At 39.9% G+C, this 555,952-nt stretch overlaps 7 protein-coding genes, 1 long non-coding RNA gene, 2 other non-coding genes and 2 pseudogenes across 18 annotated transcripts; 5 read left to right on the top strand and 7 right to left on the bottom strand.

The window, feature by feature from the left end:
* Window positions 1-65,196: 65,196 nt before the first annotated feature.
* On the bottom strand, window positions 65,197-65,268 carry TRNAW-CCA (transfer RNA tryptophan (anticodon CCA)). The gene has a single exon. It is a non-coding gene; the product is annotated as a tRNA-Trp (tRNA).
* An 11,081-nt stretch (window positions 65,269-76,349) lies between these two features.
* Window positions 76,350-240,406, top strand: OSBPL9 (oxysterol binding protein like 9). 6 transcript variants are annotated; one of them, XM_019957499.2, is made up of 25 exons: window positions 76,350-76,498; window positions 104,351-104,401; window positions 130,344-130,422; window positions 165,967-166,043; window positions 193,625-193,693; window positions 198,450-198,545; window positions 199,354-199,401; window positions 200,383-200,412; window positions 201,420-201,470; window positions 212,010-212,048; window positions 215,780-215,870; window positions 217,013-217,117; window positions 219,857-220,016; window positions 225,183-225,295; window positions 225,427-225,545; window positions 230,854-230,939; window positions 232,938-233,109; window positions 234,249-234,333; window positions 235,087-235,197; window positions 235,443-235,506; window positions 235,626-235,766; window positions 237,263-237,341; window positions 238,141-238,232; window positions 239,369-239,504; window positions 239,724-240,406. In XM_019957499.2, exons 1-25 carry the CDS (start codon window positions 76,388-76,390, stop codon window positions 239,796-239,798), a joined length of 2,280 nt encoding a protein of 759 aa, XP_019813058.2. In that variant the 5' UTR covers window positions 76,350-76,387; the 3' UTR covers window positions 239,799-240,406. The 6 variants fall into 6 exon arrangements, with proteins under 6 accessions (XP_019813058.2, XP_019813060.2, XP_019813059.2 ...); XM_019957501.2 differs by lacking the exon at window positions 193,625-193,693; XM_019957500.2 differs by lacking the exon at window positions 212,010-212,048.
* Window positions 108,682-111,723, bottom strand: LOC109556310 (sterol regulatory element-binding protein cleavage-activating protein-like; annotated as a pseudogene).
* Window positions 240,407-240,737: 331 nt separating the features above from the next.
* NRDC (nardilysin convertase) lies at window positions 240,738-343,505 on the bottom strand. 2 transcript variants are annotated; one of them, XM_019957497.2, is made up of 33 exons: window positions 342,997-343,505; window positions 322,422-322,746; window positions 319,698-319,831; window positions 318,682-318,751; window positions 318,444-318,525; window positions 317,466-317,619; window positions 296,934-297,007; window positions 291,522-291,617; window positions 290,491-290,613; window positions 287,885-287,942; window positions 285,905-285,978; window positions 284,446-284,515; window positions 282,837-282,914; window positions 281,423-281,543; window positions 281,283-281,341; window positions 280,723-280,777; window positions 261,083-261,187; window positions 256,727-256,850; window positions 256,089-256,175; window positions 254,304-254,423; window positions 253,132-253,183; window positions 251,954-252,104; window positions 248,785-248,912; window positions 247,111-247,273; window positions 246,324-246,355; window positions 245,944-246,082; window positions 244,679-244,726; window positions 244,333-244,385; window positions 243,817-243,900; window positions 243,205-243,295; window positions 242,593-242,709; window positions 241,497-241,586; window positions 240,738-241,344 (listed from the first exon to the last, which is right to left on the bottom strand). In XM_019957497.2, the coding sequence occupies exons 1-33, from the start codon at window positions 343,335-343,337 to the stop codon at window positions 241,147-241,149; spliced, it is 3,696 nt and encodes a 1,231-aa protein (XP_019813056.2). In that variant the 5' UTR covers window positions 343,338-343,505; the 3' UTR covers window positions 240,738-241,146. The 2 variants fall into 2 exon arrangements, with proteins under 2 accessions (XP_019813056.2, XP_019813057.1); XM_019957498.2 differs by lacking the exons at window positions 318,682-318,751; window positions 319,698-319,831 and having other exon boundaries at window positions 342,997-343,504.
* On the bottom strand, window positions 304,634-304,705 carry TRNAY-GUA (transfer RNA tyrosine (anticodon GUA)). Its single transcript has one exon. It is a non-coding gene; the product is annotated as a tRNA-Tyr (tRNA).
* A 131-nt stretch (window positions 343,506-343,636) lies between the features above and the next one.
* Window positions 343,637-359,456, top strand: LOC139182239 (uncharacterized). The gene is made up of 2 exons (XR_011565887.1): window positions 343,637-343,859; window positions 359,181-359,456. It is a non-coding gene; the product is annotated as an uncharacterized lncRNA (long non-coding RNA).
* Window positions 359,457-376,052: 16,596 nt separating this feature from the next.
* RAB3B (RAB3B, member RAS oncogene family) lies at window positions 376,053-447,110 on the bottom strand. The gene is made up of 5 exons (XM_019957496.2): window positions 446,969-447,110; window positions 434,480-434,707; window positions 400,303-400,421; window positions 397,350-397,474; window positions 376,053-379,608 (listed from the first exon to the last, which is right to left on the bottom strand). Exons 2-5 carry the CDS (start codon window positions 434,705-434,707, stop codon window positions 379,421-379,423), a joined length of 660 nt encoding a protein of 219 aa, XP_019813055.2. The 5' UTR covers window positions 446,969-447,110; the 3' UTR covers window positions 376,053-379,420.
* A 21,445-nt stretch (window positions 447,111-468,555) lies between these two features.
* On the bottom strand, window positions 468,556-502,391 carry TXNDC12 (thioredoxin domain containing 12). The gene is made up of 7 exons (XM_019957495.2): window positions 501,987-502,391; window positions 483,833-483,893; window positions 475,379-475,431; window positions 474,525-474,598; window positions 472,419-472,488; window positions 471,276-471,359; window positions 468,556-469,412 (listed from the first exon to the last, which is right to left on the bottom strand). The coding sequence occupies exons 1-7, from the start codon at window positions 502,081-502,083 to the stop codon at window positions 469,333-469,335; spliced, it is 519 nt and encodes a 172-aa protein (XP_019813054.2). The 5' UTR covers window positions 502,084-502,391; the 3' UTR covers window positions 468,556-469,332.
* KTI12 (KTI12 chromatin associated homolog) lies at window positions 478,284-483,811 on the bottom strand. Its single transcript, XM_019957494.2, has one exon. It carries the CDS (start codon window positions 479,912-479,914, stop codon window positions 478,850-478,852), a length of 1,065 nt encoding a protein of 354 aa, XP_019813053.2. The 5' UTR covers window positions 479,915-483,811; the 3' UTR covers window positions 478,284-478,849.
* On the top strand, window positions 485,558-485,931 carry LOC109556307 (large ribosomal subunit protein eL31 pseudogene; annotated as a pseudogene).
* Window positions 502,392-503,288: 897 nt separating the features above from the next.
* BTF3L4 (basic transcription factor 3 like 4) lies at window positions 503,289-525,272 on the top strand. 3 transcript variants are annotated; one of them, XM_019957490.2, is made up of 6 exons: window positions 503,289-503,429; window positions 506,628-506,694; window positions 510,076-510,189; window positions 523,193-523,394; window positions 524,231-524,290; window positions 524,818-525,272. In XM_019957490.2, the coding sequence occupies exons 2-6, from the start codon at window positions 506,641-506,643 to the stop codon at window positions 524,862-524,864; spliced, it is 477 nt and encodes a 158-aa protein (XP_019813049.1). In that variant the 5' UTR covers window positions 503,289-503,429; window positions 506,628-506,640; the 3' UTR covers window positions 524,865-525,272. The 3 variants fall into 3 exon arrangements, with proteins under 3 accessions (XP_019813049.1, XP_070642643.1, XP_019813050.1); XM_070786542.1 differs by lacking the exon at window positions 506,628-506,694 and adding an exon at window positions 523,033-523,099 and having other exon boundaries at window positions 503,315-503,429; XM_019957491.2 differs by lacking the exon at window positions 506,628-506,694 and having other exon boundaries at window positions 503,321-503,429.
* LOC109556303 (eukaryotic translation initiation factor 1A, Y-chromosomal-like) lies at window positions 510,196-519,499 on the top strand. The gene has a single exon (XM_019957493.2). The coding sequence runs from the start codon at window positions 518,948-518,950 to the stop codon at window positions 519,380-519,382; it is 435 nt and encodes a 144-aa protein (XP_019813052.1). The 5' UTR covers window positions 510,196-518,947; the 3' UTR covers window positions 519,383-519,499.
* Window positions 525,273-555,952: the final 30,680 nt, after the last annotated feature.

The raw sequence follows: 555,952 nt of genomic DNA, 5'->3' as shown, positions 1-555,952 counted from the left end.
TATGGCAGAAAGTGAAGAGGAACTAAAAAGCTTCTTGATGAAAGTGAAAGAGGAGAGTGAAAAAGTTGGCTTAATGCTCAACATTCAGAAAACTAAGATCATGGCATCTGGTCCCATCACTTCATGGTAGATAGATGGGGAAACAGTGGAAACAGTGTCAGACTTTATTTTGGGGGGCTCCAAAATCATTGCAGATGGTGATTGCATCCATGAAATTAAAAGACGCTTACTCCTTGGAAGAAAAGTTATGACCAACCTAGACAGCATATTAAAAAGCAGAGACATTACTTTGCCAACAAAGGTCTGTCTAGTCAAGGCTATGGTTTTCCCAGTGGTCATGTATGGATGTGAGAGTTGGACTGTGAAGAAAGCTGAGCGCCAAAGAATTGATGCTTTTGAACCATGGTGTTGGAGAAGACTCTTGAGATTCCCTTGGACTGCAAGGAGATCCAACCAGTCCATCCTAAAGGAGATCAGTCCTGGGTGTTCATTGGAAGGACTGATGCTGAAGTGAAACTCCAATACTTTGGCCACCTTATGTGAAGAGTTGACTCACTGGAAAAGACCCTGATGCTGGGAGAGATTGGGGGCAGGAGGAGAGGGGGACGGTGGAGGATGTGATGGCTGGATGACATCACCGACTCAATGGACTTGAGTCTGGGTAAACTCCAGGAGTTGGTGATGGACAGGGAGGCCTGGCGTGCTGCGATTCATGGGGTCGCAAAGAGTCGGACACGACTGAGTGACTGAACTGAACTGAACTGATGACGTTTTTGAAAAGAAAATAATAGTACAAGCTTACATTTATTAGGTGTTTCTTAAGTGCCAGGAAGTGCTGTAAACACTTTATATATGTTTAGTCCTTACAACCATTCTATGAGATAAGAACCGATTTACCTCAATTCCATAGGAAAGGAAACTGGAGCCCAGAGAGGTTAATTGCCTAAGGTCACACAGCTGGTAAATGGTAGAACTTAGGCTTGGACTCTGGAGAAGGCAATGGCACCCCACTCCAGTACTCTTGCCTGGAAAATCCCATGGACAGAGGAGCCTGGTAAGCTACAGTCCATGGGGTTGCTAAGAGTCGGGCACGACTGAACGACTTCACTTTCACTTTTCACTTTCATGCATTGGAGAAGGAAATGGCAACCCACTCCAGTGTTCTTGCCTGGAGAATCCCAGGGGCGGGGAAGCCTGGTGGGCTGCCGTCTCTGGGGTCACACAGAGTTGGACATGACTGAAGCGACTTAGCAGCAGCAGCAGCAGCAGGCTTGGACTCAGACTGAATCTCCGGCCTTCATGCTTATCTACCACATTATACTGGATCATGTTACTACCCAGCCTCAAATACTTTCATGGCTTCTCTCTACACAGGGACTAAATACCCAACTCCATTCCAAGGTCCGCTGATCCTGTGCCATGCTTCCTGCTTACCCCTCCAAACTCATCTCAGGCTGCTTCCCTTTCCTTCACTTCCCTCCAGCAACCTGACTTGTTTTGTTGTTTTCCAGCTTCCTTGATCGTAAGCCCTTTCTTACCAACAGGCATTACACATCCTCTGCCTCAAACACTCTTCTCTCTGGCTCCTTCTCATTCTACAGACCTCACTTGAATGATCTGTCCTGAGAGAATTTCCCTCACCATGATATTTCTTAAACAGCTCCTTTCCTGGTATGTTCTATTGAAGCCCCATTCTTGTTTTCTTTTAGCCCTTAAAACAATTTGTAATTAATTATTTATTTGTAAATAAACAAGTTTTGTTTTATTTTGTTTTCTCTCTCTTCCCTACTAAAATTAAATGCTGTGAAGGCAGAGGCTGTGTCTGGTTGGTAAAAAATTGCTTTTTACCTCACTTTTGTGTACTCAGAGCTTACACAGTGCCTAGTTCATAGAAGGAACTCTAGAAAGATTTGTTGAATAGACATACCTTTTTCAACTTCATAGCTTCTCTTTACTTGTATTTTCTGCTTCCTCATCACTTTAGTTTGTCACAGCCAAGGCTCCATTTTCTCCTACACTTACCCTTAACCTCATGACCTCTCTCTTTAGTTATAATTTTTATTGCTGTTAATGGCCTCAATCACTTCATGTTTTCCAACTTGAATCCCTGAGAGAGAAATATTGATTTGTCCAACTCATTTTTTAGAAGCCAGGCAACATTTACAGGCTGTTGGTTGCTTGCCTTTGGGTCAGATTCCCGGTCCTGGTCCAAACAGCTGTGTTGGGCAGGGTGTGGGTGGTCTGCACTGTGCTGCTCCATTTCCTTTCTGGGACTCTTATCTTGAATCATAGCCCAGAAAATTGTCAGGCCAAAGTTTGACTGCCCAGTGAAGTGTTCTAAAGGAGTTTGATGATGATTCAGATTTCCCCTAAGGCAGTACTGTGGGTGAGCTCTATGGGCTCTGGGTTCCCAGGGCACTTACCAAGCAGTGCCTAAAGACTTATGGAGCACTTAGCATGTGCCAGGCACTCCGCTTTACATGTACTCTCTCGTTTCAACCTCACAACATTCAGGTGAGGTCAATAGTATTATAATCTCCCCTTTACAGGTGAGGAAACTGAGATTCAAAGAATTTAGTCCCTGGACCAAAGATCAAGATATAGTAAATGGCAATTCCCAGATTCTAATTTAGATTTGTCTGACTCCATAGCCCATCCTCCTTACACTACCCTAGACTATTTACCTTCTCCTTATCAACCGTGTCACCTTGGTCAGGTTACCTAATGTATGTGACCTTCTATTTCCTTATCAGCAAAATGAGGATATTAGTACTTAATTCATGGGATTATTATACATTTATAAGCAATAATAATCTATTCCAATAAACATAGCAGCCACATTAATATATCTCAGCTTAGTCTGAATCTAAATTTTCATATGTGAAAAGCAGAATTATCAACTTCAGTTGTCCATAAAGAACAGGATCTCCTGTGAGCCTTTATCCTGCTGGCAAGTATTCCTGGTCCAAATTATGAAGACATAGGGCTTTGAGAGAGAAAACAGTCACTCTCTAAGGAAATAGAGCAATTCATTGTACTTTGGAGATGACAAAGAACCTACACTCAACCTAGTCATAATGTAGCAGAGTGGAAATGAGTCAAGTGTTCAATATAGAGATTTGAATCTGTATCTGACAAGGATAAGACTTTCTCCAAGGCCAGAGCATTTTACATTTTGAGTTGGCAAAAAAGTTCACTTGTGTTTTTCTATAGCATCTTACAGAAAAACCCAAACTAACTTTTTGGCCAACCCAACATTATCTTATTTAATCCAACCACAACTTTAAGAGGTTTTCCAGTGGTTAAGTATCTGCCTTGCAATGCAGGGGACTTGGGTTCAATCCCTGGTCAGGGAATGTCCTATATTCTGCAGGACAATCAAGCCCACACACTACAACTAGAGAGTCCATGCACCCCAACTTAAGATTCTGCATAACACAACAAAGACTCAACATACTGCAACTAAGACCCAATGCAGCCAATAAAAAAAAAAAAACTAAATTATAAGATGAGACATCATGAAACTTCTAGAAAAAAACATAGGCAAAACATTCTCTGACATAAATAGTAGCAATATTTTTTATATCAGTCTCTCAAAAGCAATAGAAATGAAAGCAAAAATAAGCCAATGGGATCTAATCAAACTTATAAGCTTTTGCACGGCCAAGGAAACCATTTAAAAAAAGATAAACTACAGCACGGGAGAAAATATTTGCAAACAATGTGATTGACAAGGGCTTAATTTTCAAAATATGCAAACAGCTCATATAACTCAATAACAGAAAAACAACCCAATCAAAAAATGGGCAGAGGACTTAAATAGACATTTCTGCTAAGAAGACATGCTGTGCTATGCTTAGTTCCTCAGTTGTGTCCGACTCTGCGAATCCCATGGACTGTAGCATGCCAGGCTTCCCTGTCCATGGGGATTCTCTAGGCAAGAATAATGAAGTGGGTTACCATGCCCTTCTCCAGGGGACCTTCCCTATCCAGGGATCAAACCCAGGTCTCCTGTATTGCAGGCAGATTCTTTACCATCTGAGCCACAGAGAAGACCAAAGAGGACATACAGATGGCCAATAAGCACATGAAAAAATGCTCAACATCGTTAATTATTAGAGAAGTACAAATCAAAACCATTTCACATTGTTCAGAATGGCCATCATCAAAAAGTCTACAAATAGTAAATGCTAAAGAGGGTGTGGAGAAAAGGGAACCATCATACACTGTTGGTGGGAATATATATTGGTGAACTAACTATGGAGACAGTATGGAGCTTCCTTAAAAAATTAAAAATAGAGTTACCATGGGAGCCAGCAATCCCACTCCTGGGGAAAACTCTAATTAAAAAAGACACATGCACCCCAGTGTTCACAGAAGCACAACTTACAATATGGAAGCAACCTAAATGTCTATCAACAGATAACTAGGTAATGAAGATGTTATATAATACATATATATGTGTATATATAATACACGTATATAAATAATGAAATACTACTCAGCCATAAAAGAGAATGAACTAACGCCATTTGTAGCACCATGGATGTACTTAGGGATTACCATACTAAGTGAAGAAAGTCAGACAGAGAAAGACAAGTATCATATGATATCATCTATATGTGAAATTCAAAATATGATAAAAATGAACCTATTTACAAAACAGAAATGGACTAACAAACATAGATAAAAAACTTCTGGTTACCAAAGGGGATAGCAGGGGGAGCCATAAATTAGGAGTTTGGGATTAGCAGATACAAAATTCTATAATACAAAATAGATAAACAACAAAGTCCTACTTTATAGCACAGGGAACTATATTCAATATCTTATAATAAATTGTAATAAAATGAATATAAAAAAATTATATATGTATAATTGAATCACTTTGCTGTATACCAGAAACTAACACGACATTGTAAATTAACTATACTTCAAAAAGAAACAAAAACAGAAGTGGAAGTTAAAGATGAAAATGAATGAATAGCACATTGATGGTAGGAGTGACTGAATATGTAGCAATTACTTTACATGAAAACAAATTAATCTCACTAACTGGATTTTTAAAAATTATATCTAACAATAAATTGGTTATCAGAGACACACACACTTAAAACATAAAGAGATGGAAAGACTAAAAATAAAAAGATCAAAAAATATACACCGGGGAAATATGAACTGGGTTGTGGCTGTAGTATCTGTCAAAGAGGGATTTTAGTTTCAAAAGAGAACAAGTGATGAAGTTATTACATACTCATAGAAGAAACAGTAGGCAAAATGCAATAGGTAAAACACATAGATGCACCTAACTTTACAGTCTTAAAATATGCAAAACTGCAGGGAGGAATATTATAGATAAATGCATAATTGTAGCAGAAGGTTTTAAGATTCCCCTCAGAAATTGATATATCAAGGCTTAAAGTATAACTACCATATTTCATCAATTCTACATTTTATACAAGACTGGCTCGAAGATGATTAAAGACATAATAAATGTAAAAAGTAAAATTATAAAAGAAAAACATAGACGTCTGTTATAGTTTGTGACTGAGAAGAATGGAAAAGCAAAACCTAAAAAGTGCAAACTGTAAGATAATAATATTAATGAATAATAAAGATTTATATTCACTGAAAGACACTGTAGACAAAGTAACTAGATAAGAGAATGAGAAAAGATATTTGAAATTTTTAATATACAAAATTCCTGCAAATAAATAACAGGGCAGCAACCCCTAGAAAAAAAAAAAAGCAAAAAACAAGAACAGAGAGGAAACCCAAAAGTCAAAAGGCTTATAAAGAGATGCTCAAAAAATCAGTGAAATGTTAATTAAAACAGAAATGTACTGTACTTTTACATCTATTAAACTATAAAAAATTGATAATGCCCGCCAGTTGGGTTGTGGGGATGCTGAAACCCTTATCCATGGTGGTGGAAGTATGGACTAGTATAGCCGCTGTGGAAAGCAATCTGACACAAATTATGCAAATTAAGAACTCATATTCTATGAGCCTACAGTGGCACTCCTGGGATATATCTCAAAGAAGTTCTTATGCAGACACAGAAACATATTCATTGCCGTATTATTTATGATGGTGGTGACTTGATAACCTGGCTGTCTGTCACTGGGAGAGTAGACAGCTAAAATGTGATAAATGTTATATCATGAAATATTATGTAGTAATCATCAGAAATAAATTAGATATGCACACAACCACATGAATGCATTTTATCTTTACAGTGGTGCTAATGGTAAAAAACCCACCTTCCAATGCAGGAGACATATGAGACTTGGGTACAGACCCTGGGCTGGGAAGATCCCCTGGAGAAGGGAATGGCAACACATTACAGTATTCTTGCCTGGAAAATTCCACGAACAGAGGTGCCTGACAGGCTATAGTCCTGCATGTGGCCATGGGGTTGCAGAGTCAGATACAACTGAGTACACAGCACACATACCTGATATATATTATATATATTATATATATAATATATATATAATATATATATTATAATAGTTTCAGTTGTACAACACAGTGATTCAATATTATACTATATTTAAACTTATTTAAACTTATACTATATTTAAACTTATTACAAAATAAAGGCTACTTATCACCCCTTCTTATCCATTCAATTGTTGATGGACACTTAGATTATTTCCATGTCTTGGCTATTGTAAATAATCCTGCTGTGAACATTGGGGTGCATGTATCTTTTTGAGGTAGTTTTCATTTTCTTCACGTATATACTCAGGAATGGAATTGATGAACCATACAGAGCTCTCTTTTTAGTTTTTGAGAACCCTCCACACTGTTTTCCATAGTGGCTGCACCAATTTTATTCCCACAACATACTACAAAATACTAGAGTTCCCTTTTCTCCACATCCTCACCAACATTTATTATGTGTTCTTTTTGATGATAGTCATTCTGACCAGTGTGAGGTGATTATCACATTGTGGTTTTGATTTGCATTTTTCTTTTTTTTTTGGGGGGGGGGGGAGTTAAATAACTGAAATATTTATTTAGCACTGGAGAAGTAAATTCATAGTTGCCCGTGGGTGGCCATGTACAACAGAGGATAGCTGACAAAGTCTGCTTAATAAAATATACAACATATTTTTTCTTATGCAAAATCAGCAACAATCTGGGATAATTCAGATTTATTATGGGGTAACTGTCAAAAGTTTTTATCTGTGACAATAACGATGAAAATCAACCCAGAGTCCATTCAGCTTTATCTGGCAGATGGAAGGTACAATCCTAGGGCAACAGAATTTTCAAAAACAGTACAGCTGACAAAGTGTAAAAAGGTTCTAATTACTTAGTGACAACATGAAGTGTTCCATGGAGAACTGTGTCTCCTAAATCTCACATTCTTAATACCTATCACCTTTACCTTTCTAGGTGTCTTTCAGTCTAACACATATCTACCTGCTGATCCTTCAGATACAAAGTGTCTTTACATCCCAAATGTTATCAGTGCTTCCCCGCCACACCCTCCCCCCTGCATTTTTCTAATAATTAGCGATGTTGAACATCTTTTCATGTGTCTGCTGGACATCTAAATCTCTCTGGGAAAATGTCTTTCTTCCCATTTTTTTTCCTTCCCATTTCTTAATCAAGTTGTTTATCTTTTGATATTGAGTTATATAAGAAGTTTATACATTTTGGACATTAATCCCTTATCAGTTATATCATTTGCAAATATTTTCTCCCATTCAATAGGCTGTCTTCCGTTTTGTCATTAGTTTCCTTTGCTATGCAAAAGCTTTTAAGTTTATTTGTTTATTTTTCACTTTGTTTCTTTTGCCTTAGGAGATAGAGCCAAAAAATATTGCTGTGCATGGAACTCTACTCAATGTTATGTGCCAGCCTAGATGGGAGGGGGATGTGGGGGAGAATGGATACCTGTATATGAATGGCTGAGTCCCTTTGTTGTCCACCTTAAACTATCACAACATTGTTAATTGGCTATACTACAATAAAAATTAAAAGTTAAAAAAAAAAGAATAGGCTTCTTGTCTTGTTCCTGATCTTAAGAGGAAATGCTTTCAGTTTTTTACCCTTAAGATGGTATTATCTGTGGGTTTATCATATATGGCCTATATTATGTTGATATATGTTCCCTCAGAGCCACTTGATGAAGATGAAAAGAAGAGTGAAAAAACTGTTTTAAAACTCAACATTCAAAAAACTAAGAGCATGGCATCTGGTCTTATCACTTAATGGCAAATAGAAGGGGAAAAGTGGAAGCAGTGACAGATTTTATTTTCTTGGTCTCCAAAATCACTGCTGGTCGTAACTACAGCCATGAAATTAAAAGATGCTTTCTCCTAGGAAGGAAAGCTATCACCAACCTAGACAGCATATTAAAAAGCGAAAGCATCACTATGCCAATAAAGGTCCATATAGTCAAAGCTATGGTTTTTCCAAATTAGAGATACCAAGGGAACATTTCATGCAAAGATGGGCACAATAAATGAAGAAATGGTATGGACCTAACAGAAGCAGAAGATATTAAGAGGTACCAAGAATACACAGCAGGACTATACAAAAAAGATCTTCATGACCCAGATAAACACAATGGTATGATCACTCACGTAGAGCCAGACATCCTGGAATGCGAAGTCAAGTGGGCCTTAGGAAGCATCACTATGAACAAAGCTGGTGGAGGTGATGGAATTCCAGTTGAGCTATTTCAAATCCTGAAAGATGATGCTGTGAAAGTGCTGCACTCACTATGCCATCAAATTTGGAAAACTCAGCAGTGGCCACAGGACTGGAAAAGGTCAGTTTTCATTCCAATCCCAAAAAAAAGGCAAGGACAAAGAATGTTCAAACTACCACACATTTGCACTCATCTCACATGCTAGCAAAGTAATGCTCAAAATTCTCCAAGCCAGGCTTCAACAGTACATGAATGGTAAACTTCCTGATGTTCAAGCTGGTTTTAGAAAAGGCAGAGGAACCAGAGATCAAATTGCCAACATCTGTTGGATCATGGAAAAAGCGAGAGTTCCAGAAAAATATCTACTTCAGCTTTATTGACTACACCAAAGCCTTTGACTGTGTGGATCACAACAAACTGTGGAAAATTCTTAAAGAGATGGGCATACCAGACCACCTGACCTGCCTCCTGAGAAATCTGTATGCAGGTCAAGAAGCAACATTTAGAACTGGACATGGAACAACAGACTCGTTCCAAATCGGGAAAGGAGTACATCAAGGCTGCATATTGTCACCCTGCTTATTTAACTTATATGCAGAGTACATCATGCGAAATGCTGGGCTGGATGAAGCACAAGCTGGAATCAAGATTGCCAGGAGAAATATCAATAACCTACATAATCTATATGTAGATGACACCACCCTTATGGCAGAAAGTGAAGAAGAACTAAAGAGGCTCTTGATGAAGGTGAAAGAGGAGAGTGAAAAAGTTGGCTTAAAACTCAACATTCAGAAAACTAAGATCATGGCATCTGGTCCCATCACTTCATGGGAAATAGATGGGAAAACAGTGGAAACAGCAACAGACTTTATTATTTTCTGGCTCCAAAATCACTGTAGATAGTCACTGCAGCCATGAAGTAAAAAGACACTTGCTCCTTGGAAGAAAAGCTATGACCAATCTAGACTCCTATTAAAAAGCAGAGACATTACTTTGCCAACAGAGGTCTGTCTAGTCAAAGCTTTTTTTTGTTTTTTCCAGCAGTCATGTATGGATGTGAGAGTTGAACTATAAAGAAAACTGAGCGCCAAAGAATTGATGCTTCTGAACTGTGGTGTTGGAGAAGGCTCTTGAGAGTCCCTTGGACTGCAAGGAGATCCAACCAGTCCATTCTAAAGAAATCAGTCCTGGGTGTTCATTGGAAGGACTGATGCTGAAGGTGAAGCTCCAATACTTTGGCCACCTGATGTGAAGAACTGACTCCTTGGAAAAGACCCTGATGCTGGGAAAGATTGAAGGCAGGAGGAGAAGGGGATGACAGAGGATGAGATGGTTGGATGGCATCACGGACTGGATGGACATGAGTTTGAGTAAGCTCCAGGAGTTGGTGATGGACAGGGAAGCCTGGTGTGCTGCAGTCTATGGGGTTGCAAAGAGTTGGACATGAGTGAATGACTGAACTGAACTGACTGATGGTTTTTCCAGTAGTCACGTATGGATGTGAGAGTTGGGCCATAAAGAAGGCCAAGTGTCGACAAATTGATGCTTTCAAGTTGTGTTGCTGGAGAAGACTCTTGAGAATCCCTTGGACAGCAAGGAGATCAAACCAGTCAATCCTAAAGGAAATCAACACTGAATATTCACTGGAAGCTGAAGCTCCAATCCTTTGGCCACCTGATGCAAAGAGCCAACTCATTGGAAAAGACCCTGAGGCTGGGAAAGATTGAAGGCAGGACAGGAAGCGGGCAGCAGAAGATGAGATGGTTAGATAGCATCACTGACTGAATGGACATGAGTTTGAGCAAACTCCAGGAGACACTGAAGGACACGGAAGCCGGGAGTGCTGCAGTCCAAGGGGTTGCAAACACTCAGACATGACTTAGCAACTGAACAACAAAAACAAATACCAATTTGATGGTAGTTTTTTATCATGAATAGATGTTGAATTCTGTCAAATGTTTTTTCTGTGTTTATTGAGATGATCATATGATTTTTATCTCTCCTTTTGTTAATGAAGTATATCACATTGATTGACATTGAACTATCTTTGCATCCTGGGAATAATCCCACTTGATCACAGTGTATGGTCCTTTTATATATCATTGGATCTGGTTCTCTAATATTTTGTCAAGAATCTTTGCATCCATATTCATCAGAGATGTTGGCTTGTAACTTTCTCTTTCTGTAGTGTCTGTGTCTGGTTTAGGTATCAGGGTAATTGTGGCCTTTTAGAATAAATTTGGGAGTGTTCCAACCCCTTAAGTTTTTTGGAATAGTTTGAGAAGGATAGGTATTAACTCTTCCTTATATGTTTAGTAGAACTCCATATAAAGTTGTCTGGTCCAGGACTTCTTTTTGTCTTCTGGCTGCCCTAGGTCTTCATTTCAGTGCATGGACTTTCTCTAGTTGCACAGCATGGGCTCTAGTGTAAGAGGCTCGGTATTGTGACTTCAGACTTAGTTGCTCCACAGCACGTGAGATCCTAGTTCCCTGAGCAGAGATTGAACCCCTGTTCCCTGCATTGAAACATGGATTCTTAACCACCAGACTACCGTGGAAGTCCTCCAGCCCTGGACTTTTTTTTTGCTGGAAGGTTGTTTTTCTTTTTTTTTTTTTAATTACAAATTCAATTTCACTGTTAATGATTGGTCTTTTCAAACTCTCTATTTCTAACATTAATGCATTTTATTTATTAGACTGGCAACCCTAAAGCATAGATTCCGTACACCAGCCCCGCAGCCCCGAGACAGTATTCAGACTCAGCACCTGAAGCCTTGCTCTTTTTCATCATGAGAAGACTCTTATGATACAGAAACAGGTGTAAAGATGAAAAGTGCCAGGATATGCTACCCCAAAATATGCCACTTTGGCATAAGGGTTATTTTGAGCTAAAGGGACTTGAAAAACAGAAGATACAAAAGGGACACTTTGATCTCCCCTTTCCTCCTGAACACATGAGATAAAACTCCCACATAGGAGCTGCCCTTCACATACCAGGAGAAAAGAAACAGTCTTATCAAACTGAGACCAAGAGAATTCTACCCAAACTGACATTGTTAAAATAATTCTTATCTTCCTTCAGCCTCCCTGTACATTTTAGTTACTTCTCCACAATTGACTCTCTTTGTTTAACCTGTATTAAAGCATTTAGGTTTTGCCACTTCTTTGGGTCTTCATTTCCTTATGAGGGCTCCCTTGTCACATAAAACTTAAATTGAATAAATTTGTATGTTTTTCTCTTGTTCATCTGTCCTTTTATCTTTACCTTGCCCCACCCCACCATCCCCACTCCATGCCTGCAATATCACATGTAATTTCAGTCCATGAAATAGAAGACTCACTTTAGTACAAACTCTATTTCCAAAAAGCTTCTGATATCCTTTGGGGCCACATGTATTTAAACAATTCATACTTATTTGGATTTTAGAAAGATAGCTCTAAATTGATGCTTTTGAACTGTGGTGTTGGAGAAGACTCTTGAGAGCTCCCTTGGACTGCAAGGAGATCAAACCAATCAATCCTAAAGGAAATCAGTCCTGAATATTCACTGGAAGGACTGATACTGAAGCTGAAGCTCCAATACTTTGGCCACCTCGTGCAAAGAACTGACTCATTAGAAAAGACCTGGATGCTGGGCAAGATTGAAGGCAGGAGGAGAAGGGGATGACAGAAGTTGAGATGGTTAGATAGCATCACCAACTCGATGGACAGGAGTTTGAGAAAGCTCTAGGAGTTGGTGATGGACATGGACGGGGAAGCCTGGCATGCTGCAGTCCTGGGGTCAAAAAGAGTTGGACACGACTGAGTGGCTGAACTGAACTGAAGATAGCTCAGCACTTTTCTTTATATACTACAAATAACCCAGCAGGATCTAGAGTATGATCCCATAAGCAATATAGCAGAGGAGTAAGATGTGGAGATCATCTTCCTCCCCACAAATACATTTGCATGTGGAACAACTCCTACTGAAGACCTCAGACTTCATCTGTCTTACATTACATTCTCAGGCTCAGCTGAAGACCCTGAGAGGGAAGAGGTAAAGTTTTGCCTCCCCTGCAAAGACACGTTTCCCAAACCAGAATATTCCAAAGATTCTAAGGCCCAGAAGCTACAGCAGACTCCAACCTACAGGAAAGAAGGAAGAAGTTGTTGCTGCTCCTCTGCGACTTCACCACCCCATTCCTATCATCCAGGTGCCGTGCTTTTTGACACTGAAATTTGATTCATGCGTATCTTTCTCTGGGCTTCCTTGGTGGCTCAGATGGTAAAGAATTTGCCTGCAGTGCAGACAAACCAGGTTCAATCCTTGGGTCAGGAAGATCTAGAGAAGGGAAAGGCTACCCACTCTAGTATTCTTGCCTGGGAAATCCCATGGACAGAGGAGCCTGGCGGGCTATAGTCCATGGGGTTGCAAAGAATTGTACATGACTGAGTGACTAATATTACTGTGTTCCAGACCCAAATGGGTAGCCCTGTGCTATCATATGATAATTGTGTCTGGGCTTGATGCTCCAGCTAGACTAGGATTGGTCATCAGTGTAGTCCTAGTTAAATGAAGGAAGGAGTCAGCATTAATTCTCACAGCTGAGTATGCAAATGTGAAAAATGAGGCCCAGAAAAGTTAGATTACTTGTCCAAGTTACAACAGTTGGTAAGTAAGTAGGGCCAGGAATCAACGATGGTGACCTTGAGTACCTGGCAACCACATTAGTTAGCTTCTTAATATGAAGAGGTTGTCACATGTCACTCAACTGCTTGTTGGTATATTTTTTGAGAAAATTTTTAAAAGAGGAAAATTACCTTAGGATTATTTTCATTAAAAGGGTATTTTTTTCCAATGTGGGCCTTGTCTACTATCTGTATTCAATAGTAATACTCACTCATTCAACAGTCTAATGCAATGGAAGGATAATCTTTGGAACCAGACAAACTTGAATTCAGATACTCGCCCCGTCCCTCACAGGCTGACCTGAGCAAGTGACTTCCCTGCTCTTAGCACTTCCTGTATCTGTAAAAAGGAGATAATAATGGTATCCTCTACAATGGCTTCTCTGAGGGTTAAATGAGCACATTGCAGGAGCTGCTCAAATTGATAGGAAAGTGCTTTGTGATCTGTAAAGAGCTATGTGAATGCGTATAATGATGCTGTGTGCCAGTGGTATAGAAAAGGTAAACATAAAACCAGCAAACCTGCAAACAAGTAGTAATTAATTAAAAAATTAGGGCCCCAAACAGCAGAGAAGCAAAAGGAGTTTCACAAAATATTACTGTTTAAGAGGAAGTCCGATTTTGCTTTTAAGTGCTTGATACACCTGCAAGAAGAACACATCAAATAGCATTGCCCACAAATACAACTATCAGAACTGCTCAGTAAATACCAAATAATATAGACATTAAAATAAAATAAAATCATTGGATATACTGGAATAAATTGAGAGTGAGGCTTGAGTTTATATAGAAGGTCTTTTACTGTCAATTAATTTTATAAATACCATGAAAATGATAGTAGTAATAGCTACTACTGGTTGACTGAATATTTATATCAGGCACTTTATGCTGCTGCTTCTGCTGCTAAGTCACTTCAGTCGTGTCTGACTCTGTGCGACCCCATAGACGGCAGCCCACTAGGCTCCCCCGTCCCTGGGATTCTCCAGGCAAGAACACTGGAGTGGGTTGCCATTTCCTTCTCCAATGCATGAAAGTGAAAAGTGTAAGTGAAGTCACTCAATCGTATCTGACCCTCAGCGACCCCATGGCCTGCAGCCTTCCAGGCTCCTCCGTCCATGGGATTTTCCAGGCAAGAGTACTGGAGTGGGGAGGCACTTTATAGACATCACTAATTTAATCCTTAAAACAACCTCATGAAACAGGAATTATCACTCCCTTTCCATTGACAAGAAAATAGAAGCCCCCAAAGGTGGTGGGACATTCCCAAAGACATATAGAGCAAAGACGATGGGATAGAAATACAAATTCAATGTCATTCAAAAAGAGCAAGTAATTTTGCTTCCTAGATTTTACCAAAACTCCTGAACATTCTTCCTTCTAAGCAGTATCATTTGCCTCTGAGTGGGGACCACCTTTTACCCAGTTATAGTTCATCCTTCTGGTCAACACGGACTTCTACATTTTCACCCAGAAATGCTCTTTCATCATCATCTTCCTTCAGCTGCCTGTCATTTCCTGGTTCCTCAGCAGAATCTTCTTCACTTCCCTCTTCTTCAGTTCCCCAAATGTCATATTCCCTTTCCTCTTTCTTCTTGGCCTCTTCTTCCCATTTTCTTTTTTCCATTTCTTCATACAGTTCTCTCCATTGCTTCTCTACATCTTGTTTAGAGTATGGAATTTCAAAATAGTAATTTACAGATGCTATAAACAAAGTTAAGTCACTTTGGAAACATCTGGCATCTCCCCACACACTTAAAGATTTGTGGTGTGGTGTGGTGTTTATTTACATACAAATTTTTAGTATGTGTGGAGTGGAAAGAAGTATGTGTGGAGTGGAAAGAAGTATGTGTGTGTGTATAATTTGTTCGTAAATAAAATTGGTTCAGATTCAACAAACATTTACTGAATGCCTACAGCACTGCCAAGCATGGTGTGAGACAATATACACATGCTTTCTATTCCTTACAACAATGTACAAGGTCCCATTTTCTAGGACTATGAGGTTCAGATTGATTAAATGACTTGCCCAAGCTATACAGTTAGTGAGTTGTAGAACTAGAATTAGAAATCAGGTTTTCTGGTTCTGAGTTTGACCCTCTTTCTGCTATATCACTGTAAAACAGTTTTTATGAAGCTCTTTGAATTTGCTTTTGAACTGTAGCAAGTACAAACTTGCAGTCAGAAGTAGAATGTCTGTGATCTCTAATGGGTCATCCAGGTTCTAGAACTTGATCCTTAGAACCATTATAAATTTTACTGCTCGAGGGCCCTTAAAGAAAGGACAGAGTTGGAACTCCTCTAGGTCTTTAATCCTCAACACAGAGAATCTGGGCCAAATAGTCTTTTAGCCAGTCCTGGGAGACAAAGCTAGATTGAGAAACGGCATGCCCTATAGGCTGGGGCCCTTGACGATCCTACTGGGAGGAAATGCTTGACATCTTGTTGTGTTTGCCTCATTATTGTGTTGCGGGGGCATACTCTCTCTTTCAGTCAAGCCTTCTTTTTCTTGTGCCTGGAAAGCACTGGCCACAGTTAACGTCTCTATTTCTTTACTTCCCTCTTACTGCTCTATTCACTGATCTGTTTCTACCCTCCATTCTTTACCAAAGCAGATCTTGCCAAAGGTAACCAAACTCTACCAACTCCTTAAGCCCGCCTGGACCTATAACAAGCCATTGAACCATTTCCTTTTCATTGGACCTCATCCAACTCGTACCTTCACTATCCTCCTTTCTGTATTTTTATGTGATTACTCTCTTGCAAACATCCTCAACTTCCTTGCCCTTCCCTCCCTTAGTTGGAAAGTGAAAGTGAAGTCGCTCAGTCGTGTCCGACTCTTTGCGACCCCATGGACTGTAGCCTACCAGGCTTCTCTGTCCATGGGATTCTCCAGGCAAGAATACTGGAGTGGGTTACCATTTCCTTCTCCAGGGGATCTTCCCGACCCAGGGATCGAACCCAGGTCTCCTGCATTGGAGGCAGACGCTTTAACCTCTGAGCCACAGGTCCTCAAATCTGATTAATTCCAGTTTGCCATGCCTCCACCTAAGCAGAGAGAATGACTAGAGAAAATAATGAAAACAAACTGATTCTCCTCATTTTAAATTCATTAAAACTGAACTCAAGTGAGACCTTAGTGCTAACTGGTGAGCCTACCATAGTTCTGTGTTTGATTCATTCTCCTTTTCCCCTGGAGCCATGTCGGGCTAGCAAGGTTTTCTCGGGGCTGCGCTGCATTTGGCTATAATTCCTACCCAACCCTCCTTTCCCTTTCCCCTTTCAGAAGTGCCTATTCCTACACCCTCTAAATTCATGTTACTAAATTCAGTGGTCCATTCTAAGTCCTCATCTTCATCTTCCCCAGGCATTACCTGCAATAAGTCACCTACATTTCTAACACCATCTTGGTGTCTGTCTGCTTCCCAGAGAATCCAACTACATGGACTGTCACCACCATGTCTACCCACCTGCCTGTATTTTTAACACGGTCATTCCTTTTTTCCTGTCATTATGGATGAAATAGCTGTACTCCTATGGGAAGCCAGTGCACCTTGAGCACTAGATCTCATCCACTCTCATAGTCTCAAGTATAGTGCTCTAGCAATTCTCCTCTTTTTCTCCAATATTGTTTTTCTCTTTATTGCATCATTCCCATTAACACAAAAGCAGGCAGATTGGTCAAAAAATCTTGACCAACATTTCCTTTTACCTGCCACCCTGTTCTCTCTACCCTTTTTTTTTTTTTTTTTTACCACAAAACTCCTCAAAACACTAGTTTATACTTATGTCTCTGGTTCTTCTTTCATTCTTTTTCAAACCCATTTTTTTCCCTGTACCACTTCACTGAAACTGCTCTTGTCAGAGTCACTAATGAACTCCATGTTATTAAATTCAGTGGTCCATTCTAAGTCCTCATCTTCATTGACCATCCAATACAATTGATCCCTCCTTTTCCCCTTAAAATGCTTTCTTCACTTGGTCTACAGAATAGTCTTCTGGTTCTCTTCCTACCTCATTGGCTACTTTTTCTGTCTTCTTAGCTGGTTCCACTTTCTCTTCCTGATCTCTAAATACTGGGGTGCTCCAAAACTCATCGGGATTCCCAGATGGCTCAGGTGGTAAAGAGTCTGCCTGCAATATGGGAGACCCGGGTTTGATCCCCGGGTAGGGAAGATCCTCTGGAGAAGGAAATGGCAACCCACTCCAGTATTCTTGCCTGGAAAATTCCATGGATTTAGAAGCCTGGCGGGCTACAGTCCATGGGGTCGCAGAGTTAGACAAGACTGGGTGACTTCACTTTCTTTCCAAAGCTCATCCTTGAATCTTCCTTCTATACATACCCTCTCCATAGGGGATTTCATCCAGAGTCATGGGTCTTCAAGTATTACCTGTAGGATGATGACTCCCAAATATACTATTATATCTCTTATTCAGGTTGTATCCAGTTGCCTCATTAACATTTAGATTTCTAATCATCATATCTGACTTAACATTTAATAATATGTTATTTGTTTCTGTCCCCACTCCTACACCAAATATGCTCCTTCCTGTTCTTCCCTATCTCAATAACTCCACCCTTCTAATCACTGGAGTCAAAAACTTTGGAGCCATCCCTCTTTACTCCCGCTCATATTTTGTATCTAATCCATCATTCCTGTGAATTTTGCCTTCAAAATGAATCTAGAATCTGAACATTTCTCTGCCTTCGCCACCACCACTCACTTCTGCCTTTATTCTTAGAGTCTTTTGCAACACAGCAGCCAGAGTAACATATTCATCTATGAGCCAGTTCATATTACTCCTTTGCTAAAAATGGCTCCCCATTTTATTCAGAGAAGTGGCGGCAACTACTCTCTTGCACTCAGCTCTAGTTACATTGTCCTTCTTACTCTTTCTTGGACAAGCAAGTTATGCTTCTATTTCAGGGATTTTGCATTTGCTGTTCTCTCTACCAGAAGGCTTTTCTTCCCAAATATCTGTGTGGTTTGCTCCTTATTCCTCCAAGTTACTTAAATGTTGCTTACTCAACAAAGCCTCTCCTGACCGAAGAGCAAAATCCCCATGATGACAGGCCTCTCTCTTGCTTTCTTGTCCTCTGTAGTTTATCTCACCATCTCATCATATATATTTACTTCTTTGTATGTTTCTTATTGGTCTCCCTTGAATGTAAGCCCCATGAGGGTGGAAACTTTTCTGTTTTATTTCACTGGCATATCCCCAACAAATACAATAGTACTTTGAACAGGTACTCAAAATATTTGCCAAGTGAATATACAGGTTAATAATAATAAGTACCATTTATTGAGCAATTACTATATGCCTGTCATCATGGGGATTTTGCTCTTTGGTCAAGAGAGGCTTTGTTGAGTAAGCAACATTTAGAGGCTTCCCTGGTGGCTCAGATGGTAAAGTGTCTGCCTGCAATGCGGGAGACCTGGGTTTGATCCCTGGGTCAGGAAGATCCCCTGGAGAAGGAAATGGCAACCCATTCCAGTACTCTTGCCTGAAAAATTCCACAGACAGAGGAGCCTTGTAGGCTACAGTCCATGGGGTCGGAAAGGGTCAGACACAACTGAGCAATTTCACTTTACTATATGCCAGGGACTTATAAGATAATTGCTGTCGTATTCACAATTCATAGATGAGGAGACTGAAGAGGTTAAATAACTTGCCTAAGACCCTACAGCTAACAAGTAATAGAGCCTGGATTTGAACCTAAGCAATCTAGCACTAAAACTCATGTTCTTAACCAATATGTAATATTACTTCAATAAAACAATGTTAGATGATAACCTCAAAATTAAAAAAAAAAACAGACTAAAAAGCGTTAAAATGTCTAACTTTTATTTTTTCTATGGTGACTCTATCACTGCCTCTTTGAAAAGTTTAATTACTAAAGTTCTCTCAAAAATCTCTCTTTGATGCCTGTGCTTTGCTACTGCTCTAAGTATGGGCCTAGTCTCCTTTAGGGCAATCAGGCATTGGTCACAAACCTGCTTCAGTGGCCCTTCCTGCAGAACCAGGAGGTCTGGATGAAGGGCGGCTCCGTTAAGAAGCCATTGTCCCAAGTATCACTCCACCCATAAAATAGTTCTAGGAGACCAGGGAAGCTGGTAGACAGCACAAACCTTGCTTCCTTCTCCAAATCGTCCATCAGAAATGGCTTCGGTGGCTCCCTTCAAGGTCACTATACTGTGAGCAGGGAATGTGACACAGAAGGTGTGTGCATTCTGACTCAACAAGTTAAAGGTTGTGTGTGACCTTGCACAGTTTATATATACTCTCTGAATCTCAATTCCTACATTTGAAAAGTGGGAATAAAAATACCTGCCTTGTGACACATACACTATTGATACTAGGTATGAAACACACAACTAATAAGAATACACGGCAGTAGTATAGAAAACTCTAATGAACTGTGGTGACCTAAATCAGAAGGAAATCTGAAAAGAGGGATATATGTATATGTATCAGTTTGGTTCAGTTGCTCAGTCCTGTCCGACTCTTTGCGACCCTATGGACTATGCGTAGTTGATTAATTCTGCTGTACGGTAGAAACTAACACAACATTATAAAGCAATGCTACTCCCATAAAAATTAAAAACAAACGAACAAACTCTAATGTCTTGCTGGGTTGTTTTAAGGGCTAAGTGGGGAGACTTTTGGAAATGTTCATAGAGTTAGGTACAAGGTTTTAGGTGTCCAGTGAATACAAATTCTTTACCCTGACTTTCAGGGCCATGTAACCAGCAAATGAGACAATGACTACGAGACTGATTTTTTAAATGCAGAGAACAGTGCACAGCTGAGGAGTCAGACATCTGGAAATCCATATGAGTGAATATCTTACTTTTCTTGTTCCCCAGGTCATATTTCCAACCTCCTCTGCAAACTCTTCATCATTTGTAGGAAGGAAATTGTCAAAGATGCTGCCTGATTTCACCTGATGAAATGGAAATGATAGGATTATTAGAACTAAGTCGACCAGCTTAAAAAATATCAATGGGAAGCTTTGCAAAATGCATATTCCCAGGCCAGGAGCCCAGAGATTTTAATCAATAACTGAGGTGGAGTGAGGGAATACAACAGTGATTAAGAATAGAAAAGCTCCAGAATGCTGTACCACCTTAGCTGATCTGCTCTAGAAATAAGTTACGTTACTGTTTCCCAAGATGCTATGTCCCCCAAGCCTCTGACAACTCTTTCAGAGGGTTGTGAAGAAATCTCCGTCACTCTGTCAGGCTCCAAATTGCTGCCCAGTGGCTCTCGCCCCAGTTCAGATTGACAGCATCTACCTCTGCTATCACTTATACATGCCTTTTTAAGGTTCTCTCCTCAATATAGTCAGAAAAACTAAAAGAATACAAGGAAAAGAAAAGGTTTGACAAGAAGTGTGAGCACAGTTCTCTACCATATTTCTCTATTTTCTTAAAATAATATACTTAATATTTACAATTACAGAAAAAGATGAATTAGTCAATGGTGTATAATAATTTCAGTGTTCATTGGACTTCCCTGGTGGTCCAGTGGTTAAGAACCCAAAATTCCATTGCAGGAGGCACTGGTTTGATCCCTAGTCAGGGAACTAAGATCCCACATGTCATAAGGAGTAGCTGAAAAAAGTACTTTCAGCATTTATCAATGATAAAGAAATAGAATAGAAAGAGCAGAGGTCATGGAGTCAGACCAGCTCAACCACATACTATCTGTGTGACTTTGGGGATGTTACTCAACTCCTCTGAGCCTATTCCCTCATAGTTCAGTTCAGCTGTTTAGTCGTGTCCAACTCTTTGCAACCCCATGGACCACAGCATGCCAGGCTGTAGTCCCTGTCCATCACCGACTCCTGGAACTTACTCAAACTCATGTCCATCGAGTCAGTGATGCCATCCAACCATCTCATCCTCTGTCATCCCCTTCTCCTCCTGCCTTCAATCTTGCCCAGCATCAGGGTCTTTTCCAAGAAGTCAGTTCTTCACATCAGGTGGCCAAAGTATTGGAGCTTCAGCTTCAGCATCAGTCCTTCCAATGAGTATTCAGGACTGATTTCCTTTAGAATGGACTGGTTGGATCTCCTTGCAGTCCAAGGGACTCTCAAGAGTCTTCTCCAACACCACACTTCAAAAGCATCAATTCTTTGGTGCTCAACTTTCTTTATGGTCCAACTCTCATAATTGTATATGACTACTGGAAAAACCATAGCTTTGACTAGACAGACCTTTGTCAACAAAGTATGTCTCTGCTTTTTAATATGCTGTCTAGCTTTGTCATAGCTTTTCTTCCAAGGAGTAAGCGTCTTTTAATTTCATGGCTGCAGTCACCATCTGCAGTGATTTTAGAGCCCAAGAAAATAAAGTCTGTCACTGTTTCCATTGTTTCCCCATCTATTTATTCCCTCACAAGTGAAGTATTAAAAATAACTCCCTTGCAGTGTTGTCATGAGCATTAGAAATAATACAGTGTTTATAACAGTCATAAAACACAGTGTTTATAATAGTCATTTGATAAATTGTAAGTTATTATCATAATTTTTCAGTATCTGTATATGTTTCAAAAGAAACACAGGGGGGTCATTCTGGATTTTTAAACTTCAGCACTATGTTAAATAAATCAGCAAATTAATTGTGTGAGAGCAGTTGTGTGACCAGGAGAAAGTTTGCAGCATGTGTTATCCCCATAGCCTCCCTCTGAAGGTTTGAAAAAGTTTTGTTTTGCTTTTTTAAATAAGAAAGAAGTTTATTTGGCTTACATCATCTCACCAAACCTGCCTTCAGCAGAAAAATAAATGACAAAATAGCCACTTTGGATCAGATCAGATCAGATTTGGATAGAGATTGTTAATTTCCTCTGAGCAATTTGAAAAATCTGTTTTAATAATTTTTTATGAAACTTTACGATTTTTTTCTTTGGGATTGTTTTTTTCTTTTTTGAGTTGGATGTTTTGTTTTTCTTTTTTGAGTTGTTAGAGTTGTTTGAGTTGGTTAGAGAACTGCTCATTTTTTGGCTCTTCCATTTTTCCTACTCCACAAGAAATGTTTCCAATCTCCCCTGTTCTCTTTGGTGCTCCTTTTCCTCCAGCCCCCTTACACTAAACTCTGCCTCCAGCTGAGAATCAGGACATGACGGCCAGTCCTGCTGGATAAACCTCACTACTGGAGGGACCTCAGTCTACTCTATCCTCTCTGTGTCTCCATGTTTTTATCTGGACAATGAAAGAAAATATAACTTCCATGTTTCCTTCACACACTTCTCAGGAGAGAACTTGTTTGAAAGACTTTCGTGAGACTATAAAGCCTAAAAAATTAATTCACTGAAAGTTACCTAGTTTCCTTGATGTCCCACTTGAATCATAAAATGGAAAAAGTATAGATTTAGCCACTTACTAGCTATGAGATCTTGACAAGTCATATCACCTCTCTAAGGCCTCCACTTCTTGGTCAATAAAATGAAGATGATAAACCCTACCTTCAAGCCCTATAGGGCTGTGACACAGACCATATGACCTAAGGAATGTCAACGTGCTCTGCATTATGACTGCTAGGCTGTACTCCTTCAAAGATCATAAGGAGTCCCAAAACTAAGAGAAAGTGTTTTCTTTGTTCACTACCATCTCCTCGAGCCTCTGTCCCAGTGAAAGACGGCAGTATCTTCCGCCTAAGGGGAAAGAAAAGGAATTTTGTATGGAAGAGAGCAGGCTGGATCGGGAACTAAGCAGAAAGGTTAAGAAACTTACTAGGCTAGGACCTGATGCAGAGGGTGATGGGTTCACAGAGCATTTGGAAACCCAGGCTGGAGTAGAGCCAGTGAGCGAATCCCGCCCATTTCCACGCTGAGAGTCACTAGGCTTTCCAGTGAGATGCAGGGACCCTGTGGTGAGCTGGATGTGCTGGGTTGGCTAAGTGAGTAGGGTGGAGTAGGACTTGGGAGTGCCAGACCCAACTAGAAGTTAACAGGATGCCTGCAAGGGTGATGTCAGCATTGTGCAGAACTGTGTTACAAGAGGAAAAATAGATAAAGAGATCTTGCTGGAGTTTCAGAAATGTTGTCTCTCAAGATTCATCCCAGACCTGCTGGATCAGAATCTGCACTTTATTAAGATCTGAATGATTCATATGCATATGACAGTTTGAGAAACACTCCTTCAGCACGGTTTAAATTCTCAAATAGGAAGTTTTGCCTATTGGGGGAGGAAGATAGAACTCAGAGCAATTACTGCCAAATAATTTTAAAATTTTGTAGATGAACAAAGATACTGTTTAGTGTGTGCCTTAATGTTTTCTATGGGAAAAAAACCCAACACATTTTAAGGAAACAATCAGATTAGGCATGTTAACATGACCACATATTTTTACAAGATGTAGAAAGTTCCTATTATTAAAAGGGACAACTGAAAAAAAAGAGGTAATGGGAACTTGTAGAGAGTGTATCCATATTCTTCAGATAAGAAAGCAAACAAAGAAGAACATATGTCCCTCTGCTCTTTCTTCTTTCCGTCTCTCCTGAACCCCTACTGTGTACCTGGTAATTTACCTACCTCATCTCCTTACACTTGTATGCTGACGTCACTGAATCAGGAAACCAATAAAGTTGAAATAAATAATCCAAAAAAACGTCAAATAGTGGGTGTCTGTTCAAGAGACCTTTAGCAGCCCTGAAGTGTAGAAATCACTGGTCGGAGACAGAGATTTCCCTGGCCCTGAAACATTCCAGAATACACCCAATAACCAGTGGCTTCACTTTCTAGAGGCTCCATTGTACACTGGATGTAGTCAGTAAAGGACTTAGGCTGACAGGTATTTGAATCCTGCTTCTCCCATACACTACCTGTGTGCTCTTGGGCACATCACGTGACACTTCTGATTCTTAATTCCCTCAAATATAACATGGGGTAATAATAAGCCGATAGTAATATTTACTTTTCCTTCCTCTCCAAAGGAATTCCAATACTACATAGATTGTAGTTTCCAAGAGGTCTCCTGGGCTAAAGTTTTCCCTCTGGGGCGTGCATTTGAGGTACTGTGTTTCTCTCGAGCTGGGGAAGAATCATAACAGGTCTCGTTGGAAGAAAACAACAATCCGACAGCCTGAGTTTCTGAGCCCCCCTCTTTCCCTTCCAGTCAGAGCCAGGAAGGGGGAGGTGAAGTCAGGATTTGTCATCATGGCTGGGACAATCAGCCCCAACATCTCTCTGCGGATTTTAGCATTTCAGAGTTTTACCACATCTCTGATTCCCTTTTATCTCCAGAACAACCCCCCAAGATTTATATAGGACCAGACTAGCAATGCAAACTATTAGAACACTGAATCTAGCCTCAGAAAGGCCTGTACTCAAATCCCAGCTTCTCTGCTTACCAGATGTGTCTTCGGGCAAATTAGCTAACTTTTCTGAATGTCAGTTTCCACATTTAGGTACAGGGGATTTCATAGTGAGAATTAAATGGCATTTGCAGAGTCCCTGAAATAGAGCTTGGTATAGGGTAGAGACTCAGTAAATTTTAGCCATTATAATTATCAGGATAAATATAACTAGCCCCATTTTAAAGATGAACAGTTTGAAATTTAGAAAGAATAAGACTCATTCAGTTCTTGTAATTTCCAGACTGGAGTTCTCTTCACTTTGTGCAAACTTCAGAGGGACTGTTGTTCAATGGCTCTGAGCCCAGAGAGCTTTACCTGCCAAAGGTCCAGGCCAAGGACACTGATGTTGTAATAGTGGCAAATGTTGGGGTCAGGCTTATATTCAGGATTGTCTATTTCTGGATGAATCCACTCCCCCTGGTACTTGGAATTGTCAATGATCCGAGGTTTCCATTTCCCCTAAGCAAAGAACCAAAGAGTGAACGTGGCATTAGTATTTTTCCATTCTTCTCATGCAATTAGAAAGACTAATCAGTTTAGAAAGACTAATCAGTTTATAAAGACAATTGTGGATTAGGCATAAGGATTCAGAGCAGGCTTCCTGGAGCTTCTTTCCTTTTCTTTGAGCTAACTCACAAGACCCTTCCAGGTTCCCCTTTCTCCCCAGAGGGATCTGAACAAGGTGGCAGAGACCCATTATGAGCCTGGTCCCAGCTCTCTGTGCAAGTTTGATTATGGGGTTAAGAAACGTAGCTTCATAGGGAACACCATCTACGGACTCTGGACTTGAGGCCATTCTCTTCGTGGTGTGCAGCACAGGAAACTGGGGCCAAATAAAACAATACTTACTTCAGTCAGTCCTATCTCTGGACCATTTGATAGTTGATTCCTTTAGTTCCGGACTTGGCCCTTAAAAAGAAGCCCCCCTACCCCAGCATGTTTGGCTATTCATGTCCTACTCTTCCCCTTTCTGGACCACTTCTGAGACTTCTGGTCCCTGACCCCAGACCCATTTCCTGTTTTGATCATGTTCCTTTGGCTGTTATCCACCACTTGGGACAAACTCCTTGCTTAGGGCTCCCTGGACCTCTGCTTCCCAGCATCGACCTTGACCAGCCCGCCTGCTCCCAGCCAGACACAGCCGTGAGTACAGGGCCCAGATGAAGCTACAAACTCATGGAGGGAAACAGGGCAGGGGGCAATGGGGAAGCAGGAAGATGATCACAGCATCTTAGTGTTTCTGTTCTGTAAATTAAAGTTTACACCATCTCTTCTGTCTTATTTCTCACACTGATTGGAAGGAGAGACCCCCTTCCTTCCCCCCACACTGCCGCTCACCTTATACTTCACGTTTGGTATCAGGGGCCCTTCCCACTCCCCATCCATTGCCTCATTCCAGTCGTCTGGCTTCTCGGCTTCTGGGTCAGGGATGTATTCAAAGTCTTCCCAGTCCTAAAATAAAACGTTCCTCCATGAAGACAGATGAGTGGGCCAGAATGAAATTGGGGTCCTGAGTACGTCAAGTGGACCTGGTGCCTTGCACCTGGTGCTCTCCTGTCCTCATCCCTATGAAAGCCCAGCTCAAGACTCTGCAAACAAATCCAATACATGCGGCAGAGAAAAAGCCTTTAAGCAATCCAGCCTCTCCTCAGATTCTCCATCCTTCTGACCCTGACAACTTTAAGCTCAAAGAAGCTGGGAGTTTTCCTTATCCTGGCCCTCTCCCTTCCACAGTCATATGCCCCATCATTAGAACAAATCTTCTAGCCTGGGTCCCTCTTCGTAAAGACCTGTTTTAGTGACCTGGCACTTGGAAGGTCATGCTCTCAGATCTGTATCAGTCCTCCTTTGTACCCCAGGTCCCTTCTATTTCCTAAGACAACTCCAAGTTACAGCTTGTCCTAACTTTCATATTTCTTCTGCTCTGGAGCCTCTAAAGTTCTGCTCTATCTACCTGGCAGTTCACCTTGGTACTGACCATTTCTCAGACTTAAATGCTTTGATGCTAACTGCACTAGGCTCACAGTCTTTCACCAGCATAAAGTTCCCTGGTTCCTGGGCTCTCTCAGCTGCTTTGTGGTTCTGAAATATTAACAGTCAGCATCTCATCCTGGGGTCTATAGACTTGATATATCCAGCCTACCTAAGTAGTGGCTACCTTCTCTAGGTCCACTCAAACAGGGAGCATAGAGGCCTGAGTCTCTTCCCTCTACCCCAGGCCTAGATCCATCCCTGACTACATCAGGTGTGTGGTCCACACCAGGAGGAAGGGTCTATGGTTAGTCTTGCTGCTTTGACCCTGCCTGCTGGGTCTGGAACTAACCCAGCCCCTAATTTTCCCAGGGTACTGAAGGTCTAGACACTGCTTGATCATCTGCCTTAATTACCTGACCATACCTCCTTCCTCCTAGATTTGGAGCCCATTGAGTCTCCTTACACACGGCTGGGGCTTGCCCACTTCTCTAGGCCTCTCCTTAGGGAATGAATTCCAGTTGCTGGGTGCCATGCTGCTCCTCACTTAACCCTGAGCATCTCGTCCTCATGAAGCTGAATCTGCTCTGCCCTAAGGAGCAGCAGCCCAGCAGGTGAGGCCCTCTATGACCTGGCTCCAACAGACCGTTCCAACTCATCTCCCACTTAATCACCACCTTGAACTTTATCTTCCCAAAATACTAAACTACAGCTTTCAGTTCTTCGCATAACCATGTCACTTTCTGCTTAACTGATGTGTCTTCGTACCTGCTGTGGGTCTGGAATATCTTCCCTTCAACTCAATTTTCCTTGCTCTAGTGAATTTGCTCTTTGAAATTCAGTACATGATTAATATATAAATGCCATGTATTAAGGACTTATTATGTACCAGGCACTAAATTATGTATATTAGCTCATTTAATCTTTACAACAGCTTTCACATATAGATATTATAAAAACCCTATTTGTGAAATTTCACAGCAGGTAAGTTCCTTGCCCAAAGTCTGTTTATAGGTGGGATGTTATAGTTAGTAAATGGTGGTACTCCGATACAAACCCATATCTGTCTGACCCCAGAGTCCCAACATCACCTACACCCCAACTCAACCTGAATTAGGAACCTACTCATGGCTCCCACAGGATTTGGCTTCCCTGACTCTCACCATTAATTACACAGTGTGACCTGCATCTGTGTACCTGCCTGCATCCCTCACTAGATTCTGAAACCCAAGAGGATTCACAGTCCCTGAATTGTTCTATTCATTCCTGTATCCAGTATGGCTTTCCAGTGACTAATAATGAATCAGTCCGTATATTCCATACATTTCCCATTTCAGTAACTTTGGTATGAAAGATATCCAGATTCAAATGTTGGTTCTAATGTATGTGAGCTTGGGCAAGTCACTTCATTTTTAAGTGTCAGTTTCCTTATCCTCATTGAGGCTGCTAGCAGGATCAATAGATCCTGAACAAATGTGAGGTGCTTTCCTCTTCCCTCCATGCTTCTTTGGATACCAGTATTTAGCTGGAAACCTCCTTGAGGGACTGTTGTCTCTGGTTTGTGCTCCATTGTTTTCAGCCTCCTTTGCCCATCCCCACAGCTAAGATCCCCTGTTGCTTCCTAGGAAACACCTTCTGACCTCAGGTTTCTTATCTTCACCATCTTCTATTTGCAGCTGTTCATCCCATTTTCTTGGTTTCTGGGCATAGGGGTTTTTTATCTTCTGGGAGGCAAGAAGGTCCAGTCGTCCTCCAATTCCCCAGCTTCTACTTGCTTATTGTCGATTTTGACTTCATAAGTAGCACTGGGGTGAATAATGAGAGTGTACGGGTGAGTGTCTTTATTGATCTAGAAAGGGAAAGAGGAATATTTCAGTCCCCTGTTGGACCTCAAGCATTAAATGCACCATCTAAAACAGACCCTCAGTTCCTGAATGCCACCTCCCACATAGTCACAAACACACTTTATCATATTCCTCATCCTATTTCTCTGGTTAACCCAAAAGAGTCTTTGGGTCTCATTCTCCTAAGTACACACTCCTCTGGTCTCCCTTAGTTCCCATCCTTCCCTTCATCATAACTCTGGTCATCCTTTTTTCTTTTCTGGTTTTCTGTCTGTCCCACTAGACTCTAATCTTCTCAATAGCAAGGATCGGGTCTGACTCATCTGCTATATCTGCATGTTTCAGAACAAGGCCTACCCTGAGCAGGATCCCAGGGAGTCCCTGTATGTACAGCTCCTGTACCGTCCTGGTAGGGAAGGACTTTGCCCTGAAAACAAGTTTTCCAAAGGCCCAGGTTCTAGGGGCTGCTCTGGACTCGGTCTCTGCCTCTCCCCTGTGCTCTGGTTGGGCTGAACTTCTTCAGTGCTACTCTTTCTCAAGCCTCCTTAACTTTTCTCATATGATTACCTCTTCTAGTAGCTCAATCCTTCCAAAAATTGTCACCTTCCTTTACAAGGCCCATTCGTGCTCATCATTCAAAGTTCAGCACAGGGGAAACCTTTTCTAAGAAGCATTTCCGAAGACACCAGGTCAGGTGGGGGGGGGTCTCCTCCATGCTCTTATAGACCCCTATTACACGAAATAGTCATTCTCCTTTGTTTGACTCTTACCTTTACTAGACTCTGAGTTCTGTGAGAACAGAGGTCACGCCTGACTCACTCTATCCCCAGTCCAAGGCCTAATACAGAGTTGACATTCAGTGACTTCCTGTTGAGTTGCTGATGAAATCCAGCTCTTACCCACCAGCCAACCTAGATCTCTCTAGCCAAGATGTTCCTAAGGTAAACTCACCACCTATTTCTAAGTTCAGCACTCCCCACATCCCCCATCTCTTCCAGTATCTAGCAGTGGGGAATGGGAACTTGCTGACCCTTGTTCCAAGATACAACTTTATATGACTTCTTGTCTTTCAGATCAGTTTCTTCTGTGTGAACTCCTATAATTTATACCACTTTCTATTTTCTAATCTGCAAAATGGAGATGATAATACTTAATTCAGAGGGGTGTTATAAACATTAAATCAGATAACATATTCAAAATGCTTGCCCTTCTCCCAAGGCTAATGACCAGCCCACACACTCACCCTGCACTTGATGGTCTTGTTGTTCTCATGATATTTCCCTTGATAATGAAGGATGACTTGTACTTTGTTGTTGCCAAAGCCACAGATGTCAGGGCCTGGAAATTAAATCCCAATACATGATTTTACATCACTTTTAGGCAGTTTGCCTGTTCTGTGGCCAAAACAGACATGGTCTGTGTAATCATCAGGGTCCCAGCAGGAAATAGATAGCACACACAAATTTAGGATTATTTCAGAAGAACTTAATAAAGGGACTATGGAGAAAATATAAGGAATGATGCTATATTCCAGGCTAGCAACAGTAGGGCTATTCCCATCCCTAGGCTTGAAGTGGGGAGGAGAAGAGGTGGTTCTCAGAGCCCAGGAAAAAAAAAAAAAAGAGTTCAGTAGAGAGGGCAGCCTGGAGAGAAGCTGTGACTTTCAATCAAGGGACACAACTCTCTTCCCTCCCTGTGATCTTCTGCCAGGGCTCCCACTGACCAAACCCAACTGGAAGCCCCTCCTGTGCCAGGCACGTCATAGCATGTCATTTCATTCTCACAAGTAGGTATTACTATTGCAACTTTTAGTTGGGAAAATTGTGGCCCATAAAAGTTAAGCAACTTGCACAAGGTCAAACAGCAAATAAGTAGCATTGCCAAGATTTAAACCCAAGCTTAACTAGAAACAGAGCCTGGGGCTCTTCCTGCTTTGTGAAAACTTTAGAGGAAACTGTTGGTTGGTGGTTCTGAGCCCATAAAACTTGGACAAAGGTCCAAGAATAGGTTTTAATCTAGTTTTTCAACCTAATTTCTCATGATATTGCTCTCTGACTATCCTAAGCATGTGTCTGCATACACAACAGACACACACACACCTCCCCCCCCCCACACACAGAGGGTGCTCTAGCCACACTGTTGTTGTTCAGTCGCTCAGTTATGTTTGACTCTTTGCAACACCATGGACTGCAGCATGCCAGGCTTCTCTGTCCTTCACCATCTCCTGGAGCTTGCTCAAACTCATGTCCATCGAGTTGGTAATGCCATCCAACTATCTTGTCCTCTGTTGTCCCCTTCTCCTCCTACCTTCAATCTTGCCCAGCATCAGGGTCTTTTCTAATGAGTTGGCTCTTTGCATCAGGTGGCCAAAGTATTGGAGCTTCAGCTTCAGGATCAGTCCTTCCAATGAATATTCAGGATTGGTTTCAAGATTGACTGGTCTGATCTCCTTGGAGTCCAAGGGACTCTCAAGAGTCTTCTCCAACACTGCAGTTCAAAAGCATTGGTCTTATTGTTTTTCTGCTTGCATTTGCAATTTCATGCCCCTGAGCTTTTGTATACACAGTTTCCTACGGCTGAATTACATGTCCTCTATTTTCTTTTCTGCTTATTAAAATCTAACCCATTCTTCAAAGAGTAATTAATATCTTCTCCCAAAAGCCCCCCGTTGGACAGAGTCATGCCATCTTTTGCAATTTCATGGCACCTCATCAACAGCTTTTTAAAAGTATGTCTTTCATTCTGTCTTTTAAAACATGACTCATATGCCTGTGTCCCCACCAAACAGAATACAAAAGGGTAGAGTAGGAAAAAGCCCAGACTTTACAGCCAGACAAATTGGGTTCAAAATCTGACTTTCCACTTATTTACCTTGGGCAAATTTCTTGCCTTTATTTTCCCATTTATAAAATGGAGATGATGATAGCCCAAAAAAACTTGTTGGGTTTTTTGAGCATCAAATAAATAATATTAATTTGAAAAAAATCACCTTAAAAGAAACCTATTTCCAATTTCCCTACTACAACCACCATGTACATCTTCAAATATAAGTTCCTTGTGAGAAGGGGGGATTCTGGAAAAAGTAGAGGTGGAAGACACACACTTTAGAGCTCCAGAATGCTGTATTGGTGTACCTAAGAAAAGGATTAAAAAATAAGAAAGACATTGAAATATAAGAAAGAAGGAGAGTAGTGCTTGCTTCGGTAGCACATATACTAAAGAAAAAAGGAGAGTTGAGGAGGAAGTGATGCAGAGAGGAAGCAGCTGAAGAAGAGGATTTGGGCCCTTGCCAGAGAGAGAGATGGAGTTCGTTGGGAATAGAAAAAAATAACTAGAGAGAATTTTAAGGAAATGGTGATGTATGATGTGTAGTTTAACATTTTCCTCTGAATTTGTGCAAAAACATTCAGTAAAATTCACATTCTTCATCAGTGATTTAGGAGTGGGATTAGTTGCTCTCATTTCTTTATTTTTAAATATCAACAACATTGAAACTGGTCTAAGGGTAGAAGCTAAGTAAGAGCTGGACTGCCCCAAAGAGGACCAGTATACTGAAGTTGCTTACTGGATGCACCACAGATGTTGGATAAAGGCAATTTCCCTGACCTTCTGTGTCTTTCTCAATCTCCTTCAGACCACAAAGCCTTATTGTATTACATATGTACATTTGAGGGTGTCTACATAGTTTCTTGTCCCTTTCTCCTATTCTTAGACCTGGAGAATGTCTCATTGTACTATAGACTTATTAATACCATGTGACTCTCCACCTCTTTGATCTGTTTATATTACCATTTAGGTTTAGAGTTGCTTTTCTCAGGTCTTTGAAGAGTCTTACCGCAGAGAGAGGTGGAGCTATCACATTAGAAACTTCCTGCTTCAAAGAATGTGAAAAAGAATGTGTGTGTGTATAACTGGATATTTTATACATATATATATATGTATATATATCTGATTCATTTTGCTATAAACAGAAATTAAGACAACACTGTAGATTAACTATACTTCAATATAATAGATTTTAAAAAAGAAATTTCCTGTTCCAGGTCCATCTGAGCCTTTTCTAGAACTACAGTGGCTGTCATTAAGATCTCATAGGACTAGGACTTCCCGGGTGGTCCAGTGTCTAAGATTCTGGGCTCCCAATGCAGGGGGACCAGGGTTTGATGCCTGATCAGGGGACCATGCTGCAACTAAAGATTGTGCATGCCACAACTGAAAAAGAAAAAAAAAGATGGATGATGTACAAGCTGGAATCAAGATTGCCAGGAGAAATATCAATAACCTCAGATATGCAGATGACACCACCCTTACGGCAGAAAGCAAAGAGGAACTGAAGAGCCCCTTGATGAAAGTGAAAGAGGAGAGTGAAAAGTTGGCTTAAAACTCAACATTCAAAAAACTAAGATCATGGCATCCAGTCCCATCACCTCGTGGCAAATAGATGGGGAAACAATGGAAACAGTGACAGACTTTATTTTCTTGGGCTCCAAAAATCACTGCAGATGGTGACTGCAGCCATGAAATTAAAGACGCTTGCTCCTTGGAAGAAAGGCTATGACCAACCCAGACAGTGTATTAAAAAGCAGAGACATTACTTTGCCAACAAAGGTCTGTCTAGTCAAAGCTACGATTTTTCCAGTAGTCATGTATGGATGTGAGAGTTGGACTGTAAAGAAAGCCGTGCACCGAAGAATTGATGCTTTTGAACTGTGGTGTTGGAGAAGACTCTTGAGAGTCCCTTGGACTGCAAGGAGATCCAACCAGTCCATTATAAAGGAAATCAGTCCTGAATATTCATTGGAAGGACTGATGCTGAAGCTGAAGCTCCAAAACTTTGACCACCTGGTGTGAAGAACTGACTTCTTGGAAAAGACCCTGATGCTAGGCAAGATTGAAGGCAGGAGGAGAAGGGGATGACAAAGGATGAGATGGTTGGATGGCATCATCGACTGGATGGACATGAGTTTGAGTGAACCCCAGGAGTTGGTGATGTGTGACAGGGAAGCCTGATGTGCTGCAGCCCATGGGGTGAAAAAGAGTCAGACACGACTGAGCGACTGAACAGAACTGAATGCCATGCATGCAACAACTAAAAGAACCTGCGTCTCAAAACAAAGATTGTGCCACAAGTAAGACCAGGCACAGCTGAAAAAAAAAAAAAGAGGACCCCACGTAGCTGACAGTGACTGCTATCAGAGCGCTTACCAAACATGATGTAATACTCCAATTCTGAATGCATATCCTCCTGGTTCATGGTGTCAGGAAAGAGTTTCACATACCCACCACCACAGTCAACACCTTGCTTATGTTTCACGGAAAACTGAACCACCAAGGTCTTGTTCTCATTGCTGAATGGCTTAAATCTGGTTGAGAGGGCATAAAACTTGGCATCTTCACTGCTCTGGAGACCTAAGAGCAGAGAGCACAGAATCTTTAGACTTCAATACCCTAAGAGCAGCCACAGAAACCACGCACTTGGTCTTACCAATTTCTGGTACTTTCTTACACACCTGCTGCATGCCAAGTACAGTCGTGGATGCTTTACACACATTATTTTATTCAAGCCTCAGAGCAATTCTGCAAAACAGGTACTATCTTCACTTTTACAAATTAGGAGTCTGAGTCATGGGAAGGTGAAGTGAGCTGCCTAGGACCAGATAGCGAGTAAGGAACTAAACTGGGATTTTTAAGCCATGTTTGACTGATTCATTCTTTCTCATACCATACTGCCTCTGATTTACAAGAGATACTTAAATACTGTTCTGAAGTTTTACAAAACATGGGGTTTCTACAGAGACCCCATGGGTGGCCAGAATCAGGCTTTGCCGTGCACAACTGCTGTAGTAAAAAGAGGCCCAACGTGGCCTCTTAGAGTAAATAGTAATCATTGCTAACACCTATTGAACACTTCCTCATTACTATGCAGTATGTTTCATTCATGTGTGTTACCACTCATAATCCTCATAAAAACTCTATGAAGTGGGCCTTACTAATATCTCTACCTTATTATGAAATCACTGAAGCTATTTTATTTATCCAAAATCATACAATCAGTCTACTTAATTTCAGAGCCCCTAACCCAAGACTTTATCTCCCCTTCCAGACAATACTGGAGCTGTAAGGGGTATTAGAGCCTTGGTAGTCTAACTACATTGCTTTATAGATGAGAAAGCCAAGCCCCAGAGAGGGAAAGTTCCTAATCTAAGATCATATAGTCACAAGTAACATACACATAAGCCAATGTCCAGACCTCCAAGCTAGAGGTCTTTTCATTATTCCAAGCTGCTGCTCAGCTTTCTGGTTATGACTCTGTCTCTTTAACTTTCTGAGCTTCAGCTTCCTCATCAGCAAAATGTGGATAATTAATCATACTCCAGAGGGTTCTCTTGAAAGTCAAATGGGTAAGAGAAGAAAGAAGCACTTTGTAAATTATCAATGTAAAATGCAAGGGACTATCATTATTCGTGCCTGATGAGGGTCCTTCCTTTATGATCCCACAACTCTTGATATCTCCCTGGATCACATTATGTTGCAGTTAAGCTTATTTCAGTCTCTTTGAATAATTTTTAAGCTCCTGAATTGCAGAGGCCTCTTTAACATAAAGATCTAGGACAAGGTCCGGCATAGAGGAAATGCTCAATAAATAATGGGTTAAATTGCACAGAAGGATCACAGGTCCTGATTCAGGTGTCTCTTGAGCATTTATTGTACACTAGGCTCTGTGCTAAGCACTTTCATGTCTGATATTGCATTGCTGCTGCTAAGTTGCTTCAGTCGTGTCTGACTCTGTGTGACCCCATAGACACCAACCCACCAGGCTCCCCTGACCCTGGGATTCTCCAGGCAAGAACACTGGAGTGGGTTGCCATTCCCTTCTCCAATGCATGAAAGTGAAAAGTGAAAGTGAAGTCACTCAGTCGTGTCCAACACTTAGCAACCCCATGGACTGCAGCCTACCAGGCTCCTCCATCCATGGGATTTTCCAGGCAAGAGGACTGGAGTGGGTTGCCATTGCCTTCTCCGGATATTGCATTAGGAGCTGTCTATATTTTAAAGCATATGCTTATACTTAAGACTTCACCTGTGGTCCAGTAATTAAGAATCCACACCCCCCTTCCAAAAGAAGAATCTGCCTCCTAATGCAGGGGTCACAGGTTCAATCCCTGGTCTTGGAACTAAGATCCCACATGCTGCAGGGCAACTAGGCCTGTGTGCCACAACTGGAGAGCCCTCATCCTGCAACAAGAGAAACAACTAGAGAAATGTATGCCGCAACCAGAGAAAGCCCACCAGCCGCAATGAAGAGCCTGCATGCTGTAACAAAAACCCAACGCAGCCAAAAAAAAAGTGAAGTGTATGCTTATTTCCCCAAAGACCTCAGGAAGGCCAGAGTAGACAGAGAAGGCTTCATGGAGGAGGCATGGGCACAAAGGAAAGAATACTAAACCCATGGGCAGAAGACCAAGCCTTGAATCTGCACTCTACCCAATGTAGCTGTGTAGCCATGTGATTTCCCCCAACTCCAAGCCTCATTTGTATCCAGAACCCTTTTAGACAACCAGGGGGCACCTAATGAACCTGAATAGGATGAGATATGGGGCAACAACCAAGAAATCAAGCTGAGAGAAGGTGGGTGGCTGTGCTCACTGCCTCAAGAGCCCCTCAGAGAGTCTCTCGGTTCTCTCTCTGGAAACAATTTTCCAGAGTGGATTTAAATTAGATTTTAAAATGTACAAGCCAATTCGTAATTCTCTCCTTTAATAAACATGAAAATGAGATTCATAGTAGTATCCAGGAGAGAGAAGATGGGAAATCACTCCAGAGGACAATCAATGGATTCTATTTATAGGACAAAAGCTTTCTCAGACACACACAAAAAAAGACTTTGCCTAGTGTCCCCCTTCCCTCATAATGTTATTTGGTTCTTACAGCAGCCCTGCCTAATGAACATGGTAGATGATGATTAGTATCTCCATCTAATATCAAAGCTCAGAGAAATGAAAAGACTTGCCCAAATTATGCAGCCAGCAAGTCATGGCCCTAGGTCTGTCTGCTTAGTTCTCCATCGTAGCAAGCAGCTCTGGGGAAGAGCAGTATTGGGGGCTTATATAGTGCTGTCCCCTGTTTCAAGTGCAAAGTGTTAAATTTAAAAAAGCTTAGGATTGCGGAAAGCAGTATAGTCCTGGGTAATGAACAGAGTCTGGTGTCAGATTTAGAATCAAGTCTCAGCTTCACCTCTAGCCAGCTGTGAATATAGCCTTGGGCAAATTGCTCAACCTCTCTGAGGGCCTCTGCAAAATTGGGAACCTAACAATAACCTTCTCAATTGAGTTGTTAGGAAGATTACTGGGGTAATGTGTCTAACGACTTAGTTTTAAATAAGTTATTCAATAAATACAACATTATTTTTGTAGAGACTTTTCTCCACCTACTACTTCTTTTTATACTAAGAAAAAGAAGTAAGTTGATAATCATGAATAAAAACAGTTGTATAAAAGTCAGAACTTTCCCAATGAATTAGTATATTTCTGGATTCTTGTAATTACCTTTATCCTTTTCTTTGTCTCCATAAAACTTTCCTCCAGTGAGCTGAAATTTGCCATAATTGACCCATGTTTAGATACCACCCATCGTTTTTTCCATCCATCTATGGGATTAAAGAAGAAAAAAAGCAGCATATAGAAATGGTTTGTGTATTTTAAAGACAATGAAATGCAGCCAAAGTTGATCAAGTCTTATGAAGACAGTAAGGGGATATCAGAAGGTAACTCCAATATTCCTGTAAACCCCCTCACTATCTGATGCCTGAACCCACTATTCATGTACTATTATGTAGTTAGTGCTCCATTAATTCTCTAGCCCACCCTCCCCTATGAAAGTTAAATTCTGAAAATCATTACGGGAATGTTTGGTAAAGTGCCTTTATGGTTGAGGGACTGAGTGCTTATACATATTTATGTCTAGTAAAATAATAAAATTAGCTTACCAAGTAAAGAGATTAGCAATGTCATTTTATACTTCTTGAATTAGTAATGATGATATTGAACAATCAATTTCCCTTTACCTTTTTTATTGCTTAAACTTTTTAGACTCTCCTCTGCAGTTTCAAAGAGATGCTGATAAATTTGTTTTGCTTTGGCATAGATGGCATACAGACAAAGAAGCATTCTTTTGGGACCCGGCACTCCTTCCAAACATTCAGTGCCTGTCTGATTTTATGCCTCAGAATTGCTGACTCCCACTTCTTGGACCCACCACGGTCTCAGAGTCATGGGGCAATTTGGCAGCTTAAGATGAAAGAGGCCTTGAGGGTAGCTTTCATTTCATCTCCTTCCTGCAGCTGAGTCAGTCTTTCTCAGATACCACTACCTGATATCCAGGATTATTGCCTTAGCTCTGCCCATGAAAACCCCATTTCAACATACATCCAATAATACCACCACCCTGAGTGGCTCTTTTGGCTCCTATTACTCAAATCTAAAAACAAACTGCCTCAGTAGTAAAGAATCCGTCTGCCAATGCAGAAGTTGCACTGAGACATGGGTTCAATTCCTGGGTCAGGAAGGTCCCCTGAAGGAGGACCTGGCAACCCATTCCAGTATTGTTGCCTGGAGAATCCCATGGACAGGGGAGCCTGGCGGGATACAGTCCATGGGGTGGCTCAGAGTTGGACATGACTGAGCACATACACAGCAACGTCCCTTCTTGAGGCCTAGGGGCTTGCTTTCTCTCCTGTCTTCCCTTGTTGCTCCTAAGATCTCAGTGTTAGGCCAGAAAATGTCAGTGACCACCTCACCCATCAATCCAAGGAAGGGACTCCCGAAGATTCTTTCTGCCTCAAGTTGCTGTGGCTTGAAAGAAGCAGGTCCTGCTTCCTTGACCATGGTTGACACAATGAAGGATTAGAATTGATGTCAAAGTCAAAAGATTTGTTATTATGTGTTAGACCTTTACGTGGCTCACTAAAAATTTCTCCTCATATACTCCCATGGATGATATTTTAAGATACGTATTATTAGTTCCTTTTTGCGTTTAGTAAGTAGTGGACCTGAGATTTGAACCTAAATCTGTCTGATTTCAAACCTCTCCTCTTTTCTAGAAGGAGAGGGAGATGTAGGGAAAAGTGCTATGAAGAGAAAAAACTTGTATAATCATAATAATAGCTACTGTTTAGTAACTACATGTCAAGCATTGTACAGAGGGCCTTACATGCATTATCTCATTGTAGTCTCATAACTGGGGCTTCCCTGGTGGCTCAGATGGTAAAGAATCCACCTGCAATGCAGGAGACACAAGTTCAAGATGTGGGTTCAATCCTTGGGTGGGGAAGATCCCATGGAGAAGGAAATGGCAACCCACTCCAGTCTTCTTGCCTGGAAAATCCCATAGACAGAGGACACTGGTGGGCTACAGCCCATGGGGTCACAAGAGTCAGGCACAACTTAGTGACTAAATCACCACCACAGTCTCATAATAGCTCTGTGACAAATGTTCTATTTTTTCCCCAATTCAAAAGATGAAAAGAGTGAAGCTCAGAAATTTGTCCAAGAACCAAGTCTGTAAGTTAAGTGTGGTAAGCAGGGTTTGACCCAGGCCTTTGTAACATCAAAATCTGTACTTTTTGGACTTCCCTGGTGGTCCAGTGACCAAGGCTCTGTGCTCCCAATGCAGGGGCCCTGGGTTCCATCCTTGATCAAGGAACTAGATCCCACATATTGTGACTAAGAGTTCACATGCCACAACTAAAGATCCTGCATGCTGCAATAAAGATCAAAGATCCAAGGTGCCACAACTAAGAGCTGGTGTCACCAAATAAATAAAATTTTTTTAATTGGTACTTTTAATTGCTATACTCTATGACTTTCATGAGCTCATGTATACGAAAAGCCTTCTACAACCTAAAGAGTATGCAGAAAATATGAGTCAATCATAGTACTCTACAGTTCCTAAGTAATAAAGCTATTTGTGTATAATTTGAATATTGTCTATCTTGTCCACTGGACTGATAAGTTTCATAATAATTTTACAAACTCTTGTGTCCCAGTATCTAGCACAGAGTAATTACCAAAAACATTTTTTTGAATGACTGAATGGATGCATGGTCCTGCCTTTTGCCTATGCCATGACATTCTCAGCCTTACAATTGGATTGATCCATTTACTAATCCATTTGACAAATGTTAAGTGAGCCTGGCATTCATTCATGTTGAAACAGTTCACAGCTTTGACCTTGAACTTCATAATTGAAGCAGTGAGAACAGAACTCAGGACTTTTTATCACTGATTATTTTTCTGGATAAACAATACTGATATAAATCAAACTTGCTACAGTTTAGGATGTCATCAAATAAGGAGTCTTTCTTGTTAGAAAAATAATGTCATAGGGTCAATTAAGATCCCATTTTAATGTTTTATTAAATTTAATTAAATATTAAATTTAATATTTTATTTAATTTCCTCTTAGCATCATAACATCTTAACATCATAAAAGGCTCAAGCCAGAATGATCCTTGGTGGTCATTTAATCTGACCTCCTCATATTGTGTATAGGAAAAGTGAAGCCCAGAGAAGGAATGACCTGCTCATGGACCCAGTTGCCAGTTACAGAGCTGAGACTAAAGCCCAGTTTTCTGTGCTCTCGTCGCAGATTCATTATTCTTTCATTCAACAAATATTCCTCAAGCATCCATTTTGTGCAAGGCACCAGCGGTACAAACTTGAGTCTTACAAAGTTCCTCCAGGGACCTATGAGCTTCAGGGAGCTTATAGTCTGAAGAAACAGACAAGTAAACAATTACAATGCAGTGCGGGAAGGGCAGTGATAGAGGGAAGCACAGGACCATGAAATTCAGAAAAGCACTGACTGCTCCCCAGAGTCAGGTAGATTTCAGAGAAGCCATGACTGAAGAAGAACTGAAAAGGCAGAAAAGAGGAAGAGCAAGTGTTCCAAACAGAATGACTTGCACGTGTAAAGAAAGGCCTTGAGGCATGAAACAGCACCATATTTCACGGGAAATGCAAGCAGTACTGTATGGTTCTGCAGGCCAGAGGAGCCGGATCAAGGAGAAATCATTAACTGAGAACAGAAGAACAGTGTATTTACCAAGGTTGGATGTTCCCATCTGGTTTCCTTGCCAAATCTTTCATTCAAATTGTTCAAATATCTGTATGTACCCGGAAATCCATCCAACGAAAAATAACAGGTGTTTGGGAGCAGGCACATCAAGCTGATAAATGCACATAATCACAACCAAGTCTGTAGAGATGCAGAACCAAGGAGGCCAAATAACTATGATTCTTCTACCAAATGAACTTATTTCCTTAATGCACTCCCCCCCAGGGTGCCTGGCTTGCAAGGTAGTTCAATTCAAAAGACTGGACTTGGCATTTGCCTGGTGGTCCAGTGGTTAAGAATAGCCATGCAAAGCAGGGGACCCTGGTTCAATCCCTGATCAGGGAATTAAGATCCCATATGTGCAGAACAACTAAGCCCACTCACTACAGCTAGAGAGCCCGAGCTCTGAGACTACTGAAGCCAGTGCTTTCTGGGACCTGTGTGCTGTAACCAAAGAGTCCCTGAGCCACAAAGAAAGATCCCACATGATGCAATGAAGATCCCACATGCTGCAACTAAGAGTCAATGCAACCAAATAAATAAATACATAAAAATTTAGAAAAGACTGAGCTAGAGACTCATTTCAGCAGTATCTTTACCTCTTTGAGATTCAGTTTATTCAGCTACAGAAAGAGTTTACCTAACTCATAGTTTCTGGGAGAATTAAATGAAATAGCATGCAACACAGCATTAGGCACATCGTAAATGCTCAGTAAATACTACTTGAAACAGTATCTGTATATATGTGTATGTGTTTACAAAGATATACATATCAAAGGTAGAGAGAGAAATATTTTCAGCCTTGAGAATAAAAGTTGTACCCTCCCCAGCACCTAATCCTAAGTCTGGAACAATAGGCCCTTCAGAAAATGCTTGCATAATTAGGTAAAAATACACATTTGCTGCATTTATTCAACATTGTGAGATTATATTTTGCAGAAGAGAATTTGCTAGATGAACTAAAGAATATCTCTTCAGGGGCCAAAATTTTTTCTACCACTTTCAATGGAAAAGTTTTATAGACATTTGTAAAAGACTCTGATCCCTTATGTAGAGAATCCTAAACAAAACTTGAAGTTTCTTGAAGACTCATGCTCTGTACGAAACTGTAATGTGCAGTGGAAGTATGGGTTTGTTTTGAAATTTTTCTGTCTCCACTGTTCCTATTTAGCACTTCTCCCTGAGGTCAGTGTGTTTGCGTCTAGCAATCAATCTACCCAGCTGTTATGAAACCAGTGGACCTACGTCCCACTTACTTGCCTGCCATCTTACCTGTTCAATTCCTTTCTTTTCTTTCTGTCTGCCAGTCTATCTGCATGTCTGCCAAATAGACCATAGTCACAGATATTTATCAACTAGTAAAAAGCCTTATAGGGTGGTAAGTAGCACTGGATAAGAATCTTGGGTCCGTCATTTTTCTGAATCTGTGTATATTTAAATTCTTTAAGGAAAGAAACACTGTGCACATAGTAGGTGTTCAATGAAAGTTTGCTGAACGGTAGACCGGCATGAGGACCAGGTAGCACAGTGCTAAAGTGTCTGCCTGCCAATGCAGGAGACACAAGAGACATGGGTTCAATCCCTGGGTTGGGAAGATCTCCTGAGTAGGAAATGGCAACCCACTCCAGTATTCTTGCCTGCAAAATTCCATGGACTGAGAAGCCTGGTGAGCTACAGTCCATGGGGTTGCAAAAAGTCAGACACGACTGAGCGTGCACACACACACACACACTAATTATTATTAACTAATATCATGATTATGATTAGTAAAACCATTAAAATTATTATTTTTGCTGTCATTGAATGGGTTCTTGTAGTGGGTCCCTCATTTATTTTGTAGGTTTCCATTTCTAATCAAGTATACCCTAAGAAGCACATAGTCAAGTTTGACAAGAAAGTGAGCATTAAACAATAGCCTATACATTTGAAGTAGGATAGAATACAAGCCCTTCATTTAAATATTTGCAGGGAACCAATACTGTGCCAGTGTGAGTGCTAGACGCCAGGCTACAAACAAGACGTAATCCCTCAAAGAGCTCAGGGTCTAATTAGAAAGACAAGAAAATAAAGCATCGGCTTTTCTTATTTTATTGTTCTTGAATTTTCAAAGTAAATACTGTAGAAATTGTAGAAAACCCAGAGGAAGCAAATAAGCAGTAAAAACTGCATCTATGATCTACCTCCCAAAGATGACCACTGTCCAGATTTTTATATATTTCCCTCCAGCCTATTTTTTCCTGTATGTGAACAATGACTCCTGCTCTCGCTTCCACATCCCTGCTGCCCCTGGAGAGATCCTTGCCATCAGTTTGTACTTGAGACCTGGAAAGGCCAGCTGGATCAGGCCTCTTGGGTTTGGGCATCTGTCCAGAGCGATTCTTCCTCAGGCCCAGCATGTCTAAGTATCCACGATCTACAGATGGTCCCAATAGCTTACCAAGCAGAGGCCTGAGCAGCAGGCTGTTCCTCAGCCCTGCTGGGCTGTTCTCAGAAAGTCTGAGCCAGCTGGACACAGAGGTCCTTTGTCTCAGGATGTCTTTCCAGCCAAGTTTTCATGGTCAAGTCTGAGAGCTGATAGAATTAACATTCACTTGTCGTGCACACACACACACACACACACACACACACACACATCTCTTGTGACTTCTGCACCATTCAGTGACTTCTGTACCTCATGTGAATTCCAGTTTCTTTCTGTCTGATTTTGTACTTTGACAATGGCCATTGCTGTTACCATTAGCCCTCTTGTCACCTGTCACATCTGTTTGTATCACTAATTCAATGATTCCCCAATTCAATCAACCACAATTCCTGCACATTTTAATGTGTCCCTTTTTAATGCAAAGCCTGAGATTTCAAAAGTTTGTGTGGTCCCTGGGGCCACTGGTATTATTACCTGCTGACCTACTGACACTTGACCCCCTGCAGCAAGGGCCAGTACGTCCTTTATGCAGGCAAGAGACCTTGGTTCAAAAAACATCTCTGCCACTGACTCACTGTGTGACTTTGGGAAAACTACTTCTTTTCTCTGGGTCTCAGTTTCCCTATCTGTAGAATGAGAGGGTTGAATTCTAAATGCCCTTTACTTGATGAGGCCTGGAATAGTCTGGAGAAAGAGCAGAAAGAAAGGAGCATGAGTCAAACTTTGCCATAGTTCATAACTGGCCCTGGCATGTTATATCCTCTCTCTGGACCTCAGTTTTCCCATCTGTCAATGAGAAACAGGAAACCGTTTGGAGCTAGATGAGTATTCAGGGCCCTTTCAGTTCAGACATTCAAAGGATCTAAGCTTTACTTTCCTGGGGTTGCTATGCACTACTTAAAATGTGAGCTAGAAGACCTTCCACTTACTAGGTTCATGGGAGGCAGTGGGGTGGGGAATAGGAGTAACACAAGAATAATCAGTTTTGATATCACACAATCCAAGTTCAAATCCTGACTTTGCCACTTACTAGCTGTGTGACCTCAGACAAATTATGCAACTTTTCTGAGCTTCAGTTATATCATCTGTAGACTGGGAAAATAAAAACTACTTTACAAGTGGAGGTGAGAGTTGGAGTGTGTAAACTATCATGCCTAGTGAGTAAAATCGGGCTTAATAAAGGTTACTTAAGGCATCAGATACTATTAGCTATAAAAACAAGAGTTCAAAAGGTGGAAATTCAGTTCCATAAAGAAATGAAAAGACAGAACAATTCTCTTAATTTTTAATAGTTTTTAATTAAAAGAGTAACACAAGTCATTATAGAAAGTAAAAAAAATTAAAGTCATCTGAAATTCCATTATTTACCATTTATATTTTTGGTGTATTTTTGTCTAATCCTTTCTTCTGTGCATGAATATATTTTACACAGTGACCACATACGCCTTATATGTAATTGTGTACTTTTACAACTAAGCTTAGATCTTAAACATTTCCCATGACATTAAAAACTTTCCAAACATTCTATGAATGTAGCATATTTCACTTCATTGTGCCCCTACTGTTGGATATTTAGGTTTCTTCAAATGTTTCCAATTGTTAATAACACACCCTGTCTCCACTGACCTTCACATCCATTCTTTAGCCATCTGCCCCTACATTCACATCTTGGACCTTATTGTGACCAGAAACTACTCCATCTCTGAGCTCTCAAGCCCAGACTCCCCGCTCTGTGACTGCGGCTTCCTATCCTCCAATTCTCACATTCTGTTACTTAAAGTACACCTGTTCTTTGATCCCCTGCATTTTTTTTTCAGTCAACTGGCTCCTTCCTAATTCTCATGATCCATCCTTCCTCCCTCCCTCCTCCCTTCTTTTATGAGCCAGGCACTGTACCAAGTGCAGGGGTTGTAAAGTTGTAGGTGTGAATCCATCAACTTGCTGACTCCCTTGCCCATTGCCTTTCTGCAAAAGCTCCATCTGTGTTGTACAAACCTTTCACCGTCACTTTCACTTTGCATCCCAAATTACCTTCTTGAGCCTTACACAACTTCCTCTCTCAGCCACAGCTCTCCAAAACATAGCTCATGACTGTCCTTTTCATTTCCCAGGTCTTCATCCACCCCTCAACCTACCATAGCAGCCTTCCACCCCCAGCACTCCTCTGAGTCATGAAATTGGTCTCCAAACTACAAAATACAATGAATGCTTTCCAGAGTTTGCCTTATTTGGCCTCCAAACCACTTTTGACACTAACTGTGTAACCTTGGGAGAGTCACTCAACCTCTTTGAACTTCAGTTTCCTCACTAGTGAAACAGAGATAATAGCATCTTTCTGATTGAACTGTTGAGAGATTCAATAAAATAAGACATAAAGAAAAAAATCCACTGCTATACAGTAGACATCAAACAAAAATTAAGTTCTGACATAGCGTTGTCTCCTTGGTCCCTGACAATCAGAAAAGGTTTGTCTTGGCTAGTATAAGCATTCTCTTCTCTTGAAAAGGATCATTTCCCTGTACAATTCATTCACTAATTCAAAAAAAAAATTTTTGAGCACCTGCTATGTGCTTGTTCTAGGGGTTACAGATACAGCAATGAATGTAACAGAGAAGCACTGTGTGTTCTCAGGAAGCAAATCTAATGGTGAGGAGAGGAAGAGAGACAATGAATAAACACATAAACAAGAAATGAAGCAACACTGAAAAGTATTATAAAACATTCAGCATGCAAAAGTTCATGATGGAACCTTTAGGGGTGATGAAAATATTCTATGTATTAATTGTGGTGGTGGTCACAGAGGTGTATATATATATTTCAAAATCCAATGAATAATACACTTTAGATGAGTATTTTATGTGTATAAATGATACCTCAAAAAGGTTGATTTAAAAAATTAAATCAGGACTTCCCTGGCAGTACAGAGCTTAAGACCCTGCCCTTCCACTGTAGGGGAACTAAGATCCCACATGCCATGTAGCATGGCCAAAAAAAAAAAATTATATCATACAAAAGGATAGATATATATGTGTGTGTGTGTGTCTAAGTTCAGTTCAACCATTCAATAATTCTTTAGTAGGCCCTTGTCTAAGTCAGGCACTGATTTTGACACTGGAAACAGAGGAGAATCAGGTAAATAGACAACCATAGTCTGTTTACTGACTAACAGAAAGGAAGCACAGAGGTTAAGGGACTTAGTGGAGGCCAAGGCAAGGCTTCCTGGAGAAGGTGACATCAGGCAGAGCAGACTTTTCTACAGATAAGGTATTGAATTTTATTCATGATTAACTGTCTTAGGGTTTGAGACTTGGAGCCCCTTTTTCTTTGATTCCAAGGATTATTTCAGCTGACTCATTGGAAAAGACCCTGATGCTGGGAAAGATGGAGGGCAGGAAGAGAAGGGGACAACAAAGGAAGAGATGGCTGGATGCCATCACCGACTCAATGGACATGAGTTTGATTAAGCTCCAGGAGATGGTGAAGGACAGGGAAGCCTGGTGGGCAGCAGTCCATGGGGTCGCAAAGAGTCAGACATGACTGAGCGACTGAAGAACATTTCAGAAATATCTGTTGATAACATCCTTCAGAATTTTACTCTTGCCACACAGGGCAAGGACAGTTCAGTCCTTGGGGAGGTGACTGCCCATCTGGGCATATTCTCCATTTCCAACACGAGAAATTGTGGTATGGGTAAAGCCATCCCAGGCAGGCAGGGTGGGGATGGGGGAGATTAACAGTCAGAAGCTCAGCCTCTCAGGGTTCAACACAAAGGATAGCTGAGGTCAGTCAGAAAGTGGGGGACCACCAACCTGCACTTGGAAGGGGCTTATGCCTTGTCAAAAGGTGCCCCCCACAGCACATCAGTGAAGCTGAGGGTTTCATGCAGCTCATCCTTCAGCCAACTCCTAAACATATCTCCTGTATGCCCCTTCCCCTATCTCTCCATGACCCTCTCCGCAAAGCAGGCCTCTCCACTTTTCACCAAGATAACTATAGCCTCCCAGATGGCTCTGTTTTTACTTTGTTTTGGGAGTATTTTTGTCTCCAATCTCAACTTTGGTCAGTTTCATAGTACATTCTCCACATTTTTTGCTGAAGTGCTCTTTCTAATACCAGGGCCAGATCTTGCTTCTCCCTTTTGTGTTCTTCTCTGGCTCCCCCTGCTTACAGCCAAAGGCCAGGTTCCTTAGTCCCTGCCTGCTTCCCAGCCTCCCTTTAACCACTCTCCCCTTCACACTTTCCAGTTTCCTGAAGATGCCACTGCTGACTGTGTCATAATTGGGAACCTGTGTTGTAGTTGTTCTTGCCTCGAACACCCTTCTCTCCATCCCCACCCATCTGATAAATTCTTGAAAACCCTACTTCGGTTTTACCTTCTCCCTGATCCTTTCCTGTCCAGTCTGCTTGTCTGGGCTTATTCATTCTTTCCTCTGCACCATCTCTGCGGCTTATTCTCAATACAACGTTACTTGTATCACATATTAGGGAATTGAATATTAGAAAGAGGAAAGGGCTTATGAACGCTTTCAAGGTGGAATGTAGTATTCAAATCCTGATTCCCAGATGAGAGCCCTATCCACTGCACCCTCAAAGAATTAATCATATTTTACACACGCGCACACACACACAGAATACTTTGTGGACTAAAAACAGTACCATTGGACATCTATCCTTAGGTAAATAAGCTCTGCCATGATTCTCTGATGTTCCTGAGACATTCCAGGGAGGAGAAGGAGAACTCCCAGATCCTCTGAGCTCTGTTATTCCATGAAACACACAAAATTTTACTATCACAATTAGTGCTCACATTTTCCCTCCTGAGTTCACTAGTGTTTTTAGGATGACAGGAAGGGAACAAGCATTTATTGCACATCTTCTATATACAAGGGGCAATGCTTTACTTGCGTTATCTCACTGAATTCTCAGAACAATTTTTGCAAGATGTCTTTTGCTGTCCTCATTTCATAGGCAAGGAAATTAATTTGTAGACAGAGTGAACTACTAACCCAGGGTCACAGAGCCAAGGGAGGAAGGAGCTGAGATTTGAACTGTTCAAGGCTGGGGCAGGTGATTGAGGTCTACCTTCACCCCCTGCCCCCACGCCTTCCCACTCGGTGGAGCCTCTTACCCCGGTCTAGGAGCGCCTCGCGCAGGTAGATCTGGCGTTGCACCCGCGCCCCCTGCACGCAGGTGGCCAGCAGCAGTGGCCTCTTGACAGCCCTTTCATCTTGCAGAGGTTGGTGTCCTCACACCCAGACTTGGAGAGCTGCAGTCCTACCCAGGTATTCTGTGCTGTTACAGCCTCTTCCTGGGCCCTGGGGCGATGGCTGAGATCACCTGCACCCCGCACCTGACTTGTCTCTCGTTTGCGGCCTTGGGGATGATAGTGACCGCAGCCAATGGTTAGGGACCACGCACTGTGAGTGCTGGAGGACGGACATGCGGGGAGGCGACTAAGTGTTAAGGGAGCTAGAAGGCAGGGTCCCTAAGGAGTGGGGGCATGGAGGAGCAGCTGAGGCTGGCCTCTGGGACCCCGAGAGCCTGCTCACTGTTGGTGCAGCCGGTTTCAAAGTGCTCTCACACGTCCTTCCATCACCCTTCTGACGGTCCATCCTTCTACCCCCTTTCCCTTTATTCATGTATCCTTCCTCCCGTCTACCCATCTATCCACTGGGCTTATGCCGGAACAATAACAGTATGATATATGTCTAACAGAAACACCCAGGGAGGAAGGGTGCCCAGAAGAAGCTATAAATCAGCATGAGATCTTAAGGAAGGCTTTCTGAAATGCGTGACAAGGTGAGCCAGGGAGGAAGAAATGGGGAGAGAGGAGCAAAAGGAATACTATGTGCAAAGGCCCAGAAGAGAGAGAGACTTGTCACTTAATATCACTTCTATCATAACCCAATACCATGTAATCTGTGTCATTTCACTTGTTGTGAGGCTAGTGAAGCTCAAAGAGGGGAAAAAAGCACCAATATTAGTTGATCATCCTATTGTGTGCTAAGCACTGTGCCAAGAACTTACCACGTATTATACCATCTGATCCTCATACTAAATGTATAAGGTGGGTGTTATCTTGTGAGACTTACTTTGTGGACTCTGAGAAACAAAGTGACTTTCCAAGGTTACAGAGATGGGACAAGGACTAGAACTTAAGCCTTCTCATTCCAGTGCCTTCTCTGCACCTTTATTCAACTATTCAGCTAGTCAGTATCTATTTTTTTTTTAATGTATTTATTTTAATTGGAGGCTAGTTACTTTACAATATTGTATTGGTTTTGCCATACATCTATTTTTTAAGGTCCTACTATGTTCCAGGCACTGGGCTAGGTGCTGAAGATACAGTGGAGAATAAGGCTGACAATTCTCCTGCTCTCCTGGGGCTCACTTTCTAGTTGGGGAGACAAAATCATTAAGGAAGCAAACAAATATCAATAATGATAGGTATTTGAAAAAGTAACACAAGGTTATGACTTAGAGAGTTGGAGAGAGATGGCAGGAGGCTGATAGGATGGGAGAGGGGAGGGAAGTCCTCCTCAAGAGGCGTTACTGGTTGAGATATGAATGAAAAGCCTTGTACTAATTTGGAGACAAGTGTTCCAGGCAGAAACAATGTCAAAGGTAATGGCTCAGCGAAGGGGAATGAGGGTGTCTTATTGCAACATTGGAAAGACAACCAATGTGGCTTGAGCAGAGTGAGCAAAGGGGACAATGTCAGGAGATGAGAAATCAAGGCTTGTAGGTCATGGGAAGAATTTATAAATGGTGCAATGGGAAACCCTTAAAGGGAGTGACATTACTGGATTTATATTTTCAAAAGGTCACTTTGGTTGCTGTGGGCTAAGTTGAAGATGTCAACATGAAATCAATTAAGGTTATCGAGTTCTCAGTTAAAATTTCTAAATCTGGAGTTCATAGAAGAGATCCTAGCTATAAATATAAGTTTGGGGGTCATATAAGTGGCATTTTAGCCCATGTAGATAGATGAGTTTTTTTTCTAAGACGGAGAGGAGATTGGCCAAGAATCATGCAAGTACCCCAGGCCTGGAGAATTGCAACTCTGAGAGGTGGGCAGAGAAAGTGGAGGCAGAACAGTGGAAATTTGCTGTGTGACACAGGGAGCACAGTCTAGTGCTCTGTGATGACCTGGAGGGGTAGGATGGGGTGGCAAATGGGAGGGAGGTTCACGAGGGAGGGGACATACACGTACCCATGGCTGATTTATGTTGATGTATGGCAGAAACCAACAACACTGTAAAGCAATTATCTTCCAACTAAAAAGTAAAAAAAAATTTTTTTTTAATCAAAGCATTAATCAGAATAGCAACTTGCACAGATTTAGGGTATTTGTTGGCTAAAAAAAAAAAAAAAAGAAGGTGGAGGCAGCAAAGGAAACAATGACTGGCTCTTAAAGAGCTTCAAAGAGATTCCCTTAGAATTCTAGGTTTGTTACCCATTGGCAGGGCAGTCTTCTCTTAAAGGTAGTGCCATAAATGCAATTCAGCTAACATTTCCTGATTATCTACTGTGGACAGGATGCTGTGCCAAGTTTTGGCGAGACAAAGCCAGCTAGGACCTAATTCCTGGCCTCCAGGAATTGTTGAGCCACCTGGAGAGACAGATCTTTAGACAAATAACTTGGGAACTTGGAGGCCCGAATTTGGTTCCCTAAAAAAGACAAGAATGGGAATTTCCTGACAGTACAGTGGTTAGGACTTCATGCCCTCACTGCTAGGGATCTTGGGTTTAATCCCTGGTCAGGGAACTAAGATCCCATAAGCCATGTACAGTGGCCACACACACACACAAAACCAAAACAACAACAAAACAAAAAACAAAAAAAAATGAGACGAGAGCAGCAGGAGCACAGAGTCATAAAGATGTGACAAACAGTGTCCAGTGGCTTCACTTACATCATCTTATGCCATCCTTGTAATCTCCACTTCACAGAAGGAACTGAATCTTAAGGATAGTGGTAACTTGCCCAAGGATACACAGTTGACTGATTCTAAAGCCAGGTCTGTCTCACTTTAGAGCCCAGTGCTTAATCATTCTTTAAAATTCTGCGACTCTCTGATAGGGCTGGAGCATTCCTGGGAAGATGGAGGGCCCAGAGAACAAGGCACAAGGAGATAAAATGAAAAGGTGGGAAGGGCCAAATTCAAGGTCCAGGCCTTGAATGCCAGCAGGAATTTGGATTTGGTTCTTCTGGCCAGGGTTTTTCAACCTCAATGCTGTTGACATTTGAGGCCAGATAATTCTTTTTCGTATTGGGGAAGGGGGCTTCTCTCCTTTGTGTTGTAGGATATTTAGCAGTTTTTAGTCATTAGATACTGCATAATGACAACCCACTCCAGTACTCTTGCCTGGAAAATCCCATGAACAGAGGACTCTGGTGGGCTGCAGTCCATGGGGTCACTAAGAGTCGGACATGACTGAGGGACATCACTTTCACTTTCCACTTTCATGCATTGGAGAAGGAAATGCAACCCACTCCAGTGTTTTTGCCTGGAGAATCCCAGGGACGGGGGAGCGTGGTGGGCTGCCGTCCGTGGGGTCGCACAGAGTCAGACACAAGTGAAGCGACTTAGCAGCAGCAGCAGCACTTTTTTCTCCCTCCGCTACAGATGTGACAATTTAAAATATCTCCGTGCATGCTTAATTGTGTCTGACTCTGCAACCCATGGACTGTAGCCCACTAGGCTCCTCTGTCCAGGGGATTCCCCAGGCAAGAATATTGGAGTGAGTAGCCATTCCCTTCTCCAGGGGATCTTCCTGACCCAAGGATCGAACCTGCAACTCCTTCATTGCAGGCAGATTCTTTACCATCTGAGCTAGCAGACATTGCCATATGTCCCTGTGGGGATTGTATGCAGAACTGGTCTCCAGTTGAGAATTGCTGCTCTAGGCACTGGTGGGGTTCAGAGTTTTGAAAGGAATGTGAGATGATAATTACTAGGAGTGCACCCTTAATGCTAATAACCTATACCATTATTATACTCAAAATCAATACCATTATTATACTTCCCTGGTCCAGGAAGCTCCCACATGTGAGAAATTATATTATGTTTCACTTCTGATAAATTGGAACCATCTGTATTACTTTGGTAACATTCCTGCAAACTCTGTTCTTTTTTTGTGAAACAAGTAGATTAAGTTAAACATGTGTTTCTCAAAGGCACTGTGCCTTCTTTGTTTGTATATTCTCAGTGCCTAACAGACTGAATGTTAAATGAATGGATGTATTTTAAATTTTTATTATTTACATAATTGCATTTATCTTTAGGACATCATGCTGACATCAGAGATTTGGCAGAGGTCTGATATACCCAGTATAAGATAAGCATCTTTGCAAGGAAAGAAAAATGTCTTTTAATCTTTGACCCTAAAATTCTACAAATTGATAAAATTCATAGACTTCGTTTACAGGTTTATTTTCCAGATGAGTAGGCCCACATGATTTTTCTGTGGCATTCACAGAGTTTTCTTCAATCTATAAGAATCTGGGACTTCCCTGGTGGTGCAGTGGTTAAGAACCCGCCTGCCAGTGCGGGGGACACGGGTTCCATCCCTGGTCCAGGAAGATCCCACACACCGTGGGGCAACTAAGCCTGTGCCACAACTACTGAGCCTGTGCTGTAGAGCCCATGAGTCACAACCACTGAGCCTGCGTGCCACAACTGCTGAAGTCCATGCACCCTAGAGCCTGTGCCCCACAAGAGAAGCCACCTCAGTGAGAAGCCTGTGCACTGCAACAAGAGAGTAGTTCCAGCTTCCTGCAACTACAGAAAGCCAGGGCACAGCGACAGAGACCCAGCACGGCCAAAAAAAAAAATACATAAAAAATCTGTAAGAATATGCTGTTCATTGTTCACTGTATAAAGCAATTTGGGGTGACAATATAATTTAATTCAACATTTACTGAGCTATCCCTAGGAATTAGATACCAGGAGAGGAATGAAGGCACAGTTTCTGCCCTCCAGATGCACCTAATCAAACGGGATGTCAGGCTCACCAGGGCCTGCCTGACCTTGTTCTGTCCCTTACCTGCAGTATGACCTTGGGCCAGTCAGAGCCATATTAAGACTTTTGTAGGCCCTAGGCACTTACACCTTCATGGGCCCCAACCTCCATTTAAAAAAAAAGTATTTAAATATATATTTTTCTCTGCATGGCATAAAGACAAATGTAATGCAGGCTGGATTCATTATTATATACTCATTTTAAAATTCTGATTTAAAAAGAAATTAATGTTAAAACATTTTCTTGGGCCCTAAACACTGTCTGCTGTGCCTAATGTATAAGTTGGCTCTGGGGCCAATTACTGACCTCACCTAGTTCTCATTACCTTCACTTTAAAATTTTAATTTTGAAGGGCTGTTATAAGGTTTACTTGAGATACTTAGAAGCTGCATGAGGGCAGGAACCAAGTCTTATTTGTTCTCCACTGCATACCTAGAGCACTTAACGAAGAGTAAGCGTTCAGTAATATGAACAGGAAATTATCCTCAAAGTGCCAGAATACAGTAAACACTTGACAATTATCAGATTTCTTCCAACAGATGTCCTAGAAAACAGTTCAGAGCATATATAATAAGTATCAGAAAGCTGGAATCTATGGTACAAACTCTGTAACAGAAATTTGGATCAAGAAGGATGGTATGGGACCATCAGTTCACATACTTTTTAATCTTTTATTTGTCAGTTTAGACATGTCCTGGGTCCACTTAATTGCCCTTATAACACAATCTGTCATTAGCTACATAGATAGGGGAGTGTTGAAAACCATCAATTTTCCTCTCAAGGAGTTGCACTAGTACTGCTGTGCTTATCTCCAAATCCTCTGCAGATTTAATTACAAAGCTACAAAGTGAATGCATAAATTATGCACCAAGGCCCATGTTTTGGAAATCACTGTGTAGCCTTGGGAATTAGATAGGAGGTTATATCTTTGTAATTGATATGCTTCCACTCAGGGCTGGAATGCTGTGGACCTGTGAGAACTTTTTTCTAAAGACAGTGTGTCTGCAATTCTGCAATGCTAGCTGGATGTTTAAACTCTAAACAATAGATATCAGAAGGAAAAGAACTTTAAACAATATTTAATCTGGCCCAGGTCTCCCTGTCTAGCCTCATCTCCCACCATGGGTTCACTGGTTTTTTACCTTACCCTACCCCATCTGGAAGGATGAACCATTCCCCAAATGTGCATAGTCTCAAAACACTATCTTTACTATACTGTTCTCTTTGCTTGGAATATTCTTCCTCTTTTCATTCTGGAGTAGGAAATGACAACCCACCCAGTATTCCTGCCTGGAGAATCTCATGGACAGAGGAACCTGCTTTTCATTCTGGAGTAGGAAATGACAACCCACCCAGTATTCCTGCCTGGAGAATCTCATGGACAGAGGAACCTGGCAGGCTACAGTCCATGGAGTTGCAAAGAGCCAGACACGACTGAGCAACTAACACTGGATTCTGGGAAACCCCAGAGAGACTGCCTTATTCCTAGTAGCTACTCTACTGTGTTAGTTTCTCCTCCCTGAGCAAGAAAGCAAAGTTTTCACGTTGGTAAATTCGGCTCAAATGCTATTTCTTGTGGAAGCCTTTGCTACCAACCTTAGAAAGAAAGGATAAAAAGGAGGGCACCTGGGTATTAGACACCAGTTATATATTTATTATCTTATTTAATCCTCAGGGTAATTTTGTGTGGGAGGTATTCTTATTCTCAGTTCCCAGCTCAAGAATCTGAGGTCTAAAGTTTAAGTATCTTGGCCAGAGTTCCATGCCAGTCAAGGGCGGAGGTGGCACTGGAATTCAGTTCAGTCACTGTCTTTCTCAGGCAAATAATTTCATAATTGGAGATTTCAAAGCCTTCCATCATACCCCTCACCTGACACTTTTCATTGTATGATAATTCATTTATATACCATCAAAATCTATCTCCTTCACTAAACTCTTAAATGAGGGACTAAATCTTACTTCTCTCTGTACCCTGAATGGGTGGCACAATGACTGGCATACAGTGGGTGCTCAAAACATATTGATGAAATGAGGTGAACAATAACAAAACACTCTGCAAACCATTTTCAAAAATATGAATTCATTTAACTATAAATAAGCATAATATAAAGCCCTTGTCCTTGGAAGCTAGCAATATAAATGAGAAAAGTCATATGCAGGTGAAAAAGATAATGAACAAAACAATATTAAGAATAACAACATTGCATGACGATATGAAAAATAAGTCAGCTGAGGCTAAGGAGAATGAGAACTCAGAAAGCGATTTTGGACTTGGAGAGAAAACCATCTTAGAGCTCCATTTGGGGTTCTTGCTGAAACATTTTAAGTACCTTGTCTTATTTCATCTTCACAAAAACCCAGTGAAGTAATACTGCCTCTATTTCCCAGAAAGAGAACAAAGTCTCTTTGTCTGAGAGGTTACATGTTTTGTTCAAGGTCACACAGCTGGTTTATAGCAGAGGCTATTCTATTATGGTCCCGTCTCTGAGTCCTCTTCTTTTTTATTTTCTTTTTTTTTTCCCCTGTTGGGATAGCTGGATTATTCTATGTCAATATTTTAGGGGATACCACTAATTTCTATGTTACTTTTACAGGTAACAGAAACATATTACTAAAGGTCTACTTACTATCTTGGTGTAGTGGAATGTTTAGTTGTGGTAGTATGTTTCTTGGTTTCAGTTGGAATGCAAGTAACTTATTTAGGATGTGATGTCTGGAAACTGGGGTGGGAGTAGGGCGGTGAGACAGGAGGGCGAACAAAGCCAAAAATGTATACAGTATCAAGCTAGTTACCATGGTAGCCAACTGGAGCTCAGTTATGCTGGGGAACTCTGGGAGCCAATGTATAGGACACATTCAGGGTGTCTCAGTGGAGGGGTGAGGAGCCTGGGCTATTATCTACCAACTCACCATCCATACTGAGTTCAGGCAGCTTCTTGTGACATTAAACCTCTGAAATGTTTAGCTTGCTTTGCCCACAGGCCAAGTATGTTCTCTGGACAGGGAGAAAAAAAATTAAAGCCTTCAGGCAAAGAACTGTAAGTATTCCCTGTAAGTGGCTTCAGTGTATAGAAGTGAATGCCAATAAAAAAAAATGGACAGCAAGCCATTAGCATCTACTACAGAATGTAATGGGATACAAATCTTGCCTCCACCACTTCATTCTACATTCAAAAGAAATTCATTAAGTCTATCACACATTAGGTCAGGGATCAGCAAACTATGGTTCAAAGGCAAATCTATCCCACTACTTATTTTATAAGTATTGTTGTAACACAGCCATGTCCATTCATTTATGGTTTTACCGTACAATGGCAGGGTTAAGTAGTTGTGATAGAGAAGTCTGCAAAGCCTGAAATATTTAGTATCTGGCACTTTACAGAAAGTGTTTGCCAACTCCTGGGCTAGGTACTTGGGATACTAAGATGAACACAAATTTTAAATCTGCCTTTAGAGAGTTTATAATCTAATGAAAAAGACAGATGTGTAAATCAAAGGTTACAAGTGCTATAGTAGGCATTCAAATGAGGGAATGTTAATCTAACTAGTTGGAGGGAGAAATCAAGAAAATCATAGATGGAGGGAGTGGGGCAGTCTAAAAAAAAAGAAAAAGAAAATTTTCATGAAAGACACGACAAACATTCAAGTAGAACCCCTAAAGACGAGTGGTATTTTTTATACAAACATAGAGGAGGAAAGACATTTGACACAGAGGTGGCAGAAGTAGCAAAGATGTAACATAGATCAACAATGAAATGAATTTAGGAAACTAGTGTCATATTTGGATATGGGGAAAGGAGTGACACAAAAAGGAAGACTGAAAAGTAAGGAATTAAATTTTATCTTTTCTTTAGAAATATGAATGGCTCCCATAGTCACTGTGGAGGCCCAGGCTGAAGGGAGCAATAGTGGAACTGATAGCTCCAAGCTATGATAGAAGCCCAAGCATGAAATGTGCCGGCTTGAGTCAAAGTGCTAGTGTGGATATGAAAAGGAGAGAAAGGCTATTTTTAGTGCAGAAGGATACCCTCCACCCCTTCAATAGACTGGCTTAGGTGCCTTCCCTGTGCTCCCTTAGCAGCCTTCTTTACCACTGGTGTAGCACGGATTGTCCTGGTGGCAATGTATTGCATTCCTTGATGACAGGAACCATCCATGACTGATTTTTGTCCTCAGTGCTTGGTCCAGGGCTTGACACAGAACTGCTGCTAGTGAGGGCTACTTCCTGAAAACAGTAAATGAATGTACTGCAAAATTTTGGCTGCAGTAACTTGTCTCCAAGTTTGCAAAGTGGACTTGCAGTGTCAGCTCACATGGAGACCTAGACAAATACAGAATGAGGAACAAGGCATAGGAAATCTGCAGGGTTCCTGACTGGGGCAGACGTCTGTTCTGGCAGGATCTGATAAGCTATCTATGCTTGAACTGTGATGCTGGCTTATCCCAGTTCCTTAAGTGGGCAGGCATGTTATGATTATAGATGACAAATACCTGGAAAATTCTGAGCTGGCGTAGTTACCTTGTGGTGTTTTTCTACTGTATTCTTTTTTTAAATTCCTTCACAAATGGCATTTTTTTTCTTATTATAAATACAATGTCTGTTACTTGTCAACATTTGGAAAAGACTGAAGAATTATAAAGAAAAAAGTAAAATCAACCACAATCCCACAAATGGACTACAGATGTTTTTCTACATAGCTTTATAGTCTTCTGGGAAGATGTGCACATTTTTAATAAAATTAGAATCATACTACATATGTAATTTTTAGCCATTTCATATGTATGTATAATTTTATATTATACTTTTTTTCATTTATCATTATGTCTCAAACCATCTTCAGTGACTTCACCTCAGTCCATCATACAGATCTACTACAACATATTTAACCTTTTCCATTTTGCTGGGGTTATAGGTTGTTTCCAGGGTTTCAGTACTACAAACAAGATCCTGGCACATAAATCTCTAATTATTTCCTTACTGACCAATTCTCAGAAGTTCCTGATGCTATTTTGTTGCAGCAACTGGAGAAACTCCATCCTGGTCCTGTGAAGGGATATCATATTGATAGATAACTGATATCCACAAATAATTTCTAAACTCAACTTAGCCTCTCTAGTCTTTTGCTTAGTCCCCTGGAAAGGTTTGGGAATCACAGAAGAATCTCCTTTTGTCGTTTTGTCACTGAGCAACTTCTTTCGTTAAAGTTGTGTCACCTGTCCCACAGCCTTCCTCTCAACTTCAATCCCTGCCATCAAGTGGGTAATTTCAAATTCCATGTAAATGAACTTTCCAGCACAGTGGCTTCACAGTTCCTTGACTTCTATACCTCTTCACACACTTCAACCCTTACCTTTCCATCACTTGGAACTGTTCTGCCCCTGAAATCTGAAGCTCCTCTGATTATAACCTTCTACCACCAGGCTCTCAATCTCTTAAACCTCAGAGGGGATCCTCTTGACTCTTTTCTCCTATTCTATCCTCCTTTCCTGTCCTTTCACTCTTCTGCTACAGTCAACCTACATCTCATGATCTCTCTCACCTCAGTCAGCACTCTCAACTCCTTTCTTCCCAGTCCGCTTGCCACCTCTACTCTCTAAATTCCCTTGCACGTGTGTGTGCTAAGTCACTTCAGTTGCTAAATCCTCTTGAGAAAGAGAAAGTGAAGTTGCTTATGGACCGTAGCCTACCAGGCTCCTCCATCCAAGGAGTTTTCCAGGCATGAACACTGGAGTGGGTAGCCATTTCCTTCTCCAGGGGATCTTCCCAACCCAGGGATGGAACCTGGGTATCCCGCATTGTAGGCAGACGCTTTACCATCTGAGCCACCAGGGAAGCCCATCTTGGATAATTCCAATTATGTGTTTTCTCTGTTCCTACAGTCAAGTTACTAAGAATTGCTGGGGGGAAAAATTTCCACAACCAGACAACCTGTGCTACAAATAAACTCAACTAGACTAGACTTTCATTACTACTTGGAAATTCTTTCTTCATTTCACAGAGTCCCTCCCTCTCACCTTTCATTTTTCATCTTCCCAAAGTTCACTTTCTAGTCTATTCCCTGTCTCCCTACCTCATTTTTGCCTCTGATTATCTGCCAATAACCTTATAAACAGAGTTCACAGGGGAGGAGGTTGCTTCATTTCTTGCATAAGACCTTGACATATTCTCCCTCAGTCTTGGCTTCCCCAAACTCTCTATTCTTTCTCTAGTCTAATTGTTCATTTTCAGTCTTTTTCTTGATTTCTCTCTCTTTCTTTCTTTCCCCCTTTTTAAAATGTTGCTGTCCTCCAGGATTCCTTCCTGAACCATACCCTCTGTTCACATTCGCTGGTGATTTCAGAGCCTTCTATGCCTTCAGTTACCATCTCTGGATTAGAACTCTTGAACTTGTAGTTGTCACTCAGATTTATTTCCTGAGCTTCTAATTCTATCCACTTACCTGCTGAACACCTATTTTTACCCAGCTGTGCCACATATGTAAAATTCAGTATGTCCAACATTACATTTATTAGAGTTCCCCAAACCCAACCTTTGCCTTTGTTCTTAAGCCAGAAATCTGGAGTCCCCCTTGATTCCTTTCTTTTCCTAATCACTTAACATTTCTCCTCCTCCTCATCTTCTGTTTTCTTGACCATGGGCTTCTTGAATCCAGCATGACATCTATCCTGGTCCCAGTAGATAGATTTGTCTTCCTAACATGTCCTGACAATGTTGTATACATGATCACAATGCATTGTGTATATGAACTCATTAAGGGTGTGGTGAGATCATTGCTATCTGCTTAGAGGAGTGTGTAATCCGCTGCGGGACATAGCAAAAGGTAAAATTAGTTTTACCTGGTTATTGGCATAGTGGGGCTGTTTGAAGAAGCCCTCAAACAGGAATAGACATTTGAAGTGGGACTTGCATGATCAGTAAAAAGTTTCCCAGGCAGAGGATATGGAAAGCTCATTCCAAGAAAAGGGAACACAGGTGGCCTTTGAACAACATGGGTTTGAACTGTGCAGGTCCACTTATACTTGGATTTTTTTCTATAGAATACCATGGTACTATCCAAACTATGGTTGTTTGAACTTGTGGATGGGGAGATGTGGAGAGAGAGTGCCAACTCTAAAATTACACGAGGATTTTCCACTCTGCTAAGAGTGGGTACCCCTAGCCCTGCATGGTTCAAGGGTCAACAGTAACAGGAGAAAAGTGTTAGTCTCTGAGTCACATCCAAGTCTTTGTGACCCATGGTCTTTGGCCCTCCGGGCACCTCTATTCACAGGATTCTCCAGGCAAGAATACTGGAGTGGGTAGCCATTTCCTTCTCCAGGAGATCTTCCTGACCCAGGGATTGAACCTGGGTCTCCTGCATTCCAGGCAGATTCTTTACTGTCTGAGCCACAAAGGAAGTCAACAGGAGAAAAGCAAGGAGCTAAATTCAAATCAGTTTCACAAGCTTTCAGTGGGGGCTGCTGTGTCCCACGCAGTGTTCTCACACTGGGGATATACAGGCGAATAAGTCACTGACCTCAAGGAGATTACAGTCTTGAGAAGCTACTTTTTCCTTGACATTTACTAGGAAAGGCGGCTCAAGAGATTAAGCCCCTTAATTTCTATTAACTCCTCTAAATCCATCCAAATAAAGCAAAATAAATATAAGTGAAAACTATTTCTAGCAAACCAGCTCCCCTTTCCTCCCCTCACCTTTTATCCTGATTGCCTGGTGCTGCTGCTAAGTTGCTTCCACTGTTTCCTTATTGTCTGTATCAGGCACTGAGCTAAGGTGAGGATGTATATATGACCAAGTCCTCAAATAACCCACTGTCAAGGGGAGCTTTCAGCCTCTGTGAACCACATGATAATTAAGGCAATTAGGTGTCTCAGACTCTCTGTCAGAAATTTGCTCAGAGAATAGGTGGGGCACAAGAGAATGAGGGGTCAATTCCATCTGAGGGTTGGGTGGGGGGATGTTTGTGAAATGTTTAAAGCCCAGGGTAGCTGGAATGTGCAGATAGCTCCAAGGGGACTTTAGAAGGGGAGGTCAAAAGATAAGTGCATTCCTTTTTTTCTCTCCTTAAAACAGAGGGTCTAGATTTTCTAAAGTGTTTTCTCTCCCTTCCCCCGCTCCCTTCTGCCTCAAAATCTAAGCTGTTTTTCCTAAACTTGACATTTCACTTTCTTGCTCTCTAGCTGGAGGAAAGGGTGGGAAAGAATGGGGATTTGTTTGTGGGCAAAAGAGACTGTGTCTTATTTTGCTTTTCCTATATTTAAACTCGGTGTTTTGTTTCCTCCACACTCAGCAAAGGATAGTCAAATTTTTGTAGGTGTCTGTGTTTTCCCTTAAGGAGGCAGCATTTTGTAAATGTCATTTGATTTGATGCCCAACAACGGCCAATTGAGAAACATGACAACAACAGCAATAACAAAAAGCAGTTGGTGGGAAGTTTAGGAAGAGAAGGCAACAAACCAGCAACAACAGAATGCATTTTGAAGCAATTTGCACCTACAAATCTTGGCTTTGGAAAGTTGGAAGTACTTTTTCCTGGAAACTTAAAAAATATATATCACATTTCTAAACAGCTGTGTAAAGGAAGGAAACTTCCTATTGAGAAATACAAGCTGTTTTTGTTCTTCCTTAAAAAAAAAAAAAAAGAAACTTGACTACTTAAATAATTACTTAGTTGCGCAAGTTTGAAACTTTGGACTTACCTCTCCCTCCCTTTATTCCCTCTTCTCTAATTCCATCGTTTAGTGAGTTTAAAAATCTTATTTCCAAAACATTTTTCAATAACTCTGCAGTACAGTATCTTTCCCATTCTCTATCCCTGCCGTCATTATTCTCATTGTTCACGTTTAGACTATTGCTACTACTTGCTTGGCTTTTTAAAAGTCTCTTAGTTTGTCTCCTTGCTACCAGTCTTGCCCATCTCAGATTTGTTCTCAGTTTTACAACCAAAATGATCTTTTTAAAAATCACATCTTTAACATTTATTCTAAGTGGCAGGGTGAATTAGTCCCAGTTCCTGTCCTTGGTGAGCTTACAATGTTTAGTGGTAAACTCGTCTCTATCTTTTGATTCTGAGCCCGATCCTAACTTTCTGCTCTGCTTCAGCTGCCATCTCATTCAACGAGAGGCCAGTCCCTGAGGAATGTGGGAATGAGAGCTGATGTGTCTCCACCATGTTTAATTTTAGCTGATGATCTAAAGCATGTAGCTTGATACATGGTACAGAATGTAGAAAAAGTGCTGTGCAATTGGACATGGTCTTAGGAGTCAAGAACTGCCCTCGCTCCTGGCTCATCCTGATGACTTATGTTTTGACATTTGAAGTTAAGTAGAGCCTGCTACTAAAGTAATGCTCAAAATTCTCCAAGCCAGGCTTCAGCAATATGTGAACCATGAACTTCCAGATGTTCAAGCTGGTTTTAGAAAAGGCAGAGGAACCAAAGACCAAATTGCCAACATCCGCTGGATCATCAAAAAAGCAAGAGAGTTCGAGAAAAACATCTATTTCTGCTTTCTTGACTATGCCAAAGCCTTTGACTGTGTGGATTACAATAAACTGTGGAAAATTCTCAAAGAGATGGGAATACCAGACCACCTGACCTGCCTCTTGAGAAATTTGTATGCAGGTCAGGAAGCAACAGTTAGAACTGGACATGGAACAACAGACTGGTTCCAAATAGGAAAAGGAGTATGTCAAGGCTGTATATTGTCACCCTGTTTATTTAACTTATATGCAGAGTACATCATGAGAAATGCTGGGCTGGAAGAAGCACCAGCTGGAATCAAGATTGCCAGGAGAAATATCAATAACCTCAGATATGCAGATGACACCACCCTTATGGCAGAAAGTGAAGAGGATCTAAAAAGCCTCTTGATGAAGGTGAAAGAGGAGAAAGAAAAAGTTGGCTTAAAACTCAACATTCAAAAAAAAAAAAACTCAACATTCAGAAAACTAAGATCATGGCATCTGGTCCCATCACTTCATGGGAAATAGATGGGGAAACAGTGGAAACAGTGTCAGACTTTATTTTTTGGGCTCCAAAATCACTGCAGATGGTGACTGCAGCCATGAAATTAAAAGACGCTTACTCCTTGGAAGGAAAGTTATGACCAACCTAGACAGCATATTGAAAAGCAGAGACATTACTTTGCCAACAAAGGTCTGTCTAGTCAAGGCTATGGTTTTTCCAGTGGCCATGTATGGATGCGAGAGTTGGACTGTGAAGAAAGCTGAGCGCCGAAGAATTGATGCTTTTGAACTGTGGTGTCGGAGAAGACTCTTGAGAGTCCCTTGGACTGCAAGGAGATCCAACCAGTCCATTCTGAAGGAGATCAGCCCTGGGATTTCTTTGGAAGGAATGATGCTAAAGCTGAAACTCCAGTACTTTGGCCATCTCATTCGAAGAGTTGACTCATTGGAAAAGACTCTGATATTGGGAGGAATTGGGGGCAGGAGGAGAAGGGGATGACAGAGGATGAGATGGCTGGATGGCATCACTGACTCAATGGATGTGGGTCTGAGTGAACTCTGGGGTTGGTGGTGAACAGGGAGGCCTGGCGTGCTGCGATTCATGGGGTCGCAAAGAGTCGGACACGACTCAGCGACTGGACTGAACTGAACTGAACTGAACTGAAGAGCCTGCTGAGGGCTTCCCAGGTGGTTCAGTGGGTAAAGAAACTGCCTGCAATGCAGGAGACCCAGGAGATATGGATTTGATTCCTGCGTTGGGAAGATCCCCTGGAGGAGGGCAGGACAACCCACTCCAGTATTCTTGCCTGGAGAATCCCATGGACAGAGGAGCCTGGTGGGCTACAGTCCATAGGTCACGAAGACACGGATGAAGTGACTGAGCATGCATGCACAGATTATGCTGATACCTGCGTGAGCCTGATAAAAGTTAAAACTGATTAAGAAGTTGATGATGCTGCCTGTGTCAGGTCCAAGACCTTTATTTACACATCAGATCAGATCAGATCAGATCAGTCGCTCAGTCGTGTCCGACTCTTTGCGACCCCATGAATTGCAGCACGCCAGGCCTCCCTGTCCATGACCAACTCCCGGAGTTCACCCAGACTCATGTCCATCGAGTCAGTGATGCCATCCAGCCATCTCATCCTCTGTCGTCCCCTTCTCCTCCTGCCCCCAATCCCTCCCAGCATCAGAGTCTTTTCCAATGAGTCAACTCTTCGCATGAGGTGGCCAAAGTACTGGATTTTCAGCTTTAGCATCATTCCTTCCAAAGAAATCCACTTGCAGCTGGGGTGAAATGACTGTGGGGTGAAAAAAAATCCTAGATTCTAATTCTGGTTCTGCTGTTTGCTAGCTGTATAATCTTGGGCAAGCCATTCAATAACTACATGTCCCAATGTCCTCATCTGTAAAATCGGTGTGATAATACGAGTCTTAAAGGATTGATGTAGGAATTAAAGGAGAAAATGTAGGTGATGTTTCTTAGCACAGAACTTGGAACTTAGTTTTTGGTGTTTGCTTTGTTGTTGTTGTTATTGTTGTTTGTTTGGCTATTGGGCCAGTGCAGCACTGGAAGCATGGTGTCCTAACTGTAGTGTAAGGGGATTAGAGAAGGCGAGGTTCAGAAAAAGAATAAGAGCAGCATTTTACAGGAACAGATCACCTTTAATGAGGCAAGAAGGGGCAGCTGTCAGATTAGTGAGCTGCTGCACTAATCCAAGAAAAGAGTAAGTATATATAGGCATATATGTGGAAATCTACTCTCTTAAGGGGGCCTGTTCTTCTTCTCCAAGGTTGTTCAGAGTAGTTATCTCTTAAACTGCTGGGGCAAGGAATTCTGGAGATTGGCCAGAGGCTAGGACCAGCTGGGAGCTAGGCGGGTGAGAGAGTTCTTTGTTTTGCATTGATTGGTGGGGAGGACCCAGAAGGGAGTTTTAACTCCAGGCTATTTTGAGCCGTGTAACCTTCCTTCACTAACCACTGAACCCCCAGGGAAATCCCAGTAAGTCTGTTTTAATAGAGCACATGAAAGTGAAAGTGAAGTCGCTCAGTCGTGTCCAACTCTTTGCGAGCTGTAGCCCACCAGTCTCCTCCGTCCATGGGATTCTCCAGGCAAGAATACTGGAGTGGGTTGCCATTTCCTTCTCCAGGGGATCCTCCCAACCCAGGGATTGAACCTGGGTCTCCCGCATTGGAGGCAGACGCTTTAACCTCTGAGCCACCAGGGAAGCCACATGCTGCTGCTGCTGCTGCTGCTGCTGCTGCTGCTGCTAAGTTGCTTCAGTCGTGTCCGACTCTGTGCAACCCCATAGATGGCAGCCCACCAGGCTCTGCCGTCCCTGGGATTCTCCAGGCAAGAACACTGGAGTGGGTTGCCATTTCCTTCTCCAATGCATGAAAGTGAAAAGTGAAAGGGAAGTCGCTCAGTCGTGTCCGACCCTTAGCGACCTCGTGGACTGCAACCTACCAGGCTCCTCCATCCATGGGATTTTCCAGGAACCACATAATTGAGGTCAAATAACAATTTTTAAGTATCTCTGTGTGCCAGGCGTTGGGCTAGTTGAGCCACAGAGATGAATATGATCTGATTGGTGCTCTTAAGAAGCCAATGGAAAAGTAGTAATTGACACATTGTAAAGCTTTTAACTCAGTCTGAAACATGTTTCAAGATCCCAACACTGTTTATGTCAAAAGACATCAGCAACATGAGGTTTTCTGCTGAATAAATGTTCTTAGAATTTTAAGTTTTCTATATGAAGTGTGTAGTGTCTTTCGGTGAGGCTATGTAGCATAATGAAAAGACAGACGTGTTTACATTGGACTTAGAGGCGTGTGTGCTAAGTTGCTTCAGTCATGTCCAATTCTGAGACCCAACGGACTATAGCCCACCAGACTCCTCTGTCCATGGGGTCCTCTGGGCAACAACGTTGGAGTGAGTTGCCACGCCCTCCTCCAGGGGATCTTCCTGACCCAGGGATCAAACCCACATCTCTTATGTCTCCTACATTGGCAGGCAGGTTCTTTACCTCTTGTGCCACTTGGAAAGCCCTTTAAATACTCACCAATTAATACTTATAGGTACCTGGGTAAGTTGGTTAATTTCTTTGAACCTCATTTTCCTTATTTGTAAAATATGGAGACTAACACATTCATAGGGTTATTGGGATAGGGTTAAATGTGATAAGGTACATACTTTTGTTACAGTTCATGGCACAGTCCCTGGCACAGGGTAGAAAATAAATGGTGGAATTAGTGAGAAAAGCATATGTATATCCAGAGTAGCTTTGTATTATACTCGGTTGCACGGATGTTTCATGCCCGTGATTACCTACTGGATAGGAACTAGCTCTTCATCTTTGTTGAAGGTGCTAAACATGTGTCTTATTCTTAACAAACTGTTGAATTGTTATTTAAGAAAGAGGATATCCCAAAGAAAGGAAGGAAGGGGGAAACTGGAAAGTGATTTTATTGGCTGCTATCTCTTTTAGATATGTTCTTTCTTACTACTTAAATTAGATAGAGATTTACCTTCATATTTACAGAAGAGAAATTTCAGTCCTACACAGGCTTACCCAATGTCCCACAGCCAAAATAGCAGATCCAGGACACTTCATGCTCATCTCTTTAATTCTAAGGTCAAGTTCTTTTTATTCCATTTTGCTGCTATTTACAGAAAAGTATAGAAAAGTCAGTAAACAGGGATATAGAAAATATTCCTTGTGTATATTGCTATCTGTGGCATTCCTTAAAGAAGACAAATTATAGTTTGTAAGGAATAGTATGAAGAACTCGAATTGCAATAAACAAAGTGACTTGTGTGTAGGAAACATCTTATGTAATATGGTTTCAATAATTATGAGAATGGCTTTTCCTAATAAGCACTTCTGCTGCTTGAACATCAATTTCTATTCCTTGACCAGGTTTCTTCTTTCTATGATTTCCAGTTGCATTTTCTTTGCACCTCTTTCATTTTCCTCTGACTTTCATGTGTGGCCCATCCTTCCCTTAGCTTAGAAGCTCCCTGAGGGCAGGGACTATATCCACATATCATTGAACCAATGTCTTTCATGCCATATGATTTTAATACATTAAACTGATGAATCAAACTAGATCAGAAGCTCTTTGCAAGAGAAGGAAACAACCATGTTTCAGGTTCTGCTTTGGTTGCTGCAGATACAGTTGTAAGCAAGTGAGACAAAATCTCTACTCTCATGGAGACTACATTTAAGTGGAAGAGAAACAATACATAGTTATATACCTTTTAGCTTCTTCCATAATATCTTTTGTTTGGTGTGTATGGGGGGCTGCTAAACTAAATGTTTATATATCTAGGAATTGTGAAAGTGAATTCAGTGGAGAAGTGTTAGATTGAAGGAAGAAGTGTAAAGTACTCATCACTCTGTCTTGTCATCGTCTGTTTATATATTGTTTCTGTTTCAGACCCCTCATGTTTAGGGGAAGGATCTTACTCTTTTTAGTAATAGCAATATCTAGCCTAGTGCCTGATACATAGGAAACACTCAATAATTCTGTGGTGAATTACAGCTTTGCTATTTAATAGTAGTAACTCTGTGAACTTGTAGTCTCTTGGGTTCGTTTTTTATCAACTAAAAGGGGTGTTACTGTCTATCCCACAGGGTGGTTAATACTAAATGTTCCCTCTGCTGCCTCTAAACCATTTTCCCTCCTTCATAAACCTTAGCTTCTTTGAGAGCTTGCTACTGTACTTCATCCCCTGCTATTCTGCTTTGTTGCTGTCATCTACCCATCCTCTGGGCATTAGTCCTCATTCAATGGTGATTTTAGCCCTGAGCTCTCACTTTTTTTACACTACTGTTCTTGTCATTATTCTCAACATGTCCTAGGACAATGTTTTAAATGCTTTCACTTCTAGTTCCTGGACCTCCTCAACCTCAAATCTGTTCTTCTACTTGACCTCAGTCATCCATGGCTGTGGTGGTATCTCATCATGATGTGGTCTTTGCCCTCATCAGTAACTGTTTCACTTCCAAAATCTTGACTTCAGGTGTCCCATCATCTTTCAATCACCACTTCTTACCCTTCCAGGTTACCTATTCCTACTCCAGGGCTTCCTTGACCTTAGTAAGATTTGTAGTTTTATCCTTCTTTCATCTCCTGTTCTCACTTCCTTCCTTCCTTAAACTAGGTTTTATAATCATATTCACAGCCCTGGATATCACTGTAAACTCAATTGTCCTTTCCTGTCACTTGGCTCGCTTGGATAAATTCATCTCTCTACACACTCTGAGCTTACCCCGTTGCTCTTTATTCTTCAACATGACATTGCTGAAAAAAAGCTGATATCCCTGTTGACTGGTCTCACTTTAAATTCATGACCATAAATCTTAAATGGGCATGCAACACTGCCCAGCAATCCTACTCTACTTCTATTGCTTTCTCATTCTCTGAAATGACCTTTTCAAACCTTCCCCTCTTTTCTTAATTTATTTAAGGATAATTGCTTTACAGAATTTTGTTATTTTCTGTCAAACCTCAACATGAATCAGCCATGGGTATACATATATCCCCTCCCATTTGAACCTCCCTCCCATCTCCCACCCCATTCCACCCCTCTTGATTGATACAGAGCCCCTGTTTGAGTTTCCTGAGCCTTACAGCAAATTCCTGTTGGATATCTACTTTACATATGGTAATATAAGTTTCCATGTTACTCTTTCCATGCATCTCACCCTCTCCTCCCCTCTCCCCATGTCTATAAGTCTATTCTCTATGTCTGTTTCTCCACTGCTGCCCTGTAAATAAATTCTTCAGTAGCATTTTTCTAGATTCCATATATGTGTATTGCTGCTGCTTAGTCGCTTCAGTTGTGTCTGATTCTGTGCGACCCTATGGACTGCAGCCTTCCAGGCTTCTCTGTCCATGGGATTCTCTAGGCAAGAGTACTAGAGTGGGCTGCCATGCCCTTTTCCAAGGGATCTTCCTTACCCAGGGATCTAACCCGAGTCTTCTGCATTGCAGGCATATTTTGTTTTACCACTAAGCCACCAGGGAAGTCTTTGTATATATGTATCTACAGTAAAACATGAAGCTTGTTAGTTTTCATTTTGTTTTTGACGTGGGCCATTTTTAAAGTCTTTATTGAATCTGTTACAGTATTGTTTCTGGTTCATATTTCAGTTTTTTGGCCTTGAAGCATGTGGAGTCTTGCTTCCCCTGCCAGGGATGGAACCCACACTTCCTACATTGGAAGGGGAAGTCTTAATCACTGGACCACCAGGGAAATCCCAGTTTACATTTTTTAAACCAAGTTGGCTCTGCTGTCGCTTCCTAGAGGCACTCCTGAGCCAGACCACGTCTCCTCCCATGCTGTCCCATGCGACACGCCCCCAGGGGTGGCCGTTCAGGCACCTGGGAAGTCATAATACAAGTGACACAGACTCAAATTCTCTCTGTGGATGTGTTTGCAACCTTGTTTCAATGACAGATCATGGAGCATCTTCTCCTACCAAATGGCAGAAGCATGAATGTAAATCATAGTTTTCTGGGAAGTGCTTTGTACTCACAGACGTGGCGCATTGTCAAGGTTTAAAAACCTGACTCTATTATTGAATAAATGTGGGAAGATAACGGACTTCCTTCCCAAATAGCCCATCTTGACGACGAAAATGTTTTCTTCTCCGATTGACCAAGTTCTTTAGAGAGGAATTCAGAGAGAGACTTGTCCTTGCATCCATTGTTCCCATTCCAACAGTGACGTCTGCCTCACCCCCTGCTCTGCCCCCCAAGGTGTGAGCATGCACCGTCCCTCTGGCAGTGCAGCCAGCAGCTGCACTGGGTCCTAAACCTGGGAGTGGGGAGTGCAGACTCCTCTGTGGCACATGCTCTGATGAAGATGCACCCTGGCACCCACACCCCCAGGACCCCCTGGCACTTCCTGCTAACAGACAGTGCTTGGCCCTTCCACTGTCAACACAGTCTCTCCACTGTCTAGTCAGAGGGCAACCAACTTCCTCTGCAAGGGCCTCATATTCAATAGCAAGTTAGGCTTCCAGGGACACAGAGAGTCTCTCACCCTCAATGTTCTCCTTGCCCTATTTATCTTTCTCTTTCTGACTCACTTCACTCTGTGTAATAGGTTCTAGGTTCATTCATCCACCTCATCAGAACTGACTCAAATGCGTTCCTTTTTATGGCTGAGTAATATTCCATTGTGTTTATGTACCACAACTTCTTTATCCATTCATCTTTCGATGGACATCTAGGTTGCTTCCATATTCTAGCTATTGTAAATAATGCTACAATGAACAATGGGATATATGTGTCTTTTTCAATTTGGTTTCCTCTGGGTATATGCCTAGGAGTGGGATTGCTGGGTCATATGATGGTTTTATTCCTAGTTTTTAAAGGAATCTCCATATAGTCTTCCATAGTGGCTATATTAATTTACATTCCCACTAACAGTGCAAGAGGATTTCTCTTTTCTCCACACCCTCTCCAGCATTTATTGTTTGTAGACTTTTTGATGAAGGCCATTCTGACTGGTGTGAGGTGATAGCTCATTATAGTTTTGATTTGCATTTCTCTAATAATGAGTGTTGTTGAGCATCTTTTCACATGTTTGTTAGCCATCTGTGTGTCTTCTTTGGAGAACTGTCTATTTAGGTCTTTTTCCTGCTTTTTGATTGGGTTGTTTGTTTTCCTGGCATTGAGTTGTATGAGCTGCTTGTATATTTTGGAAATTAATCCTTTGCCAGTTGTTTCATTTGCTATTATGTTTTTCCATTCTGAGGGTTGTCTTTCAAACCTTCCCCTCTTATATTTTGTAACACATTTCTTTCAGAAAAATTTAAGAACTAGAATATATACATATTGAGTGCTTAGTATTATTGTTCTAAGGTCTTCACATTTATGAGCTCATTTAATCCTGAAGGCAACCTTTTATAATCCACATTTTAAAGATGGAGAAACAGAGGCACAGAGAAGTGAGAAAACTTGCCTAATGTCATGTAGCTATTAACTGATGGGTCTGAGGATTCAAACCTAGGTTGTGTGGCATCAGAGTCCACATTCTTAACCACTAAGCTTTGAGCTCAACTAAAAGCAGATGGATGCTTATTCATCTCTCTACCACTAAACTACAAATCCATGGCATTTGAATCCATACTCTCTACTCTTCCTTTTGTTGCTATGGATGAAGTATCCCTGTTCCTGATTTTACTGGTGAATTTCACCAAACATTCAAAGAAAAATTAATGCCAATATTTCTCAACCCTTCAAAAAGAACTGAACAGAAGGGAATACTCCAAGACTCATTTTACAAGGCCAGCATTATATTATTAAAACCAAAGCCAGAACCACAACAAGAAAACAAACAAAAAAAAACACTACAGGCCAAGATCCCCCTGAATATAGACAAAAAAATTCTCAACAAAATACTAGCAGATCAAATTCAACTGTATGATTCAAACAATCATACACAGTAATCTGGTGAGATTTATTTCTGGGATGCAAGGATGGTTCAACATGCAAATTAATAAGCATGACATATTACATTAATACAATGAAAAATAAAAATTATAAGATCATCACAATAAGTGCTTTTTTCATAAAACATTTGACAAAGCTTAATATCCATTCATGATAAGAACTCTCAACAAATTCGGTATAGAAGGAATATACTGAAACATAGTAGAGGCCATGTATGACAAACCCACAGCTAACATCATACCACATGGTGAAAACTTGAAAGGTTTTACTCAAAGGTTAGGAACAAGACAAAGCTACCCAATCTCACCACTCCTATGCAACACAGTACTGGAAGTCTTAGCCAGAGAAATCAGGCAAGTAAAAGGCACCCAAATCAGAGAAGAAGAAGTAAAAATTTCTCTTCGCAGGGTACATGATTTTATATACAGAAAATCCTAAAGACTCCACAAAAAAAGTTAGATCTTATCACCAAAGTCAGTAAAATTACAGGATACAAATAAATATTAAAAAATCAGTAATGTTTCTATTTGTTGTTGCTTTTAGGCACTAAGTCATGTCTGACTCTTTGCAACCCCATGGACTGTAGCCCGCCAGGCATCTCTGTCCATGGGATTTTCCAGGCAAGAAAACTGGAATGGGTTGCCATTTCCTTCTCCAGGGGATCTTCCTGACCCAGGGATAGTACCTACGTCTCCTGCACTTAAGCAGATTCTTTACTTCTGAGCCATCGGGGAAGCCCCAGTGTTTCTCTACACTAACAATACATTATATGCAAAAAAGACAATCCCATTTACAATAGTGTTACCAAATGAGGTTTGTTTGCCTGACTGAAAGCTAAAGTAAAACACAAAGCTTTGCAGTAAAGAAAGAGTTTGTTCACAAGGCAGCCAAGCAAGGAGACAGGAGAACAAATTTCAGATCTGTCTCCCTGAAGGGGACAGGTCTGTGATGTTTATGGGATAAAGAAGCAGGGTGATTTTAGGTGTGAGGAAATGTAATTGGAGGTAAGGAAAAGGTGAGGTAATCAGTGTTTTGAGCAGGCCCAGTTTTAGGGTCGGTGGTCCCCACTAGTCTTAGCCAGAAGGAACCGGGCAAAAACCAACTCCAGATTTCTGGAAAACAACTTAATCTCCTGTTACCATAGTGATCCATATGTCAGAACTGTTATCTATAGGAGTGTTAAGAAGTGTGTGGTGGGACTTCCCTGGTGGTCCAGTGGTAAAGAATCCACCTGCCAATGCAGGAGACATGGTTCAACCCCTGATCTGGGAAGAGTCCACCTGCCTCTGGGCAACTAAGCTTGTGCACCACAACTACTGAGCCCATGAGCTGCAACTACTGGGTCTGCACACTGAAGCCGGTGCACTCTGGAGCCCATGATCTGCAACAAGAGAAGCCACCACAATGAGAAGCCCACACACCGCAAATAGAGAAACCCCATAGGCAGCAACAAAGACCCAGCACAGTCATAAATAAACAAAAATGTTTTAAAAAGAGAAGAAGTGTGGTGATATATTACCTAGGCTATGTTAAGCTTGGAGGGTATGAAATTAGAGAAAGGGAAAAATAAATCAAACAAACTGAAAGCAGACCTGATCAGCGAAGGCAGGTTATAAACTGTTGTTCTGTAAGACACACTCAAGGTCTTCTGTTTAGGCTCCAGCTTCTGTTAACCTTATGGGACATCATTTTAGTAGCAACAAAAACATTAAAATACTTAAAAATAAATCTAACCAAGGAGGTAAAAGATCTGTATACTGCAATTTATAAAACATTAATGAAAGAAACTGGAAAAGGAATGGATAAATAGGAAGATGTTTTGTGTTCATGAATTGGAAGAATTAATGCTGTTAAAATGTTCATATATCCAAAGCCTCTTATAGATTCAGTGAAATTCCTCTCAAGATTCCAGTGGCATTTTTTACAAAGATAGACACACACAAAAAAAAAATCCTAAAATTCATTTGGAACCACAAAAGAATCTGAAAAACCAAAGCAATCCTGAGAAAGAATAACATGGCTGGAGGCATCCCACATCCTGGTTTCAAACTATATTACAAAGCTATAGTAATCAAAACAGTTTATGACACTGCCATAAAAACAGATACACAGGCCAATGGAACAGAATCAAGAGTACAGAAATAAACCCATGTATATACAATCAACTAATATTTGACATGAGAGCCAAGAATGCTCATTCATTAGGAAAAAGGTAGTCTTTGCAAATTCATATGAAGAAAATTAAAACTAGACCCTTATTTTAAACCATTCACAACAATTAACTCAAGATCAGTTAGAGACTTAATTGTAAGACCTGAAACCATAAAACTCCTAGAAGAAAACATACAGGAAAGCTTCTTGAAATCAGCCTGGGGAATGATTTTTTTTTGGATATGACACCTAAAGCACAAAGCAGCAAAAGCAAAAATAAGCAAGAGGGACTACATGAAACTAAAAGTTGGTCAAAAGGCTAAAAGTTCTAGTTATGAGATAAATAAATTCTAGGAATGTAGTGTGAAGCATGGTTATTATAGTTATAATACTGTATTACATATGAGAGTTGCTAAGAGAGTAGATGAACTAAAAAGCCTCTTGATGAAAGTGAAAGTGGAGAGTGAAAAAGTTGGCTGAAAGCTCAACATTCAGAAAACTAAGATCATGGCATCTGGTCCCATCACTTCATGGGAAATAGATGGGGAAACAGTGGAAACAGTGTCAGACTTTATTTTTTGGGCTCCAAAATCACTGCAGATGGTGACTGCAGCCATGAAATTAAAAGATGCTTACTCCTTGGAAGGAAAGTTATGATTAACCTAGATAGCATATTGAAAAGCAGAGACATTACTTTGCCAACAAAGGTCCATCTAGTCAAGGCTATGGTTTTTCCTGTGGTCATGTATGGATGTGAGAGTTGGACTGTGAAGAAGGCTGAGCGCCGAAGAATTGATGCTTTTGAACTGTGGTGTTGGAGAAGACTCTTGAGAGTCCCTTGGACTGCAAGGAGATCCAACCAGTCCATTCTGAAGGAGATCAGCCCTGGGATTTCTTTGGAGGGAATGATGCTGAAGCTGAAACTCCAGTACTTTGGCCACCTCATGCGAAGAGTTGACTCATTGGAAAAGATTCTGATGCTGGGAGGGATTGGGGGCAGGAGGAGAAGGGGACGACAGAGGATGAGATGTCTGGATGGCATCACTGATTCGATGGACGTGAGTCTGAGTGAACTCCGGGAGTTGGTGATGGACAGAGAGTGCTGCAATTCATGGGGTCGCAAAGAGTCAGACAGGACTGAGCGACTGAACTGAACTGAACTGAAGAGAGTAGATCTTAAAAATTCTTATCACAAGAAAAAAAATTTTGAGGTGAGGTGATGAGTTAACTAAATGTAATGTAGTAATCATTTCACAATACACACATGCATATCTTTGGGGTTTTTCTTGGCCACACTACACGGCACATGGGATCTTAGCTCCCCTTCCTGGGATCCTAGAACTCAGGCCACCTGCATTGGGAGAGTGGCATTAACCACCAGGGAAATTCCCAAATCATGCACATCTTAAATTCATACAATGCTGTATGTCAATTACATCTCAATGAAATAAAAAAGGTATCAGCGTAAATAATTTGATCTTTAGATCTTCACCCAACTTGATTAGCTAGTAAATAGGTTCTCTTTGTCTAGCTCCTTCAGTGATATTCTCTTTTCCTAGAGCTTCTGTTATCAGCAAATTGAGATTCACAGCACAATACCTGAATAAACAAAACACCTTTAAACCCCTAAAATAAAAAAGTTAAAAATTAAAGACAAAGAAAACCTCTCCCTTGACTTCACAGCCACTTCTAGCCAATGCCCTGCTTCTTAGTTCCCTTTTTCTTATCCTTCACGTCTCAATGCCTTTTCCTGGGATGCCTTACACAATCACTCAATTATATACTTTATAAGTAGCTACCCATTGGCTTCCTATTACATCCACTTACTTAAATTCTCCACAAGACATTCATCACTATTAGATATTTTTCATGTTTATTTGTTTTGTGTTTGCTTTCCATCACAGAATTTAAGCTCTTATCTCTCAACAAGGAATCTGTTTGTCTCCTTCAGTGTTGCATTGCCAGGACCTCAAACATTGTCTCAATATTCTAGGACAATACTTCCATTGTCTTTATAGGCTCTAAGAAATCTGCTCTTACTTCTCTGACCTTATCTCCAACTACCTCCTCCCTGGCTCACTACTCTACTTACAAAGAACAATTTGCTGTTTCTTTGCCAGCCTCCCTCTTTCTTCAGGTCTTTGCTCAAAAGTTACCTTCTCACTCAGGCTTTCTCAATTTGGGAACTTAAAATTGCAGCCCCTTACCCTTTGCCTCTTTACTTGCTTAATTTGTTTCCAAATTACCAAATTGTAATATACAGTTACAATTGTATATTACAATTGTATATTTTTTTATTCCCTGTTCGCCTCATGAAGACTTTGCTGAACCCCCAAGCCTACAGCACAAAACAAAAAATGTTTATTAAATGAATGGGTTTGTGAAATAATTGCTTAAATGAATATCAGATGTGAAATTATTTGCATGTGTAAGGTATCATTATGGGCAGTAAAATTATCTATGTTAATAAGTAATCTTAACTTCAGTATTCATGCTTTAATTCTTCACATTTCGGGCATGGAGTCCTACACACGACAGACTCCCAAAGAAAATCGTTTTTTTGAATTTTATAGCTGGAGGCGTGGGTCCTCGAGTCTAGCAAGGCGGGAAGCAGTTGCTGGCCCCACCCGGGGCCCGCCCCTGTCGGCGATGACCACGCCCACCGAATGTTGAAAGCCTTATAGGCGAGTGACGTCAGGCCGTTTGTTGTCATTGGCGGCTCCCAAGATGGCGTCCATCATGGAGGGGCCGCTGAGTAAATGGACTAACGTAATGAAGGGCTGGCAGTACCGTTGGTTCGTGCTGGACTACAATGCAGGGTTGCTGTCCTACTACACAGTAAGTCCTTGGAGGCAAATCCCCGGCTGCCTTGGGAGTCGGGATTCCTCGGTGGAGGTGGGGAACAGGCTTTCTGGTAGCCCGGTAGAGGTTGCTAGGATGGGGGTGCCGCCGTACGGGAGGGTTCCCTCGTAGGGGAGGGTTTTGCGCCCCGGATAGCCAATGAGGGTGAAGGAGATGCTCGCGCAGCCAATAAATAGGCACCGGTTGTATGATTTATGGGGTGGGGGCGAGCCGTGTTCTTTTCTTAGGGTCCTGTATTTGTTGGGGAGTAAACAGGGGGGCGCGTTGTAGGTAGGTAGATGGTTGTAGTCGTGGCTTGAAGGGTTCGGTCTCGGGATCTGTGCAGTTTCCACATGTTATCATGGACTTGACAGTGTCCCCCACCAGGCCCTGTAGACGGCCGCGCCCCTTAGCTTCCCTCCAGGGATTGAGGAGCGCTGCTTTCTTAGAGCAGTGGTCTGACGAGCTTGGCCAGGTCCTGGAAGTGACTGGGCGTTGCTCAACTTGAAGGATTCTGAAATACCTCCAGTCTGCCCAAGTTGAGTGTGTCTTTCACAGGACTCTCCTCCATTCAGCGGGGGGCGAGCGTAACCGACGCCTTAACTTTTGAGAGCGGAGGATTTCCTACACAGCAAGTCTCTTGTTAGCGAAGAGAGACTGCATAGTGCGATGTCTCCTGAAAGTTATATTCTGGGAAGAGCTAAGTTAAGGGCTTCAGTGTCGTTAAACACACATCAGTGACTGCGGGAAAGGTCCATGAATTGCTGAGAATCTTATGTTCTGTCGCTCCACCCCCGACGCGTTAGAAATGGAAGGTGGGTGGAATTAGAGAAATTACTTCCAAAGGTATTGTCTCTGAATGGTGTCTAGTTAATAATAGCCAATGAGAGGGAGGAAGCCTCTTCAAACGACAAAACAGAATGTCCTGAAGTCTTTAGAAAATAATAGAAGGGAAAAAATTGTGATTATGGAAGAAGGATTAATGTCAACGAGAGGAATGGGGACACTAGTATTGATATTTTTTCGTTAATTTAAATATTTATTGAGCGCCCACTACGTGTTAATTATTATTGCTTTAGGCTAGGTGTGTGTGGATGTGTGTGCTCATGCCTGTGCATGTGAGCGAGAATCAACAAAGTTCAAGATATTCTTTTCTTGAATCAACAAAGTTCAAGATATCCTTTTCTCTGGAGCTTATATTCTAATAAGGTGGTTCCCTTGATTCTTTTTACTTGCAATAACTGCAGAATAAAGGATTCATTATCCCCATTTTACAGTTTGGAATCTGAGGCTCCAGGCTTTTCAGCGATTTGCTCAAGGTCACAGAGCTAGCAGTAAGCAGTGTTATCAGGAGTCTAAGTAACATGGCTTTCTTTTTCCTTTCACTTTCACTACAGAAATGAGAAAAATGCGATCTTTGAGTTACTAAAGACAAACCTACAGGAGTAAAAAGTAAAAACTTTCACACCAACTTCCTTTCTTTACATAATTTTGAAGGGGGAAAAGACTGAACAAACCTGAATGAAATTTAAATACATTGTTCAAGATTAGCTAGCTATGAAAGAGAGGCAAATGAACATTATATCCTGAAAACTCTGAAATTATGAAATCTCATAGTTCAGATAGATGAAGAGTAATAATAAGTTTCAGTAGAAGTGATAATCAGAAAATCCCATGGACCCTTTCCAGCCCATTCAAAATAATTTCAGTGGCACTATGGAATGAAGTTACTCTACAGATCCCAAATTTGTGTGGGTCTGAATTTAGGGCCACACTGGAGGGGCCCCAAGCTGGGGTTCTTGGGAACTCCTCTCCCAGACAGAATCTTCTTTTTTTCCTGTTTTTCTCACTTTGGCATATCTTTTTTCTGCCTCCTTGCCCTTTAGTTTCTGAGTATCTTGACAAATTTCTCCTTGTCTTTGGCTAAACATGGCTTTTTAAATTATGCTTCTTTCTTCTCCCTCCCATTACTTATCCTCCCTACTGAGATTAAACTATAAAACATCATCCTTGCCAGTAGAAGGAGGTATCATATTTCTCACTAATGGATGTTTAGAAATTTTCTTTTCTTTTTTTTTCCTTGTTTTTTTTGGTGTTAAAGTATTTGTTTGCAGAGAAACAACAGAGAAATATTGTAAAATAAAATGATTTTGTGAAAATAAGATGATACTCAATGCCAAATTAAAGGAGGTCCAGTAAAGATGAGAAAAGGATAGGTATTCACTTAAAGAGAAAGTAGGAGACACATTGAATATTGGCAGTGAATTCTGTACACTTCAACATTGTTTCATTACATTAGGATTTGGAAGGATGAAGGTACATCTTAATGATCTGCATGCTGCTGATAACTTGGAGCTGCATCTTCCAGGAAGATTATCTGAATAGTTGCACAGCATTTTAAGCAGAGCAGTAAATAGCAAGTCACTCTAATCACTTGCACTCTGGTCTGGCTCTGTAGTTGGAGGTCTGTCTATTCTAGGGTGGCCATGGAAACCCTGAACGAAACTAGATTGACCTTGCTTTAGAGTTGGCCTATACCAAAAATTGATATTGAGATAATCTCAGGGTTTTGGAAAAGATCACGGGAATTGCTGTGAACTAAATAGTTTCACCCAAACCTCACCTTCACCTGAACTTTTGGTCCTGGGCCCAGACCCTTACCTGTCCTCTGGGAATGAATAGTTTTTTTACTTTACATTTCTTTTATTTTCATTTTATGTAAATTTTCAGTTCTTGAAAAACCGTTTAGTAGATATTCTGTTTAATACAGGAACAGAAAAATTGATTACCTTCTTTAGAAAATAGATTTAGGCAACCTTTTCAGGTCACGCTCCTGTCTTTTAATTATTAGAAACAGTGGTTTATTCAGGAAACATTTATTTGGGACTTTTTAATAGGCACTTTATATATGGACTTCCCTCATAGCTCAGTTGGTAAAGACTCTGCCTGGAATGCAGGAGATCCCCGTTTGATTCCTGGGTCAGGAAGATCCGCTGGAGAAGGGAAAGGTTACCCACTCCAGTATTCTGGCCTGAAGAATTCCATGGAGCGTATAGTCCATGGGGTTGCAAATAGTCAGACACAACTGAGCGACTTTCATTTTCACTTTACTATGTATGCCGGAGATAAAAGCATGAAGGAGAGAGTCCCTTCCATCTAGGAACTCAAAATCTTGCAGAATAGACACCTAAACATAATTTCAAAAAAGTGTGATAAATTCTACAATAGAAGTAAGAATAGACTGCTGTGGGAACTTTGCCTAAAAAAAGGCTAGAGGGACGTTTGAGCCGAGACTTAAAGGTAGAAGAGAAGAAGGGCATTTCAGGCAGTGGGAAATATGCACAAATTGGGAAACTTGAGAACATAAAGTCCGTTAAGAAGATAGTGAGAATTTCTGAGCTTCTTTAATGTAAAGGCATGTAGGGAGATAACAGGAGATTGAATCCAGAAGGTATTTGGAGCCATAGGTCAGGCCTGGAGATGAAGATCTGTTAGATTATAGCATAGAATTTGTTAGTTGAATTTGAGGGTGAGCTGTACTGAGTCTTCCTTGCGGCACATGGGTTCTTTGTTGTTGCTCATGGGCTTTTCTCTAATTGCGGTGTGTGGGCTTCTCGTTGTGGTGGCTTCACAGGTTGCGTACACAGGCTGTAGGGCGCAAGGCCTTCAGTGGTTGTGGCCCATGAACTTGGTTGCCCCCCGGCTGTGGAATCTTAGTTTCTGGACCAGGTAGCAAACCAGTGTCCCCTGCATTGGCAGGCAGATTCTTAACCATCGGACCATCAGGAAAGTCCCCTGTTAGTTGAATATTTATTGAGAGGGATAAGGATATAAATTTGGGAACACTGTTTAAACAGCTAACCATTTATGTGAATCATGATCACAGAGAAAGACGAGAAAGGAAAGAAAATTGAAGGAGATATAGATATATCTGAGGAGTTGTTAGACTAGAAAGCAGGTGTTCATACCTTTTGATTATCAAATGTTTATTGAGGATGTACTATGTGCTAGGCACTATGCTGGGAAGAGGGGTTAAAATGGTAAATAAGATGGGAATAGTCCATGTTCTCATGATGCCTAGAGTCTGCCGGGGTGTACATCAAGTAAGAGCTGTGATGGAGAACAGTAGGATGTTGGGAGGTACACAGGTGGGCAGCTTGCCTCTGTCTTGGAAAAGATTTCCTTGAAGAGGTAGGTTTGCTTTGACCTGAGTGGTGAGTAGAGATTAGCCATGTAAGCAGAGAGGGAAAACTGCTTGAGATAGAGGGAATAGATGTTTTTGAAAGAGACACGAGTAAGGAGCTTGTTAGTCCTGGAATTTAGGCTGTGAGGTGGACAATAGTGCGATGAGAGGGAGAGAGAAGCAGGGGCCAGTTAATGAAAGACTTTCTTGGTAAACTGAGCTAAGGAATTTAAACTTTTCACTCAGGGCAGTGGAAAGTCACTTAAGTGTTGTAAGCACTTTTTGTTGTGGAAAAAACTTTCATAATACAAAATTTGTTTGAAACATATACGAAAGATGATAGTAAAATGAATTCCTGTCACCCAGCTTGTGCAGCTATCAATATATGGCTAATCTTGTCTTATTAATACTCCCAAAGCTCCTTCCTACCCCACTGGATTACTTTAAAGCAGATCCCAAATCTCTTATTATTTCATTTGTGAATATTTCAATATGTTTTACTGTGTTTAAGTTCCTTGATTTTTCTCAAACATTCCTTGATTTTCTCAAACCCTCACCAGTTGGTTTATTTGAGTCAGAATTCCAAACAAGAGCCACACGTAAAACTGAGTCTCTTTTACTCTGTAGGCCTTCCCTCCCTCTTTTTCTTTGCCATTCATTTGTTGAAGAAAGCAAATTATTCTCTAGATTTTCCACATTCTAGATTTTGCTGAGAGTATTCTTGTGGTGTATTTAAACATGTTCCTTTAGCCTCCATGTTTCCTATAAACTGATACTTAAAGCTAGAAGCTTAATTAAATTCAGCTTTTTCCCCCCACTTTGGGCAGCAATACTTTGTAGGTGGAACATATTACAAGTATCTCCACTTTCTTATAGTTTGCTTTACTCTACTTCTTTTTTAGAAAAGAACTATTTTCCTGTTTTTGCTAACCAAAAGAAATCCAAAGAGGATTTTTGCTTTTGTGGAAAATACACAAAAAGTGAAAATGGCATTCAGAGTTTTTGTTTTTGTTTTTCCACAGCGAGCTGCTATAGAGTCAGTGAGCGCCCTAAGCAGCAAGAGTGACACCAGCAAGTTCCTTCCCTGGGATCTATGGGCTTCCCAGGTGGCACTAGTGGTAAAGAACCCAACTGCCAATGCAGGAGACATAAGAGATGCAGGTTCGATCCCTGAGTTGGGAGGATCCCAAGGAGAAGGGTATAGCAACCCACTCCAGTATTCTTGTCTGGAGAATCCCATGGACAGAGGAGCCTGGAGGTCTGTAGGGTTACTAAGAGTCAGATGCAACTGAAGCGACTCAGCTTGCATGCATGCTGGGAACTATTAATACATAGTAGCAAGCTGCTGTAGTTTTGAACTGTGTTTGTGAGCATCTTTACTTTATCTCAGTTTATTTTGTGCATCTGTTAGCAAGGTGTATCCTAAGGCAATTGCGTCATTGCTTTATGCCATTTTGGCTTAGGGAAGGTTTCTTAGGAACAGAGGGAACCTGTACATCAAGTGGCCCATGATGTCTGGTTGTCTCTCTGTGATTTTTAAAATTAAACAATAGGTTCAGGTAAAGTTTGTATTTGGATTATGGAGAAATAGTGAAGTCCTATTGACAGGATTTCAGTGATTGGATGTGAGTGAAGGGGAAGGAGGAGTTTGATGAAATCCAGGTTTTTAGATTTAGTTGAATGAATGATGATAGGGAAGATAAGTATAGGTTGGGTGGAGAATGGTAGTTGCTTTGGGGCATGTTGAAATTGTAGTAAAGATATTGCATAGTCTGGAACTTAAGAAAAAAATCTGGGCTACAGATAAATATTAGCTTTACACATATGGAGAGATGAGAGAGTGAATGAGTGGGAATAATAGAGAGCTTTAGATAGAACACTGAGAAACACCATTGGATTAGGTATCTATTGCTTTATAACAAATTGGCCATAATGATTTTAGCTGCTTAAAACAATAAACATTTATTATCTGTAACTCAGAACTTTGGACTCAAGGTCTCTCATGAAGTTGCAGTCAAGACATTGGCTATGTCTGCAGTCATTTGAAAGACTTGACTGGAGCTGGAGGATTTGCTTCCAAGATGACTCACTCTCATGTCTGTTGGCAGAAAGCCTTAGTCCTTACTGGCTCCTGGAAGGTGGCCTCAGTTCCTCACCAGCTAACCTCTCTGTTGGGCTACATGAGAGTCATTGTGACAGGGCATCTATCTGGCTTCACCCAGAAGGAGTAATCCAAGTGAGAGCAAGGAGAAAGCTGAAGTGCCTATTTGACCTGGTCTGAGAACATCACTTTTGCCTTCTTCCATTCATTAGAAATGAATCATTAAGTTCAGTTCATGCTACAGGGGATGGGAATTTTAGGCATGGGAAAGAGAATTAGCCTCTGCCTTTTGAAAGGAGTGTCAATTTATGGAGGGATTTTAAGCCATCACAGTCGTTTCTAAGGGATTTGGGTAGAGAAAAGAGCCTGCACAGAAGAGTGAAAAGGGACAGCCAGAGATAGCCAAGAAAAACCAGAATGTGGGGTCAAGGCAGGAACTGGCTTGAATACTGTTGAGACAATTGAATAGATGAAATCTTAAAAATACTCATTGGATTGATCAAGTTGGACATCACTGATGCCCTGAAAAAGAGAAGTTCCCATGGAGTCAGAAGTTTGGAAGTCAGAGTGGTTTGAAGAGTAAATAGGAGGCAAGAAGTAGAGAAAATGAGTTTAGATTGCTCAAGGTGTTTCATTATGAAAGAGGAACAAAGGAATATGGAACTGAGAGGAAAGAGTTTCTAAGGTAGGAGTATGCTTAAATGTTTTAGGGATGGGAAGCAGGGTATTTATTGAAGATGAGAGTCGAGTTAAGATTTAAGGAATGTAGTAAAGATTTAGATTAGTGGCCATGGGAAGTGGAAAAAGGAATAACTTGGGTCACATTCTGAGAAGGCAGTGGCAACCCACTCCAGTACTCTTGCCTGGAAAATCCCATGGATGGAGGAGCCTGCTAGGCTGCAGACAATGGGGTCGCTAAGAGTCCGGCACGACTGAGCGACTTCACTTTCACTTTTCACTTTCATGCATTGGAGAAGGAAATGGCAACCCACTCCAGTATTCTTGCCTGGAGAATCCCAGGGACAGAGGATCCTAGTGGGCTGCTGTCTATGGGGTCGCACAGAGTTGGACACAACGACTTATCAGCAGCAGGGTCACTTTGAAATTAACCAGATTGTAAGAGGAGCCTCTTGAGAAGCCCATATGCAGGTCAGGAAGCAAGTTAGAACTGGACATGGAACAACAGACTTGTTCCAAATAGGAAAAGGAGTACGTCAAGGCTGTATATTGTCACCCTGCTTATTTAACGTCTATGCAGAGTACATCATGAGAAACGCTGGGCTGGAAGAAGCACAAGCTGGAATCAAGATTGCTGGGAGAAATCTCAATAACCTCAGATACGCAGATGACACCACCCTTATGGCAGAAAGTGAGGAGGAACTAAAAAGCCTCCTGATGAAAGTGAAAGTGGAGAGTGAAAAAGTTGGCTTAAAGCTTAACATTCAGAAAACTAAGATCATGGCATCTGGTCCCATGACTTAATGGGAAATAGATGGGGAAACAGTGGAAACAGTGTCAGACTTTATTTTTTGGGGCTCCAAAATCACTGCAGATGGTGATTGCAGCCATGAAATTAAAAGGCGCTTACTCCTTAGAAGGAAAGTTATGACCAAGCTAGATAGCATATTGAAAAGCAGAGACATTACTTTGCCAACAAAGGTTCGTCTAGTCAAGGCTATGGTTTTTCCAGTGGTCATGTATGGATGTGAGAGTTGGACTGTGAAGAAAGCTGAGCGCCGAAGAATTGATGCTTTTGAACTGTGGTGTACTCATGATGTACTCTGAGTATAAGTTAAATAAGCAGGGTGACAATATACAGCCTTGACGTACTCCTTTTCCTATTTGGAACAAGTCTGTTGTTCCATATCCAGTTCTAACTTGCTTCCTGACCTGCATATAGGCTTCTCAAGAGTCTTCTCCTCTTGAGAGTCCCTTGGACTGCCAGGAGGTCCAACCAGTCCATTCTGAAGGAGATCAGCCCTGGGTGTTCTTTGGAAGGAATGATGCTAAAGCTGAAATTCCAGTACTTTGGCCACCTCATGCGAAGAGTTGACTCATTGGAAAAGACCCTGATGCTGGGAGGGATTGGGGGCAGGAGGAGAAGGGGACGACAGAGGATGAGATGGCTGGATGGCATCACCGACTTGATGGACGTGAGTCTCAGTGAACTCCGGGAGTTGGGGATGGACAGGGAGGCCTGGTGTGCTGTGATTCATGGGGTCTCAAAGAGTCAGACACAACTGAGCAACTAAACTGAACTGAAGAGGAGCTAGTTGAGATTATAAAATATGATTTGTTTAGTTATGAACTGTAAGTATTTAACACTCTTTCTTGTTTTGTATTGTCTTTATGACATTTCAGAGAGAAAAGTTAGAAATAGTGAGTTAGTAAGTTGTCAGGGTCACTCAAGGTTTTCTTTAAAAGGAATCATTGGAGAAATGATGTGTTTTGCTGTTAACATGCTAGCTGGAAGAGAGTCATAGTGACTTTGCATTTCAAAAACACTGGTAATCTGAACACATTTAAATATTACTTGACAGTCCTTAGCAATGTCTGGAAGGTGATAAAATCTCTCATCTAATTCTTGGATTTTAGGTTTTTGAAGAGCTTAAATATATGTGTTTTTCTTGCAAAGATGTAAAAGAGGGAATCTCAGATTCTGCTAGAAATGTATCAGCACCACTCCCATCAAGCATTTAAAAGTGAATTTATACTTTTGTAAATAAACTTCTTGGTTATATCAAATGTTTTTTATTAAGCTTACATGGTACATATTAATAATCCAAGTTAATAAAATAGCTTTAGAATTGCAAAAGGAACACAAGAAAAATTGTACCTAATCTAAATGCCCTGAAAAGAAGTATGTGGAAATTTTATGTCTTGTGGTTTCTTGAATACCCTAGTCAGCCTTAGTTTTTCTCTTTTTTGATTTTTTTTTTTTGTTTGGCTGTGCTGTGCATGGCATGTGGGATCTTAGTTCTCCAACCAGGGATGGAACTTGCACCTTCTAAAGTGTAAAGTGTGGCGTTTTAACCACTGGACCGCCAGGGAAGTCTCTGTTACATCCTTTATCTGTACAGCAAGCTTGTAAACTCCTTGATAGTACTACTAGCATGATAATTTTCAAGCCCTATAAATATAGTACATCATTCTCATAGTGAATGGAATGTCCAAGGCCCTTTAAGAGATGTGATGTAGAAGATTGTTTTGGAATCATTGCTTATACAGCCTTGTAAATTTTGCAAAATATACTGATAACAAATGTGTTTATGGCTTATGTAAAACCTGATTAAGCTTGTATTAATAACAATGGCTTTGTTTTAATCATCCTTACCCTGTAGAACTGTGTGGGATCTTTTGGTTAGTGTGGTACATCAGACAAGCAGTCAGTTCTTGCTTTATTGCAGGCAGTTTTGTTGATAGTAATTTGTAGAAGGATAGAAAGCAGAGCTATTCTTAAATATGCCACTGTTATATGTGGCAGTTGTCATAGGATTAGATTTTCAACTAGTTGTATAATGTCAGTCAAAGCTAGCTAGAACAATGCTCAAGAGAGTTAGATTAAGGACCTATTTCCTTTTACTGCTTATAGAGAAAAACAAATGGCCAGCTGAGTCTTTTCTTCTCATTTACTATATTGTAAAGGATAATCATCTTAGACTAATTTAAACTAAAAAATTTTACTTTTTTGGTACATGATACATGGAATCATATAAATGAAATCATATTTGGGGAAAGTATTTTGAGGTATTCAAAATTATTTTTTTCCCATTCACATGACAAAGATTATTATGAATGTTAATATTCTGATTCCTGGAGTTTTTTCACATTGAGCCTTCATGCTAAATTGTCTACTTACTTAATTGAATGTATTTTATTTTAGCATTACTCTTATGGCACAGGTGGACAAATGAAATATTGGATGAATATTTGGTTTGTCATTCTGGCAGCTGCCTCTAGTCTCTTGATCTTCCTCTTTCCTCCGTCTCTCATAAATGATACCATGCTTCCCAGAGACAATAGAGTTCATTTGGTGGGAACACTCTCAACTCCTTGTACTGCCACCTATTGGTATAACTATTTTCCTGCCTATCCTTCCCTGCGTCCCTGACATAATGGAAGAAGTAATCCTTGGGTGGGCTTTCCTGGTGGCTCAGTACTAAAGAATCCCCCTGGCAATGCAGGAGATGCAGGTTCAGTCCCTGGGTTTAGAAGACCCCCTGGAGAAGGAAATGACAACCGACTGTAGTATTTTTGCCTGGAAAATCCCATGGACAGAGGAGCCTGCCAAGCTACAGTCCATGGGTTGCAAAAAGAGTTGGACGCAATTTAGCAATTAAGCAACACCACCAATCCTTGGGTGTTCTGGATTCCATCTACTCGCGAATTTTTAGAGAATCTCAGTCTATAGGTTTTTCTCCTTTTTCTGCTTTCTCCTTCCTCTCGCCCATTGTCTTCTACTTCTTTCTATGTACAGACTTTTGTTGTTTAAGAATATTTTGCAATATAACAACTAAACATCATAGTTGTAACAATTTCATATGGAAAATTTTAATACGTTTTGGGATTGCCTGTTGCTTTTCATTTTTTTGGTACAGTTAGTTTTGAAATTGGAAAGTGTAAGCCCTTCAGCTTTGTTCTTTCTCAAGATTGTTTTGGCTATTCTGGGTTTGCTGAATTTCTATATGAATTTTAGGATATACTGACTTTTTCATTAACAAATAAACTTGGGCTATATCTCTCTCAAGTTGAAAAATATCTCTGCTAATTCTATGTCCCCCTGGAAAAATCATCTTCACCTCTTCTTCAAGTTAGATAAACCTATTGAAAGAGTCTTCTACATTGTCTGTCTTTATTCATGCATTTACTGTACAGCAATCTGTTTTTACCTCCAAATTTCACTGAATATCCTAGCAGAAGTCTCCAATGAAAGCTTTGTTGCTGAACCCAGTGGGTGCTTTTAACTTTTCATTTTAGTAGCACTGTCTCTGCAGAATTTGACATTATTACTCTTTATTTTAAATTTCAAAAAGATTGTTTCATTGCTCTTGAAGAGATGCAATATATTCTTAATTTAAAAAAAATTGAAAAAGCATATAAAATAGAAAGAAGCAAAGTACTACCTGAAATCCTACTATCTGTGTTTTGGAGAATAGCTTTCCTAACAACTCTTTATGCTTAAATACACCTTTATGTATATTTTATATAAATGGAATCATTATATATATAATAATATACAACCCAGAAGCATTTTATTAAAAAATTTTCTATAGATATGTTGTACCATTTTGTATTGTATTTCTTCAACTAGCAAAATGAGCAAAGGATATCTTTTTTCCTTCATCCTTACTTAATGAGATCTCAGTCATCTGGCTTTGGGAGATTAAGATTCCTATGCTGTCTGTGATGCAGGAAGACAATGTACAATAATCTGTATTATCTCCTATAGTTCTGCTCAGCTGGATAGTACCCAGTCTACTTGATTAAGGGCAGTTCAAAAACCCACCCACAAACAGAAGACTCTACTTCTTAATGAGGGAGTGACAAAGTTCTAAAAGAGCTTGTAGGATGAGAAATACCATTATAGGCCATTTTTGGAAAATGCAGTGTGCCATAAGCCTCTACTATATTAATCATTGTTGTAGGTATTTTCTACTATTGTCAAATATATCGCTTCATTAAGCCTCATAACCTCTTCCATTTTTCCTTGCTACCACTATAGCATATAAACCACCCGGGTCTGGTGCAAAAACTTCCTAAGTGTTCTCTTTGTTTCCTTTTTGCTCTCTAAAGTCCATTTTTTAATCAGTAGCCCAAGTGATTTTTTAAAAAAAGGAAAAAGGAAGATCATATTTTTCCCCTGCTTAAAATTCTCTAGTGACTATAGGAAAAAAAAATTCAAACTCTTTACTATGACTTACCACCTTGTAAGCACCAAAGAATTGATGCTTTTGAACTGTGGCGGTGGAGAAGACTCTTGAGAGTCCCTTGCACTGCAAGGAGACCCAACCAGTCCATCGTAAAGGAGATCAGTCCTGAGTGTTCATTGGAAGGACTGATGTTGAGGCTGAAACTCCAGTACTTTGGCCACCTCGTGTGAAGAGCTGACTCATTTGAAAAGACTCTGATGCTGGGAATGATTGAGGGCAGTAGGAGAAGGGGACGACAGAGGATGAGATGGTTGGATGGCATCACCGACTCAATGGACATGAGCTTGGGTAAACTCCGGGAGTTGGTGATGGACAGGGAAGCCTGGCGTGCTGCGGTCCATGGGGTCACAGAGTCGTACGCGACTGAGTGACTGAACTGAATTGAACGGATGGCCTTGTGATCTTTCTCCACTTAACTTTCTACAGTAAACCTTTTGCTCACCACTATATCCACTGTAGCTTTTTTTTCCCCCCTGTTCCTTGGACACCTCAAGCTTGTTCCTATCTCAGGGTCTTTGTGTATATTTTCTGGCTTCTTGGACTGATACTCTCCCATGACTGTAGCATGCCTGATTCCCTTCTTGTTATGCAGGTCTTCATTTAGGCATCACTGCTCAGAGAAGCCTTTCCTTAACAACCTGTCTAAAGTACACCTCACTATCAGTCACTAGCACTAGCACACTGGTCTTTTTTTTTTTTTCACTTGATGGTTTAGAATATAAGCTTATTTTATTTTATTTAAAAAATTAATTTATTTTAATTGGAGGCTAATTACTTTACAATATTGTAGTGGTTTTTGCCATATATCGACATGAATCAGCCACAGGCACACATGTGTTTCCCATCCAGAACCCCCCTCCCACCTCCCTCCCCATCCCATCCCCCGGGGTCATCCCAGTGCACCAGCCCTGAGCACCCTGTCTCATGCATCGAGCCTGGACTAGCGGTCCGCTTCACATATGATAATACGCACGTTTCAACGCTACCCTCTGAAATCATCCCACCCTTGCCTTCTCCCACAGAGTCCAAAAGACTGTTCTTTATATCTGTGTCTCTTTTGCTGTCTTGCATATAGAGTCATCGTTATCATCTTTCTAAATTCCATATATATGCGTTAGTATACTGTACTGGTGTTTTTCTTTCTGACTTAATTCACTCTGTATAATAGGCTCCAGTTTCATCGACCTCATTAGAACCGATTAAAATGCATTCTTTTTAATGGCTGAGTAATATTCCATTGTGTATATGTACCACATTTTTCTTATCCATTCATCTGCCAATGGACATCTAGGTTGCTTCCATGGCCTGGCTATTGTAAACAGTGCTATGATGAACATTGGGGTACATGTGTCTCTTTCAATTCTGGTTTCCTTGGTGTAGCACACTGGTCTTGATGTATTTTTTCATAGCATTTATTGTTAGCTGCTAAACTTACTTTGTTTTTCCTGTTTAGTGTCTGTTTCCCTCCTCTGGAATGTAAGTACTGTGAGAACAGAGACTTACCTTCATCATTTTATCTTTAGCATCTAGAGCAATGCTTGGCATTTAGTGAATATTCAGTAAATATTTATGGAATGAGTAACAGGTGAAGTAGTTTATATATTACTTCCTTTACACATGAAGAAATTGAGACTTAAAAACTCACACAGTAGTTTCTCTGTATGTGATTAAGTCTTCTAACTCCAGATAGAATGTTCTCTCACTGAATTGTGCTAGTGTTGATATTTTAAAATGACAAACCCAAGTTATCACTAGTCTGCTTATAGGTGATAACTGAGTTACATCATTATCACAATGAAATAAACTTTCTGCATGCTGCTGCTGCTAAGTAGCTTCAGTCATGTCCGACTCTGTGCAGCCTCATAGATGGCAGCCGACCAGGCTCCTCTGTCCACGGGATTCTCTAGGCAAGAACACTGGAGTGGGTTGCCATTTCCTTCTCCCAAACCTTCTGCATAGGCTATTATTCTAAGGTACAGACTGCATTGATGAATCATTAAAAAGTACTGAGTCCTTTTACATCTAAGTTGAAACACCGAGGATGAATGAAAAACTCTTTCCATTCCAGTAAAGAAAAAGCCTCCTAGAGAAGGGAAAGGAGGAGCAAATACTAAATCTTAGAATTTGTTGAGTAATGAGTTTTTTATATTCACAAAACATGACCACAGAAAGATAGTGGCACATTCCTGAACATAATTCTTTGAAATTTTCATCACCCAGAAGAGGATGAAATGTACATTTCAGATAGATGATACGTTGTGTGACCAACCCTCTGTTCTCTGCTGGCGTGTCAGCTCTTCTGCCTTCGTTTTTTGTTTTTTTTTTTTTAACCCATTGCAAAGAGTTGGACACTACTGAGCAACGGAACAGCAACAGCAATTCTGAAGTAAAATTAGACCTAGTAAAGAATGAGTGTTTTTATTCTTTAAAGTTTTATTTACTACTGAATTATAGTTGATTTACAATATTGTGCCAGTCTCTACTGTACACCAAAGTGATTCAGTTATACATATATATACACTTTTTAAAATATTCTTTTCCATTATGGTTTATCACAGGATATTGAATATAGCCCCCTGTGCTATACAGTAGGATTTTGTTGTTTATCCATTCTGTATATCATAGTTTGCATCTGCTAACCCCAAATTCCCAAGCCATCCCCCCGCAACCCCTCTCCCCCTTGGCAATCACAAGTCTGTTTAGAATGAGTGTTTTTAAATTGCCTTTTTAAAAAGTGTTTCTCCCTCCCCCGCTCACCCTGTTTATAAAAGTAAAATGTTTATCATAGATCATTAACTAATCAAGTCCTCCACAGTCTCCTAAGCCCTTTGGCACAGTTCTTGAATTCTTAACCTACTTCCTTATTCTTCCTTGTAGTCTTTTTTTGTTTTTTTTCCTTGTAGTCTTGCTTTCCCTTAAGCAACAACATCTAAAAGAAATGCTTTAAGAAAATAGTTTCTTGGGCAGTATTTGAATTTATAACAACTTTCCCCCTATCTTTTGATCACATGCTGTATTTTGAGTGCTTTTCCTAGCTAATCTGGGGACCATTTTCAACAATTTATTTGCAAGAATTTGTTCTCAGTTCTAAATTCCAAATCAGAACAAGGAGCTTTTGTAGCATAACCTTATTCTAAATTGAGGCATGTAGGATGAGTCTTAGAAGTAGGACTGAGAGTTCAGATACCTGTGGTTCTGGCTATTGTTCTTGCTAACCAGATTATTTTAGGTGTTGTACAAATTTTCCCATCTTTAAATTTTTCTAGTGCTGTTCTTGTTTTTCATCTTTTCATGATCTTACTGTCTTGGGCCCTGACTTAGTCTTTTCCAAATAAGGAGAAACACTCTTGGGCAATTTTTGATGAAAAAGTGAAGTTGAATGATAATAATGGATTATTACTGTACAGTTTGGTGGGAAAAGTACTAAATAACATAAACTTCCTGGAGTTTAACACACCCCTATCATTTCCTTCAGTCATTTTTTGTGAAATAACATTAATCACTATTTAGTATTTGGGCAGTATAAAATTCAGATTTAAATTTGAAGAAAGTAGGGAGAACCACTAGACCATTCATGCGTGACCTAAATCAAATCCTTTAGGATTCTACAGTGGAAGTGACAAATAGATTCAAGGGATTAGATCTGATAGAGTGCCTGAAGAACTATGAACAGAGGTTCGTGACACTGTACAGGAGGCAGTGATCAGGACTATCCCCAAGAAACAGAAATGCAAAAAGGCAAAATGGTTGTCTGAGGAGGCCTTCCAAATGGCTGAGAAAAGAAGAGAAGCAAAAAGCAAAGGAGAAAAGAAAACATACCTATCTGAATGCAGAGTTGCAAAGAATAGCAAGGAGAGATAAGAAAGCCTTCCTCAGTGATCAATGCAAAGAAATAGAGGAAAACAATAGAATGGGAAAGACTAGAGATCTCTTCAAAAAAATTAAGAGATTCCAAGGGAACATTTCACGCAAAGATGGGTACAATTAGGACAGAAATGGTATGGACCTAACAAAAGCAGAAGATATTAAGAAGAGGTGGCAAGAATACACAGAAGAACTATACAAAAAAAATCTTCATGACCCAGATAATCATGGTGGCGTGATCACTCACCGAGAGCCGACATCCTGGAGTCTGAAGTCAAGTGGGCCTTAGCAACCGTCACTATGAACAAAGCTAGTGGAGGTAATGGAATTCCAGCTATTTCAAGTCCTAAAAGAAGATGCTGTTAAAGTGCTGCACTCAATATACCAGCAAATTTGGAAAACTCAGCAGTGGCCACAGGACTGGAAAAGGTCAGATTTCATTCCAATCCCAAAGAAAGGCAATGCCAAAAAGTGTTCAAACTACCTAAAAATTGCACTCATTTCACACCCTAGCAAAGTAATGCTCAAAATTCTCCAAGCTAGGCTTCAGCAGTATGTGAACCGTGAACTTCCAGATGTTCAAGCTGGATTTAGAAAAGGCAGAGGAACCAGAGATCAAATTGCCAACAACAGTTGGATCATAGAAAAAGCAAGACAATTCCAGAAAAACATCTACTTCAGCTTTCTTGACTACACCAAAGCTTTTGTGTGGATCACAATAAACTGGAAAGTTCTTAAAGAATTCTTAAAGGCAGACCATCTTACCTTCCTCCTGAGAAATCTGTATGCAGATCAAGAAACAACAGTTAGAACTGGACATGGAATAATAGACTGGTTCTAAATTGGGCAAGGAGTATGATAAGGCCTATGTGGTTGGATGGCTTCACCAACTTGATGGACATGAGTTTGAGCAAATTCTGAGAGTTGATGATAGACAGGGAAGCCTGGCATGCTGCAGTCCATGGGATCGCAAAGAGTTGGACACGACTAAGTGACTGAACTGAACTGATTTTGAGGAATAAAACAAAAATAGAAACTATACATTGAGGTTCAGTATATATTGACATGCTAAGTAATTTGCAGCACTTAGGTTACTATTTAGTATTTTATGTTATGGTTAACTTTTCTTTTTTTTTTTTATGGTTAACTTTTCTTGGAAAGGATCCAGAAACCCCCGTCATCAGAGTTGTGCTTAATTAAACCCTGTGAAATGGTTCTTGTCACTCATCTGTTGACCTGAATTTTTGACTTAAAGATAAAATTATCCTTTTTAAGAAACAGTAAAAGACCTGGGACTTTACAATTTAAGAGATCACAGATCAAAATACGAGTCTCCAGTCCTTTACCTGTAGTTCAGAAATCCCCGAGTCTCTGAATTCCAGAAGTTTTTTTTCCTAAATGTGTTATATTCTCATTTGGAAGTAAAGCCTGCCTTGAACTGTGTGGTTAATTATAATCTCCATTATGCTTAATATAAATGTATGTTGTACTACCAAAATATTAGTATGCTTGATTGTGAAATTAATTAAATGCTTAATAATCCAGACTCTGTTGCAGGTGTGTGACAGTTTATGTACTATTTGTATGGTACTTTTTGAAAATTCTGAATTTTAAAGCACATTTGAACCAAAAATCTCAGATAAGTGATGTGGACCTCTATCTGGTCTAATGACCTAGGGTTTATATGCTGGCAGTAGTTCAGAAGGCAGAGGGGGTACCACCCTCTGAAGCACTGCTGCAGTGCTTTGTGGGGTGATATTTGTGCTGATGAATTCAGAGGATCGCTGATTTGACACACAGCCTTTGTGGCTCGGAGAAGCTTTGAAAGGAGACTTAAGTTAACCAGATCTGTAGTAACTGTGGTAGAAATGCATAACCTTTAGAGTCAGACCTGGATTGGAATTCTCTCTGCTGCTGCTGCTGCTAAGTCACTTCAGTCATGTCCGACTCTGTGCGACCCCATAGACGGCAGCCCACCAGGCTCCTCCGTCCCTGGGATTCTCCAGACAAGAACACTGGAGTGGGTTGCCATTTCCTTCTCCAATGCATGAAAGTGAAAAGTGAAAGTGAAGTCGCTTAGTCATGTCTGACTCTTTGTGACCCTATGGACTGCAGCCTACCAGGCTCCTCCATCCATGGGATTTTCCAGGCAAGAGTACTGGAGTTGGGTGCCAGTGCCTTCTCCGGAATCCTCTCTATCTACCTGTTATCTGTGAATCCATGGGCAAGTAACTTATGCCTTTCTGAGCCTTTATTTTCTCAATTATAAAATGGGTATAATAAAAGAACCTATATCATAAGATTGGTATGAGAAGTAAATAAAATTGTATTTAATTGTGTTTAAAGCACTGCCCCAGGATTATAAGAGTTCAGTTCAGTTCAGTCACTCAGTCATATCTGACTCTTTGCGACCCCATGAACCTGCAGCACACCAGGCCTCACTATCCATCACCAACTCCCGGAGTTTACCCAAACTCATGTCCGTTGAGTTGGTGATGCCATCCAACCATCTCATCCTCTGTCGTCCCCTTCTCCTCCTGCCCTCAATCTTTCCCAGCATCAGGGTCTTTTCAAAAGAGTGAGCTCTTCACATCAGGTGGCCAAAGTTTTGGAATTTCAGCTTCAACATCAGTCCTTCCAGTGAACACCCAGGAGTGATCTCCTGTAGGATGGACTGGTTGGGTCTCCTTGCAGTGCAAGGGACTCTCAAGAGTCTTCTCCAACACAACAGTTGAAAAGCATCGATTCTTTGGCGCTCAGCTTTCTTTATAGTCCAATTCTCACATCCATACATGACTACTGGAAAAACCATAGCCTTGACTAGATGGACCTTTGTTGACAAAGCATACTTTTTAGTACGCTATCTAGGTTGGTCATAACTTTCCTTCCAAGGAGTAAGCGCTTTTAATTTCATGGCTGCAATCACCATCTGCAGTGATTTTGGAGCCCAAAAAAGTAAAGTCTGACACTGTTTCCCCATCTATTTGCCATGAAGTGATGGGACTGGATACCATGATCTTCGTTTTCGGAATGTTGAGCTCTAAGCCAACTTTTTCACTCTCCTCTTTCACTTTTATCAAGAGGCTCTTTAGTTCTTCTTCACTTTCTGCCATAAGGGTGGTGTCATCTGCATATCTGAGGTTATTGATATTTCTCCCGGCAATCTTGATTCCAGCTGGTGCTTCTTCCAGCCCAGTGTTAAGCATGATGTATTCTGCATATAAGTTAAATAAGCAGGGTGACAATATACAGCCTTGATGTACTCCTTTTCCTATTTGGAACCAGTCTGTTGTTCCATGTCCAGTTCTAACTGTTGCTTCCTGACCTGCATACAGGTTTCTCAAGAGAAAGGTCAGGTGGTCTGGTAGTCCCATCTCTTTCAGAATTTTCCACAGTTTGTGGTGATCCACACAGTCAAAGGCTTTGGCATAGTCAAGAAAGCAGAAATAGGTGTTTTTCTGGAACTCTCTTCCTTTTTCGATGATCCGGAGGATGTTGGCAATTTGATCTCTGGTTCCTCTGCCTTTTCTAAAACCAGCCTGAACATCTGGAAGTTCACAGTTCATGTATTGCTGAAACCTGGCTTGGAAAATTTTGAACATTACTTTACTAGCATGTGAGATGAGTACAGTTGTGTGGTAGTTTGAGCATTCTTTGGCATTGCCTTTCTTTGGGATTGGAATGAAAACTGACCTTTTCCAGTCCTGTGGCCACTGCTGAGTTTTCCAAATTTGCTAGCATAGTGAGTGCGGCACTTTAACAGCATCATCTTTTAGGATGTGAAATAGCTCAACTGGAATTCCATCACCTCCACTAGCTTTGTTCGTAGTGATGCTTCCTAAGGCCCACTTGACTTCACATTCCAGGGTGTTTGGCTCTAGGTGAGTGATCACACCATCGTGATTATCTGGGTCATGAAGATCTTTTTTGTAGAGTTCTTCTGTGTATTATTGCCACCTCTTCTTAATATCTTCTGCTTCTGTTAGGTCCATACCATTTCTGTCCTTTATTGAGCCCATCTTTGCATATAATGTTCCCTTGGTGTCTCTAATTTTCTTGATGAGATCTCTAGTCTTTCCCATTCTATTGTTTTCCTCTGTTTCTTTGCATTGATCGCTGAGGAAGGCTTTCTTATCTCTCCTTGCTATTCTTTGGAACTCTGCATTCAAATGAGTACATTTTTCCTTTTCTCCTTTGCTTTTCGCTTCTCTTCTTTTCACAGCTATTTGTAAAGCCTCCTCAGACAGCCATTTTGCTTTTTTGCATTTCTTTTCCATGGGGATAGTCTTGATCCCTATCTCCTGTACGATGTCACGAACCTCTGTCCATAGTTCGTCAGGTACTCTGTCTATCAAATCTAAGAGTTCAGTACATGTTAACAAAAAAATAAAGTTTATTAGTGTTTAACATGTAATAATATTCATTAAGTGTATTTACATTGTGGTCACTATTGCATAAACTAATATTCAAATTTGTTAATTCATAACAAGAAATATAATTGTTAAGGAGACTGCATATTTAGGCTATCTGATTCATACATTAATACAGTCTCTGTAAGCAAGCTATATGGGATGCCAAATATATATGCAGAAGCAGACCAAAGAGAGCTATAGATATTTAAAGGCATCAGGCTTTGGTATCAAGATGCAATATCTCTGTGTTAGATACGGTAACCTATTACAAGAACAGATCTAATCTCTTGGTCAGCAAAACATCTGACTTTCTGGTTCTAGTTCTGACCTTCCTACTGTAGTTCTTTTACTATTAATACTTTCTATACTTAGTATAATATCATAATTAGTATAATTACCTCCAGGCTGTTCCAGCTCTTAACGATGTTCTTATATATATCTCTGTTCTGTGTCTGTTTTCTTTAAAGGAAGGCAGTCATCTTCCAGGATCTTGGAAAGACCCCAGACATCATTGTCCCCTTGTATACTGATTCTGTATATTTCCCTAAAGCTCTATCCACCTGATGTGAAGAGCCTACTCATTGGTAAAGACCCTGATGCTGGGAAAGATTGAGGGCAGGAGGAGAAGGGGGCGGCAGAGGATAGTTAGATAGCATCACCGACTAAATGGACATGAATCTGAGCAAACCCCGGGAGATAATGAAGAGCAGGGGAGAAGGACAGACGTACTGCAGTCCAGAGTCAGACAGAACTTAGTGACTAAACAACAACAAAGTCTCTATCTGTAGTATGTGCGTGTATGTGTGCTAAGTTGCTTCAGTCGTGTCTGACTGTTTGTGACCCTAGGGACTGTAATCCACCAGGCTCCTCTATCCATGGGGATTCTCCAGGCAGAAATACTGGAGTGGGTTGCCATGCCCTCCTGCAGGGGATCTTCCCAACCCAGGGATCGAACCTGCCTCTCTTACGTCTCCTGCATTGGCAGGCGGGTTCTTTACCACTAGTGCCACCTGCTACTGCTCAACTGAGGCCTTCTATAATGTGGAGTGGGAGATGCGGGAGTTATCTGTAGTGTAAAACTTGAGGGATGAATGATGGGGAATATTCCTCAACAATCAATAATGAATATTGATTTTCATTCATCTGAAGTATTTTCAAATTTCCCTTGTTATTTTTTCTTTGAGCCATTAGTTGTTTAGGAGTATCATTTAACTTCTACCTGTTTGTGGATTTCCCAAATTTCCTTCTGTTATTGAGCATGCCTTTTAATCTGTTTTGGTCAAAGAACATATTTTGTTTTATTTATGTTCTTTTAAATTTATTGAGGCTTGTTTTATGGCTTTAACGTATGTCAGTCCCAGAGGTTCCCTGGTGGCTCAGATGGTAGAGAATCTGCCTGCAATGCAGGAGACCTGGGTCTGATCCCTGGGTTGGGAAGATCCCCTGGAGAAGGGAATGGCTGCCTACTCCAGTATTTACTCTCTCTCTCTCTCTTTTTTTTTTTTTAACATTTTATTTTATTTTCCTGTAATCCAGTATTCTTACTTGGAGAATTCCATGGACAGAGGAACCTGGCCCGGGCCACAGCCCATGAGGTCACAAAGAGTTGGACACAACTGAGTGACTAACACTTTTACTTTTCATGATCAGTCTTGGATAATGTTCGATTACATTTGCAAATAACTTCTTTTCAAGAAGTTTCTTTTGAAAGGCACAAAAGAAACATTGCACATTGCTTCTGTTCACAGCCCACTGGCCTATACCTATATACAGCATATAGCTAGCTGCAAGAGGCTTGAAATGTAATAGTTAGCAGGGGAGCCACGTGTTCAGTTAACATTTGGGGTTCAGTTCAGTTGCTCAGTCATGTTTGACTCTGCAACCTCATGGACTGCGGCATGCCAGAGTTCCCTGTCCATCACCAACTCCTGAAGCTTGCTCAAATTCACGTCCATTGAGCTTGCTCAAATTCATGATGCCATCCAACTATCTCATCCTCCGTCGTCCCCTTCTCCTCCTGCCTTCAGTCTTTCCCAGCTTCAGAGTCTTTTCTAAGGAGTCAGTTCTTTGCATCAGGTGGCCAAAGTATTGGAGTTTCAGCTTCAGCATCAGTCCTTCCAATGAGTATTGAGGACTGATTTCCATTAGGATTAATTGGTTTGGTCTCCTTACAGTACAAGGGACTCTCAAGAGACTTCTCTAACACCACAGTTCAAAAGCATCCATTCTTCGGTGCTCAGATTTCTTTATGGTCCAACTCTCACATCCATACATGACTACTGGAAAAACCAAAACTTTAACTAGACAGATCTTTGTCGGCAAAGTAATGTCTCTGCTTTTTAATATGCTGTCTAGGTTAATCATAGCTTTTCTTCCAAGGAGAAAGCATCTTTTAATTTCATGGCTGCAGTCACCATCTGCAGTGATTTTGAAGCCCCCCAAAATAAAGTCTCTCACTGTTGCCATTGTTTCCCCATCTATTTGCCATGAAGTGATGAGACCAGATGCCATGATCTTAGTTTTCTGAATGTTGAGCTTTAAGCCAACTTTTTCACTCTCCTCTTTCACTTTCATCAAGTGGCTCTTTAGTTCTTCACTTTGTGCCATAAGGGTGGTGTCATCTGCATATCTGAGGTTATTGATATTTCTCCCGGCAATCTTGATTCCAGCTTGTGCTTCGTCCACCCTGGCTTTTTGCATGATGTACTCTCCATGTAAGTTAAAATTTGGGGTGGAGGATGTTAATACTGAAAGGAAGAAGAGGAGAATGGATTTTGGGGGATAGGCATGTGATAGGCAGCATTAGATTGTATTTGTGGTAATTTACTTTGAAATTTTAATACAAATTGTAATCTGAATCAATAGCTTGGGGTTATCATAAGGATTAATATAAATTATTTCTTTGGGGGTGCTGAGTCTTAGTGTGGAATGTGGGGTCATTGATCTCTGTTGAGGCATGTGGGATCTTTCAGATGCAGCATGTGGGATCTAGTTTCCTGACCAGGAATTGAACCCAGGCCCCCTGCATTGGGAGTCCAGAGTCTTAGTCACTGGGCCACCAGCAAAGTCAAAAAAGTGATTTTTGATTGTATGGCTTGTTATATCAGAATCCACTGCCCTTGCATTAGTAAGATATAAGAAACCAGCAAATCCAGCCACCAAATCCAACAATCTTTGTTAGTCCTGGAGCCTCTTAGAAGTAGAACACATCACCCCTGTATCTTTCTGCTTCATGGGGGATTCTGTTTTCTTAAATCGCTGAAAAGATTTTAGTGTCTGTTTTCTGAGTACCTCTCAAGGTGCTGAGCCTTGTGGCTTGGAGGCATGTTTGTGCTAACTTGCTAAAAAATACTTTTGTTACTAAGTTTGAGAACATTGTTAGCATAGCACCCGGTAGGAAGATCACCAGAGTTGGGGTTATGTTTGTTGGCTCTACCTTTCTCTCATCAGTACTTGTATTTGTAAAAAAAACCCAAAGAGACAATAAGAGCATCAAAAACAAAAACAGTGCCCCCTGCCAAACTTCCAAAACAAAACCCCCTGCTCTTCAGTGAATAGCATTTGCAGGTTTGCTTCAGATCAGAGGATAGCTGGAGATCACTTGCAGCTAGAACCTTCTGCCTCTCCCCTCTCCTTCTCTCAGCGTGTATGCTTTACTTATTGCTTCCTTCATGTAGAGGGCACAAGACCTGTGGCAACTGTTCCTTAAGCTTCAAGAACATATAGGAAGGAACTCTTCTCTCAACGCCAGTAGAAAAACTCCTGTGAAAGGAGTCCATCCTGCCTTGTCCCTGAGGTCATAGGTCCTGTGATTGGCCAGCTTGATCAGATAACCACCCCTCAGCACTCACTGTGCCTAGGGGGACTTAGTCATACCAGCTTCTTTTTGGCTACACATTGGAGTTGAGTGGCAAGAAAATGAGGGAGAGGGCTCTGTGTCATTGTGGAGAAGGAGCAGGATTCAAGGGTATCAGCACAGATATGATGTGGGAGAATGATTGGCAGGGCAGCCATTCCAAACTGTGTCGGCCGTATCAAACTGCTATATTTTACACATGTAATTTAATTGGGTAATTTACTTGATCTCCCTGATGTCACCTTCATTTATGTGGATAACTCTTACCAATGCAAGGTCTTGTGAGGTTTACTGTGTATAAAGTGCATAGCACATGGAGGTCATCAATGAGTGAGAGTCTGCTGCTACTGTTGATGCTGCTACTGCTTTTGCTGTATCGTTAATGTCACCATCATCCCTTTTCCCCAAGTTCTCATATTTAACTTCTGTTTTTCTATAACACACCCTTGAGAATGTTCATAAACCTTTAGCTCTCCATTAACTATTGAAGTTTAATTTCCTTAACTACTCACTGTTTCTTTCAGATCCCCCCAGGACCTGGTCCCCACATCTCCTTTTCAGCTTCATCTCTCCACCTCTCTCCACCTCCCTCTTCACACTCTGTGCTTGGGCTATAAGTCTGCACTTCTGTGAAGACCTCATGTGTGAAGTTTTCCATACCTGTTCCTTTGCTGATGTTGTTACCTTGCTTGGAATACCTCTTTTGCCTACCTTCTCTCTCTAGAATTCTGTTTGTTTGTTTTTTTTAAAGTCCCAGGTTAAAGCTTGAGACCTGATCCCTTCTCTGTTGCTTTCCCTAATCTTTTTCAATGGCAGGGAGCATTCTGTAGTTCACAGTACTTTGTGCCTGTATGCACATAATTTATTTTTGCTCCTTTTAATTTAATTTATTTTTACAATTGTTTATGTGCTAGTCTTTTTTTTTTTTTTTTACATTTAAAAATAGTCCAGGCCAATTATTTTATAGGATGTCCCACAGTCTGAATTTGTCTGATTGTTTCCTAGTTCTGTTTGTTGTAATTATTTATTACCCCGTCTTGCCCTTTTTTTATCTACTATAATCTGATTTTTAAAAATGGAAGAGAATCAAGGATGTTTGTTACCTTGTTTGAGTTGCATTCTAACTCTCATTGGGTATTTTCAAACCTAATTATTATTTTTGTGTTTTGCCGTGACACTTTTGGAGAGAAGATAAATATAGGGTACAGTAAAAGGGCTATTAAATGCTTAGGGAATGTTTTTGTCAACTGTGTTTTTGCCAGCTATTTTGTTAGTAAAGAACTCATTTTTAACCCTGTTTATTTATTTATTTATTTTTAAGTTTTAAAATTCTGAAATATTTTTTTCCTTCATTTTTTTAAATTTAATTTAATTTAATTTTTAAACTTTACAATATTATATTGGTTTTGCTAAATATCGAAATGAATCCGCCACAGGTATACATGTGTTCCCCATCCTGAACCCTCCTCCCTCCTCCCTCCCCATACCATCCCTCTGGGTCGTCCCAGTACACCAGCCCCAAGCATCCAATATCGTGCATTGAACTGGACTGGCGACTCGTTCATACATGATATTATACATGTTTCAATGCCATTCTCCCAAATCTTCCCACCCTCTCCCTCTCCCACAGAGTCCATAAGGCTGTTCTATACATCAGTGTCTTTTGCTGTCTCATATACAGGGTCATTTTTAACACTGTTTAATGTTGAGAATTTTTAATAAAATGTATGAATCATGGTTATACTTGCAAGAAGACTCTCTACAGTATTTCAGTAATTTCTGAACATGAATTTCTATAGCTCACTACTGTGCTTTTTTGTTTCATTTTTTTTAGTTTTGAAGAAAGTTTGCTTTGATTTATTGTAATGTTGTTACACTGATAAGCTTACAGTCAGTGAAAGCAATGGCATAGATGTGTTAACAGCATGTTGCAGTGAGAAGGATAAGCAGATCTTTGTGTGTAGGCAGGCAAATCTCTCTGAGAAATGATTAAATTTACTTTTTCAGCTTTATTGAGGTATAATTGACATGTAACATTATTTAAGGTGTACAATGTGATGATTTGGTATACATATATATTGTGAAGTGATTACTACAGTAAGATTGAACAACACAACCACTATCACCTCTTATAGCTACCTTTTGTTTTGTAGTGAGAACTTTTAAGAGCTACTCATTTAGCCATTTTCAAATATTCAATATGTATTATTGACTATAGTCATTATGCTGTACATGAAATCCTCAAGGTATAGTTATCTTATGGCTGGAAGTTTGCCTGTGGCTCAGTACAATGGATGTAGGGCATCTGTGGTTTAAAGTGGGACAGTTTTCTTCAAAAACGTAACTCTATGATATTGACTTGTTTTACTTCTTTGTCACATAGTGGAAAAAAATACCAGTTGTTGAGGTATTAAATATTTTTAAAGCTTTAGTTGTTTGAGGTTTTACTTTATTTTTTACACATGACTAAGTTAATTCTAGGAATATTTAGTGGATGTCAACATGGGGCTTATTGTTCAGAACATAGTCTTTGCTTAGCTCAGTCTAGCATCAGAAACAAAGGATAAAAATGTTTTATCAGTAAATATTTTTTGAGCACCTACTCTGTGCCAGACACTGTTCTGAAGCATAAGTCAGTTACAGTTTCTACCCCCTAAGGAATTTGCAGCCTTGTGGGTGAGTCAAACAAGTAACCAGCCACTATAGCACAAGGTGCCAGGGTCGGGAAACATACAAGAGACTCTAGGAGTCCAGGGGTGGGAATTCTAATTAGAGGTAGGACACTTGATGAGTGATAATCCAAGGCAGAAAATCAGAGTCAAGGATATTCTAAACTGAGAAACATTGGATGAGAAATCTCAGAGGCAAAAAAAAAAAAAAATGTGACCCATCTAGGGAGTTGCAGAGACAAAGTTAAAGCAGTTTTTCTCAAGATGTGTGCTCTGTTTGCTTGAGTCAGAATCATCTGGGAGTGATTCTTAAACCCACAGATGCAGGTGACTCTCAAACTCACTGAAATATGAGAAACATATTTTAGTTGAAAGTTAAAGGATATGAAGGAAAAATGAAAATATAGTGTAATATATGCCATGTTTAAGGTACACATAAAATTCTGTGATTAGCTTTATTTGTATAAACTACTTCCTGGTGTCTCAGAATCTGCCTGCAGTGCGGGAGACCTGGGTTTGATCCCTGGGTTGGGAAGATCCTCGGGAGGAGGGCATGGCAGCCCACTCCAGTATTCTTGCCTGGAGGAACGTGGACAGAGGAACCTGGTTGGCTACAGTGCATGGGGTTGCAGAGTGGGACATGACTGAGTGACCAGGCACAGCACGAAACATTTTAAATTTGCTAATTCCTGTCTTTAAGTGATGGCTGGGTAGAGTGGGACAGGGATGGGGAAAAGGGAGGAATATTACTATAAAATGTATCTCTTTACCCCTAGATGATTCTAAAAAGTCTGTTTATCTTTTATTCATCTAATGTTTTTGTTTTTCTTTTAGTCCAAGGACAAAATGATGAGAGGCTCTCGCAGAGGATGTGTTAGACTCAGAGTGAGTATTTATTCATTTTTACGAAAACCAATTTTGACAGAAAGAAAACTATTTTGACAGATTCATGGGAATCTAAATTTAGTTTAGCTCCCTTACTTAATTGGTGGGGCAGACAAGTTTAAGGCTCAGAGGAAAAACGACTTCTCCAGGGTAACTCCAGAACCAGGGCTAGAGTTCAGTTCTTTTGGCCCATTAATTTAATGTTGTATCCATGACTTGATGCGCCTACTGATTTTTTAAATCTGTTTTGTATCCAGGGACAGGGGCTGGAAATTAAATAAGTTGTAGTGTTGGCAATAGAGTAAGCAGTAGGAAAAAACTCTGAGAAATCCCCACTTTCAGCTGCTTAATTCTTTCTGTTCAACACTATTTAATAATGGATGTTGCAGCAGTTATGTCCCTTAGAAATATAATGTGAGCAAGATATATAATTTAAAATTTTTGTTGTGTCACATTGAAAAAGCAGGTGAAATTAATTTTAATGATATATTTTGTTTATGCCAGTATATCCAGAATATTATTTGAACATGCAATCAATAAAAAAATTATTGCGATACTTTACATTCCTTTTTTTCATACTACATCTTTGGAATCCACTATGTCTTTTGTACTTATGGCACATCGTGGTTCAAATCAGCTGCATTTCAGGTGCCCTATAGCCTCATGTGACTCAGGGCTACCTATTGGACAGTACAGGCCTATAGCTTCAAACTGTTTTTTATTTCCTGTTCAGTTTCCGCCATTGTCTGAATAGCTAAAGACAAGGAGGAATGCAGGGTTGAGGATATAGTTTCTAGTACTCAACTGTATCTAAAGAAGGGCCTCTGTCGTAAGTATTAATAGGTAAATGAGCTTCTAGTGGCATTTTCTTCTTTTGGATTCCTGTTGCTTTCTTTCTGCCATCTTTTTTTCTGTACCCTTTTGAAGATGTAAATGTATTTCATAAATATATGATTGCCTTTATTAGCAGTAGGTTATTGGTAGAAATGGGAGATAACTCTGAGAAAGAAATCAAATTCTAATGGAAAAATTTTGACACTGAGATAGGAGTTAAGTATGGTGAATTTGCAGGATGGAAATGAGACAGGCTTGTTTTGAACAGATGGTGTATATATGACAGCATAAAGATTTTTGAAAATTCAGCTTATTGTGCTCTTGGCTATTTTCCCCCTTTCCTTTGGTTTTTGCTTTTGCCTTCTTGGTTTAATTGCTTTTCTAAGCACTTGTTATTGACCTCAGTCACCGCTCAGTCTGGTATTAACTGCTTTCTTGGCTTGAGATAGACTCAGTCAGTAGTGAGACTTTGGCAGAGCTGTAGTGAGACAGCTCTTCAGTTGAATTCAATCTGGATTGTTACATTTAATGCACATTTTTTTTCTTTTAAATATAGCTTAATTATTTATTAAACCTCGTGACTACCTTGTAGGTTAAGAAGTAGGATTTGGCCCAGTTACTGTGGAAGCCTGTCTGTGTGTCCCATTCAAATTGCATCTGCCTCCCTGTCTCCTAAAGTAACCACTCTGTTTTATAGGAACCACTTCTTAGATTTGCCTTCCTAAATTCTACATTTTATCTTGCCCATTTAAAAAATTTGATATCTTTTGTTTGCAATTTATCTGTTGAAGACTCCAGACCCTTTGACCTGGAGGAGTTTTCCATAGTGTAGGTTTTATGGATTGTGTACTGGTGCAGTTCAGCATGTTCCTGTCTCTGCTTTTCCTGCGTATTGGCAGCTGATCCAGAGACTGAGTCAGACTTAGGTTTGATCCCTTTGGCAAGACTTTAGGCTGTGTTGTGTTCTTTTATTAGGAGGCAGTGTCTGGTTTTTACTCTTCATTGGTATTAGCAACTTTGTTTTTGGCTGCAGGATGTCAATTTCCTAACCAGGGATTAAATTTGGGTCACGACACTGAAAGTTGCTGAGTCCTAACCACTGGACCATCAGGGAACTCCCAAATATTACCAACTGTTGATGCAGTACCTAGATCCATTTGCAAAATTATATTTTATCATTTTGTTTAAATTTTTATCAGAAATAATCATATAAGGAAACATTTCATCAGTTATTTGGTTACCCAGTGCTACAATTCAAATAGGATAAATAAATGCTTGATTATTTCCTTTTACTTACTGAGTGTTCATAATAATGGACTTAAAACAACACTCTATATATATATATATAAATGTCTGTATATACCCAAAAGAATTGAAAGCACAGCCTTGAGTGGATATTTGTATACATAGGTGCTGTTTGCAAAAGCAGCAGCACCTATTGTGAGCAACTATTGTTACTCACAATAGTCTAGACATGGAAGCAGCCCTAGTGTCCATTTGATGGATGAATGGCTAAACAAATGTGAAATATCCATAACAATGCAATAGTGTTTAGTCTTAAAAAGAAAGGAAATTCTGACACATGCTACAACATGGATAAACTTTAAGGGCATTTGCTACATGAATTAAGTCAGTCACAAAATGACAAATACTGTTTGATTCTACTTATATGAGGTACCTAGAGTTGTCAAATTCATGGAAACAGAAAATAGAATGGTGGCTTCCAGGGGTTGAAGCTAGGAGGATTAGAGATTTCTTGTTTAATGGATACAGAGTTCCAGTTTGAGAAGATGAAAAAGTTCTGGAAATGGACGGTTAGGATGGTTGTACAACAATGTAAATGTTCTTAAAAATATAAAAATGGTAAATTTTATGTTATGTGTACTTTACCACAATTAAAAAAAACCATTTTTTTAATCTACAGTTTTTTAATCTACAGTTCTATAGATCAAACACCTTGGAAAGGTTCTCTCCTTGTTGAAATCATGTTAGCCAAGCCGGGCTCTCATCTGGAGGCTCTGAGGGACTACAAGGGGAGAGTCTGCTTCCAGGTTCATTCAGGTTGTTGGAAGAATTCATTTCTTTGTGATGAAAGGACCAAGGTCCTCATTTTCTTGCCAGCTGTCAGCTTGAGATCTGTGCTTAACTTCTAGAGGCTATGCATACTCCTTGTCCTGTGGCCCCTCCATCTTCAAGTCTGCATGGTGCATGGAATTCTTTTAGTGCTTTAAGCCTCTCTGACTTCTCCTTTCTGTTACCAGCTGCAGAAAACACTCTGCTTTTAAAAAGTCTTATATTATTAGAATAGGTTATACCCACCAGATAATCTCCCTTTTGCCATGTAATCACTTCAGTGATTACTCTTCCTATAACATAATCCCTACAGTAACTTCTCATCATATTTGCAGTTTCCACTCACATTCAAAGGGAAAGAGAGAAAACAGGGACGGGGTCATTGGGCAGGGTGGTATTTTAGAATTCTACCACACAGCATGACCGAGAAGAGCTTGCTGTACCTGTGTCTGAATCTTATTTTTGCTCTTTGCTTTGTTGACTGGAAGAGGGAAGCAATCAGTAATTCTCCAGACCTTAGGTTTTCTCTTCTTTTAAGTGGGGATTATAATATCCTTGCAGAATTTTGTGAGGATTACTCACTTAATTAGGCTTTTAATTAGTTGTGTGTGTGTGTGCTGGTGTGTATGTGTGTTTTAATAGGCTTTGTGTTATTTTCAAGAAGCTGAACTACCATTTGGCTTTCTATTTAGGAAACATCTGGAGAGTTTGTTTGCAATATAGATTTCCAAGTTCCACTCTAGTGATATACTGTTTTAGAACTGGGTCTGGAACCTTTTATTTTTAAACAGTTTCTCCAGGTGATTGTTTTGTACAGCCAAGTTTGGGACCACTGGTGTGGTAGAATCAGAGAGACCTGGAGCTGAATATCATTTAGCTACACCCCTTACTGACTCTGTGCCTTTGAGCAAATTTCTTAACTTCTATGAAGATAACGTCTAACTTGTAAGATTGTGAGGTTTAGCACTTACGTATGTACAGAGTTTGGCACATTGTACACATGCAGTGATAACTGCTGTGAACGATGATGGTAGTGGTGGTGGTGATGATGCACCTATCATCGAGATTCCAGAGGAACGTGACAAGCTCTCACGGATCTCTTCCTGCCTATTCATCCATCCTATCCTATGTTCTAACCACACCACACTTTGTTTCTTCAACCTTGTATCATATATTTTTCTATGTCAGGAGTATTCTGTGCCCTTATCTGGTGAGCTCATCCTTTTTTTTTTTTTTTTTAAAGTTTAATAGTACAATCATGAGGCAGGACAGGACAGTTCACAGGCAGCTTCCCAAAGACAGGCCAGGTCTTCTCCCCAGGCCAGTGCACTGCCCCACAGAGCACCCAGGCAGATGGGCAGGGAGGCCCACCCTCAGTCCAGCTTCTCCAACACAGAGAGCACGTACACTCGGCTAAGCTCGCTGCCAGAGTTGTAAGCAATGGTAGTGTTGTTTAGCAACAGGATCTGGCAGGCCAGCTGGGCCTCAGTCTTCTTCCCCAGGTAGACTGACTGTATAACAGGTCCCCATGGTTTAGATCTATCCGTAAAGCAAGCACAGCCTGGCCGCTGGTCATCAGCAGGTTGTCTGAAATGACACTCAAGCTTGCACCACAACCCAGGTCTTGCTGAGTGGAGTAGAGCTTGATGCCTGTGCTGCAGTCCCAGATCCTGATGAGGTCATCTAGACCACGGCTGGTGGCGCAGGGGGTGGTATAGGGGAGGGAGGTGACATCTCCACGGTGAGTGAACGTGTGGCTGACCTGGCTGCCAGTCAACACGTCCCACAGGTGCATGGCCCCATCTTACCTTGCACTGACTAGCACTGTGGTCTGGTCAGTGTACACAGTTGTGATGGCCTCTGAGTGGCTTTGCAGAGTGAAGAGGCAGCCTGAGTCCTCCAGACCAATCACCCTCAGTGTGTGGCCCTGGCTCCCAGTCACACAGTGCCTGGCCTCTGCCTCCAGGCTGTGATGGGCTTCTGGTGTGCACAGGGCACTGTGGGTCAGTGCTGCTGTGTCCCTGCTGCTGTACGTGGGGAATTTGGGGGACTGCCCTGCCTTGGGGCCCCTCGGAACTGCAGGAAGCTGAGGGCAGGTGTGAGTCTCCAAGGAGAAGTCAAGGAAACTATTGAGCCAGGCAGCCAGTCCTTTTGTCTCCGTGTTGCCGGAGGAGACCTCCTTGCTGCTGCAGTGCAGAGTGCCCTCGATGGCCTCCCACACCTCCAGCCGACCATTGCTGCACCCACCATGATGGGATTGCCCTGAGCTCCAGGCTCCACATAGAGCCGTCTGTGCTGGGGGACCAGATGAGGAAAGGGAAGCTCTGAGAGGAGTGCCTCCCTCATCCTCAGGGCCCTGGGGCAGGGTGGGTGCAGGGCTGGTGTGTGGACAGGAGCCATTCCGAATCTCTTCCTAGTACACTGGCTGCACCAGGCGGCTGACATCATTGCCTGGGGAGTCCTGAGCAGCCCACCCAGTGCTAGGACTCAGGCTGAGTTAGCTCTGGGAGCTGCACCTATGCTGAGAAGTTGGTGTTGATCAAACAGGTGAGGTCTGACAGATCCCCAAAGAAGGGAGGCAGTGGAGGGCCCTGTGATGGTGCCGTAATGGAGGACTGTCCCCGGGCCACTCTGGCCACCCTTCCTGCTATCTGACAGCCGTTCCCAGCTCTCTTGAGCCTCCAACACATTGCCAACACCACTGTCATGGTGCTGCCTGCCTGGGCGCCAGATGCTGGTGAGGTCATTTCCGATGTGTGCATCCCATACACACATGTGGCCTGCCAAGCAACAGCTCACCAGGAGCATCCCATTGCTGGCCAGAGACTCGATGTTCATGAGGTGCCCATGCAGCACCAGGGACACGATCTCCGTCTCAGGTGGCCTGTAGCTGTAGTCCCTGCAGGCCAGCACCCCATACCATGGGTTTGCCAGGGTCGTGCACCAGGCTACTTATAGTTACTCGGGCAGAGCATGCGGTACAGGCAGAGCAGCAGCAGCACAATGATGCCTGAGGCCTTGCTGAGCCCCACCACCTTGTACAGGGTGATGTCTCTGTGTGCATGCACCATGTCTGGCTCCTGAGGCTGGCCTCCCAGAGCCCATTCTGCCCAGACCATAGTGGAAGCCAGGGGTTGTGGGTATCCTGAGGGTGCCACCCCTCCAGAGGCCTCCCTTAGGTTTGGGGCGGGGGATGACAGGCAGCAGGTTGACGTACCTCTGGGCCAGTGTGATGATGTAGTAGCTGAAGAGTGTTGGCTAGTGGCCGAAGGACAGTTTCCTCCAATGTTCCTCATCCTCAGGCCCCCAGGTTACTCTGGGGCTGGGCTGTCTTGGACACCCTCAGATGGACCATTGGGCCTGGGCAGCTCCCCTGGCCATGTCTGGTTCTTGGGTGACTTAGAGGTGTCAGGTGGGAAGATGGAGAAGGTGGGATCTGGGTAGTTGGAGGGCACCACATCACTAGGTACAGGCAGGGGAGCCAGGGTGCTCTCACCCAGAGAACCCTGTTCTGTCACCTGGGCAGCTAGGTCTTTGTACACCAGGATACCAGTCACAACAGTGCCGGCTGTGGTAGGTGCTGTGTTAGGCGGGTTCAGGCCAGGAAGCAGACTGCATGCAGCCTCTTGGGGAACTGCAGGTTTTGGAAGGAGAATGGTTGCAGCATGATGGTGTAGGGTGTGGACAACTGCCGCTCAAGGCGTGTTGGCCATGCCACTGGCTTAGCAGGGGGCAGTCAAGCCTCAGGGGGCAGCCACTTGTTCATATCTGCCAGCTTTGTCCAGCAAATGTCAATGAACAGTGCTGAAAAACAGCGTTTGAAGGAAGAAGTCAGACACCGGCCCACAATGGCAAAGCAATAAAAACTCCTGAGTGGCAGGCATGAGGGTGAAGTAGCCAACGAGGATGATGCCCAGCTCTGTGACCATGGTTTTCATGATGGACCAGCTCTCTCTGCTTAGGCCTTGGGCAATGCACAGCTTCCTCTTGAGATCCACTGGGGTGGAGACCACTGACTTGGTGAGCACCAACACATTCTGTAGCCCAGTGATCACCACAAGGTAGGGGAAAACCTCACCACTGTTGAGGGTGGGCATCAGGCCAGAGAGTGTGCAGAGCCCCACAGATGTGAGCAGTGATCCTAGTACTGTGACCATGGTGGGCAGAGCCAGCCCCCGTTTGGACTTGGCTCTGTGTATCTTGCACGTGAAGGAGAGGTAGGCCTGATGTAGGTAGGCACAGGACGATGAGCTCAGCAATGCCAGTCTCCTCCTTGAAGTGCACGTGGACCAGGCTCTCTGCCCAGTTGGGACTGGGGAGCAGGAGCATCAGGGAGGCCCGCAGACTGCCCAGAAACTTGAATGGTAGTGCTGGAAGACCAGGATGATGGTGCACGAGACCACTCTCTTCCTGGTGTAGAGGCTATACTCACGGAACAGCCCATGGTTGTAGCAGGTCTGAGATGCCTCTCATGCAGCCTTTCAGTCAGGGTCATCCTCAGCCAAAGTCACCTTGCTTCCTTCCTGGGAAGTGACCATGGATCCGCCTGGCACACACTGGACAGCCCTGACAGTGGACACTGTCTGCACACACGAGCCTGAAGCAAGTTCTCGAAGTAGTATCCCACCGTATGTGGCAGATGGTAGGCAGGACATAGTGACCAAGCTCATCTTTTAAGAGACTTTTCAAATGGTGATTCTTCATGAAGCATTCCTGACCCACACCCTTCTAACAGATTTGATCCTCTTCTGTTTGTGACTTAAAACCATGAAAGGACTTTTACATGATATTACATGTTAAGTAGTCTGTTTTCTCTGCCCACTAGTGAGTTCACACCTAGTGTCACAAATGCATGGTACATTGTAAGTAGGTACTCAAAAAATACTTCTTGTTGATTTCATGTAATTATAAAAATAAGGAATACATTTTAGGGAATTTACCTTTACTATAGTTTATAGACAAAAGAAGTGAAACACAGTGGCATGGATGTGTTTTTTTAAAAAGAAAAGAAAAAAGCACAACACCCACGTGGTTTTAGGCCACATGAAAGAATAGGGAAAGGAACCAGTAGTTACTGAGGAAGCTCTGGATCAGTCACTGTGTTGCCAGATTTTCATTGATATCCCCATGATAATCCTCTCGGGTCAGTGGTGGTATTTTGTTTTACAAATGAGAAGATGGAGACTCACAACTTTTAGTAGCTTACCAAAGTCACATAGTTAGTAAATGGTGAATCTGGGGTTGAACTTGGGTCTGTATCATTCCAAAGCCCTGTTCAGCCCTTAATGTTACCAGGCTCCTGTTCTTCTTGACTACAAGAGTCAATAATGCAGATGCTCCAAGATGATGCCCAGAAGTGAAAAACTAGTGGAGGAAGATGGAAGTTTGGAAAACCATTTCCTTCCCATCTTTCTTTGACTGTGTTAATGTTAGAGTGTGGCCACTAGATGGTGCCCTTGCCTTGATGGAGAAGTACAATAGTCGAGTCCTGGGGTCTGATTTTTTTTTTTCCCCCTTCTGGGACTCAACCACAAGCAAAGCATTAATATTTCCAGGTAACATGAAAAGTGGAGAAGTGTTAGTATTAAAGAGGCAGTGTGGGGATAGAGACAAGAACAGGTAAAAAATGAAATTGAATTCAAATCCAGATTTGTCACTTACTAGCTTTGTGACTTCAGGGAACTCATTTATTCAGTTCTGAGTCCTATTTCCTTTACCTCTGGAATGGCCTTGTGTCATTTACTCATGTAATTATGAATATCACATTAACTGATACATTAGAAAGTATCCAAACAACGTTTGGGACTTCAGTTCTTAATGAATGATAGTTACTATTGTTACTAATTACTATTGGTGAGATGAATATCAGATTCTGAGGAATTCTGCAGGGCCTTAGGAATAACCAAAGTAATCACTAAATGTATTGTGACTTTTTTTTTTTTGGTATTGTGACTTTTTGAAAACTGTTAATCCATATGTGACTTTTTTTTTTTTTTTTTTTACCAATCCAGTGAAACTGAGTACTTCATTTATTTATTGTGCTTATCATCAGAGTTGATTGATTCCCTGAGGAAGGAGTCTCATATTCTCTTAGTCCATCACAAGAGAGTACAGCACTGTCCTGTGATGGGTTAAAAGTTTTAGCACTAATTTCTTTCAGTGCCTTATTTGAGTGATTCTACATTATTTTTGCATACATTAACATCTCTGGCATTGGAATGCATTTTATTATCACTGATATCTTAGCATGGATACAATTAGATAGATTAATGTATCCGGAGAAGGCAATGGCACCCCACTCCAGTACTCTTGCCTGGAAAGTCCCATGGACGGAGGAGCCTGGTGGCTGCTGTCTGTGGGGTAGCTGAGTCGGACACGACTGAGCGACTTCACTTTCACTTTTCACTTTCATGCATTGGAGAAGGAAATGGCAACCCACTCCAGTGTTCTTGCCTGGAGAATCCCAGGAACGGGGGAACCTGATGGGCTGCGGTCTATGGGGTTGCGCAGAGTCGGACATGACTGAAGCGATTTAGCAGCAGCAGCAGCAGCAGATTAATGTATAACCCGTAAGAGTGTCCTTCTCCCCTGTCCTCTTAGATCTACATCCTGTCTGCATCATCCTGTCAGTTGTTTTCTCATTTCATTATGAAAAATTACTCTATTGATTTATGTCCTTTTTTGTTAATTCACTAGCTTTTTTGCAGGCATCATCTCTTCTCTGTGAATTTGACATTAAGAATCTCTCTCTGACTTTCTTGTACAAGATGTCCATCTATTTAATCATCTTGTACAAGATGTACATCTATTTAATCTCTTGTGATTAGTACATAGATGTCATTAATGCTATTTTCCGAATGTTTATCATATTTTATGGCTATAAATTTAAAAATAAGGTGATGAAAAAGGATGTTCCGGGAAAATAGCAAAAGAAAGCTAGGAAATAGTATTATTAATAGTATCAGAAATAATAGACTTTAAGGCTTGCCTGGATTGATTTCAGGAAGTAAATCTAAGTTTGATTCTAGGAATTATATAACCTTAATCTTCAGCTTTTAAATTAAAATTCCTGGGAATCTAATAATGAACTATTGGTGGTAAAATAAATAAATAATAGACTTTAAGAAAATGATTAGAACTGTATGGGAAAAGAGGGTACTCAAAACTCAGTGTCATATACATAACATTCTTTGACAATGGTAGAATAAATTAGAAACTCCTTAACAAAACAGTAGCCACGTGCCACCTCACATGGATACTTCTAAATAATTCATTGGTGAAGGTTGAAATTATAATGGAAATTATGAAATATTTAAACCTGAGTGACAATGAAGGGACCACATGTTAAAGCTGCATCTAAGGCAGTCTGATTTATAACCTTAAATGAATATATTATAAAATAGAGATTGAAAGTTAATGAGATAAGCATTATAGTCAAAAAATTAAAAAAGAAAAAATTAATGATAAAGTAGAAAGAGGAACAATCAAGGAAATTTTTAGGCCAGAGTCACTTATTAATATAAATGTTAAAATCATGAACAAAAAGCAGCAAACCATACCCAATAATATATAAACAAAAAGGGTTATGACCAAACAGTTTATTTTGGGAATACTATTAATAGGATTCTAATTTTGTAATTAAGATAATTTAACATATTAACTAATTAAAAAGGGAAATTACATGACCATCTGAATAAATGGAAAAGAAGCAGTGAATAAAATGAAACATGCATTCAAGATCAGTGCCAGCTAGGAATAGGAAGAGAACATTCTTAACCCAATAAGGAGTATATACTAAAATGTTCCAGTGTGCTTAACAGCGAAATAGTAGAAGCATCTACTTTAGAATCAGCAATGAGACAAAGGTGCTTGATTTTTCTGTTTTTGTTTTTTTGAACTGTAGTGCAGTTGATTCACAATATTATGTTAGTTTCAGGTGTACACTGTAGTGATTCAGTATTTTTGCAGATTGTATTCCATTATAGGTTATTTCAAGATAATGGCTGTAATATTCTGTGCTCTGTACTGTATCTTTGTTGCTTGTGTATTTTATACATAGTAGTTTGTGTCTGTTAATCCCATACCCCTAATTTGTCTTTCCTCCATTCTCCTCCTTGATAACCACAAGTTTTCTATATTGGTGAGTCTGTTTCTGTTTTACATATACATTTATTTGAAATATTTTTAGATTCCACATGTAAGCAATGTCATACAGTATTTGTCCTTCTCTGTCTGACTTATTTCTCTAAGCATAACCCTGAGTCCATCCACTTTGCTGCAAATGGTAGTATTTTGTTCTTTTTTATGGCTGAGTAATATTTCATTCTATATGTATATGCATATATATATACATCTATATGTATATATATTGTGTGTGTGTTTATACACACACACACACACACATTGTCCACATCTTCTTAATCCAGCTGTCTGTTGACTGCACTTGAGTTGCTTCCATGTCTTGGCTGTTGTAGATAATGCTGCTGTGAATATTTATGTATCGTTTCAAATTAGTATTTCTGTGTTTTTTTTTTTTTTTTCTGGGTATGTACCTCGGAGTGGAATTGCTGTATTGTATAGTAGTTCTGTTTTTAGTTTTTTGAGGAGCCTCCATAACCTCCTTACTGTTTTCCATAGTGGCTGCACCAATTTATATTTCCATCAGCAGTGTACAAAGGTTTCTTTTTCTCTGCATCCTCTCCAGCATTTGTTATTTGCAGACTTTTTTGACGATAGCCATTTTGACAAGTGTGAGGTGCTATCTCATTGTGGGTTAGATTTGCATTTCTCTAATGATTAGCAACACTGAGTATCTTTTCATGTGCGTGTTAGCCATCTGTCTTGTTTGGGAAAAAAATCTGTTCAAGTCTTCTTTGATTGGCTTGTTTTTTTGAGTTGTATATAGAGTTGTATAATCTGTTTGTATATTTTGGGTATTAACCCCTTGTTGGTTGCATGATTTGCAAATGCTTTATCCCATTCTGTAGGTTGTCTTTTAGTTTTGTTGGCGATTTCCTTTGCTGTGCAAAAGCTTTTAATTAGGTCCCATATGGGTTTTTGGCATTTATTTATTTTGCTTTGGGAAAGTGATTCAAGAAAATACTGCTATGATTTGTTTCAAAGAGTATTCAGCCTGTGTTCTCTTCTAGGAGTTTTATGGTTTTCAGTCTTATGTTGAGGTCTTTAAACCATTTTGATTTTATTTTATTTTTTATATGCTGTGAGGGAACGTTATAATCTCACTGCTTTACATGTGACTGTCTGCTGTCCAGTTTTCTCAGCATCACTTCTTGAAGAGACTGTCTTTTCTCCATTGTGTATTCTTGCGTTCTTTGTCATTGAGTAACTGACCACAGGTTTGTGTGTCTATTTCTGGCTGTCTCTTCTGTTCCATTGGTTAATGATTCTGTTCTTATGCCAATACCTTCTGTTTTGATTACTGTGGCTATATAGTATAGTCTGAAGTGTGGGAGGTTTATACCTCCAGCTTTTTTTCTTTTTTCTCAAGATTGCTGTTGCAGTTCTGGCTTGTTGTGGTTCCATGTGAATTTTAGGATTATTTCTTCTAGTTCTTAAAAATGTCATGGATATTTTGGTAGAGATTGCTACTTCTTTATATATGGTATTCTGGAGGTCCTTGGGAATGCAATAAGATACAAAAGATGCAAGCTTTGGGAAGATGAATCAAAATTAGTGTTTACAGATGATGTTTCTGTAACTATACTAGAAGTCCTGGCAAACACAAGAATAAGAAACAAAAGAAATCAAAGAAAAAGGATGGAAGTGAAGAATAAACATTATTGATATTTGCAGATGATATGATTTTCTACTTTTAAAAAATCCACAAAAATTTACATAAATACTGTTTAAATGTCTCGCCTTTGGGAAAGGTTTTGGATTTGAAATCAATATACAGAAAATAGTGTTCTTCTATGCAACCCACAATTTTAAAAAAGGGATTCTAATAGTAACACAAATTCTAAGTTACATAAGAATATATTTTACAAATAAATATATTCCTTTGATGGAAAAAAAAGTAAACATCATTGAAAGACTAAAGGAAGATCTGAACAGCTATCTCATCTTCCTGCTTATTAGACTCAGTATTATCTGTATGTTTGCTTTCCTTAAATTAATCTATAAATACATGTAATTTCAGTCAAAAATCTTAATCAGGCTTAACAAAGAAGTTGACAAGATGATTCTAAAAGTCATTTAAAATGGTAAAGAGGCAAGAAGAATTTGAAGAATAAGGGGTTGGGGGACTTGCCTTTCCAGATGTTAAAACTTTTAAAATAAAACTATGGTAAATTAAAGTAAGTATGGTATTGGTATAAGGGGAAATAAATAGATCAGTGGCATGGAAGAGAAAGCTTAGGAATATTTACATCTATGTAAATTTAGTGTATAACAGCATTACAAACCAGACACTATCACTCAGTAAATGAAGTTGGATCAACTGGCTGCCCATATGGAGAAAATAAAATTGTTCCCTAACTCATGCTATACACAGAAATTAAAGGTATAAAATGAAATTTTATACTCATAAGAATGTATAGAAGAATGTCTCTATGATATCAGGATAAAGGAAGATGTCTTAAAAAGCAAACAATGATAGAAATGATTGTTAGATTTGACAACATTCAAATTTTAAAACCTTTCAACAGCAATAACAAAAGACTCTACAGTCAGAGAGAAGCACACCTTGGACAGCAGAGAAAATATTTACAGTGCATACAGTTGACAGAGGTTTAATAGACAAAAAAGAAAACCCAAAGAACACATACAAATCAGTAGAAAAGTCAAAAGAATGCCCAAAAAGAAAATGTCAAAGGATACACTCAATTCACATAAAAGAAATAAGAATAGCAATAAAAGTGACTTGATTCTTATTCTCAGTGATTGTCAGATTCTGAATTAAAAGTTCAGTAAGATAGTATTTTGATCAGATTGCCAAGGTCTTATAAAGTCTGATTTTATCTAGTGTTGGCCAGCAATTGGGGATATAGGAACTTTTTTCTCCAGTGCTGGTGAGGGTATTAATTGGGACAACTGCTTAGGGGAGCAGTTTTATGGTCTGAGGGCTTCCCTGGTGTCTCAGATGGTGTGGGAGAACCAGGTTGGATCCCTGGATCAGGAAGATCCCCTGGGGAAGGGAATGGCTACCCACTGTAGTGTTCCTGCCTGGAGAATTCCATGGACAGGATCCTAGAGAGCTACGTATAGTCCATGGGATCTCAAAGAGTTGGACACAACTGAGCAACTAACACTTTGTAATCTTTAGTAAGATTGAAGATGTGTCTGATTCTACATAAAAATGGAACTGTCTGCCATTTCAGAGTGTTTGCTTAATATTCTCTTGCAGAAATGTTAGCAGGAAACATATACAGTGATGATTATTATTGCATTATTGGGATAGGAAAAATTAAAAGTAACCTAAATGTTCTACACAGGGAAATTAGACATTGTGGTATACTTATATAATAGGATACTATATAACAGATAACAGTTACATGCATATTCTCAACATGGATAGCGTTTGTGTGTATATGTATTCATATGTACATACACATATATTTCTGTTCTTGACATGAAAAGTATGTATTTATTTACTCAATATGAACAAACCTCAAAATAGTATTGAGTGAAGAAAGGAAAGCAAATTGTTCACCACCCTATTGCTTTCACCAGAAAACTCAATAAATGCTTATTGAATTACTGAATGATGTTGATGCATCATTTCTTTTTTATGTAGCAGTGGCCTTGATGAGCACGCTGGACCTCCAGCTTTCCTGCTTCCCTCTGTGTTGTTGACTTTTCTCTCTCCTCTCTGAACTATGTGCTCATGTGCTCTTACAGTGCAGAGATATATCTTATTCCTATTTATATCCCCTGGCTGTTAATTGCTCCTGGCCCAGAATAGGGGTTTAGTAAGTATGTTGAATTAATGAATATTGCTTATTATACCTATGCCCTATTAAGAATGAACTTTGGCTCAGGAGTTGGAAGACCTGAATTCTCCTGTCTTTTAGTTGTCAGACCTTAGGCAATATTTTTTTTAATATACTCTGAGTCTTGGTTTTCTAATTTCTAAAGAAGAGTAATACCTGTTCTGCCCAAATCTGAGAGATCATATTTATGTGTTATATTCATCTGAGATCATATAATGTGAGAATGTGAAAACGATACACGAATGTAAGACTTGAATATTTCAGCAGTGAGGGAAAATGTGCAGTTGTAGAGTCGCAGTGGGAGTAGCTGTTCTGTATATTCTTAGCACAGTCAACATTCCTTTTAGGAGCCATGTGAGCGATCTGTGTCCCAGAGGAGTCATCATTTCTGTTTTATTTTCTTTGGAGCCAGTTTACCATTCTACTTTTCTCTTTTCGACGAAGGGAGATTGGCCCTGAAATAGCCAGCATTCTGTTTTTTCCCAAGACATGAGAGGAAAACTATCTTCCTGTCTTTGGTACCAGAACTATGATTATGTCTGAAATATGTTTGTGGATATAGAAGAAAAGAGAAGAGATGAAGTCAGGAAACTCAACTGATTTCATAACTCCATCTCCCATTACCTTCTGGAACCTGGATAGTGTGACCTGGAGCAGCAGGCACCATGGTGAGCCCAAATCCTGGCAGAACCTGAAAGGTTGATCATCTGAAACCTTCAGAAGAAAAATCATGGGAAGTCATTGAAAGATATATATGTTTATTATGTTGGCACAATGAGTCATAAAAGCAGGGATGAAGTAAAAACTTCGAAATTTTGATGAGTGAGCATAACAAAGAACTTTGCTTAATGATATTATTTCATATATGGATTAGAAAAGGGAATTTTGCTTTACCAGATATAAAGATAAATAGTATAAACCCAGATTAGGGGAGAGGAAGGATGTTTGGTGGAAGACAGCTTGGGGAAATTGGTAAACCTCAAACTGCCCAAGTATAGAATTTGATGAGAGATGAGAGGTAGGCGTGGAGCAAATCACTGAGGGTCTTTGGGCTAGGCCATGATAGACTGACCATATCCCCTAAAGCAGGACACTCCTCTAAGAATAAAAGGGGGTTCTATTCATCATTATACTAGGATAACAGGAATGAAAAAATAGCTCCAATGCTTTGGCCACCTGGTGTGAAGAGCCGACTCATTGGAAAAGACCCTGATGCTGGGAAAGATTGAGGGCGGGAAGAGAAGCAGGCAACAGAGAATGGGGTTGTTGGATGGGCATCACTGACTCGATGGACATGAGTTTGAGCAAACTCCAGGAGATAGTGAAGGATAGGTGGGGAAGCCTGGCGTGCTGTAGTCATGGGGACTCAAAGAGTCAGACATGACTTAGCAACTGAACAACAGCAAACAACAATAGGAATAATCTGAAACTGTCTCAGATAAACCGGATCATAGAGCACCTTATTTCAATGTAAAGAAGAGCTACTGATACGATTACAAGGAGTGGGAGGTTAAAATAAATTTTAGGCAGGAGACTTGGACAAGTCTGAATAATAATCTTGGTTGGAACAGAGAGAGAGAGGTGGGCCATTTGCTAGATGAGGATGTATAATGGAGAAAGATTGTTGGTATTGTTTTTGTTGTTAAAGAGTGTAAAGTCTTCTCATATGTAAATGAAGTTGAGAAGGAGCCAGTAGAAAGGAAGAGGAGCTGAAGATTAGAGTCAGAGACCTGACAAAGGTAATAGGCACTTTTTCAATTACGACAAGTGAAAAGAAGCAAGACTGGGTATGGATGCAGATGAATCTTCAGGTAGGAGGGCATAATAGGTGTAGAGTTCCTACCTTATGACTTTTTAGGTTATTGAGGGTTCAAGGAAAGTAGAGAAGATTTTAAATAGCTACAGTGGACAATGGAAGAGAGACCAATCACAAGACAAGGATGCCCCCTACTCTCCTTGTGTTCAACATTGCCTACCACTCTAGGGTCAATCTGAAACCAGGCAGTCCTAGCCAATGAATAAAACAAGAAAAATAAATACAAAGTCTGAGGATTGGAGTAGAAGAAATAAAATTGTTATTATTCATGGCAGCTTTAATTGAACATATAGAGAATCCAAAAGAATCTGCAGATAAACTAAAGAATTGAAAAGTGAATTTAGCAAGGTTATGACTATGCCAAAGCCTTTGACTGTGTGGATCACAATAAACTGTGGAAAATTCTGAAAGAGATGGGACTACCAGACCACCTGATCTGCCTCTTGAGAAATTTGTATGCAGGTCAGGAAGCAATAGTTAGAACTGGACATGGAACAACAGACTGGTTCCAAATAGGAAAAGGAGTTCGTCAAGGCTGTATATTGTCACCCTGTTTATTTAACTTATGTGCAGAGTACATCATGAGAAATGCTGGACTGGAAGAAACACAAGCTGGAATCAAGATTGCCGGGAGAAATCTCAATGACCCCAGATATGCAGATGACACCACCCTTATGGTAGAAAGTGAAGAGGAATTCAAAAGCCTCTTGATGAAAGTGAAAGTGGAGAGTGAAAAAGTTGGCTTAAAGCTCAACATTCAGAAAACAAAGATCATGGCATCCGGTCCTATCAGTTCATGGGAAATAGATTGGGAAACAGTGGAAACGGTGTCAGACTTTATTTTTCTGGGCTCCAAAATCACTATAGATGGTGACTGTAGCCATGAAATTAAAAGACACTTAGTCCTTGGAAGGAAAGTTATGACCAACCTAGAGAGCATATTCAAAAGCAGAGACATTACTTTGCCAACAAAGGTCCATCTAGTCAAGGCTGTGGTTTTTCCTGTGGTCATGTATGGATGTGAGAGTTGGACTGTGAAGAAGGCTGAGTGCTGAAGAATTGATGCTTTTGAACTGTGGTATTGGAGAAGACTCTTGAGAGTCCCTTGGACTGCAAGGAGATCCAACCAGTCCATTCTGAAGGCGATCAGCCCTGGGATTTCTTTGGAAGGAATGATGCTAAAACTGAAAGTCCAATACTTTGGCCACCTCCTGTGAAGAGTTGACTCATTGGAAAAGACTCTGATGCTGGGAGGGATTGGGGGCAGGAGGAGAAGGGGACAACAGAGGATGAGATGGCTGGATGGCATCACTGACTCGATGGACGTGAGTCTGAGTGAACTCTGGGAGTTGGTGCTGGACAGGGAGGCCTGGTGTGGTGCGATTTATGGGGTCGCAAAGAGTCGGACACGACTGAGCGACTGATCTGATCTGAGGAGATCCAAGGACAGTATACAAAAATAAACTATTTTAATATATCAACAACTTGTAATTAGAAAATAAATTTTTAAAAACAAGAACATTTACCATAGCATCAAAACATTAATTACTTAGGAATAAATATTAACAATAGGCTGATAAGACCTTTACTCAGAAAACTACAAACACTGAAGTTATATGTATACCCATGGCTGACTCATGTTGATATATGACAGAAACCAACACAACATTGTAAAGAAGTTGTCTTCTAATTAAAAATAAATATTAAAAAAAGACCTAAATAAATGGCAGTCCCAGTTTGTTCCCAATCAGTATCCTAATAAGTGAGTATGTGTGTGTAAAACTTGTTCAACTGCTGACTGTAAAGCTTATAAAGGGCCAAGAATATTCACTTTTGATTCCTGTCTTAGTCAACGAAGAGACCCCAGTAGATATAGCAACTTCTCTCACCTGCCATTCTAGGGAGAACTGGCTATGACCGTGGTCGTGATGTTGATTTACAGTTAGTTTATAAAGGCCAAAAGACAAATGTTGGGGGACTTATTCCACTTGATTATTGTTGCTGTTCAGGTGCCAAGTCATGTCCGACTCTTCACGGCCCTACGTCCTGTAGCATGCCAGGCTTCCCTGTCCCTCACCATCTTGTAGAGTTTGCCCAAGTTCATGTCCATTGAATTGGTGATGCTATCCAACCATCTCCTTCTCTGTCGCCCTCTTCTTCTGCCTTCAGTCTTTCCCAGCATCAGGGTCTTTTCCAGTGAGTCAGCTGTTCACATCACTTGAAACCCAAATGTAGAGACTTCCGGATGATAACATGGGAGAATACTTTCATGGCGTTAGGATTGGTAAAGATTTCTTAAAGAAGATACAGAAAGCACAACCATAGATGTAAAACCAATACATTTTACTATGTTAAGGTTAACTCTTCATGAAAAGACATCATTGCTGCTGCTGCTGCTAAGTCGTCTCAGTCGTGTCCGACTGTGCGACCCCACAGACGGCAGCCCACCAGGCTCCTCCGTCCCTGGGATTCTCCAGGCAAGAACACTGGAATGGGTTGCCATTTCCTTCTCCAATGCATGAAAGTGAAAAGTGAAAGTGAAGTCGCTCAGTCATGTCTGACTCTTAGCGACCCCATGGACCACAGCCCACCAGGCTCCCCCGTCCATGGGATTTTCCTGGCAAGAGTACTGGAGTGGGTTGCCATTGCCTTCTCCAAAGACATCATTATGAGAGTATAAAGGCTGGCACAAGGGTGGGAGAATATATTTCCCTAATTCATAACTAATGAAAGATTCATGTCCAGGATATATTTTAAAAAAACCTCCTACAAATAATTAGAAAATGATAGTCTAGTCTATTCAATAGACAAGAAACTTGAACTATTTCACAAAAGTCTCGCCAAATGGTCACGAACATAAAAAGATACTGAACTTTGTTGTTTTCAGGGGAATATAATTAGGACCACTATGAGCTACTAGTACTCACCTGCCAGAATGACTAACGTAAAAAAAGTGTTAGTGAAGATGTAGAACAATCGAAACTTCCATACACCATAGTTTGGAGTATTTTTGGCTCAGTGAGTACGTCAAGGGTATATCTTGTCACCCTGCTTATTTAACTTATATGCAGAGTACATCATGAGAAATGCCAGACTAGATGAAGCACAAGCTGGAATCAAGATTGCTGGGAAAAATGTCAATAATCTCACATATGCAGATGATACCACCTTTATGGCAGAAAGCAAAGAAGAACTAAAGAGGCTCTTGATGAAAGTGAAAGAGGAGAGTAAAAATGTTGGCTTAAAACTCAACATTCAGAAAACGAAGATCATGGCATCTGGTCCCATCACTTCATGGCAAATAGATGGGGAAACAATGAAAACAGTGACAGACTTTATTTTTTGGGCTCCAAAATCAGTACAGATGGTGACTGCAGCCATGAAATTAAAAGACACTTGCTCTTTGGAAGAAAAGCTATGACCAACCTAGACAGCGTATTAAAGAGCTGAGACATTACTTTGTTGAAAAAGGTCTGTCTAGTCAAAGCTATGGTTTCTCCAGTAGTTATGTATGAATGTGAGAGTTGGACTATAAAAAAAGTTGAACACCGAAGGATTAATGCTTTTAAACTGTGGTGTTGAAGAAGACTCTTGAGAGTCCCTTGGGCTGCAAGGAATTCCAACCAGTCAGTCCTAAAGGAAATCAGTCCTGAATATTCATTGGAAGGACTGTTGCTGAAGCTGAAACTCTAATGCTTTGGCCACCTAATCAGGTCATCTGAAAAGACCCTGATGCTGAGAAAGATTGAAGGCAGGAAGAGAAGGGGATGACAGAGGATGAAATGGTTGGATGGCATCACCAACTCAATGGACATGAATTTGAGCAAGCTCCAGGAGTTGGTGATGGACAGGGAAGCCTGGCGTGCTGCAGTCTTGGGGTTGCAAAGAGTTGGACACGACTGAGCAACTGAAGTGAACTGAGAACTGTTTGACAGTGTCTATTAAAATTGGAGTGTGCATACCATAAGACTTAGCGAATTCATTCCTACACTGTATTTACTAGAAATATAAACATATGTGTGTATATATATATATATATAACACAAAAGATATGAATGACAATGTCATAGCAGCATGATTCTAATAACCTAAGACTGGAAAACAACATGAATGTCCATCTGTAATGAAATTGATAAATTGTGGATATTCCTACAAAAGAATACTATATATAGCAATAGAAATGAACAAACCATTGCTACATGTAGCCTCTTGGATGAATTTCACAAACATGTTGAGTGAAAGAAGCCAGACACAAAGGAAAATATGTGATATGAGTCCATTTGTATGAAGACGGACAAAACTACTTTTAATGTTAGAAGTAGGGATACTGTTTGACTTTGGGATGGAGGACAAGGGTAATGATTAGGAAAGGATACAAGGAGAGTGTTTCTTTATTGAGCTTGTACAGTTAAGACTTGTGTATATGTTTGTTGTTCAGTCGCTAAGTTGTGTCTGGCTCTTTGCCATCCCATGGACTATGGCACACCAGGCTTCCCTGTCCTTCACGATCTCCCAGAGTTTGTTCATATTCATGTCCAGGGAAGCACGCCAGGCTTCCCTTGTGGCTTAGTTGGTAAAGAATCTGCCTGCACTGAAGGAGACCTGGGTTCGATCTCTGGGTTGGGAAGATCCCCTAGAGAAGGGAAAGGCCACCCACTCCAGTATTCTGGCCCCTGGAGAATTCCATGGACTGCATAGTCCATGGGGTTGCAAAGAGTTAGACACTACTGAGCGACTTTCATTTTCATGTCCATTCAGTTGATCGTGCTATCTAACCATCTCATCCTCTGCCTCCCTCTTTTCCTCCTGCCCTCAATCTTTCCCAGCATCTAGGTCATTTCCAGTGAGTCAGCTCTTCATATCAGGTGGCCAAAGTATTCCAGCATCAATCCTTCCAATGAATATTCAGAGTAGATTTCCTTTAGAATCAACTGGTTTGGTCTTCTTGCAGTCCAACGGACTCTCAAGAGTCTTCTCCAGCACCATGATTCATCAGTTCTTCGGTGCTCAGCCTTCTTTATGGTCCAACTCTCACATCTGTACATGACTGCTTACCTTTCAGTATAACGTTATTTTCAAGTGATGTATGTAAAATGCTTATCATAGTGGCTGGTTTATTACTGCCAGTTCACTAACTGACAGTGTTAACTTTTTTACTATGGTTCAGTTCTCTGTAATGACTAGGTCAAGGAAAATGCTGTCCAGTAGAATTTACTGCAATTATTAAAAGTTCTGTATCTACAGTGTCTAGTCTCATAGCCTCTAGTCACATGGGGCTATTGAGTATTTGAAATATGACCGAAGAACTTATTTAAAGTTTTACTTAATTTTACTCAATTATAATTAAAATTTAAATACCTTTATGTGACTAATAGCTATCGTATTGGATATGGTAAGATATCCAGGTCTAAGGAATTGCCATGGGAATGAGTCAATGAAGGAGAATGACAATGAAGTTTATTTTAGTTGAATAATCAAGAAACTGAGAGGCCAGAGTGTCAGATGAATTGTGCATCTATACACTGAAGAATGCTCAGGGCAATGGCAAGACTGGGTTGGCATTGGAGGTGGTTAGGTAGGTTCCAGAGTCTTCAAAGAAGCATTTGGATAGAGGAGGGGAAAAGTGTAATGGACCAAGAAAGAATGCTCTTTCCCCTATGGGTTGCCAAAGATACTTGGATAGAAATGTTTCTGAAGCACAACTTAAGTAATTAAGAGTCCTTGAAAGAACAAGTTTTAAAAAGGAAGTGGTTAGGAGCAGTAGCAGTGCTTCAGAGCGGTGTTCTATGACAAAACTCTAATGTAGTAAAGAGGTATTGAAGAGCTGTGAGAGTAAAACTTGGTGCAGAGGTGGGAAGGGAAGCTAATTGCCAGGAGTAGGTGAAAGGTTAAGGTGTGGGCAGTTTTCAAAAAGCTCCTCCTGGTGAAAGCTGTAAGAAAGGAGGTGGTTGCTAGTGGGAGTGTGGGGTTTTGCTTTTGTTTAGCAAATGGTAGGAATTGAACTTGAGGAAGGACATGAAAAAGTGAAATTGCTTGGTGTTTTCTTTCAGTGCATAGAAGAAATCTTGAGGCTGAGTACCTACAGGGTCTCTGTGAGGTGAGGAAGAAGTGGCTGTAGAAATGTTGATTGGGCCAGATTTTGAACCATCTTGAATGGCATTATGAAGAATTGTTGGCTTTATCTCATAGTTTATGGAGAGCCAAGGAAAGTTTTAAATATCTGAGGCTCCTATAAGAGCTTGTGCTTTATAAATACTATTCTGGCAATATCAAGGACTGTGGACTAAATGTAGCCAGACTGAAGACAGATTGCTTCATCAAGCAAGAAGTGATGAAAACCTGAAATAGGGCAATAACAGTTCATAGAATGAAGAAGAGTTGGGAGAATTTGACATTATAGTTTGGAAGTGGAATGAGCACAACTTGTGGTGATGGAATAAGGGAGAATAAGTGTTAGAACCTAGAGGTTTCTGAGTTGACTAGTTAACTGATGAATTTATATGAAGGGGCTAAAAAGAAAGAACCCAAGTTTGGGATGGTGGTCAGTTATTATATCTCAACAGTTGAGATATAATTCACCCATTTAAAGTAGACATTTCAGTGTTTTTGGTGCAACTACCATTACAATTTCAATTTTAGAATTTTTTTTTTGTCACCCTATAATGAAACTCACACTTATTAGCAATTACTCCTCATTTTACCCCACCTCCTTCTCCTACCTCCCAGCCCTGGGCAACCACTAACCTATTCTTGGTCTCTATGAATTTGCCTGTTTTTTCATATAAATGGAATCATACAGTATGTCCTTTGTGACAAGCTTCTTATTCAGCGTGTTTTCAAAGTTCATCCAAGTAGAGGTCTCTTTTTGCCTTGTTTTATGTATATTCATCTCTTTACATGTTTTGGCTCCTCTACTGGAGGCACTATTGTTATGTATTCTAAGCCTATATCTATTAACAGTATATATGCTGTATTTAGTTATGACTTAGCAGATATTTGCTGCATCATAAAGTTAGAAGGTTAACTCCACTAACCATGAAATTAACCTGAATGAGTTGCTCCCACACATGCTTACCCACCAAGATGTGTCTTTTTTTGCTGTCATAGAATAAGTAGGTACCATGCCAAATGGTTCTGGTTCTGCCATTAACTCTGTATGACCTGGGTAAGTCATTATATTCTGGATACACTTTCTGTATCTGAAAAGAGCTATAAAAATCCCTAGTCTATATAGTACAGAGGAATAGCTAAGGTAATGCAGGTTGATGGGATTTGGATAGAATTGGGGTTCATCCAGACAGTCTCTGAGAAGAAATGAACACAGGTTTCCTCTCCTATCTAAAAGACGAGTATTCTTATGAAACTTTTTGTAAGGCAAAATGGCGAAAGCAGAAAAGCAATACCTTAGGATGCTGCTTCCTAACGTATACACAAAACAAATAGAGATAAAGCCCAGATGCTCATTGATACGGCTCAAAGCTGACAACTTGATGCTGAGATGCCAAGTGTAGTTCCTGAGCGGGGAGCTTGGCGGTTCTACTCTTATTGTTTGTGGTGTGCGCTGCCTCTGTAATGGCTTAGGGCAAAACAAATGCTGAATGCTGTTTTTGTTTTTCACCTATTTTCTGGAAAATTTCCAGATTTATTTTGGTAAGTGAAAACAGGTACAGCCTTACAGTGGGGTTACATACAGTAAACCTATTGTAAGTAAAAAATGGATTTAATTCACCTAATGTACTGAATACCATGGCTTAGGCTCACCTGCCTTAAACATGTTCAGAACACTTATGTGAGCCTATAGTTGGGCAAAATCATCTCACACAAAGCCTGTTTTATAATATAGTATTGAATAGCCCCAGTATTCTTGCCTGGAGAATCCCATGGACAGAGGAGCCTGGCGGGCTACAGCTCATGGAGTTGCAGAGTCAAACGTGACCAACACACACACACATTGAATAGCTCATGTAATTTATTGAATACCGTACTAAAAACCAGAATGGTTAGTTGGATACAGGAATGGTTGTCACTGTTTGTTGTGCACCCTTGTGATCACATGGCTGACTGGGAGCTGCTGCCCAGCATCATGGGAGAGTATCACCATGGGAGAGTATTGCTCGCTTGGGGAAAGACCCAAATTCAAAATTCAGAGTATGCTTTCTGCTGAGTATTTATGGCTTTCATACTTGTAAAGTTGAAAAGTTCTAAGTCAAACTATCATAAGTTGGGACGAGCTATACTAATGTAGGTCTTGTGCAAAAGTAAAGTGGCATGGGTGACCTGTAAATATTGGACTCTGTTACCTGAAACTCCTGGGATAGGAGTATCCTTTTTTCACAAGATTTGGAATTTTGGCCCCTTAAGTCCTTTCAGTCCCATTTTACCAGGTCCTGGTTTTGTCAGTGGTAAACTGCTTCTTAGTCACCAACGTGGGGCGTTGTACTTGTGTCATGTTCTCTAGCTATTCTGTTTGGAATACTTAAGACCCTTATTTCTTAAGGACACTGACCAGTAGGCTCCCTGTTTTTCATAGCTTTATATTGTTTTAATATGGCTGCATATAGTTGAATACAAAAAAAAAAGATAAAGTTTAAAACCCACTCTATCCACCTGCCTGAAACAAGCAACTTATAACTGCAGGCCTACCTTAGCCCTCTCGTTTGGAGAATTGTTCATGCTTTTATTTAAAAAAACATATACTGAGTGTGTACTTGAATGCCATGTCTCAAAATAAATTAGTCCTTAGATCTCATAGCAATTCAATGGGAGAAGGCAGACATAGATGATCACAGTATGATATGGAAGTACAGTAGCAGCACACACCTGGAAGAAGCCACTGGGACAGGGTTTTGAAGCAATTGTCACCTGGTGTTTCTTTACTAATAAATATAACACAAAAGCAGCCTAATGAAAAGCACTAGTGTTCTTTAAGCCTCAGAATAACTGAGGTGACTCCCATTTTAGAGAGCAGTCAAAAACTCAGAAAGGGTCAATGGCTGGGTTTTAAATAGGTTCTAGACTTAGATTCTATGTTTATCCCCTCGTCCTCACCATATCCATGCCCCTAAGCAAGAGTAGAAAGTACCCTTGCAGACTCCAACAGAGCTCTGCCACCCCCCTCTGTAAGCAAAGCTGGAGTCTCAGGTTCCCTTTTCTGTGTCTAGCCTGCTTCCAGTGTCGTCGGTGCATTGAGCATTCCAGGGCTGTAGCAGTAGCGAATATTGCTGATGTCATTGTTTGCCTTATTGGGATTTTGCTCTTTGTTTCACAGGGAGCTGTGATTGGTATAGACGATGAGGACGACAGCACCTTCACAATAACTGTTGATCAGAAAACCTTCCATTTCCAGGGTGAGCTGAAAGAAGAGATTTTTTTCTCTTCACAGTCCCAACTGCTTCTTTCCTTCTCCTTTGGGTTGTTTGCTGGATGACTAGAATGGTTTTTACAACTGATCCTGTATGAACGAGTACACAGGACCGTTCTGGATGAAGTGGTACTGCAGGTTAGGCAGGGATTTAATCGTATCTGCATCGGATACAGATCTCTTTGAAACATCTGTGGATCTGGCTGCAGTTGGAGATTAAAAATTTAAACGATAAAAATCAGTGAAGGGAGAGAGTAATGGGCTGCTGCTGCTGCTGCTGCTGCTGTTGCTCCTGGCTTGTGTTTACAGAAGGTTGCTGATCTTCTTTATCGAGGAGTATGGCTCTCCTTCTGCATGAAGAGTCTAAAGACTGATTGTGAAGGTTGCAGTGTTTTTCCCTGTAAAACTCAAAATATAAATTAAATTGAAGCTAGTGGCAGCCTTTGGCTTAAGGTTTTGCTTTGCTTCAAGAACTACAAGTTTGCATTCATTTCATCTGCATTCTGTGTCTTGTCTGCCAGCCATCATTTCTCTGCTATTATCCTTTTTATAGTTAATAACACCAAATGCCATCTGCCACTGCTATGTTTCGGCATTGCATGCTCTGGTTCACCGGTAGAAAGGGTAAGGTACTGGATGATCATTCTCATTTCATCTTGCTTTGAAAACTCTAAACCAGCAAATAAAAGTCAGTTTTAATGATCCTGTCCTAATGTACTCTCATCTGTTAGGAGTGTCTATTAGCTTTGATACTAATGTTTTTGCTATTTTTGTCTATTGAGAGTAACCTCTATTTTATATTTAAAGCAGTCCAAGAAACTTAGAAATTGAGAATATTTGCACTTTTTCTGAACTACAAGTGACAGTGCACTGTGATAGATGCTAGGTATACCAGGATAAAAAAAAATAGTAAATCAATTTATTGTTTAAAAATGTTTTGGTTATGAAGTCTAACAGTGACCAGATATGTGAGATGTTTAGACAGCTATTGTCCTTCTGTATTAGGATAGTATATTGCAGTAATTTTTCTTCATTGTCTTGTTGGCACATAGAAATGAAAGATGCAGCTTATATATAATAAAGACAAGCCAATGTACTCACTTGTGATATCTCTAATGCTTTTAGGAAAAAGCATTCTTAGAGTATTTATTACGTTTGGTCATATTCTTTACTCAGAACTGCTTTTAACTAATACTCTCTTGAAATTTTCTACTACATTTAATTTCATAAAACATTTAAAATCTTAGTTTAAGAAAGTCCGTGGCCTTTATTTTTAGGTTAAATATGTAATGCTGCTTATCAGTGAAACCAGATAATACCCACACTGTGGAACTCTTTACTTGAATGAACTTGAATACTTCAACGTATTTTAAGTAGTAGCTGCTAGATACAGGTAAAGACTGCAGTATGAAATTCCTCTGCAGTTACTAAGAAGACATCTTCTTTGGACTTCAGAAGCTGTATTGTTTGCCTGTTTAAAGGAGAGGAGACTCAGGCCTCTAGAGTAAAGTCACCTCTCCCTTCTCTAATTTAAATTATTTATGTTAAACTGATCTTCCCTTTAACACTTCTGTATTTATGTTGTTTGCTTGTAAAACAAGTGATTCCTTTAATGAATCATTTAAATGACAAGGATAAATAAGTGTTATATGTATTTTTTAAATGGATACTTAGTTCTGAGACTGTTGGATTCATTAGTTTATTTTCTACTGTAATAGTTTTGGAAGTCTCAGACAACATGAGATTATTTGGTTTTTGTAAAGAACTCTAATATTCTTTATATTCTTGGACATAATAAGAATTATTTTGCCTTCATAGGTCCTTGCTCATAAGTTTGCTGAAAAATTGATGAAATTTTCCATGTCTAAGGTCTTATATTCTTGATTAGAATTGAAAGCAAGTTAAGATGGATATACATTAGCATGTGTGTAAATGTGTTGACTTTTTAAAGTTTAATATAACAGAATTTTTTGAAGCAAGTGAAAAGTATCAATTGAGACATCAAGTATCAATTGAGACATCTATAAAACAAATTCTGCTTACTTTCAACTCTTAAAGGGAAAGCTAGAATTTGTTTAGATCCACTAATTTGTTCAACATCTATTTTAGATATTATTTTAAGTTCTGGGGATACAGTAGTGAACAAAATATAAAATTCATCCCCTCTGTAGCATCTAATCTGGTAGAGGAGAAAGCCAATAAATAAGATAAATTGGTAAAATATAAGGAAATAAGACAGTGCCAAGTCCTGGCAAGAAAAAAAAAAATGCAGGAAAGAAGAAAATGAAATAGAAGTGTGTGTATATTTGTAGGGGGTGGCTTAAAATTTTAGATGGCTAGGGAGACTCATTGGGATGATGCCTTTCGGTGAAAGACCTGAAGGAAGTGAGGGAACAAGCTTATATGGCTTTGTTGGGGATGGGTGAAGAGTAAATCACTCCAGGCAAAGAAAACAGTAAGTGCAAAAGGGTGTGCCTGCCGTATTTGAAGACCTGCAAGGAGGCCCGCTCTGGTTGGAGTGCGGATAATCATGGGGAGGGTAGTGTGAGATGATGTCTAAGAGGTAACATTGTATGAGGCCTTACATGGCACAGTAAGGATATTGAATTATACTGAGATAAGCCATTATAGATGATTTTAAGCAGAGGAGTGACATGATGTGATTTTTAAACAGTTATCACTCTGGGCACTGTTTTGAGAATAAAATGCAAGAGGCAGGAACAGAGCAGAGAAACTAATTAGGAGGCTAGAGTAATCCAGAAGAGAGATGATGGCGGCTCCCACGTGGTAGCAGTGGGAGTAGAGAGGTAGTGAGAGATGGTTCAATTGTGCATGTGTATTTAATCAACTCTATTGAGGTATAATTAATATGCAATAAAATGTATACTCTATAAAATTCAGTGAATATTGACAAATTTACTTACTCATATAGCTGCTACCATAGTCAAGATCTGGAACATTTCTGTCATCCAGAAGATTCTTTTATTCTTTTGTCAGTCTACACTCCAGCCCCTGGCTCCAGACAGCAACTGATCTACTTTCTATCACTAAAGATTAGATTTTTCTTTTGGAGAGGTTCACACAAATAGAATCTTTCAGTATGTACTCTTTTTTGTCTGGCTTTATTTTAGCTCAGTATGTTTTTAATGCTTGTCCATCTTGTTGCATGTATTGGTAGTTCCTTTTATATTGCTAAGTAGTAGTTTGTTGTTAGGTATTATATTTTTTTGAAGGTTGTACTGTAGCATGTGAAAAAAAGACAGTAGGAAGACAGGATGACACCATATTTTTGACTTAAGCCAGACGGGTGTTGCCATTAACTGAAGTGGGGAACCAGTTGGGGGTGGCGGACAGGTGGGCATAGAGAGCTTAGCCTTGGACATTCTTATAATAAAGGTCTAGATGCCTATCAAATGTCCAAATGGAGATGTCAAGTAGGCAATTGAAGTGTGGCGTTTAGGAGAAAAGTTCAGGCTTTAAATAAATAATAAATTTGGGAGTCATTGGCATATAGATGGTATTTAAGCTGTGAGAATTTGGGAGGAAGTATGGAGAGAAAAGAGAAGAGGTCCAAGTAATGAACTCTGGAACACTCTAACATTTATTTAGAAGCACAGAGGAGAAGTGGAACTAGCAAAAGAGATCGAAAAGAATCAACCAAAAAAGAGGAAGGAAACCAGGTGAATGTGGTACCCAGAAAACCAAGATAGGAAGTGTTTCTTGGAGGTGAGAGCCATCAGCAACTGTGTCAAATGCTCCTGATTGAGAAAGTTGAGGGCTGAGAAATGATCACAAGATTTAACAATTAAGTCTATTGATAACCTTGAGAAGAGCAATTTAAAATTAAGAGTACAGACAGTGCTTTTAAGTTCTGCTATAAAGGGAGGGTGAGAAATACAATAGTAGCTGGGAGAGGGAAATAAGTTTTTTTAAAGATAAGAGCAATAATGACATGCCATTCTTATGCTGTTGGTAGTGACTCAGTAGAGAGGGAAAAGTCGATGACACAAGAGAGAAAAGGGAAAATTATTAGATCGGTGTCTTTGAGACAGCAAGACAGGATGACACCTAATACACAGGGAGGGCATTGCGTTTGGCTCAGAGCATAGACAATTCATCCATAGTAACAAGAAAGTCAAGTGTATAGTATATATGTAGACAGAATGTTATCCATCATCTTCATTTCCACTGTGGTTTGACTCTAGTTGACCTACAGGTCCTGTATCCTGAAACATATTTTGTTAATCATAAAGAGGACTGGTGCCATGAAGAGAACAAACTTTCCTGAAACAATAGATAATTTTTCATTATAATGATTCTCAGTTCTGGTAGCTTGATATTTCAGAGTAGCTACAATTTTAAAGAAATATCATAAAATTCTCAAAACAAAGTTAATTTAAATTAACTTTAGTTTTGAAAAACAAACAAACAAAACTCCTTTTCCCCTCTTTAGGTAATAATTGAAATTACAGTCCTTGCATGTTAGAGCTTTAAACAGATTTGAAACCTACAGCTTCATTATGTCATTTTTCAGAGATTAAAAAGAAAATGATTGCCAATTCATCTTTATAAACTGGCTCTTCTGATAAGAGCAAAAAATGATTCCTTTTTCTCTCAGTCAGCCAGAGTTGTTTGCATTTGGATTCTTAGCTAGACATTGTGTGGATAGCAGTTTTGGTATCCATTAGATTGGCTGTTGCGTTCAAACATTTAATGTATGAATAGTATGTGTAACTCCCTGTACTCAGAACTGTATACAGGTTAATAAGACATAAGCCAGGATGTTAGCGAGCTTGTGAAGAAGTAACTATAATGTAGTATGAAATATGCTCCAGTAGTAGAAATATGTATAGGACACTGAAATAATGGAGAGGCAAAAGAGACAGTCAGTACTTCACAAAGAGCAGAGTTTTTCTTGTTACCAAGTAATTCTTTTTAAAATAATAACAACTTAAAATTATTCTAGTTCTAAAAAATTTCAGGTTGTCTAGAATTATATAATATAAAAACTAGAAGTCCCTGTCCCCAAGCTCTGTCTCTGACCTCCCCTTCCTTGCCTCCTCTACCTGGTAGAGTTCTGAAGTCTGAAGAGAAGTTTACCAGGCGGAGGGGTGTTGTAGCATTTGCAAAGGTATGGAAATATGATGCTACCACATGTGTTCAAGAACTTTGAATGTTTGGTACCATTAGGATAATGGACAGGAGTTGAGGCAGAGGCCTACATCTAATATGAAAGGGTTTTATTTTTATCCTGAGGTCTGGTAGGAGCCAATGAAGCAGAGTTTTAAGCAGAGATTAGATAGAGTAAGACATGGTTCTCTAGATAAAGAGCCTTGATTTTTAAGGCCCTGAGTGGATTAAAGCCATTGGTAATGGGAAAGGAGAAGAGGAAAACAGACTTGAGATTTTTTTAGTAAGTAAATCTTTAGGAATTGTTGGTTGCTTGGGAAATGGGAGCTGAGAGAATGAGAGTAGTAAAGGTGTAAGAAGGATGTGGCTTACTATTTTGTTTGGATGTTATCAACATCTGAAGTAGAGAATCTAGAACAGAGATGGTGTGGGACTTCTTAAATTTGAGGTGTCTTTGGGACATACAGGTGTTGATGGTGATGCCAGTTGGGTCTAAGTCTGGGCTTCCTGGGTGGTGCAGTGGTAAAGAATCTGTTGGCCAGTGCAGGAGACACAGGAGACATAGGTTCCGTCCCTGGGTTGGAAAGATCCTGTGGAGAAGGAAATGGCAACTCGCTCCAGTATTCTTGCCTGGAAAAGTCCATGAACAGAGGAGCCTAGTTGGCTACAGTCTTTGGGGTCACAAAGAGTCAGACACAACTGAACATGCATGCCTTCCTTCCTGGGCTGAAGATGGAGATTAGTGGTTATCAACATATTACTGGAAGGTAGAATTATTAATAGAATTTAGAAAATTGAATGCTTCAGGGCTAGGCAGATATGTAAAGGAGTGAAGAGTAAAGCTGACTGAAAACTAGGGATTTGGAGAGCTTATGCCCTGTTTGAAGGGGTAGCTGGTACTTAATTCCAGACAGTTGTAGACTTTTGGTAATGCTTGTCCAATGTTTTCAAGAGAAAACTGTCCAGTTTTTCAAGAGAAGCCAGAAATCCAGATTTTTTTTGTATGTGCAAGAGTTTGAATATATGCATATTAAATCTTCCAGTTTTAAAAAACAATTACGTAGACCAATGCAATGCATCTATGAGCTAGCTAAAACCTAAATATTTTAGTCTGTGGTTAAAACTTTGGTAGTGGTGGTTATGAACCTTCTGGCAGATGTGAATGAGAAGAGAGCCTCCAAACCTGGCAGTATACTAGGGTGGGACCATCAACAGGCTCAAAGAAATGATCAGAGAGGTTGAGGTGAAAGCTACTAGCTTCAACCATATGAAAGTACATACTGTTTTTAATCATTCAAAAGTAGTTACATATTGGCAGTTCATATGTGACAACTTAATAAAAGACTAAATAGACCATAATTCGTACTAATTAGAAAGATATCCAGTTATTTGAATTTTACCTTCAAAAATTATATTTATATAATGCTTTTATATACGTATATAATGATTTATAATGTTACTGATAGTGTATTGGAATAATGGTAATGATAGCTACATTTATCAAAGGTTTATTTTATACTATTCAGAGTTTTACGTAGTTTAACCCTTTCAGTTTTTATGACCTTATGAAGTAGGTACTATTATTTTTATTTTATGGGTAAGGAAACTGGGGGCCACGTACATGTAGGTAACATTAGGCAGAAATGGAATTTGAACACCAACAGTTGTGCTCTAGAGGCATTCTCTTAGATGCTACAAAAAAGTTATAGAAATTTGTCAACTAGTTTATAATTAACTTTTATAATTTTATCTAGAAAGGAATTGGTGTAAAATATAAGGAACTTCAAATTACAGTGCTGCTGCTGCTGCTAAGTCACTTCAGTCGTGTCCGACTCTGTGTGACCCCATAGACGGCAGCCCACCAGGCTCCCCCGTCCAGGGGATTCTCCAGGCAAGAACACTGGAGTGGGTTGCCATTTCCTTCTCCAATGCATGAAAGTGAAAAGTGAAAGTGAAGTCGCTCAGTCGTGTCTGACCCTCAGCGACCCCATGGACTGCAGCCTACCAGGCTCCTCTGTCCATGGGATTTTCCAGGTAAGAAGTGGGGTGCCATTGCATTGGCAATTACATTGCCAATTTTAATGCAATTAAAATTTTTTGTGGTGTTCTACATATTCCGTTGCTTAGTAGAAATAGCAGTAGTGGCAGTAACAGCTACTACTAAATATGTCTTATAAACTAGGCACTCTGTTTAACAGGCAATGTACATTACTTCCATAATTCCTAAACTCCCCAATGAGGTAGTTATATTTCCAGTTTTAGAATCAGAAAAACTGAGTTTCAGAGAAGCTAAACGCCCAGGATTAGTAGATTGTGCCTACGTCTGTCTAGATCAGTAGCTCTTAAAGTGCAGTCCCAGGCTAACCTAACTGGCATCACCTGGGAACTTGAGACCACAGAATATCAGGCTGAGCCCCAGACTTGCTGAATCAGAAACTCTGGGAATGAGTCCTCTAGTGATTCTGACACACACTGAAGTTTGGTAATCATTGATCTGGATCCAGGGTTTCGTGTTGTTATTCTGCTTTATTCTCATAACCTTATATACTAGGTGTAAGTATCCCCAAGTTATATGTGTGAGAAGACACAGAAAATCAGGGGTCCTGGCCTTGATCTTAGATTGTTTTTTACTATGTTGGACACGACTGAGCGACTTCACTTTCACTTTTCACTTTCATGCATTGGAGAAGGAAATGGCAACCCACTCCAGTGTTCTTGCCTGGAGAAATCAAGGGATGGCGGAGCCTGGTGGGCTGCCGTCTATGGGGTCGCACAGGGTCGGACATGACTGAAGTGACTTAGCAGCAACCTACATAAACCCTGGAGGAGGGCATGTCAACCCACTCAAATATTCTTGCTTGGAGAATCCTCAGGGATGGAGGAGCCTGGCAGGCTGCAGTCTATGGCATCGCAAAGAGTCGAACACAACTGAGCGACTGAGCACAGCACAGGAACCTACATTAAGGGCTTCCCTGGTGGCTCAGTCATATAAGAATCCACCTGCCAGTGCTGGAGACTAGGGTTTGATCCCTGGGTCAGGAAGATCCCATGGAGAAGGAAATGGCAACCCACTCCAGTATTCTTGCCTGGGAAATCCCATGGACAGAGCAGCCTGGCAGGCTACAATCCCTGGGGTTACAAAAGAGTTGGAGAATTTAGCAACCAAACAACAGCAACAACCTACGTAGAAGGAGTCTCTTGCCTTAAGTAAACCTGGTGTGTGGAAAAAAAATCTAAATTTTTATAAGGTGAAAATTAGCAATATGTGATATTCTTTCATTATAAAATAATCCTTTACTTTCAAAGGATTTTAATAAAGGCATTCTTTAATCAGTGTGTTTTCAAAGTGATTTAAATATGAAATTTGTTTGCAGATTTATTTGGGTATACCTTTAAAGCAATACAATTTGCATAAGACAAAATTTAACAGTCTTAAACAATAAAAAGTGTTTAAATTAGAAGAACCTTTAGGACCTGTGTAAGTCTAGCAGAGTCATCTGTTGCACTGATCACTGACCTTTTCAGCTCAGTCCATTAGAGCTTGCTTATTTATTAAAATGCAAAATTACTATAAATCAGCCCAGTGGTGAAGGAAACTGTTTAATTTAGAAATGTTATATTGATCAAGGATATTAGGGCAACCCTTACTGCATTAACATCAATCAACATGGCATGACACATCTGTATCATTAATCATTTAGAAGAAAAGACTTAACTCATAGTTGCAGGCTTGTGCTTTAAAAATAAGTTAAAGTCTTTTGCTTTAAAAATAACCATCTCAGCATTATCATTAGTAAACAGATTCCATTATTCTATTGATTACAGACTTAAAAAACTTTCTTTCTGTGGTTATAGTTTTTATTTTTATGTGATAACCCCTCCTCAAAACAAAATAACCACTTGTAGATTTCATTTAAGGGAAATAAATCCCCTATAACTAATTCTCTAGTTAGATGTTATAATTTCACTAGGCATCAGGAGGGGAAATGCTACTGAATTCATGTATTGGGAGTTTGTTACATTACTGTAGGAGAATTGGATCTCAGTGGTGTACCATTCTTCTTAATTTGCTTTCTGTTTGTGATCCTCCCTGAATTTCTGAAATTATATTTTATCAAAATTTAACCAATTGTGGACTATTTGGCTTACTGAATAGCCAGGATTAGTTGATATATAATTTTTTTTCTTAATTATTCACATTTTATCCCACCATTTCCTTTTTCATCATTTTTGAGTAGTAAAATTAATAACTGCTCACTGTAGAAATTTGGGGAAATAGAGTAGTATACAGCTGATACTAATAATCGCCCATAATCATACCAGAAGATAATTATCAGTAACATGCTTATGGATTCCTTTCTGATATTTCAGTTTTTGTGTGAGAGTATATGTTTGTATGTGTGAATTTTACAAAATTGAGTCATTCCGTGTAAATAAATTTCCATACTCAATTTTAAATATTATATTATGAAAAATTTCCCATGACACTGAATGATCTAAGAAAATGTGATATCTAATAGTTTATGTTATATGATTTAATAAATAATCATACTTAACCATTCATCTGTATTGTACAGATTTTTCTCTATATTAAATAATACTGTGTTGAATATCCTCATACATAAGTCTTCAGCCAAATCTCTATTTAGCTTAGGATAGATAGATTCATAAAATAACTTGTCAGAACAAAAAACATAAATATTTTAATATTCCTGAAATACTTTATTCCTTATATAAACCTTCCCCTGTAGCTTTCAAGGGAGATTGTCAATTTATATTTCCCTTCTGCTTCATCACACCATCAGCATTTGGCATTTTAATTTTAAAAGAATACCAACCCAGTGTCCTCAAGAATAAAATGTGTTTATTTCTTGTTTGGTCGATTACTCATTCTTCTGTCCTTGTTTTTGTTGGTGGTGGTATGCTCATGCTTTTCTTATACTCTCCTTTTTGAAAGGGTAGACTCATTCATTATATCTTGCTAAGTAATCTTTTTATCTAATTTGGAACACGTTGCTGGTAGGTAGTATTGTGCAGAGTAAATGAAGATATATAAAGAAGAGCATTTCCCTGCTTTAATGTATAATGTATAACTGAAAATGTGCATGGAAGGAAACTGAGTTGAACAGACTTGCAGGGTGTAAAGAGGGTGCATTCTCACCACATACTATGAAGTCCTTATGACACCTTGACTTTTAGACATAACATTTATTCATAAAACATATTCATACATTTTGTACCTTTCTTTTAAAAATGAACGTATAGGCAATGGACTAAAATCTTAGGGGCTAAAGTCTAAGGAGTGTCCTATTGATGATCAAGATTTACTGCTTTTAGCATGCCTAATGATTTCTCAGTTGATTTCTCCATTATGTTTATAAAGTTTATATTAATTGTCACCCCTATTGGCACTTTAATTTTTCTCTTTTTCTACTAATTAAAAGAATGGTGAAATAAATGTGAAATATATTAAAATAGTTGCATGAGCAGTGCTCTTCCAGTGGAGGTGGTGACGCTATAAGAACTAATTGTTGCCTGGCAGGCTTTTGCAACACACTTTTGCACTGTGTGTTGGCGCAAAATGTCCACTTGTTGCTTGATGTAAGAAAATTAAAACTTTCTTTGAGGAGTCGGTGTATAAGAAAGTACAGGTTATATGGAAGGTTGAATAGGCCAGCACTGCTTATGTAAAATGTAGTCTCATTCCTCAGGAGACTTTGGGGACTCAAAACTGACTTAGCCCTCCTCCAGGGGATTTTCCTGACCCAGGGATTGAACTCATGTCTTTTATGTCTCCTGCATTGGCAGGCAGGTTCTTCACTACTTGCTCCACCTGGGAAGCCCCATGACTTAGGGCATAGTGAGCATTAAATTATATACACTTATAAGTATAACAGGAATTCAGAGAAGGAAATTACAATGATAGTTAGATTTTCTCTGTTTTTCAAACTTTTAATAAAAGCATTTTACATGTGCAACCTTATTTAGAAGCCTAGATGTGAGACTGAAAAAGGTATAGTTGCTCTGGTAAAAGTCAAAGGGTTGAGGGCCTACATCTGTGCCCTAGGAACTTTGAGAAAATACCAGTGTTCAATTTATTGCAGCCATTCTTTCTTTTTATTCATCCATTCATTTATTTTCATTGTCAACAAATAATTGAATGCTTATTGTATACCAGGCACTAGGCTGTTTCCTGAGCGTACAGTAGTGAGCAAAGCTAAGCCCCTATCCTTAAGGGTCTCACATTTTGAAAATCATTATTCTAGAGGAATCTTCCTGCTTGCACACCTTCAGGTAGTTCTCTGACTCCAGGTTAAATATCCAAGAGTTAAAGCGGTATCTTTTAATAGTGTCTAGACTGCAGTCACCTTTTAGCTAACTCGATGGTGAACTCCCTAAGAAAATACTTACTTCTGCCAAGGTTATCTTTGGCCTTTCAACCTCCTTCACTAACACTGCATGTAGTTTATGAACTACATGTAGTTTATGAACATTCTCATGATTGTGGTGGCTTTAATCAGTGTACTCCACATGTAACATTGTTTCAGCATATAAATTCAGGTTATGTTTCACCATTGCATTTTGTTAATATTAAACTTGGAGAACCCTATGACAATTTGACTCATACCTCTGGAAAAATAATTAGAATTCAGGTAAACTATAAAGAAGCTGCATCTTTGCTGGGTTGGTGACTTTAATGAGGATATATCTGCTTTGGATGGGACTGCCTAGTGGGTGGAATTAGTGGATCATATAAAAAAGATTTAAGCTAAGCCCTTGTATATGGATGATTTAAGTCAAGTGGGGATGAGTGTCAATGGGATTTTTTTTTTTTAAATCTTGGAGAGAGTGATTGACTAGAAATCTTTTCTGGAGGTGATTCTATTCTAGAAGTGAGCCTCTGATGAATAAAAGAAGGGAATGGAGTGGAAAGGAGCAAACATTTAGAGTGCAGTTAATGTGATGCTAGGCACCATAATCCTCATATGTACCCCCACATATCTTTGTGAGATAGGTATTTTTATTCCCATTTTATAGAAAAGAAAACTGAGGCTTGGAGAAGTTTTTATCCAAGGTACCACATATGGGAGGTTGCTGAGCCTGAATTCAGGCCCATGCTATCTTCATTATACAGTGCTACTTCTCCACAACTCTTTTCCCTTTTTACTCTTAGTCGCACTGACTTCTCTTTTCACCATGCCTTAACCTCCCTGCAGCTCTAACTTCTGGCTTCCCTGGTGGCTCAGTGGTGAAGAATCTGCCTGCTAATATAGGAGATGCAGGTTCAATCCCTGGGTCAGAAAGATCGCCTGGAGGAAGAAATGGCAACCCACTCCAGTATTCTTGCCTGGGAAATCCTTCTGTCAAAGGAGCCTGGCAGCCTACAGTCCACAGGATCACAAAGAGTTAGGCGTGACTTAGCAACTAAACAACAATGCTATGACTTCAGTTCTGTTTTCTCTTCTGAATAATCCAACATTCCTACTCTGACGGTAGTTAGGGTTTTCATGCTACCCGGTGGTTTGGTTGGCATAGTTTCTCCTGTGCTCAGTGTGTATACAAGTTGCTAGTTGTCAGTTGTCATTGGCAGTGGCCCAACTGAAGCAAGGGAACTGGGATATTGGTCGAAATAGACTAGTGTGAAGCATGAGGTGAGCAGTCTGTCACCAAGTGTGAGGGAGGCTTGGAAGTGTGGCTGAAGAGAGTCTCAGGAATGTCTCTGTATGGATTTAAAGGCAGCATATCAAACACACATTGACCTGTACCCTGTTTAATTTTACTTCTATTCTGATTGCAGAGTTCTCATAATATGTCAACTGAGATAGCATGCTCAAGTTATTGAGGAAAATAGGCCAATATATCTTACAATATTTATTCCTCCTTTGCAGAGGAAGTCCTGCCTCCCTGAGAAACCTAAATGTGGAGCAGGGGGTCATCAGTAAAAGGAGGATGGTAATACCAAGCTCCAGAATTGTACTGTTAGAGAAAATGTATATAAATACTCAATATGGTGCCTGATAAATAGCAGTGCTCAAAAAATAGTAGCTGTTGTTATTATTGTTTTTTATTTTATGAAGTTGCTGATGATCATTCTGCTGCTGTTTTTGGTTTTCCCTTTTCTCCTTTTTCTAGCTAAGGGTTTGGGTTAGAGGTAACCCAAATTAGGTTTTTGAAAGTGCCACAGGCAAGAGCACGATATGAGGGATAGAAAGCTGATTCCCTGCTAGTCAGGGAGCTCTCAGTTTAGTAGGAGGAAGGACTATGGGAATATTTACTAGAAAGATGACAATGAGGATAGCAGCTTGAGCTTAACATGTGTTTTCTCATTTCCCTCTTTTAACAACCCTAAGAAATAGTTTTGAGGAAACTGAGGCAGAAAGTGCTAAATCACTTATCCAAGTGATTTAGTTTGAAACAGCTAGTTACAGTGCAATGTAAAAGTGATAGAGATGTACTGAGATGTAGAAAAGAGAACTGATGGAGGCAGGAAGACGTCACAGAAGAGATGGTTTTGATACGGATTTTGAAGGATGGAAAATACTTCAAATGAGATGTAGTCAGGCAGGAAGAGAAGTGAAAAGAAAGAACATTTACCAAACTTCACAGAAAGAAAGGAGAAGCACGTTCCAGATAAAGGGAAAGTATGTGTACAAGCTTGGAAGGATGAAAAAGAAATGTAGGAAGTGCAGTACATTTGAGAATACATTGGAGGTGAGGAAAAGGAGCTTGAGTTCTGTTTGGAACTAGATAGATCATCAAAGGTCTCATATACCAGAATGATAAACTAAAGCCCCTTTTCTATAAGTTAGCGAGAAACATCAGTTATTTTAGTCATGGAAATGTCATGATCCCTTTTGTGGCTTAGAAGGAACACTGGGAGCTGTTTGTGGAATGCTTTGAAGAGAAGTGAGATTGGAGGCAGGATGCCTGGTTTGGAGCTTACTGCAGAGGTTCTGGTAGGAGGTGATGGGGTCTTGAACAAAGGCAATAAGAGTGCCCCAGAGAGGATAAACACAGAAAAATGGATATGACAGGCAGATTTTGGTGACCGTTTCTAAGAAGATAGGGGGAAAGGAGTGCAGAATTATCCCAGGCTTTCTGACAGAGTAATGGGAGGATGGCAGCACTGTTCTTTCAGATGTATTAAGGACTGTGTCTTTTTCACTGCAGTGTCCCCAGTGCCTACCTGCTGTGGACACATGCCCTCAATGCACACACATATATATATATATATATATTTTTTTTTTTTTTTAATAAAAACGTAATTTTGGACTATGTCAGGGTAAATGCAATTGTTTAAGAAAAACAGGTGATATTTTCCCACTGAAGGAAGCCTCAGGGCTTCAGATCCCTGAGAAAAATAGTCTTCAATTAAGAAGTATCAGAAGGTCAGCAACTTAGGCTTGGAAAGAAGTGCTCACACCTGGGGATCAATATCTGACTTATACTAGAACACAGTGTACTCTGATTTGTTAATGGGAAGACCACGAGTAGAATACGACTGAAGTATATAAATTAATTCTTGACCATGTTCTCTGTGTGGAAGTTTCTAGCCATCTTGCAGCACTTTTGAATGTGAACTAACTGGAGTCCTTTCCTTTCAGGAATCTAAATTTTTAGGCTAGTGAAATAAGTCAGGGTAGTGCCATAAATGTAATATTTTACTAATATGAACAGGTTAGTTCATGGTAGACAGAGAGAAGCAAATCTGAATTATAGGCTATCTGAAAAGAAATGCCCTTTTCTAGCTTTATCTGTGGACACTAGAATTAAGCTAACATTGTTGTATGATGTATTTTTTTAGCATGTTTCTCATCATTAAGAATTTCTTCTATTGTTATTTACACTTTGTACTTAGTGAGTCGGTTTAAGCATAGTGATTTGGTATAAATCATTTAAGTCCTAAATTGTAGGTAGGGCTGAATCAATGACATGTTACTATATCTAGACTGTGTTTTGTCAGCGTTAAATCATGTGAGATGCACTGAGGTTATGCAAGTTTATATTTCAGTCTTGGTCTGGAAATATATACTTTCCTAAAGAAAGGTCAGGATATTATATTAAGAGCTTACAGCTAAATATAGAGAAGGAAGGAAGTAACTTATTGATAGCTTTGTGCCTTGAGCAGATTTCCTTGGAGAGTTACTGGGGACAAAGAGTGAAGCCTTCAGAAAGGTTGTTCACTGGGAATATTTTGAAGATTATAATGCAGCAGTGTTTCTACTGTACTTTATGTACTGAAGACCTATTTGCATATATATTACATTTTTTTCTTTTGGCCACGCTGTGCAGCCTGCAGGATCTTAGTTCCCCATCCAGGGATTGAACTCACGTCCTCAGCAGTGAAAGTGCAGAGTCTTGACCCCTGGACCTCCAGGGAATTCCCTATATATTTTGTTTAAGTCTAAAGGGTCTCCCTATCCTCTCTGTATAAGGAATAATACCTGTCTTCAGAAAACTCTCTTTAAAGTAACATAATCATATAAACATAATAAAATAACATAAAGTAACATAATAGTTTCTTCTTAGATTGATTCTGTCACTTTGTTAGGCTACACCTATTTTGGCCTTGTTTACCCCATGGACAGAGGTACCTGGCAGGCTACAGTCCATGGGGTTGCAAAGAGTTGGACACGACTGAGTGACTCAGCACAGCACTTTGGAAGTAGACAAAAGAATTAGGTAGCAGATTCTCTTTTATTATATATATATATATTTTTTACTTGCCCTACTTTCATTTTCTTCCTGAATTTTCTAACATGTATTAACTTTCCCCCTCTCTTTCCTTTCATTGCCTAATTCAAAAGTTGAGTGATTCTGTAACAGCATTCTTTTTTTCTGAATAACTCTTAACTTTGGTAGTCAGTGAAAGTATTTTTGACATTCTTTCCAGTTGACCCTTGAACAAGATATGGGGTAGGTGTCCTGGTCCACTGAGCAGTTGAAAATCTACCTACAATTTCTAGCCAACCCTCTGTATCTGTGGTTCCTCTATATCTGTCCTCCCAAATCTGGATTTAAACAGCCATGATTTGTGTAGTACTACAGTATTTACTGTTTAAAAATTCATGTAGAAGTAGACCCATGCAGTTCAAACCCATATTATTTAAGAGTCAAACTGTATTTATCCTCATGAACTAGTAGTTGGCTTCAACTTCTCAAAATTGCCTCCTTCCATCCCTCTCTGAAAGTGCTGCATTCAGTATATCAACAAATTTGGAAAACTCAGAAGGGGCCACAGGACTGGAAAAAGTCAGTTTTCATTCCAGTCCTAAAGAAAGGCAATGCCAATGAATGCTCAAACTACTGCGCAATCACAGTCATCTCACACGCTAGAAAAGTAATGCTCAGAATTCTCCAAATCAGGCTTCAACAATAGGTGAACAATACGTGAACCGTGAGCTTCCAGATGTTCAAGCTGGTTTTAGAAAAGGCAGAGGAACCAGAGATCAAATTGCCAACATCCGCTGGATCATCAAAAAAGCAAGAGAGTTCCAGAAAAACATCTATTTCTGCTTTATTGACTATTCCAAAGCCTTTGACTGTGTGGATCACAATAAGCTGTGGAAAATTCTAAAAGAGATGAGAATACCAGATCACCTGACATGCCTCTTGAGAAACTTGTATGCAGGTCAGGAAGCAACAGTTAGAACTGGACATGGAACAACAGACTGGTTCCAAATAGGAAAAGGCGTATGTCAAGGCTGTATGTTGTCACCCTGCTTATTTAACTTCTATGCAGAGTACATCATGAGAAACGCTGGACTGGAAGAAGCACAAGCTGGAATCAAGATTGCTGGGAGAAATATCAATAATCTCAGATATGTACACAACCCCACCCTTATGGCAGAAAGTGAAGAAGAACTAAAGAGCCTCTTGATGAAAGTGAAAGTGGAGAGTGAAAAAGTTGGCTTAAAGCTCTACATTCAGAAAACTAAGATCATGGCATCTGGTCCCATCACTTCATGGCAAATAGATGGGGAAACAGTGACAGACTTTATTTTAGGGGGCTCCAAAATCACTGCAGATGATGACTGCAGCCTTGAAATTAAAAGATGCTTACTCCTTGGAAGAAAAGTTATGACCAACCTAGACAGCATGTTAAAAAGCAGAAACATTACTTTGCCAACAAAGGTCCATCTAGTCAAGGCTGTGGTTTTTCCAGTAGTCATGTATGGATGTGAGAGTTGGACCATAAAGAAAGCTGCTGCTGCTGCTGCTGCTGCTGTTAAGTCACTTCAGTCATGTCTGACTCTGTGTGACCCCATAGACGGCAGCCCACCAGGCTCCTCTGTCCACAGGACTCTCTAGGCAAGACTACTGGAGTGGGTTGTCATTTCCTTCTCCAATAAAGAGAGCTGAGCATCAAAGAATTGCTGCTTTTGAGCTGTGGCATTGGAGAAGACTCTTGAGAGTCCCTTGGACTTCCAGGATATCCAGTCAGTCCATCCTAAAGGAAATCAGTCCTAAATATTCATTGGAAGGACTGATGTTGAAGATGAAACTCCAATACTTTGGCCACCTGATGCAAAGAGCTGACTCATTTGAAAAGACCCTGATCCTGGGAAAGATTGAGGGCAGGAGGAGAAGGGGACGACAGAGGATGAGATGGTTGGATAGCATCACTGACTCAATGGATATGAGTTTGAGTAAACTCTGGGAGTTGGTGATGGACAGGGAGGCCTGGCATGCTGTAGTCCATGGGGTCACAAAGAGTCGGACACGACTGAGCAACTGAACTGATCCCTCTCTCCCTTCTCTTCCCCAGAATGCATTAAAGATGTACTCTACTCTTTGGCTTCTCCTGGAGAGGGATATTTTCTAGCAATATATATACTAACAGTAAAAATGAATGAATTCTGTAAAACTTAAATAAGATTTTTCAGATCAGGTTTACCAAATTTCAGGATTCATTGAATCTAGGTCTCTTCAAACCCAAAATAATATTTTACAACCCGCCGTTCGCAAACTGTTTTTCTTTCTGTATTCCTTATGTTGTGGAATAGCACTTTCATTTACCCAGTTAGCCAAATTCGAAGACTTCTCTTTCTCTACATCTGCATCTACCACATTTTCCATGTATCGCTTGAGTAACCATGGCCATTGGCTTCTACCCTTTTTCTATTTCCTAAGTCACTTGCATAGTCCAGGTCTTTATCACTTCTTTCAGTATCTATATGGATCCTCTTCAGTTTCCTTCTCTCCTTTTTCTCTAGTCTTTTTTTCTGCCAAATCTCCCTCTTTATTGATGTCTGGGTGAGGTCTCTAAAACCAACCTATTTCTAACGTTTTTTTTTCCTCCCCTCCTTAGTATTGTCTTTTTTGTGTGTGGGAATGGCTTAAAACAACACAGATTTATTATCTCTCGGTTTTGTAGGTAGGGACTGGTTCCTCCAGCTCTGCCGATTTCTCTGTTCCAGGTCTAACAAGTTTAAAATCAAAGTGCTAACTGGACTCTTATTGGCATACTCTGGGAAGAATCAGGTTCCATGCTCATTCAAGTTGTTGGCAGAATCTTGTTCCTTATCGTTATAGCACTGAGGTTCCATTTCCTTGTTAACTGTCAGCTGGGGGTGCCTTTAACTCCTAGAAGGCTCTCCCTGGTTCTTGCATATGAACCCCTGTACCTCCGTGCCAGCAGTGGTGCATCCGACCTTTTTCAGGCTTGGAATCTGTTTTTGTTTCTCTTCTGCCACAGCTTTTCTCCTCTAGTATTGTAAGTCTTAAAGATTGAAAACTCAAATCTTAATTTTTCTTAAATTTATGATTAAGGAATAGTGACCCCTTTACCAAAAGCTGGAGTTGAAGTAGTTAGGGCACATCTTCTGCAGCAGCTAAAATTCTTAGGCTATATTTACATATGGTGAAGATTTTTATTTACTGGGAATAACTTGACTTGGAAGCCTCTGGTTGTAGAATGAATTGAAAATAACCCATTTTCACTGTCTACTTTGACTGAATCAAAGATATCCAGTTGCCCAATGCAGTGCTGACTCTGTCCAGGAGAAGCACAGTATTGCTTCAGATAGTCAAAGCAGAAGTTGTGGGGGAGAACACTTTTGTAAATATTTGCTTGTGTTTTATTCAGCAGTTTGGAGACTTTAGCTAAAACTGTTCATAAATCTTTGAGGGAGCAGCTTTAAAGGATGCTAAGCAAAAATAATGATTTCTTAGGAAATCCAACCTATTTTTAGATTCCAAATATAAAACATTAGGTAAACCATACACCGAATAGTGCAATCATTATTCCTCATTCAACAAATATTTATTGAACACTTGTTTGCCTGGCATAATTCTAGGGACTTGGGATACATAAATAAATGAAATGAATCAAGATGCCAGCCTTTGTGGAGCTTACATTTCTTTTTTTTTTTTTTGAGCTTACATTTCTGTGATAAGAGACAGATAATAAATAATAAGCATACATAAATATATATAAACTGCTGCTGCTGCTAAGTCGCTTCAGTTGTGTCCGACTCTGTGCAACCCCATAGAGGGGCAGCCCACCAGGCTCCGCCGTCCCTGGGATTCTCCAGGCAAGAACCCTGGAGTGGGTTGCCATTTCCTTCTCCAATGCATGAAAGTGAAAAGTGAAAGTGAAGTCGCTCAGTTGTGTCTGACTCTTAGCGACCCCATGGACTACAGCCTACCAGGCTCCTCCATCCCTGGGATTTTCCAGGCAAGAGTACTGGAGTGGGGTGCCATTACTTTCTCCAAATATATATATATGTGTGTATATATATAAAAAATATATATATACACACATACACACACATATATAAAAGAAGCGATAAGTACAATGAAGAAAAGAAGAGGTACAGCAAGATATGGGGAATAGGAAATGCTTGGTTGGGGAGTCAAGTTTTAGCATACACCTCATGAAGAAGTATCATTTGAGAAAATGATAGATTATTATTTGATAATTATGAGTATCATTTAGTTGCTAAGGACATGTAGGTTTTTGAAAATTAAGAAAATAGGTATCATATATATGGAATCTAGGAAAATTATATAGATGAACCTATTTGCAGGGTACAAATAGAGACATAGACATGGAGAAGAGACACTGAACACCACGGTGGTTGGTGGTGGGGTGAATTGGGAGATTGGGACATATATACACTAACATGTATCAAATAGGTAACTAGTGGGAACCTGCTGTATGGCACAGGAAGCTCAGCTTGGTGCTCTGTGATGACCTAGATGGGTGGCATGGAGGGGGATGGGAGAAATATCCTAGAGAGAGGGGATATATGTATACAAAGAATCTACCTGCAACGCAGGAGATCCCGGTTCAATTCCTGGGTAGGAAAGACCCATGGAGAAGGGATAGGTTATCCACTCCAGTGGGCTTCCCTTGTGGCTCAACTGGTAAAGATCTGCCTGCAGTGTGGGAGACCTGGGTTTGATCCCTGTATTGGGAAGATCCCCTGGAGAAGGGAAAGGCTACCCACTCCAGTTTTCTGGCCTGGAGAATTCCATGGACTGTATAGTCAATGGGGTGGCAAAGAGTTGGACATGACTGAGCGACTTTCACTTTCATAGCTGATTTACTTCGTTGTACAGCAGAAATCAACACAATATTGTAAAGCAACTATACTCCAATAAAAAATAAAAAGGACTTGGGGTTTATAAAAAAAGAGTATATTCATCAGATTGGGAAAATAGCCATTTTCCCAAATGAAAAAAAATTAGTGAGAAGAAACATTGTTTTACATTTTTGAAAAATTTTTAAATGTCTGGCTTAATAGAAGATGGCAGTGTTCTTATACCTGTTTCTGCATTCAGTCTTTGTGATATGTTGTTTTGGTTGAAGTATATGAAGAAAATATAGTCTCATACAGATACATAGTTAGAAAAAGGAGTCCTTTAATAACCTTTTCAGATAATTGTGAATATTCTTCTTTGATAATTGACCCAAACTCAACAAGTGATAAATTTCTTAAAGATTAGTTGCAGTGTGGAATTTAACTATAACAATTAAATTTATATATGAAAATATTACATTTAAATCCATTGGTCTGTCTGGTATTTTGAATGGATCTTTATGTATCATTTTGCAACATCATGCATTGGTCATATGCAGATCTTCCATACTGATACATTTCAGCATACCACATAAAAAATTATATTTGTTGATATTGTCCCAAACTCATCCAGAAAGGCTTTAAGTATTGAGACTCTGTCAGAGTCATGGTGCCTGGTGAATATAGCTTTTCTAAAATGCTAATGTTTGCTTTGAAACCTCAGTTTTATAATTGGCAGCAAATACTGTCAAATGACAGGTTATTTTCAAGGAAATGTCTGCAAAATACCCCAGTGTGAATAATATGGTTTGTCAGTATTGTTCTTTCAAGTAAAAATGATTTTCCATGAGAAAAGAAGAGGCTTCCCCAGTGGCTCAGCAGGTAAAGAATCATTTGGAATGCAGGAGACACAGGAGATGCAGGTTTGACCGCTGGGTCTGGAAGATCCCCTGGAGAAGGAAATGGCAACCCACTCCATCTAGTATTCTTGCCTGGGAAATCCCATGGACAGAGAAGCCTGGTGGGCTACAGTCCAAGGGGTAGCAAAGAGGCAGACACTATTGAGCACACAAACACTTGAGAAAAAAGCCACTTGATTCACAACTCAGACAATTGCACAAGTGCTTTGGCTTGAGATAGTCATTATACTTTGATGTAGCAGCAGTGTATTTCCCACACAGATTATTTCAGAAACATACATTGAAGGATCAAGATGTCATCATATTTACTATTTCTTCAAGGGCATTCTTGACTAAAACAGGGGTTTTTGTTTTTTTTTCTTGTTCATGGTGGTGAAGAATATAATGACAACAAGTTTAGTTCGATGCCATGGGCTCTATTGGTGCTGATGTATTGAGTTTCACCACCATTGCTCTTGCACCATTGTTGCAAATGTCAACATAGTGAAAAACACAGATAGCATGTTAATGTTGTCATGAAAAGAGGTTTGCCCTAAGGATACCTGTACCCTAAACGTTGTCATATATCTTATTATCCACTTTTTACTGTAGACCTTTGAACTGGTTGGTGATGTTAAAACCCCTTCTTGAAATTTGTGTGTATATATATCTCTGTTATTAAGTACTTCCCTCCTGAGGTCACACAAAATTAGTGACACTGCGACCTGAATACAGGTTTTCTGATTAGAGTTTTGAGCTCTTGTTTTTTTCTATTTCATATACTATTTCCAAGGCAGAAAAGTTTATATTGTTATCTTTTGAGGAGGACTTTGCCTAGTAAGAAGGGCATGGAATGAGGCTTATTTAACAGAGGTAGGGTTACTTGAAACCTAGAGACTTAATTTTTGCTGTCTCCTTTCTTGGTGGTATGTGAACGTCGCTCAGTTGTGTCTCTCTTTGTGACCCCATGGACTATACAGTCCGTGGAATTCTCCAGGCCAGAATTCTGGAGTGGGTAGCTGTTCCCTTCTCCAGGGGATCTTCCCAACCCAGGGACTGAACCCAGGTCTCCTACATTTCAGGCAGATTCTTTACCAGCTGAGCCACCAGGAAAGCCCTTCTTGGTGGTATACCATTGCAAAATACCAAACTTTTCTATTTCTCTATTCTGGAAAATAAGGATAATAATAATACCTGTCTCATGTAGTTGTTGTGAGGATTTAATTAGTTAATATGCATTTAGACAAAGGTGTCAGACAGTGCTGACACAAATTAAGTGCTCAATAGAGTTAGCTTGTATTATTTACACAGATAGAGGCAAGTCTTTGGCATTTCAGTGGAAGGAACAACTTGAGCAAAAGCTGAGAATTGTGAGTACAGTAAGTACAGTGTAACTGAAATGTACTGGTTTGTGGAGGAGTGTATTGGGAGGATAGAAAAGGTAGGTTTGGATCTGATTATTGCTGGACTAGATCTGTAAACTCAAAATTGTACCCCTAATGCCTAAGACAGTGACTAGTGCAACATATATTCATATACTACCTGAGTGTGGGAACATTTGAATAAATTTAAAGAAGGAAAGAGCAGATCCCTTTATCATGAGCAACATATAGGGAGAAAGTGACATTTTAATGTAGCTCACAAGAATGACTAGGATGCTAATAAGCATGTATTAGAATGGGTGGAGATACTTAAAACAATACACTATTCAACCAAATGGTTACACTTTCCAAGAGACTAAGTTGCTTGAGATTATGGATTGTTTTATCTTTGCCTGTGCTTCCCTGGTAGCACAGCTGGTAAAGAATCCGCCTGCAACACAGGAGACTCCAGTTCAATTCCTGGGTCAGGACAATCCCCTGGAGAAGGAATAGGCTACCCACTCCAGTACTCATGGGCTTCCCTCATGGCTCAGACAGCAAAGAATCCACTTGCCATGTGGGAGACCTAGTGACTTAGACAGTACAGAATCTGCCTGCAATGCCAGAGACCTGGGTTTGATTCCTGTGTTGGGAAGATCCCCCTGGAAAAGGGAATGGCAACCTACTCCAGTATTCTTGCCTGGAAAATTCCATGGACAGAGGTACCTGGTGGGCTACAGTTCATGGGATTGTAAAGAGTCAGACACGACTGAGTGACTAACACTATCTTTGCCTGTAACGCCAAGATAGTACCTGATGCATAATGGGGCTCAGTAGATATTTGAGGAGTGTCTCAGCATTTGATCTTGTAAATATGATTTTTTTGTAATGTTTTCATTTCACAACAACTTTCAGAGAAAAAGAGAGCTTCCTGATTATAGAGGCTATTTCTTCTTTTTACTTCAGTTACAGAACAGGGAAATAACCACTTCCTTCTGCAAACAAGCAGTAGTTTATTCATAGATAAGAAAATATGACAAGGAGGACAGATTCCTAAATAGTGGATCAGGAATGGTAAGGTATCAGAGTTTTGGAAACTTGTCTAAAAATGTATTTTAAATGTGTATAATGGAGGAAATGTGAATAGATATGTAATTAAAAATCCTGTAAATAGAAGTATTTTACTTACTGGATGAATACTGTTTCTCTTTCTGTGTACCATATATTGTTTCTATATAAGCCAGGCACTGGGAATTAGAAGTTACCAATAATCTCCTCCTAACTCATTTTCTGTAACTAATCATCTATTAGATTATTAGTAGAACTTGTTTTCTCTTAAGGCTGTGTGTGATAAGAATAGCATATATTTTTAAACTTTATTGAAGTATAGTTGATGTGCAGTGTTGTGTTAATTTCTGCTATATAGCCAAGGGATTCAGTTATATATATTCTGCTTTGTTATGATTTATCACAGGATGTTGAATGTAGTTCCCTGTGCTCTACCATAGGATTTTATTGTTTATCCATCCTGTGTATAATGGTTTGCATCTGCTAATCCCAGATTCCCGATCCTTTCCTCCTCCACTCTGCCTCACCCTTGGCAACCACAAATCTGTTCTCTTTATCTGTGAATTTACCATATTGATGTTTAAGTTTATGTTAGATACTGTGGTAAATATTGTATGGATTTATTATCTCATTTAAACCTCACAAAAACGTTATGTGGTCTAGTTATGAGCTGTCTGTATATTTTGAAAATTAAGCCCTTGTGAGTTGCATCATTCACAAGTATTTTCTCCCATTCTGTAGGTTGTCTTTTCGTTTGCTCTGCAAAAGCTTTTGTTTGATTAGGTCCCATTTATTTATTTTTGCTTTTATTCCTATTGCCTTGGGAGTCAGATTTTTTTTTTAAATTGATACAATTTATGTCAGAGAATGTTTTGCTTATGTTCTCTTCTAGGAGTTTTATGGTGTCTTTTCTTATATTTAAGTCTTTAGCCATTTAGCTTCCCTCATTGCTCATTTGGTAAAGAATCCACCTGCGATGCAGGAGACCCCAGTTCCTGGGTTGAGAAGATTCCCCTGGAAAAGGGAAAGGTTACCCACTCCAGTATTCTGGCCTGGTGGCAAAGAGTTGGACATGGCTGAGTGACTTTCACTTTTACTTTAGCCATTTAGAGTTTATTTTTGTGGATGGTGTGAGGGTGTATTCTAACTTCATTGATTTACATGTGGTTGTCTAGTTATCCCGACCCCACATGCTGAAGAGACAGTTTTTTTCCATGGTATATTCTTACCTCATTTTTTGAAGATTAATTGACTGTAGGTGTGTGGGTTTATTTCTTGGTTCTCTGTTCCATTCTGTTGATCCATTTATCTGTTTTTATCCCCCCAACCATGCTGTTTTGATTACTGTAACTTTGTAATGTTGTCTGAAGTCTGGTAGGGTTGTGTCTCCAGCTTTGTTCTTTTTGCTCAGGATTGATTTGGCAACTTGGGGTCTTTTACGGCTCCATATGAATCTTAAGATTATTTGTAGATTGTTTGTTCTAGTTCTGTGAAAAATGTCATGAGTAGTTTGGTAGCCATCACATTAAATCTGTAGAATGCTTTGAGTAGTATGGCCAAATTAACAATATTAATTCTTACAATCCAAGAGCATGGGATATTTTTCCATTTATTTGAATCATTTTCAGTTTCCTTTATCAATATTTTATAGTTCTCAGCATCTAAATCTTTTACTTCCTTGGTCATGTTTTGTACCTAACCATTTTATCTTTTTGATGGGATTTTAAAAGGGATTTTTTAAAAACTTTGCCTTTCTGATACTTCATTGATGGTGTAAATAAATGCAACAGATTTCTGCAAGTTAATATGATATCCTGCTACCTTGTTGAATTCGTTTATCAGTTCTAATAGTTTTTGTGTGGAGTCTTTATAGAATTTTCTGTGTATGGTATCATGTCATTTGCATATAAAGACAGTTTTGCCTCTTCCAAACTGGGTACTTTTTATTTCTTTTTCTTGTTTGAGTGCTGTTCTTTGCCCATTTAAAAATTTTGTTGTTGTTGTTGTTGAGTTGTAGAAGTCCTTCATGTATTTTGGATATTAACTCCTTATCATATACATGATTTACAGTTATTTTCCCCATAGGGGAAAATATTTCTCTATTTCTCTGTTGATTGTTTCCTTCGATGCACAGAAATTTTTAAGTTTGTTGTACATTAGTCCCCCCTTTATCCAAGGCACCCAGTGGATGCCTGAAACTGCACATAGTACTGAACTCTATATATACCTAATGTTTTTTTCTATACATACATACCTATCATTAGGTATAATTTATGCATTAGCCATAGTAAGGGATTAACAATAACTAACAGTAACATAAAACGATTGTAGTATACGATAGTAAAAGTTATGTGAATGTGACTTCTTTCAAAGTATCTTATTGTATGATGTGAGATGATAAAATGACTAGTGATGAGATGAAGTGAGGTGAATGATATAGGCCTTGGGAAGTATTATTAGGCCACCATTGACATAATGATGCACTGGAAGGAGGATCATCTGCTTAGTGTGGATCATGGAGCCATGACAATATTGATTGTTGGCTGTAAGGAGCACATTATGTTAATGGTTGGGGATCCCGGACAGGACAAAGCAGGATGATGTGAGATTTCATCATGTTCCTCAGAATGATACACAGTTTAAAACTTATAAATTGTTTATTTCCATTTAATATTTTAGCATCTGGTTAACTGGAGGGGTAACTGAAACTCTGGAAAGCAAAACTGTGGATAAAGGGGTTCTTTTATAGTTCTGTTTGTCTATTTTTAAATTTCATTGCCTATGCTTTTGATATCATATTGAACAAATCCTTGCCAATTCCAATGTTCTAAAGATTTCCCCATGTGTTTTCTTCTAGGAGTTTAATAGTTTTAGGTCTCACATATAAGTCTTTAAAACATTTTTGGGGAGTTCCCTGGCAGTTCAGCAGTTAGGACTCCATGCTTTTACTGCTATGGGCCCAGGTTCAGTCTCTGGTCAGGGAACTAATATCCTGCAAGATGCATAGCATGACCATAAATAAATAAAAATAAATACATTTTCAGCCAGATTTTGGATGTTAAGAGTCCGCCTTCATTCTTTTGAATTGTGGATATCCACTTTCCCCAGTAGCATTTATTGAAAAGACTGTCTTTTCCCCATTGTATAGTCTTGGCACCCTTGTCAAAAATCATTTTGGCATACATACATACAAAAATCATTTTGGCCTCTCCTCTGTTTCATTGGTCTGTCTTTGTGCCAGTAAACCTGTAAGCCATGTGGTGTTAGACTAGAATTGGAGGTATCAATATGAACGCGTGGTTTCAGAGAGAGAGAGAGAATGAAAAAGAATGGGGGCATGTCAAAAGGAGAAGTAGAACTTGTTCTGAGGCACATGGGGCTTAGAGATGGGAAGGAGGGTAGAGTCAGCATTAAGATTCAAGGAGGGAGAAAGTATGCCATCAACAGGAAAATAGTTCATTTAGAGTGTTTAGGGGCCTATGAGAAGATGGTTTAGGTCATATAAAAGAGGCATGAAATAAAAGATGTGGAGGGCCTTTTCTGTTACTCAGGAAGGTTAGGTAAATCTAGTATGGTATTAGAGAATGTTGAGGTTTTTGATGGAAACAGCCTTGAAATGTAAGCTCAAATATGCATGAGGTGTGCAGGCTGCGCTGACCCTAGCAGAGGTTAGCACATGTACATCTTTTGTGATGATGTTTTGTTTACAGGCATGAGACTATATGAGTGCTTGAACAAGCATGTTGTCAGTAGAGATGGAAAGAAAGGCTGGAGAGAGGGACTGTATCAAGGAAGAATCAGGTGATTGTGAGGGTGTGGCAGGTTTAAAGGTGCTTGCTGTTTAGTGCCCTGATGGCTGTGAGAATGGCACTTCATGTCATGTCCCAGACATTTCTCAGTTCAGGCCTCACCCTCACAACCACTTCCTGACTGGCATACCACCTCTATTTTTGCCCCAGATTGATATTTTAAACATGCAAATTAGGCCATGTCACTCTTAGGCTTGAAACTCTTCAGGGGCTTCCCATTGTCATAAAGTCCATCCACACTCCTTGGGATAGGATCCTAAACTTTTGCCATTTCCTTCTCGCCCATCAGCCCACTGTTCTACACACATTTAAACCAGTTTTCTAATTTGTACTCTTTTCATGCTTCAGTGTCTTTCGTTAATGTCTTTCCACTTTCAGGATATCCTTATCTTTCTCAGCTTCACAAACTGATTCTTATTCTTTGAGATCTAAACTCCTTAAGGAGGTCTTCCCTGATTTTTCATTTACACCCTTTAGTGGTGATGTTGTTGTTGTTTAATCAGTAAGTCCTTTGCAACTCTTGTGACCCCAAGGACTGCAGCCCACCAGGCTCCTCTATCCTTGGGATTTGTCAGGCATGGTGGTGACATAAGCCATGTATTTATGCAACTAAGTACAAATCTGTCTTCTTACTAAATTTTTGAGTTCCTTGGGGTCAGGGATAAGTCATAATAAATGCTCAACAGTAATGATAATAATAATTATACCATTTACCTGTCCAAGTGTTATATTTGGACTAACTCATTTTACCTTTGTAATAATCTTATAGATACCATTATTGTCCTCCTTCTATAGATAAGAACACTGAGGCTTAGAAAGGTTAAGTAACTTGTTGAAAGTCATATGGTTAATAGACAGCAAAGTTCAGAGTTGAACGGGATGTTCTGGCTCTGAAGTCCTTGTTCTTTGACTTCATATGTCACAGTGGCTTACCATGATATTCTTTAAGTGGTGTATTTTGATGAACTCAAATTGTTAAGTTTGTACTTTGATTTTTTTTTAATTGGAGGATAATTGCTTTACAATGTTGTGTTGGTTTCTACCATACAATGATGTGAATCAGCCATAATTATACATATGTCCCCTCCCTCTTGAATCTCCCTCCCACTGCCCATCCCAAACCACCCCCCTAGGTTGTCACAGAGCACCAGTTGAGCTTCCTGTGTTATACAGCAACTTTCCACTAGGTATCTCTTTCACTTGTGGTAATGTATATATTTCAGTGCTACTCTCAAATTGATGTAGTTAGATTTATCAGTTGTTGTCTTTATATCTTGCTTAAGTTTTGTACCCTAAGAAGCTTTTTTCTGTCCCAAAGTTAAGGTGATATTCTCCTGTTTTACCTTCTGGAAGATGTGTTGTTTTTCTTTCACATTTAAGAATTAAGAAATCACCTGGATTTTACTTTTGTGTATAGTATAAGGTAGGTTCAGGTTTCATTTTTTTTTTTCACCCATATTATCCTAGCACCATTTATTGAAAGATTGTTCCTTACTGCTCTTCAGAGCCATACTTAGCACTAACCAAGTGTCTGTATTTATGGGTGGGTCTGTTTCTGGTCTATGTTCTGCTTCATTGGTTTATTATTTATCCTTGTTCCAGTATCACCTTTTCTTAATTATTATAGCTTTATAAGACTTTATATGTAATAGACTAAACCCTCTAAAATGCTTCTGTCTTTTCAAGGACTTTGCTATTCTTTAACTTTTGTACCATTTTTCTTTTTTTTTTTTGGCCAAGTCAGGCAGCTTGCAGGATCTTTGGTTCCCCATCCAGGGACTGAACCGATTCCCCTGCAGTGGAAGCACTGAATCCTAAGCACTGGCCCACCAGGGAGTTCCCTGATTTATATTTTAGAATCAGTTTGACTGATTTCCCAAAGTGCCTTTGGAATTTTAATTTGCATTGCATTTAATCTGTAGATCCATTTGAATATTCTAATTCATAAAATGGTTTTTCCATTTATTTATGTCTTCTTTATCATAATAATGTTTTTAAAGTATAATTTAAGAATTTCAAATAATCTTGCATTTACAATAAGGTTGCAAATACAGTACAAAGAACTTTGCCCTCCCAAAACTGTTTGAAGGTTGTTGTTAACTGGAAGTCCCATCGCCCCTGAATGTTTTTTTATTATATATTTATTTCCTGCAAACAAGGAAATTTTCTTGTAAACACACTATGCAACCATTAAAATCAGGAAATTAACATTGATGCATTAAAACCATCTACTCCTTCGAGTCTATTCAGGTTTTGCCAGTTGTTCCAATAATGTCCTTTATAGCAGGAGGATCTGGTTCAGAATCACAGTTTGCATTTAGTTGTCACATTTAATAGTCTCCTTTAGTCTGGAACAGCTACTCAGTCTTTCCTTGAGTTTTATGACTTTGACACTTTAAAAGATTAGAGGCTAATTATTTTGTAGACTGTCCCTCTGTTTTCTCCTAATGTTTCTTCATGGTGCAGATTACATATCTGGCCTGAAGATCACAGAAGTGATTCTTTGTTCTTTTCACAGGATTTCAGTTTGTTCCATAACTAATGACATTTACTTTGATCACATGATTGAGGTGGTATTTTATCTTTTTCCTTTCTTGATATTTTGTGGGGGTATTTTGAAGCTATGCAAAATCCCATTTCTGAGCAAACCTTCAATATATATGTATCAGTGCTAACTCATGGTTTCCTGTTTTACTCAATGGATTATAATTCTTTGCTATCATTATTTTAATGCTCAAAGTGTCCTTAATTTGGCCAGTAGGATTTTTTTTTAAGCTGACCTCTGTGTTCTGTTGACATGTTCCTATCATTCTCTGAGTATTTTCTTCTTTAACTTTCAGGCACAAAAAAGATGTTCCAGGCGAGTTTTCTATCTTCCCTGTCCCAGTCCTGGAATCAACCATTTTTCCAAGGAGCCCTAGTTCCTTGTAATGGAGAAAGATATTTAGAAATCAGTACCTGATGCTAGGTGTACTTATTGCTGATGGCTCTCATGGTGCCCAGGCCCTCTCAGAGCTAAGAAACATATGAATGTTATATACATGTGTACATACATGTGTATTCATGTACATATTTCCATATGTATTTATTTACATAAATATTAAAAACTATTAGTTCATACTGATACCTGTATTTCCAGCCTAACATTGCAGAAATCATTCTGGTTTTCTCCCTTACCGTTTTTGTAACTATCCAACAACCAGAAACCCTTTATCCTTGTTATATTTACTCATTTGATCAATCCCTCTGTATGCAGTTAGTTTCCCATCATCACCCACTTCCTTGTGTGGATGTCCCCTCATTCCACTTGTACCAGCCTGACCCAATCCCCCTGCCCAGCATAGACTCCATCTTGGGCTCTGACTCCCCATGCTGGACTTTTCCATTGTGTAATTTTCCTTTTCATCCTGCTGGCTTTGTTACCCAATGCCAGGTTGTTTCTTGGTTTGATGTATGCCCTCCTTGTCCTTTTCAGACTCTGATGTCCTGAGCTGAATCTTCTACCCATTTGGTACAATACTTTTAACTAAAGCACAGAGCACATGTGATTTTCCCCTTTTAATGCCCCTTTCTGTTCCAGGGTACAATCTCAGATCCCATATTGCCTTTAGTTATGACAGTTCCTTACTCCTCTTGTCTTTCGTGACTTTGACATTTTTGGTGAGTTTTAGTTATTTTGTAGAATGCCTCTCAGTTTGGGTTTATCTGATGTTTTCTCATGATTAGAGTGAGATTATGTGTTTTTGGTAAGAATACTACAGAAGTGATGCTGTTTCCTTGTCAGTGGGTCATATCGAGAGAGTGGTATATAACATCAAGAAATTTGTTACTGGTGATATTAATCTTGATCACTGGATTAAGGTGGTGTCTGCCAGACTTGTCCATTATAAAATTACTGATTTTCCCTTCATAGTTAATAAATATATTGGGAGAGATACTTTGAGACTCTGCTAATACCTTCTTTCTCCTCAAACTTTTGCCCACTGTTTTTAGCTATTAGTATGCCATTGGCCAGTCCTACCTTCAGTAATTATTAATGTTGTATTTGTCTACAGGTGATTTAAACATTTCTTTCATTCATGCTATACTTATGAATTGTAATTCTTCTGAAGAAAGAACTGTGCCTTCTTCCCCATCTATTTATTCAAGTAATTTATATCAATAGTGTACTCTTAGATATTTATTTTATTCTTTGGATTATAATTCAATACTATCAGTTATTATACTACTCACATTCTTTAGGCTTTGGTTTTTGGAACTTCTTCAGTTTGGCTCCTTTTTCCTTTTGACATGCCCCCATTCTTTTTCATGCACTTCCTGTCTTTCTGTCTCCCTATCTAGAACCCTGAGTTCATAGTGATACCTCCTTTTCTATTCTTAATACCATATCGCTCATTCTATCCTTCTCACTTTCCTCATTTGTAATTTTTTTCCCTCAGACACTGAGAAACCAGGGTTGGCATTATCTACAATATATTCACTTGTTTGTAGTTACAGAATTGCTCAACTGTACTCCTGTGAAAACCAGATTTATAGTACTTGTGCAATTTTTGTACAGTATTTGTGTGTGGTTCTGTTTCGGTTTAGCCTTGCATTGTCTAGTTAGAATACTGTTTTCAAAGTTAGTTGGGCTTAATTTTTTCTTTTTTATTCCTCGTACCCTTCAGTGTGGTTGTCTTATTCATTTGTAATACAGTTAGGTTAAGTTATTACTGTTGATATTATATTTTCCCAGGTAGCTCAGTGGTAAGGAATCTGTCTGCCAATATAGGAGATGCAGGAGACGTGGGCTGAATCCCTGGGTTGGGGAGATCCCCTGGAGAGGAAAATTGCAACCCACTCCAGTATTCTTGCCTGAATAATCCCATGGACAGAGGAGCCTGGCGGGCTATTGTCCATGAAGATCCCAAAGAGTTGGACATGACTGAACACATACACAGAATTACATTGTATTTTGGGTACCCTCTCCCCATCCTGGTTGATTTAAATTATTTATCTGAGGGGAGAATGTGAAATATTACTGTGGCTTTAAAGAGTCTAAGTATATACAAAATGATAAATTCAGAGAAGTATTGCTGCCTCTGAACCCCTACTAACTCATTCCTGTTTTTCCTGATTTCCATACTTTCCCACTGTGCTTTGCAGGTAACCAATCTCATTAGTTTATAGTTCATCCTCCTTGTATTTATTTTGCACAAACCAGTACATGTGAGTATATTTTCTTATATCCCCTTCTTTCTTTCTTCTTTGTTTTCATCGAATAATATATCTGAAAAATCACTCCAAATCACTCAAAAGTGATCCTCCTTGTTCTCTTTTTTACACTTGCACTGTACTCCATGGTTTATTCAAGCATCTTCCTCTATCTAAGCATTTAGGTTGTTTTATAGTATTTTGTAATTATAAACAATGCTACAGTGATTAACCTTATTCATATGTATTTTTATCTTGTTTGATGTTGCTTGATTTTTTTCCATATTCAACCAACCTTGTATTTCTGGAATAAACTCAACTTCAATTTGACATACTAAGTTTTATAAAGAATTTTTGCATATCCTTTTTGCATTAGAGTTGCCTTAAATTTTTTTCTCTTGTGATAGTCTTGTCAGGTTAATATCAAAGTTATTCTGACCTTAAAAGAGTTGGGGAGTGTTCTTCTTTTTCTTTTCTCTGGAATATTTTGTGTTTGATTGGCATTCTTTCTTCATAAATGTCTGACGGAGTGCTCTGGTAAAACTTTCTGGGTCTGGAGTTTCCTTAATGGGATGACTTTTCCATTATTTTAATATAGAATATTTTTGATCTACCAAAAGTACACTTTTTCTGTGACCTCACCTAATAGTTACAAAACTGTTTAGATCTCACCCCCAGCTATTTTAAAAATATTTCCTCTGTCTTTGGTTTGTAGTACATTTTGGCTGGGATGGGTCTAGCTGTGGATTTTCTTTGATTCAGCCTGCTTAGAATTCTTGTGTGTGTTAGTCACTCAGTCATATCTGACTCTTTGTGACCCTATGGACTGTAGCCCTCCAGGCTCTTCTGTCCATGGAATTCTCCAGGCCAGAATACTGGAGTGGGTTGCCATACCCTTCTCCAGGGAATCTTCTCCATCTAGGGATCAAACCCGGGTCTCCTACATTACAGGCAGATTTTTTTACTGTCTGAGCCACCAGGGAAGCCTGGGCTTCTGAAATCCGTGGCTTAATGTCTTTCATCTTGTTTTGAAAAATTCTTCATCAGGTAGTGCTTCTAGTCCCTTCTCTCTTTTGTCTTCTTTTGGTATTTCAATCACATGCATATTACACCCTCTTACTGTCTGTGTTGCTCTCCCTTTCTTCTATATTTTCTCTTTTTGACTCGTCTTTTGTTCTGATGAGTTTCTTCTGGTCTCTTCTCCAGTTCTCTCATTGTCTCTTTAGCCGATTTAATCTGCTGTCAGACTCATTCACTGAGTTCTTAATTTTGCTTATTATGTTGTTTTAATTTTGTAATTTATATTTAATTATTTAAAGAACCCGTATAATTTATAAAATAGTTTCTAAGGCTCTGTCAAAGTTTCCAGTCTTTTATTGAATGAATTAAAACATAGTTACTTTTCAGTTGTGGGACTGTTTGTTCAAATATCTGGAGCTCTTATTGATCTGTTTCTATCATTTGATTTCTCATTTATGTGTGGTTTTGTCTCCTTGTATACCTTTGGTTATCTTTGGTTATGTGCTAGTCATTGTATTTAAAAATTGTTTATAAAAATAATTTGGAAGCTGATATGATGTTATCTTTCTATAGAAAATATATTCATTTGCTTTTGCTAGCTGGATGTTTAGAGTCAGTAACAACTTGGGGTAGTTTTAATTTCTTTCAGGCATCAGGATTTTTCTGGATGATCCACATGACTGAGCAATGGTTTTAATTCTGTTTTAGTCTTTTTTTTTTTGATGTGGACCATGTTTAAAGTCTGTATCGAATTTGTTACAATATTGCTTCTGTTTTATGTAGTCTCCAGGCATGTGGGATCTTAGCTCTCTAACCAGGGGTTGAACCCACACACCTTGGCATTAGAAGGTGAAGTCTTAACCACTGGACTGCCAGGGAAGTCCCTGTTTTATTCTTAATCCCAAGGTGCAGCCCTTTGAGGTCCCAATCAAAACCTGAGCTGTTTGCCAGAGCCACCACTGTTGGTCGGCCTTGCTCTCCTAATTTTTGGCCTGACAAACATCCAACAGATGTTTTTAGAGTAGTTTTAGGTTCCCAGAAAAATTGAGCAGAAAGTACATGGAGTCCCCGTATATATGTCCCCTGCTCATACATAATAACAAGTCTTTTAAGAAGTTGCTCAGTCTATAACTCCTCTTTTGAAATATACAATGCCTCTAGGAGGACAGTGGCCCTTAAATACCAGGCTGGATGTTTCTCTTTTCCTAGATTTTGGCCCGTTAATTCTTTACTATCTTGCTATTTTCTGAAGCTTTCAAAACAGTTATTTTAAATTATTTTAACTTTTCTAATTATTCCCAGTGGGAAGGTAGCCTGCAATTGTTGAACATATTTATTCTCTTCGTTATAAATTGCTGCAATTAGGTTGCATATTTGAGAAGAATAGAAAGATAAAACCTGTTAAGGAAATGGCACAACCAAAAACCTTTTCTATTTAGAATCATGATTTAAAATTTTTGCTTCCAATTATGGAGCTGTATTGTAGGTATTAAGGTTTTGCTTTTTATAAACTTTTATTCCAGCTCGTGATGCTGATGAGCGAGAGAAGTGGATCCATGCCTTAGAAGAAACTATTCTTCGACATACTCTTCAGCTTCAAGTAAGAATCTTTACATGGCTTCTGGATAGTTCACTAGGTTTTTTTGTTTGTTTTCTGTGTTTTTTTTTTTTTTAAATAGCTAATAGGATGTAATGGAAACTTTTAATTTCCGAGTTGTTTATTTTTGCCTTTACAGTGTTATAATATATATAAAGTTATAGTCATTTTCTTCTGCTTAAAATACTGATTTTTGTCTAGAAACAAAACATTACAAGGCAATGTTGAAACTGAAATGCTGTGTTAAAATTAAAATGTGCCAGGCTCATTTTTTTAAATTTAATATGTAAGTTGGTTATTGGTATAGCCAAATTATATAATAATGCATGATAATAGATAAAGCGCTGAGAAGTTGACCTACTTTTCTTTTTGTAGGATTTGGCAGTTACTGTTGTGGGTAGTACTCTTAGGGGTGAAAGTGAAAGAAAAAAATCCAAACTTGGTTTAAGGAAAAAACACATTTAACTTGGGTGTGGTTTGAAGTAGGCATTTAAATAATGTCATGAGGACCCAGATCCCCATCTGTTTCTCCGTCTAAGTTATTCTGGGTTGACTTTATTTTTAGATAGATTCTCCCTTTGTGGTAGTAAAATGGAAGCAGCAATTTCAGCCTCCCGTCGGTGGAACTCCAGATCCATAGGAGGCTGTTGTTCTTTCTGGATTAAGAGTATTAGTGCTGATACCTTAGCTTCAGTCACTTTCCCAGTCCTAACCAGTCATAATTTCACAGTCATATGTTCCACCTCTTGGTAATAGGATTTACCTCTACATCAGAAACATGTAGCAGTTAGGGGAGAAGGTGGTCCTCGCTGTCCCCAGGCAGAGTCAGAATGGGGGAAAAAGATGCTAGGTGACAAAAACAATAAATGTCTAATCTACCATACTAAAGATAGTTTTCTGTGTTTGTTCTCCATTGAAAGAGCTTATCTTGTGATATATATAGAGGATTTTGTTTTGATTATTTGGATTTACAGGACTGAATCATAGAAAACTGATGTTTTGTAATCCTTTGTCTACTTAATTTGTCCTATATCAGGAATGGGGGCTTCCCAGGGGGTGCTGGTGGTAAAGAACCCACCTACCAATGCAGGATATATAAGAGACATGGGTTTGATCCCTGGGTTGGGAAGATCCCCTAGAGGAGGGCACGGCAATCCACTCCAGTATTCTTGCCTGGAGAATCCCATGGACAGAGGAGCATGGAGGGCTACGGTCCATGGGGTTGCAAAGAGTCAGACATGACAGAAGCAACTTAAGCATGCATGCACATACCAGGAATTGGCTTACTTAGACCAGTTAGTTTAGGAAATCCCAGGTCCTACAAGACAGCGAACTCCCCATCACTTTGAAAGTTGTTCAAATAGATTATTTAAAATAATATGTGAGGATATGGCTATTAAGAAACTGTAGGAAATGAATATGGAGTTGAAATCAGAGATCTCTAAAGTTACTCTGTGAGCGAGCTGTACTTTTTAAAAGCAACTTTATAAGCATATCTGGCTTGGGTGTACTATGAAGAAATTCTATGAATTCCTTCATAAATTTCTTTTCAAGTTCAGTTCAGTTCAGTTCAGTCCTCAGTTGTGTCCGACTCTTTGTGAACCCATGAACTGCAGCATGCCGGGCCTCCCTGTCCATCACCAACACCAAGAGTTCATCCAAACTCATGTCCATTGAGTTGGTGATGCCATCCAACCATCTCATCCTCTGTCATCCCCTTCTCCTCACGCCCTCAATATTTCCCAGCATCAGGGTCTTTCAAATGAGTCAGTTCTTTGCATCCGGTGGCCAAAGTATTGGAGTTTCAGCTTCAACATCAGACCTTTGAATGAACACCCATGACTGATTTCCTTTAGGATGGACTGGATGGATCTCCTTGCTTTTCAAGGGACTCTCAAGAGTCTTCTGCAATACCACAGTTCAAAAGCATCAATTCTTCAGCGCTCAGCTTTCTTTATAGTCCAACTATCACATCCATACATGACTACTGGAGAAACCGTAGCCTCGACTAGACGGATCTTTGTTGGCAAAGTAATATCTCTGCTTTTGAATATGCTGTCTAGCTTGGTCATAACTTTCCTTCCAATGAGTAAGCATCTTTTAATTTCATGGCTGCAGTCACCATCTGCAGTGATTTTGGAGCCCCAAAGAATAAAGGCAGCCACTGTTTTCATTTCTTCCCCATCTGTTTCCCATGAAGTGATGGGATCAGATGCCATGATCTTAGTTTTCCGAATGTAGAGCTTTAAGCCAACTTTTTCACTCTCCTCTTTCACTTTCATCAAGTGGCTCTTTAGTTCTTCTTCACTTTCTGCCATAAGGGTGGTGTCACCTGCATATCTGAGGTTATTGATATTTCTCCCAGCAACCTTGATTCCAGCTTGTGCTTCTTCCAGCCCAGCATTTCTCATGATGTACTCTGCATATAAGTTAAATAAGCAGGGTGACAATGTACAGCCTTGAGGTACTCCTTTTCTTACTTGGAACCAGTCTGTTGTTCCATGTCCAATTCTAATTGTTGCTTCCTGAGCTGCATACAGGTTTCTCAAGAGGCAGGTCAGGTGGTCTCGTATTCCCATCTCTTTCAGAATTTTCCACAGTTTATTGTGATCCACACAGTCAAAGGCTTGGGCATAGTCAATAAAGCAGAAATAGATGTTTTTCTGGAACTCTCTTGCTTTTTCGATGATCCAGAGTATGTTGGCAATTTGATCTCTGGTTCCTCTGCCTTTTCTAAAACCAGCTTGAACACCTGGAATTTCATGGTTCATGTATTGCTGAAGCCTGGCTTGGAGAATTTCAAGCATTACTTTCCTAGCGTGTGAGATGAGTGCAATTGTGTGGTAGTTTGAGCATTCTTTGGCATTGCCTTTTTTGGGATTGGAATGAAACCTGACCTTTTCCAGTCCTGTGGCCACTGCTGCATTTTTCAAATTTGCTGGCATATTGAGTGCAGCACTTTCACAACATCATCTTTTAGGATTTGAAATACCTCAGTTGGAATTCTATCACCTCCACTAGCTTTGTTCGTAGTGATGCTTCCTAAGGCCCACTTGACTTCACATTCCAGGATGTCTGGCTCAAGGTGAGTGATCACACCATTGTGATTATCTGGGTTGTGAAGCTCTTTTTTCGTACAGTTCCTCTGTGTATTCTTGCCACCTCGTCTTAATATCTTCTGCTTCTGTTAGGTCCGTACCATTTCTGTCCTTTATTGAGTCCATCTTTGCATGTAATGTTCCTTTGGGATCTCCTATTTTCTGGAAGAGATCTCTAGACTTTCCCATTCTGTTGTTTTCCTCTATTTATTTGCATTGATTGCTGAGGAAGGCTTTCTTATCTCTCCTTGTTATTCTTTGGAACTCTGCATTCAAATGGGTATATCTTTGCTTTTCTTCTTTGCTTTTCTCTTCTTTTCACAGCTATTTGTAAGGCCTTCTCAGACAGCCATTTTGCCTTTTTACACTTCTTTTTCTTGGGGATGGTCTTGATCCCTATCTCCTGTACAGTGTCACGAACCTCTGTCCATAGTTCATCAGGCACTCTATCAGATGTAGTCCCTTAAATCTATTTATCACTTCCATTGTATAATCATAAGGGATTCGATTTAGGTCATACCTGAATGGTCTAGTGTTTTCCCTACTTTCTTCAATTTAAGTCTGAATTTGGCAATAAGGAGTTCATGATCTGAGCCACAGTCAGCTCCTGGTCTTGTTTTTGCTGACTGTATAGAGCTTCTCCATCATTGACTGCAAAGAATATAATCAATCTAATTTCGGTATTGACCATCTGGTGATGTCCATGTGTAGAGTCTTCTCTTGTGTTGTGGAAGAGGATGTTTGCTATGATCAGTGTGTTCTCTTGGCAAAACTCTGTTAGCCTTTGCCCTGCTTCATTCTGTCCTCCAAGGCCAAATTTGCCTGTTACTCCAGGTGTTTCTTGACTTTCTACTTTTGCATTCCAGTCCCCTGTAATGAAAAGGACATCTTTTTGGGGTGTTAGTTCTAAAAGGTCTTGTAGGTCTTTATAGAACAGTTCAAGTTCAGCTTCTTCAGCTTTACTGGTCGGGGCATAGACTTGAATTACTGTGATATTGAATGGTTTGCCTTGGAAACAAACAGAGATCATTCTGTCGTTTTTGAGATTGCATCTAAGTACTGCATTTCAGACTCTTTTGTTGACTATGATGGCTACTCCATTTCTTCTAAAGTACTCCTGCCCACAGTAGTAGGTATAATGGTCATCTGAGTTTTCAATTTAGGCAGTTGTGTAAATGAGTAGCATCGTTTTAGGAAATTTATGATCCAATAAGGAGACAAGTATTTTAGGAATCAGATTAGACTGTAAGTGGCAGATAATATTCCCTCCACAGTTGGTTAGACTGATATTCAAGTCTCTGTGTGATCTATTTTCTTCTAGACATTTCTATAAACCTACTAGAGTGCTGCCTCTACATAAATCTACTAAAGTGCTGCTGCTTACTTGCTTTCCTCTGAACCCATCTTTTCATTTCTGATCTCTGCATTCCTATATGTGATATTCTGTCTGCCTGTAATACCATCTCCCTCCACTCTGCCTTTGTGTTCTGCCTCTTTCTTCAAAGTCCAGTTCAGAACTGACCTCTTCTGTGGAGCCTCTCCCAACCAACCCCTCCTCCCTCAGCCACCAAACTCAGTGATCTCTTCTTTGAATGTCATACTTGTTGCGCAGTTTACTGAGTTCTTATAATATTCTTCTTGTTATCCTTTAAGTATATATAATTCCCACCTCATCAGATATGATGCAGACTTCTTAAGGTACCTACTTTTATCCAATTTTGGAATACATGAGCTTTTACTAAGAAGAGCGCTTACCTGTCTTTTGGAATAACAAAATGAAAGGGATAACTTTGGGAAGTCTTAAATACTGATAGCTTTGATATTTTAAAATACATGAATGTAATTTATTTATATATTTTTTCTAAAGTTAATACACACAGGAAATAGGACATTTAGAGATATGTAATTAAATGTTAATTATTCTGGCAAAAAAGGTAAAGAGATTTTTTCCAAAGATGGTGAAGTATGGTGAAAGACTTGATTTTGGAGGCATAATGACTTGGTTTCTGCATCACTCTGAGTTCCAGTGTCCTCATGTATAAAAAGAGGATAATAAAACCTATTCTTCAGTGCTGTTTTGATGATTAAATGAGCTAAATGCAAATTTATTGAAATAATGCCTGGCTATAGTAAGAAGTTGGTAAAAAACAAAAACAAAAAAACTTCCCACGTGGCTTAGTGGTAAAGAATCCGCCAGCCAATGTAAGAGATGCAGGTTCGATCCCTGGGTCAGGAAGATCCCCTGAAGAAGGAACTGGCAACCCACTCCAGTATTCTTGCCTGGGAAATCCCATGGACAGAGGAACTTCGTGGGCCACAGTCCATGGGGTTGTAAAAAAGTTGGACACAACTTAGTGACTAAAAAATAATAACAAATTTTAAGCGATTACTAATACTCAACTTTCAAACCTCAACAGCTCAGACTATAATGCTGTCATTAACAGAAACAGAAAAACTGGATGAAGACATGGGTTTGAGGAGAAAGAGTTGATAAGCAATTTTAGTCTTGCCAAGGTTGAATTTCAGGGAGACATCCAACTGTCAAAATCCACAAGGAAAGAATATAGGACAAAAGCTACAGCTACTTTTACCATTCCTACCCCCAGTACTTGGCATTCTAAATGGTGCTTGATAAATGTTAATTAAAGAAAGAATTGATGAAGGAATTAATGAATAAACACATGATGTATAGACTGCTTTTACATTGCTGTGTATCATATTCTTTGAGATGTCTAACATATTGTTACACATCCATGAATAGATACTCATGAAGTGCTCATCCAAATGGGTGTTGGAGAAAGTATTTATATGTCTTCCTTTTTCAGTGAACTTTAATTTAGCCATTAAATTATACTGCTGTGGCCTTGTCATTACTAAAAGCTTCACTATCTCCAAAATACTGAATTTAAAAGTGTTTTCTATTTGACCACAGTTTTCTTACTTCATCTTCCTCTAGCACTTTACTTCTTCTGGACTTTTCTTCTCTCATTTTGGTCTGAGCTCTACTTCTCCATTTTTTCCTGGCCATTTCACACCTTCCTAGTTTTGCTTATCTCACTCCCCCGTGTAGATATGATGGTCTGTTTCTTCAACATAGATTTTGGAATCACCCTTAAAATTTCTTGTCCCTGGATATTTTGCACTGTTAAAATAGCTGTGAAAAAAAGAGAAGCGAAAGGCAAAGGAGAAAAGGAAAGACATACCCATTTGAATGCAGAGTTCCAAAGAATAGCAAGGAGAGATAAGAAAGGCTTCCTCAGTGATCAATGAAAAGAAATAGAGGAAAACAATAGAATGGGAAACACTAGAGATCTCTTCAAGAAAATTAGAGATATCAAGGGAACATTTCATGCAGAGGGGCACAATAAAGAACAGAAATGATATGGACCTAACAGAAGCAGAAGAGATTAAGAAGAGGTGGCAGGAATACATGGAAGAAGTGGACAAAAAAAGATCTTCATGACCCAGATAATCATGATGGTGTGATCACTCACCTAGAGCCAAACATCCTGGAATGTGAAGTCAAGTGGGCCTTAGGAAACATCACCACAGACAAAGCTCGTGGAGGTGATGGAATTCCAACTGAGCTATTTCAAATCCTAAAAGATGATGTTGTGAAAGTGCTGCACTCAATATGCCAGCAAATTTGGAAGACTTGGCAGTGCCCATATGACTGGAAAAGGTCAGTTTTCTTTCCAATCCCAAAGAAAGGCAATGCCAAAGAATGCTCAAACTACTGCACAATTGCACTCATCTTACATGCTAGCAAACTAATGCTCAAAATTCTCCAAGCCAGGCTTCAGCAATAAGTGAACCGTGAACCTCCAGATGTTCCAGCTGTATTTAGAAAAGGCAGAGGAACCAGAGATCAAATTGCCAACATCCGTTGGATCATCGAAAAAGCGAGAGTTCCAGAAAAACATCTATTTCTGCTTTCTTGACTATGCCCAAGCCTTTGACTGTGTGGATCACAACAAACTGTGGAAAATTCTGAAAGAGATGGGAATACCAGACCACTTGACCTCCCTCCTGAGAAATCTGTATGCAGGTCAGGAAGCAACAGGACATGGAACAATAGACTGGTTCCAAATAGGAAAAGGAGTACGTCAAGGCTGTATATTGTCACCCTGCTTATTTAACTTATATGCAGAGTACATCATGAGAAATGCTGGGCTGAATGAAACATAAGGTGGAATCAAGATTGCTGGGAGTAATATCAGTAACCTCAGATATGCAGATGACACCACCCTTATGGCAGAAAAGTGAAGAAGAGAAGAGCCTTCTTCATGAAGGCTCTTGATGAAAGTGCCTTCAAAGAGCCTCTTGATGAAGTGAAAGAGGAGAGTGAAAAAGTAGGCTTAAAGCACAACATTGAGAAAACTAAGATCATGGCATCCGGTCCCATCACTTCATGGCAAATAGAGGGGGAAACAATGGAAACAGTGACATTTTATTTTGGGGGCCTCCAAACTTACTGCAGATGGTGACTGCAGCAGTGAGATTTTAAAAGACGCTTGCTCCTTGGAAGAATAGTTACGACCAACCTAGATAGCATATTAAAAAGCAGAGACATTACTTTGCCAACAATAGTCAAAGCTATGGTTTTTCCAGTAGTCATGTATGGATTTGAGAGTTGGACTATAAAGAAAACCGAGCACCGAAGAATTGATGCTTTTGAACTGTGGTGTTGGAGAATACTCTTGGAGAATCCCTTGGACTGCAAGGAGATCTAACCAGTCCATCCTAAGGGAAATCAGTCCTGAATATTCATTGGAAGGACTGATGCAGAAGCTGAAACTCCAGTACTTTGGCCACCTGATGCGAAGAACTGACCTATTTCAATAGACCCTGATGCTGGGAAAGATGGAGGGCAGGAGGAGAAGGGGACGACAGAGGATGAGATGGTTGGATGGCATCACCAATTGGATGGACATGAGTTTGAGTAAACTCCAGGAGTTGGTGATGAGCAGGGAGCCCAGTCATACTGTAGTACATGGGGTCGCAAAGAGTCGAAGACGATTGAGCGACTAAACTGAAGTGATGCCATTCTAATTTCTATTCCCCAGTGCCCCCAGCTGTTATATTTCTCTGCTTCTATTTGGAGGTCACAAAATCAAGATGGCTTTATCTGTCACTTTAAATTTTGTCTAACTTTAATCAAATTTCTGTAAATATTTGTCTTCTTAATTGATTTCTTTTTGATTGCCAGTTAAATTCCCACAGTGGGTCTTTTTAAAATTACTATTTAGTATCTAATATAGTCCACTCCCTTGTTATAGAAAAGATCTCACTACTTCTTCAATAGTTATAAGTGACTGCACCTAATTTTTTCTTTCTATGCTTTGCATATTTCAAAGCAAAAAAATATTCTCTTTCAAGTTAATAATACCCCCATAATCTTGACTACATGATATTTCCTTTAGACTATGACCTTATTTACCCTTCAGCAGTCCCCACTATTTCCATGAATTCAGTTGAAACTTTTGTGTAGATGACTTTCTTCCCTTCCCCCATCTTTATATCTCTTTTGCTATTTAGCTTCTCCCTTAAGTCCTCAATTCTTTCCTCGTGGATTTTGCCTAGTAGATATCTTCTGAAATTCAACCTCAACAAGGCTAAAAGTGTCTTATCAGCTCTTTTCTCCTCAAATCCATCTCTTTATCCATTTTTTATGTTTCTTAATATTATAGTCTGATCCATTGAGGTTTGAAAGTTGAGGTTTTTTCAGGTAATAACTTCTAACTTGCCAAGCCTGGGGACTTCTTTTCTTCTTTTTTTCCTCTCCTCTCTTTTTAATAGAATTACTTACACTCCTGTGCTCACGTTGACTATCATTTTTCTTATATCTGACTAACTCTGTTTCTAGTGCCCTCCTAATATTCCTGAACCTATTCCTTTCTTCGTCCTATGAACTGAACATCTGTAATTAATGATCTTAAGGCCTCCGTAACTGTGAGAAACCTTTAGTGGTTTGCATTTGCCTGTAGAATGAAATGAAAATTCTTTTTAAGAGATTTCACTATCTGTTCGATTATATCCCACCCTAAATTTCTACCGCCTGTCCCTGCATGTACTTGATGCTCTACGTAGATATCATTCCTGGTTCCATTCTGTGTAATCAGTCTTTTAAACCTCTTTTAAACTACCTGATCTTTAGAAAGTGAAAGTCTCTCAATTGTGTCAGACTCTTTGGGCCCATGGACTGTACAATCTGTGGAATTCTCCAGGCCAGAATACTGGAGTGAGTATCTTTTCCCTTCTCCTTAAAGGTATATATAAAACCTTAATAAAGTAGTTGTGCTAAGGTATTATCATATCTCCAACATATTATTACTTTTGAGATGGTGGAGTGGGTTGCCATTGCCTTCTCCAATGCGTGAAAGTGAAAAGTAAAAGTGAAGTCGCTCAGTCGTGTCCAACTCCTAGCGACCCCATGGACTGCAGCCCACCAGGCTCCTCCGTCCATGGGATTTGCCAAGCAAGAGTGTGTTGCCATTGCCTTCTCTTTTGAGATGGAAGGTATTCATAAATATTTATTCTGTTTTTCCTTCCATTCTGATTAATGAAGCTTCTCCCTTTCCTTCTATCTTTCCTTTATTCTTTTCTTTTAGTATTGTTCCTGTTGTTTGGTGGGTAACTGTGAATTACAATTAGGATAGTCTGAGGATGGAAGAAGACAACTGAAGCCTCTCTCCTTTCGACACCTATGTTGAATTTCCAGTAGTTACTCTAAACTTGTATTTAGGTTGTGGTATCTTTTCATGAATTTGCAGCCAACTTCACTCCTTGAGAGAGGCCAGAGGGGCTGCTAAGCTTCTTAATTCCCTCTTTTTAGCCTGTAAGAGGCATTTAGTAGATATCTGATGACACTAATTAATGAAATCAAGCATTTCAATTCTTTATTTACCCTTGTAAGCTTTAGTACTGACTAAATGCTGAGAGATTCCTAAGCAAATGATTGATCATGTAATAAGATTTAGGATGTTTTATCTTGTATGTTTTGCAGTATCTATCCTAATTTATGTAATGTATTATGAATTATAGCAACAGGTCTGGATATCATACAGTTATAAAAGTTTTACTTGAGTAAATGGACCCATTTAAAAAAAAAAACAAAACTTTTGCAAGAAAAAACTCTTGAACCCCAGTGTTTAAAATAAAATATCATAGTGTTATTTAATGTGGGCAAATGTAAATCTATATCAACTTCTTAAGTTTAAAATCTTACAGAAGTAACCATACATTTAAATGAAAATTGCAAGTTAAATACAAATAAAACAGAAAGCAATAAAATCTAAATTAATGTTAATGTGCTGAATGGTACTGCCTTGCTTAAAGTGGTTCACTACTTTGAACATGAATATGATACTGTAAGGAATAGATTCTTTTTCAATTTGACATGCATACACTATTGTGTGGAATGTGGTAACTGTAATCTCTCCACATTTCTGTGTTCTGACTACTGGAAAACCTTCATTTGCACAGCATGTGTCATGAGGTCTTTGACTTTGACTTCACACTTATATCATTTTCATGGTCAAGGCTCTTCTATGGCAAATGATAGTTTTTGGTACCAACTTGATAAACAACTTGGGCAATGAAGTAACTTGTTAGCACTTGAATTTGATGTTGTTACTGCTGATTCAGTGTGTGGTTATACTAATTTTTATAGGTTATCAGAAACTAAAACACAGAAGATTGAGATATAGAGACTTGTTTAGACCCCAATTTGAATACACTAATGTAGATGTTTGAATAGTATAGACCTGTATAGGTTTTCTGGTGGCTCATTGGTAAAGAATCCCTGCAATGCAGGAGACCTGGGTTTGATCCCTGGGTCAGGAAGATCTCCTGGAAAAGGGAATGGCTACCCACTTCATTATTCTTGCTTGGAGAATTTAGTGGACAGAGGAACCTGGTGGGCTACAGTTCGTGGCGTGACAAAGAGTTGGACATGACTGAGCGACTTAACACTTTTAATTTTTCATAGATCTTTAAGTTTTTGGCTTCTATGCTATAAATGAGTTGATATTTTAAAAAATTTTATACTGAATGGTTTCTGTGATTATAATTTGAGTCATGAAATTGGCTATACTTGTCCTTGTCTGTGTAAGTTTCTGTAGGCCACTGTAGACTGTATCTTAGGTGGTTATCAAATTGGAATTTCATTGCTACTGACTTGTAATCTTTTAATTTTGCCCTTTCCTATTTGTTCACTATATATTGGCTTTGATCTCAAGCCTGTAGAGAGATAGGACATGATATCTATAAGAATATGGCTGAGGGGAATAGTGAGGGCTGGTAGAAATCTCACCAGAAATGCTATTGAATCTGTAAGTAAAACATCATTATATATAAAAGAGATGTGATAGAATTCAGATTTCAATTTGTTATTGAGGCCAGAAAAACAATAGAACCATTCTGAAGCATTTTTTCAAACCTAGATACTTTGGTATGATAATTATATACATACATGCTAATTTAGTATTTAAGATGCAGTTTAGGATAGTTGAACTAATTATTAGTATTAGTTAGCTTGAGTCTACCCTCTTTTCTATAATAGCTATGTGTCTAGTTGGGTAGTTAAGATTAGTAGAAATCTCCTCAGTATTTTTCTTTTTTAAAATATTAAAAAATTTTTCTATTTATTATCTTTGACTGTGCTGGTCTTCATTGCTGCACAGGCTTTTCTCTAGTTGCAACAATTGGGGGCTGCTTTCTAGTTGCAGTGTTCGGGCTTTTCATTGTGGTGGCTTCTCTTATTATGGAGCGCTGGCTCTAGAGCGTATGGGCTTCAGTAGTTGTGGCTCGAGAGCATAGGCTCAATAACTGTGGCACATGGGCTAAGTTCTGTGACCTCTGGGATCCTCCTGGACCAGGGATCAAACCCATGTCTCCTGCATTGGCAGGCAGATTCTTTACCACTGGCCACCAGGGAAGCCCTTGTATATTTTTCTTGAATGTTAAGCTATTTTACTGAAGATTAGCTTTTGGAACATCTATTTCAATTTCTTAGTATAAAATACTGACCACATAAACATAATAACTATCACTGTATCATTTCACTTGGCCTCATTAGATTTTATTTTCGTGTCATGTAGAAAAAATACATCTGTTTTGTTTTTTTCCCTTGAAGCCCTTTGTTTCCCAAAGGAAATGATTGCAATATAGATGTGTCACTTTTTCCACAGGTAAAATGGTATGTAGAGGTAGCCAGGTACTTGGGGCTCCTACAACAAAGGAAAATTCCTCTAAGGAATGTTGCCAACATTGTTGCTGTTACTGAGGGTAGAGGAATTTCTGGCTCCTAAATTGGAATTTAGGATTCAAGGATTCATTTTTTAATAATAAATTTTGTTGTAATAGTGGTGGCCCATCTTATCTTGAACTCTTGGGAAACAACTAAAAACAAATGGTCCAGTTTTGTAGATGCTAAAGATTGTTCCTTTAAGTGCCAGAAATTTAATTGTGGTTTTATGGAAATCTTTTAGAACTTATATTTTACTGCCTTCTCTTTATAGAAATAAAGTTTAAAAATTAAAAAAAAAAAGCTCAATTCAGAACATACAGAGAATACAGAAAAGTTATTTATTTTATAAATATTTATCAGACAATGTGTTCAGTGCATTGTATTAGTTGTGGAGGATGTAATTGTGAATAAATGACATACTGTCCTTGTCTTTACTGAGCTCAGTCTGGTATAAAAAAGAAAATATAAATCATGAGAATTGAATTTTTAAAAAACTATAATAATGTCATAAGTCATGCTTCCAAAAATGTTTTAGCTTATATATTAATAGAAGTATGTAAAATAAAAGCAATAGTTTTTCTTACACCCTTTCTTTAGAGAAAAAACACGGAGTTCCAACTTGTTAATGTCCTAATTCTCATGTAAAGTTAGTGTGCCTAAAAGCCTGGAGCATTTAAAGTGAAGAGCAATCACAGAATACAAGACATTTTATCCATCTTGTGGCAGGAAGCTCTGTACTTTTAACCAATTTTGGCAACTCACATGGTTTTAGTGGAATCAGAACTTTCAGAAAAGTTAAGTGGCCAGTGTAGAATTTAGCTATAAAAATAGGGGCAATAGCACCTTTCTCCTATAATTTAAAAATTGAATGGTACTAAAAGGCTCATATAGAAAAACATTGTCCTTCTATTGCAGGAAGGGGGATCCCTTCCAGGGCCCGAAACTGGTCTCTTGTCTAACACTCGGAAATGAATTGTCCAGGGAGACACATTTGCTGACAAAGCAAGAGATTTTATTGGGAAGGGGCACCTGGGTGGAGAGCAGTAGGGTAAGGGAACCCAGGAGAACAGCTCTGTCACATGGCTTGCAGTCTTGGGTTTTATGGTGATGGTAGTTTCCGGGTTGTCTTTAGCCAATCATTCTGACTCAGAGGCATTCCTGGTGGCGCATGCCTTGTTCAGCCAAGATGTATGCCAGAGAGAAGGATTCTGGGAAGTGGTCAGACTTGTGGTTTCTCCTTTTGACCTTTCCTGAACTCTTCCAGTTGGTGGAGGCTTATTAGTTCCCTGTTCCTTACCAGGACCTCCTGTTGTAAAACAACTCATGCAAATGGTTACTATGGTGCCTGGGCAGTTTCAATCAGTGTGCTTCCCCTAACACTTCTGCCCCTCTGCTTTCTCTGTTCTGCTTGTTAGACTACCCATTTTCAACCTTTTTTGCTGTTTATACTGCTATTTTTGTAATGTACCTAGCATTTCATTCATTCAGTAGACATTTATTAAGCAACTAGTACATGCCAGTCTCTGTGTGAGGAGATACTAAAGATACAGGGATGATTAGGGCAGTATACTATCAAGAGCCACTGTGGGGTTGTTTAGAGGGTATTCATTCCTAAATCTGAACCAAAGATTTTTTTGTTTGATGATGCATTGAGACCATCTTATCTGTCTCCTATGAAACCTATATGTGGGTCTAAGAAGCAACAGTTAGAATCCTGTATGGAACAACTGACTGGTTCAGGATTGAGAAAGGAGTACAACAAGGCTGTTTATTGTCGCCCGGTTTATTTAACTTATTTGCAGAGTATATCATATGAAATGCCAGACTTGATTAGTTATAAATTGGAATCAAGATTGCGGATATCAACAACCTCAGATAATGTGGATGATACCACTCTAATAGCAGAAAGTGAAAAGGAACTAGAGAGCCTCTTGATGAGGGGTGAAGGAGGAAAGTGAAAAAGCTGGCTTAAAACTCAATATAGAAAAACTAAGATCATGGCATCCGGTCCCATCACTTCGCAAATAGAAGGGGAAAAGGTGGCAGCAGTGACAGATTTCATTTTCTTGGTCTCTAAAATCTCTGTGGATGGTGACAGCAACCATGAAATTAGAGGATGATTGCTTCTTGGCAAGAAAGCTATGACAAACCTAGACAGTGTGCTAAAAAGCAAAGACATCACCTTACTTACAAAAGTCCATATAGTCAAAGCTATGGTCTTTCCAGTTGTCATGTACGGATGTGAGAACTGGACAAATAAAGAAGGCAGAGTGCCGAAGAATTAATGCTTTAAAACTGTGGTGCTGGAGAAGACTATTGAGAGTCCCTTGGACAGCAAGGAGATCAAACTAGTGAATCTTAAAGGAGATCAGCCCTGAATACTCTTTGGAAAGACTGATGCTAAAGCTGAAGCTCCAGTACTTTGGCCAGCTGATGCTAACAGCTGACTCATTGGAAAAGACCCTGATGCTGGGAAAGATTGAAGGCAGAAGAGGGTGACAGAGGATGATGATGGCTGGATAGCATCACTGATTCAGTGGATATGAACTTGGGCAAACTCCAGAAGATGGTGAGGGACAGGGTAGCCTGGCATGTTACAGTTCGTGGGGTGGTTGAAACATCAGACATGACTTGGCGACTGAACAACAGCATTGCCACTATACCAGTCTTAGACACTGAAGTCTATCAAAAATAAACCCAATTTATAATTGGGTCCACTAAATTTATACTAGGATTTAATTTTTACACTACACTGTCAAAAATGATAGTGCCTTAGATTTTGAAGCTCTTGACCCCTGATGTTGATAATGGTGGTGGTGGTGGTGATAGAAGATTTGGAGGACACAGACACGATCCTGATACTTTGGTATATACTGTTAAATGCAAAGTCTTTAATGACCCTATGGATCTTTCTGTCTTGTTGGGGAGATAATAAGAACACATGAAAAGCACATGAAAGAACTGGTAAGCAAGAATTACAAAATTAATAGTTTGTCTCTTATAGAGTCAAATAGTGTAATTTATAAACAGATTTAGAGATATAGGCTTTTTTTCCGCCTTGACCTGGAGAACTGTTTGATCAGCCAGTACTGAATTAAAGTCCTTTGAGCTTCTCTGGCACAAAATTAACTGCTAGAAAAGCAGATATGAAAGGAAAAAAATGTAAAGGGTATTAGTGAAGGTTGTTAGACACTGACCTTAACCTTGTCCATCTGGCAAAATTAATGTATTTTTATCCATCACTGCTTATAGTTTTATTGATGTTTAGCATAGAATTGATGTTTCTTTTCAGACTGTTAACAGAGGAACTTCATTATTGTGCACCCAATATGTGCCAGGCATTTGGCAAAATAGTGAGGCTATGATGAACAAAATCGGATAGATCCTTACCTCTTTACCTCTTACAGTCTAGTGATGAACGTAAACATTAAATAAAGAATTATGCAAATAGAAAACAGAGCCATGGTTGGCAGGATTACTGCTTGAGGGGCACAAGGGAAATTTTGGGATAATGGAAATGTTCTATGTCTTAATTGTGGTGGCTGCATTTGTGCATATGTTTATCAAAATACATTGAATTCTGTACATCTAAAAAGGATACATTTAATGTTATATAAATTATAACAGTATGTTTGTTTAAAAAATACTCAAATACATGTAAAATTATAGCCGTAATAAGTTTTACAAAGGAGTGTTGCATGGGCTATGAGAACGTAAAATAGAATTCACATAGGCAGGGAGGAAATGATGAATAGAAGTAAATGAAGGATGGGGATTGGTTTCATGGGGACAGTGTAAAAGGCAGAAATAACCACAAGGCCCACGTGCCAAGTCCCTGAGGTTAGAAGATCCATGGCAAATTGAAAGAACTTGAAAAAGGCCATTACGTGGAGTGCAGAAAATGAGGGGGTAGGTGTAAGACGGAGTTATGGACAGGTAGGGCTAAACCTTGCACACCATTGATGAATACTCCGTTGTATCCTAAGCACAAGGGTAAGCAGTTGAAGTTCTTTAATGGGGTCAGGTTGGGAATGCTGGGCCGGAGGAAGCACAAGCTGGAATCAAGGTTCCCGGGAGAAATATCGATAACTTCAGATATGCAGATAACACCACCCTTATGGTAGAAAGTGAAGAACTAAAGAGCCTCTTGATGAAAGTGAAAGAGGAGAGTGAAAAAGTTGGCTTAAAGCGCAACATTCAGAAAACGAAGATCATGGCATCTGGTCCCATCCACTTCATGGCAAATAGATGGGGAAACAGTGGCAGACTTTATTTTGGGGGCTCCAGAATCACTGCAGATAGTGACTGCAGCCATGAAATTAAGATGCTTACTCCTTGGAAGAAAAGCTATGACCAACCTAGACAGCATATTCAAAAGCAGAGACATTACTTTGCCAACAAAGGTCCGTCTAGTCAAATCTATGGTTTTTGCAGTAGTCATGTATGGACGTGAGAGTTGGAATATAAAGAAAGCTGAGCGCCAAAGAATGGATGCTTTTGAACTGTGGTGTTGGAGAAGACTCTTGAGAGTCCCTTGGACTGCATGGAGATCAAACCAGTCAATCCTAAAGGAAATCAGTCCTCAACAGTCATTGGAAGGACTGATGCTGAAGCTCCAGTACTTTGGCCACCTTATGCGAAGAACTGATTTGCTGGGAAAGACTGAAGGCCAGAGGAGAAAGGGATGACAGAGGATGAGATGGTTGGATGGCATCACTGACTGGATGGACATGAGTTTGAGTAAGCTCTAGGAGTTGGTGATGGGCAGGGAATCCTGGCGTGCTGAAGTCCATGGAGTCGCAGAATCGGACAGGACTGAGCACCGGAACTGAAATAACCATCATGAAAAAATAGTAAGAGCAGAAGGCAGTTGCCCTCCAGATCAGTAACTCAGTAATTTATTCGTGTCTGTGATTTCCTGGTTTGGATGAATTTTTGTTCAGTTCCCCTAAGCCCAAGAAGTTATGTCATTTGGATTCCCAAAGTATTTTCACAAACCACCTACATTCCTTATGGAGCTGTGGCACAACAGCAAGCCCATGTTTCCCTGGATTAATAAAACAGGCACCGCTGCTATTGTTTATTGATATAGTATCCCCCCTCCCCTCACGCCCTTCCCCGCCTCGCGACACAAACAACTTTCCGGAAGTAAGAAAAAGCAGTCATCCAGATGAAATTTGGCTCCACAGCTGCCAAAATAGTGGATGTCGAGCTAGACGCGAGTGGGTTTAGGTGTTTGCGTCTGTGACCGGGTCTTTCCCAGTCGCCACCCTATGGGAACCTTCGGGACCGAAGCCCCGAAGCCTAGCTGAGCTCCCTTGAGCCTCGAGCTCCCTTTCCTGGGGGCAGCCAGGAATTGGCGTGGTGGGGCAGCCGCGAGTCCCGAGGAATAGGTCCGGGCGCGGCAGACGGCCAGAGCCCCGAGGTGAGCCCTGGGCTGCGCGAGGCGGTGGGAGGGCTGGGGAGCCGGGCGGTCCAGATGCCCGGCCGCCGCGGCCGGCCCCTCCCGCCTCTTCACCCCAAAATTGGCCTAACCGCCAATCTTCGGCCGCTCACCTCCTTTACCGCAGGTGACCCATGGCCAATCGCCAGGGGTCTCTTTGCCAGGAGTCGTCAGAGTCAGCCAATCGGTGCGGTCCCTCGGTCGGGGCGGGGCAGGGGTAGCGAGTGAGGGGCTGTCCCGCGGGAAAGGCAGAACCTGAAGAGACCAACTGCACCGCATCGGTGATTCGGCGGAGGGGGGCGAAGAGGGGTGCTCGGAAGCGGCCCTCGGCTCCCTCCCCTGGAGGCACAGAGGGCGGGGGCCTTGGCGAATGGCTTTCTTGGTGGCCACTTGCGGAGTGAGTAGACCCGGAGGGTCTGGGAGAGGGGCCGGCTTCCACCCCTGAGTTCCCAGGGACCCTGCTGCTTGCCCAGGCCGTGGGCGCGAGTGTGATTCTCTCCCTGCCTCCATCCCGTCGCCCCCTGGGGTGAGTAGGACGATGTGGCCGTCCGGGCCCTCTCTTTCGTGAGACTCTCCTCACTTCCTGGCCGAGATGGTTGGAGGCTGGGACTAGGGGCCTTCTGAAACCCGGAGAGGTCATTCGCCTCCAACCAAACCAGTCTGGAGAGAATCGCTTCCCCCTTTTCGATTCATTTTTGTGAAACTCTAGTCTTATTTCGGAAGCTATCTCAAGATATTGAACACAAAAGTTAGACTTTCTCTTAATGTGAAAGTTTAATTTTGACCAGTTGCCCAATAATAGAATTTCCTGTTGCTGGCCAAGCATTTTTTGTTGTTTTATTTTTGGCTGTGTTCTTGCCTTGGCCAATATTTTTGTGTGTAATGATTATGGGTGCTGTTATTTGTGAGTATGTGTGTGTTGGGAAGGGGAGGTGGTTTTATGTTTTGGGGGTAGTTTGTGGAAAAAATAGTGAAAACTTTGGAATAGTTTTATGGGGTTCACTTAAAAACTGGAGGGAAAGTTTAGGTTCTCAGTATGCTTGGTTATGGAAAGTTGACTGTAAGCAATGGACTAGGAAGCATGTATAAATCATGCATTTATTGCATCATTCCTACTATATTTAAGTTTTTGATATGAAAGAGTAAGAAATGTATTAAGAAAATGTCTGCCGATTTGAAGTAACATTTGGCTTTACTTGTTGATTAAACTGTGTACTTTTAGCTGTATTCAGGAAATCAAAAACAAATCAAGGAATTATTTCTCCTAGTATTGAGTTAAGAAAGTGGGAGAGATCTTAGAATAGTAGTTGCAGTTTTAAGAATTCTTGTAGTGAACTTTAAGTTGGGAATTCTCATCCACCGTGAATCATCTCTCAGAACATTGCCTTTATTGAACTGAGTTTGTGATAAAGCCCTTTAATAAATAATGTTAACATCTTTCATTTACTTTTAATTTTTTTTTTAATTTCACTTTTTATGTACCCCAGCACCTTAAAATACCATGTTACCTTTCCTATTCTAGGAAAGATAAAAACCACTAAAAATCAGACTTTCAGTCTGGAGAGCTTACCTGGGAAATTAGAAAGATAACAGAGAAGCTGGATCTATTTTCAAAATGTTCTGAGTTTGATTTTTACAAAGATGCCATTTTACTTGAAGTACCCCTCAATAAACACTAGGTTGCAATGGCTGTTGGTCACATTGATTTTGATATTTCCAAAGTCTTAGGTGGTGGTCTTTTTTCCTTTAGTGTGGAAAGATTGGTAATAATCTAACCACTGATCCATCCCCAGTTGTTAAGTTTGGTTCAGGCCGTAAAGAGCATTGTGATACAACCATATTCTGCTGATTGGAAAATCAGGCAGTTGCATAGTTTGTAGTTTCTTGCTTGAGAAAGAGGATATCAGGCTTTTATTTTAAAAAGGAAATTCTGAGATGTCCCCTGGGATATGTTGAGTTCTGTCAGTATCTGAGAACTGATGTTTATTGGGATTCTATAGAAAAAGACAGTTTTTTATGGATACTGTAATGTACTTGGCCTAAGATTATATTTGTACTATTTGTACTAAAGCTTCCCTTGTAGCTCAGTCGGTAAACAATCTGCCTACAATGCAGGAGACACAGGTTTGATTCCTGGGTCAGGAAGATCCCTTGGAGAAGGAAATGGCAACCCACTCCAGTATCCTTACCTGGAGAATCCATGGACAGAGGAGCCTGGCAGGCCACAGCCCATGGGATCGGAAGAGTTGGACATGACTTAGCGACTAAACCACCACGAGATTATATTTAGGAAGATTTTCCAGTAGATGTTTAAGCAAAGATTATGTTTGAAAGAATAATTCTTAGGTTGAAAATGTGTTTAAGCCAAGTACCTCTCCCTAAGTATTTTAGTTAATTGAAGTTCCACCACACACAGGCAATTAGTCATTTAAAGCCATTTTTCATCTCCCTTATTTTCCACGTCCAGTTAGTTACTAGATCCTGTTTAATCTGCTTTAGAAATAGCTCTTGGGTTTATCCTTTTTTCCTCCCACATAACTGTTTTAATTCAGGCCCTCATCATCTCTCACCTAAACTTTAACAAAACTTAACTAGTCTCCCTGTCACTAGACTCCCTCTACCCATATTCTTTTCCACAGTTAGATCCCACTGAGTCACAGCTGTGCTTAAAAGTCTATTTTGGCTCCCCCTTGCCCAAGCCCAGCTGCTGAGAATGTTCTTTAAGGCCCTTCACAACTTGGTGGTAATTATCACTCTTGGTGTGGACTCAGCTGCAGGCATCCTACTCAGGGCATCTACTGTAGCATTATGAACTCTTACCTGTTTGGAACATTGCATAGCCTCTCATAGCTCTTTGCACAGTCACTGCCTTTCCTTCTTGATTAAAATTACAGTTGCTTAGAATTCAGTCCAGTGCTATATCACTACTACTTTTGACATACAATTTTTGTGTTACTTTTTCTTTGATGTCTTCCTTCCTTCAGGCAAAGCAAGTTAAGATTACTGTTGTCCTTCACATGTTACTACAGCACTTTGTTCATACCTCTATGCTATAGATCTTTGTGCACGTATTTGGTTCTTGGATTAGACTCTAACCTTCTTTATTTCTGTAGGGCCTTTGTCCCTAGTCTAGTGCTTGGCACATGATCAAAATACTTGACTTAATCATGTCGTTAAGTGTACAAACCTTTGACTCATTGTACTGAAGCTTGGTTTATCCGTGTGAGTTAGAAAAATATTCCAAGTCAACAAGCTCCCTAATTGCGGACACACCTGAGAGACAGAACTGCAGAAAACGTTAGAAACAACGTTACAAATGGTAAGTGGATTTCCAGGCAAAGGCCTACTTTTCCAAACTATGCGGCCTCTAATACAGTTGAAAGAATACTAGTAGTGGTACCAGTACAAGTTGGTTTTGTAGTAGTTAGCATCACAGGAAGAACAGCATGTTGCTGGCTAGAGAAGTCAGGGAGACTGCTTGGAAAGGGTGAAATCTGATCTCATTCCAGAAGATTAGGTAATGATTAATTGTATTTGCTATGTTATCTGTATTGTCCTTAACGAAGTCCTTTTAAGACATTGATAGCACCTGGCACATAACAGATCTTCAGTGAATATTTGTATTGCAGAGGAATGTTAATGGTTGCTGTGTGTGTTTTGGAGGGCAGGGGAGTTATTAATACTATAGGAGTTCATTTATTTCTAGAAACACCTTTAAGAACTTTGCTTCTTTGCTATATTGACAGAGCAGCTAATTTTGTTTTTTCTGAAATGTGCCATTTCAACCAAGGTATTCTGCTTACTCGGTTGTTTCTTTGCATTCTCTGCATTCCAGAGCATGTTTTTTAATCCGGTTACATTAATCTTCCTCACTCAGTTTCAAGGTTACACTAAATTTTTGCTTGTGTTTTGACTTTTTTTTTATCCTATGGTAGAGGATCCAACTGCAGTTAGAACCTTTAAGTTTTTATTGTCTTTGTTTAAATGAAGTTACCTTTTTTTTTAAAGCCAGTAAATGGACCCTTGGTTTTTCCAGTATGGTGAGCTGTTCACTCACCTGATGAATATGGTTATTTACTTGGAGATACTGGCTTCACAGACTCTTAGAACTGGAAAGGATCTTAAAGTTTTAATTCAGCCTCTATGTATTTATAAAATGGAGAAAACAGTTTCAGAGGAGCCAGGTGACTTGCCCAAGTTCACGCAGTTAGAGACTAGACTAACAGGACTACCATCTGTGGTTTTTGCTCTTCTGTTAGCTCTAGAGAGAACTGGGGTGCTGCTCTGATACTTGTGTTCATTCATTGCTCGCCTCAATCTCCTAAGTCCCAGTAATTTTTCCAATTCAGACACTGATTTTGCACTTTCAGTTCAGCATCTGCATCTGAAAAATATCTTACATCTCCAAGAGAATATTGTTCGTTATTTCACCTCCTTGTGCTTTTCAGCCTCTCTTTGTGCTTATACTTGCTCCTAAGTCTGGAAAGATGGCTTTTCTGGTTACTCTCCAGTTTCCTGCAAATTCATTCTCTTTGCTTCTTTCTCTGCCCCAGGAGGCTGACCTTCACAGCCTGTGTTACCTAGAGTCCTTTTTACCTTCTGGCTTCTCGTAGGGTTTAGACAATGGAAGGACAGAAGATGGAAGGAAAAAAAGAACCTTTGGGGGTATTTATTCCTCTTGCTCTCTCTCTGCTTTGATGAATTTGTGGCAGTGGCTGTGTCCTACAGCTGGTGTCCCTTGAGCCTGCTCGGAGCTACATTGTTTCCCTCCTTGTTCCTTCAATCTTGGCTGCTGATCCTGATTCCTGGGTACCTTAGCATCCCTTGCTAGTTTACTTAACCCTGCCCTCATTTCTCTCCTAAAGAAAAGTTCACACATCCCATCTATTTATAATGTTTCCCACCCTTACTCACTGCTGTTAATAATTTCCCCCTCCTCATCTTTGTCCAAATCAAAATGCTACCTCTGTGACACTTTTCTGACCCCCTTAACTTTCTCTTTTGAATTGTTTAGTACCTTTCTCATAATAATTTATCATGCTTGAAGCAGTTATTTGTAGACAGATGTTTATCTCCTACTACAGATTTGAAACTGTTAGGTATTGCAGAGTGGTTATTTGTAGTTAGATGCTTATCTCCTACTACAGATATCAAGCTACGTCTGCTTCATCTTGGGATGTCCAGAGCATCCAGCGCAGTGTCATAGTCATAAACACCCAGTGAATAAATCATTATTGTAATGCTGATTCCAAACCCAGAGTAGTATGTATGAAACTATGTTCATGAGACTTGGCATGAGAGAATGAAGTTTTAGAAGTTTGTTTTAGTTATTATCATCTGGTCTTGCTTCTTGAACTCCCTGGGTGGTGTCTTTCCTATTTAATTTCTCTTCTCTTAAAAACTTTCAGTTACTCTTAAAAGTTTTCAGCATCCATACTTATAATAAATTGTTTAGAAAGTTAGATGTTATTTGTGATTTTTTTAATGAGTACTCTGATTTATAATCTGCAAGAACATCTTTGATTGCTTTTTATGTTTAAATCCGAACAGGTTGACGCATTTCAGAATTCCTTAATTCATTAATTTACAAAAATTTTATTGAGCACTTGCTACAAACCAAGCACTATCCTGGGGGTACAGTGGAGAATAAAAAGAGTCTTCTCGTGTCAAACATATATTTTAGTCATATTTTAGACTTTTTTGATAGATTTCTGACAACAGGGTAATCAGGGTAATTTTGTATTGCACATTTAACAGCCTTAGTGAAAACAACTTATTTCCTTCTGTTTGATGTTCACTGGCAGCTAAATCAGATATACAAAAACTGCTTCGGCATATGTAATTTTAAAGGAATTATCACCAAGCCAGTTACAGAATCTATTCATTCCAATTCAGGGTTATTTTTGTTCTATTTTGTTTGCTTGTTTTGTGTGAGAAATAAGCCATTTAGTACTGATTGCCTATTGGCCTGACTAGTTTATCTTTTAACTTCCCTTGGTGGTTTTATTTCAGTTTGTTGTATTTTGCCATACAGAGAGATCAGTTTTGTTAAAGGAATACATTAGATTTTGTAGAAACATTTCATAATCACATTTCAACAAGTAATATGAATGATTATGAGAATTCTGTAGTTATTTGAAAACTTGAACTACTAAAGCATTCAGTTTTAAGAATTCATGTGTTGAACATGAATTTTTCCTCATTATATGTAGAGCAGATTTCCAGGAGACTTTCTGAAACTTCCATTTTTGGTGGGCCCTTGAAAATCATGAGAATTTGCTTTCCAAAATTCTGTGAAGCTCAGTGACAGGCAGTCATATGAGGTTGGAAAGGGGAAGAATGTATTTTTTGCATCCCATCCTAGTAAGCAACTCAGAGCTTATTTAAGATCCTGGAATGACTTAACCTATGACTTTTAATTTTAAGAAAGATATTGTCAGTAGCCTGACCAGCGATTAACGTGTGAAAAATAAAGCTTTGACTAATTGCCAGCACCACATGGTCAAACAGTGCTTCATTAAGTGGACTTATATAGTAGATATTTTTGTTTTTTATGAGTTTACTTTCTTTAGTGTTGACTCATAATCATGGAATTGGCAGGAAGGATGTGGGAAAAAATTATGTATTCTGCTTTGTTTTACTGGCCATTTTTCTTGTTAGCGTGCGTGTGCGTGCGTGGGTGCTAGTTTATACTTTATCTGTAAATAATGTTATACATTTGTTATGCTTTATTTTATTTGGCTTGAAAAGATGTATCTGAGCAGCTTTAGTGTTACCAAGTTTACTCTCTCAAGACATTTTAGGGTTTGATAATTTTAAAATAATAATGCTGATGATTTTGCAAGCTAAAAGAGTTATAAAATTTTTGAAACATTTATAACCAGTACAGTTTCTGAATACTTTTTACATAAAATTTTTGAGTTTACTAATTTTTTAAAAATCAGGCACCATGAATATATAAAGTAAAAATTAAGAAGTCTTTGTCTCAAATGCACCTCTTTCTCAATCTCACTTTGTAGGTGTAACATCTGCTTCTTGTGTGTTTTATTTCAGACCTGTGTGTGTGTGAGAATAAAATAACTTTTCAAAAATATAACATCTTATTATTCATGTCTCTGTCTAGAATAAGGTAATCACTCAGCCAGTATTAATTGGCCTGAATTTTGATGTCTATTTTATTTTTGTAATTTGCTTTCTACATTCAGAAGCTGTAAACTCATATTTCATTTAAACATTTTTTAAAGTAATTTGCTGCATTCTGAAATCTTGAGGCAATCTGTATGCCTCCCAGACATTTATATCTCTATAATGCTAGTTACAACCTTTATAGAGAGGGAGAACATATTATTGTCCCAACTGGAGCACTTGGAGAGTGAAAGAGGCTGCTAATAATTTTGTTCAGACAACAGGCATAAAAAGAGACTCTCCCAGACAAACTGGGATAGTGGTCACCCTGTTTATAAACTCCAGGTTTTTGTGTGTTCTATTTACTTTTGGCAGTAAGTTCACATATGACTTTATTGAATAAATTGGGAGAGTCATTTGGAAAGACAAGGTATCAGTGATTTAAATAGAGGAAAATGGTACAAACCCAAACCTTTCTTGTGCAGTTGTTTGAGTAATCAAATAAATCACTTTATGGAATCAATATTAGTATTTTGTTCTGTAAGTCAAAATGTTACGTAACAGTGGTGGTATTAGATGAAGAGAGATCATGAAGAGTAAGCAGTTGTGCTAAGAGTTATGATAAAGCTAAGGAATTTTGACAAAGGTGTAGGTACCTGATTCCTATTTGACAAAGCAGCTCTTTTCTGTCCCAAGTATATGAGCAATTTAGACTTGCTGTGTTTGTTTTTTTTTTTAAGAGAAGTTATTTTCTTTATAAATTTAAAGATAAAAATGTTTTTATTTTTCAAAGAACTAATGTATTTTCAAAATCTTTTTATTTTATGGAAAAGAGTGATTCTTTATATTGTTTGACTCTTTGTTACCAAGGTAATAATTGAGCACAATTTACCTTCTGTGGTTCAGGCATAATACCTGATACTTTTCTGAACATCTCATGTGGAATTTTGTTTCTGATCTGTTTTCCAAGACTGTATTTTAGCACTAGTTTTGTCTATTTCTCATACCTTTTTTATTACTACTATCTGTTTTCTTCAGAGTTCATCAGCTTACTGTTTATTTTCCTTTTTTTCAAGGAATGTTAAATACAGTTTAAGTTATGCTGGTATCCTTTTCTCGATTATACTTCTCTATTAGAGTTGCATATGTTTTGTATATAACCTAGTTGTTAATTTATTTTGTTCTTAATCCATCAAATATTTGTTGAGAAACTTTTCTGTATGTTAGGCCTAGTTTAGGGTCTGGGAAACTGCTGAATCCTGGTTATTTTCAGCTCCACATTATGAAGAAGAAATAGAACACTAACTATTTTGTTACTTTATGTATATTCTTTCATCTCTCCAACAACCTTGAGAGGTTTATTTTTGTGTCCTTCCCTGGTAAGAAAATGGAGGTAGAGAAAGTACCTTGGCCAGATCATGTAGGTAATTAGGGAATCCCAGATTCAGGATTTAAAACTAGATCAGTCTGACTTTAAAGCTTGTGTTCATTTTGGGTACACTAGGCTCCTGCAGACATTTTTAGATTAAATTTTAGTCTAATATGCTATGAGTTCTTTTCAAATATCATTGTGATTTAATAGAAAAATGTAATGGGTTTGAAATCAAAGGACTGGGTTGAAATCTCAAAAACCCATCTGGATGATTTGGGTAAGCACTTATAAAATAGGGTTAATATCTATCTATTTTACTATGTTATAATAATGAAACAAGAAATGACGTACAGTAAAGTATCTAGCCAGAGGATCTAGTACTCTGAAAAAAACTTCCTGTACTGTATTGTGCATCCCTGGTGAATCTGTGCTGCTGCTGAGTCGCTTCAGTCGTGTCCGACTCTGTGCAACCCCATAGACGGCAGCCCACCAGGCTCCCCCGTCCTTGGGATTCTCCAGGCAAGCTGTGGTGCTAGTACTGTTCGTTTAAAACTATGGGAAAAGGCTTTACCGTTCAGGGCATTCTTGGGGCACCGAGCAGTTGTTGATAAAATAGCTATAACTATCATGTTGATAAAAGAGAACCTAATTTGGAATCTTAGACTATCAGAACATTGACTTAGATGGAAAATGCTGTTCTGAAGTTACACTGGAGGAAAGAATTTAATAATAGGCTCAATTTTATGGATATTTTTGAATTGGAAATCTTTACTCCAAACAAATTGGTATATGAGTATTTTTTAGGGTTAAAAATTCATATTCTCAGAACTTCTCTATACCTCTAAATTCTGTTTTCCTTTAGCTGAAGAGGGTAAACTACAGAAATGGCAGATTATAAATGTTTCCAAATTTTTAATAAACCAAGGAAGGCACTGATTAGTATACCCCACATAAAATCTTACTAATATTTGGTCTTACTAATATTTCTGGTTTCTTTAATATACTTTTTTCATCATTAAAGCAACTTTTGAGTAACTTGGTAAGGAAACAAAGTGGTGTCATTTTTCAAAAAACTTAATTTTCTAATTTCTAAGGAACAGAAAAGCCATTAAAATTTTTGGCGTAATTTTTAAATTTAATTATTTTTTAACTTGCCACTTGCTACTCATGTACCTATTGATACTTTTCCTCTGTACAGTTACAGATTTTTCTCTTATTATTCCTTTAATTAATTACTCATGTCACACGCACAGCATAGTAACTTTCTATTCTCTCTTTTCCTTACCTTTTTGGAAGATCAGTACCACACTTGCTTTTTTCCAGTCTTCTGGTATCTCTCCAGTTCTTGAATTTTCAAAAATAATTGTAAGTGATTCAATTGTAAGTATGCCCTATACTTCTTTCATTGGCTGAAAGCGTATCTGTGATGCATGTCATCTCAAATTGCTAACTGTGAACATAAACTTTCCAAATACTCATATTTAATCAAAACAACATTTCTGCAAAGTTTTTATTATTTTATTTAAGGACTGTTACGCTAATTTTCCTTTAAAAATCACCTACTTTTGTCTGGATTTATGCCATTTGTTTTTCATTAGGTGTCTTGTTTTCTTTGGTGTTTTTCCTTTGTTAAATTTTTAAGCTGTTATTCCTTTTACAGTTCTGCTACTGATCACTTATTTTGTTTTCTTGTTACTCTGAACTCTGAGACTCACATGGAATAATTTCGGTGTTTCTCGTTTCACAACATATTATATAAGAGAAAGCACTGAGCATAAGGTACTTAGTCCTTTAAGTTTTTGCTGTGAAATAAGATTTGATATGAAAATAATTACTCATTTGTGAATTTCTTTTTAGAGTGTTATTCAGTCATAGCCCTTCCTGTTCTTCATTATTCTTCTCAGTTCCTTAAATTACTCATAACTTTCTTATTTCCTGATTCTGACCTCAAGAAGACCTTAAACCACCTTTCCCCACCTTTACCTCCACTATTTATTACTCTTCCTCTGTCAGCAGGAATTACTTTAAAAGCTTTTACTCTTTGCCTCAAAAATTGCCTCTTGTACTATTTTAGTAAGTGTCTCTCCAAAGCAGCTACATAAGAAGTACAATTCCTGTGTACTTCAGAAAGTATTAAAGCCGTCCTTTATAATACTCTTCTTTCTAATGGCAGTGAAGTATTCAGTTATGTATATGTATAAAGTACAATGTTTAATGTCCCTATTAGAGTTATTAATAGAAATTTAATTTTGCTAACGTGTTAGAAGTACCTTCTGAGAAAAGTGATGATATTCAACATCAGTATTAGAAAGATAGTAGGGAGGTACTTACATACAATTTTGAGGCAGTTTAATATTCTTCTGTCATTTTAGATATTATTTTTGAAATTCCCCTTAAATTGGGCCAGATGTCTGCCTTGATATATTTTTAATCTGGACACATAGACCTTGGTTGATAGAGAATTATGTGTTACTGTTAACTTTATACATGTACTTTAGCTTTCTTTAATTAGCAAGTTACTCTTGAAGACTAGGGACTTTTTTTTTTTTTAAACCACGTTTGCCACATAAGTGGGTTTTTTTTCTTTACATAGATTATGGTTAGATTTAGGTATAATTTCTATTGAGTTTCTTCTAGTTTAGCTTATTTTATATTACAAACCATTTTGTCTCTGTTTCTCTGTAATAGTTTTATTTTAAACTTTAAATGAATTCATACAGAAATCATCTTTAGAACTATGGCTCATCAATGTGGTAAATTAAGGAGCAGCCACCTCTTTTGGTCCTGACTGCCAAAAATGCAGTATAACCACTTACTACTGAAGGAAAAAAGAGAAGGAAAGAAAGACGTGAAGAAAGGACTGAGGGAGGAGAAGGAGAAAGAAAACCAAGGCAGGGGAGATCTAGGAATCCGTGCGTGGAGAAGACTGGCATCACGGCATCAGCATTGCCGGAAGCTGCCATCAGCGCATACACGTGTTCGCTCGACAGTGTGCTAGTGCGCTAGCCTGGTGTTGGTGTGGGGGTGGAGCGGTACAGTGCTGAATGAACGGTAGTTTCTGCCCTAGTGGAGTTTAGAATCCTTCAGGGAAATCAGTCAAGTAAATATTTAGATATGATAAAATGTGATAAGTGTTAGATTAAAAGGTAAGTACAGAGTCTGTTTGACTCCCAACCTGCTTGTTCCCAAGAGCTAAGATGTCACTGTAGGAAGTATGAAGTCATAGTGTTTTAAATGGTCTGCCTGTTCTGAGTTCTATTCAAAAGAAGACAGACCACTCTCGACATGGTAAAGGACTATATTCTATTTTTATGACCTTTTTAAAAACACAAGTCCCTTAAAAAGGATATGAATAAGTGTAATACCTTATGTTTTAAATGTTGAATGAAAAGAATAATAAAGGGATTTTATGAAATCGTTTATGTATGTTAGAAGGTAATAAGTTCCTTTTCTCTTAAGATACTCTAAGACTAGATGACTTTCAAGAACATTATAAAAGTAACTGCTGTTGAGTGGGAGGTTGGACTGCATGGCTTTAATTCCATGTCCTGAATCACAGTATGTGGTGAAAACATATATTTTCCTCTAGCACATAATTCTTAAAAGATTTGAGAAAACAGCTTAATTACTAGCATTGCTTATCCACATTAAATCAGTGTGTACATGTTATTTTATTGATTGCAGATGGGAAATTCTATATGTAGATTTTATTTTAAGGTATACCAAAGATTTATGAATTTACTATGCAAGAGAGTTTAGGCCAGTTCTGGGATTTTAAGCTAATAACTATTGTTACAAACTTCCTATTATACAGTACATAGAGAAAAGTGGATTGTTGAGTAGATCTTTGACTTGGATGTTACGATGTTGGGGGTTTTAAGGGTAAAGGAATGTTGTGGAAGACTGTCTAGGGAGAGGCAGGTCTGAGAAAAGAGCCACAGTGAGGTTCGCATGATTATATTAATAGTAAAATCAAAGAGTTGTTTTTAAGACTTAATTTAGGTAGCTTTCAGATCATAGTAATTTAAATCTAAGTTTTTCCATTTACTTATTGGGGGATTTTTAATCAAATAGTGATTTGTCTAGAAGGTTATGTTAATTAGATTTTTATAGTGGTGGTTCTAAATGGATTCAGAAGAGGGAAAATTCTTGAAGATCACTTTTTCTCATTTAGATCCTTCACCTTTTTATTTATGAGCATGCCATTGACTTTTTAAATATTTAGCAAGAATAATGTATTTAACTGATTTTAATGAGGTTTATAGTTAAGTTATTGATAATTATATCGCTTTTGAAACAAAAAGTAAGCCAAGCAGTCCTTCCTATATTCCTGTGGTGTAGTTACATTGAAAGGAATCACTCCCTACTTTCTTAGTACAATACTGTAGTATCTCTGGAATGTGATGGATTTATCCTTTCTTTCCCACATCTTTTATTATATTCTGCATAGGAAGGAAGTGTTTCTAAAACAGTGTCTTAGGGGTTATCTTTAAAAATGAAGGTGTTTACAATTTTTATAAATATATCTGGATTTTACATACATTGCTTATTATTTTTCTTTCTTAAACTTTTTTTTACATGACATCTCTTATTTTCAGTCCTCATTTCAAGTAGTTTCTCAGTGTGTATGTAAGAAAAAAAGTAGGCAGTTTTTGTTGCCTTTGAATTTGAAAAAGAAAATGAATTACAAGATTAGTTGTTTTTCCCATGATCTTAATAAGAGTTAGGTTTTTAATGCTTTGTTTATGAATTTAAATTTTAGTTTGGGAAGAACAGCAGTAGTAACAGTAGTTATTGATAGTAATTATAGTCTTTAGTAGAAGTCATAGCTGCCACATTAATAATAGTAGGAGGAGGAGCCTGTATTTGGAGGTAAGAAAATAGCTTAGAGAAACACAGTATCTTGTTAGTGGCTGAGCTGTAACTAGAAACCAGGTCTGCCAACCCATTGTTGTTTCCATAATGCTATATACTGTGTCAATCTGATGTTTGAGATCATGGTGGAAAAAATGCTTTGCTAATGACAGTGTTAGGTAAGGTGAGGTGTTGGTTTAATATAAAATGAACTCTGGCCTCAACTGACTAAAATGGAGAGTGTGAAATGATAAGCAGTTTTTTGGCAAAACGGAGGGGAACAAAAAACATTGAAGGTCAAGTATGTTATATTGGAGCAGTGTGTCTCAGCCTTTTAGTGCAGGGTTTTGTGGTTGGGTTGGGATTGTGACTTTATTGGTTCCTGACCCTTATTTCCCTGTTTAACTGCATGACTTCTAGTCATGCAAATATGGCAAGATGATAGCCTTTTTTGATCTCAGACTGTTTTGTCTTTTACAACCAAGATTAATGTATTTTTCAGTCAAAGATGATAAACTCAAAACTTTCTTTTGAGTAGAGTTAAAGCATAGGAATCCTATACTCTTAGAGCTTAAAATTTTTAGTGTACAAAAAGTAGGACATGCACATTCTGAATTGTAAAACTGAGAAATAAGTGGGCCCTCTAAATAAATAAACATTTAAACTATGTCGAGAGTGTAATGTTCATGCCAAGGGGGAAGATGAGTAGGGAAGGTAAGACAGAAGTGTTGTCACTTTCACTTAGGGAGGGCCCTCTTAGAAGAGGTGAGAATTTTGTTTTCCTTCTTTTTTTAAATAAGGGAGGAGGAGGAGGAAAACATCTGAGCTAATGGGGTAATTTAGGGAATAGGAGAACAATGAGAATATAAAGTTGAGATTAGGGGACTGGAGGAGGATTGAACTGAACAAAAAATAGGGGGGAAATAAGAGGGTAATCTAGGTTTTGTGCATGTTCCTTTAGCTAAATTATTGTTGCTCTGGAGCCCAGTATGGGGCTTTTGGGAGAGAAGAAAATTATTCTGAAAAAGCAGGATAAATCCTAATTTGAACAGCAGCACATGTAATTGATGAGAAGGGAATAGTGCTAGAAGTTCATGAAGGAGATTGATGTACCAACTATTCTTGGAGAATTTAGATAATTTAAATAGACCTATTATTTATGTAAAAGACTATTTTTAATTTAGAAAAGTGAAGTGTCACATATGAAGGATGATCTTTTGTACTATTAGACATTGCTGGGATTTATTGCAATTTTTTCCCCCTCTAGGGTTTGGATTCAGGATTTGTTCCTAGTGTCCAGGACTTTGATAAGAAACTTACAGAGGCTGATGCATACCTACAAATCTTGATAGAACAGTTGAAGGTATGGTATTCGATTATATATTGAATTGATATAAAGTAGTAAATGTTCCAGAGCTTGATTTTGAGTAAAAACAATTACTTAATGTTACCGGCTCGATGGACATGAGTTTGAGCAAGTTCCAGGAGTCGGTGATGGATAGGGAAGCCTGGTGTGCTGCAGTCCATGGGGTCACAAAGAGTCGGACACGACTGAGCAGCAACTGAACTGAATGTTACTTTACAACGCTTACTAGTCCTTCAGCAATTTTAAAAACTAACCTAAACATAATTAGAAGGAAATAAAACAAGGTTAGTTTCATATTTTGTTTAAAAGTTCTCTGAAACTGGTAAATTTTAAGTGGTTTAGTTTTTAAGGGCTTTTCTTATTTGGGTGAGTTAGGAGTTTGGAAGAGTTTATTTCTTTACATCCTTTATCATTACTAAAATTGTCTCCTTCAATTCCCACTTTAAAATTAATTACTAGCAAAGGTCCTGGAGAGAAAAAGAAATGTTGATAAAGTTGAAAGACAAGGCAGAAAAAAACAGATTCGAACTGACATTTAAAGTTCTTAAAGTCATATATTTTCTTTCGCTTTGTAATGCTACCAGAGTAATTGATCTTGACTGTTTAAGATAGTTTAGTAGAATTTGACTTGATAACAGTGCCTTGGAAAAATACATGTTATCTTGTATTTTAAGAAAGATTATACTTTTAACCATGTATAAATCATCCCTGGAAGAAATATGGTTGTTTTTCTTTGTTTAGTAAACATATACAATGTAGTAAAATAGCTTGATACTATAATCTTTTCTTTTTTTTAATCCTGTAGCTTTTTGATGACAAACTTCAAAACTGCAAAGATGATGAACAGAGAAAGGTAACTTCCATAATCATGATTTTGACTTAAAAAATTTTTAAACCAGGAGCCTTTTGGAGAAGTAATAGAAGGACCTCAGTGTTTTGACTACTTTACTGTTCACCTCTTATAATGTGCCATATAGGTTTTAAGGGGAGTTTTCTGGTGCATTTCTGGTGTGGTTTCATAATTGAACAAAAGAATAACTGAAATTTTTATTATGATACCCTTTGTGTAAGTACCACTTTCCTAGGAATAAGTTCTTTCTGTTGAGGGATCATACGTTGAAGGTAAAAATTTATTAAATTTACATGTGGTCACTTCAGATATTAATAAGGCAACTGGTAAAATTTTCAAAATAAACCAGAAGCCACAGATGAGGACACAAAATGAATGTTGCTTTAATTATAGTTCCTCCCTTTGGGTTTTTGCCAACCACTTTGTAGTTTGAATATTATTTTCTTTGTTCAATTAATGTTTTTCTTTTCCTTGACTAGATTTCCTGATGCACCATCATTTATGTTTTTGCATTTCTATTAATCATAGCCTTGCATTTGGCTCTTTTACACTTGGTAATAGTAGTGAGTCATGTTTAGCTCACCTTCTTAGTTTTGGAATTTAGTTTCATGTCATTTTTAAGCAGCTTTGCAAAGTTTAAAGTGATTCTAAAATAAGCATTTTAAAATCACATAACGTATCCTATAGAAAAGACAAAACTTGCTTTCAGGTAAGGAGTAAGAATGTTTTATATTATTCTTACAAATCTTGAATTGAACCACATGAATTTTATTTGAGGATGTAATCCATAAAGTGTTTGAATTTTTTATTTAAATGTTTGATTTAAATTAAGAAGTACAACTAAAAGCACTCTGCAACCTGCCTGAACTCACTTAGAGTAATGAGTACATTTTTAGTCAAAATTCTTTAAATGACTAACCAGTAAAAAACAGCAATGATATCTCCTTGTGTTTCTGACAATTTATTTAAACTTATTTTTCACAGAAAATTGAAACCCTCAAAGAGACAACAAATGTAAGTTATATGTTTGAGTAACTCTGGCTTTGCATTAGAAAGTACTTTAAAATGTTTCTGTTTTAAGCTGCTACTATTAATAAGAGCAATTGAGATTTTAATTTTTATGAATTTTTACAAGAGTTTAAGAGCTGTGTTATTTTCTAAAGGAATTTAAATGAATAGAATAATCCTTTGAATTGAATTGACTTCAGATGCCATTTTATGTTTCTGGTCTTGTCTTTTTGAGATCGTTGGATAAAAAGTGTTATCCACACACAATGTACATTTGAGTTTTCTGATATACTGGCCTTCTGACATTATGTACTGGACTGCTAATAAAACTTCTATTTTGATAAAAGCATTTTATATACAGATATAGTAGTATTATAGGTTCACCAGTATTTTGATAGGATCCTTTATTCTCCATAATTCCATGAAAGTCTTGAATGACATTTTGAGAATTTGCATTGAGATAGCCTGCTGTTGATCTAAGAATTTGGAAGTTAATCAGATTCATATCCCATTCAGAATCTTCTGATCCATAGTCAGACGCATTATCCATTACACCACCGGTCCCGTACTTAGATATTATTCAGTGTAAATTAACAATTTTTTGGCATTCCCAAATGATTCATAGAATTGCTAATAATAATTTCATTTGCCACTATCAGCATATTTCCTGGTGTCTCAGACAGTGAAGAATCTGCCTGCAACACAGGAGACCTGTGTTGGATCCCTGAGTCCAAAAGAGCCCCTGGAGAAGGAAGCAGCAACCCACTCCAATATTCTTCCCTAGAGAATCCCATGGCTAGAGGCTACAGTCCAGGGGGTCGCAAAGAGTTAGATGGACACGCGCGCGCACACACACATATATTAGAACCCACTCGAAATCCAGAGAGGGTATTTCTTATGTAGAGAAGACTTAAAATCCTGTGTATTTGAACTGATTTTTATATTTTAAGCTTTCACATTACATGGCCGTTTTATTGGGGGCAAGATCTAAAATCAGCATTTTGTTTTTATAGAGCATGGTAGAGTCAATTAAACACTGCATTGTGTTGCTGCAGATCGCTAAAGTAAGTAAAGTTTATTTTTGATTATTTTCATTTAATGGGATTTAAATGTAATGGCATTTTTCTCTAGTAACCAAAATACTCAGTTCTAAAATATAGTACCTTTCTACAGTAAATTTAAGTTCTATTTTGGGGTTCCTGTTACTGTTGAAAAACTGTTGTGTTTGGATGTTACTTGCCAGCCTGTGCCTGTTTTTGATGAAGTCATTTGTGATGGTGGCTGGGAAGGAAGGGAGCACATTTGAATGACTCACCCTTTCCATTATCACTGCTTGAAACACAGACATATTTTGCAAAATCTTTCACAAAAAAGATTTTCTTAGGAAAAAAGGAATTGAATTTTAGCAGAATTATTTTTGTTCATCCACAATGAAGAGTATAATGGAGATAAAATTGTTTTTTACACATTTTTTCTAGTACTGAATTACATTAATAAACTGCTATTCCTTATTCATAGAATAAATATTTTTGGTTATTGTGACTGGGTAACAATTTCATGGATATTGCCTGCGTTTCTAAAAAATTTTGGTGTATTCAACCTAAAAATGTACTTTTGAGAAATAAAAATTTTAGTATTTGAAAATAAGTATTAAAAAAAGTTGTGTTTTTTTTTTTTTTTTTTTTTTTACCATTGACTGCACCTCTGTTTCTGGCCAGTGGCTAAAAGCAGGTGGGCAGCCAATTCAGCAACCAGGTTTGGAAATGTTTAAGTTTTTAATTATGTGGCCTATTTTACGTATTCAGTTGTATATACGTGTTTGCCTAATAATGAACACTATTTTCCTAGCATTGTTAATGACACAATAGTATAGAAAAATGCATTTCTGCTTAGATAGTATGGCTATTAAGTTTGTAAGTGTAGGGCTGAGGGGAAGTATCATTTTCTTTTGAGGCTATTAAAGTGTCGGAATTTAAGGACTCGTGTTCATTTTCTAGGTATTTTTGATGACTATGCCTGATTTTCTATATATGTTTCTAAATTTCCCATCTATTTTTGTGGATCAGAATGTATTATAAAGGGAAAATAGGGTTGGAGGCATAAATGGGGGTAAGGTTTTTATTTTGTGTTTTCTTTTCTGTGAAATTACATGAGTGGGTTGGGGCACCTACAATCACCCAAAAGCTTATATACAGATAACCAGTAAAAAACGTTAAGCTCAGTGTGAGTAGATAGGTATTTTAGGGAATGTCTTCTCTAGAAAATTGAGGAAGAACTGATAGTGTTTAGACTAATTTGGATCATCTCTGCAAATCATGGAATTCTCCAGGCAAGAATACTGGAGTGGGTTGCCATTCCCTTCTCCAGGGTATCTTCCTGACCCAGGGATCAAACCTGGGTCTTCTTCATTGCCGGCAGATTCTTTACAGTCTGAGCCACCAGGGAAGCCCATTCAGTACTTGAGATAGCTGCTCTTTGTAAAACAGAGCGGCCTAGCCTCTTTCAGTAGCTCACCATTTAGCTACCCAAGAAGAACATTTTTGATGCTCTGTCTTTTGAATGAGTTACAATTCAAATTAGAAAAACTTTATTCTAGAAATTTATACAATTACGTCAGTACTTGCTACCTGTTTGTTGTAGCCCAGCTTAATGGACCTGCATTTCAGTTTAGAATGGATAACATGGATCAAGTAAATGAAGTTTGGCTTTTTAATTTTTTCCAGAAAGAATTTCACTGTTCAAGCTTTTTATGTACAGATATAGCCCTCAAATTATTTATGTACCATATGTGAACTCTATGTATTTTTAAACAATTTAAGTGTAAATCAGGCCGTGTCACTTGCCTGCTCAAATCCTCTTAATGGTTTCCCACTTCCCTGGAATGGAATTTAAATAACTAAGGATAACTTAATGGCGTTTGAGCCGTCACTACTCCCTCACTTCATTTTGCTTGATTACACTGTTATGACAACATTGGCCTGTTTTCTTTTTCTCAGGCCAAGCATTTTCTGCTTCAGGGATTTGTATTTGCTTTCCCCTCTGCCTAGAAGGTATTTCTTCCAGACTTTGGGGTTTGCTTCTTTACTTTTTTTCAAATTTCCATGCACATGAACTCTCTTTGGAGAGACCTTACTGACCACTCTATCTAAAATAATCTTACCCTCCCATTAGTTTTCTTTTTCTTCTTGGCCTTGCATCATTAGCCAGATTTACATGGTATCTTGTTTATTGTCTGTCTATACCTGACTATAATCTCCGTGAATACTTTGTCTTATTTACTACTTGTATTAGAATGCTTGCACTGCCATAACAAAAATACCACAGACCGGGTGACTTCAACACCAGAAATATATTTTCTCACAGTTTTGAAGGCTAGAAGTCCAAGATCAAGGTTCCTATGGATATGGTTTCTGGCGAGGACTCTTCCTGGTTTGTAGGCAGCCACCCTCTCAGTCCTTACAGGGCCTTCCCTTGGTATGTACACATTGAAAGTGAGCATGAATGAGAACTCTCATATCTCTTCTTAAGAGGACATTTAATGGATTGGGGCCCCATCCTGAAGACCTTATTTAACCTTAATTTACTTCCCTTACTCCAAATACAGCCCCACTAAGGTTAGGGCTTCATTGTTTGAATTGGGGGGTGGTGCATAGACATTTACTCCATAACAGTGATGTATCCTGTGTCTAGAACGTTGCCTGCCACATAGCAGGGACCTGATAATAACTGTGAGTTTTGAATGCATTTTTTAATACATAATTTGTAATAGTTCATGGTTTAGTATTTCCAGTATATGTATGATTTTTTAGTTAGCCATGTGACTCATCATCCTTGTAAATTAATCTTTGGCTAATCAGTCAATCTATGATTAAGTTATTAGTTTTTAAATAATAATGAGAGGCAACATTACCTTATATTTAAGAGCATGGACTTCAGAGCCAGACTGAGTTTGCATCTTTGCTCCACCGTTTGAGCAAGTTTATTTACCCTCTTTGCTTTGGTTTTCTCCTATATAAAATGGGATAATAATAGTATCTGTACTCTTACTGGTAGTGTGAAGCTTAAATGAATTAGTGTTTGTGGTGCTCTTAGTACCAAGCATTAATTAGTCCTAAATAATTGTTAAGTTTAAAAAAAAAAAACAAAAAACTTCTCCAGGAGGGCATAAATTTTAAAGCCACCAAATGGCATGTTGGTATAATTTTGAGAACTGATGGAAATATAAATTGTTATAGTTACTTTGGGGGATTATTCTGCCCTGGTGGGTTAATAAAATTTTGGGATCAGCTACTCTGGAAAAGGTACGTTCATCTGAGGCTCCAAATAGACATGGCCAAAAAAAGAATATAGATAATTCGATACCTTTGTTGTTTGGGGTTTGATTTAGCATGCAAAGGTTGGGTTTTAATCTTCTTCCAGTTTTCCAAGTCTTTCCTTTTAATTCTCACTCCCTAAAGCTTCCCACCTGCCTGAATGATTAGTGCATTGGTTCCCAAACTTTGCTTGCACATTAGAACCACCAGGGGGGCCTTTAACAATTCTGATGCATGCTTCCCACCCCCAGACATTCTTGTAGTTGCTGTGGTGTGTCAGCCTAGGCACTGGATTTTGCAGTTCCCAAGTTGATTCTAATGTGCAGCAAAGTTTGGGCATTCCTTGGTTATTGGGATTTTCGGTTAAGTTGTGTTAGCTTATATAACTTCATTCTTCCTTTGACCCATAGGTAGAGACAGCAGTGTTCCATTCATGGGGAACTGCAGAGGAAGTAAGGAGTGAGGGGAGGGAGCAGAGTGAACATAATCTGGGAGACCCCTACAGCAGAGGACTTGATCAGTTCATCAAGATTAGGTGATATGACCAAAAGTCACAACTCATACAAGCAAGGGAAATTAATAATGTATTTTATTTAACTAATTATACCCAAAATAATAGCATTTCAACATGTAGTCAATATAAAAATTCATTCACTGATGAAATATTTCATTTTCTCTCTCCTTCTCCCTTAGCACTAAGTCATCACTATCCTGGGTATGTTTTATACTTTGAACCAGCCACATTCAGCTGCTGAATAGCTACATGTGACTAGTGGCTTCCAGACTGGACTTCACAACTCTGGATTATAATTTTAGAACTGAGTTGTCTGACCATGTTGTGTACTGTGTGCTCAGTTGTGTCAGACTCTGCGATCCCATGGACTGTAGCCTGCCAGGCTCCTCTATCCATGGAATTTTCCAGACAAAAATACTGAAATGGGTTGCCATTTCCTACTCTAGGGGATCTTCCCAACCTCGGGATCAAACCCACATCTCTTGCATCTCCTGTATCAGCAGACATTCTTTACCACTATGCCACCTAGATACTTTTAAAGTAGATGTGTCTTTTAAGTTATCCTCGGATCCCAGATTCTCTCCTTAGAATATTTTTCTTTGTAGACTTTTTCTTTACATCTCAGCATTCATTAATTTCTCATCAGACTTTTCTTAAAATGAGATTTTCTTGTTCAGTCACTAAGTCATGTCCGACTCTTTGCGACCCCATGGACTGCAGTACGTCAGGCTTTCCTGTCCTTCTGCATCTCCCTGAGTTTGCTCAAACCCATGTCCATTGAGTTGGTGATGCCATCCAACCATCCTCTGTCGTCCACTTCTCCTCCTGCCCTCAATCTTTCCCAGCATCAGGGTCTTTTCCAATGAGTCAGTTCTTCGCATCAGGTGGCCAAAGTATTGGAGTTTCAGCTTCAACATCAGTCCTTCCAGTGAACACTCAGGACTGATCTCCTTGCAGTGCAAGGGACTCTCCAACACCACAGTTCAAAAGCATGAATTCTTCGGCACTCAGCCTTCTTTATGTCCAACTCTCACACACATCATAAAATTCGTTCATTTAAAGTTTATGCTTTAATGGTTTTTGGTATATTTACGAAGTTGTACAGCCATCACTATAATCTAATTTAGCACATTTTGTCACCACCCCCCAATAAAGAAACATGAGACCTATGAAGAGTTCAGTCCCTATACCTCTTTCCCTCACTCACCCTTGCTCCTGCCTCTCCTCTAATTTCCTGGCAACTACTAATCTATTTTCTGTCTTAAACTTGCCTATAGGGCTTCCCAAGTGGTACAGTGGTAAAGAATGCACTTGCCAATTCAGGAGAGGTGGGTTCGACCTCTTGGTTGGGAACATTGCCTGCAGTAGGATATAGCAACCCATTCCATTACTTTTGCCTAGAAAATTCCATGGACAGAGGAGCCTGGCAGGCTACCATCCATGGGGTCACAGAGTCGAACATGACTTGAGTACACACGCCACAGCACAGACTTGCCTATTCTGGACATTTTATATATTTAGGATCATATAGTACGTGGTATTTTGTGACAGGCTTCTTTCACTTAGTATAATGTTTTCAAGGTTGATCATGTTGTAGCATGAATCAGGACCAAATTCCTTTTAATTGCTGAATAATATTCTTTTGAATGATACACTACATTTTGTTTATAATATACAACATTTGGCTTGTTTTTGGTTTTTGACCATTATGAATAATGCCTCTCTGAACATTTGTGTATGATGTTTTTGTGTGGATGCTTATTTTCATTTCTATTAAGTACATACCTAGGAGTGGAGTTACTGGGTTAGGGTAACTCTCTGTTTAACTTTTTGAGAAACTGCTAGACTACTTTTCAAAGCAGCCACACCATTTTATATTCTCTTCGTAATGCGTAAATGTTCTATTTGCCCCACGTCCTCACCAACATTTGTGATTATCTTTTTGATTATAGCCATTCTAGTGGTGTCTCATAGTGATTTTCATTTGCATTTCTGGAAAAGTGTTCACATTCTTTGCCCATTTTTTTAGATGGCTATTTTAATCTTATTATTTAGTTGTAAGGGTGGTTTTATGTCTTCTGGATACAACTTATCAGATATATGACTTAGAAATTTTTCTTCAAGTCTGTGGGTTGTCCTTTTACGTTCTTTATAGTGTCCTGAGAAGCATGCGAATTTTAAATTTTATGAAATCCAATTTATCAGTCTTCTGTTGCTTTTGGCTTTGGTGACTTTTCTGAGAAATCATTGCCTAAGCCTCAATTACAAAGATTTATTCCTGTGTTTTCTTTTGAGTCTTATAGTTTTAGCTCTTACATTTAAGTCTATGTATAATCTACTTTGAGTTAATCTTTGTGGTATGAGGTATGGATCCAAGTTCTTTTTTTTTTTTTTAATGTGGATATCCAGTTGTCCTAGTCCCATTGTTGAATGTCATCAAACTGAATTGGAAATTTTCTTTCATCTCCATAGCACATTTATTTTTTAATTTATGTAATAAGCACATGTATAGGCCCATAATTAAGAGAGCTTTCATTAGACTCCATTTCCTTATTAGAAAGATGGGAACATATTTCATAAATTTTGTCAGTAGGCATGGTTTTAAAATACTAGAGTCTATCAGTTCAGTTCAGTTCAGTTCAGTCGCTCAGTCGTGTCCGACTCTTTGCGACCCCATGAATCGCAGCACGCCAGGCCTCCCTGTCCATCACCAACTCCCGGAGTTCACTCAGACACGTCCATCGAGTCAGTGATGCCATCCAGCCATCTCATCCTCTGTCGTCCCCTTCTCCTCCTGCTTCCAATCCCTCCCAGCATCAGAGTCTTTTCCAGTGAGTCAACTCTTCACATGAGGTGGCCAAAGTACTGGAGTTTCAGCTTTAGCATCATTCCTTCCAAAGAAATCTCAGGGCCGATCTCCTTCAGAATGGACTGGTTGGATCTCCTTGCAGCCCAAGGGACTCTCAAGAGTCTTCTCCAACACCACAGTTCAAAAGCACCAATTCTTCGGCACTCAGCCTTCTTCACAGTCCAACTCTCACATCCATACATGACCACAGGAAAAACCATAGCCTTGACTAGACGGAGTTTTGTTGGCCAAGTAATGTCTCTGCTTTTGAATATGCTCTCTAGGTTGGTCATAACTTTCCTTCCAAGGAGTAAGCGTCTTTTAATTTCATGGCTGCAGTCACCATCTGGAGTCTATAATTCTGGTCAAAAGTCTTCCCAAATTATATTGTGCTGGTGTTTTTGTTATGACCATATTTCCAGATCTCAGTCATGTTGGTTTGTTTGAAGAAGAGAATATCCATTGTGTTAAGGAATGAGGGATGTAAAATCAGATAAACATATTTATAATCTAAGTGGGAAGTAGCATTAGATCCTTTCTTTGTTTAATTAACATAATTCACATTGATTTCAATTGAATCTCTGGTTCGGTAGTACTTGAAATTGAGCTTTAGCTGACCCTGATAAAAGGCAACTTGTGGTTTACATACAAAACAAGAACAATAAAATTTTTAAAAAGAAAGGTAGGGTGGGGGTGGGAATGAGTGTTATAAACCCTTTAAAATAGTAGAACAAAATTCCTTAAGTTCATGATGGGAATGGATTGGTACTAAGGTGTTTAATAGTCTGTAGGTTCATCTAGATTTGACTCTGCCTTGAAAGATAAAGCAAAACAGTAACAAAAATAGTAAACCCTGCCTTAAAATACCCTGTAGATAGCGTTTATTATTGAGAACACTTTGAGGGAAAAATTGTCAGATATTTATTTTTTTTCTTCCAGTTTTATTGAGATACAGGAGACTGCACTGTGTAAGTTATGGGTGTGATTGACTTTACTATTAATACATCATAAAAGTTTATCACAGTCTGTTTAGTGAGCATCCATTATGTCATTTAGATACAAAATCAGAGAAATAGAAAAAAATTTTTGTGTGATAAGAACTCTTAAGGTTACTTTCTTAGCCACTTTCATATATAACATACAGCAGTGTTAGTTACATGTATCATGTTGTACATTACATTCCTAGTACTTATTTATCTTAAAACTGGATATTTAAGTTTATTTAAATTACACCAGAAGTAAAAGTGGTGGTTTTCTAAGATAATATGATATACTATATTAATAATGTGTTGCTATATAACAAACCCGATCTGTCTTAAAATAGCTGTCATTTATCTTGCTCACAAATCTGGGGGTAATCTGGGTAGGCCCCATGACCTGTTCCTGTTTCACACAGTGCCTGTTGTTGGCCTAACTGCAGGGGGAGTACCAGAGGATGCACTTTCAAGATGACTGACTCACGTGCTTGGGAAATTGAGCTGCAGCTGAGGTTCTCCTCCACATAGTTCTTTTTACAATTGTTTGGCCTTTCTCACAGTGTGGTGATTGGGTTCCAAGAAGACAAGGCATTTCTGTGACCTGGTCTCAGAAGTTGTAGTCACTTCTGTTATGTTTATTGGTAGAGACAATCACAAAGTTTTGAGGATAGGGGCCATGAACTCTACCTCTTGTTGGGACCATTTTTGGAAATTTTAATCTACCCCATGTGTTTGTTTCCACTTTATTGCCGCTTACATGTATTTCTGAGAAATTCTTTGGAAAAAATCAATTTAATGTTTAGAAGTTAGTAGAAAACTAAAAGTAAAATAAAATAACATCTGAGCAAGAAACTTTAAAATTTTCCTTTCTCTGTAGTTCTCAAGATTTTATTTTCAACTGCCTCTATTAAGAATTACTGAAACTTCGGATATTGTAAATATATAGTTAATTTACTTGTGCAAATCCCAGCATGGATTACGTACTTATCAACATGCTTTTATTCTCAAGGATATACAAAGAAAGTATGCATTGTGTTGGCAGTTTATAAGGCCACCCCTGGGTTTGGTGATGTTCTTGGAGGGCACAGCATGTAGCTGTCCTCACAGATACAGTTTATTACAGCAGAGGAGCCAAAGCAAAATCAGCAAAGGAAAAAGGCACATGGGGCCAAATTCAGAGGAAACTAGGCCCAGACTTCCAAGAGTCTTCTCTCAGTGCGGTCATACAAGGGGTGTGCTTAATTCCTCCAGCAACAGATTGTGACAACATATGTGAAATGTCTGCCAGGGAAGCTTATTAAAGACTCGGTGCCCAAAGGTTTTATTGGGGTCTTGTCCTGTAAGCACCCTTTACCTTGCACTTACCAAATTCCAGAGTCCCCAAAGGAAAGCAGGTGTTCAGCATAAATCAACCGTTTGGGTTGCTTAAGCAGTTCAGGCACAGTGAGGTATCCTTATGATAGTTAGGTGCTGGGAACCCTCCTAAAATCCAAGTTCCCAGACACCAGCCAAAGGTCAACTTTGTAGGCAGGCTTTTCTAAGGATAGCTCTTTCAGGCCTGCTGTGTTAATGCTTTTTTTAAAAAAAATTATCCCCTAATCTTTAAATTGTTCTTGATTGACCCTTCAATGTTGTAAATTCTGAGTAAACTCCATAGTTAAAGAGTTGAACATAAATGAGATGTAACTTGGCTGTTAACTTTAAAACCAAAACCAAATATCAATTTCTGTTAAAACTTGAAAGCTTCCTGATAGTATGGATTTGAGACATTAACAGTTTTAAGCTAAATATATTGTCTGTGTATTACTAATAGATGGATTATAGTTACAGGAACAAATATGTTCAATAACTTTCCACCAACTTCTTAAGTACATCCTTGGAGAGGAGAGACGAGTCTTAAGGAGCATAAGTTCTGGAACTAAACTATATGTCTTGGAGTCCTGGCTTCTCACACTTTCTCAGTTTTCTCATCTATCCAAGGGGGATGATAATAGTACCTACTTGATAGAGTTATAGGTGGAATAGGTGAATTAATACACACACATATCTTGCTTTGTTGCATTTTGCAGATACTACCTTTTACAAATTGAAGGTTTGTGGCAGCCTTGTGTCGAGCAAGTCTATTGGCGTCATTTTTGCAGCAGCATTTGCTCACTTTGTGGTCTGTCACATTTTGGTAATTCTCACAATATTTCAGACTTTTTCATTATTACTGTATTTGTTATGGCTACCTGTGATCAGTGGTCTTTGATATTACTACTGCAACTCACTGAAGGCTCAGATGATGGTTAGCATTTTTTAGCAATAAAGTATTTAAAATTAAGGTATGGACATTGTTTTTTAAGACATAATGCTGCTGCACACTTGATAAGCTAGCAGGATAGTTAAATACAACTTTTATGTGCACTGGGAAACCAAAAATTTGTGTCAGTTGCTTTATTGTGATATTTGTTTTATTGTGGTGGACTGGAATATCTCTGAGGTCTATGGCTGTATGTAAAATATCTGCCAGGTAGTATGTGTTAACCCCTATATCATCATTCTGTGGTTATAGTAATTATGATTGTCATATCTTTAAAGTACAGTAAGAGATTGGGGTGTGGAGAGTTGGAATAATTTGCTATAAAGTTAAACCCAGAAGTATTTAGGACCTTTAATCCTCAATTAATGTATCTACTTTAATCATTGGTATCAATGTGACTGTATAGTTCAATAGGATATTTCTACAAATAATTAAATGCCTGTGTAGAAAAATAATTTCCATGTTTTTGGTTAGAATTCTGTTTGGCTAGGAATGGACAAGTGAAATTATCTTAAGTGGAAACAGATTAGTAGTTTTCTAACATTGTTGCTTACACAGTAAAATAAGCTTTCTTACTAGGGAAGAGAGTACACAAGGTGTTAACTTAAATGAAAGAATGAAGTTAATATTTTTAACATTTCTCCTTAAGGACCAGTGTATTGCGGAGAATCACGCAGATGGAATTATAGTAAGTTTAATCTAATCTTTATTCCACTTTACTTCTGCAGAGCATTAATAACCAGTTATGTCAGGAGAAGCCTGAATTTCCACTTATTTTTCAACACAAATCCCTCTTTTTACCCACTCACTGCTGTCTATTGTTGATTCTTGCAATTTTCCTTGAGCTCTTACAGTTGGCCATGTTTCAGCAATCATTTGGAGGGGAAATTTAGATCTTAAAATTAAGTATTGGTTCTCATTGAATCACCTTGCATGTGTTAATTTGACGGGTTAATCATGGTGTAAAAATGCGGCTTTTATGACTAAATACTGCATAACTCACAATGCTACATTTCTTGGCAAACTGTTTCTAATGAAAGTAGGGGGCACAGTACTGAAACATATCTTAATCTAATTATATGTTTATAGGTTTCTTTTTTTTTTTTTTCTTTTTAGATTTTGTGTATTGTGTTAGCTGTCACTGCCGCTGTGGTGTATACTGCTTTTTTGTAGCAGCAGGTTGCAATGTGAATTTTTTCACATATAGCCATTTTCTCTTCTTTCCTCCCCTTGGTGTTTTAGTCTTCCCTTATATTCAACTTGCCCACTAAAAAGAAAATTTTATTGGAAATAAAAGTTAGAGTTTGAAGGTTTGCAGTTTAAGCTTCCCTGATTTTATGATAAATGTGTGACTTGTGTTCAGACTATATTTTTGAAGCATGAGGCAACCTCTTTTTTTAGTCTTGAGGCTTTACAAATGCCAGAGGTCTGCAAACTCATTTTGTAAATCTTCAAAACCATCTTATGATTATACTTGAAAGGATGAGTATGTTATCTTTTTATTTGCTTTAAAATGAATAACAAGTTAGATGTCTATGTTGTTTACATATTTCTTGAGAAAACAGAGATAAGAGAAACATTTTAAAAATTTGAATTAAACACATTGAAATTTTTGTTTCTCTTCACAGCATGAATTCAGGGTTTGAGCCCTGGTGATTTAATAGAACTATGTGATATAAACACAATACAGTATAATATACCTCTTCCTGAGATAGCAGTTAAGGTTATAAGCCTCATGGAAAAAGACTATGTAAGTTGTCTAGAATTTCATGGTTCCCTAACACCTTAAGGACAATGAATGATGGCAGTTATTTTTATCTCTTTTCCCTCCAAGCAAATCAATTACTTTTTATTATGTTAAACAAGTTTTATAAAGCATACCAAAAATGTTTGATTATTTGCAGTTTAAAAACATCTAGAAAGTTTATACTCATAGAAAATCTAAACTTATAGAAAACAGACATATTTGAATCATTTGATTAGGGACCATAGCATTTTTCCTTAAGGGTTTTTTTTTTGTTTTGTTTTGGTTTTTTTTAAGAGGAGTTGTTTATGGTTTAGGCCTTGAACCCAGGCTGCTAGGACGTAGCCCTTCCACTTACTAGCTGTGACTACAGGCAAGTTACTTAACCTTTGAGTCTTCTTTTCCTCATCTACAAAGAAAAATGACTTCTACCTCAGAGGGTTGTTGTAAGATAGTATGCACATAGTACTCAATAAATGTTAGCTGTATATACATGTATGTATAGATAATTAATCCTGGAGAAGGAAATGGCAATCCACTCCAGTACTGTTGCCTGGAAAATCCCATGGACAGAGGAGCTTGGCAGGCTACAGTCCATGGGGTCACAAAGAGCTGGACACAACTGAGCGACTTCACTTTCGACTTCACTTATATAATTAATATATTTTGTATTGAATCGCATGAACTTTATTAACATTAACAACAGATTAGGGCTCGGGATTGTCATTTGTTTGCACTTCTCAAGCTCTTCACGTTCTTTTTTAAAGCAAAGCATAGAATATTATTTGACATATTTTAGCCTGAAGTTGATCGATCACAGATGGTTAGATATGTGTAGAATAGTTGTATTTTCTGTTAACAACAGCAGCAAGAAATATTTGGTACCTTTAACATACATCTTAAAAAGTCTAAAAGTGTTCTGTGGGATTGACAAGCCTAATCTTAGGCTTTTGAAAAATGGGACATTGCATTCAAAAGATAGAATTCTGGTCCATTTTTCCAAAGTTATTTTATTTCTTAGTGTCTTTATAAATTTTACTTACATTAATGTAATAGGTGGGAATAAGGAGGCAGCATGTTCTTGTTCCTGTGGCTCAAAGTATTAGAAGTGGGATTTTGCCTTTGTTAAACCACCTGGGTCCCTTTAGAGAAAAATTACTATGTAAAAATAAGAAATATATTCTAAGGACAGTTGCAGGATTGTTGAGACACTTGTTTAGTTATTATGGCCCAGCCTGGTATCTGAAAAAAGAGTCCTAAAGTAATAACTAGAAAGCCCTTAGAGACCATAGCATCCAGATATGTCTTCATTTTATACACTGGGAAGGTGAGGCCCACAGCAGATTAGACTTGCCAGGTCCCTGGTAGAGCAAGGATTCTAGGAATTAAAGTTCTAAGTCTCTGTTTCTGTGCTTTTCCTAATGCTTTGGAACTTTCCCCACTTTACAAATTATTAAGTATTTTCAGAGTTTCTTCTCTGTGTCCTTTATTTTTTAGGCCTAGAATATTTATGGTAGGTAGACTGTTGTGACAGAATTCTTGTGTTTAAATTACTTAATTTAAGAGATCTGATTTAGTGATTTTTCTATATACAGAGAGGGGATTTAAGAAAAAAAATTAACATAGGTATTAAATAAGAATGCTATAAGAAACTTGCCCATTATCTCAATTTCCATTGTTAGGTGCTTTTAAATTTTCACAAATGCTTTTGAAGCTCATTCATCAGTGAAAATACATCTTTTCTAATTCTATTTTAGTATTTTCTGTTACAAGCTCTACCTAATATATATTTGAAGTTTAGTTTTCCAGATCAAGGAAAGCTGAAGAATTTAAGTTTTTATTTCTTGGGTTTTATCTAATGTAGTCTTCTAAATGGTGGATTTAAACTTTACTTTGACAAAGACCTTGGTTTAAAATCTCACCCTCCTCCAAATAAAAAAAAATCACGAAGCTGTGGAGTCTTGTTTTTAAAATACCATTATGCTGGCAAAATAGTTTCTTGGCTTGGAGTCAGAAAACCTAGACTTTTTTTCTCTCTCTCTCTCTCTCAAATGTAACTACATATTTGAGTATTTTTTTTCCTTCTAAATCCTCAAGAAAAAAAAAGCTTTCTTCCCCGCAACAACCGATGAGGAGACATGTTTCTTTGCCTTTAGTTACTGTAGAACTAGATGCCTGTACAGTGCGATACACACTGATGGAAGGTGGCAACAGTATGGGGTGTAAAGATAAGGTTATAGTGGTGCAAGTGTATTAGCGCGTCGTAGGTATAATGCTCATTAATAACAATGAAAGAGCCTTTCTCCCCACTTTGATATTTGTGTTGAATTAAAAATTTGAGAAGCACTGAGCTGAATTGAGAATTTATTGTTTTGGCTTCCTGAAATCATTCTACAACTCTTTCCATGTGTTTTCATTTGGCTTCACCTTTCTATGTGACAGAGTGATTCATTTTTCCTCCTTACTATGCTTTTTGAGAAATTTTTTTATAAGAAACTCTTAGCCTGCTGTATAGTAAAGTTGTTTTATTTCCTCTTTGAAATTTGACCAACATGTCTGTATAGCTGCTCCCAGGACTTTGCTGTCAGAAATGTGGGCATTTCATACATTTGGGAAGGTCAACACCAGAAGGGTAATTACAATAAAAATAACTATACTATGTTTCTTTACCTCAGAGTACTATTAATCCTGTGGATGCAATATATCAACCTAGTCCCTTGGAACCTGTGGTCAACACAATGCCTTCCCAGACTGTCTTACCTCCAGGTATAGTATAGTATTTGGAAAATTGTTTCACAGATTCATTAATGACAAAAAAAATCTTTTTTTTTTTAATGGCAGTTGTAGTAATCTTGAAGAGCTCTTTTAAAAAAAAAAAAAAAAAAGTAAAAGGAATCTCACACACAAATACAGCCAAAAATGAACTGGAAAAAATGATACTATTTTGGGGATTGGAGCTTTTTAAATACAATTCAAAAGGTTTTGGTTTTCAAAGTGAGATGGAAGACGAACATGATTACTTGGATTAGCTGATAGGACTGAATCCTATGACCTAGGATTCATGGCTACCAAGGAAAACATAATATACCTTGATCTACTTGAAATGTTCTATTTTTGTGTATTCTTTATAACTCTGAATTATACAAGTGTACTTTTTTGTGGCATCCAACATTTCAGTTGTTGGGTGAAATGTTCTCATTGGTGATGAAGTTAAGTCAGAAATTTTACTGGGGAAAAAAAATTCTTTTTAAAATTACTTACAAGTATGTGAGGTCTTTTTAGGAATTTTTTCTCCTTAGGAGAAAATTAGGAGCATAATATCTCATGAGACTAAAGAGGAAGTACTGTGCCACATTTTAGATTTTACATGTGGTTTAATCCTCGGGTGCATGCTGTGTGCCTGTTAAGTTGCTCAGTCGTGTCCAACTCTTTGCAACCTATGGACCAGTCTCCTCTGTCTATGGGATTCTCCAGACAAGAGTACTGGAGTGGGTTTCTATACCCTCTTTCAGAGGATCTTCCCAACCTGGGTCTCAAACCCAAATTTCTTAGGTCTGATGCATTGGCAAACAGATTCCTTACCTCTGATCCAGTTGGGAAGCCCATCCTCGAGCAGGAAACAGTTTATCATCAGAAGCATTTGCTGGCTGTACAGAGCAATTGTGCTAAGATATTGGCCTATCTTGACTAGTCCTTGATATCCCACCTAGTGTCTCAGTACTCGGTAGCCTACCATCATTGAGTTTAAAGAGGATAGGGCATCGGAAAGGAGTGGCAGCATGACAAGTGACTTATTGGAATATAGTCTCAAAAGTTACTGGTCTTTAAGATTTTGAATTCCACAGAGTTGTAGTTAAAAGTTGTGTTTGGCTTTTTCTCTCACTTATTTCACGTCTTAAATCTCCTAGAACCTACTCAGTTGTGTAAGTCAGAGCAGCGTCCATCTTCTCTACCAGTTGGACCTGTATTAGCAACCTTGGGACATCATCAGACTCCAACACCAAATAGTACAGGTACAGATTGTGTGATTCCTTTACTTCTCATAACTGCCCATTAACACTTGAGATTTGTTTTTGATTACTGATGGGAAAAGATTGAAGAAAGGTGGTATATTTTGCGTTGGAGATACCTTAGTTTTACTTTTATAGTTCCATCCATGAAGTGGTTAGCTTTGTGATTGAACCAAAAGTTTAATAATAATTATAAAGACTCTGATGCTGGGAGGGATTGGGGGCAGGAGGAAATGGGGACGACAGAGGATGAGATGGCTGGATGGCATCACTGACTTGATGGACGTGAGTTTGAGTGAACTCCAGGAGTTGGTGATGGACAGGGAGGCCTGGCGTGCTATAATTCATGGGTCGCAAAGAGTCAGACACGACTGAGCGACTGAACTGAACTGATAATTTATATGAAATAAATTATTGCAGAATTTTGTATATTTATTGAGATTTATTTTGAAGATATGTATTGACTTTTTTAAAAAATTGCTCAGTTTAGATTTATATACTTTCTTATTGTAAAGGAATCAAATAATACAGAAGTATGAGAACAAAAGCTGTAAATCTCCTTTACTGTTTGTTGTTTGCATACATGTATGTACATGTCTACCTGTATTGCATACTTTTATTACTGTTTTTGTTCTAACCTAAATGAGATCATATGGTTCTGTGACTTTCTCAATTTTCATTTAACCGAGAACCATTTAGAGAACTTTCTGTGTTTATACACTTAGGTCTGCAACATACTTTTTACAGCTGCTCAAGCTGTTTTCCTGCTGATGGACATTTAGGTTGATTACAGTAATTTCCTGTTATAAGCAGTATTTCAGGGAATACTCTTGAACAGCAGCTTGGGCACATAAAGTATTTTTATGGATAGATTTATAGGTCACATTTTTCACCAATTTTATAAGCATAAAAGGATACTTGATTTAATTTGCATTTTCTTGTTTCACCAATTTTAAATAAGCATAAAAGGATACTTGATTTAATTTGCATTTTCTTAATTTGTTTAGATTCCTGGTCTTTATTTTTTTCTCTGATTCACAAGGATACTATCAATGTTAGTATAGATTTATTCCTTATTTTAAAACTAAGCAGGTTGATGTTGAGTTATCAGTTGAACCAAACTCAAGGGAGCACTTGGTTTTTGTCCCTATTACACCTGGAGGCCAAAATCAAAACCACATGAAGGACATGGGAGATGAGCTCCTGCTGTTGCTCCACAGATTCTTTCCTGGGTGGGAATTTCCTGTGTAATAATGAAAAGCTACCTTGTGATTTTTAGCCCAGTGTGAAATTTGAATCAGTAAAGATGCTGATGCTGTTACTTTGGATTTTTAGTATTTAACAGCCTGAACCATATGTCTTCTTAATTTTGGGAAAAAGCAAGCAACAAGAAGAGCTCTCTTATTTGAAACTGTAAAGTGATGATAAGCAATTTGAATAATAAGGTTGAGATGTTTGGCTGACTTTTTTGTGTATATCATTACACTTTGCCATTTAAAAAATGGTATCTGTGTTTCTTTTTTTATAAAGAGGAATTATGTTAGAATTTTGAAATAGCCAAAATATATCCATTTGGAAATATAAAATACTAGTCAGTTACAAACTTTGAAAAAGTTTGCATTTTTTATGTACATGAAGTTTAGAGTCATTAATTAGTTATAAATAATGATAAATAATTTAGGATAAATTATTCCAGGAGGCATTATAAAAATATAACATTTTAGAGTAGGTGGATTTAAAGAAATCTTTTCTGGTTTATGTCTTGTTTGATTTTTCAGCCTAAATTTTCATCTTTCTTTCCTTCATCTCTGTCACTAATACATAAAAAGTTTTTTCTCATAAGGAAAACTCAGTTCTCTGGATTGCAGTTCCCATTCTAACTCATTTTCTTCTTGAATACATTTTCAGTTTTGTGTGGTTGCCAGGACTATTTGCATATTACTTAATCATTTGTATTTCCTGGTCTCTTTCTTCCTTTCTCTGTGATTCCCCCCCCCCCCCCCTTATTTCAATAAGGGAAAATTTATTTCCCATCTTATTGCTGGTATGGAGCAGGGCAGGTGGGTGAGGAAAGATTTTACAGTCATTTGCTAAGATGAACTATCTCTGGCATTCACATAATAAGCTTTGCCTATTTAGGCAGCAAACTTTCTATGTTTATGTTTTAAAAATATCTTTGTGAACATGGTAACTGAGTGTGGCAGGTGGATGTGCTCTCTCATAACTGTTGAAGCGTAGACCGTGGAATGGGCTAAAAATCCATGGGTGGCTCTGGATTCATTTTTATTGCTGCTGTTCTTATTTCTTCTAGAAGTGTGGCATTGGTTTTTAGATTGTCAGCAGTGACTTTACTCTCCACCAGACATTGGTAGCAGTTTGGCATAAATTGCCTGAGAGTCCTTAGATGCTCAATAAATACTTTTTAAATTGCTCTCAATACTTCACTATTCTGTTTGATACTTTCATTGTTATTTTTTATTATGAAACAATGAACCCCAGATGATTACCAAAGAGACATCACATTTTTTCATTTATTTAGAAGGCTGTGTCCCATTGTATAATGTGATTTGCCTTTTTCTTTGTCTAGTTTAAATGTTGATTTTCTTTACAAATAGTCTAGGGACTTCTGCCAACTTAACTCTTTGCTTGATTTTAATAAGTCTGCTTTGACCCCATCTTCCTAATATCTTCCTTTCTATTACCAACATTGTCTCTTAATTTAAAACTCTTTTAACTTTCTAGGCAGTGGCCACTCACCCCCTAGTAGCAGTCTGACTTCTCCAAGCCATGTCAACTTGTCTCCAAACACAGTCCCAGAGTTCTCTTACTCTAGCAGTGAAGATGAATTCTATGATGCAGATGAATTTCATCAGAGTGGCTCATCACCAAAGCGCTTAATAGAGTGAGTAGGTGAACTAACTGTATTGAAATGAGTCTCCTGATTTTTAAAAATGTGATTTGATTTTGAAATGTGTTAAACAAGTTCCTTTAAAAATTATTTGGAAAAAATGGAAAAGACAGCTTATTTTCACTTGACTTACTGAGCAAGGCTAGTTCTGTGAGAATGTTGATTTTACTCCCGATTTAATTCAAATAGAATAAGTTAGCATCAGTTGTGATAACATGCCAGTATTGCTCATTGAACTTTGGGCCTTATTTCTATAGAACCAACATTAGGAGAGGGTCAAATGAAAGTGAGGATGCTAGGAATTATTCATATAAGAGGAGGTTACTACTACTTGTTTTGTATTAGAGTGAAGGTATTCAGGTACCTATAAGTAAGGCTCTGTACTAGCCAGGTAGAGGAATGATGTGTTCAGGACTTTGGACCCCATGGACTGTAGCCTGCCAGGCTCCTCTGTCCATGGATTTTTCCAGGCAATAATATTGGAGCAGGTTGCCATGTCCTCCTCCAGGGGCTCTTTCAGACCCAGGAATCGAACCCATGTCTCTTGTGTCTCCTTCATTGGCAGGTGGATTCTTTATCACTAGCGCCACCTTATACAGAAGTGAAACAAGAGCCAATCCTTCCCCTCAGGAACTTACAGTCTTTTGTGGGGAAAACGGACATTTATAATTCAGTGTGAAATATGCTGTGGAAGAATAAGCCCAGGAAGAATTGGGAGCATTTTGAAGTCCTGAGAAGAAAGGATTCACAGAGGATGGAGGGAATGTGATCCTAAGATGAGACATGGATGAGAGAGAAGGGTCATGGGGATGAGAAGAGGAGGGGGAAATGGAAAATGTTGTTCTCATGGAGCTGGAACCCTAATAAGAAAGGCCTGGGGGCAGCAGGGGCTTGGTTTCTTTGAGAAGCTATAAGCTAGTGAGCGTGGCTGAGTGTGGTTATAAGTTGAGGAGAGTGGTTAAGAAGATACAGGATACAGGAGAGGTTGACAAGGGCCAGGTCATGAAGGGAGTCCTTTTAGCCTTTGATGAATTTTGAACATTTTCTCGCAAGTGATGGCATCTGCTGGTCAGGTCTACCTTTTAGAAAAATAGATAAGAAAAATATGTCTAAATTGTACAGAATTGAGTGCAGTGGGAATGCATTATGTGTAGGAAGACCAGCCAAAACTGGGTAGGAAATTGAGAAATGTTGATAACCTGAGCTAAGGTCATAGCATAGGAATGGAGGGAAGCATGTGGACTCCAGAGATACAAAGTAGGCAGATTTTGGCAGATAGTGATGGTAGATTTTCTTTTATTAGGTGACATTTGACCTATTTTACACTGTCAGATCAAAGCTAGGTATGTTCTATTGTACAGAAAAGGCCTTTCTTTACACATGAAGTCACTTACATAATAGTTAAAGAAAGTGAAAGTCACTCAGTTGTGTTTGACTCTTAGTGACCCCATGAACTATACAATCCGTGGAATTCTCCAGGACAGAATACTGGAGTGGATAACCCTTCCCTTCTCCAGGAGATCTTCCCAACCCAGGGATCAAACTCTAATTTCCTGCATTGCAGGCGGATTCTTTACCAGCTGAGCCACAAGGGAAGCCCAAGAATACTGGAGTGGGTAGCCTATCCCTTCACCAGGGGATCTTCCTGACCCAGGAATCGAACCGGGGTCTCCTGCAGTGCAGGCGGATTCTTTACCAGTTGAGCTATCAGAGAAGCCCACTTACATGATAGCCAGTCAGCAAAGTCCTTTTTATCCCTGCTAGTATATAGTTGCTGTGATTAGACTTTGGATTCTGGAATCTTAGAAAGAAATAATAGGTTCTAAATCTGTTTTGCTTTAAAGGTGTGTGATCTAGGTTAAGTTATTTAACCTGTGTAATCCTCAGTTTCCTTGTTGGTAAAATGAGGATGATAATAGTTTCAAATTCAAGGAGTCGTCGTGAACATGTAGATGACAGTAATGTCAATCAAGTGCTTACAGTAATGTCTGGCATGTATAATAAGTATGCAGTAAGCGATAGCTGTTATAGAAAGCAAATTAACATTTATTTGCTTTAGTGTTCCTATATTTGTTGTAGATGTAACCGGCTTACTTTTTGTTGGGTATTTTTTCCAACTGTCCTGCATCTCAAAGAGTAAGTGCTATCGTTGCAGTTTTGGGTTTGCTTTGAAATACAATACAGATTTGGAATTTGGTCACAGATTATATGTGAATTTGCAAGCTGAGTACCATCAGCCAAACTTAGACCTTGAACCTTGGTTTCTTTTAATAAGGAATCTTGTGTAGCACTTCAGTTCTCTTAAGTTTGCACATGAACTGAGAAATACAGTATCATATGTAATTGTACCATAACTGTTCAGAATCTCAAAATTTGTGAGGAAAAATGACTATATTAATTCGGGAAGTTTTATTACATAGTAGATCAAATTCAACATTTGAATGTGAGAAACGTAAAATGTATGCCATTAGGTGAATACATAGTTACGAACATGAGAGGAAGAGAGATTTGGGCCCACAATTCAAGAAGACTAGTTTAGCAGAAAGAGTTAGGTTTAGCATGTTGGTTTCTTAATGTTTGTATGTGCGGCAGTAAACTATTACAAGACCATTATTAACAGTTTGCCAATGGAAATTTCACTTTAATTTTGAAAAATAATTTTTATAATAGGTTAAAAGAAAACAGGCATTTGGGAGCATATTCCAAAATAAAGATTATTATTGATTTTTGAAGTGTTAAATCATTGTTTCCTTAAAAATAATTAAAGAAGGTCTTGTTCATGGGACGTTAGCTATTACTTGAAACATAGAACAAATTAAGTATCAAAATGAATCATCTATCCTCAGGAAACCTAACTATATTTATTGAAAGCTTGATGATGATATGGTTAGCCTCCTTACTACATCACTTATAGTCAGTCTCTGGCCCCAGTTTTAGGGGTACTCCTTAAATTTTAAGTGCTTGCTTACCTGTTGGACCTGTAATAGGCATGTTTACAAAGTTACCTGTAGGCTCATAGGCATTTTTTTCTTCTCCTTAGAAACTTCCTTCTCTGTGCTCTCCCAGTACCCACCTCATAACAAACATATGATCTATGAACCTTCATGCTTTCTTATATGCCTTAATCTAGATTCCAAAACTAGTAGGGACTATAGGTATTTAACTTGGCCAGCACAGTGTTTGTTGACTTTTTTTTTTTTTTTAATAATGGGAGTGTAAATCCCTTCAAATTGACTATGCTGGCTCTAGGTCTCCATTGTCTTATGGAATGGGGAGTGTTCAGTCGTGTCTGACTCTTTGAGACACCATGGACTATACCCCGCCAGGCTCTGTCAAATTTCCAGGCAAGAATACCAGAGTGGGTTGTCATTTCCTCCTCCAGGGGATCTTCCCAACTCAGGGATTGAACCTGGTCTCCTGCGTTGCAGGCAGATTCTTTTACTGCTGGGAAGCCCACCTGACCCTATTCACATATTTAGGCTTCCCTGGTTGGTCAGCGATAAAGAATCTGCCTGCAATTCAGGAGACCACCTTCAATGTAAGAGACACTGGTTCTATCCCTAGGTCAGAAAGATACCCTTGAGAAGGAAATGGCAGCCCACTCCAGTATTCTTACCTGGGAAATCCCGTGGACAGAGGAGCCTGGGAGGCTACAGTCCATGGGGTCTCAAGAGTCAGACTCAACTTGGCAATTAGGCCACCATCACCACCATTCTCACATTGATGCCTCTGTCTTGTGTCTGTAGGCATTGAGCTTGTGTGCCACCTGCTGGTCATCAGCTGCTATCACTAGCTTTCTAGCTCTCCAGTCAAGTTTCTATCTACTATTTCTCTCCCTGAAGGAAGAGAATTTGAAAGCTTAAGTCCTTCCACCATTCAGTTTCTAAAGACCTGTCGTAATGATAACTTCTCTGTGAACTAATGTTCTAATATAGGCAGAGCACAGAAGATTTTTAGGGTAATGAAACTATCCTCTGCAATAACTACAATGATGGACACTTATCAACATCCTTTTGTCAAAATCCATAGAATGTACAAGACCAAGCATGAACCCTACTGTAAACTGTGGACTTTCAGTGGTAATGCCATGTCATGTAGGTTAATCACTTGCTACAAATGTACTACCAAGTGCAGTACATAGTGGGGAAGTTGTGCATTTGGGAATTCTGTACTTTCTGCTCAGTTTTGCTCTGAACCTAAAATTGCTCTTTAAAAATATCACGCTTACCATTAAATAAGATATCAAAAGAAAGTAATCAAGGCAAACTATGTTTAAATTAGAATATATAATGTGTTTTGCTGGAGAAGGAAATGATATTTTACTTCAATATTCTTGCCTAGAAAATCCCACGGACAGAGTGGCCTATCTGGTGGGCTGTAGTATATGGAGTTCACAAAAGAGTCGAACATAACTTAGCAACTGAAGAACAGTGGTGTTTTACATCTATAAATTTGCAATAAAAGACTTTAATGTGTGTACCATTTTATAAATAATACCTGCAGTATGAGAAATTTGGTTTCTATTTTTACCCTTAATAAGTAAACTTAGATTATTCTTTTATTAATGTACAAATACTAGTCCTGGGTAGGTTATGATCAGAGCTGTATAACAGAGGGAGCTTTCTTTAGACCCTGTTAATCAGCTCATAATACCACTTACCATAAATTTACTTGTAAAAGTTAATATACTTGTTTATTTTTTTAATTTCAAATATGGTTTTTTATTGACTAGGAAAGATGTTATTACCCGTGTAGGCTTTTTCAAAGGATCTCAAAAATACATCTTTCTGAGACTAATTAATAGATTTATCATTTTTGAGGTTCTGGAAATTGTTGCCAAGAATTACGACATACTTACATTTATGCAAGGAAACAAATTTGGAAAATGAATTCAAGTTTTAAACTTACATGAAGAGGCAAAATCTTACTAATTTTTCATGGCCTTTCAACATGTGAGCATACACCATGCAAAAAACAGGAAGCTGATGGGGAGAGAATCAAGCATATATATATGTATATAACCAGCTAACTTTAAAGGTATAGTTTGTTTCTGTCAGTTATCTGCATATACTGGTTTCAAGTAGCTTTATAGGTTAACGTCTTACTGTGATTTTAAATTGCTTCCTTAAAAAGCTTAAGAAGGTGATTAATATTTTTTAGTTCCTCTGGATCTGCCTCAGTCTTGACACACAGCAGTTCGGGAAATAGTCTAAAGCGTCCAGATACCACAGAATCACTTAATTCTTCTATGTCCAATGGAACAAGCGATGCTGGTAAGCAGCCTTTGAGAGTTTTAACTTTTTTTCCTTAAAAATATTTGTTTGAAAAAAATCATTTATAATACTGGTACCAGCACAGATTGGCCCAGTGTAACACCACTCTAAGAAGATGTGTTTTATTTTAGACCTTTTCGATTCACATGATGATAGAGATGACGAAGGGGAGGCAGGGTCGGTGGAAGAGCACAAGAGTGTTATCATGCATCTGTTGTCACAGGTTAGACTTGGAATGGATCTTACGAAGGTAAGACTCACATTTGGTTTTGCTGTTACTGTATATATGTAGATTCGCAATGATCGTATGGTGAGTGTATCTGCACACGTAGTGTAATGACGTAATTTCTGTTTATACTGTTGTTTTTTTATATATGTACCTGAGTAAACTAAGAATTTTATAAAGGATAACATAAGTAAACTAGGGTAATTTCATAGGGATAGTATGTATAGATTATGATTTGGATGTTATTGGGAGAAAGCGTGGAGTAGTATTGGGCTTGGTTAGTAGTTGGACAAAACCCAAAGCAGTGTAGTATATGCATAGAATCAAAATGAGCAGAGTTCTGATCTCGGGGTCAGAGGGTCTGTGCTTACATCCTACTTTTGCTGTTACCAAACTCTGACCTTGAGCAAGTTCCTTCCTCTATAACCTTTGGGTTTTGCATATACAAAATGGATATTGGAACAGGTAATGAGTGGGAAATTATATGATATACATTGAGCCATAAAATTATTATGGTTCTGGATTTGAATTTGAATTTAAACTTGGTGCTCTAAACAGAATGCCTGATTGATACAGGAGACTGGTGTATAGGTGCCTGTGTATATCCCTGCCACTCTGCTAAAAGCCTTCTCCTTTCACCTAATTCTCACCATAGCACTGCAAAGTTGGTGATGGTTGTTAACTTCATTTTATAGATGAGAAATTGAAGCTCACAGAGATTAAGTAATTTGGCTAAGTCCTTCCTATTAAGTGGCAGAACTGAGATTCTAATCTGGTCGTAGATTTCAAAAATCTATAAACTAAACCATAATACTTTCTAGTAAGTGTGTATAATAAAAATTTTTACCCCAAATCTAAGAACAGAAGCACAAGGATAGCATTCATTTGTGCAACAAACATACTTGCTGGGGAAGTTCTAGGTAAGAGAATATTTGCAGGAGCTTGCCTCCAGAATTTTTTCATTGATCGTTAGATTGATTGCATAATTGCTGGAGCAGAATTGTCACTTCAAATTTGAGAAATACAGCTTCATTTTAGATAATGATGTTTATATTTCTTTTCTACACCTTCTACCTTGGTTGGGTTTGGTCTCCAATAATGGAAGAGCCACCTAATAGTATCTTGAACAATACTAGGTTTAACTATCTCAGGAAATGAGAAGTCCAGAAATAGAGTAGTTCCAGGATCCATGAGTTCATAGTGGGCCAACAATGTGAGAAACGACCTAGGTCCCTTCATCTCTCTGCTCTGCTATCCTCTGCATGCTGACGTTCACACTCAGACCCGTCTTCCCACCATTGCAAAATGACTGCCACACTTCCAGTTAATCACATCCTTACGCAGGTATGTCAAAAGGCAGGAAAAATAATTCTCTTCATGAATTTTATTGTTGATATAGGGAGAACATCCTTTTCCACAGTGGCCTGTCAGGCTTCCAGTTGAATTCCATTGACCCAAGCTCAGCCAGTGTGCAAGCATAAGCCAGTCACTGGCAAAGGAGGTTAATAGATTGGCTTAGATTAATCTACATTCACCCCTTGGGGTGTGGGAGGGCCTTGTGACTCATAGCAACCTATAGCCTATACCTGAACTGAATCAGACTTCTTTCGGTAGGGATATGCATAGGCAGCCGGAAGGATGTGCTGCAGTCAAGTGTGTAGTTCTTGCCTCTCATAGCTTCCTCTGCTGTATGCTCCATGTTTGGGTTTTGTAGCCACTAAAAGTTTGTTAATTTTTGCTAACTTACTCGATATTTTAGAAATCTTCATTGGCATACATGGTTGTGGTTGTCAGCAGATTGTGAAATCTTGATTCCCTTGTGCATTTCAAAGTATTATTACAATAATATCTTATGTCACTTTCCTACTTATAATAATGTCTTCTCACCTCAAATATTTTCTAAAAAGAGTTATTCTCCAAATACATCATAGTGTTTGGAAACATTACTACAGTCACATCCGGTTTACCTCACTTGGTCTTCAAAACAGTCCTAAGACTTAGCAGGGCATATAATTATCCTCCTTTTACAGAAACTTTCAGATGTTGAGTACATTTTCTATGGCCTCCTCACACCAAAATAAGTATTTGAACCCAGGTTAAAGACAGCTTAGTCCAGCTCACTTATATCAGTGTTTCAGCAACTTGACATAATGGCATGTACCCAGATAGTGCTAAAAACAAGGAAGATCTGTTCAATGAGAGATCTTAAGAAAAATTTTAAATAGGGAGGGAAAAATTTTTTTTTGATTACACATCAAATCAAACTTATGGTCTGTGGCCATGTCTTCTTTTTCAAATTGCATGTTCTGTTCTTTTGTTCATTTTTCTGCTGGCAGTAGTAGTCTTTTTCTTGTTGATTTGCAAGAGCTGTTTATATATTGAGATATTTAGCCCTGTCTGTTCTTTGGCAGTCTTACTTACTAATGTACAATCTCTGTGTTCTCCAAGAGTGGTAGAAAATTACAACAAGCTTACTCACCAGTTTAAGCATACGTATACTATGAATATAGGTGTTCTGAGGAACATTTAAACTCAGGAGTCTAATAATAAAATGCTAAGTATTAGAGCCATAGGGGTTCTTTCCAGGTTCTTGCGTTATATATAGCAGCAATACCGGTCCACTGGTCAGTCCCTGTCACACTCATTTTCTGCCGCCCTCCCTCCCCTTGTCCCCCACCACCATCTCCATGTCTCCATGTTTCCCTCTATTAGAGCCTACTCTCTAAGGCTTTTCTCTAGCACCACCTCAACATGTTGTTTCTCAGCTTTGCCCTCATTCTGGTTTCCCAAACAGAGCATGATCTTTTGCCTCTCCTGAATTTCCAGAGTACATTGAACATCTCCTGGATGCTCCTCTGTTCATGGAATTCTCCAGGCAAGAATATTGGAGTGGATAGCCATTCCCTTCTCCAGGGGATCTTCCCAACCCAGGGATCAAACCCAGGCCTCCCACATTACAGGCAGATTCTTTTCCATCTGAGCTACCAGGGAAGCCTGATATTTATCACATTCTACCTAAAAGTTAAATGCTGGTATTATTCTCTCAATTAACCTTTGCTGCTTCCATAGCATTTACCACAGGTGCTTGAATATTGCAGTAATTACTACATTTAAAGGAATCTTTGGTTACTGTGGTGCTCAACTGCCATAATGAATAATGTCTAATCTGATACAGACTTCAAAAACTCTTCCTCTATTTGTAATGAAATTCTTCTTTTCTTAATTGATTAATCTTAATCTTTCTTATTCTTTTTTCCCATATTTCTTCTTCTTTTAAGTTTTTATCTTATATTTATTTTTGGCTGCACTGGATCTTTGATGCTGTGTGCATGGACTCTTCTCTAGTCACGGCGAGTGGGGCCTACTCTTCAGTTGCGGTGCACAGGCTTCTCATTGCGGCAGCTTCTCTTGTTGAGGAACACAGGCCGTTGAGCACACTGGCTTCAATAGTTGTGGCACATAGGCTTAGTTGCCCTGCAGCATTGTGGAATCTTACCTTCTTGGACCAGGGAGGGAACCCTTGTCTTCTGCATTGGCAAATGGATTCTTAACCACTGTCCCGCCAGGGAAGTCCTCCAACTTCTTTCCTTTACTTTCTCCTCTGCCACTTTCCCAGGCCCTCAGCATTTTTCTTCATGGGCCCAGCCTCCTGAAGAAAGAGTTGGTAGAATCCCATCTTTATTGTCTTCTTCATTTTGTTTATTCCCTCAGTTACTTACTAAAAATTTCTTAGTTTGTAATAGTAGCTGAAATGCAAGTACAAATAAAGTATGGTTCTTGCATTCTAGAAGCTCATTGTTTACTTGAGGACACAGATCCTTAAGTACACAGATCCAGTAGATAAATTTCCTTAGGCACTTAAACGATGATAGAGAAGCAATGGTAGAGAGGAATGTGTGTAGACCCCACCCCCCAAAGTCAAACAGAGCCAATTTTGGATTCCACTTAACAACAGAGCAGTGAGAAAATTTCTCACCCATTTGAGCTTCATTTTTCTCCACTAGTTCTGAATAGGAAAAGGAGTGCAATCAAGGCGATATATTGTCACCCTGCTTATTTAACTTAGATGCAGAGTACATCATGAGAAATGCTGGGCTGGAGGAAGCACAAGCTGGAATCAAGATTGCAGGGAGAAATATCAAATAACCTTTAACCTCAGATATTCAGATGACACCACCCTTATGGCAGAAAGTGAAAAAGAACTAAATAGCCTCTTGATGAAAGTGAAAGAGGAGAGTGAAAAAGTTGGCTTAAAGCTCAACATTCAGAAAACTAAGATCATGGCATCTGGTCCCATCACTTCATGGCAAATAGATGGGGAAACAGTGGCTGACTTTATTTTTTGGGGCTCCAAAATCACTGCAGATGGTGATTGCAGCCATGAAATTAAAAGATGCTTACTTCTTGAAAGGAAAGTTAGGACCAACCTAGACAGCATATTAAAAAGCAGAGACATTACTTTGCCAACAAAGGTCCATCTAGTCAAGGCTATGGTTTTTCCAGTAGTCATGTATGGATGTGAGAGTTGAACTACTGAAGAATTGATGCTTTTGACCTATGTTGTTGGAGAAGACTCCTGAGCGTCCCTTGGACTACACGGAGATCCAACCAGTCAATCCTAAAGGAAATCAGTCCTGAATATTTATTGGAAGGACTGATGTTGAAACTGAAACTCCAATACTTGGGCCATCTGATGCAAAGAGCTGATTAATTTGAAAAGACCCTGATACTGGGAAAGATCAGTGGGAGGAGAAGGGGATGGCAGAGAAGGAGATGGTTGGATGGCATCACTGATTCAATGGACATGAGTTTGAGTAAACTCCGGGAATTGGTGATGGACAGGGAGGCCTGGCGTGCTGCAGTTCATGGGGTCACAAAGAGTCAGACACGACTGAGCAACTGAACTGAACTTTCTCCAGTGTAAAATGATGATAATTTCTTCTTAATGAGATGGTTGTAAGGTTTAATAAGATAATGTGTGTGTGGTGCTCCAGAAAGTCAAAAGATATCAAAGGGTTGCTACTGCATAGTTGTTATTGCTAAAACTTTGATTATTGACTTAGGGAGCCAAAGAGAGGTTGCTCAGAGAAAGGGACATTTGAACATTCAGAATCTCTTGTCTTTCATCCCTTAGGCAGGTTAAGAACAGTTAACAGGTTAAGAGAAGTAGGTATCAAAAGCATGCCTGGGCAGTACTTGGTGGATGTTACTGTGATTGGAATCAGTTTTTTTTGTTTTCATTTACGTGTTTTTCTTTTTAAATGCAGCTTAGCGGTCTTATATATCTGTAGTGGAATTTGATTCTCAAGGGTCAAATATGTATGTTTTTCAGGTAGTTCTTCCAACATTTATTCTTGAAAGAAGATCTCTTTTAGAAATGTATGCAGACTTTTTTGCTCATCCGGACCTGTTTGTGAGGTATTTGACTTGATACAGTAGCTTCACTTTTTAAAAGATGTTACTCATTACCTTTCTGCCTTTGCAGGATAGATTCCTTTGCCTTTCAAATGTTTCTGAGGAAAAAAGGTGTTGAATATTTTGTTTGTATTAGATGCCGCTGTTGCTGATACTGTTAGGCAACCAAGTTGAACACCTTAAAAAATCTTGAACACCTGTTAATAAGGTAGCCAGTATTTAGAGAGCTTTTTTTGATCTAGGAATTGGTAATCACTGTCAAATTATTGATACTACATTCTGATGAAGTTCAGTTATTTGAGTTTAACAAACTTTTCTAAAACACTTGTTTTTTGTCAACACTTTATTATAAGCTGGAAAGGGAAAGAGTTGCAGTGTCTGCATTTGAGGAGTTTATAGTCCAGTGTCCAGATTACAGATTGATTCATAAATTTTAAATACAAAGATTGCAGTATTCAATATATGTATAAAGGACAGGAGTAATCTAAAGGTGAGATTGATTTATGAGGAGGTGAGTGAGTTCACATTGCTTTTCACTGGTAGCAGGAGCATTTTCTTTGTAACAGGATGTTCTAATCCATCCTCTCTGATTGCATTCCTTGGCCTTGGACTGTGATTTACTAGAGCCAGATACAGATGACCGAAGTTTCACAGTGGGTGGGCACATTGGATGACACTGATATGTAACTTCTTAATGAGGATTTTAGAGACTCATTTAACCAGTTCCCAAAGGGCAGAAATTAAATATGGCATTATTTAAATTCATTAAATTCATTAAAAAATACAGAAATACAGCTAAAACACCAATAGATATGATTAAGTGTAATTCTAAAAATTCTCACTCTCCCACAGAGGAGGAAAGGAAATATAATAGAACAAAGAATAAAAGGGCCAAGTAGAAAACAAATGCCATGATGATAGAGTTAAACTCAGCTATATATTCATAGTACATTAAATGTGAATATCATATATACTCCATTTAAGAGAATAGTGATTTTAAGACTGGATTAAAAAAAAAAGGCAAGATTCATCTGTACTCTATTTGCAAGATTTAAGTATGTAAAGACATTGATTGGTTAAAAGTAAAAGGATGGACAAAGACATACCATGCAAAACACTAAGCATAACAAAGCTGGTGCTGCTGTGTTAGTATCAGACAAAAAATACTTTTTAAGGTAAGAAATATTACCAGAGACAAGTAGGGATATTTCATATGATAAGGGTCAATTTATCAAGAATAAATAATCCTAAATATGTAAAGCAGCTTCAAACTATATGTAGCAAAAATTGACTGAAGGAAGAAATAGACAAATACACAATCATGGTTGGAAATTCCTCCCTCTCCCCACCCCTCTGAGAATCAGTGGGACTATGGAAGATCTAGTTAACCTTTCTAAAACATTACCAAACACTATAACAGTCTTTCTAAGTGCCGTGGAACATTCATCAAGATGTACCATATACTAGGAAGACTTAATAAATTTAAAATAATTGGAACCATATGGAATATATCCACTGATCTTTGAAGAATTAAATTAGATATCAGTAACACAGATAAATCCAGAAAATCTCCAACTGTTTTGCAATTAAACAGTGCACTAACAAGTATGAAGTTATGGAAAAAGCAAAACTAATAGTACTGGAAACCAGAAACAGTGTTTGCCTCAGGGTTAAGGGGTGGGGATTGCTTGGAAAGAATGGGGAAACCTGGGGGTAATGGAAATGTTCTGTATCTTGATTGTATGTCATTATTTAAGTACAATCAAGATATAGAACATTTCCATTACACCCAAGATTAATTAAATGGATATATGCATTTTTCCGATTCATGAAACCAAACAATTAAGGCTGGTATGTTTGATTATGTATATTATACTTCAGTTTTAAAAAGGAGCTGAGGTAGTTACTGGTCCTAGGTCCTCTCAGCCTGGCTTAGGGGGTGGACCATGCTGAGGGGTACTGTCAAAAAACGATGTTAAATTTTGTCTTTCTTCCTTGCAGTATTAGTGACCAGAAGGATGCCAGAGACCGAATGGTTCAGGTTGTGAAATGGTATCTCTCAGCCTTTCACGCAGGAAGGAAAGGATCGGTTGCCAAAAAGCCATACAACCCCATTTTGGGCGAAATCTTTCAGTGTCACTGGACATTACCAAATGATACTGAAGAGAATGTGGTGAGTTCTCCACTGATGTTTTTAATTATCTTAGTACTTAGTTCTTAATGTACTGATTCAAGATTTCATTTTATTTAGGGGCAGATGATAGTGGTAAAGGCACTGATTAAAAGATGTTTACCACCATAGAAGAACAATGTTGTTGGATCAGCATATTTTGAATATAGTGAGCAAGGGAAAAAGAGTGGTGCAAGATGAGGATAGAAATTGAGAAACAATATCATGCAAGTCCTCATGGACCATAAGGATAATTTTATGGCTTATCAAGAACTCATTTTTGTAATGAAAAGGTTATTATGATTATTTTGTGGCAAGTGAATTGAAAAGGGGCAAAAATAGAAGCAAGGAAACCATTGAGGAGACTCTGGCACTATTCCAGGACAGTAGTTGATTCAAGTTGTATTTTGGAGGCAGAGCTGTTAGATTGGGGGAGGTAAGTTCGAGATGAATCCTTGCATGGTGGGCTGGTGCTATTTACTACAAAGGGAAAGATTGGATTTGGGGAGGGAAAAGTCTAACACTCCAATTCGAAATATAATGTATGGGGAGTCTCTTAGACATGTAAGTGGACTGTCATAATAGGGAGTTAGAATTTTAAGAGTCTGGAGTTCAAGGGATGAAAAAATAAGCCCATAGCCCACAGTGGTTGACACATAGTGTAACCCGCGAATTTTTCCTTTGCTGAATGATGCATTACATGTAGTCCTGCTTCCCAGGCAGCCTCTGGAGAAGGAAATGGCACCCCACTCCAGTATTCTTCCCTGGGAAATCCCATGGACAGAGGAGCCTGACAGGCTACAATCCATGGGGCCACAAAAAGTCACACACACTAAAGACACAAGCTGTATGTTTCTGTTCTTAATCATATTACAGACCTGGATAAGTACCTGTTCTGTGCCAGGCTTGGCCCTAAGTTCGGGACATGATCCTTGCTTTCATGCATGTCTTAGAGAGACTTACACAAAGCAGTCATTCCAATAGTGTAATTAAGTGCTGTGAGGAAAGTATATATGAGATGCTTTGTGAGTGTAGAGGAGAGAGCATTTAACCACCTTATGAGGCAGAGACTCCAGTTATTAGATTGTCTGCATATTGTTTGTTTCCACATCAAAAGAAAATGATGTTCTGTTTGCTTGCAGGAGCTAGTTTCAGAAGGACCAGTTCCCTGGGTTTCCAAGAATAGTGTAACATTTGTGGCTGAGCAGGTTTCTCATCATCCACCCAGTAAGTGACAGAGTTCCTCAGCTACATCCACTTTCAAACTATTGTCTAAAGAGGGTCATAGAAAGCTCCATAACTGAGGTCTCTGCACTGTCCTCATGTTTAATGGCTACTTGTGTCTTCCCAGTCCTGTGAAGATTGGTTCCTCATATCTGTTCCTGGTATAAGTTCCAAAGACTCTATTAGCTTCACTGATTAATAAATATAAAAATAAGGGATTTGGGAAGGCAATTTTTAATGCTTCTAAAGTCATCTTTCACATCATGAGCTGTGCTGTAGCGATCTCAGCACCTCTGAAGACAGTTCATATAAAACAGATGTAGTTTCAGTATGGTGCGGTTCCTGGCCCAATGGAAGGAATGCATGTCTTCCCCTGTTACTTGCTGGATGCCATGTTAAGACTGATTATACTGTATGGGTTCAGGTTTGGGCTGGGGCAGCAACATGCTTGCTGATCAGAACAGACTGACCCTTTGTTTTTAAGCCCTGGGATTGGCCTCACGGTTCAGGAAGTTCCTCCCCATGTGGTCCTGAACAGTGGCTTGCACTGGGGGAGACAGGGTGTAAAGGGCAGGTGGGTAATTTCTGACCACATTCAAGGATGTTCTTTGAAAGGTAAAGGATTTCCCCCATGCAGCCAGTTGTTTCTCTGGGTTAAGGGAGTTGGGGGTGGGAGGCATGTATGTTTATGGTGTGTGTGTGTTTATAAATAAAATGAGGCTATATAGTGCACTAACTGAAACAGTTTCTCTTCAGTTTCAGCTTTTTATGCTGAGTGTTTTAATAAGAAGATACAATTCAATGCTCATATCTGGACCAAATCAAAATTCCTTGGGATGTCAATTGGGGTGCACAACATAGGGCAGGGTAAGTCTGTGGGCTTTGGGTGGACTACAAGTGTTAATGGGAGAACTCTATGTCATTCTTATATGTGCCGGTCATCTGTCTAGTAAGAGGAAATGACCCCAGAAAGTCAGGCTGGATGTCATTGTGTGCAGGGAAGCAAGTGTGTTGGGGGTGAGAGCCAGGTTGAGATGCAAGAGTGATTATCCCTAAACTGAATGGAGATTCCATCAGCTGCTTATGTGAGATTCCATCCCTTCTCTCCACAGGTTGTGTCTCCTGTCTAGAGCATGACGAACATTACATTCTCACATTCCCCAATGGTTACGGCAGGCAAGTAGAGCTGGTCCATTCCTCTGCTGTGCAGGCAGTAGGCCCTGCTATTCTTTAAGTTGTGCCCCTCCTTTCTTTCCTCTGAACTGTCAGCCTTACTGACACTTTTGATTTTGCAGGTCTATCCTCACAGTGCCCTGGGTGGAACTAGGCGGAGAATGCAATATTAACTGTTCCAAAACTGGCTATAGTGCAAATATCGTCTTCCACACTAAACCTTTCTATGGGGGCAAGAAGCACAGAATTACTGCTGAGATTTTGTAGGTATTTTGTTTTTCTGCTTTGATGCTCCTTCTGCATCTCTAAAAGTTTTCCTTTTGTCTTGAACTATAACTTCCATCAAGAATTGACCATTTTAATGGTCCTGTCTTTGTAAACTTATTTTATATTGCTGTGTTTCATGTCTCTTCCTAAAATCCCATCTCAGAAGGAGACCTAAGAACAATCTGAGGTCACTGGTGGGATTTCCTTCCTAGGAACCTGACTTGCAAATAGGAAACTTAAGGAGTCTTCCTGGATCTTGTAGAAATAGGAAACTTAAGGAGTCTTCCTGGATCTTGTAGCCAGCCCAGATTATGTATGCCTAACTCATTATTGCTGGATTGGACCATGAGCTTGTCCATACAGTAGACCCTATGATGCCCACTGTAGTGTCTCAAAGCCCTTATTGTCCTTGTTTTTTTTGTGTGCCTTTGCTGGGGAAAAACAGTAACCATTGTATCTTTGTTTGGTTCTGTTTGACGCTCCAGGATTAGATGAAGACGTCTGCTGTCCAAGTCAGTCAGTTGGGTTCAGAGCCTGCCTAGACAAGGAGACCCTGAAGGGATTTCTCTGTCCTCAGAGGCCTCACTGGGAGCAGTGTTGCAGATGGCAGACACAGGATTGGCTAACCAGTTTTTTGTGGAGATAATTTAATTTTGATGATAGAATCAAAATCCAGAAAATTCTTGGAAGGAAGGAAGGAGGAAGGGACCATGAACAAAAGATGAAGTTTACTAAGGAACACTGTAAAATCCAAAATATTACTGCAGTCAGAAAATAGGGGCAGAGCTTAGGGAGCAGCACAAGTCACCACTATAATGTGACTGCCCCCCTCAGACAGGCAGGCGGGGGGAAAAAAGGATGTCCAGAACAAAGACATGGGTGGGCCTGCTTCTCAGAGTTTCTTAAAGCAACCAGCACCAATAGGAACTGCTAGCGGATTTTTTGGCCAGTCACAGTAATTTATAATAAACTGCCTTCTGAAAGAGTGCATGGTGGGCTTCTCAGATAACATCTTAATATTATGGCCCAGCCTGAAGATGAAAGTCTGGTCTCCATCATTGTATCCTTAAGCAAAGCCTTCCCTGACCCTCATCGTAGCAGTGTTGCCCTTGATCTCCCGTGGTTGCCTGGACATAAGAGCAGTTTCACCCAGAATTTCAGTGGTAGTGTCTCCCCACTAGACTGTGAAGAGCTCGAGTTTGTCGTCTGCTGTGGTCCCAGCACCTAACATATCTCATACCCAGTTTCTGGGATCTTGAATCCATTAGCAGCATCTTTAGGGCATTAATTCTTATAGTTGGCTCTGAGAAAACCAGTTTTATTAATCTGCATTCACAAATAAAACCAGTTTTATTAATCTACCTTTACAGTTGCTCTTCTGTGTTTTGCTCTGGGTAGGTAGGCCACAACTGACAAGATTCTTTGGTAGAGAAATAGCAATTTGAGACTGACACATACGTGTTTTAATGTTTGTTTTTTGTTTTTAATGTAGTTCTCCAAACGACAAGAAGTCTTTCTGCTCAATTGAAGGGGAGTGGAATGGTGTAATGTATGCAAAATACTCAACAGGGGTAAGAACATCTGTTTTGCCACTTGTTTCAGGCTTCATTGAATCGTAGCTTGTCCCTTACTCTGGCTTTCTTCATCTGGAAATTTTAACCACCAAGATGAGCTCTAATGCCATCTCTTCAAGCCAGGCCTTTTCCTTCTTCCACCTTTCCCCAGCAGTACAGGTAGTAAAATGATTTTTACTTTCCTGTCCCCTTAAAATACTCAAGAATAATATATGGCAAAAAGTGCTCAGAGTACTTAACATTAGGATTCGTTGTTTAGCTAGTCCAAGAGATTACATCCCAACCATATTACATCCCAACACATAGCCACATTGAAAATATCTATTTTTACCAAGAGCCTTTGCTGCTGCTGCTGCTAAGTCGCTTCAGTCGTGTCCGACTCTGTGCGACCCCATAGACGGCAGCCCACCAGGCTCCCCCATCCCTGGGATTCTCCAGGCAAGAACACTGGAGTGGGTTGCCACTTCCTTCTCCAATGCATGAAAGTGAAAAGTCAAAGTGAAGTCGCTGAGTCGTCTCCGACTCTTAGCGACCCCATGGACTGCAGCCTACCAGGCTTCTCCGTCCATGGATTTTCCAGGCAAGAGTATTGGAGTGGGGTGCCATTGCCTTCTCTGACCAAGAGCCTTTACCAAGACTTAAATAATTTAGGCTTTAGATTGCATATGGAATTCATTGTCTACATCACTAACACATTGTGGGATTTCATTATGAAATCTGTTAATGGGAAGAGTTGACTTTTTCTCTTAGAACAGTGTGAACAATAAAACATCTACCCACCTTTTCTGTTTTCTAGGAAAATGTAGTTTTTATAGATACCAAGAAGTTGCCTATAATTAAGAAGAAAGTAAGGAAGTTGGAAGATCAGAATGAGTACGAATCCCGCTGGTAAGGAGACAACATAACTATAGAGTTGTTGCAGCAATGCTCTTGCTATTGGCCAGGCATAGGTGCAGGGCCAGGTGGCAGTCTGTATAGCAGGGTGTAACAGAGCACAGGTGGAGTCCGAATGCCTGGGTTCATACGGTGCTCCACCTCCTGCACTGTAACCCTGACTGTAAGCTAACCTGTCTTTGCATTCTTTCCTGAAATGGGAACCACCTCAGCTTTGCTATGAGAACTAAATGAGATTATACATGGAGCCTGTGTATGATGCTTGACAAGTGGATGTTGGCTTCTCATCATCTTTGTAGACTCTCTGTATATATGGATATAGATAGATCTCAGAACATCTTTAGGTCTTAACTTAAAAACTTGAAAGAATAAACAGTCTTATTTGCCTGGACTGCCTGTTCATAGTTGTAAGTGGAAATCTATAAACCTTTATGCTCTGCTGCTCACACGAGGGGATCTTAGGATGCCTACTTTTTAATCCCTACGCGTCCTCACTTACAAAGCATTGTTTGGACCAGACTTGTCTAGCTATCATCTTCCAGGCCTTGAGAAGAAGCCAGATCTCCTCCCCCACCCCCAACCTTAAGCCTCTGCAATGCTTCTCTTGACCTTTATTCTCTATAGTCAGACTGCTTCTCCCAGATTCATTAATTCCAGGGGAGTCTTTATGAAATGGAATGTCTCAGCTCCTCTCGTCTCCCATTTAGTTTATTTAATATAAACCGCTGTTCCTTGAGCTTAATATAAGGGACACTGACGCCCTAGAGAGATGAACTGACAGCCCCAAGGTTATATCACTAGAGGTACAGCTAAAAGTAGCCTGTCTCAGTTGATCTTTCTCCTCTGTTGTCCCAGCCATATATACAGCTTTCTGCATATGCTTTATTTCCTCCTCTGACAACTAGCGGTGCAATCTTTTGAGTTTGTTTCTGTTTTTCACTCCTGTGCCAGCCTAAGGAGATTTAGTCTGTGAACTACATTTAAAAATTACTTGTATGTAATTTAGTCTGTGAACTACATTAAAAATTACTTGTACTGTAATTATGTTCTAGATGGCTCTAGCCTTTCATTTTTAAATTGCTAACTCCTCTCTCCACCAAGTACTCAGCACCTTCACTTCTTTTCTTTAGCCTTTGGAAGGATGTCACTTTCAACTTAAAAATCAGAGACATTGATGCAGCAACTGAAGCCAAGCATAGACTTGAAGAAAGACAAAGAGCAGAAGCCCGAGAAAGGAAGGAAAAGGAAATTCAATGGGAGACAAGGGTAAGTTTGTTTTGGGGAGCCTGCCTAGATCTGCTAGCTGCTGTTCCCTGAGCTGTCATTCATTCATTTCAAGTGAATACTGAAGTACCAAATAAGCATGGTGATAAATGAGATGAACGTTCATTTCACTGTTGAGGGGGGAGCACATCAAATAATTAAAAGTATGATACAGAAGTACAAAACAAGTGTGTAACTGAATTTCCCCCCTTTCTCTAACAGTTGTTTCATGAAGATGGAGAATGCTGGGTTTATGATGAACCATTACTGAAGCGTCTCGGTGCTGCCAAGCATTAGGTTGGGAAACACAAAGTTTGCTCCTGGTTCCAGGGCAGGATGCATAATTAAGCAACAATCTTCCTTTGGGAGAACCTATTCACTCCCTTCTTATTGCAGTGGTTCCTATCTCAGGGATACTGGACTTTCTGATGCAGATGAACAATTAAAGCGAGCAAAGCTCCCCTTTTTCCTGTCTGTGGCAGTTACAACGTTGATTTTGGTCTTGAGAAAAACTTCAGGTTTTGAAAACAAGATGTCTGCTCCTTTTCCAAATCCCACGGTATAAATCCCAGTCTTAAACTGCATTCTAGTACTGCTGTTGAGATATACATGTTTCCTAGTTCATATAATCTTGGGTTCTATATATACATATATACATATATATAATATAGCTGATGCCAGATTTTTCATAAATACTGCATTTACTGTAAATATCAGTTCCTCTGAGTTGTTTTAGAAAATTTAGTGTAATGTATTAAAATCACGTGTTAGGAAATTTCATGGTCTCACCTACAATAACTTTTACTTTGGAATTGAACTATTATTAAATTGTATCTAACTCTGGACTGTGGTTTAATTACACTCAATGCTTCTTAAGGCTTCATAAAGTAATTTTTCCAACCTTTTTTTTTAATGTGCTGATTATTTTTATGATTAGACTTGGACCTAGTTACTTAGCAACTTTGAATACAAAGGCTGGCTTTTTATAGGGACTCTTCAAATAATGAAGGGGGTCCATCCATCCTGTCCCTTCCTTATACTCCTCTGTTCTGTCTATAGCCCCCACCATGCTATTCTTGTTTTAACTGAACTCTCAAATAGTACACATAGGGCTACCAACCTTTTATGCAAAAATATTTTATTGCCTTAGAGAATTTGTGAAGAATGCTTATTTTTAGATCCCCACCCCACATTGAAACAAAATATAATAAAAGGAATGTCACAGCAGCAAATGGCTCATTCTGAAGGGCAATACAGAATTATCTTTATTTTTAAATACATTAAAAACAACAACACAGGTATTAGCACCTGGCATTTAGGTACTAAGAAGACACTAGTTACATAGGGCCTCTCAAGGCAGTCATACAGAACTGGATTCTCAATCTGAGAAGACCAGGACAGGCCAGGGCATCTCAAGACTGCTCCGGCAAGCTTTTTGGTTACATTTGGCCCACCCTGCTCGTTTCTCTCTGCAGCTGCTATAGTAACGCTCGGTCTGTTAATCACAACGGAAGGGGAAGGGTAGTAAATCAAATTCTATGATGCCAGTGCAAAAATTCAATGGAAGCCCTAAGGCAGGAGTAGTGTAACTTCATAAAATTCAAACACTTCAATGCACAGTGCTTCAGGCCAAGGAGACTGCAGTTTATTTGACTATTTTATGGTAGGGGAGAAGGTTAAGTCTTGATGTGAAACCCCTGATATCAACAATGGGGACGGTACAGTCTACCAGCAGAGGAGAAGCTGGCAGGTAAGTCAGCTGCATCACGTCACAAGAAGAGTTTGAATCCTCACCGGAAGGGGTACCATCCTCTTCCAGCTCGTACTTCCCAAATCCAACAACCTGAAAAAGGCCAAAGACTTGAGGTGAGAGAGAATGCTGACCATGTTTGGGCAAAGACCTAGTAGGATCTAGGACACCAACCCAAACTCAGTAAATGGGTGAGACGACAAGCCTGCAAAGGACAGAGCTACAGCTTAGGTAACGATACTCACATGAACACTGAGCATTTTACTTCCTGGTCCTCTGTGGGCCTTGAACCAGTTGACTAGGTCTGATTTTGAGAATGACTTCAGTGCTTCAATCTTAATGGGAGAAGGGAAGATATGAAAGAAGGCTATAAAAAACTAGCAATATATTTATGCAAAGATAGATAGTACTTAAAACACAACACCCTAGCCAGACCTCCTTGGTCCTGCTTATTATAAGCACACTGTTTTATTTTAACATGTTTCAGCTGGCTCCCAACCTTCCAGATAAGGATACAAATGAGCCTGATACACCTTCATGTTTCTTCGCACTGACTGACTGGCCGATAATAAGCAGGAGAGGGTAGCAGATGCTGTAACTACAGCTAAGTACCGTACATGGAGTCAAACCCATTACACCTTAGTGTCACCTCTCAGATACATGGTAAGTATTTACCCTCTGGCTTCTAACAGGAAAACTGCAGAACCTCAAGAGTTGGGCTGAATGAAGCCTCTTTGTTAAATACCTGCTCTGCTTCAATATCCTTTGGTAGGGTTATAGTATCAGAGCACTGGACTGGAGGACCCAGAGCTCCTTTAAATGGGATTTATTACTTGAGGCTAGAAGTTGTCACAAAGACCTACACATAGAATCCTTAAATCTGGAGAAGGAACTTCAAGTTCGCAATTTTCTTTAAGGAGCAGAACCTGTTTTTCTCCCAAACCTTGTAGTGAATCTGAATATATAATACAAAAACGAAAAGGAAAAACATTATATATATATATATAAAACTGAATCACTTTGCAACAGAAATTAACACTGTAAATCAACCGTATTTCAATTTTTTAAAAAGTAGATCTGACTGAAATTGGGGGAGCAAGAGTAAGAAGAGTAAGAATACCCAGCATCCTGCTCACTTGGCCACCTGAGACACTACAGTAGCCAGTCTGGAAACAAGATGTAATTTAATAACATCAAGAAATAGGCAAGTAAATAATAACCAACCCAAGATGAGTGCCCCCGGTCTCTCCTCCACACAATATCAATTTGCTTAGAACCGTGTCTCCTGTTAAATCAAGAGTCCCTGTCAGAGCTGTCTTACTCTGAAAACCATGTTACTACCTCATGGGCAAGGCGGTCAAAGAGATACTGCCGAGTCACCACTTCATTCCAGTTCCTGTCCACTTCCTCCCCAAGGTGGGTGTCCTCGCACTCCTTCAGCTTGATCAGAGCTGTGACCTGTTACCGTCAAAGAAACACTCAGGCATGGCATCACCCAAGCATCCTCAGCACACTGAACCCTGTCTGGTCTGATTTGTGATGGACCTGCCAGCATGACGACGAGGGATGGAGCTAGGAAGACGTGGTCAGATTAAGGTGGGCTACAGAGCTCAAGAACCCAGCACACAGTACTGTTAAGACTAGTGTCGAGGGCTTATGCTATGCTGAGTCACTTCAGTCGTGTCTGACTCTGTGCGACCCCATAGACGGCAGCCCAACAGGCTCCCCTGTCCCTGGGATTCTCCAGGCAAGAACATTGGAGTGGGCTGCCATTTCCTTCCCCAGTGCATGAAAGTGAAGTCACTCAGTTGTGTCCGACTCCCAGCGACCCCATGGACTGCAGGCTCCTCCGTCCATGGGATTTCCAAGCAAGAGTACTGGAGTGGGGTGCCAATACCTTCTCCGATCGAGGGCCTTGGGTGACCCAACAAAAGACCAAGCCAGCACAATCACCTGGGTGTTGAATGCATCCTCAGTGAGGTTCTCAATCTTCTCCTCAAAGCTTGAAAGGAACTCTTCTATCTTCTTATCAACAACTTCAGAGCTAAAATAAAACATCTTCCATTAAGTCATCACTGACCAGGTCTCAAGCAGAAGGCAAAGGAGAGAACTGGGTCTAAGGCATATTTCCAGGAAAGGCTGAAGTGATCTCCCCTAAGCTGCAGGAGGTAAGTGAACAGTGAAGAACCCCCACCCCTACTCCACTTCTAGCCCAATTCCCTGGTATCCTCGTAGGAAGCAGTAGACAGCCATGCTGACCATTTCAAAGCTGAGGACCAACACGGCCTAGTACCTTGCTTGCAGCCCGAATGCTAGGTCAGGCATCTGCCTTTCTTGTCTTCAGATATGCCTGAAGAGAGGAAGCAGTAGCAAGCCCTGCACAGTCACCATAGGACTTGAGTCAAACCTACAAACCCACTGGTAAGTCCTGGACCAGGCCATGTATGAGCCACCTGCTGCAGCTGTGACTAAATGGGAAGCAAATGGTCAGGGCAAGGATGCAGCCCCTATTCTCTATGCCAAGAAAAACGATAGCTGGGCCCATCATCTCACTTGTTTACTCACTTGTATTTGGTTGCCTGAGTCCCCACGGTGACAGAGAAGCCTAGAATCCCAGATGTGTTCCTACAGGTAGGGTAGACATGGTACCTATGGCCAGAGTGAAAAGTTCTATAAGCTCGGGTACTCACCTGCACCCTGTCCTTGGAGGTACTAGAGAGCAGTGGGAACGGTTTCTGCCCATCCTTACTAGACCCTACAGGTCCTGGAAGAGGATCCATAGATGTTTACTCTTGGGTTAGGGTATCCACCCCTCTTCTGAACTGAGGACCACAAGGCCAGCCTCTTCTCTTGCTAATCTTGAAACTTGACCAAACTGACAGACTGATCATAGTCCAAGATGCAAATTGCAAAAGTTTTGACAGTATGACTCTACCGAGTGTGACTTGGTAGGTATGACTCTTAAGGCCTGGAAGGGCCAAAGAGTGCTGAGACTGTTCAGTCAGTCCAGCTGATCGACTTAAGCCTGCCAAGTAAGCCCCAGATCTTACTTGAGGTCAGTGCTCTTGCCAGCAGACTTACCCAAGGGTCTGCTTGGTTCGAAGGAAGTCAAAACAAGGCTCTTCCATATGCATCTGTAATTCAACATACTACCCATCAGCTCAACTCCTCCCAGCAGAGAAACCTCCATTTCTTCCCCCCAAAGTGTTAACATGTGACCCCCGAGTCCAGCCTCCCTTACTGCCTTCTTAAATAGCCCAGGCCCATTATCCTGGCTAATACTAGGTGAGAAATGCTCAACAACCAGCTCACTTACAAACCACAGATCTCTGACCACTCCCAGGTCCCCAGCCCCCAGGTAGATAGGCCAGTCCTCACAGTTGGCCAGGGGCTCCCGAGTATAGGGACTCTCCTTTATGCAACTTACCACAAGCAGCTCCATAAGAGTGTATTCTTTCAGACTCCTGGCACCTGACTGAGAGGAGAAGCTGATCAGACCAACTGAAAATCCAATGGCTTACAGGGCTTTTTAAAAATATAGCTCTTCTTGACAACCATTTATTCAGGATACTACCCTACTCTTCTCCCCCGCCCCCGCCGCCCCACCCCATACCCTCTACTGTTATACTTCCTGCCTTCCCACAAAACAGGAGGTGTGTGCAGACTGGAATCATGCATGATGATCTGTATTCCCAGCCCTAGCTCAGCACTGCAGGTGGACATGGAATTGAGTTCAGTAATCCCTGACCTGCCAGCTCCTGCCCAAAACACACCAAGGACACAACCTAAAGTCAAGGACTTGCAGAGGAAGATAGGCTCTACAGACAAGGCAAAGATTCAGCGCCAGAAACTCAAGAAAAGGACAAGGTGACAAGTGAGGCCGTGGAGCCCTGCCCAAAGTCCAGGCCAGGGATCTTTACGAGGTCAGACAGAGAAGTGATTTCCTCATGTAGAAAACCCAGGACCAAAGCAGCAGATAAAGAGCCCCAGTGTTTGGGAAGTCTGAGATCAGTCTAAACAGACACAGGTCCCCACTGTCCTAAAAGTGAGTGGGACCAAACACAGGCTAGTCTATGGACCAATTGAGATCAGTGCAAAGCTCTTTCTTATTTTAAGCACCATCCCATATCTCCAGAATGCTGTGGAAAACACATAGGATTTGAAGACAGAAAGTATAAATTTGAACTCCAGCTGGTATGACCTCAGGTAAGTGAAGGACCTCAGATTTATCATACATAAAAAAGAGGTGATAAATCCTCTCTCTCAGGTGCTTTGAAAATACTCATTATGACTCTGGAAGCCATTCTATTTATTGTATGTTGGTTGACTATGTTTGCTTTTGTCGTATTTTAAAACTGTCCTTTTAACAAATGTCTTCTTGCTCCCTGGAGTTCTGACTGGTGAATATGTAGGGACTTCCAGCCATACTTCAGTTCTGTCCCTCTGGACTAGTGGCTGGGTGATTAATAAAGCACTGTGATTGAAAAAGGATCCACTTCACTGACAGGAGCAGTTTTTAAATGTAATTGCTTCAAGAGGACATATGACCCCAAGCATAAAACCACAGAGTAACCGCAAACAGGCCTTGAAGAGCATAGGATCACTTCCCCCAGACACTGTGGTCCTTCCACCAGTCTTTAGTGTCTAAAAGACACAGCCATGAGGACAGCTGTGTGCAAAGGGGCCACTGACCTGGTAATATACAGTGACTTCAGAGTTGGCGTCACCCCTGTTCAGAGCTCTCACTTTGCACAGGTGGTGGCCACTGGGTAGCTCCACCACCTGGAACTGCACAGGCATCTCCTGCTCCAGAGGCATGAAGTTCAACTTGCTGCAAAACAATCAGTATGGGTCATCGAGGCTGTGCCTTTATCCTCCTATTCCTGCCCCCAAAATTGAAAGTCAGGCCTTCTACACTGCCTTCTGAATTGCTTTGTTTATATAACTAACCTCAAATAAACCTACAAGAAGCATCTCCATTACAGATTTAGTAACAACTGAATTTTGGTCTCAAGGTCCTCTTGCTATTAAGAACACATAACTCCTAAAGAGAAAATTCAACTAATACTCACTCAACAACATATTTCAGGAAATCTGTAGATTCCTAGGAGGTGAAAGAGAAGAAAATAGCTATATCAGACTCTACTGTCTTTAATTTCACCCCAAACCAACTAATACCAATGTTCTAAGTGCATGGGAAGCCCTGGAATGCATCAGAAAGCAGATACAGTCTGTCACCCAAAATGCTGATCATTCATTCACTGGGTTTATCACTCATTAACTGGGATTATCATTCACTGATTCAATATTGATTATGTTTGTTGAATACTAAGTGGCTCTCAACTGAAGTGGCTCCTTTTCTGTTCTCCCTTGGTGCTGTTTACTGTCCACTGTGAAACTTTCTCCACTGGGGGATCAAACTTAGTTGTCCGGTTTACCCCATTAGGCTGTGTTTTAGAAACCTGGATCTATTAATACAGAGCCTGGCATAGAGTGAGCAACAGAATACACTTGATACGAAGTGAATGATGTATATATATATACATCCCTCAGCCCTCCCCAGCTCCCACTTTAATCTCTAAATTAAACTGTTTCTAGTTTCCACAATTGTCAACAAATGTAACCAGTACCATGTATTTACCAAACCCACTTAACTCAAAATGCGGTCCAATACCAGTAGTCTCTTTCATAAGAAAGTCTTGTCCAGCACTGAAAGGGCCAAGTTCCCTTCTAAACAGACTGTGACGATGCTGGCCTGCCAAAATTACAGAGCTTCCCCTTTAGGGAAGAACTAATAGAATTCCAGAGCGCAGAACAGCATTCATACCTGGTCTGTACCAACAGAACCCTGACACTCACTGTGCTTGTGACATTTCCTTGTACCAGGCCCTCAACAAAGAGCTGGGCTTTGAATTCTCTGACGAAGCTCAGCAGAGACTCAAGGGAAAGGCCATCCATCAAAGCGCGATACTTATCAATCATAGACCAACGGGAATACTCCAGGATTAAAAGCCGAACATCTCTACAGAGAGCAGGAAAAAAAAAGTCTTATTTTAAGAAATGAATCGTAAGGGTATAGGATTGGGTTAAGTTTCTATAGATGATGTGTTTCTTTAAAGTGACAATTTCTATCACTACTTAAGATAGGGAAACAATGTCATAAGCAGCAAAAAGCATTTAAAACTGCATATATAGACTATTACATAGATTATTAGCTCATTGGTAAAACTTATGTTTCAATTGCAAAATAAAACATTTCACACAAGCTGCCAAATGAGTCACAAACCAATATTACTATTTTGATTTCAAATCTCACTAGCATTTATTCATTACTGGAAGTGACCATCATGTATATCTACAATGACAATACAGCATAACTGGCTCTAGGCAAGAATCAGACTAACCCCCTCCCACACAGTAAGCTATTTATTTATTTTTCTTAGTAAGCTGTTTAAATATGGCCAAGTTACCTAACATTTGTGGCTCAATTTCATTTGTAAAACAAGGGAAATAAAAACGCCATACTATTATCAGTTTTGGTGAGAATTAAATAAATACACTTAAAGTTCTTAGATCTAACACATACCAAATCTTCAATAAACAAGTACTATTACTCTACCACATTTTAACAAAGTAGTATTCAGGAGTTATAGGATATATGGGGCTATTTTTAATTATATCAATAGTTCCAGACAACTCTCCTTTCCCATTTATATTTGGTTATTAGTTTTTATAACTTTTTGTGATCAGATTATCAGTTATTACATGTCTGATTCTTAACTACTCCCTCCCCTGCTTTCGAATTTTGGCCATTTATGGTCTCATTATAACTATGTCTAATGCAGGGTATTTACAGATGCCCAGCAAACAGGTCAAGTAGGGGCTCGCAAGCCATGTGCATAAAGGGCTATATCTGCTCAGAGGGGACTTTTTCCCCCCTCCCACAAAGGCTCTACCTGCTGACAGAGCCTTTTTACCCTCAAGAGTGTACTTTTTTCTGATTCACACAAAGGTACCCTATAAGCTACCGCTGGCCCTAGATTAAAGAACAGGCTCTGGTGAAAGGCCCAAGATGACTGCCTATTAGCAGAGGGCATACAGACTGTCCAGAAGCGTTTCTGCTCTCTTCTGCAACCTGACTGAATTCTGGATAGCTGCAGTTGTCAGATAAATGACCTGTTAGGCAATTTAACTCAGCTACTTATCATAACATCCAATACACTAAGCAATTTTGAGCTACAACAAAGTCAGCACTTTTTGAACTATTTTTTACTTAGAAACTAGGAAAAAACACTCTTTTAACCTTTAGCCTCTAATTAAGTATAGTAGACTGTCTGCAGTCCTCCTCACCGATAACTACTTACACTGAGTTTAGGAACTCTCTAACTCTATGGGCTAGTTTCCTAAAACACAGCACAATTCTATCACATCTGAATTAGCACTGAAACAACAGCCTCACTCCCCACACTTAATTCCAAGGAAGGCATATAGTTTTAGGCCTTCAAAATATAAGCTGATCCCATGTATACCCACTTGGCCAGAGTTTCAGGCTTGATGAGGATGTTAAAGTAGGTCTTCTTCAATTGCTCAGTTATCATTGTAAACACAGCTGGTGTGGAACTGAACTCCGCTAAGTAGTCAATAATAAGCTGAAACAGTAGCTAAGAAGAAAAGAAAGAAACACCGTAAGTGGAGAAACATGTAAATCCACTGATTTTTAGGGGGAAAATGTTTCCCATTGGTTTCTACCAGGGGTTCAATATGATAAAATAGGCATTGTGTGGGACATAAGTACTAATGACTCAAAGAATCTTTTTTTTTTCCCCTTAACCCATGGCTACACCACCTAGCTATTTTTTTTTCCAGTAATTCATTTATTTATTTTTGGCTGTGCTGGATCTTCACTGCTATGTAGGCTTTTCTATAGTTGCAGTGAGTGGGGACTGCTCTCTAGTTATTGTGATCAGCTTCTCACTGCGGTGGTCTCTCTTGTTGTGGAGCAGAGTCTAGGCTGCACGGGCTTCAGTAGTTGCAGCATGTGGGCTCTGCAGGTGCGTCTCCCGGGCTCTAAGCACTGGCTCAACAGTTGTAGCACACGAGCTCCGGGACATGTGGGATCTTCCCAGATCAAGGATTGAACTGGTGTTTCCTGCATTGGCAGGTAGATTCTTTACCACTGAACCACCAGGGAAGCCCCTCCCTCAAAGAATTTTTAGGAGCTAAAGTTCTCAATAATTATAAAATCTGAAGGAATAAAAATTTTCTTTTTCATAATTTTCAGAGGTATTTTAAAACATTTTTTCCTTCCCATTAAACTTAAAAATAATTTTATTGAGCATCTCCACTGCCCCAAAATTTGATTTTAACTGGGAGGAGATAATTTAGGAAATAATGACTTTGTATCAACCTGTGCTATCCAGAAACATGTGGAGTCTTCTCCCTTAAAGTCTTTTATATGCTTCAAAAAGATTTATAGCTTTCTTTAGATAGGTTCTATACTTTTCTTCTTTATTCTTACATATTTGATTATTTTTCTCAATATTATAGTGACATATTTTTTCCCAATCCATTTCTAAGTGGTTATTACACTACAGGAAAATGAGCCATTGATATACTGGTCTTATGATGAGTCATATCACAAATTATTTTTTAAATTCTAATAGTATTTTGCAAAGAAAAATGCTTTTTCTCTTCCAGGTGTTTTTATTTTTTCACTTTAATACAGTAGCCAGAAATTCTAAAAATAATGTCGACTAATAGAAGTGATCGTGGGTATCCTCGGCTTGTTCCTAATTTTAATGTTCAGGATTTCATCAGTTAGTATAACATCTGTTATTGTACATTTAATTAAGATTTTTATTGTGGTTGAGTAACCTCCCTTTATTCCTACTTATTAGGAATGACAGCTCAAATTTATCAAATAATTTTGGGGGCATTAATCACTATATTCATATAGTATTTCTCAACTGACTTTGATATAATGATTTATGTTCATTATCACTATATTCACACAGTGTTTCTTAACTGACTTGTGTTATAATGATTTATAACAGCTTCATAAAACTGAACAACCAACTCTTTGCTTTGCTGGCACTGGTCATGGTCAATTATTCTTCTTGTTATATTTGAACTTAACTTTCAAGTTTTTAGAATGCTTGACTCTGTATTTCATAGGTGTAAATGATCTCTAGTTTTACATATGTATTTATAGTATTTATATAAAGTTTTAATGTTACAGTAGGGAAGCTTCATAAAATGAAGAACCTCAAATACTATGGTTTGTATTTCTAAAAAGCTCTCCAGGTAATTCCAAAACATACCTACCAAATGACAACTACTGTATTTGGCTTTAATATGTCTGGATTTTAAGCTACATTATATTTACTCTTTTGAAGGTTACTAAAATATTCCATGTGTCTCCTCCTAAGAATAATTTTTGTTCCCAGGGGAGACTGACAAGTAAGAGGGTATAAAGAAGAAAACTACTCTTCTCTAGGGTTTTTGCTAAGATATGGAGGCTATCACCTCTTAGCACAGGTCTAATTACTTCCAGGTCCTCTCCTCCAGAATTTTTCTTAGATAAACCCAATTCCCCAAATGTTAATATATGTTCTACCCAAAAAACCAACATATAAAATTTATTGCTGGGTACATTATTTTACCTGGTTCTTGGTATTTCTTCCTTTACTTATGAAGTACTGACAGATGACATTGAAACATATTCTTTACCAAAAGATAAATCACTAACAAGATATAAACTCTGTTTCTTAAGAGTCATAAACTTAGAAGGGAACAAGACACACACACTTGAAACAATGGAAAAGACTGTGAGAAGACAAAGAAAGAACACAGACATCTAAGTTCTACTCTTCGTCAGGGTATCAGGGAACATGTCAGGTGTTTTAAATCTGTCCTTGCACTATGGCATGAAATTACACTCAAAAAAGAAAACAAAGAAAGAGCTAGTCACTCAGTCGTGTCCAACTCTTTGTGACCCCATGGACTGTAGCCCACCAGGCTCCTCTGTCCATGGAATTCTCCAGGCCAGAATACTGGAGTGGGTAGCGTTTTCCTTCTCCAGGGGATCTCCCCAACCCAGGAATAGAATCTAGGTCTCCCACATTGCAGGCAGACTCTCTACTGTCTGAGCCACAAGGGCAGCCCAATTACACTCAAACAAGTCCTAAATACCAGTGTTGGCTGCAGAGAAACTGACAGTAAAGAGAAGTATAATCAAGTCTGAAGCACAGGCTGTGCTATATCTATTACTAATGTATACAACACTAATAAATGTAATTAATTGAAGAATATATGTTGCTCTTATATGTGGCCAAAGTCAGAATACCTGCCATCAGCCAAAAAAACCATAATGATCTCCAGGCCAGAATATTGGAGTGGGTAGCTGTTCCCTTCTCTAAGGAATCTGTCCCACCCAGGAATCGAACCAGGGTTTCCTGCATTGCAGGCTGAGCTACCAGGGAAGCCCAATAAATACAATTAATTAAGAATATATGTTGCTCTTATATGTGGCCAAAGTTGGAATACCTGCCTCAGTCAAAAAAACCTAATGATCTATATTAATACATATTTCTTTTCATATACAGCACCTTATGCACAAACCTCTATGCTTGGTGCTATAGGCACAACAAACAAATAGGAAATTTTAAAGTTGTCTGCAAAGAAATCAGAGCACTGTACTTACAGGTAGTTTATGGTTGAATCCTTTCACTCGAATAATTAAACCATGTTCTCCAGCGACCAGCTTATACTCCAGCTGTGCCACATCTGCTTCATAAGCTGGTTCCGCAAGGTTATGGGTAAGGATATTGACAAAGATATCAAAGAGGACCACACTAAGAGTATAAAAATGCAAACAGCATCATTAACTGACAATAAATAGACAAATTTCCTTCAACTTAGAGTAAGAAACTTCACTTTTATAAAGATGTTAATTCACTACTCCAGAATGTAAACTCTATATACTAACTGAGCTCAAAGGTAAATACAGCTTACTAGGGCTCGGGTTCACCAGGGCATTACAGAACTCCCACCTTCAGCAGTGCTCCCCTAATCTTTTTCATGTCATGCACAAATAGAATATGATAATATTTATGTTGCACAATGGGATAAGTGTAAAATACATGAAAAGCAACTGGCCCAAATGCTCTGGCTATCCCTGTGGCCTAGGTTTTCTGGCCAACAAATTAAAAATCTGAGGGAAGAGAGTAGGGTCATGTTTTTTTGTGTTTTTTTTTTGGCCATGTGGCATGTGGAATCTTAGTTTCCCAACTAGGAATCGAACCAGAGACTGATGCATTGGAAATGCATAGTCTTAACCACTGGATGGCCAGGGAAGTCCTGTAATGCACTTTTTAGACTGGATATTAATAATGTTAGTGCTATTTGTCAGTTTAAGGCTGGATTTTACAGGTTAAGGGGCAAAAGAAAGGAAGAAATGTAGTAACATTTCCTGAGCACCTCCTATGATTCAGGTACATTTTAGGCTCTCTGACCTCCCACAATACAGCTATCTATATAAACGTGTAAATAATTTGCTAAGAATGAAGTAAAATCAGACTCCTTGGCAGTCTCAAAATACAGGTCAACAGATTCACACTAGTCCTCATTATATACTGGAGGCTAACCCAAGCTTATCTTTAAGGAACTTTCTCAATCCAGTACAAATAAGTGCTGGAGACGGAGCAGCCACAATTCCATCTTAGTGATTCACACAGATAATTTGTTTTGGGCACATAGAAAACACATACATGAGGAGCACAGCTCAAGTACTGACAAAGAGAATGATACAATGATTCAGAAATAAAAGTCTTTCAATAATTAAAATATATATATCTTCCAGAAAAGAGGACAATTTCTTACTTTGCTGCAGACTTCTGTATCAAAGGTGAGATCAGATGGAAACGTATATATGCTGAAAGAAAAAGACCCTAAATAAGAAACTAATGGCCAGAGGCCTCAAATATTTAGTACATCTGTTATTTTCCCCCAATATGATGATGTTTTAAAAATTCTGAAATAAACCACTAATCCTTAAATCCTCATTACATTTTTATCCTTAAGCGTCCTTAATAAGTATATTTACCATTCCAAATAGTGTCCAGAAGGCATACTTTAATCTATAGGAAAATCACATATATAGACAGATATGCAGAGAGGCCTATGAATACTCTTACTATCAATAGCCTTGGTCAGGAAAAATGCATATAGAGGTATACATGTCAAGAACATTAAGGGAAAAATACCAATGCTCACAGAAAGTTGTATCAGTACTGTTCCAAGGAAGCGGAATAAATGTTAAGAACATTTTTAGAAACTCATAATCTATCCAAGAAAAACTGAGTAAACACCTTCCCAGTGAACTCAAGAATCCCTTAGAACTATAGTACAGTTGTGTCAAGGCTACGGATATGGGCTAGATGGCAAACAAGAGCACCTACCCTTTGATTCCAAGTTGCTTCAGTAAGTTCCTATGCTATGCACAAGAACACAAAATTTAAAAAGCAACACAGTTTGGGCTACCATGTTGAAGATAAGAGCTTCAGAGTCTGGTTAACTGTATATACAACACTTCCTTTAGGCTGAGAAACAAAGAGTACAGGGAGACAGATGGAGGATATTTCACATTTGTAATGCTGGACTTGGCTATCTATCACGTCTAAGAATAATTCCTTTCAGCATACTCTTACTCTTGATTCTCTTTTTAACAATAATGTTCAAAAAACACCACCTGCTGCCTGAGACAGCCAAACACCTGGCTCTGCTTTCATTTAACTGAGAAAAAAAAATCAAAAAATAATTTCATTTTATGCTTGAATCCTTATTTATTCCCTGGAATCTGTAGTGTACATAAGAATTTCTGTGACAGCACAGGAGCATAGTATGGATCCGACAGGTAAGCCTGGAAAAGGTCTTCAAGTAGAAGGAAAAGAGGAAAGGAAGAGATGTGACAGACAAGAGGTAAAAGGTTGTGAGAAACTGGAGAAAGTTTGGTTATACTTATTTCACTAGTTTTAAGGAGGTAAACATTTTACCTTTGGGGATTTTGAATTTGTTGTCTTTCTTATACCACAGGCAACCTTGTGGAGTATTCACAATTTTAACAGGGTATTCTGTCTCTGGACAATCAAAAGCCTTCAACATGAAATCCGTGGCTAACAAAAGCAAAAGGTAATAAATCACTCAGTTATCACAACAGAATTTCCATCAATCTGTTCTTGGTTTCAGAACTCTAGGTAACTCTTTTTTGAGGCAAAAACATGTCAAATTCAAATGTTAGAGTACAATAAATTAGTAGAACAATACTAAAAAGAAAGTCCTCTTGGCCTTGCTGCTGCTGCTCCTAAGTCGCTTCAGTAGTGTCCAACCCTGTGCGACCCCATAGACGGCAGCCCACCAGGCTCCCCCATCTCTGGGATTCTCAGGGCAAGAACACTGGAGTGGGTTGCCATTTCCTTCTCCAATGCATGAAAGTGAAAAGTGAAAGTGAAGTCACTCAGTCGTGTCCGACTCTTAGCAACCCCATGGACTGCAGTTTACCAGGCTCCTCCGTCCATGGGATTTTCCAGGCAAGAGTACTGGAGTAGGGTGCCACGGCCTTCTCCGCTCTTGACCTTAAACTACATGAACTCTGAAAATCTGTAATTTCCCAAGAGCTGACTAATCTTAACTGTGAGAGGGACCTTTGGTCAAAATAATTGTATAGACCAATTTATGAATGCATTCTTGAATGAGAATGTCATTTACCAATTTACATATTCAAAATTTACATATTTTTGAAAGTTAACAAATAAAACCATTTTAAAGTGAACAATTCAGGGGAATTAAGTATATTCACAATGGTGTGCAACTACCACTTCTTTCTAGCTGCAAAACATTTTTATCAACCCAAAAGGAAACCCCTAAGCACTAAGGAGCACTAAGCAGTTGCTCCCCATTACCCATTCCCCCCTGCCACTGGCGACCATCAACCTGAGTTCTGTGTCTCTATGGATTTACCTATTCTGGGTATTTCAGGTGAAAAGAATCATACATGTAAACCCCTTTTGTCTGTCTTCTTTCATTTACCATGTTTTCAAGATTCATCCATACTGAAGCATATATATCAGTACGTCATTTCTTTTTATGACAGAATAATCCATCATTGTATGTATATGCCATAGTTTGTTTATCCATTTATTCATTATGAACACTAGTTGTTTCCACCTTTTGCCTTTCGTGAATAATGCTGCTATCAACATGCATGCACATGCATTTGTTTGAATATCTGTTTTCTTTTGGGTATATACCTAGGAATAGAATTGCTGGAAAAATGAAATTCTGAGTAAATTATATTTGTCCTAGACCAGTGACTTCCTCACAGTTAAAATTATTTTCTGTTGTAAGCTAGTAGACAGGTTAACACACACATATACCTACCGGGAACAAAACTTCTGAAAATAATACCCTTTCTTTATTTAATGAAACATTTTGCTATTTTCCACTCGGATTTTTTTTAATGCTTTCACAGTTCATTACACTGGGAGGCAACCTGTAGTTTGAAAACCTCTAGAATAATCAGACAAGATAATGGCAACACCTAGAGGGACTGACGTGAAAGCATCAGCTATCATTGACCAGAAAAAGTCCCAGGATCTATGCTTACGTCCGGTTTCCTGCAATCACCAACTGAACAGTCCAGGACAAGTCATTTGGCTTTTTTGAGCTTCAGTTTTATCATTTGGAAAAGTAAGAAAACTATAATGCTCATCCCAGAGATCAGGTGTTATTTAATATAAGTACATGGATGGATTATGTATAATGATTGATATTTCACTGACCTATGTACTTGTTTTCAGCTGGAAGATGAAGATCTGGATTCAATTCAAAATCACTCTTCCACAGTTCAGCCCAAGAGTTTTCAATATCTGTAGAGATAAAAGACAAACTGATCCAATAAAGAATGCAGTGTTCAGAATTCTCATAGTAACAAACCAGTCAACAACTGGTCTTCACTAACCAATTCTTTTTTCTCAGGAAAACTGTAAGTGACATAACCTGAGTTTCCAAACTCTTGCTACTCAATGGGTGGTTTCATCAGCCTTGTTATCACCTAGAAAGTTTGTTAGAAACACAGAATCACAAGCTCAACTCTAGAGCTACTGAATCACAATCCATATTTTAATAAGACCTCCAGGTGATATGCACACTGAAGTCTGGGGGGCACTTTTCTAAAATACAGCCAAAAATATCCCCAGGCTCCCAAAGACAACAGGATTTTCTCACTAGCTAATACAGATATAAGCACTGCAGAAAACAATTTCCAGGAAAGTAATATAAATCATTTTCATTTCAAAGTAAACATCTTAAAAAAAAATATATCATTTTCCCCACAGGAACTACCAGACAAACTATTAAGGAATAAAACTTCCCAGGTGAATCATATACCTAAATGTAGGACAATTTTAAAATATTTTACCTTCCATACTATATTGAGTCCCAAACCATTTCTCCTTGAGGTCACATTTTCCCTCATTAGCACCAGACAGTAGAACAAGATTTGCCTTTTGAGGAACTAGCTGATTAAGGGCTTCAGCAATGACCTAATTGGGGACAGGGGGAAAGTGGAGGGGGGAGACACATATACAACAATTATAACTTCACTCTAATACATCTCCGTTAAAAAGGCAAAGCCACAATATGTTAGACACCCTCAAGATCCTAGCACCTTAATGCTCATGAAACTGTCTATAGTCCATGACCACCCTAATTGACAAAACTTCATTAGTCTATCAGCAGCTTCAAATATCTTTCTTCAGAATGCTCCAATAGTTCTCATCTCAAATTCTACATAAGAGGACTAGCAGTGAAAAGAGCTATCATTTACTAAGCTTTTACTATGTGCCAGGTAGTATTTCATTTAATCCTAACAATAACCTTAAGGTATACCCATTTTCCCTGGTTCGGGAAGGTCCCCTGGAGAAGGGAATGGATACTCATTCCAGTATTCTTGCCTGGAGAATTCCATGGACAGAGAAGCCAAGTGGGCTACAGTCTACGGGGTCACAAAGAGTCAGACACGATTGAGCAATTAATAGTTTCACTTTACTTTTCATACCTATTTTATAAAAAGCACTCAGCCTCAGAGGTTAAAGTTTAAGTAATTTGCACAGATTAAAGATTCTATAATCTGCACAGAACAACACACCTAGAAGTGACAAGTGGAGTTCTAACCAAGTTTGTACATAATTTCAAAAACTATGCTCTTAACTATTATGTATTATACTACTTCAAACACAAGAATCAGTAAAATGATTCAATGTAGAGCCTCCTGTAATAATCCTTCAGCTATGACAAGAACTAAGCATAAGATTTTTATGGGTTAGATTTGAAACCCTAACTACTACTTAAAAACATTTCTTTGAGAAAAAAACAACAAACAGTGGTTCAGAAAAAAATACTTGGACCCCTGGGCACAATCATCCTAGGGAAATGACAAGACTATGTGGTTACTGCTTCCTCCTTTCCCTTTCCCTATCTTCTTTAAAATTAGTAGTTTTACAATACCTACCATCATCACAGTCTCTCACCTCAGCACTATTAACATTTTGGGCCAGATAATTTCTAGTTGTAGAGTGCCATCTCCTGCATTGTAAAATGTTCAGCAATAACTCTGGCTTCTACCCACTAGATGCCAAGATCACTCTCCAGCTGTGACAACTGAAATGTACCCTTTGTTGCTGTTATTCAGTCACTAAGTCGTGTCCAACTCCTTGCAACCCCATGGACTGCAGCACACCAGGCTTCTTTGTCCTCCACTATCTTCTGGACTTTGCTCCAACTCATTCCATTGAGGCTGTGATGCTACCTGACCATCTCATCTTCTGCCAACCCTTTCTCCTCTTGCCTTCAATCTTTCCCAGCATCAGGGTCTTTTCCAATGAGTCAGTTCTTCATATCAGGTGGCCAAAGTACTAGAGCTTCAGCTTCAGCATGAGTACTTCCAATGAATATTCAGGGTTGATTTCCTTTAGGATTGACTGGTTTGATCTCCTTGATGTCCAAGTGGCTTTCAAGAGTCTTTTCCAGCACCACAATTCAAAAACATAAATTCTTCAGCAATCAGCCTTCTTGATGGTCCAACTCTCACATCCACACGTGACTACTGGAAAAAACATAGCTTTGACTATACAGACCTTTGTTGACAAAGTGATGTCTGCTTTTTAATATATTGTCTAGGTTTGTCATAGTTTTCCTTCCAAGAAGCAAGCATCTTTTAATTTTATGGCTGCAATCACCATCTGCAGTGATTTTGGAGCCCAAGAAAATAAAATCTGTCACTGTTTCCACTTTTATCCCTTCTGTTTGCCATGAAATGATGGGACTGGATGCCATGATCTTAATTTTTTTGAATGTTGAGTTTTAAGCCAGGTTTTTCACTCCTCTTTCACCCTAATCAAGAGGATCTTTGATTCCTCTTTGTTTTCTGCCATTAGAGTGGTATTATCTGCATATCTGAAGTTACCAATATTTCTTCTGGCAATCCTGATTTCAGCTTGTGATTTCCCCCAGCCCAGCATTTCACATGATGTAGAAATTAAATAAGCAAGGACAGTATACAGCCTAGTCATACTCATGTCCCAATTTTAAACCAGTCAGTTTTTTTTATGTCTGGTTCTAACTGTTGCTTCTTGACCCGCATACAGGTTTCTCAGGAGACAGGTAAGGTGGTCTGATATTCCCATCTCTTTAAGAATTTTCTACTGTTTGTTGTGATCCACACAAAGGCTTTATTAACACAGTCTTCATGAAGCAGAAGGAGATGTTTTTCTATACTTCCCTTGCTTTCTCCATGATCTAATGAACGTTGGCAATTTGATTTCCGATTCCTCTGCCTTTTCTAAACCTAGTATGTACATCGGTAAGTTCTCAGTTAATGTACAGCTGAAGCCTAGCTTGAAAGATTTTGAGCATTACTTTGCTAGCATGTGAAATGAGCAACTGTACGGTAGTTTGAATATTCTTTGACACTGCCCTTCTTTGGGACTGGAATGAAAACTGACCTTTTCCAGTCCTGTGGCCACTGCTGAGTTTTCCAAATTTGCTGGTATACTGTGTGTAGCACTTTCACAGCATCATCTTTTAGGATTTGAAATAGCTCAGCTGGAATTTCATCACCTCCACTAGCTTTTTCGTAGTGATGCTTCGTAAGGCCCACTTGACTTCACTCTCCAAGGATGTCTGACTCTAGATGAGTGACCACACCATCTTGGTTATCCAGGTCATTAAGACACATTTTGTAAAGTTCTTCTGTATATTCTTGCCACCTCTTCTTAATCTCTTCTGCTTCTTTCAGGTCCTTAATATTTCTGTCCTTTATCCTGCCTCTTCTTACATGAAATGTTGCACTGGTATCTCCAATTTTCTTGAAGTGATCTCTAGTCTTATTCATCCTATAGTTTTCTTCTATTCCTTTGCACTGTTCATTTAAGAAGGTTTATTCTCTCCTTGTTGTTCTCCAGAACTCTGCATTCATTTTGGGTGCATTTTTCCCTTTTTCCCTTGTCTTTCACTTCTCTTTCCTCAGCTCTTTGTAAAGCCTTTTCAGACAACCACTTTACCTTTCTGAATTTTTTTTCTTTTTCTTTGGCATGGTTTTGGTCACTGCCTCCTATACCATGTTATGAACCTCCATCCATATTCCTTCAGTCACTCTGTCTACCAGATCTAGTCCCTTGAATCTATTAGTTACCTCCACCATATAATCATAAGGGATTTGATTTATGTCAAACCTGAATGGCCTGGCAGTTTTCCCTACTTTCTTCAATTAAAGCTGAATTTTGCAATAAGAAGCTCATGATTTGAGCCACAGTCAGCTCCAGGTCTTGTTTTTACTAACTACAGCTTCTCCATCTTTAGCTGCAAAGAACATAAATCAATATGATTTTGGTACTGACCAATCTGGTGATATCCACATGCAGAATAGTCTTTGGGTTGTTGCAAAGGGTGTTTGCAATGACCAGTGTGCTTTCTTGACAAAACTTTGTTAGCCTTTGCCTTACTTCATTTTGTACTTCAAGGACAAACTTTTCTGTTATTCTGGGTATCTCTTGACTCCCTACTTTTGCATTCCAATCTCCTATGATGAAAAGGACATCTCTGGTGCTAATTTTAGAAGTGTTGTAGGTTTTCACAGAACTGGTCAACTTCAGCTTCTTCGGCATCAGTGGTTGGAGCACAGACTGGGATTACTGTGATGCTGAATGGTTTTCCTTGTACCCAGGCAGTGACAAATATCCCATGGGGACAAAATCACCCCTGGTTGAGAACCTCTACCCCATATGGAGTGAAATGATTTATTTACCAGGACTAGTGAAAGAAAGACCTTGACCAACTATTTATGTGTAATATTTATTACACATAAGTCATATATTTTGAAATCAAGGATTCTTGTATTTCTCTTGTATATATTCTCAAAATGATTAAAATTGTACAGAGTCTCCAATAGAATTAAAAGGCAAGCTAAGCAAGTATGTTTATCACCTAAAGCACATAATTCTTAGAAATGACTTTAATAGATGTTTCAACACTTGAAAAATAGAAAGAACGTACCTAAGGAGAGGACTTGATTTTCTCGTCATATTAAAGCATGGTCATATACAAGAATCATGAAAAATTATCCACAAAACTACTGATATTTCTTCAGTTAAAACAAACAAAAACCTGACTAAACATAACCTAATTTTCTCCATTCTCATGTTCTTATGTACCTTTCTGCACTTTCTCACCCTCCTCTTTCTCTAAAAGTAAGGTTTAGAGATGGAAACCTCCTTACTTCTGGCTTGTATTCAAAAAGAAGCTGATCTCCAGTGAGAAAGTCCTGTAGTGGGTACAGCTGCATGTTTTCACACATGTTTTCCACATACTCAACTGGATCTGTCTGTAAAGAGGTAAAATTATTTCACACCAGAAATTCCTCATTACTATCCTTAATTTCCCACAAACTATAAATACTTAGCTCTTTTTTTTTAAATGAAACCAAAAGTTTCCCACAGATACAACCAAATAAAATGGCAGCTTAAGGATCTGGTGCTCAGAATTCTAACATAAATTAGCCAGAGAACTACTTTAAGTAGCTTATCCTAACACCCCACCAACCCCCCATCCTGAGCCCTACAACACACAAGGCTCTAATCAGGTCACAGCATCTTCATGGGAGAAATTTTAACAATGGCCCAAATTTTAACAATGGGCACTGTGAAGTGCCCAAAGACAGAGTCTTCATCATTTAATCACTACAGCACTATAACCTAAAAACTATTTGTAAGCATCAATCAAAATCAAGGTAGAAATCAAATTTTGTCATTAAAGCCTTGATATAAATGGTAAAATTAACTAGTATATTATCTCAATTTAAAACTGAACTAATGAGGGCAGTCCCTAAGATGGCAGAGGAACAGGACAAGGAGACCACTTTCTCCCCTACAAATTTATCAAAAGATCATTTGAACACTGAGCAAATACCACAAAACAACTTCTAAATGCTGGCAGAGGACACCAGGCACCCAGAAAGGCAGCCAATTGTCTTTGAAAGGAGGTAAGACAAAATATAAAAGATAAAAAGAGAGACAAAAGAGTTAGGGACGGAGACCCATCCCAGGAGGGAGTCATAAAAGAGAAGAAGTTTCCAAACACCAGGAAACCCTCTCATTGGCAGGTCTGTGGGGAGTTTTGGAATCTCAGAGGGCAACATAACCGGGAGGAAAAAATAAATAAAACCCACAGATTACGCGCTAAACTGCAGCTCCCAGTAGCCCAGATGCTTGCGTCTGCCACCAGCAAGTGGGGGCTGAACAGGGAGGTGCAGGCTGCAGTGCTTAGGGTAAGGACTGGGCCTGAATGCCATAAGGGCAATCTGAGGGAGCTAACGTGAGATAGCAACCCAAACCAGGGGATAGCCAGAGAGAGGGAAAAAAAATGAGGAAAGAGAGAGAGAACTTCCACAAAAAGGTCTAACCTAAGGCACTGCTGGGCTGCTCACAGAACAAAGGACTGAGCCAATACCAAAGGAGAGATAGCCAGCAGCACACTGGCCCATCCCCTGCCAGAGGCAGGGAGGCAGGCATGCAACGGCCAGAGCCATAAGGCAAAGGGAAAACTCGGCCCCAGGGATGGCATCCTCTACCAAACTGCAAGCAGACTCCCAGTTGCTAACCAAGTCTTCCTGGGATCCTGGACTCACTACCGGATACTTCATTGCACTCCAGAGAGAAAAGATCCAGCTCCACCCATCAGAACACTGATGGAAGCTTCCCTAACCAGGAAACCTTGACAAGCCACTCATCCAACCCCACCCACAGGGAGGAACCTCCACAATAAAGAGGAACCACAAACTACCAGAATTCGGAAAGGCCACCTCAAACACAGCAACCTAAACAAGATGAAAAGGCAGAGAAATATTCAGCAGGTAAAGGAACATGATAAAAGCCCACCAAACCAAACAAAAGAGGAGGAGATAGGGAGTCTACCTGAAAAAGAATTCAGAAAAATGACAGCAAAAATGATCAAAAATCTTGAAACCAAAATGGAGTTACAGATAAATAGTCTGGAGACAAGGATTGAGAAGATGCAAGAAAAGTTTAACAAGGACCTAGAAGAAATAAAAAAGAGTCAATCAATAATGAATAATGCAATAACTGAAATCAAAAGCACTCTGGAGGGAACCAACAGTAGAATAACTGAGGCAGAAGATAGGATAAGTGAGGTGGAAGATAGAGTGGTGGAAATAAATGAAGCAGAAAGAAAAAAAGAAAAAAGAATTAAAAGAAGTGAGGACAACCTCAGAAACCTCTGGGACAATGTTAAATGCCCCAACATTCAAATCATAGGAGTCCCAGAAGAAGAAGACAAAAAGAAAGGGCATGAGAAAATACTTGAGGAGATAATAGTTGAAAACTTTCCTAAAATGGGGAAGGAGATAGCCACCCAAATCCAAGAAACCCAGAAAGTCCCAAACAGGATAAACCCAAGGTGAAACACCCCAAGACACATATTAATCAAATTAACAAAGATCAAACACAAAGAACAAACATTAAAAGCAGCAAGGGAAAAACAATAAATAACTCACAAGGGGATTCCCATAAGGATAACAGCTGATCTCGCAATAGAAACTCTTCAGGCCAGAAGGGAACGGCAGGACATACTTAAGTGATGAAAGAGAAAAACCTACAACCCAGATTACTGGATCCAGCAAGGATCTCATTCAAATATGAAGGAGAAATCAAAAACTGTACAGACAAGCAAAAGCTCAGAGAATTCAGCACCACCAAACCAGCTCTTCAACAAATGCTAAAGGATGTTCTCTAGACAGGAAACACAAAAAAGGTGTATAAACTCTAACCCAAAACAACAAAGTAAATGGCAATGGGATCATACTTATCAATAACTACCTTAAATGTAAATAGGTTGAATGCCCCAAACAAAAGACAAAGACTGGCTGAATGGATATAAAAACAAGACCCCTATATATGCTGTCTACAAGAGACCCACCTCAAACCTAGGGACACATACAGACTGAAAGTGAAGGGCTGGAAAAAGATATTTCACACAAATGGAGACCAAAAGAAAGCAGGAGTAGAAATACTCATATCAGATAAAACAGACTTTGAAATAAAGGCTGTGAAAAGAGACAAAGGAGGACACTACATAATGATCAAAGGATCAATCCAAGAAGAAGATATAACAGTGATAAAAATATATGCACCCAACAAAGGAGCACCACAATATGTAAGGCAAATGCTAACAAGTATGAAAGGGGAAATTAACAATAACACAATAATAGTGGGAGACTTTAATACCCCACTCACACCTATGGGTAGATATACAATGGACCGGTTAGATCTAATTGATATCTGTAGGACATCTCACCCTAAAACAATGAATTTCACCTTTTTCTCAAGTGTACATAGAACTTCTCCAGGACAGATCACCACCCAGGCCATAAATCTAGCCTTGGTAAATTCAAAAAAACTGAAATCATCTCAAGCATCTTTTCTGATAACAATGCAGTAAGATTAGATGTCAACTACAGGAAAAAACTATTAAAAATACAAACATATGAATGCTAAACAACACACTTCTGAATAACCAACAAATCACAGAAGAAATCAAACCATGCATAGAAACAAATGTAAATGAAAACACAACAACCCAAAACCTATGGGATTCAGTAAAAGCAGTGCTAAGGGGAAGGTTCATAGCAATACAAGCCTACCTCAAGAAACAGGAGAGAAATCAAGTAAATAACCTAACTCTGCACCTAAAGCAACTAGAAAAAGAAGAAATGAAGCATCCCAGTGTTACTAGAAGGAAAGAAATCATAAAAATTAGGGCAGAAATAAATACAAAAGAAACAAAGGAGACCATAGCCAAAATCAACAAAGCTAAAAGCTGGTTTTTTGAGAAGATAAATAAAAGAGACAAACCATTAGCCAGACTCATGAAGAAAAAAAGGGAGAAGAATCAAATCAACAAAATTAGAAATGAAAATGGAGAAATCACAACAGACAACACAGAAATACAAAGGATCCTAAGAGACTACTATCAGCAACTATATGCCAAAAAAAATGGACAACTTGGAAGAAACAACTTCTTAGAAAAGTATAACTTTCCAAAACTGAACCAGGAAGAAATAGAAAATCTTAACAGACCCATCACAAGCACAGAAATTGAAACTGTAATTAGAAGTCTTCCAACAAACAAAAGCCCAGGACCAGATGGCTTCACAGCTGAATTCTACCAAAAATTTAGAAAAGAGTTAACACCTATCCTACTCAAACTCTTCCAGAAAATTGCAAAGGAAGGTAAACTGCCAAACTCATTCTATGAGGCCACCATCACCCTAATACCAAAACCAGACAAAGATGCCACAAAAAAAGAAAACTATAGGCCAATATCACTGATGAACATAGATGCAAAAATCCTTAACAAAATTCTAGTAAAAAGAATCCAACAACATATTAAAAAGATCATACATCATGACCAAGTGGGCTTTATCCCAGGGATGCAACGATTCTCCAATATTTGCAAATCAATCAATGTGATACCCCACATCAACAAATTTAAAGATAAAAACCGCATGATTATCTCAATAGATGTAGAGAAAGCCTTTGACAAAATTCAACATCCATTTATGACAAAAACCCTCCAGAAAGCAGGAATAGAAGGAACATACCTCAACATAATAAAAGCCATATATGATTAACCCACAGCAAACATTATCCTCAATGGTGAAAAATTGAAAGCATTTCTGCTAAAAACAGGAATAAGACAAGGGTGCCAGTCTTACCACTATTATTCAACATAGTTTTGGAAGTTTTAGCCACAGCAATCAGAGCAGAAAAAGAAATAAAAGGAATCCAGATTGGAAAAGAAGAAGTAAAACTCTCATTGTTTGCAGATGACATGATCTTCTACATAGAAAATCCTAAAGACTCCACCAGAAAATTACCAGAGCTAATCAATGAATATAGTAAAGTTGCAGGATGTAAAATTAATACATAGAAATCCCTTGCATTCCTATACACTAACAATAAGAAAACAGAAAGAGAAATTAAGGAAACAATTCCATTCACCATTGCAACGAAAAGAATAAAATACTTAGGAATAAATCTACCTAAAGAAACAAAAGATCTATATATAGAAAACTATAAAACAATGGTGAAAGGAATAAGATGACACAAATAGATGAAGAAATATACCACGTTCATGGATCAGAAGAATCAATACAGTGAAAATGAGTATACTACCCAAAGCAATCTATAGATTCAACGCAATCCCTATCAAGCTACCAATGGTATTTTTCAGAGAACTAGAACAAATAATTTCACAATTTGTATGGAAATACAAAAAAACCTCAAATAGCCAAAGCAATCTTGAGAAAGAAGAATGGAACTGAAGGAATCAACCTGCCTGACTTCAGGCTATACTACAAAGCCACAGTCATCAAGACAGTATGGTACTGGCACAAAGACAGAAACATAGATCAATGGAACAAAATACAAAGCCCAGAGATAAATCCACACACCTACAGACACCTTATCTTTGACAAAGGAGGCAAGACTATATACAATGGAGAAAAGACAATCTCTTTAACAAGTGGTGCTGGGAAAACTGGTCAGCTGCTTGTAAAAGAATGAAACTAGGACACTTTCCCGGAGAAGGCAATGGCACCCCACTCCAGTACTCTTGCCTGGAAAATCCCATGGACAGAGAAGCCTGGTAGGCTGCAGTCCATGAAGTCACTAAGAATCGGACACGACTGAACGACTTCACTTTCACTTTTCACCTTCATGCATTGGAGAAGGAAATGGCAACACACTCCGTGGTGTTCTTGCCTGGAGAATCCCAAGGACGGAGGAGCCTGGTAGGCTGCCGTCTATGGGGTCGCACAGGGTCGGACACAACTGAAGCGACTTAGCAGCAACAGCAGGACACTCTAACACCATACACAAAAATAAACTCAAAATGGATTAAAGATCTAAATGTAAGACCAGAAACTATAAAACTCCTAGAGGAAAACATAGGAAAAACACTCTCTGATGTAAATCATAGCAGGATCCTCCATGACCCACCCTCCCAGAGTAATGGAAATAAAGCAAAAATAAACAAATGGGACCTAATTAAACTTAAAAGCTTTTGCACAACGAAGGAAACTATAAGCAAAATGAAAACACAGCCTTCAGAATGGGAGAATAATAATAGCAAATGAAGCAACTGACAAAGAATTAATCTCAAAAATATACAAGCAGCTCAATGCCAGAAAAATAAGTGACCCAGTCAAAAAGTGGGCCAAAGAACTAAATGGACATTTCTCCAAAGAAGACATACAGATGGCTAACAAACACATGAAAAGATGATCAACATCACTCATTATCAGAGAAATGCAAATCAAAACCACAATGAGGTACCATCTCACACCTGTCAGAATGGCTGCTATCCAAGTCTATAAACAATAAATGCTGGAGACGGTGCAGAGAAAAAGGAACCCTCTTACACTGTTGGTGGGAACGCAAACTAGTACAGCCACTATGGACAACACTGTAGAGATTCCTTAAAAAACTGGAAACAGAACTGCCATACAACCCAGCAATCCCACTCCTGGGTATACACATGGAGGAACCGAGAACTGAAAGAGACACATGTACGCCAACGTTCATTGCAGCACTGTTTACAATAGCCAGGACATGAAAGCAACTTAATGCCCATTGGCAGACAAATGGATAAGAAAGCTGTGGTACATATACACAATGGAATATCCAGTTCAGTTCAGTCACTCAGTCGTGTCCGACTCTTTGCTACCCCATGAATCGCAGCACGCCAGGCCTCCCTGTCCATCACCAACTCCCGGAGTTCACTCAGACTCACGTCCATCGAGTCAGTGATGCCATCCAGCCATCTCATCCTCTGTCGTCCCCTTCTCCTCCTGCCCCCAATCCCTCCCAACATCAGAGTCTTTTCCAATGAGTCAACTCTTTGCATGAGGTGGCCAAAGTACTGGGGTTTCAGCTTTAGCATCAGTCCTTCCAAAGAAATCCAGGGCTGATCTCCTTCAGAATGGACTGGTTGGATCTCCTTGCAGTCCAAGGGACTCTCAAGAGCCTTCTCCAACACCACAGTTCAAAAGCATCAATTCTTCGGCATTCAGCTTTCTTCACAGTCCAACTCTCACATCCATACCTGACCACAGGAAAAACCATAGCCTTGACTAAACAGACCTTTGTTGGCAAAGTAATGTCTCTGCTTTTGAATATGCTATCTAGGTTGGACATAACTTTCCTTCCAAGGAGTAAGCATCTTTTAATTTCATGGCTGCAGTCACCATCTGTAGTGATTTTGGAGCCCCAAAAAATAAAGTCTGCCACTGTTTCCACTGTTTCTGCATCTATTTCCCATGAAGTGATGGGACCAGATGCCATGATCTTCGTTTTCTGAATGCTGAGCTTTAAGGCAACTTTTTCACTCTCCTCTTTCACTTTCATCAAGAAGCTTTTTAGTTCCTCTTCACTTTCTGCCATAAGGGTGGTGTCATCTGCATATCTGAGGTTATTGAGATTTCTCCCGGCAATCTTGATTCCAGCTTGTGCTTCATCTAGCCTAGCATTTCTCATGATGTACTGTGCATAGAAGTTAAATAAGCAGGGTGACAATATACAGCCTTGACATAGTCCTTTTCCTATTTGGAACCAGTCTGTTGTTTCATGTCCAGTTCTAACTGTTGCTTCCTGACCTGCATACAGATTTCTCAAGAGGCAGGTCAGGTGGTCTGGTATTTCCATCTCTTTCAGAATTTTCCACAGTTTATTGTGATCCACACAGTCAAAGGCTTTGGCATAGTCAGTAAAGCAGAAATAGATGTTTGTCTGGAACTCTCTTGCTTTTTCCATGATCCAGCGGATGTTGGCAATTTGATCTCTGGTTCCTCTGCCTTTTCTAAAACCAGCTTGAACATCAGGAAGTTCACAGTTCACGTACTGATGAAGTCTGGCCTGGAGAATTTTGAGCATTACTTTACTAGAGTGTGAGATGAGTGCAATTGTGCGGTAGTTTGAGCATTCTCTGGCACACTGCCTTTCTTTGGGATTGGAATGAAAACTGACCTTTTCCAGTCCTGTGGCCACTGCTGAGGTTTCCAAATTTGCTGGCATATTGAGTGCAGCATTTTCACAGCATCATCTTTCAGGATTTGAAATAGCTCAACTGGAATGCCATCACCTCCACTAGCTTTGTTTGTAGTGATGCTTCCTAAGGCCCACTTCACTTCACATTCCAGGATGTCTGGCTCTAGGTCAGTGATCACATCATTGTGATTACCTGGGTCGTGAAGATCTTTTTTGTACAGTTCTTCTGTGCATCTTGCCACCTCTTCTTAATATCTTCTGCTTCTGTTAGGTCCATACCATTTCTGTCCTTTATTGAGCCCATCTTTGCATGAAATGTTCCCTTGGTATCTCCTATTTTCTTAAAGAGATCTCTAGTCTTGCCCATTCTGTTGTTTTCCTCTATTTCTTTGCATTGATCACTGAGGAAGGCTTTCTTATCTCTTCTTGCTATTCTTTGGAACTCTGCATTCAGATGCTTATATCCTTCCTTTTCTCCTTTGCTTTTCGCTTCTCTTCTTTTCACAGCTATTTGTAAGGCCTCCCCAGACAGCCATTTTGCTTTTTTGCATTTCTTTTCCATGGGGATGGTCTTGCACCCTGTCTCCTGTACAATGTCACGAACCTCATTCCATAGTTCATCAGGCACTCTATCTATCATATCTAGGCCCTTAAATCTATTTCTCACTTCCACTGTATAATCATAAGCTATCCCACTTTGAAGGTCAGGAAGGGCGACGGTGAGGAGATACCCCTCGTTGAAGGTAAGGAGCAGCTGCTACACTTTGCTGGAGCAGCCATGAAGAGATACCCCACGCCCAAGGTAAGAGAAACCCAAATAAGATGGTAGGTGTTGCAAGAGGGCATCAGAGGGCAGACACACTGAAACCATACTCACAGGAAACTAGTCCATCTAATCACACTAGGACCACAGCCTTGTCTAAATCAATGAAACTAAGCCACGCCTGTGGGGCAACTCAAGACAAGCAGGTCATGGTGGAGGGATCTGACAGAATGTGGTCCACTGGAGAAGGGAATGGCAAACCACTTCAGTATTCTTGCCTTGAGAACCCCATGAACAGTATGAAAAGGCAAAATGATAGGATAATGAAAGAGGAACTCCCCAGGTCAGTAGGTGCCCAATATGCTACTGGAGATCAGTGGAGAAATAACTCCAGAAAGAATGAAGGGATGGAGCCAAAGCAAAAACAATACCCAGCTGTGGATGTGACTGGTGATAGAATCAAGGTCTGATGCTGTAAAGAGCAATATTGCACAGGAACCTGGAATGTCAGGTCCATGAATCAAGGCAAATTGGAAATGGTCAGACAAGAGATGGCAAGAGTGAATGCTGACATTCTAGGAATCAGCGAACTCAAATGGACTGGAATGGGTGAATTTAACTCAGATGACCATTATATCTATTACTGCAGGCAGGAATCCCTCAGAAGAAATGGAGTAGCCATCATGGATAACAAAAGAGTCTGAAATGCAGTACTTGGATGCAAAACGACAGAATGATCTCTGTTCGTTTCCAAGGCAAACCATTCAATATCACAGTAATCCAATTCTATGCCCCAACCAGTAACGCTGAAGAAGCTGAAGTTGAACGGTTCTATGAAGACCTACAAGACCTTTTAGAACTAACACCCAAAAAAGATGTCCTTTTCATTATAGGGGACTGGAATGCAAAAGTAGGAAGTTAAGAAACACCTGGAGTAACAGGCAAATTTGGCCTTGGAATATGGAATGAAGCAGGGCAAAGACTAATAGAGTTTTGCCAAGAAAATGCACTGGTCATAGCCAACACCCTCTTCCAACAACACAAGAGAAGACTACACATGGACATCACCAGATGGTCAACGCCGGAATCAGACTGATTATATTCTTTGCAGCCAAAGATGGAGCTCTATACAGTCAACAAAAAACAAGACTGGGAGCTGACTGTGGCTCAGATCATGAACTCCTTATTACCAAATTCAGACTTAAATGAAGAAAGTAGGGAAAACCACTAGACCATTCAGGTATGACCTAAATCAATGGAATATTACTCAGCTATTATAAAGAATGCATTTGAATCAGTTCTAATGAGGTGGATGAAACTGGAGCCTATTATACAGAGCGAAGTACGTCAGAAAGAAAAGCACCAGTATAGTATACTAATGCATATACGGAATTTAGAAAGATGGTAATGATGACCCTATATGTAAGACAGCAAAAGAGACACAGATGTAAAGAACAGACTTTTGGACTCTGTGGGAGAAGACGAGGGTGGGATGATTTGAGAGAATAGGTTGAAACATGTATATTATTATATGTGAAATAGATCGCCAGTCCAGGTTCGATGCATGAGACAGGGTGCTCAGGGCTGGTGGACTGGGATGACCCTGAGGGATGGGATGGGGAGGAGGGTGGGAGGGAAAGTTGGGGATGGGGAACACATGTACACCCATGGCTGACTCTCGTGAATGTATGGCAAAAACCATCACAATATTGTAAAGTAATTAGCCTCCAATTAAAATAAATTTTAAAAAAAGAATAACAACAACAAAAAAGAATTTGAAAAAAAAATTTTTTTAATTAAAAAAATGTATACATAAAACTGAACTAATGACTAAAAGTTCTACAACCTATGAAATGGAAATACTTTTGCAGAGGAAATCAACCAATTCAAGTATTTTCTGAGCACCCAAATGCATGGAATCTTAAAAAGTGACATGTCCTTTAGATACCAAGTGGCTCTATTCCTACATTTTACAATGAGGAAATTACTCAGATTAATTAGGTGACTTGCTCCAGAGCACACAATAAGTGACAGGCAGAATAAACACTACAGCTCAGGCCTCTTAACACAACAGTGAAAATACTACACTGCCCAGTCCTTTCATAGACAATCTGGTTGTTCTCTCATGGAACAGAAGACAGAAAGAGAAATAAAGCTTGCAACATTCATGGAGGAGAAATGAGACATGAATGTATCAAATCAGAAATCATAGGTATATGCTAACTACTACATTATTGCATTAAAATAGAATATGGAAAAAGTATGGGGAAAAAAGTATTGTTAGCCTTTTTTGCCTCTCCTGAATCATATGTTGATAAGTACTAATAATATGTGTGTGTGTGTGTGTGTGTGTGTGTTTAAGTTAAGGTACTTTTTTTCCCCTGAAGTATAACTGATATATAATATTAGTTTCAGGAGTCTGACATAGCGAGTCCATATTTTCATATACTACAAAATGATCACCAGAGTAAGTCTAGTTACCATCTGTCACCCTACAAAGTTACTATAACGTTACTGACTATATTCCCTATGCTGTACATTACATCCCCATGACTTATGTACTTTATAGCTGAAAGTCTGCATGTCTTCATCTCCTTTGCCTATTTCACTTAGCTCCCACACCTTCAAGTGCTATTACTATTTAAAATTACTCCCTTGATAGACGAACTGTGGCTCCTGAGGCATGCGGGATACAGAGAAACTGAAAATGTAGTCGATCAGATTTTGGAAATAACTACAACAGGAGGTCTGAAAAACAAAGAGGTCATTTTCATCTCATCAGTCCTAGATGAAGAGATCAAGTCCTGAGCCTTTGGAGTGGGAGCACTGACTCCAAGACCCTAGGCTACCAGAGAATTAACCCTAGGGAATATCAATTAGTGAGAACTCACACAAAGGAAACCAGCTAAATACAAAACCCAGCATCAGCCAACCACAAGTAGCACCCTGTACAGGATGCCTCATCTAAACAACAAACAAAACAAAAATATAAACCCAATCAGCAGCAGCCAGGATTACCACCTCACTCAGCCTTGCCCATGGGGGTGGGGGAGGGGGGAAACTCAGCACAATTCTCACCCAATATGAAGCTTACACAAATCCCTGGACCAACCTTAGGAGGGCAGAAACCAAAAGGAAGAAAGAATTTAACCCTGAAGCCTGGGAAAAGGAGACCTGAAACACAATAAGTTAAAAAATAATAATAATAATGAAAAGGCAGAGAAATACTACACAAATGAAGGAACAAACTAGAAACACAGAAGTCCAAATAAATCAAGAGGGAATAGGCAAACTACCTGAAAAAGAATTCTGAATAATGACAGTAGAGATGATCAAAAACCTTGAAAACAGAACGGAGAAAATGTAAAAATCAATTAACAAAGACCCAGAAGAATTAAAAAATAAACATAGAGACAAACAACATAATTATTGAAATTAAAAATATTCTACAAGGAATCAATAGCAAAATATTTGAAACAGAAGAACAAATCAGTGAGCTGGAAGATAAAATGGTGGAAGTAACTTCTGAAGAGCAGAATAAAGTAAAAAGAATGAAAAGAACTAAGGATAATCCCAGAGACCTCTGGGACAATATCAAACGCACCAACATTCGAATTATAGAGGTCCCAGAAGAAGAAGAGAAAAAGAAAGGGTATGAGAAAATTTTTGAAGAGATTATTGTTGAAAATTTCTGCAACATGGAAAAGGAAATAGTCAATCAAGTCCAAGAGGCGCAGAGTCCCATACAGGATAAACCCAAGGAGAAACATGCCAAGACACATACTAATCAAACTAACAAGGACTAAAACACAAAGAAAGAATATTAAAATCAGCAAGAAAAAAGCAACAAGTAACATACAAGGGAAACCCCATATGTTTAACAACTGTTCTTTCAGCAGAAACTCAGCAGGCCAGAAGGGAATGGCAGGACATATTTAAAGTACTGAAAGGGAAAAATCTACAACCAAGATTACTGTACCCAGCAAGGATCTCATTCAAAATTGATGGAGAAATAAAAAGCTTTTCAGAAAAGCAAAAGTTAAGAGAATTCAGTACCACCAAATCAGCTTTACAACAATGTTAAAAGGACTTACATAGTCAAGAAATACAAGAGAAGAAAAAGATCTACAAAATAAACCCCCAAAATTTAAAAAATGGCAATAGGAACATTTATCAATAATTACTTTAAATGTAAATGGATTAAATGCTCCAACCAAAAGACACAGACTGGCTGAATGGATACAAAAACAAGACCTATATATATGCTGTCTGAAGAAACCCACTTCACACATAAAGACACATATAGACTGAAAGTGAGAGGATGGAAAAATGTATTCCATGCAAATGGGAAGCAAAAGAAAACTGGAGTAGCAATTCTCATATCAGGCAAAACAGACCTTAAAATAAAGAAGATTACAAGAGATAAGGAAGGACACTACATAATGATCAAGGGATTAATCCAAGAGGAAGACATAACAGCTGTAAATATCTATGTACCCAACACAAGAGCACCTCAATACACAAGACAAACACTAACAGACATAAAAGGAGAAATTGACAGTAACACAATAATAGGAGACTTTAACACCCCACTCACACCAATGGACAGATCATCAAAACAGAAAATTAATAAGGAAACACAAGTCTTAAATGATACATTAGATGAGATAGGTCTCATTGATATCTTCAGGACATTCCATCCAAATGCAGAAGAATATACCTTCTTCTCAAGTGCACATGGAACATTCTCCTGGGTCACAAATCAAACCTCAGTAAATTTAAGAAATCTGAAATTTTATCAAGCATCATCTCCAACCACAACGCTATAAGACTAGAAATCAATTACAAGAAAAAACACAAACACGTGGAGATTAAACAACAGGATTAATAACCTAAAGAGACTAAATAATCAACAGATTATTGAAAAAAATCAAAAGGGAAATCAAAAAATTTCTAGAAACAATTGACAATAAAAACACGACAACTCAAAACCTATGGGATACAGCAAAAGCAGTTCTAAGGGGGAAGTTTATAGCAGTACAATCCTACCTCAAGAAACAAGAAAAACATCAAATAGACAATCTAACTTTACACCTAAAACAACTTGAAAAGAACAACAACAAAAAAAAAACCCAAAATTAGTAGAAGGAAAGGAATCATAAGGATCTGAGCAGAAATAAATGAAAAAAGAAATTAAAGAAACAATAGTAAAGATTAATAAAACTAAAAGCTGGTTCTTTGAGACGATAAACAAAATTGACACTCCTTTAGCAAGACTCATCAAGAAAAAGAGAGAAGAATCAGATCAACAAAATTAGAAATGAAAAAGAAGAGGTTAAAACAGACAATCAGAAATACAAAGGATTATAAGAGAGTATTATGAACAACTATATGGCAAGAAAATGGATAACCTGGAAGAAATGGACAGTCTTCTTCCAAGACTGAAACAGGAAGAAATAGAAATTATGAACAACACAATTACAGGCACTGAAATTGAAGCTGTAATCAAAAATCTCCCAAAAGACAAAAGCCCAGGACCAGATGGCTTCACAGGAGAATTCTATCAAGCAATTAGAGAGACCTAAGGCCTATCCTTCTAAAACTCTTTCAAAGATGCTCAACATCACTCATTATCAGAGAAATGCAAATCAAAACCACTATGAGGTACCATTTCACGCCAGTCAGAATGGCTGCGATCCACAAGCAATAAATGCTGGAGAGGGTGTGGAGAGAAGGGAACCCTCTTACACTGTTGGTGGGAATGCAAACTAGTACAGCCACTATGGAGAACAGTGTGGAGATTCCTTAAAAAACTGGAAGTAGAACTGCCTTATGATCCAGCAATCCCACTGCTGGGCATACACACTGAGGAAACCAGAACTGAAAGAGACACGTGTACCCCAATGTTCATCGCAGCACTATTTATAATAGCCAGGACATGGAGGCAACCTAGATGTCCATCAGCAGATGAATGGATAAGAAAGCTGTGGTACATATACACAATGGAGTATTACTTAGCCATTAAAAAGAATTCATTTGAATCAGTTCTAATGAGATGGATGAAACTGGAGCCTATTATACAGAGTGAAGTAAGCCAGAAAGAAAAACACCAATACAGTATACTAACACATATATATGGAATTTAGAAAGATGGTAACAATAACCCTGTATACGAGACAGCAAAAGAGACACTGATGTATAGAACAGTCTTATGGACTCTGTGGGAGAGGGAGAGGGTGGGAAGATTTGGGAGAATGGCATTGAAACATGTATACTATCATGTATGAAACGAGTCACCAGTCTAGGTTCGATGCATGATACTGGATGCTTGGGGCTGGTGCACTGGGACGACCCAGAGGGATGGTATGGGGAGGGAGGAGGGAGGAGGGTTCAGGATGGGGAACACATGTATACCTGTGGTGGATTCATTTCGATATTTGGCAAAACCAATACAATATTGTAAAGTTTAAAAATAAAATAAAATTAAAAAAAAAAAGAAAAATAAATAAACAAATAAAACTCTTTCAAAAAATTGGAGAGGAAGGAACACTTCCAACTCATTCTATGAAGCCACCATCACGGATTCCAAAACCAGACAAAGACAACACAAAAAGAGAAAACTACAGGCCAATATCACTGATGAACATAGATGTAAAAATTCTCAACAAAATTTTAGCAAATAAGATTCAGCAACACATCAAAAAGATCATACACCATGATCAAGCTGGGTTTATTCCAGAGATGCAAGGATTCTTCAATATATGCAAATCAATCAATGTGATACACCATATTAACAAATCAAAAGATAAAAACCATATGATAATCTCAACAGATGCAGAAAAAGCCTTTGACAAAATTCAGCACCCATTTATGATTAAAACTCTTCTAAAAACGGGCATAGAAGGAACCTACCTCAACAAAGTAATGGCCATATGTGATAAGCCTTACAGCAAACATTATTCTCAATGGTGAAAAACTGAAAGCATTCCCCCTAAGATTAGGAACAAGACAAGGGTATCCACTTTCATCACCATTATTAAACATAGTCTTGGAAGTCCTAGCTATAGCAATCAGAGAAGAAAAAGAAATAAAATGATTCCCTCCACTGTGTTCTGAAATTTTTAACCAGTTATTTTCACCAGCCACTTATTTATAAGTTAACTTTATAAGTTAACAATCAGAATGTTACTAAATTGAGTGACTCAAATATTTCCTATGCAAAAACAGGACCCTGGTTAAAAGTAGATCTTTAGTGCCAAGGCAGTGCAGAAAGTACTAGAAGAAAACACTTGAATGCTATCCTTTATTTTTTTTTAAGATAAAATTCACATACCATAAAATTTACTTTTAAGGTATATAACTAAAAATAAAGTATATAACTCAGTGGGTTTTGGTATATTCATAAAGTTGTATAATCATCATTTATATCTGTTGATAGTTCTAGATTCAGAATATTTTCATCAGTCCAAACAGAAACTTCCATATCCACTAAGCAGTTGCTCCCAGTTACTCATAACCCCTAGCTACTGAAAACCATCAGTCTGTATTCTGGCTCTACAATTTACCTTTTCTGGTTATTTCATATGAAGTGAATCATATAACACGTGACCTGTGGTGTCTGGCTTCCTTCACCTAGCATAATGTTTTCAAAGTTCATGCATGTTGTAGAATGAATTAGTACTTAATTCCTTTTTATGCTGAATAATGTTCCACAGTATGAAAATTCTACATTTTGTTTAGCCATTCATTCAGTGAAGGACATTTGGTTTCTACAATTTGCTTATAATCAATAATGCTGCTGTGAACATAAGTGTACATGTATTTATGTGGACATACATTTTCAATTCTCTTGGGTATATACCTGTAAGCCAGTAACTGCTGGCTTGTAAGGTATCTCTATGCAAAACTTTTTAAGGTCATTGTTTTCTAAAGCTACTGCACCATTTTACACTCCTAACTGTATTACACATTATATATATTTATATATCGTGAGTCCAAGTTCCCATGTGAAATAAAAATTATTTTTAAATTTCTCAGTTATAAAAGACTGGTTTAAACAGTCTGAAAGAGCATTTCTATTTGTCTTTACTGGTGAAAACAAGAAAAATGTCTGAAGAGAAGATAGGTTAACTTTGTTAGTAAAACAGAAATATATAAAAGCTGAAATAAGCTGAGCTACTTGAGTTAAAATTTAGCAGTTCAGAGATATGAACCATTCACATTTGTTCTTTGTTCTGATTAGGGTTTGATCTAAAATCTTTTGGATTCATGTTTTAAAATTAAGACAAGCATTCAGTAGCACTGCACTAAAGGTAAAAAAAAATGAGCTACAAAATGGGAGCTACAGAAAAGGTATCTTGAAATGTCTTGCTAAGAAGGAACTAGAGCAGCAGAAAGAAAATGTTACTCAACTAATGCTAAAAATCCAATACCTAAAAAAGAAATAAGGGTATTACTTATGGCAGGCCCACAATTCTTACTCCCACTCTTTCCCTAACACAGTTCTAGCCCACATGCTGCCACAACAGCTGACAAGAACACCAAAAAAAAACCAGATTTTTTTCCATCAACTGCTAAGGTTGATAGAAGGACCTGTGGGTTATAGGCGTATCAATCTATACAGAGATTGTCTAGAGGACCATCAAATGGCCAATACAAATCACAACAGCTCTCTGTTTTCATAGAATAAGATTTCTATTTTAAATGACTTCAATCATATAGAGCAGACTGCAGAGGAATCAACAACAACTGGAAGCTTATAGCTTTTACAACCTTGTCCTCATGTACTTAAGTCTTTTTGACTTGTAGTAGATACACAGGGAATTGTTTTCAATGATGATCCAAAAAGGCAGATTTCAAGATGTTCTATGAACTGGTTCTAAATTAGGGCTCTTAATCAAGGGTCCACAGATACCTTCCACAAGATATCAGTGGACAAAATCAGGGAGAGTGGGAAGCATGAAGTTGACTGGGAAGAAATTACGTATTTTCATTAAACTATAACTTAGCATTTTTACTCATTTATGAGTATATAGGCAAAAAATCATAGTAATATTATCAGCTTCTAGGACTACAATCGATAGAAATCACAATACAGTTCAAAATTGCACACTCACTGCTACTTAAAGTTGTAATAATTATTAGATCTGCCATTAGATCTTGTTATTTAATAATATATCAATAGAGACCCATATTACTAATTCTTACTATTTTGAGTACTTTATTTCCATATTCCTTTGCAACCTACTGCATTTTATCTTATGCATTTAAAAACAGTATTCTATAAAAAGGAACCCTCCTACCCTACTGCTGGGAATGTAAAGAGGTGCAGCCATTATAGAAACTGATGGAGGTTCCTTTAAAACTTAAAAATTGAGCTACCACATAATCCAGCAATCCCTCTCCTGAGCCATTTATCTGGAAAAGATGAATACCCCAATTTAAAAGATGAATGCACCCCAATGTTCATAGTAACATCATTTATAATAGCCAAGACAGAAACAACCCAAGTGCCCATTAACAGATGACTGGTTTAAGATGTGATACACACACACATATACTGGAATATCACAGCCATTAAAAAGAATGAAATACTGCCATCTACAACACTGTGGATTGACCTAAAGGTATCATACTAAGTGAAGTAAGTCAGATAGAGAAGAACAAATATTGTATATCATTTATATGTGCAATCTAAACACAAGTGAATCTACATACAAAACAAAAACAGATTCGAAAACATAGAAAACAAACTTATAGTTACCAAAGGCAAAAGAGATGGGCGGGGTTGGGGGGTGGGATAAATTAGGAGTATAGATACAGATACAAATAACTATATATAAAAGAGATAAGCAGCAAGGACTTACTGTATAACACAATGAACTATATTCAATATTTTATAATCTACAATGGAAAATAATCTGATATATACAATATATAGATACACATATATCACTGAATCACTTTGCTGCACATCTGAAACTACCATATAATAATACAGAACAACTATACTTAAATTCTATGGTCTGTATAATATTTAACAGTATTGTTTCAATGTTAAATTTTCTGAGCATCACAATTTTAGTGAGGTTATATAAGAATATGTTTTTAAGTAGCAGATTCATGGTAAGAGGTATCATGATGTCTGTAATTATGAAACCTCCCAAAAATACATACACATACACATAAATAAGAGGCATGAGAGAGAAAAGAGAAAGAAAATATGGCAACATATTAAGAACCAGTAAACCTAGGATGAGGGATATACCAGTGATCATTGTACTACTTGGGAGATATTTCTGAGAGTTTAAAAAAATGAAGAGATAAGAGAATGTTCTGAGGAGGGGTCCAAAGGATTAAAGAGATTCCAAAGGGATCCAAGATACAAAATGGGTTTTTTAAAAACCCTGCTTTAAACTTATTACCTTTCATCCTTTCATATACCTTATGCTATCGACATGAAAAGACCATTTCCTTTTTCACAGTACCCCAGAGTTCCTTACTTATGTGCTTCCTAATACTTAGAATGTGTCTAAACCTTAACTAATTTTTAATACTGAATTCAATTCAAATTTATTATACCCATAAAGCCTTCCTTGTCCTATTCCAATCAAGACAAATGCTTTCCTTACCCTGAAAGCACAAAACACACTATTTCTAACACTACAAATAGTAATCACTTCACATTACCCTGTAAAATATATTCACAATATTTGAATTCCCAAAATATAAGCTCTCCATGAATGTTTATCAAAGGGATCAAAAAGATCCACAGATGAAATGACTACACAAATGAACGACTGCCACACAACAAATGACCTGTGTCAATCTGCCTAATTGTCTCTCTGTTACTCAATATAAATGCTCAAAAACACAAGAGTTAATTTTCAGATAGCCTCAAGGCCATCTTGAGACTCACATGACAGAGAGTGGCAGAATTAAAACTCCAGGGACACTTCCAAAAAGAGGAACAATGTCCACATCAGTTTCAACTTGGTCACAGACAATATTTAAAAAGAATTTGACTTCTAGTACCTGTTCTTGGTAATGAAATTCATTATCTTCAATTTTCTGAATCTCTTCAAAAATTCTGTGAAAGAACAAAATTATAATTAGAAGACATATTTAAACTTCTCATTAGAATCATCTAAAAATAAACAGAATGCCCACATAACCTGTATATTTAACATACATTCACATGTAGAATAATAAGGGTATGGAACCAGTAACAGAAACTTAAAAGTAAAAAGTATTAGTCACTCAGTCGTGTCTGACTCTTTGCGACCCCATGGACTGTAGGCTACCTGGCTCCTCTGTCCATAGGGTTCTCTAGGCAAGAATACAGGAGTAGGCTGCGATTCCCTTCTCCAGGGGATCTTCCTGACCTGGGATGGAACCTGGGTCTCCTGCACTGCAGGCAGATTCTTTGCCATCTGAGCCACCAGGGGAGTCCCTAGTAAGTGGAGTTTAAGCAAGAAATGCCTGGAACACCATCAAGGTAGGCCTAATCCATGTCTATTGGCAGCCTGAAGGCTAAAACATACTAGGATTGACCCCTGGCCTAATTCTAGTAAGTATATGTATATAAATATTACCTTTTCTCTGGGCCAAGCTTTTGCAGCATTTTTAAATACTGGAAGACAGTATGAGCAACCTAAAAACAAAGCATCTAATTATACTGTTGCATAAAGTGATATCTATATAACTTAAAAACCCCTCCATTTTAAGTCTTTACCTCATAGAAATGTTCATAACCCTCATCAGTCAATGTAATAGAAATGCTGAACACTGAGTAAGTAGAATTTTGCTCGAATCCTGTCTCACCATTTCCACCAAAGAGTGCAAGAGCCCAGCACCTAAAGTCAGGAGAAAAAATTATTCCAATCAGTATCTTGGGATTGACAGTCCACAAATGCTTCAAATTAACAAAATAGGTAGGCTTTCTATGTAAAATTTGGGAAGCCCAGACTTTGAAGCAGTAAGTACTTTCCAACAGTAAGTTTAAAAGTACAATTTTTTTACAAAGTACAAAGCTTCCCAAGGAATTGTAGTGCATACAGAAATGACCAGAAGGAAATAATAGCTGTATTTACTCCTTCAATGGAAACCCTAATATTACAACATAGTAAAACATTAACAGTTTCATGAAGCTGCAATAATTTTTTGTTGAAGAGAGCAGCACAAAATATTAGAAGCATGTTTTCTGGAAAGCATTTCTCTCTCTCTCTCTCTCTTTTGGCCATACTGCTCAGCTTGCAGGATCTTGGTTCCCCAACCAGGGACTGAATCAGGGCCCTTGGCAGTTAAAGCATGGGGTCCTAACCACTGGACCACCAGGGAATTCCCCTAGGAGGCATTTCTCACATCTCATTTTGAATGATCTCCCAGAAGAAGCCTTAAACAACACTTCAGATACATCCCTACTTAGAATGTTAAGTAAGCTCTTTGAAACCATCAGCTAACCTGACTGCACAGGTTATGTAGGAAAGAATCAGTAAGACTGTATTTTTTCTAACTAGAATAATCCTGAAAGTCTAAAATAAGAAAAGAGGAAGGCAGAATGAAAAATTTGAAATCCTAATAAAGTACAGCAAGATTAAAAGGTTATATAAATCTAAAATCATATAACATTATATAAAGAATATATTTAATTTCATTCACTTTTTCTAGTAACCCTGACCCCTCAGCTTTCTTTAAATAATTTAGTACACATCAATGTTTTAAAGTCTTTAAATTTCTTTAAATCCACCTTCCATTCTTGAATAGTGTATGGAAAAGTCAAGCAAGGAATTACTTTAATGTGTTTTGGTCCTGATTCTAAAGTTATATTTCTATTATTTGACTAGGCAACTTAAACATGTGCTTAAATGCTTTAGGAGACATTCTGGCTATTTTCTAAAACACACGGCTGTTCACAGTCCCACATATTTCTATAATTTATCCACCCAATGAAGTTTTCATTAAAGTCCACCTTCTGGAGTGAGAAAGGCTGGAGATCCACAGCATTTAAAATTGACTTTATTATTGTTCAAATACAAATTCTTGATTAGAGCTAACCTTTTATGTAATTCAGGACTCATGGTTCTATAAAACTGTTGTCTATTATTTTTCAGAGATTGCTACACTGAAAATATTTATTAAATACTTGCTTTTTTCTAAGGTAAGAAAGAATGCTGCCTTTGCCTTCATGTCCAACCAGCCAAGAGATATAATGAAGCGGTTTCACCCTTAAAAAAAAAAGTTAAGATCAGAAATTTTAAAATATTAAGGTATAAATACCTTAATCTTACTTTAGAAAATCTTCTGAGACTGATATTTGAGAATGTGGTTATAAACTTATTTTCACATAAATTCCATTAATATGAAATTATAATTAATTTGATAGCAGCAAGACAAAACCACTTGCTTCTTTGTAAAAATAAACTGTTCCCCACAAAAGCTAATTTACTGGAAGTTCATATATCTGGAATAAACATTAGGTTAAAACAAATACACAGTCCATTAAAGCAACTGGATCAAAACATACAGAAATGGTACAGTCTTTGGAAAACAGAATCATGGATGACTTTTTTCTACTTTTTCGTAGTTCTCAAGATTTCTACAATGAATTACTTTAGTAACCAGGCAGAGGATGAACAAGGCTTTGCTAATTAAGAAAACAGAATAAGAAAATGCAAAAAAGAGGAAGAATGGTATATATAGTATAATTCCATTTCCATAAAAAGATATGTTTTATATTTATTATTTTAATGTTAGGCATACTTGTGAGGACAAAGGAGATGCAGAGTTTTACTTTTTATTTAATATTCTTTGTCCTTAATATTACGTAAGCATACTATTTTTCTAATCAAAATTTAAAACAAATGGAATAAACTTTTAAATATGCATATGACCATTTTAACATTTTTGGGATACTCTAACACACAATCAATGAATATTACTACTGCCTATATTATCCCTACACTAAAAAAAAACAAATGGACAATATACATGTTCTCTACTTTCTGAATGGAGGCATACTGATCTTGTTTGTTAACTTCAAGGAACTAGATTGTTAAAAGCATTTTTTACTGAACTGAGCTTAAGCAATACACATTACTTTTCTTTCCTTCTGCTTGTGTGTCTTCTTGGGTTTGTTTTGTTGGTAATAGTTTCAGAAACTTAAGTTAACTTTTTATCAGTTCATTAGCATTTATTTCTAATGAGAGAAGCCTTTGTACCCACTTAATGATCCTAACCTTTAAAGAACTTCTTAGCTCAAGTCTATGGCTCCTGTAAGATAATTACAAGAATAAACTGAAATGTTTTCCTAACTTCCAAAAATCTGACCTAACTCATTCCCAACTCAAGTAAGTTCTTGAGATTTATGCTGTAGTTGTATGCCAGGCTCAAAATGACTTCATTTTACTTTTCACAAGATCAAACTAAATGATCACCACTAACAAATAAATCATAAGCTAATATGTATTTATACTCAAAGTACTAAAGAAATTATTACAAAAGTTAGCATTCACACTGAGATACTTAATTTCAAACACTCAGGAAAAGCAACTAATCCTAAGAAAACTCTAGCTTTTATATCCAGGAAGATATTAAAACATATACCAAAGGCAAAAATCCTCAAGTAGTGGTGTCCCAGTTTATCATTGTACTTGCGTTTATAAATCTGGAGTGCCCAAATTTAAACCACTCAGTATGCTTTTAAAATATGATTCTCAGTCAGTATCTAATGGAGTAAATTTGCCTTTGAACTCTTACCTGTAATGCTGCTGTTGAGGGGGAAGTGCCCATGTGATGGTCAGAGCATGGATTTTTCTAATTGGAACAACTGAACAAAAATATTTTTCAGAAGAGCAGACATAAGTGTTTCTCCACAACTTATATATACTGTTACATGAAATTTTTAATAAATTGTATATATTTCATCCTCTAATAAGCAGGGGAAAGTTAAACACAATGTAATTATTATTTCAAGTTGCCAATTTTCCACTTTGAATAGTGCAATTTTGAAATTTCTTTTTAATTCGGTTTCACAGATAGAGAAGGCATGGATAAAAGAACTATGAAAATATGAACACCCCTAAGGGTGGATCCCTTTTTGCAAGAACAGGTACATGACTAGGAATAAGGAGACCCATGGCTGAAATCTAGCCCTACTACTATCTTGCTATGTGAGTTTACAGGACTTGGAGAAAATAAACTGCATTTAACTCTTTCTGAATCGGTTATGGCATGATGAGTTGGGGTAAATTAAAGTAACTCTAAGATTCTTCCCAGTGCTACTATTCTACAATTCTTTGGAGAGAAAATCTACAGTCAGAAAAAAATACAACCAAAAATAAGTTGTTTCTGGGAAGAGTCAGCTTAGTTAGAATGGAGGCAGCAGCATAAACAGTGTGACAAAAGTCACTGGTCAGAGGAAACAAAGAGGAAAGAGACTGGCAACTGGGGTGAAGGAGAAGGAGAAGGGAATAATTAGCCAATTAGGAGAAACAAAAATATTTGCCATGATAAAAAAAGTAAAGAAAGAGAAATGGTGAATTAGGAATGCTTTTGCAATATTTAGTATAGGCAAATTGTTAAGTAAACTATAGCATAACCAGGTAATGGCTCATTGGGCGGTTATTACAAACATAATATTAAATGAAAAAAGCAAGAGACAGAAGTGCATATACTTTATAATCTCAACTATGTTATAAAAATATACATACAGACTCAAAAGAAAATTTGCCAAAACCACTTCTCTGGATGGTAAGATTTACAGGTGACTCCCCTCACCCATTTTTTTTTAAACACTAAATTTGTCTCATTTAATAAAAATTAGTTTTATAGTGAAGATAAATGGAAGTTATTTCCAAAGTGTTTTCCCATTCTCTATTTTTGTCTTTAAAAGGCAAAAAAGAGCAGAATATAGATAAAACAAAATAGGAAAGAAAAAAAAAAAAAAAAACACCAAGAACAAAAGGAAATGAGAGAAAAATAGGAAGAAAGCACGAAACAGTCAAGCAGCATCAAGGTACCAGACCCATGAATCTGCTACTAGTTAGTGGACTGCTATCTGTCACTAGTTGGATTTCCATTGTCTGTCTACTTCCTTTCCAATCTAGCTGTACTTTCTGTTGTATTCTCATTTTCAAAGAAAATTGGCAGCCCCGATTAAGTTTTAGAGAATGTGCTAAAGTTATTTCAAATAGTTTTAAACCTTTGGTTCACGAACCTCTATAAAGTTTGTTAAATGCTGGTGTGTCAAATGGATCCGTTAAATGGCCAAAGTTTGGTTTGGGTAACCCACTGAAAATAAAACAAATACATTAAAATTTAATTGGCAAAAGCCTTTATAAGCAGTATCTTTAGGGATACCTAAACTGATAGGTATTTATAATCTATTCTATGCGCCCCTGGTTGAGAATCATCCTAGGCATAAGCGAATAGATGGCAAGAAAGCCACAAAATCCTGAACTACACAAACTATTCTTAACTTCAGCCCCAATAACTCAAATACTTTTAAAACTCACGAGAGACAGAAAACAATGAATTGAAGGGACCTCCCTTCCCAATATTTACTGTCTCTATCAGTCCCATTCAACTTTAGTTCTCGTCTTAATAGAAAGCCATTTCAGAGAAAAAATTTATACTAGAGATATTTTTTGATACAACAAATACACATTGAGTGATTCTTAGGAATAAAGCATGGTATTAATAAGCACTGTGGTATTTAAAAAACTTGGATTCTTCCTTCTAAAGGCTTTGCACACAGTTGAATATACTGTTAACTAATATTTCTCCTAAACACGGTCAATATGAAATCAGTATTAATTACCCAGAAGACTTTTTAACCTGTCTAATTAAGGAAACAAAGTTCTTAATGAATAATATTTAAAAGATTTTTTAAATTTAAAATTCTTATCAGGGATTGACCAACAAGACCTAGTGACTCCTTCTATTCTATATGTGCTGTGCTTAGTTGCTCACTCTTATCTGACTCTTTGTGACCTCATGGACAGTAGCCCACCAGGCTCCTCTGTCCATGGGGATTCTCCAGGCAAGAATACTGGAGTGGGAGGCCATGCCCTCCTCCAGGGGTCTTCCCACCCCAGGGATCGAACCCAGGTCTTGCGCATTGCAAGCAGATTCTTTACCACCTGAGCCACCAGGGAAGCCCCTCTGTTCAATATACTTATGATTTTATTAGTAGAGTTTCACAGTGAAACACATTTCAATCTGTCACTTGACACTTAAGAAGCTAATATTCATTTCTTATCAAAACAAACAAAACAACCCCATAACATTGGCATGGCTTTCATTATCTTTCCTTGTTAGTATCAATGGAAATTTACATTAAGCAAGATAATAATAACCAATCAGTTGTTATTACAAATTATTCTAACATTTTTAAAACTAATTTCTCTTTCATAAATTTAAAACAAATTGTCTTGGAATGAAGAACTGGAAAAAGTCTAGCTTACTCACCTGATACAAGAAAAAAACAATCTGATTTCATTTAGTTTACTAAAATGCAAACTGCTAAGAGTGAGAAGAGAAACTTATTTGCTTAAGAATTAAATTTTTTGTATTCTCTGTAACAAAAAACATAACAATAAAGTATCTTTTAAATATGTGTATTATTTTTATGAATTTGAAGTGGACCAAAAAATAGTAGCTTTCTGAGCTGGAACTCCATATCCAATTTCTAATAAAAGGCAATTTGATTTGAATATATGCAACAGGCTTTTCAGGTAATATGTAAAGTCAATTATCATCTACAAGATTATTCTTTTGTGAGGGAAAAGCATTCCAAGTTCCAAACCACTGACTTAAAAAACAAACCTTCAGAACATAATTTGTTCTGAGGCAAGGGATACATCTAAGTATATGTATATTCTACCTGTCAATGCAATAATACAGTTTCAAGCACTGGACACAGTAACAGAAAAGCTCTGAAGAAACACAAAATGAGGCATAAATTCTTCAGAGTTACTGCTTACTGTAAGTTTACAAGCTTGGAATTTTGAACTACAGAAACTATGGAAACTTGGGTATTCAAGTCAGTTTTCCCTCTCAAAGCCTGTGTTATCTTGCTGTGTTATCTAAACTACTTTAGGTCTTAATTTAATTACCCATTTAAAAAATAAACCAAAAGCAAAAAACGGCCTCCTTAACTCCATAGGTGTATGATTTATGAAAATAAATGTCTTACTTGTTTGGTATCTGAGAGAAGATTTCAGTCACCCACTTTTCCAAAGTATCCAGAGTTTCTTTGTGGAGAAGGCAGGAAGGAGACAGAGAAAGGCAATGTTGTTATTAAAAGCAGAAATGCAAATAGATTTCTCATAATCTTTAGCTATAAAACAAAGGAATACTTTAATTTGGGCATCACTTGCCACTCCTTAACCAGTAATCACTAACATGAAAAATAACTATTTAAGAAAATCTTGAGATACATATAATTTAATTTTGTTGAGATTCCTTTATTCTTTCTTCCTAGTGAATTTAGAGAAAGCACACAAGTAGAAAAAAAGGTTTTGCTAGGCAAGAGATGAGAATACATCAATCACCATTCCAAAACTTACGGTTTCTTTTAACTAACCTTGCTAGGACCAAGAGATGAGAATACATCAATCACCATTCCAAAACTTACGATTTCTCTTAACTAACCTACACTACACTGACCGTTCTCAGCAGCTCATCAGTACTATTATATTCCATTTGTTTTACATCAATATACACTTGCTGAGGTCTTCTTAGGTTGATATGATTTCTATCTTCTCTCAATTCTTTTTCTTATATTTTATACGAAATTCTTTTGAAATTTCTAGTAAAACAGGAGTTCTAAATGAAAAAGGAAATCTTTTAGTCTTATCCCAGTGATTTGTTACCATCACCATCACTGGATATTACTTGTTAGTTTCAACAGACACATGAGTTTCACTAACTCAAAAAGTGATGCCCCAGGATATACAAAATAAGATGCAAATCAGTAATCAAGTTCTGAATTTACTCCATACTATTTATATTGATATTTAACTTGTAAATGATACAATAAATGCTGACACTCCAAACTGACTCTAGATTGGACAAAGTTCTCTTATCAAATATGTGGGACTTATTTTAGAAATTTGCAAGAAGCATTAATATATTTGCTATCACTGAAGAAAAGAATGCAAAAGAATCAATACCCAGTTGAAAAAAAATGCATGTTCATGAAAGATTTGGAAACAAAAATTAGTTTTAAATTGCAAATTAACATTACATACTAAATATAGAATTGCCTATTTTAATAAATGTTGTAAAAGGAATGGAGATGCACATTTGCAGTCTAAATGCCATACCTTATGTTCATGTCAACTTTAGTGCACTAATTTTGATTCTAAATATAAAAATGTTTTATAATTAAGTGCCAAGTCATCTCTGATCTTAATTTTGACAATGAGAGAGCAAAATCTTATACAATGGAGAATTACATTAGGGTGAGAAAATTTGTTTTTCAAAAAGAAATATACAAACTGAGGTATATCAAATGTGTATCAAATATACAAATATGAGGTATATCAAAATGTATAGTTCAGCAAATGACTGCCTTGGAAAAGTAACCTAAGGAGAATAAAATATAAAGAAAACAAAAGAAAGATACTATGATTTCTTTAATGAGAAAAGTTGATACAACATTATCTTCACTAAAGATAAAAGAAGGAAAAGTGTAGAGGTACTGACCAATATTTTTACATTTAAGATACTTCTGCTAGCATCACCATGATAGGCTTCAATTAATCATGCCATTTTACTGGACCCTATGTAATAATGAAAAGACAAACACTGTGGAAATAGATGGGGAAACAGTGGAAACAGTGTCAGACTTTATTTTTCTGGGCTCCAAAATCACTGCAGATGGTGATTGCAGCCATGAAATTAAAAGATGCTTACTCCTTGGAAGGAAAGTTATGACCAACCTAGATAGCATATTCAAAAGCAGAGACATTACTTTGCCAACAAAGGTTCATCTAGTCAAGGCTTATGGTTTTTCCTGTGGTCATGTATGGATGTGAGAATTGGACTGTGAAGAAGGCTGAGCGCCGAAGAATTGATGCTTTTGAACTGTGGTGTTGGAGAAGACTCTTGAGAGTCCCTTGGACTGCAAGGAGATCCAACCAGTCCATTCTGAAGGAGATCAGCCCTGGGATCTCTTTGGAAGGAATGATGCTAAAGCTGAAACTCCAGTACTTTGGCCACCTCATGCGAAGAGCTGACTCATTGGAAAAGACTGATGCTGGGAGGGACTGGGGGCAAGAGGAGAAGGGGACGACAGAGGATGAGATGGCTGGATGGCATCACTGACTCGATAGACGTGAGTCTGAGTGAACTCCGGGAGCTGGTGATGGACAGGGAGGCCTGGCGTGCTGCGATTCATGGGGTCGCAAAGAGTCAGACACGACTGAGCGACCGATCTGATCTGATCTGTGCCCTCTAAGAGTTTATGATTAACACAAATTAAATGCAAAAGCAGAGATGATAAAGGCAGCAGCCAAATGTTGCTCAAAAGACCAATTCACAATCTACTGGTACATTAATACACTAACACTAGCCAAGAGATAAGACTTATGTCTATAAGAGAAAAACATTTGCCTGAGAATCAGATGATCTTGTGTGTCCCTGAGCTTTGCCTCTTCAAATTCTGATTTCCTTTAGTTCATATTAGGATCAACCACTAAAGTAAGTTAACAGTGCACAGTAACACTGATATGACAGACAAATCCTAAAAAAGCACTACTTTCAAGTAATTCTAAGGGCCATAGTAGACAATATTACCTTTGGATTGAACCACTAAAGTCATGTAATGAGCAGAATAATAACGCAGCCAGAATTCTCTCAATCTAGCATGTGTATCAGTATTATTTCTTTTGGGCTCATGTTTGAGAGTTTCAGCATTTCCTATAAAAAAATGAAAAAGATTATAGATATGACTAAGTTTACAGTATTAAAAGTCTCTACACTGACAGTGCATCCTCTGCTACTATATACAACTAAGGAAATAACCCAGGTGACTCAAAATACTGAAACAGTTTATAAAAATAAGACAAAAATTTACAAGAAACAATTTCAAGGTATATTTTAACACTTAAGGAATTAATCTCTAGTTAGCAATACCTCAACAACAGTATTTGCCTTACTCTTCCTTTCTTAATAATTAGTCTATTAGGTTTTATCTATGAATTATTTTAGTAATATTCTGCATAATTCTTAAATATAAACCACATATAGCCAGGATGCCATATACAACTGTATATACAACTGTACAAACAAGCAAATCATCCTTTGAATGATTGGTCTAAATGCCATTAGGCCAACTCACTCCAGATTCTACTCTGTAGTCAAGTGGATTAATATAAGGCTATAATAACTGAATTCTAACACTAAGAAACAGCCATTATGAAAAACAGACACCATTTAAACAGTTTACCAATTAAACAAAATTAGGTCACAGCTCAAAAACTACTAGAGAAATCACCACTCAATCTCTGTTGATAAAGGCAAATTCAGGTTGGGGTAGAGCACATATTTTATAACACACTTTTATAAATTCACACTGTGGTAGTAGAACATCTGGTACTCAAAAAACATTTTCTAAATAGTAGGTGCTATTCCTCATATATCCAACATTAGGGAACTAAAACATAGGCATACTTAACTGCTTTCTATTTGAAAAGCTACCTACCTACCTACCCCAAAATGTAAAAAGTACCTAACTACCTTACCTTTCCATTCTTTATAAACCCTTCATGCTCTCAATCTTTCTTTACTAGAAAATATGAAACACGATGAAATATTTAGTCTCTTACCCCAAAAAAATTTTCCCATAGGATGTCCAGGTCTAGCAAGGCTTCCAAACAACATTTCCTTTCTGTTTGCATCAGAGGGTCTTGCAAGCTGATATTCTGTCAATTTTAAAGAAATATTTTTAATAAAATGAAATTCAATATCTTGATTTACTATCTGGAAATTCAGGCTAAACAACTGAAAGTAAGGAAGTAATAAAAATTAATTTTATGAATCATGTATAGTAAGACTGAAGTGGGAAATTCAATGATCTAGGACAAGTTCTATGACTTAATATATTCTGTAATTTTGGGTAGTCAATTCACTTTTCTAGAGATTTTCCTTTATTTTCAAATGAAACAGGTAGTTAATGACCTGAAAGTTTCAAGTCTAGAATATGAGAACCAAAATATTGCCTGCCAATCAGTAAACAAAGGATGTTATAGACATCAAGCCATCACATTACAGCCGCAGGGACAGTGTGCCCTAAGGCAACTCAGCATGAGAAAACACAGGATACTGGCCCCAGATAGCTGAGATGCTATCAAAGGAATGATTTCAGTGAGTCCAGACTTGCATCTTCCCATACATAGAAAAGCACTAAATTCCTTACCTTGAGATATCTCATTTTCTTTTATTAACAGTAATCTTTTGATGTTCCAACTACCTGGTCTCCTGTTGCAAAAAACTCCTATATATCCTGGCTCCCTGATCCCCCTTGCCACTTTGGAACAGTTTTCTCAGCATTATCTGAGATGCTGTGTCCCAGGCTTGAAGTCCTCAGAGAACCCGTCAAGTAAAACATAACTCTCAACTTTTAGGCTGTGCATTTTTATTCAGTCAACAGATGCTATGTCTAAGATTTTATTAATGAAGGTGCTAATAAAATGTTAAATCAAATTCCTTATTATCTGAGAACTTTGCCATATATATTATTTAAATTTCCTCCAAAGCCAACTATGTAGGTAATAAAGTACTAATGGTTAAAAACAATCACTTTGAAGCCAGAAATATCTTGGCTAGAATCCAAGTTCTGCAATTACTAAGCTGCATAACATTGAGGAAGTTATCTAACTTCCTAGATTCTATTTTTCGTCTAGAGTATGGAGTTACTAGTATCAAGCTCATAGGATTTTTTAAAATAAGAATTAAATAAGATACATTCCTACACTGAACATCTACTATGCACCAGGTACTACTAAACTAGTTGCTGGAGGTAGAAAGTTCAGAATCAAAGCAGAGTCAAGATATCAGGCTGAAGAGATAAGGAAGAAACAATTTTTGAAAGAGCCCTTCTAAGCCTCAGTTTCACTGCATGTCAAGTAAGGATAATGGAGGTAAATAATCATAATAAGCTCAATAAATATTAGCTATTATTACTTATAGGAATAATGGTAAGACATTACCAATGTTTAATAAGGAGAGTAACATTATTATTATCATAGATCTAGACTTCAGTAAGTTCATTCTGGTTGTAAAAGTAGAGACAGGAAAACTGATGAGGAGCCATCACTGTTATACTTGGAAAGAGAGCAGAAACCAAAGTGGTGACGGAAGAGATGGAAAGTAGTAGAAACATATATGAAATAACATATTTCAGTTACGTCATGAAGTCTAAATCAAAGGTGAGACAGTAAAAAAAAAAAAACAATTTCCATATCTAGAAAGCATACATAGTAAAAAGTATATATACATAGCTTCAACAGAGCAAATTTTTAAAATCTCTGTAAAAACATGAAGATATGGTGGCTATAACACAGAAGAAACAATTCCATTATTAAGTGTGAAAGACTGAACAATGGCCCCCAAAGATGGCCATATCTTAATCTCCAAAACCTGTGAATGTGTTACCTTATATGGTAAAAGGAACTTTGCACTGTGATTAAATTAATGATCTTGCGAAGCGGAGACTCTACTAGATTATCTGGGTGGTCCCAATGTAATCAGAGGGTCCTTAAAAGAGAGAGGTAAGAGGATCAAGGTCAGAAGATGTTAAGACAAAAGCAGGGTCAGATAGCAAAGGAGATTCCACACCAATGGCTCTTAAGATAATGAAAGGAGCCACAGTCTAGGAAAGTAGGTGGTATCTAGAAGGTAGAAAAGGAAACAGATTCTCCCTTGGGGCCGCCAACAGAAATGCAGTCCTGAGGAAATATTTTAGATTTCTGACCTTCAAAAGTTTAAGAAAATAAATCTGTTATTTTAAGCTTTCTGGTAATTTGTTACAGCAGCAACAGGAAACCATAACAGAGTAGACATATAAACATATCTACAAAAAGTAATTTAGAATTCCCCTACAACTGATAAAAATAGAGTATAAATACTGAACACTTAAAGAACACACTCAACTACTTGATTATATTAAAAAAAGTTTTGGTCATATCCCCAATCACAATTACTAAGGTACAATATGTAGGCAATTACACATGATTATGTAGAGTATGAATAATTGTTAAAGAGCTAATCATTAAGAATAATATTTTCTCTACAATCTTATTTTAGCAATAAGTCAATCTGATTTTAAGATCTATCCTGTGTACATTTGTAGCTTCTGTGATTAAATGTATTCAAGAAAATTATAAAACACTGAACAGACCTATCTGCATTTCTAAACAAATTCTTATAAATTTATGTGTATAACCACTCCATTGAAAAATCAGACCAAAAACAGACTGCATGGTAATGAAGGTACAACAAGTGATAAATTTAAAACCTAGCAAAGAATCTCTTCCATAAGCAGGAGGAGAAGGAAAAGGAAAATGAAAAGATGAATCTACCATGACAGTTGAATTTCAACTCCTCTCACACTGCATGGGTTATTAAAGCATGCAGGCAACTAAAAACATGCAAATGAGGTGAGAATGATAAATAAAGATTATTACATCTGAATAAAAGAAAATAACATTCAATTGTGAAGCTTTCAAAAGTGCTTAATAGACCTCATTATTTGTAGATACTGATTCTGGAAAAAGAAAGGCTAAGATGTGTGACTACAATACTGACTTAGACCTGGCCTAGAGCTGTTAACTCTTAATGGCCTGCATATGATATGTGTTAACATGTGACACTATTCAATTATAAATGTTTTGTGGCTTTAGCCAAGATAAATTTATGCTGTGTTCATAATAAATATCAGTATCTACCAATGTGTAAATACTGAGTCCCCAAATGCTCCTATGTTCAATGTTCATAGAACCTAAACTTAAGCTCATCTTAAATTTTCTGATGTATTATAAATACAAATAAGAGAATAATATATCATAAACAATATGCTAAAAAACAACTACTTAATGAATACTAGTTTGTTACACCAAAATTTAAGACCTCTCCCATCTCCTTGCATACAAGGCATGCTCAGTCACTTCAGTTGTGTCCGACTCTCTATGACCTCATGGACCACGGCCTGCCAGGCTTCTCTGTCCATGGGATTCTCCAGGCAAAAATACTGGAGTGGCTTGCCATGCGCTCCTCCAAGGGATCATGCCAACCCATGGATTGAACCTGCATCTCTTGCACTGCAGGTGGGCTCTTTATCGCTGAGCCACTGGGGAGGCTCCTTTCATCTCTCTAATCTCAAGTAAATCCTTTATACTTAGAAGGTTAAATAACTAATGATATATACCTAGCTATTTGTATCAGATTACAAATTGAAACCTAGGTCTCCTATCATCGGAAACAAAAAAAACAGAGCCTTTAGCCTAAGTTCATTTTAAACCAAAACTAATTATTGTGAGTGTGTGAGTACATATCATATAACACATATTCAAAATATAATATATTCTGAATTAAACTTATAAAATTAAATCAGATGTTTAATCTTTTTTGGGGGGGCCTTACCACACAGCTAGCAAACTTAGTCTGCCAACCAAAGATTGAGCCCGGGCTCTGGCAGTACAATTTCTGAGTCCTATCATTGGACCATCAGGGTCCTTTTAACGTTTTAAATGGCAATTTCAACCCACTCTTGAAACTATACAAATAAAAACATACTTGAAATAATTAAAGACAAAGAATATAGTTCCTAGGTTCCCAAAAGCAGGGAAAGCTTTTATAGTTTTCCTTATTTATTTTAGTTTTCATACATTCAACAAAGTTATCTGGGCCTATGAAAAAAGTTGTGGGTAAGTAAATAACAAAAATGAAGAAAATAAATCTTTGATTATAAGAAGCGATTAGAACTAGGAGGAATCTAACTCCATTCTACCCTCTTCTACTAATAAATTGAGGGCCACAATTAGTGACATTTCTATAAGTAAAACACAGTTTGCTGGCTTGAAAACAAATAGTTCTTTCCAGTCATCTGCAGTTTATTTTGCCTAGTGAAGGCTCCTGCTGCTGCTGCCAAATTGCTTCAGTCGCGTCCGACTCTGTGCGACCCCATAGACGGCAGCCCACCAGGCTCCTCCATCCCTGGGATTCTCCAGGTAAGGACACTGGAGTGGGTTGCCATGTCCTTCTCCAATGCATGAAAGTGAAACGTGAAAGTGAAGTCACTCAGTCGTGTCCGACTCTTAGCGACCCCATGGACTGCAGCCTACCAGACTCCTCCATCCATGGGATTTTCCAGGCAAAAGTACTGGAGTGGGGTGCCATTGCCTTCTCCGCTTGAAGGCAGTAAATGTTTATCAGAAATAGATACACAATCAAACCAAAGGGAAAATGTTACAAAAGGAAGAACTACTACAAAGACCTGGCCTCTTCAGTGATGCAAGCCAAGCCTAACCTATATGAACTGGAAGTCCCCCCCAGTGTACTATTACATGTTTCTAATGCTAAAATAAGGAAGAAGGGTTAATCTGCAGTGATATTATTTATTGATACCCTGTAACTGAGGGATATCTGTAGCACGGTTCTCTAATGAATCCTTACCCTATACAGACACACAGTTTTCCTTATGGTCTTCAATCTTTAAAACACAAAGATAAGAAAGACCATCAAAAAGTAAAATTAAAAGGTATCCTGCTCAGGAGTTTAGTTTCTTCATCTATAAACATATCAAAATTATTTTCAGAACTACAGAAGCTAAACCCACAAAGTAACAGAAGTTACTGACACACAGAAGTAACAAAAAATAAGCTATTTTAATATCCGGATGGTGCATAAAGTAAAGCCTCAGAGGAAATATTTCTTCATGCAAAAAGAGTATGTGAACTTCTAAAGTTTGAATACCCAGTATTAGTCTTAAGAATTAAGAATTATGGTTAAGAGGTCAGTCACTGTGGTTAAACCCTCAAAAAAAGCAAAGGCTGAAAAATCAAAAATCCACACTCCTTTATTTCAAATCTATACTGAATAGACATTTAATGGCTTCAGTAATAAACATGACATTTCTATTTTAATTTAGCCCTTTATGACATAAAGAGTGATAAAGGATGATAAATGTGCTAAATAACTAGATCAATGAAGGAATAAGCAGTAAGACATAAAGCACTTACCACTATCAACAGCTTCAACTTCTCGGTCAATTGCATCTCTGATCATTAGTGGATGGATGAAAAACTGGGCCCATCTTAAGACAAAAAAAAAAAAAAAACCTGTCTGGTAAAAGCTTTTCACTAGTCAACGTCTATTTTTTTAAAGTAAGAAACTTTACTAAGTTGGAGATTTAATTCATTATCGTGCGTATAAAACCTAAACAATTTACAGCATTTCTAGATTTTGAAGTCTACAAACCACTTTTTCTCTATTATGAAATATAATACCCATTACAGAAAAATACATAAAACATGAGCATACAGACTATAAGGCAAATGCCGAAGTGGCAACTACTCAGTTCAAGAAATAGAACACTGTCAAAACTCTAGAAGCACCCAGCACCCATCTCAGAAGTTACATAAATGTTACAGTAATCACTTCTCTGCTTTTCTTGGTAGTTTTAACACATATACATGTATTTCTAGACTGGTGTTTCTTGATTTTTTTTTTTCCCGTTATCAACCCTAAGGAGCCTTTTCAGAAATCTTATTCCAATCACTACCCTATGAAATTTCTGCACACATATAAAGCCTGTTTACATACTGTATGTGTACCTGATTTCATAAGTAAAAAGTATCTGAGGACTCCTCTTTTTTAACTTTTTAAGTTAAAATATTAAAGGTTATTCGTATTTCACTTAATTGTATAACTATATTTGTAAACTTTAACATATTTCTTATGTAGGTTGTGGTACATCAAATTACATATGCAAAATATCCATTTAAATAATAACAGCAATACAATCAAGTTTTTAAAAAATTACTATTTATTTTTCCAGCAAGATGTTAAAAAAATTAATTTCCTACAATATTTAATAAACTTTGAACTTCTGCTTGCTCTGAGAAGAAACTTTTAACTTAATTAGCTACTAGTACTCATTAAGGGAGAAGGCAATGGCACCCCACTCTAGTACTCTTGCCTGGAAAATCCCATGGACGGAGGAGCCTGGTAGGCTGCAGTCCATGAGGTCACTAAGAGTCGGACACGACTGAGCTACTTCACTTTCACTTTTCACTTTCATGCATTGGAGAAGGAAATGGCTACCCACTCCAGTGTTCTTGCCTGGAAAATCCCAGGGCTAGGGGAGCCTGGTGGGCTGCCGTCTATGGGTCACACAGAGTCATACGCGACTGAAGCGACTTAGCAGCAGCAGCAGCAATAGCAGCAGTAGCAGTACTCATTAAAATATTACTGACATTTTTTTCTTTTCAGTACTTGTTACAATGATGAGCTAAATAATTTTTATTGAATTAAGTAATAAAACAGAATATTATATTTAATTCTAAAAATCAAAGTCACACACAAAAGGAGGGTCAAACATAAACATCCACAAGGCAGCTAATGACAACCAACTGACACATGCAGACTACCTCTAGTGATGATTTCAAGATTAAACAATCATTTGAAAGTCCTCCAACCATCTATCACCACAATTTTGTAGCCCAGACCTTGCATACATTCTGCATCTCTTCCATGAACTCAGTGTCAGTGTAAATGGTGCTCATGTGATACTTGAGAAAATTCAGAAAGAAATTAATACTAAGTGAAGATTTTCCAGGTAGGGTTAAGCTTTGGAGGGCCACAAACCATTATAATATCAAACATTTTTTTACCTCCAAGAACCAATTTCTGCTACCAAAAGAAACAATATGAACCCTGCCAAGAATGCATGTTCTAGACAATAAAGTTTAATTTTTGAACTTCATATAAATGGATATATAGTTTATATACCCTTTACATGATTTATTTAACTCAACACTTTTAATGGTCATTCACGATGTTACACGTGACTGTGGCTGATTTATTTTCACTGCAGTAGAATATTTCACTGTATGAATTTACTCATCCATTCTACGGCTGATGGACATTTGTGCTGGTTCCGGATGTGAACCATTACAAACAATGCTATCAAAAACATTCTTATAAATATGTACCATAGCACATGTGCACAAGTTTGTCTAAATATCTAACTAAGAAAGAACTCCTAGGTAATAGCATATGCATCATACGTTCTACATCACCAGGTCAATACCAAACCTTTCCAAAAGTGATTGTGCCAGTTTACCCTTGCATCAGAGCATTCCTCCAATCCTCTACAACCTCACCCTCACTTGGTACTGTCAGACGTTAAAATTTTCTGTAACTTTTAGAAGGATACTTAAATTTCATAATGATTTGAATTTACATTTTCCTGATAGAACATCTTATATTTTTAGTAATAATTTTAATTTCTTATTTTATAATATGCCTGTTTAAGGGCTTTTTCTATTGGGTTGTACTTTTCTTATTGATTCTAAGAGTATATATATATTTTATTATCCATTGTGGCTCAGACAGTAAAACGTCTGCCTACAATGCAGGAGACCTGGGTTCGACTCCTGGGTCAGGAAGATCCCCTGGAGAAGGAAATGGCTACCCACTCCACTACTCTTGCCTGGAAAATCCCATGGATGGAGGATCCTGGTAGGCTGCAGTTCATGCGGTCACAAAGAGTCGGACACAACTGAGCAACTTCACTTCACTTATATAATATGTAATAGCATATATAATCATATGTAAACATAGGTAATCTAATAATTAAAACTCAATGGTAGTTATTCTAAATATAAGTCCTTTGTTAGTTACATGTGTTACAAATATATTCTTCCACTTTATACTTGCTTTTTCCACTCTCTTTATGTTACCTTTACATGAACCAAATGAACTATCATCTCTCCTTTTTGTTTTTCCATCTTGATAACCCTTATCTAAGGTTAAAGTCCCACTTTTCCATAAAACTTTTAATGGCACTTTTCACTTTTTGTTCTATAATCCACATAAATTGATTTTTTTGTGTATGTTGTGAGATAGGGACTCAATTTTGTTTTTGCCATTATACTGTCTTGGTATCTTTTTAAAGCCCTTGACCACCGCTTCATAATGTTCCTATCAAAAATCAAGTGTCCACATATGTGTTGGTCTATTTCCATTCCAAGAAACATTCTGTTTCACCATCTCTTTGTCTAGCAAAACAAATCTTGATATCTAGTAGGTCAAGTTCTACGACCTTGTTATTTTTCCAATTCAAAAGTATCCTGGCTATACTTAGCTCTCTGTATTTCTTTATAAATCTTAGTTAGATTGTCTATTTAAGACTAAGTAAATCTTCTAAGATTATGGTTGTGATATCATAATCACATGATATGAATCATTCATATAAAATGATGCCATCTAAGGTAGTTTTACTATTTTCCCAATCTGCATGCCTTCTTTTTTATGTCTAATTGTTCTAGCTAAAACCTCCACTACAATGTCAAATAGAGATGGACAGAGCTGATGTCTTGATCCTCATATTTGGGAAAATGTTTTCAATCTTCCACCATTAAAAAAGATGTTAGTTGTGGGTTATTCAAAGTTACTCTTTATGACGTTGAAGAAGTTCCCTTTTCAGTTCAGTTCAGTTCAGTAGCTCGGTCGTGTGCGACTCTTTGTGACCCCATGAATTGCAGCACGCCAGGCCTCCCTGTCCATCACCAACTCCCGGAGTTCACTCAGACTCACGTCCATCAAGTCAGTGATGCCATCCAGCCATCTCATCCTCTGTCGTACCCTTCTCCTCTTGCCCCCAATCCCTCCCAGCATCAGACTCTGCCAATGAGTCAACGCTTCGCATGAGATGACCAAAGTACTGGAGTTTCAGCTTTAGCATCATTCCTTCAAAAGAGATCCCAGGGCTGATCTCCTTCAGAATGGACTGGTTGGATCTCCTTGCAGTCCAAGGGACTCTCAAGAGTCTTCTCCAATACCACAGTTCAAAACCATCAATTCTTCAGCACTCGGCTTTTTTCACAGTCCAACTCTCGTATCCATACATGACCACAGGAAAAACCATAGCCTTGACTAGACAGACCTTTGTTGGAAAAGTAATGTCTCTGCTTCTCAATATGCTATCTAGGTTGGTCATAACTTTCCTTCCAAGGAGTAAGCATCTTCTAATTTCATGGCTGCAGTCACCATCTGCAGTGATTCTGGAGCCCAGAAAAATAAAGTCTGAACTTTCCACTGTTTCCCCATCTATTTCCCATGAAGTGATGGGACCGGATGCCATGATCTTCATTTTCTAAATGTTGAGCTTGAAGCCAACTTTTTCACTCTCCACTTTCACTTTCATCAAGAGGCTTTTGAGTTCCTCTTCACTTTCTGCCATAAGGGTGGTGTCATCTGCATATCTGAGGTTATTGAGATTTCTCCCGGCAATCTTGATTCCAACTTGTGTTTCTTCCAGTCCAGCATTTCTCATGATGTATTCTGCATAGAAGTTAAATAAGCAGGGTGACAATATACAGCCTTGACATACTCCTTTTCCTATTTGGAGCCAGTCTGTTGTTCCATGTCCAGTTCTAACTGTTGCTTCCTGACCTGCATACAGATTTCTCAAGAGGCAGGTCAGGTGGTCTGGTATTCCCATCTCTTTCAGAATTTTCCACAGTTTATTGTGATCCACACAGTCAAAGGCTTTGGCATAGTCAATAAAGCAGAAATAGATGTTTTTCTCGAACTCTCTTGCTTTTTCCATGATCCAGCGGATGTTGGCAATTTGATCTCTGGTTCTTCTGCCTTTTCTAAAACCAGCTTGAACATCAGGAAGTTCACAGTTCACATATTGCTGAAGCCTGGCTTGGAGAATTTTGAGCATTACTTTACTAGCGTGTGAGATGAGTGCAATTGTGCAGTAGTTTGAGCATTCTTTGGCATTGCCTTTCTTTGGGATTGGAATGAAAACTGACCTTTTCCAGTCCTGTGGCCACTGCTGAGTTTTCCAAATTTGCTGGCATATTGAGTGCAGCACTTTCACAGCATCATCTTTCAGGATTTGAAATAGCTCAACTGGAATGCCATCACCTCCAATAGCTTTGTTTGTAGTGATGCTTTCTAAGGCCCACTTGACTTCACATTCCAGGATGTCTGGCTCTAGGTCAGTGATCACACCATCATGATGGGTCGTGAAGATCGTTTTTGTACAGTTCTTCTGTGTATTCTTGCCACCTCTTCTTAATATCTTCTGCTTCTGTTAGGTCCATACCATTTCTGTCCTTTATCGAGCCCATCTTTGCATGAAATGTTCCCTTGGTATCTCTAATTTTCTTGAAGAGTTCTCTAGTCTTTCCCATTCTGTTGTTTTCCTCTATTTCTTTGCATTGATCGCTGAAGAAGGCTTTCTTATCTCTTCTTGCTATTCTTTGGAACTCTGCATCTGACAGAATGTGGTCTACTGGAGATGGGAATGGCAAAGCACTTCAGTATTCTTGCCTTGAGAACACCATGAACAGTATGAAAAGGCAAAATGATAGGATACTGAAAGAGGAACTCCCCAGGTCAGTAGGGGCCCAATATGCTACTGGAGATCAGTGGAGAAATAACTCCAGAAAGAATGAAGGGATGGAGCCAAAGCAAAAACAATACCCAGCTGTGGATGTGACTGGTGATAGAAGCAAGGTCCGATGCTGTAAAGAGCAATATTGCATAGGAACCTGGAATGTCAGGTCCATGAATCAAGGCAAATTAGAAGTGGTCAAACAAGAGATGGCAAGAGTGAATGTCGATATTCTAGGAATCAGCGAATTCAAATGGACTGGAATGGGTGGATTTAACTCAGATGACCATTATATCTATTACTGCAGGCAGGAATCCCTCAGAAGAAATGGAGTAGCCATCATGGTCAACAAGAGTCTGAAATGCAGTACTTGGATGCAATCTCAAAAATGACAGAATGATCTCTGTTCGTTTCCAAGGCAAACCATTCAATATCATAGTAATCCAAGTCTATGCTCCAACCAGTAACGCTGAAGAAGCTGAAGTTGAACGGTTCTATGAAGACCTACAAGACTTTTTAGAACTAACACCCAAAAAAGATGTCCTTTTCATTATAGAGGACTGGAATGCAAAAGTAGGAAGTCAAGAAACACCTGGAGTAACAGGCAAATTTGGCCGTGGAATACGGAATGAAGCAGGGCAAAGACTGATAGAGTTTTGCCAAGAAAATGCACTGGTCACAGCCAACAACCTCTTCCAACAACACAAGAGAAGACTCTACACATGGACATCACCAGATGGTCAACACCAAAACCAGATTCATTATATTCTTTGCAGTCAAAGATGGAGAAGCTCTATACAGTCAGCAAAAACAAGACCAGGAGCTGACTGTGGCTCAGATCATGAACTCCTTATAGCCAAATTCAGACTTAAATGAAGAAAGTAGGGAAAACCACTAGACCATTTAGGTATGACCTAAATCAAATCCCTTATGATTATACAGTGGAAGTGAGAAATAAATTTAAGGGCCTAGATCTGAGAGAGTGCCTGATGAACTATGGAATGAGGTTTGTGACACTGTACAGGAGACAGGGATCAAGACCATCGCCATGGAAAAGAAATGCAAAAAATAAAAATGGCTGTCTGGGGAGGCCTTACAAATAGCTTTGAAAAGAAGAGAAGCAAAAAGCAAAGTTCCCTTTTATTCATGATTTATTACATGTTTTATCATGAAAGGGTGCTGAATTAAATGCCTTTTCTGTTTATACTGAAATAATTTTTGAAATGTGTTTGTCCTTCTATTAAATTGGCATATTATGTTCACTGATTTTTGTATGGTGAACAACCCTTGCAGTTCTGGGATAAATCCCACCTGAATGGTGCATAATCCTTTTTATATGTTGCTGATTCAGTTTTGTAGTATTTTGTTGAAGATTTTTGCATCTATATTCTACTACTTGGAGAAGGAAATGGCAACCCACTCCAGTACTCTTGCCTGGAAAATACCATGGATGGAGGAGCCTGGTAGGCTACAGTCCATGGGGTCGCAGAGTCAGACACGACTGAGTGACTTCACTTTCTTTCTTTCTATAGTTCCTTTTGAAGAAGGAAATGGCAACCCACTCCAGTGTTCTTGCCTGGAGAATCCCATGGATGGAGGGGCCTGGTGGACTACAGTCTATGAGGTTGCAAAGTGTCGGACACGACTAAGCAACTAACACACACACACATTCTACTACTGGTCTGTAGTCTTCCTGTACAATCATTGTCTAGTTTTAATATCAGAGCAATACCAGCTTCATAGAATGACTTAGAAGTGTCCCTCTTCTATATTTCAGAAGAGTTTATGAAGCATTAGTTTTAATCCTTTAAATGTTTGGTAGAATTCACCAGTAAAGTCGTATGGACCTATACTCTTCTTTTGGTAAGTTCTTGATTACTAATCCCATCTCTCATGATAGGTCTATTCAGATTTTCTGTGTTGAGTCAGTTTCAATAGCTTTGTGTCTTTCTACAAATTTGTCCATTTCATCTTGGCTATCTACTTGTTGGCATACAATAGTTGACAATTGTATTATAATTTTAAAATTTTGGTTAATATCATACTAATGTCCACTCTTTCATTTCTTTTTCTTGGTCAGTTTAGCTGAAGGTTTGTCAATTTTGTTCACCTTTTCAAATAACCAAATTCTGATTTTGTTTACTTTCTATAGTTTTTCTATTCCCTATTTCATTTATTTCCACTCAAATATTTATTATGTCCTTCCTTCTGCTTACCTGGGTTTAGATTGCTCTTCTTTGCCTTGCTAATTAAGATGCAAGTTTAGGTTCATTTGAGATCTTACTTTTATAATGGAGGGGTTCGATCTTCCCGACCCAGGGATCAAACCTGGGTCTCCTGCATTACAGGCAGACGCTTTACCGTCTGAGCCACCAGGGAAGCCATGGAGGGGTTTACAGCTATAAATTTCCCTCTGATGCATCTAAATTTCCCTTTTGATGCATCTCATAATTTTTTGTATGTTTTTTTCATTTTCACTAGTGTCTAAGTATTTTTTAATTTCCCTTGTGATTTCTTTTTTGATCCACTGATTATTTAAGGGTAGGCTGTTAAATTTATACAGATTCATGAAAGTCCCTAAATTTCCTTGTTACTACTGATTACTAATTCCATTCCATTCCACCTAGAGAACATACTCTGTATAATTTTATTCTTTCAAATATACTGGAAATAAATTTATTTTATGACCTAATATATATCAATGCTGGAGAAAAGTACATGCAGTACTTGAGAAGAATGTGTATTTTGCTGATTTGGGGTGAAGTGCTCTGTTAAAAGTTTACATGCTTGTTCATGTCTTCTATTTCTTGTTGATCTACCCAGTTGTTCTCTGCCTTATTGAAAGTAGAATATTTACATTTGCAACTATTACTACTGAATCGTGTGTTTCTGCCTTCAATTCCGTCGGTTTTTGCTTTATGTTTTTTGAGGTTCCTTTGAAAGATGAACGTGTTTATAACTGTTACACCTTCTGAAGAACTGACCCTTATATCATTATAAAATTCCCTTGTCTCCAGTAACAAGTTTCTCTTAAAGTCTATTTTGTCTGATATTAGTTCAGCCACTATAGTTCCCTTTTAATCACTATGTGTATATACTTTTTCATCCTTTTATTGCCAATCCATTGGTGTATATTTAAGGCTTCCCTGGTGGCCCAGTGATAAAGAACTTGCCTGCCAATGCAGGACACATATCATCCTTTTGCTGCCAATCTACTGGTATATTTTAATCTAAAGTGTGTCTCTCACATGTACACAATGTTCATTGTAGCACTATTTACAATAGCTAGAACACGCAAGCAACCTCTATGCCCATCAACAGAGTGAATGGATAAGGAAGATGTGGTACATTTATACAATGGAATATTACCTGGCCATAAAAAGAAACACATTTGAGTCATTCTAATGAGGTAGATGAATCTAGAACCTATTATACAAAGTGAAGTCAAAAAGAGAAAGATAAATATCATATACTAATGCATGTATATGGAATCTAGAAAGATGGTACCAATGAATTTATTTGCAGGGCAGCAAGGAAGAAACACACATAGAGAACAGACTTACGGACATGGGGGGTGAGGTGGGATGGGAAGGGGAGGGTGAGATGGAGAGAGTAACATGGAAACTTAACATCAGTCGCTCAGTTGTGTCCGACTCTTTGCGACCCCATGAATCGCAGCATGCCAGGCCTCCCTGTCCATCACCAACTCCCGGAGTTCACTCAGACTCACGTCCATCGAGTCAGTGATGCCATCCAGCCATCTCATCCTCTGTCGTACCCTTCTCCTCTTGCCCCCAATCCCTCCCAGCATCAGAGTCTTTGCCAATGAGTCAACTCTTCGCATGAGGTGGCCAAAGTACTGGAGTTTCAGCTTCAGCATCATTCCTTCCAAAGAAATCCAGGGCTGATCTCCTTCAGAATGGACTGGTTGGATCTCCTTGCAGTCCAAGGGACTCTCAAGAGTCTTCTCCAACACCACAGTTCAAAAGCATCAATTCTTCAGCACTCAGCCTTCTTCACAGTCCAACTCTCACATCCATACATGACCACAGGAAAAGCCATAGCCTTGACTAGATGGACCTTTGTTGGCAAAGTAATGTCTCTGCTTTTGAACATGCTATCTAGGTTGGTCATAACTTTCCTTCCAAGGAGTAAGCGTCTTTTAATTTCATGGCTGCAGTCACCATCTGTAGTGATTTTGGAGCCCAGAAAAATAAAGTCTGACACTGTTTCCACTGTTTCCCCATCTATTTCCCATGAAGTGATGGGACCGGATGCCATGATCTTCATTTTCTGAATGTTGAGCTTGAAGCCAACTTTTTCACTCTCCACTTTCACTTTCATCAAGAGGCTTTTGAGTTCCTCTTCACTTTCTGCCATAAGGGTGGTGTCACCTGCATATCTGAGGTTACTGATATTTCTCCTGGCAATCTTGATTCCAGCTTGTGTTTCTTCCAGTCCAGCATTTCTCATGATGTATTCTGCATAGAAGTTAAATAAGCAGGGTGACAATATACAGCCTTGACGTACCCCTTTTCCTATTTGGAACCAGTCTGTTGTTCCATGTCCAGTTCTAACTGTTGCTTCCTGACCTGCATACAAATTTCTCAAGAGGCAGGTCAGGTGGTCTGGTATTCCCATCTCTTGAAGAATTTTCCACAGTTTATTGTGATCCACACAGTCAAAGGCTTTGGCATAGTCAATAAAGCAGAAATAGATGTTTTTCTCGAACTCTCTTGCTTTTTCAATGATCCATCAAATGTTGGCAATTTGATCTCTGGTTCCTCTGCCTTTTCTAAAACCAGCTTGAACATCAGGAAGTTCACGGTTTCACATATTGCTGAAGCCTGGCTTGGAGAATTTTGAGCATTACTTTACTAGCGTGTGAGATGAGTGCAATTGTGCCGTAGTTTGAGCATTCTTTGGCATTGCCTTTCTTTGGGATTGGAATGAAAACTGACCTTTTCCAGTCCTGTGGCCACTGCTGAGCTTTCCAAATTTGCTGGCATATTGAGTGCAGCACTTTCACAGCATCATCTTTCAGGATTTGAAATAGCTCAACTGGAATTCTATCACCTCTACTAGCTTTGTTCGTAGCGATGCTTTCTAAGGCCCATTTGACTTCACATTCCAGGACGTCTGGCTCTAGGTCAGTGATCACATCATCGTGATTATCTGGGTCGTGAAGATCTTTTTTGTACAGTTCTTCTGTGTATTCTTGCCACCTCTTCTTAATATCTTCTGCTTCTGTTAGGTCCATACCATTTCTGTCCTTTATCGAGCCCATCTTTGCATGAAATGTTCCTTTGGTATCTCTGATTTTCTTGAAGAGATCTCTAGTCTTTCGCATTCTGTTGTTTTCCTCTATTTCTTTGCATTGGTCGCTGAAGAAGGCTTTCTTATCTCTTCTTGCTATTCTTTGGAACTCTGCATTCAGATGTTTATATCTTTCCTTTTCTCCTTTGCTTTTCACTTCTCGTCTTTTCACACAACAATATGTAAAATAGAAAGCCAATGGGAATTTGCTGTACGACTCAGGGAACCCAAACAGGGGCTCTGTATCAACCTAGATGCGTGGGATGGTGAGGGAGGGAGGGAGGAAGGAGATTCAAGAGGGAGGGGACATATGTATACCTATGGCTGATTCATGTAGATGTTTTACAGAAAACAACAAAATTCTGTAAAGCAATTATATCAATTAAAAAATAAAGTGTATCTCTTATAGGTAGCATATTATATAGCTGACTCATGTTTCTTTGCCCAGTCTGCCAATGTCTTATCTTTTAATTGAAATGCTTAATCCATTTACATTTAATTACTGATAAGACAGGATTTATATCTGTCTTTGCGATCTACTGCAAGTCCTATGCCTTTTTTCCCCTCTATTCCTCAACTGCTGACTTCTTTTTGTTAAAATAGGTATTTTCTAGAGTACCATTCAAATTCCCTTGCCATTTCTTTTACTATATTTTTGAGTTATTTTCCTAACTAATAACAATCCATTTTGAATTAATACCAACTTAACTTCAGTATTTGGAGAAGGAAATGGCAACCCACTCCAATATTCTTGCCTGAAGAATCCCATGGATGGAGGAGCTTGGTGGGCTACAGTCCACAGGTCGCAGAGTCGGACACGACTGAGCGACTTCACTTTCACTTCACTAACTTCAGTATTACACGAAAGCGTCACTTCTATATACCTGTTCTCTTTTTTGTGCTATTATTGCCATACAAATGATATCGTTATACATTATATGCCTATGAACACATTTATAATTTTTTCTTTATACAGCTATCTTTTAAATCAGATAGGAAAAAAACTACAAAAACTGTATCTTTTATATTTATATAGGTAAACAAAGACAGTATAAATTATATAAGTTATCTTTTTAAGTGTGCTTTATTTCTTCATGTGGAATTGAGTGTCCTTTCATTTCAGTCTGAAGGACTCCATCCATCCATGTCGTACAGAGATTTGCTAATGACAATTTTAATTTACCTGAGAATGTCTTAATTTCTCCATTTAGAAGGATATTTTTGATGGATAAAAAATACTTGGTTTGCATTCTTTCAGTACTTTGAATGCATCATACCATTGTCTTCTTGCTTCCATGATTTCTCAAAGCACCCGTTTACCCTATTGAGACTAACCTTTATGAAAAAAGCTGCTCCTCTCTTGCTACTTTCAATATTCTTTTTACATTTAGTTTTTAATGGCTTGATTATAACAAGTCTTAATGTGAAAGTCATTGTGAATATCAGTGTTTATTCTTCTGGAAATCTGCTGAGTTGCTTGAATGTGTAGATGTTTGTCTTTTACCAATTTGGAAAGAGTTTGGCTATTATGTCTTCAAGAATATTTCTATGTTTTTCTCATTTCCTCTTGGAACTCCTATAAAACACATGCTAGTATGCTTGATCGTATCTCGTAGATCTCTGAAGCTCTGTTTTATTTTTCTTCATCACTTTTCTTTATTTCTGTTCCTCAGACTGGAAAATCCCAATTAATCTTTCTTCTAGTTTATTCATTCTTTCCTCAGCTAGCTCAAATCTTCTGTTAAGCTCTTCTAGTTAATTTTTCAAGTTGTACTTTTCAACTCTAGAATTTCTATTTGGTTCTTTTAATAATTTGTATCTGTTGAGGGGTGTTAGAAGGAAGGTTCAAGAGGGATGGGATATATGTACACACATAACTGACTCACTCTGTTGTACAGCAGAAACTAACACAGAATTGTACAGCAATGGTACTCCAATTTAAAAAAAAAAAGTAAAAATAAAGCAACTATTTATCTGGGAAAAAAATAATTTGTATCTCTTTACTGATGTTCTCTGTTTAGTAAGACATCATTCTTGTGTTCTCCTGTAGTTCTTAGACATAGTTTTCTTTAGCTCTTTGAACATAATTAAAATAGGTTATCTAAAGTTTCTGTCAGGTTAACTCCAGAATCTAGACTTTCTTAGGAACAGTATCTATTGACTACTGTTTTTCCATTGTATCAGTCATACTTTTCTGCATCCCTCATAATTTTGTTGAAAAAAAATTTTTAGTAATATAATGTAGCAACTCTGTAAATCAAGCCTCTCCTCCCTAATCCGGGTTTGTTGTTATTGCTGTTTCTTGTTGTTACTATTTACATATTTAGTGCCCTTCTGATTTCCCTAGTGGCTCAGACAGTAAAGATATGGTCCACAATGAGATCTGGGTTCAATCCCTGGTTTAAGAAGATGCCCTGGCGAAGGCAATGGCTACACACTTCAGTATTCTTGCCTGGAGAATTCCATGGACAGAGGAGCCTGTGACCATGGGGTTGCAAACAGTCAGACATGAACGAGCAACTCACACGTACCTTAAACTAATCCTGTGAAGTCTGTATTCTTTGATGGCTTGGTTAGCTTGCGATAATCTCTGGTTGCAGAGAGATTTCCTTAAATGCCTTGCCAAGGGGTTCTCTATGCATATTGGGGGATGCTTTCAACATACAGTCAGGCAGTTTACAACTCTACATTAGCCATCACATCCTGCTTGCACAGAGACTCAACACCAGCCATGACAAGAGTGTAAGGCCTTAAGTCTTTCTTGAGCATGCATACAGCCCTGGACATGACACAGCTTTATACACATATGTGACCTTCAAAATTCCCAGGAATATCCTGGAGCTTTCCAAAGCCCCTTAGGATCTATTCTGCAGTTTTTCCTTTTAAGCTTTGTTTGCTCCAACTTTTATCCACTGCCTCAGATGCTCACAAAGTTAAACTACTGCCATCTAAATGCTATAGACAAATGTCTCCAGAGAAAAAGATTTTTGTAAATACGTGAGCTCTCAGTCAGGCCAAATCATGAAAGTTCATGAATGGTGGTTCCCAGGGAACTGCTAGACAGGTCAAATAATGAAGATTCTCCAGAACAATGTTTTTAGAGATCTATAAATCCATCCAGCCCCTTTCAGTGGCTGCTGGACTGCTGTTTTCACTAAGACTGTGGGACCTTTTCGTTTTTAAGACTACTGTAGAGTTGGGTAGAGGGGAATGGAAACAGGGCAAATTAAAATGTCACAAAGCAAACTGTTCTTACTAAGATTTAGTCACTTGCCTGAATAAACTCCTTGGATTGTTGCAAGCTTTGGCTCATTTCCAGAGTTCTGAAAAAGTTGATTTTGACAATTTTTGGCAAGGTTCTCATTGCTTTTACAGAGGAGGGGCTTTCAGAGGTCCTTATTTACTATTCCTGCTGAGGTCAATCTGCTCTTTATTTCATTTATCTTCACCTTTTCTTTCTTCTTTCTTTGGGCATACTTTGCTAGTCTTACTCAGACTTCCTGAGATTGATCAGCTCATTAATTTTAAACTCTTCTTTTCTAAAATATACATTTGGTGGTGGTTTAGTTGCTAAGTCGTGTCTGATTCTTTGGATCCCATGGACTATACCCTGCCAGGCTCCTCTGTCCACTGGATGTCCCCGGCAAGAATACTGGAGTGGGTTGCCATTTCCTCATCCAGGGGATCTTTCCAACCCAGGGATCGAACCCAGGTCTACTATATAGCAGGCAGTCTCCTGCACTGCAGGCAGATTCTTAAACAACTGAGTCATGAGGGAAGCTGACAGAATACACACTTAAAAGTATATATTTCCCTCTAAGTACAATTATAGCTGCATCCCACAACTTTTATTCTATAATATTTTTATAATTCAATACAAAATATTTTCTAATTTCTGATATGCTTTCCTCTTTACCCAGGATTTCCTTAGAAATGTATTTAATTTCCAAACATAAGGCAATATTCTAGCTGTCTCTCTGTTATTGATTTCTGGCTAAAATTTAACTGTACATACAGTGTGATTAGAAAACAAAATCATTAATAATATGGTTTCAATGCTTTGAAATTTGAGACTGAATTTGTGGCTTAAAATATGATCAAATGAAAGAATTTTGTAGCTGGAAGGTGTTGATTAAGGATTCAAGTGGTAATCTTTTTGTCCTAATCTTCAGTGTCCTTACTGATTTTATGGTTATTCTATCAAATACTGAGAAAGGGGTGTTAAATCTCCCACTGCAGTTGCTTACTGATTCATTGTTCTTTACATTTGATTTGCTTTGAGGCTATGCTATTAGATGAGTTCAAACTGGAAACAATTATGTCTTCCTAGTTAAGTTTTATCAGTATGACATGAGCTTCTTGAGCAGTATTTTTTTTCCCAAGACTTACTACGTGTACTAGTCGATCAGTCATGTCCGACTCTTTGTAACCCCATGGACTGTGGCTTGCCAGACTTCTCTGTCCACAGAATTTTCCATGCAAGACTGCTGGAGTGGGTTGCCATTCCATTTTCCAGGGGATCTGCCCAACCCAGGCAAATCCAGGTCTTCTATATTGCAGGAAGATTCTTTTACCATCTGAGCTGCCAGGGAACCCCTCCCAAGCCTTAGATATCTAAGTCTTAAAAACTATTTGATTAGGCTTTTTAAATCCAGTCTGTTTATCTTTTAAACGGAAGTTAATCCACTCATATTTAATAAGAATTACTGTTACATATGGATCTACATCTACCTCCTAGAACAACAGACTGGTTCCAAATAGGAAAAGGAGTATGTCAAGGCTGTATATTGTCGCCCTGCTTATTTAACTTCTATGCAGAGTACATCATGAGAAACGCTGGACTGGAAGAAACACAAGCTGGAATCAAGATTGCCGGGAGAAATATCAATAACCTCAGATATGCAGATGACACCACGCTTATGGCAGAAAGTGAAGAAGAACTAAAGAGCCTCTTGATGAAAGTGAAAGAGGAGAGTGAAAAAGTTGGCTTCAAGCTCAACATTCAGAAAACGAAGATCATGGCATCTGGTCCCATCACTACATGGGAAATAGATGCGGAAACAGTGGGAAGTTCAGACTTTATTTTTCTGGGCTCCAGAATCACTGCAGATGGTGACTGCAGCCATGAAATTAAAAGACACTTACTCCTTGGAAGAAAAGTTATGACCAACATAGATAGCATATTCAAAAGCAGAGACATTACTTTGCCAACAAAGGTCCATGTAGTCAAGGCTATGGCTTTTCTAGTGGTCATGTATGGATACGAGAGTTGGACTGTGAAGAAAGCTGAGCAACGAAGAATGGATGCTTTTGAACTGTGGTGTTGGAGAAGACTCTTGAGAGTCCCTTGGACTGCAAGGAGATCCAACCAGTCCATTCTAAAGGAGATCAGCCCTGGGTGTTCTTTGGAAGGAATGATGCTGAAGCTGTAACTCCAGTACTTTGGCCGCCTCATGTGAAGAGCTGATTCACTGGAAAAGACTCTGATGCTGGGAGGGATTGGGGGCAGGAGGAGAAGAGGACGACAGAGGATAAGATGGCTGGATGGCATCACTGACTCGATGGACATGAGTCTGAGTGAACTCCGGGAGTTGGTGATGGACAGGGAGGCCTGGCGTGCTGCGATTCATGGGGTCGCAGAGAGTCAGACATGACTGAGCGATTGAACCGAACTGACATCTACCTGCATTCTCCTTTGTCCTGCTTGTCCCACTTGTTCTATCCCTCCTACTACAGTTTTCTTCTTTGAATTTATTTGAGAGACTTATTCCAAGTGTTTTCCTTGTACTGGTTTGGAATTTTTATGCCCAAATTGTGTTTTTTCAGCAGTTACCCTTAAAAATATTACATGTATCCTTTTAACTTATCAAAGTCTAGTATTAATCTTATAAAAATATCTTTTTCTCCATTTAGCATTACTCCTGATACATTGTTGTTGTTAACTCTGTATACTTTTAAGTTTCATAATTACTGTTTTAAGTAATCAATGCTCATGTATATGATTCATATAAAATGCTCCACTTCATTTGGAGCATTTCAAATGCTCCATTTCATTGCTCCACTATTGTTTTTGCAGCTCTGATCTGTATTCTCCTTCTGCCTGAAATATATTCTTTAGAATTTCCTTTGATAAGCTGATGGCATGCACACTCAACTGTGTGTCTAAGGGTGTATTCTACCATCACTCTTACAAGATATTTTTTGCTTGGTGTAGAATTTGTAGTTGGTGGTTATTTTCTTTCAGGCTGTTACAAGTATTCTATTGTCAATGAGCTTCCACTGCTGCTGAAAAGTCATCCATCAGACTAACTAATATGACTTTAAAGAACTTTTGCCCTTTTATCTGGCAAAGATTTTCTATATTTGGTTTTCTGTAGTCACTATAATTTTCTACGTGTGGATTTCTTTTAATATATACTTTTGGAATTTGTTAAGACTTCTTTACCCTCTGATTTGACGCTCTAGAAATTTTCCAGTGATCAACCCTTCAAATATTTTGTCTGTATTACTTTTCTCTCTTTTCCCTCTAGTTCTCTAGGTGTGTGTATATATATATAAATTATATATATAATATATAAATTTATATATAAATATATTATATATATATTTATATTTATAATAAAATATATATAATTTATATATATATCTCAGACATTTTCACTCTATTCTCTATGCTACTTTTCCTTTTTTCTGTATCTTTCATTTTTTCTCTCTTCACACTGTATTTGGGATTTCTCTTGGTCTATCTTTCAATTCACAAATTCTAACATCATCTATATGTATTCCTTTCTTAAATCTATCCATTGGTTTAAATTTCAATTATCATGTCTCAATTCACAATGCTCTTTCTTAATTTTTATACTTCAAATCTCATAGGTCACATTTTATAGTTTCCTATGACTTACAACTGTATTCAAACTTGTCCCTTATTTCTGTAAAAACAATAACTGTACGTAACCATGCCAATCTCTAAGATTTCTAAGGCATTAAGTCTTTTCCTGTTTCCTGTTCTCATTCACCTTGTCTTATTTTGTTGCATGTCTGCTTATGTTTGACTGAATGCTGGTCACTCTACTTGAGAGTAAATAAAACAAAGGCATTTTATTTTTGAGAGGGTTTGTTTTTGCTTCTCCTGGGCATCAGAGAACACTACCAGTTCTGGACCATGTTAAACTATATTCAAGGCTTAAGGTTCACTAGACAACATAGACATTTTTCAAAGCAGTCTGTAACTCCCCAGGATGGCTAATCCATTTCCTCAACCTAAGGGTGATGCTTTCTGAAGTCGCAGTTTATCATGAGAAGAGTTTTCTATTAAATATCCCACTTTGTGAACATCCTGGACTTTGATCAGTCTTCTTCTTGCCCTGAAATACTGATAAAGTTCAAATTTACTGAAATTAGCAAAGGCTGCCAAGGTAAAATCAGCTTTCATTCTCATTTACTTAACAGAGTAAAAATTCCGTTATTTCCTCAACTTTTTACTTAAATGATTCAAGATACTGAACAATATGACCTGTGAGGAAACTGGATTTTACTGACCTATTAAAAAATAGACAAACTTAATCCATGCTATGTAAGAGTCTTTTGCAAATTATCCAAAGACATTTTATTGCATATTAACTGTGAAAAAGTGAAAGTGAAGTCACTCAGTCGTGTCCGACTCTTTGTGACCCGATGGACGTAGCCTCCAAGGCTCCTCCGTCCATGAGATTTTCCAGGCAAGAATACTGGAGTGGGTTGCCATTTCCTTCTCCAGGAGATCTTCCTAATCCAGGGATTGAACTCAGGTCTCCCACAGTATAGGCAGACACTTTACTGTCTGAGCCACCAGAGAAGTCATATTAACTGTAGAAGTATAATAATTATCATATTTATTATAGAATATGCAATGCTTAATGCTCTACCACTGTCTACCATTTATGGCATAAATTCATGGCCTGATATTCTTAATAATTTCTATTAGGCAGTAGCATTCTTCTTATTAATTCTGAGTTTTTTAAGTAGAAATAATCTGTAATAAATGTGCAAATATCTTTGGATTTCCTGAAGTACTCCTAAGATTAAAAATGTATAGAATTTCTTAAGAAGAAATGAAACAAGTTCCTTAACTAGACTTTATATCAAATTTCATCATCTCTGAGGTGGTTGTAATTTTTTCAACATATCCTTTGCCTATTCTTTTTTTCCAATGAAATGTGTTTATTCATGAGTATTCAATTTGTCTACTGCTTAAGTTTTCTTAACATGCTGTAAAACTTGGGAGTTGAAAACTCTGAAATCAAAGCTAACACACAGTCACCCTAAAGAGTATTCCTGATTTTCTATGTTTATAAAAAAGATAAATTTGGGCCTCATTTGCACTGTTTGATTAACTTCTTTTATCTCTATTCTTTTGTTTGTTATTTTGGAATTAAATGCTTAATTAGATAAACACTGATATCAAATATATGCACTGTGAGCATATCCTTAAGTATGGGATTAAAAAGACTTATAAACTATTTCACTGAATACAAAATAGACAGCCATATTTCAGATTAAAGAAAAAAACCACTATGTTGTATCCTACTATAAACACTGTCATCAAAGTAATTATGTCAATTTTAATGGCATTTTGGCATTGTTTTAGTGGAAAAGCTGTTAACTTGGGGGTTCAAGAACAGACAAATATTTATTTCCTTGAAAATAATGGCATATGCTTTCAACTTACAGGAACTTACCCAGAAGTTTTCTCAGGGTCGAATTAATTCTTAAGGGATGAGACAATTTAAGAAAACCTGACCACTGTCATGTTTTGAGAATTTTTTTTTGTCATTTGTGTTTTGATTTTATGGCATTTTTTTATATTAAAAAAAATTTGAATTAATTCATTCAAGACATCTCAAATAAGTATCTGCCAAATTCTTGATACTAGAAATAACCAACAAAAAATGGACCAAAAACTGCCATCAGACCTTACATTATACTGGTCAAACTCGATTATTTCTTTCTTTCTTAGTATTTCAATCTTATATTTATCTAGATTTTGGTATAAAGTGACTTCTTTTTACTACTGTATGCTTTGCCTTACAACCTTGCTATATCAAAGCTCTATTAATGCCCTGACAAACTTTTGAGAAGATAATTTTGAGTATCAAAAGCTCTTTTTAAAAAAGTTTTAAAAATATTCATGCAAATACACTCAGAAATTTCACTCCTTAGAACTTAGCAAAAGGAAATGATTAACGATGTACACAAACTCTAGAATATTCACTACAGCATCATAGTACCAGAAAACTAAAAATAATTCAACTGTCCAATAATACATGAATGGTTAAACAGATACACAATTACTTAGTCATGTTTTATAAATTATAAAACTGTATACAAACGTGATAAACCTTGTTTTTAAAATATGAAAAGATATGAATAAGCTGATCCCATATATGTTACAAGTATAGATGGCTACATTCCAAAATATCAATCATGGTTATCTCTAGATTATGAAATTGAGAGCAATCTTACCTCTTTTTCCCTTCTGTTTTCCATATTTTCTACTAAATTAGAAAATAATAATTGCAATAATGAGTCAATAGAGACTACATTATTTACAAAATTCAAAAGATATTTAAATGGTTTCAGTTTAATCTTTAATACAAAGACTAAGTATTACAGAATAAGAGCCAAGGTATATTTACAATTTGCTCTGTTCTCCAAATATTGTTGATAATCCTACAGAACTAGAGTACTGCTGGAAAAAAAATACCACAGAACAATGCCCAACATTGCCAGTTGTAAGATGGCACCAGACAATCAAAATAAAAATATATTTTGGGTTAGTTACCTATCCAGGGCTTCTTTGAAGTACTTCCTCTGGACATCAAACTGAAAGACTGTACGTTCACAATCAGTTGAAGCATTATCACTGCCCCCATGTTTCTTCAGGAAGGCATCAAATCCATTTTCATCTGGATATTTCAAGCTACCCATGAATACCACTAAGTGAAAAGAATTCAAAGTCACAGAACACAAAGATACAGACAATGCTTTTATTAACAAGGATGAAATTTCAAAACAAACTGGTAGAAAATATGCCAACAGTGATTACATCTGGATAATACTTATTTTCTTCATTGTACTTCTGTTTTTTTAACTTTCTATAATGCTCATATATTATTTTTAAATTAAAAAACTAAATATTTTTAATGAAATACGTAATTTATTTGTAAAAGGTTAAAATGTAAACTGACATATATGCAAATTAATTTCTACTATAAAAACTCATAAGGTAAGAAATTCACCCTTGAGTACCTTAGAAAACTAGCATACAAAGAAGTAGTAATTCAAGAGTTCATAACTGAATAGCATTCACAAAGGTTTTACTTGGGTACATAAATAATTACACTGAAGATTTACTGTTTTGCTTTGATATTAATCGTGCCTTTTTATTTTTTGTATTTCTAATGCTTTGACATCTTGAGGCCTTGCCAGTCCTGGAAGGAACTGCCCCTCCCAAGATGATAGTCTAAACTCCTAAAGATCAGCAATTTCCTCCTGATTGGTTGGCCTTACTGTACCTGAATAATAAGACTTACATTTTAAAATAGTTTTCTAAGCAGTTTCACGCTAATCCTCAAAACAAATACACTCAAGATTAAAATTAAGTCTTTCCCCTATGATATTCACTAAGATTTTTTTCTTAGTTTTTCTCTTATTAAACATTATCACAATCCTATCAAACCAGTTACTTATCTGTGAAATCAATTCTTACAAATTTGGAGGAAAAATCACACCCGGCAATGGTATTTTACAAAGATCTTACTGTGCTCCAAAAAGTGTGCCAGCCCGGGCAGGTCATCTGGATCAGCAAAACTCCCAACTCCAACACAAAGAGCCGCTGCAGACTGGAGTAAGTAGAACACATACAAATAGTGAGTCAATCCTACAGGAATAATAATGTCATCTCATTTTAAGGATTCACTTGGAGATGGACCTTATCCAACAGAAAGCAAGAGAATTCTTTCCCTGAGAATCTGGAGGAGCAGCAAAGTGAAACTCACCAGAACTGTGTCAGTTTCACCCTGCTGCTCCTCCTCTTGCCATCCTGCAAAATGCTGAACAGGTGCAGACCTAAGGGAAAAAGCAGAAACAGACAGGAAAAAAAGCCAAAGGGGACTGGCCAGCCCACCCAAGTATCATTTTGTGTCAGCATTTCAAAGTTCTGAACCAAGTTTGTTTCCTGATTAACCAGATTTCAGAAATCTGCAGAAGTAATATATCTGAGATTTTCTCTAAAGATCTCTAAACAATTAAAGGCTCTGTGTTCATTAATTCAAGTTACTAGATGGAAACTTCTCAATATGTCACTCAGAAAATATTGTTTTTATTAAAACAGGGCATAAGATAACAACTCAAGAAAACATCTAACAAAGATAATAAATTAATGGTTATTAAAAATCTTAAGCCATTAAAGAACTACAGAACTAAACTTTAAAGAGGCTTTTTAGTTCTTCACTTCTTATATAAAGGTATAAAAAATACATTACTTATTGGTTCACATTTTCCAAGTACTTTGGGAAAATCAATTTGCAACAAAATAGATAGTCAGGAGGTATGCCAAATTCTGCATTTAAAATGATCAGGGCAACCATTATATCAAAGTAAGTTAAAGGACATAAAAAAAGGAGAGAAAAATAGTCAATTTGAATCCTAAAGGATAGAAAGCTGAATTATTAACTTTCCCAAATTTTACAAATGTCAATTTTAAAGGGCTAACACATTTGATGACACAGATTATTCTGATAAATAGTTATCCTCTTAGAAGGCTTTAAAAAAAAAATAGTGTACACCTGGTATAAAGGCTAACCATGTGTTGGCGGGGCGGGGCGGGGGGGGGGGGGGGGGGGTGGGCAGGCGGGAGGTGTACGTTTTTGGAAGAACCAAACAGCCTCACGTGATACTCATAAATCCCTTATTTAAGACGTAGACACATAAACTCAGTTAAAACATGACGGAATATCCACTTCTTCAAAGCACAGTCTAATGGGTTCTGTGATGTGTTTAATAGATGCCTAACCTGCTTTCAGCTCCAACTACCCCATTAAGATTTCTTGTCTTGAACAGCTGGGTTGAAGACATTTTTGTATAAGTTGACTTAAACCACAGTTTATCAGTCAGCTTTGACCACAGCAAAAACAGGCTCTGCAATTGCTAGAAAAGAAATTCATACTTGAGAATTATCTATCCAAAAAATTCATACTTGAGAAATTCATACTTGAGACTTGATTTAAGAAAGCCTTGAACAAATCATAATTCAGCATATATCATACTTAAATTCCAATCTTGTTAATTTATCAACTTTAAGATCAAGAACTTTAAAGATCTAAAACTTTAAGATCAAGAACAACTTCCCTCTGGGAGGAAGAAAGTGGAAGAGGGTAAAAATGATGATTAAAAGAGTAGCCAACTTCCTAATTGGGTAAATGTTCTCCAAAAACCTCAGAAAACTTTCTTCCTACTATCCTTACAAATTCACATATTCATCTTAAACACAGTTCACATTTTTCAAATAAAAAATCATAAAACCACTGCAAAATCCTATACTACTCTTAAGCCATCTCTTATCTAGACTATCTATTTTATTTACCTTTTGTAGGCATTTATTCATTCAGTGAATATAAATAATTTTCCATGACTACAATCATGGGATCTTTCCTTTCACTAGTGTACCCACAGCATAAAACAATTTGATCTCGTCTTCAAACTGCACTAACCTCTTCCATTCCTTTCTAAAATCCAGAAAATCAGCTATCAGTATCTTATGAGGGAATATATCATACCAAGTTCTCAGAAAAGACAGGCAGCATCTAAGCCATTGTTTAAATGATCACTAGATTCTGACCCTGCTGCTTCTAGACAAGGTAACATTTAGAGTTTGATGTATGTAATAAGCAAAATAAAAAGGGGTACCCAAAATACTGGATGCACATCTTCTTTTGTCAAACAGGTTCACAATTGCTATATAAACCTAAAATATTTTATTACATCTTGACAATAAAATTGGCTGTCAAAAAATTTTTTAACTTAATCCTAGAGTTTTGCTTATCAGTTGATAGAGGGTATGAAGAAGTCCAAATACAGGAAAAGCTATTAATAGAGATACAGGAAGAAGTTTATAAACCAGGAATATTCAGTTATGAAGTTATAACACAGTAAGTCTGGAGCGAAAATGGACTTCAAAATTTATGTAACCTAATTCTCTTGTTTTAGAAATGAGGGGAAAAAATGAGAAAATGAAAAGGTCTAAGATCCTTTGTAAAGATAATGACAGTCTCAGAATTAGAATTCAGGTTTCCTAACTATCACTATTCTTCCCACTTGACTTATTTCTTCCCTTCTATTATTTCTCTATTTGGAATTATAAGATCTATTTTAAATTAAAAGTGAGTTGATTAACTCCTAATTTATTTATAAAGACTTTAGTATAGACTATAAAGACAACAGACTATCTACATATATATAATTTTTTCCCTGGTGTTTTGGTTTTTATCCCCAAAGCCTTCCAAGCTAAAATCACTTGGCCTATCTTGCTCTGCCAAAACAGGCATCAATTATAATCTGAATAGCAAGAGGGAACAGTTTCTTTAAACATGACTCAACCCCTTCAACACCTAAGTGAAACAACAGGCACAATCTTCTTTAAAAAAAATTTTTTTTTCCAGAAGAGTACCTATCAATTTATCTAAGACATATCTACTACTTACATTTCAAACTGTCACATTTTGAGGGCTGATTTTATAGTGTTATACATGTGATCTTTTAGATTTTAGTGTTAATAATCTGAACTTTAATTCATTTTTTTGAGAATGATACCATGTTGAATATATTACCAATATTTAAGATACTAGCTTTAACAAACATTTGCTGGTCAATTCCACTATAATGGCTCCAGAATATTATACTCCAATATTGGTATTTTCTACTTCAAAATGGAAGCATTCTTCAAAAAATATCCAGAGAGGAATATTATTTCTATCAACCAGTACTTATCTATTCACCTACTGTTATTAATATGTTTCACTAACTAAGCTCAACTCTCCATTTCTATTTCAATTCTTCCAAATTACTTATTAATTATTTGGACCACTGATGCTTCCCCATAAAAATACAAATCACATTCAGTTACTTACATAGAAATCACCCATGAGGATTCTCAGAAACACAGGCCTATGTAAGAATTCTACACTACACTTGTTCTTCTCTTATGCTTTTTCCAGTCTCTCCAAGGATAACGCATTCTCTTATTCCTCTATCCCACGCTAAGAACTTTGCAGATTCACAGCTCCAGGCATTTGTTTTTAAAATATGTTGTCAAATACACCCAGTGATTATCTCTGAGAGTTATGGTTATGGGCAACTTTTATATTTTTGTTTTTATTTTCCATTAGCTTCTATAATGAGCATTTGTCACTTTTACAATACAGCAAAAATAAGCTTTTTTTCCCTAAATTTTTTGGCCACACATTCTAGCATGAGGGATCTTAATTCCCCGACCAGGGATCAAACCCAGGCTCCCAGCATTTGAAACAGAGTCTTAACCACTGCTAACCACTGAACCACCAAGGAAGTCCCTAGAGGAAAATATTTTTTAAAATGTAATCTTTACATAGAATAAATATTCTCTTACTGAAGATCAACAGATATATACTTCCTATTTGCCAGTAAGAGACAAAACATAAGTTTGGAACTTATTACAAAGAATTCCCAAATTAGAAAAAGATGTAACAGACATGACTCACACCTGTTTTTCAGTGGTTTTCTTTCTAGCTTCTGCCCTCTCTTCTAATTCTTCCAACTCATTATCCTCAGCGTCAAGATCATCATCATGTTCATCATCATCATCTTCAAATTCATCTTCATCATCAAAACCTTCTTCATCATCATCTTCTATTTCTGCTCCAGAATCTTCATCATCATCATCGTCATCATCGTCATCATCATCATCATCATCTTCTTCTTCCTCCTCTTCTTCCTCTTCATCATCTGTTGCATCACCCATTTTACCTTCCATATTACTTAGGTCTGAAATCAAAAGTGCCTGCAAGCCATTTCGTAATTTGATGTACCTAAAAAATAAAAAATGAAAAAAAAAAAAATCACAAAACATTCAAGTCAGCTCTTCATTACACTATGACACTGAAAGATGAACTCCCCAGGTTGGTAGGTGCCCAATATGCTACTGGAGAACAGTGGAGAAATAACTCCAGAAAGAAAGACAAGACGCGGCCAAAGTGAAAACAACGCCCAGTTGTGGATGTGACTAGTGATGGAAGTCAAGTTCGATGCTGTAAAGTGCAATATTGCATAGGAACCTGGAATGTTAGGTCCGTGAATCAAGATAAATTGAAAGTGGTCAAACAGGAGACGGCAAGAGTGAAGATCGACATTTTAGGAATCAGTGAACTAAAATGGACTGGAATGGGTGAATTTAATTCAGATGACCATTATATCTACTACTGTGGGCAAGAATCTCTTAGAAGAAATGGAGTAGCCCTCATGTCAACAAAGAGTCCAAAATGCAGTATTTGGGTGCAATCTCAAAAATGATAGAATGATCTCTGTTTGTTTCCAAGGCAAACCATTCAATATCACAGTAATCCAAGTCTATGCCCCAAGCAGTAATGCTGAAGAAGCTGAAGTTGAACAGTTCTATGAAGACCTACAAGATCTTCTAGAATTAACACCCCAAAGCAATGTCCTTTTCATCATAGGGGACTGGAATGCAAAAGTAGGAAGTCAAGAGATACCTGGAATAACAGGCAAATTTGACCTTGGGGCACAAAATGAAGCAGGGCAAAGGCTATCAGAGTTTGCCAAGAGAACACCCTCTTCCAACAACACAAGTACACATGGACATCACCAGATGGTCAATACCGAAATCAGACTGATTATACTCCTTGCAGCCAAAGATGGAGAAGCTCTATACAGTCAGCAAAAACAAGACCAGGAGCTGACTGCTGCTCAGATCATGAACTCCTTATTGCCAGATTCAGACTTAAATTGAAGAAAGTAGGGAAAACCACTAGACCATTCAGGTATGACCTAAATCAAATCCCTTATGATTATACAGTGGAAGTGACAAACAGATTCAAGGGATTAGATCTGATAGAGGGCCTGAAGAACTATGGATGGAGGTTCGTGGCATTGTACAGGAGGCAGTGATGAACACCATCCCCAAGAAACAGAAATGCAAAAAGGCAAAATGGTTGTCTGAGGAGGCCTTACAAATAGCTGAGAAAAGAAGATAACCTAAAGACAAAGGAGAAAAAAAAAAAAAAAACATCTGAATGCAGAGTTCCAAAGAATAACAAGAAGAGATAAAGTCTTCCTCAGTGATCAATGCAAAGAAACAGAGGAAAACAACAGAATGGGAAAGATTAGAGATCTATCTCTTCAAGAAGATCAGAGATACCAAGGGAATATTTCATGCAAAGATGGGCACAATAAAAAAAGAAAGGTATGGACCTAACAGAAGCAGGAGAGATTAAGAGGAGGTGGCAAGAATACACAGAAGAACTACAGAAAAAAGATCTTCATGACCCAGATAACCACAATGGTGTGATCACTCACCTAGAGCCAGACAACCTGGAGTGCAAAGTCAAGTGGGACTTACGAAGCATCACTACAAACAAAGCTAGTGGAGGTGATGGAATTCCAGTTGAGCTATTTCAAATCCTAAAAGATGATGCTTTTAAAGAGCTGAACTCAATATGCCAGCAAATGTGGAAAACTCAGCAGTGGCCACAGGACTGGAAAGGGTCAGTTTTCATTCCAATCCCAAAGCAAGGCAATGCCAAAGAATGTTCAAACTATCGCACCATTGCACGCATTTCACATGCTAGCAAGGTGATGCTCAAAATCCTTCAAGCTAGGTTTCAACAGTATGTGAACCAAGAACTTCCAGATGTACAAACTGGATTTAGAAAGGGCAGAGGAACCAGAGATCAAACTGCCAACATCCACTGGATCATAGGAAAAGCAAGGGAATTCCAGGAAAACATCTGCTTCACTGTCTACACTAAAGCCTTTGACTGTGTGGATCATAACAAACTGGAAAATGGAATACCAGATAACTTCACCTGTCTCTTGAGAAATCCGGATGCAGGACAAAAAGCAATAGTTAGAACCTTACATGGGAACAACAGACTAGTTCAAAACTGGGAAAGGAGTACAACAAGGCTGTATATTATCACTTTGTTTACTTAACTTATATGCAGAGTATACCATGCAAAATGCTGGGTTGGATGACTCACAAGCTGGAATTAAGATTGCTGGGAGAAATATCAACAACCTCGGATATTCAGATGACACCACTGTGACAGCAGAAAGCAAAGAGGAACTACAGAGCCTCTCGATAAGGGTGAAAGAGGAGTGAAAAAGCTGGCTTAAAGCTCAACATTCAAAAAACGAAGGTCATGGCATCCAGTCCCATCACTTCACAGCAAACAGATGTGGGAAAAGTGGAAACAGTGACAGATTTTATTTTCTTGTACTCCAAAATCACTGTGGATGGTGACTGCAACTACAAAATTAAAAGAAACTTGCTCCTTGGAAGAAAAGCAATGACAAACTTAGCATATTAAAAGGCAGAGAAATCACTTTGCTGAAAAAGGTCTGCATAGTCAAAACGATGATTTTTCCAGTAGCCATATACGGATACAAGAGGTGGACCACAAGTCTGAGTGCCCAAAAATTGATGCTTTCAAACTGTGGTGTTAGAGAGACTCTTAAGAGTCCCTTGGACTGTAAGATCAAATCAGTCCATCCTAAAGGCAATCAACCCTGAATATTCATTGGAAGGACTGATGCTGAAGTTGAAGCTCAATACTTTGGTCACCTGATACAAAGAGCTGATTCACTGGAAAAGATCCTAATGCTGGAAAAGATCCAAGGTAAGAGAAGGGGGCGACAGTGAATGAGATGGTTAGATGGCATCATCAACACAATGGACATGAATTGGAGCAAACTCAGGGAGATAGTGAAGGACAGGGAAACCTGGCGAGCTGCAGTTCATGGGGTCAAAAAGAGTCAGACAGGACTTAGCGACTGAACAACAATCCCTATCCTCTTTTATACTGTTTTAACTTTTTTTCACATCATTTATCATGCTTTTTTCTGGTTTTGGTTTTGTTTCATTTTTAAATTTTCTGTCTGCACCTTTAGAAAGTTAGCTCTGAGGACAGGCTTTTCTTTTTCTTCATAGCTATATTTCTAGCACCTAAGTCATTGCCTGGCACTTAGGAAACATTTAAGAAACATTTGCTGAATGAGCAGAATGCCAATGCCCAAAGGGGGCCTGATATATAATAGGTATTTAATGTGCCAAGTGAAACAAAATATCAGGTAGTTCTATAAAATAAATAAAACTATGTGTACACACATACACAAAAATGTACACAAATATACATTAAATGTACATAAGTGAAGTGAGTGAAAGTCGCTCCGTCATGTCCAACTTTTTGCGACCCCATGGACTATCCAGTCCATGGAATTCTCCAGGCCAGAATACTGGAGTGGGTAGCCTTTCCCTTCTCCAGGGGATCTTCCCAACCCAGGGATCTAACCCACGTCTCCCGCACTGCAGGCAGATCTTCACCAGCTGAGCCACAAGGGAAGCCCAAGCATACTAGAGTGGGTAGCCTTTCCTTTCTCCAGGGGATCTTCCCGACCCAGGAATCAAACCCGGGTTTCCTGCACTGCAGGCGGATTCTTTACCAATTGAGCTATGAAAGCGAAAGTGAAGTCACTCAGTCGTGTTCGACTCTTTGCAATCCCATGGACTGTAGGCTTCTCTGTCCATGGGATTTTCCAGGCAAGAGTACTGGAGTAGGTTGCCATTGCCTTCTCCAGGGGATCGTCCCAATTCAGGGATCGAACCCGGGTCTCCCACATTGTAGGCAGACGCTTTTACCATCTGAGCCACCAAGGAAGTCGGTAAAAGCCCTAAATGTACATAAAGGTGTAGCAAAAGAACTAAAAGGACACAAACCAAATGTAATAGTAATATATATACATATATATATATATATGGAGAGAAAATAAAATTAGAACAAGATACAAGAACTTTAATGCTTTACACTATAGTTTCTACATATTTTTCAATCTTTTGTAATAATAAAACACATTGTTTGTATAATAAAAAATGACAATCCAAAACCCACTCCTTAACAAATTAAGTACACACACAAACACATACAACCCTTAGCTTGAATTAACTTCTAAGGGTTAAATTCAAGAGAGAATTAACTTCTATAAATCAAACATCAAATCTATTTAAAGACAGTCATGGACAAAATGCTCTTCATCATCACTTATTCAACACTGTATTAGAAGTGCTAGCAAATGAAAACAAATCCACAATATAAATAAACAAGAAAGAACTATAAGGCCAAAATATTGAAAGCTAAAACAATTCACTGCAAAAGTATATGATTAACTACAGAATGCAAAAGAATTTTTAAAAAATGAGTAAAAAAAGTGTTCAGCAAAGCATCCAAAATCAAGAACCATAAAAAAAAAAATCACAAATTTCCTATAGACCAAAGCTAATCAATTAAAATGAGATTTAAGTAAAAGATTCTATTCACAAAAGCAAAAGAAACTATAGTACATCCAATAACCACTCACATTTTATGTAATAACTTATATATCTTAATCCATTTAATCTTCATAATAACCCTAATGAGTTGTTATTCCCAATTTACGGATGAGGAAACTAAAGCACACAAAAAAAGGATTTTTATTTGCCTAAGTTTAGCAGGGATTGAGCCCAAGTAGCATGGCACCAGAAGCCAATCTGTTCCTCATCCAACAACAGAAAACTAGAAAACTTTACATGAGAAGATAACAGACTTGACTAGTCATACCATGCAGCTGGAATGGGAACACCAAGTATTACAAAGATATAAATTATTCCCCCAAATTAGCCTATAAATTCAAGGCAATTCCAATTTTAAAAGCCCAATAAGTTTGTATTTGTGTGTGTGTGTGTGTGTGTAACTAGCTGTCGAGACTGCGCTATGCTCTGTTGTGTCTGACTCTTTGCAGTCCCATGGGCTATAGCCCCCCACAGGCTCTTCTGTCCATGGAATTTTCCAGACAAGAATACAGAAACAGGTTGCCACTCCCTATTCCAGGGCATCTCCCCAACCCAGGGATTGAACCTGCATCTCTTGTACCTCCTGCATTGCATATGGATTTTTACCACTGCACTACCTGGGTAACTTGGCATAATGATTCTAAAATTCATATGGACAAAAAAAAAAACACGCCAAGAACTTTTTCAAAAGGGAAAACATGACAGGAACTGCCTTACTAATTATGAAATATAATCTTTTAAAGCAATTAAAATTAAAGAGTATACTAGAACAAGAATACCGACAGATCAATTTAAGAAAACAGGTTCTAGAAACAGAGCACTGCTTATAATATCATTGTAACACTGTTTACTATGATTCAATAAATGATTTTGAAACAACAGGTAATTCTTTAGGGAGATAAAATAGCCATTTCTACCTTACACCTAACACATATAAATTGAATAGCTTATAGAGCAAAAGAAAAAAAGTCTTAAAAGTAATTATGAGAAAATACTGTTATAATATTGGGGTGAAGAAAATTTATGCTAAATAAGATACAAAATTATTGTTTTGGGGGAGATTTCACTATATTCTAACTTAAAATTCTTCTAAAACAAAACATCATAAACTAAATCTAACAGAAAACTGTATACTTAGAGAAGAGAATAACAATATACAAAAGAAGTGTCAGTCCCTCAGTCGTGTCAGACAGCCTTTGTGACCCCATGCACTGTAGCCCACCAGGCTCCTATGTACATGGGATTTCCCAGGCAAGAATACTGGAGTGAGTTGCCATTCCCTTCTCCAGGGGATCTTTCCAACCCAGGGATCGAACCCAAGTCTCCTGCATTGCAGGCAGATTCTTTACCATCTGAGCCACCAGGGAAGCCTGTAACAAGATATGAGTTCCTTCAAATCAATAAGAGCATAAAACAAAAACAAATAAAAATAAGTTTAAAAATATATACAAACAGGGTATTCTCACGTGCTTGCTTATGAGTCTCAGTGGGTATAGTATTTTTGTAGTATATGGCAAACCTATTTTCTTAACAATGATAACTCTGTATACCTTTTACCCCAGTGATTACATTTCTAGATGTCTCACAGAAATAGTCACACACATGCACAAAGATATGTAACAATGTTCACTGCAGCAACATTCATGATAGACAAAAGTTGGAAATCATCCAAATTTCCACATAGAGAAAAACATGCAAATAAATTATCTCCTGGCCGTACCATAGTATATTATATAACTTTGAAGACCTCATTTTCATATACACAGATAAAATAATTAGCCACTCAGGTTCTAGTCTTACATTGCTATTTCTAGACCTAGATAGTGCTAAATCATTACAGGTCAAAAATGGTACTTGGGAAGATAACCATGAAATATATAACTTGTCATTACCTCCCAACTAAACCATGTAGTCTCTATTTATGTGTGTGTGTGTTGACTGTGTATAAATTTTTGGAGGAGTAAGGCTCTTCTAAGATGTCTAAGAAAACCTCTCTCCCTTTAACTTATTCAACCTGTCTACCTCAATTTGGTTTCACCCTCTCATGGTTCCCGTACTGACTATAAAGACTGAAGTAGGAACTTCCCCAGCAGTTCAGTGGTTAAGAATTGGTGCTTTCACTGTCAGACTCAGGTTAGATTTCTGGTTGGGGAACTAAGATCCCCCAAATCCTGCAGTATGACCAAAAAAAGAAAAAGAATTAAAAGACTGAAGTAGGTCTTTTTCACTCTTCTTTTTCACTTTCATCAAGAGGCTTTTTAGTTCCTCTTCACTTTCTGCCATAAGGGTGGTGTCATCTGCATATCTGAGGTTATTGATATTTCTCCCGGCAGTCTTGATTCCAGCTTGTGCTTCTTCCAACCCAGCGTTTCTCACGATGAACTCTGCATATAAGTTAAATAAGCAGGGTGACAATATACAGCCTTGACGTACTTTTCCTATTTGGAACCAGTCTGTTGTTCCATGTCCAGTTCTAACTGTTGCTTCCTGACCTGCATATAGGTTTCTCAAGAGGCAGGTCAGGTGGTCTGGTATTCCCATCTCTTTCAGAATTTTCCACAGTTTATTGTGATCCACACAGTCAAAGGCTTTGGCATAGTCAATAAAGCAGAAATAGATGCTTTTCTGGAACTCTCTTGCTTTTTCCATGATCCAGCAGATGTTGGCAATTTGATCTCTGGTTCCTCTGCCTTTTCTAAAACCAGCTTGAACATCAGGGAGTTCACGGTTCACGTATTGCTGAAGCCTGCCTTGGAGAATTTTGAGCATTACTTTACTAGCGTGTGAGATGAGTGCAATTGTGCCGTAGTTTGAGCATTCTTTGGCATTGCCTTTCTTTGGGATTGGAATGAAAACTGACCTTTTCCAGTCCTGTGGCCACTGCTGAGCTTTCCAAATTTGCTGGCATATTGAGTTGCAGCACTTTCACAGCATCATCTTTCAGGATTTGAAATAGCTCAACTGGAATGCCATCATCTCCACTAGCTTTGTTCATAGTGATGCTTCCTAAGGCCCACTTCACTTCACATTCCAGGATGCCTGGCTCTAGGTGAGTGATCACACCATCGGGATTATCTGGGTCGTGAAGATCTTCTTTGTACAGTTCTTCTGTGTATTCCTGCCATCTCTTCTTAATATCTTCTGCTTCTGATAGGTCCATACCATTTCTGTCCTTTATTGAGCCCATCTTTGCATGAAATGTTCCCTTGGCATCTCTAATTTTCTTGAAGAGATCTCTAGTCTTTCGCATTCTGTTGTTTTCCTCTATTTCTTTGCATTGATCACTGAGGAAGGCTTTCTTATTTCTTCTTGCTATTCTCTGGAACTCTGCATTCAGATGCTTGTATCTTTCCTTTTCTCCCTTGCTTTTCGCTTCTCTTCTTTTCACACCTATTTATAAGGCCTCCTCAGACAGCCATTTTGCTTTTTTGCATTTCTTTTCCATGGGGATGGTCTTGATCCCTGTCTCCTGTACAATGTCACAAACCTCTGTCCATAGTTCATCAGGCACTCTATCAGATCCAGTCCCTTAAATCTATTTCTCACTTCCACTGTATAATCATAAGGGATTTGATTTAGGTCATACCTGAATGGTCTAATGGTTTTCCTTACTTTCTTCAATTTAAGTCTGAATTTGGCAATAAGGAGTTCATGATCTGAGCCACAGTCAGCTTTTCTTAGAAGGAACCAAATGAGAGAATACAATTCATTTATAGTCTAGTTAGTGCTCAGTACTTGCTCAGTAGCATATTTTTAGAATAGGGTTACTATAAAGATTAAATGAGATATTATATAAATTTTTTAGTACCTAGTAAGAATCCAACAAATACCAGTTATTATTAGGAGAATTAAGATCATTGGTGGTGGTGGTAATGAAAATATAAAACTTCTATAAACACATCTCTAGTGTACCAGGTGAACTTTTCAAACTACAATCAATTTCCAACCTTTCTGCAAATTAATTCCAGTCCAACCATATAACTAAGCCCATCATCCCTGCCACAAAAAAAAAAAAGAGAGAGAGAGAGAAATACACACACACTAGAAAGGGATTATAATCTACTCAGTTTCCTTTGAGTTGGACAGGCTTAATGACTGACTTCATTCTAGGAACCAGTATGAATATAAGACCTATGTCAGAGTGGAAGTCCCAGAACAAACCATCTTCTTGTCTGCCAGTTCTCCCGATTAAAGAATATCCCAGAAAAAAAGCCAGATCACCAAGAGTTATCCTACATATCTATCAAATCCATTATGATTGAGTCTACACCAAAGGATTCAGTTGAGAATAAACAGATTTCTAAGTTAAAATCTGACAATCTAAACTATAAAATGCTAATGATTAAATTATGATATATCTATACCTTGAACTTCTAACTACACAAAACATTGAAAAGCACAACAAAAAAATGTTCACACATTTGTTAAATATAGTATTATACCATTTTAAAACTATAAATTACAACTGCATAGCAAAAAAGAAATAAGGTTATAAAAAACATTGCCAGTGGTTAGTGCTGGATGGAATAATTGTAGGAAATTAAAATTTTTTCTTATCTAAATTTCCTTCAAGAAACAAATAATACTTTGTCTATTGATCAATCTTTTTTAATTACTAAAAAGTAAACAACTCAAGTCAAATCTCTACTTTTCTCTAGAAATGAGCTTGCTTAATATCATTTCTGTGCATATCTAAACACAGAAAATTATATTTTAGGTAAATATATAATGTGAAGTGTTGTTTTCCAGGGTATTTTTCTTTCTAAAAATGGAATTGTACAATATATTTTGGTTTGCAACTGGCTTTTTTCATTCAACAGTAAACCATGGGACATTTCTCCATATTGATATATAAAACCATCTATTCTTATAGCTATATACTGTTTTCACTGTAGAATGGTGTAACAATTTTTAGCCAAAGAATGGACTATAAAGTTATTGCCAATTTTTTTGCTATTACAGTGCTGTAAATATCATTTAATAACTGTGAACATATTAAAAGAATAATGGCTAATATCTGAATGCTTATTATATGCCAACTGCCACAAGCTTTTATATGAATTAAACATACTACAATATCACTATTCATATTATTATTATTATTTGTACAACACATTTTTTTCTCTGTAACCTGCCTATTCATACTTGTTTCCTCTGAAAATTGAGTTCTTTTTTTAAAAAATTGGCCAGGATACAAATTTGATTTTAAAAGTTTCCAGCAGACTATTCCCAGGAGTTCTGTGAAAATGTCTGGCATATGGGCATTTATACATTCCACAAATACTATCTGAGAAGCTGTGAGTGAGCAAAACAGACTTGAACTCTGGATTCTAAACTTTCAGCCTAGCAAACACTGGGTTAATAAGAGGAAAGCAAAAAAGAGTGAACAGGGGAACACATCAATTAGAGAAACACTACACCAGTCAATACACAATTATAATTACCTCTTAAAACAGTCTTGCCTCATCCTGTGATCTTAGCTACTACTGATTAAGCTGCTGCTGCTGCTGCTGCTGCTGCAGCTGCTAAGTCACGTCAGTCGTGTCTGACTCCGTGCAACCCTATAGATGGCAGCCCACCAGGCTCCCCATCCCTGGGATTCTCCAGGCAAGAACACTGGAGTGGGTTGCCATTTCCTTTTCCAATGCACGAAAGTGAAAAGTAAAGTGAAGTCGCTCAGTTGTGTCTGTCTCCTAGCGACCCCTTGGACTGCAGCCCACCAGGCTCCTTCGTCCATGGGATTCTCCAGGCAAGAGTACTGGAGTGGGGCGCCATTGCTACTACTAGCTTAATCTTATGGAGAAGGAAATGGCAACCCACTCCAGTGTTCTTGCCTAGAGAACCCCAGGGACGGGGGAGCCTGGCGGGCTGCCGTCTATGGGGTTGACCGCACAGAGTCGGACACCACTGAAGCAACTTAGCAGCAGCAGCTGCTTAATCTTAAAATAATGCTTTACTTACACAATTTTCATGCTCAAGAACTCATAACTTCTCTCTTTAGTATTTCTTAAGTATACCTAAATCATTCTCTACACTATTTCAAACCTTTACTACTAAAGGCTTTCCTTATGTTTCCCACTTCTTCCCCTACAACTTCTTGGAGGACCACTTAGGTAGACCTCAGTGCTTACTTCACAGGAAAAACAAAAGTCCCTAATCCTTCCAGAAGAGAAGGAAATCAACACTTATCAAGCATTTATACAGATCACTTAAAAAAAAGCAGAAGAAATTTCCTGGAGATATGATTAACATTTCAAAAAAGCTTAAAACAAATTACACAGAGAAGTACAATTCCACAGGCTATTATGTGAACCGTGAACTTCCTGATGTTCAAGCTGGTTTTAGAAAAGGCAGAGAAACCAGAGATCAAATTGCCAACATCTGCTGGATCATGGAAAAAGCAAGAGAGTTCCAGAAAAACATCTATTTCTGCTTTATTGACTATGCCAAAGCCTTTGACTGTGTGGATCACAATAAACTGTGGAAAATTCTTCAAGAGATGGGAATACCAGACCACCTGATCTGCCTCTTGAGAAATTTGTATGCAGGTCAGGAAGCAACAGTTAGAACTGGACATGGAACAACAGACTGGTTCCAAATAGGAAAAGGAGTTCATCAAGGCTGTATATTGTCACCCTGTTTATTTAACTTATATGCAGAATACATCATGAGAAACGCTGGACTAGAAGAAACACAAGCTGGAATCAAGATTGCAGGGAGAAATATCAATAACCTCAGATATGCAGATGACACCACCCTTATGGCAGAAAGTGAAGAGGAACTAAAAAGCCTCTTGATGAAATTGAAAGTGGAGAGTGAAAAAGTTGGCTTAAAGCTCAACATTCAGAAAACGAAGATCATGGCATCCGGTCCCACCACTTCATGGGAAATAGATGGGGAAATAGTGAAACAGTGTCAGACTTCATTTTTATGGGCTCCAAAATCACTACAAAAAAAACCAAAAAAACAAAATCACTACAGATGGTGACTGCAGCCATGAAATTAAAAGACGCTTACTCCTTGGAAGGAAAGTTATGACCAACCGAGATAGCATATTCAAAAGCAGAGACATTACTTTGCCAACAAAGGTCCATCTAGTCAAGGCTATGGTTTTTCCTGTGGTCATGTTTGGATGTGAGAGTTGGACTGTGAAGAAGGCTGAGCGCCGAAGAATTGATGCTTTTGAACTGTGGTGTTGGAGAAGACTCTTGAGAGTCCCTTGGACTGCAAGGAGATCCAACCAGTCCATTCTGAAGGAGATCAGCCCTGGGATTTCTTTGGAAGGAATGATGCTAAAGCTGAAACTCCAGTACTTTGGCCACCCCATGCGAAGAGTTGACTCATTGGAAAAGACTCTGATGCTGGGAGGGATTGGGGGCAGGAGGAGAAGGGGACGACAGAGGATGAGATGGCTGGATGGCATCACTGACTCGATGGACGTGAGTCTGAGTGAACTCCGGGAGTTGGTGATGGACAGGGAGGCCTGGCATGCTGCGATTCATGGGTTCGCAAAGAGTCGCACACGACTGAGCGACTGATCTGATCTGATCTGATTACTTAATGCAGATTGGTAAACAATTATTTCAAGGTGTTATTTTCAACAAAATATTCTAATCAAGTCCACATCTGGTACTTAATCACACATTCAAAAGATAAATTATTATACGATGGATGTGAACTATAATGGATCATGTTTAAAGTCCCAGTGAAATACACTGAAAGGCAGGATTAATTCCGTCTGGAAAGGCTTCACAGAGATAATATTTGAGCAGGTCCTGGAAGGATAATTCAGCTCTTCTGCTGCACATACCTCCTGTCTACTTCTGGTTACAAAATTCAGAGAATTTAACTTTGGGATGGGTAAATCTTTAAAAACCATCTAGTATCTAGGTTTCCCAACTTTATTTTAAAGTAACAAAATCTTTCCTTTAAAAGTCTAACTGAAAACTTTAGTATATAGAACAGATAAACGTGGACCTGCTCTTTTGAAAGAAGAAGTTATTGGAAAACATTGCTAGTCTTAACCCCCTTCACTTTAAAATAAGAAAACTGAGACACTAAGAAGGACAGTGATTTGACAAAAGACCACAAAAATGTAATAAAAAAAAAAGACCACAAAAATGTAGAACTGCCACAACTACTCAAAGAATACCTTTTAAGCATTATCTTCTCTTTGAAGTCTTTTACTAACTTTCTCCCCAGGTTGAGTTTTACTTCTCACTTTATTCCTTGCTATACCCAGCACATGCTTCTATTATGGTTTCTATAAAACTCTGGTGCTCTAATTATATCGTTCTAATGTGTCTATGTCCCTCTACTATACTGCAAACTCCCTGAAGGCAGGGACTGTCTTAATCATCTTTATATACCCAGTACCCAGAATAAGACTCTTGAGAGTCCCTTGGACTGCAAGGAGATCCAACCAGTCCATTCTGAAGGAGATCAGCCCTGGGATTTCTTTGGAAAGAATGATGCTAAAGCTGAAACTCCAGTACTTTGGCCACCTCATGCGAAGAGTTGACTCACTGGAAAAGACTGATGCTGGGAGGGATTGGGGGCAGGAGGAGAAGGGGACGACAGAAGATGAGATGGCTGGATGGCATCACTGACTCGATGGACGTGAGTCTGAGTGAACTCCAGGAGCTGGTGATGGACAGGGAGGCCTGGGGTGCTGCGATTCATGGGGTCACAAAGAGTTGGACACAACTGAGCGACTGAACTGACTGACTGACCCAGAATAAAATATCATTTATTAAGTTATATTCAACCACGTTTCAGAAAAGATTTAAAGATATCTCAATGCATAGCACACTGTAAGACTTTAGCATTTTTCAAACGAATTTGCCAAAAATGAGGTCATTAAATGAATATATTGAAAGCAATTAGAACAATATCTGACACACAGAGTACTTTCTATAAACATTACCTAATATTATGTAAGTTTATATAGAAAAAAAAAAAACAAAACCTGAAGCTATTATTTAATCTGGATGGCAAAAACTAAATAACTTTTCTCAAAGTTTCAACTAGCTCTAATATAACCACATTTTTGATGAGAAGGAAGGAAAATCTGGTCTATTCATAAAGACCTATCGCCTGGGAAAAACAGTATAAAGAGCTGTGTTCTGTTAATCTCTAGACTTAGACTGAAGGAAGAAATTAGGCCTATCTTCAATTTAGGGCTTAAAACACTTCTTTCTCTACTTTAGTTTCAGTCACCTATATGCTGGGGGTGATGGGGAGTGAAAAAGATTATCTCTAAGGTTCTTTCCGGCTCTAACAATGTAGGGGCATAAAACAAATTAAAAATCAGAGTGCTTCAGCTTCCAACTTAATATGAATAAAAACTTAATAAAAACCAGTAAATGGTGCATTGGATTTGGTGTCAGATAGACAGGGTGTTCATATCAATTCTATAATTATTTAGGTGTGTAATTTTAAGAAAGAAGCAAACTCTCTGGATCTCAGTTTCCTCAACCTTTAAAATAAAGTTGGACAATATAATCTCTCTTTAAAATACATTATAAAAGGAGAAATTAACAATAACACAATAATAGTGGGAGACTTTAATACCCCACTTACACCTATGGATAGATCAACTAAACAGAAAATTAACAAGGAAACACAAACTTTAAACGATACAATAGACCAGTTAGACCTAATTGATACCTATAGGACATTTCATCCCAAAACAATGAATTTCACCTTTTTCTCAAGCGCACATGGAACCTTCTCCAGGATAGATCACATCCTGGGCCATAAAGCTAGCCTTGGTAAGTTCAAAAAAATAGAAATCATTCCAAGCATTTTTTCTGACCACAATGCAGTAAGAGTAGATCTCAATTACAGGAGAAAAACTATTAAAAATTCCAACATATGGAGGCTGAACAACACACTGCTGAATAACCAACAAATCACAGAAGAAATCAAAAAAGAAATCAAAATTTGCATAGAAACGAATGAAAATGAAAACACAACAACCCAAAACCTGTGGGACACGGTAAAAGCAGTCCTAAGGGGAAAGTTCATAGCAATACAGGCACACCTCAAGAAACAAGAAAAAAGTCAAATAAATAACCTAACTCTACACCTAAAGCAACTAGAAAAGGAAGAAATGAAGAACCCCAGGGTTAGTAGAAGGAAAGAAATCTTAAAAATTAGAGCAGAAATAAATGCAAAAGAAACAAAAGAGACCATAGCAAAAATCAACAAAACCAAAAGCTGGTTCTTTGAAAGGATAAATAAAATTGACAAACCATTAGCCAGACTCATCAAGAAACAAAGGGAGAAAAATCAAATCAACAAAATTAGAAACGAAAATGGAGAGATCACAACAGACAACACAGAAATACAAAGGATCATAAGAGACTACTATCAACAATTATATGCCAATAAAATGGACAACGTGGAAGAAATGGACAAATTCTTAGAAAAGTACAACTTTCCAAAACTGGACCAGGAAGAAATAGAAAATCTTAACAGACCCATCACAAGCACGGAAATTGAAACTGTAATCAAAAATCTTCCAGCAAACAAAAGCCCCGGTCCAGACGGCTTCACAGCTGAATTCTACCAAAAATTTAGAGAAAAGCTAACACCTATCCTGCTCAAACTCTTCCAGAAAATTGCAGAGGAAGGTAAACTTCCAAACTCATTCTATGAGGCCACCATCACCCTAATACCAAAACCTGACAAAGATGCCACAAAAAAAGAAAACTACAGGCCAATATCACTGATGAACATAGATGCAAAAATCCTTAACAAAATTCTAGCAATCAGAATCCAACAACACATTAAAAAGATCATACACCATGATCAAGTGGGCTTTATCCCAGGGATGCAAGGATTCTTCAATATCCGCAAATCAATCAATGTAATACACCACATTAACAAATTGAAAAATAAAAACCATATGATTATCTCAATAGATGCAGAGAAAGCCTTTGACAAAATTCAACATCCATTTATGATAAAAACTCTCCAGAAAGCAGGAATAGAAGGAACATACCTCAACATAATAAAAGCTATATATGACAAACCCACAGCAAACATTATCCTCAATGGTGAAAAATTGAAAGCATTTCCTCTAAAGTCAGGAACAAGACAAGGGTGCCCACTTTCACCATTACTATTCAACATAGTTTTGGAAGTTTTGGCCACAGCAATCAGAGCAGAAAAAGAAATAAAAGGAATCCAAATTGGAAAAGAAGAAGTAAAACTCTCACTGTTTGCAGATGACATGATCCTCTACATAGAAAACCCTAAAGATTCCACCAGAAAATTACTAGAAATAATCAATGACTATAGTAAAGTTGCAGGATATAAAATCAACACACAGAAATCCCTTGCATTCCTATACACTAATAATGAGAAAACAGAAAGAGAAATTAAGGAAACAATTCCATTCACCATTGCAACGGAAAGAATAAAATACTTAGGAATATATCTACCTAAAGAAACTAAAGACCTATATATAGAAAACTATAAAACACTGGTGAAAGAAATCAAAGAGGACACTAATAGATGGAGAAATATACCATGTTCATGGATTGGAAGAATCAATATAGTGAAAATGAGTATACTACCCAAAGCAATTTATAGATTCAACGCAATCCCTATCAAGCTACCAACAGTATTCTTCACAGAGCTAGAACAAATAATTTCACAATTTGTATGGAAATACAAAAAACCTCGAATAGCCAAAGCGATCTTGAGAAAGAAGAATGGAACTGGAGGAATCAACCTACCTGACTTCAGGCTCTACTACAAAGCCACAGTTATCAAGACAGTATGGTACTGGCACAAAGACAGAAATATTGATCAATGGAATAAAATAGAAAGCCCAGAGATAAATCCACGCACATATGGACACCTTATCTTTGACAAAGGAGGCAAGAATATACAATGGATTAAAGACAATCTCTTTAACAAGTGGTGCTGGGAAATCTGGTCAACCACTTGGAAAAGAATGAAACTGGACCACTTTCTAACACCATACACAAAAATAAACTCAAAATGGATTAAAGATCTAAACGTAAGACCAGAAACTATAAAACTCCTAGAGGAAAACATAGGAAAAACACTCTCCGACATACATCACAGCAGGATCCTCTATGACCCACCTCCCAGAATATTGGAAATAAAAGCAAAAATAAACAAATGGGACCTAATTAAACTTAAAAGCTTCTGCACATCAAAGGAAACTATTAGCAAGGTGAAAAGACAGCCTTCAGAATGGGAGAAAATAATAGCAAATGAAGCAACCGACAAACAACTAATCTCAAAAATATACAAGCAACTCCTACAGCTCAACTCCAGAAAAATAAACGACCCAATCAAAAAATGGGCCAAAGAACTAAATAGACATTTCTCCAAAGAAGACATACAGATGGCTAACAAACACATGAAAAGATGCTCAACATCACTCATTATCAGAGAAATGCAAATCAAAACCACTATGAGGTACCATTTCACACCAGTCAGAATGGCTGCGATCCAAAAGTCTACAAATAATAAATGCTGGAGAGGGTGTGGAGAAAAGGGAACCCTCTTACACTGTTGGTGGGAACGCAAACTAGTACAGCCACTATGGAGAACAGTGTGGAGATTCCTTAAAAAACTGGAAATAGAACTGCCTTATGATCCAGCAACCCCACTGCTGGGCATACACACTGAGGAAACCAGAAGGGAAAGAGACACGTGTACCCCAATGTTCATCGCAGCACTGTTTATAATAGCCAAGACATGGAAGCAACCTAGATGTCCATCAGCAGATGAATGGATAAGAAAGCTGTGGTACATATACACAATGGAGTATTACTCAGCCATTAAAAAGAATACATTTGAATCAGTTCTAATGAGGTGGATGAAACTGGAGCCTATTATACAGAGTGAAGTAAGCCAGAAGGAAAAACGTAAATACAGTATACTAACGCATATATATGGAATTTAGAAAGATGGTAACAATAACCCGGTGTACGAGACAGCAAAAGAGACACTGATGTATAGAACAGTCTTATGGACTCTGTGGAGAGGGAGAGGGTGGGAAGATTTGGGAGAATGGCAATGAAACATGTAAAATATCATGTAGGAAACGAGTTGCCAGTCCAGGTTCGATGCACGATGCTGGATGCTTGGGGCTGGTGCACTGGGACGGCCCAGAGGGATGGTATGGGGAGGGAGGAGGGAGGAGGGTTCGGGATGGGGAACACATGTATACCTGTGGCAGATTCATTTTGATATTTGGCAAAACTAATACAATTATGTAAAGTTTAAAAATAAAATAAAATTAGAAAAAAAAAATTTTTTTAGGGTAAAACAAAGACCTTTGTTTAAGGAATGTGGTTATATGCTACACTTAGATGGGCTGAAAATAGACCTCATGTGTTATTTAGGCAGGGATGATGCTCTGTTTGGGGATTCCCAGGTGGCTCAGTGGTAGAGAATACGCCTGCAATGCAGGAGACTTGGGTTTGATCCCAGGGTTGGGAACATCGCTTGTAGAAGAAAATGGCAACCCACTCCAGTATTGTTGTCTGGGAAGTCCCATGGACAGAGAAGCCTGGCGGGCTACGGTCACAGGGTCTCAAAGAGTCGGACATCAACATAGCCACTGAGCATGCACACACACGCACAGTGCTCTACTGAAAATATCACAAAGTGTTTTGGGGTGAAAGGATACCCAGAAAACACTCTAAACCATTATCCAAATCAGTTGATGATAAAAAATAAATTCTTTATAGAGAAAACAATATCTCTGATATTTCAGTGGCAGCCGCATTCTGTGAACTGCTGTTTATATTTCTTTAAATAGCAGTATTATTAGGAGATAGAAATTATAAATCACCTCTGCCATTTTACAGTTATTGGAGTATACACAATATCCATACATGTAAAAAAGAAAAGGGTACTACAAAAGTATTAATGCACAGGGTCAGGATTAAAGGTAGCAACCTCTTGTGATCGATATTGTTAACTTTTGTCCTTTAAAAAATTGTGGTAGAAATATATACAACAGAATATGTACTCTTTCAACCATGGTAAGTGTACAATTCAGTGTGAATACATTCACAGTGTTTGATGTTGTTACATTTTTAAAATTAAAACTTTGGAACTAATTGCTTTCAAATCAAAATTTTGTGTTCCTATCTACTGGCTGAAGGAAAGGATGGAAAAACAAGATTAAAAAAGTGGATATGAGATTGAGGAATAAACAAAGTTGATTACAATTTTAAAAAAATAAATAAATAAATAAAATACATTATAGTCATGGCATTCTATGGAATAAGTTACATGTGAAGAAAATATTTAGGTGGGGATTGTTATTACAGATGTTTAGAGGATTATGGTATAAACCAAAAATTGGAAAATTCAGGATTGGGAGAAATCTTACAAGTCTTCTCTGACTCACCCAAATGAGACTCAAGATCTCTCTAATACATTCTTAGAAGAGGGCACCCAACCATTCTTAGCAATGAGAAACAACCCATGGAAATAAGTTACCTCATCTTAGGCCAACTCTAATACCTAAGTTCTTTTAGTGAAACTACATGATCCTTTAGTAACTTCCAGCCATTAGTTTTACCCCTTTCAATTACAGGCACCTCAAGCCATGTAAGGGGTCGCACAGAGTCAGACACGACTGAAGCGACTTAGCAGCAGCAGCAGCAAGTAGTTGTGGATAGTGACACTATGCCCCTTACGTATCCTCTTCAGAATTAAAATCCCCAGCTCCTTCAACCTTTCCTCAAATATAATACCAAGTGTCCCTGACCATCCAGCCTGCCTTCCTCAGAAAAACCCCATTCTTGAATAGGATGGAAGAAAAAAGTAAAAACAGAGCTACCATATGACCCTACAATCCCACTCCTGGGCATATATCCAGAGAAAAACATGGTCTGAAAAGATACTTGCACTTCCAGTGTTCACTGCAACACCGTTTACAACAGCCAAGACACAGAAGCAACCTAAATGTCCATGGACAGAGGAATGCATAAAAGACGTAGTACACACACACAATGGAATATTACTCAACCATTAAAAAGAGTGAAATAATGGACCTAGAGAGTGTCATACTGAGTGAAGTCAGAGAAGGAGAAATACCATATGATAGCCCTCATATACGGAATCTTAAAAAAAAAAAAAATACAAATGAACTTAAAAAACCCGAAACTCATAGGCTTAGAAAACGAATTTATGGCTGACTGGTGGAAAAAGGGAATTTGGGAAAGTCAGGTACATACTGCTATAGTTAAAATGGATAACCAACAAGATATTGGATAGCACATGGAACTCTGCTCAACATTATGTGGCAGCCTGGATAAGTGAGCGTTTTGGAGGAGAACGGATACATGCATTTGTATGGCTGAATTCCTTGTTTGTTCACTTGAAACTACTACAACACTGTTAATCCGCTATACCCCAATACAAAATAAGAAGTTTAAAAAAAAAAAAAAAGGAAAGAAAAACCTCCATTCTTGCCTGAGAGAATGTCAAAACTACTCGAACAAACCCTCCCCATTCTAACTTCCTGATTCCCGGTGGAACCCAACATCTCCCCCTCTTAGAGCTGACACCACATAGATGCCCCTAACTGCCCTTGCCACCTCCATCCAAGCAAGTTTTTGGCGTGGGAAATAGTGCCCCTGATGCTCCTTCGGAAGATTAGGATAAAAGAAGTGACCACAGCGGGAACAGAGACGCCCGCCTCCTCCCTTACCGGTATTGCTTGGGGTCGCTGGGAGACTTAATGATCTCAGGGTCTCCGGCATTATTGACAGGCCCCCTCCGTCCCTCCTCCTCAGATTCATCGGCTCCCAGACGGGCAACCCGGCCGCTCTCGCCCAAATCTTGTCCATTGGGCTGCAGGTCAGGGCAGCTGCAGGTGGACTTCGCCTTGTTCCTTCCAGGCATGGTCAGTGTAGGAAAGTGTCTGGCAGCCGCCGAGTCTTCACACCGACCCCGCGCTTCTATTCTCGAAAGCGCCGCGAGCTCCCGCCCGGCCTCACACAACTTCCTCCCGGTGGCACAGACTGCAGCTACCGCGACTCTCCTCAGCATTCACTACCAAGACGGAACGCTGGGCATGCCGTTCCCTAGGGTCCACCTCCTCCTCCTACTCCTCCAGCCGCTCCTCCTCCTCCGCGTTCCAGAGGCGGTGGCCGCCGGCGCTGTTGCTGCCGCAGCCGCTGAGGTGGACAGGCCTGAACCCCTCCCCCAATCCGGTCTCCCTCAAGCCAACTTCCCTCATCCCCCCCACCCTCCTGACCGTCGATGACGCAACTGATATTAGCCAATCATAAGGCAAGAGAGCAGTCACGCGCAAGTAACCAACCAATAGGAACAGGGAATAAAAAAAGGAGCCAGAGACCGGGCCGGATTCTCAAAGCACCCAGCGAGCTTTTCGAAACCAGAGGTAGGAGGGGCGAAGAAGAAGAGGCGGAGAGAGCGGCGCGTTGGCCGACGGGAGAAGGGCGCAGGACTGCTGCGCAGCGTTTATGACGTAAGCGTGGAGGGGGTTTGAGGTAGCAACTGAGTGGGCTCTGTGGCTCAGAGGAAAATATTGCCCTGAGGCGAAAACTGGTAAGCGAGTGGAGAAAATCCCCCAGCCTTTCCCCCACCATTTATGTCATATTTTGTGCATCCTGCTTCTCAAACCTGGGGTGGAGACTTTGGCAGTGACTCAGCACGTTAAAAGCAGAACGCCGGAAGTATTTTTCTGCCGCCGGATGGCAGCGGCATCTGGAGCTGAGCTGAACGATAGAAATAGTCATTTTGAGTCTCCTTTTTTGTAGCCTGCCAGACATTAGTGCTGCTCGCCTTCAAGGCCTAGAAAGTGCTTAAAAGACAGGTGTAGATGTGTTCACTCTATTGTGCGAAAACATTTTTTAGCTCCCTCGCAGATGAGAGTTCACAGCGTTCAGTTCAGTTCAGTCGCTCAGTCCTGTCCGACTCTGCGACCCCATGAACCGCAGCACGCCAGGCCTCCCCTGTCCATCACCAACTCCCGGAGTCCACCCAAACCCATGTCCATCGAGTTGGTGATGCCATCCAGCCATCTCATCCTCTGTCGGCCCCTTCTCCTCCTGCCCTCAATCTTTTCCAGCATCAGGGTCTTTTCAGATGAGTCAGCTCTTCATATCAGGTGGTCAAAGTATTGGAGTTTCAGCTTCAACATCAGTCCTTCCAATGAGTATTCAGGCTGATTTCCTTTAGGACGGACTGGTTGGATCTCCTTGCAGTCCAAGGGACTCTCAAGAGTCTTCTCCAACACCACAGTTCAAAAGCATCAATTCTTCCGTGCTCAGCTTTCTTTATAGTCCAACTCTCACAGTCGTACATGACCACTGGAAAAACTATAGCCTTGACCTTTGTTGGCAAAGTAATGTCTCTGCTTTTTGACATGCTGTCTAGGTTGGTCATAACTTTCCTTCCAATGAGTAAGCGTCTTTTAATTTCATGGCTGCACTCACCATCTCCAGTGATTTTTGGAGCCCGGAAAAATAAAGTCAGCCACTGTTTCCACTGTTTCCCCATCTATTTCCCATGAAGTGATGGGACCGGATGCCATGACCTCAGTTTTCTGAATGTTGAGCTTTAAGCCAACTTTTTCACTCATCAAGAGGCTTTTTAGTTCTTCTTACCTTTCTGCCATAAGGGTGGTGTCATCTGCATATCTGAGGTTATTGATATTTCTTCTGGCAATCTTGATTCCAGCTTGTGCTTCCTCCAGCCCACCGTTTCTCATGATGTACTCTGCATATAAGTTAAATAAGCAGGGTGACAGTATACAGCCTGACGTACTCCTTTTTCTATTTGGAGCCAGTCTGTTGTTCGATGTCCAGTTCCAACTGTTGTTTCCTGACCTACATACAGGTTTCTCAAGAGGCAAGTCAGGTGGTCTGGTATTCACATCTCTTTCAGAATTTTCCACAGTTTATTGTGATCCACACAGTCAAAGTTGTTAAATTAACCAACTTTTACTGAGCCTCCATCTCGTGTCAGGCTACTACCCTCAAGTCCTTTTTCCCAAAGGTTTTTCTGCTTTCAACAGCTTTTGGTAGGCAAAATGTAATTGAGACCGACATACTGGAAAATGCAACTGCCATACAATATATTAACTATGATATATGGATTCCTAGCACACCAAAGGAATAAATATGAATGAATGGAGAAACACATGAAGCAAGGAGATTTATTGACGATTGTTGTAAGTCTCTAAATTTTTCTAGGTGTCCGCAACTCCAGGCACAGGGAATACAGTCATAAACAAAACAAAAATCTTTGCCTTCTTGGAGCTTGAATTCAAAGGGGGAGAAACATAAAATCGATTTTTTTTTTAAGTGAAAGCTATGACAATGCAGGTTAAATAAAAAGTTTGGAAGGAGAAGTGCAAAGATCCTACTTGAGTAGGAGATTATGAAACAACTAGGGCAGCAGATGAGATAAATTAATTGAAAAATATTGCTCGAATTTCCAGTTTATTTTCAAGAACCTATCATTTTTATAGTAAGTAACTCCACTAGATTGCCCTCCTTCAAAGCAGTGTTTTCCTTTCCCCTTATTACCAATTCCTAGCACAGCTTCCCAGCACATTGTAGTAAAATAGTCAGTGATATTTGTTGTTGAATAAATACCTGAAGTGACATGTCTCTTTAGAGGTACTGTGTTTTTTAAATTCTCCAAAGCAGTAACACATTACAAGTAATGATTCCCAAAACTGGGTTTGCCTCTTGGCAGTAGTTGTTCAGTCACTAAGTCTTGTGCAACTTTTTGAGACCAGGTGGACTTGCAGCACACCAGGCTTCTCTGTCCTTTATCTCTGGGAGTTTGTGCAAATTCATGTCCATTGAGTCGGTGATGCTATCTAACCATCTTATCCTCTGCCATCCCCTTCTCCTGCCCTCAATCTTTCCCAGCATCTTCCAGTAAGTAGGCTCTTTGCATCAGGTAGCCAAAGTATTAGAGCTTTAGCATCAATCCTTCCAATGAATATTCAGCGTTGATTTCCTTTAGGATTGACTGGTGTGATCTCCTTGTTGTCGAAGGGACTCGGGAGTCTTCTCCAGCACCACAACTCTAAAGCATCAGTTCTTTAGCGCTCAGCCTTCTTTATGGTCCAACTCTCACAGAGAAGCCTGGCATGCTGCAGTTTCATGAAGTTGCAAAGAGTCAGAGGTGACTGAACAAGGACAACAAATGTCAAAAAACTGTATCTGGTTCTTTTCTTCAGGTTCTTTTACTCCAAGGACTCCTTGCCCTATATATATATATATGTGTGTGTGTGTGTATATATATATATATATATATATATATATATATTACAGTAGGGAAGCTTCAAATTCAGACAATAATTGGAATTTTCTGACTAGAATCAAAGACCACATCCTAAAGTGTGACCTGTTTTTCCTTTTATAAAGAGACCTCTGAATCTTGCAGGTCACCAGACTATTACTATATATGTGTAGTAACAGGCTATTACTATATTACTATTGAAATATAGTAACAGTCTGTAATTAGGCATTCATTTATTCATTTAGCCAACAAAGTGAGCGCTCTAACATGTACCAAACACTGGGAATAGTAATGAACAAGAAGTTTTCTTGTTCTCTTGAAGCTTACAAGAGGATAAATTGGAAATGTGGAATGTTGATTCTAAGTTGAGTAAGAGTGCAGAGTTATCTATTTTACTTTAGTGTCTAAAATTTCCCTATTAATGATGCAGCATTGTCTTTACAACTCCTAACTGCCAGTAATATCCTTGAGAGAAATTTAAGCACCATTTTGTGAATGGATTTGTTCTGATTTCCCCCTCTTTGAATCACCCCATGGCCAACTTGAGATCACCATAAACCTGGGGTGGATGAAGACATTGCTAAATGTGGGAGGAAAGGCACAGAAAGAGGAAATAGGTAAAAAACATATTTACAGTTAAGTCCTGGGCCCACACTCTAGGCAATTATGCCTTTAGAGCTTTAGTTATTAATGTCCTACCCACTCCACGTTTGGTAGCCTTGTATCTAGGTCAGGAAGTAGGCATATTCTTGTAGAATCTTCTGTTGTGAGACTAAATATATGCAAAACATACCAAGGAATTTGTGTGACTATAAAAATAGTTTTCTCCTGTACTGTAAGCATACTTCTAGGAATAATTTGGTGTTCAAACTTCAAAATAAGTTAAGAGTAACTCTAAAACATATGTGAACTGCTCGTGCTCCTGTGTGTGTTTCAGTCATGTCTGACTCTGTAATCCCATGGACTGTAGCTGCCAGGCTCTCTGTGCATGGAATTTTCCAGGCAAGAATACTAGAGTGGGTTGCCATTTTCTCCTTCAGGGTCTCTTCCCGTGCCAGAGATGAAACCCTTGTCTCTTGCATCTCCTGCATTGACAGGTGGATTCTTTACCACAAGTTGTGTGCGTGCATGCTTAGACATGTCAGTTGTGTCCAACTCTTTGCATCCCTATGGACTGTAGCCCTCCAGGCTCTTCTACCCATGGGATTCTCTGGGCAAGAATACTGGAATGGGTTGCCTTGCCCTCCTCCAAAGGATCTTCCTGACCCAGGGATTGAACCCACATTTCTTGCATGGCAGGTAGATTCTTTACCCACTGAGCCAACTGGGAAGCCCATTTATCACTAGTTTTTCTGTTACAAATACTCCTCATTTGTAAGAGATCCTCATTTCTGATCTAAAGAGACAGATTTTGAGATTCAGCCTGTAAGGGAAAATGTGAAGATATAAAATGACACTTAAAATATATGAATCAGAAATGAGATCATATTACTCCCCTTTTTAAGACCTATCAGTGACTTATCACTTTGAATAAAATCTAGCTGTTTGTCATAGCCTATAAGACTCATACATGATTTCTGTTCTTCCTCTGTGTTTACAGTCTCCTCTACCATTCTGCCCTTTGCTCCATTCATATTGGCTTTCTTAATGTCTTCCAAAATACAAGGGTTTTTCTTGCCTTAGGATCATTATGTCTGTTCCTTTGCTTGGACTGTTCTTCCTTTACATTTTGCATCACTGCTTCCTTCTCACCATACTATGTCAGCTCAAATGTCACCTCTTAAGAGAGGCCTTCTCTTACCATTCTATCTAAAATAAGGGCTTCCCTGGTGGCTCAGGCAGTCAGAATGTGCCTGCAATGCAGGAGACCTGGGTTTGACCCCTGGTTCCGGAAGATCCCTTGGAGAAGGGAATGGTTACCCACTACAGTATATTTGCCTGGAGAATTTCATACAGAGGAGCCTGGTGGGCTACAGCCCATGGGGTCACAAAGAGTCAGACACTACTGAGCAACTTACACCACACATACACACACACACACACACACATTATCTGAATTTATTTTACACACACTTATTATCTGAAATTATATTATTTGCCCATTAGCTTATTGTCTATGTATGTTCTCTATTTTATAAGGTCCATTGGAGAATTGGTACTTTGTCTTTTCTCCCCCCATATACCCAACATCAACAATAGCATCTGATACATAGGGGATATTCAATAAATACTTGTTGAATTAAAAAATGAACAATACAGGAAAAAGGAGGGAAAACTGAAGTTTCAAGAGACCTAGGGATTCAGAAGAGAGGTGGTGGTGGTAGCGGTGGTGGTTTTATCACTGAGTCATGTCTAACTCTTTCAACCTCATTGAATGTAGCCCCCAGATTACATTAAGATTAACATATACAGGGCTTCCTTGGTGGCTCAGTGGTGTGTGTGTGTATATATATATACACACACACATACACACACACACACATATATATATGTATATGTATATATGTGTGTGTTGTTGTTGTTCAGTTCACTAAGTCATGTCCTACTCTGTAATGCAGCACAAAAGAATTCCCTGTCCTCCGTTGTCTCCCAGAGTTTGCTCAAGTTCAGCTATGCATATATAGCTGAATCACTTTGCTGTGAACCTAAAACTAACACAACTTTATGAATCAATTATACTTCAATTTAAAAAAGAAAGTGTCTGGTTTTCCATCAGTCTTCTTCCCTTCCTTTCTGAATAATTATGTCTAATTATTATTAGCATAAGTTATTATGCACTTAGCATAATAACTATTAGCATAAGTGGGGCTAATCAAGATAGAAACCTGCACCCAGATATGCAAGAGCTGCCTGAAGAGAAGTGTTAGAGCATGAGCCATATGAAGAGGGTGAATACGTGGGCTGAGGGTGCAATGTATCAGAGTCCTAGCAGAATAAGGAGGGTGAGGAGAGAGGGCAGTGGTAGTAATGGAGATTGGTTACATACAGGAGTGATTTATCAGATTAGTAAATATACTGAAGATAATGGGAGTCAGTTTCCTCACTGTGTGAGAAGGGAGTTACAGATATGAAAAGATAGGAATCAGAATGAAATCTGTGGTATTGGCCTAGAATTGTGGGTGTCACATGTGAGCTGACAACTTTTAATTGATAGATGTAAATATAGAGGTAGATGTTCATGTACACATGCATATGTGAGTATATATATGCATAACATATTTTCAAGCCATGTTCTCTGAGAGGGCCTGGGAGCAGTGACACCCCAAAAGCAATGAGCATATCTAATACCTCCAACTTTGTTTCTAAATGCTGCTCTCCACTAAAAGGCAATTTTCCACTGAAAGGAACCAGGGCTTGTTGGAGAAATGGCTGATTTCAAGGCTCTAGGGCAGGGAAGGTACAAGATGAATCTGAAACATCTTGTATGCCAAAAAATAAGGAAATATTCAGAGAATGATGAAGACCTGTGAAAACAACACAGAGATTTGCTTGAAGAGGCTCTTATTCTCCCCACAGGAGCAGAATAGGACGACTTGAAAAAAATCAAAATAAATAATGATGGTGAATGATTATAGTCCATTGTATAGAATAGGAATGCATGCGTCTGAACTGATATGAAGAAACAAATAGGGAGAAAAGAAAACTTTGTTTCAGTGGCATTCTGCAATAATGAATGTTGGAATTCCATTCATGATGGAATTATAAAATCATTTGATGATCGTAACAATAATAATCAACCAAGAAACATCTATGCGTGCTAACTTGGTGAAAATTTGATGAAGAATGGGAAATTTGCATGGTCTCAAAGTAACTCCCTGCAAAACTCTTAGTAGTTAAGGAGAAAAGAACAATTTCACAAAGAGAAAGCCTGGCAAGTACCATTTAATCAGTGAACACAGCATCAGTAATGAACAAATTGAACTGTACAAAAAAGATTTTCATGACCCAGATAATCATGATGGTGTGATCACTCACTGAGAGCTAAACAGCCTGGAATGTGAAGTCAAGTGGACCTTAAGAAGCATTACTATGAACAAAGCTAGTGGAGGTGATGGAAGCCCAGTTGAGCTATTTCAAATCCTAAAAGATGATGTTGTGAAAGTGCTGCACTCAGTATGCCAGCAAATTTGGAAAACTCAGCAGTGGCCACAGGACTGGAAAAGGTCAGTTTTCATTCCAATCCCAAAGAAAGGCAGTGCCAAAGAATGCTCAAACTGCCACACAATTGCACTCATCTCACATGCTAGTAAAGTAATGCTCAAAATTCTCCAAGCCAGGCTTCAACAATACATGAACTGTGAACTTCCAGATGTTCAGGCTGGTTTTAGAAAAGGCAGAGGAACCAGAGATCCAATTGCCAACATCTGCTGGATCATGGAAAAAGCAAGAGAGTTCCAGAAAAACATCTATTTCTGCTTTATTGACTATGCCAAAGCCTTTGACTGTGTGGATCACAATAAACTGTGGAAAATTCTGAAAGAGATGGGATTACCAGACCACCTGACTTGCCTCTTGAGAAATCTGTATGCAGGTCAGGAAGCAACAGTTAGAACTGGACATGGAACAACAGACTGGTTCCAAATAGGAAAAGGAGTATGTCAAGGCTGTATATTGTCACCCAGCTTATTTAACTTATATGCAGAGTACATCATGAGAAATGCTAGGCTAGATGAAGCACAAGCTGGAATCAGGATTGCAGGGAAAAATATCAATAACCTCAGATATGCAGATGACACCACCCTTATGGCAGAAAGTGAAGAAGAACTAAAGAGCCTCTTGATGAAAGTGAAAGAGGAGAGTGAAAAAGTTGGCTTAAAGCTCAACATTCGGAAAACTAAGATCATGGCATCTGGTCCCATCACTTCATAGCAAGTAGATGAGGAAACAGTGGCAGACTTTAATTTTTTGGGCTCCAAAATCACTGCAGATAGTGATTTTCATGCAGCCATGAAACTAAAAGATGCTTACTCCTTGGAAGAAAAGTTGTGACCAACCTAGACAGCATATTAAAAAGCAGAGACATTACTTTGCCAACAAAGATCTGTCTAGTCAAGGCTATGGTTTTCCAGTAGTCATGTATGGATGTGAGAGCTGGACTATAAAGAAAGCTGAGTGCCAAAGAATTGTTGCTTTTGAACTGTGATGTTGGAGAAGACTCTTGAGAGTCCCTTGGACAGCAAGGAGATCCAACCAGTCCATCCTAAAGAGCAGTCCCGAGTGTTCATTGGAAGGAATGATGTTGAAGCTGAAACTCCAGTACTTTGGCCACCTGATGTGAAGAGCTGACTCATTTGAAAAGACCCTGATGCTGGGAAAGATTGAAAGTGGGAGGAGAAGGGGACAACAGAGGATGAGATGATTGAATGGCATCACTGACTTAATGGACATGAGTTTGGGTGAACTCCGGGAGTTGGTGATGGACAGGGAAGCTTGGCGTGCTGCAGTGCATGGGATCAGAAAGAATCTGACACAGCTGAGCGGCTGAACTGAACTGAGTGGTATGCAATGAGGGAAAAACCCAGCATACTTCTGTGCTATCCCTGCTGAAAATGTAAAACCTGAATCTAATTAAAAAGAAACATCATAAATACAGATTGGGAGAAATATTCTGTAAAATAATTTACATGATCTTTAAAAGGGAAAGGTTACAAAAATCAAAGGTTCAGGAACTGTTTTGCTTTAAGATTAATGAGATTTGAAAATTAAATGCATCACTATAAAGGACATTATTGGGACAGTTTGATAAACTTGAATGGAATCTGTGGATTAGACAATAGTAATGCATAGATGTTAATTTCCTGACAATGGATGTATAAGTGTAAAAAACTATAAAGCATTCTATATATAAACAGAATTATTATTATTTGCAGTGCCTAATACATAACTGATATGCAAGAAATATTTGCAAAATGGGATGTGGAAACATGCTAAATACTTGGAGGAGAACAGGAGATCATATGTGATATCTGCTCTGAATTGTTTACGGCATATAATTATGGAGATAATATATTCAAAAGAAGATTTAAACTAACTCAAAGTTTATATAAGACAATAACATAAGAGAAGTCACAAGGTTATATATGATAATTGATATAATGTTATCATAATGTTATATACCACTGAGCCACCAGGAAAGCCCTATATAATTGATAATTTGGGGGTGGTGAGGCATCATATGGATAACTTATTCTAAAAGTTTCAGGGGTGGGGAAGGCCTCCTTTGTACCGTTCTTACAAATTTTCTGTAAGTTTGAAATTTTTAAAAAAGGAAAAAACATTACCAAGGAGATCAAAAAGAATACCATTTGAAACACTGGAACTGCATGCAAGTGTCCTAAATGTAAAATATGATTCCAGGAATTGTGTGTAGAAAAACAGTGCTTTGTAGGTATAATGGTAGCAATTGTTCTCCATCTGATCACACTCTCCAAGATCCTGTTCAAGACCTTCTTCCTGCTGCAATCCTTCTGTGAGTCTTTCATCCCACACTTACCATCCATTCCATAGTTGAACTCAGGATACATATTTGTTTTGTATCACTTCTTTGTTGCTTAATCATATGTAACCTTGTGACTTCTCTTGTGTTATTATCTTATGTAAATTTTGAGTTACGGTTTAAGTCTTCTTCTGAATATGTTATCTCCATAATTATATGTTGTAATCAACTTAAGAGGGCTTCCCTGGTGGCTCAGCAGCAAAGAATCCACCTGCCAATGCAGGAGACTTGGGTTTGATCCCTGGGTCACGAAGATTCCCTGGAGAAGGAAATGGCAACCCACTCCAGTATTCTTCCCTGGAAAATCCCAGGAACAGAGAAGCTTAGTGGGCTCTAGTCCATGGGGTTGCAAAGAGTGGGATACAATTTAGTGACTAAACAGCAACAACAAAACTTAAGAGCAGGTATCAGATATGATCTCTTGTTCTCCCAAGTACCTGGCAATCAAGTTTCCACATCCCACTTTGCAAGTATTTCTTGCATATCAACTATGTATTAGGCACTGTAAATAATAATTCCTGTCATATATAGAATGCTTTATAGTTTTTACAGCACCTACACATCCATTATCTCGCTTCCTGTACATAACAACTCTGTGAGGTAGGCGCCAGGACATGATAAACATGCTTAGAGAGGAACTGTGATTTACTGGAAGTCACACAGCTATTTAAAAGCAGAACTGAGATACTTAGTCTTTAGATTCCAAGTCCAGTGCCTTTTCCACACCAGCATAGGAAACAGGTAAGAAGTCTGGACACACTGATGGTCATAGATACTGTATGTTTTCTATTGCTCCTATAACAAATTGCCACAAACTTAGTGGCTAACACAACACAGATATATTATCTTACAATTCTGTAGGACAAAACCCTGACCCAGGTATCACTGGGCTAAAATTAAAGAGTCAGCAGAGTTGCATTTCTTTCTAAAGGTTCTAGAAGAGAATCTATTTCATTGCTCTTTCTAGCTTCCGGAAGCTGCTCACATTTTTTTGCTCATGTCCCTCTTTCTCCATCTTCAAAACAAGCTACAGTGCATCTCTCAATGCCTTTCCTCTACAATTACATCTTCCTTTGACTCTCCCATTTATTAAAAATCCCTTATGATTAAGTTGGACCCACCCAGATAATCCAAGATAATCTCCCTATTTTAGGGTCAGTTGATTTAGCAATCTTAATACCTTCTGCAACCTTAGTTCCCCTTTGCTGTGTGTCTGAACATGTTCCTAGATTCCAGAGATTAAGATGTGGACATCTTTTGGGTGGGGGGACTATTCTATTATGTGTATGTTCTTAAAGTTTCACTTCTCAAAGATGCACTGAGCATTTTAACAACTCATCATGTGACCAATTTTTCCACCTACTAAAAATCAATCACCACATTCCAACAGGATTCTTTGTTTACTGATACATTAACTTTTAGAAATTAGTTTCTATGAAAAGTAAGCCAGAGTTTGATTTACAAAAATTAGCATTATTTGAGTCCATTGGTTCTTAATTCACTTAAGGGACCTGAGGCCAGTGACCTTAAGTAACTTGCCCAAGGCCACACAGCTATTAAGGGGTAGAGCAGGTATTCAAACTAGCAAATCTCTTGGCTTTTCCAATATACCATTTTATCACCAAGATCAGCCTGATTCTAGGGCCTAATGCTCTAATCTAATGCCTGTCATTTAAACATTAATTTGTTGCTTTGGATCATCCATTTCTTATGGAGTGCCTTGAAAATGCAAATCCGTGCAATAGAGGATTAAATAAGATATGTGTTTACATGTGTGTTGGAAAAAAATGTATGTGATGTATGTATGCCTTAGTTTATAAGCAGACAGTTGTGATTGAAAAGAAAAGCCTAGAAATGGTTGGTTTAAGTCCTAACTGCCACCCGTATGATTTTTTTCTGGCCAAGCCATGTGGCTTGCAAGATCCAGGGCTCCTGCAGTGGAAGCAGAGTCCTAACCATTGAACCACCAGGGAATTAATTCCCTGCGTGTATGATCTTTGAAAAGGGCTCAACTCTGGTAAGGGGCTTCCCTCGTGGCTCAGGGATAAAGAATCTGCTGCAATGCAGAAGACGCAGGTTTGATCTCTGGGTTGGGAAGATCCCCTGAAGGAGAGCACAGCAACCCTCTTAAGTTTTCTTTCCTGGAGAATCCCACGGACTGAGGTGGCCCGTAAATAGGCCACAATCCGTAGGGTCAAAAAGAGTCGGACATGACAAACTCTGGTAACTCTCAACAATGGTTTTCCATCTATAAAATACATCTTTCATAGTGTTGTTTAAATGCCATAGTTTAAATGCCATAGGTTTAAATGCCATAGTTCTTGAATATCATGTACACAGACCTGGCCTAAAGTATTAATTAATATGTTATCAGGAACTGTTGGCAAGTATTGACTATAAAGATCCTGATGACTACTTAACTCCCCAGTTGATGGGAAGTAGGTGATTTCTTGATTAATCACAAGGTGGAGCTAGAGCCATGGGAATGTATGTCCTGTTCTTGAACAAGAATTTTGGATTTTAGGTGGGGGGAAAGAAAAGCCTTTCTATTTGAGTTCTGTTTGTTTATTTTTGGCTGTGTTGGGTCTTCGTTGCTGTGTGTGGGCTTTCTGTAGTTGAAGTGAGCTGGGACTACTCTCAGGTTGCAGCGCACGGGCTTCGGATTGTGGTGGCTTCTCTTGTTGCAGGGAGCATGGGCTCTAGGGCTCCTGGGCTCAGTAGATGTGACGCATGGGCTTAGTTGCCCCAAGGTATGTGCAATCTTCTCAGATCAGGGATCAAACTCGTGTCTCCTGCATTGGCAGGAAGATTCTTAATCACCAAACAATCAGAGAAGTCTATTTTTTTTAATTGAAGTATAATTGCTTTACAACGTTGTGTTGGTTTCTGCTGTACAACAACATGAATCAGCTATAAATATATAATATTCCCTCCCTCTTGAGCCTCCTTCCCACTCTGTTTTAGTCTTGACAAAATAAATCCTGTCTCCATTTAAGCCACTGCTGATATTACTCCATTGCGAGAGCTCAGGGGTTTTTGTTTGGCTGGTTGGTTTTTGTTTTACAAAACGAGCCAGATGGACAGAGGAGATTTCAATAGATATTCCTTAATAATGTAAATTTCACTTCTACTTGGAGAAGACTATACAGTTATGAGAGAAAATCTTTAATTCACTTTATTTTCTTTACCTTTTTCAGTCCGGAGAACAGAGGCAGTTCTTGTCTACACCCCTTGCTCCAAAAGGCATATTTATCATTTTTCCCAAGGAGCCCATTGGGTACCCATACAAATAGGACTCCTGGAAGTCTACTTAGCATCCCAAGATTCTAAGGATGTAGATTAGGCTTCTGTTGTTCTCAAAGGATCACTTTGAATGTTTGTTTTTTTAAGCTTGTTAAAAACTTAACTCTGAAGAGGGTGTGGAGAAAAGAACCCTAGTACAGCGTTGATAAGAATGTAGTCACTATGGAATTGGTGCAGTCACTATGGAAGACAGTATGGAGATTCCTCAAAAAATTAAAAATGGAACTATCATATGATTCAGCAATTCCATTCCTGGGCATACATCCAGAAAAGACAAAATCACTAACTTGAAAAGATATCTGCACCTCCATGTTCATAGCAACACTATTTACAATAGCCAAGACATGGAAGCAACCTAAATACCCATTGACAGATGAATGGATAAAGGAGATGTGGCATATATATGTATATACTGGCGTGCTGCAGTCCATGAGGTCACAAAGGGTCGAGCATGTCTTAGCAACTGAAAAACAAATATACTTTACTCAGCCATAAAAAAGAATGAAATAATGCTATTTGCAGCAACATGGATGGACCTAGAGATTATCATACTAAGTGGAATAATTCAAAGACAGATATCACATGACATTACTTATATGTGAAATCTGAAAAAAAAAATACAAATTTATGATTACATAAGGAGAAGGGAATGATAAATTAGGAGTTTAGGATTAACAGATATATACTACTATGTATAAAATAGATAAACAATAGGGACTTACTGCATTGCACAAGGAAGTATACTCAATATCTTCTAATAACCTATAATGAGAAAGAATCTAGAAAAGAATATATACATATATATGTATATATGGGCTTCCCAGGTGGCACTAGTGGTAAAGAACCCGTCTGCCAGTGCAGGGGAGATCAGAGACAAGGGTTTAATCTCTAGGTCAGGAAGATACCCTGGAGGAAGGCATGGCAACCCACTCCAGTATTCTTGCCTGGAGAATCCCATGGACAGAAGAGCCTGGCAGGCTGCAGTCCACAGGGTCACAAAGAGTTGGACACAACTGAAGTGACTTAGCATGCATGCATGCATATGTATATATACATATAACTGAATTACTTCACTGTACACCTGAAACTAATACAACATTGTAAATCACCTACACTTTAATTCACAAAAGAAATCTTGATTTTCAATACATTCAGGCTTGATCTTGTAGACTATATATCTATTTAGAACAACGAAAGATTCTAAATAGCCAAAACAATCTTGAGAAAGAACAAAGCTGGAGGCATCACACATCTTGATTTCAAACTATATTGCAAAGCTATGGTAATCAAAACAGTATGATACTGGAATAAAAACACACAGATCAATGAAACAGAGTAGAGGCCAGAATTAAACCCATGCATATATGATCAATTAACTTAGAGCAGAGGTATCAAGAATATATAATAGGGAAAGGACAATCTCTTCAATAAATGTTGGGAAAACTGGACATCCATATGCAAAAGAATGAAGCTCTTATCTTACACCTTACACAAAAATCAACTCAAAATGGATCAAAGTCTTAAACTTAGACACCAAACCACAAAACTCCTAGAAGAAAACATAAGGAGTAATTTCCTTAACATTGATTGGTCTAACCATGATTTTTGGAGAATTTGGCACTAAAAGCAAAGGCAACAAAAATAAAAATAAACAAGTGAAATTATATCAAACTAAAAAGCTTCTGCACAGCAAAGGAAACAATTCATAAAATGAAACGCAGCCTACAGAATGGGAGGAAATACTTGCAAATCATATATTTGATAAGGGGTTAATATACAAAATACACAAAGAACTCATGACTCAATAGTAAAAAGGCAAAGAATCTCATTTTAAAAAGGAAAGAGGTCCTGTATAGACATTATTCCAAAGAAGACATACAGATGGCAAAAAGGTACATGAAACGGTGCTCAGCATCACCAATCATCAGGGAAATGCAAATCAAAACCGCACAAATCATTGCACAACTGTTAAAATGGCTATTATAAAAATAAAAGACACAAAATAACAAGTGTTGGCAGGGATGTGAAAAAAATAGAACCCTGTACATACACATACACACACATATATATAGGGCTTCCCTGGTGGCTCAGTGGTAAAGACTGTCTGCCAATGCAGGAGATTAAGGTTCGATCCCTGGATCAGGAAGATACTCTGGAGAAGGAAATGGCAACCCATTCCAATATTCTTGCCTGAGAAATGCCATGGACAGAGGAGTCTGGCAGGCTACAGTACATGGGATCACAAAAGAGCTAGACACAAGTTAGCAACTAAGTGTGTGTGTGTGTGTGTGTGTGTGTGTGTGTGGAGAGAGAGAGAGACAGCTGGTTCTCAAGGTCATTAATTTGGTAACATATATTCTGATTCTCGAAAAGGACAATGTAACATGCAGCATTTCCCAAACTTGCTTGACTATAGGACACCCTGTGCTTCTCTTTTTTTTAATTTTTATTTTTTGGCAATGAATATTCTACTCTGTGAGAAAAAAATTGAAAGAGGCTGATTTATAGTTTTGTTTTTCTTACGCTGATCTGCCTGTTCTTAGCTATCCCATTACCCACTATCAGGGCATGTTAAATAAGGCTTCCCTGGTGGATCAGATAGTGAAGAATCTTCCTGCAATGCAACAGACCAAGGTTCAGTCCCTGAGTCAAGAAGATACCCCAGAGAAGGGAATAGCTACCCACTCCAGTATTCTTGCCTGGAAAATTCCATGGACAGAGGAGCCTGGTAGGGTACAGTCCTTGGGGTCACAAAGAGTCAGATAGGACTGAGCGACTAACACTTTCACTTTTAAATGAATAACTTCTAGAATGAGAAATGATGCTCCCTGGAAGTCCTCAGAGAAGCAAGTTGTTCACTGTCATTCCACCAAGCTCGTTCCTCCAAGGACCAACCCAGAGTGGGTTGTAATGACCAAACCCACAGGAAGAATAGTCAAAAAGAAAGGGCTAAAACCTAACCTGACTTCCTACAAGGAATTCAAGTCACAGCCAGGGAACCAAGACTTTTATATATAAATATTTCTTGTTTTGTATTCCTGTTCTGTTCCCCCAAAATGGTTGGTAATAAAATCCTTTAAACAAAATGACTCTTTGAATTTGTGGTCTAAGGAGAAAGAAAGATGAAGAGAGGGTATATTTAATTCTGGAATTGGATTGAGAGAAGGATGGGGTGGAGAGGGAATAGAATAACCCAAAACAGAATTACTGAGTCACCTGGGAGTCCCAAGTGTGCAGGTACAGTTCATTCGTATTCAGTTCTGCATGACAGCCCGTTGTATGAATCTACCATGATATACTTATCCATTCTATAGATCTTTGGTAGTCACCAAGAAGAGAGGGAAAGAGACAGAGTCTGTGGAATATGTAAAAAGGAAGACAGAACAAGGAAAGCTCTTCCTAGCTTGTACAGTGGGATTCAGAGTTTTAAAAAATTCCTTGACTCCCTATCATGGATGGGGAGGTCCTAGGCCAAAGTTGGATATCCATTAAGTTGTTCAAACACATATTTTTGTACTTTCTAGTGTCAACATCATTCTAGCAAAAAAAAAAGAAAAATCTCTGTCCTCACAATCTTTCATTCTAGTGGGAGTTTATTATATTTTATTTTAATTTTTACTGTAAGATATATCACACATACAAAAGGTTATCTACAACATATTAAAGAATAATTATATTAAAGAGTAATCATAAAGCAAATACACATCTACAAACAGCCTAGTTTAAGAAATAGAATGTTACCAGTACATGAGTCCCCCATGTGGCTCTTTTGTATCATATTTCCCTCCCCCATAGAGGTAATAACTGTATTGAATTTTATGTTAATAATTCCCTTGCTTTTCCTTGTAAATTTTACCACAGTGTCTCTGTATCCCCAAACAATATTGTATCAGTTAGGGTCCTGGCAGGAAACAGATGGCACACTCAAATTAGTATAATTTGAGGAGAGTTTATTAAAGGAATTATTTACAAAGGTGCAGGCAGGATACAGAAGAATACAACAACAGGATATTATCTTTAGGCTAGTAACAGTGCTCTTTATCACCATAGGCTTCAAGCAAGAGTAGTGGAGGTGGTTTCAGGAAGCCAGACAGAGAGAGCCTCCTGATAGGAGCTGAGACCTTCATTGGAGGGAATCCAGCTTCCCTATAGCAACCCATAGCAAGGGTACCAGAGAATAAACACAACCCCACTTGCTTCTACCTCTCCAATCTTCTGCTGGTGCCTCCCATCAGCCAAATCTAAGCAGAAGCTACAAGTCATAAAGGGCCCATAGATTGGGTCCACTCAGTGCAGCCTCCTGGAAATGGAAGTGTGGAAAGTGAATCTGGAGGGTCAAACTGAAGTTATCTGGGCAAAATATATTGCTTAGATTTCCCTGTTTAAGTTTACATAAATGGAACCATTTAGTATGTTATTCTTCTGTTACTTACCTTTATTGTTTATTCATTAAAATAGTTCAGTTGTATAGCTACGTGTGTGTGTGCTCAGTCACTGTGTCCAACTCTTTGCAACCCCATGGACTATAGTCCGCCAGGCTCCTCTAGCTATGGAATTTTCCAGGCAAGAATACTGGAGTGGGTTGCCATTTCCTCCTCCAGGGGATCTTCCTGACCCAGGGGTTGAACCCATGTCTCTTGCATCTCCTGCATTGGCCTGCAAATTTTTTACAACTGAGTCACCTGGGAGTTCCAAGTGCGCAGATACAGTTCATTCATATTCAATTCTGCATGATAGCCCATTGTATGAATCTACCATGATATACTTATCCATTCTATAGTTGACAGACATTTGGACTGTTTCTGGCTTTTTGCTTTAGAATTCTTATGTATATCTCTTGCTATGCAAGCACAAGAATGCATATACATATGCAGTTGCTAGATCATGCAATGTGTGCAAGTTAAATATGTAATACCAAACTATTTTCCAAAGTCCTACTAATTTAAACTCCAACTAGCATTAAATGAGGGTTCCTGTCACCCTACAGTTTCACCATAACCTGGTTATGAGTTTCTAATTTTTGTCAGTCTGGTCAGTGAGAAATAGTGATTTGTGATTTTAATTTTCACCTTCTTGTTTCTAACAAAGTTGAGCATCTTTTCACATGCTTTTTGGCCTTAATACAATGGTATTTTTCCTTTTGCTCATTTTACTGTTGAGTTTTTCTCTCTTTCTTTTGTCAGTCGTATGTTATCAATATCCTCTCCCCTTTAGATTTGTTTTTTCACTCAGAATAAGGTTATGTTAAATTAGACTTTTTTTCCTTCATGGCTTGCACTTTTAGTTCCCATTTAAAAAAATCCTTCTCTATCCTGAAGTCATAAAAATATTTTCCTATTTTGTCTTCTGAAAGTTCTATTGTTTTACATTATGCTTTGAGATTTAAGTCTTAAATCTAGCTAGTACTGATATTTGTATATAGTATAAGTTAGGGATCAGATTTTTTTTTCCATATAGATAACCAGTTAGTGAATAGTCCATCTTTTCCCAACTGATCTGTAAATGCTTTCTGTGACAAAAAAAAAAAAAAAAAAACACTAATTGTTTCCGTGTATGTATTAATCTTTTCCTGGATTCTCAGTGTATTCTGCTGACCTGCCACAGAGCTTGAGAATCTACCCTTAAGGACTTCAGTGTTCCTGAAGGCTCTTATTTGATATTAGTTCCCCTGGAGAAAATATATTTTAATCCATTACTTCTCAGATCATCTCAATGGGAGAATAATTTATTATCACCTAGCATACATCAGGACTGAGAATGTGGTTATTTTAATGTTGGGAGAAGAATGGGGGAAAGAAGGCTCTAAGATAGCATGAAGACACTTGTTACATCAAAGGTGGTTGCCTTTGCAAAGGGGAACAGATTAAGGAAGATGACCTTGATCCTAGCATCCAAGGGATATTTATGCAGATCTAATCAGCTGAGGCGGAGAAGGCAATGGCACCCCACTCCAGTACTCTTGCCTGGAAAATCCCATGGGCGGAGGAGGCTGGTGGGCTGCAGTCCATGGGGTCGAGAAGAGTCGGACACGACTGAGCGACTTGACTTTCACTTTTCACTTGCATGCATTGGAGAAGGAAATGGCAACCCACTCCAGTGTTCTTGCCTGGAGAATCCCAGGGACAGGGAAGCCTGGTTGGCTGCCGTCTATGGGGTCGCACAGAGTCAGACACGACTGAAGCGACTTAGCAGCAGCAGCAGCAGCAATCAGCTGAGGGCAAGCATGTGTATGGAGCAGAAGTATTTCTAGAATCATTTTTTCATATGATGTGAAGAAATCTGCTTATGTAATGAGTAAAATATATACATATACAATAACATAGATGAAAAAATAGGTACTTTTATTTTTAGCTGCTGTTTTAAAGAGTCACTTTATTGAGTCATGCACAGACAACCTAAGTATTTAATTTAGACAATTACCAGCTGATTCCCAGGTATTTTGTATATACACTATGAAAGGCAGAAAGACACCAATACGGAAGGTAGAGACTTCTGTTTCCATAGGCACAACTGTGATCTAGGCAGTTTTTGTAAGAACTGGGAGCTGGGAAAAACAGCTCCCTATAAGTGCCTGGTGGTGGACGCTGGATACTGCTGCCAGCTTATTCTTAAAGAAGAACAGGGAAAAAAAGATTCTTCAACTTAAGCAGACTCCGGAGGTTTGAGGGAAGGATTTTTAAAAGGCCTTTGGCCATGAAGTGCTTTAAATTTACGCCCACCGGTACAAACCGTTATTTCTTTTTTATGGCTTCCTCCAGAACTAGCTTGATTGTGATCTCTTCATCCTCTCAACACCCTTCCAAAATGCCATCGCCATTGCCACCTTTCAGTTAAAAATCTAAGATAGCAGCTGCCTTGTCTAGGCATCATCCCATCTGCTGATCAAGAGCATTCAATTTTCTTCATTCAGCAAATAGCCACTGAGCACCCTTAAAGTGCTGTAATCTGTGAAGGACTTGGGATTTGAGATAGAAGTAAAACTCTCTTCCCTGGCCTTCCGTAACTCACTTTCTAGTGGTGGTAAAGGCAAACGGTTGGGTCTCATAGCAGTTTATTTCTTAAAGAATGCCCTAGGAGGGTCCTATAAAGCACTGGTGCAGCTGTCAAAGCCAGAGAGGGGTCTGAAACATGGGCAGTCGAGAGAAGAGAGATCCTCTCCTCTTCTGTCACTGCTGGAGTGAGTTGCTTTGGGTATGTTTCATGGGATGAGATGGCTGGGTCTCCAGCACCGGTCCCTGCTCTTGCCACTGGGAGAATCCCTCACCAGGGAATCTTAGGATGTGAAGAAGGACAGCATCCCATCCCAGTGCTACACTCAGTCAAGAATTGCATTACTCCTTACTACTTTATAAGTTAACCCTCACAGCCATTTCCCCAGGTACAAGATTGACCAGGGAAACCCCTACAGAAAGATAAAATAGCTGAAAATTCAGTATCACTGCCTCACAGACTCCCAACCACCATTCTCTTTCAATACTTGTCTTGATTTTTGAACTAGTTCAGTGGTTCTATCTTTCTTCATTCTCTTGGTGATTTTGTTCATTTGAAAGGATTTATATTAGGAGTCATCACACTGTCATGGTGAAGCACTGGGACTCTGAGGTTTCAATGCCTGCTCTGCATTTACCAGCTGTGTGGTCTTAGATAAATTAAATAACTTCTCTGTTTCCTTATCTACAAGATGGGAATCTTATAAGATTGTTTTGACGATTAAACTGATGTAGTGTCCTCCTCAGTAACCATGAAGGATCAGTTCTAACACTGCTGAGGATACCAAGATCTGTGGATGCTCAAGTCCCTTATATAAAACGACATAATATTTGTACATGGCCAGTGCACATCCTCCAGTGTACATCAAATAATCTCTAGATTACTTACAATACTTAATACAATGTAAATAGTTGTCAAACGTGACAAATTAAAGTTTTGCTCTTTGGAATTTTCTGGATTTTTTTTTCTGACTGTTTTCAACCTGCTATTCATTGCATCTGTGGATACAGAACCCACATATATGGAGGGCCAATTGTATATGTAAAGTGCTTAGACTAGTACCTAGAACATAGTAAGCACAATATAAATGCTACCTAGTATCAGTTATCAACTATGTGCCAGGCATTGGTCTAAGCTCTTATGTTAATGCATTTAATCCTCACAATAACCCTAAGAGGTTGGCATGATTTACAAATGAGAGGTTTAAGTAAAACAGAGGTTAAGTAACTTGCCCAAGGCTCTGAGGGTATAGCAGTGAACAAAACAGGCAAGATCCCCACTGTCTTGAAACTTGCATCAAACAAATAAAATAATTTCATGATGATTAATGAAAATTTATTTTCATAATGAAAATAAAACAAGTTGAGGGGTATGATAGAGTCAGGGTACACTTCTCTGAGGAATGACATTCCAGGGACTCCCCACCCTTCCCCATCATTGACCTGTGTTCATAGCTACCCTGGTTTACCAAGGTAAAACATTTCAATAACTCTGAATCTTGTTAGTGAAACTATTGGAGTCTCATTTCCTTCATTTAAGTAGGTCTCCAGACTCCTGCACACTTGCCTAGTTCTTGCCTGGTTTATTTCACAGGAAAAAAAAAAATTGTGTTCAGTGTCATTGGACAATCTATTCCCACAAGTACTCAGAAAATTACAATATGGCACAGTAAGTTCTATGGCAAAGGAAAACGGGGATATGGTTTCTCAGAGGAGGCACATAAGTGAGCTTGGAAGACAGAAAGAAAGAACAGCAGATGTAGAGGCTCCAGTCTAACATGTGCCCCACTCATCTCAAACCAAGAAAAGGTTGTCACTTGTTTTATTGGCAGTCCTCTCTGAACTACTACAGTTTGAAAATACTGTTTACTTGCTGTGTGAAGGTGGCATAACAGGCACTTCCAGTACACTCTTGGGTAGTAGTACTTATGAGGAGGCCCAACTACTTCTGCTGGGATCTCTTGAGCCCCTGAGTTTTCTATATCTTCTACCAGGACATGAGGGTAGAGGAGAACATTACTCTTGAGGCTGCTGCTAGCCCGTATAGTACCTGTATTAATCTCCTAAGGGTGCCATAACAAAGTACCACAAACACAAAAGAAATGTATTCCCTTACAGCTCTGAGGCAGGAAGTCCAAAATCAGGGCGTTGGCAGCATTGATTTCTTCTGAAGGTTTTGAGGAGGAATGTTTCGTACCTGTTTCCTAGCTTCAGGTGGTTACCAGTAATCCTTTGCATTCCTTGGCCTGTAGCTGCATCACTCCAATTGCCACCTCCACCATCACATAGTCTTCCCTGTGTCTGTTCTGTGTCTCTGCGTCCAAATCTCCCTCTTCTTGTAAGACACCAGTCATTGGATTTAGTGCTACACTTATCCATAGTATGGCCTCATCTTAACTTGATGACTTCTGCCAAGACCCTATATCCAAATAAGGTCACATTTGTAGGTACCAGGAGTTAGGACTGAATATGATGTCTACCAAAGTTCTTGGCCTTCCCCAATCAATAGGAATTGATCAGAGGCCAGACAAATACAGGCAAGGCTTTATTGGGGCCCCTGCTGTAGCAGCAGGGAATAAGAACAAACAACAGTTTCCCTTGCTTGCACCTTGCCACTCCATAAGTGGGCGCAAGCTTATTCCTTTCAGGACGTGAGGGTAGACGTATGTCCAGGGGTCTGGTGGAAGGGTGGCTTAGGTATTTTGCTTGCCCCTTAGGTGGTGGTGTGTGTAGCGGGTGTGCTCAGTTCTCTTGCTTTTGTTCCTGACCCCCTGATTTTGCTCCAGGCTCTTCAAAAGTGGCATTTGGATTTTTTGGTCTCTTTATATCTTTTGTCCATAATTTTGCTCTAACTGTACCATGCACACAGTTATTTTTAGTCCCGTATAATTTCTTTGTATTTGGTTGCTTGAGGAGAGGTGTGTTCAGGTGCAAGCACTGTACCAGTGCAGCAAAGGGTCCCAGGTCCCAGCCTATCTCAAATGTATCTTTTAGGGGGATGCAATTCAACCCACTACAGCATCTTTGTGCAAATTGGAAGCAGGTATTCCCTTGGGATGGATGTTGCCCCTCTACTCACAGTTTGGTGAGCAGATAGCACCTTTGGGTGAATTATACAAAGGACCCTTCCTCCTGGTAGAGGCAGCCCCACACTAGGACACAAAACTCAGCACCTGGAGCCCAGGCTGCATTTCAACCGCCATTCAGTTCACACAGGCCCTCTTTGCAGGACACAGCCTATTCAATCATTTCAATCATATTCATCCTGCTGGCTCTGCACTCAGCTGGCTGCCTCGGGTCTCCACAAACCCTCATCCCTTGCTATCCTTGCCTGCGTTGTTCTTCCATTTCCATACTCAAGACTGAGTAGAACTCAATCTTGTTCTCCTATGTCCAGTCTTTATGTGTCTTTTGTGAAATGATCTGATTCTGTATCTCCTATGAATAGGTGGTATTTATGCCTGGTCAGCACCCATTCTCTTCTCATCTGAAAGCAGCACCCAAATTTTCCTTAGGGGCCATCACTCCTCTCCCACTTGGAGTTCATCTGGTTTCAGTGGGACTAATTCCGTTTTCCAAATGCAGAGATGGGCACGAGGTGCAGGTTCAGCCAATCAGAACGCTTGCCTCCTGGTATAATAATTGATCCTAAAACAGGTACATGACCCAAGACTTTTGCTAAAACTATTGAAGTATCCATCGACAGATAAATGAATAAAGATGTCACGTATGTATACAATGAAATAACTACTCAGCCATAAAAAAGAATGAAATAGTGCCATTTCCAGCAACCTAGATGGACCTAAAGATTATTCTAAGCAAAGTAAGTCAGAAAGAGAAAGACAAATACCATATTATGTCACTTATATGGGGAGTCTCAAATATGACACAAATGAACCTATCTACAAAACAGAAAAAAACTCAACAGACATGAGAGAAGAGACTTGTGGTTGCCAAGGGGGAGGGGTGGGAGGGAGGGGTTAGAAGAAACTAACTGGGAGTTTAGGATTACAAGATGTGAACAGAGAATGGATAAACAAGGTCCTACTGTAAGTACAGAGAACTATATTCAATATTCTGTGATAAACCATAGTGGAAAAGAATGTAAAAAAAAAATGTATGTATAACTGAATCACTTTGCTATACAGTGGAAATTAACACAACATTGTAAATCAGTTTTTTTAAAAAGAAAGCTATTGAAGCAACCTCACTCTCTTTTTGTAAAGACGGCTACATGCTAAGATAAACTTGAAGCAACCTGAGAATGAAGCCAACCCAGAGGAGAGTAAAACTGAGAGATAAATGGAATCCTGATAATATAAATCAATCACCTGGTTCTAGGTGAGCCTGAAGCTAGATACACTCCTGGACTTTGCAGTAACATGAGCTAACAAATTCCCCTTCCACCATGATCTCTTTTTTCCCCCTTGTGATTATTAAATGTGGGTATGTGTCACAAAATCAAAAGAATCCTCACTAATGCTGTATCTAACACTTCCATCACTTCTGCTCTGTTTCCAAAGCTTCACATCGTCTCTGGCTCACCAGGGTCTTGGTGCCTGTGTCCTTACAGATGAATAAGAGTTAACCAGGCTAGAGAAAAGGAAAGGGCTTCCCATCACACCATGGTGGGGATGAGTGAAGAACGATGTTATACTTTTGGGAAGTTGGTAAGTGGGGAGTAGGTTCTACCCCTTTGGGAAGCTGCCATTTCTGTCTATACTTTTTCATTTTCCTGTGGGCTGAGCACTCTCTCCAGCTCAGCCATGTATTGAGCAGCTCTCTTGCTCCTCAGTGCTCCAGCAGTATATCCTAACCCACTGTTGGGCATCAATACTGAGCCATGCTCCTTGGAGACACACACTGATCCTTGTAATTCTCTGCATCCTCTGCATCATCCAGCACAGAACTGGGACCAAGAGGATCTTCATAAGTACAGCCTTCCTCCTCCAATAAGCCTTCCCTGTTATAGTCTGCCCTGATATCCCCCTTTTCTGAGTCATTCATGAACTGTTATCTTGTCTTGTGGCTTTTATTGCATCGGTGCTGGAACTGTCTCCCTAGTTCCTAAGATCTCAGATGGCAGGAGTCTTTCCCCAAAGCTCTTGGCACAAACTCAAGGAAGAGTCATGCATAAATGATGCATACTTCAGATGAACTTTAATGCACATCCCAACACTGCCACCATGACGAGGGTAAAGCTATATTAAGAAAAGCCAATTTATATCAATACGACGTATCAATACAGAACAAGGAGACACCACAGATATTTGCAAATGGGATCTTTCCTTTTGTTACTGTGTATGCCCTGGTATTTCTTTATATTTGTACAAACTCACAACACTACATGACATTTCATATTTCATATGTCACTGAGAAGGGGTGTCAGTAAGCAGAAAATAAAAAAAAGCAGGAAAACATCTGTTTAGCTAGAATCTGATGGAGGGGTGGGGACGTGAGAGTTATGATCCTTCTCTCTGCTCAGTCTTAAGAGAGCAACAACTCCGATTTTTGCTACTTGCTTCTCTGGAGGAATTCTTCTCAGCCTGTTGTAGTACATCTGCTAGGCTGGCATGAGATAGCTTGGTCCCTGATTGAATAAATTAAGAGTCATTGGGAGAATTGAAGATGTTGTGCAAACTGAGTAAGGTGACATTTCGCTGTGTGACTCGGGAGAGCATCTGCCCCTGTGATGGGAGGAAAGCCTTTGCTGCTCAACCCTGCTCCAGGGTTTCATTTTACTGAGGGTGTGGGTGCCATGAGGAATGTGTGTTCCTTGCTTCCTTCCTTCCCACAAGCAGAGAAGAAGACAGATGTAGATACAACGGATGCTCAGGTTTTTTCTTCAGCTTGTCCTCCCCCTGCCCACAATACACAGGGTTCAGGACCAAGACTGCCCACTCCTGGGGGTAGACCCTACCCGGTTCTGAAATCAACCAAGCCATTTGCTGCTTTCTCTATGTAGTCTTGGCTTGGTTGCTTCTCAGATGCAGGCCTCAGTTTTCCCCATCTGAGTACTGGAAATTCTAAAACCCACATTACAGGGTTGTATCAAAGATCATTAGGGCTTCAGTAAGAAAGTGTTTTGGGAACTGTAAAGTGCCAAACACGTGACTAGTCATTTTTGTTATGCTATTCTAATCACAGTGCATATGGACTCCACTGTCTGCCCCTCCTGGGTCCCCACCCAGTCTCAGTTCACTGCTCTGCTCATTCAGTCCCACATGCACTGGTTAATTCCTTTCAGTGCTCTTAGCCTCTGGAAGTTTCTCTGAAGTCAACCAAACCTCTGGGTGTAGGGCATGCTGGCTCTGATATTTCCACGTGAGGTTAGGTGACTGGGACCTAATGTGGGGGAAGGGGAAAGGAGGTGGAGGGAGGAGGGGATCCTTGGAAATGGCTCTGGGAGGGGTATGCTCAGTTTCATTCTATGATGAATGCCATCTGTTGCCTACCCCAGCCCTTCCCAGTGGTTCCATCTTATATGCCCCCAATTCCTAAAATGTACTTTCATTTGACTGTCACAGGTATTTTGTGAAGTAGATACAATTATTAATCTCATGTTACAATGAACACATGTTTGTCCAAGGGCTTCCAGGCAGTGCTAGTGGTGAAGAACCCACCTGCCAATGCAGGAGATGTAAGAGACGTGGGTTTGATCCCCTGGGTCGGGAAGATCCTCTAGTGGAAGGTATGGCTACCCACTCCAGTATTCTTGCCTGAAGAATCCCATGGACAGAGGAGCCTGGCAGGCTACAGTCCAGAAGATTGTAAAGAGTTGGACATGACTGAAGTGACTTAGCACACACACACGCACACATATTTGCCAAAGGTCACACTATTTGTATATTTCAAAGGCAGGACTCAAACCCAGGTCTCCAGGATCCTGGTTTCCTGTACATTGGAGGAAATCTCTAACAGAGGCTCCAGAACACTATAAATCTCATTTTTGGCTTATTCTTCACTTCTGGAGGCTGGTTTCTACATTCTGTCAGGTGTCTGGGGGCAGCCAGCCCAACAAGGTCATGCAACAGAACTGTTCAAAGCCATTTTCTTGGATTCCCTTCCCTTATTCCCAATGAGATTCTTTCTCCATCCACTTTCCAAGTCCAGGCTCCATCTCCTCCTTACAGGCCCTGTCCCACCCCCATTGCTCTGTTGCTCATAGTGTTTACACAGGGTCTTTCCTGTATCTGCTCCAAGAGCCCTTACAAAGATCCTAGGTTGGATTTTCGCCCTGCTCTGCCCGACTGGGATGACCTTCTGCAGCACAACTGCCAACACCACACATTTGGCACTTACTATTTGTGTTAGGCCCTGCACTAAAAACTTTATTTATACTATTCTCACATTTAATCCTCTCAACAATTTCTTGAGGTGAGAATTACTTTTCCATTTACTTATGAAATAATTGAGGCTCTGAGAGAGAGTAATTTGCTCCAAGTCACACAACTAGTTAATGATGAAGAACCAAATTGAACCTGGGTCCGTTGAACTACAAGCCGTCTTCTTAAGACCACTCACTGCACTGCATATTTGGTCCTCATTCTGTGGTCTGAAGTTTAGAGGGATTGGAAGATAATTCAGCACATGCAAATCTCTCAACCCTTTAGTTTCCAGGATCCCAGCTGCATGATAGAGACTGCCCTCAGAAAGATCTTACCCAGCTGAGCCTGGCATCCACTTAGTGCTCTATAAATTAGTCCTCCTTGAATTGGAATGCATTTATGGCTCTTAAACATTGGCTGCCCTAGTATTTCTTCTCAAATGCATGAGTCTGTGCTGCGTTCTTAATAAGTCTCCCTAGAGATTCTTGTTTCTTCTCTTCCTCTTGTGACCCTTTAGGAAACTCTGACTTGGGACAGGGAGTCAGGGACCATCCAGATGCACTTAATTGTTAAGATGCTTTCTGACAGCCTCCAAAACAAGAGTCACAAACCTGGTTGTGTGATGAGAGGGGTCACATAGCCTTGGCTGTTTTAATTATACCCAAGTAGAGAAGAGGCTTTCATAGTGAACATTTCCCTGCCAAAATCTTGTTTGCCACTTGCAGCTCTTACAGAAAATGGGCATAAAATCATAGAGCATTAGTGCCAAAAGCGCCTGAAGAAACCATCTGCTGTAAGCTCCTGAAGCTCAGAGATAGGGAGTGACTTAACTAAGGTTGCACAACCTGTTAACTTTATCCCAGTCCATTGGTGAACCACAAGAAGAGATGCAATTCTAATTACATTCCTCAGAGACTTACTGACTTATTTTGCATTTCTATTCCACAATTTTACATCAAGCAAAGGAAACTCTTTTAATCAAGTCTCTTTTCAAGAGACTTCCTATTTGGATATTTGCTGTTTGGTCACTTCAAGATGAAAGAAGAGAAGCAGGTGAAGGCACATCCCATACAACTCAGTCCATTCAACTGTGTTCTCTCAAGACGGTGGCTGTCACTAAGTTGGCACAGAAATAGGAACAGATATGAACTCGCAGCAGTGGTGTTAGATGTTTTGTGTAGTTTCTGGGTACTTGGGAAGCCAGACACTGTGTGGATCAGTGACTTAACCATAGGAACTTTTACCTGTGCTATCATCAGGAGACATCATGGAGAACTGCTTTTTACTTTGCAAAATCCCTCTTCCTCATGCATTCAGGTATAAGAAATCAGGTATAGGAAATGGATTCAGAAAATCCCATTTCTATGGGGTTGTCTTGGTGTTTAAAAATTTGGAGCAGTAAGAAAACTGAGAACCAAAGAGGAAAGACTGTAGTTTGGTTGCAAGTGATAATAACCTAACTCCAATGAGCAAAGCTCAATAGGGACTTTATTGAAACTAGTGAGGTGTCTAGCAGAATCAAAGAATGTGGTGACCAGTCAAGCCTCAAGAAGCCAGAATCAATAAGGAATCCACAAGACACACTCTCTTACCTATATCTATGCTTCTCTCTGCATGAGGAGATTGTTTTCTTTTACTACAGAGTGGTATTCTACATCTGGGGTGAGGATACACCATCAGTTTTAGAGCACACATCCCTGTATATTTGCCATTCAAAAGGAAAGAAAATTGCTCCAGTTAAAAAAATTCCTAAGGAAGGATTCTGACTGGCCCCACTTGATCACATGCCCCCTTTACTGACAATCTTCACTTGTGATTCTCAAATCACAAGTGAGTAGATGAGGCTTCAAGGAAGAAAGTATATCTAGAGCAGAGGGTTCAACTGTCTTTTAGTCATCTCTTTTGCATCTACTGAATCCTTCTGCTGGGCTTCCAGCTAGGAACTTCAGAAAGAATCACCTGGTTTGGATGAGGAAGTAGTAGTACAACAAAAGAAGAAGTTGCCATTTTCTGAAGAAATGAGGGGAGACATGATAGCTGGCTATCAAAAGAAATGATTTACCAGAGATCCTGCAGCAAGTGAACAGATTCAGGGCTAGAACGAGAATCAACAAAATATTAATCATAATGGAAGTCTCTAGATTCTTTTCATGTCTGGCATTGAAGTAGACTTCAGTGTTACTGAATGCTGATTAATTTATATTTTTAAAAAATTGCTATTGTGTGGAGGGTAGACTGTAAGTGAGCAAGCATGGAGTAGGGAAAGTGGCTATAAGCTCTGTGTTAGCTCCTAGGTATGGGAGAAACAATGGTACCTTGGACCAACGTCATGGCCATGAAAGTGAAAATGGCTCAGTCATATCCAACTCTTTGTGACCCCATGATCTATACAGTCCATGGAATTCTCCAGGCCAGAATACTGGAGTGGGTAGCCTTTCCCTTCTCCAGGGGATCTTCCCAACCCAGGGATCGAACCCAGGTCTCCCACATTGCAGGTGGATTTTTTACCAGCTGAGCTACAAGGGATGCCCAAGAATACGGGAGTGGGTAGCCTATGCTTTCTCCAGCGAATCTTCCCGACCCAGAAATTGAACTGGTGTCTCCTGCATTGCACGTGGATTCTTGACCAACTGAGCTATCAGGGAAGCCTTACTTCCAAAAGTGGGAAGACTTGAGATAGACTTTAGAAGGAGAATCACAGGACTTGTTGGATTAGATGTCGATGCTAAGAAAAAGAAAAACAAGGAATTAGGAATTATACCAAGATTTCTGTGAAAACTAGAGTTAAAATAAATTTGGAGCAGAATCAAGAGTTCCTGACATGGTAAGTTTGAGACAAGGAGATGTATAGTAGGCAGTTGTTTATACATGTCATCACCAAAGATGTGGCACCTAAAGCCTCAGGAGTAAATGAGGCTTCAAGGAAGAAAGTACATCTAGAGCAGAGGGCTCAACTGTTCTTTTAGTCATCTCTTTTGCATATACTGAATCCTTCTGCTGGACTTCCAGCCAGGAACTTCAGATGAGAATCACAATCATTATTACAGTGAATCCCATGGAATGAGAAGCCAGACTCATCCCTCAGTGGGGAGCTAAGAACTAACCAAATGAACTGTTAAACAAGCATCTAAACTCCATGAGATGTGTTGATTGCTCCAAAGTATACCCTTTGGACAACTAAACAAATGATGAGAAACAGGCCTGTTGTAAACCACTGTGTCATTTCCCTTGGTTATCTTCAGAGCCAGGTTTTAGGACCCAGGAAAATTTATCCAACTTAGTTTCAGATGACTTAGAGTTGCTTCCTTTGGTAGGCTGAAAAATGGCCATAAGTTTCTGCAGCTTTTGTCAAGAGATGGCATCTATTCTTCCACCTCTTAAAATTAGGCTTGGCCGTATGACTTGTTAGTCAGTTGGACATGAGCAAACATGATACAAACAGAGGCTTGAAAAATGCTTTTGCATTGGAGCTTGCCCTCTCATGCTGCTGGGAAAACTTCTGCCACCATGTGAACAACTTTGGGTTGCTTTCTGGAGAATGAAAACATGGAGAGAGAAGATCCCACCACCTTAGTCATCTCAGCCTGGACTCCAGACACATGAATGAAGCCCCTCTAGACCATCCAGCCTTGGCCAGAGGAGCCATCCACCCATCTCTATCCAATGATGAGAAATAATGTTTATTGTTTTCAATTACTAAATTTTGGAGTGGTTTGTTATGTGTCTCAGAGGACAGTTAACTCTGAACCAGGTGGTCTACAGATGTTTCACAAGTACAGATATTCTTTATCTCACTTTTTTTTTTTTGGCTACACCATGTGGCTTGTGGGATCTCAGTTCTTTGACCAGGGACTGAAGTTGGAGTCCTAACCACAGGACCTCCAGGGAATTCCTTCTTATTCCTTTTGGAGGATTTGTGTTCAATCAGGTTTCATCAAAGGTTTAAACTAAAAGATGAAAGCTTAATTGAGAACTGTAGAGTGATAGCCAGGGGCAGTGGGGTCTTCCTGAGGTCCCTGAAATAGCTCCACAAAGGTGACTCAGATTTCACAGTTATGTGTTCTCATAGAATGATGTAGCTTTCCTTCACTGTGCTTTGTAATTATATTTTGGTGATTATTTTACAGTGTCTAGACTAAACAACACGCTGTTAGACTATAAGCTTAATGAAGGCAAGGATTGTGTCTAGTTTACCAGTGATTGTATCCTGGCACATACTAGACACTAATTTGTTGAAAGAATATATTTCAATTGTGCCTACTTCATATAAGGGATCCAGGCCTTCAAAAACATCACTTAACAGTATTTGTATCCAATGGACATGTCTCTCACAGGCACTCCCAGTCACAGGCTGTTGCTTGATTCTTTAGCAGTAGCAGGTAAAGTGTAGGTTTGGGATGGGGAATCTGAAATCAATGAAATATCAGGACACTCGCCACTATAATTCCTTATACTTATACCAAATGGTTGGCAAATGAATTCAAATAAACATTACTCAAGACACTGTAAGAAACTTGATACATAAGCAAGGAGCTTGGGGCAAGAGCAGGTGGTATAACTGGGAAAGTAATGTCCGGAGAATGTTCATATCATTCTGTGGACATTATAAGGCTGCAGTCACAAAGCAATTGTGAAACAAATACCCCAAGTGAGGCTGTAAACTCTGACAATCCTTAGAAATCTGTTACTACCAATATCCCAAATACACAATCTGAAGAGGAAAACTGAAAGAGCAAGAGTCAGACAGAGGTGGGTTCTATTAGTAAATGAATGACTTTGGCATGTTAACCTTCTCAAGGGTATGTTTCCTTGCCTGTCATTGGGGATAATAATATTTCAAAAAAAAGCACCTCCATTAGACTATCAGATCAGATCAGATCAGATCAGTCGCTCAGTCGTGTCTGACTCTTTGCGACCCCATGAATCGCAGCACGCCAGGCCTCCCTGTCCATCACCAACTCCCGAAGTTCACTCAGACTCACGTCCATCGAGTCAGTGATGCCGTCCAGCTATCTCATCCTCTGTCGTCCCATTAGTCTATAGGTACCTGCAATCAGGGACCATTTGTTTTCATGTATATTTTCCAGTGTTTAATAGTGCCAGACCTATAGTAGGTACAGAAGTGAATTTCTTCCTAGAGGTGATCCAAGACCTAGTCCTGGCTCCATCACAATCCACTGAGAGTGACCTTAGGAAATTTCCTCCCCCTCCCTGGGCCTCCCCTTCCTTTTTGTAGCAAGAGGAGCCTAGACATTTCCTCTAAGCTCCCTTCCAAATACAATATTTAATGAGTCTGTGACCATTTGGTACAATCTACTGCATTACTGCGCCTAGAAGTTAATAATGCTACAGACTGAGAAGACAGTATTGTCACCAATCACTTTGTATTTACAGATACACATGCATTTAAACCAGATCCTGTAAATAGCTACGATACGGTATTGCACTTTGGGCCTACTTTTGCATTTTTAGAGGTCAAGAGGTTTTTTTAAATCTCCTTTTATTTGGAATGTTAAGCGAAATGAAAACTGGGGACAAGTTGCCATAACACATATTATGCAGCTTGAACCTAATTGCACTATTACCATGATTGATGAACATTCACCACAATCAGCTGGAAGCTGCTGCCTTCATTCTGCAGAAACGAGGTCACAGAGCAGGGTTGAGGAATTGCCATCTAACAAGCAGATCTGTCTGTTGCCTGGTAGAAGAGTTTGCCATTATTACATTTAACTGTTGATTCTGTCTATTGTGAAGACACTTGTTCCCTTGAATTGGCTCCTGAGTTTTCAGGATTTTGACAATCTTCAGGTGAAAAATTCAATTTTTGCCTGGATACTCAGTAGGAGAGAAAGGATTATTGGATACACGTACTAACATACCCAGGGGTCATGAGGAGCTTGGTCTGACCAGGGTAGAAGGGTGTGACTGCCCAGAAAAATAATAATTATTCCTGACCTGTATAGGAATTTACAGTGTAAAAAGCTCATCCAGAAACACTGCCCTGGGAAGGGACCACATTCTTCCTTGGTCAGAGAATTGTATCAAGTTACAACTCCCAAAATGACCCACTGCTGACGCAGGCAGGCTACTCACTGCACTGCTTCAGAGCTTGATAAAAATTTCCTGACAGAGGCAGATACAAGGAATGCCAGCGCCTAAGCCTCAGAAACACTGAGCAGTTTTTGCTCAGGCCCATGGGACCTGGGCTTCCTCAGAGACTCCTTTCCAGAAGTGTTAGACAGCTGTCACCTCAGATTAGTCTGAGTAGTTGAACAATTTATTAACAAATTAGAGATATGTCTTTTCTTCAGTGGACTTGGAATCTGATGGCCTCAGGGCTGAATTCTACTGTGGCTCTAACACTTGCTAGTTGTATGATCTTGGCCAAGTCTCTTAACTTCTTCTGATCACAGTTTATCTATAAAAATGTACTATAGAATGTGGTGAGGAGCACAGACTTTGGAGCCTACTTTCTGGGTTTGAACCCCAGCTCTACCATTTACTCATTAGGTGACCTTAGACAAGCTAAAGAACCTATCTGTTCCTTAATTTGTTTTTAAACGAGATGGATTATAGTGCCTCCCTCACAAAGATGTCGGAAAGATAAATGAGTTAATACACATTCAGTGCTTGGAGCAACACCTCGTATTGAGTAAGCATCACTTGCTTACTTATATCAGTGTTGGCTACAGTGATATTGGGGTGATAATCCTTATCTCTTGGGTTTATTTTGCAGATCAACTGAAATATTGAAGGTGAAAATTAGGCTCTCAGAGTTATTAGTGCCAGAAGAGACTGAAAAGATTTCCCAGATGGCTTCCCTCATTTTATAAGTGGGAAATCAAGACTCACTGATGGGGAGGAACTGGTCCAGAATCTCAGGACAGAGTTTTTAAGTCTCCTGATTTCAGGGCAGAGCCTGAGTCCCCTGATTCCAAGTTCAAAACACTATCCTCTGTACTGAATCACAGAAGGCAACCTCTCCACAGAGCTGACCCTGAAGGGTTATTTAATGCACTTTCCTAGGACAATAAGCTGTGTTCAGAATGGAGAGAAAATCTGGGAGAGACTCTCCCGCCTCCTCCACTGACTTCTGAAGCAGCGTGTTAGTACAGAAGGAAACCAGGGATTAAGGCCAGGGCTGGATGAAAGATTTTCAGGAATCATTGCTAGCTCCATGTCATTGTTGCAGTAACAAACCAAACGTGTGCCTTGTGTCCAGACAAGCTAGAAGCATGAGCTAATGCATTAGGTTCGTTTCCAGTACCAGAGGGCTCTTCTGGTTTTGTTTTCTTCAGGTGTTTAATGAAGTAGTAGTTTCACATTAGCTCTTGGGTAGAAACCAAAGTTTCACTCTCAGGAGAATGAGGGACCTCTGAGTTCACTTTTCCCAATTTTTTTTCAGGGTTGTGCCCACTTAGATTTATTCTGCTTTGAATCAGATTTCTCAGCCAGAGTACTCAAGAGTGATAGAAAGACGGGTTGGAGGAAAGGGCAGGATGGGGAGAGAACCCTAAGAAGAATAGCAGATGGGATGAGAACTATTGACTTGGAGAAAGGGCAGATTCCAGGGGTCATGGTATCTGCTCTCAAATCACCTAAGTGGGTCACATGGCAGGGGGAGCAGAGACTGAAGTCTCTGACAACAGAGATACCACAGATGGGGTGGGAAGAGGAAGAAGAATTTCTAGGAGGCAGATTTCAGCTTAAAGCAAGGAAAACTTTCTGATTATGAGAGCTACCGAAAGGTGTGGAAACTGAGCTCCCATCCCTCCCTAGGAAGTATGCTTTAGAAGAGATTTGGCTGTGAGGCTTGACAGCCACTTGTCAGATATATGAAGATTGGAATTGACTAGTGAGACTTGGTAAAATTTGAGATCCCACCAACTGTAAATTTTTTAGATTCTGGGAACCTAAGAACCAATGACCAATGTCATGGAGTTCCCACAGTGAAGAACCCACTGGAAAGCAGCAAAATCAGACATTTGTGACCTATTTCTTGATTTTGCCTGTGTTTGTCTTTTTGTCTTCCTCGAGCACATGCATTTGCTCTTCTATATAGCAGGAACCTTTGACATTTTGCAGGGGATAATCTTTTTCTTTTAAGTGTGTTTCCTGACTCAGCCTTTGCTCTTTCAGCATCATTTAGAGAGGCTGAGCTCTCTGGAGATTAGCTCTGGCCTTGTCACCACAGCAACTGCCCAAGCCCTCTGGGCATCCGTGGTAACAGACGAGGGCTTTGAGAAACAAGGCTTATCTAGTGGTGAGAGGAAGCCCCACAGGGAGCCTGATATGAAACAAGCTGGCTGTGTAAGGAGAGGGGTTTTTTTTCTTTTTTTTCCGCAAAAGATTAGCTATGCAGGTGTGTCTCACTTTACACAGTTAGCCAGGCCCTGAAAAGTGTGCATGGGTGTGTCAAATTTTGGTCAAGGGAGGGAATCTTATTTTAAAGGCAGAGAAGAGACTTGCTTTTCCAAGTCCCTATAGTGAATCACCTTCGTAAAGTGGAGTCAACTTTTGTAAAATGAATCTCCGCCCACATTGTGACCTAGTTAGTCTAGTGCTGAGTGTATGTGAGTGGGGCCACCTGTAGAGAACCCCAGGGTCATGCTTCCACCTCCACTGCAGGCAAGAAACAGCAGCAGCTCAGCTTGGGGTGGACAGAGTGTAACAGGGAAGCAGAGTGGGAGTAGGGCCACAATGAAGGGAGATCGGGATGGTGGGCCTTGCCTAGCACAAGCAGTTCTGCTGCAGCAGAGGTGGGGTGTCTGAGAGACGGGTGTTCTTGGAGGTGCCCAGCAAGGAGGGTTCTGTGTCCAGCGTATCAGACATCTTGTCGCAAATGGCATCCACCAGGCGCTCGAAGGCCTGCCTCACGCTGATGTTCTCCTTGGCACTGGCTTCAAAGAAGTCAAACCCTGAAGATAGAAGAGAGATTGGGATTGACATATATTATGTATAAAATAGATCACTAATGAATAGCTACTGAATAGCACAGAGAACTCTACTGAATGCTCTGTGGTGATCTAAATGGGAAGGAAATCCAAAAAAGGAGCTACATGTATGTGTGTGTTAGTCACTCAGTCATGTCTGACTCTTTGCAACCCCATGGACTATAGCCCACTGGGCTTTTCCATCCCTGAGATTCTCCAGGAAAGATTACTGGAATGGGTAGCCATCCTCTTCTCCAGGGGATCTTCCCGACCCAGGGATTGAACCTGGGTCTCCTGCATTGCAGGCAGATTCTTTACTGTCTGAGCCACAGGGAAGCTGTACATGTATAGGTACAGCTGATTCACTTTGCTGTACAGTGTACACTAACACATTATTGTAAAGCAACTATACTTTATAGTATACCATATAGTTGTAAAGCAACTATATAAAATTTTTAAAAATAGAAGAGAGATAGTAGTAAGGATTTTTCCCTTCCCTTTCATGCCCCCTTGATAGAACACTCTGTATTAATATAGCCAGTGCTCAGGCTTTGAAGCAAGGAGGGCTTGCTGCTTCAAGGAGGTTTCTTCTTGAAGGAGATGGTTCAGTGACCCAGGATCCTGAGCCAGATTGATCCTGGTTCTATCATGGACCAGCTGTGTAATCCCCAGCAAGTCATTATTTTCTTTATGAATCAATTCCCTGGTTTGTAAATTGGGATAATCTTACCTATCTCATAGATTTATTTCAAGGATTAAACAAGAGAATGCAGGTAAAGTGTACACTTCTGTACCTGATGGGGTGAGACAGCGTGAGAGTAATAATTAGATGTTTTTTGAGAGTTACTACGTGACTATGTATATACAACACTTCCGTTTCCAAAGCATTGATTGAATGTCTTACTTCATTTGATCCTCATGTCACCCCTGGGGGATGGAGTGTCCAGGCAGACCTTCTCCATTTCACTAACACTCACTCTGTGGCTCCAAGAAAAAAGCTGACCTGCCCAAGGTCATCAGTATAAGAAGCCTAAGCTTGTCCTTTTTTGACCAGTGCTTTTGTTCCTCTTTCCCCTGGTCCCCCGCTTACCCCAGCCTGGCCAGCTCTAGTCTAGACTCTGGGAGGCACCCCAAGATCTTCACCAAATAAGTAAAGCTTCATTTGCTCTTTCTACCCACAGACACACTGGCTTATCTCCCCTCTGAGGGCTTTCTCTTCCCTGAATTCCCAGGAATTACTCTGGATCTCTCCTGCCTCACAAGATCCTTACAAATGGCCCAGGAAAAACTGCATCTGAAGCGTGAGACTTTCTTATGTGTTTTGCACCTTAAGACCCTTAAAGATACTTCCTGTGACAATGCACAGAACCTGGTTGTCCCAGGAGACAAGAGAAAGGTCCTCCTGATTCAGATAAAGCGGCCAACTGAGGAGTCCTTCCCAACTCCTTCCCAACTGAAGAGTCTTAGCCAGGTTGGTGGCAGTCCTTAGACGCATGAACCTGTTTTCTCTGTTTCGTCCCTGCACCAGCCTATTTCCTCCTCTTTTGTCCATCCACCTTCCTCTTTCCCTTCCTTCCAAGTCCATCTTTTATTTCTCCTCAAAAACTTCCCTCTTTGCTTTTACCCATTTTAGCTCTTTCTTTTTCTCTTCTGTTCCTCATATTCCTTGGGATCCTTAATATTTGTTGAGTACCTACTGTATGCCAGATGCTATGCTAGGAGCTTTACAAATATTGTCTTAATCCTCATAATAGCCTGTGAGATAAATATAATCATCTCCAATTTATAAAAGAAAGATGAAGGCTCCAAGAGATTACATAACTCACACGAGGTCACGTGACTGTGTTAGTGGAAACTGGGTTTAGATCTGGGTTTGGCTGGCTTCCATGTCCATACACAGCCCTGCCTCTCCTCATTTCTTCATCTTTCTCCCTTTCACTTTCCTTTTTTCTTTTTTTCTGCTCATATCTTTTTCTTACTTTACAAGTCTCTTTGGCCTCCTTTGCTTTTATCTGACTACCACAGTATCTAAATCTAGGCAAGTCACTTTATCTTTCTGAATCACTTAACCTCTCTGAGCCTCAGACTCCTCATTTGTCAAATAGGAATAATCACAGCATCTTCCTGCTGAGAGCAGTTGGGAGGATGAAGCCAGACGATGGATAAATTGCTGTACAAAGTTGCTTGTTACAATGACAGCTTCTTTCTGCTCTTCTTTTATCTGCTCCTTTTACCTCCACTTCACCGCTTTCTCCCTCTTATCATCTTCTCATACACACAGGAGGGGGGTCTTTTTCCTCCTCCCTCTTTCTCCCTAATATCTCATTGTCCACAGAGAGGGCTGAAGCCCCAGGCACAAACAGGGGTCCTCTTGCCCAGGCCATCCAGCCTGAAGGCACTCACAATTACACTAGCTCACCTCTGGTGGACAGCCTCTTCTGGGGCCCACTTCCCGACCTGAGAAAGGCAAGCTGTAGAAGTTCCTGCTAATTGTGGACGAGATAAAGAAGGAAGTGGCCGCTGGCTTGTTATCCACAGGCTGTTGAAACTCAGCCGGCTTTAGAGACTCTTCAGCATGTAGCCTGTCCTTAATGGATATCATAAAAATTGACTTTCTGGCCTTTGACTGGTTTGTTACAAGTGATACTGTTTAGGGAAGCAGGCAGTGTATGTTGCTTGCCTAGGAAAGGGGGAAATAGGTAAAGAAGTAAATAGGCTTAAATCATCAATGTGGATGAAGATGGGGACACAGGTCAAGGCCAGGGGCACTGATCCCTTCTGAGGAATTGGCACCAAGGGGAGGACATGCTCACTGCACAAGAGGGCAGTGGGTAAGAAAGCCAGGAGTCAGAAAGCCTGGGTTTGAACAGTCTCTGTCAGCCACCAGCTGTGTGACCTCAGGCAAGTTGCCTAATTTCTCCCAGCCTCTGTTTCTTCATCTGTGGAATAGGTAAATATGACCTGCCTCATAGAGTGGGAATAAGGTTTAAATGCACAAAAGGATGTGAAGTGATTGGCATGTGAAATCCATGGCAATTCCCTTTCTCTTATCTTCCTAGCCCATCTGAGTCCTAGCTTCCCTGCCCCTCCATCATTCACCAGGGCCTTTGGAGGAAAGCCTCTTTTTTCTTCATCATTTAGGGCTGATCGACAAACCAGGTCTTTACTGAACATTGACTTTGTGCCATGTCTTGCACTGAGTGCCAGGGACAAAAGAAGACCAAATCTAATTATGGAGAAAAGACACACTAATCAGAGTATCAGTCCCTCACGTGTGCATAGTCCTTAATGATTGACAAATACAAATTTTAAAAAACTTTGTGATGGAAGTGGGGCAAGGCAAGGGTTATCATTTGTAATTTACAGATAGGAAAACTGAGGCTCAGGGACGGAGCATAAGCCAGGGCTCTTATTGCTTATCCCCCTTTGTCTCACTCTCGGTTGGGACAGTGACAAACACATTATAACCCAGGTAGAGCAAACTAGAGGTTGTGCAGGAATGCATCTGAGGGAGAGAACAGAAGGGGAGGAGATGGGGAATAAGGTTCCAAAAGTTAAGAGAGAGGGGAGACTTAAAGGTCAGAACCGAACAAAACTTATGCTTTGAACTTATGCTAATGAACTTATGCTTTAAGCCTTAGCTTGGATATGGCTTCTTCATCCTCTGTGCTTCTTCTGCCACAGCACAACTTACCCTGCACAGTGGAAGTCCATCTGACAAGGAGCTCCCCAAGCAGGGATCACGTCATTTATCCGAGCTCCAGCACTAGCCAGAGGAGTACGGGCTTGCTAAGTGTTAACTGAATGAATGGACAGATGGATGAAGGGGACAGGAATGAGCATGGAGGGTGTGGCTAGGGGGCTGTGGATGGTGAAGGTCATGAGAACTCATCTCAACAAACAGGACAAATCCTGTGCTGGGCACTGGGGACACTGATGTGAATCAAATGCAGTTCCCACTGTTGAGGAGCTCCTAGTCTAGTGTGGAAGATAGACATATAGACAGTGTTGGAAAGGCAGGTAGTGAGGGCACTGTCAGGAGCACAGGAGGCACCTATCTAAGCCTGGGGCCCAAGGAAAGCTTCTTGGAAAAGCTGATTCCTAAGCATATATCAGCTACATAAAGCTATGTGGTGGTAGCGGGGTGGGGGGGTGCTTCCCTGGTGGTCCAATGGTTAATAATCCTCCTGCCAATGCAGGGGACATGGGTTCCATCCCTGGTCTGGGAAGATTCCACATGCCTCAGAGCAGCTAAGCCCATGGGCCACAACTACTGAGCTAGCGTTCTAGAGCCTGTGCTCTGCAAAAAGAGAAGCCACGGCAATGAGAAGCCACGCACCACAATGAAGAGCAGACTCAGTTCAGCAATGAAGACCCAGCACAGCCAAAAATAAAGAAATAAATCTTAAAAAAAAAAAAAAGACACATAGTATGAGTGTAAGTGTGAGCACACACACACATATAGAACACTAGGCCCAGGAAACAGCATAAACACATATAAGGGGGCAGAAAACAGCCTTTATTATCCCAGAATGCCCAGAGCAGTTTATCATTAGAGCAGAAAGCTCAAATTGGTGAGATAAGAGGCCGTAAGCAACCAAACACAGAGAGTATGTATGTCATGCCAAAGAGCTGTCATCACTGTCCTCTCAAAGGTGCCCAAGGTAGGAGACCTCTGATTCAAGTAAGCGGCACATCACCCTAGCCAGCTCGTGGGTCTCTTTTGCTATCAGAACAACCTCAAATGCACCTCCAACCAATTACTGTCAGACTACTGGAAGGCTCTTCATTAGTAGGCCAAGATGGTAACCTTTTCCTCAGGTTCATTAGTGAGGAGTCTCAGGAGCTGAGAATCTGCAGAGCTCAGGAAGATGACAACCAATTAATCAGACTAGCCCCCAGTCCTTTCCTCCCTCTAATTGGCTTCAGAACAATGGAATTTCTGCTGCCTTTAACAGGGCCCAATTCTTAACTGAGTCTGAGAAAATTCCCACCCCCAAAATGCTCCTGTTTATCCATCCTGTCCAAAGGCATCTGTCATAGCCCCACAAGCTCCACTGACTCTGGCCACATTGCCTGCTTCTGAATGTGACCTCAGAATTCTTTTCAGAAACTCACAATAAACTAAACTCACCTCTCCTCATCGTGACACTGCCGCAGAACATTTCTCGCCTACTTTTACATTCAAATCCCTTCTCTAGCCGGCTCTGGTACCTCCTCATCTCCATCTTGTATTATATTAATCTGCAACTCAAGCCCCTCTAGTCACTGATGACTTTGGCAAATGACTCGTCGTCTTCCTTACCACCCAGGCATGTACTCACTGTCACGAACGTAGGCTTTCAGGTGCACAATCCACCCCAATACCCTGGCTGTTAATTTCTTAACCATCTCATTTCCAACAAAATTATCTTCCGTTTTGCTTATGCTATGTCACTGTCCTTATAACTTGAGCTATTTTGAATTAGATTTGTGTGCTAAGTCATGTCCAAATCTTTGTGACCCCATGGACTGCAGGCAGGTCAGGAAGCAACAGTTAGAACTGGACATGGAACAACAGACTGGTTCCAAATAGGAAAAGGAGTACATCAAGGCTGTATATTGTCACCCTGCTTATTTAACTTATATGCAGAGTACATCATGAGAAACGCTGGGCTGGAAGAAGCACAAGCTGGAATCAAGATTGCAGGGAGAAATATCAATAACCTCAGATATGCAGATGACACCACCCTTATGGCAGAAAGTGAAGAGGAACTAAAAAGCCTCTTGATGAAAGGGAAAGAGGAGAGTGAAAAAGTTGGCTTAAAGCTCAACATTCAGAAAACAAAGATCATGGCATCTGGTCCCATCGCTTCATGGGAAATAGATGGGGAAACAGTGGAAACAGTGTCAGACTTTATTTTGGGGGGCTCCAAAATCACTGCAGATGGTGATTGCACCCATGAAATTAAAAGACACTTACTCCTTGGAAGGAAAGTTATGATCAACCTAGATGGCATATTCAAAAGCAGAGACATTACTTTGCCAACAAAGGTCCGTCTAGTCAAGGCTATGGTTTTTCCAGTGGTCATGTATGGATGTGAGAGTTGGACTGTGAAGAAAGCTGAGCACCGAAGAATTGATGCTTTTGAACTGTGGTGTTGGAGAAGACTCTTGAGAGTCCCTTGGACTGCAAGGAGATCCAACCAGTCCATTCTAAAGGAGATCAGTCCTGGGTGTTCTTTGGAAGGACTGATGCTAAAGCTGAAACTCCAGTACCTTGGCCACCTCATGTGAAGAGTTGACTCATTGGAAAAGACTCTGTTGCTGGAAGGGATTGGGGGCAGGAGGACAAGGGGACAACAGAGGATGAGATGGCTGGATGGCATCACCGACTCGATGGACATGAGTTTGAGTGAACTCCAGGAGTAGGTGATGGACAGGGAGGCCTGCTGCAATTCATGGGGTCGCAAAGAATCAGACACGACTGAGCGACTGATCTGAACTGGACTGCAGCATGCCAGGTCTCCTTCTCTCACCATGTCCCAGAGTTTGCCCTAGTTCATGTCCATTGAATTGGTGATGCTATGCAAACATCTCATCCTCTGCCGCCTTCTCCTCCTTTTGCCTTCAATCCTTCCCAGCATCAGGGTCTTTTCCAATGAGTCAGTTCTTTGCATCAGGTGGCCAAAGTACTGGAGCTTCAGCTTCAGCATCAGTCCTTCCAAAGAGTATTCAGGGTTGATTTCCTTTAGGATTGACTGACTTGATCTCCTTGGTGTCCAAAGGACTTTGAAGAGTCTTGTCAAGAACCACAATTCGAAAACATCAATTCCTCAGCGTTCAGTCCAACTCTCACATCCGTACGTGACTATTGGAAAGGCCATAGCTTTGACTATACAGACATTTGTTGGCAAAGTGATGTCTTTGCTTTTCTATACACTGTTTAGGTTTGTCTAGATTTGTGTTACTAGAGCTCAGAGAGGTCTAATTAATCCAATATCCACCCTTCACCTTATTAGGTTAACACCCAAGATTCTGCATGGCTCAGCCTCTGCCCACTTCCTCAGCCTCATCTCCCTGACTCACACCATGCTCCAGAAACAACACTTTCTTATTTGGTGCTGTTACTCATGCTACTACTTTCTAGCTCTTACTCCTGATCCTCTTTATTACTCATGTGTGGAATCCCTGATTCCAAATTGCCTTTCCTTTCTCTTCCCACCCCATCTCCACCACTGGGAACTCAGGACATACAATGTATTTTTCCCCTAGACCCCCATGGCACCTGACATGATTGTTTCAGTCAGATTCCCTCAGGAAAATATGAACTATTTTCAACATTTAAACAGAGGGAAATGGTTATATGGATGACAGAAGAACTAAGAGGCCAAACAGAATAGTGAAGAAACCCAGATATTATCAACAGTTGGGGCGGGGTTGAGGGGAGGGATCTATTAATGGGACCAAAGGAAGTTAAAACCATGGGAGCAGGAGTCGGAGAAGAAGAGCAGCCCCTCCTGGAGGAGCCAGGCAAAGGGTACGGGAGACACACATGTAGGTTTTTCCCCTTTTCAACATGCCAATTACTTGCCTGTGTCTCTCCTTGGCTAAACCAAGCCAGAAGCCACTATCAAAGGAGCCTGGAAAACACAGCCTTTGGGCAGTTTCAAGAGAGAGAGACAGAGAAGAAGGGTGAGGAACGACAGCAATCAAGCTAAGGACTGGCACAGGATGTTGAGTGTATCTCTCTACTATTTGGTTTCCCTGATCAATGAGCACCTTGAGGGCAGGAAACCTATCCACCTCTATGTCACCAGGGTCCATCATATGTTCAGCGATGGTGGCAGACTGTTCAATGTCCTCCCTATAGAAGATTTTATTTTCCCATCCACTGCCAAGCAGCTTGCAGTGCCTCCTTGTGGGAGGAATGTATTTCCTTCATCCATCAACATCAGATTTCATCATGTAACTTGCTTTGGACAATGAATGTGGGTATTCTGAGTGCCAGAGGAAGCTTTGAACATCTTTGTGTGGCGTGGGCCTCCCAGATTGGATCTCAGAGTTGCATGACATGGACAGAGTTGCAGCTGACTTGCAACTGGCATATAATGTGAGTGGGAAATCAACTTTTATTATCTAAGCTCCTGACTTGGGTTGTTACCACATACCATTATGTTGTCGTAATCTAAAGAATTCTCACCAACATTATGACTGAGGGTGGAAATACCAAGAGAAACTATGTCAGGCTTTTGCAAAAACACCACTGGGTGATGATACAATGGGAGCATTAGGATTTTGACTCTGAAGGCTAAGTTTTGAGTATTGGACCTGCCACCTATGACCTGTATGGCTTAGAAAAGTTACATAATCTTCAAGTTAAAATTAAAAAAAAAGACATGGAGGTGTGGCACAGCTCATTGTGTGCAAGAAAACATAAGTGGTCAGCTTCTTTAGTGTAATGGAGTTGAATACAATGCTGCCTCCCAGGCTAGGGGTGAGGGTAAGAGTCACAAGAGACTTGCTGTGAAAACACATTGTGAATCACAAGTCATTACACCAAAGTTAGTTGTTCTCAGTATCAAGTAGGTCTTTCTCTGCAACCAGGCTGAGTGATGCAAGGTTTCAGTTCATCCCAATCCAAAAAACATTTATTGAGCACCTAAAACTGAAAGAGGCCATCTTGATGCATATAATATAAAGGTAGACAAAATAACATAATACACCCTGATGCATCTATCACTCAAATTTAATACATATCAATATTTCCTCCAAAAAGAGGCCATGTACAAGGGTCTGTGGGCACTGAGTGATGAGTCAGGAATTGTGTGAATTGAAATCATGGAATCAGAGGGATAGAGCTGAACAGATCTTTCCACTCAGTTAATCCAAATCCACTGTTTTTCAAAAGGGCAAACTGAGATCCAGAAACAGGAAATAAGATGCTCAAGGTCACACAGTAAACTAGTGGCAGAAGCAGGATAAAACCCTCAGTCTCCAAACACGTAGGCTAGTACTTTTCCCTCCATGCTTCACTACAGTGAGCATTTATACGTATGTTTCAAAACCACATTTTGAACAGATGTTGCAGTGAAAAAGAAAAAAAGAAGAATGGGTTTTTCATTTGCCTTTCCTGAGAACAAAAAAGATAAAAAAAAAACAGTGGGCAGGCCTGAACATTCCTAGGTTTTTACTTTAACTGCTCCTAACTCTACAACACAAGAGAAGACTCTACACATGGACATCACCAGATGGTCAACACTGAAATCAGATTCATTATATTCTTTGCAGCCAAAGATGGAGAAGCTTTATACAGTCAGCAAAACCAAGACCAGGAGCTGACTGTGGCTCAGATCATGAACTCCTTATTGCCAAATTCAGACTTAAATTGAAGAAGGTAGGGAAAACCACTAGACCATTCAGGTATAACCTAAATCAAATCCCTTACAATTATACAGTGGAAATGAGAAACAGATTTAAGGGACTAGATCTGATAGACAGAGTGCATGATGAACTATGGAATGAGGTTCATGACACTGTACAGGAGACAGGGTGCAAGACCATCCCCATGGAAAAGAAATGCAAAAAAGCAAAATGGCTGTCTGAGGAAGCCTTACAAATAGCTGTGAAAAGGAGAGAAGCGAAAAGCAAAGGAGAAAAGGAAAGATATACCCATTTGAAGGCAGAGTTCCAAAGAACAGCAAGGAGATATAAGAAAGCCTTCCTCAGTGATCAGTGCAAAGAAATAGAGGAAAACAATAGAATGAGAAAGACTGGAGATCTCTTCAAGAAAATTAGAGATACCAAGGGAACATTTCATGCAAATGGGCACAATAAAGGACAGAAATGGTATGGACCTAACAGAAGCAGAAGATATTAAGAAAAGGTGGCAAGAATACACAGAAGAACTGTACAAAGAAGATCTTCACGACCCAGATAATCCCAATGGTGTGATCACTCACCTAGAGCCAGGCATCCTGGAATGTGAACTTAAGTGGGCCTTAGGAAGCATCACTATGAACAAAACTAGTGGAGGCAATGGAATTCCAGTTGAGCTATTTCAAATCCTAAAAGATGATGCTGTGAAAGTGCTGCACTCAATATGCCAGCAAATTTGGAAAACTCAGCAGTGTCCACAGGACTGGAAAAGGTCAGTTTTCATTCCAATCCCAAAGAAAGGCAATGCCATAGAATGCTCAAACTACCACACAATTGCACTCATCTTACATGCTAGCAAAGTAATGCTCAAAATTCTCCAAGCCAGGCTTCAACAGTATGTGAACTGTGAACTTCCAGATGTTCAAGCTGGTTTTAAAAAAGGCAGAGGAATCAGAGATCGAATTGCCTACATCCGCTGGATCATTAAAAAAAGCAAGAGAGTTCCAGAAAAACATCTATTTCTGCTTTATTGACTATGCCAAAGCTGTTGACTGTGTGGGTCACAACAAACTCTCGAAAATTCTGAAAGAGATGGAAATACCAGACCACCTGACCTGCCTCCTGAGAAATCTGTATGCAGGTCAGGAAGCAACAGTTAGAACTGGACATGGAACAACAGACTGGTTCCAGATAGGAAAAGGAGTTCGTCAAGGCTGTATATTGTCACCCTGCTTATTTAACTTATATGCAGAGTACATCATGAGAAACGCTGGACTGGAAGAAACACAAGCTGGAATCAAGATTGCAGGGAGAAATATCAATAACCTCAGATATGCAGATGACACCACCCTTATGGCAGAAAGTGAAGAGGAACTAAAAAGCCTCTTGATGAACATGAAAGAAGAGAGTGAAAAAGTTGTCTTAAAACTCAACATTCAGAAAACTAAGATCATGGCATCTGGTCCCATCACTTCATGGTAAATAGAGGGGGAAACAATGGAAACAGTGAGAGACTTTATTTGGGGGGGCTTCAAAATCATTGCAGATGGTGACTACAGCCATGAAATTAAAAGATGCTTGCTCCTTGGAAGAAGAGTTTGACCAATCTAGACAGCATATTCAAAAGCAGAGACATTACTTTGCCACCAAAGGTCCATCTAGTCAAGGCTATGGTTTTCCAGTAGTCATGTATGGATGTGAGAGTTGGACTATAAAGAAAGCTGAACGGTGAAGAATTGATGCTTTTGAACTGTGGTATTGGAGAAGACTCTTGAGAGTCTCTTGGACAGCAAGGAGATCCAACCAGTCCGTCCTAAAGGAAATCAGTCCTGAATATTCATTGGAAGGACTGATGCTGAAACTGAAACTCCAATACTTTGACCACCTGATATGAAGAACTGACTCATTTGAAAAGACCCTGATGCTGGGAAAGATTGAAGGCGGGAGGAGAAGGGGATGGACGACAGAGGATGAGATGGACATGTGTTTGAGTAGACTCCAGGAATTGGACAGGGAGGCCTGGCATGCTGTACTCCATGGGGTCGCAAAGAGCTGGACACAACTGAGTGACTGAACTGAACTGACTTATGGTCCATCAATAGAGAATCCACCTGCCAATGCAGGGGACACTAGTTCGAACCCAGAAAGATCCCACATGCCTTGGGGCAACTAAGCCCATGTTCCACAACTACTGAGCCAGCTCTCTAGAGCCTGCGCTCCACTGTAAGAGAAGCCACTGCAATTAGAAGCCCATAAACAGCAACAAAGGGTTATTTACCCCCTTCTCATTGCAACTAGAGAAAGCTCACGTGCAGCAATGAAGACCCAGCACAGTCAAAAATAAAAATTAAAAGATGCTTACTCCTTGGAAGGAAAGTTATGACCAACCTAGATAGCATATTCAAAAGCAGAGACAATACTTGGCCAACAAAGGTTCGTCTAGTCAAGGCTATTTCCTGTGGTCATGTACGGATGTGAGAGTTGGACTGTGAAGAAGGCTGAGCACCGAAGAATTGATGCTTTTGAACTGTGGTGTTGGAGAAGACTCTTGAGAGTCCCTTGGACTGCAAGGAGATCCAACCAGTCCATTCTGAAGGAGATCAGCCCTAGGATTTCTTTGGAAGGAATGATGCTAAAGCTGAAACTCCAGTACTTTGGCCACCTCATGCGAAGAGTTGACTCATTGGAAAAGACTCTGATGCTGGGAGGGATCGGGGGCAGGAGGACAAGGGGACGACGGAGGATGAGATGGCTGGATGGTATCACTGACTCGATGGACGTGAGTCTGAGTGAACTCCGGGAGTTGGTGATGGACAGGGAGGCCTGGCATGCTGCGATTCATGGGTTCGCAAAGAGTCGGACACGACTGAGCGACTGAACTGAAACCACATTAGGGCTGGTCTTGGTGTGGAACACTCCTCTCCCAATCTCCCAGCCCCCCAACTCTTTGCCTAACTAATATTTTTCTGATCCTTTTGTTCTCAGCTTAAGTGTTACTTTCTCAGAAGACTTTGACTCTCCAGTCTAAAATTAGGTCTCTCTTTTTAACTTTCTTCATATCACTTGTGGTGGACTTACCTTACTTTTAGTGGAAGCCCATAGCTCAGTTGGTAAAGAATCCGCCTGCAATGCAGGAGACCCCGGTTGATTCTTGGGTAGGAAAGATCCCTTGGAGAAGGGATAGGCTACCCACTCCAGTATTCTTGGGCTTCCCTTGTGGCTCAGCTGGTAAAGAATCCACCTGCAGTGCGGGAGACCTGGGTTCGATCTCTGGATTGGGAAGATCCCCTGGAGAAGGGAAAGGCCATCCACTCCAGTATTCTGGCCTGAAGAATTCCAAGGACTATACAGTCTACGGGGTTGCAAAGAGTCGGACACGACTGAGCAACTTTCACTTCACTACCTTACTTTTATCTGTCCACCATTCCTTCTTTTATGGAACTGCTACTTTAAACAACTGTGGTGGAACTATAGGTTATAATACTTGCCTCCCCCAGCCACTGAAACAGGCATGTGACTCACAGGTGTCCAATCATAGTCTTCCCTGAGATTGATATATGGTGGTTGGGAGCAAGAATCCTCTTTTGCAGAAGTTGGAGGATATAAATCTGGAGCTGCCATCATTTATCTTATTCCCCATTCAGAGTCTGACTACAGAAAGAGGCTGAAGGGATGTGCAAAGTTGAGAAATACAGACCCAGTTGAGTCCTGTGACTAGTGGACTTCCCAGCTACATAAGCTAATACATTCTTTTTTAAAATTAAAGCTAGGTTGATTTGAGATTTTATCACTTGCCATAATGAGAGTCCTAAGTCATACAGAACATATCACAGTTTTAAACAGTATTATTGAGATATAATTTCCATACCATACAATTTACCCATTTACAAATTTTTAATTATATATTTACTTGTATGATTATTTGTTTAATGTCTCTTTTCCCCATTAGTTCCATGATAGTAAGAATCACACCTAAGTGCCAAGATACAACCTGTCTCAGAGTATATGCTCAATAAGTATTTTTCAATGTATAAATGTATGAGTGAATGAGTATCCTGTGCTGGATGGTTGGGATAATGAAAACAATTAGACGTAACCCCGACTACTGCTGAGGTGTAGTGTGAAACAGACATGTAAATAGCTGAGTTCTGGTAAGCAGTAGAGAAAAGCTCAGGAAGTTCAGTAGGACTGAGATGGGTTACCTTGACCTACGCAAATCTAACCAATTCATTAATGCCCTCTTTAAGTGTCTTCCTAAACTCTGTACTAAGAATTAATCTCACTTCTGTCTTTCTACATAAATTAGATAGATCTTTATTGGCTCTGTGTGTGTGTGTATATATATGTGTGTACGCGTGTGCACTAAATCACTTAAGTTGTATCTGATTCTTTGTGACCCCATGGACTGATTGTAGCCTGCCAGGTTCTGCTGTCCATGGGATTTCCCAGGCAAGAATACTGGAGTGGGTTGCCATTTCCTCCTCCAGAAGATCTTCCTGACCCAGGGATCAAACTGGCGTCTCCTGCATTGCAGGCGAATTCTTTGTTGCTGAACCACCGGGGAAGCCCCTTTATTGGCTCTGCTGCTGCTAAGTCAGGTCAGAAATGCATAATCTTAAGCAAGAACTTCATGAACCTATGCTGAACTTGACCTATCTTGAAGAGTTATGTTGAGAATTAAAAGAGATAATTAACACAAAGCATTTCATAGACTGCCTGGCTCAATATATATTATCTATTATTATAATATTTGCTGTATAGTGAGGTTAAGTGGTCAAAAGTGCTGCTCTGGAGCCAGAATTCTGACTCTACCTGTTACTAGCTATGTGATCTTAAACAAGTTACTCAACTTTTCTGTGCCTCAGTTTTCTCATCTCTACAAGAAATGTACCTAAATTAAATTAGGTACTTTTAAATTAAATGAGTATTACTTTAAAACACTTAGAATAGGGCCTGGCACATGGTAAATACCTAATAAATGTTTAACAAACTCACCTTTTAAAAACATTAGTCATAATGACTTGGTATGCTGGCTATATTTTTTCCTAATATAAAATTAACTCACCTTTTAAAAACAGTCTTGTTTAACCTTAAAGGGCTTGAGATGCTAATTATATTTTTTCCTAATATACACCAAAATATATACATAAAATCATCTTGAACACCCAGTGACATGAATCTCTTAATTGGGGAAGCGCTAATCTAGACTCACACAACCCAATGAATTTTGGTTCCCTAAATACACAGGGCTGTTCCTCGCCTTTGCCAGTGTTATTCCCCCTGCCTGGATTGTCCTTGCCTTTCTTCCTCACTTGACTGCTCCTAATTATCTCCAAGGCCTAATTTGGAGTCAGGGAGCCTTACTCCTCCAGCTCTGTTTTCCTTGCAAATCAGGGACTTCCCTGGTGGTCCAGTGGTTAAGAATCCACTAGCCAATGCAGGGGACAGGGATTCAATCCATGCTTCAGGAATATTCCACGTGCTGCAGGGCAACTAAGCCTGTGCACCACAGCTACTGAGCCCAAGCACCCTAGAGCCCATGCTCAGCAGCAAGAGAAGCCATCACAATGAGAAGCTCAGCATCACAACTAGAGAAAGCCCAAGCACAGCAACAAAGACCCAGTGCAGCCAAAAATAAAATAAATTTAAAAAATATTTTAAAGACTTTCAAAGCAGAAATAGAGACATAGAAGTAGAGAACAAATGCATGGATACCAAGGGGGAAGGGAAGGTAGTAGGAAGAACTGGGAGATAAAGATTGACACATATACACTATTGATGTTGTTCAGTCGCTAAGTCGTGTCTGACTCTTTTCAACCTCATGGACTGCAGCATGCCACACTTCCCCGTTCTTCACTATTTCCCGGAGTTTGCTCAAATTCATCTAACCATCTGCTGCCCTCTTCTCCTTTTGCCTTCACTATTTCACAGCATCAGGGTCTTTTTCAATGAGTTATCTCTTGATACGACACATAAAATGGATAACTAATGAGGACATACTGTATAGCACAAGGAACTCCCTTGTAATGTACTGTGGTGACCTGAATGGGAAGGAAATTCAAAAGGGAGGAGACAATATGTGTATGTATGGCAGATTCATTTTGCTGTACAGTAGAAAATAGCACAACATTGTAAAGCAAACTGTACTCAAATCAATATTAATTAAAAAAAAGACTCAGCATGGGCTTCACATTCTCTGACCCAAACTGAATAGATGCCTCCTCTGTGTCCACAGCCCCTGGCGCATCCTTCTATCACAGCACTGATCACCTGGCTTATCACAGTTTCTGTCTCAGACCAGGGAACATAGCCTATTTTGCAGCACAGTACTTGGCATGGAGTAGGAGCTCAGAAAGTCATAATTAGAATGAAGTAAAATGAAGTAGCCAAATACTTGACTCCATAAAATTTTAATCAAAATATATTTTTACAGTGTTTACTCACTGCCAGACCATATGCCAGGCACTATGGGTATAAAGATAAACAAGACAGATAAGGAAACAAGTGCACCCAAGGGAGATGGGTACTGTGACTGTTGCATGCATAGGGTACTCTAAGTGGGGGAACCAAGAAAAGAGCTGGGGGAGGTGTGTTTTGAAAGTTGAGTGAGGGTTCAACAGCTAGATAAGAGTGGGAGATGGGGGATAAAAAAGAGCCTTTCAAACAGAAATGGCAATGTTGGTCCAGGGAAAGTGCAGGGCATCTCACAGACAGCAGGCTGAAGGCATAAGATAGCCAGAGGTCACCCATGTGTGGGCTTCGCCACGTGCTTACTGTCCTGTGAACCATGGGAATGGGTATAGACACATTCTATGGGCCCTGAGGACACCTGTGATGGGGTAAGAACCATCAAGAGCCAAATGGCCCACCCTCCCTATTTATTAAGCACCTTCAGTGTGCTGATTTCTATTCCAGGCCACACTGGAGAATAGGAGAGGGAAGAAAGAAGTATACGACGCTCCGCTATACATGTCCTCATAATATACATAATACAAATATATACAACACAAATTCACACTTGTATATTACACAATTTACCCACCTACCAGCCCAAATATCTGAACTTCAAAAACTGGCAGAGAATATAACTTTAAACTCCCTTCTCCTTAATACTTACAGCACTGAGGTTGTGAGAAATACTTAGGGAGACGGCTAAAAGCTAAGCAGTACATGTATTCTTCTAAAAGAAGACTTATCTAAGGTGATCCTATATTAAACCCCAATAGGGAAAAGAAAAGAAAAGCTTCTCTTTTAAGCAGGTGTAGGTAGGTGTCCCACTGTGTGGCCACTAAGACACACCTGAGACACCTGGGTGTCAATGGAGCACAAGGATCAAGGTGCATTAACCTTGCAAAAAGAGCATCATTGAGCAGCATGTTTAATCTACATTGTCTCGTGACTTCATACAGTCACCTTTGCTGTGAATTGTATTTTGGTGACAAAACATCAGTTTACACTGACAGAAACTGTAAGACACAGCCTACGATATACAGTGTTGTAGTTGCTATACAGGATGCTTAATATTAAGAACATCATCACACTCAACATATAGAGTCTGTTCTACAGTTGCCAGGCTTCCCAAGTGGTTCAGTGGTAAAGAATCTGCCTGCCAATGCAAGAGACACAAGAGACGTGGTTCAATCCCTGGGTTGGGAAGATCCCCTGGAGAAGGAAATGGCAACCCACTCCAGTATTCTTGCCTGGAAAATTCCATGGAGAGAGGAGCCTGGCAGGCTACGGTCCATGGGATCACAAAGAGTCAGATACAATTGAGCATACACACACTCAGTCTACAGTTGTCAGTGGAGAGCAGTGCTTCTCTGGAATAATGGGTTTGTTTTTATCTTAAAGACCATCTCTGAACCATGTAACTGATTATGTTTCCCTCTTTGCAATGGTTGCTAGGAAGCTCAAAGTGACTATTTCAGTCCAGCTCTTGCACATGCCCCAAACTTACAAAATATAGTTATCTCACCCCTGGCCTTCTCTTATGTTCTCCTACCCTTGCCTTCTTTCCCTTTGCTCCAATTGTCTCATTTTTTGGTTGATATACTATGACAATGTTATAAGATACCTCAAATACTTTGTGGAAGGAACTGGTTTAAAAAAAAGATTTCATATATTTAAATTTTATTTATACATCCAGTGTAACAAAATATACATGTATCATAAATAATGCATTACCTAGAATTCATTAGCATGAAGCCCACATGTATATGCCCTAAATATGAAACAACACACACAGAGCACATATGCACATAATTCAGGGTCACAGCACATCCTTAATGTCCCAAATACAAACACACACTTATTCCCTCCATTTGCCCCACTCCAGTGCACACATGCACCCACATGTGTCATGCACATACCAAGCTGCTCTGCGAGGAGCCGGCCCTTCTCAGTGGGAACAACCCTCTCTTCCTCCATATCACACTTGTTCCCCACCAGGATGACCTGGGCATTGTCCCAGGAGTAGGTCTTTATCTGAGTAGCCCTAAAGAGAGACAGGAAGAGGACTGTGTTACCGACACCCTCCTAGGCCAGAAAGGACCCCAAGAAGCTCACAGAAGCCCCTTCAACAAGGTTGCAATCCCACAAGCCATATGTTCAGGCCAATAAAAAAACCTTTTCTCGACAAGTTTTTGAAAGTGAGCATGTATTATTTCTATAATGAGAAATAAACTTTTAAATAGAGGAAATAAAACCAGACCTTTATATAGAGCATACATTTTTTGGGAAGCAGTCCCAAACACCTAAACACCTCACAGGTAGGAACAGTTACCCCCTCTTTGGTTTCCCTACACCTTTACTGTGGCATCTGTTATTACATTTGGCTGGATTTATCTGTCTCTCCTTGAGGGCAGAGATAGGTTTATTCTTTTGTATATATAATTTTATTTAGGTATTTATTTTTTATTCTTGGCTGTACTGGGTCTTTGTTGCTATGCCAGCTTGTCTCTAGTTGCAGCGAGTGGGGGCTACTCTTCAGTCCCCTGCACAGGCGTCTCGTTGTCGTGACTTCTCTTGTTGCAGAGCACAGGCTCTAGAGAGTGCAGGCTTCAGGAGTTGCAGCACATGGGCTCAGTAGTTGTAGCTCCCGGGCTCTAGAGCACAGGTTCAGTATGGGGCATGAGCTTTGTTGCTCCACAGCATGTGGGATCTTCCCAGACCCGGGATCAAACCCATGTCTCCTGCAATGGCAGGCGGATTCTTCTGCACTGAGCCACCAGGGAAGCCCCATCTTTGTAGTACCAGCCCCCCGAGCATAGAGCACAGAGAAGTCAGTGAATGTCTGATGAAGGAAGAAGCCAGCAAATAGTTAATCCTGAAGCAGATCTAAATAAACTCTGATCCTATCCTGATACTGACATTCAATCTAACTCAACCTTAACTGCAGACTGGACCAACTACCAACCCTGCTCCTCAAGCTGATTTCACTACCCATCTTCTCTTTAAGGGTGAAAAGCCACTTCATCAATGGATGGAATTCACTCAACCACCATTTGTGCTGAAACTACAGAGAGCCAGGTTCTGTGCTGGGCACTGAGGTTTAGATGGCAGATGGGTGCTAGGCTGGGACCAAGTTTCCCAGAGGCAAAACTGAAGGTCAGAGCTTGGAAAAGACAGATAGTCTTTAGCCTCAAGGCAGGGACCTGAAGCCAACTCCCTGTGCCTTCTGTGCCACTCTTCTGTCATCTTCCTCCCTCCTCCCACCTCCATCCACTCTCAGCTCCTAGATTAGCAACTTAGGTTATTCTTGGAGGAATCGTCACCAGGTGTTAAAGTCACTGTGTTCCTGAGGCAGGATGAACAGGGACTGATGGAGAAAGGGAAGGAGGTCAAGGCTGGCAGGGAATGGGCAGTGTGGAGATACTTAAAGAAAGAGCTAATCTCTTCATGATGGGAGGTGAGGATGGAAGGAGATAGAGAGAAGGTAGAAGGGAGGAGGAGGGAAAAGTCATGACTGGAGGGAAGGGAGAGAATAAGAAAGGGGAAAAAACAGAAGGAAAAAGGTATAATGAGAGAGGAAGAGAAAAAAGAGGGAGGAAAGGAGAAAAAAAGGAAGGCGGAGAAAAGGAGTTGTTAAAAGGAAACAGGGAGAAAGGAGGAAGAAGGGGATGACCAAGAGGCTGAGAAGGAGAACACATGTGTGACAGGCATGTGGGTGGCACCCTAGACTGCTGTTCAGAACTGGGAAGTGGGGGTAGGCAGCCTGAAAGGTCACTCCCAGCTCAAGGCTCCAAGGAACCAATGGCGCCTCACATAGTCATGGCAACTGTTCCTTGGCAGAAGCGAAGTCTTCAAAGGGTAGCTGTTGGGCAAAAAAGAGCAGAAGACAAGCTTGGCACTGGCCAGCACTGCTGAGCTGTGCCCAGCCTGCTCTGCCTCTCTGACTGTGGATAAGAACCAGGCACAGATTCTCCATCTTCCACATTCTTATCCTCTCCACTGAATAGGGACACCCAGGACTGGCCTTCCCTCTTCACCTCTCCTTCTCTTCATGCTCCCTTCTCCTTGTGAGTAATTTTCCAGGGAGAAAGAAGTAAATCAGCAGTCTCCAACCTTTTTGGCACCAGAGACTGGTTTGATGGAGGCAGTTTTTCCAGGATCGGGGTTAGGGGGGTTTAGTTCAGGCAGTAAGGCAAGAGATGGGGATGTGGCCTGGGGGGTTGGGGGCCCCTGATATAAGTTGCTCAGAGGCTATACCTCTAGGGAATTGTGTCAGATTCTATTGTATATTGAACTGTTATGAACTTGACCCCCACCCCCCAGCCAAGGGATACACTTTATAGGAAAACAATATGTGGATTCATTTAGTACTCTGTCCAGAATGATTTTTCCTAAAACACTAATCTGAACCTGTTGTTTCCCAGTTCAAATGTCCTCACTTACAAATAAAATCCAAATTCCCTACCCCAGCACATAAAATCCTTCATGACCTCTGTTCTTCTTACCCTCTCACCTACCTTCTTGCCTTTGCACATCTGTACTCTTTTTCTGCAACATTCTTATCCATTTGTCCCTCTGGCTAATTCTTGTCCATCTTCAAACTGTAGTATGTATGTCAGCAATTCCAGGACACATTCCCTAGCTCCCCAAGCTAGGTTTCTACGGCCCGGGTACCACTCTCATCACTGCACCTGTCCCAGGATACTGTCAGTGCCTGCTCACTGATCTATCCTCTCTGCTCATCTGTGAACGTTGTGAAGACAGGAGCCACATCTTATTCATCTGGTTTTCCCTAACACATAGTGTAGGGCTTAGCACATGCTAGAGTTTCATGAACAATCTGATGAATGGATGAATGAATGACTCTCATACCAGTCTTGGACAGCATTGAAAGATTCCTCATTGGTGATGTCATACATCAGAATGAAGCCCATGGCTCCGCGGTAATAGGCTGTGGTGATGGTCCGGTATCGCTCCTGCCCAGCTGTGTCCTAGGTGGGAAAAGGAAGGAGTCAGCCTCACAGAAAGTCTGTTTTTGTTTCTAAAAAGTCCCTAGGACAATTAACTAATAATCCAAAGTATACTTAAGGAGCATCTATTATTTATCTTGTATTTGGTGACTATAATAAAATGGTTTTTGAAACATCATAGAAATGAGTAAGAAAATAATTAAAATCCCAGTAGAAAAATGAGCAGGAGGAAAGAACATTTCACAAAAGAACTGTAAATAGATAATTATTATATTAAAAGATTTTTCTTTGTTTTTAATTATAATTCCTGTTACAGACAAGGATGTAGTAAGATGTACAACCTTACACCTTGTTTCTGGGAATGGAACTTGGTTCAGTCTTTCTGGAAATCAATTTGGAAGTCCCAAGAGTATTAAAAATATTTGTACCCTTTGGCCTGGAAATTTTTCCTTCTAAAAACTTTTTTACAAAAATAGAAAATCAGACTAACAATATTTATGCACAAAAATTTTGGTTACAACTCTATTTAAACAGTGTAAAACTATCATTAACATATATCCAACTTTAGAATGGTTATGTGTTTATTTATATAAGATGGAACAATGCTTGTATGTGCAATGTAATGTCAGTTTCATAACGATATTTGCAGAGAAGAAAACTGGAAAGAAACACATCAGAAGGTTAATAGTGACTATCTCTGTAAGAAAGATAAGAATTATCAGGATTTTCATTTTCTTCAGGTATTTTTATTGTCTCTAATGCTAAACATGTATTATTTATACAAGGAGAAACAAACATTTTCACTAAAAAAAAATATAAGACAATTCTTTATCTCAAGCAGCTCACAGTCTAGTTGCAAAGACAAACACAAACAAGCTAAGCCAAACCCCACAATAAAGCGTTAATGGAATACGCTGGGGTGCTTCACAATGTCCACAGAGTCCTCGTGTCAGGGACCAATCAGTCTTTTCTGTATCATTATAGTTTTAGATGTGTGATCCTGGAGCACATATAAAAGATTTCTTCATATATTACCTCATTTAAATTTTATAAAAAGTCTCTCAGAGGTAAGGATCAGTATTTACATTTTATAGTTGAGAATGCAAAACTGCAGAGAGGGTAAGTGACTTTCCAAGGACACAAAGCTGGTTAAAAAAAAAAAAGCTATGTCTTAAATCTAGGGATTCTGATTCCAAGTCTGATGCACATATCATTATACCTCAGTCAATGAAACGTTTATCCACAGGCATTTACTGAACACTACCCGTAATAATATTAAAAACAAATAATGGGAACAAAAGAATTATAACATGCCATATTAGTACATATGTTGCATCTATTATCCACAAACTTTAGAAAAACCCTGTAAGGTACATATTATTACTCCCACTTTACAGTTGAGAAAACTGAGGTTCACAGAGATTGTCCATCAAATGTAAGAATCGGGATTCAAAACAAGTCTGTCTGTCTGATTCCTACACCTATTTCAATATGTCACCTTGGCTATGAATCATAATTTGTGTGATACAGAAATGGAACAAGCATCACCCTTGCCCTCAGGAAAGCTCAGCAAAAGTATAGAGGTGGCTAAGACATACCACCAAACTCATAATTAGCAATGTCATCACTATCAAATAAGTGGTATAAAGAAAATGTGTCACACAATTCAGATAAAGTAGAAATATGGTGATTTAGGGTAGTTATGAAAGATGTCAAAGCAGAGATAGTGCACCAGTTAGGATAGACTGGGTTACTCAATAATAAGCAATCTCAAAATCTCAGCAGCTTCAATAACAAGGTTTTATCTTTCACTATTTTTACATATCCATTAAGAGTTGGCTGCGTGCTCTGCTCTTTGTCTGCTTCATTCCAGGATAACGACTGACAGAGCAGCTATGAGAAGGAAAGAAAGTATCTGAGTCATGTTTTGGCTCTTCCATTTTTCTTGTTCACTGACCAAAGCAAGTCACACGCCCACACCCAAGAAAGCACAATCCTATAAAACGCCCAGGAGGAGAATGGGAAATGTGGTAGATGGCACAACCACTCCCACGGATGGGATCTCTACAAGTCCGGCAGCATTACCTAAAGATGCGGTTACTTGGTAATAGAAGGAAGACAACAGGGATTTTCCTAAATAAGAATTTTCCAAGCAGAGAAGTGAAGGAAAGGTATTTTTGCATAAGGAAGAGTTTTTTCCCATGACTACTCCAGAAGAACTTAAAGAATTGTGGGAAATGAGTAGGCAATGAAACTAAAAGAGCTTTGAAGGCAATGCTACAGAATTTGAATTTGATCTTTTTAGGATCAAAGATTTTGAGGTACGATATTAACATGATTTTATCTGAACTTTAGAAAGATCACTTTGACTGTGATGTGGAGAACAAACTGGAGGAAGTAGACATGGGAAGCAGGCAGGCTGGTTGGTGAGATCTTTGCAATGGCTCTGTTCAGTTCAGTTCAGTTGCTCAGTCGTGTCCGACTCGCTCAGGTGAGACCTAAGAAGTATTTGAACTAGAGTGGTAGCAGTGGGGATGCAGGAGAAATAGATTCAACAAGTATTTAAGGGGTGACTTACAGACATGGCAACAAATCAGTTATTTTTCTGGCAGGGCTCAGCTTCTTCATGTCCTGTGCAATTCAGCTCTGACCCAGACTTGCACATTACTCAGCAAAACAAAGTCTGCATTTAACACATCCACCATCCTTGAAGAGCATTTGAGTCACCATCTCCTGTTTGTTGAGCATGGTTTGGGGGTGTCTTACTCTTTACTTCAAGCAGCTTATCAGAGTATTGCTTCTGACCACATACAGTACTTCTCCCTAAGAGTTCTGGCAAATAGAATTGTATCCAGCTCATGGATTAGTACTGGAGGAGGAAATGGCAACCCACTCCAGTGTTCTTGCCTGGAGAATCCCAGGGACGGCGGGGCCTGGTGGGCTGCCGTCTATGGGGTCGCACAGAGTCGGACACGACTGAAGCGACTTAGCAGCAGCATGGATTAGTAGTGTAGAATGAATGAGTAGATGGGTGTAATGAATGAGTAGTGTAGAATGGGTGAGTAGATAAATGAATTAAAAAATGAATGAAGAGATAGATGAGTGAGTGTGCATGAGTGAGGGTGAGTGAGTAAACATCTAACACAGGAATCTTAGGCACTAATATTAGAGAGATACTCCTGTTATATGTACACAAAAGCTCTGTGCGTGGGTACCTATGAACCACTGCAGCAGCTCTTACCTCTACTTCCTGAACTCCTCAGAGCCAACGAGACAGATGAGACTCTTTCTACCAGTGTACAGGCTCAGGCCCCAAATCTTGTTCTATAGGGTTTAGAACTAAGCCACCTGTCCAGACTAGGGATCTAAAGGCCCAAGCAGGATTTTTGAGCACTGCCAGCAGGTCTCATTTCTCCTCACTCCACCTGCATTATACCACTTCTTTGTGACAGTTTCCAGTCTCCCATCTGTACCTGGAGTCTGGACCTGTGCTCCATCTCTTTGACAAAGAATCCTGCTACTCAACTGATGCCCAGTTAATTGGAAATCCTGGTATAGAATAATAAATAAGCTTGGACAAGGAATTAGTTTTACCTCTACACTCTCAGTGCCTTGGACTATGCACACATTAGGGATTCAATCACCACTTGCTAAACAAAAAGGCCATATAGTTTTGAGGTTAAGAGCGTGGTCTTTCGAGTTAGACTTCCGGGTGTAAACCCCTATTCTAGCACTTACTAACTTTGTGACAATGGTAGGCAGCCTCTAAAATAATTCACAGTGATTCCTGTGTCCTAGTATTCACGCTTTTGGATAATTCTCTCCTGGGGCAATTTTCCTTTTGGGCCCTTAGTTTCTTCATCTATAAAGTGGTCTATAACAACAGACTTATAACATCTATAACAATACCTATTTCACAAAGCTACCACAAAGATTAAGAAAGTTATTATATCCAAAATGTTTGGAACAGTTCCTTATACAGCATGAGTGCCACTTAGGCATTGTTTTTGTACTTCCACAGTCAGCCCTAGGAGCAGGGCCAGCTTCCCAGGGTCTGCTCAGCAGGACTGAACAAGTCTCATGCCATGGGCCACCCTGCTCTCATTCAGACCTGCTCAGGGCAGCATCCATTCAGGGTCTAAATATGATTTGTCATTGTTTAGTTGCTTAGTGTGTCTAACTCTTTTGCGACCCCATGGTCTGTAGCCTACCAGGCTCCTCTGTCCATGGGATTTTCCAGGCAAGAATACTGGTGTGGCTTGTCATTTCCTTCTCCAGGGGATCCTCCCAACCCAGGGATCAAACCCGCATCTCCTGCATTGGCAGGTTGGTTCTTTACCACTGAGCCACTTGGGAGGCCCCTCAATATGAAGCTTCCCTCAAAGAGCAGAAAATGGACAGACAGAAAGGGAATGGATGAATTAAGAGTTGAGCAGGCTTTGGTCTGACTCATAGTTTTTCCTATCATTAACTGTGTGATTTTGGATGGCTTTGTTTTTTCATCTCTCTGAAGCTCAGTTTCTTCACAATTTGAATGAAAATAATAATACCTACTTTGTAGGGTGTTTAAGTAAGATTTTTTTAAATGTCTAGCTCATACTAGGTACTCAAGTATAGGAGTATTTGTCCCTTGTATTATTATTTAACTTTTCTAAGGCTTAATTTCCTCATTAATAAAGTGGTGACAATAATATTAGTCCTTTTCTTTAATTTTTTTTTATTGTGGTAAAAGTCACATAATATAAAACATACTATTCTACCCATATTTAACTCTATAGTTCAGTGGCACTAAGTACATTCACATTGTTGGCCAACTCTCACCATCACCCTTCCCCTGAATTTTTCATCTTCCTAAACTGAAACTCTGTCCCCATTAAACATGAATTCCCCATTCCCCCTCCCCAAACCCCCGCCCCTGACCCCTGGCATCTACCAATGTACCTTCTGACTCTATGAATTTGACTATTCTAGGTATCTCCTATAAGTGAAATCAAATAGTATTTGTCTGCAAAATAATACCAGTCCTGAAGTGGTTGTGTGAGGATTAGAGATAATGTATTCATAGAGCTTGGGAGAGTGCCAGGCACATAGTAGGTGTGTAATAAAGCTTATAGTAGCTGTGCTTATTACTGTCGATGTTGTTTTTCACCTAAAGAAAAGCAAGGTTGGAAACAACCGTCCAGCTCTCACTATCCTGTGCTCAATGGAAAGTAGCCCAGAGAATCGCTCCTGAAACTCCCTCTCTCTTTTATTTTTAAAAATCACTTTGATGAACATTGATTCCCCTCCCACTGATGAGAGTCAGAAATAGAACCAAAGAGGAGACAGGAAGGAGGGGAAAAAAAAGAGGCATGACTCACTGTCTACTTGAAGAAGGAGATCGTGTCATCAAGAGCAATTGATTCACTTCTACGAAGCAGACATTCATTGAGCTCTTCATATGGGCAGAGCACGATGCCAGAGACTGGACACAACGATACGCAAGCCACTGGCCTGACAGACACGGGGGCCAGGGAGAAGGGAGATAACATCAACTGAACACCTACTATGTGCCAGGCACTTCAATAAGTGCTTCAAAAAAAAAATTGCTTCATATATGGGATCTTATTATTTGTACTAACCAAATAAAACCTGCTAAGTGCCAGGCACTATGCTAAGCACTTTTCCTATTTTACTTAATTTTCAAAACAGCCTTGAAATACTGTTATCTGTACTTACAGATAAGGAAAATTTAAATAACTTGCCTAAGATCTTATAACCAGTTCATGGCAGACTGAGATTCAAACCTAGGTCTTATTCCAAAGCCTGTGCTCTTCCCAGAAGGCCTTTGCTGTAGGTTATTCCTCTTAACTATTACATCAGCCTGAAGCAGGACAAGTTTGAGTCCCCATTTTATATATGAATTAACTGAGGGTCACAGAGTTTAAGTAACTTGCTAGAGTCACAAACTACAAGGAAGTAGAGTCAGGATTCAAATTCTGTGTTTTGACAAAAGTTTGTGTATTGTCTACACAGCTTATAGCCCAACCAGACTGTATATTCTGAATTCTTCTCCGCTCCTCAGGATAGGACCCAGCCCACTTCCAGACAGGAGAACCTCCAACCATTTCTAAGTTTCCCTAAGGCCAACGTCGCTCTGCCACCATAGAAAAGGGCTGGAAATCACCCACAAAGCTTAAATGGAGTCACATGTCTGGCACACAGGTGTTCAACCAATATTAGTTATCTTCTTTATCTTCCACTGAATCATTGACCCAACACAGATCCATCATTTCTGAAATTTCCATATTGTCACCCACACATGCAATACTCATTTCTGCTCCATATGTCTCTTCATGTACTCTCTTGGCCACATATGCCCTCTCCCAGCTCCTCCACGTGTCTTAACTATCAGACTGTTGAATTCTAAAATTAAAAGTAAATCTTAGAAGTTACTCAATCCACCCACTCACTTAAAAAACGAATTCCTTCTATAGCATACTTGCATTAAGTGTTCCCAGTGTTAGATGCCTACCACCTCAAAAGGCAGCCACTCCACTGATGGACAGTTCTGAGTATTACAACATTGCTTCCTTCTGTTGAACTGAAAGCTGCATGTGGTAATTTCTATCCATTGATTTAATTCTGTTCTCTGGAGACCCAAAGAATAAATCTAATTTTTCACTCATGTGGCAGCCCTCCAAATATTTAAGTCCTATGTTTGTTTAGCTCTTAGAGTTTACAAAGTATTTTTTTCTTATTATCTCAGATGGTTCCCAGAGAAATCCTATGAGAGAAGAACCAATATATCCATTCCATATTAAAAAAAAAAAACAAACCTGAGACTTGTAGAGATGAATGATGAAAAGAGGCTTAAATAAAACCAGGTCTTCTGGCTCCAAGAGACAAATGTTCTTGGCACTGGACCCCATCCCTGCTGTTTCAAATCACCTGTCACAGGAGCCACAATCAAATGGAATGACCAGAAAGAACAGTGACAGGAACTTGAAACAGTGTCATGGGAAGAGCAGCTGAAGCAAGAAAGAAGCTCTGAGGAAGGGTACTGCCATCTCCAAATATCTAAAGTGCCTAAAGGATTTTCATTCTTTTCCTTTCTTTTTTTTCCGAATCTTCACTGGGCACTGATTATGTGGTAAGTGTTGGTTAGATCCTGAGGATATAAGGTTGAATATTATACATACCTGCTTAAACTCTATAGTGTCTGTTTACTGTAAAGAGAAACATGTATCGAATGGGGACTTTAAAGCAGGAGAGGCCATTCCCACAGAGCCTTCTAGCACCTTTCCCTGAGGCAACACTCTTCCTCTGGAGCTCGACTCAACTCAGCAGAGAAGCTGCCCTGACCATCCTGGCAATGTCAAATGCTACAATTACATCCTCTGCTGGCACCATGTACTTCTCCTTTGTAGCACTATAATTTTGCATTTATTTGTGTAATTATTTGATTAAAGACTGTCTCCCCTGCCAAACTGCAAGGGCCATAAGAACAAGGTGTCTGGTTTTGCTTATTCTTTGGTCTTCAGTGCCTGGCATAGCACTGGCACAGGGGGCAGGGAGATTTCCAATAAATATTTGAAAAGGACTGAAAGGGTGAACTTTGGGAGTGACTGCAACATTTCTGATAGAGCACAATGAATGTCAGATGGGTCTTTTCTAAATCTCGTCTTCTAAATCTCATCTCTTTTGGTCTAAATCCCTCCCTTTACTTCCCACTGGCCACCTCATAGGCTACAAGCATCTCAGTAGAAAGCAGACTCTTCAGGATTGATTCAGGCTTCCCTTCCAGTTCCTTCCCTCCCATTCCTCCACTGAACCAGTGAGTTTCAGATTTGCCTAACTACTTGTGGTTTTCCAAACACTGCTCCTTCACACCCCTGGACCTTAATCTGATACGCTGATCTTTGCCTGAAATCCCCTTTCTCCTTTATGATTCACAACTTTATTCAAGGTCACATCCTCTGAACTGTCCTTGACCTCCTCTCCCCTGACAAAGTAACTTCTTTCTCCATCCTCTTTAGTTTGGCATTAGATCACTGCATGTATCACGCTTATTAGAGTTACTGGGTTATTCATCTGTCTCCTCTGAGACCCAATATTTATTTAGCTAAATTAAATCCCAGGTCCTCAATTATAGCACCCAGCACATAGTAGGCACTTAATAAGAATGCTGGTGAATGAAACTCAAAGGCTGATTCTGTGCTAAGGACAGAAAACTCATTTAGAAACTCAGGATTGGTAGGAAAATCACCTGTGAGAAAAGGGTCCCCTCTTCTTTCTGATTCCTTTCCAAGTTATTAGACAAAAGAGGAAGACCCAGAGCAGTGACAGACTTAAGAAGTCACACAACTAGGAAGAGGTTATATCTGGGGCCTCTGTCCTTGCTTGGATTCCTGCCCTATTATATACATGCTTGCCAGTCAAACTTCTCCCTGCCCCTCTTTAGCTCATTCCCTCCAGGCAAGGTTGCCGGGGTGGGGGTGGGGGGATGATGAGCACCAGGAAGACAGGTAATAAGAGCTGAGCTGGTTCTCCCCTCATCCTACACCTTGACCTGCAGCTGCCAAACTCCAAGCCCTTTGTATTCTGTAGCACCTGGGAGCCGAGGCATCGTGTCCCATAGGAATGGGAGGAAAGCAGGAGAGAGCTTTTCAGGGACATTCAGTGGAGCCAAGGAGAAGCAAGGGATTGAGGAAAGGAAAGAGTGTCCCCTTAAAGCTGGCTTGGTGTTATACCCTCTGTCCTCAGTAGTATAGACCACACTCGGAGCACCCTACAGTTTATAAGCATTTTTGTTGCATCACCTCATTGGATTCTAACAATGACCTTGTGATACAAACTTTTGAGAGTCAGAAGGAAAATCAGTCTTTGAGCTCACCCCACTCCAGTACTCTTGCCTAGAAAATCCCATGGATGGAGGAGCCTGGTAGGCTGCAGTCCATGGGGTCTCGAAGAGTTGGACACGACTGAGTGACTTCACTTTCACTTTTCACTTTCCTGCATTGGAGAAGGAAATGGCAACCCACTCCAGTGTTCTTGCCTGGAGAATCTCAGGGATGGGGGAGCCTGGTGGGCTGCCGTCTATGGGGTCGCACAGAGTCGGACACAACTGAAGTGACTTAGCAGCAGCAGCAGCAGCAGCAGCAGTCTTGATTGCTTTATTTTGCATGTAGCAAAATTGGGACTCAGAGGTAAAGTAACTTTCCTAAGATGTTACAGCTACTTATATTTTTGACTAGGCTGGGACTCAAATGCAAATATTCTGACTCCACCTCCAGTATTCTTTCAGCACACCATGAATTGCTGTCACTACTGATTTACAGATAAGAAGATTGGAGTCTAAGGAGTTCAGTCACAGGTAGTGATCCTTGAGGACAGCGGGCAGGAAAAGAGGTCACTGGAACCCAGGATTGGGTATTGGAAAGCACTTCCCTGCCCACGCAACTTCTATCTAACCTTTGAGGTCCAGGTCAAAGGGCACCTATTCTGGGAAATTCTTGGGCATCCAATATCAAAATTCATTTTTTTGGACCGTCACAGAATATACCTGAGCCTTATTTTAGTGATAGCAGAACACAGAACCTTCAAGTTAGAAAGCTCTTGTGGAATTGATTACATATGTGAGAGTAATCAATTCCACAAACATTTACTGAGCCTACACTGTGCCAGTGAATAAGACCCACATGATTTCTGCCCTCAGAATTCTCAGTCTAGCAGGGAAACTACCTCACATGTGGCAAATCCTTTGAGAAGTTATAGGATGATACATATGATACCTATAGGGTCTCCCTCATTTTACAGGTGAGAAGTCCAGCTCCAGAGAGGTGAATACCCTGCATTCTTATTTTTGGCATTGATCTCACACAAAACCCGCAAAGCCTCTCACAGATACGAATGATTTCCACTAAGATACAGGCACTACATTTTACTTCACACAGATAAACTAAAGATAGAGTGGTTCCTTTCATTGTTCCTCAGTGAACCTGGCACAGCTTAGGTTTTCAATATTTATTTATTTATTTATTTTTGGCAGTGCTGGGCTGGCTTTCTCTAGTTGCAGTGAGTGGGAACTACTCTCTAGCTGCCGTACACAGGCTTCTCGTTGTGGAGATTTCTCCTGCTGCGGAGCAGGGGCTCTAGTACGAGGCGGCCTCGGTAGTTGTGGCGCATGGGCTTAGTTGCTCCACTGCGTGTGGGATCTTCCTGGACCAGCAATTGAATGGTGTCTTCTGCACTGGCAGGTGGATTCGTAACTGCTGAACCATCAGGGCAGTCCCTTCAATAACTATTCTTGAATGAATGGATCATAGATTCTACATCAGGGATTTGTTTCAACTCCCATCTACATCTCCTCATCTAGGCTGTGGACTCAGGGCCGTGCCTTTCATTTCTATAGCCTCAGCAACAACCTAGAGCAAGGCATGGCACCTGGCAGGTATTCCAAAAATACTGAATGAACAAAGGAACGAATAAATGAGAGAAAGCTGGGTAATATTATCTCTCTGTTGCCTCAAATAACAAAGATGACATGCCCCATACTTGTTCCTCTTCTCAAAACCCCTCCTTACCTCAGTTTCTATGAAACCTTACTTTACCAGCGCTTCCCCTGCACCTCTTCCTGCTCCTGTCTCCTAAACTGGCTCTTTATCCGCTGGGCCCTTTACTTCCAAGTTTCAGATGCAAATTTCCAACTGTCTGCCAGACGTCTCCATTTAGTCTGAATGCCTTAGACATGTACATAGTTGACTATTAAGTAAGACCTACTTCATTTGTGTCTTCTCCAGTTACTAAGCCCTCATCAGTACCCAGGACAGATCTGGGCACATAGCAGGTATTTTAAAGATGCCTGCTGAAAGAACAATCATCCCTGACACCCCAGTGCTTTTGCATGGACAAATTTAGCATCAGAGTTGCCAATCCATTTCCTCTTCAGTCTTTTTGCCTCCCAATTGACATCAGCACTATTCAGAGCAGTCTGAGGAGTCTCCCTAAGGAATCTGCTTAATTTGCCACCTGCTGTATCCTTTCAGTGACTCACCCAACTCCCCTTCAAGACAGGAAGAAATGGGAGAAGAAGTGATGTGGGAGAGGGCCAGGAGAAAAAAGAGAAGCTTGAAACAAGATTATACTTAATATATCCCCAGGTAACAGCGAGCAAAAGGAAATGATTGTTAGATTTTATATTAAGAAATGGCTGGTGATAAAAATAGGACCCTTGTCAGACAATTTGAAGAAAACAAATGGTTAATAAATGTATAGATGATTGTTCAATAAGTAATCAGAGAAATGCCATTTGAAATAATGAGATACCATTTTACGCTATTAAATTAGCTAAACTTAAACTAAGATAATATTCGATGCTGGCAAAGGTAGAGTATAATGGGAATCTCACTAGTGAAGTCTATGCAAAGGATATAATCTGAAACTGAGGAAGAGTTTTATATACAAAGATGATCACTGATCACTGCAATGTGATCCATAACAGCCCCAAGTTGGAAAGTAGTTAAATGTTCAAACAATGGAGAACAACTAAACTTCGAGAGGCCAGAACTTGTACCTCATTGTTTTGCCGCTGTTCAGAGTGACCAAAATATGGTAAATGCAACAAATACTGTTAGTGAATGAATTAATGAATAGATATGGTACATTTTCCTTGTAAAATGCTATGAAGTCATTAACATATTTTAAAAGATTTTCTAACAACTTTAGCTGTATTCATGTCATAGCTTTACATTAAAAAAGACAAGATAGAAAATTGAATATACATCATGATCTCAATTATGTTGAAAATTCATAGAAAAGAAACCAACCACAGTGTCAGTAAAATTTTCTTCTTTATGTTTGTATATAATCTCTAAGTGTTTTTTAATGAGTGTATATTACTTTTATAATTAAGAAAAACTAAACTCATAATGAACACTGGCAGTTGCTATTATTATGAATAGTCCAGGGAGAAGGAAACATGGGAAAAAATAAGGAAGACAAATCATAAGTTGATCATTGTTGTAGATGGATGATGGTACTCAAGTACTCCTTAGTCTTCCTACTTGAGTGTATGTTTGAAATTTTCCATTATAAACAGCTAAAAAGAAAAAAAATAGTAAGGCCCAAAACAGCATGGCATCTGGGGAAAGTATAAGCAGTTCCATTTTCACTGAAGTGTAAAGTACAATATTATATGGATTCTAAGATGCCCTTTTTTGTTTCACATTTTAACATCTCTGAAATAAGGATATACCTTACAATTGATAGCGTTTTCAATTTTTGAAACACAGTACTTAAGATAGGAAGTGAGGCTGGAACTAGATCGTGGAGGTCTTGAATGCCAGGCACTTGGACACCGTCCAGAAGAGAACAGGGAACCACTGAGGGATTTAGTGGTACCCACCCAACACAGGGGGCTGCTAGGTGGCGCTAGTGGTAAAGAACCCACTTGCCAATGTAGGAGATGGAAGAGACACATCTTACATCTAAGATATAAGGTTCTATCCCTGGGTTGGGAAGATTCCCTACAGGAGGGCATGGCAACCCACTCCAGTATTCTTGCCTGGAGAATCCCATGGACAGAGGAGTCTGGTGGGCTACAGTCCATAGGGTTGCAAGAGTCAGACACAACTGAAGTGACTTAACAGGTACGCACCCAACCTGTTGTGTAGGGGACATTCATTAAGTGTGTGCTAAATGGTGAGGCTTTTGAGGATGGGGAAACTGCTGCTCATGCCAAGGGCCAGGGGACACCGGGACACTGACTTTTATAGGAGATGAATTTGAGGCCTTGCTGTCTCCTCCTCATCATCTCATGAGTCCCATTTCTCTCCAGCTCGGCAGGGTAAAACCATCAGGTTGTCTTGATAAAGGCTTTCTCTCTCCAAATCCTCAATTACTTCCATTTTCCTGATAGTAAGAAGTATTTTCCCAGAACCTGAGCCAACAAAAGCTAAACAAATGTAAATGTCCACAAGCCTGGGTTCCATGGTACATTCTGACATGACATTCTAAAACCTTTTTAGCCAAAAACAAAACCTTGGGCTAAAGCCTGGCCCAGGGACCCACTTATGAAATCATTTCTAAACAGAGACATAGGGAGTTAATATATAGAGGGCAGCTAATAGGCTACAGTGAACTCCCTAGCACTTCTGGGACTTAACTTAGACAGTCCAGGATCTCCATCCTGCCCTGGGCTGGGCTTTCCCTTTGGTCTCATAGCTACTTTCTCTTGGGAGTTGGCTCGAGTCACCATAGCAGACAAGTCCCCTGAGGATCATTTGCATACAGGTGCCACAGTGTTCTAAAAATAGAATAAACACTCAGCTCCACAAAGCAAATGCCTTGAAATTTATTTACAAGGGAGGGGAGACAATCATGTAAAGAGGGAGGAGGGACCTGTCAGAGGCAGCCTGACAATAAGGGAACCACATGGTGCAGGCTGGGAGTCAGGAGGCCTGGGTATGATTCAATTCTACCACTAACTTGCTTTGTGGGTTTATGAATACCAGCTTCCCCACCCCACCCCCCACACTCTGGGCCTTGGGTTTTCCATCTTTAGATGATTTTTAGGGCCCCTTCTAGCTCTGTAAATAGCAAGAGTAGTAGTAATAACAATAGCAAGAGTAATAATAATTGCTAGCATGAATTGAATACCTACTAAGTGTTAGGCAGTGTGACAAGCATTTTTTTTCTTGCATTATTCATCAACCCTCACAATCAGCTCTTTGAGGCAGGTAGGAAAGAAACTGAGGCACAACATGTGTTAGTACTTGCCCAAACTAACGAATATTGGAGGTAGGAGTTTAACCCCTGTGCTAGAGTGACTTCCAGAATACTAAAATGTTACACTTATTCCTGATTTTTTTAATCTAACAGTTTCACTGCCTTAAGCTCATGCCATCTCTTACATTCTTTCTCCTCAGGTTCTAACCACCCTAGGCTGTTCCCCAGGTCCCAAACATTGTGTTCTTCAAAGTCTCCTTGCTTTTCTCACGCTGGTCCTTCTGACTGGAACAGCCTGATCCCCTGCCCTGCTGAACTTGTCACCACTTACCAATCAGAATTCAGTTCAAATGCTTCCTTCCCAATTCATTTTCTCCAATACCCACTGGCAGAAGTGATGACTGATTGCCATTTGTTGAGAATAAGAGTATGCCAGGTACTATGCTAATTCTTACAACGTTTTAAGAGAGGTTCTATTATCACAACCATTTTACAGATGAAGTTCCTGAGGTTAAATACTTGCCTTAGGTCATATAGCTAGATAAAAATCTGAATCAGACAATCTGACCTCACAGCCTTCCTAAGCCCTTTTCCACCCTCTCTCTAATGAAATCACGTATGAATTGCCAAGGTGACTGTCTCCTCCACCAGACTACAAACTCTTCTAGTTCTTCTTCCTTTTTTTTTTTTTTGCTTGCTTTTTGTTTTATAGGATTAACTGAATTGCTGGAAAGTAATTTGGAGCAGCATAGAAAAGATGAAAGACTAAGTTCTTCATTCTGTCTGATCTTTCTCTGCCATTTAAATCCCTTTGGGAGGGGCTTCCCTGGTGGTCCAGTGGCTAAGAATTCATGCTCCCAGTGTAGGGGGACTGGGTTTGGTCTCTCGTCAGGGAACTAGATCCCATTTGCTGCAACTAAAAGTTCGCCTGCCACAACTAAAGATCCCAAATATCTGCATGCTTCAATGAAGACTGGAGATCCCACATGCCGCAACTAAGACCCAACAAGGCCAAATAAATAAATAAAAATAGTTTTTAAAAATCCCTTTGGGAGTAAGTATATATATTTAATTATATACCTTGGCACCATTTTAGTTTCCATCTCAGGAGTGTGGGTGAACCACCTCCTCCAAGAAGCCACTTCAAATCCTCATTCTCATCATCCCATTAATTTTAGTGTCCTTCAGCATTTATACTTCATTTAATTAAACACAGTAAGTATTAATGAGTGGGTTCTGTGAGGGGCGGTGGTTAAGAGTCTAGATTTGGGGGTTAAGGACACCTGAGTTCAAATTCCAGTTCTGCCACTTTCTGGCACCTGACCTTGAACCAGATCTAACTCAGAGCCAACTAGTTAGCTGCAAAGCGAATATCCTTTCTTTGGTGGTGTTGGGAAGATAAAATGAGATGAATGTTGTGATAGTGCTTGGGCAGCTGTAAAGTTCTGAATAAACATTAGTCACAATCATTTAATTGACAGTTTGCTCTTATAATCTGTGGTTCTTGCCCTGGTGTCATATGCAGGACAGGCCTTGGATTCCCGGAGAGCTGGAGCTGTAGGAAAGTGTGAAGAGCGAGGAATCCAAGAAAGCAGGGATGCTAACTGCCTGAGCAAACTTCCCTGGAAGGAAATTAAAGGTCTAATTATGCCTCTGCTGGTGGTGAATTTCCAGGCCAGCCTTGGGCTCAATCAGTTAACACGGCAACACAGCAGTGGGGGAGGACAGTAGCCAGAGAGAACATTTTCTCTCCCCACAAAATGGCATCTCATGGGAGCCTGGACACAAAGTCCAACCTTAGAATCACCTCTGATTTTCTCCAATCACTCTTTCTCTTCTTATTTCCCTTATCTCTTCCTCCCCAGGTCCCAGCAGAGAAAACTGAAAGCTTCAGCCAGTTTATGGCACTGTGGGTTCAACCTGGAGCCCTATTAGTACCATCCCTGCAGAAAAGGCTGGGGTGTCCTGGAATGGCTCATGGCAGCACTTAACTGTTGCTGTGGTTAGGTCTCAATATTTATATGCAGAAATCGTGTGGTCCAGTGGGAAGGGCCCTGGCTTGGAGGTGAGTCATGAAAGCTGGGGTTCGAGTCTCACGTAATCCAGCTATGTGACCTCTGATAAAGCACAGATGCTTTACTTCTCTGGGCCTCAGTGTCCTCATGTATATAATGAGGATGACAAGACCTCTCAGAATCAAATGAGATCAGATATACCAGATGATCTGACCAGACTAGTGTCCAGAGGGCAACGAGAGGACAGCAAGTAAGAAAGCAGCATGTCCATTCCGGACAGGCCAACCCGAGAGAAAGCCCAGGCCTCCCAGCCACTGATGGGCAGAACTGTCCAGAGGAAGTTCCCTGCGGGGAGGTAAAACTTAATCTAGGGCCAAGGGAAGGGTTGGGCATGTGAGGTGCACAGAGAATGCTGGCCTTGACTTTGAGAGGTATAAAGTACAACCTGAGAACTCAATTTCATTTTGACAACTTCTACTGAATGCCTACTCCTTGCCAGGCCCTGTGCTGTGTGATGGAACTGTGGATCTGTATCAGACTTGGCCCTTGCCCTCAGGGAGCTTGCAACCTGAGAGGAAGACAGACAAGTTCTAGATACATGCAACGTAGCTGGTAAGTATGAGAACTAAAGGAGGAGCCCTAAACCCAGGCTCCGGGAGAGGTGGGTCAGGAAAAGAGACCCAGAGAAACTTAGACTTGAACTGAGTCTTTAAGTCAAATGGAAGTTTGCTGGTGGGAAATGGGGAGGAGAGGTCAGGCTCCCCCGTCCCTGGGATTCTCCAGGCAAGAATACTGGAGTGGGTTGCCATTTCCCTCTCCAATGCATGAAAGTGAAAAGTGAAAGTGAAGTCGCTCAGTAGTGTCCGACTCTTAGCGACCCCATGGACTGCAGCCTACCAGGCTCCTCCATCCATGGGATTTTCCAGGCAAGAGTACTGGAGTGGGGTGCCATTGCCTTCTCCGGAGAAGGGGAAGGAAGTAGCAAAATCTTGTATCCTAACTCTCACAGCCAAGAGGCGCCTAAGTAGACATGACAATTAAGTGTAATATGGCATCCTGGATGGGATCCTGGAACAGAAAGGGGATATTAGATAAAAAACTAAGGAAATATGAATAAATTGTGGATGTCAGTTCATAATAAGATATCAATATTGGTTAATTAGCACAAATGTACCATACTAGTGTAATAAGGTAAAAGGAGAAACTGGGGATGGGGTAAATGGGAACTCTCTGCAATACTGTTTGCAGATTTTCTGCAAATCTAAAACTACCCTAAAAAATAAACTTTGGGTTCTTTTTTAAAGCACATCCTATGTTTGGATCGGCAGTTTGGAGAACACAAGGGTGCAGTGTGGACTGACTGAAGGGTGAGTGACTGAAGATGGACCTGGGAAGGTAAGGAAGGGCCTGGAATGCCAGGCAAAGCAGTTTCCTGGGTATGGATGGGCAGCCCTCCCTGGTTTAAAGCCGTGCAGTGACAGTGATCAGAGAGCATGTGAAGGAAGCAAGGCTGAGGGCAGGGAGATCCATTCAGCTCCAGATACAGTCCAAGGAGAAGAGAACAAGAATCTGAGACAGGAAAGGGGCAGAGGGACAGGCAGGCTCAGATTGCCCTGGTTAATATTTAGGGGACAGAACTGAGGAGGGGATGCATACAAGAGAAATTTGGAGGGTAGAACTGATAGTTTTTATGAACAACTGGATGAGTAGGACCAGAACTGAGAATAAAGGGGGACCCTCAGTTTTAAGCTGGGGGCAGTGGTTGGGGTGCTCAAGAGAGGGAGCATAGACACCCCCTTGGACTTGACCCCCCCATCATCTCCCTCCCCATCACCCCCTGGGCCTGAGCTCAAAGTCTCTGCGTCATTAACACAGAGTCGACAGACTTCACAGAGGAAGGTGAGAAGCACAGGCGTAGAGAGAGGATACGAGTTTCCAGCTGTCACCTGGCAACCCAAGGTGTGGGGCAGTGGTGTTGGGCCATGATGTGGGGGAAGGGGGAGCCTGCAGAAGGAAGGAATGATAAATCCTTAGTTGAGTGGCCTCCCTGACACCTCCCCCTGCCCTTAGCAACCCATCAGGCAAGACCCCAGGAAGCGAGGAGAATGTCCTGCCTTTGAAGGCATCCAGGCATCTTCAGGGGCAGAGCACTGCTGCTCTCTCCAGCCCCCATTGAAAACGGGAGTAAAAGGTCCACAGCTCACATCTGATTTCTCTGCTGATGAACTCCACCCTGTACACACCATGGCTCCAATCTTAAAAATGGCAGCAACCAAGACTAGTCACACAGTACAGCACAATAGAGCACTCATGAACTTATCCTGCTCCACCATTCTGAGTGACTGTGGGCAAATTTACTGACCACCTAATATGTTACAGGCACCATGCTAAGTCCTTTCCTTTTATTCTCTCGTTTGCTGCGCTACTAAAGTAGCCGTTAATGTTATCCCCATTTTACAGCTGAGGAAACAGGTTCAGAGACGTCGTTATTTGTCACACTGCTGGGGCCATGTTTTCACTCTACCTCTACCACAACTAACGAAGCCCCCACCCATCCTCTCATACTGCCAGAATGTGCTCCTCACCGGGCACTGCATTAAGTGCTGAACCACTTAATTACATACCTGTTTATCAGTGATGCCCATTAGAATCACCTGTGAAGCTGTAGAGGGTGGAGAGAGACAGGGCTGGTAGAAAGGGAGAGAAGCTGGAAAGCTAACGGGGGATAGTTTGAAACAGATAACCCATCCCTTTCTGAGAGTGTTTCCTTGGAGACGCAGCTCCAATTTTCAGCTATGACACTGACTCTCAACCACCTGTGAGTTCTTGGGGTATCACAGGGCAACGGGAAGAGTGGTGAAGGCAGTTGGCTGTAAAAAGAGCACAAGTTCTGAACCCCTATTGTGCCATTTACTAACTTTGATGATATTTGTTCAAGTCTCTTAACTTCTGAGTCTGGCAGTTTTGTCATCTATTCTGTGCTCCATCATTGTGATGATTTTCTTTTAAAGGCATGTAAAGTACCTGTACAATCTATAGTTGTTGCTCAATAAATTAGAACTCAACAATATTTTCACCATCTATTGAGTGCTTTCTGAGCACCCAAGTTGTTACATATGTAATGATATAACAAGGAGGGTGGGGTACAGGGCATCATACATGGGTTTTGAAGCCCAATGTACATGCGTGCTAAGTCGCTTCAGTCATGTCCAACTCTGTGCAACCCTATGCACTGTAGCCTGCCAGGCTCCTCTGTCTGTGGGATCTCCAGGAAAGAATACTGGAGTGGATTGCCATGCCTGCCTCCAGGGGATCGTCCCGATCCAGGGATCGAACCCTGATCTCTTACGTATCCTACACTGGCAGGCAGGTTCTTCACCATTATCACCACCCGGGAAGCCCCTAAAGTCAGAAAAACCTGGATTAAAATCTGGAGTCTAGAGACTTCCTGGTTCCAGTGGTTGGGACTTCGCTTTCCAATGCAGGAGGTGTGGGTTCGATCCCTGATGGGGGAGCTAAGATCCCACATGCTTTGGGGCCAAAAAACCAAAACATAAAACAGAAACAATATTGTAGCAAAGTCAATAAAGACTTTAAAAATACTCCACATCAAAATAAAAATCTTAAAAAAAATAATCTGGACTCTACCACTTACTATTTTAGTGAAATTAAGCAAGCTACCTAACTTCTCTGGACCTCAGTTTTGTTGTTCTTGTTTAGTTACTAAGTCATGTCTGACCCTTAAAGACCCCATGGACTATAGCCTGTCAGGCTCCTCTATCCATGGTATTTCCCAGGCAGGAATACTGGAATGAGTTGCCATTTCCTTCTCCAGGGGATCTTCCCAACCCAGGAATCGAACCTGTGTCTCTTTCATTGCAGGTGGATTCTTTACTGCTGAGCCACCGGGGAAATCTGGACCTCAGTTTACTTATCTATAAAATAGGGATAATAACAATACCTACCTAGTCACAGGATTGCTGTGAGAACAACATGAGTTGCTAAAAGCACTGAGCGCAGTGCTGGCCATTAGGCAGTGCCATTGTCAGCTCACATCAACTCTGCCGGAGGTATTATTAGCCCCATTTTGCAGGTGAAGATATTTTACATAAATGGTGGTTGCTGTTTATTGCCACAATAACTATTGATGTGTGAAATGGAGAGGGAGGCCTTCTGAGTAAGAAAGCAAAATCCTCCAGCCTCCGGGCCTCTAAAACCAGGGATCAAGAGGAAGCAAAACCCATATCCGTCCCCTGTGGCCCCCACACAACCACTGTCTGTAGCCTTTATTCCTCTATTCATGTCAGTCATGGCAAGAAGCCCCAGTCTTCCAGGCCATTCCTAATTACTGGGCTTTGATTCCCATACAGCTGTGTATATCATCTTTTCTAACCCTATTTTCTCCTCTCCCCCTTGAAGGCTTTCCCTGGGCCTTCTGAAACCCACAGTTGGTCATCAGAAAAATCTCATTTTCCTCCACCTCTGGTCTGGATGTTTTCCTCACCTTCCTGCTGTGATTGAAAGCTGATTCTCCTTGAGGGCATGGCTTCTCCCAAATTGATGGCTGCTCCTCTCTCACCACCTCTGAATCTCTGGGCCAGAAAGTAGGACACATGTTATTGCTTTCCACCCCTGCCTGCAGATCATTCTCTTTCCCTCCTTCAAAAAACAATGTGCCCTCCAGCTTTGGGTCTCACATTATGAGATTATGCCACCCACTCATCCCTCTGCTGACCAGTGAGCAGTTCTTGCTTCATGTTACTCTCTCCATAATTCTTGGTGATTTCATAGCCACAGAAGTGAGCCTTCCCACATCTTCCCTCAAGTTCCTCTTCTCCCGTCATGCTGATCTCCATCCCTACCTCAGCCACTCACAATTATGCCCTGCACCTTGTTGGTACCAATAGGAATTTCAACCTCCTATTCTCAGATAGCTATGATCTTTCTAGCTCATTCCTTCTAGATTCCCAGCTGCAAGTCTTCAACCTCTACCATCTTTTCACTGCCTTTACATCATCACCTCCTTCTCTGTCCAGCTTGAATTCTAGGGCCTGTTATGACTCTGGCTTCTCACACACACCTCAGACTCCGCTGGTCCTCTATTCCTTCGTCATACCCATTCAGCAAAACAACACTTTCATTAGAGCCAGCTCTCTGCCTCTTCTATGACTGCATCCACAGAGTAAATAACATGGTCGGAGAAAACACACAACTATGCTCTGAATTCATGAATTTAAATTTATGATCACTAATTTCAAGTGGAGCCCTAATGGTAATCAGCAATCAAATTACATTTCCCTAGTCTATTCCCTCTCCCACCTTCTGAGACGACTTTCTCCTCTGTTCTTGAATCTCTGCCAAGAATCTCTGTTCTTGAAACTCTCAGCTGACGACCTTGCTTCCTACTCCACCAAAAAAGTATCCAAGAGAATTCCCACCAGCACATGTAGCCCCTAGCTGCGTGTGTGTGTGTGAAGTCACTTCAGTCATGTCTGACTCTGCGATGCTATGTCTGTAGCCTGCCAGGCTCCTCTGTCCGTGAGATTCTCCAGGCAATCTGGAGTGAATTGTCATACCCTCCTCCAGGGGATCTTTCTGACTTAGGGAGGATCCTGATCGAATCTGCATCACTTTATGTCTCCTGTATCGGCAGGTGGGTACTCTACCACTAGCGCCACCTGGGAACCCAGCCCTTGGCTGCACCTGTGCCCATTCCTTCCCGCTCTGCCATGTTAATATGGACGCACAGTCTGTGCTCCTAGCAAGGACTCGCTGTGTGTGTCATCCCATTCTCTCTCATCAACTCAAGGACACTGTCCTAGAAGCTCTCCTCTGCCTCCCACGATGTCAGTTTTGTTTTCTTTCTTTGTTGGTTGCTTGATTTGTTGATCTCTATTGAATTGTTCCACCGGCACACGAACATGATGCCACTTCTCTCATCTTAGAAAACAAAAATCAGAAACATTTTCCGACTAACATTCCCCTTCATCTTCAGCTACCCGAAATCCTTAGAAGTGTTATGTACGCCTGGTCTCTCTAGTTTCTCTTCTCTCACTCTTAGCAGGTTCTCATCGCCACTACTCCACCAAAACAGCTAGCGTCAAGGTTACCAATAAAATTCCTGCTGCTAGATCCAGTGGTCAATCCTCAGTCCTCATACAGACTGAGCAGCAGCACTGGACACAGCTTCTCTCTTCTCCCTCAAAAAATTCTGTTTGGCTGCAAAGACCCCACATTTTCCCTTTTCAGTTGTTCTTTTTCAGTATCCCTTGTGATTCTTATCTTCCCAACATCTTCATGTTGGAATATCTCTGGTCTTTACTCCTTAGAATGTTCCTATTCTTCTATCTTCACACCTTTCCTTTTTATCTTGTTTGGCTTCTTGGTTTTAAATACCTTCTCTATGCTAATGACTTGCTAATTTATATCTCCAGGCAGGGCCTCTGGCCTGACCAGCAGATTCATTTATCCAACAGCCTATTCTATATCTCCACTTGGTTATCTAACAGGCATCTCAAATTTAACATAACCAAAACTCAGTACCCAATTGTCTCCCCAAATCCTGATGTCCCCGAAGTCTTCCAGATCTAAGTCAGAGGCATCATTAACCTTCCAGCTGCTCAGTCCAAACACTTGGGATCATCCCTGACTCCTCTCCTTCCTTCTCTCCCACATCCAATTTAACAAGAGACCCTGTCAACAATATTTTCAAACTGTACACACTCTGACTACCATAGCTGACCACTTTTACTACCACTACTCCTACCCCTCTACTTCAAACCACAGTCATTCCCAGCCTGGATTATTACAACTCCTAACCAATCTTCCCACTTCTGCCTGTTGTTGGTTTATAATTTATTCTTGAAACAGACATACCCTGCCTCAGAGCAATCCTGTTAAATATTAAAGTGCAAGACACTTAAATATTCTGGAATTAGTAGTGATGGTTGAACAATTTTGTGAATACTAAAAATCACTGAACTGTAAAACTTAAAAAGGTGAATTTTATGATATAAGAATTATATCTCAATTCTTAAAAGTTATTAAGTGCAGCATGGATTGGATCCCGAAGTAGTAAAAGAACATTAGTTGAAAAACTAGTGAAATTCAATTAAAGTCTATTTAGCTACTAATACTGTATCAATTTTAATTTAGTTTTGGCAAATGCACCATGGTTGTATAGGGAAACTGGGTAAAGGATATATGGGAACTCTGTTCTATCGCTTGAAATTTTCTATAAATCTAAAATTATCAAAAACTAAAGTTTATTTTAAAAAATATAAGTCAGATCATATAATTCCACTGCCCAAAATTCTCCCATCTCATCCAGAGTAAAGCCCAAAGCCTTCAAATATTTTTCTGAGGAAACTCCATATTGCTTTCCATTGCTGCTCCAACAAGGGCTCCTTGTGTACAAGGGCTCCAAGTCTTTGGCAACACTTAATATCTTTTTAACTTTATACTAGCCACCCTAACATGTATGAGAATATATTTCCTGGTATTGATTTGCATTTCCTAGTGCTGCTGAGCATTTTTTTCATATACTTTTTGGACCTTTCTTATGTGTCTTTGGAAAAATGTCTATTCAAGTCCTTTGACAGAGCTACCATATGATCCAGAAATTCTACTTCTGGGTATGTACCCAAAAGAACTGAAATAAGAACCTCAAAGAGATATCTGCAATTCCATGTTTTTTGTTGTTGTTCAGTTGCTAAGTCATGTCTGACTCTCTGCGACCCCATGGACTGTAGCACACCAGGACTCCCTGTCCCTCACTATCTCCTGGAGTTTGCCCAAGTTCATGTCCATTGAATCAGTGATACTATTCAACCATCTCATCCTCTGTTTCCCTCTTCTCCTTCTGCCCTCATTCTTTCCCAGAATTAAGGTCATTTCCAATGAGTCAGCTGTTTACATCAGGTGATCAAAGTATTGGAGCTTCAGCTTCAGCATCAGTCCTTCCAACGAGTATTCAGTGTTGATTTCCTCTACGACTGACTGGTTTGATCTCCTTACTGTCCAAGGGACTCTCGAGAATCTTCTCAGCTTCTCTGGTGGCTCAGACAATAAAGAACCTGCCTGCAATGCGGGAGACCCCAGTTTGATCCCTAAGTTGGGAAGACCCCCTGGAGAAGGGAATGGCTACCCACTCCAGTATTCTTGCCTGGAGAATTGCATGGACAGAGGAGCTGGGCCAGGCTACAGTCCATGGGGTCGAAAAGAGTCAGATACAACTGAGCAACTAATATCTGAATCCCATGTTTACTGCAGCATTATTCACATCAACCAAGATATGGAAACAACCCAAATCTCCATTGATTTAGACAGATGAAGAGAAAGTGGTATAAACATGTAGTGGAATATTATTCAGCCTTAAAAAAGGAGATTTTGCCATTTGTAACAACATGGGATGATGAATCTGGAAGACATTATCCTAAGTGAAATAAGCCAATAACATTACTGCACAATTCTATTTATATGAGATATCTAAAATAGTCAAATAAAAGCAGAAAATACAACAGTGGTTTCCAGGGGCTGAGGGGAGAGGAAAGGAGGACTTGATGAATTTGCTATAATGTTTCAGTTATACAAGGTGCAAGTTCTAGAGATCTGCTGTAAAACATAATACCTGTAAGTGAGCAGAACTGTAGTATTTACTTAAAATTTTTAAGAGGGCAAACCTTATGTTAACTGCTCTTACTATTGAAAAAAAGGGAGGGGGTAAGAGTGCACAAGGAAACTTTGGAGTTGAATAAGTCTACCATCTTGATTGTGCTGATGGTTTCAGAGGTATTTGCATGTGTCCAAACCCATCGAATTATAGACATTAAATATGTACAGGTTTTTGTATAACAATTACATCTTTTGGGTTAAAAAAAAAAACCCAAAGACTTATAAGGCCTCCAAGGCCCAACACAATCTAGCCCTCCCACTAACTCCAGCTTCATCTCTGACTACTCTCCCGCTCAGTCCCACTGGCCTTCTACTATCCCTGGAATGTGCCAAGCATACCCCTGCCTCGGGGTTTCTGCACTTGCCTTCCCTTCTGCCTGGGATCCTCTTCCTCCAAATACCCTATACCTCCTTTAGAATTTTACTGAAAAGTGCCCTGTTCAGTGAAGTTCACCCTGACCACCTTGATTAAATTTATAAACAGCCCACCTATCCTAGCCTATCCCCCTTACCTGCTTCATATTCCTCTGGAGTACTTACCATCACAGGACATACTGCATATTTACTTATTGCCAGTCTCCCTCCTTAAATCTAGGGGAATGTGGGAAAGGGGATTCCATTTCTTACTTTCACTGCTGTGTCTGTAGCACCTGAAACAATGCTTGGTGCACACAATGTAAATATTGCTGAATGAATGAATGAGTAAATAAACGAACAAACGTATAGAAGTTTGTTGTGGCTGGAAAGGATACAGCAAGAGGGAGGCGGAGCAGAGGCAAGAGCTGTGACTGGGAGATGTGGGAGGATTTCAGTCACCTCACAGAAAGAACATCCTACAAAGCACATGGCAACTGACCCTATCTCTTAATATCTGCCCTCATTTCAGCTTATGAGAGCCGCCTCTTGCTTGGACTATCTCTATTACACCCTCTCCTCCTGCCGTACCCTGCAATGCCCCCCACCTTCCTCCCAGAGGTCTTTCTTACCCACTTTATGTACTGAACTCTCCCTTTCCTACATGCCACTGCATACACTCAGCACCACAGTTTATTTTATTAATATTAAAATGTTGTGGGTTACCAATTGTATTGATACAACTGAAAAGCAAAAGAGAGCAAGCACTTAAATACGATTTATGGTAACAGAAAAGAATACTGCAGAGAGTTGTTTAAAGACCACATCAAGCTGTCCACATCACTAATTCCCAGTGTTTCACAATTTGTAAAATACATAGCAGCGGCTCAGTGGTAAAGAATCTGCCGCCAATGCAGTTTTGATCCCTGGGTTGGGAAGATCCCCTGGAGAAGGAAATGGCAACCCACTCCAGTATTCTTGCCTGAAAAACCCCACAGACAGAGAAGACTGGCAGGGGGTCCATGGGGTTGCAAACAGTCAGACATGACTCAGTGACTAAAACAAATAAAAACAAACAAAATATATAGCTACATATCCCTGTAAGACACAAATAACTTCTCCCCGAGTTAGGGCAGTAACACAAAGCTGCTGACCCAAAAGTTCAAGCGTGTGCAGCAAATGTCTTGGCTACTTCTTTCCTACAGCTATACAATTAAAAATATACAAGGAACTGTGTGGTTAGGGGAGGAAAACCAAAATAGTATTGTGCTCATTAAATAAAGAAAAGTCCTGAGGAAAAATTATCAGCAACACACATTTTAGCGCTTAATGGTCTTCTGAATTGTTTTCTCTTCCCAACTAAACTGCATGTGCCATTAGGGCAGGGCTCTGACAAAACAGTCAGCCATCACCACCACTCAGCTTGAGAGTCAGAGAAAGCATTCAGGTAGATGTTCCTCAACTCCTAAAAAGGATGCAGAATCAGCTCAGATCACATTCAGACTTTCAGTTGCCACAAATCAATCCTTGAGAGTAACAGAGTTAATAAGAACAAGGCTACCAACTAAGGATCATTTACTATGTACCAGCCACTAGGCTAAGCATTATCTCATATTATTCTCTCAACAACACAAAGCAGTTGTTACTAAAATTATCCGTATTTTAGAAAGAGGAAAGTGGAGTACAGGGAAATAATGGGACTTGAACTAGGTGACGGCAGCAGAAGTGGTTTTGGAGCACAGGTTGCTCCATCCAAAGGCTGTGCCCCTGATCACATGCTGGGCTGCTTCTTGAACAAGTAAATCAACGCAGGGATCTCAGCATGCAGCCGCAGAGTCAAAAACTGAGGTTAGCCTGGACCACAGAGGGAATGAAAGAGACGGAGAGCCCTGCCTCTGAGGATGTTATTATATGCTAGAGCCAACTTTCATTACCATAAAGCCACCTCTTCCATGGAGCCCTCTCTGATGCTCTCAAGTTTAGAAGGAGCACTCCCTCTCTGAACTCTCAAAACTTTCTGTACCTCTCTCAAGGCATCATTAATATTTGCAGCATCGTCGCTATTTGTGTACGTTATACCTCTCTTCACACCCGAGCACCACCCTCTCCTTCGAAGGAGGGATACTGTCTCACCAATCCCTGCAGAGCCTACCAGAGCCAGACACACAATATGGGTCCTTGAAAGCAATCGTGATTTTGCACACATCTTTCGCTTGTAAAGATCTTCGCCAACACTAACCTGAAAACCTATTAACTCAATTGCCAACACCCAGTACAAATGGCCCCTTTTTGTGAAGCCTAAAATAGCTTTCCCAGGCAGAGGTAGTAGCTCCTTTCCTGTGTTCCCGCAGCACTTTCTTCATCTCTTTATATCATTTATTTTGTATTGTAGCTGTTTATTTGCCCTGTTATGACAGTGCCTGGCACATAATAGGCACACATGTTTATTGAATGAGTGAATGTGCAAATGGCTTATGGGTTACTTCTTTTCCTCCCACGCCAATTTGGGTGGCAGGAAGGCAGTGGTGGGCCCAAAATGTGCAGGCCCCTAGAAGAGCTGATCAGGATTGCTGGTTCACTCTTTCGCAAATTACAAAAGCAGACTATGCTTGCAATTCTGATTTGACCTCCCGTAGTCTTTGTTGTGATTTTAAAAATCAGATTAAACTTCCCTAGCAGCTGGTTCCTACCGGCTTTGGGAAGATGAAAGTGTCAACATGTCTCTGCAGCCACACCAGGAAATTTGCTGCCTAGAAAAGTCGATTCTGAATATCATAAGAGCTAAGTAGGGAATGTTGTACTCAGCAATGTCTCCATATTCCTGAAGCCACAGGGACCTGTCACAGCCCTCATGTTCCTACTCAGCCTCCAGCCTCTTCTGTGCTGCCCATCGGTCTCTCTATGGGTCTGCATTATGTTCTGGTGGCCAGATTTCAACTTCCTGAAGGTGGCATTAAGGACCCTGCAATGGGCCCTTAGTAAAGTCCTCTCTCTCTGGATCTCAGCCTCCTCGTGTCTAAACTGAGACTGAGATGTGATAAGCTCCGAGCTCACAGGCTTGTCGGCACCAAACAAGATGGCAGGCGTTCTCAGCAGGAAGTCTGAGCCTAAGCCACAGACAGGACCTGTTTCAGGGAGTTAGCAGAGGGGGCTCTCATTAGAGACGAGGGAACCCGAGTCAGAGCCCTAAAAAAAGGGGAGGATTTATAATATGTCTTTTCCATGTTATTAATAGATGCTGTAGTAGTCAGAATAATGGTCCCCGAAAGATACCCATGTCTTAATCCCCAGAACCTGTGAATATATTACCTTGCATGGGAAAAGGGACTTAGAAAATGTGATTAAGGTTTTAAAATGGGAAAGATTATCTCAGTCATTCAGGTGAGCCCAAGGTAATCATATGGGTCATTATAAGAGAAAGGCAGGAAGTCAGAGAGAGAGACAGAGGTTGACAAAATTTACACAGCTGGCTAAAAGACGGAGGAAGGGATTGTGTGGCACAGTGCCCCTTCCCCCAAAGTCACCACCAACACAACAAAACAACTTGAATAACGGAGGTATACACAAGCACCTCAGTGACTGAGGATTTCAGAGGCGGGAGGTCAGAGAAAGCAAAAGAGGGTGGAGAACAGCAATTCCAGGACAAGCCCGGGAGTGAGGACAGTGATCTTTAAATCCTTCACAAGACACAGAATTCTTGAACTCTCGACAGAAAAATGCTGGGCCAGCCAGTCCATTTCTCAGTCTCTAAACAAGTAATCCCAGACACAAGAGACACACCTATTTTTAAGTCTTCCTGACAAGAAGGTCACCAAAAAAAAAAGCCTCGCTAGTGGGAGTGAGAAAGAGGACATCCTGGCCTTCCACAGTGGAGGACCCTTCCATTGCATCCCCTGACAGAGACCAGGCCTGGAGTGAGCCTTTTAAATTGTGAATAGAATTGAGCCTGAGCCCCAGTTGCAAGCTGGGGACGAGACCCAAGTCACAGTTTAGTGATTCCTGAGCTCAGCACCTCAGTGCTAGAGTTTGAAATAAGTTGATTTTTTTTTTTACTCATGGCCCTTATCACAGATGAAATTAGATATTTTTCATTCATATACTTAGAGTCTACTTTGGCCACCTGATGCAGAGTTGACTCACTGGAAAAGACCCTGATGCTGGGAAAGATTGAAGGTAGGAGGAGAAGGGGACGATAAAGGATGAGATGGTTGAATGGCATCACCGACTCGATGGACATGAGTTTGAGCAAGCTCCGGGAGTTGGTGATGTACACAGAAGCCTGACATGCTGCAATCCATGGGGTTGCAAAGAGTCAGACAGGACTGAGCGACTGAACAATGATACTTAGTGTCTATCTCCCCTACTTCAATGAAAACTCCAAGAGAGTAGAAAGAGTATTTCCCCACAGCTAGCACAGTGCCTAGCACAGAGGGAGTACCAGATAAATGTCTACTGAATGGATAAAAGAATGGAGTTTACTGTTTGGCTCTGCACAAGTAATTTGACATCTCTGGGCTCAACCACCTATATTGGTGGGGTATATATATATACATCCCTGGTGGCTCAGACAGTAAAGAATATGCCTGCAATGCAGGAGACCTGGGTTCGATCCCTGGGTTGGGAAGATCCCCTGGCGGAGGGCGTGGCAAGCCACTTCAGTATTCTTGCCTGGAGAATCCCATGGACAGAGGAGCCTGGCCGGCTAAAGTTCATGGGATCGCCAAGAGTCAGACAAGACTGAGCAACTAAGCATAGATACATATAATTTGATTTCTTTTTGGCTGTGCTGGGTCTTTATTGCTGCATGGGCTGTTGTGATGAACAGGGGCTACTCTAGTTGTGGTGCATGGGCTCCTCACTGCAGCGGCTTCTTTTGTGGCAGAGCAGAGGCTGTAGGGCGTGTGGGCTTCAGCATTTGCGGCTCGCAGGCTCTCGGGCATAGGTTCAGTAGTTGTGGTGCACAGGCTTAGTTACCCTGTAGCTTGTGAGATCTTCCCGGATCAGAGATCAAACCCATATCTTCCTGCCCTGGCAGGTGGATTCTTTATCACTGAGCCATCAGAAAAGCCCAACCACCCATTCTTTAAGGAGATAACTACCTCCTTGGGTCAGAGGGAAGATGTGAAGACACAAAGAATGATTCAAAGCACATACAGGGAGAATTCACATGGCTGACAATATCCATAATCCCAATCTACTCAAAGCGTCACAATTCTCCTTGGACTTTACTTTCTATGTCTTCCCTTGAACTTCACAACATCCCATGAGGCAAGAAGAGAGAGGATTATTTTCTCCTTTTGATCTTTGGGGACACAGGCCCATGGAGGGGAAGAGTTACTCCAGATCACACAATGACCACACTGCAGGGCAGAGCCAGGACTAAAACCCAGGATTCCTGGGTTGGCGCCATCATGTCACAGACCCCCAGATTCTTCCCTTCCCTCAGACCCAATAACCCTCACAATGGGCTCTACATGGAGGCAGTGGAAGGCCAACTTCCACCCTTCTCTTCCCACAGGTCCCCAGGGGTTGCTTGGCAACTAGCACCTGAGCAGTAAGTGGCCTCTAGTCGGGTCTGTTGCTGTGCAGTTACCAATTCTCCCTCCTCCCTCCACACCTGTGCATGCTCTCACTCTCTATTAATGAGATTTCTCCCCTACCCTTACCTCCTCAGTCAGATTATCTTCTCTAGTCCGCAATAATTAACCTTTCCGGACACAGAAGAGGCTCTCAAGGACTTATATGGTAAGGGACGCTGGGAAACAAGGCACCACCAGTACCCTCACGATCCCCCAGAGGTGGTAGAAACTCCTTTTGTGAATGGTCCTGCTCAGCAATATTAACCTCCTCTTCTTCCCTCTCCACCTTCCACCCTGACAATGGCTTTTTGAAATCCCCTGGGAGAGACTGAATGAGCTTGAGAAATTTAATTGAACGCTTCATACAGTGCTAATGAATCCCTGGATGCCGTTCCAGCACTTCTGGAACCACAGGTGGGAAACCTTGGGAGGGAAGTCAGTCATTGTCTGCATGAGCGGCAGGAGCAGAGAGAGGACAGAACCTAACTTTTACTGTATTCTTAGTATGTGCCAGGCACAATACTATGTTATCACGTATAGCTTCCCCTCAACAAACCTGTGAGACCTTTACAGTTGAGGATATTATCTACTCATAGAAGTGGAGTGACTTGCCAAAGCCTATATATCTGCCTGCTTCAATACACAAAAGATATTAAAATACATTACAATGACAAAGGCAATATTCAAATGCTTACATTTTAATGCATTTATAAACAGTACAGAAATGTTTATTTTCTGCTACAGAAAGTACATATGCATACAAACATACACACACAAAAAAATCTTTGCTAATTTTTTTTTAGCAAAAGCAATGTGCTTATGTCAGATCATATTTGATTGTCATTGATTTTACCTCAAAACGTGGCTAACATTGAACTTGTGCTAGGTGTTGGGGAAACATGTCTAGCCATTTTCTGTGCTCACTTGCTGCTGCTGCTGCTGCTAAGTCGCTTCAGTCGTGTCCGACTCTGTGCGACCCCATGGATGGCACCCCACTAGTCTTCCCTGTCCCTGGGATTCTCCAGGCAAGAACACTGGAGTGGGTTGCCATTTCCCTCTCCAATGCATGAAAGTGAAAAGTGCTCACTTAGGCTCACTATAATTAGTATAGTCCTCAATCAGAAGCTTCTTTGTGGGTTTCTTTTAAAGCTACATATATATCATGGGGGTTCATTTCATTAAAAATAGATAGTACAATCAATAAACCCACTTAATGAGGCACAGGAAAACTGCAAAAGCTCATAATGGGCTGAAAATGAATAAAAGAGTGAGGGAGCCGCCACTGCCAATCCCTTAGAAGGACAGACTTGTCTCCTTCCACCTGAAGAGTGTTTGAGTGTAGAATATAGACTGTCTCCTTCTACCTGAAGAGTATTTGAGTGTAGGATATACGATCATCTAATGTGGAGATCAAATGAAGACATCTGTGTCAATCCATATAGCAAATATTAGTATACACTGATTTTGTATTCAAAGATAATAAACTCCAGTAAGTTTCTTCAGCTCCCTAAGGAATAATCAGGCATGTAGCCTCTGACCCATGTCAAGAACCTTTTATTTGTTGTCTAAGGTCTCTCTACAGAGAAGCAATGGCACCCCACTCCAGTACTCTTGCCTGGAAAACCCCATGGACGGAGGAGCCTGGTAGGCTGCAGTCCATGGGGTCGAAAAGAGTCGGACACGACTGTGTGACTTCACTTTCACTTTTCACTTTCATGCATTGGAGAAGGAAATGACAACCCACTCCAGTGTTCTTGCCTGGAGAATCCCAGGGACGGGGGAGCCTGGTGGGCTGCCGTCTGTGGGGTCGCACAGAGTCAGACACAACTGGAGCAACTTAGCAGCAGCAGCATTAAGATCTCTCTAACCCCCAAACTGCCACCCGACAGCCTCTCCAGCAAATTTCTCTTGGCATCCCCTCCCGGCACTTTCTCGGCCTTGCTCCATTTTCACTGGATTGCTCGCCATGCCCCAAATATCCTGTGCTTTCAGCCCCCTCTGTGCACCGGCTGCAGGGAGGACGTCAGGCTACACAAATGGAAGCACCGGCACATAATAGGCACTTAATAAATGCTGATTGATCCTCACCATGAGGTAGTTAAACTAGATCAGTGGTTCTTCAATTTTAGCCTACCTCAAAACACCCGGATGGTTTGTTATAGCACATTATTCGGCTATACCCTAGAGTTCCTGATTTTCTGGCTGTGAGGAGGGACCTGAGATTCTGCATCTCTAACAAATTCCTAATGGTGCTGATGCTGTTGATCTGGACACCACACTTCTAGAACCAATGAACTAAATGGCCTGCATAGTTTCTCCCATTTCCAATGGTTTATGATTCCTTGATGCTTTTAATAGAGAATAAACAAGCAAAATAAAGTTTTATCTGTATATAAATTAATACTTAATATGACCACAAATGGAAACATGGGCTCTATAATACTTAATGGACACAGTGTAGAGAAAAAAAAACTCATACTTTAAAATCAGAAGACCTGCGTTGGAATCTCACTTTGTAGCTGTGTGGTCAACTTAAAGTAAATTAATTATGCTCTGAATATCTGTCCCATGGGGTTGTGAGATACTATTAATACATGGGAAAAATTGTAAAACAAAAAGCACTATAGGGATTATACTAATAACATATATGTACAATGTATTAATGTTGAGTGGACTGATAATAAATAATACATTTTGAATACTTTAAATCACAGATTTTTTAAATTTCCAATCTCAATGCTAATTCATTATCAAAAAGTATATGATGTACATGCTGCTATTATCATCTCAAATATGTATATATTTTATTAGTACACTGGTAAATACCAATAATAGTAGCTGTGGTAGCCAGTTTCCAAGATGGTCCCCAATAATCCTCACCTCCCAGGATTCATACTTTTGTATAGGTTCCTTCTACACTGAATTAGTGACCAATAGCATACTCTAATTAGAGACATCACCACTTTCGATTTGGTTTCTTGGATCTCTCCCCCTAGGACAAGCTAGCTCCATGTCATTAAGACATTGTATGAAGAGAGCCATGTAGGAAGGAACAAAGGTCTCCTACTAAAGCCCAGTGCCAGACACATGAGTAAGCCACCTTGGAAAGGAATCTTCCAGGTCCACTCAAGCCTTCAGATGACTGCAACCCAAACCAACATCTGCCAGCAACCTCATAATAGATTGCAAGCCAGAAACCAAGCCACTCCCAAATATTCAATCCATAGAACTGTGTGTTAATGAATTATTGTTTTAAGCCATCAAGTTTTAAGGTGATTACACAGTGATAGATTATGGACACAGTAACTAACATTTACTGTACATTTATTATGTTCCAGGAACTATGCTAAGCACTCACCAACCCTATGATATAGATGTCATTATAATCCCCGAAGAGGAAAGCCTGGCCTAGAGAGGTTAAGTAACTTAGTCCAGGTTCCATGACTAGTAATTGGCAAAACTTAAATCTGAATCCAGGCCTATAACTCCAAAGCCCAGACTCTTGGTCGCTTATCTGTATAATCCAGGATAAAACCTCTTGGACAGTTAAGCAGCAGAAGCAACTGAGTCCCCAAATGAGAGCAAACGTATAAAATCAGCAAGGGACAGTCCAGGGGCCAGACATGCAATAGCACTGGGGCCTAACGTCATAAACCCCAGCAAAGTTCTAAACTGGCCCCACTGCCCAGCCGTTGTACTAGCAAGCGAGTCAGCTCTCGGGACACTTCTGCCCAAGATGCCCAGGACTCACCCAAATCTGCAGCTTCACTCGCTTCTCGTGGCGGTAGACTGTCTTCACCTTAAAGTCGATGCCCACGGTGCTGACGAAGGCTGGGGTGAAGGTGTCATCGGCATAGCGGAAGAGGAAGGAAGTTTTGCCGACACTGCTGTTGCCAATGATGAGCAGTTTGAACATGTAGTCAAAATTCTGGTCAGAAGCATCTTTGACTCCGGCTTTACCATCGGTCACTGAAGCCATCTGCAGGAGAGACCTGTGGTCACTCAGGAACACATCTCCAGTGTCACTCTGAGTCACCTAACTTTTAATGGTCACACACCCATTCACACACTCACTCCCCACCCCAGCATCACTGAGGAAATACACTACTCAGAATCACCCCCGCACTGAACCTGCCCCAAATGTTATCTCAGGATTGGGGTGGAACCCAGGATTGGGGTGGAACCAGCTCCTCCCAAATATTCCTTCAGCAAACATTTACTGAGCACACTGTTCTGAGTCAAGTACTGTGCTGGGCACAAAGAATACAAATATGAATCAGACATGGTGTCTGACCTCTGAGTGGCCGCAGATTAGAGTAAAAACTCAAACACAAAGTAACAAAGCAGAGGATAAGTGATAAGACAGAGGGAAGCCTTGGCTGAGGAAGCTCATCAGAAGCACCTAACCTTCTGAAGACATGGTGGTCAAGGAGAGGTTCCTGTAGGAGACAGCTCCTAAGCTGAGTTTTGGAGTGGCTAGAGGGAGGAAGGTCAAGACAGCAAATGTTTGAACATTCCAGGAAAAGCCAACACAGGGCTCTCATTCTCCTGTTTCAAAAACATTTATGGCTCCCTATAGTTCTAAAGATCAAGCCCAAACTTTTCAACTTGACAAAGAACCAACCAACCAAAGAATAAATTCTCTAAATTTTACCTTCCCCTAAGGCTTCTCCCTACCAACCTGTGCTACTTTTTATAGAATTATGCTGTTGTTGTGGTGGTTTAGTTGCTAAATCATGTCTAACTCTTTTGCAACCCCACAGACTGTAGCCCACCAGGCTCCTCTGTCCATGGGATTTCCCAGGCAAGAATACTGGAGTGGATTGTCATTTACTTCTCCAGGGGATCTTCCCAACCCAGAGATCAAACCCATGTTTCCTGCATTAGCAGGTGGATTCTTTATCACTGAGCCACCAGGGAAGCCCATACCAAATTATACTCCACTCCAAATACGCTGTTATTTCTTGCTTCTGTCCCTTTAGCTCTGTATTCTTTCTGCCCACAATACTCTTCTGCTTCAAATAAACTCCTGTTCAACCTCGCAGATCCATGTGAAGGTTCACCTCCCCTGGGCAGGGCAGAGGATGCACTCCTGGCCCTAGGCTCCCAGTGCGCTCCAATAGCACTTGTATCATTTCAGAACTGTTTACTATTCCAGCTTCTCCTTTAGACCAAGCATCTTGGACCTAATGTATTTCATTTCTTAATGTATTTCTCTAGTTTCAGCACAAGTCCTAGTATGTAATCAGCACTCAGTAAATGTATACTGAATTAATAAAAGTCACATCACCACTCTGGGGCCCAATCTCATAATCTGGAAAATGGGGAGAACAATTTCTGCCCTGCTTTTCTCACAGGGCTATTACAGGACTCAAATGAGAAAACAAGGAGTAAGATCTTCATAAGCTGGTAAATCCCAACAGGTGTGAATATAAGTTATTATTATTCCAAATCCTTCAAAGCCTAGTTCCTTCATTTATTTACCTGTTCATTTGTTCATTCATTCCTCTGACAAGTATTTATTACATGCCAGACCTTCCCTGAGACCTCAGCACTCACAGTCCCGCCACTATCCTCTCCTTTTCTAGAATGATTTGAGTCTGAAAGCCATCCATAATCGAGCACTTGGTCCCATAGTCTTACTTGCTTTTTTATTTCTTTTTCTGCAGGGACCCTACTTCTTCACCTGCCATCACTCCTTCTGCTTAACACTGGGTACTCAGGCGGGTGGGGTGTGTAGTCAAGAGGAGGGCGGAAGGACAGCCCTGACATAAGATGTCCAGAGTGTCATCCTCTTTAGGAATTCCTGCCTTTTCCTCAAAAGAAAAGAAAGAGAGATGGATTTATCTCTCTGGGCCTCTCAGGTGAGCTATAAAGATAAGAAGCTGACAAATGCAGAAGGTGAAAAGCTCTCTTGAAGAAAAGCCAGATGAATATGTATGATTATTAGCAGCCCTTAGTAATACTTCCTTAAATAGGCCACCACAAACCTTCAGTGGCCTCTTCTCTTCCTTCTCTTTTTCTCCTAGCTCTCAAGGCTTTATTGGGACCTACACGCCCACCACTGTATCAGTCTGCCCCTTGGTAAGGCTCACTAGGCAGGTGTGGAACATGCCCAGGACACTTGGGGACTCAGACATAGCATTTACACGAAAGAAAAAGGTGAGATCGGAGGGGAACAATTGGCCTGATCCAACTGGAGAAGGAAATGGCAACCCACTCCAGTGTTCTTGCCTGGAGAATCCCAGGGACGGGGGAGCCTGGTGGGCTGCCATCTATGGGGTTGCAGAGTCGGATAGGGACTGGAGCGACTTAGCAGCAACTGTCTCATAGCCCGAACTTTTCAGTTTTTCATTGCACAAGATGCAGAGCTCATTTCTAGACTGGCAAGTCAAAGGAATTATGCTTTTTTTCTATCCAAGACAAGGGAAGCAATCACGACCTCACACCATCCTCCGCTCTGCTACCGGTCATCTTTGTTTGTTTCCAAGAGAAAATTTCACCTTTGAAAGTATATATCCATTATTAAATGTTAGGGAAAAACACAAGACTATAAAAAAGAAAAATTTTAAATTACTAGATACCCCATCCTCTCAGAAACTGCCATCGTTAATATTTGAAGTACATTTCCTCCTTTATTTTTTCACACACCAGAATATCATCTATTTTGAAATTATATCCTATTATTTAACTTAAACAGTATATATATTGTGGTATACCTGGCCTTAATATCAGTAAATACTTGTTAAGTACTCGTTATTTTCCATGAGGGACATGGTGGTGACAATAACCATGTAACAGTTACCATTTATTGAGTGCTGCTGCTGCTGCTGCTAAGTCACTTCAGTCGTGTCCAACTCTGTGCGACCCCAGAGACAGCAGCCCACCAGGCTCCCCCGTCCCTGGGATTCTCCAGGCAAGAACATTGGAGTGGGTTGCCATTTCCTTCTCCAATGCATGAAAGTGAAAAGTGAAAGTGAAGTCGCTCAGTTGTGTCCGACTCTTAGCGACCCCATGGACTGCAGCCCACCAGGCTTCTTCATCCATAGGATTTTCCAGGCAAGAATACTGGAGTTGGGTGCCATCACCTTCTCTGATTTATTGAGTACTGTGATATAATACAAGATATGTATTTGGTCTGGGTACCTGGTTCCAGGCAGAGCTCCTAAAGCCTTTGGAATCTCTGGAAGTGCAAGTGATTAAGTGTCTTGTTGTATGCTAATGAGATGACTGGTGACTGGGACTCCAGGACAACCTCAGAGTAGGGGCTTGTTGCCAGAGGAACCAACCACACAGTTAGAGGATTGGAACTTTCAGCATCACCTGCTAACCTCTGGCGAGGGTAGAAGGGATGGAGATCAAGCTGATGACTAAAGGCCAATGACTTAATCAATCATGCCTGCAGGAACGAAGTCTTCGTAAACAACCCTATCCAAATGGGGTGGACATCTTCCAGGCTGGTGATGACATTGATGTGTTGGAAGGGTGGCACACCTGGAGAGGCCATGGAAGCTCCAAGACCTCCCTTTCCCCATACCCTGCATATGCATCTCTTCCACCTGGCTGTTCCTAAGTCATATCCTTTTACACTTTTGTAATAAACCAATGTATGCATTACTCTTTATATATATATATAAATAATATATATTGAAAACATTTATATTACACTAAAAATAATTCAAACTTTACAGTTTGCAAGTTATCATATAGTAAAATTACTATTATTTTATCACCATTTGTCATTTGCATTATTTTCTTAACTTTCAACATAAAAAGTAAGTAATATGGAACCTAAAGGTTTACAGTGAAAAGTAAGTCTTGCTTCCACCCCTGCTCCCAATCTCTAGTTCCTCTCCCCAGAGGCAAACATGTTAACAATTTATGTATCCTTCAAAGATAGTCTTTGCATATATAAACATAGAAGTCTATTCATACTTCATATATATATATATATAAATAAATGACAGCATACCATACTCTCGAGTCTATATCTTCCATGTGTATTTTAGTAGCTGAGATCTTTAGTTTTGTATCCTACTCCTTTTCACTTAACATTATATCATAAACATCTTACTGAGACTTTAAAAATTCTTGTAAATATCATTTCAATTGACTACACCTTATTTAGCCCTATGGTTGTATCACATGACCAATTCTTTAAAGTTGTATATTTATTTTTCTGTTCTCGATTATTATAAATTAAGTTAGAGTGACCATTTCTTTACATAAATATTTGTTCTCTTTCCTATTTACTTCTTTATTATGCCCATCCTTGCATGAAATGTTCCCTTGATATCTTGAATTTTCTTGAGGAGATCTCTAGTCTTTCCCATTGTATCATTCTCCTCTTATTTCTCAGCAATGTTTATTGAAAAGTTATACTCTGCTATACTCTGGAACTCTGCACTCAGTTGGGCATATCTTTCCTTTTCTCCTTTGCCTTCCACTTCTCTTCTTTCCTCAGCTATTAGTAAAGCATCTTCAGACAACCACTGTGCCTATTTGCATTTCTTTTTCTTTGAGATGGTTTTGGTCACTGTTACAAGAAGAGGTGGCAAGAGTACACGGAAGAACTATACAAGAAAGGTCTTAATGACCCAGATAACCATGATGGTGTGGTTATCACTCACTTAGATCCAGACATCCTGAAATGTGAAGTGAAGTGTGTCTTAAGAAGCATTACTATGAGCAAAGTTAGTGGAGGTACTGGAATTCAAGCTGAGCTTTTTAAAGTCCTAAATGATGATGCTGTTACAGTGCTGTACTCAATATGTCAGCAAATTTGGAAAACTCAGCAGTGGCCCCAGTACTGGAAAAAGTCAGTTTTCATTCCAATCCCAAAGAAAGGCAATGCCAAAGAATGTTTAAACTACCATATAATTACTCTCATTTCACATGCTAGCAAGGTTATGCTCAAAATCCTTCAAGATAGGCTTCAGCACTACATGCATGGAGAACTTCCAGATGTACAAGTTGGGTTTCAAAGAGGCAGAGGAACCAGAGATCAAATTCCCAACATTCATTGCATCATGGAGAAAGCACAGGAATTCCAGAAAAACATCTACTTCTGCTTCATTAAGACTGTGCTAAAGCCTTTGACTGTGTGGATCACAACAAACTATGGAAAATTCTTAGAGATGGGAATACCAGACCACCTTATCTGCCTCCTGAGAAACTTGTATGTGGGTCAAGAAACAGTTCGGACCAGACATGGAAATACTGACTCGTTCAAAATTGAGAAAGGAGTACAGTAAGGCTATATATTGTTACCCTGCTTATTTAACTTATATACAGAGTACATCATGCAAAATGCTGGGTTGGATGAATCACAAGCTAGAATCAAGATTGCCAGGAGAAACAGCAACAACCTCATATATGCACATGATACCACTCTAATGGCAGAAAGTGAAAAGGAACTAAAGAGCCTTTTGATGCGGGTGAAAGAGGAAAGTGAAAAAGCTGTCTTAAAACTCAACATTCAAAAAACTATCCAGTTCCAACACTTCATGGCAAATAGAAGGGGGAAAAGTAGAAGCAGTGACAGATTTTATTTTTTTGGACTCCAAAATCACTGCAGACAGTGATTACAGGATGAAATTAAGAGATGTTTGCTCCTTGGAAAGAAAGCTACAATAAAACTAGATAGTATATTAAAAAGCAGAGACATCACTTTATCAACAAAAGTCTGTATAGTCAAAGTTATGATTTTTTCATTAGTCATGTACAGATGTGAGAATTAGACCATAAAGAAGGCTTGCTGCTGCTACTGCTGCTGCTAAGTCGCTTCAGTCGTGTCTGACTCTGTGCGACCCCATAGACGGCAGCCCACCAGGCTTCCCGTCCCTGGGATTCCCCAGGCAAGAACACTGGAGTGGGTTGCCATTTCCTTCTCCAATGGATGAAAGTGAAAAGTGAAAGTGAAGTCGCTCAGTCGTATCTGACTCTTAGCGACCCCATGGACTGCAGCCTACCAGGCTCCTCTGTCCATGGGATTTTCTAGGCAAAAGTACTGGAGTAGGGTGCCATTGCCTTCTCCAAAAGAAGGTTTAGCACCAAAGAATTGATGCTTTTGAACTGTTGTGCTGGAAAAGACTCTTGAGAGTCACTTGGACAGCAAGGAGATCAAGCCAGTCAATCCTAAAGGAAATCAAGCCTGAATATTCACTGGAAGGACTGATGCTGAAGCTGAAGCTCTGATACTTTGGCCTCCTAATGGGAAGAGCTGACTCACTGGAAAAGATTCTGATGCTGGGAAAGATTTAAGGCAAAAGCAGAAGGGGATGACAGAGGATGAAATGGTTAGATAGTACCACCAACTCAACAGACATGAATTTAAGCAAACTCTGGGAGATAGTAGGGGACAGAGGAGCCTGGTGTGCTGCAGTCCACGAGGCAGCAGAGAGTCGGACATGACTTAGCAACTGAACAACACAACAATTTATTTCCTTAGGAGAGATCTCCAGAAGTGAGAAGAGAGAGATCTCCTGGTCAAAAAATAACTTTACTAAAACACAGATTTAATCCTTACCCATTTCCTTGATCTTATTTTACCCTATAAATAGACCTGGAAGATTAAATTGGAAGGGCAGTGATTACTATTCCCATTGGAGCAAGAAAGGAACTAAGAGCCAGAAGTTACGAGGATCTGCCCAGGACTCATAGCTAACAGCTGAGATTAACTTAGTACCATGCTATAATAAGGACTTCCCTGGTGGCTCAGATGGTAAAGTGCCTGCCTACAATGTGGGAGACCTTGGTTCAATCCCTGGGTCGGGAAGATCTCCTGGAGATGGAAATGGCAACCCACTCCAGTATTCTTGCCTGGAAAATCCCATGGATGAAGGAACCTGGTAGGCTACAGTCCATGGGGTCACAAAGAGTCAGACACGACTGAGCAACTTCACTTTATGCTGTAATAAGGGAAAAGTAAAAATCCCTGCTCTATTCCTTGGCTGAATTCTTGGGTGAGTTATATCAGCTTTCTAAGCCACAGTATTTTTACCTTGAAACCAAGAAAATACCACCTACTTCACTAAGTGATGGTACCAACAGAGTGAACATTTATCATATGTAAATAAGCTGGTGTGGTTTCTTGACCTATGGGAGGTACTCAATAAATATTAATTCACTGGTTTCTTTAATTCACTTCTGTAGTCAAGTGCCCCCTCCCTGATCTGGGCTCCATAATTTGAGCTTATTTGACAATTAACTGTCTATCCCTCCTTCTGGATTCATCTGAGTTTTATTTATCCTTACACCCTGTCAACACTGAACCTAGATTAAATCCTTGGGCATGTTACTCTTTTCTGTAAATGTTTATTGAGCATTTGCCGTGTGCCAAACTTTGATGTAAATGTTGTATTATTGGTCTTCATTTTTTGCAAGTGCAGCTGCTTGCACTCTTAGATTTCTGGAATTAGAAGAGATTTTAGAGTGGCAGCTTTATCATAACAAAAAAGTCTGGATCTTGGTCCCAAGCTTTTGCAGTAACTCAGTGTATGAAATTGGACAAGTAACCTAAACTCTGAGCTTCAGTGTCCTCATCTATGATGTGATCACATTACCTACTGCAGAAGGCTGCTATGATTTTTCAATAAGAAAACGTGTATAAGGGTGCTTCATACGTACAGTGTACGGAAAAAACTATACTGGCCTTGTGTAGAATTAATAGGTAAAGTGCTTGCCTTTATTAAGCTATGTCTGCCATAGGTGTGAGCCAAGAGTAAAAAAAACAGTTTCAGTTCCTGGTCTGATACACTCCCCTCATTTTCAGGGGAAAAAATAATCAAGGCTCCACAAAGAAAACTGATTTGTCAAAGGTCACCCAGCAAGTCAGTTGGAGCATCATTACTAGAACTTCTGTCATCTGATGACTTTCAGATTGGACTGGGCTTAAAGAAAATAAAAACCACATCAATTTTAGTGCATACATGCTCAGTTGTGTCCGACTCTTTGTGACCTCATGAACTGTAGCCTGCCAGGCTCCTCTGTCCATGAGGTTTTTTTCCTGGCAAGAATACTGGAATGGGTTGCCATGCCCTCCTCCAGGGGATCTTCCTGACCCATGGATCGAACCTGTGTCTCCCGTGACTCCTGCATTGCAGGCGGATTCTTTATCACTGAGCCACTGGGAAAGCCCACAACAATTTTAGGGTGAATAGAAAAGCATCCCCAGTGTGGCAGAAATCAAAACCAGTCTTGTAAAGCCATCATCAATCAATTAAAAATAAACAGACATAATTTAAAAAGAAAAGAAGAACATCCCCAGCACCTGAGATCTCTTTCCTAGCATTTGCCATACTCTACTGTCAACGTCTGCTCATGCGCACTCAGTGCAGCTTTCCCAGAAGATGGTGTGAGAACAGGGAGAGGCAGAGAGCTGAGTTCAATTGGAAGATAGATTCAGATGGGAGCCCCCAAGGAGATCTTTTCAAAAGGAAGGCAGGGGCTACACAGACATTCGAAAGAGAGGTAAAAACCACCCCAGCAGGCAGCTGCCAGAGGCAGATCTGAGCAGACAGGTCAATGCAGACTGCATTTGTCAGATAAGCATCAATCAGATCTTCCCTCTCTTTTGTGACAGTCACATAAATGATAGAGCTCTTGCTCTTCGTGACAAGCAATACAGATGAAGGCCCAGGGACCATCCAGGAAGTCATCTCTGGTTCCAGGCTGGGGGGAAGAAGGAAATGGCTCCTAGGAGAACTGGTGTGAAAAATAACACTTTGAGTCTGATCAACTAAGGAAGAGGCCTACTTCAGCCATGAAAGGGGGAAGGAGAGGAGACAGCCCTAAAATGCAGCAAGAGATCAACTGAATACATATAATGGAGAGGTACACAAAGGAAATTCCCTTTGATGGAAAGAGCACAGGATTAAGTCAGAGACACCTGGACTGAGCCCTGGCTCTCTAAGCAATTGTGTAACCTCAGGCAGATCACACCCTGGGTCTCAGTTTCCTTATCTATAAAATGAGTTAATAAAATGACTTCTGGGCAAACTACAGGAAGAATTAAAACTAGTATATGACAGTGCTTTATAACTCCTTTCCAAAAAAATTTTTTGTCTGTATGCTTCATGTTTTCTTCTACCAAGTCATCCTGGGTAGTGGAAATTGCTTGGGATTCCAAACAAACAGGTTAGATTCAGTTTCCAGGCCCAGCATTTATTAGCTATGAGACCTTGGCAAGAAACTTTGCATGAGTAAGACAGTTTCCTCATTTGTAAAATAACCATTGTTGGGAGGATTACAGTCAATCTTGGTGGCTCAGAGGGTAAAGAATCTGCCTGCAATGGGGGAGACCCAGGTTCAATCCCTGGGTTGGGAAGATCTCCTGGAGAAGGGAATGGCTACCCAGTTCAGTACTCTTTCCTGGAGAATTCCATGGACAGAGGAGCCTGGCAGGCTACAGTCCATAGGTTGCAAAGAGTCCAACACGACTGAGCAACTAACACTTTCAGTTCACTCACAATGTTGGTAAGGCATACAGATATGCTGCCATTTGACACATAGCGGGTGCTCAGTAAATGTAATTCTGTCTTCCTATTGGGAGTTAGACAATTGAACATCACCCTGCTATACACAATCTCCTCCCTAAAGCCATACTCCACTCACTTATCTGATTCAACCTTTCTTGAAACCATTCCCCACTGCCAGCCCAGCCCAGCCCACCTCCTCATTGTTTCCCTTCATCTCTTAGAGCCACAGAAACAATATTGTAATAGCTATCATTTAGTGAGCACCTAAATGCTAGGCACTCTACCAAGCGTTTTCATTGTATTCCGCCTTGCATACAATAGATGTTTGATAAATGTTCACTTCCTTCTCCAGGCTGGAAAGAGCGGTTGATATGACCACTATCATAATGTAGGCTGCCGCTACTGCTGCTAAGTCACTTCAGTCGTGTCCGACTCTGTGCGACCCCATAGACGGCAGCCCACCGGGCTCCCCTGTCCCTGGGATTCTCCAGGCAAGAACGCTGGAGTGGGTTGCCATTTCCTTCTCCAATGCATGAAAGTGAAAAGTGAAAGTGAAGTCACTCAGTCGTGTCCGACTCTTCATGACCCCATGGACTGCAGCCTACCAGGCTCCTCCATCCATGGGATTTTCCTGGCAAGAGTACTGGAATGGGGTGCCATTGCCTTCTCCGATAATGTAGGCAAACCTGCATAATAACGTCAGTGCCCTCTCTCTTCTATACAGTACTTTACAGTTTGTGAAGCTCTTTCACCCAAATTATATTTGATTCTCACAACAATTCTTGGGAGTAGGTGAGGAAATAGAGGCAAGAGCAAAACCACAGCTCAGTTATTCATTCAGTCAACATTCATTGAGCACCTACTGTGTGCCATCTCCGCTGTGCTCTGGGGAGATGAAGAGAAACCATAGGAATTCCAGCTTAAAGGGAAAACCTTTTCAAACATCCTCTACAGGTTACTGGTGCCTCCCTTCACATCATAATCCATAAGAAACTGGAGATTTATTTCTTGGGTTGGAGATCATTTTCGATTTTTGCCTTCTTCCATACTGTTTCCTCTGATTGGAACATACTTTCCTCCTGCTAGCTAAATCCTTCATGACCTCAAAGTCTTCCCTGACCCACCATCCTCCAGCAGAATGTCTTTGCTCCCGCAAACAAGCACCAGGGGCTTCCCCGGTGGCTCAGTGGTAAAGAATCCACCTGCCAATGCAGAGACATGGGTTCCATCCCTGGGTTGGGAAGATCCCCTGGAGGAGGAAATGGCAACCCACTCCAGTATTCTTGCATGGGAAATCTCATGGACAGAGGAACTTGGCAGGCTGCAGTTCACAGGGTCACAAAGAATCCAACCCAAGTGAGCAACTAAACAGCAACAACACAGCACCAGGGCTTCCTTATACCATAGGCGGCTTTTCCCAGACTTCCATCGTCTTCTTCCGTTTATATGAGTAGAACAGGTGGGCACACACCTGTGCACACAAACACATCCAGCTCTTTTTACTATCCCGTACCCTTTTCCATCTGGATTCCATGCAGTTGAGATGGATGTCCCTGTCCCTCTCTCACTCCCCTCCTCACCTCTACTAGCTGCCAGAGGCTGCCACCTTGCCCTCCCTAAAAATCTCTTCCTACACTTGGACTCTAGAACAAGAGTCCGCCTGTAGATGAATTTCCCTGTCAATGATTCTCTTCTTGTCTCTGATTCCAGGTAGCAGTATAATAGGCTCCAGTGCTTGCACCACCTCCTTAGCTTGTGAGGAGCTAAGACAGGGCTAGCATCCGGATGCTGTTGGACTCCACTCTGGGCCCCCATCATCTTCCCACTCTCACACCACAACCCATACCTGGCTTTCTCTGCACCATGACCCAGCCCATCCACCACCCTAAACTCTCCAAGTTCCAGGACAGTTCCCCCAACCCCCTGCTAAACTGCAGTGCTTCTCCACAGCCCACCTCTAGCCAGAACTCAGGCTCCCACAGCCCATATCCAAGGCCAGGACTCTCCCTTCATCAGCTCCCCACCCGCTTTCTCTGCAGCCTGGATAGACCTAGCCTTGTCTCCCACCTTCTCATTCTTCCTAGCTTCCCACCTCCAAGCCCCCACTCCAATTACCCACCTTGCCCATACCCAGCTGGGCTCCGCTCCACACCACACTCAGATTACCCTCTCCCCGCCCAGCACCCCTCTCCCGCCCAGCTCGCCTTCCCCTCCTCGTCTCACTCCTCCATCTCAAAACGACCCCCACCACCCAGTCCCCTCCCCTTAGCTCTTCACTTCCACACCTCCCCTCCTTCGCTCTCCTTAATCTCTTCGCTTCAACACCCCTTTCCCAGCCCCTCGGCTGCTCGGTACCCTCTGCCCGCACGGCCCCTCTCAGCTCCCTTCTTACATCTCCCCCGCCTCCATCCCCCTCCCCCCAGTTTCCCCCTCAACCAGCCTTCGCTGCGCTCCAGTTGCCGCTCAGCCTTCTCCCCGGCCCCGGCGCCCTCTTTCTTGTTCCTCCGATCCCGCTGCCCCTGCCTCTGGGGCTCCCCTCGCCGCCCTCAAAGCCCGGGTAGATGCTCCCCAGGGCCCCTCCCCGCGCTACGTGCCCCTTCACTGCCGCGGTACCCTTCCTTAGTGGCCTCCCCTGGCCCCTTCTAGGTGCCCCTTCCGCTGCCCTGTGCTCCTTCTCAATGCCCGCTCACTGTGCCCCGCGCCCCGCTCCGGGGATCGGTCCCAGATCCGCCCCAGGCGGGCTGCCGGGCCGCGCCCCTTACCTGGGACTCCGGGTGAGGACGAGCGGCTCGCTCCCTGGCAGCGCCGCGGAACCGCTGGACCTGGCGGCGGGAGGCAGAAGGCGCAGCGGGTTCGCGGAGCAGGGAGGTGGGGGGCGGGGCGGGGCGGGTCCGGTCCCCTCCGCGGCGACTTCGGGCAGAGGCTCGGGCTGCAGCTGGGCTGGGTTACGGCCGCTTCCAGGCCCCACCCATGCCCCGCCCAGGGGCAGAGCCCGCTATCGCGGGGCCCTCGGCTCCCGGCACGTGTAGGGAATACGAGGTTTCTTGGGGACCCGAAGATCCCCAATACCTGCTTGACTATCGTGATTTATCTTAATTCTCACGCCTCGTTCCATAGACTGAACTTAGTAGGGTAATCAAAGGGCTTTGATGATAAAGTAGATGATGATGGGTTTGTAGCTCTGCCATTTCTGAAGCTCTTGCCTGTGTATTTATCACTTCGTACTCAAAGAAGCCCACGGAGAGAGGCAAGATCTGGATGGCTGTCTACGTGGAAGCAAAGCCAGAAACCTGGGCATTGTTGTATACCCTATGCACTCCTTCACACCCTACATCCCATCAGCCTGGTAATAACGCCTCCATAAGGAGAAGGCAATGGCACCCCACTCCAGTACTCTTGCCTGGAAAATCCCATGGACGGAGGAGCCTAGTGGGCTGCAGTCCATGGGGTCGCTAAGAGTCGGACACGACTGAGCGACTTCACTTTCACTTTCATGCATTGGAGAAGGAAATGGCAACCCACTCCAGTGTTCTTGCCTGGAGAATCCCAGGGACGGGAGAGCCTGGTGGGCTGACGTCTATGGGGTCGCACAGAGTTGGACACGACTGAAGCGACTTAGCAGCAGCAGCAAGGTATCCTATGGAGAAGGGAATGGCAACCTACTCCAGTATTCTTGCCTGGAAAATCCCATGGACAGAGGAGCCTGGCAGGCTACAGTCCCTGGGGTCACAAAGAATCGGACACTCCTGATCGACTTTCACTTCACTTCACTTCAAGGTATCCTATCCCTTCCCTTCCTCTCCATCTCCACAGCTCTCACCCTGGTTCAGACCTCATCACTTCTTGCTTGAACTAAAGCAACGGCCTCCCAGTGGGTCTCCCTGCCTCCATTCTTAATCTACCATCTACATCAGCAGTTTGAGTGATTGTTCTATATGTCACCATGTTACCTCCACCCTGATGAAACAAACAAAACATTTCCAATGGCTCTCCATTACCAGCAGTAGCCTGGAGTGAGAAAATGTTCTTTCCTTGTCATTAGAAAATCCCAGCTCTGCCAGAGACGGCAGGTATAACAAGTAAATAGCATCCCATCCTTCGACTTCATTTCAATCTTCCTGAAGTCACAGGAACCAGCTGCCACGTTTGGTTTAGAATTATAATCCCTCCCCATAGTCATCCCCCTTCTCAAATCTTAGAGGTCTATTGTTGTTCACTCACTCAGTCATGTCCAACTTTCTGCGATCCCATTAACAGCAGCTTGCCAGGCTTCCCTGTCTTCACTATCTCCCGAGGCTTGCTCACACTCATGTCTATTGAGTTGGTGATGTCATCCAACCATCTCATCCTCTGTTGTCCCCTTCTCCTGGTGCCCTCCATCTTTCCCAGCAACAGGGTCTTTTCCAGTTAATCAGTTCTACACATCAGGTGGCCAAAGTGTTGGAGTTTCAGCTTCAGCATCAGTCCTTCCAATGAATATTCAGGATTGATTTCCTTTAGGTCTGACTTGTTTGATCTCCTTACTGTCCAAGGGACTCCCAAGAGTCTTCTCCAGCACCACAGTTCAAAAGCACTGATCCTTTGGCACCTGGCCATCTTTATGGTCCAACTCTCACATCTGTACAGGACTACTGGAAACCATAGCTTTGACTAATCAGACCTTTGTCAGCAAAGTGATTTATATGTTTATGTAACTGAATCACTTTGCTGTACACTTGAAACTAACACTAAGTTATAAATTAACTATATATCAATTTAAGAAAAAAATCTTAGACAACAGAGTCAGATATCAAAACATTTTTTCCCTACATTCCATTATGACTTTATCTACAATTTGTCTCTCTGGCCCAAGGAGCCACCCAAAAGACAGCCCCTCTGGTTGTCTGACTTTTCACTCATCTTTGAGCTCTTCTGAGCTTCTCCACTCCCTCCCTTTCACTCACCTTCCCACCATCCACGTCCTGACAGCCCTTCCCAATGTGCCCTCTAGAATCCTGTTCTTTCGCCAACAAACTTTCCTACACCCTCTGCTTCGTCAGAGCATACTCAGGTTACTTCTTTGCCTTTATTAATGCTTGACAGTCCTCCAGGACTTCTCCTGCCACCTTCTGCAGGAAAACTTCTCACTTCTCTACTCTCCACACATCACAGAACCAAGAGGTGGGGTTAGCATTGCCACTTCCACCCTTGTACCAAAATTGCTTCTCCTTTGGTCTCCAGACACACCGCTTCCCATCCCTCTTATCAAGGACATCACTGACCCCCAATTGCTCCACTGCATTGAAGATTCCAATCTCTGGCTCATGGTCATTCGCATTAGCCCTGTCCTGCCACCCTCCTGGTGCCTTTGGTAGCCATGTGGTTGCCTGATTCTTCAGTCCTTGGTCTCCTCTTCACTTTCCCTCCCATGGTCATACCTTGAATTTCTTCTGGGTGATTACCCAGAACTAATGCCTCTGTGATCTTAAAATCAAATATCCTATGCTGCCTGCTCCTTCACTGTCTTACTTGAGTTTTCTCATTTTCAAAATGGGTGTCATGATAATAACTATTCATTCTTCACAGGAATAATGAGATAACACAAAAAACCCACCCTTTGGGGGTTGGGAGACAATAGAAGAGCAGATGGTACTGGTTTACATCGCCTCAGGTCTTCTTATCACTTTCCCTTTCTTCCCAGACAGATGTAGTTTTTAATCCTTGTTCTACACAGTTACTTGCTGTGTGACCTTAGGTATATTATCTGATTTTTCTGACACATGCACCTCATTGTTATTTGTAGAAATAGTAATAATGTTGTGAAGATCAAATAAGAAAATGGGATAGCTACTGGAAAGCACTTGACTGAGTGCCAGGCACATAGTAAGCCCTCAATAAGTAGGAAACATTGTGGTTGTAATAGAACCAAAAACACTCTTTTTTAACAACTGCCTTCCAAGAAGGATAAACTCTAACATAGAGAGGTCCTTTTGTCCTGTTTAGGGCCTTGAGAAGTGTGGATATGTAAGTGTGAGAGGAGAAGGGAGACACTCACTTGCTCAGTGCAAAAAAGGAAAGGAATTTGGAATTTACTTAGCAAAATGGTGGGGGAAGTAATAAAGAGAGCTGGGAAGGGGAAAGGAAAAAAATGAGTAAGAAAATCAGTGTAAGGGTAGGTGCTGCATGGATAAAGGGTCAGAAGTAACCTTCCCATGGTAGGTAAACAGAGGGTGTTTAAGCACTGGAATGCATTAAATGGGAGAAGTTGTTTGTCACACATATAATGTAATCATCTTCTGTGACTCTCAACACTTCAGTAAAAGCCATTACACTCAGGAATGCTTCCTGAGAGAGAAGAGTTGTATGAATGAGTGAATAGGAAAATTGAGCAATGGGCTTTGTTTTTCTGAGTTGAAAAAGGAGAGTAGACGCAGAGACTATGGGAGCATTAAGTCTTTGTGGAATTTGCAGAAAACTTCAGGATGTCTTCCAACTGACAAGGGCAATAAAATGTAAAACCTGAGGTTCAGACTCATTGCATTTAGATCTTAAAGGGGCAAGAAGGTCATATCTGACATTTGGGCTGCATCATTTGTGCCTCTCTATTGATTAGCAGGTGATTACCAGAGAGAATACAGAACAAATCATATATTGGGCTGTCTAAATGCCAAGTAAGAATAAGAAGAAAGACAAATTCTACCTTTGACCTGGGAACAGACTGGCTAACAATAATAATCATTAAGACCTTAAAATATACTGGATTAACTCATATCTTTGTCTCATTTAGTCTTCAGTGCAATCATGCAAGGTATGGATTGCCATCCTCTTTCTATAAATGAGGAAATAGAAGTCAGAAAACTGAAATGACTTTCCAGGGTCACACAAATGTAAATGGAAGAACCAGATTTGAAACAGGTCTGTCTGACTCCAAGTCAAGAGCTGTTCCTACTAGATTACAGAATCATGGTTGCTTGGTGAACACCACTGGGGTTAAAGTCCTACGAACAAAATTTCCTTGTATCTTCTGTAGTCAGCCTTCTCTAGCTCCTAGTTTGCACATGACATATAAAGTGATGCTTTTTATTGAATGAGAATCAATCACTTACCCTCATTTTACATCAACTATACTTCAATTTCAAAAAGAAAGAAAGGAAAAAAGAAAAGGCAAGAAGGTAATGAACTTCCAGATGCTCAAGTTCGATTTAGAAAAGGCAGAGGAACCAGTGATCAAATTGCCAACATCCAATGGGTCATCGAAAAAGCAAAAGCATTCCAGAAAAACATCTATTTCTGTTTTATTGATTATGCCAAAGCTTTTGACTGTGTGGATCACAATAAACTGTGGAAAATTCTGAAAGAGATGGAAATTCCAGACTACCTGACCTGCCACTTGAGAAACCTGTATGCAGGTCATGAAGCAACAGTTCGAACTGGACATGGAACAACAGACTGGTTCCAAATAGAAAAAGGAGTATGTCAAGCCTGTATATTGTCACTCTGCTTATTAACTTATATGCAGAGTACATCATAAGAAACACTGGGCTGGAGGAAGCACAAGCTGGAATCAAGATTGCCGGGAGAAATACCAATAACCTCAGATATGCAGATGACACCACCCTTATGGCAGAAAGGTAAGAAGAACTAAAGAGCCTCTTGATGAAAGTGAAAGAGGAGAGTGAAAAAGTTGGCTTAAAGCTCAACATTCAGAAAACGAAGATCATGGCATCCAGTCCCATCACTTTATGGCAAATAGATGGGGAAACAGTGGAAACACTGGCTGACTTTATTTTTCCGGGCTCCAAAATCACTGCAGATGGTGACTGCAGCCATGAAATTAAAAGATGCTTACTCCTTGGAAGGAAAGTTACGACCAACCTAGACAGCACATTAAAAAGCAGAGACATTTCTTTGTCAACAAAGGTCCATCTAGTCAAGGCTATGGTTTTTCCAGTAGTCATGTATGGATGTGAGAGTTGGACTATAAAGAAAGCTGAGTGCCGAAGAATTGATGCTTTTGAACTGTGGTGTTGGAGAAGACTCTTGGGAGTCCCTTGGACTGCAAGGAGATCCAACCAGTCCATCCTAAAGGAGATCAGTCCTGGGTGTTCATTGGAAGGACTGATGTTGAGGCTGAAACTCCAATACTTTGGCCACCTGATGTGAAGAGCTGACTCATTTGAAAAGACTCTGATACTGGGAATGATTGAGGGCAGGAGGAGAAGGGGATGACAGAGGATGAGATGGTTGGATGGCATCACCGACTCAATGGACATGGGTTTGGGTAGGCTCTGGGAGTTGGTGATGGACAGGGAGGCCTGGTGTGCTGCGGTTCATGGGGTTGCAAAGATTTGGACACGACTGAGTGGCTGAACTGAACAGAAAAAGGTAATTGCTTAAGTGTGGATGTCACTTGGAATGTTCAAATCTTTACAAGGTTCAGATCTGTATCCCAGTGTGAGTCCCTCATAGTCAGCCTAGGAATGTAGATCTGTTGGCAAGTCGAGTGTTTTTCTCTGACCTCTTCAGCAGGTTGCCTCATATAACAGAGAAACTGGTGCAGGTGCCTGGAAGTCACCAGAATGTCTAAAGCAGCTCTAGAAACATAAGGCTCATGAGAGGAGTGGTGGAAGACAGGGATGGAAAGAGAAACAGAGGCTGGCTGGTCTAAGGCCTTGGAAATCACATTATTGGGAATTTACTTTACAAGCAAAAGGTTTGAAGCAATGGAGTAACCTGGTTATATATGCATGTACAAAAGACAGCTCTGGGGCTTTGTGGGTTGCTCAGGGGTAAAGAATCTGCCTACCAAAGTAAGAGATGCAGGTTTAATCCCTGGGTCAGGAAGATCCCCTAGAGGAGGAAATGGCAACCCACTCCACTATGCTTACCTGGAGAATCCCATGGGCAGAAGAGCCTGGCAGGCAATAGTCCATGGGGTCTCAAAGAGTCAGACATGACTGAACACATACACATACTTGCACAGGCCGCAAATTACATTAGAAAAAAAGAAAGAAAAGAAAGATAGCTCTGACTGTGGTGGGTGTGATAGATGGAGTGGGAAGGGTAGGGAGCAGGGAGAAAGGAGAGAGGGAACCCAGTTAGAGATTGCTGTAATAATCCAGATGAGAGATGAAGAGGACCAGAACTCATGTCAAGGCATGGGGAAAGTGGGAGGTAGAGGGATCCAGTGTGTATTTAGGACCTGGTGGCAGATTAAATGTAAGATGTTGGGGAAAGGGACTCTGCAGAAACAACCAGGTAGACAGTGGGGCCAGTCACTGGTAATGGGAATGGAGAAGTTCCTTCAAGTTATGCTTTTCTGCATGACAATCACTCCCCAAAGTTCAGTGGGTTAAACAGCAATAATTTATTATTTCTCACAATTCTGTGGGTGGCTGGATGGGTTCATTTGCAGATTTTATTAATATCTCAGATCATTTTTGAACAGCATTCAGCTGGAAGGTCACCCCTAGGTCTGGCAGTTGGTGCTGGCCAAGGGCTGAGTGCCATAGTTTTTTCCCAGGAGGCTTCTAATCCACTGGCAGGCCAGACCAGTTCACATGGTGGTCTCAGGGCGGTGTTCCAAGACAGCAAGGCAGAAGACACAATCTATTGAGGCCTAGCCTCAGCAACTGCAAAACATCCCATATGCTGCATTCTATTGGCCAAATCAAGTCACAAGCCTGGCCCAGATTCAAAGGGCTTTGATTGAGAAGAGCAAAGTCACTTTACAAAGAGGCATGAATAGAGAGATGGGAGGAATCTGTGGCCTTTAACCAATCTACCACAGGGATGGGAACAGATTTAGATAATGAGAAAAAATGGTTAAGTATTTCAAACACCACTTCTTGCACTAATCAGCCCTTCTTTCTTCTCTGTGCCTCAGCTTTATCATTTGTAAAATAAATGAAAATGTGCATCACCAGGGCACACTGCTGTCCCCATGGGTGGAATCATACACACACACACACACACACACACACACACACAGCATTCAGCATGTGAACAGTCAGAACCCAGCCCCACCCAACACCCCTCTCTCTTGCCCATCGTACCAGTCCTTCACCAAAACCCACCTGTACTACTTCCTGAGAGTGCTCCATTCCATTCCTTCCTTGCCGCTGCATGGCCACAGCCTTCTCACTGTCTTAGACCCACAGTAGCCTCCAAACTTCTCATGTAACCACACTCCAACACTGCAGCAGAGGACTCTTCCTAACCCAGATTAAATCTGTTTAATATGCACATATGGCCTCTTGTGGTCTGGCCCCTATGACCCTCTGGTCTCATTAGTGGACACTCCCCCATCTCGCCCAAAGCTCCAGCAACATTAAATTACTTTTAGTTCCCAGAGTGTGACCTGTTCCATAACATTGCCTTGAATTTGTCTCAGTTTCTCCCACTACCTTGAATTCACTCATTCATTCACTCCCTCACCCACACAGCAAATAGTCCCTGATCCAAGATGCTCAGGGTCCATCCAAGATAGCAGGTTTTAAGACCCACTGATCTGAGTTCACAAAAGCATAGGCCAAACTGCAACCCAACATGATCTCCTAGATCATTCTTATAATTGCTGAATAGATAGGCATATAGATATTCACAAAAGATTTGTCACATCTATCATCTCATTCAACTTTCACAGTAAACCTATGAAGCGGGGATTGATTCATGCCATCCTGGATGAGAGGAAGAACTAAGTAGCCGATGGTTTCTTAGCTACTGAAAATAGGGAAAGCCAAGATTAAAATCAGCCACATTTGGCAAGACGTGGCTATTTTCTCACTGTGAAACACATCAATGGGGAGGAGCCTAAGTGTTAGGCCCCATGCTGGGATGCAGCGTTGAGACTTAAGCTGAATCTTCATGGATAAGTAGGAGTTAAACTCAAGGAGAAAGAAACAGGCAGAAGGGCTAGCATGAGCCAAACCCCAAAGGTATGCAATTATACAAAGGCTTCAGGGAACTTCAGGGATTGTAAGTCTCTGGAATCACAGACAGGATGAGCAAAGTACTTGTGATGAATGAGGTAGGAGGGTAAGTCAGAGCCAGAGGTCAGCCAGGGCCTGGGGAGCCACACTGAGGATGATGGACTCAAAGATCAGGGCAATGTGGAGCTGTTACATTGCTTTCTCCAGAGGGAACACTTGGTCCACTTTATACTTTTGAAAGAACTCAGCTTGGAGGATAATTACTTTATAATACTGTGATGGTTTTTAGAAAGAACTCAGTTTATACAGTGGAAATGGATCAGAGGTTCCAAGATACAGAGGACAAAGAGACCAGAGAGAAAGCTGGTACAGTGATGTCAAAAGAAATTATGAGTGGACTTCCTTGACAATCCAGTGGTTAAAACTCCACGCTTCCACTGCAGGCGGCACAGACTCCATTCATGGCTGGGGAGCTAAGGTCCTACAGGCCATGCAGTGTGACCAAAAAAAGAGAGAAACAGAATGAGCTTGAGCTGGGAGATGCAGTGGGACATAAAAGGATGAAAAAGATAAGATCTGGCAACTACTTGGATATAGATGGGGGGAAAAGATATGGAGGCAACTAGGGGAGTTCTGTGACTTGGGTGGTGCTATTCCCTATGAGAATGGAAGAGAAGTGACAGACACATGGGAAGTGGGGCCCAGAAGAGGGGGAACAAGAGCCCAGTGGTAAGAGCAGCAACTGAACTGGAAATGATTATTCATAAACGTCTTCATTAATTTTATTTAGCTTTAAGCATGCCGACCAGAGGATCAGATGGTTGGATGGCATCACCGACTCAATGAACATGAGTTTGAGCAAACTCTAGGAAATAGTGAAGGACAGGGAAGCCTGATGTGCTGCAGTCCATGGGGTCACAAAGAGTCGGACGTGACTTAGGGACTGAATAACAACAATCAGCATCTCAGTCAGGCCTTTCCCATGAAGCCCAGAAGCAGAATCTAGCACTATCAACTCCCTCATCTCTGCCTCCCCTGCCCTCTGGGCCTCTTTTTCCCTAGCTGTTAGAGAATACTTAGTCCATAATTTGACACAGACAATGACTAGACAGCATCCTGCTACCAGGGTTTTGGCTCAAAATTTAATTAAGATTTTACTGGGAAGCTAAATGAACCTCAGATCATCCCTCCCCCACCATCCAACATGGGCACTCCCTCTGTAGCCTTGGGATGCTCGCTTCCAAGGATGCGGAGACAATCTCCTCCAAGGCAGATTGCTTTGTCTTTGGACAACTCTTGTTGTCATGAAAATCCTCTTCTTTACTGACATCTGCCTGTTCATATCGTTCATCCTCTGCAACTAGTCCTTCATCATTATGTCATTCATTCATTCTTTCTATAAAGATTTGTTTGTATGTGCTAACACTTAGTGTTTCTGGCAGAGTACACAAATGTGAACTAAACAGAGAGAACCCTTGCTCATATGAAGGTTATGAATCCTAGAAGGACAGACAAACAGTAAATAAGGAAATAAAATCTAACATAATTCAGTTAGTGATGAGCACATTTAAGGAAATAGTCCAACAAGGTGATGGGATAGAAAATGACTGGCTGGGGGTGGTTTAGTCTCTGAGTCAGGCCCGATTCTTGTGACCCCATGGACTGTAGCTTGCTCAGCTCCTCTGCTCATGGGATTTCCTAGGCAAGAATACTGAACTGGGTTGCCATTTCCTTCTCCAAGGGATATTCCTGACCCAGGGATTGAACCTGCATCTCCTGTATTGGCAGGCGAATTCTCTATTGCTGAGCCACCAAGAAAACCCGAAAGTGACTAGAGGAGGGGCTATTGTAGAAAGAAAGTCTCTCTAAGGAAGTTTCATTTGAGTTGAGACCTGATAGAAGAGGAGTCAGCCTGTTTTAGGGATGAGGCACTTAAGGGGCAGAGAGGACAGAAGATTCTCTGAGTGTGAGACCATGACTAACTGGTCTCACCAAAGCCTCCCCCTTTTGCAGAGTGTTTACATGGCAATGGCATTAGCTCAGTTATGGTCAGTGGCTGGTGGTTCTTGTGTCCACAAGCCCACCCTAGGGACAAAATCCCCCTCAGTCTCATCAGTTATTACTCACAACTGACCAGTCCTCTTTCTGAACCATTTCTGTTAAATAGGGGGATTTAATTAAAATGAACTCAAAGGCTTTCTAAGATGACCAGTGTGGGATAATCAAAAGGACATACACTTTGGAATCAGAGAGTTTGTTGTTAATATTGTTTAGTTGCTAAGTCACGTCTGACTCTTTTGCAATACCATGGACTGTAGTTCAAATCCAACTTTCACCATTTGCTAATATGTGATTGAAGTACTGTTGATCGTACAGGTTGCTGATCTGTAAAATGGGGGTCAGAATGATTTCCTTAAAAGAGTTCAATCAAAAAATGATAGTGTATGTAATTTAGGGGATGCTCAATAGGATATTCAGTAACATCAGATACTTTTAGGGATCTGACAACTCTTACAACTAGGTATATCATGCTTGCCAATGACTTCTCTCATCAAATACATGTCTAGGGAACTTAAGAACAGTTGCCGCTTTCTTAGAAGCTATAAAGTGTCAGGTTGCCTCTCTAATCTTGGGAAAATATCTATGTCCTCTTTCTCAGAGGGCTTGCTGAAGGATACTGCTCAGGCTGCCTTGTGACCATTTGCAAAAGTTCAGTCTCATATTCCCCCTTGTGCTTTAAAAGGGAAATGCATTCTCTCCGGACTGATCAGTCTTCAGTCCGGCCTGAATATAGGGGCTGAAAGGAAGGGGTAAGCACTTAACTTAAGGAAACTTAAGCACTTAAGGAAAGATATACTCATCTGAATGCAGAGTTCCAAAGAATAATAAGGAGCGATAAGAAAGCCTTCCTCAGTGTACAATGGAAGGAAATAGAGGAAAACAATAGAATGGGAAAGACTAGAGATCTCTTCAAGAAAATTAGAGATTCCAAGGGAACATTTCATGCAAAGATGGGCACAATAAAGGACAGAAGCAGTATGGACCTAACAGAAGCAGAAGATATTAAAAAGAGGTGGCAAGAATACACAGAACTATACAAAAAAGATCTTAATGACCCAGATAACCATGATGGTTTGATCACTCACCTAGAGCCAGACATCCTGGAGTACAAAGTCAAGTGGACCTTAGGAAGCATCACTATGAACAAAGCTAGTGGAGGTGATAGAATTCCAGCTGAGCTATTTCAAACCCTAAAAGACGATGCTTTAAAATGCTGCACTCAATGTGCCAGCAACTTTGGAAAACTCATCAGTGGCCACAGGACTGGAAAAGATCAGTTTTCATTCCAGTCCGAATGTAGGGCAATGCTAAAGAATGTTCAAACTACCACACAATTGCACTCATTTCACATGCTAGCAAAGTAATGCTCACAATTCTCCAGGCCTAGCTTCTTCCATGGATAGACCTAAACAAAGGAAAGAACTGAAAAAATCAGTGATGTTTATTGCATGATAGGATAAATGCAACCTCATTAACAAATTCAACCAAGTCCTTTTCTCTCTGCATTTATCTCCCACCACCAACCCCCTTGATCCTTGTTCTCTGGATATACAGAATGACTTACAACTCCTAGAACCTACTTTACAACTCAGCATTTTGCATAGGCCTTTGTTTCTACAAAGTGCCTTCCTGAATACTCCTCCTTTATAAAGAAGACTCCTCCCTACTCATCCTTGTATCTATCTCATTCTTACTTGGAGGGAATTTAATCACTCCCACCTTTGTACTACTTCTGGACCTTAGGATTGCAGTTGGTACATGATAGCTAAAGTAAAATGTTCAGCCCTAGGAAATTGGGCCCATGCTTTAATACAAGTATTCATTTACGGTATACTCATGGATTAAGGAGCCGGGCAGGCTGCAGCCCATGGGAGTTGCAGAAGAGTCAGACACCACTTAGCTACTGAGCACACATGCACAGGCATAGCTAAAGGTTCTGAGCACTGGGACATCCTTAGTGGTACAGTGGTTAAAACTCCATGCTCCCAGTGCAGGGACCCAGGGTTCGATCCCTGGTCAGGGGACTAGATCCTGTGCGTGCGTGCTAAATCACTTCAGTCCTTTCCGACTCTTTGCGACCCTATGGACTGTAGTCTGCCAGACTCCTCTGTCAATGAGATTCTCTAGGCAAGGATACTGGAGTAGGCTGCCATGCCCTCCTCCAGGGGATCTTCCCGACCCAGGGATCGAATCCATGACTCTTAGGTCTACCTGCTTTGGCAGGGGTTCTTTAGCACTAGCACCTCCTGGGAAGCCCAGATCCTGTGCGCCACAACTAAAACCCAGTGCAGCCAAATAAAAATAAAACAAAGATACTGAGCACTAGAAATACAATAATAAGCAAGTCAGATACAGTCCCCAGTCTCACAAAACTTACACTCTGGTAAGGAAGGCAGACATTCCCAACTAATCACATCAGTAATTACCATTGTGATCATTGTTTTGAAGGGAAAGTGATGGGAGATATAAAAGAAAGAGCTGTACTGGTGCTGTGATCATGGAATATTTCACAAAGCAACATTTAGGTGGGATTTCTGAAGAATGAGTTGGGCAAATATATGGGGAAGGACACTCCAAATAAAGGGAAAAGTGTGTGTAAAGACCATTGAGTAACTTGGAAAAATGGAAAGAAAACCAATGTGGCTGGAATTTGTAATAGAATGAGAGAATGACATGCAGTGCAGCTGGAGAGAGACTTGGGAGCCAAATTATACCACTCTTTTAAACAACATTATTGATTTTGGACTTTGTCCTGGAACTAATGGAGGAGAGTCAGCAAAGAGTATCAAGCATGAAAAATGAAACAATCAGACTCTGTTACAAAGAGAGCAGTCCCTGTGGAGAACATCTGGAGAGAGGGGCAAGGATGGATGCAAGGAAATCACCTAAATAGCTATTCATTTATTTAGCCATCTCATTAATATTTATTGAATGCCTACCACATGCCAGATTCTATACTACGCCTTGCTGCTGGGGCTGCTGCTGCTAAGTTGCATTAGTCGTGTCTGACTCTGTGCGACCCCATAGACGGCAGACCACCAGGCTCCTCTGTCCCTGGGATTCTCCAGGCAAGAACACTGGAGTGGGTTGCCATTTCATTCCCCAATGCATGAAAGTGAAAAGTGAAAGTAAAGTCATTCAGTTGTGTCCGACTGTTAGTGACCCCATGGACTGTAGTCTACCAGGCTCCTCCGCCCATGGGATTTCCCAGGCAAGAGTACTGGAGTGGGGTGCCATTGCCTTCTCCGATACTACACCTTGAGGATACAGCAATTAACAAGATGGATAAAAGCCCTACCTGATGGATAGTACACTGTAAAAGTCTAGGTGACAAATGCTGGTGGTCTAGACAATGGTGGTGATGATAGAGATGAAGAAGAGTGTGTTAGTCAGCTTGGGCTGCCATAATCCAGTACCACAGACTATGTGGGTTAACAGCAGATTTGTTTTCTCACAGTTCTGAAGGCTAGAAGTCTGAGATCAGGATTGATTTCTTAAGGCCTCTCTGCTTAACTTACAGAGAACCGTCTTCTTCTTGGTCTTCACTTGCTCTTCCCTGTGTGTGTCTATGTCCTAATCTCTTCCTCTGAGAATATCAGTCCTATTGGATTAGGACCTACCCATATGACCTCATTTTAACTTAATTACTTCTCTAAAGGTCGTATCTCCAAATACAGTCACATTCAGAGGTTGGGGGTTAGGGCTTCAACATATTAATTTGGAGGTAGCTATGATTCAGCCTATAACAAGGATTTAAAAAATATCTAGGAAAACAAATGAACAATAATTGATGATTAAGGAGTAAGATAGAAGGAGATGTCAAGGATGGGTCTCAGGCTGCATGTGTGCTCAGTCCCTAAGTCATGTCAGACTCTTGTGACCTGCATGGACTGTAGCCCGCCAGGCTCCTCTGTCCATGAGATTCTTCAGGCAAGAATACTGGAGTGGCTTGCCATTTCCTTCTCAGGTTTCTAGCATGTAAAATAATAGGGTGATGCTATTGACTTATTTGATAAGGAACAATGAAAGTTCACTGTTCACCAGGATCCATTTCCTGTTTTTCAGTAGTTGTGGTTCTCTTGGAGTCCTGAAGCAATGTACAAAAATATATAGTTTGGCCAGCAGCATATCACAATGTTTATTGGCACATGATATCAAATACATGGAGGAGGGATTGGATCATCCATGCAAGTCTGAATGAGAAAGAGCTTTCAAAAATGACTTTATCAGCCAAACTTTCCTCATTCACTTCCAATCTCATATCTCCTACCGTTATCTTAGCAGGAATCATTTAGGTGGAGTTGCCAAAGCCAAAGTGTAACACGTAGAGTGTTAAAGAGAGAATGAGGTGAGGAAAGCTTGACCATGTGTGTGCTAAGTCTCTTCAGTCATGTCTGACTCTTTGCAACCCTATGGACTGTAGCCCGTCAGGCTCCTTTTGTCCGTGGGATTCTCCAAGCAAGAATACTGGAGTGGGTTGCCATTTCTTTCTCCAGGGGATCTTCCCGACCCAAGGATGGAACCCAGATCTCTTATGTCTCCTACACTGTCAGGTGGGTTCTTTACCACTAGCACCCCCTGGGAAGTGGATCAGGCAAATAGCACGTAAGTCCACAGATGGTTTGTTTTTAGATAAGAAATGCCAATGCTTATTTATTTTTGCACAGGAATAACCCAGTAGAGATAGAGTGATTAATTATATAAGAGAGAAAAGGGAACATTTACAGAAAATAAAAAAAGTCTGAAGACAGGGAGGGGATGACTCCAGAACTCAATTAGCCTCTGAAAAGTAGAAATTGGGCTTCCCAGGTGGCGCTAGTGGTAAAGAATCCACCTACCAATGCAGGAGAAACAAGAGACCCAGGTTCAATCCCTATATTGGGAGGATCCCCTGAAGTAGGCAATGGCACCCCACTCCAGTGTTCTTGCTTGGAAAATTCCATGGGCAGAGGAGTCTTTTGCACTTTAGTCCATGGGGTTGTAAAGAGTCGGACACTACTGAGCAACTGAGCACAGGACAGAAGTAGAAAATATCTCTTTCACTGGAATAAAAGGGTAGGATAAAAGGATGAGACAGATGCAGGGAAGGTGTGTAGATTTACCAGTAAAAAGTTGAGGGAGTTATAGTAGAAGATCTGGATAAGGTTAAAGTGTAATGGAAGATACTGATCAGTTAGGTTGAAAGGATAAACAGTTGATTGTAATCAGAGAATATTTCTGAATTCAGGGTTTCAAAGGTAAAAGAGTTTTGAGTGATAACACGATGAGACCATTGGAGTGGGTGGGTGGCTGAAATAGAGTGGAGGTTATTGACGATAAGGAGGTCAAATAAACAAAAGGCCAAGGTAATAGATGATGGTTTTTCATGGATTTTCATGAAAATGGAAAACCAAACTTCAATTGACTTATTGGAATATCAGCTCATACATCTTGAAGTGCACAAAGGGGGATTCAAGGTTGACTTAATCCATTGCTCCAACCATGTTTCACTTCAATTTTTTCAGTATTTCATCCCCTTCATGTGTTGGTTTCACATTCCATCTAGTAGCGAGTAAGAATATCCTGTGAGACCTCTCAGAATTTCTAAAATATTAATTTGAGTTATAAATCATTCCAAGAGATAAATTGTTATCCAAACTTATTTAATCATGGAAAGTCTTTCTAGGGGCACTAGTGTTGCATGGAATATACTTTGGGAAATGCTGCTATAACCTGGTTAAGCAACAGTTATTGACTCCTACAGTGGCTAGCCACAGAATCTTATACTCTGGTTTATGTAAGAAAAAAAAAGAATTTGTTAAGCAACACTGACTAGATCACAAACTACCCGGGGATGCTGGAGTACCAGGCTTGGTACTGAAGACTTGCTGGGGAAGACACAATTGCTTCACCACCAAGCACTAAGTTTGTACTGCTGACACCACTAGCCTCCAACACTGGACACCTCTGTGGGCACTATAACCACCACTGCCCCAAGAACTCAGTCTTCCTGCAAATGGTGTTATCTTGTGCTGCATGAAAGTGTGCCACATTGGGTGAGCTGGGGTCATTTGCCTATAGTCTAGCTGCAAAGGGGGCTGGGAAAGCAATTATCTGGTATTTCCAACTTCTAAAATGGAAAGAGGGTCCCACCTCCCTCCAAAACTTAAAAGGTAAAGGATTTTTAGAACCTAAGAAAGATAATTTAATGCAATAGCTAAAAATAATTTTTAAATATCTATATAATATACTAATTTATTTGCCCAACCTGAACTATATTATTTCCCACCTAGTCATATCTAAACTTAAAAAAACCTAGTCATATCCCCCCACCTAGTCATATCTAAACTTAAAAAAACCTCAATATAATGCAACTCAAAATATAATTACCCACTCACCAAAAGCAGTACAACCCAAAGTCTCATCATTTACTACATCCAATTACAAATGTAGAACTTCTAAGTGACATTTTTGGAATATGATTTAGATATGACATCTTTTCTAAAATACTTGTGTATGTATGCATGCATGTATGTACATATTTGGCTGCGCTGGGTCTCACTTGCATCAAGTGGGATCTTTAGCTGCAGCATGTGAACTCTTATGTGATCTTTAGCTGCAGCATGTGAACTGCAGCATGTGGGGTCTAGTTTCCTGACCAGGGATCAACCTCAGGCTCTCGCATTGGGAATGCAGAGTCTTAGCTACTGGACCACAAGGGAAGTTCCCTGTATATACAATATCTTAATTAGGAAGTTTACCACTATAATAAGCAAGGTCCTGTTGTAGATAATAGGAACCATGCTAGCTATTTTAATTAGAAAGCATTTAATACAGGGAATTAGGTACTGAAATGATCAGAGGAACACACATTAGCCTGGTCCCCAAGGAAGGACTCCAAGAAAATCGTTATCTGTCCTGACATGGGAAATGAAACTTGACATCAATCTGGAAGGTAGAGAATCAGGAATCTGCTCTCCAAGGTTCTGGTTCTGGAATCACACCATCTTGGCCATCACGTAATCTTAGCCATCATCTGGAATTAAGGAAGCCATTGTCCTCCTGGAACACACTGTGATAGCTATTAATACAGCCTGAGATCAGGAAGCTGCTGCCAGAATAGTTGACTCTTGGGCCACGTCACACCTGCAAAGTCACACCAGCAAAATGGAGGCCTCACACTCTGCAACTCTTCCCCAGCAGTTCCATCTTCAGATCTCACATGCAAGCATCACTGTAAAGTGTGTTCACTGCTCAGAAAATACTGAGTGAGACAGCATGATGGCAAGTAGAGCGGTTAGCAAGTGGTACAGATGGTGGTACTAAAGCAGAAACTTGGTGGAAGGGAATTTCAGATTCAGTTCAGTTTAGTTGCTCAGTTCAGTTCAGTCATTCAGTCATGTCCGACTCTTTGCGATCCCATGAATCGCAGCAAGCCAGGCCTCCCTGTCCATCACCAACTCCCGGAGTTCACTCAGACTCACGTCCATCGAGTCAGTGATGCCATCCAGCCATCTCATCCTCTGTCGTCCCCTTCTCCTCCTGCCCGCAATCCCTCCCAACATCAGAGTCTTTTCCAATGAATCAACTCTTCGCATGAGGTGGCCAAAGTACTGGAGTTTCAGCTTCAGCATCATTCCTTCCAAAGAAATCCCAGGGCTGATCTCCTTCAGAATGGACTGGTTGGATCTCTTTGCAGTCCAAGGGACTCTCAAGAGTCTTCTCCAACACCACAGTTCAAAAGCATCAATTCTTCGGCGCTCAGCCTTCTTCACAGTCCAACTCTCACATCCATACATGACCACAGGAAAAACTATAGCCTTGACTAGATGAACCTTTGTTGGCAAAGTAATGTCTCTGCTTTTGAATATGTTATCCTTGGAGAGGTTGTATAACTGTGATCAGTGGCCCTGATGCTCATGGCCTAGGATGGCACAGGAGAGCTACCCAATGAAGGGAACAGAAGTGGTGCTGAGGAGCTGGAAGGACCACCTAGAAGGGCCCTACTGACAAAGGGGCCAAGTGTATGGACTGAATAGTGGAGGCTGATAAAATAGACATCCCAGCAGATGCCTTCATGGAAAGATGTACCAAGATCAGGTAGCCGCACATTATACCTCAGAAGATACAAGCCTGGGCAGTGTCTCATATCTGAGGTCATGACATCATATAATTCTCTGAGACTTAATGCCATCCAGGAGAAGAGGAAAAAGAAATCCTGAAGTTGACCTAGTTTAAACCTAAAATAACCTAAAAAACATTGAACCTGACTTTAAGAGGTTTTGCTGTCTTAATGCAGAATGACAGTTTAAAGAGGAATTGTTATTGGAATATACAATTGTTTCTCTTTTTTTGTAATTGTATTAGTTGGTTTGAAGATTTATACTTGCTACACAGCCTAAGTCATTGATGCAATCCTTAAGTTGGTTGACTTGAATAAAAATTACCTAGTATGGTGTAGTAGCTAAAGGCATAGATACAGGGGCCAAATTGCTCACATTCAAATACCAACTCTGATCCCAGTAGCTTAGGTGAATTACTTACCCACTGTGTGCCTCCATATCCCTATCTATTATTTTATAAAGCACAGATGATGATGGAAATAGAACCAAATCCATCAGGTTATTGTTAGGATAAATGAGTTAATGTGACTGCAAGATTTAAAACAGTTCCTAGCACACAGTGCTGTATAAATATTTGCACCTTCAGCTGAAGAATGTTTGAAACCCATAGTCTTGAAACTTCTATGGTTGCATGACCACTGAAAGAATTTTGGAAAACTATGTGCTTTCAAGTTGACCTCTGAAAGCGTCACCATTTAAATAATTGCAAAGGACGTAATTTTTACTGTACTGTAAATATTAACATTTAGAAAAAGTTGTTATGTCACTTTTAAAAAATATATCCATTAGAGTCTAAGTACCACAGGAATTTTATATCCATATACCCACTGAATTTTTTTCTACCTTATTCACTTAAAATTAATAGATGGACAGGGTCTTAACAGTTGGGAATTTTACATCATTGTTATTTTTGAATTTTTATTTCACTCTATACCACAGAATTATAAACTAACATAATGTATGTACGAGTAGGAAATGGCAGTCCATTCCAGTGTTCTTGCCTGGAAAATTCCATGGACAGAGGAGCCTGGTGGGCTGCAATCCATGGGGTCATGAAGAGTTGGACATGACTGAGTGCCTGAGCACGCACAAAGGATTTATATGCTTAAAACTCTCTTACTGATCATCACCATGTCATACCTCTCAATAGTAAATATTTATATTTAATTGGAATTAAAATGCTAAAATTTTCTTTGGCTATAAGAATCTAAGAGATGTTAGACAATTTTTCTACCCTACTTTACAACCTCTTGATCTTTTTCCTGCTTTGGCAGTCACTGTGGTAACCAGCTACATTTGGAAGTTGAGGACACCACCATAAAGCTGCATTCCCTTATCTCTTGTTTTATGCTTGCATGGCTCTTTGTTGCCTCTGTATCTGTTCTTCCAGGAAATTAGCTCCTCGGTGCAGCTCTGGACCAATGAGGTAACCAGCTCAATAATGTACTCTACTTTGGTTCTCCCTCCTATGCTTCACTTTCACCAGTCCCGCATTCCTTTTCCTTAGAATCTCTTCCTAAAATATATTACCTGAATAGGCCTTATCTCAGGCCCTGCTTTTAGGGGAACTTAAGCTAAAATCCCAGAGTTAAAATTTTTCTTCCAGATTCAGCTATTGTTACAAGAATTATTATTAGTATGTCAATCAAAATAACACACATTACAAATTATAATAATTAACACTAAAGTTTTATTAAAACTTTAATAAAACTACATCTCAGTGACATGACTTTTTAAAAATGTCATCATATATCCATGGGAAGAACATTACTTACAGCTATAATGAGACAAGATTCAGCATTAACCATTTTTTATATCAAGTATTCGCAAAATGTTAAAAAAAATTTTCAAACAGATTCTAAGCATATGCAAAAGTTTTAGCTTATTAATAAGGACCAGCAAGATGAAAAAACCAATTCAAAGTTGAAATAAGATTATTAAATCAGATACAAACTGGTTAATGGACCTATCTTCTCCCTGGGAAAATCATTTGCTTATTAGTTTTCTGTATATTAACATATAACTCTATAAAGTGGTAAAATGTCTGTACCCTAATTCATTGTAAATCAAGGTCTTCCCTGGTCATCCAGTGGTTAAGAACCTGCCTTGCAGTGAAGGGTTGAGAGTTTGATCCCTGGTCGGCAAACTAAGAGCTCACATGCTACAGAGCAACAAAGCCTGAATGCTGCAAGCAAAGATCCAACATGGTGCAGTGAGGATCCCTCGTCCCACAGCTAACACTTGACACAGCCAAGTAAAGACATATTTTAAAAAACAGTAAATCAAACTAAGCTATATTCTCTCAGAAAGTCAGTTAACCTTTCAGGCAGGCTTGTTACAACAATGCTGTGTGCTTGCCTGCTCAGTCACTAAGTCTTGTCTCTTTTGTGACCCGTGTAGCCCGCCAAAATCTGTGGGATTTTTCCAGGCAAGAATACTGGAGTGGGTTGCCGTTTTTTTTAATTCTCTGATTTATTCATTTAATATTTATTTACTAAATATCTCCTTTGTGTCAGACATTTCAAGAATCTTGTCATATACTCCGAATAATACTGATGAAGTGCTTGCCTTCCTGCAGCTTACATTCTCAAAGAAAGAGGTAGAGAATGAACTTGTAACTTCAGCATAGTTATGAACAGTGCCTCCATCACTCAGTGTTCCAGTGGAGGTGATATCTTATAAGATCCCTCTTTTTATACTGTTGAAATAATATACAGGGTAAAGAAAAAGAGAGTATGGGGGAGGGTAGGCTGTTACTATTAATAAAGTCAGTGAAGCTTTAATGAGAAATGATGGAGCAAAGCCTGTAGATAGCACAGGGAAGAGTGGCCCAGGCAAACGGAGCAGCAAATGCAGACTCCGATGCAGGCAGGCCCCGATATTTTCTAATGTTAATATTATTTTCTTGAAGGAGGCAGGAAGGCTTTAAGCAGGGGAGTGACATGGTAACATCTGTGTTTTAGAAAGATTACTCTGGGGGAAGTTAAGGAGGATGGATGACAGGAGAGAATATTGGAGGCAAGTAGTCAAGTCACAGGCTGTAACAGTAAATAGGAAGTAGAAAAGGCCTGTCCTGTACAAAACAGTGACAGTGAGGATGGAGGGAATTTGGATATTTGAAAAGTAGAAGAGACAAGCTCTGATGTCCATTAGCATGTGGGAGATGCAGGTGTGGGAACAGCCCGATAGAGCTCTTGGATTAGACCCTCAAGGTTAGTTTTCTTCCTGAAGTGCTCTCCCTCCATTCCCCAGTAAGAAAAAGGCCATCACAACACATTTCCTTTTAAAGTTTTATTAAAGTTTAATGGAACAATTAATATTTTTTCTTTTTTTGTTGTTAATCCCAGTACAAAAATACAGTTGACGACTTGACAAAAATGGCTCCATCTAGGGCTAGAAGGTTTCTTCAACAGTTAACGGGGGCAAAGAAAGCATGCTTCCAGCTGGGGCCAGTCCAGAGCACACAGCCATTCCTGCACACACATGCGCGCAGACAGGGAAGCCAAGCCAGAGAAGAGGAAGGAAGTTGCAGGCATTCAGGAAGAAGCCCAAGATTATTCCCAGGAGAAAAAGAAGAGACAGGCTGAGCTCCTTGGTGGGGCAGAATTACGGCTTTACATTTAGAATTTGTTGTCTTAAATGATAAGTTCTTTCCGCAATTTTTAACATTATAGAAAAGATGCTTCTGGTCTCTTTTCACCACCAAGGTGAGTTAAGCAGGAGGAAATGGAAAGATTCAAATACTGCAGTGTGAGGAGTAAATCTCCAAATGGCTCAAGTTTTATGTCAAAAGGTGTCATTCTTTACCTTCAATGACAAAGAGATATTTAGGTGAGAGGGGACAGGACCAGGAAGTCTGCCACACTCTGCTGGATCACAAACATGGAGACCAGTTTCTGGCAGCAGAACTCTTCTAACAGTGAGAGGGGCCCTTCCCATGTGGGAAGGAGCAAGGTTTTCCGATCCATTCAATTGTTCTGATTCCTCAGTATTCCCTTCCCTGCTGCTTTCTTCCAGAACAATAACTTTGAGGAAAGAAGGGGTGCGTTCATGTTACAACTCATCTTCCAGATGTTTCTCTCTGAAGGCATCACCCGTCAGCCTTTCCTGAGCTTCCTTCATCCCCTGAACAACTGTGAAATAAACATTGAGGAGAAAAGTATGAAGCAGGTCTTTCATATTTGACAACCAACACATAATTTTATGTTTTAGGAGAAATGTAAGAGCAGCACAGGATCTGGATTTAAGATCTAATTCTGGATGTTAGCCCAGGAAAGTCTCTTGAATTTGTTTTCTCATCTATAAATAAGGTGATGTTACTAACTTCAAGCAGATTATAAAAATTAAATGAGAGAATGAATAATAAATGTCCTTTGTAAACTATGAGGTCCTACAAAAATGTTATTTAGCAGTTACTTTGGCTTACCCTCAAGGATTAGAATTGAACCCCTGTCATAAGCTGAAAATATCACGACACTAAGGGAATAGAAAGCATCTTTCTATCATCTCCATCACCTGTTCAGGATGAATGCTGCATTTATTTCATTTTCTGTGGAGGCTACACCGATATGTGAGCAAGTATGTGTGCTTAAGAGGGAGGATGGTTCTTCACGGAAAGAGGTGGTCATGTCCAATACCAATTATGTATGGAAGAAGTCAAGTTCTCAGGCAAAAGAGAAACCTAGAAGGCAAGCCCTGGGTAGACAGATGAGTCTTCTTGTCTATCTCAGGAATCAAAGAGGGAAGCTGGGTACAGGCTCCCTGTACAATGGCAGCCACAATCTGTGGATCTCAGAAAGCATACCAGGTAGTAAAGTTTGTTACACCCCTTTAGTTTTACCCAAGCATTTAGTAAAGTCAAGTTTGAATATTTCAGCTTCATGTCAGCTGAGCCATGGGGAATTCAGGTAAGGGTTCTGTGTCTATATCTGGACTAATATATTAAAGGATGATGCCCATGTCAAGACGGCAGGGGTAACTGCATGAAATTCTAAAAGGAAGGTGAATTTCAAGGGTCAAGAGTTGGGGACCTAAAGTTCAGTTGCCCTTCTCCATGTGGAAAACTTCCCTCTAATACCAGCCTCCAGGGATCTGCTTTTGGGTAGGGAAGGTAACATTCTCCTTACCCATGGGAAGGAGAGGATAACCTCTCCAGATCTTTCTTCTCCCTATTCTGAGAAATGAGTGCTGAGGTCTCAAAACATAAAATGATCAACAAACTGGCAGCATGGCAACTTAGAAATAACCCTCTTTTACAGATGGCAGGGAGAATTCAGAAGGAAAACAGTGACAGTATGTGGCATGAATTCCAACTTCTGCCTCTAGAATGGTTGCACTCAGGATTAGAGAACAAAAAAGCATGACTGACTTATGATTTCAATCTTCCCTCACATGTTTGTGCTGATGCTGTTCCCTCTGCCTTAAATAATGCTTTGCACATCCCTCTGCTGGTTAGGTCTCATTCTGCAAGACTCAATCCAGTTATCATCCCCTCTAGCATGACTCATGCACTCTCCATGTCAGGCGACACCTGACACGCTTTTCCCTTGCTTCCTGAGCTTGAAATGTCCTCTTCATATCTAGATCAAGTTAGTTTACTATCTATGATACCTTTCAGAATTGATCATCTAATAGCTTTCCCCTACCTTTGAATTCTTACAAGAATAGTTTTAGTGCAGTGGAAAAAAACTAAGTTGTAGACTGAAATCCTGGCTCTGTGACTTATTAACTGTGAGTCCAAGGGCAAGCGACTGTTTCTGGAAGCCTCAGTTCTCCAGTTTCCTATGGGTCAGTTAGCTTCCTACTGGATTGTAAGAAGCTAGAGGAGGGGCTTGCTCGTCTCTTTCTTCTATATCCTACATAGCATCTAGCCAAAAGCTACATGCAGAAGACGCTTACCTAACATGCTGAATTAGTTTCCCATCAAATCTTGCATGTGGTTCATTCTAGTTAAACCTAGCAGCAAACCTCCTTCTTCTCTCTCAACATAACCATACCTTGCTCAGCACTGATGTAGAAATACTTGTAGCTGGGGTTTCCATTCTCATTGATGATTTCAGGACGCACTTTGCCACTGGGATCTATTGTAGACAAAATGGCACAGGGGTTGCAATAACTACAACAGACAGGTACTTCAAGCATTATATGATATACTAGGCCTTCTGGAAAATGAGACCTGCCCATCTTTGCAGCCCATTATCTTACCACCCTGCCCGCTGTGTTTTACATTGCAATCAAAATGAATCCCTTGGAATTCCCTGAACACAACCCACCCCCACTCTCAACCATGCCAATATGCTGTTTCATCTTTCTGGCATGTTCCTTTTCTGCTTGATGATAGTGGGATCCTATATTTTTATTTGTATTCCCCATAGAATCTAGCAGAATGCTGATCAAAGACAAGGTGATCATTAAATATCTCCCAGGAAATTGTTTCTGAAAAGATATTTGTCTGGTTACAGTATCCCATTGCCTCAGCTGTGCTACCGGGCAAGGGTGGGAACTACGGCTTCTCTCGGTTCCTGTAGTGCCTAACTTGTGGCTGACAGTGCTTAACTTGCGGTTGATGCACAGATGATTGCCAAATGAATAAATAAATGATCAGTACTCTCCCATTGCTCACAAAAGCAGTTAGTTTGGACGGGGGCGCCGGGAGGTTGTTTTATTGTTTGTTACAAAAGCAGCTAGTTAATGGGAAAAGTTTTCCTTCAGACCTGAGGCTCTGGCATTTAGAATCCATCACTCTCTTTTGAAAATGGCTTTTGTTTTTAGCCATAACAATATAATTTCACTAGGTGGAGTCACTGGCGACCCACTCCAGTACTCTTGCCTGGAAAATCCCATGGACAGAGGAGCCTGGTGGGCTGCAGTCCATGGGGTCGCTAGGAGTCGGACACGACTGAGCGACTTCACTTTCACTTTTCACTTTCATGCATTGGAGAAGGAAATGGCAACCCACTCCAGTGTTCTTGCCTGGAGAATCCCAGGAACGGGAGCCTCGTGGGCTGCCATCTATGGGGTCGCACAGAGTCGGACACGACTGAAGCGACTTAGCAGTAGCAACAGGTGGAGTCAGTGCCTTGATGCACTTCTCTCTCCTTCTGTACCAAGGATCCCCAGATTAAGACCTTTCACCTTACCCAGGAACAGGATTCGTGGAATATAACCCCCATCGGGGCTGAAATCTTCATCTTTGGGCTCCTCTTCATCCTATTAAGTGTAAACCTCAAGTCAGATCATGTTCCTTCTCTCCTCAAAGCATTCCAGTGGCTTCCCCTCCCACTCCGGGTAAGTCCTTGAAGTGGCCTGAGAGGCCCTTACATGACCTCTACCTGGGCACTTCTCTGACGTCACATCCCACCCCTTGTTTAGTTTCTCCCAGCCACACTAAGCTGCCTGCTGTTGCTGTCATTAAACAAGCCAGGCACACTCCCCACTCAGGCTTTTGGACTTGTTCTTACCCTCTGCCTGGACATACACCCCCCTTCATCCAGGTGGCTCACTCCCTTTTCTGCTTCAAATCTTTGCTCAAATGCCACCTTCTTTCCTAACCACCTAATTAAAACTGCAAACTGTCCCCTCCATTCTTCATTTTAGCCACAGCATTTACCACCATCTGACATATTTATTTGTCTGCCTCCCCACATTCAAGTCCTCATATGTAATTTAATGCCAGCAAAGAAATTTGTCTGTTTTGTTCATTGCTTATTCGCAATACCTACATTACTGACTTACACAGTTTTTCTTGAATGCATGAATTGATAAGATTGACATTTTAGTACAATTGTGAAGTTACAGTCCTCCCAGGAGACATGACCACATAGCTAGCTTTCTTTTTAAGAAATCTCTCAAGCTGGGGAATGCTCATTGAACACATTTGTGTTTTCTTTGAGTGGTGATTCTAAGTTACCATAGAAAATGGTGAGGAGTTCAGATAGACAGGAATCAATAGTAACTTTGTAATTTATGGTGTGATTCCCATTTCAGAAGTTATATGTGTTAGCATTCAGGCTATCTACTAGCTTTATTTTTTATTTTTAAAAATTATTTATTTATTTTTAACCTTGTCATTTATGGTGTGATTCCCACTTCAGAAGTTATACGTGTTAGCATTCAGGCTATCTACTAGCTTTATTTTTTAAGTTATTTATTTATTTTCGGCTATGCTGGATCTTCACTGCTGCGTGGGTTTTTCTGAAATTATGGTGAGCAGGGGCTATTCTCTAGCTGCGGTGCACAGGCGTCTCATTGTGGTGGCTTCTCTTGTTGCAGAGCACAGACTCAAGAGCGTCTGGGTTTCACTAGTTGTGGCACATGGGCTCAGAAGTTTTGATTCCTGGGCTCTAGAGTACAGGCTCAGTAGTTGTGTTGCATGGGCTTAGTTGCTCTGCAGCATATAGGATCTTCCTGGATCAGGGATCGACCTGTGTCTCCTGCATTGGCAGGTGGATTCCTTACCACTTAGCCACCAGGGAAGCCCCTATCCACCAGCTTTATAAGCACTCCCTTAGCTACCTCAACATTAACTGTTAATGTGTTCAGATTTCCAGTCCTATGTTCAAATAAACATCATTTTACAGAAACATAGGGCTAGGAGGATCATCAGAGAACATCCAAGAATCCCACATTTGAAGAGTATAGCCTAAGAGGCAGCACAAGTAAATCACAGTACCTATTCTTATCACTTACTCGGCTCTGTGATCTTGACTAAATCACCTTACTCCTTCAGGTCTAAGATGCTCAATGTGTAAAATGGGAATGGTATCAATGGTCTAAAAATCCCTTCTAACTCCAAGGTCTGATATTCTGACTTGGGATTCTAAGACCTCTGGCCAATGTGAAGAACATAAAAGATATCTAACCAAGAAAAAGGAGGCTGTACATATAAGCCCAGCACAGAGTAGGATTTCAACTCAATCTTATTTTTCAGGGAATTGTGGCCTGCATGTATGACTACATCTTTAATTATACAAGGATGTAAAACCATGACATAATCACAAACCAAAAATGAAAGAATCTTAAAAGTTAGTCATTTTAACCAATCTTTCTTCTCCTACTTCCTCCCACAAATGGGGGCTGGATGGTTCTACAATATCTGATACAAGCCTTAGTATTCGAGTTCAGAAGAAAAACACATACATACAAGTAGACAACTCTGCTGAGTAAGATTTTATACCATCAATGATGTTAATTCTGTAACAGTGAAGACTTAAAATCACAGCAGAAAGAAGCTCTGGAATTCTTACCTCAAGATTTACCATAACAAAATTATGGGAAAGTTCTGAAATTTCTGTAGATTCTGCAAATTTGGGCTTTAAAGCTGGGGGTGGGAAGCAACAGAAAAAAAATCATTGACATATCCAAACCTTAATTTGCTGAAATGATTCATGTAACTGACAGTTTTTCTAATCTTAAGACCCAGAAATCAGGACACCTGAATTCTGGTCCTGCTTCTGCCATTGACTTGCATAGCTGTGTATCCTTAAGTGATTGACTTCATTTCTCTGAAACTTTCATCTCATTTATAAAATACAGATAATGAACACTGATGAAAAAATTACCACTATTTGCTTTTTTACATATTTCAATAACATCTACTTAAGAACAGATATAATAAAGACAAGAGAGGAACAATACTCTACCATTAATGCACATGTATTACTAAACTAATGGTATATACTAATTTTATACTTTTTCCAAAAAGATTTTATTAAGTGTAGCATACCAAACAAAAGAAGAAATCTGCCTGGGAAGCTGCAGGGTGATGTAACAGAGAGAACACATGCTGCGTAGTAAGAGAACCTTACTAATTCAGTTCCCACCTCCTCCAGGAAGACTTTGCTAACCACTCCTCATATCTCTTTTTGTATATACAACTGTTCATACAACTACTGTAGCACTTAATCCCATACTCTATATAACCATATCTTAATTGCCACATCCTTCAATCCCTTGCAAATACTACTGTAAATTTCTTGAGGGCAGAGAATCTGTTCCATGTATTTCTTTGGTACTCCTACAAGCAATAAACAGTGCTGAGCCAAAGTCAGAAATGTTAACATTTAGAGAACACATCTGAGGTCTGATCATTTCCACCTACCTTTGCAAGCTCCACACCAGGACTTATGGATAATCACCATCAGGGGCAATCCACTTAAAAACAAAACAAACAAATTATAAACTAGTAATTCCACTTTTTGAAATGCACTCTAATAAAATGACCAACCACTGAAGACAAAGATTAACGTACAAGGATGTTCATATAACATAATTTCAATAAAAAGAAATTTAAGACAATATAGTCAATAATAGTGGACTATTATAACAAAATTATTGCTAAGTTCTGATGTTCCAGTAAATTGTGCAAATTTGGGCTTCAAAGCTACGGAGAAGAGATTAAAAAAAAAAATTACATTTTCAAATGTTATGGTTATATAACCACTGAAATGGTAACAAAACTTTTCATTGGTACATTGTTAAAGTAAAAACTAGAACATAAAATTATTATCTGTGTTGTTGTTTGGTTGCTAAGTCATGTCCAAATCTTTGCAACACCATGAACTGCAGCACACCAGGCTTCCCTGTCCTTCATCTCCTGGAGTTTTCTCAAAATCACGTTCATTGAGTTGATGATGCTATCCAACCACCTCATCCGGTCGCCCCCTTCTCCTCCTGTCCTCAGTCTTTTCCAGCATCACGGTCTTTTCTAGTGAGCTGACTCTTCGCATCAAGTAGCCAAAATATTGGGGCTCCAGTTTCAGCATCAATCCTAACAATGAGTATTTAGGACTGATTTCCTTTAGGATTGACGGGTTTGACGATCTTGCTGTCCAAGGGACTCTCAAGAGTCTTCTCCAACACCACAATTCGAAAGCATCAGCCTTCTTTACAGTCCAACTCTCACATCCATACATGACTACTGGAAAAATTATAGTTTTGACTGTGGACCCTTGTCAGCAAAGTGATGTCTCTGCTTTTTAATAAGCTGTCTAGGTTTGTCACAGCTTTCCTTCCAAGGAGCAAGCATCATTTAATTTCATCGCTGCAGTCACTGTTCACAGTGTTTGTGGAGCCCCCCAAAATATTACCTATAGTTTCAATTATACAAACATGTAGAAAATAGTCTAAAAGGAAATGTTTCAAAACATAATAGAAGTTATCTCTAGATAATGGGATTGTGGATTTTACTTTTTCTGTATTTTTCAATTTTTCTACAATTAAGTGTTAATTTTTTTTGGAGGGGGCAGACCTGTGGGATCTTAGTTCCCTGACCAGGGACTGAACCTGGGCCCCAACAGTGAAGGCATCAAGTCTTAACCACTGGACTGCCAAGGAATTCCCAATTAAGTATCATTGTTTTTATCATCAGGGAGGAAAAAGCTTTTTCTTTTATAAAATAATAAGCACCATATTCCACCTGAGTCAGTCTTGGCCAACTGAAGCTCTAATATTCTCATGGCTCAAACACCTTGAGGGGTCCTATGTGGGCAGCCACTGGCTTTTTCCATCATCCACCCCCCCCATGTCACCACATCATCACAGGTGTATAATACTATCAGAGCATTTGTCACACAGAACTGTTATCTATTATTTACTCATCTCCCCTCACTGGCCTTACAGCTTCCTAAGGAAGGGCCTCTTAGCTGTCTCTATATATTCTACAACTAGTACAGTATTATTGGTAGCCAAAACGCATATAGTATTTACTATGTACCAGGCACTACTCTACAGCAGACTGGTTCCAAATTGTGAAAGGAGTACATCAAGGCTGTATATTGTCACCCTGCTTATTTAACTTATATTCAAAGTACATCATGCAGAATGCTGGGCTGGATGAAGCACAAACTGGAATCAAGACTGCTGGAAGAAATATCAATAACCTCACATATGCAGATGACACCACCCTTATGGCAGAAAGTGAAGAAGAACTAAAGAGCCTCTTGATGGAAGTAAAAGAGAGTGAAAAAGTTGGCTTAAAACTCAACATTCAAAAAACAAAGATCATGGCATCTGGTCCCATCACTTCATGGCAAACAGATAGGGAAACAATGGAAACAGTGAATGATTTTATTTTGCGGGGCTCCAAAATCACTGGAGATGGTGACTGCAGCCATGAAATTAAAAGACTCTTGCTCCTTGGAACAAAAGCTATAACCAAACTAGACAGCACATTAAAAAGCAGAGACATTACTTTGCCGACAAAAGTCCATCTAGTCAAAGCCATGGTTTTTCCAGTAGTCATGTATGGATGTGAGAGTTGGACTATAAAGAAAGCTGAGCGGTGAAGAATTGATGCTTTTGAACTGTGGTGTTGGAGAAGACCACACAAGTCTTCTCCAATACCACAGAGTCCCTTGGACTGCAAGGAGATCAAACCATTCAATTCTAAAGGAATCAGTCCTGAATATTCATTGGAAGGACTAATGCTGAAGCTGAAACTCCAATACTTTGGCCACCTGATACAAAGAACTGACTCACTGGGAAAAAACCCTGATGCTGGGCAAGATTGAAGGCAGGAGGAGAAGGGGATGACAGAGGATGAGATGGTTGGATGGCATCACCGACTTGATGGACATGAGTTTGAGCAAGCTCTTGGAGTTGGTGAGGGACAGGGAAGCCTGGTGTGCCGCTGTCCATGGGGTTGCAAAGAGTCAGACACAACTGAGCAACTGAACTAATCATCTGTTTACTACTAATCTCTCAAGGGCAAAGACTATCTAAACCATCTTTCAAAAATATAAGCACATATCTATTATTTGTTTAATGAGATAAATGAAAGACAAGCTTAAAGGGCTTTTGCCTTGAAGAGCAGAATGAAGCACCCAGTTAGGGAAGTTGTCATGATCGTGACTCCATGTTAAGACCAAGACATCAAGACTCACTGAGCACTAGCAAGTACTTTTGATAGAAGGCATAACAGGGATACATACGTATCTAAAATGTTACATTAGGTAAACTATATGAAGAATATAAAGCTACATTAAGAGAAAGAGATGCCAGCACACTGTCTTTTTATAAAAGATTTTATTAAATGAAATAATCTAGTGGTTTTATCTTTCAATTCCACTAGAACCAAAGCTTCCCAAGGATAGAAACCAGTGGATCCACCTGTGACCCCAGGCCCCAGGCCAGAGACTAGCCAAACATAGGCACAGTACTTAAAAAACTGTGTGGTATGAAGAAAGGGCCGGCACAGATGCAGAACTGTGCTATGTTCAGTTCACAATTATTATAAACAATTCATCCATCCTGTCTGCTCTCTCACACTTCAGATGCGAGAAATCAATGGTGTGTGACAGCCCAAACAGAACCCAATCTATGCAAGCTCTGTCCACTTAAGCTCTGTCCTCTAGAGAAATCTGCATAGATCCTCAGACAGTTCTCCATTCTCTAGTATCAAATTTGCTGTAAACTCAAGGCCTGGCACAGAGGGATCCAGGAGGGTATGAGTGAATCAGTCACAATAGCTCTAGTACCACATTTCAACATATTCTGCAGAACTTTGTTCTTCCCAAACAAATGTTGTAGTGGTTAGACAAGAAACCATGGTTTTCCCACTCACTTGCTCCGGTTAGTGCAGGCTCTGGCTCAGATACTGCAGAAACATATTGGCCAGTTGAGGCAGGTTCTCATTGTTGGTATGCATTTTTGTGTAGGAAATAAACTGACGACGGAGGCGACTCAGTTCTGCCATGGTCAAAGGCCTGGTAAACCGCAGGTGTTCTGTGGTGCCAGGAAGCTTAAGCAAGTCTCCGGGAACTGCACTCTTCTGCGCTTCCATCAGTCCTGCCAGGACCTGGCTGGTGACCTGGTCCAACTGGTGCAGAAAGCTGCCGGAGGCAAGCGGCTGGGACTGTGTAGACTGATGGGGTGGAGGAGCCCGGTTCTCAAACAGGGCAGCTCTGATCTCTGCCAGGGGCAACGGTTCCTCTAAGCCCACCAAGGTGAACAGGGGTCGGTCCCAGCGGTTCCGAGAGTCGGGAGCTTCGAAGCGCAGCGCTAGGGCCTCCAAAAGTTCGGGAGGGTAAAAAGCACCAGACACATGCTCTGCAGATTTCTCGGATTCCGAAGCCACGAGAGCTGGCAAATCTGCCGCCCTGATTTCCTTTGGCTCGGATTCCGTAGGTACTTCTCCCTGGGCTCGCCTATTTACTAGAGAGGCCACTGTCTGTGGTTCCCCGAGAACATCGGTGCCCACCGCCAGAGGTCTCCCTCCCTCCTCAGCTCGCGGTCTCCAACTCACACTGACATTCCGGTTCGGATTATCCACGGCGCCTGCCACCCGCAGTCCCCCACTCAGACTGCCTGGTCGCACGCAGTAGACGAGGCAGATTGGAGTGCGCGCCGCCCGCGCCAGGCAGTACAGCTCGTAACGGAAGCCCTTGATGTAGTTCAGCGAGTCGAGGATGACCACGTCCTGGCGACTCAGGAGCCGCTCCACAGCCGCTCGCAGGGCCCCACGCAAGGCCTTCTCACGGGCTGAATCGCCATATACTGTTGCGTCCTCCGCGCCCAGCACCGCCGCATCGTCCACCACCTGCACCGCGCGGCCCTCAGCTGCTAGGGCCGCGCGGAGTTCCTCCACACGCCGGCTCTTGCCGCTGTACGGCAGCCCGCAAAACACCACGAGCGGCATCTTCCCAGGACGCGGCCATATGCAAACGCGCCGCGTCAACTTCCGGGTTGCCGGCGGCTCTGACGCAAGCCGGAAATGAAAGCCGCACTTCCTGTATCTCTTAACTCTAACAGGACCTCTTGTTGCTATGGAAACAGGAGCTCTAGGCCAACTAGAACCAGGTCCTGCTTTCTGCAAAAGGAGCTGGAGCTTAGAATGGCATGAGTTATCTATGTCAAATGTTCTAGGTCTCGGAGAATGTGATCTCCTGATGGCCAATGACTGTGTCCATCAATTTACAGTGGGGGCCTTAAATAGCATTGAATATTGCTCAGCTATCAATGCAAAGAAATAGAGGAAAACAATAGAATGAGAAAGACTAGAGATCTCTTCAAGAAAATTAGAGATACCAAGGGACCATTTCATGCAAAGATGAGCACAATAAAGGGCAGATATGGTATGGACCTAAAGAAGCAGAAGATATTAAGAGGTGGCAAGAATACACAGAACTATACAAAAAAGATCTTCAAGACCCAGATAACCACGATGGGGTGATCACTAACCTAGAGCCAGACATCCTGGAATGCAAAGTCAAGTAAGCCTTAGAAAGCATCAGTATGTTTATGGCTAGTGGAGGTGATGGAATTCCAGTTGAGTTATTTCAAATCCTAAAAGATGATGCTGTGAAAGTGCTGCACTCAATATGCCAGCAAATTTGGAAAACTCAGCAGTGGCCACAGGACTGGAAAAGGTCAGTTTTCATTCCAATCCCAAAGAAAGACAATGCCAAAGAATGCAAACTACTGCACAATTGTACTCATCTCACATGCTAGCAAAGTAATGCTCAAAATTCTCCAAGCCAGGCTTCAACAGTACATGAATCGTGAACTTCCAGATGTTCAACCTGGATTTAGAAAAGGCAGAACCAGAGATCAAATTGTCAACATCCGCTGGATCATCGAAAAAGCAAGAGAGTTCCAGAAAAACATCTACTTTTGCTTTATTGACTACACCAAAGCCTTTGACAGTGTGGATCACAATAAACTGCAGAAAATTCTGAAGGAGATGGGAATACCAGAGCACCTTACCTGTCTCCTAAAAAATCTTTATGTAGGTCAAGAAGCAACAGTTAGAACTGGACATGGAACAACAGACTGGTTTCATATCTGGAAAGGAGTATGTTAAGGCTGTATATTGTCACCCTGCTTATTTAACTTATATGCGGAGTACATCATGTGGAATGCTGGGCTGGATGAAGAACAGGCTGGAATCAAGATTTCCAGGAGACATATAATAACCTCAGATATGCAGATGACACCACCCTTATGGCAGAAAGCAAAGAACTTAAGAGCCTCTTGATGAAAGTGAAAGAAGAGAGTGAAAAAGTTGGCTTAAAACTCAATATTCAGAAAACTAAGATCATGGCCTCTGGTCCCATCACTTCATGGCAAATAGATGGGGAAACAATGGAAACAGTGACAGACGTTATTTTTGGGGGCTCCAAAATCACTGGAAATGATTTTAAAAGCCATGAAATTAAAAGACACTTACTCCTTGGAGGAAAAGCTATGACCAAACTAGACAGCATAGTAAAAAGCAGACACATTACTTTGCCAACAAAGGTCTGTCTAGTCAAAGCTATGGTTTTCCCCAGAAGTCATATATGGCTGTAAAAACTGGACCATTAAGAAAGCTGAGCACAGAAGAATTGATGTTTTTGGACTGTGTGTTGTAGAAGACTCTTGAGAGTCCGTTAGACTGCACGGAGATCCAACCCGTCAATCTTAAAGGAAATCAGTCCTGAATATTCATTGGAAGGACTGTTGCTGAAGCTGAAACTCCAGTACTTTGGCCACTTAATGTGAAGAACCAACTCATTGGAAAAGACCCTGATGCTGGGAAAGAGTGAAGGTGGGAAGAAAAGGGGATGACAGAGGATGAGATGGTTGGATGGCATCACCGACGGGATGGACATGAGTTTGAATAGGCTCCAGGAGTTGGTGATGGACAGGGAAGCCCCATGTGTCCATGGGGTCACAAAGAGTCAGACACAACTGAGCAACTGAACTGAACTGACTGCAAAACAATCAACATTATATTTAGTATACAGAAGACAATTCACAAATACTAGTTCCCCTTCATTCTTTATGGCCAGTGACATTCAGTAACTGTTTATTCAATAACAATTTCAATCATTCAGTATCTTCATGATTGGGAATACAGAGATGAACATAAAACAGTTTCCCCACAGGAGATCAAGGGTCTGAATGGGAAAAGTCAGGCACCTACAAGCTGAATAATACACACCAATGGATAGAGGTAGGCTGGGTTGTAAAAGTACAGAAGAAAAAAACATACTGCCCACAAAAATTGCTGAAGACTTTTAGAAGTAGTCATTTGATTTAAAACTTGAAAAACGAATAGGAATTTTTCTCCTAGTTAAGGATGCCAGATAAAATATAGGATGCCTAGGGCTTCTTTGGCAGTCCAGTAGTTAAGACTCTGAACTTCCACTGCAGAGGGTACGGGTTTGATCCTGGTCAGGGTGCAAGATGTGGCATATATATATATATACACACACATATATCGCATGTATATACATATATATACACACACAAATATATAATATATATATACACAAACACACAGGATGCCTAATTAAATTTGAATTTCAGATAATTAATACATATTGTTTTAAAAACAAGCTTGTCTCAAATATTACTTGGAGCATATTTAAAATTACTTATTGTTGGAAATTTGCTGTTATGACTCAGGTAACTCAACCTGGGGCTCTGTAACAACCTAGAGGAGTAGAAAAGGGTGGGAGGTGGAAGGACGGTCAAGAGGGAGAGGACATATGTACACCTACGGCAAATTCATGTTGATGTGTGGCAGAAATCAAACCGATATTGTAAAGCAATTATCCTTCAATTAAAAATAAATTTTAAAATAAATGAATAAAATTACTTTTTATCTGAAATTCAAATTTAACTGGGCATCCTTTAAAAAAATTTTTTTTTGAAGTATAGTTGCTTTACAATGTTGTGTTAGTTTCTACTGTACAGCATAGTGAATCCCCAGTATATATACATACACCCCTTCATTTTTGGATTTCCTTCCCATTTAGGTCACCACAGAGCACTGAGTAGTGTTTTCTAAATTAGGCAATAGGTTCTCATTAGTTATCTATTTTATAAATAGTATCAATAGTGTATTTATGTCAATCTCAATCTCCCAATTCATCCCACCACCCCTCCTTGTCCCCTTGGTGTTCATAAGATTATAGTCATCCTCCATTTGTATTTGCTAAATTTGGCAACCCCACTCCTGCAGAAGATATGAGTCTCAGAGCCATGAAGCTATAGGATCTGTTCTAGCAAAAGCAAGCATTATCATTTGGTAGGTGCAGAAGTATGAGTGTTTCTATGCAAGGATGTGTGTGTATAAATTAAGTGCAGACATACTGGATTTTTCTATCTCTCCAGTACAGTATAGCAGGGAATGTGCATTTCCTCCTCCTTTTGTACGTTTCCTGTGCATAGACTACACATACTTGGAACCTAAGACTATTCAACTTGAGACTATTAGGCAGTATGTTTTACTGGCTGAGTGTAGGATTTGAAGTGTCTGGGTACAGATCTTGGCTCTACCACTTAACTAGCTGTATGATTATTTAACTGCTCTGTGCCTTAGTTTTCTCATCTATAAAATGAAGATAACAATAGTACCAACCTCAGAAGAGTTGTTGTTAGATAAGTTAATTCACATAATAAATGTCTGGTGCATAACAAGCACTTAAAAATGTTAGCAAGTATTATTACTTTTGTTGTTGTTATGCAACTACTCCACTGCTCTGCCTTGGCATAACCCTTCACCTGAAATTAATGCTAAGTTGATGGCTGGAAAGTGTTCTAGATAAGCTAAAACCATATCTCGTACCTGGCAGCTGCTTCCTTCTTCCCATCTTCTAGCGTCCTCCAATGAATGTGATCTCCAAAACCTGGAAGGAAAGAGCCTCATAAATATTCACACATGAACAAAGGGCAAAGACCCATGAAAGAAATGTAGCATATTCACAGGATACTCATAAAAAAAGGCTTTCCTTTGCCAAGAGCATGGTGTTCAAGTCTCAACTCCACCGCTTTCTAGGTGTACAGAACCATGGACAGTCCCATACCTCAAGTCTCAGTTTTCATACCTGCAAAATGGAGATAATGTCACCTAATTCAGTTTTTAAGGAGATTAAATTATTAATGGCTATGAAAACCTTTGTAAACTAACAGAGTATACAAATAATACTATAAGAATGAATGAGAATTTTCCACAGTTATCATAAAGCAGGTCCTAACAAATCATTGCTAGTTGGAGTCAACACAGCAGTATAGTTTAAAGAGTCAGAAAGACATTAAATGTGTGAATTTTGTAAATGAAGTAAGTTCTTGAAGTCCCAATTTCTTCATCTATAAAAATCAAGAATAATACCCATACCTCCAAGTGGTGGTGTAAGGATTTTAAGACAATATATTTTGAGATAATATAAAGTTATTCTTGTTATTATTCCCCACACTTCAGTTAGAGTGATCTTTTAAAATCACATATTTGCTTGGTAAAATATCTTTCAGAGGCGTTTCAAAGCCCTAAAAGGGAAGGTCAAACTCTTATAGCAGGGTTTCTGAAGTCTTTCAGAATATGGCTCCTACCCACCTCTCCAGGCTCACTTTACACACTTTTCTTAAAATCTTACACAAAAAACTAATTTTCAGGAGCAGTTCTCCAAGGATTACTTGAGATGCTGTCTCCCAGGCTTGAAGTCCTAAAAATTCCCACCAAATAAAACATAACTCTCAAATAAAAAACAAAACCAATTTTCATTTCCTTAAACACAATATGCACTCTCTCTCCCCTTCAGCCTTCATAATCACTGCTTCCTTTGCCTTTCCTCCCACTGTCACCTCCAATTCACTCTTCAGGTATGAAACTAGCAGGCATTTCTTCTGGTAAATCTTCTCTGACTCCCCAAGCACTCTATTCTTACCCCATCACAGCGCTTCCCAGGCTGAACTGTAAATGTTTATGTGTGTCTGTCTCCTTCACTCTAAAGGAAATTCCCTATGGGCTGGGACCATATCTGTCTTATTCCCTCCTGTTTCCCTAGCATTTAGCACTATACAGGGCTTCCCTGGTGACTCAGACAGTAAAGAATCTGCCTGCAATGCAGGAGACCTGGGTTTGATCCCTGTGTGGGAAAGATTCCCTAGAGTAGGAAAGGGCAACCCACTCCAATATTCTTGCCAGTAGAATCTCATGGACAGAGGAGCCTGGCAAGCTACAGTCCATGGGGTCATAAAGATTTGGACATAACTGAGCGACTAACATTTTCATTTTTCATGGCTATAGTAAGTGCTCCACAAAATATTTATTGAGCAAATGAATATATTAGTTAGGCCATCTCACATAAATGACTTAATTTTGCACCTTGAAAATAGTGACTGTAACAATGCTAGCTGTTATTTATTGACCGATTTACACATGTCCTGCACATCACACATATTATCTTATTTAAATTTATTCTTAACAATAACCCTTTCACTGAACCTCTCTATATTTCCATTAAAATAGGCATAATAATAGCTGTATCTTGCCTTTCTAACCCTGGCCGGCAGGATGGCTCCTGCATAGAAGGATGGTGAGAAGGGCTGGGCCACTATCAATGGAGGTGGTACCTAGAGAATACACTATGAAGATTCATAAGCATCCATGAGATGGGTTTCAGGAAGCATGCCCCTCGGGCACTCAAAAGAAATCCAGAAATTTGCTATGAAGGAGATGGGAACTCCAGATGTACGCACTGACACTAGGCTCAACAAAGCTGTCTGGGCCAAAAGAATAAGTAATGTCCCATACTGTTCCTATGTGCCTACCTGCGCATGGTTGTCCAGGAAATGTAATGAAGATGAAGATTCATCAAACAAGCTCTGTATGTTGTTTACCTATGTAATTTCAAAGATCTACATACAGTTAATGTGGATGCGAACTAACTGATAATGGTTCAATAAAGTTATATAACCTCAAACACAAAACAAAAACCCAATAGAAAACCTGTATCTTGTAAGATTGTTGTTGAACATTAAATTACATATATATATTACATATATATATATATATATATATAAATCTTAAGACAGTGCTTAGCAGATTGCAAATGATCAGTAAACAGCACCTTTTGTCATTCTTCACAGTTGAGGCTTTTGAGACTCAGAATACACAGCCTGTACCAGGTCACACAGCTGATAAATGGCCAACCAGGGGTTTTAAGTTCAATTTTATGACTTTAGTTACCATATATACTGTCCTTGAGGCCTTTCTTTCCCAGAAATTTGCATCAGCTTAGCACAGGGAAATAAACAGCTCATCCAGATTAGCACTGAGAGGCAGTATCCAAACTAACCATCACTTTTCATTCCAAGCAGCATGGGCTACTGGCCAAGGGAAAATGTGTCACTTGCCTACAGCCCAAAGTCTAATCCTGGAGAGAGAACAACCAAGTGACAGTGAAACTGGGAAGATGTCCAGGAGAACTGGAAGGTGCCTTACTATGACCATCATCATTCTATCTGTCAAAACCTAAACTCAGGCAACAGAACCCTGCTTTGGAGAGATGCCTGACTAGACAGTCTAGAGGGATATCCACCTACAAAACAATGAAATCCTACATAAAACAGACTTTCCAAAAGGCACCCACTGGGCTCAAAGTAATAGACACAAACACAAAGTAGGCTTAAATCAGACAAGGAACAATGAGCAACAAGCAAAAGGCAAGGCTAGCCTGAAAGCAAATGTCCATCATCATGTGGCAAGATGAAGGAGATGAATCTGAGACTCCATTTTAACCCAGCTGTCAAAAGCAACTAGAGTGATTCCAGGGCAGTAATTAGTAGCCCCTGGTTTCCAGATGAATCAAATGCCAAACTTTCCTAGAGGAAAGCATTACTAATGCTAGGCCTCCAGGATAACCTATATAAATAACCATTATGAGCTTACAATCATAGATCACAAAACCTGTAAGCAAAGAAGTCACCACAAGTAAGAGCAGAACCAACAAATAGATAAGAGGACTTCAGATATTAGAATGATTAGGCATAGAATACAAAAATTACTATTATATAAGCATTGAAAGAAATAACATATGGCATGACAAAAATATGCATATAATAAAACACAAAATAGGCAAAACTGTAAAGGCACCACATAGAATTTTTTTAACTAACGTGATTTTTTAAATACAAAATCAATGAATATTCAGTGATACACAGAAATGAGTTATTAAGCCATAAAAAGACATAAAAGAGCCTAAAGTGCATACTGGTAAGTGAAAGATGCCAATCTAAAAAGGCTACGTAATGTAGGATTCCAATTATATATGATTGGTGTTCTGGAAAAGGCAAAACTATGGAGACAGTAAAAGACCACGCTAATGCGGGGGAAACTGGGATAGGGAAAGGTGAAGTGGTAAGGGTTCACATGGGAACTCTGCATTTTCTGCTAAATTTTTCTATAGATCTTAAATTGTTCAAAAATAAACTCTACTAATGAAAAAACAATTCAATGGATAGATTAAAATAGCAAATTAGAGACAGGTGGAACCGTGAATCAGATGTTATCCAGAATATAGCACAGAGATAAGGAGAGAGAAAATGTAAAAGAAATAGACAGTACATTAAGAAAACATTGGTATATATAAAATTGGAGTCTCTGAAAGCAAAGTTGAAGGAAAAAACTTATCTGAAGAGATAATATACTGGGGTGGGAACTGGATGACGGAAAAACAAGAGTGGAAGGAAAAATATACCTCTTAAAAGTATTAAACCATGCTAATGTTTCCAAGGCAAACCATTCAATATCACAGATATCCAAGTCTATGCCCCAACCAGTAACACTGAAGAAGCTGAAGTTGAACAGTTTTATGAAGACCTACAAGACCTTTTAGAACTAACACCCAAAAAAGATGTCCTTTTCATTATAGGGGACTGGAATGCAAAAGTAGGAAGTCAAGAAACACCTGGAGTAACAGGCAAATTTGGCCTTGGAATACGGAATGAAGCAGGGCAAAGGCTAATAGAGTTTTGCCAAGAAAATGCACTGGTCATAGCAAACACCCTCTTCCAACAACGCAAGAGAAGACTCTAACATGGACATCACCAGATGGTCAACACCGAAATCAGATTGATTATGTTCTCTGCAGCCAGAGATGGAGAAGCTCTATACAGTCAACAAGAACAAGACCAGGAGCTGACTGTGGCTCAGATCATGAACTCCTTATTACCAAATTCAGACTTAAACTGAAGAAAATAGGGAAAACCACTAGACCATTCAGGTATGACCTAAATCAAACCCCTTATGATTATACAGTGGAAGTGAGAAATAGATTTAAAGGCCTAGATCTGATAGAATGCCTGATGAACTATGGAATGAGGTTCATGACATTGTACAGGAGACAGGGATCAAGACCATCCCCATGGAAAAGAAATGCAAAAAAGCAAAATGGCTGTCTGGGGAGGCCTTACAAATAGCTGTGAAAAGAAGAGAAGCGAAAAGCAAAGGAGAAAAGGAAAGATATAAGCATCTGAATGCAGAGTTCCAAAGAATAGCAAGAAGAGATAAGAAAGCCTTCCTAATGATCAATGCAAAGAAATAGAGGAAAACAACAGAATGGGAAAGACTAGAGATCTCTTCAAGAAAATTAGAGATACCAAGGGGACATCTCATGCAAAGATGGGCTCGATAAAGGACAGAAATGGTATGGACCTAACAGAAGCAGAAGATATTAAGAAGAGGTGGCAAGAATACACAGAAGAACTGTACAAAAAAGATCTTCACGACCCAGATAATAACGATGGTGTGATCACTGACCTAGAGCCAGACATCTTGGAATGTAAAGTCAAATGGGCCTTAGAAAGCATCACTATGAACAAAGCTAGTGGAGGTGATGGAATTCGAGTTGAGCTATTTCAAATCCTGAAAGATGATGCTGTCAAAGTGCTACACTCAATATGCCAGCAAATTTGGAAAACTCAGCAGTGGCCACAGGACTGGAAAAGGTCAGTTTTCATTCCAATCCCAAAGAAAGGCAATGCCAAAGAATGCTCAAACTACCGCACAATTGCACTCATCTCACATGCTAGTAAAGTAATGCTCAAAATTCTCCAAGCCAGGCTTCAGCAATACGTGAACCGTGAACTTCCTGATGTTCAGGCTGGTTTTAGAAAAGGCAGAGGAACCAGAGATCAAATTGCCAACATCCGCTGGATCATGGAAAAAGCAAGAGAGTTCCAGAAAAACATCTATTTCTGCTTTATTGCCTATGCCAAAGCCTTTGACTGTGTGGATCACAATAAACTGTGGAAAATTCTGAAAGAAATGGGAATACCAGACCACCTGACCTGCCTCTTGAGAAATCTGTACACAGGTCAGGAAGCAACAGTTAGAACTGGACATGGAACAACAGACTGGTTCCAAATAGGAAAAGGAGTACGTCAAGGCTGTATATTGTCACCCTGCTTATTTAACTTATATGCAGAGTACATCATGAGAAACGCTGGACTGGAAGAAACACAAGCTGGAATCAAGATTGCCGGGAGAAATATCAATAACCTCAGATATGCAGGTGACCGAAAGTGAAGAGGAACTCAAAAGCCTCTTGATGAAAGTGAAAGTGGAGAGTGAAAAAGTGGGCTTAAAGCTCAACATTCAGAAAACAAAGATCATGGCATCTGGTCCCATCACTTCATGGGAAATAGATGGCGAAACAGTGGAAACAGTGTCAGACTTTATTTTTTGGGGCTCCAAAATCACTGCAGATGGTGACTGCAGCCATGAAATTAAAAGACGCATACTCCTTGGAAGGAAAGTTATGTCCAACCTAGACAGCATATTCAAAAGCAGAGACATTACTTTGCCAACAAAGGTCCGTCTAGTCAAGGCTATGGTTTTTCCTGTGGTCATGTATGGATGTGAGAGTTGGACTGTGAAGAAGGCTGAGTGCCGAAGAATTGATGCTTTTGAACTGTGGTGTTGGAGTAGACTCTTGAGAGTCCCTTGGACTGCAAGGAGATCCAACCAGTCCATTCTGAAGGAGATCAGCCCTGGGATTTCTTTGGAAGGAATGATGCTAGCTGAAACTCCAGTACTCTGGCCACCTCATGCGAAGAGTTGACTCATTGGAAAAGACTGTGATGCTGGGAGGGATTGGGGGCAGGAGGAGAAGGGGACGACAGAGGATGAGATGGCTGCATGGCGTCACTGACTTGATGGACGTGAGTCTTAGTGAACCCCGGGAGTTAGTGATGGACAGGGAGGCCTGGCGTGCTGTGATTCATGGGGTCGCGAAGAGTCGGACACGACTGAGCAACTGAACTGAACTGAACTGAATGTATCATATCTACTTAAAAACACATTTGCATTTTTTAGAAAGAAAAAAAGATGAATGATAACATTTTCAAGAACCAAGATAAAACATGAATCTGCAGAGAGTAAGAAGCACAATGTATAGCTGACAAATTACAAAAACAAATCACACACATATAAATTGTAGTGAAACTGCAGAACAACCAAATATTAAGATCTTAAAAGCATTTCAAAGAGAAATGACATATTTCCATTCAAAGATACACAATTAGACTGACAGTAATAAACTGGAAATCAGATGGCAAAACATCACCTTCAACATGCTGAAAGAAAGTATCTCTAAATTTAGGATTGTGTACCTACCAAAATTATCTTTCAAGAACAAGGCCAAAATAGACATTTTTAGATAAACTGAGGTATTTTTCTACCATCAGGTAGTCACCACTCATTATTTCAGTATTTATTGAGCAGTATTATGTAGTGGTTAACAGCATGGACTATGGACCTAGACTCCCTGGCTTTGATTCCTGTAGTTCTGTAGCTAACTAGCTGTGTGACTTTGGGCGAGTTACTTAAACTCAATTTCTTCGGCTATAAATGAGAGTAACAATAGCACCTACCTACCTTGTTGGGTTGCTTTGAGGATTAAATAAATCAATACGTTAAAGATCTTAAAACACACAAAAGATGTTGAATTGCCAAAACAATCTTGAGAAAAAGGAACAAAGCTGGAGGCATCCTGTTCTCTGACTTCAGACTATACTGCAAAGCTACAGTCATGAGAACAGCACAGTAATGGCACAAAAACAGATACACAGATCAATGGAACAGAATAGAAAGCCCAGAAATAAACCCACATTCTTATGATCAATTAATCTATGACAAAGGAGGAAAAGTATACAAAAAAGAAAAGACAGTTTCTTCAATAAGTAGTACGAGGAAAACTGGACAGTTACATTTAAAAGAATGAAATTACAACACTTTCTCATACTACATACAAAAATAAATTCAAAAGGGATTAAAGACTTAAATAATAGACCTGAAATCAGAAAACTCCTAGAAGAGAGCATAGACAGAACACCTTTGACACAAATCACAGCAATATTGTTTTGTATCTGTCTCCTAAGGTGAAAGGAACAAAAGCAAAAAGAAACAAATGGTACCTAATTAAACTTAAATGCTTTTGCACAGCAAAGGAAACCATAGACAAAACAAAAAGACATCCTACTGAAAGGGGAAAAAAATGTTGGCAAATGATATGACCAATAAGAGGGTTAACAACCAAAAATACATAAATAGCTCATACAGTTTAATATAAAAAACCCAAACAACCCAATTAAAAAGTGGACACAGATATTTTTGCTAAGAAAACACAACAGAAATTACCAACTGGCATATGAAAAAATACTCAAAATCAAGAGCCACAATGAGATATCACCCCATACCTTTCAAAATGGCTATCTTGAAAAAGACAAGAAATAATAAATTTTTCTGGGCTCCAAAATCACTACAGATGGTGATTGCAGCCATGAAATTAAAAGATGCTTACTCCTTGGAAGGAAAGTTATAACCAACCTAGACAGCATATTAAAAAGCAGAGACATTACTTTGCCAACAAAGGTTCGTCTAGTCAAGGCTATGGTTTTTCCTGTGGTCATGTATGGATGTGAGAGTTGGATTGTGAAGAAGGCTGAGTGCCGAAGAATTGATGCTTTTGAACTGTGGTGTTGGAGAAGACTCTTGAGAGTCCCTTGGACTGCAAGGAGATCCAATCAGTCCATCCTAAAGGAGATCAGTCCTGACTATTCACTGGAAGGACTGATGTTGAAGCTGAAACTCCAATACTTTGGCCACCTGATGCGAACAGCTGACTCATTGGAAAAGACCCTGATGCTAGGAAACATTGAGGGCAGGAGGAGAAGGGGACGACAGAGGATGAGATGGTTGGATGCCATCACCGACTCAATGGACATGGGTTTGGGTGGACTCCTGGTGTTGGTGATGGACAGGGAAGCCTGGCGAGCTGTGGTTCATGGGGTCGCAAAGAGTTAGACATGACTGAGGAACTGAACTGAACTGAACAGATGTTAGAGAATAGGTGGAGAAAAGGAAACCCTTGCACTTTGTTAGTGGGGATATAAATTGGTGCAGTCACTGTGGAAAACAGCTTGGAGGTCCCTTAAAAAACTAAAAATAGAACTACTATGTGATTCAGCAATTTCACTCCAGAGTACACATCCGGAAAATACTGAAAACTAATTTGAAGATATGCATACCCCAGTGTTCACAGCAGTTTCCCAAGTAGTGCTAGTGGTACACAGCCATCTCTAACAGGCCTGGTACAGATCCTTCTCTCAGCCTTCAGGAGGAACCAATGCTGCCAGAACCCTGATTTCAAACTCCTACTCTCTCGAACTGTGAGACAACAAATTTCTGTTGTTTAAGTCACTCAGCTTGTGTTACTTTGTTATTGCAGCCCTAGTAAACTAATACAGAAAAGGCAAAAGCAAAAGAGACTAGGAAAGTGGTTACTGCAATAATTCAGGCATGTGATAACAGTGGTTTGGACTAGCTGTGATGGTAGAGGAAGCAGATACTATCAGATTCTGGACATATTTTGAAGGTAAATTCAAAAGGATTTTGTCCTGGATATGGGGTAAGAGAAGTTAATGATGACTCTAAGGTTTTTTGGCCTGAGCAAGTAGAAGAATGGACTTGTCATTAATAGAGATGGGGAAGATAGTAGGTGGAGTGAGTTTTGGAAAGAAACATTAAAGTGCCTGGATATGGATACCCTCATTTTGAGATGCTTACTTCCCCGGTGGCTCAGATGGTAAAGTGTCTGTCTACAAGGTAGGAGACCCAGGTTTGAGCCCTGGGTTGGGAAGATCCCCTGGAGAAGGAAATGGCAATCCACTCCAGTACTGCTGCTGCTGCTAAGTCACTTCAGTCGTGTCTGACTCTATGGGACCCCATAGACGGCAGACCACCAGGCTCCCCTGTCCCTGGGATTCTCCAGGCAAGAACACTGGAGTGGGTTGCCATTTTCTTCTCCAATGCATGAAAGTGAAAAGTGAAAGTGAAGTTGCTCAGTTGTGCCCGACTCTTAGCGACCCCATGGACTGCAGCACACCAGGCTCCTCCATCCATGGGATTTTCCAGGCAAGAGTACTGGAGTGGGGTGCCATTGCCTTCTCGGACTCCAGTACTATTGCCTGAAAATCCCATGGACAGAGGAGCCTGGTAGGCTACAGTCTATGGGGTCACAAAGAGTAGGACACGACTGAGCAACTTCACTTTCACTTCACTAGACAACAAAACAGAGGTGCTGAATAAGCAACTAAATATCTGAGACTGGAATTCAAGGGACAGTTATCAGCATGCAGACGTTATTTAAAGCTTAAGAGTGAACAGGATCACCAAGGGAGTGATTATAGATAAAGAGGGAGTTCAGGAACCCTGGAGCACTACTAGATAAGGGACATAAAGAAGCAACCAAAGACCAGCTGGTGACAAAGAACTGCCACCAGCAGCACATGGAATTCCAGAAGTGTTTCCAGGATGTTTGAAGAGGAAGGATGATCCACTGACTCCAATACTCCTTTTAAATCAGAAACTTTGGGATTTAGCAAGTGGAGAACAATGCGGACCTTGACAAGCCCAGTTTCAGTAGGAGTGAGAATGAAAAGATGATTAGAGTAAGATCAAGGCAGCCCAGGGGAAGAATTAGGGAACAAGCACAAACGACTCTCTCAAAGAATTTTGCTGTGCAGGGGCAATTGCTAGAGGGTGCTGTGAGTCCATGAAGGGTTTGTATTCAATATGAAGGAAAGGATAGCATGTTGAAAGCTGATAGAAAAGATATAATAAAGGCAGGATAAAGCCTAACTACAAGCAACAGTGAGCAAATTAACTGGTAAACATGTGGATATATCTAAATACATTTGTATAGAAATTTTAATGCTCAATTTACGGTTAAAAAAAAGAGAACTAAAGTATTGGACAACATAGCTTATAAAGAGAGGAAGTGACTGAAATTAGAATGTTCTAAGGCCCACTAACTATTGGGGGAGATAATCCCAAAGAAAGGCAATGCCAAAGAATGCTCAAACTACTGCACAATTGCACTCATCTCACATGCTAGTAATGCTCAAAATTCTCCAAGCCAGGCTTCAGCAATACGTGAACCGTGAACTTCCTGATGTTCAAGCTGGTTTTAGAAAAAGCAGAGGAACCAGAGATCAAATTGCCAATATCCGCTGGATCATGGAAAAAGCAAGAGAGTTCCAGAAAAACATCTATTTCTGCTTTATTGCCTATGCCAAAGCCTTTGACTGTGTGGATCACAGTAAACTGTGGAAAATTCTGAAAGAGATGGGAATACCAGACCACCTGACCTGCCTCTTGAGAAATCTGTACACAGGTCAGGAAGCAACAGTTAGAACTGGACATGGAACAACAGACTGGTTCCAAATAGGAAAAGGAGTACGTCAAGGCTGTATATTGTCACCCTGTTTATTTAACTTATATGCAGAGTACATCATGAGGAATGCTGAACTGGAAGAAGCACAAGCTGGAATCAAGATTGCTGGGAGAAATCTCAATAACCTCAGATATGCAGATGACACCATCCTTATGGCAGAAAGTGAAGAGGAACTAAAAAGCCTCTTGATGATAGTGAAAGTGGAGAGTGAAAAAGTTGGCTTAAAGCTCAACATTCAGAAAACGAAGATCATGGCATCTGGTCCCATCACTTCATGGGAAATAGACGGGGAAACAGTGGAAACAGTGTCAGACTTTATTTTTGGGGGCTCCAAAATCACTGCAGATGGTGACTGCAGCCATAAAATTAAAAGACGCATACTCCTTGGAAGGAAAGTTATGTCCAACCTAGATAGCATATTCAAAAGCAGAGACATTACTTTGCCAACAAAGGTCCGTCTAGTCAAGGCTATGGTTTTTCCTGTGGTCATGTATGGATGTGAGAGTTGGACTGTGAAGAAGGCTGAGTGCCGAAGAATTGATGCTTTTGAACTGTGGCGTTGGAGTAGACTCTTGAGAGTCCCTTGGACTGCAAGGAGATCCAACCAGTCCATTCTGAGGAGAGCAGCCCTGGGATTTCTTTGGAAGGAATGATGCTAAAGCTGAAACTCCAGTACTTTGGCCACCTCATGCGAAGAGTTGACTCATTGGAAAAGACTGTGATGCTGGGAGGGATTGGGGGCAGGAGGAGAAGGGGATGACAGAGGATGAGATGGCTGGATGGCATCACTGACTCGATGGACGTGAGTCTGAGTGAACTCCAAGAGCTGGTGATGGACAGGGAGGCCTGGCGTGCTGCGATTCATGGGGTCACAAAGAGTCGGCCACAACTGAGCGACTGAACTGAACTGAAGATATTAATGTTAGATTTTGTTGTTAAATATGTGAGTAAAATTCCAGAAGTAACCACTAAAAGAAAAGAAGGGTGCCAACTTCCAAATTAAATAAAGGCAATAAAGCAATACAAGAACCAGCAAATATTCAACCCCCAAAGAAAGGGAGAAAAAGAAGAGAAAAAAACAGTAGCAATAGAAAACTGGATGAGAGAAATAAGACCAGCTCTGTCAATAATCACTACAAATATAAGTGAACAAAACTTGCCAGGTAAAGTTAAAGAAAGAAATTGTCAGATTTTGGTTTAAAAAAAAATCCTCTATGATGTTTACAAGAGCACCTAAAACAGAAGGACTTGTAAAAGTCAAAAGTAAAATGATTGAAAACTATATCCCAGACAGACATCAGGCAAAACAAAATTAGGCAAGCTAGATTACTATCAAGCAAAATAAAATTTCTCCATAAATATGGACTACTCAGAAGCTAGCTGACAAAGCATACAGTCATAGGTTATAGCTAAGAGAGACCCTAGGGCAGTGGGGCTTCCCTGGAGGCTCAGATGGTGAAGAATCTGCCTGCAATGCAGCAGACCTGAGTTCAATCCCTGGGCCGGGAAGGCCCCTGGAGAAGGAAATGGCAACCCACTCCAGTATTCTTGCCTGGAGAATTCCATGGACAGAGGAGCCTGGCATGCTATAGTCTATGGGGTTGCAAGAGTTGGACACAGCTTAGTGATTAAACCTAGGGTAGCGCTGTTTAACTGATCTTTCTCCAATGATGGAAATTTCTATATCTGCACCGTTCAGTATGGTAGCTACAAACTGTTGAGTACCTGAAACATGGCTAATGCAACACAGAAGCTGGATTTTTAAAGTTTAATTTTAATTAATTTAAAATTTGAGTGGTAAGGGCCTATCACTACTTCATTGGACAGCACAAAGCTGCAGATCAGTCCAATACTCTCACATTACAAAAGCCTGGAAGAGGCTACGGGAGACCACAAAGGAAGCCACAACCAAAATTTAGTCTGATTTCTAATTAAAATGCTTTCCCAGAGCCCAGCACTTCCCTGGCTGCCTTAGTGCATTGTTCCCAAGAGTAATTCTAGAGATGTAACTTGAAACAGTTCACTATGTGTAAAAAATTTCTTTGAAAATTCATATTAAAAAGTAAATTGAAATTTTTCATAAGTAATAATCACCACCATCATGTTTTGAGTGCTTACTCTATGGAATAATGATGATAATGTGTTGTGTGTTAGCTGCTCAGTTGATTCCAACTCTTTGTGGCCCCATGGACTGTAGGCTGCCAGGCTCCTCTGTCCATGGGATTCTCAGGCAAGAATTCTGGAATGGGTAGGCATTCCCTTTTCCAGGGGATCTTCCCGACACAGGAATTGAACCCAAGTCTCCTGCATTGCAGGTCAATTCCTTACCTTCTGAGCTAATAGGGAAGCCCTGATTATGATAATATAATAACATTAGTAATGACTGCACCCCACTCCAGTACTCTTGCCTGGAAAATCCCATGGATGGAGGAGCCTGGAAGGCTGCAGTGCATGGGGTCGCTAGAAGTCGGACACGACTGAGCGACTTCACTTTCACTTTTCACTTTCATGCATTGGAGAAGGAAATGGCAACCCACTCCAGTGTTCTTGCCTGGAAAATCCCAGGGACGGGGGTGCCTGGTGGGCTGCCGTCTCTGTGTCGCACAGAGTTGGACATGACTGAAGTGACTTAGCAGCAGCAGCAGCAACACTTATACGAAGTGAAGTTGCTCAGTCGTGTCCAACTCTTTGTGACCCCATGGACTGTAGCCTACCAGGCTCCTCAGTCCATGGGATTTTCCAGGCAAGAGTACTGGAGTGGGTTGCCATTTCAGGGGATCTTCCCGACCCAGGGATCAAACCTGGGTCTCCCACATTGTACGCAGATGCTTTACCATCTGAGCTACCAGGGAAGCCCAACACTTATATGGGATTTACTATATGCCTGGCATTGTTTTTCATGCTTTTACATGTATTGAATTATTTAATCCTTAAACTTATGAGGTAGAAACTCAATTGTCTTCATTTTACAGACAAGAAAAGTGAAGTTAAATAGCTTGCTAGTAAATGCCATAGCTGGGATTAGAACCTACGTGGTGGAGTTCCAGAGTCTGTAGTTTACTCACCATACTTTACTAACTCTCCTGCAAAGATAAACATGAATAAATGAATAAAGGAACATGGCTTTCCCAAAGAAGGAAAACACAGACTTCAGGTCTGGAAAACCTGGGTCCTTATGTTTCCCTTCAAAAATAACTTGAAAACTTGAAAGGGCACAGTGCTTATCTTGTTGCTACCTACTCCCTGACACCACCCACACTCATACCCATGCCAACATGGAACATCTGAAGACAGTCCAACTTCCTCAAGTATCACCTGCACAGCCACTTTATTTATTCCAGTTATCTGCAGAGTGAGCTGAAAGGTCCCACATTAGCAGCTCCTTCCCTAACACATTAATTTAAAAGGTGGGGGAGGAAAGAAAGTGACTGTTTCCAAACATAGGATTTACATCAGAATTCCCAAGCCCTTCACGCTAAAAAACTGTTTTCCTGAGGGTAAGCTAAGGACATCAGAAAAGTATTACCCACCCTCTCCCAGCTGACAGAACAAAAGGTTAAGTGTTCGAACTGGCAGCCAAGCCTCTGAAACAGGGAACACTGTACCTGAGAGGTAGAATAACACCACGGCTAAATAAAGTCTGTATGCATCAAACAAGTCCTAATTTAGCCACTTGCTGTTTTCATGTGTGTGAAATATGATTAATCAAAATATCTGTCTCTTAGGCTTGTTGTGAATGTGAATAGGGTACAGTATGCAAGGTAAACACCCCATATGTGCCAATGCCAAATGGTTATTTCAGAGACTTGACAAAGTCATCCATTTCTGTTTCAGGCAGGAGAGTGCATGAACCGCCCCCATTGATAACTTTCCCTTTTCTCCTTCAAAGGAGTCTCTGCACTCAGAGCAGGAGAGGACAAAAGCTCTGGAATCTCCATCTCAGCTGGTCCACTTACTAGCTATGTGACTCCTGCATCCCATTTTAGGCTCTTCATCTGTGTAATGGGGATGATGATTATATCCCTTATCTACCTCAGTGGGCTATTATCAGAATTTAACCAGTCAATACATGAAAAATACACAGAACGGTTCCTGGAATATAGCAAAATGTACAGTAAATGTTATCACTACACTTCTTCCCACACGTGGTACATTCCAAATGTTGAGCACACAGAGAACAAGATTATTTTAGAGCTCTAAGATATTAGAGCTGGAAGGACTCTTAGGAATCATTTCTAGTCCAACTTTCTCATTTCATAAATGATCCCCAGGGAAGCCAAGAGCTGGCTATGTAGCCTGACCAGGATTAAAACTCAGGCCTCCTGATTTCTATCCAGTGCTCACACTACATCACTGTACTTCCTCTCTGCAAACTATCAGGCCATCATCTGGAAAGAGTCAAATCTACTTAAACTTCTGAGAAGAAATCTTACTTATCACTGCTCTGGGTAGCACTTTTCTGGGAGGTGGGGTGGGTGAACTATAATCTGTTTTCCAAGAATCCATACCCAGGAGATTAAAAAAAAAAGTTTGATATCTTATTAATTCCTTTCAGGAACAAGTCAATATTTTTCCTTGGGTAAATATAGTAAAAAGCATTAAATAAACACTCTCTAAGTTTTTGACATGATATTAAGTGCCTTTTGTTTGTTCATTTAATCCTCACGGCCCCTCCCCCACCAAGCTGCCCTTCTATGTGCTCCTCCACTTCCCTGCCATTCCCCTGCTGACTGTACATATCACAGTGCCATGTAACTGCCCTCTTATTTGTGCTGATAGTCTTCAGACTGAGCTGAAAAAAGACAGGGATCCCAACGATCATGTGTACCATTCATTTCTTCTTTCAACAAATATTCCTGAGCATGAATAAGACAGAAATAGTCCTAACTTACTGGGGTAGACCATACTTTCCAAAGATGATTGCAGTAATATCTCCCATTCCACAAGCTCTTTTTACAACGTGACCTCAACATTCCTCCTGTGGGGGATGGAAAGGAGGTAGTTAATGTCCCTTCCCCTTGAACAGGCCCATGGAGTACAGAGGAAGTGATGCTACGTGACTTTTATGGCTAGATGACAAAATGCCATGTATTTTCACCTTGTTCCCTTAGGATGCTCACTCTTGGAATCCAGCTGTCATACGGTGAGGATGCTCACTCTAGCCCACCAAGACAAAGCACATGGAGGAGTAACCAGCTCAGCTGAGGCCCCAGACTCGGAACCAAGGGATACACAAGGGATACACTGTGCCTTGTTTGACTTTCTGGCCCACAGAATCGTGAGCATAATAGAATGATTTCTTTACACCACTTAATTTGGGGTGGCTTATTATGCAGCAATGGTAAATGGAACAACCACATGGAGCTTAACATCTAACAAGGAATACTGAATATGTGACTCCAAGGTATTGCCTACGCATAACACAGTTAACTTGAATAATTACTGGGTAATTATTTGTTGCATGTGTGAGATAGCTGTTATTATGCCCCTTTGGCACACGAGGAATTGAGCTTTGAGAAGTTTTAGCAACTTGCCCTAGGTTTCTCAGAAGGCAATGGCAACCCACCCTAGTACTCTTGCCTGGCAAATTCCATGGACAGAGGAGCCTGGTAGGCTGCAGTCCATGGGGTCGCTAGGAGTCGGACACGACTGAGCGACTTCCCTTTCACTTTTCACTTTCATGCATTGGAGAAGGAAATGGCAACCCACTCCAGTGTTCTTGCCTGGAGAATCCCAGGGATAGGGGAGCCTGGTGGGCTGCCGTCTATGGGGTCGCATAGAGTTGGACACAACTGAAGCTTGACTTAGCGACTTAGCAGCAGCTAGGTCTCTCAACTGGTTTGTGGCAGAGTAAATTAAAACTCAAATCTAAACCCACTCCTAATACTACACGCTAATGTCTCCTTCAGTACTCATAATTTTACACGAATTTTACAGTAATCTGCTTTAAAATGGGACTGTCAGTACTTAAAACATTTTGGCCCAACAGAATTCCCTGTGGTTTCATCACTGAGATGGAAACCCACATATCACCTTCTCAGAGAAGCCTCCTCTGACCTTCCTAGCTCAAGTAATGTCAGCTCCCTCATCCTTTCTCAGTCTTTCTACTCCATCAGTTTCATTTTCTTCCCAGAACTCATCCCTAGCTGAAATTATCTTGTCTATTAATTTGTTCATGTACCTACTCTCTGTCTCTCTGAATTGAACACAAGCTTCATGAGAGCAGGAACCTTGTGTGTCCTGTCCACTCCTATATCCCTCGTGCCTAGGATCATGCCTGGAATATGGTAGGTAATCAAAAATTATTTACTCGATGAAGGAAATGACTGCATTCAGGTGCACTGAATGTCCACCCAATCTCATTACCCACCAATAAATGTGCAAATAGGGAGGATAAAACACAATTTAGAACAGCAGGGCTGTAGTAAAGACATTTCATACAGTGAGGTCAGTACAAAAACAAAACAAAATAAAAAAGGAATGGAAAGGAATACACTCTACCACACAACCACCTAGAAAAAGCATAAACCCTGAGTTCCAATAAAGATGTAGACAATGGGATGGATGGAGTGGGGGGGGCGGTGTCACACCTCTTGTTCTCCATTCATAACGACTGTCCCCTCACTCTTCAAAAAAATCAGTTTCTTCAGACACACTGACTGAACCACATCAAGGACAACGGTTGATGACCGTCTAACATCAGACCTGTGACCCTTCATCCAGCCCTTCCTTTTGCATCAGTCACTGCTCCCTGGGATGCAGGTGCTGTTCCCACAAGGTAAGGAGGCAGTAACCTAGCTCTTCAGGGAAGAGGTGAGGAGGGAAGTCTTCAGACTCAGGGCAAAGGTCTAAATACGCAGGTCCCCAAAGGTCCTATTTCTCCCAGGAGGGAAAGTAACAGTGCCTGAGGACCTACCAGGTGTTAGGCAGTATGCTGCTCTCTTAAACATGTTTTTCGAAATATAAAGGCCATTTCTTATCTCAACCCAAGAATTTAGGGAGGCCTCAAGTAAAACTTCCCCATCTCAACATTCCCCAGACCACTATTACTCCTTACCCCAAACTCCAGGAGCCATTGGGGAGGATAGAAAGAAATCTAGCGTGGCCAGAGACAGAACGGGAAAGGAATCGTGTTAGGACAAGAAGAGAGCTGTACTGGGCTAGGGCCCAGGATAAGTAAAGATTAAGAAAAGAATGCAGTCTGACCCTTTCCAAGCCCATTAGGTCCATGAGAAGAGGTGACAAGGAGCAGGAAACTGAAGCCCAGCAAACAGGTGGCCCCGAGACGAGGCCGCAGCTCCATGGTGGCAGGTGCGCGGAGCCACTGGGCTGAGCAGACGTAGGGCCGACGAAGTCCTAGGAGAAGGTTCGTGCGGTTTCCCAAGTGCGGATCAGCTCAGCCGTTCGCGTTCCCAGATTTTCTTTTTTTTTTTTTTCTCTCCTAACCCTGAAGGAAGTGATGTTAGACGGATGTGGGTGGCGCCTCCGGGGTCCGGTTTGGGAAGGAGTGAGAGTTTAAAGGTGCAGTTCACGTAGAAGGTTGCGGGAGTTGCTTTGGGGCGCTATTTGCTTCACCCCGGGTTCTGGACGTTTAGTCCGAGGACCGAGAAAGAAAAGATGGGCCGAGATAGTGGGGGTGGGGAGGAGTCTCGGGACAACCGTTGCTGGTTGCGTCCCCCAGCAAGCTAGCCCCTCCCCCTCAAGAACCACTGTACTTAATATTCACTACGCAAATTACTGATCGGTGAAGTCAGCCGCTCCCAACAGTGGGCCGGTTGCCCATTGGTTCCGGGTCCCCCTTTCTCCACCGCAAAAAAAAAAAAAAGAAAAAAAAAGGCAGACAACCGGATTTCATTCTCAGGTTACTGCTGGGGTCTGGCACAGGTCTGCCAAGTCTGTTTTGCGGTGCATGGTCTCGTGTCTGCAAGAATGCCCCTTCCTGCTAGAGAAGAAGCACTGGACTTTATTTTCCCTTTTAACCTAAATTCTCCTCTCAGGGATGATGCAACCAACTGACGCAAGCTCCGAGAAAACCAAACTTGGAATCTCTCATTGCAAAACTGACCTAGCTCTTCAGGGCGCCAGGTCATAATTCACTGCAGGTACTTACAAGTGCAAAGCTTCTTCTTAAATCTACTTGTTTTTGTTGTTTTTAAACTGGGTTATTTCTCAGTTTTCCTCTCGGATGCATAGCAAACAGGTCAAAATTTCCCGTCTCTCCTCCAGAACGGAGGCTAATTGAGTCCCCACACTAGTTAAGCTTGGCAGTGCGTGTGCGTACTTAATGCCCAGTGAAAGACAACTAGAGCAAAAGGACAAACGAACAAAAATACACACCTCCCCTTTATCAGACTCCCTACAAATTGCAGGCACGGACACAATGGAACTCCAGGGGGACTGCAAGCTCCAGAATGCAACGCGGCCACTGCACCTGCCGCTTTTCTATTGGGAGGCGCAGAGCGGCTTGGCCTTTGTAGTTCGTACATGCGATCCCAGGATAGGCTGCTCTTGTGAGAGAGAGGCGGGGCAGGATGTGTCACGTGGGTCCCACTCCCGCCGCCGCGGCCGCCTTCGTCTTTCTCTGTCTCGACTGAGGCAGCCATCTTGCTGTTGCCGCGTGCTGGTGTTGGAGGACCCTCCCTGCTTCAGGTGAGACCCCCGGCGGTCCCGCCACTCCACGGCCATAGGCCGCTGCGCACGGTCTCCCCCCGCCCTCTTCTTCCGACACCCGCCAACCGCTTGGGCTGCCACTTCCGCCGTGGCGCGCTGAGTGGGGGCGGAAGCGACTGGCTTGGCCTGTCGGTTACCGGCGGCGCAGCTGGGGGTCTGCACCTGAGGGAAGGTCCCCAGCACCACCGCTTTCCGTGGGGGCGAGCGGGCCAGCGCTGTTGCCGCCCAGATCAAGTCCTAGGAGGCAGGTGGTCCCCCGCCTCTGTTTTGTTACTCCTCATTATTCACAACAATAACGCTGTGAGCTTTATACCACCTATCTGCGGTCACCTCATTCGATCCTCCAACTCGACAGCTAAGGAAAATGAGGCTAGCAAGCCCCGGCCCCAGGCTCTGGAGACCGTATTCCGTGGCATTGCTCTTCACCTTGTAATGGCAGGATTTGTTTACAGGGCTACCACCCTCTCTGAAACATTGCCTTGCCCATCATTTTAGCCCTATCACACTGCCTGGTGCATAGTAGGCTGTCAGGAAGTTGATGATTGAACGACAGGCAGTGTTAATACATCCAGTGAATGGCGGTTTCAACTTCCGTTCCCACGGTCTTTCACTGTAGCAGCTCTGTCCCTTGAGTGGTAACAATAGTTACCAGTTTTTGAATATCTGCTGTGAATATCCCTGTGCTTGATAACGTAATCTTTAGCTCTGAAAAAAAATACTGTGAAGTATGTGGTGTTACACTTTTTCTAATACGGAAGGAATACAAGTTCAGAGAAGTAAAATATGTTTCTGAAGCCTTAAGTAGTAGAACCTTGATCCTTCTGATTCCAAAGCCTGTGCCTCTCTTAGAGGCCACATAATAAAAAGTCAGGATTAAAGATTGAATTTATTTTATCTCTGTGTAAAAATGAGGTATGTGTAAGTGCCTACTATAATGCTTAAAACTTAGGCACTCAGTAAATGTTGGATATAACCTCATTATTTGCACTGTTTCTTCAATCCTTGAGGAAAAGACTAAAGATCCTAGGATCCTCAAGGAAGAACTCACTAATCATGGCCTTAAGAAGTTACTTCTCCCTTCTGGGCCTAGGAGGGCCCTTATTTCCAAATCTGTTAAATTGGAAGGGATGTGAGCTGTTTTGTGTATTTCTGATTTAAACCCTGCTGCTGCTTTCCAGTATTTGAGATGGCATCCTATACAGGACAGAAATAACAGGTACAATAAAAAGAAAGGTTGATTGAGGAACAGGGAGTTAAAGCAGGTTATCTTTGAGGTCTATTCCAGATTCTGAGCTTGATATCTCTTCTCTCATGAACTGAATCCAGTCCACTTTCTTACTTGAATTCCATGCACCCCAACCTGGTAGTAGACAAAGAACCACTTTTCTTCTTTCCCTTCCAATTTTGAACTTCCAGCCTCCCTAAAATGCTTTTTCTCTGAGGTACTCCTTGAGAACAAGTTTTTGATTATACTTATTACCTGGAATGGAATCTGTTCTTGTTCGCACATTGATTTAAAGAGTTAATTTTGTTCTGGCTTTGTTTCAAACAGATCAAGGCTCTATTTTGACTTTCATCTCTTCCATCTCTTCTCTTAGGGATTGTTATTTCAAAATGCAGAGAAGTCCCAAAAAGTTTATCTTGTATCTGGTTCTAATATTTTCACTTAGCCCCTTTTTTAATAAAAAATTCCTTAGGCTCTTTGTTAGTTCACTACACCTTCATGGCCGCATTACTTTGAGAACAGTGAATTTTGGTCCTTTTCTATAGAAACTGTAGAGATTGGGATTTACATCAGCAGATTTAAGTCAGTGTCAGATTTAAGTTGAGATTGCCACACACTTAAGCCTTTTGATTTTGTACTCTATTCACACTTAAACTCCTATAAAAGAATTTTTTTAGCTGCTTGAGCATTGTGATACAGTGCTAAGTAAAGATTGAAGAATTGTAAATTCTAAATGTTATTTAGGAACTGGACTTCGCCCTTAAAGCAGAGAGATACACAGGTTTGTTTCTTCAGTACAGTGTCAGAATACAGAAAGATTAGTATTTACATAATCTTTGATTCTTTCATCTCTAAAATGAAGAAAACAATATCTTTTTCATCTGGATGATGTTTATAAAGAGTTTAGAGAATCAACCAAAAAGTTTTGACAACAGCCTTACCCTTTATTCCCTCTGCTGTATCTCAATAGTGATCTGTTGATCTAAGAACAAGTAAAATAAGACTTTTAACATTGGCTTTTATTTGTTTATATAGTGTGGAATGTTATGACCCATTATAAACTGAAGAACTTTTTTTTCCTTAGTAGGAAAGGGCTGACCAGACTAGGTTTCTTGACTTTATAATGAACTTAGAGTTTTCAAAATCAAGATTAGCCTTTAAAAGTTTATTTTTAAGATTAGCCTTTAAAAGTTTATTTTTAAGATTCTCTTCCCTGCAAAATTTCGTATTAATGTAGCAGAGATAGGTTTTTGTCGAATTGTGCAAGGAGGCATTTTACCTTATGTGCAAGACTATCTTGACAGTTATGACATACTAAGTTAGTGCAAGGTTTTGAATGAACTCTGTGGAAAGTGCTGCAGAAGCACCGAATGTCTGAAATCTGGTTCTCTTTTCCTGTTATTAACATACCACCTAATCTTGAATATAGGATGCCATGACTACCTCATATCTTGACAGCTAGACTATTGAAATTTTTTCTTTGTCCAGATTTTTCTTTCTTTTGTCTTCTATCTATGATTTAAAAAAATAATACAGAATATTATTTGAGAGAAAAAAAAAGTTGTGCTAATTTGCTAATAGCTCTCTTCTGTTAAAATCTTTGGGGAAGAAACTGGTGTAACTACAGAGATTTTAGAATTGGTTAGGTTTTATTGAGTACCAGAGTACCGAATTACACTTTTAAGGAGGGATCTTCGAATAAGTAATTTTGAATCTCAATTCTATTTTCTGTTTGTATATATGGCTCCCTCTTGGTATTACTTAATTTTGGTTCTTTTGCTATTTGACTTATAAAGCTAGAAAAAGTTATTAATATTTTTAAAAAATATAGACAATATTATCATGGTGGTGGTGCATATTACAGGTTCAATGAACCAGAAGGTACTGTTGTATAAACAGTTGTTTTGGTAAATAAAACAGTGACTTTAACAAATTTATTTTTCCCCCCCTAGATTTACCAACAGCATGAATCAAGAAAAGTTAGCCAAACTTCAGGCTCAGGTCCGGATAGGGGGCAAGGTGAGTGTGGCATAAGAAAAATTGGTAGGAGAATGTGTTATTACCAGATAGTATTATTATTTTGGATTTGTGGTCATTGAAGATCTAAACTTTTTAAAATTAATCAAGATTAAACCACATTCCAATTTGAAAATAACATGTCTAGATCTAAAATAGGTAATTAGAAGATATCGCTCTGATGGGTGCAATTGAAATAGCCACCTTTGAGACCTTTTAACATTCTGGTGGTTAAATGATATGAACAAGTTATTCAATCTTGTTAAACTTCCATTTTTGCATCTGTAAAATAAAAATGATCCTACATAAGATGCTTCTAAATATTAGAGTAATATTTATAAAGCACCTCAAACAGTGTCTGGCACAGACTAGACACTTACTAAAAGACAGCTGTTATTATGTTAGACTCACCCTCAGATATTCCTGGATCTTGAGGTTACCTTATCTTGACTGGATACCCCTGCTGCTTCAGTTAGGTTTACATTGGGAGATGCAAAAGCTGATGGTACATTTGTTCGTTGCTAGGCTTTCCTCCCAAATTCCTACTTGATTTTCTATGTTGGTGAATGTGAACATGAGCATTCTTATTCCATGTGCTTTGAAACTTAAGGGAGAGTTAGTTCTGATCACTGAAAATCTTTGATTCCCTTTAGTTCCAACCCTGGGTTCAAGGAGAATATTCTACCTTTATCTCTGCTCAATACAATCTTTGTAAAAGGAAAAGCAAGAATAGTATTTACCTCAGACCTAGGGAGGGGATAGGTTGGATAGTATGGAGCAGCCCCACTGTGTCATTTACTTTGATAATGACTATAGTTCCTGGGGATAGGAACAGGAAAGGGGGAAGGGAAGAAACAACTAGTATTAATACTTTCTCCTTCTTTCCTAGTAATACAGTTATCTAACTCCAGACTCATAGTAACAAATTCATGTAACCAAAGTACTAGTCACATTGTAGCAGCAAGTAATGTAATATATCAGTGCAAAAGTTAGGAATATTCAAGAAACACAGAATATACCTGGAAGAGCTTGATACAGCACATCACTAATGTATATTTTAAGCCAGAAGGTTGGCACAGTCATTCAGCTAGTTTATTGAGCAACTGCTGTGTGCCAAGCACACAACAGATAAATAAGTCAAAGTTTCCTGCTCTTGACACAATTCAGCTTGGGAGGGAGATGCACTCACAATTACACTACAGAATAGTAAATATTAAAATGAAGTATAAGGTGCACCTGAGTCAAGGAAGTCATCACTGAGCAGAGATTTGAAGAATAAACAACAGGTATGAGATAGGGTGAAGGGGAAGATTGTCATTCTCACACATGCAAAGGCATATGGGATGCTAAGATGCTTAGTGGATAGCATGATGCTTAGTGGAATGGCTTGCTTTAATTTGTTACAACTAGAGTTTATAATGGATAAAGAATGGCAGCTAATGAAACAGGTAATTTAGAGTCAGATCATAGTTTTGTGTGTCATACCAAGGAGATGAGGATTTTATCCCATAGGCAAGGTCAACTACTAAAGAATTTTAAGAAAAAACAGTAACAGTGATTTTAAAAGATAGCTGCTGGCATTGTGGAAAATGAAAACAAGTTTGGCATAGAGGAGAAGCTACAGCTTGTAGTATGTGGGACACGAATTTAGGGGTTGTATATGACACAATGATGGATAGAATGTGGGAGACAGAGGTGAGAGAGAAGTCTAGGATGGCCTCCAAATTTCTGGTTTTAGAGCTATGAAAATTAGGAAGTATAGGAAGAATAGTTTGGTGGACTGATGAGCTTATAGACAAGTTGATTTTAAGGTACATAAGGATCATTTGAATTGTAACTAGCAAGCAGTTGAATCAGGAACACTTCACAAATTAATGGCCATCTATCTTAATAGTCTCTCTTAGTCCATCCTTTAACTAGATTTCATTACAGCCTCCGCTGCTACTCCTGGGGCTCTCTTCCACTTCCACCAGAGTTTCTAAGACTAAGCCTCCTGCCTACCCTTTATAAGGCTGATTTCCTGAGTAATACTACAGAAGCTAACCAGAGATTAAAATCTCCTTTCCTTTCTTTTTACTCCTGGCAAGTCTCAGAAAGATTTAGCTCTCAATATACGGGCTACTGTTGGTAGTGCTTCAGCTCTGCTTTAGGTTACATTTATTTAAATTGGCTCAGGAGTTTAATTCATTGTCTTAAATAGTTTTTCAATGGAAAAAATTATTTAGAGTTTCAAAATATCCATTTAGAAAGAAAGTTTTCCTATCTCAGTAAATAGTATAATTTTCATTTGCTCAGGTCAAAATTCTAAACATCATTCTAGATTCCTTTTTCCCCTCATATCCTATATTTAGTCCATCAGTAAATCCTTTTGGTTCTTCTGACCATCTTAGCTCTCGTTATCTCCACTCTCATCTCTCGTCAGAACTTCTACAGTAGCTTCCTGATTGATCTCATTATAGTTCATTTTCCACAGCAACCTCAGTCATCTTTTAGAATCATAAATCGGATCAAACCATTCTCATGCTTAAAACCTTCCAGTAGCTTCCTATTGCAGTTGATATAAAGTCTAGTTCCTGCTCATGGCACATTAGGTTACATGATCTGGCCCTTACCAATCTTTCTGATTTCATTTTCCTTTACCTTTCCCATTATTTATTCTAGTCATACTGGTCTGCTCTGTCTAGAAATGACAGGTTCACTCTTGTTTCATTTTTCTTGGATCACTCTTCACCTAAATCTTTTCATGAGTCTCAGCTCGTACGCCACCTCTTCAGAGGGACCTTCCCTGAGCATTCTAATAAAGTAGTGCTTTGCCCCCACCCAATATTCTTGTTGCTCTGTTATTTTTTTTTCTTAATACACTTATCCTGTTTGAAATAATCTAATCTGTTTATATATTGACTTTTCCTTCCCATTGTAATGTAAGAACTTGATCTTTTTCATTCCTAGGTTCTAGGATTCTAGAACACTCATATAATAGGCATTTACCTGTTACATTGTAATGTCCAAAGTTTCAGAATATCTTTAGAGGGTGGTAGATAGTATAAAAAACTTTCCTTATTTGTTGGAAATTTGAAGTAAAGCACACTTCAGGTTATTTTGAAGTTAAAAATTATTTTTTGTTAGAAAACTTTTGAAACAATGTGTTAAAATGACACAGGCTAGATATTGGAAAGAATAAGAAAAATTGGCTAGAAACTAACCTTCAAAAATCTGCGTTTGGCTGACAGTCACAACTCTGTGACTGAGAAGTCTAATTAACCATTACTATTAAGTCTGCAGTTTTTTCTGTGAGTTTTAGGAAGAATATTATGGAGAGGAAGACAAGTGATTACAGTTATCAAATGCATGGCATGCTAACACTTTTGTTTGGTTATCTTTCAGGGTACAGCTCGCAGAAAGAAGAAGGTGGTACATAGAACAGCTACAGCTGATGACAAAAAACTTCAGAGTTCTCTAAAAAAACTGGCTGTGAATAATATAGCTGGTATTGAAGAGGTATGATCACTTTGTAAATTGTTATGTGGATAAACAGAGCATTCACAAATGATTATCCAGACTTTCAAATGTAACATATCAGCTTAAATGAATCTGATACTCTTTTTTGAAGGACTGGAGCTATTGAATTTGCCTACTGTATAAAACTGGATTGTCAAAAAAATGATTTTATTAGGTGGTTAAGGAATTCATTATACTTTTCAGACTCAAAGTACTGGGTTGGCCAAAAAGTTCGTACAGGTTTTTCTGTACTATCTTACCGGAAAACTTGTACGAATTTTTTTGCCAACCCAATATGTGCATATATGACAAAATTATGGACCTACTCTTTAATTTTAATGTAAAATAAGATTTTTTTTTCTAATAATACAGAAATAAGGTAAACCAAAGATTTCTTCCAATAAGGTGGACTTTTTTCCCATAAGAGTACCTTTCTGCTCTTCACAGTCTCTCAAATTATTACTCAGAAAGCTCTCGCAGTAGCTTTACATGAATTGCATTTCTTATTAGACCACTTTCAAAAACTATTAATTTAATTTTAAAATTATTTTGATGATACTACTTTTCTCAGATCAGAAGCCAAAGATTGATTTATGCAAGAAAAATTATAATAACAATTTGTGATCTGTTACCATCTAGATCTACTTCTACCTGATGATTCCATTTCTGTTTAAATTTTCACTACTATCAGATTTGATTACATAATTACCAGGTGTAGTACTACCTCACAAGTTTTAGTAGATTATTAATGCACATGTGCTGTAAAACATAGATCAGAAACAATGTAGAGGTGAGGATCTCTATTAAAGAAATAGAAGAGTAACAAAGAAAAGGCAGTGAAATGGCAAAGTGCCACATATTCCTTCCACTGGGGATATAGGAACAAATAAATACTTTGTTTAAATATGCTTTGTACTTTCAAAATTAACTTACTGATAAAATAGTAGGGAAGGTAGGTCACATGTATCTTTTTTCCTTATAGCTAGATATGGCTGTGCATTCTTACTCTGATAAGTATTAAAACTTCATTTGCAAGTCTTGAAATTAAGTATTTAAAATGCTTTTTTCCCCCCTGAGCTATTAAAAGTTTTCATATATTTTCATTGACCTAAAATAATTTCCAGAGAGATCATTCTGTATCTGGGACATATTTGAGAAAAAGCAAATCTAAGCTTCTCTTTAAAAATTACAGCCTTATTAAAAAGAAGAATAAGTGGCAGTAATGGACATGAACTCTGATAATATTAACCCTAACCTACTAATAAGTGTTTAGGCAGTCTTAAATCTTTGCCTATCTTTCTACTCTCCCAACTCCAACCCCTCCTCACTCAACCTCAACCCTATTGACACTTTGAACCAAATAATTCTTTATTGTGAAAACTGTCCTGTGCATTCTAGGATATTTGGCAGTATTCTTGGAGTCTCCCCACTAGATCTTCAATTAAGACAGCCAAAAATGTCTCCAGACGTTGATGCAGGTCCTTTAGGGGCAAATCACCCTTTGTTGAAAACACTTCTTTAGAGAGAGGAAAAGATTTTATTTACCTCCTTGAAGTATAGATTTTATCTCCAAGGGCATGCTTTTCTGAATGTTTGATTTTGTTCAGATTTGGAAAACTCTGTGGCCCTTATAATTAATAAAACTTTTAGTGTTTTATAGTGAAATAACAAACCAATCGGTTAGTAGTCTTTGATCTCTTCAGCATATAATCAAACCTAATTATAATGCTGTGCTGAGGTCATAGTACTTTTGTAGTTCAAATTGTCATATTGAATATTTAATGGTAGTGAATATCTGCTGTATACCAAGCATTTTGCTAGGCAGTGATGCATAAGATATTATTCATAGTCTCTGTTCTTTAGAGCCTAACATCTAGTAGGGAAACTAGTCAGCTAGCCAGATAAACAAAATATGTATTATGCATTTTAGCTCCGTGGTATCTCTTTGAATTAGTTATTGTTGGTTACAGATAAGAAAGTTGAGACTTAAGAGAGTCAGGTACCTGCTCAAGATCACATAGCTGGGAAGTGTTGAATTCCAGATTTGAGCTAAGTATGTCAAAACCAGACTTCATTTTATTCATTGATTCATCTTGCTTTGGTCTTCTTAGTTACACTTAGGCCCACTCTTGACCTTTTCCTCTCCTCCTGCCCCTCCTTCCTCTCCATTCTTTCAAAGTCCCACCAAAGAAAGGGACTCTACCTGCCTTATCCTGTATTATTGAGTACCTGCCATGCAGAATTCATTACTTACACCATCATGGATAAATGAAATTGCCAAAAGTATTTCTAAGGACATTGCTTTTTCTCCTTTTCAGGTATTAATGTAGGTGTTATTTTGTCCTATAAGTCTTCCTGGTAGCACACGTTTACGTATATGCAAAGACAGGTTAGATGTCTTTCCTATGTACCTCCATAATGCCCTGTATTTAAATTTATTACAGCATATATAAAACTATATTGTAAATTCATTTTTGTTGGTGTTGCCAATGCAATTCTGTTTGGGGAGTCATAGCTCCAAAATGTTGCACAGAAAATTAATGGTACATATAGGCATATACTGATGCAATGGACATGAACTTGGGCAAACTTAGGGAGATAGTGAGGTTCAGGGAGGCCTGGTGTGCTGTAGTCCATGGGGTCACAAAGAGTCAGACACAACTGGATGACTGAACAACAATAGCAACAGTAGACATGTACACACTCTTGTGGCACCCCTACCTCCATATGGGTACGTAAGTGACGTCTTCCAGTCCTCACAGACTAGTTATACAGAGAAAATACACATAAAGAAAATTAACAACATGAAGTAACAGCTATAAAATTTCCGAATGTTTGAGCCTAAAATGGGAAGTTTTACTTTTTTCCTTCTTTCCCTCTTTCTAAAATTGATTTTTTGAGAACCAAGATATTTGTACTTTATATAACACTTTGCAGATATAAAATAATTTTATTTAGGCATATCTAGTATACTGTATATAATCTGGTTTGCCTCAAACATTACATATGTGTTACTATAATTAAACAATTTTTTTCTTCAAGAAAATGATGAGACACACTTTAAAAACAGCTTCTTGGAAGAAAAAAGAAACTACTACCTTAAATGTATACATGAAAACATGCAGTTTTCAGAAACATTAAAATAGGAAAAAATATATATGTCTTAGAATAAACACATTAATTACAGTTTGGGCTGTTTTGAACTTTTTCAAAGTGCTAAACTCTAGAATGTACTATCTTTTGGGATTTTGGCAGTTTAAGGAAAGTAGAAAAAAAAACTTTTGAAAAGAGCAGATAGGAATGGTAAGAGAAGATAGCAATGGTAGCACTGTAAAACAAAAATGACATTACTATGTTTTCTATACTTTGACCTTCAAAACATCAAACCAGTAGAAAGTACTCAGTTTGGTGGCTTGGGCACAGAGAGATCAGTGGTGGGTTTCAAAAACTCATTGCACTTTTGCCTAGTAAAATTCTGATCTTACTTTCTAGGCCTTTGGTATTGGTGATTATTTTTTCCTCTCCTAAGGGCACCCCACTCCAGTACTCTTGCCTGGAAAATCCCATGGATGGAGGAGCCTGGAAGGCTGCAGTCCATAGGGTTGCTGAGGGTCCGACACGACTGAGCGACTTCACTTTCACTTTTCACTTTCATGCATTGGAGAAGGAAATGGCAACCCACTCCAGTGTTCTTGCCTGGAGAATCCCAGGGACGGGGGAGCCTGGTGGGCTGCCGTCTATGGAGTCGCACAGAGTCGGACACGACTGAAGTGACTTAGCATAGCAATGCTTAATTTATGTCCTCTTCGGATATGTAAAAGCTAAAGGACTGTTTGAATTAAGAGGGACTTCTCTGATCTTTTATGTATTAATTAGTAGTTGATTTGAGGTAATAAGTTTAATTGTATGTAGATTTCTTTTACCTGTCACCAAAGGAGAAGGCAGTGGCACCCCACTCCAGTACTCTTGCATGGAAAATCCCATGGACGGAGGAGCCTGGTGGGCTACAGTCCGTGGGGTCGATAAGAGTCAGGACACGACTGAGTGACTTCACTTTCACTTTTCACTTTCACGCATTGGAGAAGGAAATGGCAACCCACTCCAGTGTTCTTGCCTGGAGAATCTCAGGGATGGGGAGCCTGGTGGGCTGCTGTCTGTGGGGTCACACAGAGTCGGATACAACGGAAGTGACTTAGCAGCAGCAGCAGCAGCAGCAAAGACAGAAATCCAGAGCTGTCAGAAAGGGGCAGGGGAGTGCCAGAGACTGTTTCATACAAAGAAGCCAAGTAACTGACCAGGTTTTAGGAAGGAATGCCTTGTAAACTCTGAGAGTATAATCCAGAACTCAATTCCTGAAAAATTCTTATGTTCTATGACAGTTGAAGATACTTAGATGTGCTTCTTATTTGGTAATCTGATTGAATATAGTGACGGTGTTGTCACCCTGATGATAACATGAATCTATCAAAAGTAGAATCTGTTTCTTTTCTCAGAGACAGTTGATTTTATCAGATGTATTTGGTAAGAAATGTCACCAAAAGTCTGTTTCTCTGGTTCAGATGGTTCAGATGGAATTTTACTGTTATCTTCAGAGTACAGCTTCTACCTTAACTAAGGTATATTCTGTCTCTATGAAACCTTCCCTTCTTTCCAGGCATAATAATCAACACTTTGTCTGTCCTTCCACTCGCCTTAACTTAAATTGCTGTGCCTGAATATGTTTATTATTACAACCTCATATTATAGGGTATGATTACTTACTTATTAACCAAGTAGTCTGTTTGCCGTAGTCTCTTGATTACAAGACTCTTGACAGCAGGAACTGTGTTTATTCATCATTTATAGTGTACAGCATGCTGACTCCCATGGACATCCCAGGTTGTTTGGGGCCTGTTAAATGTAAGAGATACTGATTATTTTAGGTGAAATTGTTTAGCAAGAAGTTAGTCATAGAGAGCTGGAGCTCAGGAGAAAGCTTAGGACTGGGAATTTAAATTTTGTAATTGTACACAAAAGTTTTACTGTTAATATTTTCCTTTTCTTGAACCACTTGTACAGAAAAAGGACTTAAAGTTCCTAAAGTTACTGGTTGACCCTTACTGTGGTTCCTTCTTCCTTCACCCTAGAGCGTCAGGTGCCAATGGGTGTACAGCTCTGAATGCAGGAGAATTAAAGGAAAGCACTCTGTCCTGGTCACCTTTTTATTACATGGCAGTCTTAATTTCTTCGGATGTCCTGCCTTTTTTTTTGGCCATGCTGCCAGCATGTGGGATCTTACTTCACTAAGCAGGGATCGAACCCATGCCCCCTCAGTGGAGCATGGAGTCTTAACAATGAGACTACAAGGGAAGTCCCAAATACCCTGCTTTTTTGGTTTTATGTTTTTCCACATTTTTATGTGAAAATAAACATAGCATAAAATCTGCCATTTTAACCTTTTTCCGTTCACTATGTGTGAATCCTTTTTTAATCATTAAATTAAAAAAAAATTTTTTTAACTATTTAAAAATTTTTAACCATTTAAAAAAATTGAATTATAGTAATTTACAATGTTGTCTTAGTTTCAAGTGTACACCAAAGTGATTCAGTCATTTATATATAATGGCTGAATTACTTCACTTAATTTGATCATTTCTAGGTCTATCCATATTGCTGCAAATGGCATTATTTCATCCTGTTTATGGCTGAGTAATATTCCATTGTGTGTATCTTCCACATCTTCTTTCTCTGTTCATCTGTTGATGGACATTTAGGTTGTTTCCATGTCTTGACTGTGGTAAATTGTGTTCCTTTGAACGTTGGGATACATGTATCTTTTCAAATTAGAGTTTTGTCCAGATATATGTCCAGGAATGGGATTACTAGATCATATGGTAACTCTGTTTTTAGTTTTTTGAGAAAGCTCTGTATTGTTCTCCATAGGGGATGCACCAATTTACACTCCAATGTAATAGGGTTCCCTTTATCTCCACAGCCTCTCCAGCATTTATTATTTGTAGGCTTTTTAATGATGACTTATGAGGTGGTACCTCATTGTAGTTTTAACTTGCACTCTAATTATTTAGCAGTATTGAGCATCTTTCCATGTGCCTACTGGCCATCTGTATAATATCTTCTTTGAAGAAATGTCTGTTTAGGTCTTCTGTCCATTTGTTGATTAGATTATTTGGGTTTTGTTTTGTTTTTGATATTGAGGTTTTTACTTTGGAAACTGATTCCTTGTTGGTAATATCATTTGCAAATATTTTCTCCCATTGAGTAGGTTGCCTTTTCATTTTGTTTATGGTTTCCTTTGTTGTGCAAAAGTTTTTGAGTTTAATTAGGTCTCATTTGTTTATTTTTGTTTTTATTTCCATTACTGTAGGAGACAGATCCAAACAAATAATGCTGCAATTACATTGAAGAGTGTCCTACTTGTGTTTTCCTCTAGGAGTTATATAGTATAAGTCTTACATTTAGATCTTTAATCCATTTTGAGTTTATTTTTGTATATGGTGTTCTTTTACATGTAGCTGTCCAGTTTTCCCAGTACCACTTACTGAAGAAACTGTCTTTTTTCCCATTGTATATTTTTGCCTTCTTTGTCATGGGTTAATTAACCATAAGTGCATGGGTTTATTTCTGAATTTCCTATTCTCTTCCATTGATCTATGTGTCTGTTTTCTTGCCAATATCATGCTATTTTTTTGTTTGTTTGTTTTTTAAATGGCTGCACTGGGTTTTCGCTCCTATGTGTAGGCTTTCTCTAGCTGCAGTGAGCAGGGACTGCTCTCTAGTTGCGGTGTGCTGGCTTCTCATTGTGGTGGCTTCTCTTGTTGTGGAGCAAGGGCTCTAGGTGCACAGACTTCAGTAGCTGTGGTGCATGGCCTCAGTCATTGCAGCTCATGGGCTCCAGAGTATGGGCTCAGTAGTTGTGGTACACGGGTTTAGTTGCCCTGTGTCATGTAGGATCTTCCTGGACCAGGGATCAAACTGGTATCCCTTGCATTGTGAGGCAGATTCTTAACCACTGGACCACCAGGGAAAACCCAGTATCAACTGTTTTGATTACTGTAGCTTTGTAATGTAGTCTGAAGTCAAGGAGCTTGATTCCTCCAGCTCCATTCTTCTTTCTCAAGATTGTTTTGGCTATTCAGGATCTTTTGTATTTCCATACAAATTATAAAATTTTTTGTTCCAGCTCCATGAAAAATACCATTGGTAATTTGATAGGGATTGTATTGAATCTATAGATTGCCTTGGGTGATGTGGTCATTTTGACAATTATGGCTCTCCCAATCCAAGAATATGATATCTTCCCATCTGTTTGTGTCATCTTCAATCTTTTTCATTAGCATCATAATAATTTTTAGAGTATAGATCTTTTGCCTCCCTAGGGAGGTTTATTCCTAGGTATTTTATTCTTTTTGATGTGTTAGTAAATGGGATTGTTTCCTTAATTTCTCTTTCTGATATTTCATATTAGTGTATAGAAATGCAACAGATTTCTATACATTAATTTTGTATCCTGCAACTTTACCAAATTCATTGATGAGCTCTAGTAATTTTTCAGTGACATCTTTAGGATTTTCTCTGAATACTACTGTCATGTCATCAGCAAACAGTGACAGTTTTATGACTTTTTTTCAATTTTGGATTCCTTTTTTTTTTTTCTTTTTCTTCTCTGATTGCTGTGGTTGGGACCTCCAAAACTATGTTGAATAAAAATGGTGAGAGTGAGTATCCCTGTCTTGTTCCTGATTTTACAGGAAATGGTTTCAGCTTTTCACCATTGACTATGATGTTAACTGTGGTTTTATCATATGTGACCTTTTTTATGTTGCAGTAAGTCACCTATATGCCCACATTCTGGAGAGTTTTCAATGTAAATGGATGTTGAATTTTATCAGGAGCTTTTTCAGCATCTATTGAGATGTCGTATGCAAGCTGAAACTCCAGTACTTTGGCCACCTCATGCGAAGAGTTGACTCATTGGAAAAGGCCCTGATGCTGGGAGGAATTGGGGACAGGAGGAGAAGGGGACGACAGAGGATGAGATGGCTGGATGGCATCACCGACTCGATGGACGTGAGTCTGAGTGAACTCCGGGAGTTGGTGATGGACAGGGAGGCCTGGCGTGCTGCGATTCATGGGATCGCAAAGAGTCGGATACGACTGAGCGACTGATCTGATCTGATCTGCCATAGAAAAAGTCTTTAATAGAATTTCTTAGCTGTACTAACAGATGAAGGTGCTCTCTCTGAAGTCAGTCAGTAAATAATGGAAGAGATGACTTCATTCAGCAAATTTGAGTGACTGTTATGTGCTGACATCATGAGAAACGCTGGGCTTGGAGGAAGCACAAGCTGGAATCAAGATTGCCGGGAGAAATATCAATAACCTCAGATATGCAGATGACACTACCCTTATGGCAGAAAGTGAAGAGGAACTAAGAAGCCTCTTGATGAAAGTGAAAGAGAAGAGTGGAAAAGTTGGCTTAAAGCTCAACATTCAGAAAACTAAGATCAGCGGAGGGGGTGTGGCCTGCTGACGTTGGGAGGTGGGGATAACGGACGCAAGCAGGCGCATCGCCATTTGCTGCGGCCAAGCATCGGTGAAGGCAGATATCGGAAGATGTCCGTCGCTAGACTCCGGCAGACGCGACCCAGTCTCTCGCAGTCAGTTCGTGTCACCCTATCTCACACGTCTCCCTTCCGGAGACCTTCCCCGCCACCACCCGGAGAGAAGTCGGAGACGCCCCAAGTGCGTCGTCACCGCCATGCCTAAGAATAAAGGTAAAGGAGGTAAAAACAGACGCAGAGGCAAGAATGAGAATGAACCTGAAAAGAGGGCGCTAGTGTTCAAAGAAGATGAGCAAGAGTATGCCCAAGTAATCAAAATGTTGGGAAACGGACGATTGGAAGCTGTGTGTTTCGATGGTGTTAAGAGATTGTACCACATCAGAGGGAAACTGAGAAAGAAGGTCTGGATAAATACCTCAGACATTATATTGGTTGGTCTTCGGGACTACCAGGATAATAATAAAGCTGATGTAATCTTAAAATACAATGCAGATAAGGCTAGAAGTCTGAAGGCATATGGCAAGCTTCCAGAAAATGCTAAAATCAATGAAACTGATACATTTGGCTCTGGAGATGATGAAATCCAGTTTGATGACATTGGAGATGATGATGGAGACATTGATGATATCTAAAGTGAACTCAGCCTTGCACATTGCAGTTTTCTTTGAAGATTGTTCAACAGTTTGGATGTTAACTGTGACTCATTAAAATAAAAGTTTCATTAACAGCAAAAAAAAAAAAAAACAAAACTAAGATCATGGAATCCGGTCCCATCACTTCATGGCAAATAGAGGGGGAAACAGTGGCTGATTTTATTTTTTCTGGGCTCCAAAATCACTGCAGATGGTGATTGCAGCCATGAAATTAAAAGACGCTTACTCCTTGGAAGGAAAGTTATGATCAACCTAGACAGCATAGTAAAAAGCAGAGACATTACTTTGCCAACAAAGGTCTGTTTAGTCAAGGCTATGGTTTTTCCTGTAGTCATGTATGGATGTGAAAGTTGGACTATAAAGAAAGATGAGCGCTGAAGAATTGATGCTTTTGAACTGTGGTGTTGGAGACTTTTGAGAGTCCCTTGGACTGCAAGGAGATCCAACCAGTCCATCCTAAAGGAGATCAGTCCTGGGTGTTCATTGGAAGGACTGATGCTGAAGCTGAAACTCCAATTCTTTGGCCACCTGATGCGAAGAGCTGACTCATTGGAAAAGACCCTGATGCTGGGAAAGATTGAGGGCAGGATGAGAAGGGGACAACAGAGGATGAGATGGTCGGATGGCATCACCGACTCAATGGACATGGGTTTGGGTGGACTCCAGGAGTTGGTGATGTGACAGGGAGGCCTGGTGTGCTGTGGTTCATGGGGTCGCAAAGAGTCAGACGCGACTGAACTGAAGTATGTGCTGACACTTGAGGTAATGTTGTGTCTCATAATTTTGTATAGTATCAGTTTTCATGAAATCGGAAGATGCGTAAACCACCTTAAGTTTTCACAGAGAAAGAAGCATCTGACCTGTGTCTTGGATAAATGGGAACTTGCAATGTGGAGAAGCAGGAAAAGGTTCTTCTTAACAATGAAAATAGCGTATGTAAATAAACTATGCATGGAAGGACGTAGTAGTTGTTTCTGGTAACTTCAAAACATGTCAGTATTATTAGAGTGAAAAATAAGAGCAAGGGCATCTGGAGTTCTGAACTGGGGTCAAAAAAAAAAGCCTCTTCCTCTATAATTCAAGTAGCATTCTTTACCTCAGCTACCTTTTAAGTGGAAAAAGCACTGTGACATAAAGGGGATACTTGATTGATTGAAAAAGGGACCTGAGAGCTGGTACGGTAGGTAGTTTAACAGTCTTTATTTGTCTGCTCCTTCTCCTTATACTGTATATAGATTGTATGACTTAACATAGACCAAACATCAGTAAAGTCACTGGAGAAAGTGAAGTCTTCACATGAAATGCATATAGTTTGCTTTGTCAGTTCAACAAATTCCTTATCCTTCCTTTTGCCTCTTAAAAGAGTTGGGAAGTGTCCTGTTCATGTTGCTCGCTCAATAATTAATCCTTTGATAGTTCTAATAACCTGTATCTAGGAGCCATATATAACCATGTTATTTGCTCAGTAGAGGGGAAGGAATGTTAGACTGAAATAAAAGATTCTGGCCTTTGTAACCTCTAGTATTTCATTCTCTCAACTCTAAAATTAAACTCTCCACCTGTCTCTGGACCTTTCTATTCATGAAGTTACATCTTTACACAACCTCATTTAAAACAACCATTAATGTCTGTTTCACAATCTGACATGGAATAGATATGACATATATTATTCATATATCTGCTGTTACTTAACCTGTACTCTGAGATAGATAATTCTCTGACAAGCTTTTATGGTGCCACACAATTGAATTTTTATAGACAAATAGGTGTTTAAGAATATGAGTGACATCATAGGAAAGAAGCTAAATAAAGTTGGGAAGCCTAAGTTTAATTAAGTTCTGAGTTTGCACATAATCAGTTATTTGTCCTGGGTATATTGCTTACTGAACAACAATATTGCTTAACCAAGAACTCTTTATCATTAGTATTTGTTTCTTTAACAAGAGATTTGAACTAGAAGACCTCTAAGTTCAACAAATATATGGCCTGACTTTTTTTGAGCAATACTGATTTTAAATTTCTTGTGACTGTAATGTTTGTAAATAAAAAATATCTAATATTCCAATGTTGGGATACTTTTCACCCCTGGTAGTGTTATAGAAGTCATTTATTAAGTTAAGTGATGGGTCTTGATTTGGAAAAATGTAGTCCTACCATATCTTTATTCTTTTCCCATACTAAAATTATGTGATTCTGGAACAGATCCAGAAAAACATCACATTTCATATCTACTATGCCACTGCTACCTTCTCATGCCATTCCTCTCTCATACTTTAAGCTACTTTTGCATTGAACTTTTCTACCTACACAATAATTATCTTCAGAAGTACATAGCATATTTTTTTCTAAAGTTAACATAAATTATTTTTAACTCATGATTTTTGTTCAGTTGGATTGAATGCTTACTCTGTATAGTATTTGTGGGATTTAGTTACGATTTTCTAGGGGACTTGCCTTTATTTTCTCTGTGTTCCAGGTCTTGCCTGAAATTTAGAAGCCCCTTTCTTCCCCTTCCTTTCTGGTGCTGTGTGTCAGTGGTGGTGATCACCTCTGAGGAAGAAAAGCCCACTTCCACTGACCATGGAGAACACTCAGCATCTCTGCTTGATTCTGACAAGGGCAGTTTTTGGATGGACCATGAAATGCTTCTAAAGTAGCCAAGAATTAACTCTCCTAACCTTTTTATATAATAAGCATGTTACCACCAAGGTAACTTACCCAGTGAAGTCAACTGCATAGTGTAATCACATTATTTACACATTTAACTTATATGCAAATATAATACATACAGCTCTACTAAAACACAGCAAGAGTGAGAGAGAAAAATAATATTTTACATAGTGCACACACATTCAACCTTCCTTTTCAGTGAGTCCCAGGCAATGGATGAGATTAAATCTGAAGCAGTTCATATTGAGGAAAGCTATGATTTTAAGGGTTTCCTAGTAACTGATAAATGTTCAGATGGCTAGACAACTGAGTGGGAGAGCTTCTTGTCATTTACAAGGGTTATTGAAGGTTGTTGAGAAGCTCCACCTAAAAGGATTAGAGGAACTGACAAAATCTCCTATGAAGAATGACATGAGGAAAACAAGTTGAAACTTTTGTAAATTTACTAGATATTCAAAAGAGTGAAACCCTGATTGATTAAATTTCTGAGTGTTCTTTATGGGTTTTCAGTGGTTATTTTTACCATACACTATTACCTCCTTACCACCTGTTCGAACCATAAGTAAGATGCTAACTATTGTACAGATACAGTAGTATCTGTATGGATTTAGTTTGATAGTGTAAATTGAGTAATGGGTAATTTCATTAAGAAGCCAATTCTTGGCTGATAACTCCCTTTTTTAAAAAATGTGGGCATGATCTTCCTTCTCATAGTAGAAATCTTTAAATTTAAAATCTAGATTCTAGGGAATTCCCTGGCAGTCCAGCAGCTAGGACATGGGATTTTCACTGTTTTGGACCCAGGTCCATTCCCTAGTCAGGGAACTAAGATCTTGTAAGCCATGTGGCACGGCCAATAATAATAACAAAATAATAGAATCTAGATTCTATAATAAAGTGATTATTTCTTTACCATCCTAGTAATTTGTGCCATAAACACCATTTTACTTTGTTGCTAGGGTGTTTTTCCGCCCAAATTCACTGCATAGATAATTATTACATCAGGATTGCAAAACTACCTACCAGGTAAAAAACAAGAATTGTTTTTAATTGTTTTTTAAACATATTTTTTGAGTTGTACCAAATATGTGAAATATATTTTTTTCTGTGATCATACAGGTGAACATGATTAAAGATGATGGGACAGTTATTCATTTCAACAATCCTAAAGTCCAAGCTTCCCTTTCTGCCAACACCTTTGCAATTACCGGCCATGCAGAAGCCAAACCAATCACAGAAATGCTTCCTGGAATATTAAGTCAGCTTGGTGCTGACAGCTTAACAAGTCTTAGGAAGTTAGCTGAACAGTTCCCTCGGCAAGGTGAGTATTTCAGGTTAATGCCTCTTTCCCTTTTCATCTTAATTAAAGAACCTAATGATTTAAAGGTATCTATTTCATGCTAGAAGGATTTGCCTGTTCGTAAATTTTACTTTTATAACGTTACTTGTATGCTTCATAAATTTTTGAGTTTGTCCCTTCAGTGATTAATGCAGTGCAGTCTATAGACTATTCAGATACATTTGGTGGTAATATAGAGATTTGGGAGGTAATTACCTAAAAGGAAATTTTATAAATAGTTGATTTGGTATTTACTTCTGACTAATAACAAGAAGACAGTGATATCACAGAACTATATTTTCATTTAATATTGTTGATGATACTACAAATGAAGCAACTGTAAGTTCTGAATGTCCAAGATAGTCCTGGTTTCAAATTTGTCTTGTCATTCCTGAAAATCAGAGCCTTTTATTTCAGTGTTCATTCTGCAAAGCTCGATACTTTTATACCAAATGAGATAGAAAAAAATCTTGAATGTTGATTTTTGTATTTGAAGAATATGGAATTTGGAGAATAAATTTAACTATAATGTCTTTATTTAAACTCACGTAAATTATTCCATTTTGCATGTTGTACCTTCACTACACATTGAGATTGCCAAGTATATTTAGTGTATATCTAAAGAAGTTAAACTTCTATTAATTTTTGTATTAAATAGAAAATATGGGATTAGATTAGACAATATTTAGCTTCTCCTGAACAGCTATGTAAGATTTGTTTCTATAAACTATGTAGATAGGCAAAAAAAAATAAACACTGTAAGTGTTCCATAAAGGTCTTTGTTCTTAGTGACTAATTTTAAAGTAAACTTTTTGTAGTGCTGGATAGCAAAACCCCAAAACCAGAAGACATTGATGAGGAGGAGGATGATGTTCCAGGTAAGCAACCTTTCTTTAGTTTTAAGACTTTTTGCATCCTGTTTATCTCATTTAATTCATTGTGATGATTTTTCAGTTTTTTGTTGATGGTGAGCTTGTGAATTTAAATGGATTCATAATGATGCACATACAGTCTAATGAAAAAACCCTCCCATTTAGAATGTGGAATCAGAAATTGTCACACAGAGCTCTACTGCATTTACTGAGTTAGAATATGCCTTTATTAAATTGGAATCATTGTGATTATAAATTTACGTTATAGCATTTCTATAGGAATTATGATTGACATACGAAAATGCTATTCACCTTAGTAGTTTGCTTAGGCAAAAAAGGACTAACATTTCCTTAAGGTTTCTATTTTAAGCAGAAATTGAAGCATTATTAGTGAAATGCCCCCAATTTGTTTCTGCCTCTTGTCCTATGTCTTTTCAGGCTAATTTTGGTAGCAGTATTTGTTGAGCCAGAAGATAGGGATTGCATTTACTTTCTTTTTTGTAAATTTAACTCATTAACTTTTTTTTTTTCAGATCTCGTAGAAAATTTTGATGAGGCATCAAAGAATGAAGCTAACTAAGATCTTTTCTGATTTTTGGAAGCTGGCATGGACTAGATTTAACAAATCAGCTATGTGGTTCCAAAGTTTTACAGACACGGAGAACATCAACTGTTACTAGTTCAGTAATATAAATATTTTGTATATTGATAATGCTGTTTGTTCAGCATTTTTTGGTCATTAATTTTGCATTTTGCACTTCCTCCCAGGATCTATTCTTTTGGACAAAATACGAAGTGTTGGTGCAGTTTGAGGGTCTTTTGGGTTTTAATTCTTGGTTTTTTTTGTTCTTTGTTGGGGTATTTTAGGTGTGTGTATGTGTGTGTGTGTGTGTGTGGGTATGTATGTATACAGTGGAGAGCAAATTGGAAACCAGTTTTATTTATCCTCCTCCTTACCCCAGTAGAAATAAAGCAAATCTTTACATTTGTTACTTTTTATTTTTTCTAATGATGCACAGAATTAATAAAAAGTGAGGGTCTTGGATTTCGAATCTGAGGAGATTTTTACCTTTGGAGGTTTTGGTTTTAATTTGCTTGGTTAACATATTTCTCATATTTTCCTGGGCTTAAAATGTCTTGAGATATTTTGCCACCAGCTACAGGCTGGCATGATGGGTAGCATATCTTTGGTGCAGTTGCCTTAGATTCACTTACCTAGTTAGACCCAGAAGAATTTCTTCTACTAGCTTTCCTGAATGCCTTGTTTCCTCTCCTCTCGGTCTCCAAATGGCCTGGTCAGCCTATAGCAGTGCTCTTCCTCATCTTCCATCTAGCTTGAGAAGGATGTTCTCCGTATAGAGTTAAGTGAGTGCCTAATCCCTCTTTTTGTAAGATGGTTTCTTCATCTTTGAGGAACAACAGCTCCATCTTCAACTTTTTAATTTTTTGATTTTACAGTTTGGTAGATTTCAAACTGGAATACCTAGCATGTGCTTGCTAAATAATTTTATGCCAGCCTTATCCTGTGTTCTAGCTGTTCTTAATAGCAGGTGCAAAAATGCCTCTTTTTCAGCAAGGTTGAAGTTGGGAATGTCCTTTCAAATCAGAAAAAATAGGCCATAGACTCATTCCCCAGCACAGATGAACATTCTGTGAAATGGTACTGGCCCCAGGAGGACTTCAACCGTTCCTCTACTCTTGGCCTTGAACCTACCTCTGGATTGGATCTTACTATTGTAGCTGCTCACAGCATCCTCCTGCATGCTTAGGTAATGCTTTGGGGGAATACTGGTAAAACACAGTATATATTTTTTCACCTCCTTTCAGAGGACTTGGAGGTAAGTTGCATTCATTCACTGAAGCTTCCCTCTTGCTATCTGATGATAAAAGCTTGCACTTTGTTATATCAGCATTTGTTAGAGCCAATATTTAAGAATAAGATTTAGAAAATCTGTCATGACCCATCATCAAACTATGGCTTAACCTTGCAGCATATCAAATCTTGTTTCAAGCTAGATATCTTTATTTGATATCTCTAGTGCAAGACCAACAACATATCAAGAGATCTATAGACATGAAAGCAAAGCTCTTGTGTTTTTTTCCATCCAGACACCTCAATTTATTTTATACATTTGTTGGTTTTTCCTGTTATGTTTTATATAATATATGGACTTAACTACAAAATAAAATAACAGTAATAAAATAACAAAAGAGGATAATACTTCCTCTTGTGCTTCTCCTTTTGTTGTCTACAGAATTTCCTCCTTTTGTATTTCCTCTCTGGTCTTCACCCCAAAATGAATTGCAATCCAGTCATTGTTTGATATACTGCTTCCTACATTGTTAGATCAGCAGGTCTACATGGTCTCCATAGTCCAGAACGCTATTCTTTTGACTTTCCCTAAAGGGTACATTGTGGGGGCCAAGAGAGTTAAAGGGACTTAAAGTGGTTAAGAACACAGAAGAGATGGGTAGTATAGCAAATGGTTGGGGCGTGGGGATGTCTCATTTGGAATTCAGGAGAATTAGGTCCTAGTCCAAACTGTGGCATTAACCATATGACCTTGGGCAGGTTCCCTAACCTAACAACTTTGAAATTCATCAGCAGTCAAATGAGATGTTTCAGAATCAGTATTTCTTATGTTCCTATAGTTCTGTGAATCTCATTTCTGAAAATCCTCAAGTAGGTGTTTTATCATCTTTTCAGAGATGTCTTTGTATCAATACCGATAGAAGTATTTTGTGTATATATACTTCCTCTTTTACATTTTGATCACATTTTAACTACTCACCCAGAGGAGCTCTCCTCAGTATTTCCTTTCATCCTGTTGACAACAACTCTTAATGGCTGGCCTCTCTTGTGTGTAATGAGCCAATATTCTTTTTTGTTTTATATTTTCATACCTTCACTTTTCCTGGACAAAGCATACTGAGATCCTGACTCAACCCAAGGAAATGTTCCTGCCTTCAGAGTGAGTAGGTATAGGTAAGAATGTTGATGAAACTTCTGTCAATTGTAGTGTTCTTGGCATAAATATGAATTATATAGTTTTTTTTAAATATATGAAGTAGTTACTCAGCATTTACTTTTTACTAAGTTTATGTGTTTATTGCCAAGATAACTATAAAAGAATTTTCTGGGAAATTTCACCTTAAAATTTTTGGATAATTCAAGAAATGTCTGCAGAGAATTGATTGATAATCTTGGTTTTTGTGGTTAGTCCTTTCAGTTTTTATAAAGGTCCTTATTTATCTGTTTTGGGGAAGCCCAAAGTAAAGAATTGCAGTCTTATATTTGTTTTACCCCCATTTTTCCTGTTAAGTAATGGCTTAAGAATATACATCAAGCATCTTGATTTATTGTTAAGTAACTAGTGTTTATGGGATTCCATTAAATTAATTTTAATAAGCAAACAGGTTCTTGTGAAAACCCACATTGGGATGTGTTTGATTTGTTTCTTTGTTTCAATTCAGTGTTTAATCCTAAGTGTGCTATATATCCACAAATAAAATATTACGATAAAGACATATCAATAGTATGGGATAGAAGATGCACAGGTTTTTAGATGGAGGTCAGTTCCATTGCCTACTATGTTATCTGTGTTATCTTTTCAATAAGGCTGCTGTAATGCACAGCTCTAGGGGTCACCATTCATATTTGTTGTGTTCCAGTGGTTGCCATTTTCATACAGTATAATGTCACTGCTGCTGCTGCTGCTAAGTCGCTTCAGTCGTGTCCGACTCTGTGTGACTCCATAGACGGCAGCCCACCAGGCTCCCCCGTCCCTGGGATTCTCAAGGCAAGAACACTGGAGTGGGTTGCCATTGCCTTCTCCAATGCAGGAAAGTGAAAGTGAAGTCGCTGAGTCTTGTCCGACTCTTAGCGACCCCATGGACTGCGGCCCACCAGGCTCCTCCATCCATGGGATTTTCCAGGCAAGAGTACTGGAGTGGAGTGCCATTGCCTTCTCAGATAATGTCACTAGTGCCCCTATATTAGTATAATGATGGCCTTGTTCTCTGAGCCTATCTCCTCCCCTGTAAATGGTCCCTGAGTCAAACAGGGTTCCTTCAGTTCAGTTTAGAAAGTCACTCAGTCGTGTCCAACTCTCCACGACCCCATGAATCGCAGCACGCCAGGTCTCCCTGTCCATTACCATCTCCCGGAGTTCACTCAAACTCACGTCCATCAAGTCGGTGATGCCATCCAGCCATCTCATCCTCTGTCGTCCCCTATTCCTCCTGTCCCCAATCCCTCCCAGCATCAGAGTCTTTTCCAATGAGTCAACTCTTCAAGTGAGATGGCCAGAGTACTGGAGTTTCAGCTTTAGCATCATTCCTTCCAAAGAGATCCCAGGGCTGATGTCCTTCAGAATGGACTGGTTGGATCTCCTTGCAGTCCAAGGGACTCTCAAGAGTCTTCTCCAACACCACAGTTCAAAAGCATCAATTCTTCAGCACTCAGCTTTCTTCATAGTCCAACTCTCACATCCATACATGACCACTGGAAAAACCATAGCCTTGACTAGATGGACCTTTGTTGGCAAAGTAATGTCTCTGCTTTTGACTGTGCTATCTCGGTTGGTCATAACTTTCCTTCCAAGGAGTAAGCGTCTTTTAATTTCATGGCTGCAGTCACCATCTGCAGTGACTTTAGAGCCCCCAAAAATAAAGTCTGACACTGTTTTCACTGTTTCCCCATCTATTTCCCATGAAGTGATGGGACCAGACCCTCTAAATGATTAAGGTGAAGATGAAAGATTATTATAAAGTTTGTTATCTCCCAAGCCATGGCAGAAAGGAGCTTATAGTTCTAGGCACAGCAAGGCCCCATCCAACACTGCCACCCTCCTGTTCAAGCTGTATTGCTCTGCCACACAAAGTTTGCCTAGATTATTATAGCCTCCTTATTGGGCTTGCTTGGGATTCACTGGCTCCAATCCATCCTTTATAACCTAAATTTCATATCTGAGCATGACAGCCTTACATTTGTGACCAACATACCACTTTGTTTCAAGCTTTCATTCCTTTGCACGTGTTTTTACTGTAGTATAATATTGAGATTGATTTTCTTCATACTTCTCCCATCTAGATTCTGAACACCTTGATGGCAGATGGTATGTCATACATCTTTATTCCCAATATCTTGCATAGTGACAACATGTAGTCTACTTACAGTCATAATAACCAACACTTACTGAATCCAGAGTTATGTCATTTAACACTCTCACTGGGGCAGATGTTATGGTCTAAAGCAGAACAAAAATGGTGTAGAGAAGTAGCAACATAACTAATTGGTGAGAGAACCAGAATTCTAATCTAAAGCTATCAAATTCCAGGGTCTAAATTCTAAATATCACCCCACATCACTCAATGCTTATTGAAATGAAAAGTATGTATATGTGGCCTCTTGATAGAAATCTTCATTAAATATCACTCAATATTAGCCTGAAAGTCAAAGATTACTCAGTAAGTTTGAGAGGTTGTGTTTTTGGTTTTTTTTTTTTACAAGTAGGATTCGTAGTTTTTGTAAATATTCAGGAGTTGACTTTTACAAACTTAATAATTGGATATTCTGCATTCCTGGGACAGGATCTTTGGTCATGGGATTTGGGCCAAAATTCTTAAGTTGCATATGTTGATTTCCTTAAGCACTGGTGTTTCTTCTCAAAGATTTGCCTCCTTTTCACTTTCACTTTTCACTTTCATGCATCGGAGAAGGAAATGGCAACCCACTCCAGTGTTCTTGCCTGGAGAATCCCAGGGACAGGGGAGCCTGGTGGGCTGCTGTCTATGGGGTCGCGCAGAGTTGGACATGACTGAAGCGACTTAGCAGCAGCAGCAGCAGCAGGGATAAAAGTATAAACTTGAAGAAGGTAGTGATGAGTTTATCCTGCAGTAACACCTTTTTTTTAATGTGTCTAAAAAATCAAACTAGCCACAAAAAAGAACTAATAAATTCAGGAAGGGTTCAGGATACAACACACAAAAATTAGTTGCATTTCTATATACTGACAATGAACAGGGTCAGATCAGATCAGTCGCTCAGTCCTGTCCGACTCTTTGCGACCCCATGAATCACTGCATGCCAGGCCTTCCTGTCCATCACCAACTCCCGGAGTTCACCCAGACTCACGTCCATCAAGTCAGTGATGCCATCCAGCCATCTCATCCTCTGTCATCCCCTTCTCCTCCTGCCCCCAATCCCTCCCAGCATCAGAGTCTTTTTCCACTGAGTCAACTCTTCGCGTGAGATGGCCAGAGTACTGGAGTTTCAGCTTTAGCATCATTCCTTCCAAAGAGATCCCAGGGCTGATCTCCTTCAGAATGGACTGGTTGGATCTCCTTGCAGTCCAAGGGACTCTCAAGAGTCTTCTCCAACACCACAGTTCAAAAGCATCAATTCTTCGGCGCTCAGCCTTCTTCACAGTCCAACTCTCACAAGTAGATTAAGAAAGTAATTCTGTTCACAACAGGATCAAAAAAGAACAAAATACTTAGAAATAAACTTTACCAAGAAGGCAAAAGACTTGTACACTGAAAACTACAAAACATTGCTGAGAAATTAGGACATAAACAAACTGACATAACCATGTTCATGGATTGTTGTTCAGTCTCTAAGTCGTGTCCAACTCTTTGCAACCCCATGGAATGTGGTATGCCAGGCTTCCCTGTCCTTCACTAGCTCCTGGAGTTGCTCAAACTCATGTGCATTGAGTCAGTGATACCATTTAACCATCTCATCCTCTGTTGCCCCCTTCTCCTGTCCTCAGGTCTTTCTGAATGAGTTGACTCTCTGCATCAGGTGGCCAAAGTATTGGAGCTTCAGCTTCAGTATCAATCCTTCAGGGATGATTTCAACCCTGAATATTCAGGGTTGATTTCCTTTAGGAGTGACTGGGTTGATCTCCTTGCAGTCCAACAGACTCTCATGGATTCATAGATTGGAAGACATACTATTAAGATGTAAATACTACCCAGAGAGATCTACTGAGTCAATGCAATCCCTGTCAAAACCCCAATGAAGTTTTTGCAGAAATAGAAAAACTCAGGACTTCGCTGGATGTCAGAGGCTAGGACTCCATGCTCCCAATGCAGGGGACCTGCGTTCAAACCCTGATGAGGAAACTAGATCCTACATGCCACAACTAAAGAACCTGCATGTGGAAATGAAGACCTGGTGCAGCCAAATAAGTTTTTTAAAATAGAAAAGTTAATTCTGACTTTTGGTGGGGATGTAAATTGGTATGATCCTGTGGAAAACCGTATGGCAGGTCCTTAAAAAAACTACCATATGATCCAGCAACTCCCCTCCTGGAATATATGGTTTTGAAAAAACTAATTCAAAAAGATACATATACCCCAGTGGTCATAGTAACACTGTTTACAATAGCCAAGACATGGAAGCAACCCAAGTGCCCATCAGCAGATGACTGGGTTAAGAAGATGTGACACAAATACAATGGAATATTAGTCATAAAAAAGAATGAAATGTCATTTGGGAAAATGTGGATGGGCCTCAAGAATATGCTTAGTGAAATAAGTCAGAGAAAGACATACTATATTAAATCACATATATGGGATCTTAAAAATAATAAAGTGAATCTATATACAAAATAGAAACAGTTTCATGGACATGGAAGACAAACTGCCAGAGGGGAGTGGAAAGTGAAAGTGAAGTCACTCAGTCGCATCCGACTCTTTGTGACCCCATGGACTGTAGCCTACCAGGCTTCTCTGTCCATGGAATTTTCCAGGCAAGAATACTGGAGTGGGTTGCCATTTCCTTCTCCAGTAGATATTCCCGACCCAGGGATTGAACCCGGGTCTCCCGCATTGTAGGCAGACACTTTACCGTCTGAGCCACCAGGGAAGTTCAGAGGGGAGTGGGGGGAGGGTCAAATTAGGAGTATGACATCAAAGGACACAGGACTTCCCTGGTGACTTAGTGGTAAAGAATCCGCCTGCCAATGCAGGAGACATGGATTCAGTCCCTGGTCCAAGAAGATCCCACATGCCGTAGAGTAAGTCCACAGGCCACAACTACTGTGTTCTAGGGCCTGAGAGCTGGAACTATTGAGCAACTATACCTAAAATAGATAAGCAACAATGCAAAAGAATGAAGTTATACCCTTTACACCATAGGTGGCTCAAATGGTGAAGAGTCTGCCTGCAGTGCAGGAGCCCCGGGTTCAATCCCTGGGTCAGTAAGATCCCCTGGAGAAGGAAATGGCAACCCATTCCAGTATTCTTGCCTGGAAAATCCCATGGACAAAGGAGCCTGGCAGCCTGCAGTCCATGGGGTCGCAAATAGACATGACTGAGTGACTTCATGTAAACCATAGCTAAGTTAACTAAAAAAGCACATACAAAAAAGTAAGTAAATTGAACTACATCAAAATTAAAAATTTGTGTATCAAATTACACTACAAAAGAATGAAAAAGCAGCCCACAGTCTGGGAGACAAAGTTGAAAATCAAATATCTGGTAAGTGATTAATAAGTACAATACCAACTGAACAAAAAAACAGCCTAATTGAAAAATGAGCAAAAGATTTGAATAGACATTTCTCCAAAGAAGATATACAAATAGCCAATAAACTGAAAAGATGCTCAATGTCATTACAAATCAAAACCACAATTAGCTACCACTTCACACCTATTAGGATGATAAACAAATGTTGGCAAGGATGTGGAGAAATTGGAACCCTTGGGCATTGGTGGTGGTAATGTAAAGTGGTGCAGCCATTGAGGAGACAATATAGTGGCTCTTCAAAAAATTGCATACCAAATGGTCCAGCAATTCCACTTTTAGGTATAGGCCCCAGATCTGAGATAGAGACTCAAACATATTTATACAGCTATGTTCATAGCAGTGTTGTTTACAATAGCCAAAAAAGTAGAAACAACACAAATGTCTTATCAACAGAAGAAGGAATCAACAGAATGGCTGTACATACAATAGAATATTATTCAGCCTTAAAAAAAGAATCTGATACGTGTTAAAAAAAAAAAAAAAAGATGAACCTGGAAAACATACTTAGTGAAATAAAGCAGACACAAAACTACAAATATAGATTTGTGTAAGTTGTCTTAGAATAGTCAAAGTTAGACTGAACAGTGATTACTAATGGGAGGAGGCAGAAGTGGGGTGTGTCTGTGCTAAGTCATTTCAGTTGTGTCCAACTCTGTGTGACCCTATGGACTGTAGCCTGCCATGTTCCTCTGTCCATGGGATTCTCCAGGCAAGAATACTGGAGTGGGTTTCCTTGACCTTCTCCAGGGGATCTTCCCAACTCAAGGATTGAACCCATGTCTCTTACATCTCCTGCATTGGCAGGCAGGTTCTTTACCACTAGCGCCATGTGGGAAACCCCACAGGAAATGGGGAGTTACTGATTAGTGAGTACAGAGTTTCAGTTCAAGATGATGAAAAAGTTCTAGAGATGGATAGTAGTGGTGGTTGCAGTACATGAACATACTTAATGCCACTGAAAATGTATACTCAAAAGGGGTTAAAATGGTAAATTTTATATTGTGTATATCTTATCACACACACAAATCAAACTGTCAGCATGCCTCTCAGTACTCTTAATAGGTCAGCCAGCAGTAGGTAAGTGTATCCCATCACAAAACTGTTCGCCTCAGCATCAAGTTGATCCAGGGCACAGTGTGGAGAGCCCTTGGATATAAATTTTGAAGGGTCAAGGATGGATAGGAGCCAATCCCTGCCTCCATGGTACTTAGTTAAATTAGAAAAATAGCAAGCAAAAAATAAATGATCAAGCAGCTTCACCTGCATCCAACAAATTCTGGTAAATTCTCTTTTCATTTTTATTCTGTTACAAATTTTGTCTAATTTTCCTTGTTATGGCTTCTTAGATACACCCATCCTTTCAAAGTGGACATTTGATTTCCAAATACATGGGGTTTTTAAAGTATCTTTGATATTAATTTCTCATTTAAATGCTTTCTTCTCTGCAATCACCCTCTGTGTTGTTACAGTCTTTTAACTTTCTTGAGGCTGACAATGGCTAAGCCAGATATCTCTCTTGGTAAATGTCACATTGCACTTCAAAATATATGGGTTATTTTCAAATATCTTTTGATGTTGATTTCTAACATAATTCCACAGTGATAAGAGTACAGACTCTGTATAATTTCAATATCTTTAGACCTTGCAATTTTGGTACCTTATTCTATGTTCCTAGGTATGTTCCAGTGTCTCCTACTTTATAGTCTCTGGAAACTTGAATAGAATTTGTATTGTATCCTACTGTTGTGTGAAAACTATAAATTTTAATTATACTGAATTGGTTCATGGTGCTTTTCATGTCTGCTATATCCTTCTACTTTTCTGTCTTTTAATTTTTGAGAGTTTGATATTAAAACTCCAACTAAAAATCTTAATTTACTTAAAAATAATTTTCATAGTGTAATTATATGTAACTTTGTTGTGTATTTTCTAAGTCTCCTGTAAATATGTTACCATACTTTAAAAAATAAGAAAGAAAAAATAAAATATCATGCCATGGACCAGGTAAGTACTGCAGATTCTGTTTAAGTGTCACAGAAAAAGAGGATATTCATTCCATCGTTAACGTTTTTCTGAACAAGATTGTTAACACAAACCCAGTACATACCCCTTCTGAAATTATTTTACATCCAGAGATCCTGCTTAAACCCAAGCAGCCATGTTTTCAGGGTGACTCCACTGGAGTCATAGATGGTCAGACCAAGGTTAGAACATGATCCAAGATCCAACCCATAGGTTAAATTCTATCAATCTATTTATTTCTAAGGATTTTGTACTTTAAAAAAGACTGAGTCAGAGATAACGGAATATGAAAAGTCAAGTAGGATAGCGCTAAAACACTAATGTTGGGTCATGAGCAAACAGTGGGAGTTGGTAAGAAGGATATGGAATGAAGAATGAATGACGTAGAAATGACAGCTTCAGAAAATGGCTTCAAAATTCTTGTCCCCATGATGCACAGCTGTCCTTTTTCTGACCCTGGGTTACTAACTTGCCAGTGAGATTTTTGTGTTCTTAAAACATCCCCCTTGGGGACTTAACTGGTGGCCCAGTGGTTAAGAATCTACACTTCCACTGCAGGGGGCACAAATTCCATCTCTGGTTGGGGAACAAAGATCCAACATGCTTCATGGTGTGGCCAAATAAACAAACACCTCCTTCTGCCACCATTACTGTTTGCTTAAGCTAGCGTGAGTGTTCTTTGCAACTAAATGATCCTAGAGAGAGAACATCTGAATTTCCTCTATAAGAATCTCTCGATTATAGATGAAAAGGATCACTTTGGAGAGCTGCTTGTCACTGGAGGGCCTCAAACGAATTTAATGTTTAATGAAGTATTTAACTTATATGCAGAGTACATCATGAGAAATGCTGGACTGGAAGAAACACAAGCTGGAATCAAGATTGCCGGGAGAAATATCAATAACCTCAGATATGCAGGTGACACCACCCTTATGGCAGAAAGTGAAGAGGAACTAAAAAGCCTCTTGATGAAAGTGGAGAGTGAAAAAGTTGGCTTAAAGCTCAGCATTCAGAAAACTAAGATCATGCCATCTGGTCTCATCACTTCATGGGAAATAGATGGGGAAACAGTGAAAACAGTGTCAGACTTTATTTTTTTGGGCTCCAAAATCACTGCAGATGGTGACTGCAGCCATGAAATTAAAAGACGCATACTCCTTGGAAGGAAAGTTATGACCAACCGAGATAGCATATTCAAAAGCAGAGACATTACTTTGCCAACAAAGGTCCGTCTAGTCAAGGCTATGGTTTTTCCTGTGGTCATGTATGGATGTGAGAGTTGGACTGTGAAGAAGGCTGAGCGCCGAAGAATTGATGCTTTTGAACTGTGGTGTTGGAGAAGACTCTTGAGAGTCCCTTGGACTGCCAGGAGATCCAACCAGTCCATTCTGAAGGACATCAGCCCTGGGATTTCTTTGGAAGGAATGATGCTAAAGCTGAAACTCCAGTACTTTGGCCACCTCATGCGAAGAGTTGATTCATTGGAGAAGACCCTGATGCTGGGAGGGATTGGGGGCAGGAGGAGAAGGGGACGACAGAGGATGAGATGGCTGCATGGCGTCACTGACTTGATGGACGTGAGTCTTAGTGAACTCCGGGAGTTAGTGATGGACAGGGAGGCCTGGCGTGCTGCGATTCATGGGGTCGCCAAGAATCGGACACAACTGAGCGACTGAACTGAACTGGACTGAACTGAAGGAGTTGGAAGAGATTAAGGTATTTTCAGACTATTATAGGTCACTGGAAGTAGCATGAAGGTATATGATAGAGTGGTTAAAGAGGATTTGAAATGCCAGCAGTATTTCTACATTCAAGTCTTAGCTCTAACATTTCATATCTGTCTTGGATGACTTAGCTTCCTAAACCTCAGTTTTCTCATATGGGGAGAGAAAACACCTTGCAGGATTGTTGGGGAAAATAAGTGTATATGAAGTGTGTGGAACTCAATAATTGAGTTTTTATTGTTACAGGATGACTGATGTGGCTTGTTCAAATCAAATCATGATGATCTTGGCCCAATTCATGGTATATTCTTAGCTAATAGAATTGTTCTCAAGTTTTTCCCATTTGGCCCCACTTTGTTACTACCTGAATCCTAGGAAAGGCCAGGGTAGAGGAAATAGATGAATCAAATGGAATGCAAATAGTAAGAGTAAGATTAGACTGAGCTACTTGGGAACAGGGAATAGGTTTTATTACATCTTTGTGCTTTCAGTGTCCAGGACAGGACCTGGCATATGTTAAGCATGTATTAAGTAAACTAAAATCAACTAAATTTAGAAGTGCATAAAAGTCCATATATTTAATCCAAGTGGTGACCAGGGGTTTCATACAGTGTCATTCTCTATCCCAGATAGCTCAAGTATTATGAGATCTGTCGTGATAGGGCCCAAGCAGCAGTGGTGCTCATATCTCAGTTTTGATCTTTCAGTCCTTCTGGGCCCCCATCAAAAGTACCAACCTGCACAGTTAGGCCACTCAAGATGGCTGTTCTCTTGCTCTCTGTAATACCCTGCTCAACCAGTGCTTACTTCACCTGTACCCTATTCACATGATTGACCTTCCTACATACTTGCCCCAGGTCCCAGCTATGGCTTGTTCTAGCTTTGGATCAGAACTCTCCATTATGTTTATCAAAGGTGTGATTAGGGGCATACCCTTCTGTTGCTTTCCCTGGTAACTGAAAAGCCAACTTGACATCAATTTCCCCTATAACTGGTAACCTCCCTCTCCTGCTGGGAGTGAAGACTGCTGCCATGTCCTGTCTGCTTTCTGCTACACACGGTGGGGTGTTGCTCCAGGACCTTGCTTCAGACATATAAGTTCCCCCATTCCTTAAACTGTTGAAGTCTCTGTTGCTGACTCTGGGCTCGCTCTTTGGTCTTGAAGCTGGGCAAGTACAGGGATTTTGGGCTTGTGGGATGGAAACCAGCAAACCTGTACCTGCTGATAAATGGATCTTTGCAGTATTTCCAAGTGTAGAATATGCTGCCTCCAAAACCCAAAGAGGCTTACCAAATGTGCTTCCTTCTTGGTGGTTAACAGGTGCATTGTGCAAATGGCTTTTTTTTTTTTTTTTTAATGGTGGAAGCAATGTACTGGATTGTTCCAGATCATTCAACCTGTAAAAACTTCACTGATGTGGTTGAACTCTAAATATTTGTATAGTTTCTCCCCCACATTCTAGAGTAGCATATGCCTTACTAAGGCATCCAGGATATTTGCCTCTTCTATCACATCTGATGATATTGATATACTGGATCAATGTGATGTTCTGTAAAACTTTCAGACAGTTTATATACCTTTGGACTACAATATGACAGAGAATATGACACTGGGGGATGACCATGAATGTACAATGGCCCATCCTGGTTGATCCTCTTTCTATATGGGTGTGGAAAAGAACAGTTTCTAGATGGATGTTTACACACGATGTACTACAGGCTCTATTAAGCGCCTCTAGAAAGACATCACATCTGACACAGCAAGTGTAGTTGGAGCCACTGCTTGATTAAGTTCGCATTGTCTGTCATCTGCCTTGATCCATCAGTTTTTGCAGAGGTCAGACTGGTGAATTAAACAGGAATATGATAGGGACCATCATTCTGGTATTCTTTAAAGTTTTGAGGGAGGTACTAAACTCTTCCATTTCCCTAAAATGTGGCAGATTTTTTATTATTTTGACCATTGTTGAGGAGCAGCTTCAGGGGCTTCCACTTGGCCTTTCTTATTACCACGTAGCAGCTCTTATTCTATAGGTCAAGAAACTAATGTGAGAATTCTGTTGTTTCTATGTACACCCATTCGAATTATACATCCAGGAACAGGAGAAATAACTGGGTAGATCCGTGCACCTAGTGGAATCACTGTGAGACAGACCTGGCCCAAGACTTCATTTATTACCTAACTCATATGCTCCTAGTCCAGTAAGGAAACAATGCTAATACTTTATGTGCCTAGGTATCAGTGTTAACTTGGACCCTCTATCCAACAACCCTAGAAATACCTGGGTATTTTCCTAACTTCACTATGGAGTTTTCTGAATAAATGGCAATAGATTCATGTGGGGAAGGACTGCAGGAATCACTAGTATGTATACTTGCTGTGGTTTCATAGGGTCCTTCCTCATGGGAATCTGGTCTCCTTCAGTTGATAACTTCTAGGTTTAATAACAAACAAATATTTGTGACTATCTCTCTACAGTAGAGCAGCGGAGCTCAGCCTTCTCATCCATTTTTTGGTAAATAATTTAAAAATTTTAATTGTGGTAAAAAGCACACAACATATAATTTGCCATCCTAACCATGCTTAAGAGTGCAGTTCAGTAGTATTCAGATTATTCACATTGTTGTGCAACAGCTCTCTAGAGTCTTAACATCTTGCCAAACTGAAACTATCCAGTGAACAACTCATTTTCCGCTTCTTTTTAGTTATATACAATGGGCATTCCATCTACCTTGGCCCTACGAACACCATGTTCTTTTTGTGTTTTTTTTTTTCACTGTGCTACCTGGTTTGCAAGATCTTAGATCTCAGTCCAGGGATTGAACCTGGACCCCCAGAAGTAGAAGCTTCAGAGTCCTGACCACTGAATGGCCAAGAAATTCCTGAACATGACTTTCTTTGAACCATTGCCAAAATCCCTGTTGGCCAGACCCTCCTGGCTACCATTCTAACATTAAGCCCCACCCTTTTCCAGGTGGTTAAGGACTGCCACCTCAGTCAGTTCAGTTCAGTCGCTCAGTTGTGTCCAACTCTGCAACCCCATGGACTGCAGCACGCCAGGCTTCCCTGTCCATCACCAACTCCCAGAGCTGGCTGAAACTCATGTCCATTGAGTTGGTGATGCCGTCCAATCATGGTTCTCTGCTAATCTGCATTCTTATCCTCATTGCTATTAGGGAGCCCATCTCCTACCATCAGTCCCTACTTAAAGACCACATCTGCAACAAGATTCTCAGTGGTGCTGGCATTTCCCTATCTAGTACATTCCTTGTTGTACCTGATAAACAGAGTGTCCTCCAGGCCTTTCCAAGAAGCATGATTTACTGGTGGTCTTTCTCCATCTTAAATAATAGACCCATTATTGCAGACCCACTTTACTGAGTCTTTTGATTTCTTTCACTACAGTTTACCATGGCAGTTCTGGCATCTCTATTTATTTAATGTGGATGTAGCTATCACTTTTTTCAAGTTGGAAAGAGCCATCCCAGCAGTGTATATAACCATCTCTTAGGGGCCTTTGCTGTGTTAAATCCTGTGTCACAGCAGAGTGTCCTGATACTGACCAACTCTCCTTTCAGTTCAGTTCAGTAGCTCAGTCGTGTCTGACTATTTGGGACCCCATGGACCGCAGCACGCCTGGACTCCCTGTCCATCAGCAACTCCCAAACTCATGTCCATTGAGTTGGTGATGCCATCCAACCATCTCATCCTCTGTTGTCCCCTTCTCCTTCTGCCCTCAATCTTTCCCAGCATCAGAGTCTTTTCAAATGAATCAGCTCTTTGCATCAGGTGGCCAAAGTATTGGAGTTTCAGCTTCAGCATCAGTCCTTCCAATGAATATTCAGGACTGATTTCCTTTAGGATGGACTGGTTGGATCTCCTTGAAGTCCATGGGACTCTCAAGAGTCTACTCCAACACCACTGTTCAAAAGCATCAATTCACTGGCACTCAGCTTTCTTTTTAGTCCAACTCTCACATCTATACATGACTACTGGAAAAACCATAGCCTTGACTAGACGGACCTTTGTTGACAAAGTAATGTCTCTGCTTTTTAATATGCTGTCTAGGTTGGTCATAACTTTCCTTCCAAGGAGTAAGCGTCTTTTAATTTCATGGCTGCAGTCACCATCTGCAGTGATTTTGGAGCCCAGAAAAATAAAGTCAGCCAGTGTTTCCACTGTTTCCCCATCTATTTCCCATGAAGTGATGGGACCGGATGCCATGATCTTAGCTTTCTGAATGTTGAGCTTTAAGCCAACTTTTTCACTCTTCTCTTTCACTTTCATCAAGAGGCTCTTTAGTTCTTCTTCACTTTCTGCCATAAGGGTGGTGTCATCTGCATATCTGAGGTTATTGATATTTCTCCCCACAATCTTGATTCCAGCTTGTGCTTCCTCCAGCCCAGTGTTTCTCATGATATACTCTGCATATAAGTTAAATAAGCTGGGTGACAATGTACAGCCTTGACATACTCCTTTTCCTATTTGGAACCGGTCTGTTGTTCCATGTCCAGTTCTAACTGTTGCTTCTTGACCTGCATACAGGTTTCTCAAGTGGCAGGTCAGGTGATCTGGTATTCCCATCTCTTTCAGAATTTTCCACAGTTTATTTTGATCCACACAGTCAAAGGCTTTGGCATAGTCAATAAAGCAGAAATGGATGTTTTTCTGGAATTCTCTTGCTTTTTCGATGATCCAGCAGATGTTGGCAATTTGATCTCTGGTTCCTCTGCCTTTTCTAAAACCAGCTTAAACATCAGAAAGTTAATGGTTCATGTATTGCTGAAGCCTGGCTTGGAGAATTTTGAACATTACTTTACTAGAGTATGAGATGAGTACAATTGTGTGGGAGTTTGAGCATTTTTTGGCATTGCCTTTCTTTGGGATTGGAATGAAGACTGACCTTTTCCAGTCCTGTGGCCACTGCTGAGTTTTCCAAATTTACTGGCATATTGAGTGCAGCACTTTCACAGCATCATCAACTGAAATTCCATCACCTCCACTAGCTTTGTTCGTAGTGATGCTTCCTAAGGCCCACTTGACTTCACAGTCCAGGCTATCTGGCTCTAGGTGAGTGATCACACCATCATGATTATCTGGGTCATGAAGATCTTTTTTGTACAGTTCTTTTGTGTATTCTTGCCACCTCTTCTTAATATCTTCTGCTTCTGTTAGGTCCATACCATTTCTGTCCTTTATTGAGCCCATCTTTGCATGAAATGTTCCCTTGGTATCTCTAATTTTTTTTTTAAAGAGGTCTCTAGTCTTTCCCATTCTATTATTTTCCTCTATTTCTTTGCATTGATCACTGAGGAAGGCTTTCTTATCTCTCCTTGCTATTCTTTGGAACTCTGCATTCAAATGGGTGTATCTTTCCTTTTCTCCTTTGCTTTTCACTTCTCTTCTTTTCACAGCTATTTGTAAGGCCTCCTCAGACAGCCGTTTTGCTTTTTTGCATTTCTTTTTCTTGGGGATGGTCTTGATCCCTGTCTCCTGTACGATGTCACAAACCTCCATCCATGTTCATCCAGTGCTCTGTCTATCAGATCTAGGCCCTTAAATCTATTTCTCACTTCCACTGTATAATCGTATGGGATTTGATTTAGGTCATACCTGAATGGTCTAGTGGTTTTCCCCACTTTCTTCAATTTAAGTTTGAATTTGGCAATAAGGAGTTCATGATCTGAGCCACAGTCAGCTCCCGGTCTTGCTTTTGCTGACTGTATAGAGCTTCTCCATCTTTATCCAGCCTTAAATTCCACCGCATATATCCAGTCCTCAGGCATACTTTCCTGGTAATTGCCATACATGTAAGTCAGGTCCTATAGCTATCTGGGGATAAAATCTTGCCTACTTGGGCTATTTGATCCTAGTTATGAGTCTGGGGTCGAGGAGAAATCAGAGTAGGTCCTAAGGAGTACTTACATTGTCTTCTAAGGTACCTACAAAATTGGGAGACATGGGCCTTTATCTTCCTACCTGGGCCAGAGGATTCAGAGGAATCTTGGGATTCAGGCATCCCAGATGAATCTACCTAGATATCTTCACCCCAGATCTTAAGGTCCTACTTCTTTTCCATCAAAACTCAAGTCTTTTATGGAGACTTTCTTACACTGAGAATTTGGCCTTCTAAAATTCTCTTTCTTAAAATTCTCCCTGATAATTAACTCTGATCACTGACTGCAAGAGATGAGGGTCTCTTTAAAAGCTAACAGTGAGGTCCTTTGCTTTAAATTGTTGGTTAATAGATCTTAGGTCATTTTCTTTTATCAGTCTTTCATTAGACTCTTAGCAAGTCACCCACTTCCACAATCCTTATAGTTGCTATTTCTCCTATATTTGTTAAATGTCTTAGACATTGCTCCACTTAAACTGAGCATCCCTTTCCTTCCACTTGTGCATGCTGTTGCTTCAGTTGTGTCCAACTCTTTGCAACCCCAAGGACTGTAGCCCGGCAGGCTCCTCTGTCCATGGGATTCTCTAGGCAAGAATACTGGAGTGGGTTGCCATGCCCTCCTCCTGCCATGCCCTCCTTGACCCAGGGGTCGAACCCGTGGCTCTTCCATCTCCTGCATTGGCAGGTGGGTTCTTTACCATGAGTGCCACCTGGGAAGCCCTCCTTCCTCCTAAATTCCATCCCAATTGACTACAGATAAAAATCTTTGCTGGGAAAGATTGAAGACTGGAGGAGAAGGGAATGACAGAGGATGAGATGGTTGGATGTCATCAGCGACTCGATGGACATGAGTTTGAGTAAGCTCTGGGAACTGGTGATGGACAGGGAAGCCTGGCCTGCTGCAGTCCATGGGGTCACAAAGAGTCGGACACAACCAAGCGACTGAATGGAACTGATGCAAGGAAATCTGTACTCCATCTACCACATTGCCATCCAGTGCTCATGTCATCCAACTTCAGAGTCAACGTCCATCCCTAGAATCTGCTTTCTAGGACTACTCTTGGCTCCAAATGTCTTAGGTTAGGCTCTGTAGAAGCAGAACATGAGGGATTTGCTTTTAGGAGAAGAGAGATAGAGCAGCCTAGGAGAGGGAAGAAAAACTAAAGAAGGATGTGGATTCAAAGACTGGTATTGTTCTAATTCCACAGAGAAACTCTGAAATAACTGTGCCCCATTAGTCTTTTGAGGCAAAGGATTATGTCAGTCATTGACAGTTATTCTCCCCACTTCCTTTACTGCCAAAAGAGATGGCTCCTCCTTGCTTGAGAAGAAGTTCCAGAAAGGGGACAACCCTGAGTTATTATCAGCCACCACTGGCAGGAGCTGGAGGATGGCTGCATCAACTGGTGAAAAAGGATTTGAGTTGGTACTAACAGCATCCCTCATAAAAAATATGTATTTTTCTTAAGCTATGGAGACCTGCATATATGTAGCACTCATATTATCTTCAAATAATAATAATACATCTTTACAATTCCTTATCTACAAGTCCAAAACCCCAACTAAATTCAAGACAGCTTGAGAGAAAAGTATATTTTTAATAAACTTGGTGCAAATGCTGCAGAAATATAAAACTGTTGGATTATAGGGTACTGCCTCAGATTCAGCTGGAGTGTTACTTGTAAGACATATGTCCTATATTACATTTCTTTATCCCAAAATACTAATTCTGAAAAAAAATCTGGCTCTGAGCACTTTACATATGAAATTATGGACCTGTAGCTACCATTTGTCAAGGTATTAGCATTACATCTGTCAAAAGTAATCCTTAACAACCCTGAAATGGAAATTTCCCCATTTTTCAGATGAGGGATCAGAGGCACAGAAAGGTTAACTCACTCATTCAAGGTCACAAGCTAGCAAATGGAAAAGTCAGCTCTGTGAGACTTTAAAGTCTGCTCCTTCCCAGTACACCATGGCATCTGCTAGTGACATCATTTCTAGTTTATGTAATATTAGCTGTCAGTAATCTGTGACGTTTTGCAAAGAGCACTGTGAGCTCTAGCAATTCTACTACCTGAACATATTTCTCTAGATTTGATGATTTTCTGCCCCCAGGGATTCTGAGTGAATCCATGCACACTGCCATAGGTGGATTTCTATCATTGCTGTTCAACATTTATGGAGAGTTTTGTGCTTTAGCTTTGCACAAAAATGATAGTTTTCTATTTTACTTACTAGCATTTATTCCTCTGACAGAATAATTTGCACAGGATTAGAAAAGGACTGCTTATAAATACATCATTGTTGTCATTGTTCAGTCACTCAGTCATGTCCAATGACCCTTTGTGACCCCATGGACTGCAGGACGCCAGGCTTCCCTGTCCTTCACCATTTCCCAGAGCTTGTCCAAACTCATGTCCATTGAGTCAGTGATGCCAGCCAACCATCTCATCCTCTGTCATCCCCTTCTCCTCCTGCCTTCAATCTTTCCCAACATCAGGGTCTTTACTAATGTGTTGGCTCTTGGCATCAGGTGGCCAAAGTATTGGAGCTTCAGCTTCAGAATCAGTCCTTCCAGTGAATATTCAGGACTGATCTCCTTTAGGATTGACTGGTTTGATCTCTTTGCAGTCCAAGGGACTCTCAAGAGTCTCAACACCACAGTTCAAAAGCATACATTCTGCACTCAGCCTTCTTTATGGTACATCATGGTCAGGTGAAAGGAAAACTGGTTTGGGAGTCAGATATAAATTCAAATCTAGTTTTTGCTACTTCATTCATTCACTCGAGCTTCAGGCTTCTATTTTGACTGTCAGGCTTCTATTATGACTGAATACTATAAGGTGGATTTTTTGCAAAATATGTACCAAGCAATATAAGAAATCAAAGTTCCCTTATGTAGATAACAAAAAATGTTTGTGAAAATGTAATTTTTTTTCTTTCACAAAATGAGTATAAGAACATTCATATCTTGTATATCCTTTGTGGACTGACTGATCACCAAGTTCAGGTTATCTTGATGGTGAGTGTATCCAGGGAGCCAGAATCTAGGCCAATGGTTAATTTCCCAATGCTCATTTTATATAATTAACTCTTACAGTGATATTGGGCTATCTTTCCCACACGCAGCTCCTGGAGCAAGTGGGACAGCAAATAGGACACAGAGATGGCTCTGTGTTGCATGGCTTCCTTAGTAAGGCTCTGTGCTATCTGCCGGAGGCAATTTTTTCCTACACCAGGGGCCACCCAGCCCTGACATTCATAAGGGTACAAGAGTATTTTTACCTTGCCCCCTGTATTATTTTATCTTTTTTTTTTTTAATTCTTGAAGGATTGTTTATTTTTTTAATCTATGTATTTTTAACTAAAGGATAATTACTTTACAGTGAATGTTGCATTGGTTCCTGCCATACATCAACATGAATCTGTCATAGTATTTTACTTTTTATCTTACTTTTCTTTTCCCCCTCAGAGGCTTGAGGTATATTTTGGAAAACAATGAAAAACAATGAAACTCATTTGACAATTGGCTTGAGATTCATTTCCTTAACCTTATTGCCTGGGTGGTGCTAGTGGTAAAGAATCTGCCTGCCAATGCAGGAGACAGAAGAGACCCAGGCTCCATCCCTGAGTTGGGAAGATCCCCTTGGGAGTGCATGGCAGCCCACTCCAGTATTCTTGCCTGGAAAATCCCATAGACAGAGGAGCCTGGCAGGCCACAGTCCATAGGGTCGCAAAGAGCCAAACATGACTAAAGTGACTTAGCACCCACACACAATAAAATACATAGGACCAAAACCCAAGGCAAGGACTTGTGGTTCAGTGATTAAGATTACATGCTCCCAATGCAGGGGGCCCGGGTTTGATTCCTGGTCATGAAATTAGATCCCACATGTTGCTCCTAAAAGACCCTGCATGCTACTAGGACTTTCCAGATGGTCTTAGTGGTAAAGAACCTGCCTGCCAATGAAGGAGACATAAGAGACTCGGGTTCGATTCCTGGGTCAGGAAGATCCCCTGGAGGAGGGCATGGAAATCTGCTCCAGTATTCTTGCCTGGAGAATCTAATGGACAGAGGAGCCTGGCGGGCTCCAGTCCATAGGATCGCAAAGAGTTGGACACAACTGAAGCGACTTAGCACTCACACACCCTGCTACTAAAGACCCCTTATGCCATAACTAAGACCCAGCACAGCCAGATAAATTCAAACAAAACACCCCCAAGGCATAAGAATGTGAAGTTTTCCACAGCTTTGGTTGTGTTCTGTTCCCCAAGACATCATCCAATCATGGTCTCTAATTTATTAAACTACATAATCACTTTTTATATCACAGATGAGCTTGTTCAATGGATTGGAAGAATTTAATTTTAGCTAATTTCAACTCAAGTTTGCATATACTGGTCTCCAAGTGTAGTGGGAATTCCTAATAATGTGCTTTCACAGCCTTGAGCAATTTCACAAAAATAGCACTTGGAAAAACAGTATCAGTTAAGAAACTATGTTATGATTATTCTTCATGTTTTTCTTAGAATAATAACCCCGTTACAAACCCCAAGGCCAGACCCCATAAGGGATTATGATTGGGATCATGAATGCATGGACTTTGGAACACCGGGTCAGTGTCAGGTATGAACCCTGCCTTTGCACTTGCTGATGGTTCCCAAGACTTTCCCAGAAGGGAATGGCCTGGGGTAAAAACAAGGAGAGCTGGACTATGTCAGTGTAGTGTCTTGGGAGAGAAAGATCAAAGAAAGTTTTGTAGTCTGCAATTAGAAATAAAAGCTGGACTCAGAGTGGACTCTGAACCGCAGTCCAATAGAGACTGCGGGTACCCTGACCATTGCCCCAGATTTTGTGTTCTGTTTTCATACTCGTCGCTCACTCCCGGACCTTTAGGGCAACATCCAAGTACTATTTTAGAGGCAAAATGGTAAGTGGCACTAATACCTCATCTGCACACACACCCTCATCCACCCCGACTCGTTTTTCTCCTTTGTTCTATATAGAACACTTTTTAAGAGCTAGGCATTCTCCCCCTCTGGATGGCTGTGTTGGTTGGAGTCCTCCTGGAAGCAAGACCGAGATAAAGTGCAATGAATCTATTGGGGGTAACATCTGTGGAAGATAAGCAGAGGAGCAGGAGTGTAAAGTGACTGAGGGTCAGACCTTTTACAATGTTTCTTTCCTCTCTGAGTCATTTTCCTTCCAAAATAAAATTTAGCCAATATCTGGATTTTAAATATACTAATCATGAACTCCAGCACTAAAGAGGCACATACTCACTATGTTTAAGTGAGTAAATCCCCTTTTCCAAGGCGGTTATTAGTGTGGGTCCTCAAAGAATCCAAGATGGGATTATCATACACAAGTTTTATTAGGGGAGATTCCCCTGTAAAAGAGAACAGGCAGAGAACTGGGACAGGCTGGGATTGCTGTCAGACTACCATATAAATCTGACCCTAAGTGAAAGAGAGAAGAAAAGACACCCTCCAGATTTCCCTACAGTTAGAGGAAGGTTTGGCAAAGCCATATGGAATCCCCAAGCCAAAATAAGTGATCAGAGGAGTCCTATGTCTTCCAGATACAGATCTGCCTTAGTATTCTGCCATACTCAGTAATTGGGTCAGCCCCTGGAAGGCACAGACTCAGTACAAATGTGGCAATGGATTTCACAATTCAGCAACTGGAGTCTTGGTCAATTACCCTCCCTGGATGGAATTCTCCAAGTCACATTCTCATGGCTACCACCTGAATATAATCATTAAAATATTTTGTAATGCATACATACAAGGGTAGCCATCAGCTTTATTTTTAAAAATCATCATCTAGGGTGAAATTGGATAGCTTTACACCAATCATTTTATTTAATTCCAACAACAACTTTGAGATAGATACTAATATTATCTTTGTTTTATCAGTGAGGAAAGTATGGATCAGCAAGATTGGAGAACTTGTCCAAGATCACACGATTTGCAAGTGTTCCGGCTGGAATTTAAACACAAATAGATTTGTCTAACTCTAAACCCAGTGTGACAGGCATTGTGTTTGGGTGTGAGTTAGTGAACAAGATAAAAGTCAACCTTCAGAGAGTTTACAGTGCCGATAATCCTTCTCTGCTCCTAGTCTTCATAGCTATAATTTATTGATTATTTCTCTGTGCTAGTCACTATGCTCAGTGCCCTACCGACAGTAGCTTCCTTAGTCCTCAACACACTTCTTGTTGAATGAAGTTTAGAAAAATCATAGCTATAAACTATAGCTAATATTTATTGAGCTCTCACAATAACCTTACGTAGTAGGTGCTCTTTTTATTTTCATTGTACAGATGAGAAAACTGAATTAAAGCACCATTGGTTTAATAGCTTTCCCAAGGTGGAGTGGTGGAGTCAAACCCAGGTACTCTGGTCTCAGAGCTTGTTTACTTAACTACTATGCTAAACTACTCAATGACAGGAGAGCTGGATTTGCATCTCTAGCCTGTTTTACTGACTCCAAAATATTTTCTGCCCAAATGATACATTGCTCTGTTACTTAATTGTTCCTCATTCAGTTATACTTTTTTTTTTCTTTTGGATCAAGCACTTTCTCAACACACTCACTGAGAGTACTACATGCTGCGGCTGCTGCCTGTGTGCTCAGTCGTGTTGGACCCTTTGCAACCCGATGGACTGTCCCCCGCCAGGCTCCTCTGTCCATGGGATTCTCCAGGCAAGATTACTGGAGTGGGTTGCCATGTACTCCTCCAGGGGATCTTCCTGACCCAAGGACTGAACTCGAGTCTCCTGCATTGGCAGGAGGATTCTTTACCACTGAGCCACCGAGCCACCTGGGAAGCCCCCATAAGCTACATATATGTACTATATGTGACACACCCAAACAAAGAAGGATTATGGATCCATAAAAGAAAAAAGTAAGGAAGGGACTTCCCTAGTGGTTCAGTGGCTAAGACTCCACACTCCAAATGCAGAGGTCCCGAGTTTGATCCCTGGTCAAGGAACTAGATCAGATCCTACATGCCACAACTAAGGATCCTGTATGACGCAGTGAAGATCCTATATGCTGCAACTGAGACCCAGCATAGCCAAGTAAATTAAACAAATAAAATTTTGTTTTAAAAAAGAACAGAAGAGCTTATTATGATACAGCATAATCTCTGGGATATATTGTTAAGTGAAAAAAAAGCAAAGTACAGAAGAGTACTGTTGGCCCACCCTAATCTTATAGGAAGGAAGGGAACTATGAAACAAATGGTCTGAACTCTCAAAAAATGTCAGTGTGATGAGCGACCAAAAAAAAAAAAATTAAGAGGTAAATATGAAAAGACAATAAAGAGACTTGACAAACAAAAGCAACTTTTCATTCCCCAGTAGGTTCCTGGATCTGGGGAGAGAAGAGTTCTAAAGTGTTAAGTCCTGAACTGTAAAGGGTCTGAGGTATTTCCCCACTTTCAGTTTTATACACACACACACACATACACAGAGGAACATGATACCTCTGGATCTGGATCAGAAATAGGACTGTTTTTACTGATATAACAATCTTAGCACCAGTTTTCTGTGTCCAATTTTCCCTTGGGGTGACAGAAAGAGAGCCTGATGTAATCTGTACATACAGTGCAGTTTGTACTATGTAAGAGACTCCAAATTTATGAATCCTAGAGCTTATCTAGCATGGCCGTCACAGCTGCCCATCCTTCCCTCCAGAAGTGAAGAGAGATCTTTGCTCTGGAATGCAATAAATCCTATTTAGGGAGAGGTTGGAATGATCATTACCTTTCTGGACAAAAGGGTTATGGGGAGAGAGAAAACTTTAATTCTCCAGAAGTCTCTATCTCCAGGGTTGCTATTCAGTCATCCTTTAACCCAGGTTGCCAGAATTTGTTTTCTCAGCCCTAACCATGCACAAATATGAAAATATTTGTGGAGAGGTTGTTTCTTGACCTACAGGACTTAGTGGGACAAGGAGTGAAATCTGCATTTGAACTATATATTAGACAAAAATTTGGAATGAATGTCAAATTTCCTGAAATTGATAATTGTATTATGATCTATTTTAAAATTTCCTTTTTCTTAGGAGTAAAGGGTCATGATGTCTGCAACTCCCACACAGTTAAAAAATTTATTCAAAGCAATAAGTTAAAATGTTGATTATTAAACCTAGGAAGTTGAGTTCATGGATATTTATTTAAACTTTCTGTATGTATGAGTTTTTCCACAAAAAGGAGTTTGGGGGGAAAGACATAATTTCTATTCTCAAGGAGCTCACAGATTAAAGGAGAGGATCAGTAAATGTAGGTAAATTTGATGGGTGAAAACCCAACCTTTCTTTCTATGCTTATGTTGCTGTTTATCTTTCTTCCCAGCTGAATTTTTGTAAGGTATATGTAAGCAGAGACACCTTTCCTACACTAGTCTAATTAGTATTCACTTAGGCTCTGAGCCTGTTCAATGTATTTCTGTTGAGTGACTCTTTCCTATTAACAACACTTCAGTGCTTCATCATAACCTTATAGAGGCAATTAGCCTGGCATTACAAATCCTTTACTTAGCCTCATCAACGACTAAGTATTTCAAAATATTGTTCTCTCTCATGCTTCCATACTTTTATAATTCTTGCTTCCTCTTCTGAAATGCTCTTTCCCTTCTCTGATTGTCAGATGCATCCTACTATTATTTAGGACTTAGCTGAAATGCCACTTACTCTGTGTTTTCATAACACTTTGTATGTGACTCTCAGCATATCATCACTATCATCATCATCATTATAGCATCCCCCATGCCTCTTTACACACACACACACACACACACACACACAATTATGGACATTCTGAATCCTTAAACAACCCCCGAGGAAGGTATCATTATCCTCTTTGTATAGAAGAAGAGACTAGTTCAAAGATATAAAGGGGTTTGCTTAGTTGCATAGCTAGTAAGTTAATGAGCCTGCTTTCCAAACCCAGGTGTGTCTAATGCCAAAGCTATTATAATTGTTTTTTCCACATAATTTCCTCAGAGGAAACGACTTGTGATTTCTGTTTATTTCCCCAGGGCTTACAATGTAACTGGTTAGTAGCAGACACTCCATAATATATCTTTGTGGAAAATTGTTGGTGCACACCATGTCAGATCCTACTTCCATAAGCTCTTAGTATTTTCCCACCTAAATACCCTACCTCCCCTCTGCCTATTTAAATTCTATCTATCCTTTGAAATGCCTACTCTGTGGATCCTCCAATTGTTTCAGCCTACACGTAGCTCTTTCCCCTGTTTCAATAATGCCAGCCTACACATTTTTGCCCTGGATTACGTTCTACCCTGCACTGGGCTTGTATTGTCTTATTCATGGCTAGCTTCTCAGAACAAGGACAGAATCTTCTCTTTGGAATGCCTCAGAGCACATAACACAGGTCTGATCACTAAGCTCTTTGCTTAGAAGACTTCTTTCATCTACAGCCAAATAGCCTTCAGTAACATTGGGAGGTTACATTCAGTTCTACACATATTTGGAAGTGGCAGCTGAATTCCTACTCTCTGAATAAGATCCTTCCCTCATTAGATAGGAAACTGATTTTTGTGGAGGCACAATCTTATTATTAACATTGGATAAAGATTGAAAACTGAATTGAAAACTAACTATATCGGATTCACCATCATAAGTTCAAGTTCTACTGTAAGTTCCAGAACCCTTCAATTGCACTCTAGATTGTTCCACTGAAACCCCCAAGATCTATTTTGTGAACTCCAAATTCTAACACTGGACGTCTAGGCCTACTCTGAGCATATCTGATTCTACTAATGCAAACCATACTCTACTGCTAAGTCACTTCAGTCGTGTCCGACTCTGTGTGACCCCATAGATGGCAGCCCACCAGGCTCCCCCGTCCCTGGGATTCTCCAGGCAAGAACACTGGAGTGGGTTGCCGTACTCTACTATCATCCCATAAAATTAATCTATCGACTATAGATTCTACTCTGGGAACCCAGTTTATATTTAGAATTCCAGGTTGTATTCTGTGAGTCCTATGTTCTCCCCCTGGGCAAACAGATTCCAGTATTAAATAAAGCCTAAGATTTTGCTTTTGGAATTATAGCATCTATTTTGGCAATACTAGATTCTATTCCCTAGATTCTAGATTAAAATATTCCAGTAACCCCAGAGTCTCTTGTCAAGGCCCAAGATTCTAACATTAGAATTCCAGGTTCTATTCTTTGAATCACATATCCTACTTTTGGAATGTGATATTGTACTCTCTGAACTCAAGATCCTTTTAAAAATAGATTTATTTATGTATTTTTATTTTTTGGCTGTGATGGGTCATCATTTGCTGCATGCAGGCTTTGTCTAGTTGCAGAGAACAAGGGCTACTCTCGAGTTGCAGTGCATGGGCTTCTCATTGTGGTGGCTTCTCTTGTTGCAGAGCACAGGCTCTAGGTGCACGGGCTTCAGTAGTGTCCACACATGGCTCAGTAGTTGTGGTGTATGGGCTTATTTGTGCTATGACATGTGGAATCTTCCCAGACCAGGGATCCAACCTGTGTCCCTTGCATTACAAGGCAGATCTTTAACCTATGGACACCAGGGAAGCCCTGAACTCCAGATCTTAATATTGGACTTTACATTCTACTACTTCAATTGAAGATTTCATTATTTGAATCTCAATTTCGAATCTTGGAACTCAAGGATCCGCTAATTCTGGATTCTGCCATTAAAACCCTAGGTCTTTGTCTCCCCAGAAAAATTCAAGCGTTAAAACTCAAGGTTCTACTCTCAGAAACTAAAATTATACTATATAAACTTTACTTGCAGAATAGATTACATTATCAGGATTAAACCTGAAGGTTCAGAGCTGAGTCTGAAATTCTGGTTGTAAAATTTTGAACTCCAATTATTGAGATGAAATTGAGGTCTTCATTTGGAGCTCTAAATTCAGGATGAAATCATTTATGTTTTATTCAGTTTTTATTGCATGAGTCCCTTAGTCTACCACTGGACATAAAAATCACTGAAGATGCTGCTATTGGCATAATTTATATAAGTTAAACCTCAGGTTTTACTAATAGAATTTAAAGTTCTTCTAAACTATAGAATCTAGACGTACTTCTAATAGTACTTAAAAGCACGAGCTCTGGAGGCATACTTGCTTATGGTCAGATACCATCTATCTCTGTGCTTCCCAGGTGTGACCTTTGGAAAATTATTTAACCTCTCTATGCCTCAGTTTCCTCATTTGTAAAATAGGGATGATAATAATAGTACTCCCCTGACAGGTTTTCTGTGAGCATTTACATGTAATAATAACAACAGAAACAACAATAATAATACAGACAAAGGACTTAGAACAATGCTTGGCACATGTGTCTGTGTGCTGCTCAGCCGTGTCTGACTCTTTGAGACCCGATGACTGTACCTCCCTAGGCTCCACTGTCCATAGGACTTACCAGGCAAGAATACTGGAGTGGGTTGCCATTTCCTCCTCCAGGGGATCTTCCCTACCCCAGGGGTTGAACACATGTCTCTTGCATCTCCTGCATTGGCAGGCAGATTCTCTACCAACTGCACTACCCAGGAAGCCCAATAATGACAATGACAATGATCATACAGATAAAGGACTTAGAACAATGCTTGGCACATAGTAAGCACTTAATTAGCGTTAGTGATTAGCATTGTTACTACTGAAGGCTGATTCTAATACTAATCTAATATGCTAGATTTCAATTTTGGAATTTCATAATTCAATACTATACCTTAGGTTCCACCGTGACAACTCAAGATTCTCTGTTGGAATGCAACATGTGCTCTCTGAACCCCATATTCTGTGCTTGGATTTCAGGCTAAGCATTCCAACTTCAATACTGTATTATTGGGACTTAAAGTTCCAATCTCAGAGCCCAAGATTCTAATAATATTATAAATTCCATATTCTATTCTTGTAACCCCACATTCAAGTTAGGAACCATTGGTTTCTTTCTCTGAAATTGAAATTCCTCTATTGCACCTCTAGATTTTACTCTCATAACTGGAGTTTTATTTTTTCCAGAGATTTTACTATTAGAACTCCAGGCTCCTGATTCAAAGTCTGAGACTCGAGTACTGAATTCCTGTACCTACTATTGAAACTTCAGGTTCTATTCTCTGAACCTGGGCATTCTACAGTTAGAACTCAGCTGCTACTTGGAACCCCAAAATTATACTACTGGAAGAATAGGGTTTATTCTCTGAACTTGAATCCTACAATTAGATTCCAAAATCACAATCAGAAATTCTACTTCTGGGGAATTCCCTGGTGGTCCAGTGGTTAGGACACAACACATTCACAGTTATGTCCTGGGTTCAACCCCTGGTCAGGGAACTAAAATTCTGCAAGCTGTGTGCAGTGCAGCTGGAAAGAAAAAGAGAAATTCTACTGGAATCTCAATAATAGCAACCTAGGATTCTATGCTGGAACACAGGTTCTAACTTGCAAATTTTATACTTTATTTTGGACCTTTCAGTTCTATCAAAGTCTGAGATTCTAATACTGAACTCCAGGTACCAAATTGGAATTTCAGATTTTACTATTTTATTCCAGATTTCATTCTTATGACCCCAGATTTGACTCTTGGTTTTCTAGCTTCTCTTTAGAGGATGCCATGAAATGTTTCTTGAGAATTTTCTAGGCATTCTTACTTGACTCTACACTGTCCTGAACTGTAGTGTCAAATCAGAATTCCTGGGATAACAAATGTCCTCTGGCAATGGCTACCACAACAGAGAACCAGGTTAGCCTATGGCAAAATTAAGTTAATGACACTTCCTATAGTCCCTCTTCCTTCCCCTATCTGCCATCTCATCTTTGTGGCTCTTCTTCAGGTCCCCTGGCTTAAAACTCAACGTTCAAAAAACTAACATCACGGCATCCGGTCTCATCACTTCATGGCAAATAGATGGGGAAACAATGGAAACAGTGACAGACTATTTTCTTGGGCTCCAAAATCACTGCAGAGGGTGACTGCAGCCATAAAATTAAAAGATGCTTGCTCCTTGGAAGAAAGCTATGACAAACCTAGACAGCATATTAAAAAGCAGAGACATTGCCAACAAAGGTCCATCTAGTCAAAGCTATGGTTTTTCTAGTAGTCATGTATGGATGTGAGAATTTTACCATAAAGAAAGCTGAGTGCTGAAAAATTGATGCTTTTGAACTTGCGTGTTGGAGAAGACTCTTGAGTCCCTTGGACTGCAAGGAGATCAAACCAGTCAATCCTAAAGGAAATCAACCCTGAATATTCATTGGAAGGACTGATTCTGAAGCTGAAGCTCCAATACTTTGGCCACCTGATGTGAAGAGCTGACTTATTAGAAAAGACCCTGATGCTGGGAAAGATTGAAGGCAGGAGGAGAAGGGGACCTCAGAGGATGAGATGGTTGGATGGCATCACTGACTTGATGGACATAAGTTTGAGCAAGCTCTGGGAATTGGTGATGGTCAGGGAAGACTGGCATGCTG

Source organism: Bos indicus, chromosome 3, assembly GCF_029378745.1.
Source record: "Bos indicus isolate NIAB-ARS_2022 breed Sahiwal x Tharparkar chromosome 3, NIAB-ARS_B.indTharparkar_mat_pri_1.0, whole genome shotgun sequence".
NCBI lineage: Eukaryota > Metazoa > Chordata > Mammalia > Artiodactyla > Bovidae > Bos > Bos indicus.
This window is presented reverse-complemented; position numbering and strand designations above follow the sequence as displayed.

Bases quoted from the DNA above. Each gene is read 5' to 3' on its own strand.
- OSBPL9 (XM_019957499.2), top strand. From the start codon at position 76,388: ATGGCGTCCATCATGGAGGGGCCGCTGAGTAAATGGACTAACGTAATG. The intron at 104,402-130,343 runs GTGAGTATTTAT...TTTGTTTCACAG, and splicing joins GAGGATGTGTTAGACTCAGA to GGAGCTGTGATTGGTATAGA. The intron at 200,413-201,419 runs GTAAGTTATATG...TTGTTTTTATAG, and splicing joins CCCTCAAAGAGACAACAAAT to AGCATGGTAGAGTCAATTAA.
- NRDC (XM_019957497.2), bottom strand. From the start codon at position 343,337: ATGCTGAGGAGAGTCGCGGTAGCTGCAGTCTGTGCCACCGGGAGGAAG. The intron at 261,188-280,722 runs GTACTAGAAGTC...ACCTCTTTACAG, and splicing joins AATTTCATTACCAAGAACAG to ACAGATCCAGTTGAGTATGT. The intron at 244,727-245,943 runs GTCAGTGGCCCC...TTCTCCTCTCAG, and splicing joins AAGTCACTGTATATTACCAG to TCAGGTGCCAGGAGTCTGAA.
- RAB3B (XM_019957496.2), bottom strand. From the start codon at position 434,707: ATGGCTTCAGTGACCGATGGTAAAGCCGGAGTCAAAGATGCTTCTGAC. The intron at 400,422-434,479 runs GTGAGTCCTGGG...TTTCCCACCTAG, and splicing joins GAGTGAAGCTGCAGATTTGG to GACACAGCTGGGCAGGAGCG. The intron at 397,475-400,302 runs GTATGAGAGTCA...GTCTCTCTTTAG, and splicing joins TTCAATGCTGTCCAAGACTG to GGCTACTCAGATAAAGACCT.
- KTI12 (XM_019957494.2), bottom strand. From the start codon at position 479,914: ATGCCGCTCGTGGTGTTTTGCGGGCTGCCGTACAGCGGCAAGAGCCGG.
- TXNDC12 (XM_019957495.2), bottom strand. From the start codon at position 502,083: ATGGAGCTGCGGCCTCGTCTCGGGGCCACCTGTTTGCTGGGCTTCAGT. The intron at 474,599-475,378 runs GTAGGTGGAAAT...TCCCACCCCCAG, and splicing joins CTGGTGTGGAGCTTGCAAAG to CTTTAAAGCCCAAATTTGCA. The intron at 469,413-471,275 runs GTATGGTTATGT...TTTATTTCACAG, and splicing joins CTACATCAGTGCTGAGCAAG to TTGTTCAGGGGATGAAGGAA.
- BTF3L4 (XM_019957490.2), top strand. From the start codon at position 506,641: ATGAATCAAGAAAAGTTAGCCAAACTTCAGGCTCAGGTCCGGATAGGG. The intron at 510,190-523,192 runs GTATGATCACTT...GTGATCATACAG, and splicing joins ATATAGCTGGTATTGAAGAG to GTGAACATGATTAAAGATGA. The intron at 523,395-524,230 runs GTGAGTATTTCA...AACTTTTTGTAG, and splicing joins TGAACAGTTCCCTCGGCAAG to TGCTGGATAGCAAAACCCCA.
- LOC109556303 (XM_019957493.2), top strand. From the start codon at position 518,948: ATGCCTAAGAATAAAGGTAAAGGAGGTAAAAACAGACGCAGAGGCAAG.